Source organism: Neofelis nebulosa, chromosome 4 (assembly GCF_028018385.1).
Source record: "Neofelis nebulosa isolate mNeoNeb1 chromosome 4, mNeoNeb1.pri, whole genome shotgun sequence".
In the NCBI taxonomy this organism is placed as follows: domain Eukaryota; kingdom Metazoa; phylum Chordata; class Mammalia; order Carnivora; family Felidae; genus Neofelis; species Neofelis nebulosa.
In genome coordinates this window covers 158,377,860-158,943,102 of record NC_080785.1, presented here as the reverse complement: position 1 = coordinate 158,943,102, position 565,243 = coordinate 158,377,860, and the positions used below count along the sequence as shown (strand labels likewise).

Genomic DNA, 565,243 nt, shown 5'->3' with positions numbered 1-565,243 from the left:
CCTAAAAAAGAATTGGCATTTATTTCACCCACTTAGCTACTTGCCATTTCTTTTTTATGGATGCGTAGATGTATTTGAGCAGAATATGTGAGAGTGTATAAATTTTGAGTGGTCAAGTCTGACTTAGTAATAATATATGCCCTCCACTGTTTTTTTCTCTTTTTATTCATTTATTTCTTTTTTTTTTTTTGCTGAAATAATAGTTCTGTCACCTTAATAGTCTTCCCTTGTGATGAACTGCTTTCCACAAAATGAAAGTAAATATCCTTCTCATAAATCCCCCCCTTATATATATTTCTAACTAGTTTTCAGCTCTCTGTATTTCTTATTTATTTCTAAAATAGAAATTCCATCACTTGGAAGGCATTCTTCCACGTTTGACTAAGAATCACTTTTACCTTCCATAAGCATACCTGGCCCATCTATCTTTATGTGAGATGAATTTAAACCTTATGTGTCACTTACTCTCCACATAAAAGACTTTTCATTTTCTGTTATTCCCAAGTCCTTAGCTATCTAATATAGAGTTGGACCCACGACAGTATCACTTAATTATTACTCTTTTAAATCCTTTGGTTCAGAAGTTGGTTTGGGGTCTTCCTTCAATTTTGTTTCATGCAGTGGTTTTGAACCATTCTGCTTAACCAAAGTGCCTCTTTCTTTCAAAAGAAGAACTTAGAAACCTGTTTCTCTTTCTTTCAAAAGTCTTCATTTATTTTTAAACTTTTCTGTGTTATGCACACAAACATATTCACACACTTTCAATTCAAGTGTACGAAGACACTCATGAGTATCATAAATACTCTTTATGTTCTGCACAATCTTTTTCCCAGCTCTTCTCCCCCAGTCCTTCTGAGTCAGTAGTAACTTACACGTGTTTTTCTAGTCAACCAGTGTGATGCTGATTCATTATTCTTTTTTCTTTTAAAGATTTTATTTTTAAGCCATCTTTATATCCAACGTGGGGCTCGAAGTCACAACCCCAAGATCAAGAGTCACACATTCCACCAACTGAGCCATTCATGATTCATGATTTCAACACCTGCATGATATTTCATGGTGTGGCTGTGCCATTTACACTTTTGATGGTCTTTCATATTTTTTCTCATTAAAGTACTATTATATCAATGCTACAAAACCTTTTTAAATGGTTAAAACCATGGTTTTCAACAAAAGGTGATTTTGTCCCCCAGAGGATATTGAGAAATATTCAAAGACATTTTGGGCTGTCACAACAGGCCAGGGATGTTCTAAACATTCCACAGTGCACTTGACACTCCCACCACAGAGAAAGATCTGGCCCAAAATGTCCATAGTGCAGAGACTGAGAAACCCTGACTTAAAGAATATCTGTATTTTTTTAAAGATTTTATTTTTTAAAAGTAATCTCTACACCCAACATAGGACTTGAACTTACAACCCTGGGATCAAGAGTCACATGCTCTACCAACTGAACCAGCCAGACACCCAAAGAATGTCTGTATTTTTAATATTTTTAACTGTCTTCAGAGCCTCCCCAAGATACTGTAACACTTCACAATTCTGAGTGCAAAATTAGAAAGTGCCCCTTTGCTACTTATTTAAAATTTTCAACCCCACTCAATGTGACAGCCTTTTGAGTGTTTTCTCAGGGTGATGGGTGTGAAAGAGATTTCTTGTTGGTTTTTTAAACTACTAATGAACTCAAGCAAAGATTCATATATTTGATCACCGTGTTCATTTGCCTATTATTATTATATGTCCACAAATTATATGTTTATTTTTCTATAATTATCAGCATTTCAAATAGTTGTTGTAAATCAGTTTCTCTGTTGACTTTCATTAGGTATTTCGGGCCATAAAATAGTTTTAAATTTGTTTAGTTAAATGTATCTATCTTCTTGCTTCTGAGAGTTTTTTCTGCCTTAATTACAATGTTTTCCCACCTGTAGATTTTATATGTAATTTTCTAGATGTGCATCTAAAATGGAATGGTTACTCTTACACTGGGGGTTTACTTAATCCTTTGGATTTTTAGTGAGATGTGTGAAATAAGGAAGCACCACACTTCCTTCCACGTAGAAAGCCTTCGTGCCAGCTTTCACTCAACAATCCAGTCTTTTCCAACTACACTTAAATGCAGCTTTGTCAAGTATTAAATGCCCACATATAATGAGACCTAATTCCGCATCCATTCAACAAATACTAAAAGAGCATCTGCTGTATGCCAGAAATTTCTAAGAACTTTATATATTACACTCTTTTATTTCCAGGTCTTGTAGAGTTTTATTATTCATCTGGGTTGATTTTGTTGACTTACTGGTCCTGTAGATCATGTTTCAGTTACTGCTCAAAAATCCATTCAATTTTGAGGCACCTGGGTGGCTCAGTCGGTTAAGCGTCTGACTTCAGCTCAGGTCATGATCTCCCAGCCTGTGAGTTTGAGCCCCGCATCGGGCTCTGTGCTGACAAGCTCAGAGCCTGGAGCCTGCTTCGGATTCTGTGTCTCCCTCCTTCTCTGTCTCTCCCCGCTCACACTCTGTCTCTCTGTCTCTCAAGAATCAATAAAACATTTAAAAACATTTTTTTAAACTCCATTCAATTTTTCTTAATATGGCTGTACTGAAACTGCTCTTTTTAACCTGATTTTATTTCCTCAGTCATTCTTTGTATTTCATAGTGTCTCATTTTCTCAAATGTGTTTCTATATAAGTGCATATACACCCACATACTTTTGTAAAGAAGAAGATGAAGAGAAGTTCCTGCTCCTTTGGTAATCAACGTCACGACAGACAGGAGTGCAGCGAAACAAATGTGAGTACAAGTAATGTATTTGGATAAGTTACATGAAGATTATTCAGAGTTAGAGGATAGACTGTCATGGGGTGTGTGGGATTTCAGAGTCTGGGGAGGACTTTACGTGTTGAACAAGGAACAGAACCATGATTAGTTGGGCTCATCAGACTTGTCAAGAAAATGACTACAACACAAAGCCTAAGAATACCAAATACACGAAAAAGCAATATGTCACATAAGACAAGTGATAAAGAGGCTTACCTCATCGTCTGTTGGACCATATAAAAACTGATTAGCCAAATGAATATGGAATACACACGGCAAAATCAAGCCTTCTGCTCTCTACTGTCTGGTAAGAAAAATGCCCGTATTTTGTGCACTGTTGCTTCATTCTCTTGTTATGTTCAATCTGTAAGGTGTTTCACACCATAGAGATGCCGCTAGTTTTGTCCAATGGACAAATGTATTTTTGCTCTTTAATTATTTTTGCAGGGTATAAATGGGATATAACCAAGATTGAATACCACCAGCACCATTTTCTCTCTCTCTCTCTCTCCCTCTCTCTCTCACTCTCTTTCTCTGTTCATTGAACCCAATTTTTTTAATGTTTTTTTACATACAGATCTGAAAGCGACCATTCCGAAGTGGAGCCCTAAGACTATTTGTCCTTGGGAAGCTATGAATAGGACTTTCGGGGTACGATTTCTACCTTCTTTCTGGGAAAGGTATTGTGATGTGTTTGCGTTCATATCCTAAACAGTGTGTTAAGGCAGGCAGGGGGGAGGTGAGAAGGACAGAGAAGTAACACACACCAGGAAGAGTGTGCTGTGTTGTGTGTATGTGAAAGCGTGTGCTGTGTGTATGTGTGTGCTGTGTGTGTGTGTGTGTGTGTGTGTGTGTGTGTGTGCTGTGAGAGCAGTCAGAGCAGGGGTACATGGGATCCTCTATTCCAAGGCCACTGTTGTAACACACAGGCCAGACTCAATCAACAGATGATACTAAGGAGGGATGTTCAATGGACAGGACGCTGCTATAACCAAATTAATAAAGTGCAAGAGGTACATGGTGTGGTTGAGGGATTCCCTGTGTCTTGACTTTGAGCGGTGGTGAGGTCACATGGTTCTACAAATTTCACTGCAACTGTCTCTCATCTCTCTCCCTCTTGTCCATTCCACTCAATACACTGGCTTCCTTCTGGGTCTTGATTCTTCTGAAAGAAACACATCTTCAGGGCCTTTGCACTGGCCTTCCCCCTGCCAGGAAGCTTCCTGTCTTCCACTCTCTCTTCCTTGAAGTTTCTCTTCAAATGTCACCTTCTTAGCCGATCTTGACTGACAATGCAACATAGCAGCCCATCCACTCTCTCCTTTTACCTGCTTTCATTTTCTTCATAATATCTGACGCCAACTAAGGATAATTCAATTTTTATATATGCATATATCCTATTACAATCATTGAATTGTAGGGATTTTTGCTGTTCATCATCCTCTACTTAATGACGTGGAAATACTGAAAACATGGTCAACACTATATATAGTCCTCAAATGCATGAAACAATTTCTTATTGAAACTGTACTATACCCAGCCTGTAGGGGAACATCCAATGTTGGGAATGAAAATTCCTAATCAGAGAGGAAATGGGATCCCCTGAAGGGGCCCAAATCCAGTCACAAAATATTGAAGTTACTTTCTTTTCTTGATTAGAAAATATAAATTGTAGCCTTTGAGCAATGTGGGCCATGCCCATTGATGTGAAGTTTTGTCATGTTATTTTCCCCTTTACTGGTAGTCACCTCCACCACATGGACCCAGGAAACAATACAAGAATTTCAGAATTTCTTCTTAAGGGATTTTCAGAAGAACCAGAACAGCAGCTCCTCATATTTGGGTTTTTCCTCTCCATGTACCTGATCACTGTGTTTGGGAATCTGCTCATCATCCTGGCCATCAGCTCTGACTCCCACCTCCACACCCCCATGTACTTCTTCCTGGCCAACCTGTCCTTTGTAGACATCTGCTTCACGTCCACCACCGTCCCGAAGATGCTTCTGAACATCCAGACCCAGAGCAAGGTCATAACCTATGCAGGCTGCATCACACAGATGTATTTTTTCACACTCTTTGCAGGATTAGACATCTTTCTCTTGACTGTGATGGCTTATGACCGCTTTGTGGCCATCTGTTGCCCCCTGAACTACATGGTCATCACGAACCCCCGGCTCTGTGGACTGCTGGTTCTGGTGTCCTGGATCACTAGTGTCCTGCATTCCTTGTTAGAAAGCTTAATGGTGTTGCAACTGTCCTTCTGTACAGTCTTGGAAATCCCCCACTTTTTCTGTGAACTCAATCAGATGATCCAATTTGCCTGTTCTGACACCTTTCTCAATAACATGGTGATGTATTTTGGAGCTATGCTGCTGGGTGGTGGTCCCTTCATTGGGATCCTTTACTCATACTATAAGATAGTTTCCTCCATACGTGGGATCTCATCAGCTCAGGGCAAGTATAAAGCATTTTCCACCTGTGCGTCTCACCTCTCGGTTGTCTCCCTATTTTATTGTACTGGCCTAGGAGTGTACCTCAGCTCTGCTGCTACCCAGAGCTCCCACTCAAGTGCCACAGCCTCAGTGATGTACACGGTGGTCACACCCATGCTGAACCCCTTCATCTACAGCCTGAGGAACAGAGACATAAAGGAGGCTCTGATGAGATTCTCTGGGATGGCAGCTACAAAAGGGCCAATTGTCCTGGGCTGAAGAAGTGACATGATTGCAGGGCTCCAAGCCTTAGCCAAATGTTGAGATTCTTTGATCAGACTGTGGAAGTGAAATACGCTTCTTCTGTTTTTTCCTGGATTTCTATTTTTTTCCAACCTCTCTGTACAATTTTGTAACTTGCTTGATCAAGGTTTGTGATATCTCTGATATCCAAGAAATTTTTCCTTTGTCATTTTCCTACTCACCCAACGTTATTCCTCACCTTGGATGTGAAATATTTGGAATTTCTCATTTATTTCAAAGGACTAGATGGACATGTTAAAAATAATCTCTTTTCAGGGCACCTGGGTGGCTCAGTTGGTGTAGCATTGGACTTCATCTCAGGTCGTGGTCTCATAGTTCATGAGTTCCAGCCCCACATCGGACTCTGTGCTGACAGCTCAGAGCTTGGAGCCTGCTTTCAGATTCTGTGTCTCCCTCTCTCTCTGCCCCTCCCCCACTTGTTCTCTCTCTCTCTCTCTCTCCCTCTCTCTCTCAAAAATAAATAAACATTTAAAAAATTTAAAGAATAATTTCTTCTCAAAATATATCATGGTGAGTATTTTTCTTTTGTTTGACTGAAAAAAAAGTAATGAGTTATACTACTCCTATGGAAAGTCTACTCTTGGCCACCACAGCTAGTTATGTAAGTTTATAAGAGAGAAAGATCTGAGGCCACTGTGCTTCACTCTTGTGAACATCATTCCTTTGTATGTCACTACCTTAACTGCTCTTCCTGATGATGCAGGATGTACTAGTTGTTATAGCCAATCTTGTTCCATTACACGGTTTTGTCACCATGCTTACCATAGTCATTGGCAAAAAAAAAAAAAAAAAAAAAAAAAGATAATAAAATACACGTCTCCAAGTGGAATCTACACAGAAAGACAAATATGGAAAAAACAGATTGATATAATATGGCCTTAGGGTCAAACTTGACTTTAAGTATGATGAAGCAGAATATTAAATCATACATTTATTACTATGCAAAATATTTCTTTCTCAGGCACTTCATCTACTCATTGAATTATGGAATATCAAGGTCCATTTGTAAGGTGAATTCCTTAAGATGAAAGGTGGGTGGCATGTTTGGGGTTTTATTAAATCATTTTCTGGTTTCTTTTCAAGAATTCCCAGTGCTCCATACAAATATGATTTCTTCCGTTTCTCTAAATGACGTATCTCCCACTACTTGGAATTTTGCCATAACCACTAAACGGGCAGCCGATGAGCAATATCAATATCAACCATTAAACATCCTCTTCCTAATCACTGGGTGACTCACCAGCAAGCATGGATTCCCGTCCAGGTATGTGATTCAGAATCACAAGTTTTGTGCAAATATGCATGTCCTTCCAGCCTTTCTGTGTTATTTCAAAGGGCTTCAATTGATTCATTTTTTTTAATCAGTTACACGAAATAACCTTAAAGGACAGAATAACCATAACGCTCACTTCAACTATCAGAACAAATGCCTAGAATGAAAAGAATCCGATTATGACAAATGCCCTCAGTTCCGCCTGATTTGATTATTATATCAGTTAGCTATTGCTGCATACAAAGCATCTTTTAAAAAAAAAAGTCGCTTAATATAATGCCTTTATTATCGAACAGGATTGTAGAGTAGGGGGTTGTTCTGATCTCTGCTGGGCTCCTCATGAGTCTATCGTCAGGTGCAAGTCTCTGCATTGATTTTCTAAGGTTCATCCATGATGTGAGTGGCTGTCGTGCTTTTCTGTCTTGAACCACTTTATGTCATTTTACTCCATATATATATATACGTATATATATATGTATATATACATATATATATATATGCTAATATTCTGATCTACAAAAAAAATGACACTATCAAACGTGAATTGTCTTATTTTAATCCTACTATTTCAATATTCACATGTCAACTTTTGTTTTTTCACAGTTGGTAGCGTGCGATCTCCCGCCCCATTAGGTGTTAACTGTACACCAATTAGGCCCTGAGTCACACACCACTAGATGTTTAAATTCCAATTGGGTTTTTTGGAACATTAGCACGGGCGTTAACTATATATATTTAAAGTGTACAATTTTCGAAATTGAAAGAATTGTTGAAAAATCAGGGATACCTTCTGCATGGTGCCGTGTATATGGAACTCAGGAAGGTGCACAGTAAGTTTGAACTGCTTTGTTTGGTAATCGTTAGGACGTAATGCCCCTAGCCTTCATTTTCTTCTGAAGGCAATGTGGAATAATGAACATATCGTCAAAGGATGTGGTGAGGAAAGATGACATGTGTAGAAATACTTTGTTGTGTCCAAAGAGTGTTCAAGAATAAGGGTTGTGTGTATACAAATGTATGTGTATGTATGTACGTTTTTCTTTCAATCACTCACATACACATATGTACATGTGTAAGACCCATAACTCTCATTATAACTCATTATAACCTACCTGTTGTGTTGAAAGAAAGCTTGAGAGAACTTGGAGGGTAAAGAAAGGAAGAGAATGAAGGTTTGCATTAACATGAAATTCTAGGAATGTGGAGATGTAGACAAAAAAAAAATTAGAGTAGAACAGGTGGTCTTTAACAATGAATCTCTTTTCGTATCCTAATCCCAGAAGCGTCAAAGACAGAAACACATTTACATTTATGCAAGGAGAAATTCTCTGTAGCAGCTAATAGGGCTGAATATCTCCAGACTGACTTTAGGTTTTGTTTCTTCTACTCAAGTTGGCTTTCAACACAAAATGCCCTTTTACTCAAGGAAACTAAGTGAAGGAGTTGAAAGATGTAAATTCCATTTTTTCAAAGACAGTTGTACGGGATAAATGTTTTTGTCACTTTTCTATTACCAATTACCACACTAAGGGTTCAAAAGAAACCAATTTCTACTCTTCCGGGTCTGGAGGTCAATGTTGAAAATGAGTCTCATGGGGCTAAAATAAAGATGCCTCTGCAGGACACGAGAGAGCTTGAATTCCTGCCCAGTTATGTGATTCCAAGTCACCATATTTTCTCCACAAAAATGCATGTCCTTCCAACCTCTACTGGTTACCTGAATAGAATCCTCAGTGGAGAAGATTTTTTCTAATAGTCATCCAAAATGAATTTGAATAACAGAATGATCATGAATGTTGCTGTGTAGCAAACCATCTTGAGAGCAAATGGCTTGGTAGAATGTCTTTAGTATCGCCCTCACTCGCCTCCGACGGCCTGCCTCATCGTCCGCACGCCCTGCCGCTGCCCCGCAGAAATGCTTCGATTACCCGCAGTACTTCGCCAAATTAGGCCAGTGTCCAGGGCACTGGCTCCTCATCTTACTCGGGCCTATGCCAAAGATGTAAAATTTGGTGCAGATGCCCGAGCCTTAATGCTTCAAGGTGTAGACCTTTTAGCTGATGCTGTAGCTGTTACTATGGGGCCAAAGGGAAGAACAGTGATTATTGAACAGAGTTGGGGCAGTCCCAAAGTAACAAAAGACGGTGTGACTGTTGCAAAGTCAATTGATTTAAAAGATAAATATAAAAATATTGGCGCTAAACTTGTTCAAGACGTTGCCAATAACACGAACGAAGAGGCTGGAGATGGCACCACTACTGCTACTGTCCTGGCACGCTCTATTGCCAAGGAAGGCTTCGAGAAGATTAGCAAAGGTGCTAATCCAGTGGAAATCAGGAGAGGTGTGATGTTAGCTGTTGATGCTGTAATTGCTGAACTTAAGAAGCAGTCTAAACCTGTGACAACCCCTGAAGAAATTGCTCAGGTTGCTACCATTTCTGCAAATGGAGATAAAGAAATTGGCAACATCATTTCTGATGCAATGAAAAAGGTTGGAAGGAAAGGTGTCATCACAGTAAAGGATGGAAAAACACTAAATGATGAATTAGAAATTATTGAAGGCATGAAATTTGATCGAGGTTATATTTCTCCATACTTTATTAATACATCAAAAGGGCAGAAATGTGAATTCCAAGATGCCTATGTTCTGTTGAGTGAAAAGAAAATTTCTAGTGTCCAGTCCATTGTACCTGCTCTTGAAATTGCCAATGCTCACCGTAAGCCCTTGGTCATAATTGCTGAAGATGTTGATGGAGAAGCTCTGAGTACACTTGTTCTGAATAGGCTGAAAGTTGGTCTTCAGGTTGTAGCCGTCAAAGCTCCAGGTTTTGGTGACAATAGAAAGAACCAGCTTAAAGATATGGCTATTGCTACTGGTGGTGCAGTGTTCGGAGAAGAAGGGTTGACTCTAAATCTTGAAGATGTTCAGCCTCATGACTTAGGAAAAGTTGGAGAAGTCATTGTGACCAAAGATGATGCCATGCTCTTAAAAGGAAAAGGTGACAAGGCTCAAATTGAAAAACGTATCCAAGAAATCATTGAACAGTTAGATATCACAACTAGTGAGTATGAAAAGGAAAAACTGAATGAACGTCTGGCAAAACTCTCAGATGGAGTAGCTGTGCTGAAGGTTGGTGGCACAAGTGATGTTGAAGTGAATGAAAAAAAAGACAGAGTTACAGATGCCCTCAATGCTACCCGAGCTGCTGTTGAAGAAGGCATTGTTCTGGGAGGGGGTTGTGCCCTGCTTCGGTGCATTCCAGCCTTGGATTCAATAACTCCAGCTAATGAAGATCAAAAAATTGGTATAGAAATCATTAAGAGAACACTCAAAATTCCTGCAATGACCATTGCTAAGAATGCAGGTGTTGAAGGATCATTGATAGTTGAGAAAATTATGCAGAGTTCCTCAGAAGTTGGTTATGATGCTATGCTTGGAGATTTTGTGAATATGGTAGAAAAGGGAATCATTGATCCAACTAAGGTTGTAAGAACTGCTTTATTGGATGCTGCTGGAGTGGCCTCTCTGTTAACTACAGCAGAAGTTGTAGTCACCGAAATTCCTAAGGAAGAGAAGGACCCTGGAATGGGCGGAATGGGAGGAATGGGAGGTGGCATGTTCTAATTCCTAGAATAGCGCTTTACCATTGTTAATGAACTGTGAGAGGAAGCTCAAGGCAGTGCTCCTCAAGAATAACTTCAGAGAAGTCAGTTGAAGGAAATGACTGAAGAAAAGGCTGGCTGATGTTTAAGAAAATCACTATAACCATCAGTTACTGGTTTCAGTTGACAACATATAATGGTTTACTGCTGTCATTGTTCATGCCTACAGATAATTTATTTTGTATTTTTGAATAAAAAGACATTTGTACATTCCTGAAAAAAAAAAAAAAAAAAAAAAAAAGAATGTCTTTAGTATCAACTGGAATTGTATGGTGATGAGTTGTTCTAATCTCTGTTGATGTCCTCAAGGGACTTGAGTCAGCTGTGTGTCAGCTGGGGAGGCTCTGTTGATCTCGCCAGGGCATTCTAATATAATTGGAGCTAAGCTAGCTACCTGTGGCTGGTCCAGGGTGGCCTTGGCTTGGACAACTTGGCTCTGCTCCACATGTCCACACTTCTGGTAGCCCACCTTGTTTTATTCACTTTTTGGAGGCAGAGTTCCAAAAGAGAGCAGCAGAAATGCACAAAGACCTCTGAGGTCCCCTGTCATTTCTATCAGGTTCTGCTGCCCACACTAAATAAAAAATCCTAACCCATCCCAATTCTAAGATGGAAGAGTAGTCTCCACCTCCTGATGGTAGGTGCTGCACACATGGCCGGAGACATGGCTACAGAGAAAGACCGGCATTTGGGGCCATTGCAGCAGTCTACAACTGCTGTAAATTTCAATTCAAAAGGTTTCATTTCCAGGACAGCTGGGTGGCTCAGTTGGTTAAGCATCTACTTCAGCTCAGGTCATGATCTCGTGGTTTGTGAGTTCAAGTCCCACCTCTGCACTGATTGTACAGAGCCTGCCTAGGATTCTCTCTCTTTCTCTCTCTCCCTCACTCTCTCTTTCTCTCTCTCTCTCTCTCTGCTCCTCCCCCATTCATACTCTCTCTGTCTCTATCTCCAAATAAATAAACACTAAAAACAAAGTTTAATTTCCACTTCCACATTCATCAATGCAATTATCTCAGAGAAGACAGTGAGAATGAATTAGGGGCATAATGAGCAGTTATGGAAATTCTATTCCTGGGGGTCAGGCTTTCCTCCAGATATAACCCCTTGCCTTTAGATCGCCATTCCTAGTCTAAGAAAAGATCAAAGAAATTAAAGGTTTTCTTTCCAGATGCCTCAGAGAGACCAGGGACCTCATATCAAACTCATGATTAATGGAGCTAAGAACTGCTGTATCACTGATGCGATCTTCATGGCACCCTTCTGTTGATACTGTTTTCCTATTGATTGACCTTCCCATTGACATACTCACAAAGGTTTTCATTCTGATACTGTTTTTTTTTTCCATGGGGAGGATTCTGCTGGGTGGCGGTGACATTGTTAAATGCAAATGGAAGACAGAGACATAGGAATATTTTTTCTTCACTTTCCAGCTTTATTGAAATTTAATTGACATATAAAATTGCGGAAGTTTCAGCATACAACCTGGTGATTTCATATACATATCTGTTGTGAAGTGATCATCACGATAGCTTAGTGAATGCATCCATCACTTCACATGGTGGCCATTTCCTTTTGTTGTAAGAACATTTACTATGTACTCTGTTAGCAACATTCAAGTATACAACATAATAGAGTTAAGCATAATGACCATATTGTACATTAAGTCCCCAAAACTTATTTACCTTATATCTGAGGGGTGATAGGCTTTCATTAGCATCTTCTCCTTTCCCCCAATGCCAGCCACTGGCGAACATGAACCTACTATCTGATTCTATGGTTCAAACTTTTATATTTCATATATAAGTGAGATTATACAGTATTTGTCTTTTTCTATTTCGGTCAGCATAATTACCTTGGGTTCCGTCCACATTTGGACAAAGGAAAGGATGCCTTCCTTTTTTATTGCTGAATTCCATTGTATAGATATGCCATCATTATTAATTCATCTGTCGATGGATGCCATGCTGTTTCCATGTCTTGGTTATTGTGAATAATGCTGCAGTGAGTGCAAGAGTACAGATATATGAGATGTTCGCAAATGTGTGGGAATTAAACCACACACTCATGTATGGTTGGTGGATGAAAGAAGAAATCAAAAAAGAAATTTAAAAATTTTGAACCAAATGGAAATGGAAATACAGCATATCAAAACTTATGGGATGTTGCAAAAGCAGCTCTAAGAGAGCAGTTTATAACAATAAATGCCTACATTAAGACAAATAAAAAGATCTTAAGTAAATAACCTAACTTTATGATTCAAAGACCTAGAAAAAAAAAGCACCAACTAATTCCAAAGCAGCAGAGGAAGAGAAATAACAAATATCTGAGCATACACAAATAATATATAGACCAGAAAACCAATAGAAACGACTAACAAAGTGAAGAACCAATTTTTTGAAAATCTAAGCAAAATTCACATGCCTTTAGTTAGACCAGAAAAAAAAAATGGACATGGAGAAGACTCAAATAAATAAAATCAGCAGCAAAAGGTGAAGCCTTATAATCAATACCATAGAATATGGAAGAATCATAGGAGACCACAATGAACAATCTCACTCCGACAAATTGGACAACCTAGAAGAAATAGATAAATCCCTAGAAAAATACACACTACCACCACTAAATCAGAAGGAAATGGGAAATATGAACAGATCAAAAATGAGTAAGGATATTAAATCTGTCATCAAAAATCTCCCAGCAAAGAAAAGCCCAGGACCAGAGAGCTTCATAGGTGAGTCCTACTAATTATGTAAACAAGAATGAATTACTATTCTTCTCAAACCCTTCCAGAAACTTAGAGAGGAGGGCACATTCTCAACCTTATTTTCCAAAGTCAGCATTACCCTGACACCAAATCCTAAAAAGGTCAGTACAAAAAAAAAAAAAAAAGTAAAGAAAACTATAGACCGATATCCCTGATGAACACAGACACAAAATTTTTCAAAAAATATTAGCAAGCTGAATCAAACAGCACAGTGAAGGGATTATATTTCATGATCAAATGAGATTATCTAAATAACGTAAAATTGTCTTTATTTACATATGATAACGAATTGAATATAGAAAATCCTGCAGACTCAACCCTTAAGAGCGCCCTCACTGAGATGAGCACCAAGTTATGTATAGAATTGTTGAATCACTATGTTATACTGAACTATATTGTTCTGTATGTTGATTTTATGTCCTGTACCAATAAAACTTTACTGAACTGAAAATTACACATGTAGCAGACCTTTTGCAGAGACGGCCCCAATTCACCACTTATCTCTGTATCCATGTACTTTGCAATGTGACTGCGAAGCTCCTCCCATTGAGAGGTGGAGCCGATTTCTCCACTTTCGAATCTGGACTGAATTCAGTATTTTATTCGCCTTGGCTAAGAGTGTATGGTGAAAATGACAATGTGCCTCAAGGGTCCTTGGTGTGTTTCTGCTGCACTCTTGGAACCCTGTCTCTGCCATGGAAACAAGTCCAAGCTAGCCTGCTGTAAGAAGAGAAATCACGTGGAGCAGAGCCCTGTTGCTCTAAGGATGGTCAACCTAGCCTAGCCTATCACCAGCAAGCTCCCAGATGTGGGAATGCAGCCAAGATTAACAGAGCTCCTCCAGCTGACCCACAGCTGACCACCACCTCATGAGGAGACCAACAGAGACCAAAAGACGTCCCCAACACAGACTCCCATGTGATGGATGGAGCTAGAATGTAGTATGCTAACCGAAATAAATCAGAGAAAGAGAAATATCATTTGATTTCACTCATATGTGGAATTTAAGAAAAAAAAACAGATGAACATAATGCGGGGGCGGGGGGGGGGAGAGAATAAAGGAAACAAACCACGCGAGACTCTTATGATAGAGAACAGAGGGTTGATGAAGGAAGGGGGCGGGGGGTGGGGGGGATGGGGTAGATGGGTGATGGGTTAAGGAGAGCATTTGTGATGAGTATTGGGTGTTGTACATAAGTGATAAATCACTGAATTCTACTTCTGAAACCAAGAGTGCACAACCTATTAACTAACATATAAGTTTAAAAAAATTTTAAAGCGTTATCTTGAATCATATAGGTTTGTCATAGCTTGTTATGCAGCAATAGCTTATTGATACAATAATCAAAGTAAACAGAGCTGAGAATATTAATAACCTGCTGCTTCTTATGTTTGACATTTGTTCTGATATTCAAAGGAAGCATTCATAATGACCTGGTTATTCGCATTTATTTCAGATAAGGGTACTAAAAAGTGACCACCACTCAAGTTCTTTTCCAGGTAACTGGTAGAGATTGGAAAAGACCTGTCTGTTTTTGCAGGGATAACTTGTGGGACTTTCTGTCACAAATCTCAATTCCCAGAGCATTACTGGGCAGGAATTCAAGTTCTTGTCTGAGTAATCCTTTGATCATGAGGATTGAAGAGAGTTTAGAGCATAAAAAAGGTAAATAAATTAATGACAGTGTAAATGGACATATTGTTCACTCACTCACACTATAATTTTATGACAGAATTTTTAAAGATGAGATATTAAGGTGAGGGCAATGGAAGAAATAATATTATCATCCAATTAAATAATACAAAATCTGCCACTAAAATCTTCACTCCAGTGAATAAAACACTTTAAATATGGACACCAAATATCCCACACTTCAATGAGTAGATGTACATCATCGAAAACATATTTTCCACCACGAAATATGACATGACTCAAAATTTTACTTTATCGGGGCGCCTGGGTGGCGCAGTCGGTTAAGCGTCCGACTTCAGCCAGGTCACGATCTCGCGGTCCGTGAGTTCGAGCCCCGCGTCGGGCTCTGGGCTGATGGCTCGGAGCCTGGAGCCTGTTTCCGATTCTGTGTCTCCCTCTCTCTCTGCCCCTCCCCCGTTCATGCTCTGTCTCTCTCTGTCCCAAAAATAAATAAAAAATGTTGAAAAAAAAAATTAAAAAAAAAAATTTTACTTTATCATATTTCAGGTCTTCTCTGACACTAAACCCAAGTCAAGTCACTCGGTTTATTCAAATTTATCTCTTTATAGATTACATGTGGAACATGTTTTTCATAAGCAATTTTTGCCTTACTATTCTATATCAGGGGTACTGTGGATGCTGAGCTGATAAGAGAGAGAACAGGATCCTAAGGAGGATCATACAACCTCATGACAAAACAAACTAGTTACAAAACAAACTAGTATGTTAAAGTCTACATTATCAGGAGGAGCATTTAAGGCAGTAAGGTAGAAAGGAATGGCAGACGCAGAGTGAAAAAACTGTGGTCTCAGAATTTCTCTACAATAAAATTATATAAAGGGCCTCAGTTGCCAAATGTAGTTTATTCCATAAAACTAGTACAGTTCGTCACTATATGAGGCAAATGGGAATCTCCAAATTTCTCCTGATTCAAGGCTGGGACTAAATTAGGAAATTAAGAAAAACAGAAAGGAAAAATTGTTAGCTATCAGAAGGAGCAGAATGTTAAACAAAAGGACTTATTTAAATTCAATAAAGCAGTTGAACTTCAGAAAAATTGAAATTCCAGGATATAAATAGAGGGATTAAGTTCTTCTTTCATGATCCAATTAAAGAATCACAATCTCTGGATGTTAAGCATTGAGCCAGCAATCACAGGTACTTCTGGGAAAATGGCCCTTTTATGACTTCCCTCTGAAAAATAAATTTAGAGCCTCCTTTATGTCTCTGTTCCTCAGGCTGTAGATGAAGGGGTTCAGCATGGGCGTGACCACCGTGTACATCACCGAGGCTGTGGCACTTGAGTGGGAGCCCTGGGTAGCAGCAGAGCTGAGGTACACTCCCAGGCCAGTACAATAAAATAAGGAGACAACCGAGAGGTGAGATGTACAGGTGGAAAATGCCTTATACTTGCCCAGAGCTGATGAGATCCCACGTATGGAGGAAACTATCTTAGAATAAGAGTACAGGATCCCAGCCAGGGGAGCACCACCCAACAGCACAGCTGCAAGGTATATCGCCAAGTTATTAAGAAAGGTGTCAGAACAGGCAAGTTGGATCATCTGATTGAGTTCACAGAAAAAGTGGGGGATATACAAGTGTGTACAGAAGGACAGCTGTAACACCATTAAGGTTTGTAACAAGGAATGCAGGATGTTCATGATCCAGGACACCAGAATCAGCAGTCCACAGAGCCAGGAGTTCATGATGACCGTGTAGTGCAGGGGGTGACAGATGGCCACAAAGCGGTCATAGGCCATCACAGTCAAGAGGAAGTTGTCTAAACCTACAAAGAGTATGAAAAAGTACATCTGCATGATGCAGCTTTCGTAAGTTATTATTTTTCTCTGTGTGTGTATATTCACCAGCATCTTCGGGACGGTGGTGGAGGTGACACAAATGTCTACAAAAGACAGGTTGGTGAGAAAAAAGTACATGGGCGTGTGGAGGTGGGAGTCAGAGTTTACAGCCAAGATGATGAGCAGATTCCCAAGTATGGTGACCAAGTACATGGACAGAAACAGCCCAAAGAGGAAGGGTTGCAATTCTGGTTCCTCTGAAAATCCCAGAAGAAGAAATTCTGAATTTCGTGTATCATTGCCTAGTTCCATGTAGTCGATGTGACTATCAAAATAAGAGGAAAAAAGCATGACACGATCATGCATTGCTAATCTGGCTGATACATTATTGTTTATATTCTGCACTCAAGACATTAATTTTTATATTTGTGGATGGAACATGACAAGAATATTAATATCTAGGAAAAAAAGGAAACTATCTCAACATAAAGCCATTTATGAAAAGCCCACAGCAAACATGATACTCAAAGGTGATGCAGTGAACATTTTCCTGTACCATCTGAAACAAGGAAAGGATGTCCGCTTTCACAACTTCTACTCAACATAACACTGGAAGTTCTAGCCAGAGTAATTAAAGAAAGAAGAGGTATCCAAACTGTAAAGTAAGAAATAAATTTATGTATGTAGATGATGTGATCGTATATGTAGAAAATCCTGAAGATGCCACCAAAAAAATTGTATCACCAATAAATTAATTCAGCCAAGTAACTGGATACAAAGCCAACCCGGAAAAAATCAGTTGCATTTTTACATATGAAGAATGAAGATCTGAAAAGGAAATAAAACAATTCCCTTTATGTGACATCCAAAAGAAGAAGACTATCACCTCACAGCAGTCAGAATGGCTAGTATAATGAGACAAGACACAAATGTTGGTGAGGATGTGGAGAAGAGGGATCACTCATCCACATTGGTGGGAATGCAAACTGGTACGGCCACTGTGGTAAACGGTATGGAGGCTCCTCAAAAAATTAAAAATAGAAATACTACATGATCAAGTAATTCCATTACTGAGTATTTACCCAAAGAAAACAAAAACACTAATTTGAAAATATATGTGCACCCCATGTTTACTGCAGCATTTTTTATAATAGCCAAGATATGAAAGCAACTCGTGTGTCCACTGATACATGAATGGCTAACGTAGATTAGTATATAGCTAAGTAGATAAAATATATATTGGTATATATCTAAGTAGATAAAGTATATATTAGTGTGTATATATATATGTGTGTGTGTGTGTGTGTGTGTGTTTGTATCTATTAATATATATATTGGTATATATCTAAGATGAAGTATAGGGGCGCCTGGGTGGCGCAGTCAGTTAAGCGTCCGACTTCAGCCAGGTCACGATCTCGCGGTCCGTGAGTTCAAGCCCCGCGTCGGGCTCTGGGCTGATGGCTCGGAGCCTGGAGCCTGTTTCCGATTCTGTGTCTCCCTCTCTCTCTGCCCCTCCCCCGTTCATGCTCTGTCTCTCTCTGTCCCAAAAATAAATAAAAAACGTTGAAAAATAAATAAATAAAATAAAATAAAATGAAGTATATATTGGTATATATTTGTGTATATATATTGGTATATATCTAAATAGATAAAGTATATATTGGTGATATATATATTGTGTATATATATGTGTGTGTGTGTGTGTGTATATATATATGTATATATATATATATACATAGGTATATATAATGGAATATTACTCAGCCATAAAAAGAATGAGACCTTTCCATATGCAACAACATAAGTGAATCTAGAGGATGCTACACTAAGTGAAATAAGTTAGACAAAGACAAACACCATATGATCTCACTTATAGGTATAATGTAAAAACAAGAACAGACAGACAGATACTTAAATACAGAAAACAAACTGGTACTTGCCAGAGGGTAGGTGGGGTGGGAGCGGGGGTAGATAAAGGGTATTAAGAGGTACAAATGAGATCTTGCCGTTGGTTACACCATGCATGGACCTAGAGAGTATAATGTTAAGTGAAATAAGTCAGTCAGAGAAAGACAAATACCATATGATTTTACTCATCAATGGAATTTAACAAACAAAACAAATGAACAAAGGAAAAACAGATTCTTAACTATAGAGAACAAAGTGATGGTTTCCAGAGGGGAGGTGGATGGGAGGATGGGTAAAATAGGGGAAGGGGATTAAGAGTACATTCATCATGATGAGCACTGAGTAATGTATACAATTGTTGAAGCACTATATTGTACACCTGAAACTAATATAACAATGCATGCAAATTATACTGAAATTTAAAAATAAATTTTAAAAAATACAAAAAATCACCCAACATCCTTTAAACTACCAAAAAAAATTCCCAAAATATAAAGAACTAAAAAAAAAAAAAAAATCTACCACAAAACTGTCTTAATTAAGGTAAGAAACTGAGAAGGAAGAAGTTATACATTAACTAAGAGAATTTAAAATACTTTTATGGCCAAATTATCTCCATATAATTCAACAGAGTAAAATAAACTGTAAAAATCATTTGAAATGCTGACAGCTGTAGCAAATGAGAGTATAATATGTGGGCATATAATTACAATGGGCAAATCAAAATGGCGACCAAGTATATGAATTTTGTTCAAACTCACTGATAGTTTACGACAAAAACAAGAAATCTCTTCCACATCCATCTTCCTGTCAAAAAAATTAAATCTTCCTGTCAAAAAATTAAAGAGCTGCCACACCAGTTGGGATTGGAACTGTTAAACAGGTAGCAACACGGTACTCTTTAATTTTCATAGCGGAAATGTGACGTGCTATAACATTTGAGATAAATTATCTGAAGACAGCTCTAAGTATTAAAAATATAGATATGTGTTATTTAACTCAGGATTTCTCGATCTCAGCACTGTTGACATTCTGGCCCAGATCATTCTCTGGTGGACTTTGTCCTGGGCATTGTAGGATGTCTACAGCATCTCTGGTCTCTAGTGACACCTCCCCAGTCTGACAGCCTAAAATGTCTCTGGACATTGCTCAATGTCCCCTGGAGGACAGAATTTCCCCCAGTGGAGAACCAGCATTTTAACTCAAACTCAAAATATTTTTGTAAAATTTATATAATAGCAATTTAATGAAAAAGAATATGAAAAGTCCTGAAAAGCATGAATGACACAGACACACCCTGAAATATTAGGCAATCCCTGAAATAATTAATTAGCATTATACTAGCTGATGGAGGCAAGTCTGTAAAGTTGAGGGAGACAAGCTATTTAAAGTAGACAAGCTATTTAAAAAAAGACAGCACCAGACCCTAAAGGCCATTTACAATGTGCGTAAGATTCTGTTCATGAATTTGTATAAAAGTGTGTGAATATTTGTGTGTGCATAATATAGAAGTTTAAGTTTCAAAAGAAACTGAGAGCTTACGGAACAAAGCCTAGCAGGGAGGGTGATAATAGGTTAGCCATGGACCTCCTTCACACAACTGTATGAAACACCCTGACAGTCTAAAACTATAGAGAGGTATAAAATAATATTAATGTAGTGACATCTTGTGGATCAGTAATTCAAGATTAAAGTGCTAAATACTTGGAAATAAGGGCACCTGGCTGGCTCAGTCAGTAGAGCATGAAACTCTTGATCTTGGGCTTAGGAGTTCGAGCCCCACATTGGGCATAGAGATTACTTTTAAACAACATAAAAACTTGGGGGAGGGCACCTGGGTGGCTCAGTCAGTTAAACATACAACTCTTCATCTCAGCTCAGGTCGTGATCTCATGGTTTGTGAGTTTGAGCCCCAAGTCAGGTTCCATGCTGACAGCGCAGAGCCTGCTTGGGATTCTCCCTCTCTCTCTCTCTCTCTCTCTTTCTCCCTCTCTCTCTGCCCCTCCCCCTCTCAAAATAAATAAATAAATAAATAAATAAATAAATAACAAAAACCTGGAAATAAAAGAATATAACAAATACAACAAAAAGCCTTTTTTAACAGTGGGTATGAAGCATTATTTAAAGTTATGATTTTATCTTATATACAGATATATATATTAATTCATATTTGTGAAAGAAGAAAAGAGGAACTTTCGTCAAATGACAAAGAAGAATGCCTTCCAAACCATGGTTGAAGGTGATGTGACTTTGAGAAATAGATCTAATTACAAAAGGCCAAAAGGTACAATAAGGAATAACAGAAATGTGCAGACTGGTTGGAAATATGTATAAAAAGTGACTTATTAATTCAAACGATGCAGAAGAACTCTCTACACTTAAAAAAGTAAGAGGTGGGAAGAAGATATACATAAAGAACCGAACATCAAACCATGAAGTTGGTGGGAAAACTCCAATTCTTATATTTGAAAAAATGCAGTCAAAAACAGGAATATAAACACTCCAAACCCACCAAACAAAAGCACAGAACTGGCTCAGACAATTTTCTTTGTTTTTTTTTTTTTATGTTTATTTTTGAGAGAGAGACAGACAGAGCGTGAACAGGAGAGGAGCAGAGAGACGGGGAGACACAGAGTCCAAAGAAGGCTCCAGGCTCCAAGCCTCCAGCACAGAGTCCCACACGGGGCTCAAACTCAAACCGTGAGATCATGACCCGGGCCAAAGTCGGATGCTCAACCGACTGAGCCACCCAGGCACCCCTGGCCCAGACAATTTTCAATAGAGAAATCCAATGTTTACAAAACCCACAAATATACTCATCCTCACCAGTAAGGAAGTAATTGCAGTGTAAAGCTTTTTTTTTAGTATTTCCTTTTTCACCTATTAATTTTTTTTTAATGCTTATTTATTTTGAGAGAGTGGGAGAGACAGAGCGTGAGCAAAGGAGGGGTGGAGAAAGAGGGAGGCACAGAATCCAAAGCAGGCTCCAGGCTCCGAGCTGTCAGCACAGAGCCTGACATGGGGCTCGAACCCACAAACCATGAGATCATAACCTGAGCTGAAGTCAAACGCTTAACTGACTGAGCCACCCAGGCGCCCCTTAAATTTTTTTTCAATTGATTAGAATATGCAACATGAAAAAGGACACCATGAAATGTATGTCTCATGATCCATTGGTCTGGATCTTTCTCATCAATATGGAAACATACTCAAATTTTCCCTGGCTTACTGCATATCCCTCGTGCTAATGCCCTATTTCTCTGTTCCCCTTAAATGCAAAGATTCTTGGACTTGTGTTCCACTTCTACTGGGACCATCTTATTCCACCCATTACCACTCTTCCATTGCCACTAGTTAATTCTCAACCATCTCCCCACATTGCTGATTTCAACGTTTCCTTTCTTTTTTGGATCATAAATAAATACATTAATTAGTGAATCAAGCAAACCAACAACCACAGTGATGTCCCAGTGCTGGGTTAGGTTGCGTTGGCTCTCAAGTAGCTTCAGGTAAATGTTCTCATCCTTCTATTCTCTCTGGCCCTTTCCTGCAGTACCTACTGGGTTTTTGGACTCACCTTCATGGGGATCTCTGGGAGCAAGGTCTCTGTGGGAAAGTCCAAATTCCTCCCTCAATAGTTGATGGTGGAGACTGAAGCTCTGCTCTCAAACAATACAGCAGGAGTCTCTTAGCCACACTTAGGACTCCAATAGAAATAACCGTGTCCATTCAGCCCAAGGTTGCACATGCTGAGGGACAACAGCAGAAGAGAGATTTTTTACTCCCATCCCTGAGGCCATCATCCCCAATGGGACATTGCTCTGCACAGATAGGAATTTTTTCCCTGTAGTTTCCCTGTTCCCAGGAGACCAGCTTACAAGTCAGGTGAATCTGGTTATTACTCTTCCCTGAACTCACCTGTCTCCCAGGGATCTAACCTCCTAGTAACCCCCCTGAGTTGAAGTTTTCTCCAAATCTAAGAATAAAGAGGTTTTCTTTACTAGGTTCCTTGCATCTCCCAAATATTGATTTGTGATGGGACACAGCACTGATACCCCCAGAGGATTACTATTCCCTCTTTCAACAAGGTAAGAACTGTGTTCCTTTGACTACCGTCTTGGGCTTTCATGACACTTGCCAAAACAGTTAAGAGTTCAATGCTTTGACAGAAATTCAGAGCTGTCATTGAGTCTTAATTTATAATACATTTTGTAACTAAAAGGTATATAGTTACATATAGAGTTTCAGTTTCAAAGATGAAAAGAGTTCTGGAATGGATGGTGGTGATGGCTGCCCAACAACATGAATGTATTTAATACCGCTGAGCTGTGCACTTAAAAATGGTAAAGATTGGGGGGCGCCTGGGTGGCTCAGTCGGTTAAGCGTCCGACTTCAGCTCAGGTCATGATCTCACGGTCTGTGGGTTCAAGCCCCGCGTCAGGCTCTGTGCTGACAGCTCAGACCCTGGAGCTTGCTTCAGATCCTGTGTCTCCCTCTCACTCTATTCCTCCCCCGCTTGTGCTCTGTCTCTGTCTCTCAAAAATAAATAAATGTCAAAATATAAAAATAAGTGGTTAAGATGGGGGTGAAATAGGTGACGGGGATTGAGGAGGGCACTTGTCATGGTGAGCACTGGGGGATGCATGGAATTGTTGAATCACTGTATTGTACACCTGAATCTAATGTAATGCTGTACATTAACTATACTGGAATAACATTAAAAATAAAATAATAAAAATATAGACAGTGAATAGAAAAAAAATGGTTAAAATGGTAAATCCTGTTACATGTATTTTAGCACAACAAGAAAATCTTTAACTAAAAATATATATATTTGAATCTTTTATGCACATTGCCTTGAGATTAGTACCTTCTATGAATTGTCTCATTTAATTTTTTATAAAAGTCCATTTGCCGAGGTAAGTAGTCTTATGAGTCTCATTCCACATTTGCAGAATGGGGCTCAGAAGGGTGGAGTGGTCTGCCCAACACTGTGAACTGTTGTGAACCCAAAGGGATGGGCTTTGATTGGAACTCCTTCAACGTGTTTACAGGCCTCTTTCTCTAGCCTGGTCATTCTCATCTAGGGGGGATTTTGCCTCCCAGGATACTTGGAAGGATCTAGTGAAGTGTTTGGTTGTGAGAACTGGGCAGGTGCAATTGCCCTCCTTGTCAGTTGAGGCTAGGAATGCTGCACAGCATCTACTGTTCCCAGGACAACCTTCATCACAAAGAATTATCCACCACAAATGTCAACAGTGAGAAGGTTGAGAAACACAACACTAGACGAGCACCTCTCCGAATTTTGTATGTATGGGAATCATTTGGTTATCTTCCCCAAATGCAGATTCTGATTGGGCAGGGCTAATATGAGCCCAGAAATTCCGCATTTATCTAGCTTCCAGTTGTTCATGCCATAGGTCCTGGTTCCATGGCCACTCTTTGAGTATCAGGGCTGTGGTCCATACAACTCAATAACAACAACAAAAAAAAAAAAAAAAGAAAAGAAAAAAAAAGAAAAGAAAAGAAAAGAAAAGAAAAGAAAAGAAAGAAAACAATCTGATTTGAAAATGCACACAGGAACTGAATAGACATTTTTCCAAAAAAAAAAAAACATCCAAATGGCCAATAGGTACATGAAAGGATGCTCAACATCATTAATCATCAGGGAAATGCATATCAAAAAACCACAATGAGATAGCACTTCACACCTATTTGGATCACCATCACCAAAAAGACAAGAGATACCAAGTACTAGTGAGGATGTGAGAAAAGGGAACCCTTATGTACTGTTGGTAGAAATACAAATTGGTTCAGGCACTATGGAAGACCGTATAGAGGTTCCTAAAAAATATTAAAACTAGAACTACCATATGATCCTATAATCCTGCCTCAGGGTACATATCCAAAGGAAATGAAAACAGGTTGTGAAAAAGATATCCTCACTCTCATGCTTATTTATTGCAACATTATTCACAATAACCAAGATATGGAAACAACCCAGTGTCAATGGATGAATGGATAAAGAAGATACGGTATATTGGGGCGCCTGGGTGGCTCAGTCGGTTAAGTGGCCGACTTCGGCTCAGGTCACGATCTCGCGGTCTGTGAGTTCGAGCCCCGCGTCGGGCTCTGTGCTGACAGCTCAGAGCCTGGAGCCTGTTTCGGATTCTGTGTCTCCCTCTCTCTCTGACCCTCCCCCGTTCATGCTCTGTCTCTCTCTGTCTCAAAAATAAATAAACATTTTAAAAAAATGTTAAAAAAAAAAAAAAAAGAAGATACGGTATATATGTTCAGTAGGATATTATTTAGCCCTGATAACTAAAGCAATCCAACCATCTGCCACAACAAGGATGGACCTTGGGGACATTATGCTGAATAAAATAAGTTAGACAGAAAAAGACAAATACTGTATGATTTCATTTCTCCTTGGAATCTAAAAAAAAAAAAAAAAAAAAAAAAAAGCTGAACTCATAGAAACAGAGAGTGGAACGGTGGTTACCAGGGGCTGGAGGGTGGAGAAGCTGGGGAGATATTGTTGAAGGGTACAAACTTGCAACCGGAAGATGAATAAGTTCAGGGATTATAGTCAACAATCCTGTATTATAAACTTCAAAGGTTCTAAGAGACTAGATCTTAAATGTTCTCACCACAAAAATGCAGTGATAATCATGTAACAAGTTAGAGGTATTAGCTAATGCTGCAGTGGAACTCATATTGTAATCAACTCATTGACACTTTAAACTTATTCCATGTTTTATGTTAAATATATCTCCATAAAATTTTGTTAAAGAATAAAGTGGGGGGCGCCTGGGTGGCTCCGTCGGTTGAGCGTCCGACTTCGGCTCAGGTCATGATCTCACAGTTCTTGAGTTCGAGCCCCGTGTCGGGCTCTGTGCTGACAGCCCGAAGCCTGGAGCCTGCTTTGGATTCTGTGTCTCCCTCTCTCTTTGCCCCTTCCCTGCTCATTCTCTCTCTCTGTCTCTCTGTCTCTCTCTCTCCCTCAAAACTAAATAAAACATTTAAAAAAAGAGTCAGATCCTCAACCAACGAAGCCACTCAGGCACCCCTTATTATGGACTTCTTATGAACACTTAAAATAATGTTTTAAAGGAGAAGAATAGGTCAAACACAGAGACCTTTACATGGGCAAAATATACATCTATAAATCTGGAAGAATATACAGAGAATTTTGATTGTTATAACATAGAAATCTAGAGCATTTTTTAAGTCTGTATCTCCAGATAACTTGTATATGGAATTTTAAAATTCACAAATAAAATTAGAAACCTGAGACACTGAAAATGCAGTAAAACCTTGGATTGTGAGTAACTTATTCTGTGAGTGTTCCGCAAGACAAGCAAACACTTTTTAAAATTTTTAACTTGATAAATGAGTGATGTCTTGCAATACGAGTAGTACATGATGCCGAATGTCACATGATCACAACTGAGCCAATGGTTCTTGAAATTCACTTTGAAATAGAAGTGCTTTGGATTACAAGCATGTTTCCAGAACCAATTAGGCTCGCAAACCAATGTTTCACTATATTCTTTTTAAAAATATATTTAAAGAGTATATTGTTAAATTTTTATTTAAATTCCAATTGGTCTAGGGGCACCTGGGTGGCTTAGTGGGTTGAGCATCCAAGCTTCGGCTCAGGTCATGATCTCACAGTCCGTGAGTTTGAGCCCTGTATCAGGCTCTGTACTGACAGCTCAGAGCCCGGGGCCTGCTTCGGATTCTGTGTCTCCCTCTCGCTCTGGCCCTCCCCCATTCATGCTCTGTCTCTCTCTGTCTCAAAAAAAATAAATAAACGTAAAAAAAATGTTTTAAAGTAATAATTCCAATTGGTCTTAAATGTAACTGTATTTCTTCTATTCTAGTCTCCACACATTTTTTTATTACAACTGAATAAGAATGATGATCAGAATAACAATCAAAATAACTACATGGACACCTTGGTACCTGAAATCCAATTGTTCCTGCCATTCAAAATTCAAGAACTAAGCAGGTCTGGATAGTGAAGGGTTATTTGATTTTTGTTTGCCTTTAAGATTTTATTTTTAAGTAATCTCTAAACCCAACATGGGGCTCGAACTTACAACCCCGAGATCAAGAATCACAGTGCCTGCCGGCTAAGCCAGCCAGAAACCCCTATTTGTTTGTTCTTTTTAATCTCTTCTTTAAGAGATACATGCTGAAGTGGCTTGAATATTTATGAGCAAAGTTATATTTTATCTGGGAATTGCTTGAAAATAATCCTCTCATGGTAAATAGTAGAGTGGCCTGGTTCCTGATGAAATAAGACAGGCCACAGGCTAACAATTGTTGGAACTCAGTGAGCACATGAGCACATGGATGGGAGTTCATTAGACTCTTCTTTCTACCTCTGTGTGTTTGGATTTTCCATAATAAAAAAGGTTTTTAATGATCCCGATGGGAGGGGACACATTCTTCTGACATCAGAGATACCCCCAAGAGGACACAACTGACTGAAAATTTTCCCTTTTGATTCCAGTCCCCAGATTCCTAGCAATTATACTGCCCTAAGATTACAATGGAAAACGTTACTTAAGGGGAAACTACGAGAATTCAGCATCGAGTTCAATAAACTTTGCCCCTCACCTTCAGCCCACAAATCTGAGGAAAGAAAGAAACCTCCTCACGCCTCCTAGAAACATCTCCCTGGTCCAGGGATCCACGCCTGGTGCCACTTCCCTGCCACCTCCACCCTTCATCTGCCTGGGAAGACGAGATTCACAAAACAGGTCCTGTAGGTGACCCCGTCTGAGTGGGAAGAACAACATAGCACATTCTTGGGAAATGAAGTAAGAGGAAGGAGCAGTTTCCCCAGCTGCACAGCCAGGGGTAAGGAAACTGGGAAAGTCTAGACACTCAAAACGATTCAATACAGTTGAAGTGTCTAACTGGCTAACCAAGAAGGAAGCTTCAGGCATAGCGGTTGACTCTCTATTAGCATGTTCTTCATCCCGGGCTTGGTCCAGCATTCCCATGGCCCTCTCCCACCTCACTGGGAACTGTCTTCCTCCTAGTTCTCTCTCTGAGGGCGGTGGGGGAGGGTTGGGCTTTCCCTAACACGGTACACAGTGCCCGGTCTCCCCCTGCTCACCTTACGGGCACTTGCACATCAGAGGGACCACGCTCCTCGCAGACTCATACACCCAACAAGCATCCACAGCCACCTTCCGCTGTCTCTGCCAGGTGCATGAACAATGGCAACCTTCTCACTCTGCCTGTTTCTACAGAGATGAAGCGAGACCATTCAGAAGAGATTAGCACGGTTCCTGCACCTTGTAAGTGTTAATAAATGTTAGTCTATTGTGTTACTTAAAACTCTTCAATGACTTCCATTTGTACTTGATATAAAATATATAATCGCTAATATGTCCTAAAAGTCACCCCCCCCAAAAAAAATCAGTTACTATTTGTAGCATTTTCCACCCCCACCCCCCCACCCCCCCCCCCCCCCCCGCCCCATGCCCAGCACCTACAATGAGCCAGACCCTGGTCTGTGTATGTTACAGTTTTATACAATTTTCAGTAGGATATTTTTTCCTCTTATGTATCTGCTTATTGCTGGAACCAGAGAAGAAAATGATACATGTTTGTTTGTTTGTTTGTTTGTTTGTTAATTTTGTTATGTTTATTCATTATTGAAAAACAAAGCACAAGCAGGGGTGGGCAGAGAGAGAGGGGGACACAGAATCCGAAGCAGGCTCCAGGCTCCGAGCTGTCAGCACAGAGCGCAATGTGGGGCTCAGGCTCACGAACCACGAGATCGTGACCTGAGCCGAAGTCGGAAGCTTAACCGACTGAGCCACCCAGGGGCCCCCTACATGTCTGTTTTTAAATCCAGCCTTATCAGAATGACTTCTTAGCTGTCACAGTTTTCCAACTGATTTCGTGTAAACCAATTCTATCCTCTGAAAAGTGTGATCGATTTACTTTTCCCCAAGACATGAACCTGTCTTTGCTTTTTCTTCTTTGGTTATTTGGTTTGAAACTTCAGAGCAGTGTTGCATACTGGCAGTGACAGGCACACTTGTCTTCTGTATGATCTTCATGGGGATTCCTCAAAAACTTTCCGGTCAGGGTTGATATTAGCTGATGGTCAAGGAAACCATTTTACCACAGTTCAGAATATTCTATTTACAGTTTCCTCAGAACTGTTTTCAAGCAGTATCTCTAGCATTTAAAAAGATGATCCTGGGCCACTTGGGTGGCTCAGTCGTTTGAGTGTCTGACTCTTGATTTTGGCTGAGGTCATGAGGTCATGATTTTTGAGTTCAAGCCCCACCCCTGCATCAGGATCTGCACTGACAGTGTGGAACCTGCTTGGCATTCTCTCTCTCTCTCTCTCTCTCTCTCTCTGCCTCTCTCTCTCTCTCTCTCAAAATAAGTACAAAAAATATTTTTTAAAAGATAATCTTAAAATAATTTTTAAAATATGATCTTACTAGGGGCACTTGGTGGCTCAGTCAGTTGAGCGTCTGACTTCAGTTCAGGTCATGATCTCATGGTTCATTGGTTTGAGCCCCGCATCGGGCTCTGTGCTGACAGCTCAGAGCCTGGAGCCTGCTTCAGATTCTGTGTTTCCCTCTCTCTCTCTCCCTCCCACACTTGTGCTTGGTGTCTCTCTCTCTCAGAAATAACTAAACATTAAAAAAAAAGGATGATTATATTTGGATGATTTTTTCCTACTCATTTGCTCTATGACAATCAATAAATCACCAGTATGAAATGCTGACTGCGTTCCAAGGTTGAATGTTATCTGGTCATGGCATTTGGTTTGCTTGATAAATTGCTGAGTATATTTTATTGCTATTGTCTTTGAGAGTTTTCCTAACATACTAATTAAAGAGATTAATCTGTGCTTTTTGTTGTCTTGCTGCTATTGTAGAGGGCTGTTGGTTTTTGTATCATGATTAAAATAGTTTCAGAAGACTCACTGGGACGTTTATTTTCACATGCTTCCAAATAATTTTTATTTATGGCAAGTAGGTCTTGTGAGATTTCAAAATTAGTAATTTGGCATCCTCTCTGGGAGGTAAAGTTGGTTGATGACTCAGTTTCTTCTTTGATGATTGACCCATCATACATTTTTTTCAACTTTTTTTTTATTTTTATTTTTTTTTTATTTTTGGGACAGAGAGAGACAGAGCATGAACGGGGGAGGGTCAAAGAGAGAGGGAGACACAGAATCGGAAACAGGCTCCAGGCTCCGAGCCATCAGCCCAGAGCCTGACGCGGGGCTCGAACTCACGGACCGCGAGATCGTGACCTGGCTGAAGTCGGACGCTTAACCGACTGCGCCACCCAGGCGCCCCTGACCCATCATACATTTTTAAATGGTCAAGCGGAAAAATATCAGGACATTACCATAGCTTATGTAAATTATGTAAACAGATCCTAGCCTCTTTTTTTTTAATGTTTGTTTATTTTTGAGAGAGAGAAAGCACACCTGTGCCAGCAGGGGAACGACAGATGGGGAGAGAGAATCCCAAGCAGGCTCTGTGCCACCAGCACAGAGCCCAATGAGGGGCTTAACTCACGAACCATGAGATCATGACCTGAGCCGAAATCGAGAGTTGAACACTTAACCGACTGAGCCACTCAGGCATGCCTGGACCGTAGCCTTTTCAATCTGTATTAGAATAATAATAACAATTATGCTTTTATTCTAAAGGCATTTGAAAGTAAAGTATGAATTAATTCAAAGAAATCTGAGAGGGCTAAGGCAGGGTAACCAGGTGTCAGTACAGCTGAACAACTTGAGGTCAGCTTTGAGTGCAAAGTCAGTTTTCACGGGTAGGTTACCCAGCTGGTGGTGCAATGCAGGGGAATTTGGCGGCCTTTGGAAGGCCCAAATTGATAAGCAAAAAACAAGAGACCACTGAGTAAATAATTCTGTCCTCAATATCGGATTCAAGGTAAAGGTGATTACATTTCTGAGATGCCTGTTGGTTACCCATTTAGTCTTGAAGGCTTCTTGTGTTCTTAGCAGACACTCCTTTAGATGGAGCCAAGAAACCACTCAAGGCTTCCAGTGTTTCTCCTCTTGGGACTTTCTGAGAAGCCAGAGATTCAGTCTGTTCTCTTTGGGCTGTTCCTGTCTTTGTACCTGGTCACTGTCTTTGGAAACCTGCTCATCCTCCTGGCCATCATCTCACACTCCCACCTCCACACGCCCATGTACTTCTTCCTGGCCAACCTGTCCTTCTCGGACATCTGCTTCACCTCCACCACCGTCCCGAAGATGCTGCTGAACATCCAGACTCAGAGCAAAGTGATTACCTACGCAGGCTGCATCGCGCAGATGTATTTCTTCACGGTTTTTGGACTTTTGGACAATTTACTCCTGACTGCAATGGCCTATGACCGCTTTGTGGCCGTCTGTCACCCCCTGCACTACACGGTCATCATGAACCCTCAGCTTTGTGCCCAGTTACTCGCCCTGACCTGGCTCATCAGCGCTTTGGGGGCCCTTCCTGAGAGTTTAACCATGCTGCGGCTCTCTTTCTGCGCAGTAATTGAAATCCCGCACTATTTCTGTGAACTCCCTGAGGTCCTGCAGCTCGCCTGCTCTGACACCTTCATCAATAATGTTGTATTATATATTGTGACAGGCATGATGGGCTTTGTTCCTCTCGCTGGGATCCTTTTCTCTTATTCCCGAATTGTCTCTTCTGTGCTGAGGATCTCAACAGTGGGGGGAAAGTATAAAGCTTTCTCCACCTGTGGGTCTCACCTCTCAGTGGTGTCCTTGTTCTATGGCACATGCCTGGGGGTCTACCTCAGTTCCACCTGGACACGTGCCTCCCAGACAGGGGCGTTCGCCTCAGTCCTGTACACCGTGGTCACTCCCATGATGAACCCCTTCATCTACAGCCTGAGGAACAGGGACATGAAGAGGGCCCTAAGAAAGCTTCTCTGTAGCATGTTGTCCCCCCAGGGGCAACAACAATGACCCTGTGCCGGGACAAGTGTGATCAAGGGCAATGGAACAGAGCACTTAATAGTGAGGACTCTAGAATTTCCCTGACTGGGTTTAAAGGCTGGTACCACCCTTCAACAGACGGTGAGCTTGAGAAAAATGCTCAACCTCCCTGTGCCTCAATTTCTCCATGGACCTATAACAGTGCATGCCTCATAAGGGTGACAGAAGGATTAAATAGAATAATTTCTATTATTCAGCACAGGGAATGCTAGAGGCAAGTCCTAAGCAAACGTCAGCTCATTTTTTTATGATGCTTCAGCTTTTGGTTCCCGTACCATTAAGCTGGTTTCTCTTCCTGGGTACTGTCCTCCATTATGGCTAAGTCATAAATCTCAGTGTCCCCAGGAAGAAAGAGACTTTGATGTAGGGCAGAATTTCTCAACTTTGGCATTATTGATATTTGGAGCTGGATCATTCCTTGCTGTGGGGCTGTCCCGTGTATTGTAGGATGTTTAGCGGTATCTCAGGCCTCTAAACACTAGGTGCCAGGAACATTGCCAGGCAAGTTGCAACAATTAAAAACGTCTCCAAATGCCCCACAGACGCCAAATCACCCCCACTTGAGAACCACAGGGGAGTGTCTTACAAAGAGGAAGAGAACCTACGAAAAATCCCAAGGGCGTGTGCTGAAGGATGAAAAGGAATAAATGGGGGATTATATCTCTCACCTCTTGTTTGGGAATCTTGGGAATTAAGGTCACATTGTTCGGTCCTGCATAAAGTGGGATGGCTCTAGCAGAGGTGGAAGGTCTATGCAGTGTGATCAACCTAAGAGGGACACCGGGTTTCAATCACAGCCTCCTTGGCTCCTATGGGACTCCATGCGTCCCACAGAAGGGTCACAAGGTTCCCAAGGGCCCAAAGAGAGACAAAGAAGACTGAGCTGAACATCTTCAGGTTGGAAGCTAGCCCCTGGGATGAGAGATCAGATAATTCCACCCAGTGTCTGCTGTGGACAGCCATGGGATAGATGGACGACTCATGAGGATTAAAGTTCAGCAGGGCTGAAAAAGGGGCTAAGTAAGTTGGGGCTGGGTCAGCAGGAGAGGACCACAGAGGTGGTCCACACCAAGAGAGCAAAGCAAAGGTTTATTCACCCTGACGCGGGCAGAGGCTACCATGAGATGCCCCGTGAAGGCTGCCATGGCCAACGGTAGTCAATTCAGGTGGCAGGTTCAGTGACTTTCATTTTGTTACTATCATTATAATTATTGTGTGGCAGTGAACTGACATCCAGAGGGATCATACATTTTTTTACTGTGGTCAAATAAACACAGTATAAAATTTATTATTTTGATCCGTTTAAAGCATTTAATCAAGGGCATTAAATACACTTACGATATTGTGCTACCATCACCCACTGTGTAGTTTCAGGACATTTTCATCACCCCAAGGGAGACCCTTCAGCAGCCACTCCCCATTTCCTTCCCCCTCCAGTCCTCGGAAACCACCAATCTGCTTTCTGTCTCTATGATTTGCCTGTTCTGGATATTTCATGTAAGTGGAATCATCCAGTATATGACTTTTGTTTCTGGATTCTCTCACTCAGCATAATGTTGTCAAGTTCATCCACGTTGTAGTGTGAGTCAGTGCTTTGTCATTTTCATGGCTGATGAACAGGTAAACTAAATGTGCTGTGTTCATACGATGGGACCAGACTTTCATATACCAGAGAAAACTCTGTTCTATTCCCTCAAAGCAGGGGATGACCTTGACAATGATCTGTTTGTTTTTATTCCCTTTAACCAATCACTCCTCAAAGACTTTTTTGTGGACTGCCCCCCTGTGGTCCAAGCAGTTCTGATCTCAGTCTCTTTTCTGTTTTGACATCCATCATTCTCATAATGTTTGCAGCAAGAGGCTCATGGGAACTAACTTCAGGACAGTCTCTAGAGACCCCCACCACCAGATTCACACACACACACACACACACACACACACACACACCTCCCCATGGGCTCTCTTCCCACACTAAGGCTGGCCTTTGAAACCCATAGGATATGACAGAAATGTAAGCCTTCCAAAGCTTACAAATGACACTGAGGCTTCGCCCTTCACTCTCCCCCTCATTGCCATTCTCTGAGGGAAGCTGGTGGCTACGTTGTGAGGACACTCAATCCGCCCATGTGTGGAAAAGCGCACACAGTCAGGGACCGAGGCCTCCTGCAAACAGCCGGAAGCAGACCCTCCAGCCCACGCCAGGCTTTCCGATGTTGGCACACCAACCAACATTCGACCCACGAGGCCATGACAGACCTCGGACCAGAACTTCAGTGAAACCATTCCCGGACACCTGACACAAAGAACCGATGTTGACCATTGAACGTTGATTGGCGTTTTAAGCCGCTTACTTTGGGGGATCGTTCCATGCATCAACAGAAAGGGAATCTCCACAATCTCAGATAATCACACGGGATTCTCAAAAACCTTTCTCTCCCATGATTAACACATCACCTTCTTCCGAATTAGCTCCAGAACGTGTAAGAGATGTTCGGTACCCAGGATGGAAGTACCACCTGGGGAATCTGCTCAGATGCTGTGGCTGAGAAGAGGGATGGGGCCGACTCTGTCGTGTCCGCCCTCACCCCCTCTGGCTCACTCCCTACCCCCCTGTCACGCCTGCAACGGTGCACACCTTCACGTCAGCCAAGTCCTCTTGTGGTGTCTTGTCCGTCAGCGGGTGTAGAGCTGATCCTCCCCAAAATGGAGGACACACCCCAAAACAATTATAAATAAACGTGCTGACTTTACGTAGCCCGGGATGGAAAGAACTTCGCTCTCAAGTGGGAGAACTCCCACATAATTCCCCCAATATGCAACAGAGCAAAGCAATCCCTGGATAGAATACTGCCTTCTTCCATAGAGTATTAGAGAAAGGCCTGGACTGAGTCTCCAAAATGAAAAAGTAAACATCTGTAAATTCATCGCAGGATGTGTTTTGTAACATTGTCGTACATCGTTCCTCAGATTCTGACTCAACATTTATCCATAAGGAATAACTTGCCCTTCCCCCTCCAGATGCTCCCCACTCTCCCACTCTATTTCACTAATTGCAGTAGCATCATATTTGTGCCTCAGTTACCTTGCGTCTGCAACGGTTGTTCTTAAATTGCAATACTCAAGACTGAAATCCATATTTCAGACGTGAGACGGTAAGAGTATACTCTAAGTTGCCCAGGGGGGCTCCTGGCCGGCTCAGTCGGTGGGGCGTGCACCTCTGGATCTCGAGGTTGTGAGTTCAAGCCCCACCTTGGGTGAAGAGATTACTTAAAAATAAAATAGGGGTGCCTGGGTGGCTCAGTCAGTTAAGCGTCCCACCTCGGCTCAGGTCATGATCTCGAAATTCGTGGGTTTGAGCCCTGCATCAGGCTCTGTGCTGACAGCTCAGAGCCTGGAGCCTACTTCGGATTCTGTGTCTCCCCCTCTCTCTCTGCCCCTCCCCCACTCATGCTCTGTCTCTCTCTGTCTCTCAAAAATAAATAAATATTTTTTAAAAAGATTAAAAACATAATAAAAATATTTAACCTTTCATCTTCCTTGTTCCTGCCTGGAATATGGTTGTGATTGTTGGAGCTCCAGTCACCGTTTGTGACATAAAGTGACTTTAAGTTTAGGAAGCCCAGGTTTGAACAGCAGGTATGTTCTAGAGCCAAAAACTGGACTTTTGATTCTAAAACCTATACTCTTCACCCTTTACAACCCTTTCCTCAATACACACACACACACACACAGCTGAGACAGAAAACAAGGGAGGCTTTGGTGTTTCATAGAGCTTCTCGTGTTAAGAAGGCCCTTTTGAGTGCAGAGAAAGTTCTTGCCGTGTGAGCTCAGCCCCAAGCACAGGGAGCAGATAGTCCAGATGATCGCAATGCTTATTTTACTGACGGTTCCAAAACCAAATTCCCAATTCTTCTCTGTGATTGCAACCAGATAAAATTAGATAGTGCCAACAACATGTAAATAGAAGAAAATAAAAGGGGAGAAATGAGCAGACTGAGCCATGAGCCACCAGGAGAAATCAGCGGAGGAAACTTGCTTTGTTGGCATTTCTTTCATTTGGCCGACAGCATGGCAAAGTGAAATCCCCAGTGCTCTGCTTCCGCTGTGTGTGGTCCCCTGTGGGCCTCAGGCTCCATCTTATTGTCATATCAGCTAAATCCAAAGTGAAAATGCAGAGCATCTCACTCTGGCATGTCATCTGGACTCGGGACAGTCTGCTCGGGACGCTGAGTCCGTAAAGTGAGACACTGATCAGGAGAGACGCGTGGTCGCCTTGATGGTCTGTATCTGGTGGACATCACATGCCTGCAGGGGAGGACACAGATAAGGTCCCTCAGAGAGCAGCCCCCAAAGTGGACTCCAAGGCAAGCCTCGTAGCGGGCATCAGGTCCGTGGCCAAAGTCAGCAAGGGGATGCGTTTTCTCCTCTAGCACCTCTTCCCCATCTTGCTATTATCTCAGAGCCCCATGTTGCCTCCTCTTTGCAAACACGCTCTAAGTCCAATGGAAGCGGACGTGAAACACTGACAAACCAAAGAAAAGAAAAGATTAAATGTAACAGATTCGGTGCATTGTCTCTGGAGCTGCCAGACTTCTTGGGCGTGCAAAAGAGGCACGGCTGTGATTTTCTTTTGATTGCACTGTCCTGCCACCTAGAAGGCAGCAACATGGAAAACCATCAGACAGGCGGCAGGGATCGTGGTGAGATCCAGGAAAAGTGAGACGGTGTCACACGCACGGGCTCCCCTTCCCAATCTCTGCCCAGGAGATGTCTGTTACAGGGGGCAAGTCTCCTCAAGCAATCAAGCCCACGTCTCCAATCTGCGAATTTCTGAGCAGGACAGAGAGTCTGGCCCAGGGAAGCCTTTGGGTCCTGGCACTATGGAAAGATCTAGAGCACCGGCCATCCAGCGATATCTGCCCTGATCCTGCCTGCCTACCTTCTGTCCTTTATTATTACCATTGAGTTTTTCATTTTGAGATCTAAAATAAAATAATATAAAAACTTTTTAAAAATTTGTCTGGGACAAATTCTTGGGTAACATAACCTGTAGTTGCCGGTGTTTTTAGCAGAAACACCACATTCCTAGTACTGCAGACGACAGGAAGGATTTTACTATCTCCCACATGAGCTAAGGCCAAGCTGGGGTCTTGAGAACAGAGGGTTCAGTGTGCCACAGACCTGGAGAAGTTTGGTTTGAGAGAACTCCTGTCAAATGGAAAGCCAGAGGAAAGAGCACCGGGTTGGGCCACAGGGAACCCAAGTGGGAAACGCAGACCGTGGGAGGAATTTGTGAGGAAACCTTGCCCAGATGGCTGGAGGGGGGTACACAGCTTGATGCAGCGCAAATGTGGGTCTGCTGCCGGGAGGGGATGCGGTGCTGGGTGGGGATGCGCCGACCTCACCACCCGCGCTGCAGAGCCTTGAGGAAATCCAGCACCCCCGAGGGTGAGGGGACACCGGGGCGACCAGAGGAAACCTCCAGGTGTTGAGGCACGAGGGCGCTGCAGGGGAATGGGGCGGCCCTGAGCTGAGGGGAGGCCTGGAAAAGAAACAAAGTTAGAGGTGTGTGGTTGAGCCGGCCAGAGGCCTGGGGACACCGCGTGAGGCTGCTACCAGAGGAAAAGCAAAGTCAAGGGGAAAGATGCGCCCCTCCACCCAGAGGAAGACGCAGTCCCTGCACTTGAACCAGGGGGAAACGCGAGGGTGCCCAGAGGGAGGAGAGCACACTCCACCTCCAGGGATGACTCTGCATTGCAGGGAAAGCCTAAAAGGAAAAGTCTGGCTACCAAGGGGAGGGCTTAGGCTGAGAATTGGTGCGCGGGGCCTGGACCAGGGTAAGGCGCCCAGGACCCAAGGAGACACCCCTTACATTTTGTTCCTCGAGTACATTCCTTTCCTAATCCTGGTCCTGCCCCCCATGGGGCCATCCCTGAGCTAAAAGAAAACCCTGGGGGGGGAAAGAGAGGAGAAATGGGTTTGCATCCGACCTTCCGGAAACCTAAGGCATCAGAGGGGAAACACAAGCTGAACCGCTGGTAAATTGCAGACAGCACCGGAGAAAATAGTGCTCACCTAGGCTGCCCGGGAATCCAAAGAGGAACCCAAAGAGGAACCCGATCCCGTGCATGTAGGCATGGCAGAATTCACTCCTGATTCAGACCCACATATTGCGCAGTCACGGGCACACCTGGGCACACCTGGGTACCTTCAAGTTCAAAGCCACGGCTGAAATTACCACACGCGGTTCTCTTACTCATGACTCTCTGGCTTCCCACCAACCCAGGAATGGAGAATGGCTCATCTTACCGGTTAAGTAGAAGGGACCAGGCTTACACAGCCTGGCCCCTCCTTTCTCCTCCCACACCCCGGTCAAGGCTGCCACAGTTTCATCCAGGAAGCCTGCACTTCTTACATTAGGCTTCAGTCTAGTGTAAGGAGGTGGTCCAGAAGGGCTACTCCCAGGTATCTTAGTAAGGGAATTGCTTGTCAGGCTATTGGAGCCATCAGCACAAGAACCAAGGAATGGCTCGTGGCTGGGTCTCCGCTCGGCTTTCTCCTAGAACTAAGGTTTGAAGGTCTGTACGTTGACTTTAATGGGGTACATTAGCATAGGATGGAACTCTGTTGGAAAGAGGGGTCAGGATAGTGGATGGGTCTGACAGTCAAATCAGCCATGGTCTGGGGAGATTGTGGAGAGCCTGAATAATGTAGACATCACTGACCTTCTAGTAGGTGAACCCCACTAGCATAAAATAAGCCACATTCAATTTTTCTTTAATTTTACAATGTTCTCTAAGATTATCAGCTCCTTCTATGGAAATCTATTAAGAGGGGTGAGCAAACCACGACCCGTACACCAGATCCAACCCACAGCCTTTTTTGTAAAGATGTTTTACTGGAACACAGTGTAGTGGGATGAATGGTGACCTCCAAAAATGATATCCAACTTCCAGTATATCCATCGATATCCAACCAATATTTGCACCAAAGATGTCTCAAGAATTCTTTGTTGGCCCTCAGCTCCGAACCCCAACAATTGTCCACATCAGCTTTAAAGGGTTGAATGTTTTTACTCCAAATGAAAAAACTAGATAAGTGGACTTGGGCAACTTTTGCAAAGGAAACTCTACCTGTGCAGCCCAACAATAAGCAATTTTTTGACACTCCACCAAACACGATGATCTATTTCCACCCTTCTTCCACGTAACTATGGGATACTTGTTGGGAGTTGGGTGTGGTCCAGATCCCTGTTCATAGTCCCAAATCAAACCGCTTGAGACTCACAGAGTCTTGAAAAATATGCCTGTTTATGCCTTTGGTAGACAAAGAAATTCCATGTCAGATGTTGAGGAAATGTTCATGAAAGAAGACAGTGAAGGTCAGGCCAGTGGAGAAAAGAACACCACAACTTAGGGGCTCCTGGGTGGCTCAGTCGGTTAGCATCCAACTTCCGCTCAGGTCTTGATCTCGCGGTTCATGGGTTCGAGCCCCACATCGGGTTTGGTGCTGACAGCTCAGAGCCTGGAATGGGCTTCGGATTCTGTGTCTCCCTCTCTCTCTCTGCCCCTCCCTCACTTGTGTTCTCTCTCTCTCTCTCTCTCTCTCAAAAATAAACATTAAAAAATAAAAAATAAAATAAAATAAAAAGAACACCACAACTTAGAGGCCATGGGATGTCATACACATAGCTGACATCCAAGATCCTCCCAAGAGGACAAGCCTAGAAGAAAAGTTCTTTTCCACTTTGACTCCCTCACCCATGGGAAACAAGTTGCCCAGAGAATAGAGTAATAATAGAACAATTAACTTAATGAGAATTGTCAGAATTCAACCTCTGAGGACCTAGAAGTAGTAAATATGCCCTTTCCTCCCCTCACTACAGCTCAGCTGTCCCAGGAAGGAGAGAGTTCAGCCGTGCCCTTTCAGAGAACAGGTACCTGGCACCCCTCCTGTCCTTTCTTGGAGCTCAGTTGAATATCCGTCACCCAGGGAAGACAGGACACACAGAACTAGAGGTGCCCTAATGCTATCAGAGTATCTGCTGTGGGAAACAGGCCTGGAGACGGGCGAAGCTCTTGGAGGCTGGATTTGGGGTGAGAGTCCACTTACTTAAAACATTCTACACAATTCCATTCCTGTGTCTCTCGATTTCTCTTCCCCTCGGGTTTTTGGGAGCCATGATAAGTGTCTCTGTTCTCTTCTACCAAAGACACTCTCGCATTCTTTCACCTGGAAAATCTTCCTCATGTATTCATTCAAACAACAAATATACCCTGGGATTCCACACCCTTAACACTTAAGAGTCCATTCATACATCTTCTGATATATCAAGTCACTTGATGTTCCGGGTCTCAGTTTCCGTATTTGGAAAGTTAGGATAATTGCAGTATCCACTTCAGGAGATTAATATGAGGTCCTTAAGAGATCCTCAAGAAATTTTAGCTAATTTAATGAATGCATTGCTCTCATTTATTATGTATTTGCAAGTTTCCAGTCCCTATTCCTGGCCATTTATATTTGTGTTAACATGTGAAATGCTTGTGATCTATTTTCTTTTTTTTTTTTTTAATTTTTTTTTCAACGTTTTTTATTTATTTTTGGGACAGAGAGAGACAGAGCATGAACGGAGGAGGGGCAGAGAGAGAGGGAGACACAGAATCGGAAACAGGCTCCAGGCTCCGAGCCATCAGCCCAGAGCCTGACACGGGGCTCGAACTCACGGACCGCGAGATCGTGACCTGGCTGAAGTCGGACGCTTAACCGACTGCGCCACCCAGGCGCCCCAGCTTGTGATCTATTTTCTAACAGATGTCACTGTACATATGAACACTGCTGGGGGGGGTTTTCTCGCGCGCCCACTTTCTTTTTTTTCTTTTTTTTTTTTTTTTGCTAATTTTTATTTTTGAATAATGTTACAATCACAGAAAAGCTACAAAAATAGTTCAGCGTTCCCATGGTAATGAAAACGTTTTAGAACAAGATAGAAGCAATGATTGCAAAACATGCCAATGTACTTTCGTGCCACCGAATGTCACTTTAAAATGGCTACTGGTCCTTGCATATTTGTTTTGTATCCACTGCATTACGAAAATCATACTCAGTTAAAAGGTCGGCTGTCAATTCACCCCCTGCTGCCAATCCATGATCTTCCAATGATGAAGAGTTGTGTTTTCCATACTTAGTTTCTCTCACTTCTGTCTTTTTCTCCTAGAATTGCATTGGTTGTAATTTTCCACGTGTTGATAAGCAACATTCCAAATAGTAGACTCGCTTTTCTTTAATACTTAAAGGGGGAATTCTTTTATGGTTCCTGCCACGGGATCCTCCCCAGGACATTTTTGGAGGTGAGCTTTGTTCATTTAATTCCCTTCTTCATTTTGGTCTGTTATCCTTCTGAATCGACTTCTAACACATATTTTCCCAGAAATAAATTCAGTTCTTCGAGATTTCCCAACTTTTACCATGGAGTTATAAATATTATCTTGCAAAGATGCGTGTATCCTTAAACCTGTGTCCGTTTTGCTCATTCCTAATTGTAGGCAGTTCTGTTCTCTTTCTTTCTTTTTATCCCTTTGATTAGACTTCTAATTTTGTCTGTATGTTTGCTTTGGGCAAAGAATTGATCCTGCGATTTCTTTCTCAGTTGTAGAATTTTTCTTCTAATTCCCTAACTCTGATTTTACCTTACTTTTCTGCTTGACTAATAGGCTTTTTGTTTTATTTTACATTTTAGTCTCAACACGTTCAAATCTTAAAGTGTTTTATTTCTTGAAGATAGACCACATGTGTGTTCATTTGCAGGTTTTGAAAGATGTAATAGAAGAAAAGGAACCCAAAAATCAGGATTCAGGGGCGCCTGGGTGGCTCAGTGAGTTAAGCATCTGACTTTGGCTCAGGTCATGATCTCATACTTCATGAGTTCAAGCCTCACATCCGGCTCTCTGCTATCAGCCCTCAACCTGCTTCAGATTCTCAGTCTCCCTCTCTCTCTGCCCCTCCTCCACTCATTTTCTCTTTCTCTCAGAATAAATAAATAAACTTTTAAAAAATGTTCAAATTAAAATCAGGATTCATATTACCACTCAAGGATGATCTTCTTGTAGCTCATTTTTTTCCTTGGGTTTGTGCCAATATTCTCAAACATTTATTGCCTTTTTTATATTTTCTTGTATGAATCCTTAATATCCCGTAATTTTTCCCAGTTAATACATTAATATTTCTTTGACTTATAGTTAGACTTTGTAAGTTAAATACGTTACATTTTATCAATCAAATCTATTATTTTTAATATTCTAATTTTCTGTACAGCACATTTTATCATTAAGAGCTTTTTCAATTAATGGTACAATTATTGATATTTTCTTCTTATTTTTCTTCTCTTTCTTGGATTATTTCCAGACTTTTTATTCAGAGAGAACTTCTATTTTCAAAGATTACATATTTTCACTATTAATTTATGTTATCTATATTTTTTATTTATTTTCTTTTCATAGCTTGTATGGTCTCTTGCTCCACACTTAACATTAAACATTGAAATCGCAGGTGACTCTTGATCTCAGGGTCATGAGTTCAAGCCCCGCGTTGGGTGTAGAGCTTACTTTGCTTTCTTTATTCCAAGTTTTTATTTAAATTCTAGTTATCATTTGCTAAAATTGGTTGCGTGTGTAGAATTTAGTGATTAGCCACTTGCATATAACACACGGTGGGTGTACAACATGCTTAAAAAAAAGTAAATATTAGAATCACAAAATTGTATGCCTGAAACTAATATCACACTGTATGTTAACTGCCTGGAATTTAAACAAAAACTTTTTTTTTTTTATGTTTATTTATTTTTGAGACAGAGAGAGACAGAGCATGAACGGGGGAAGGGTCAGAGAGAGAGGGAGACACAGAATCCGAAACAGGCTCCAGGCTCTGAGCGGTCAGCACAGAGCCCGATGCGGGGCTCGAACTCACAGACTGTGAGATCATGACCTGAGCCAAAGTCGGCCGCTTAACCGACTGAGCCACCCAGGCGCCCCTAAACAAAAACTTTTTTAAAAAGAAATTTATCAGGCAATGTGGAGATCGGATTTAACATTATTTTTTCTAAATTGTTAATCACTAAACACTTACTATGCTTTCAAAGACCCTCTAAGGTATCTAGGAATTAAGATGCTAGTTAAGTTGATAAAAATATGTTTGTGTAACCTAAATTATAATGAACATCTTATTAAATTACAAAACTCCAAGATTATTCTTGGACAGAATTCCTTTTTTTTTTTTTTTAATGTTTATTTCTTTTTGAGAGAGACAGAGCATGAGTGGGGGGAGGGGCAGAGAAAAAGGAAGCAGGCTCCAGGCTCTGAGCTGTCAGCACAGAGCCCCAGGCGGGTTGTGAGATCACGACCTGAGCCTAATGCTTAAGCCCTTAACTGACTGAGCCACCCCGGCGCCCCTCTCAGAAAGAATTCTTTGAAAGATATGAAGAACTCTTACCATAAATTTGAGCAGGGTTGTGGAATTTCATACCAATGCAATAGGATCCAAAGATAAATGGGTGTTGTAAGTTAGTATTATTTAGAGAAAGTATGTAAATATTATAGAAAAACTTAAAATTTTTAATAAAATCCAGGGGCGCCTGGGTGGCTCAGTCGGTTAACCGTCCAACTTTGGCTCAGGTCATGATCTCATCGTTCGTGGGTTCAAGCCCCGCGTCAGGCTCTGTGCTGACAGCTCAGAGCCTGGAAGCTGCTTCGGATTCTGTGTCTCCCTCTCTCTCTCTTTGTCCCTCCCCTGCTCATGCTCTCTCTCTCTCTCTCTCTCTCTTAAATAAACATTTTTAAAAATTTTTAATAGGGGCGCCTGGGTGGCTCAGTTGGTTGAGTGTCCGATTTCCGCTCAGGTCATGATCTCACAGTTCTTGAGTTCAAGCCCCACATCAGGCTGTGTGCTCACAGCCCAGAGCCTGGAGCCTGCTTTGGATTCTGTGTCTCCCTCTCTCTCTGTCCCTCCCCAGCTTGTGTACTCTCTCTCTCAAAAATAAATAAACATTAGGGTCACCTGGGTGGCTCGGTCAGTTAAGCGTTCGACTTCGGCTCAGGTCATGATCTCACGGTTCGTGGGTTCAAGCCCCACATTGGGCTCTGTATTACAGCTCAGAGCCTAAAGCCTGCTTCGGATTCTGTGTCTCCCTCTCTCTCATGCTTTGCCTCTCTCTCTCTTTCTTTCTCTCTCAAAAATAAACATTAAAATTTATAAATAAATAAATAAACATTAGAAAATGTTTTAAATAAAATATGTTAAGAGGATAAATTATGAGTATTCTTGTATGAGTATATTCTGTAACCAACTATACTTTGATAAAGCTAAAAAGAAAGGACAAACTTAGGTGAAGAAAAAGCCAATATTGAGAAAGCCTAGGGCACTGTAGTCGATTGATGACTAGATAAAAAAGATGTGGGGTATACATACAATGGCATATTACTCGACCCTAAAAAAAAGAACGTGATCTTGCCATTTGCAACAGTGTGGAGGGATCTAGAGGGTATCATGCTAAGTGAGATAAGTCAGTCAGAGAGAGACAGATACCATATGATCTCACTCCTGTGTGGAATTTAAGAAAGAAAACAGGGGTGCCTGGGTGGCTCAGTCGGTTAAGCGTCCGACTTTCAGCTCAGGTCACGATCTCGCGGTCTGTGAGTTCGAGCCCCGCGTCGGGCTCTGGGCTGATGGCTCGGAGCCTGGAGCCTGCTTCCAATTCTGTGTCTCCCTCTCTCTCTGCCCCTCCCCCGTTCATGCTCTGTCTCTCTCTCTGTCTCAAAAATAAATAAACGTTAAAAAAAGTTTTAAATGAAAAAAAAGAAAAGAAAAGAAAGAAAACAATCAGGCGGGGCGGAAAGAGCACAGCACACTAAGGAGCAGACTCTTAACTAAAGACAACACACTGATGGTTCTAGAAGGGAAGTGGGGGTGGAGGGGGGTGGGGTGTAACAGGTAATGGGAATTAAAGAACACACTTGTGATGAGCACTGAGTGGTGCACAGATCGTCGAATCACTATATTGTACACCTGAAACTAATGTAACATTGTACTTTCATTAGACCGGAATTTTAAAAAAATAACGTAAAATTTTGAAATCAATAAATAAATAAGAAACTCTAGAGCAGTATATGTATAAATGCAATTTTGGTGGGATTTCTATTTAGGCATTGATAATATAAATGAAACATAAATGACTATTAACAACAATAATATTGGTTATTATTTTTTTATGAGAAGGCACACCCATGGTCCACAGGATCTAAGGTATAGAAATCGCGGAAAGGCAGCACAGTGAAAGAACCTCTCAGAGGTTGGATGATCTGCCTGGGGTTAGGGAATTGCCTGTTCCCACAAGCACCGAGCACAAAGTGAAAAGCAGCCCCCGTGGATGGCTGTTTAGGGATGCAGGAGAGCACTAGAGCAGTGCTCCCCAAACTTGGGTGTGCATCAGATCCCCAGGAGGATTTGTCAAGGCCCAGAGTGCTGGCCTCACACCCAGAGCATCTGACTCAGTAGGTCAGGTGGGCCTGAAAATGGGCACTTCTAACAGGTTCCCTCGTGATGTTGATGGTGCTGTACACGGGCCACAACTGGAGAACCACTGATCTTAGGGACAATTTTCCCAGGTAGCGATGGTAACCACAATTTGTCAGCAAAGAAAGCCAATCGTTAGCCAAAACAAACGACTTCATGATTCCCCTGGGTTTGGATTAAGGATATTTCGGTCATTCGGGGGAATGATTATTTGGAGTGAATCGTGTCTTGCTTTTTGTCTCTTTCTGGACAAGGCCCGTAGCCCCATGGAAAGAGGAAACCAAACAGGAGCTGGACACTTTCTCCTCCTGGGATTCACAGAGAAGCCTTTCTTCTTTGGGCTATTTCTGTCCATGTACCTGGTCACGTTCACTGGGAACCTGCTCCTCCTCCTGGCCGTCAGCTCTGACTCCCGCCTCCACACCCCCATGTACTTCTTCCTGGTCAACCTGTCCTTTGTAGACATCTGCTTCACCTCCACCACCGTCCCGAAGATGCTCTGGAACATCCAGACGCAGAGAAAACTTATCACCTGTGCCGGCTGCCTCAGCCAGATATTTTTTTTCATCGTGTTTGGATGCCTGGACAACTTACTCCTGACCGCGATGGCCTATGACCGCTTTGTGGCCATCTGTCACCCCCTGCACTACATGGTCATCATGAACCCCCAGCTCTGTAGGCTGCTGGCCGTGGGGTCCTGGTGCATCAGTGTCGTGGGCTCCCTGCTCGAGACTTTGACCATTTTGAGGCTGTCCTTCTGCACAAACATGGAAATCCCACACTTTTTTTGTGATCTTCCTGAAGTCCTGAAGCTTGCCTGTTCTGACACCTTCGTCAATACCATGGTGGTGTATTTTGTAACTATTGTCCTAGGTGTTTTTCCTCTCTCTGGGATCCTCTTTTCTTATTCTCAGATTTTCTCCTCCATCCTGAAAATTTCATCAGCCAGGGGCAAGTACAAAGCCTTTTCCACGTGTGGGTCTCACCTCTCGGTGGTCTCCTTGTTCTATGGCACGGGCCTTGGGGTCTACCTCAGTTCTGCAACGACTTCATCCTCTAGGACAAGTCTGGTGGCCTCGGTGATGTACACGATTGTCACCCCCATGCTGAATCCCTTCATCTACAGTCTGAGGAACAGGGACATGAAGGTGGCCCTGGGGAGACTCCTCAGCAGGGCAGTGCCTCTCAGTGTTGGGGAACCATTACAGGATTCTCATGAGTAACTGGGCACACAATCCTGAGGACCAGAAATCTTAGTTTCCTTTGTGCATTATTTTTTAAATATTTTAAATGTTTGTTTTTGAGAGAGAGACAGAGTGCATAGGGGAGGAGCAGAGAGAGAGGGGACAGAGGATCCCAAGCAGGCTCTGTGCTGACCGCAGAGACTGCCATCTTGGGCCTCGAACCCACAAACTGTGAGATCATGACCTGAGCCAAAGTAGGATGCTTAACCGACTGAGCCACCCAGGCACCCCCTCTGTGCAATATTTTTATTTTTCCTAACTTTATGTTTTAGAGCAAAACCTTATTTTTCCAAATGTTATGTCTTAGAGCAAAACCTTCCGTGTTCCTTTCCTGCCCTCTTATTTTTCTTCAGGTTGTGCCTTGGATTTTTCATTTTGTAACCAGTCGCTTTAACTTTATATGAATAGAACCTATTTTCTCAGTTAGCTTCAGTAATGGTCTGGATTTCTTAACAGCTGAATCGAATCCCATGTGTTTAATATCTACCTTCAAAGTGATGGGATGTGTGCCTATTTTGGAAACATTTAGAGAGAGGTTTTCTGGGGTTACATGAATGGAATCAAGTCAAAGACATGCCTCCAAAACTAGGAGCAAATAAACATCTGTTGTTTAACCACCCAGTCTGCGGCCCTTTGTCACGGGAGACCTAGCAAACTGCCCCACCCCACTCCCACGAGGAGCTTTCTGCAGACACCGACCATTGACCACACCTTAGAGGCAGAAATTCCGGTTTGAGACTGGGATCCCCTGCCAAGCTCCCCAGGGTCAACTGTGGAGTAGGATGCTTTATAAGCTTCTTGCCTTTGCCTGGACTTTTTCCAGTTTCTGACACAAACGTTGCCATGGCGACTGCAAATAGACTAAAGAAATCTGGATCCCTACTTCCCAGTTTTCTCAAGTACATATGCCCAAGGGTTCTCTTTGGATCCTAAAGAATGGGGGAGGGAGTATCCCCGAAACACGCCTGTGCTTGAAAGGTTTCTTCCCGCTGTGAGAGAGGCAGGTGCTCAAGTGAAGTTTAATTTGATTCAGAAAAAAACCAATGTGTTTCCAGGACTAAAGGGTCAGAGAGTTGAATTATATCCATGACATCTGGAATCCTGTTACTCTCTATATACTTGTGTTTTCCAGAAGGCTTTATTAAAGTCTCATTTCATGTCCCACCTGGTTTATTAGGCTGCAGGAAAATAATGTTAAATGACCAACATCCACCCTTGTGCACTAAGGAGACACAGTGCTTCCTGAGGCCAGCGTCGGGGGGGGGGGGGGGGTGTCTGAGACAACTGGTTTCAGGAGTCAGCAGTTTGGACTACAAGACACAGTTATTCTTCCCCACGGGAAGCTGCTTCCTCTATTCCCAGCCATGGGTGCATGAAGTAAAGAGTTGACTCGGAAGGCTTAGGGGAGCTGAAAGCCTGCACGTTCCAGAGAAAGGACTTGCCCTTGACTGGCTCCCAGGAAGTAACTCTGAGCCCTTGGAATATCCTGCCTCATAAAAGCACCTTGGTATATCTAGGACCTTGATCCACACCACGTGGTCCGTGTTGACCGTGTAACTTATGGCGAATGCCTGTTTTTGTTCACCTACTATATTCGTTTGACTTCTGTGGGGACCAAAGAATGCCTACACAACAGATCCGCGATAACAGTCCTGGACACCAAGGCTCAGGTGAACTTCCTTGGCTGACACTACTCCATACGTGCTGTCACACATCATTGCGGAGACGACTGAGTGAGTCCATGGGGTTCCACTAAGAGGGCGCCATGGGAAGCCCACGTCTGGTGACTTCTGGACCCTGCCCCAGGCAACTTTGGTCTTGGCAGATTTTTAATCTGTCATCTTTCACTGCAGTCAACTATAAACGTGAGCATCAAAGCTTCTCTGAGTTCCACGAGTCTTTCTAGCAAATCATTGAACCTTCAGGTCTCGGGGACCCCCGACACGGAGGTCACACACATTGTTTTATTATGATAAATGGCGGTTATCCCTTACTTCCTTCAATTCCACCACTCCTTGAGAAAATAAAGGGCATGAGCTGACCCCTCCACTTGTCGGACCCGAAGCTCACTGCCCTCCACGAGTTCTCTGCATGCGCCCAGAGAGAAATGGAGGCCTTGGACACCCTTTGGTTCCTGCTCCTTTATCTTAGTTTCCACCAAACAAGCTGGACAGAACACGTGTGTTCAGCGCACAGTCATTCGGGCAGTGGGTCTTCCCTAGGACCCCCCCCTCCCCAGCCCCGTTCCCTCCTCTATGGGCAGCAGGGCTGGGGTCCCCTCACATGGCACTCTCGTTGCCTCCCCGGCCCCTGGACGCCCCCTTCTCTTGTGCCATGAGCGACTTGTAGGGCTTCCCCAGGCTGGGGAGGGTGAGCTCGGCTTCTTGCAGCTCCAGCTCCCGCTGAGACAAATGTTCAATGACGGCTGCTCCAATAGAGTCCCCCAGAACATTGGTCATTGTGCGAAGCCGGTCACTGGGGAGGGGAGGGGAGGGGAGGGGAGAGAGAAGCCACGGTTACTCGAAGTTTCAAGAGTTCATGAAGAGTGGGTGTAGCAGGGTCGGGGGGGGGGTCCCTGGTGCTGGGAGTTGGGGCTCACGTCCCCTCCACGACCACATAACCTCAGGCAGGTCCCTCCCCTTCAGTGTCCTCAGTTTCCCCTCCTACCAAACACAGGTTGGCTCAATGCTGATGTGCTCACGTTTGATCTCAGCAATGCAATTCTCTCTTTTTAAGGACATAAACATCTGATGGAGAAAATGAGAGGCTGTGGGCTGAACGGCATACAGGAGGAGGACGGGAACCACCATGAGTAAATCAGCTCACCAAAGTGAACTACGTGTAACCAGGGAAAGATGCCAAAGCTTCCCCGGCAAGATTGGAAGCTGTCTAAATGGGACTCGGGTCCAGCACAGAGCTCCCAAATGGGGACGAAAGTCCAGAGTTTTTTGGGTTTTTTTTTAATGTAAACCTCCCGTGTTTCAAAGTTGAGAATTAAAAACAAACACACAAAAAACACTGGCAAGCCAGCTCTGTCCCACAGATCGCCTTCTTGTGACTTCTACAAGGCTGAGAGCTAAAGCCCCCATTGCTCCTCTCCTCCCTGTCCTACTTCCCCAAGGTTAACTCTGGAATTTGGGAACCGTGGGCCACGGCCCAGAGTGTGCTCCACGGCTTCCCTTCTGCTCTCAAATTCTAGAACTCTGTGTCCTCGCTGGACTGAGGGCCCACGGGTTGGGGGTCTCAGAGGGAACGCGGGTGGGGAGTGAGGGCTGAGGAGCAAGAGCACCAGGGTCTGAAGGGACTCACAGGAACCAGTCCACCGCTATGATCAGCGTGATGTCTTCAGTGGGCAGGCCCACCGATGTGAGCACAATGACCATGGTGACCAGACCCGCCTGGGGGATGCCAGCAGCCCCAACGCTGGCTGCTGTCGCCGTGATACTGCACATGGGAAGAGAACACAGCGGGGGCAGGAGGAGGGAAGGGGAAGATGAGGCGGACAGTGAGAAAGGACACCATGGAAGGGGAGAGGACATCTTAAATTAAGTTCCTGAAAACAAAAAGCAGCCTTCAATAAATGTACTCTTTCAACTCATACTTACGGAGCGTATGCTCCAAGCTAGAGGCCTAGTAGAAATTCCCATGGAAGAAAACCCCTGCCCAAACAGAGCTCACATTCTAGGGGGGGGGAGGCAGGCAACGAGCAAGATGAGTACTTAACATATATACTAAGGCAGATGGAGCTATGGAGGAACGGGTCAGTCTCCGAGGGTCCAGACCATGCGATTTTAAACCGAACATTCAGGGGACACTTCCCCGAAAGTGTGACCCCGAAGCAAAGACCGAAAGGAGGTGATGATGTTTGCTGTTGTATTTATGATGACCACGTTGGAACCTCTGGGTGACGAGGCCCAGGAATCCATCGTAAGAGCCTCGTGTCATTAGGTTGCACCAGGCCATACTTTGGGAAATCCTGGGCAAAGGGATTTGCCCACAACAGCATGGGAAAGGAAATGGGGACTCAAACATCACGCCAGCTCCTGACAAGCTCAGTTGGCCTGGGTGACTGGGCTCATCCCACATCCCCCCGCTCCGACATTCAAAGCCTCCCCTGACCTCAAGCTGAGCCTCCCCCCCCCCACCCCTTGCCAAGCTAACGACTTCTGAGGTCTCACCTGCTGGCACAGCCCACCCAAGACCCCCTCACCTGATAGTTGTGATCTGGCCCAGGTTGAGCTCATAGTTGTTGACTTGGGCAATGAAGATGGCGGCCAGGGCCTCGTACAGGGCGGTCCCGTCCATGTTGACGGTGGCCCCCACAGGCAGCACAAACCTGGTGATGCGTCGGTCCACACCTAGGCCCTCCTCCAGGCAGCGGAAGGTGATGGGCAACGTTGCAGAGCTAGGGGAGAGAGCCCAGGAGACTGAGAACGGGGGGGTGGGGGGGGGGTGGCAGGGTGGGGGCTGGGGCCGCAACGAGTCAAAAGAGAGATTCTGCTGAGAACACTAAGGGCCCAGGTGGGAGCCAGAGCGAGGAGAGGCTGGCAGGCGTATAACATTTCAGAGACTGACAACTGCACAGGGAAGAGGGATTCCTCACGTCGCCAGAAGCGCACAGCAATGGCAGTCCCCTAGGGTGAAGGTCTCTGGACCCGCTTAAAGCCCATAGCTTAAGGCTGGTTACTAGGCACGTGTTTGTGTCACTAGTGCACTTTCCACTCCCAGGAAGGAGGGGATGGACGGTCCGCTGGCCTCCCACCCACACCCTCAAGGTTGAGAGAGAAGTATTACAGGGACCCCTAGTCCCCCACTCCTGTGGTTCACGGGGCACCCCAGCTACACTAACCCTCCTTGCCTCTCTCCCACTGCCCCTCAGGGGAGGAAGGGGGGCCTAACTGATGGGGGAGTGTAGCGGAAGGAGTGGCCGTCTCATTTGGGAGTCCGTCTGTCCACAAAACACGTGCTCTGCCTGGTCAACCTGATGCCACACAGTGAGAAGCCTGGACCCACAGAGAAGGCCTTTGGGGATCCAGCCCTGTGATGACCAGGTTGAGTTTAATTCTGGGCTGTGATGGCACCCATCCTCTTGGCCACAGACCAAATCTCCAGGCAGCAGTGCGAGCAATAAAAATGGCAGCATTCTTCCAGCTGGTTGGCCCTTGTGACACTTCTCAAACTATTTTGAATTTAGATGATGGGGAAAAGGGAAGTTCTTTACTAACCCCCTAAAACCACGAGAAAAGGACAAGGAGGCCAAGAGAGCTCCCAGCCACCACCCCGAGGGGAAATGAAACTCTCTGAGCCAGAAAAATGACCGAGAACATGGAACCCGTGGGAAGCTTAGGCTTAACCTCAAGACTGGCAGCTAGTTCTCCTCCGTACACAACAGAGAAATAGACAAGGAGGAAAAGAGGTCAGGAGAGCCAGTGCGGGGACAGAGATCAGCACTGAGGTGTTGGTCGACCTGGAGACCTTCCGGAGCCGCTGACATTACCGCACAGCACAGACGAGGCTCAGCAGGGGGTGAAGGAGGGCAGGACTCCTAGGAGAGCAGGTGGACAACAGCGAACCTCGGAAAAGCACCAGGGGTGGGGGATTAGGCCGTACCTGGAAGACGTGCCCATGGCAGTGATGAGGGCCTGCAGCACGCCCCCAATGAAGGGGAAGGGGTTCCGGTGGGTGATGAGGAAGTAGATGAGGGGCAGGACACCACCAGCATGGAGGAACAAGCCCACGATGACGGTCAGGGTGTACATGCCCAGCTGACCCCCCAGGACGGCCATGTCTTCCATCTCGAGGATCTTCCCAGCAATCAGGAACAGGATGCCCACGGGTGCGTACCTAGGGCAAGCCAGAGGCCTGTCAGAGCTCCCTCATGACTCCCCCTAAGGCTCGGAGCTGGCATTCCCAAGGCTTTGCCCATATAAGCCCCTGAGGCCAGGCAGTGCCCATGGTCCAGCACCCTACTCCACCCCAACCTTCCCCACACACTCACAAACAGGCACAGTCCACTTCCTCTTCCCACTCACCCAGAACTCATGCCCACTACAGTGGGGAAAGGCTCCTACAACTCCACGCGATACAATCTTATGAGGTCTCTCTTACCTCCATTCCCATTCAAGTCCCTCCCCAAAGAATCACCGCCCTTGGGACTCTCTCCCTAGACGTGGCCCAGACGGTCCCTATCGCTGGCCTTTGAACGCCCCTTATTCACCGCCTCCAACTCTTTTTGCGCTAAGTGGGTAACCTCTAGGCCCCTACTGCCTTTTCTGTAAGTGCATACTCCCACTCACTCACCAGCCCTGAGCTATTGCACCTGAATTTCCCATGGACATCTCAAACCACGTGTCTTGTCAAATCATCTACTTATTCAACCTCTCTCCTGAGCACCCGCTCTGCTCCGGTCACAAGGTCCCTGCCCCTGTGGCACCCACATCCTGATGGGGAAACGGGCGGTACACATAGAAACGCCTAATTTAAAACTTCGGAGGGCGACCGCCGCAAAACAGAGCCCGAGTGGGGCTGTGGAAACATGTGTGGTCAAGGAGGGGCTTCTCTAGAGATGCTGACATTCACGAAGAGGCCCGAGTTGTGAGAAGGGACACATCCACCCGCGCGGATGCATTGCAGGCACAGTGCAAAGACCCTGAGACTAGCATGAGCTGGAAGAAGTAAAGGAGTAGAGAGCAGACCGGTGCGGCTAGAGCAGCGAGTGAAAGAGAGGAGACAGAAGTGAGTTCATCGGGGGCTCACCTGTCCCCCCCAGCTGGGCTCAGCTAGGCTCAGGGTGACAGCCGATGTGAAGGTGCAGAGTTGTCTCCCAGCCTAGACCTACCTCTGTGTCTGCTCATGAACGCCCTTCCCAACCTCCCCATCTTTGTCCTTCCTCCTAATCCCCCAACAAAGTTCCTCACCTTCAGGTCAACTGCACAGGGCTTCTTTCCTTCTACCCTCAGCCACCCAGTACATTGGGATATTTGACCCAAACCTGCCAATGACACCACTTTCGATTTATGGTTTCCAAAACTCAGTCTCGTTGGTCTTATTTATCCTTGACAAGCTCACCGTCCACTGCTTTTCCAAGCTTTCACCTTGGCCTCTAGCCCCCTACACAGCTTTCTAGTTATTGGGGATGATGTACAAAATCTTCTCCAGTCTGGGACCAGACAGTCTCGTCCACATCTTTTTTTTTTTTTTTTAAGTTTATTTATTTTTGAGAGAGACAGAGAGAACGGGGGAGGGGCAGAAAGAGGGAGAAAAAAATGCCAAGCAGGCTCCCCGCTGTCAGCACAGAGCCCGACTCGGGACTTGAACCCACGAACTGTGAGATCACAACCTGAGTTGAAACCAAGAGTTGGACACTCAACCGGCTGAGCCACCCAGGCGCCCTGGTCTTGTTAGCATCTTTCATGGCCACTCCCAACTCACCTTGTGCTCCCACCTCCCTGAACTCCCTGCCATTCTCCAGACAATTCAGGTCCTTGCAGGCTTTGCGTGTTCTCTCGTCTCCGCTTGAAGGGCCTCTTCCCCCTCCCTGTCCTGTTGGATTCCCACTTACCTTTCAAGACCCAACTAAGAAGTGACCTTTTCTATGACTCCCTCCTCAGCTTCCCAAGCAGAGTCCACTATCTATCTGTCCACTGGCTGCTCACTTCTCCACGTTCTCAACACCTTTTAAATGTCCCTTTACTCTAGAACCTTCCGCCTTGAATCACATTTATCTAGTATGTGGCTGTCTCCTCCAAGACTTCATGACTGAATTCAACGGATCTCCGTATTCCAGAGTTCAAGACCGAGTTAGCCTGGGAAAACGTCTGCTGAATGAGTGGAGGAATTGGTGAAGGAACAGACACACGTAAAGAATGAATGAATGCGTGCATGTATCGATTAAAGAATAATTAGCAAGGGGCTAAATGAGTTAGAAAAGGAGCAAATGAGACACAAACAAAGGGGTGAGTGAATGAATGAGGGTGTTAAGTGAAAAGGTGAATGAATGCAGGGAATATGTGAGCCAGTCAATGGGAGGATAACAAATGCAGAGATGAATGAGCAGGCCAAAGAATGAGCCCGAATGAATCAATGGTGCAGTGAGTCAATAAATGAACAAATCAATCAATGGTTTCATTAGTGTGAAGATGAGTCCATGAGTGAATTTATAAGTGAACACATGAATGAGTCGATTCACCAATACGTATATAAATGATCTGGGCCAAAAGGCCCCAATGGCCCCTTGAGCATCTGCCCCACCACCGGACTTCCCAGCCCCAGCTCCACCTTTCCCGCGGGCCGTCACCTGCCCACACTGTCACAGCCCAGCACTCACCAGATAATGATGCCCACCATCCTCATAATAGCCTCATTGAGGCTGTCGAAGAAATCCCGCAGGACTCGGCCCTTGTGTTTCATGCCACCGATGACCAGCCCAAAGGCCACAGAGAAGACCACGAGGCCCAGGGCATTGATGCCATTGGCTGAGCCAGGAACAGGCACAGTCTCCTCGAAGCTCAGCACCTCCTGTAGGGTGCCCAAGGCCCATGTGACATTTTCCAGGAGGCTGGTTCCGTTGTCCATCGAGGATGGGGGAGGCATGGCGGTGCCCGGCTCAGATCCATTCTCTGTCCTCACTATGGTCCTAGTTACCAACCTTGTGCTGTACTGCGTCTTGAACTAAAATATGGAGAGATCGGGGCCAAAATCGATGCATCAGAACCTCCTGGAGAAATTTACCGAGAACACCAATTCCTGGTTGCCACACCCTGGAGAATCTTATTCAGTGGATCTGAGTGAGTAAACGAAGTACTTGACCAACGCGTAGAAGAACGAGTGAAGCAACACATGAATGGAGGAGTGAACGACCAACGCGTAGATTCCGCATTTTTCAAAGCTCCCTGCTCCAACAGATTAGAAGGCCTCTCTCCTCAACCATCTATGGTGAGACACATTGGTTCCTCCTCCAGAACCATCCCCAGGAAGCTCATGGCCTAAGAGCTGGTCATCCCACCAATGGGAGGTACATTCTCTCTCCCAGACTCTTCCAAAAGCCCCTGCCCATTGCTCTGTCAGGCCCTTCTTCCCATCCCTCACTCGGGGACCATTCACTCAGCAGCAAGCCCCCTACCACCACTCCCACCCTCCAAACCTCCTTGAACAAACGGTGTACTTCCTCCTGACCTGTTTGAAGCAGGCCTCCACAAGGTTGGGTGGAAACATATTTCTGCAGAAAAACATCAGAGGAAGGGAGGTAGTTAGCAGCAGCACCAACAATAATAACGGCAGCCAACATGTGAATGCTTACTCTAGGCCAGGTACTGAGCTAAGTGACCTGTATGATCTAAACCCTACAACCTCTAGAAGTGTCCCTTCTAGCACTATTGATGTCCCCATTTTATGCACAAAGAAACCAAAGAGACTCTCTTTATCTTCCATAAAGAGACTTTATGGAAGGTGCCCAAAGCCACACAGCTCCTGAGAGGTACAGATGGACCTCAAATCCAGGTCTCTCCAAGCCCTTCAGTAGGGAGGAGAAATCCCCTACCGAGCCACCTTGGGGATTTCAACTCACACACACGTACCAGTGATGCCTCAAAAAACCCAGACAACTTGTGGGTTTCCCCCAAGTCAGGGACCAGGGAAGAACCATGGTGAGCCTTGATTCTGGCTGTCAAAATCTTGCCTAAGAGAATCATTCATCCTCCGATGGAGCTTGGGAACACCAGCCACCACCTGTTCTGAGCCTGTCTCAACATGCAGCTCTAGCCTCCGGAGCCTAAGGGCCAAAAGGTCATACCCTAGAAGTCACCGACTCTCAGAGCATTTGTGCAATGCTCCAGGGCAGAAAGCAGGTACCAAGAGACCAGGTTCAACTTGGGTGTTGCATTTCCAGGCTGAATCAGCCTGTTCCCTAGTCTCTCCTTGAGCACACTTTGTTGCATCTAGGCTTAGAGTTCCCATCAAAATTAGAAAGGACGTCACCTGACCAGGTCCATGAAGGCATCAGCTGTGGGGATGGTCTCAATGCGGCCCTCGCGGTGCAGCCCCTCCTTGGAGCCCTTCCCAGGGTGGATGATGGTGACCATGAGGATGCCAATGAAGACAGCAATGACCGTGGTCACCATGTAGTATACAGCTGCCCGCATCCCCATCCGGCCTGTTGCCTTGTTATCCAGGGACGCCATACCTAGAGGACAGGGGGTACCGCCCTGAGCAGCCCCGTCCACACCCCACCACCCACTCGCCCATCCAAATGCCCTTTACCAGACTAATGCACCTGTCCTTCAGCTGCTGCGTCTGTTGGCTGCTAACAGTTCGTGCTGCCCCCCTCTCTTGAGAGCTGCCCTCAGCAGAACAAAAGCTGCCTTGCCCAGAAACACCCCATGGAAGGTCTCAAGCCAAAGGCTGCCTGGAACTGGGATTCAAAGGGCCAGCCCCTTTGACTCAGGTGGGGCCAGAGTTGAGAAGAACAATCCTGTAGCATTACTCCTGTTTCACAGCTACCCGTGAGATAGGGCTGGGAGGCCAACCTTCTTCTGAACCCACAGCTCGGCTGAGATGCTTTCCCTGCCTCATCTTGCTTCCTTCACTTGCTCGTAGGTCTCTCTTGAATGCCATCCCTTGACCAATCGCTTGTGCAAAGATCCCCATCTTGGGCTCTGCTTCTGGGAAACCCAGCCCAAGAAAGCATTCTTCATGCCAACCTTCATGCCAACCAAGTCTGGAGGTTGGCAATCAACCACTTGGGTCTGGTTTTGCAAATAAAGTTTTATTGGAACACAACCATGCCCGCTTGATTACATATGAGTCCGCGGCTGCTCCCATACTACCTTAACAGAACTGGGTAGTTACGACAGAGATCATACGCACCGCCCCCCATGCTGAAAATGTTCACTCTCTGGCCCTTTCCAAAAGAATTCGCCGACTTCTGCATAGCCCATCCATATTTCTACCCCATCCCCCACTCACCACCCTGTCCCCTCCATCTCAAACACCTTTACCCGCATCCCACCCCTTGGCCATCCATGCGGTACTCTCTTCCCTGGCTGCCCCCCTGAATGATGCTAAGCCCCCGGCGGGCTGGTATTCTACCTCCATGGAAAAGTCCGGTAAAGTTACTAAGTGGCATAGGTCTCACTGGGTCTGGAACCTGAGTCTGACGAAGATCCGGGCTCTGGCCCCAGAACTCGGGGCTAGGTGCCGGCTTCGCGTTCCGGGTCCTGAGGTAGGGAGGTGATCTCATGCCTGGGATAGCTCTGGCTCCGGGTTTGAGCTGGGACTGTCGGATGGGTCTTAGAAGCCACCACTGGCCTGGGCTCTCTCACCTGTGACCAGGCTGGAGACGATGAGCGGCAGCACCAGCATCTGCAACATTCTCATGAGAAGCTCTCCGGGGAAAGAGAAGTACTTGATCTGCCGGTAGGTAAGCTGGTACGGGCGCAGGGCGAAGGCCAGGCTGACCCCTAGGACCGAAAGAGGGGCTCTGTGGAGTGGTTTGGGTCACTGAGCCCCAGCTGTGTGAATGTGTCCTTATGGGGGCGGAGGGAACGCAGTGGGCGGCGGGATGCGCTCGCGTGGGTGACAACCGGTAGGTGGAGTGAATATGCGTGCGGGCAGTTGATTTCCCCGGGGACCCCGCCCCCCCCCCCAAGCCGGCTCACCGATGACCACCGCGCTGACGGTCAGCAGGATGAAGGCGTTCCGGCGCAGGAAGCGCAGCACGTGCTCACGGGTCATGGTCTGCAGGCGCAGGCGCGTGCGCAGTGCCCTCTGCTGCAGACTTTCTAGCAGCCGCTGCAGCCAGCCCACCCGGCCCAGCCGCTGGCCACTCTCCCGCAGGAACAGGCTGTTCCCGTGGCTGCTCATCGTCTATCTGCCGGGGCCACAGGGGCCTTCCAGTGAGGGGCAGGACAGAGGGCGGCTGTAGGGAGAGGGGAAAGGGTGGAAGAAACCAGCGAGGGGCTCAGAGAGAATCCAGGCACCAGAGGAGGGCGGATGTCCACCTGCTGGGACGCGCCCATCCTGAGACACCTGAGAACACCGCCTGGGGCTCCAGGGTTACACGCCCGGGGGGGAGAAAGAGGTCAAGATCTCCTGAATCGCTCCCTCCCGGACGTGGTTGGGGAGAGGCGGGGTGGGAGATCACAAGGTAATGGAGGTTTCTGCCACTCCCTGGCTCCAGAACCCTCCTTATTTCACACCGTCAGGAGGAGGTGGGGGCTGCCCCAGCTCACAAACCAAACTAAAGAGCCTTTGCTGAGCGCCACGTGCATGCAGAGCCCTAGACAAGGCCCCTGGGGTTAGCCCCCCAAATTAATGTGGTTTCGTTCGTGTCTGGCCTGGAGGTGCGGACAAGTGGACCATCCACAATGACAAAATCATCAGGAGCCTGGCAAAAGTCAGTGCCCGACAAATGCAACTGGTCTGCATGAGTGTTCAGGTGAAGAAAGGAGCTGGAGGTGCGGTTCCTTAGGGAGGAAATGGTGACCTTGTCCCCAGTGGCTCTTCAGGACTCATCTTTGAAGGGGAATGTGATGTTCCGAGTTCTCTCCGGGGTGCCAGGCACTATTCCCAAAACCAGACTTCTGCGTCTTCTCTGTATCTGACCACTTCCCTATAACCTTATTTCCTTACTGAAATAAATATATCTCAAACGGAAGCTTTAGATCATTACTTGAAATGCAAATTATATTTTAACACACATTAAATGAAGTGCATACAAAAATAAAAACCTGTCGATCCTCTTACCAACTAAATACCTTACAAGTTTAAGGCAGCTCGGAAACATGACTCTTGTGGGCCAGAGGAACTTTTGCTTTTGTGGACTTCTTCCTCCATTAAAAAAAAAAAAATAAAGTATTAAGTTGTATTTTACAACTGATGAATACAGTGGCTGCACAACACCGAGAATGTCCGAGATGCCCCTGATGCCCCTTTAAAATGGTTGGGTTTCTGTTCTGTGAATTTCACCGAACATCATACATTAAAATATTTTCTTTTAGGGGCGCCTGGGTGGTTCAGTGGGTTAAGTGTCGGACTTCGGCTCAGGTCACGATCTCACAGTTTGTGAGTTCAAGCCCCACGTCCAGCTCTGTGCTGACAGCTCAGAGCCTGGAGCCTGCTTCCGATTCTGTGTCTCCCTGCCTCTCTGACCCTCCCCTGCTAACGGTGTCTCTTTCTGTCTCTCAACAATAAATACATGTTAAAAAAAATTTTTTTTGATATTTTCTTTTACTAAGTGCAGTTCTTGGAGCGCCTGGGTGGCTCAGTCGGTTAGGTGTCCGACTTCAGCTCAGGTCATGATCTCACAGTCCGTGGGTTCGAGCCCCAAGTCGGGCTCTGTGCTGACAGCTCAGAGCCTGGAGCCTGCTTCGGATTCTGTGTCTCCCTCTCTCTCTGCCCCTCCCCCGCTCACACTCTCTTTCTCTCTCTCCCTCTCTCTCTCAAAAATAAATAAAACATATTTTTATTTAAAAAAAAAAAGTAGGGGTGTCTGGGTGGCTCAGTCGGTTGAGCGTCCGACTTAGGCTCAGGTCATGATCTCCCGGTTTGAGTTCGAGCCCTGCGTCGGGCTATGTGCCGGCAGCTCGGAGCCTGGAACCTGTTCCGGATTCTGTGTCTTCCTCTCTCTCTGCCCCTCCTTCACTCACACTCTGTCTCTGTCTCTCTCAAAAATAAATAAACACTAAAAAAAATTTTTAATAAAAAATAAAATAAATAAATAAAAGCATAGTTCTTTCTTCTGATTTTAAAAGAAGTGAAAACATCTCTGTGGGTCCTAAAAGTATCATGAGCCCTGGGCACTGGACCTACTATTTAGGAACAACAGGCAGCCTGGCCTACAATGATCTCACAGGGAAAAAAAAAAAAAGTGGCAGGTGCCCATATCCCAGGCATCCTGGGAATTCTGCTGTCCCTTTATATTCACTCCAGGGCAAAAGGCTGACCACCAGGGGTGGATGGCATTGCTGAGGCTCCCTTGGCTGCTGGCTCCCCTTTTGGTCTGGCCAGTGGGCAGGAGAATGGTGGTGGGAGGAGCATTTATTCTCCCTACCCCACCCCCGACACGCCCCTATTTGGCAGTGGCTGTGTTCCTCTGCCTCAAGCCACAGGTCCCATCAGACAATCCTTCATACCTGTAGGCCATTCAGACATCTCTGAAAAAAGAAGTTTTAGTTCCTCTGTCCATGTTTTAGTCAGATGGTTTTTGTTGCTGTTGTTATTGTTGAGTTGCATGAGCTCTTTACAGATTTAGGATGTTAGCCTCTTATCTGACACACGGTTTACAAAAAGTGTCTCCCATTCTGCACGCTCTTTCCATTCTGTTGTTTCTTTTGCTGCGAAGAAGGTTTTTAGTTTGATGTGGTCCCTCTTGTTTATTTTGGCTTCCATTGATGCTTTTGGTGTTCTAGCCAAAACAATCATTGCCAAGACCAATGTCACAGGGCTTCTTCCCTACCTCGTCTTCTAGGTATCAGGTCTTATGTTTAAGTCTCGGGCCCATTTCAAGTTACTTTTTCTGAGGAGTATAAAACAGGGGACCAATTTCATTGTTCTGTATGTGTTTATCCAGTTTTCCCAGCACCTGTTGAAGAGACTATCCTTTTCCCCATTGGGTGTTCTTGGCTCCCTTGATGTGAAAGAGGTGCTCTTGCTAATGCCAATCCTATTACAAGACACAAATGTATCGAAGCAACATGGTACCCACCTTACCCTTAGGCAATGTTATACATCAAATATGTTTCAACCAAAAAAGAAACATAATCCTTTGTTACAGCCAAGGCGCCCGTCCTGCTACCTCCCTGCCTCCCTCCTGATCCCTCCCCTCCCCCACTCTTGCTGGTCCCTGACTGCTACTACACCACCCTTCTTGGTTTCCCTTAACTTTGCTCCGATCTTTGTAAATACTCCTTAAGTTAAACTCTTTCCAATTCTGCTTTTGGAGTGTGCGGTTTCCTGACAAATACAACAGATTGATCTGGCTCTTAGAAAAAACTCTCCAAGGGGCACCTGGGAGGCTCAGTTGATTAAGAGTCCGACTTTTCATTTCAGCTCAGGGTCATAATCTCCCGGTTCATGGGATCAAGCCCCGTGTCAGCGCTCTGTGCGTATATCGCGGAGGCTGCCTGGGATTCTCTTTCTCCCTCTCCCTCCGCCCCTCCCTGGCTCATACACACTCGCTCTCGCTCTTTAAAAAGGAGCAAGCTAAAGGAAGACAGTCAATACTGTTCCTGTGCTGAACTCTGTGCACGTTTGCTTTGCCTGGTGTTACACCTGCCACTCTCTGAGGGATCGTGGCCTCCAACCCCTCCCCTTGGCTGCCCCCCAGTCTCAGTGTCAAAATCCACCCAGGATGGGCTGGGAGGGAGGGGGGGTGGGGAGGTTGTTTGCTGCTGCTAGCTGTGCGGCTTCTTTTCCGCACAGGGTTACTGTCTTCCTTGCCCTCCCCTGACCCACCCCCACCCCCCCATATCCAAAAGATGAGACAGCTGCCTCAACTTTCCAAGCCACGCTTCCTCCGGGTCCAGGCCCGCATTCTCAATGCCAGATCCCAGTTGGGGTCCTGCTCCGAATGGGTCCACCGCTTTGAAACCCCAGTGCTGCTTCTCACCTTGCTGTGAAAAAAATCCCAGACATGGGACCACAGATTACACGGGAAACTCTTAATTCCTCTCTCACTCTCTCTCTCTCTCATATGTTCCCAGTCACCAAGCAGTACTGCGAAACTGCCCGTGGGTCCCAAGGGAGTGCTCTGCTGAGATCCAAACCAGCCACAAAAGCTCCAGGGCTCCTTTTCTCTCTTTCCTTCCTCTTCCCTACAAGAAGCAGCACAGCACAAAGCAGGGATGGACAAACCATCATCTGAGGGCCAAATCCGGCCCGCTGCTTGTATCTGTAAACAGCTTTCTTGGCACATGGCCATGCTCATTCCTGACATATTGTCTACGGCCTACTTTCATGCTACAATGGCAGAGCTGGGGTGTTGGGACAGAGATCGCGTGGGCCACAGTGCAATCTCTCGGGCCCTTTACTGACAAAATCCACCAGCCCCTGACCTAACAGAACCGCATACCTGAGCGCTTTGTCTCAAACCCCCCTCCACCTTGCTGGAACTGGTCACTTTCTGTGTGGCTTAGAGGGCTCTATTCACATGAGGCTTACAACAGCACCTGGTGAGTGTGAAACGGACGTCAACCGGGGTCAATAAAAAAGCAGAAACCCAACAGCCAGGGGACAGACAGCCTGTCCAGTCTCTCCTGGTCCTAGGCATTCTCTTGACCCTGTTTCTTAGGTTTGCCACTGGGCAAGGGGCCCTTCTAGTGTCCCCAGTCTCCACAAAGGTTCCAGCATGGGTCTCCCACCCGCTTCCCCCAACCTCCAGACTCTCAGATGTGAAGGCATGTACTGCCCCCCACCTTGGATCAGAAAGAAAGGAAGGGCCTCCCACATCCTAAAGCTGAAGCAAGCTTGGTTGGCAACCGTATGCTTCCTCTCCATTTTATCTCAACACTCTGCTAGCCAGAGCAGCGAGCGGGGGAAGGAAAGAGAAAAGTCACATACATCACATATCACACACGCATCCAAACACACAGCCTCACACGCCTTTGTGTGCAACTGACACATATACAACTGCACAGACACGCGGTCTCACACACACACACACACACACACAACTGTTCAGGCACACAAGCCCACACGACGCCTTCAGAAATGCAACTCCACTCATGCCGCGTCCGTCACACAATCCCTGCACACACAAACACATGCACACACATCCATGCACAGCGTCAGACATACGACCTCACACACGCCTTCAAGACCCCGCACAGTTCCCCTTCGTAAATGAAACTCCATACAGTGACGGCCATACAGTTCCTACGCGCGCGCGCGCGCGCACACACACACACACACACACACGCACAACTTGGGGATCCAGACACAAAACTTCAGACATTCAAATCCCTCCCCACATTTCAACACCCAGCCCACGCGCCTCTTTGGGCAGGCAAGCCCACTCACAAATTCTGGCTCCCACGCACGCACCACCACCACCGCCCCCACGCACCCTTCACACCCAGCACCCGCGCAGCGCAGCGGTGGCCCAAGTCTCAGCCACAACCCAAGTCTGCCCGGAGTTGGAGGCATACACGCCCGAGAAGAAAGGGAACGGAGCCCTGGAAATGGAGGAAGCATGAGGCACAGAGATGGACACCGGCCCGCGAGTTGAGGCCACGCGGGGGGGGGGGGGGGGGGGGGGGGGCTATAGGCACCGAGCCCTCAGGTGACTGAGGTGGTAGGAAACTCACCAAGGCGACCAGAGGAGCGGCGACGACCACGCTAAGGGGCAGGGAGCAGCCGAGACAAAGGCGGCCGAGAGGTGGCAAGGGGGACGCGGGGCGCCCCACCCGCCCGACCCCGGTGCGGGGCCGAGCCCGCCTCGGACCCCGCCAGCCCCTACCTCGGAGCCCCTGCCCCAGCGCGGCCACGGGGCCCCCCACTCACCCGCGCCCGGAGCGGCGGGGGCGGCCTGCCCGCGCCTCGGCCTGCGCGCTGCTCCCGGATGCAGGTGCCGGAGCCCGGCGAAGCGCCCGGCCCGAGCAGCGGGGACCCGCCAGGGATGGCGCAGCGCTTGGCGCGGGGACCGGACGGCGGAGGCACCGGCAGGGAGCCGGGACGCGCTGTGCGGCGGGTGGGAGCCGGGCTGGCCCTGCGCTCACGTGGGTGCGGGGGCGCGGGGCAGCCGGGGGAGGGGGCGGGATCCCCTCCGGGATGCCCCCCGCCTCCCCCGCGCCGAGCCCAGGCTCTGCCACCGCGCGCCGGAGGAAGGGGCAGGGCGCGGGTGGGGAGGGAGGTGCGGAGAGAGGGAGGGAGGCGGGGGGGGGGGGGGGGGGGATCCTGGGGTGGGCGGGGTGGGTGGCCTCTCGCGCGTCCCGCCCCCGCCCCGCGCCTCCGAGCCCCCGCCTCCCGCGCCTCCGTGGCCCTCCTGAGGCCTGAACGTCCCTGGAGGGCGCGGGGACCCGCCCGCCACCGCTGGGCCCGGTGCCCGCAGCCGCCACGTGGGCTCCGCCGCCCCGCGCGTCTCCCTTCGGGTGCACAGCCCGGCCTTGGCCTCTGGGCCGCTGTGCGCCCTTGGGCTGACCCCTCTCCCTCTCTGAGCCTAGCCTTATTTAAACAGCGGAGATGACTCCGCCGACCCCGCAGAAAATTAAAAACTGAGAAAAATCCAAGCGCGCGGGTGTGGACAGGCTTCGTGCAGCGTGAGGCCTCGCGCGAATGGGAGACCACTAATTCCTGTGCTCTTGTAATTAATATTATCCTTTGCCGTCCCTAGAATCCGTACCCGGGGAGGCCGATCCTGCGTTTCTTCTCAAATGACACGGCTCTGGTCGCTTCAAGCACCTCCCGTCTGTCCTGACAGCTAACTGCCATTTTCCAGAGCTGAGGGCGCAGCCCCGCACCTGTGATAAAAATCAGTATGTGGTGGTTGTTGTTATGGAACAATTGTTGATCCGGACGTGCTAGTGTGGGCGGTCTCTTTTGCTCATAGTTAGTCTCCGCACGATGAGGTAGATATCACTGCCCCCATTGGAAGAGAGGACAGGCGCTCAGAGAGGTTGGGTAACTCGCCCAAAGTCACCCAGGCAGGGAGCAGCCACCTCAACCTACTGCCTGGACTCCCCTCCTTGACACTGTCCCCACAGGGACGTGGCTCTCAAACTTAACTGCACCTTAGAATCCCCAAGTGGCACCCTAGACCAATCACATCAGTGTCCTCGGGCGTGAGACTCAGGCAGCAGCGTATTTTAATGCTCCCCGAGTGATCTCAACGTGTGGCTAAGGTCCAGACCCTGCCCTAGATGTCGGGTTCTCCTGGACCACACAAACACCTGTCACCCCCCTCCCCCCCACCGAAACCTCCCCACTCCCTCTTTTCCCACACCGGCTGTGCACCCTGGTTGTGCGTCCCTCTCTGAGCCCGAGCCTAGAGCTCCTGGCTCTTGGAGTCATTCACTCCACAAATATTTAGTGCGTGTCCCCTGTGAGCTAAGCTGCACTAGAAGCTGGAGATCGAGCAGGGAAGAAGACAGAGCCCTCCGTGCTCTTTTACACAAAATAATAAGTAAATAAGTAAAATGAAATGATTGGGTCTCAGAACCCCTTTACACTCTTTTAAAATATTTATTTTTGAGAGACAGAGGCAGAGCACAAGCAAGGTAGGAACAGAGAGAGAGGGAGACACAGAATTGGAAGCAGGCTCCAGGCTCTGAGCCGACAGCACAAAGCCCGACGCCGGGCTGGAACCCACCAACCAGGAGTTCATGACCTCGAACCCACCAACCAGGAGTTCATGACCTCGAGCCCACCAACCAGGAGTTCATGACCTGAGCCGAGGTCAGACACTTAACCGACTGAGCCACCCAAGTGCCCCTACGCTTTCTAACAATTAGAGTGGCCCCTCCAAAACCCAAAACCCCAGGATAATCGTGATTTTAAGAAATCAAATTCCCATAGAGAGGTTCCTAGGATATACTGGGCTAGTACTCGTCTAAACTGGCAAGCCATCAAACACAAGGGAAGTCTGAGAAAACTATCACAGCAAAGAGCAGCCTAATGGGAGATCCCACAGGGGGTCCCAGAACAGACAAAGGACATTAGGGGAAAAAATGAGGCGATCTCAAAGAGTGTGGAATTTAGTAGTGATGTGTCAGTATTGGCTGCTTAATTGAAACAAACGGTACTAATGGAAGAGAGGGGAAGTTATTGGGGGGAGTATGGCAACACCCTGTAACATCTCTTCAGTTTTTCTGTAGATGTAAAACTATTCTAAGAAATTGTGTCTGTTGATGAAAAAGATCATGGGAGACTCTGCAAGCTTTCATCCATGTAGATGATACGTATCGATCTTTTTTGAATTCCAAGTCAAGCCGGAGAAAGCTTTGGGGCACCTGGGTGGCTCAGTGGGTTAAGCGTCCGACTTCGGCTCAGGTCATGATCTCCCGGTCCTTCAGTTCAAGCCCCGTTTCAGGCTCTGTGTTGACAGCTCAGAGCCTGGAGCCTGCTTCAGATTCTCTCTCTCTCTGTCTCTCTCTCCCCCTCTCAAAAATAAATAAACATTAAAAATTTTTTTAAAAAGAGGGGCGCCTGGGTGGCTCAGTCGGTTAAGCGTCCAACTTCGGCTCAGGTCATGATCTCATGGTCTGTGAGTTCGAGCCCCGCGTCGGGCTCTGTGCTGACAGCTCAGAGCCTGGAGCCCGTTTCAGATTCTGTGTCTCCCTCTCTCTCTGACCCTCCCCCATTCATGCTCTGTCTCTCTCTGTCTCAAAAATAAATAAACGTTAAAAAAAATTTTTTTTTAATTTTTAAAAAAAGAAAGTGGGATTCTCATACAGTTGATCCTTATTATGTGAGGATTCCATATTGATGAGCTCACTCACCCAAACTTACGTGTAACCCCCAAATCAATACGTGTGACACTTCTGCGGCCCTTGGCAAACATAGTCAGAGCGATGCAAAGGTTGGGCTGGCTGGGGTGCGTGTTCCCCGCTGATGCTGAACAAGGCTATGCTCTGCCTATTCGTTTGAGACGTTCCGCTGTAAAAGACATCCCTCTCACGGTCTAGTTAGTGCCATGTTTTTCACTTTGGGTGCTTTTTGTTGATTTGGCTGTTTAAAATGGCCTCAGGCATGAGGTTGGGCGCCGTCCAAGGTTGGTTAGCAAGAGAAGTCTGTGTTGTGCCTCACTGAGAAAATACGTGTGCTCGATGAGTTTTACTCAGACAGGAGTTGCAGGGCTGTTGGTTGTGAATTCAATGTTAATGAATCAACAATTTATATTGCATAAGGTGTCTTTTTTTTTTAAGTTTATTTATTTTTTGAGAGAGAGAGAGAGAGAGCATGAGACAGTGCGGTAGAGAGGGAGATAGAGAGAATCCCAAGCAGGCTCCATGCTGTCAACACAGAGGCCAACACGGGGCTCCAACTCACAAACCTTGAGATCATGACCTGAGCCAAAACCGAGAGTTCAGAAGCTTAACCGGCTGAGCCACCCAGGTGCCCCCATAAGGTGTCTTTAAACAGAAACACACATAAAACAGAGTGAAGTATCGGTTGGTTGATGATTGGTAGTAAAAAATGTTGTAACCAGCGGCTCAGGCCATGATCTTGCGGTCCGTGAGTTCGAGCCCCGCGTCGGGCTCTGTGCTGGCAGCTCAGAGCCTGGAACCTGCTTCAGATTCTGTGTCTCCCTCTCTCTCTCTCTGTCCCTCCCCCACTTTGTGCTCTCTCTCTCTCTCTCTCTGTCTCAAAAAGAAATAAAAATATTTTTTAAAATAATGATAATAATAAATAAAAAAGAAAGAAATGAACTCTCAAGTCATGAAAAGGCACAGAGGAAACTTAAAAGCATATTACTGAGAGAAGCCCATCTGAAAAGGCTACATGTTGTATGATCCCAACTATATGATGTGCTGGGAAAAGGCAAAACCAGAGAGCCAGGGAAAGGATCCCTGTGTTTGGCAGGGGTTGGGGAAGGGGAGGGAAGAGTAAGGGGAGCACAGAGGAGCGAAATTACTCCGTCTGAGACTGTACGGATGGATACATGTCATTCTACATTTGTCCAAACCCACAGAATGCACAACACCGAGGGTGATCCTTAATGCGAACTGTGGACTCTGGGTGAGGACGCCGTGTCTGTGCAGGCCCATCAGTTGTAGCCAATGCTCCGCTCTGGTCGGGAAGTTGATGGTGGTCAAGGCTGCGCCGGGGGGGGTGGGGGGGGGGGGCAGGGGCATCTGAGAAACCACTGTACCTTCTGCTCTGCGTCGCTGTGAATCTAAAGCGGTTCTTTAAGACAAAAGACTTAAAAAAAAAAAACACACTCCATTAAAATCAAGAAAAAAATGAACTCTAGAGTTGAGGCCGAATGAAACACACAATTTTTATTGCTTCATCGAGGACACACTACAGGAAAACTGGCTTTTGGTTTTTGAGCCGTGAGTGTGGTGGTGAAAAATATGAGGTCTCTGCACAGCGTGGGGTCGCCAGCTTGATTCGTGCGAAGGTGCTAGAGGCTGTTTTACTCACCATTGCTTTCAAACCGTGAGAGCACAGGCTAGGCCAACACAGGGCTGGGGGGAATAGGGAGTGGCCGCTGATGGGCACTGATGTCCTTTGGAGGGATGAAAATGTCCTGGAACTGGATAGGATAAAGATATGGCCGCACAATATTGTGAATGTGCAAAGGGCCACTGAATCGTACTCTTTGAAATGCTGAATTGTCTGTTGCATGAATTTTTTGTTTAATTTGTTTAATGTTTTTATTTATTTTTGAGACAGAGAGAAACAGAGCATGAGCAGGGGAGGGGCAAAGAGAGAGGGAGACACAGAATCCGAAGCAGGCTCCAGGCTCTGAGCTGTCAGCACAGAGTCCGACACGGGGCTTGAACTCATAGACCGTGAGATCATGACCCGAGCCGAAGTCAGATACTTAAACGACTGAACCACCCAGGCGCCCCCTATGTTGTACGAAGTTTATGCTGTTCCACCTCAATAGAAAGAATAGTGGTACCAAAACCCCAGTATTTAAGATAAATAACGTTTCAACACAACATTTTTAAAAACCCAAGTGAATGCAAAATGCACCATGAACGAAATAGCAACTTTCCAAATAGAGGCAGGATCAGAATTCCTGATTTTTACTCTTTCTCAGGCCCCCATATGGCTTGGCTCAACACTGTTACAGATGCTGTCTTTTTTTACATTTGCTCACTATGGATTTTTGCACTAATTTTGGTGGGGGGAGAGATGGGGGTGAATTGTCGACATTGGAATATTATTTATCCTTTTTATAGGAGAATATCTTTGCTACCTCTGAATGGATAAAGATAACATAACTACTGCCCAAAGAATAACACACAAAGAAAAAAAGAACCTGATATATTTTGATGTGTTGAAATTTAGGTAAACACAGAGTCACTATGTACCTCGTTGCTCTCTTCATTTCTTTTTTTAAAACGATTTTATTGAGATACACTTGACACGTAAAAAGCTGAATGTGTTTAATGTATACAACTCGATGAGCTTGGGAATAAGTATACAGCCCTGAAGCCATCACCACCGTTAAGGCCATAAACATATCCGTCACCTCTCAAAGCTAATATTCCAATGATCTTCCAATAATAACATCCCAACACCACTTCTCTTAACCACAGAGTGTTTGGGCACTCCTGTAGATTTCACACCCCCAACAAGTGTCTCTCACAGTCCTCACCCTGGCCCTGAGATGACTCTTATTTTCTCAACAAGGGAAAGGCTACTGGCTCCCTTTTATAGATGTAAAAGGGGCTCAACGAGGTTAAGTCACAGCCCACATTGTTAAGACGTGGCGGGGTCAGAGGGTGAGCTCACCCCAGGTCCACTCTGACCACCGGCTCCAGCTCTGGTTCTATAGGGTGAGGAGGGCAGGCCAGCCGGTGGAGCATCCCCAGGCTGTCCCAGATGACTGCCCGGCTGTCGGGTGGGGCCTGTGCAGGGGATGAGCCAAGAAGAGCCTGAGATGGAGGAATCGAGGCTAATTCCTCTGTGGGAAGCGCTCCCTATTAATTAATTAGGGCAGAGCTGGCCTGCGGCATCCCCGCAGCCCCCAGAGTCATTAAGGAAGAGGGGGTCTCATTATCAGCTAGCAGCTTCCCCATCATTCCCAGGGCCCCGGGGGGAGCCAAGGAAAAGGGAGAGGAAGGTCAGGTCCTCCTTCTCCGAAACCCACCCTTGTTACCACCAGAGTGGCCTGATATGCAAACCACGAGCAGAATTACAGTGGGGGAAAGAAGAAGAAAGATAGGAGGGAATGAGTTTTCTTCCCCCCTCCCAATTAAGTCTGCATTCATGTTGGGATGAGATCTTCAGAGTAGGTAAATCCAGAAAGACGGAAAACAGATTAGTGGTTGCCTGTGGCTGGGCGGAGGGGCGATGGAAAGTGACAGCTAAGGTGTGCACGATTTTCTTTTTGGGGAGATGGGAATGTTCTGGAGGTGGATAGCGGTGGTGGTTGCACCGCATGGTGAATGAACTCAATACCACTGAACTGTGACTTTGCAGTGGTTACAAGGGCTATGCCGATGATCATTTTTGCAATGTATGCATGTATCAAATCAGCACGTTGTACACGTTACACTTACACAAAGTTATGTGTCAATTATATCTCAGTAAAGCTGGGGAAATGGCTGCAGGGGATGTTATGTGTCGTTTACAATTAAAAAATTGAGTTTCTCATAAGTATGGAGAACAAACTGAGGGTTACTGGAGGGGTTGGGGGGGATGGGCTAAATGGGGAAGGGGCGCTAAGGAATCTACTCCTGAAATCATTGTTGCACTGTATGCTAACTAATTTGGATGTAAATTTTAAAAAATAAAAAATAAAATTTTAAAAAAAAATTGAGTCTCAGGGCGCCAGAGCGGCTCAGTCGGTGAAGCGTCCGACTTCGGCTCGGGTCATGATCTCACGGTGCGTGGGTTCGAGCCCTGCGTCGGGCTCTGTGCCGACAGCTCGGAGCCTGGAGCCCGCTTCGGATTCTGTGTCTCCTTCTCTCTCTGCCCCTCCCCTGCTCATGCTCTGTCTCTCTCAGTCTCTCAAAAATAAAGAAATGTTAAAAAACATTTTTTTTTTTAAATCGAGCCTCCTTCTGGCTCATGAATATTTATTCAACATATATGAACATCTGCTTGGTGCCCAGCGTTGCACTGGGCAGGAAAGCACGGCCCTGTCCTCAGAGCTCCGCCTGATTGACAAACGGCCCCGGAGAACTTCCGTATGACCTCCTGAGACACTCTCTACCCTCCCCTTGTTCTGTGTCCTAGGACATTGACCGTCAAGGATCACACCAACAGGCTCCCTTGCTCTCTGGCTTCTGGTTGGGTTTAGGCAAAGGGTGACCTTACAGGAGCTGAGACCGATAGAGAAGCATGAGGCCAGGGTACCTTTCCCCATACGCACACTGCAGATGGCTGTGCCCCTGGACTGCAGCCCTCCAGTCCTGGGGAGGCGGCCCTCTCCAGGCCCTGGCACTAAATGCTCCCTCCTCACTCTGCTTCTGCACAGGCATCACTGGCTCCTGGCTACTGCACCCTCCTTGTGGTTTCCTTACCCCCTCCCCACCACACGATCACCAAACTGTCACCACACCGCCCAGTTTGAGGATGCATCTACTTCCTGCTGAGACTTCCTGCGAGAAAGCCATTTGGGGAAAACCCTAGCAAACTATATAGGCATGGATAAATAAGTCCTGGGGATGTAAGGCACAGCACAATGATCTTAGACATCAATACTGTATTATCAACTTTGAACTTGCTGAGAGTCTAGACCCTAATTGTGCCTACCGCACACACACACACACACACACACACACACACACACAAAGTGGTAAGTATGTGACATGATAGAGGCGTTGGCGAATGCAAGCATATTGCAATATATAAATGTATCAAATTTATTTGTCTGCCTGGGCATTCCAAGACTCCCAGTGCCTGAATCCCAAATAGCACCCAACCGTATATACACTATGTTTTTTTCCTATACATACACACCCATGATAAAGTTTAATTTGTCGGTCGGGCCCATTAAGAGATTAACAAGTGGGGCGCCTGGGTGGCTCCGTTTGTTGAGCCACCGACTTCAGCTCAGGTCACGATCTCACAGCTTGTGAGTTCGAGCCCCACATGGGGCTCTGTGCTGATGGCTCGGAGCCTGGAGTCTGCTTCCGATTCTGTGTCTTCCTCTCTCTCTGCCCCTAAGCCACTCGCATTCTGTCTCCATCTCTCTCAAAAATAAATAAACATTGAAAAAAAAAAGAGAGATTAACAAGAACTAACATAAAATGAAACAATTATAACAATGTGCTGCAATAATGTTTGTGTGAATATGCTTGCTCTCTCTGCCCCGCCTTCAAGATATCTCAGTGTACTCTTGCGATGATGCCAGATGCTAAAACTCATACGTGATGACGTGAAGTGAGGCGAAATGACGCGGGCGCGTGACACAGCATTGGGCACTTCTGACAATATGTCACAAGGAGGGCCATCTGCTTCCAGGGTTCAGCTGACTGAGCGTAAGCGAAACCGTGGGAAGCAAGGCCGCAGGAAAGCGGGACCAGTGTATGTGTCCACTGCGTCTCCATGAAAAACAAATTAATAAACTTGGCCATCACCACTCAAGAAACATAAGATATAAAGAAGCAGGCTGTGAGAAGTTAGACTGCAGTAGCGGAAGTGGGAAAAGCTGGGAACCCAGGAAAAGCAGCAGCACCGAAAGAAAGAGAGAGAGGAGGAACGGAGAGCAGAAACTTTAAAGACTGTTCTTTAATGATCACGGTAATGCATGCTCGTTGTGGAAAACTTTCTGTAATGCAGAAAACATAGAATCCTAATCCTATCCCTCATGACCATGATAAGGCTGGGTTGCTTTCCAGGTGGGAATATTTTGCCTTCTTCCGGGTTTGGGGGCGGAGGGAGGGGGGGCAGGAAGGAATGGGAGCTAGTATTTAATGGGGACCGAGTTCCAGTTTGTCAAATGAGAGCGTTCTGGACATGGATGGCGGTGATGGCCGCACAACAGTGTGAATGGACTTAATGCCACTAAATCATGCACTTAAAAATGGTCTCAAAGGGGGGGACCCTGGGTGGCTCAGTCAGTGGAGCGTCCAACTCTTGATTTCAGCTCAGGTCATGATCTCACAGTGGTGAGATCGAGCCCCACATTGGGCTCAGCGCTGGGCAGGGAGACTGGTTGAGATTCTCTCCCTCCCTCTCCCTCTGCTCCTCCCCCATGCTCTCTCTCTAAATATATATATATTTTTTTATATATATTTATATATATATATATATATATTATATATATACAAATATATTTTAATGGTTACAATGATAACGTTTATGCCATGTATATTTTGCCACAATAAAAAGAATTAGAATCATGTCACTTTGCCTCTTTGTTGTCCTGTCTCTAGTGATTACTGTATTATCATTATTATTCATCATACGCCTTAAGCGATTACATCTATCTGCCATGATCTCAGTGGTTTACTTTAGTTCATCATATTCTGTCTCCCCGACTGGATGAGAAGCTCCAGGAGAGAAGGGGCTTTGTCTTGTCACTCTCTTTTCGTGGTTCTTAGCTCAGTGCCTGACACAGAGCAGGTGCTCAGTAAATATTTGTCAGGTCAATCAATCCATCAGGAAAGAGAGATTTTCTGGTGGACCCCCAAGTCCACTATCTATTTCCAACCTGCTCTGCACTGCAGGAGGCTGATCTTTATAGACCATATCAATAGACTCTCTGTTTTGGAAAATCTGGAAGGTTCCATTTAAAGAAGTCTCCAGCAGGAGATGGGAGCACGGAAAAGGATTAGGGAGGGAAACCTGGGAATTAGAAGGTGGGCTCACACAGCTGGGAGAGGAAAAGACTTCTCTCTGGCTCTGTCATTGGAGCACCGAAAAGGTGCCTGCCGTGTGCCCAAGTGACAGGCAATGCCACAGAGATCGATCAGGAGTAGGCAGGGGACCACAGACGAAAAGGACAGATACCATTATATCAACTTCCTAGAATGCCTTAACAGATCGCCACAAACTGGGGGCATTTAATCAGCAGCAATGGTCTCTCACACTCCTGGAGACCAGAAGTCTGAAATCAAGGTGTTGGTGTTGGCAGGGTTACACTTCCTCCAAGGCTCTAGGAGAGGATTCTTCCTTGCTTCTTCCAGTTTCTAGGGGTTACCAGCAAACACTGGTGTTCCTCAGCTTGTAGATGCATCATGCCAGTCTCCGCCTCCTTCTTTACATGGCCTAGTGTTTGTGTGTCTTCACATAGCCTTCCTGTAAAGACCTCTTCCGTTGGACAGGGACCCATCCTATCCAGCATAATCTCATTGTACTTAACTAACTACATCCACAAAGACCTTATTTCCAAGTAAGGTCACGTTCACAGGTACCAGGGGTAGGGACTTCAACATACCTTTTGGGGGGAGGGGGCAATTCAACCCTAACAGTAGATAAAGCTCTTTATCAGTCCTGCTCCTCCCCTTTTTTGGGTTCCCCCACAAATGCAAAGGATGCTTGGGGGTTGGCTAGCCAGAACAGGAATGTCCACGGATTATTTCCAAGTATGGCAGGACCACTATCACTCAGTCATTTAACAAACAGGCATGAAGGGTCTTCTCTGTGCCAGGAAATGAGCTAGGCAACGTGATTCAGTTATGACTATGACAGATGAGATCCTCATCAAGGAGCTGACATCTAGAGAAGGAGGTGAGTGAGAATCACAAACCAAAAGTGCTATGAAGAGAAGGAGGGCTACAGTGTGGCATGACAGTGTAATACTTCCAATCAGATAGTCAAGGAAGGGCCCTTTGGGAAATAGTATTTGAACAGAGACATAAAGGGTAAGAGAGAGTAAACCATATGAAAATACAGGAGAACATCCCAGAGAGAGAAGAACATTCCAGAGAGTGGGAAAGCGAGAGCAAAGACCATGAGACTACGGAAGCTCAGTGAGTCTGAGCAGAGCATGGCTGACCCTTCATGATTCAAGGACAGAGTGGCAGGATACGGGGAAGGAAAGGTGGACAGGAGCCAGATGGTAAGGAACTGGGACTTTGTAGAGCATGGTAAGAAATTTGGCTATTCTAAACTTAAGGCTCACCTCACTGAATCTACCCCCTTAGACTTAAAGCCATAGTCATCCTAACCTAACAAGTAATACCTAAATCCACTAATGTGAATGAGCTTTTCTAGGGAGAAGATGAGGAATGAGAAGTGAATGGAAGATGGAAACCGAATGTGTCAGTTAGCTATTGTTGTATAACAAATTATCCCAAAACTCAGCAGCTTAAGACAACACATATTTATTAAATGGGTTCTTGTGGATCAGGGCATAGCTTAGTTGAACCCACCAGCTCAGTCTCTCACCAGCCCACAGACATGATGTTGGCTGGGGCTGCTATCTCTCCTCAAGGCTCGACTGGGAAAGAGTGTGCTTCTAGACTCACTCATGCGGTTCTCGGCAGGATTCAATCCCTCGTGGGTTATTGGACTGAGGGCTTCAGGTCGCTGCTGGCTGATAGCCAGAGGATCCCTCAGTTCCTGACCATGTGGGCTTCTCCATTTCTGAAAAAGTGAGCAAGACAAAAGCCATGATCTCTTTATAACCTAATTCAGAAGTGGCATCCTATCATTTTTGCCATATTCTAGTCATTAGAAGTGAGTTACTAGGCCCAGCTCACACTCAAAGGCAAGAGATCACACAAGGCAGGAAGACCAAAACGTGGAGACCATTGGGGGCCACCTTCAAGGCTACCAAACTCACCTGAAGAACACTACACTTGAGGGGTGGATGGCAGACAACTAGCCAGTGAAGGGCCAGGACCAGAGGCAAAAGGGGAAAGTGTGAACGAGTATGGGGGATGATTCACATTTCAGGTGGTTGATAATTTCCAATGCGACCTAGAGATCCAGTTGAATGGGACAGAAAAGAAACCCTGGAATTCGTCCATTGCAAGATGGCATTTCAGGGCACTGATGGGGACCAGAGTCATAGGGACCAGTCCGTATGCCTCACCAACAAGCATGGTCACCACCTTTGCAGGAGGTGACTGGGAAGAACCAGGAAGAACCTCCTCTCCCAGCCCCGGGGCTTCCCACTGTCTCCTGACACCTCCCCCAGGAGAGTGACCTCATTTCTCAAAGACAAAATTGATTCTAGGTCATATCCCCCTGGAACAAAAGACCAACTGATGTGATTATCTCCAAGAGAAAGGGGGGCACCTACTAAAAGTAGAACCTGGTGCCCCAGAAGGGAAGACATCGGGGAACCTAAAAAGGGATCTCTGATAATTACCTGCCAAAATTTCAGAGTGAAGGGCATCTCCATGTAATACCAAAGGAAAAAAAGAAAGCAAAGCCAGAAGTTTTAGAAGGTTCTCCTTCCTCATACACCCTGCAATTTCACACTATTTAATCCAAGGGCAAAATTCTGTCCCCCACTTGGAAGCACTTGGTAGATAGAACAGGTGGTCCCAGCAAAGATGGCTAGAAAAATCCGAGCTGCTGTAAAGCGTTCTTCATTATAAAAATCAGAGAGTTAATTTCACAAATATTATTCCCCATTGGGCTGAGTTAGAAATATTTGAACTTTGGTATGTTGGGAGGAGGGAGATGTGTCTAACCATAACTATATATATGGGAGGAGGAGTAGAGGGAAATACTGGAGTGAAATCAAAACAGGTTCATAACAGATCTCTCTGGATGATAAAATTATAGATGATTCTCATTCTCTTCATTATATTTTTCTGCATTTTACACGCTTTTACACAATGTGTACCTGTTACTTTCATAGCATAAAAACAGGCTTATTTGTTAGCTTAAGAGAGGTATTTGTGTTTGAAAACTAATGGGAATTTTTCCTACCCCTCCGGTCATGTATATGAATGTTTCTGAGGCATTTTCTGGCTTTCATCATTTCTGCTCAGCCGCACATAGTTGAATTCTTGGAGACTGAGAGTTGACCCCAGCAGGGCTGCTATAACAAAATATCATAGACAGGGTGGCTTATAAGCAACAGAAATCTATTTCTCACGGTTCTGGAGGCTAGGAAATCCAAGATCAATATGCCATTGGATTCACTGTCTCATGAGGACTTCCTGGTTCATAGACAGCCAAATTCTCGCCTTGCCTTCACATGGAAGAAAGAGAAAGGGAGCTCTCTGGGGTCTCTTTCATAAGGCACCAATTTCATTTATAAAAGTTCCACCCTCATTACCTAATCACCTCTCCAAGGCCCCACCTCCTAATGCCATCACGTTGGGCGTTAGGATTTTACATACAGACCCGTTTGGGATTAGCAGGTCCCAACCAAGGCTGTGACCAACAGGCTTTGAAAGCAGAGCAGACGACAGTTCAGTCATTTCTCAAACACACACATATATGTGTCGGGCTACTGGAAAGTATCCATCAGAGCCAGGAACTAGAGATGAGTTTTGGAAGTTGATATAGTCACGCTCGGGTCAGAGGATGAAAATGAGAAGTTGGCGGACTGAGCACTGAACCGCAGAACGCACCGATGTCAAAGTTGAAACAATGGTGCTATGCATTAGGAGTGTGTTGGCCCGAACGGGTTGAGCCAATAAAAAGCCGGAATGGAACAGACCACACCCCGACTCATGGCCCTGATGAATTCCACCAGAGGCGCTTGTTAGAGCCCAAATCCTCCATACGTGGCCGGGCGCCGGAAAGCTTCCACGGGTGTCCCACAGGTAGTTGGGCAGGAACAGTGGCCAATAGAAGTGCTCTGTACATCAGGCAGCAAAACAACCCAGTACAACCCTCTGGCTGGGAAAACAGAAGCACTAAGTGAACAAAGCAAAGGTTGAGTACAGCATGTTGTCCCAAGTGGCCTGTCCCCCTGGGTCTTTGTGAAGCCCTCTCTGCCTCTCTTGGTATTACAATAGCCCATTCATCTATTCACTCAATTAATAAACATGAAAAGTAAGCAGTTGCATGGGGCGCCTGGGTGGCTCAGTCGGTGAAGCGTCCGACTTGGGCTCAGGTCACGATCTCACGGTCTGTGAGTTCAAGCCCTGCGTCGGGCTCTGTGCTGACAGCTCGGAGCCTGGATCCTGCTTCTGATTCTGTGTCTCCCTCTCTCTCTCTGCCCCTCCCCCACTCATGCTCTGTCTCTCTCTGTCTCAGAAATAAATAAACATTAAAAAAAATTTTTTTAAATAACAAATTAAATGTCCATCAATGGATAGACAAAATTCTGGCATATAAATATAATGGAACTTGGCCATAAAAAGAAATGAAACACTGGTACATGGCACAGCATGGACAAACCTTGCAATCATTGTGCTAAGAGAAAGAGGAAAGACACAAAGGGTCACAGTGTACGATTAATTTACATGAAATATGAGAACAGGCAAATCCATGGAGACAGAAAGTAGACTAGTGTTTGCCCCGAGCTGGTGGGGGGTGGGGGGGAGCTCAAATGGGAAGTGACTGCTGATGGGTATGGGGTTTTACTTGGGGGATGATGAAAATGTTTTGGACCTAGATAGAGCTGGCGGTGACACGACATCATAAATATACTACTAAATGCCTCTGAGTTGTGCACGTTAGCATCATTGGTTTTATTTATGAGAATTTCATCTCCAAAACAAACAAAAAAAAGGAAACAAAATGATCACAGCCTATGATTGCCATCCATTCTTTCATCACACGCGTTTGAGAACCTACCATATGCCATGAGCTATGCTGGGCACTTGAGAGGAAGGTTCTTTCTAGGATTGGGGCAGGGAGCGGATTATAAAGTAAATAAATGGATAAGAGGCTTTCAGGTAGTGATGAGTGACACTATACGAAGCCTGTAAGCCTAAGAGAGCTACTTTTGAGCAAGTAGTCTAGGAAGACCTGTCTAAGAGGTGAGACCTCCATGAGGGACACCAAGAACCAAGCCAGGCAAAATCTTAAGGGAAAGAGATCCAACCAAAAGATACCAGCAAATGCAAAGGCCCTGGGGTAGGAACTAGCATGATGTGTTGGAGGAATACAAAGACAGCCAGGGAGGCTGGGGCACAGTTAGTGGCCCTGGGGGTGGGAGGTAGCAGACGAGTTAGTTCAGGGAAGTGAGAAAAGCCAGATTACGCAGAGCCTGGTGAGTAAAGAGTTTGGACTTTATTCTAAGTACCATGGGGTTCACTGAAGGGCCTTAAGTAAGAAAAGGATGTGCTCTAGTGTAAAACGTAGTGCTGGCCGTGGTGTGGAGAATGAATCTGAGGAAGCAGGTATAGGCAGAGAGATCATGTGATGAGGGTTGATGACGGCAGTGAGAATAAGACTGTTGGCGTTAGCAGCGGAAGGAAGGATGATCCCATCGGGGATAAATTTTGAAGATAGGGCTGGCAGAACTTGTGGATGGGTTGGATGCAGACATGAAAAAGTAAGGAAGCTTCAAAGCTTTTAACATAAGCGACTGGGGTGGCTGGTGGGCCAGCTATCAAGTCAAGCAAAACTAGTGGAGGGAAAGATTGGGGCGATGCATCAAAAGTTTGGCTTGGGACCTGGCGAGTTTGGGGTGCCTACCAAATGCTCAAGTAAACAGGCCACTGCTAGAAAGAAACAAAGGAGGTGACGCGATCGAGAACTGTGGGGGAGGCGTGGAGGGCAGCCGTCTCTTCTTTCTTCCCCAGACTGGAACCTGCTTCCTATGTTGAAGGAAATCTACATCAGCTGCGTCTCCGTAGGAACTAACGTTCTCCATTCTGCCATTGAAACAGAGTCTCAGCTGTGGCGCACTCTCCTAGCTTCCCTTGCAGCTGGGGCATGGCCACGTGACACAGGCTCAACCAATTAGATGTAGCCAGCTTACACCCTGGGAACCAGAAAGGTGGAGAAGCAGGTGCCTTGGAGAACTGACTGGTGGGGGGCTACCTCCAGCAGCAGCCTCCAAGATAGACCACACAGCTGAAGGGTTGTGCAATGGTAGCCGCTGCGTGTCTTATTGTTGTTATTGTTGGTTTGGGGGGAGGAGGTTGGTTTTGGTTTGGGGCTGTTTGTTTGTTTGTTTGGATTTGGGCTGTGATTCTGACTGTATGGCCATCTTTTCTGTTTCTCTGGGTTGCACCAAAAAAATCCTGAGCGGTGGGAAAGAGTAGAGCTGAGATATGGTACTAAGGAACGAGCCTTTTGGGGCACCTGGGTGGCTCCGTTGGTTAAGCATCCGACTTCGGCTCAGGTCATGCTCTCAACGGTTCGTGAGTTCGAGCCCCGGGTCAGGCTCTGTGCTGACAGCTCAGAGCCTGGAACCTGCTTCAGATTCTGTGTCTCCCTCTCTCTCTCCACCCCCCCCCCCCTCCACCGCTTGTGCTCTGTCTTTCTCTCAAAAATAAATAAACATTTAAAAAAAATTTTTTTAAGGAAAGAGCCTTTTAAGATAGTGATATATGAGCTCGGTTCTGAAGACTGGAAAAGAGCCAGCCCTGGGAAGGACAGGCAAAGGAGGATGCCACCCGGAAGGAACAGCGAATCCGAGGCTTTGACAAGGCGGGAAAGAGCTTAGCGCGTCCCAGCAGCTGGAAGGAGGCCCGTGTTGCTGGAGGGAAGAAGCGCCAGCGAGAGAGGCGCTAGATGAGGCCGGCTTCCCGCAGGAGCCAGGATGCCAAGGCACCCAGGCCAAGTTCCAAAGCAGACTCCATCCGCGCCTCTCTCCAGCCTTTCCCCTCCCCCACTGCCGGAACTGCGCGCTGTTGCCACCGTCGCCATGGTGATGGGCACTCTGTTTCACTCCCCGTTCGGGCCAGGAGGGAGCGGCGCATCATTGGGAGTCCCTGCCTCTCCCCGTGGGGAGACACGAAGCCGGGACCATGCCCGTGCTGATCCCCCCAGCCGAGCGCAGCCAGGACCCGCGCGTTGGGGCTCCGGCGTGGCGCCAGGCGGCCACGGCCACCCTGCAGAAGGCGCGCCAGCTGACCGACCGCTGCGAGCAGGAGGCGGTGACCATGTGGCAACCCGAGGACAGCGTGCGGGAGCCGCACGTGGCGCGCCACCTCTGCCGCGCCGCCTACATCCTGCCCTGGCGCTTCCGCGTGGAGATGCTCGCGGGCGGCGGCACCGTGGAGAAGCCGCCGCCGGGAGAGGGCGTCACGCTGTGGAAGGGCAAGGTGAAGCCCCCCGCCTGGCACGCCCGCCTGCCGCTGCCCCTGCACCGCGACGCCGGGGCCCTGCAGAGCGCCGAGGTGGTGCACGCGCACGCGCGCGGGGCGCGCCTCGCCGCCGCCCGCCTGTGCCGCGCGCAGCACCAGGTCAATGGACAGCTGTGGCTGCTGCAGCGCCAGCGCGAGGCCACCGACCGCGGGCTCGCCCAAGTCCGCAAAGGCCTGCTTATTAACCAGCAGAGCAGCAAGCTTCGGGGCTACCGGCCCAAGTCTGAGAAGGTGGGACGCTGCCCCCCCCGCCCCACCCCACCCCAGGCCCAGTGGCAAAGCCCGAGGCCTCCGATCCCAGGTAGATGCTCGGCCTGAGAAAACCCCTCCCCGTAGAGAGAACCCCCACCTCCACCCCAGGAGTAAGGGCACCAGAAGATGAGGACACCCCCCAAGACGGGGTGCCTGGATTCTGAGCCCAGAAGGTGAGGCCCTCCCGTGGGCCTGAGACCCTCAAAGCCCAGTGAAAACACATCCAAAGCCCCACACACACCTCGCTGAGGACAGTAGGTGACGTAAACCCACCCCAAACCCCCACCCCCACCCCCCCAGCCCCGCTGAGGACAGTAGGTGATGTCCTGGTCCCAACCCTTGAAACTCTCCTCAAAATGTTTTTTTTAAGCCCCAGTCCTCCCCACCACAGCCTCCGAGAGTGAGAACCCCTCCTCCAGCCTCATCTGGGGAGAAAGGAACAGGTCCTGCTTACAGGTTGAGACCCTCAAACTCTGAGTCCTTGCACCTGGGAGTCACGTCCCCAGCCAGAGAAAGAGCGAGACCCCCTAGTCTCAGCCCTGGTGACGTCCTCCCCGTAAAGTGAAACCGCAGACCCTCACCCCAAAAGTGGGGAACATTCCAGCCTCCCCAGGGGACGACGAGACCCCACACGGAGAAGCTCCCACCTCCACCCTCTAAAGGGTAAGACACCCCACCCGGTGAGAGCCCCCTGAAAGAATAAAGGCTTCTCAGAGAGATTCCCAATGGGCAAGAGCACCCCCAACTCCATTCTCCAAACCGAGAGCTTACAAACTTGGCAAACCCTCTACTACCCTGGAAGGAGAAATCTCCGTCCAGCCCTCTCAAAGGTGTGAGAGAGTCTCTCCTTGTCTGCTAGGTCCCTGACAAAGCTGACAGTATGCTTACCTGGGAGAAGGAGGAGCTTAAGAGCATGAAGAGGAAGATGGAAAGAGATATGGAAAAATCCGAGGCCCTGCTCAAGGTTGGGAATACCTCAGGTCAAGTTAAGAGGGCTGCAGGTGGATCCAAACGGGTGAACTGCTCTGACCTTGGGGACCGTGGCCACAGCAAACCCTCAATCCACACCCCTGCCCACCCTAACCTGACATTCACTGTATTTCCACTTTGTGAAATGGGGAAACTGAGGCTCTGAGAGATGGAGTTGGGCCTCAGAATAACAATGAACACCCCTTCTGAGCCGAGCCCTGTGCAGTCACTGAGCTAACATCTTAAGACACTCCTGTGAAATAGAAACGATGATCCCCTCATTAGAGACAGGAAAACTGAGGCTCAGAGAGACACAGACTCAACCAAGGCACAGGGCTAGCCAGCGGCAGGGCTGTGGGTCAAGCTCAGGTGTCTTTTTGCTTCCATCCTTATCAAGATATAATTGACAATTTATTTTTTTTTATTTAAAGTTTTTTTTTAACGTTTATTTATTTTTGAGACAGAAAGAGACAGAGCATGAACAGGGGAGGGTCAGAGAGAGAGAGGGAGACAGAATCTGAAGCAGGCTCCAGGCTCCGAGCTGTCAGCACAGAGCCCAACGCGGGGCTCGAACCCACGGACCGCGAGATCGTGACCTGAGCCGAAGTCGGCCGCTTAACCGACTGAGCCACCCAGGCGCCCCTAATTGACAACTTAAAACTGTATATATTCAAGATATACAACTTGATGGTTTGATATATGTAGACATTGTGAAATAATCACCATAGTCAAGGTAGTTAACATATCCATCACCTCACATAGTTACCTTTATGTATGTGTGGGAAAACACTGAAGATCTAAACTCTTAGCAAATTTCAATTATAAAATGCGATATTGTTCTCTATAGTCACATTGTTCTATATTAGATCTCCAAACTTAAGCATCTTGCATCACTGAAACTTTATGCCCCTTGACCATTTCCCCCACTTCTCCCTCCCCCCCAGGGCCCAGAAACCACCATTCTATGCTCTACTGCCATGCATTTGACTATTTTAGATTCCACATATAAATGAGATCTTTTTGCATCTGGTTTATTTCATTCAGCATAATAATGAACCTTCAGGCTCATCTATGTTGTCATAAATGGCAAGATGTCCTTTTTCAAGGCTGAATAATATTCTGTTGCATATATAATATTATATACATATTATATTATCTATCATGTATTATACTATTGTTACATATTATTAATATATGATGTTAATATTATAAAACATTGATTATTATCTTAGTATGTTATATAATTTATAATATGTATATTATATATTACATCACATATTAATATAGTCTATAACAATATATTATATATTGTATGCTATATACTATATATTATAGCATATAAACTATATAATATATGCTATATATATTAATATGCCATATCTTATGTACTGTAATACAATACATAATACATAGCATGTATAATATATAATATATATGATTAAGTATCTTTTTAATATATATTAACTATGATTATATCATTATATAATATTATGATTATATAATTGTTATTATAAATTTTATATAGCTTACATATGATATAATATAATTATAATATTATATAATAAATAATATGTTTATATAATTATATTATATTATATTTACATAATTATATCATTATACAATTATATATTATATCATATTATATAACATAATTTCTATATATGATATATGTAAATATACAACATATTGTAAAATATTACGTTATAATATATTCTATATTACATAATTATTTTATATATTATAGTATATTAAGATATCAATGTTTTGATTATAATACATCAATATTATATAATTAATATGATAATAGTATATATATCACATTGTTCCTTATTCACTAACCTATCAACAGACATTTAGATTGTTCTCATTTCTTGGCTATTGTAAATAATGCTGAAATGAACATGGGAGTGCCGATATCTCTTTGAGATCCTGATTTTCTTTGGATATATACCCAGAAGTGGGAGAACCACCTTGTGAGTCAGCTCAGATGTCTTGAGCCTAGCTCTTTACATGTAATATGTGCTCAGTCTTTGCCACCTCCAGCCAGAGACGGTCTCTCACTACATCCTTCACTCTTGCAACAAGGGTTTCTTTATGAGGGCACTAATGAAGATGAAAAGGCAGCCAGGTTTGATGGAACCCTTGGGACCAGTTAAAGTTAGCTAGTAACTTGTGTGTGCTTTTGACTCATGTATTTAACAACTATTAATCCAGTACCCTGGTGTCTGGGTACCATGCTTGGCACTGAAGACAAATTAATGAAGAGGACAGAGACGGCCTTGGCCTCACAGAGTTCACATTACAAGGACATTCAAATAAGGGACAGACCAGGGTCCTGGGTGAGGTTGAGAGAGGAAATTTAAGAGCTGGTTGCACCACTATCCGTGGTGCTGAACCTTAGCTGTGCTCACCCACCACACCCCCCAGGCCAGGGTCATATTCTTTTAAATCTGGTGAGTCCTGAAAAATCCTTTGAGAAAGTCTGAAACTGACAAGGGAGAAGACCCTGAGGTTGGCCCCAGTAGGGAAGGGTTTGCAAGAGAGAAAGGTGAATGGAGAGATGGGAAAAAAAAACAGAGATGGAAATTGAGAAGGGCCACTGGAGAGGCCTAATGTACATATTTCTGGAGAAAAATGCTTACATCCAAACAGACCTGTTTCAGCTTAAGATAATGAATTCAAATTGGCACTCAGAACCTTCCCAGGGATCTCACTGTGTGTGTCTAGAAGGTTTGTTGTCCCACTGGGCAAGTTATTTCATTCTTTCTCTTCCTTCAGACCTCTCCATTCCTGCTTTCCTCATTCTCAATGAATGACCCCAACTCATGGGAGTCACTGAAGGGAACCTCATTATTCCTCTGCCAATGCTGTAATTCCGTCTACCTCTGCACCCACCTTCTCCCCGTTCTCCTGTATCACCAATATTTCCATCTTTATTGGATCGTTCTCACCAGTGAACGAATGGGGAATTATTCTCTAACAAGTACAGATCTGTTTGGGATAATAAAAAAAAAAAATTCTGGAAACGGACAGAGGTGGTGGTTATACATTAATGTCACTGAACTGTGCACTTAAATGGTTAAAATGGAAAATTTTGTTATGTCTGTTTTACCACAATACAAAACAAAACAAAAACAAAAACCTCTAGATCCCATGCTCCCCTCCAGGTTATCCCCATTTCTCTGATCCTCTCTCTAACCAGTCTTGTCTGCATATATTGACCCTGTCACTTCTTTTTTTTTAATGTTTATTTATTTTTGAGAGAGACAGAGAAACAGAGAATGAGCAGGGGAGGGGCAGAGAGAGGGAGGCAGAATCAGCAGCAGGCTCCAGGCTCTGAGCTGTCAGCACAGAGCCCAATGCAGGGCTCGAACTCAAGAACCGCAAGATCATGACCTGAGCCGAAGTCAGACACTTAACTGACTGAGCCACCCAGGCACCCCAACCCTGTCACTTTTGGGGGGCAGGAATTGGACTGGTTTTCCCCACTGCATCCCCACTCCCTGATACACTGCCCAGCATACACGAGGGGCTTGATGAATATTTGAATTAATGAACGAAAGACTTTTTAAATCTATTTTTTACTCAAATGGTTGAATCCCAAAGATACAATATTCAACAAAAGAAGCTAGACATAAAGTACACATGGTATGTTTCCATTTATATAAAGTTCTAGATTTCAAAAGCAAATTTCTTTGAAGAACCAGATAGTAAATATTTTAGGTTTTGTGTGAAATGCAGTCTCTATCACAGCTACTCAATTAGGCCAGTGTAGGGGCACCTGGGTCATGATCAGGTCATGATCTCACAGTTTGTGAGTTCGAGCCCCACATCGGGCTCTCTGCTGTCAGCACAGAGCCTGCTTCAAATCCTCTGTCCCCCTCTCTCTGTGCTCCTCCCCACTGGCACTCTCTCTCTCTGTCAAAAATTAAAAAAAAAAAAAATTTTTTTTTAAATTAGGGCATTAAAGAGGCACTCGTTGGGATGAGCACTGGGTGTTGTATGGAAACCAATTCGACAAGTTATATTAAAAATATTAAAATAAATAAGGGGATAATTTAATTTTATTTATTATTTTTTCAACGTTTATTTATTTTTGGGACAGAGAGAGACAGAGCATGAACGGGGGAGGGACAGAGAGAGAGGGAGACACAGAATCGGAAACAGGCTCCAGGCTCCGAGCCATCAGCCCAGAGCCTGACGCGGGGCTCGAACTCATGGACCGTGAGATCGTGACCTGGCTGAAGTCGGACGCTTAACCGACTGCGCCACCCAGGCGCCCCTAATTTAATTTTAAAAATTAAAAATTAAAAAAAAAAATTAGGTCAGTGTAGCACAAAACAGCCAGAGACAACAGGTACATGAATATGTGCAGCTCTATTCCAATAAAGTTTTAGTTACAAAGAGAGGCAGCCAGTCCGTAGGCTGTAGCTTATGGACATCTTAAGAAACAGGCAAGGGGCGCCTGGGTGGCTCAGTCAGTTAAGCATCCAACTCTTGGTTTTGGCTCAGGTCATGATCTCATGGTTTCTTCATGGGTTCAAGCCCCACATCAAGCTCTGTGGTGGCAGTGCAGAGCCTGCTTGGGATTCTCTCTCTGCCCCTCCCCAACTTGTGCTGTCTCTGTCTCTCTCAAACTAAATAAATAAACTTGAAAGAAAGAAAGAAAGAAAGAAAGAAAGAAAGAAAGAAAGAAAGAAAGAAAGAAAGGCAAAACTAATCTGCAGGGCAGCTTAGAGGAGAGGACAGTAGGGGCACCAGGAACATTTCTGGGATGATGGCAATATTCTATATTTTGATGAGGGTGGTGTTTATATAAGTGGATATAACTTTTAAACATCCACAAGTATCAAAGAAATGCGATATACTTCATTTTATAATGGTGGAAGTAGGGTTTGGGTGGGAGGAGGAGTTCAGATAGATAGATGTTGGTGGGGGAGATACTCTGAGGACAGCGGAGGGCTCCTGGTACTAATTAGAGCAAAGGAAGAGAGACCCTGAGGCTAGGGGAGGGGATCAGCCCTGAATGTAGCTGGGGAGCAAAGGGCTGATGCAGGAAGACTCTTGGTGTAGATACAGCCAGTGCGATCTCTCCTCTTTATAGATGGGGCAGTAGATGGGGGGAAGGGCTTTCTTGGGGTGCCAGAGCAAAGCCAGGCACAGAACCCAAGAAGAAAATGACACCTAGGACAGGGAAGCTACCACCAGCCCCTACTGCTCTTCCCCTCTCCACCCAGGGATCACTGAAGGCTTCTGGACAGGGGAGGGGTGCGGGGAGGGTCTGAACTTCCCCTTGGAAATCAGTTCTTCCCGCCTTCAACGGAGAACTGGAGAGGGTCCCGGTTGGAGGTGGCAACGCTTTGCAGCCTCCAGCAGAGAAATCGCTTCCCGCCGCCTCTCCCAACCTCCCAGCTCACTCTCTGCCTTTTTCTCTGCTCCCTCTGCTTCCTCGGTCTCAGGCCCTGGCCTCCTGCCGCGATACTCTGGCCTTCTGCTGTAAGGAGAGGCTCCAAGCTGTGGACCTTATGAACCAGCCGCTCGATAAGGTTCTGGAGCAGGCTGGCCGCCACTCCTGGGTGAACCTCTCCCGCATCCCTTCCCCGAGCTCTCAGGGCCAAAAAACGCCTCCTCCAGACCCTGTGGGCACCTATACCCCAGGTAGGCCTCCACAGAAAGGAGTGCACTGCAGTAGGCACCCTCGGGTGCCCACTCCTCCACTGCTCAGCCACTGCCATCCCTGGGGAATTGCCCCCCTAGTGAGGGGGGATGAGAGCTCACCTCCACTGAGCCCACGTTCTTGATTAGCTCTTCACGCCCACTCCTGCTTCCCACACACTCCTGCGTGCGAGCACTCGCTCAGTCAGTCCGGGACGCTACTTCTACGAGCTCCTCCCCTGGACTTTGTCCAGGTCCTTCAATAAAGTCCCCTCGCCCAGGGCCCAACACAACCTGAACACAGAGGAGGGGGGCTCAGAGAGCCAGGGTCGCCAGGGTCCGGGAAAAGGAGGCCTTGACTCTCCAACGAGTGTCCCCACGCCGCCCGCAGAGTGCGCCACGGCGCTGTACGAGGCCAAGCGACTGTTGATGGAGTCCAAGGACACCTTGCTGGAAATGGCAAAGAACGAGGAGGAGATCCGGGCGCAGCAACATCAGATAAGCGATGGCGTGTGCGCCTTGTTGGCGCAGAAGATGCGGGAGACCTTGGAGCTGAAGGTGGGCGCGGCGGATGCGACTGCCCGTTGGTGGGGGGAGGGGGGGCTAGGATGGACCACGCGGGACTACAGGGGGGGAGGGGCGCGGGAGCAGAGGAGCCAGGAAGCCACTGTGATCCCCCTGTGCTCCCACCCCACCCAGGAAAGAATGAATATGACCTTAGGACTAATGCGGGGAACTATCCAGCGGTGCACGAAATTCAACCAGGAAATGTACATCACTCACGGCCTCATCAAGGTGGGCTTTGGCGCCAGACCATGCGGGGTGGGACCAGGGTCGCTCGCCCGGCCGGCCCGGGGGCCTCACTGCTCCTCACACCGCACTCCGCCAGGGTCCTCTGTCAAAACGTCACCTGGAGACCCGAGAGAAGCTGGACAGACCCCTGGTTCGCGTGTACCAGAGACATGTGGGCACCCAGCTGCCCGAAGCCACGCGCCTCGCCCAGGTATGCTCCTGCGTGGCCCCCTCCGCGCCTTCCCGCCCTCTGCAGGTGCAGCCGCATCCCGAGGGTACTGCTGCCCCAAGCACACCTGACCCAGGTAAGACCCCCTCACCCAGGGCTGTCAGTCCTTCAGCTCCGGGAGGAGACCCTCCGGTACCCACACCTGTCTCAGAAAAAGTGCCCTCCTGAGCACTGGGTGTTGTATGTTGTGTGTGTGTGTGTGTGTGTGTGTGTGTGTGTGTGTGTACAGAGAGAGAGAGAGAGAGAGAGAGAGAGAGACAAAGTGCCCTCAATCTCTGCCCGCCTCCCTCCCTCTTTTTTTATTTAAATATAATTTATTGACAAATTGGTTTCCATACAACACCCAGTGCTCATCCCAACAGGTGCCCTCCTCCATGCCCATCGCCCACTTTCCCCTCTCCCTGCCCCCCCCCCCCCCCCATCAACCCTCAGTTTGTTCTCAGTATCCAAGAGTCCCGGTAAGGCCCTCTCTCAGCCTAGCTGCTTCAGGCACGCCCGCCCAGAGGCTCGCCACCTCCCAGGTCCCGGCCGCCCCTCCCCCTCGCTCTCCGGGTGCGTCCCCTTCTCCATCCCCTGCCTGTTTCCGATTCCCTTTCCAGCATTTCTGGCCCCAGTGTGTGCCCCCCTCCCTCCGATCTCTTCGAGCCCCTTCCCAGGAGGGGACCTCCCGCAAGCACGGGTGGCCCAGGTGTGCCCTTCCCCTTCCTAGAGCTGTGCTCCTTTCACACCCGCACCCGGCCCCGGGCGGGTTCGCCCACCCCGGACAGTGCCCAGCTCCCAGCTCGGTCCCCCCACCCCCCAGGGGACTGAGAAGCTGCGGCGCCACTGCTCGCCACGCGCCAGAACCTCGCCCGAAGCCTCAAGTACAAGAGGATCGGGTATGAAGTGGACTTCAACGTGGTGCGCCTGCGCCTGCGCCTGCGCCAGGGGCACCCGCACGTGTACCACCAGCAGGCGCAGCGCCTGGTCGACGACTGGGACCCGCGCACGCCGCCGCACGCGGAGTCCAGCGCCCCCGCCAAGTGACAGGCGGGCCCTCTGCCCCGGCCGGCCATCCGGCGCGTTTCTGCCTGCCGGGGCCTGCGGAGCAGAGACTGGACGGCTCCGTGGCCCTCCCTCCCTCTCGCCTGACCTGCCTTCCCTCTAAGCATCCTCTAGCAGAACGATAATTAAACAGGACACTGATTACCACGTAGGAGGCACCTACTGTATATCACTCACTTACCCTACACCACCTGATGGGCAGTGTATGCTGGGAGTTAACAGGCTGGGCTGGGGCTCCAGATTTCCGGGGCGAATTCGAATCGCAGCCCCCCAAACTCAAGCTGTGTGGCCTTGGGCAAGTCCCTGCCCCCCTCCCTGGCCTCAGTGTCTTCACCTGTAAAACGGAGAGGATTACAGCACCCATCTCAAAGGCTTGTAGGAAGGATAGATGAGTCCATGTGTGAGGCCTGTGAGAACGGTAGCTGCCCAATGTTACGCCGCGGATAAGCGGACGAGCTGAAATTGTAAGCCCCGATTCTAAAGCCTGCACTCTGAGCAAAATTTGGAGCTCCCCTCTGTCCTCCCCTCTTAGATGAATGCAGGCCCCCCCACACACACTTGCTGTTGTTATTAACGCTACACACACACACACACACACACACACACACACAGGTATAGAATATAACTACCACAAAGAATGAGAATTCACTATATTTGCAAAGGTGGAGGCAGGATACAGGAAAACCTCAATGGACAGCAGGGGACAAAGGTGCTGGTAATTGTGGAGAGCCGCCTTTGCCACTCCTAAATCCGAAGGGACAAGGTAGTCGAAGGCAGCCAGCCTTACAGTGCTGTCATGTGGATGCTGGGGACATAAATGCCCCTACCCACCTCTCTCCCTTGGCCAGGGTTCCCTACTGGTTGAAGCCAATGAGAAAGGAAACCCATTGATGCGGTCCATATATGCTCCGGGACACAGAGCTGCCGTCACCCCGCTGACTTTTGAGGCTCTTGCACATCCTTCCTGGGGCTGGGAATTGTCCCTTTGCCTGCAGCTTTGTCCGTCCACCACACCCCAAAACCTTACATAGGGATGCAAGCATTGCCTTTTGCATACAATGCCTCACGCTCTGGGTTGCCATCTGCCACCCTCATGCTTGCTGACACAGCCCCGGTTTGTCACCTCTGCTCACCCACTATTCCCCAACAGTGATTGCATAATCCCCTAGGTTGCCTCAGAACTGAGATTTCAGCTGCTGCCGCAGGTCACGTCATGGGCACCCGGCGAGGCTCTCAGGGACACTATAATGTGGGGGTCATCATCCCATGCTAGAGATGAAGAAACAGATTCCAAGAAGGGGCAAGAGGTTAAGTCTGGACTTTAAAAAGTGTGGGGAGGGACGCCTGGGCGGCTCAGTCGGTTGGGCGCCCGACTTCGGCTCAGGCCATGATCTCACGGCTCTCGTGAGTTCGAGCCCCGCGTCGGGCTCTGTGCTGACAGCTCAGAACCTGGAGCTGTTTTGGATTCTGTGTCTCCCTCTCTCTCTGCCCCTCGCCTGCTCCCCTTCTGTCTCTCCCTCTCAAAAATAAATAAACATTAAAAAAATTTTTTTTTAAGTGTGGGGATGTGTCTACAAGGGGATATGCCACTGCCCAGAAGAAAATCTGCATGAGAACATCTACAGTGCCTGTCAATAATGCCACCTTGGGGGACCACATTCCAGACCTCCAGAATCTGAACCTCAGGGGGCAGAAGCTGGGGATGCGCTTTTCTAATGAGTTTCCCAGGGATGCCTGCGGCACACCAATGTTGGAAATGCACCCTCTCCCTCCTGCCAATTTCCCCGGGGCTGACTTCTGCATTGGCCACAGCAGACACTAATGGAGAGACCCATGAAAATGTTTTCACTTTAATTTCTTTTAAAGTCAGAAAAAAAAATGTATGAATGTAGAATGCATAACATTACATGTTATGTATACTATAGACAATAGTTTATAGTATATACCATATAATATATAACATTGTAAATATTAAAATTAAAATGATTGAAACTATAAATCCAGTCTGGATTATGTCATCTTTATACCAATGCAGAGTTTTATTTCAAATTTTTTTTATTGTGGTAAAATACGCGTAACACAAAATTTACTGGCTTAACCGTTTTTAAGCGCCCAGCTCAGTGGCATTAAACACATTCCCATAGGGGCTCAGCCATCACCATCATCCCATCTCCAGAACTTTTTTCATCTTGCAAAACCAAGACCCTGTCACCATTAAATACTGACTCCCTATCACCCCTCCCCCCGCCCCTAGCTCCCACCATCTACTTTGTCTCTAATTTTGACTACTCTGGGAACTTCACATAAGTTACACCAATGCCGTTGTCAAATAATTCTTGAAGTTTCTTTTTATGAGGGGAGGGGCCCCCGGGTGAAAGTGCCTCAGATCCACGAAAGCCTTTCAACCTCTCCCTTAGATATCGGGCACATCCCCGTGTCACTCAGTCGAGGTAATTCAGTAGCATCAACTGAGGCCAGGATTCCGCTGAGCCCTGGGAGATGTATTGTGCAATCAAACACGCTGTTGAGTTTCCTCCTAATAATTTTTTTTTAAGTTTATTGTTATTAGTATATCCACACCCAGCGTGGAGCCCAAACTCATGACCCCGAGATCAAGAGTCACATGCTTTTCTGACTGAGCCGGCCGGGTGCCCCTCCTCCTAATAATTTTAAAATCTGTCTGTTTTTCTCCATCCCCTGCCCCATACACTCCTCCACTTCTAGTCCAAGGCATCATCATTTCTTGCCTGGATGGTTTCTGACAACTTCCTCACTGGTCCTTCTCGTGCTGTCTTCTCTGGAAGGCACAAACTATATCTCAGCCAGTGTGGGCATTCTAGTCTCCAGAGCACATCATGGCATGTGGCCACCACCACGCACAGCTCCTAGGACACAGTCCTACTGTCTTCACCCACTCAGGCTGCTGTAACAAAATAGCACACCTGGGGGGCTTATAAACAACAGGACCTTACTTTTCACAGTTCTGGAGGCTGGGAAGTCCAAGATCAAGGCACCAGCATGGTCACATTCCCGGGGGCCCCCTTCCTGGTTCACAGCTGGTTCCTTCTCACTACGTCCTCATGTGGTGGAAAGGGCAAGGGAGCTCTGTGGGGTCTCTTTTATAAGGACATTAATCCCATTTAGGAGGGCTCCAATCTCAGGACCCAGTCACCTCCCAGAGGCCCCACCTCCTAATGCCGCTATCTTTGGGGGTTTGGAGGTCAACATATGAGTTCTGGGGGGACACAACCATTCAGACCACATCCATCTGACCTCACTGCCGGATCCCTATCCTACTCTACTGCCTTCTCAGGCAACTCTCCCCCACCACGCCCCACCCTTTGCTTCCAGTGTTTTTCAGTTCCGCCATTTTCATTTCTGTATCGGTTCATTGTTGCTGCTGTAACAAAGCACCACAAACTTAGAGGCTTAAAACAATGCAAATTTGGATCTTACAGTTTCGTAAGTCAGAAGTCCAAACTGAGGGGCGCCTGGGTGGCTCAGTCGGTTAAGCGACCGACTTCGGCTCAGGTCATGATCTCGCGGTCCGTGGGTTCGAGCCCCGCGTCGGGCTCTGTGCTGACAGCTCAGAGCCTGGAACCTGTTTCACATTCTGTGTCTCCCTCTTTCTCTGACCCTCCCCTGTTCATGCTCTCTCTTTGTGTCAAAAATAAATAGATGTTAAAAAAAATTTTTAAAAAAAGAAAAGAAGTCCAAACTGGATTTTACTTGGCCAAAGCCAAGGTGTCAGCAAGGCCCCAATTCCTCTGGAGGCTCTAGGGGAGAACCCATTTCCTTATCTTCTCCAGCTTCTAGGGGCACCTGCATGCTTGGCTTGTGGCTCTTCCTCCATATCCTCAGCCAGTAGCAGCATCTTTAAATCTCCCTCTGATTGACTCCTTACTTGTGTCATCACATCTCCCTCTGACCCTGACCCTCTTGGCTGCTGCTTATAAGGAGCCCTGTGATTACGTTGGACCCACCCAGATAATCCAGAATTGTCTCCCAATCTCAAAATTCTTGGTGCATCTGCAGGGTCCGTTTTGCCATGTAAGGTAACATGCACAGGTTCCAGGGATTTGGACATGGACATCTTTGGGGGTGACGGGGGTGGGGGGGACACTATTCGGCCTATCAGTTTCTTTCACAGACAAAACTTTCTTCTGTCTCTGAGCATTTGCACACGTTACTCCTTCTGCTTAGAAAATTCTCTCTTAAGTGTTGTATCAGCGAATGGAAGTTATACCATTCATGTTATACATACGTGCGAAGCAAGTAGTTCATTGTTTAAGAATGTTTGTTATAAAGATGTTTCTAGGAATGCTACTTGTGGGGCACCTGGGTAGCTCAGTCAGCTGAGCATTCGACTTTTGATTTCCACTCAGGTCATGATCTCGAGGTTTGTGGGATCGAGCCCAGTCAGGCTCCGTGCTGATACCATGGAGGATGCTTGGAATTCTCTTTCTCCCTCTCTCCGCCCCTCCCCTGCTCACTTGCTCTCTCTCCCTCAAAATAAATGAATAAACATTTTTTAAAAAAAAAAGAATGCAACTCGCAAGCTGCACTGAGAGGAAAAAAAGAAGAGAAAGTTATCTCCCTACCCTTTCTCCTGTGTAACATCTTCAGTTTCTCTGGCCCTATACACTAGGTCAGAGCCCCAGTCACACATGCCCATGGTACCCTGCACTTTTCCTTCATAATCCTCGAATCCTTTGTGTGTGACAGTCTAGTGACTGTAAGCTCCCTGAGGGTACTGCTTTTGTGTGGTGCTCTAGAAGCAGACCTCAAAGCAAGAATTCAAGTGTAAGAAGATTATCAAGAAGGTGATCCCAAGAAGCCCTAGGTTAGAAGCAGGGCAGTGATGCAGAGAGAGAAAGCAGCCAGTAACAGGTGTCAAATAAGCTACCATCATGAGCAACGGAGGCTCAGTCCTGCTGGGGACCTCTCAGAAATCATGGAGACCATGCGTCTCCGTTACTCCAATCAAGGGGCAAGGGAGCTGGTGCTTATTCACCACCCCTAGTCAATCATTGATTGAGGGCAGCTCTGGGAAGATGGGGAGACCCACCCAGCTTCAATGGTCAGAGATAGCCCTCAGGCATGGAATCGCGGGCGTTAGCAGTTGGGAAGGCCAGTGCAGTGTGCCCGGGAATGATGCCAGGAGGATTTGAGTGGGACACCAACAGCACCTGTTGCAAGGAGGGATCCTATCTGTCTGATTCCCTCTGTAGCCCCACTACCTGGCACACAGCAAACACGGGGCAAATATTTGTTACATGAACAGTGAACAAATCAATGGATTAACTTAAAGTTTGCAGAGTGTTTCTATGTGCCTTGCCTTACTTAAGGTTCAGTTTTAGAAATGGAAAGTTTCCGGGCACCTGGGTGGTTCCATCGGTTGAGCGTCCAACTCCTGATTTCCGCTCAGGTCATGATCTCATAGTTTGTGAGTTTGAGCCCCACGTGGGGCTCTGTGCTGACAGCGCGGAGCCTGTCTGGGATTCTCTTTCTCTCTCTCTCTCTCTCCCTCTCTCTGCCTCTCTCTCTCAAAATAAATAAATAAACTTTTTAAAAAAAGAAAAAGAAATGGAAAGGTTCCTTGGTACTTCTCCAGCTCACCACAACTTTGCTTGTTTCCTTATTCTCTTTCCAGTTTGCCTAGTAATTAGGAGACTGGCAGAGGAAGCTGGGAAGAGAGGAAAACCTGGTCACAATCCTTCCTAGCTGTGTCCTCTTAGGCAATCTGCCTAACCCATTTGAGTTTCCATTTTCTCACCTGTAAGACTGTAGATTATAGAAGCACTCTCTCACCAGGCTGCTATGAGGACTCATTGAGACAATATTGTATGCCATTCCTCCCCAGTGCTTGTTATATAGGAAGGTCTCCATAAATGGTGAGACTCAAGTGTTTTTTTTTAATGGAGGTGAAATTCACATAACATAAAATTAGCCATTTTAAGTGAACAACTCAGTGGCAATTGGTGAACAGTGTTATGGAACCATCTGTATCTAATTCTAAAACATCCGCATCACCCCAAAAGGAGACCCTATATCTATTAGCAATCATTCCCATTCTACTCTGCTTCTCAGAGATGTATAGCCATGGAAGGGAGAGAGACTTTGTGAAGTAGTGAGTCTCTTGACCCAGAAGCAATTAAGCACGAGCTAGAATTTACCAGGGATGTTGTCGTGGAGAAGACTCACGTAGAACTAAAACAGTACCCTATTGTCCATCAACTGATGAATGGATAAAGATATGGCATATATACAGTGGAATATTACTCAGCCTTCAAAAAGAGCGAAATCTTACCATTTGCAACAGCACGGAGGGTGCTGGAGTGTGCTGTGCTAAGCAAAATAAGTCAGAGAAAGACAAATACCATACCATTTCACAAAAATGGGATATTTAAGAAACAAAACAGAGGAACATATGGGAGGGGGAGAAAAAAGAGAGGGGGGAAACAAACCATTAGAGACTCTTAAAGATCGAGAACAAACTGAGGGTTGATGGAGGGAAAGGGGTGAAGGATGGACTAGATGGGTGATGGGAAGTAACCCTCGTGATGAGCACTGAGCGTTATATGTAAGTGGTGAATCACTAGATTGTACTCCTGAAACCAGTATGACACTAGGTGTTAACCAACTAGAATTTCAATTAAAAAAAATAAAAGTTAACCCCACAACAAGAGTATGGTTATTTTGTTCAGTATTCTAATTGGTGGGGGGACAGAGTGGTTCCTCATTGTGGTTATATGCAGGGATCAGCACTGCAAAAATATCAGGAATACACTGTTTTCTTTTAAGGCGTCAGCAACATATGGTTGTGGTCACTATCTATTGCCGTGTAAAAAATGACCTCAACACTCAGTGGTTTGAAACAACATAGCTTAGTCTTCTGTCACAAGGTCTCTCACAAAGCCGAAGGCAAGATGTTAGCTGGGGCTGTGGTCTCCTCTGGAAGTTCTCCTGGGAGAGGCTCTGCTTCCAGACTGAACTCACCAAGTTGTAGAAAGATTCAGTCCCTCCCTCCCAGGCTGTTGGCCACATAGGTCTCCCCAACAGGGCAACTCATGGCATTAGAGTGTGAAAAATAAGGCACATGAGACAAGTCAGAGACAGCAAAAGTCGCAGTCTTTCTGTAACCTAATCTTATAAATGACACCCCATCACTTTGCCCATATTCTATTCATTAAAAGCAAGTCATGGGGCGCCTGGGTGGCACAGTCGGTTAAGCGTCCGACTTCAGCCAGGTCACGATCTCGCGGTCCGTGAGTTCGAGCCCCGTGTCAGGCTCTGGGCTGATGGCTCGGAGCCTGGAGCCTGTTTCCGATTCTGTGTCTCCCTCTCTCTCTGCCCCTCCCCCGTTCATGCTCTGTCTCTCTCTGTCCCAAAAATAAATTAAAAAAAAAAAAAAAAAAAAAGCAAGTCACTAGGTCCAGCCCACACTGGAGGTGAGCAAGCTACACGAGGAAGTGAATACCAACAGGCGGGGAGTCTTGCCAGCGATGTCAGAAGGTGCCTACCGCAGGGCCCAATATTTAATCTATTTGAAGATTGTTAAGCAAAACCATTGAACAGTTTAAGAAAAGATAATGTACAATTTGGGGTTGGTTTTCTCAGGATGCAAGGTGTTCTTCTGGCTATGACGCGATGTACATATTTAGCCATGATGGAAATTTGGATACGCTAAGGATAGATTGAAAGTTTCACTTTCCTGCTTCACTCTTCTTTTTGGAGAAATTTCCTTGTCCACTGTCTCCAGGATTTCTTGCTTTGCTTCAGTAAGGGTCTTCTTTGTCTATCTTTCTCCAAAAATACATTTTAGGTGGACATAAGAAGTGGAACCTTGGGGAAGGAGGGTACAGATTTCAAAGTTTACTTCCTGCTAGTATCAACTTAGAGCCAGAGATGTTTGGGGATTTAAACAATCATAGGCTGTTTGACACAAGCCACACATAATTTTTTTCAATAACAGGTTTCTCCCAAAAAATTAGTAGACTTTCAGTCTGTTTATTTCTGGTCAGTTCCATCTGTGATAAATAACTTAAGCCAATAAATTCATCCAAATATGCTTAATATGCCTAAAAATTCTAGACGGCCTCTCTCATCAAACCCTCCTACGGCAGAGCCTTATCTCCTACATCCTCAGTGTTGGCAACAATCACCACTGTCTAGCTCCAAAACATTTATCACCCCAAAATAAAACACTATGACCATTAAGCAGTCACTCCCCAACCCCCTCCCCCAGCCCCTGGCAATCTACTTTCTGCCTCTATGGATTGGCCTATTGTGGACATTTCATGTAAAAGAAATCATACAATATGAGACCTGCTGTGCCTGGCTTCTTTCACTCGTCGTGTTTTCTCCTCTTTCTGCTTTTGCACATTCTGAGTCCATCTTGTTTTTACAGGACTTTGCTGACAGCAGCGAGAAGCAGTCAACACACTACTCCAACATTCTAAATTTTAAAACAATTTCCTCTAGAGTTATAGGCTCTGCACACATTGTAATTAACAGCCTTATCAAAAGTTTTATCACAGCAGAACACGAGTTACCAGCTTTTCAGCATGTACCCATGTGTCCTCACCACTTCTTGCTAGGCCAGAATTTCTCAATGGTGGGGCTGTTGACATTTTGAGCCAGATCATTCTTTTTTTAAGTGTGTTTATTTACTTTTTGAGAAAGAAAGAGATCAGAGGAGGGGCAGAGAGAGAGGGAGGGAGAATCCCAAGCAAGCTCTGCACGGTTAGCACAGAACCCAATGTGGGGCTCAAACTCACAAACCGTGAGATCATGACCTGAGTCAAAGTGGGACATTTAACCAACTGAGCCACCCAGGTGCCCCTGGGCCAGATCATTCTTTGCATTATGGGGCTGCCCTGTGTTTTATAGGATATTTAGCAACATCCTTGGCTCAGTGGATGGCAGTAACATCTCCCTCCAACTCAAGACAATCTAAAATGTTTCCAGACTTTGCCAAATGTCCTTGGGGAAGGGACAGAATTATAGAATTGTCCCTGATTGAAAATCACTATGCTAATCCCATGTCATATATTTGTAGTTCTGTTGCAGTAACATCCTTCTCCTGGTACTAAATTCTGTATTTGTTAGGGTACAGATGTGATTTTTAAAGCACATAAGCCCAGTACAACAGAGTAGCAAGGTAAAATTTCAGGTACGCAGTCCAAGACTGGAGGAAGGATGGCTAGGGGGCTTCGTGATTATCTTGCTATAGCTTTCACCTTGTGCCCCTCCTCACACCTGTGGCCAGCAGAAGGAAAGAGGGAAGAAGGAAAGGGTATGTTCCTCCCCTTTAAAGGTATGACCTAAAAGTCATACCTACAAGTCCTGTGCATTCCCATTGGCCACTGCTTACTCATATGGCCACGCTTAGCTGCAAGGGGGACTGGACAATGTAATCCCTACACTGGTGGCCATATAGCCAGCTCAGGTTTATGTTTCTCTGCACTCAGAATGGGGTATGGGTTTGGGGGAAACTTGAAGCTTTTGTGACACTCTCCGGCCATCAACAAAGGTTTACCTGAAGGTGCAGCTCTTGAGGGAATGCTTGAAAGATGGAATAAACAGTTGAGTGATCAGAATAACCACAGGTGGTCTGGGAGTAAGCATGTCAGTCCTAACAAAGTTGTTACCCCATGGAATTCTGTGGAAAATGGTGAAGAACTTTCTAGAACCTAGAAGGAGAGGAGAGGGAAAGGGTCCAATCGCCTCATTTGACAAAAGGAGACGCTAAGACCCAGAAAGGAGAAGCAATTAAATTTAGGCCTCAAATTGAGCTTGTGGCAGGTTTGGGCTAGAACTGAGGTCCCCTGGATCTCTGCTCAGAGATCTCTTCAAATCCCCATTCATTCTCTAGAGCTGTGGTCTGAGGAATTAAACCAGGAGGCTATGGCTTTGACATGTATGAAGGAAGACACCACTAGATCCTTGAAAAGGAAGATCTAAGTTGAGGATGATTTGAAGAATCCAGAGAGGCCAGTGTGGCGATAGAACAACATTTTGGCAAATGAAATGTAAGTAGAAGTGATACGCACAATATCCCTCATTCCCTCATTCCCTTAAAGGAAAGGAACATGCTCTCCCCTTCCCCTTTCCTCTTTCCAACAAACTGGAAGGTAGGATGTGATGATGGGAGCGGGAGCAGCCATTTTGGGCCACAAGACAAAGGCTGCATATTGAGGGAAGCAGAGCAGCACAATAGAGTGAGTTTGGCTCCCTGGTTGCTGAGTTTCCATTCCAGCTCTGAACCATCTACTTCTATTTTTACCTGAAAGGAAAAAAAATGGCCTTTTATTTCTTAAGCCAATTACAACAACCACACTTTTTTCTAAATAATACATTTTTAAATATATATATATATGATGCCTTTGGTTCCCACTTTGTGTTAGAATGAGAAGCCCGAGGCCCCTATGTCTCCTTCTTCCAGAGACATAACCCTCCACCACTGAGCAGCTATCTGCTCCCACCTCCCCCAGTTCATCATTTGCTTACCAACTCAACCCTTATGTCCCTGCGAATCATCATATCTCTAGCATGAGGTTTAATGATCCTGTTTTCTGGGGTAAGCTCTGAGTGTCAGGTGGCCAGGAAAAAGCAGGCTCATCTTGCTCTGAGAAGCCCCTACATAATTCTCCAGCCTTACCCTTCTTCCTTCTATGCTGCAAAAAGTAGCGAAGAACATGGACGCTGGAATCAGATACAAGTTCAAACCCTGGTGCAGCCAAGGATTCACTGAGAAACCTGGGCCAACTTAACCTCTCCATGTCTCAGTTTCCCCAACATGAAATGTGGTCATGGGGCTCCTGGGTGCTCAGTCGGTTAAGCGTCCAACTCCTGATCTCCACTCAGATCTTCATCTCAAGGACTGTGAATTCAAGACCCACGTTAGGGTCCATGCTGGACATGAAACCTACTTAAAAAATACATACGTGCATACATACATTGATCATAGTAAACAGTTCTTTCTTCACGGGGCTATGAGAATTAAAAGAGATGCTATATTGGGGCACCTGGGTGGCTCAGTCAGTTAAGCCTCCGACTTCAGCTCAGGTCATGATCTCCTGGTCTGTGGGTTCAAGCCCCGCGTCAGACTCTGTGCTGACAGCTCAGAGCCTGGAACCTGCTTCGGATGCCGCGTCTCCCTCTCTCTCTCTGCCCCTCCCCACCTCATGCTCTCTTTCTCAAAAATAAATAAACATTTTAAAAAATTTTAAATATTTATTTAAAAAAAGAGACGATATATTTAAAGTGCTAAGGATAGTACCTGGCACACAGTGAGCACTCCGTAAACAGACAGGACAAATTTTAACCTGAGTTATTAGAAGCATGATAAACAGGACAGGAACAAGCTGTGATGGTACATAAAACTAAGGAGATCTTACCTACAGGAGAGAAGTCAGGTCAAGCAAGGCTGCCCTAAAGAGGCTGACATTAAAGCTGTCACCTGAAATATGAACAAGAAGCAATCATATTTAAAAAGAAAAAAGGAAAGTAAGAAAGAATGTTTTAGAATGAATGAACAGTCTGGGCAAAGGTCCTGGGGCAAGAAAGAAAGTATATGAAAGTCTATCAACAAAGATCTTTCATATATATGAAAGTAGATACGGTATAACCACGCTGGAGAACAGTATGGAGGTTCCTCACAAAACAGAACTACCATGCAATCCAACAATTCCACTTTCGTTACCTGAAGAAAAGGAAAACACTAGTAAAAAAAGATACATGTGCCCCTCACGTTCATTGCAGCGCTATTTACAATAGCCAAGATATGGAAGCAGCCTAAGTGTGTATCTACAGAAGAGGGGGTATAGAAAATGTGGTATATACACGTACAAACAAAAGAATATTACCGAGCCATAGAAAAAGAATGGAATCTTGCCATTTGTGACAATATGGATGGCCCCAGCGGGTATTATCCTGAGGGAAATAAATCAGAAAGAGAAAGACAAGCACCGTATCATTTCAGTTATGTGTGGAAGCTAAAAAACAAGACAAATGAACAAACAAAACCAAACAGAAACAGATTCATAAATGCAGAGAACTGGTGGCTGCCACAGGAGAGAAGGATAAGGGAGACAGGTGAATTAGGTTTATAAAGGGATTAAGAGGTGCAAACTTCCAATTATAAAATAAATAAGCCACAGGGATATCATGTATGGAATATAGTCAATAATATTGAAATAACTGTGTAGTGACAAATGGCAACTAATCCTATCATAGCAATAATTTCGTCATGTACACAAATATCAAATCACTATGTGGTATATCTGAAACTAATATTATATTGCATATAGAAAAAAATTAAATTTCAGGAGAAGCTTATCAACAAAGATCTGACATTTCACGAGAAAGAAGGAGGAAGGGAGGGAAGCAGGGAGGGAGGGAAGGAGGAAGAAAGTGGTACACTTTCAGGAAGCTGAAAAATATTTTTAGGGTGGTGGTGGATGAGGCCGGAGAGGTGGTCAGGGACCCATTGTGACAGATCAGATTTCTGTTTGGATGTGGTCCAGATGCCTTGTCCCTTATACGTATTTAATTTAGGACCTCCCTCTTCTTCTGTACATCCCTCATTGTTTTCCTCACATGGTCTCTGTTGGAAAGTCCCTTTCTTCCATTACGAAGCTCATTAGCGCTGATGGAAAATTCTGTGGTCCATCAGTATACTTGAGGGTTCAAGGACTGTCAGGATCAGCCGTCCTGAGTACCCAATCTTTATCAACAAACTTCTTTTTTTTTAATGTTTATTTTTGAAACAGAGAGAGAGCGAGACAGAGCATGGGGGTGGGGGGGGGGCGCAGAGAGAGAGAGAGACACAGAATCCAAAGCAGGTTCTAGGCTCTGAGCTGTCAGCCCAGAGCCCGACGTAGGGCTCGAACTCACGAACCGCGAGATCATGACCTGAACCGAAGTCAGACCCTTACCCAATGGAGCCACTCAGACACCCCTATCAACAGACTCCTGAAGAGGTTCACTCCGTCAGGACACTCACCAAGCACATAGTCTAATGCCTTACAAATTGGGGAAAGGCTTCTCTGGGTTTGTTTTGAGTGATCCTGGAGCTACACACATCTCTGAGTCCTGGCACTGCCACTTGCAGTACTGGAGGTCAAGGTGGGAAAATCTGATTCCGCTTCACTTGGAGGAAAGTCTCACTCCATTCCCATCTAGGACCCCTCCCCCTTCATCCCTCCCATAGGACTTGTCCACCAGCCCAGCACGTTTTGTCACATTGATTGTCAACGTGAACCACTCTTTCTCATTCCCCACCCCCATCTTACGCCTCAACCAGAAGACACCCACTCAGGCATGTCCCTTCCTCAGAGAAGCCTCGCCAGATCCCTTAGTACTCTTGGGCTCAAGTTCTCATGGAACCACACTCCCTCCCCCCCACCTCAGCAGATTTATCTTAATGAACCTTATATTCATTAGTGGGATTGTTTTACAAGTATACCCCACTTTCCAAAAGCTCCCATTATACCACTTCACTCTTAGGAAAGACCTACATTGGTATCTGTCTTTGATAATTAAAGGAAATTTGAAGACAATTTCTGCTTTGGTGGGGAAAAAAAAAGGCAAAAAGTGAAAATGGCATTTGACTTTTGTTTCTCAGTGAGCTGCGATAGAGGCAGCACACACCCCATGCATCGCAAGTCTCCCTGCCAAGCTCCTTCCCTGGGAACTACTCTCAGCATCTCCGCATAAACACATGTGGCCAACTGATCTTCAACAGAGCAGGAAAGAATATCCAGTGGAGGAAAGGCCGTCTCTTCAGCAAGTGGTGCTGGGAAAGTTGGACAGCGACCTGCAGAAGAAGGAACCTGATCCCTTCCTCACACCGCACACAAGCCGCCATAGCTTTGAACCGTGTCTAGGAGCATCAGCACTTTATCGCAACTTATTTTGTGCATCCGTTAGCAGGGTGTGTCCTGAAGTGTCAGAAAGGCTTTTGGGGGGGGGGGGGGGGGTCTGAGAATGTTCAAAATTTTTTTCCACACAAAGTAATGGTGATCACTGCTTCATTTTATGCCACTTGGGCTTAGGAGTCCTGTACTTTGGGGGAGAGCAGGGGAAACCTGCTAATGACTGACTGCCTCCCCCAAGGAAATCTGAAGGCCACAACAGCATGGACCATATCTAAATTTCCTCCATTATATTCACCATGCCGGAGCCATTGTAGACACTTAATAAATGTAGCAGGAAGGAGACCAGGGAGGGACGGAAGAAAGTAAAGGAAGTCCTACCTAAAAATGTTCCCCCCAGGGACGCCTGAGTGGCTTAGTCCCTTAAGCATCAGACTTCGGCTCAGGTCGTGGTTTCACGGTTCGTGAGCTCAAGACCCACATCAGACTGTGCACTGACAATGCAGAGCCTGCTTGAGATTCTCTCCCTCTCTCTGCCTCTCTCTCTCTCTCTCTCTCTCTCTCTCTCCTTCTCTAAATAAATAAATAAATAAATAAATAAATAAATAAATAAATAAAATTTTAAAAATGTTCCTCCCACTGTGGGAGGAAAAACACTTCCTGTGTAACACCAGTAAGCCTCCCCGCCCCCCCAGCAGGAATGGCCCTGTGTCTTGTCCACAATCAAGAGAAGTTCAGGAGGCCAGTATTTGGAAGACCTTATTTCACATAGACATTTTCCACCCATGATGGAAAGGCATCCAGAAGGCCTTGATAGCTCAGCAGTGGAGCCCCCTTGAGATCCACAATGTCTTATCAATTAACACGTAGCTGACAGCCCTGTGAGCATCGGCTCTGTGCAGGTAATTCTAGCATAATCTTTTCTGGCAGTAAGTTTCCACTCACTTGCTAGAATCCTCTCTCACTCATTCATTCCCATCTCTTTCCTCACCCATTTCTGAATACAAAAACATGTTTGTGACTCTTCATTGCAAGAGTAACCACAGTTGCCATTTCTGCTGGCTCATGGCACTAATACATTATAATCATTCTTTTATCTTCATCACGTGCACAACGATTGTAACCATCATTAATTACTATTAAGTCATTGCATCCCACAGCAGGGTGAACCAGGCCTCTTCCCAGCAGACTTGGCTCAGCCCATTGATGGTATCAATTTATGGCCACCTCCTTCCCCTCTCCTTTTCTCCGCCCTCATTATGAAAAAGACATACAGTGCACACGCCATGCAGCTTCCAAAACACCAACTCGCTGACCAGAGCCAATCTCCTAGTGTAAAGAGGCAGGTGTCCTGGGGTGTGGCAGGGGCTTGTCCAGGGCTCACGCCTGCTAGTGGAGATCAGTTAGGAATCTGCAGCCACTGTCCAGGTCATGGATATTGGCCATCCCAACTAAGAACTGATTCTGGAGAGAAAGGGATGAATCCAAGAGGTGTGCAGGAAGTAAATTAGAGTGTTCTGTAAATAAGAGACGCTCTTTTAAGTGCTTTGACTATATTAACTCTTTACAACAGCAAACAAGATGGACTTTATTGTCTCTTCTTTACAGACATGGAAACCGAGCCACTAAGAGCTTATGTTATTTAAGTCACTGAGGTCGGGCAACCCAACCAGACAGTCTGATTCTACAACCTGTGTCTTTAACCATTATGTTACTGTGACTTCCACTCACCCATCTGCTTACTCTAAAGTGAAGAATGCCCACGTATTTGCATTCCCTCTACCTGCCCCCCCTTACACACACACACTCCCTCATACACACATACACCTACATCATACTGATTGGCAGGAATGAGAGCAGTTGAGACACATAGATGCGCAAGGGGTAGACCAGACGGCAGAACGTGGCCCTGCACTGTGGGCTCACTCAGTCAAGTTCTGAGAGAGAACTGTTTTGTTGCCAGACCTGCTTCAAGACACCCTGAGTGGTTTGGGCTGGCTCATTTATCCTGTTGAGCTCACATGACCTTCTCAGGCTGGACTTGGGGGACTAGCCAAACCCTTCTTCGATTTCTCTTCCATTGATCCGAACCCTGAACCATGAAGGAAGGAAAATAAGAGGGCTCAGGAGGCTGAGAGAGCTGTCTGCTGAGCCTAACTTACTTCGTTTTCCTAAACCTCGGTTTTCTCCAAGCAATCTCGAAGTTGTTGTCAGGCTCAGAGTGCCCATTCCTCAAATGCTCCGAGTGACAGCCCCACACCTGCGTTCCCCGTTGTATCGCAAGTTCAGTGGCTCACATAACTTTGATACGTTCAGGGAGGGAAGGAGAGCCTGGGGCACACGGGCGTCTTCCAAGACCATGGCCAACAAAATCCAGCAAGACAAGATGCCCGTCTCATCTTGTCAGGCGCCCAGGGGGTTGTTTACCCCTCAAGGGAGACTGAGACGACAAGAACTTGCCAAGTCTTTGAGCAACACCGCCTCCTTTCATCACCACGAGTTCTCACTGCTGCAACCCTGACACAAGCAAAGGGGGCCCCAGAGGTCAGGACCTGAGGTTCAAATGGCACCATGGGCTAGTTGAGATAAGAATAAAGGAGTGTGCTAGTTGGGATGAGCACAGGGTGTTGTATGGGAGTAGTGAATCACTGTATTGTGTACCCCTGAATCTAACATTACGCTACATAGTAACTAACTGGAATTTAAATTAAAACCATTTTTAAAATAAAAATAAAAGACCAGAGGGGGAAAAAACAACAATCAAGGCACCAAGCAAGGAAACGGCTCTATTGCCACAAAGATGGATTCACGCATGTGCTGGGAGGTGAGCATTCTTTGGGTGAGCACATGGCCATTCTCTGGCTGTGAGTAGAGGCAGAATGTTGCCACTATGCCCATGAACTCACAGGACAATGCTGTCCACAGAGTGTGTGCACATTCAGCGAAGGGTCTCCCCTCACTTTTCTGTGAAACAGTCCAGGACACCAAGCAGTGTGGCGACTGGGTGCCTCACCCACATCTACCTGAGAAGGAAGCTCCTTTCAGGTCTGGGATGTCATTGTTGGCTATGACTGTGGCAGTGTCAACCTATGCCTAGACCTCAATATTTTATTGATTGAAACTCAATATGGTACAAGGTGGTGGTTTCCAAGCTTCACTACACGTCATGGTCATCTAGGGCTTTAGGAATCCTGGGACACCACGCACTGTGTGTCCTTTTGTGTCTGGTTCTTTTCACCTGAGAGTGATACTTGCAAAATCTATCCATACAGAGCTTCATTCTTTTTTATGTCTGAATAATATCCTGTTATATGGATAGATCACATATTGTTTATGCATTCATCCATTCGTGGACATTCAGCATTTACCTTTTGGCCACTGTGAACAAGAACAGGCAAATTTATAGAGACAGGGGCATTGGGGTGGCTCAGTCTGTTAAGCGTCTGACTTTTGATTTAGGCTCAGGTCATGATCTCACGGTTGGTGATACTGAGCCCCGTGTAGGGCTCTGCACTGACAGTATGGAGCCTGCTTGGGATTCTGTCTCCCTCACTCTCTGCCCCTCCTCTGCTCATGCGCTCTCTCTCTCTCTCTCTCTCTCTCTCTCTCTCTCTCTCTCTCAAAGTAAATAAACTTTTAAGAAAAGAATAGGCAGGGCTGTCTGGGTAGCTCAGTCAGTTAAGCCTCCAACTTCGGCTCAGGTCATGATCTCACAGTCCGTGGGTTCGAGCCCCGTGTCAGACTCTGTGCTGACAGCTCAGAGCCTGGAGCCTGCTTCGGATTCTGTGTCTCCCTTTCTCTCTGCTCCTCCCCCCTGCTCTCTCTGTCTCTCAAAAATAAACATTTAAAAAAAGAATAAGGAAATTTATAGAGACAGAATTAAGTCAGAATAATGATTGTAAGAGCTGGCAGAAGGTGAGAATGAACTGCTTAATGATTAGAGGGTTTTGACTTGAAGTGATGAAACTGTTCTGGAATTAGAGGTGATGGTTGCACCGCATTGTAAATGTACTCAGTGCTACTGAATTTTACCTTTTAAAATGGTTACAATAAAAAAAACTTTAGAGAAATTAATAACCTATAATTCCGCTAAAAAAATTTTTGTGTTTTTTTTAATTAATTTATTTATTTTGAGGCAGGGGGAGGGACAGAGAGAGATAGGATCCCAAGCAAGCTCCATACTGTCAGCACAGACACCGATGCAGGGCTTGAACTCACAAACCGTGAGATGATGACCCGAGCTGAAGTTGGATACTTAACTGACGGAGCCACCCAGGCACCCCCAAAAAACGATTTTAAAAATTAAAATAGGGGTGCCTGGTCAGCTCAGTCAGCAGAACATGTGATTCTTGATCTGAGGGTTGTAAGTTCAAGCCCCACATTGGATGTAGAGACTACTTTCAAAAAATATAATGGGGGAGGGGAAGGGAAAAAAAAGGAAAAAAAAAAAAAAGAGGTTAGAGTGGGAGAGAGCCAAAGCATAAGAGACTCTTAAAAACTGAGAACAAACTGAGGGTTGATGGGGGGTGGGAGGGAGAGGAGGGTAGGTGATGGGTATTGAGGAGGGCACCTCTTGGGATGAGCACTGGGTGTTGTATGGAAACCAATTTGACAATAAATTTCATATATTGAAAAAAAAAATACAATCTTTAAAAATAAATAAATAAATAAAAATAGGGGCACCTGGGTGGCTCAGTCAGTTCAGCATCTGACGCTTGATTTCGACTGAAGTCATGATCTCACAGTTCATGGGTTTGGCATCTTTGCTTGGGATTCTCTCTCTCTGTCTCTGTTCCTCCCCTCATGTGCACACATGTGCGCACACACACACACACACACACTCTCTCTAAATTAATTAATTAATTAATTAAAAAAATAAAAACAAAATTGTTACTATGATAAATTTTATGATATATATGCCCTGAGCTCCATTAAATCAGATCTCTAGGGATGGGAGACAGGCATTGGCATTTTTTAACATTCATTCAGTGCTTCCAATGTGCAGCGATGTTGGAAAACCAGTAGTGTAAGGGGAGGAGGCAGGAGTCATGTGAATCAAGCACATCCACTTCCCAGGACTGGCTCAAAAGCTGTCCCCTCCAAGACCCACTCCAACCACTCTGTCACCATCTATGGTCATCCTCTGTCACCCCCTCTCTGGTCTATTTCCATTTTAAACATGGCTCACCGTCCACATTATCTTGCTCATTAATATGTTCAGTTATTATCTGTCCCTTCCCACAAAACTGATGGGTTTCAACCTTGTAACACATTCAGTCCACCTGGGTCTCTTTTAAAAAAAAACATCTATGTCAAGACCCACCTTGATGACTTAAATCAGAATCTTCTAGAGGAGGACGCAAACATCTATATTTTTAAGAACTTCCCAAGTAACTGCAGCATAGCCATGGAAAAGAAGGGTTGCCTTGGTATGTAAGCCCCTGATGACTGTGTATCCACAGCTCCAAAAACCGGTTCTGAGCCAGTGCCTGCTGAATGGTCATGTTGTGCCTAGTCACTTTCCAGAAGCTGTTTTATTTCTTCCTCAGAACAGTTCTCCAAGCAGGTGTTAATAGGTGAGGCAATTCTGACTCAGAAAGGTTGTGATTTTGTCTGCAGCCAAACCAGAATGGAAATGCAGTATGGGGATAGCTCAGCCCCACTTCTTGTGCTGGGCCAGGGCAGGGGTCTCCTTGGGGTTCCCACAGCCTGCTGTACCCCCATTTCACCACTGGCCATCCTAAACTGTCTACAGACTGTCTGGATCCCCCATGAGAGTTCCAAGCAGACAGCTCACCATCATAAAATAAAACAACAAAATGTCACCAAATAATAAAGTTAGACCACTATTAACATTGTAATACTAAATATAATTCATCAACTTAATTAATTGACTAATTAACAGTTACCCCAGCCTATGATGAGTCATAGTTTCCTCCTTATCATTTTTTTTTTTTTGAGAAAGACAGAGAGAGAGAGCAAGCAGGAGAGGGTCAGGGAGAGAGGGAGAGAGAGAATCCCAAGTAGGCTCCATGCTGTCAGTGCAGGGCTTGGACTCACGAACCATGAGATCATGACCTGAGATGAAGCCAAGACTCAGATGCTTAACCAACTGAGCCACACAGGCACCCCTCCTCCTTACCATATTCATTCACACTCCACAAAGATTTCTTGAACTCCTATTCTTGGGCCCTTGCCCCAAGTCTTGTATTAGATGTTTTCATACTATAGTCTTAATGAGGGAGGTGGTATTACTCCAGTTTATACCTGCAGGGTTAGGGAACATGATGAGTGTCGATTCTGACAATGCCAGGTATTTGTTCCCAATTCACAGACCTTTGTTGAAAGTTTCCCTGGGCCATACTGATTGCTGAGTGAAAACTGTATGTGTGGCTCACACTTTTTCAGCCTTTCCTCTGGGAAAGGCAGACATCACATCGGCATTATAAGAACAATATGAATGCCCCAGAGAAGTGGAGGGAGCCCTTGAAGTTAGGATCTGACCTGGTCCAGGGAGGGTTCAGAGATGGCTTCCTACAGAAGTTGCATTTTACCTGACAATCAATTGACCTTTTAACAACAAAAAGTAGTGGTTATCACTCCCAAGCTCAGAATCCCTCAATGGCTACTCATTGCCTATGAGACCTATGAGTTGGTCTCCCCACAATCCAACAAAATCCAGACTCCCTAGAGTGAATTCAAGCCCATTCATTATCCCATCCCTTCCTGGACTCACCATTCTCACCACCACCAGCCCTTACATTTGATTTTCCAACCACATGGGAGCACATGGTACCTTGAAAACACCAAGTCCTCTCCTCCACCTTTGCTGTTGTCCATACTGGGTCCCATCTGCCCACCTTAGAAAGCATTATTCATTCCTCAGGTCTTGGATGAAATGCCAGCCTCTCTGGAAAGCCAAACTGCAAATTTATTTTCTTTATTTATTTTGAGAAAGAGAGAGAGCAGGGGAAGGGAAGAGAGAGAGGGAGGCAGAATCCCAAGCCGGCTCTGTGCTGTCAGCATGGAGCCCAGTGCGGGGCTTGAACTCACGAACTGCCAGATCATGACCTGCGCCGAAATCAAGAGTCAGACGCTTAACCAAGTGAGCCCCCCAGGAGCCCCCCAGGCAGGCTTCTCTTCATGGAGTCTCTACACCAGGTTGTCTTTTTCTGGATAACTAACTGGTGGGTAACTCTGATTAATACAATTAATTTAACCAGTTGATTCATTAACTCACGGTTGCTAAAGCCCAGAGTGACACATCCTTCTTTTGCATACTGACACTGTGTAAATATATGTCTCATCAGAGACGCAAGAACCATCTGAGGTCTTGTCATTGGTGTAGTGAGGAGGAACGGAGAAGGGACTGTCTCTGCCACTCTTCATTTCAGGAGACAATTGGACATCCCAAAGCATTCACCAATCTCACTCTTCCTTCTTGTGTACCTACTATGGCTCTGACTGACATATTCACACATGGCCCTACCCCCAGGTACTGGCTCCATCGGCTACCACTGGGCACTTCAGGAAATATCCTTTTCTATCCCAGCCACACGGAGCTGGATCCTCCTAAGGAATCTCTCTGCAACACTCAGTGATGTGCTGCAATGAGCTCTTCCCAGCTCCACATTCTGTGATGCCATGTCGGTAACTTGAGATCATCCACCATGGGAATATTTACACCATGGAAATTGGTGGCAAACACTGTAAATCAAGACTTTTTTTTTTTTTTTTTTTTTTGCTTTGTGTTGTTTGTTGGTTGGCTGGCTTGCTTGTTTGTTTAGAGCAAGCCGGTTGTTAAACATTTTTCAGCACACCATTGCCAATATCCACATTCTCCATTCTTTCCCTTAATATCCAGTCTTCTTAGCTGGCCAGACTCTGTGAGAGAATGAGATTTCAAGAAGGAAAAAAGGTGACAAAAGTATAGTTCAGCCACAATGTTCGGTCTGGGATGAGGATTGGATGTTGAGTACTGTTTGATTAGGTCTGTCTCTAGCTGGCTTTTATTTCTCTTCCAGCGAACAGTATGTGCTTTTGACCCCATCACAGAACAAGATGATGGCCGGGTCACCTCTTCAGATGATTCCATGTACTCCCAGGTGTATTGTCCTGTCCCCTTTTAGAATGGCCAAACCTTACCTGGGTCATTGTGAAGAAACATGGGAAGGGTTGCTTCCCTACATGCTTTACATACACGGTCCCCAAGCCTTATCCCTGCACAGAAAGGTCACGATTGGGACATATTCTGTAATGAATATTTATTACAGTGTCAGGGATAAGGTACTTTGCAAGATCTGTGGATGCTATTGGTGACAATGAAGATGAGATTACAATCTTCACAAAGACAAAGACTATATGAGTTTCCCTTGCCAATGTTGACCCAGCATCAGACACAATACCCAGTAAATATTTGTTGAATAAATTAAATGAAGAAGGAGGAGAAGTAGGAAGATGAAGGAGGGGTGATGGAAAAGAAGAAAACATAGCATCCAGCGTAGTGCCAAGAAGGAACATTGCTGGGTTTTTTATATGCAGGCTATCTCTCTGAATCTCACAGCAACTCTAGAAGGTAGGTCTTCATTTCTTACAAGAGAAAGCTGAAGCTTAGTGGAAATATCCTATATTGCTGATGATGCAGGGATTCAGGCACTCTCTTTCATATATTATTTGAAATGGAAAATGAAATGCTAAAGACTTTTGAGAAAGCAAGATAGCAGCCAAAATTTAGCAAGATTTTCAATGCCTTATGCCCTTTAAACCAATAATTCCATTTCTAGGAACTTCTTCTCCAGAAAAGCCTCAATCTTGTGCCTGAAGAGGGATGTACAGGGCGCTCATGGAAAATAGTAAGGTTATTTGCCTTGGCAAAAAAAGTGGAAATACTTGAATGTCCAATCAGCAGAGGAATGGCTTAAAAATTACTATCCATCTGTTCTATGGGATATTGTGCAATTTATAAAACCAGTGATACAAGACATATACTGGAATGGCTAAGACAAAAAAGAAATGGAAAATACCAAGTGTTGGCTTGGATTTCGAGCCTTTAGGGACTGTTGGTGGTAGGCTAACAGTGGTACAACCCATTGGAAATGGTTTGGCAATGGCTACTGAAGCTATATACATATACATTGTCTGATATCCAGCACTTTCACGGATAAGTGTGTACCCAATAGAAGTGTGTACATGTGTTCATTAAAAGGCTTATATTAGGGGCACCTAGGTGGCTCAGTCAAACATCCAACTTCAGTTCAGGTGTAGTTCAGCTCACAGTTCGTAAGTTCAAGCCCTGTGTCAAGCCCTGCATCGGGCTCTCTGCTGTCAGAGCAGAGCCAGCTTCAGATACTCTGTCCCCTTCTCTTTGCCCCTTCTCCTCCCCCCATCTCAAAAATGAATAAACATTTTCTAAAGGCATATACAGTACTAGATGTATATAGCTCCATGCCTCGTAATCTCCCAGGAAAAAACTAGGAACTATCCAAATGTCCATTACTAACAAATTGGATAAATAAACTGTGATATATTCACAAAGGGGAATATTATAAAGCGTGCATCCTCGATAGGAGCAATATTTGACCTCCACAGGGGAAAAATTGACTCTGGGGAAGTAAAATATATATATATATATATATATATATATATATATATATATATATATACAGATATACATACCATATATAGATATAAACAGAGAGAGGTAGATATATGACAGATCCGTAGATAGATATAGATATATGGTATGTCGGAAGTATTAAACTTCATGGAGGGGCAGTTAAGTAAAGTATCTAAAATGGCTTCTTATGAGGAGAAAATAATGGAAAAAAAGATTGAAAAATACTATTATAAAGCAATAAGATTGAGGACCTGCAGACATATGCAGAGGAAGATTGAACCTCACAAACAAAATGTTGGAGTGAATGAAACCAGATACAAAAGAGAGCACACTGTATGATTCCATTTATATAAAGTACCGAAAGCAGGGGAGCCTGGGTGGCTCAGTCTGTTAAGCATTCGGCTCTTGATTTTAACTCAGGTGGTGATCTTATGGTTCGTAGGATCCAGCCCTTCACAGTTGGGCTCCGTGCTGACAGTGCAGAGTCTGCTTGGGGTTCTCTCTCTCTCTCTACCCCTCCCCCCATCTCCCTTTCTCTCAAAATAAATAAATAAGGGGCGTCTGGGTGGCTCAGTCAGTTAAGCGTCCAACTTCGGCTCAGGTCATGATCTCATGCTTCGTGGGCTTAAGCCCTGTGTCAGGCTCTGTGCAGACAGCTCAGAGCCTGGAGCCTGCTTCAGATTCTGTCTCCCTCTCTCTCCGCCCCTCCCCTGCTCACACTCTCTCTCTCACCCTCAAAAAATAAACATTAAGGGGCGCCTGGGTGGTGCAGTCGGTTAAGCGTCCGACTTCAGCCAGGTCACGATCTCGCGGTCCGTGAGTTCGAGCCCCGCGTCGGGCTCTGGGCTGATGGCTCGGAGCCTGGAGCCTGTTTCCGATTCTGTGTCTCCCTCTCTCTCTGCCCCTCCCCCGTTCATGCTCTGTCTCTCTCTGTCCCAAAAATAAATAAAAAAAAAAAATAATAAAAAAATAAACATTAAAATAAATAAATAAACAAACAAAACTTTTTTTTTAAAGTATCAAAAGCAGGAAAAGTTCATCTCTACTGTTCTATATCAAGAGAGTGTTTGGGGAAGTCAAGGGCAGGGTAGTGACAAGAAAGGAAGCAGGAGAGGGAATCCAGGGGCAGGAGGCTGTTCACGTTCTTTCCTTGATCAAGTCCTGGTTGCATGGACTTGGTATGTTCAATGTGTGAAAATTCATTGCACATTCATGATTTATGCTCTTTTCTGCATGTAGGTTATTCTTCAACTAAAAAAAATTTTTTTTTAAGAAAACCAAAGATGAGTTTGTTCCACACGGAGCGACATGGAAAGATGACCCAGACATAAATTGTGTGATGACCCAGTGAACAAAGCAAGTAACAGAATGATTTGGTGGAATGAGCCAATAGATATATATCACAAACAGCTATAAATATGTAAGTCAGTGCAGAAATGGGGACCTGGAGAAAAATTGCCCAGTTTGGTGCCTGGGTTATCTTGAAACAAAAGGAATAATTGGGGGGGATGAGAAGGTTTCCGTTTCTTTTTTTTTTAACTTTGCTATTGTGGTAAGATGCACATAACATAAAATTTACCATTTTAACCATTTTAAGTATACAGTTCAATGGCATTACGATATTCACACAACCATCCATCTCCAGAAACTTTCCGTCTTGCAGAACTAAAACTCTGTCCTCATTAAACATTAACCCCCCATCCCCTGGTGCTCACCATTCTACTTTCTCTCTCTGTGAATTTGGCTACCCTTGGGACTCCATATAAATGGAATTATACAGTATTTGTCCTTTTTTGTCTTCGGATAACGCCCTTGAGTTTCGCCTGTGTTGTAGCCGGTGTCAGAATGTCCTTCCTTCTTAAGGCTGAGCAATATTACATCACACGGATACACATATTTTGTCTTATCCATTCATCCATTTCTGGACAGTTGAGTTGTTTCATCTTTTGGCTATTTCAAATAGTGCTGCTCTGACACTGGTCTACACATATCTTTTTGAAACACTGGTTTCAGTTATCTTGTGTGCATACCCAGTAGTGGAATTGCTGGGTCAAGTGATAATTCTATGTTTACTTTTTTGAGGAACAACCATACTGTTTCCCACAGTGGTTGCAGCATTTTATAAGAATGTTCTGGTCTTATGGAGTACGTGTCAGTGTGGTTTGAATATTCTACTTCTAGATATAAGCCCAAGAGAAATAAAAACACACATCCACACAAAGATGTGTGTACATACTAGTGTTTATAGCAACATGACTTTTTTTATTTTTTTAATATAATTTATTGACAAACTGCTTCCATACAACACCCAGAGCTCATCCCAACAAGTGCCCTCCTCAGTGCCCATCACCCACTTTCCCCTCTCCCCCACCCCCCATCAACCCTCAGTTTGTTCTCAGTATCCAAGAGTCTCTTATGATTTGCCTCCCTCCCTCTCTGTGACTTTTTTTCCCCCTTCCCCTCCCCCATGGTCTTCTGTTAAGTTTCTCAAGATCCATCTATGAGTGAAAACATATGGTATCTGTCTTTCTCTGACTGACTTATTTCACTTAGCATAATACCCTCCAGCTCCATCCCTGTTGCTGCAAATAGCAACATCATTTATAACAGCCAAAACGTGGAAACAACCCAAATATCCATTATGGATGGATAGATAAACACAATGGGGTATAGCCATAGAATGGAATATCATTCAGCCATAGAAAGGAATGAAATACTGATACAGGCTACAACATGAATGAACGTTGAAGACATCATGCTAAATGAAAGAAACCAAACACACAAAAAACCACATATTCCATTCATGCAGAATGTCTAGAACAAGGAGATCTATAGAGTCAGAAAATAGATCAGTGGTTGCCTAGGGTTGGAAGGTATGAGTGGAGGGAAGACTGGGGGCAATAACTAAAGGGCACAGGTTCTTTCTGAGGTGATGAAAATGTTCTCAAATTGGCTGTGGTGATGGTTGCACAACACTGAATATAGTTTTAAAAAAATGGATTATACACTTTCAATGGATGGATTGCTTGGTACATGAATTACATCTTTTTAACTCTGCTAGCATAACATAAAATAAAATGAAGTGAAATAAAGGCTGAAAAAGAATCAAGGAGCAAGGTTGTGAGGAAGAGAAGACAGCAGCGGAGTCTGCTGATGCAGATGAACCAGACCCTCTGGGGCTGGACCCTCGTGGGTTTGAAGGCCAACTGTGTCAATTTCTGGTTGGGTGACCTGGGGCAGTCATTTCACTTCTGTGAGTCAATTTCTGTTGGGAGCAACAGTACTGATCTCTTGGGGCAGTTAACACTTGATGAAACAAGAAACAAGTGAAATTGGTATTATCTGCCCAGTTGAATGTGGATGGGATGGAAGGGAGCATAATGATGGATGTGATGGATTGATGGTAGCCTGATGAGCTGGACCCAGGGGTTGCTTTGTGGGTGGGCTGATGTAAAAGCCCTGGCTGATTTTAATTCACTGCCTCAGACTCCTTAGCAAGGGGGGTGTTGGTTAAGCTTCGTCATGACTCATGCCAGGGCGTTAGGTTCCATCTGGTCACCAAGGCTGTGCCAAGGGTGTGTCCCTCCCACCATGAGGTTTCTTGAGTGACAGAAAACTCACTTGCAATAAAGGGCCAGATGGCTGTGCTGCCCAATTTATACACAGGCCTCACGGGAGAAACACTGTCAGCTCCTTCTCCAAAGTCAGCACGTGGACCTGACCCCTCCTCGGTATTTAGCCCTGTTGGCAGTTAGCAGAGCACCAAGACTTGTCCCGTCTTTAAGGAGCAGCCATTTCTAGAGTCAGTAAGTAATTTAGCAGATATTGGTTCTCTCTACCCTCTCCTCTCCTCTTCTCTCCTCTTCTCTCTTCTTTCTTTTTCTTTTATTCTCTCCCTCTCCCTGCATGAATGGATGCTCTGGCAGTTTTGGCAGAACTGAATAAACTTCCATCCATCCATCCATCCATCCATCATCCTTTCATTATTTGTTTGTTTATTATTTGTTTACTCAACAAATTTCCCTGGGCACCACCTCTGTGCCCATTCCCACACTGCCTACCCTGATGGAGACAGAGATAAGGAAATTCGGTTTTCGACCCTACAAACTGAGCTGCCTGTTCAGCCACCAGAACAAAAGTCAAAAGCACTGCTGTCACACAAGTACAAACATGCAGTGCCACAGGAGTCTGGAGAAGGGAGAGGCGGCTTCCACTGGGTTAACAGGGATGGTAAAACCTTCCTTGTTGGGCCATTGCTGTAGGGCACCTAGTGCTTTTCCAAGGTCCTTCTCAGATGGGAAAACCAAGTCTCAGAGAGGAGAATAAGATGCTCAGGGTCACACAACTGGGAAGGGACAGGGGCAAGATTAATTCTGGTTTATCTGGCTCCAGAGTCCATGCTTTTTTCACTTTTTGGTTCCTTTTCCCTCACAACACTGGCTCGTGTGTGTGTGTGTGTGTGTGTACCCCCACACATGTGTGTGCAGGTGTGTGTAAGAGAGAACAAGAGAGATTTTTTTCTAAGATTTTATTTTAAGTAATCTCCATACCAAACATGCAGCTCGAACTCACAACTCCAAGATCAAGAGTTGCATGCTCCACCAACTGAGCCAGCCAGGAGCCCTGAGGGCAAGAGGGGTTTAATATTCATCTCTGTCATAGACCAGAGCTACATGAGGGTAGGGAGCATGCCCATATTATACAGTTTATTCCCAGTGAGTGGCATATAATAGGCACCCAGAAACAATTTGCTGGATAGATAGATATGTGGGTGGGTTAGTGGATGGATGGATGGATGGATGGATGGATGAGTGCATGGCGGGGGGAAGTCATAGCAGATGTGATTCATCCAAATTGGCACAGAAGGGTCTTGACTAGTAAAGACACATTCCAAGCTGAAGAGGAAGTGTAAGAAAAGGCAAGGAGGTGAGACAACACCAAGAATATGGCAAGAGTCAGATTCTCTTCAGCCAGAAAGTAAAACAGAACTCAGACATGAGAACAAAGAACTCAGACAGATGTTCGGGCTCAAGGCAGAGGGAGGAAGGTGGATTGATCTGTTTGGATTAGAAACACACTGGGACAGTTTTAAAGCAGTCTTCCCCCACTTTGATGACACTGTCATTTTAAACCCAATCCCAAAGCATCTCCTTGTTGATGTATCCCCAGCCTATCAGTTCCTGGGCAGCATAGGGGAGTACATGGGGCCACTTTCCCCCTCATCAGTCCAGGGCCTTCAGAGGGAAGTCCAGTCTGTCACAAGCTGGTGAGGGTCTTGAGGGAGGGATAGGGAAAATTCCAGGGGGATGGATGGCATCTCAGTGTGGGCTTAGCAGGAGTGTCGTCACACTAGAGAAGACACACTTCACTACTCCCCTCTCTTGACCGGCTCTGGCCATGAACCAAGTCCCCCCCCCCCCACCGGGTTTCTATTCAGTCACAAAAATCCAGATAGACAAACTAGTCTGTTCCCTGAGCCCCTCTGGCTTCCCTTGGAGACCTTCACACTATCTTCTCTTAATCCCCCAGGATCAGCCAAGAGTGCAGAGAGCCGGACTCAGGATCAGAGGAAACATGAGCAACCCTCAGCCTTTGGAGGAGGTGGGTTGGGTGCAGTTTTGGGGAGAGGGGTGGGAGCATCTGGAGAGAAGGAAGGTAAGGAGCTTAATGCTTCAGAGATATCGGAGAGGGTGAAAAATCATGATATGGATTCAGAGCTGGAAGATGCTTTGTGATCATTCAGATGAAGGGGGGAAAAACACAGAGATGGAAACCAACTTGGGGTGGAGGGACCTTGCTTTACCTCTCTCAGCCATCAGATTTTTAACACTATGGTTGATATTGAAGATAAGAAAAGAAATTTTGACCCCAATATCCTTCTTCTTCAGACAGGACAAGGTAGGATCTCAGTATTACCTTCAGAAATTTTGAGACCTCCTCAAATGAGAGAGTGATGCTCAGAACACTCTTAGGAAGGATGGAGAGACAGACGAAACCACCAATGTGACAGCTGGAAGGGACCTTCACAATCTCCTATGAGCACACTCATTGTCTGTGTTTGGAAATTGAGGCTCAGATAGGAACAATGACTTGACCAAGTCCACAGAGTTAAAACAGAGCCAGATCCCAGGTTAAGGTGCTAGACTTGGCAAATAAAAATAAAGGATACCCACTCAAATTTGAACTTCACTCTGACAACAAATAATCTTATAGTATATAAGTATATCCTATGCACTATTTGGGACATACTTATATTTTTTTAAAAACTTGATTTTTTAATGTTTATTTATTTTTGAGACAGAGACAGAACAGGAGTGGGGGAGGGGCAGAGAGAGAGAGGGAGAGGATCTGAAGCAGCATCCAGGCTCCAAGCTGTCAGCACAGAGCTCAACACAAGGCCCGAACTCATGAACCATGAGACCATGACCCGAGCCAAAGTCGGCCACCTAAACAACTGAGCCACTCAGGCGCCCCACAAACTTATTTTTTTATCTGAAATTTGAGTGTTACTGGGCATCCTGTATTTTACCCAGCAACCCAAACCCCAGGCCTCTTTGGACCACATCTTCTGCTTCTCGTTGACCTCCCTACCCTTTTGATGATCTTTGTCAACTCTTGGCCCAGGAGGTATACGACATGTCAGGCGCCCGCTTAGCCCTGACACTGTGCGTCACCAAAGCCCGGAAAGGTTCGGAGGCAGACCTGGACGCCCTGGAACGCATGTTCCAGCAGCTGGGATTTGAGAGCACCATGAAGAGAAACCCCACCGCTCAGGTATTGTGCCCCAGGCCAGTGAGCGAGGGGGCTGGGCCAGAAGGTGGGCTCTGGGGCCACACCTGAGTCTGGCCATTCCTCTTGTTCCAGCAATTCCAGGAAGAGCTGGAAAATTTTCAGCAGGCCATGGACGCCCGGGATGACTTCATCAGCTGTGCTTTTGTGGTGCTCATGGCACATGGGCTGGAAGGTCGCCTCAAAGGAGAGGATGAGAAGCTGGTTGAGCTGGAAAACCTTTTCGAGGTTCTGAACAACAAGAATTGCCGGGCCCTGAGAGCCAAGCCGAAGGTGTACATCGTGCAGGCCTGTCGAGGAGGTGGGGACAAAGCTAAGAACACAGAATCCAGCCCAACCCCAGATCCACAGCCCCAGCTAAGCCTTGGGTTGCCAGTCCGTCTTATGATCTCCTTTCCTCCTCTGTCTCTGACTTTGCCTCTTCCTCTTCTTGGTGTTTCAGAACACAGGGACCCCGGTGAAACAGTAAGTGGAGACAATATCGTGATGGTCGCCAAGGACAGTCCCCAAACCATCCCAACGTACACGGACACCCTCCACATCTACTCCACCGTGGAGGGTATGAGTCCCCAGTGGGCACAGGGTGGTCTCCCACTGTTCCTCACCCACCACTCCTGAGATGTTCCTCCAGGACCCACCTTTTCCCAGGGCCTCTTGCACCACACACACACACACACACACACACACACACGCACGCACTCCATCTCCCATCGGACCTCTCCGAGCCCTCTTCTCTGGAATCCTTAGGGTACATCGCATACAGACATGACAAAGAGGGCTCCTGCTTCATCCAGACTCTGGTTGACGTGTTCACAGAGAGGAAAGGACCCATCCTGGAGCTTCTGACAGAGGTGAGTTGGGACAAGGTACCTGGAACCCTCACCCAGCCTGAGCAGGGAGGCTGAGCCTCTTCCAAACCTTACTGTGCTTTCACCCTCTCCTACCCCTAGCCCCAAATCCAACCTATTCCCCAACACAGAAAATAGGATACCAATATCCTAGCAACAAGTTTCCTTAATGCAGAAAATTCCAAAGCCCATGGTATGTGAGATAATTTAGATGAAATACAGGTAAATTTCTGTAAATAAAACCCGTAAGTTGAACCGTTGGTTGAGAAAACTTTTTTTTTTTCTTCTAATGTGTTTTCATGGTGGATTAGGAAAAAAAAAAAAACATAACAATAATGTCCAACCAATGATTCCCTAGAGATTATGGTATAGGGTGAGACAATAAAGGTCTCCCATTTTAGGACGTGGAAACCCACCTACCTTGTTCTCTAACCTTCTCCTCATAAGCCCACTACATCAATTCCCCCAGGGACCCAGCCCCAAGCTGACCACGTCTCTTGCTTCAGGTGACCCGGCGAATGGCAGAAGCAGAGCTGATTCAGGAAGGAAAAGCAAGGAAAGTGAATCCCGAGATCCAAAGCACCCTTCGGAAACGGCTCTATCTGCAATAGAAATACAAAGGGCAAGGAGGGGCTGTCTTTCAAGTGCTCTCTCTGCCCCACAGATATTTAGAGGCAGCTCTTACCCCATCCCTAAAATCTTTTCTTCTCAAGGCCAAGTAGCACCCAGCCCCCTCTTTCATCACACTCCTCAAACAGATCCTCCTTCCATCTGTCCCTGTCCTTCTTAAAGCAAGCCAGCTAAAACATAGTACAAGGGCACAGCAATAATATCACCTTCTTCAGGCTGGAATCTCTATCTCTATTAATGCAACCTAAGAGTACATTCACTTCTCCTAGTTTCTGCTCCTATCTTCAACTGAAACCCTTTCTTTCTCCTATTGATTACACCTAGGCAAATGTTACTGGATAAAGCTCAAGATACTCTACTGATAAACCAATGTCCACTTGCCCCCTCCCATCCCAATCAAACTTCCACTGGCTCCTGAATCTCACTTGGAATGATAACCTCCTCTTAAGAACTATATCCATTTCCATCTCCCAGAGATTCCCTCCCTACCCCTGGAAATTCAGTAAGGCAAGAATCATTCTCTTTCCAAGACTCCTCTTCCTTAGCAAAATGGTGCCTTGACATGATTCTCCTTTTAGCTTATGGGCTCTCTGGCTAATGGAGCAGTTTCACTTTTTCTGAGTCTCTCCCTACTAACTAATGCCTCCAAAGGCCCTGGACTCAGCCTTCTCTCCAAGAAAATCCATCCATGTATTCATTCTCAAGGCTTCACTTTTAACCAGTCTGAATCAGAGAATGTTGGAGCTATGTCAAATCCTCTAAAGTCACCTTCTTACTTTTCAGACAGTAAGATAGAGACCCAGAGAGGTTAAAAGGCTTGTCAAATGCCACACAGGTAGTCAGTAGGAGGGTCAAGGTCTGGCTTCCAGCCCAGCCCCCTTGCCACTGCCTGCTAAGTCTTGAACCATCAAAACACTTTTCTTAATTTTTTTAATGTTTATTTAATTTTGAGAGGGGGGGACAGGGGAGGGGCAGAGAGAGAGGAAGACACAGAATTTGAAGCAGGCTCCAGGCTCTGACCTGCAGCACAGAGCCTGATGCAGGGCTCAAACTCACAAACCATGAGATGATGACCTGAGCCAAAGTCAGATGCTCAACCGACTGAGCCACCCAGGTGCCCCAAAACATTTTCTAATTAGAGGAACTTTCTAAGAAAAGTTTTCTCTACTTGGAGATAGGAGCTCCTTGGAAGACCTACAAGCCCTCAATACCCAATGGTCAAGGCTACCTGCATGGGATTCCAGCACTGGGCTGGAATTTGAACCAGATCTCTGCCTGCCAAGTGTATGATTCATGTCTCCCCATCTCCAGCCTTGACCTTCCCTACTGAAATAACCTGTGGGCACATCTGCCATTATTGGAAATTCATGGTTAGAGATGAGTCTTTTCTTCCAGTTCCTCCTCCAAGTGTTCCCTGGAACCCTCACCCCAGACCCCAGGTTCAGAATTCTGCAGTTACCTCACACTCTCCTCTTCTTGCACCCTTCATATGCCACCAGGCACCGTGTCCAGCACAGCTTGACTTTGAAACCGTTCTCACATCTGTCTTCTCTTCCCTTACAAGTCACTCTTGAGGCTCAAGTCCATCCTCTGTGTCTGCATCTTTTTACCACCTTCCTTCTTTGCCTCTATGCCTGCCCATCTCACCCTATCTCTGCCCTCCATCTACAATTCACCTGCCTGGAATGCTCAAGAACACACAATGGTGCCCCATCATTTAGATATCAAGGCCAAATCCCACATCCTGATTTCTCACACGCTTACAATTCCCCTTTGTACCAGCAATCAGCTAAACTCCTCTCTCACCTCCCCCAGTGTGAATTCACTCCTCCAACACAAATGTCCCTTTACTCATTCCTGTTTCTGAGGCTTTGCTATCACCATTTCACTAACCAGGTGCCCTTTCTCTCCCTTCACTCCCTTTCCACTACCTCCCACCCATACATATTCCAAAGAACCATTCCCAACATTCTTTATAGTTTATTCTCCACTCTCACCCAGGATGAGACACTGATGATTACAAGACTGAGGGCGGGAAGAAGTCTTAGATCAACATAATGGAGGTTCAATAAACAGATGTCAAACTATAAAAGTATGTCTGGAATCTGCTCTGTGCTTGAAATGTGAGGCCGACGTGAAAGGCATTATGGATTTGGTTTCTTTTTCCCAACGGCCCAGTGCCTCCCAGGCATGTCCATCATGAACAGAGAATCAGGAGTTTCATCTATCTCTTTCATAAAAGCAGACGCGTTGGGAATTTGTGAAGTCAGCAGCCACATTTCCATTCCAAGTGGATATATTTTACATGACTGTCACCACGATGTCATCTCCAGAATGTTCCCAAGGAAGTATTAAGATACAAGACTATAGCTTTTCAGAACCATAAGGGACCCTGGAAATCAGCTAATTACAGGATCACAGATATTTAGTAAGTGTACTACCTGTCTCTTATCCAGGAGCCCATGGCAGGCATGACTAATCAAACACACCTTTCCTACTGAAGTCAAGTGTAGCTTCAAAGTATTTCTCCTCTTAGAACTCCAGGAAACATAAGCAATTCATTAGTGAGGGACTTATCTAGAGTCACCAAGTTCTTTCTTTCTTTTTTTTTTAAGTAAGCTCCACACCCATCATGGAGCCCAATGTGGGGCTTAAACTCATAACCCTGACCTCAAGACCTAAGATGAGATCAAGAGTCTGACACTTAACTGACTCAGCCACTCAGGCACCCCTAGAGTCACCAAGTTTTTTTTTTTTAAATACATGAAATTTATTGTTAACTTGGTTTCCATACAACACCCAGTGCTCATCCCAACAGGTAGAGTCACCAAGTTCTTAAATCGGAAACCCAGGGCCCCTCATTCTATAATAGTGCAGTAACAGTCATGTCAGCTGTGAGGGCTTTGTCCATGGGAGTGGCAGAGCAAGTGGCTAAGGCAGGGTTGAGTATACACAGAGCCAAGGAGATCTGGGATAATGCATTTACTGAGTCCTGTTCACCCACCCATGTGGTCCAAACACCCAAGGATTCCAGAGTCTCCAAATAAATACAAGGATCGACCAACTGTGCCCCACTTGGCAAATCCAAATTTTTTTACAGGTTGATTTAATTTTGGGAGAGAGAGAGTGTGAGCCAAGGAGGGGCAGAGAGAGACAGGGACAGAGAATCCGAAGTGGGCTCTGTGCCAACAGCAGCGAGCCCCATGCATGCCTTGAACTCACACACCATGAGAGTATGACCTGAGCTGAAGGCAGACACTCAACCGACGAGCCACCCAGTTTTTATGAATAAAGTTTTATCAGCACAGAGTGATGCTCATTCATTTACACATTGTCAATGGTTTCTTTTACCCTGCAATGGCGGGCTTCGGTAATTATAACACATAACATATGGCCTGAAAAGCTGAAAATATCAACTCCCTAGCCCTTTTCAGAAGTGTGCCAACCCCCATCCTAATGTCTTTCCAACAAATTCCCATTTTGCTGAAGTCAGTTACTCATCACCAAGAACCATACCTGATACAATAGGCGACAGCACTGAAATCGATGGCTTAATTCTTCAAGACCCCTGATTAAAGATCTCCCCCAAGTACTTAGTAAGGATTTGAAAGTGTATCCTGGAAGTTTATTGTTGAGTATCAAGGGCAGATCCAAGTTTTGCAGGACCTGTACAATTGGTCCAGGAGGAGTTTCTCCCTAAGAAAACTACAAAAATACCAACACAGAATTAGTACAGCCATGTGAGTTATCAGGTCTCTCCCAAGGCCCTGCAGGGGGCCCATGAAAGTGAGGTACCTGTGGCTTATGCTGTGTTAGCTTCACATAAAAACCCACTTCTGTCCACCATCTGTTCTCTAAGCCATTCTCCCAACAGCAGCAGGGATGGTCATTTTAAAATGAAAATCGGGGGGCATCTGGGTGGCTCAGTTGGTTAAGCGTCCGACTTCAGCTCAGGTCATGATCTCACGGTTCGTGAGTTCAAGCCCCACATCGGGCTCTGTGGCTGACAACTCAGAGCCTGGAGCCTGCTTCGGATTCTGTGTCTCCCTCTCTCTCGGCTCCTCCCCCGCTCATGCTCCGTCTCTCTCTCTCTTTCAAAAATAAATAAAAACATTTTTAAAAATTAAAAAAATAAAATTAAATGAAAATCGGACCTGCCATGAGACTTGTTTTATTTTTTATTTAAATTCAAGTTAGTTAACACAATGATGTATTGGCTTCAGAAATAGAACTTAGTGATTCATCACTTACATATAACACCCAGTGCTCATCCCAAAAAAAGTGCTCTCCTTAATGCACCCATTTAACCCTTTACCCCCACCCACCTCTCCTCCAGCAACCCTGTTTATTCTCTGTATTTAAGAGTCTCTTGTAGTTTGCCTCCCTCTCTGTTCTTCTCTTATTTTCCCTTCCCTTCCCCTATGTCCATCCATTGTGTTTCTCAAATTCCATGTAGGAGTGAAATCATATGGTACTTGTCTTTCCCTGACTGACTTATTTCGCTTAGCATAATACACCCTAGTTCCATCCATGTTGTTGCAAATGGCAAGATCTCATTCTTTTTAATCACCAAGTAGTATTCTATTTTATGTGTATGTATATAAACATATACACATTCATCTTTATCCATTCATCATTCGATAAACATTTGGGATCTTTCCATAATTTGGCTATTTTTCATTGCTGTTATAAACATTGAGGTGCATGTGCCCCTTCAAATCAGCATTTTTTATCCTTTGGATAAATACCTAGTAGTGCAATTGCTGGGTCATAGGGTAATTCTATTTTTAATCCTTTGAGGAACCTCCATAGTGTTTTCCAGAGTGGTTGCACCAGTTTGCATTCCCACCAACATTGCAAAAGTGTTCCCCTTTCTCTGCATCGTTGCCAACATCTGTTGTTTCCTGAGTTGTTAATTTTAGCCATCTGACAGGTGTGAGGTGGTACTTCATTGTGGTTTTGATCTGCATTTCCCTGATGAGGAGTGATGTTGAGCATCTTTTCATGTGGTATATATATATACAATGGACTACTACTCAGTGATGAGAAAGAATGAAATCTTGCTATCCAGCTTTCAGCGGTTTCCCAATGTGTGCTCCCATGTTCTCATCTCCACCCCAGTAAACCTGACCTTCTATTTTTCCCAGAATAGGCTCTCTCTCACCTCAGGTCTCTCTGCCTAGATCATTCTTCCCAAATACTTTATCCTTCATATCACAGCTCAAGTATCATTTCTTAAGAGAAGTCTTGTCCATTACCCCAGACAAGATCAATGTTTACAGTTCTTCGTGGACTTTTCCTTCTATCCACAAGTCACAGCAAAATTGCTACTTAATGGCACCAAGACTAGACTTCTGTTGTTATAAGTCAATGAATTTCAGGGGTCATTTGTTACTGCAGTATACCTAATTTATGTTGACTGATACACCAGACAAGATTGAAGGCCTAAAGTGGAGGATCCAGGTTAAAAGTGCACATTATAATGAAAGACGCTCTGAGGTTCCCAGCAGCCAAAGAGGAAACTCACAGAATCCATGAGGTAAAAACAAATCCACTTCCTATATCTCTGAATACATTGAACTATATTAAAAGTTTATTCTCTTAATCATCTCACAATACGTACATATATCAAATCATCATGTTGTATACCTTAAACACACACAGTGCTATATGTCAATTATATCTCACTAAAGCTGGAAGAACTTTTAAGACTTTTTAAAAAGCATATCCACTAACAAGGGAAGCCCAAGGAACCAATGACCTAAACCATTTCAAAGGCCCCCAGTTCAGCAAAAGACACAAGAAAAGTGATGGGATGTCTGGCTTTCGGAACTTGGAATGTAAACTGATCTGTCTTCATTCTGATTGACTAGATTATTTGGGGGATAAAACATGTCAGCTGTTTATGAAGTTGTTCTTACAGATATCAATTATAGGAAATGAGGTCACCCTCATTTTGGTCAATTAATTAAGCCAATCACCCTGCTGCTGTACCTCCTTGCACACAGTTACACCCACGGCCTCAAGGCAAGCTCCTTACGCCCATCTGGTTTCTTGTTATGTTCTGACATATGGGATACAAGGGTACATTGGAGAAATACATGACTTGAATCTTCTGGTTTTAGTGGCCGGCAATGGCAGACCAACCACTCCAGTTTCCAACTTTTTTGCCCCACAAGCAGAACCAACATCATCGTGCCCACTCAGGTATACCAGCACCAGCTGATTAGCAACCCCTCCTCAGGGCTATGGGTACCAGATCATACAGAGAGAGGGTAGCCTCCTCTCCCTTCTCTAAGCTTCTAGGATCTGGTAACATTAGTTCTCCCCTTTGTTTCCCAGGATAGGCTGATCAACTGATTCCCACAGCATCTCTCTCTGTTTTAACTTTAGTATTGCATTGCCTTTTCTGTCCTCTGCTACCTGTATAATCAATTCCTATGTTCAGTTTTCTCTATTAAAAAACCCTGAGTGTTTCCACACATGGATGAACCTTGAAAACATTATGCTGAGTGAAATAAGCCAGACACAAAAGAACTAATGTTATATGATTCCACTTATATGTGGTTCCCAAAATAGGCAAATTCATAGGGATGGAAAGTATATTAGAGGTTATCAGGGGCTGGAGGCAAGGGGAAAGATGATCTCTTGGTTGATAATTACACAGTTTCTGTCTGGGGTGAAGCAAAAGTTTTGAAAATGGTGGTTGGTTGTACCTCATGAGTGTAATTCATCCCATTGAATTGTACACTGAAAAATGGTTGCAATGGCAAATTTTATGTTATATATATTTTACAACAATTTTTAAAAGTTAATAAAGTAACATACCTAAAAACAACAAATTGGTTAAATGTCCAACTTTGGCTCAGGTCATGATCTCATGGTTCATGAGTTCAAGCCCCGCAGCAGGCTCTGTGCTGACAGCTCAGAGCCTGAAGCCTGCTTCAGATTCTGTGTCTCCCTCACTCTGCCTCTCCCCAACTCATGGCTCTGTCTCTCTCTCAAAAAATGAATAAATATTTTTAAAAATTTTAATAAAAAAAGGGGGCTCCTAGGAGGCTCACTCGGTTGAGCGTTCGACTTTGGCTCAGGTCATGATCTCGCAGTTTGTGGGTTTGAGCCCCACGTCAGGCTGTATGCTGACAGCTCAGAGCCTGGAGCTTGCTTCAGATTCTGTGTCTCTTTCTCTCTCTCTGCCCCTCCCCCCTCACGCTCTATCTCTCTCTCAAAAATAAATAAACATTCTTAAAAATTTTTTAGTTAAAATAATAAATGGTAAATTGTATGGTATGTGAATTATATCTCAATAAAACTGTTAAAAAAAAAAAACTCGAGGTCTTTGCAGTGAAGAAAACTACCTTAACCAAGTGAAGGAGTTGTTCATGTGGATTTCATGTACCCTCTGAAGTGATACAATGAAAGAGGCACTTCACCTCTGGGGTATTCTTTCCAAAAATCCATAACTCCAATCTGATTATGGGGAAAATATCAGACAAGCCCAGATTGGTTGACATCCTCTAGGCTGCCTGACGAGTCTCCTCAAGACAGTCAATATCTTGAAAAACAAGGAAAGACTGAGAAACTATCACAAACTAAAGGAAAGTGGAGAGACATGACAATTAAATACAACGTGGTGCCCTGGATCAGAGCTTGGAACAGAAAGAGGGCAATATTGGAAAAACTGATCAAATCTAAATAATCTTAAGTCTTGTTTTTGAAAAATAAATGGGGTGGATTTTTTTGTACTTATTTTTAATTTATTATTTTTTCATTTAAGTCCAAGTTAGTGAACACGTAGTATAGTGCTGGTTTCAGGACTGAAATTTAGTGATTCATCATTTCCATATAACACCCAATTCTCATCCCACCAAGTGTCCTCAATGCCCATCACCCATTTAGCCCATCCCTCTACCCACCTCCCCTCCAGCAACCCTCAGTTTGTTCTCTGCATTTAAGAGTCTCTTATGGTTTGTCTCCCTCTCTGTTTTTATTTCGTTTTTGCTTCCCTTCCCTTGCGTTCATCTGTTGTGTTTCTTAAATTCCACATATGAGTGAAATCGTATGATATTTGTCTTTCTCTGACTTATTTTGCTTAGCATAATACATTCTAGTTCCATCCACTTTGTTGCAAAAGGCAAGATTTCATTCTTTTTGACCGCTGAGTACTATTCCATTGTGTGTATATACCACATCTTCTTTATCCGTTCATCAGTCAATGGACATTTGGGTTCTTTCCATACTTTGGCTATTGTCCATAGCACCCCTATAAACAGTGAGGTGCATGTGCCCCTTCGAATCAGCATTTTTTTAATCTCTTGGATAAATACCTAGTAGTGCAACGGCTGGGTCGCAGGGTAGTTCTATTTTTAATGTTTTTGAGGAACCTCCATACTGTTTTCCAGAGTGGCTGTACCAGTTTGCAGTCCCACCAGCAGTGCAAAAGGGTGCCCCTTTTTTAAATGGAGTGTTTTCATCCCCAGACTCCATAATCCCATGCTAACAATGAGGAAACATCAAACAAACCTAAATTAAGTGACATCTTACAAAATACCTGACCAATAATGCTCTTTAAAACCGTCAAGTTCATGAAGGACAAGACAGAGGGATTGTCATAGATCAGAGAAGACTAAGCACATAAGTTCACTAACTGCAATGTGGTATCCTACATTGGATCCCGGAATAGAAAAAAGACATGTGTGGGTAAACTGGTCAATTCTGAATAAAGTCAGTAGTAGTGTATCAATGTTAGTTTTAACAAATGCACCCTGGTTATGTAAGATATTAACATTAAAGGGATAGAACATAAATTCCCTGTGTTATTTTCCTAACTTTTCGATAAATCTAGAAGCATTCCAAAGCCAAGAGTTTACTGAAGACAAACAAAAATTGTAACTGGAGTCATTTTTGTTTCCCTGACTTAAACCTGATTGCTAAAGAACATAATCATCACTGATTATAAAGTAGGGGAAGTAGACCAACAATTTCTAACCTATGTAAATTATTTCATCAGTTTTAATCCACTGCTATTAGAATACAGTGTAATTTCAAAGGCATGATACAAATAAATAAATAAATATAAGATAATAAAGATTAATAAAATAATAAATAACAAATTAAAATAAATTTTAAAAATTAAAAGTAAGATCATGTTGAATTTTGACATTATGCCTAACTTGAGAAGAATTTAAATTTTTGCTCCTGGTGCTTGGGATTAGAACACTATTGCGTCAAGATAAATTATCATTCAACTGCACTCTGCCATCCTGGGTGGGTATGACTCTTTAATAAAGGCAACACATCTATTTCTTTTGACAGATTTTCTGTGAGGGGAGAAACTAAGGATCAGATACTGAGCATTTCCTGACCGCACCCAACATTTTCCCACTAATTGTTCTAGAGAATAGGGTGAAGCCAGAGTTGGTGGGAAGACTGAATGAATGAATGATCCTCCCCTCCAAACCACAGGATTAGAGAATGTTTGCACACCCAGAAGATACACCTGTGTGATTTACATCAACTATGCATAGCTCAAATGGGGTTCCTATGTTCCAGTTGCTGGGCTTTGGAATTGCTACCTTCATCCTATATCTACAGATGCCTGCATTTATTATTCCCTTCATTTTTTTAAAGCAATTCTACTTTTTTATTTAAAAGGCAAAAGTTTTCCACACAATACAATACCATTTGTCATTAAAAAGGAACAAAGGATTGATACAGGCAAAAGCATGAATGAACGTTGAAAGTGTTATGCTAAGTGGGAAAAGCCACTCATTGTATGATTCCACTTACACAAAATGTCCAGAATGGGCAAATCCTACTGAGAGAGAAAGCAGATTCCCAGGTTCTGGGGAGGGGGATAGGGAGTTAGTGCTTAATGGATATGCAGTTTTATTTTGGGATGATGAACGAGTTCTGGAATTGAAAGGCGACACAACTCTGAATGTATCAAAGACCACTGAATCCTATACTTTCAAAGGGCGAGTTTATGGTGCGTGAATTATATACCAGTAAAGTTGTTATTTAGGAAACAGTTACTTATTATGGTAAGTAGAAAGTCAGTATCACTCGCCATAAATAGTAGATAAGCAATAAAATATTATTCAGGCATGAGAAAGGAAATCCTGCCATTTGTGACACCCTAGATGGACATTGAGGGCATTTGGCTAAGTGAGATAAGCCAGATGGAGAAAGACAAATAGTATATGATATCACTTATATGTAGAATCTTCAAAAACTGAATTCATAGAAACAGAGTAGAATGGGGATTACCGGGGGCTGGGCGTGCGGAACTGGGGAGATGTTTCAAAGGGCACAAACCTGCAACTAGGAGATAAATAAGTTCTGGAGACTTAATGCACAACATGGTGATTGTTGTCAACAATACTACATCATATACTTGGAAGTTGCTAAGGGGCTAGATCTTAAATGTTCTCAGGACAAAACAAAAAAAAGAAATTATAATTATATGATGTGGTAAAGGCGTTAACTAATACTATGGTGGTAATCGTATTGCAATACCTAAGTGCATCAAATCAACACATTGTATATCGTAAACTTACAAAATGTTATAGGTCAATTACATCTCAGTGAAAAAATACACACGTGGGATAAATTTGCCACTTTGTGCACAGGTACAAACATTTCTCTAGGAGCAGCATTGTTAAGTCAAAGGTATGAGCATTTTTATCTTCCATATGTTTACCCATTCACTGAATTAAAATAATTTATCACGCCCCTACCAAATGCCAAAAACACCTCTGTACTATAAATTCGTAATTTTCTTTAACGTGATTCTTTGCTTTCATTACTTAAAAGCAAACTGTTACCCATACGATGGAATATTATTTGGCAACTTAAAAAAGAATAAAGAACCTTGAAAACATTATGCTTTTAAAGGGGAGGCCACTCTGAGGTTTGGGAGGAAAAGCAAGGACCCACAGGCAAAAATGTTGAGGAAGGAGCTTTTAACTTAACCTCCGGAAGAATCTTACAGCACTACAAATTACCCCCACTGAAACCATCCAGCTCTGAATTCCAGGGTCTCTCTCCTCACTTCCTTGGAAGCTATTTAAGCAGAGCTCACCCACAATCCACAAAAGAGGCCATATAAATTACAGTGGTCAAAGCAATGCAAACTCCACCAGCCCCGCAGGGACCTGTTAAAACTCTAACAAATTAGCACAAAGTTTTATGAACTAATAGTAAAACTCCTGGTGGCGGAATGGCTGAATAAATTTTTACAATCTTGAGAAAGCATTAACTTTGTCAAAAGCTATAAAAGTGTTCTCTACTTTTCATCCAGTAATTCCACTTTGGGAAAGTTATCAGAAAGAAATAATCCAAGGGGCGCCTGGGTGGCTCAGTCAGTTAAGCGGCTGACTTCATCTCAGGTGATGAACTCGCGGTTCGTGGGTTCCAGCCCCGCGTCGGGCTCTGTACTGACCGCTCAGAGCCTAGAGCCTGCTTCGGATTCTGTGTCTCTCTCTTTCTCTTCCTCCCCCGCTTGCTCTCCCTCTCTCTCTCTCTGTCAAAAATAAATACAGAATTTTTTTTTAATTAATAAAAAATAAAACAAAGAAATAATTCAAAATAAAAGAAGAAAAGTTTAAGTGGTTATTTCAGCCTTATCTACAATTTTAAAAAGCAACAAAAAGGTTGAGTAAATCATTGTTTATGCACTCCATGGAATATTAAGCAGCCATTGAAGTGGTAATTATGTGACAGTAGAGAGGAGAGTGAGCACAGAATGTTAGGTAGGAATTAGCTCAGAGGAAGATGATGCGTTCCATGCAGTTCCAACTAAGCTCAAAAAAAATACATATATGGGGGCGCCTGGGTGGCTCAGTCGGTTAAGCGTCCGACTTCGGCTCAGGTCACGATCTTGCGGTCTGCGAGTTCGAGCCCCGCGTCGGGCTCTGGGCTGATGGCTCAGAGCCTGGAGCTTGCTTCCAATTCTGTGTCTCCCTCTCTCTCTGCCCCTCCCCCCGTTCATGCTGTGTCTCTCTCTGTCTCAAAAATAAATAAACGTTAAAAAAAATTTAAAAAAAAATACGTATATGGGCCAAAAGTAGAAGGAAACCAAACTATGCAAAATTCTCCAAATACAGCATGATTTTTTACATGTGCTATTTCTTCTGCCTGAAATGTTCTCTCACACACAGAGACACACACAGATGCACACATTGATATACACACATATAGACTCATACATACACATATGCCCACACAATACACAAACACACACACACACACACACACACATATGCACCTGAGTACACATACATACATAAGGATATACATACTTAAGCACGCATACCCAAACACATAAGCATACATTCATATGCACACATAGACATGCCCACTCAATGCACATACACACATATACAAACACATATAAGTACACATTCACATACACCTTTATACATTTATGTGCATAGTATTTTGGGCTAAATTGTGCCCTCCCCAAATTCATATGTTAAATTCCTAACCCCCAGGACCTCAGAATGTTACCGTATTTGGAGACAAAGTTTTCAAAGAAGTAAATTAAGGTTCACTGAAGTCATATGGATGGGCCGTCATCCAATAAGACAAGTGTCCTTATAATAATAAGAGATTAGGACAGTTACAGAGGGAGAATCAAGTGAAGACACAGGGAGAAGATGGCCAGCTACAAGTGCAGGCGACAGGCCTCAGGAGAAACCAGCCCTGCTGACACCGTGACCTCACACTTCTAGTCTCCAGAACTGTGAGAAAACAAACGTGCTGTGTAAGCCATCTGGTCCGCGGTACTGTGTTATGGCAGCTCCGGGAAGCTAACACACACACATACAACATGTGCCTACACAGGATGTGTTCATATATGTCCATACACATGTGCCTACACAATACACATATATGCACATTCGCATGCACATGTGTGATCATATATGCATGTACATGTGTGCCCACACAATACACACACACAAACACTCCCTTTCCTTCAAGACCTGAACTCACATCACCACCTTTGTGAAGCATTCCCTGGCCCTTTCAGATAGTATGAGTTGTTCCTTCCTCCATTACCTAACACTTTAGAGAACTCTGTTCATTCCTTCTTTCATCCCATAAATATCAGGTGAGCCCTGACATTCCTCAAGGAGCCGAGAATACAGCAGTAACCAGACCCAATCTCTTCTCCCTGCACTTACACTCAATTATAATGCTTACCTCATTGTATTAAAGCTCTTTGTTTATAAGCCTGTCTTCTTCTTCAGGCCATGAGTTCATGAAATATCCGCCAAATGATATCTGTATCATAAGAGTAGGGGACTTGATGGATTTCTGTTGACCTCATCAATAGATGGATGGATACATTTGCCAAAATGTATGTGTATGTGAATGTGTACTTACATGTATGTGTGTGTGTGTGTGTGTGTGTGGGCATGTTTATGTGTACATATGAATGTGCACTTATGTGTTTGTGTACGTATACTTAGGATGGTGGAGATCTAGATTCTTTGGTTTGTTAACTTGGATTCTCCCAAAAGCAGACATGAAGACAAGATCTCTGATGCTTGTTTCTATTGGGAGACGGCAGTGGTGGGTAGCAAACTGGAGACATTTAGTCCATCTTTGCTAATGTGACTTTGGCTGACATAGGGAACAGTAGAGCAAACTGTCCAAAGAGGCCATCATTATAAATGACCAAGCAGAGGGCACCTGGGTGACTCGGTTAACTGATTTCAGCTCAGGTCATGATCCCAGGGTCACGGGATTGAGCCCCACATCAGGCTCTGTGCTGAGCATGGAGCCTGCTTGAGATCCTCTCTCCCTCTCCCTCTGCCCCTCCCCTGCTTGCTCTGGAAAGAAAGAAAGAAAGAAAGAAAGAAAGAAAGAAAGAAAGAAAGAATCAAGGAGAGGTTGGTGCACTGACGAAGAAAGATGCAAAATTCTGGAAAGAGCATGCAGTGCTGGGTGGGATGCACTGAGAGTGCACTGAATACCCATTCAGGACAAAGGATCAAGACTTGGGAGGTAGGAGGGTGCATAGCAACAGTCCTGAGAGATGGACAGAAATCATTATGAACATCTTTTCACAGATAAAGAAACTTGAGACTCAAAAGGTGAAATCATTTGTTTACATTTTTGCAACAAGTAAGGAATAGGGGTGACATTCTAACTGTGGTCTGCTTGCAAAGCCAGAGCTCTCCCTGTTCAGCTCACTGCCATCAATGGAAAACCTTAGGGATGCCTGGTTACAGCAACAAATCTTTAAAGTTTGTATCCATGATGCTGAAATGGCCCAACACCCACACACACACCCCACTAAGGGCACAGCCTCTAGAAGCCCAGAGGTACAAAGGTACAAAGTCAGAGGCACATACATGGTTATTGGCCAGCTTTGCACAGTGAGGTGTGCTTGCCACCTGCAGGAGAGGCAGGGGACAGACTTGCTTAATGCTCCTTTTTACAGCCATGACTTCTACCTACAGGCATCCTGGGGACCAACAGCAACAACCAAAGCTAAGGAGTGGCACAGTCTGAAACTTTCTACTCTGTCTCCAGGGAATCAATTCCTCATTGACTTGATAATTAAGCCATAATCAGGCAGACTGGTCAGAATAGCCTTTCTCTTCCCCTTTCCCCCAGCTAGACTTTACTCCTTCTTGGCTAGATCTCACTAAGGGCTATGACTCTGAGACTATAACACTGTCACCTGAGCTCTGGGGGAATGGTCAGGTGCTGGAAAGACACACAAGCCTGCTGAGCTCTAGAAGCCATCAAGGAGCTACAGTGAAATGACCATCGGCGCTTTTATTGAGTGCCAAGTGCATGCAATAGCTGCCCTATGCCCTTCATGTACATTGGGCCTTATAAACCTCACAGCCTGCCTGTGAGGTAATAATAGTCCCACCTTCCTATCTCAGGTGAGGAAACAAAGGCTCGGTGGTACTTAACTACTTCCCAAGGATCTCACACCTGCCAAGAGGTAGAGCTAAGACTTGCCTGAGTTTCGCCACTACACTCTTCTGCCCCCCAACACTCCCAGAGACCACCAGGCATAAACAGGAGAGGGCGTCTAGCAGCAAGGAAAGATACCCAACAGACCGAGCTCAAGTTCAGACTCTACGATCTTCCAGCTCAGTGACTGAGCCAACTTCTCACAGGGGTTGTTTACTGAGCACCTGTGACGTACATTCCCAGGCCTTTGGAGTATTTTGTTAATGATGCTCACTCAAATACTGGATATCAAGTTTAAGGATCCTTTCCAAGAAACTTTCCAAGAAAGAGAAACCCAGTTCAAAATAACCAGTATAACCAAGTCATACTGCAGAGCGGTGAAAAACAGTGAACTCTTGTTATGCACAAAAACTGGAATGACTCTCACAAGTACTATGTTAAGTAAGAGACCACATGGGAGAAAAAGCATATATGACTGTGATAAAATAATGTTCAAGCCAAGGCACACTAATCTAAGGTGTTAGAAATCAGAAAAGTGGGGGGCACCTGGGGGGCTCAGTCGATTGAGCGTCCGACTTTGGCTCAGGTCATGCTCTCACGGTTTGTGAGTTCGAGCCCCGCGTTGGGCTCTGTGCTGACAGCTCAGAGCCTGGAGCCTGCTTCAGATTCTGTGTGTGTGTCTCTCTCTGCTCCTCCCCTGCTCACATACAGTCTCTCTCTCTCTCTCTCTCTCTCTCTCTCTCTCTCTCTCAAAAATAAATAAAGATTGGGTTTTTTTTAATTTTAAAAAGAAATCAGAAAAGTGGTTATCTCTGGGGAGAAGAGATGAGTGAGAATGTGGAGCAGTCATGAAGGGGCTTTGGGGTGCTAGATAGATGATAGATAGATGACAGGTAGATAGATAGATATATAGATAGATGATAGATAGATGATTGATAGATAGATAGATAGATAGATAGATTATAGATAGATAGATAGATAGATAGATAGAGATAGATGATAGATAATACATAGATGATAGATAGAAAGATGATAGATAATACGTAGATAGATGATAGATAGATAGATAGATAGATAGATAATAGATAGATGATAGATGATAGATAGATAGATAGATATAGATAGATGATACATAATACATAGGTAGATGATAGATAGATAGATAGATAGATATAGATGATAGATAATACATAGACAGATGATAGATAGATGATAGATGATGATAGATAGATGATAGATAGATAGATAGATAGATAGATAGATAGATGATAGATAGATGATAGATAGATGATAGATAGATAGATTATAGATAGATAGATAGATAGATAGATAGATAGATAGATAGATGATAGATAGATGATAGATAATACATAGATAATAGATAGATGTTAGGTAGATGATAGATGTTAGATAGATAATAGATAGATGTTAGGTAGATGATAGATGTTAGATAGATAATAGATAGATAGATGATAAATAATACATAGATAGATAGATAGATGATAGATAGATGATAGATACATAGATACATAGATAGATAATAGATAAATGATAGGTAGATAGATGATAGATAGATAATAGATAGATAGATAATAGATGATAGATAGATGATTGATAGATGATAGATGATGATAGATGATAGATAGATAGATGATAGATAGATAGATAGATAGATAGATTATAGATAGATAGATAGATAGATAGATGATAGATGATAGATGATGATAGATAGATAGATACATAGATGATAGATAGATGATAGATAATACATAGATAGATAATAGATAGATGTTAGGTAGATGATAGATGTTAGATAGATAATAGATAGATAGATGATAAATAATACATAGATAGATAGATAGATAGATAGATGATAGATACATAGATACATAGATAGATAATAGATAGATGATAGGTAGATAGATGATAGATAATAGGTAGATAGATAGATAGATAGATAGATAATAGATGATAGATAGATGATTGATAGATGATAGATAAAATGTATACAGTTTTTATATAGCTTCTTATAAATATATAAATATTTCTATATATTAGAACACAGATAGTTTCTTATAAAACTTAAACATACACTTATACTCTTGGAAATATGAAAATGTATATCCACACAAAAACCTGCACATGAATGTTCATAGCAGTTTTGTTTATAACAGCCCAAACTAGAAATAACCTTCAGTGAATGAGTGGATGAACACATTACAGTTCGTCTATACCATGGATACTACTCAGTCACAAAAAGGAAGGACATATTGATACATGTAACAACTCAGTTGAATCTCAAGGCTATTATGTCATGTGTAAAACGCCGAACTTTATCAAAAGCATACAAGCTGCACGATTCCATTAATATAACATGTTGGAAGTGTAAAATAATGTGTGTACAAAGTATTCATTTTAGCAAAGACTGGAAACACTCAACAAGAGAAAATTGATTACATAGATGGTGGTACAATCTACTCGATGGGAAATAAAGAGCTGTAAAACAAAATTACAGATATGAAAATACCACCAAAATCAATTAAGCAAGAACTGTAAGATTCAGAACACTATTATAGTTTGCTAACTTTTACATGCAGAAGGAGGGGAGAGTGTGTAGCGAAGGTGGGAGTGTGGGAGTGAAGATACTCTGGCAGGTTACATAAGAAATCATTAATAGGGGCTGTTCATTGATGGCGGGCTTGTTATGAACTGGAGGGATGGGGATCCAGTTTGGGGGACAGCATTTCGTGATTTCACTGTAGGACTATTTTCTTTTTTTTTTTTTAACGTTTTATTTATTTTTGAGACAGCGAGAGACAGAGCATGAACAGGGGAGGGTCAGAGAGAGGGAGACACAGAATCGGAAGCAGGCTCCAGGCTCCGAGCTGTCAGCACAGAGCCCCACGCGGGGCTCGAACTCACAGACCGTGAGATCATGACCTGAGCTGAAGTCGGCTGCTCAACCGGCTGAGCCACCCAGGCGCCCCACTGTAGGACTATTTTCTAACCAAGAGTGAGTATCACACAATTTTTGTAAGGGTATTTATTTTGAGAGTGAAAAAGTGCAAGCGGTTGGGGGCGGGGGGGGCAGAGAGAGAAGAGAGAGCAAGAATCCCAAGCAGGCCCCTCACCACAGGCAGGGCTCAAACTCATGAACTGTGAGATCATGACCAGAGCCAAAGTCAGATGCTTAACCGACTGAGCCACTCTGGCCCCCCCGGGGTATCACACACTTTAAAAGTTAAATTTTTTTTTTTAATTTTTTTTTCAACGTTTTTTATTTATTTTTGGGACAGAGAGAGACAGAGCATGAACGGGGGAGGGGCAGAGAGAGAGGGAGACACAGAATCGGAAACAGGCTCCAGGCTCCGAGCCATCAGCCCAGAGCTGGACGCGGGGCTCGAACTCACGGACCGCGAGATCGTGACCTGGCTGAAGTCGGACGCTTAACCGACTGCGCCACTCAGGCGCCCCTAAAAGTTAAATTTTTTAAAGACAACAGAAAGCCAATGGACGAGAAGGTTAAAAAAAAAAAAAAAAAAAAAAAAAAAAAAAAAAAAAAGATCCCAGGAGATAGAGAGGCTCCCCCCGGGGTGGGGGGGGGGACAAAAATTGGGGTCATGATGGAAACACCCAACACCAAAAAACAAAGGTTCACCAACATTGCTGGTGGCAAGAATCCAACAAAGATTTCCTAATCCCATCCAAAGTGGGCTTGGTAGAGTTAATGAAGATTGAGCCCTTCATGTGGCTGATAGGAGGGTGTTTTTAACAAGGATGTGGACTGAAGTCCCAGTTTCAAGTACAGGACCTGACCTATGGCAGGTGACCAGGAAGTCTTTGATAAATTCATTTATCTGATCCGAGATTTATTACTTTCCTTGGTGAACCCAACGGTATAAATTCCCTTCCTCGTGGAATCAAGACATTGGGTCAGACATCTGAGTACTCCGTGGAAGGCTTGGACCTTCAAACCACCCTGCCTAGGAACTGCCATGAGGCCCAGTCTGGGCTAGGAGGGGATTTTACGGGGGTGTCCTGTGCGAGTGAATCCCTGGTGATTTCTCCATTTCCTCGCCCCCTCCATCATCCCAAAGTGCACTTACCCCAGAGAACAGGCCATAAGTGGCAAGAATAGAAACAAAACAATGAGCATCTTCTTTCTTAACAAGGAGCCACGGGGCTAGCGTCCCCCAAGGGCCCCCAAACTGTAAGTATCCTGTTGTGTCCCTGGCCCCCTGCTCACCTGCCCCAGGCCTGGGTGGACACATGATTCCCCCCCACACACAGACATCAGACTCGCCCCAGCCATCACAGCCTCAGTGGTCTCCTGTGCCCTTCTTGAGGGCTTAACGCTGACCACAGGATACCCTGGAAGTCAGTGTAAAAGGAGGTTGGCCAACACCATCCCCTTGGTGATACCATCCTGGTAAGTCTGTGAGGGATGGAGAAGGGAATTGAGCTGGTTGAGGCTGGGAAAGAAGAATCCCTTTCCTTGTTGGATGCCCAGAGAGACAGGAGTGTCTGACACCAATTCTGCACCCTCTGAATGGACAAAGGACACAGAGGGCACACACTCTGTGGCAGCTCATGCGAAGAAAACATTTAGGGTCTGCAGCTGAGGGACATGTGCACAAATGGGACAGCTTTCTCCACTGTGGTGGTCGTCTAGATGTGGTCCCCGGGGCCAGCAGCAGCGCAGCTCCCAGGAACTTCCTAGGGGCGCTGGTTATCGAGCCCCACCCAAGATGCTCCAGCCCTCTACGAAACACTGACACAGCTCAAAGTGGAGAACCACTACTCTAGGGCAACCAAGGACTTCACACCAACAACCAAGGACAGCTGCAAATATATTGCCAGGAAGGGACTCTCAGGAATAGTCACAGCCCACAGCATCCCCTTACAAAGCCTCCAATGCAACTCTGAAAAATCTTCAAAAGTAATATAAGGGGGGTTTTATTTGTTTCTTATTTTTAAGTCTATTTATTTTGAGAAAGAGAGAGAGAGAGAGGGCGTGAGCTGGGGAGGGCTCCACACTGCCAGTGCAGAGCCTGATGTGGGGCTTGAGCTCACCAACCGTTGAGACCACGACCTGAGCTGAAATCAACAGTGAGACACTTCCCTGATTGAGACACCCAGGTGCCACAAAAAAAGAGTAGTTTTGCCAGAGATCTCTTGAGGTTGCCAAGGAGGAGTATACGCTGTTAACCTTCCTGAAAGCCCCCTTCCAACACCTCTTCCACCTCCAAGGGTTCTACTCCTCATAGCAGATACTTGCACCTCTCTCTTATTCTCACAACGTCTCCAGGTCACCTGTAACCTTTCTTATACACACCTATCTACCTACTCTGTTCTCCCATATATGTCCTGATCCCACTTCAGCTAACCCTAAATCTTTCTGGAGACCAATATTCCTTGGAAGGCAAGGAGATGATAATTTTAGATGCTTGTGGTTGAATCGTTTTCCCTAGCACAGTGTAGCTCTGAAATGCCTCTCATCACGAAGCACACTCTCAGAGAAGCAGTGGCTGGTGAGAGAATAAGAATAAATCTGTCCAGATGGGAGTAGAGCCATTATAAGCAGAAGGCTCCTACCATCGCTCTCAGCCTGTGCCTCATTGTCAGGTATAACCAACACTGTCTCCCTGCGGTGGGTGTTGAGAGACCCACACATAAAGAACCAGTGCCTCCTTTTTTTTTTTAATTTTTTAATGTTTATTTATTTATTTATTAAATATAATTTATTGTCAAATTGGCTAACGTACAGTGTGTAAAGTGTGTTCTCGGTTTTGGGGCTAGATTCTCATGGTTCATGTTTCCATACAACACCCAGTGCTCATCCCAACAGGTGCCCTCCTCAATGCCCGTCACCCATTTTCCCCCTCTCCCCCACGTCCCCCATCAACCCTCAGTTTGTTCTCTGTATTTAAGAGTCTCTTGTGGTTTGCCTCCCTCCTTCTCTGTTTGTAACTATTTGTTCCCTTCCCCTCCCCCATGGTCTTCCGTTAAGTTTCTCAAGATCCACATATGAGTGAAAACATACGGTATCTGTCTTTCTCTGTATGACTTATTTCACTTAGCATAATACCCTCCAGTTCCATCCACGTTGCTGCAAATGGCCAGATTTCACTCTTTCTCATTGCCAAGTAGGATTCCATTGTATATATAAACCACATCTTCTTTATCCATTCATCAGTTGATGGACATTTAGGCTCTTTCCAACACTTGGCTATTGTTGAAAGTGCTGCTATAAACACTGGGGTACAAGTGCCCCTATGCATCAGCACCCCTGTATCCCTTGGGTAAATTCCTAGTAGTGCTATTGCTGGGTCTTAGGGTAGATCTATTTTTAATTTTTTGAGGAACCTCCACACTGTTTTCCAGAGCAGCTGCACCAGTTTGTGTTCCCACCAACTGTGCGAGAGGGTTCCTGTTTCTTCACATCCTTGCCAGCGTCTGTTGTTTCCTGAGTTAATTTTAGCCACTCTAACCGGTGTGAGGTGATATCTCAGTGTGGTTTTGATTGGTATTTCCTTGATGAGGAGTGACACTGAGCATCTTTTCATGTGTCTGTTGGCCATCTGGATGTCTTCTTTGGAAAAGTGTCTATTCATGTCTTCTGCCCATTTATTCACAAATATTTATTTATTTGTGAGAGAGAGAGAGAGAGAGAGAGAGAGAGAGAGAGAGAATATGAGCATGGGAGGGGCAGAGAGAGAGGGAGACACAGAATCCGAAGCAGGCTCCAGGGTCTGAGCTGTCAGCACAGAGCTCGACGCGGGGCTTGAACTCACAAGCAATGAGATCATGACCTGAGCCAAAGTCAGACGCTTAAGCAACTGAGCCACCCAGGCGCCCCACATTTTTGTCATTTTTATGAAAACAACTCACCTTTGAACAATCCAGGCTGTGTCTGGGAGTTTTGTTTTGAATAAACTTCTTAAACAGCTGTTTAAGACACTATAACAATGCATCTTTCACTGAGGGTTTCAATTGCTAGTGACAGCCTGTCTAGAACATAAGAAAATACAAAATTTCTTGTCCTGGAAGGCTACTGTTAATGTCAAAATGTACTTCCAAAACACCATTGGCTTTAAAGCTCCAAGTATACTTTTTTACCATGAAATTTTAAAATCTCCACTTAACCAGCTTTCTGGGTTCATCCATGGTCTCTATCTCCCCCTGAGAATGGACTGGGTGCTGTCCCAGTATGCTGAATGCTCATGGCCAGAAGGTTAGTCACAAATCTGCCAAAGCATTTCTGCTCTCACCAGTTGAGTTGAGTTGAATTGTTTTAGGTAACCAAATATGACTGTACTGGTTGTAGTTGCTGCTGCAATTGTATCATTTAATTCAATGCTATAGAAATAAAAGAATTGCAAGAAGGGGCACCTGGGTGGCTCAGTCAGTTAAGCATCCAACTTCAGCTCAGGTCATGATCTCACAGTCTGTGAGTCGAGCCCTCCGTCAGGCTCTGTCCTGACAGCTCTCAGAGCCTGAAGCCTGCTTCAGATTCTGTGTGTCCCTCTCTCTCTGCCCCTCACTCGTTCTGTCTCTCTCTCAAATATATATATATATATATATATATATATATATATATATAATCTCAAGAGAAGGAAGGGAAGGAAAGGAGGGATGGAGAGAGAAAAATGTTTTTTGATTAAATCCAAGTTGAATGCTTTAGAAAGACTTCATAAAAAGGAATCACTAAAAAAACAATTGCCGTCTAATGAGATGTGAGCGAGATAACAGCATAACTGAGGTGTAAAATCATAAAAACCTGCAAGGCTTCTGTCCTTGGATTGTTTCGCAAGGATCCCCAGTATCTTGTTCCACATTAGTGGAGCAAACTAGAGCATAGCAAGAAGCCTATGGGTATGACTCAGGCAGGAAAGGTGATCAGGCAGGCTCACCATCGATGCATTCGTACCCAGAGAGAAGACCGTGGTCCTCATCAAAGCCCGGTGAATAAATTTACATTCTTGACCAAAGTTAAAATTCGAAAAGTATGTTTGTGCATATTTGTGTTCCCACGAGATGTTTAGCACTGGTCCTCATCACAATGGATGAGAGGGGTTTTACTGTAGTCGTGACATGGCAGCAGAGCATAAATGCCCCTAATAAATGTGGCATTCATTGGAAGCAGAAGAAGAGTGCTATCTGTCCTTATATCCTTAATCATTAACCTGAAATGGATGCTAACATTGCATCATGTTCAAGAAGGATGACTGAAGGGAGGAGAGAAAATAGAGAATGACAGAGGGAAAGGAAGAGAACGAAGAAAAGAGAGTGATCGGGTTCCCTTTTTCTGTGCTGGGTTTGGTTTAGGTTGATCCAGCTTCATTGTGTTTTCTGCAAAGCATTTTTCCACTGGGGGGAAATAAAACAACAACAAAGGTATTTATGGGCAATTTCTGAGTTGTCTCTAAACAACCAAGTTAAGTTTTTGAGATGCAAACTATCTCAGGCATGGTCGGTTTCACTGGGGACAAACAGAAACCCACAGATCTTCACAGAATGTTGCAACCTCCAGGCCTGGAGCTCCATATCCAACTTCCAGCTTTATGTTGTTTTCCTCTCCTTTTTCCTCCCCTGTTTCCTCTGCAGTAGACACAGGCTGTCAATGGAACCAAAACACCAAAAAAATGAAACAGCAGTCTCAGAATTTCTTCTTCGGGGACTCTCAGAAAGGCCAGAGCATCAGATGCTCCTCTTTGGGCTGTTCCTCTCCATGTATCTGATCACTGTGGGAACCTCCTCATCATCTTGGCCATCATCACAGACTCCCACTTCCACGCGCCCATGTACTTCTTCCTCTCCAACCTGTCCCTTGTCGATATTTTCTTCTCTTCCACCACTGTCCCAAGATGCTGGTGAACCTTCGCACCCAGAACCGGGCCATCTCCTTTGTGGGCGGCCTTGCTCAGATGTATGCCTTCCACCTGTTCAGGACCATGGACAGCTTCCTCCTGGCCATGATGGCCATTGACCACTTCCTGGCGATTGTCCACCCTCTACACTACTCAGTCATCATGAGCCTTCGTGTCTGTGGGTTGCTGGTTGGGGGGCCATGGCTGATCACCAATCTCCAGTCACTCGTGCACACCTCCCTCATGGCTCAACTGACCTTCTGTTCTGGCTCCGAAATCCCCCACTTCTTCTGTGATCTCATGCCCCTGCTGAAGCTCTCCTGCTCTGACATGCACACCAATGAGCTGGTGGTTTTTGCTTTTGGCATCGTCATGGGCATCAGCCCCCTCTCCTGCATCCACCTGCATTTTCTGGGCAGTCTTCAAGATCCCTTCTGCTCAGGGCAAGTGGAAAGCCTTCTCCACTTGTGGCTCGCACCTCACCACGGTGTCACTGTTCTATGGCACCATCTGGGCCATGTACTTTGCAGCCCACATCTGCCACTTCCTCCCAGAAGGACAAGGCGGCTGCCCTGATGTGTGGGGGGGTCATCCCCATGCTGAGCCCCTTTATATACAGCCTAAGGAACAAGGACATGAAGGCAGCCCTGAGGAGGTTCATCAGCAAAGCAGTCTCCTGTCAGTGCTAGGTCAGAACAGTGGTTGGCATTTACCGTGTTCCAGAACCACTGTTGGGTGGTGAGAACACAGAGATACATCCCATCCCTGCCCTCAAGGCACTCAGAGTTGAGTGGGGGTAGAGATGTGCGAATAAATCATTATGGTACAACATGGTAAATGTGTGACAAAAGTTGAATGGAAAGTTATGGGAACCCGAAGAGAGAGACGTGTGTTTTCCCCATGGTTTGTCTTCCCCGTGAAGATCAGAAAAGTAGTCTTAAATTGGCCCTCTCTGGGCTATCGGGCTTATGGGATTGCTACGTGGGTAACACTAGTTGAACAAAAGATTGGCCACACCATTTTAATATTGATAAAGACAACACATATTAGCCAGTTACATCACCATGCTTCCCAAGTGACTCGGAGAAGGACATTGAAAGCATCTGTTGAGGGGCGCCTGGGTGGCGCAGTCGGTTAGGCATCCGACTTCAGCCAGGTCACGATCTCGCGGTCCGTGAGTTCGAGCCCCACGTCAGGCTCTGGGCTGATGGCTCGGAGCCTGGAACCTGTTTCCCATTCTGTGTCTCCCTCTCTCTCTGCCCCTCCCCCGTTCATGCTCTGTCTCTCTCTGTCCCAAAAATAAATAAAAAACGTTGAAAAAAAATTAAAAAAAAAAAGAAAAAAAAAGAAAGCATCTGTTGAGATTAGCTCACTTATTCATTTCAGCAGCCACCAGCCTCGGGTTCACAGGGGCCTTGGGGTCACATCTTGTGGCCATGAGTTTGGAAATCATTGTCATCAACAGGCCTCCCATGTGCACCTCTCCTCCAGGCCCATCCATCTGACAGAGTTCTTTCTCTTAGATCTATTTATTTATTTTAGAGAGAGAGAGAGGAGAAGGAGAAGAAGAAGAAGAAGAGGAGGAGGAGGAGGAAGGAGAAGGAGAAGAAGAAGAAGTAGGAGGAGGAGCAGAGAGAGAGGAAGAAAGAGAGGATCCCAAGCAGGCTCTGCAGTGTCAGCACGGAGCCCGATATGGGGCTTGAACTCACGAACCACGAGATTGTGACCTGAGCCGAAGTCAGATGTTTAACCGACTGAGCCACCCAGGCACCCCCTGTTTTTACATTTTTAAGTGGTTGGGAAAAAACTAAAAGACTACTCTATGACAGACTGAAATTATATAAAATTCTAATTTTAGTGCTCATGGAGTTTTATGGGAACACAGCCACACCCATTAATCATCTATGACTGATTTCAAATTACAGGACAGAGCTGAATAATCTTGAAGGACACTTCATGTTGCACAAAGCCTAAAATGTTTACTATCTGGCCCTCTACCAAAGGAGTTTACTGACCCCTTTTCTATAGAAAACATAGAAATTGATACCCAAGTAGATCCATGAATCAGAAGCATCAGCTTCATGGGGAGTTTGCTAGAAATGAAGACGCAAACGCCATCCCAAACCATTGAATCATAATTTAACAACAACCCAAGGGGCTTATATGAACCTTAAAGTTTGGGGATCACGGGAATCAGTGGGGGGTGGAAAGAAGGGAAGTAGCGATTTGGGACCCAAATAGGCCTTCAGTTCAGAGATACAAGAGAACCATATCTGGGGCATTTTTCCAAGGACATTTTCCATGTTTCCCTTCCATAAACACCGCCCTGGAGATGAAGGTCCAAAGACCCCACCAAACGCTTTCAAAGAATTGCAGCTACCGCTGGAGGACGTGGCCACCAGGTGGCGATAGTGCCGTTTCACAAAATGGATTTAAAGTTCGGTTTTTCAGAAACCTTTATCCTGGCTGTAAACTGGCCCAGTTCCCCCGACCTCCCGCGCAGTCGTGCTCTGGAAGGGAGGGAATGTGTAAAGTTCCTGTGGTGGGACCGAGCCTGGGTTGCTCAGAGAAATCACGGAAAGGTGTGTCCCCAGCCCACAGAGGTGTGGTCACTCACCGCAGGGATTGGTCCACAGGGCAGAGGGGACCAGAACATTAAGCAGGGATATAGGGAGGGCTTGTGCTTCTGAATAAATCCACTGGTGAACCATACCATGGATTGGGGGTCAGAAAACGTTCTATAAATGGCCAGAGAGTAATTATCAGCTGTATAGATCCTACAGCCTCTGGCACAGTGGTTCACCTCTGCTGTTCCATCATGGAAGCCACCATCGGCAACACATCAAGGAATGGGAGTGGATGAGAACCCATGAAACTTTATTTATAGACATTGAAACTTGAATTTCATATAATTTTACATGTCGTGAAATATAACCTTTTATTTTTTATACTGTTTCATTAAAAAAAATGTATTGACATCAAAATGATTCAGAAAGACTCCTAACCAACATCCACCTTCTGTGCGCTTCTCTCCCCCAGATTGTAGTGATAAAATGTAGCATGTGCCTTCTATATTTTCAAGAAAGTCAAATATGTTGCAAAAATGGATCTGGCTGTTTGGGTTTTAGTGACTGGCATTCGGTTCACTCCTTTTCTTCCCCCTGCCCCCAGAAACCCTCCTACACACTTGCCTCTTCTAATTTGACTACCTGGCAATGTAGGATCCCAATTATCTCAACTACCAAATTATTTCAGCTGTCGCCCACAAAGAAGAAATCAGGAGGAGGTTTCTACCTTCTCTTTCAACTGGCTGGGCTCCAGGGTTGCAGGAAAAATAATAATAACTAAGTTGTGAAACAGAAAATCCTGTCTAAAATCTGCCATCCAGTGTGAGCTTTCTAATATTACCTATTATCGGACACATTAATGCTACGGTTACCACTACGCCTACCTTCGTGGATACTAGCTTTAAAGTTTTGATTATCCAACAGAATTACCAAAAGTAGCCCACAAAATGTTTTTCTTTTTATTTGTTTCCAAACATTTTAAACTCTTAAAAATCCGGGGTGGCTGGGTGGCTGGGCGCCTGGGTAGCTCCGTTGGTTAAGCGTCCGACTCTTGATCTCGGCTCAGGTTATGATCTCACGATTCATGAGTCCCACTTTGGGCTCTGCGCTGACAGTGTGGAGCCTGCTTGGGATTCTTTTACCCTCTCTCTCTGCTCCTCCGCCATTTGCACGTGGGCTCTCTCTCTCTCTCTCTCTCTCAAAATAAATAAATAAGTGAAATTTTTAAAAAAAATCATTCATAGCTCAAGAGCCAGATTTGGCCCACAGGCTCTAGTTTGCAAACCCTGGCACATGTGGATGGGAGTGACAAGAAGCAGAGAGACCAAAAGGGACCAAAGAGTAAGAGATGAAATGAGCTGAATCCCAGCACCAGACAAGGAAGGGACAGGTGGTGCCACAGGACCTTTGCATATGCTAATGCCTCCTTAGCTTTGAGGTTTTGAGGCAAACCGCACTTCCTCAGGGAAGTCTTTCACCCCCTCCTTATCTCAGCTATGTCAGGTGCCCAAATACATTCACTATTCCTCATTGTCCCCATCACATCAGTGATTTGGTATTCATATGTGTGATTCTCTCATGAGAATCTATGTCACTGACTGAACTGTGAGCTGAGAAATGAGAGACTGTGTTTTCTTGTTTATCTTGCCCAACTCCATTCCCCCATGCTTAGTACATTGGTCACTCGAAATATATGTGTCGACTGAGTGAATGAATTAATAAATGAATGGATGAACAAATGAATGAATAGGGAGGCAGTGCAATGACAAGACTCTAGGAGGTAGTCCGGGTTGGAAGAGAGACATCTAATAGTCAAGGTTAAGTTGCTGTGGTATGCAATGTAAACTCTCCCTCTGCTCCCCCAGCCTCAGTAAAGGCTGTTACACACCCAGGAGCCCTGGTGAAATCAAGGAGAGAAGACAGTGCACCTCATCGTAGAGACCAGAAAGAGCGAGCTCACTATGAAACTATTTAACTCAGCGATAACAGAAGACCGTGAGAAAATCATCCAGTAATTCTCCAAAATCTCAGCAAGGTGTTCGAAGGGGGCTGCGCCAATTTATCTGAAGAAGCAGAGTGGCCCTGGCCAGTATGAGAGCACAGTAACACTTCTTTCTCTATACATGGGACTTTATTGGGTGACGCAAAGCAATTTGGAGACTCAGACCCTGAGGCTCAGAGAGGGAAAGTGTGCCAATGTCATAAGCTAGATCAGGGCAGGGGGGGGGGATTCCAATCCAGCATAGTGTGACCCCAAAACTTGACCCCTCCCTCCACCGTGCTGGATGCCCTCTCAGGTGAGTGCCCAAGGTCACGCTGCAGCCCCATGTGGGGCTCAGTGTGGAGGGGACAGGGGCAAACGGTGGATCAGCTGGTGAAAAAGAAAGGCACGTCCAGGAAGGCACGAGGAAAGATGCAGTAAGGCTACAGCCTGAGGCCCTGGAGGGGAAGCTCCTACTTTTAAATGTACATTTAGATTTGGGGGCAGTCACTCCTATCTCTGTGAACCTAGTGGGTGGTCCCCAAGACCACCCTCAGGTTCAATGCTTCACGAGGAGTCACAGGACTCAGCAAAATTGTTACACTCACAGTTTATTACAGGGAAAGGATACAGATGAAAAGCAGCAAAGGTAAAAAGCACATGGCGGGGAGGGTCCAGAAGAGACCAGCCACCAGGGGACCAGTTGTCCCCTCCCTGTGGGTTTGTATAGATGCACTTAATTCTCCCAGCAATGATGGTTGAAAACACACGAGGTATATTGTCAACCAGGGAAGCTCCTTGAAAACAATTCCTCGTCCAGAATTTTCACTGAAGGTAGGCCGCTGTATTATCGTCCTACGGCTGCCATAATAAAACACCACAGACAGGGTGACTTAAACAAGAAAGATTTATTATTCTCTTGCAGTTCTGGAGGCCAGAAGTCTGAGATCAAGGCATCAGTAGGGCTGGTTCCTTCTGGGGCCTCTCTCCTTGGCTGGTAGATGGCCGTCTTCTGTGTCCTCATATGCCCTCCCCTCTGTGCACACACATCTCTGTGTCCAAATTTCCTCTTCTTATGAGGACACCAGTTACCTTGGATTAGGGCCCACCCTAAAGATTTCATTTGTTTCAATCACTGTTTAAAGGCCCCATCTCCAGATACAGTCACGTCCTGAGGTACTGGGATGGGGGGGAAGGGGGAGGGAGTCAACATATCAATTTGGTGTAGACACAATTCAGCCTATAACAGCCACGTAGACACGGTTGACCACCCATGTGGCTGACCTTGGTTATTCAGTCTCTTGCCCCTCTAGAGGCCAGACTGATACCTCTTGGATCAGTGTGGCCCAAGGTCCCCAGTATAAACCACGTGGTTAGCATGGCCCCCCAGGTATACAAAGGGATTCTTGTCAAGTAGGATACTCCAAGGGCTTAGGGGTCACCTCCCAGGAGCCAGTCAAGGGCCAGATCTTTCTGTGGACGACGCAGTTGAGCCCAGAGACCTGGGAGAGAGGAGAGAGAAGGTAAGGAATGACACGGGGTCTCTGCCTGGCTCTGCCCACCAGGCCACTTGCCCCACCTAACTGGTCTGTCACCCCTCTCCAGGCTGCCTCCCCTTCCCGTGGAACAGCCAGAGGTCCTGCAAGCTGGACAGCAATGGCAGCTCTTGGCATGGCAGCTGGTGGCCAGTAGCGGAAGGTGTCCTGGGGCCTGTGCAGGGGCCTGGAGAGCAGGAGGGCCCCGCAGACCTACAGCTGATGGAAGGAGGGCTCTGCACAGGGAGCTGGGGGCTCTGATGCACCCTAACTCTACAGCTTGTCTGCTGGGCTTTGCCGAGGGCCACTGAGAGGCTCCGGCCAAGATATGCCGCCCCACTAACTGCCTGCCAGGTGACGCCACATTCCGCCTCAGGAAGCTGCCTCGTGGTGCCTTGGCCACCCTCTGCCCCTCTAGCTGCTTGAAGCCACCCTGGTGGATGTCTCTGAGCAGCCACCTGTTCCCTGGCTCCTCTGAGGATGGACTCCCAGCCAGGCAAGTGCCTCTTCACCCTGGAAGATGCCTCCTGCAGGTGAGCCGCAGGCACAGGGGCAACTGAGAATGACAAAAGTGGGTGGGGGGAGCTGGGAGCCTGTTCCCCATAACCTTCTCTATCTTCTAGTCCCGGGAACAGAGGGCCCTAGGGAGATGGCATACAGGAGGCTTAGCCCACAGACACACACCCCACCGCCATCGTCCCCACCCCCACAGCCTGGATAACAGGGGGCGCGTAATTCTTCCTTTTGGATGGATAAGGAAACGGAGGCCTAGAGAGAATGTCTGCATTTAGGGCTCCCAAGAAGCCGACTCTGAGATAAGGATTCAAGTGCAAGAAGTTTATTTGGGAAGTGATCTAGGAAATGCTGGAAGGGGGGTGGAGGAGTGAGAAAGGGAAGGGAAGAGAAGGAAGGCAGTAAAGAGTGTGCTGATATTCAAGTTTCCAGTGTGGGCAGCTGGAACTCAGTCCCAGGGGAACCCAAGAGGGTCAGTGTGGAACATACACATCAGTCATCCCACATGAGGGGTGAGGGAGCTGGGGTACTTATCCACCACCCCCCACAGTCTGCCACAGGGGTGCAGAGCTCTGTGCAAACCTCACCAGCCCCCTCTGCCTGCATTTCTTCTTTCAACAAATCCCCATTCTGCTGGGGCTATCCATCAAGCAGCCAGCGAGAGCATTTGGGGGAAAGAGAATACACACACACACACACACAGGCTCCTAAATCCAAACAGCAACTACCAAAATCCAGATTAATAATTGTACACACTTCACAAAATGTGAAAATTAGTATACATAGCCATTTTATTAACACTTACCATGAATTTCTGGTTGTTAAGAAAGAATCATAGCCAACTGTGAATTAAATGAGCTACATGTAGACAAATAAATGTAACAGGGAAAGTGCAGAAACACAGTCAAAGGAGTTTACCAAAAATGAAGATTGATGTGGTACATGTTTTTTTAAGTTTATTTATTTATTTATTTTGAGAGACAGAGCAGCATGAGCAGGGGAGGGGTGGGGGGCGGGGGAGAGAGAATCCCAAACAGGCTCTATGCTGTCAGCGCAGAGCTTGATGAGGGGCTCAACCTGATGAACCATGAGATCATGACCTGAGCCAAAATCAAGATTCACATGCTTAACCGACTGAGCCACCCAGGCGCCCCAGTGCTTGAATGTTTTTTAATCATTTGATGGCTGATTCTAAGGGCTGATCTCATCCCTACATCAGCCTCCAGCTTCTTGGAGGTTCTGGGGTACCCTCCCTGATGGGGCCCTCTTCCTGTACCCCCTGCCTTGGACTTGTGAACAGGTGTTGTTTTGACCCTGACCTCTCTCCCCACTGTCTGCAGCTACCTCAAACACATCTGGGGTGAATCCTACTGCTCTTCAGCCTGATTCCTCCCAAACACACACATCCAAGACAAATGAACATAACCTGAGAGACGTGTAGGACACTAACAAGCATACTAACATACGCATAATGGGAGTCCCAGACGGAGAGAAAAGGATAGAAAAAAAAAAAAAATAGTTGAAGAAATAATTGCACCAAAAAAAAAAAAAAAAAAAAAAAAAAACAACCTCCCAGAGTTGATGAAAGATATGAATCTACACATCCAAGAAGCTCAACAAACTCCAAGTAGGACAAACACAGACATCCACTCTGAGGCACATGATAAGCAAACACTCACGACCTCCTCTTGTGCAAACCTCTTGGCCACCACCCCCTCCTATCCAGACCTCTGGTACCTGGCACCTGATCTCCCACCTGGACATTCAGCAGTGAACAAAACAGACAAGCCTCTGGTGGAGTCCCAGATTAGACAATTAAGCAGATGAACTAGAACAAAGCATTGGAGCTATTAAGCTCAGGCTGTGACAGTGTTCAGAGAAATGAAATACAATGAGGTAATAGTGAGTGGACAGTGGTGGGTGTTGAAGGAGGGCCTCCCAAGGAGGTGTTTTTAGAACTGAAGAAGAGAAAGCAGCAAATTCGGAGGAACCAAGTCTTCCCACACAGAGGGGACTACTTGTGCAAAGGGATTGGGACAGTTTGATGTAAAGGAGGACCAGAGAGAAGGTCATGGTGAGCAATGGAGACAACAAAGGAAATGAGGCTAGAACTCTTACTGGGAATCTGGGTTTTATTCTAGGCAGGATGAGCAGTCATGGGAAGACTGTACAGCAGGGGTGGGGCGTGCTGGAATCTGACTTCAGCTTTTTAAGTCCACCCTGGGCACTGTACAGAGAATGAAATGTAGGTGTGAGGCAGGTTACATTTTCCAAGGTGGCCACAGCATCTCCCAGCCCACATCCTGTTCACAAGGTCACCTTGACACATCGCCCACTGAGAGGAGTGGGGTCTATGAATCTGGCTCCAGAAGTGACACAACATGACACCCAAGGCTGGGTCAGGAAAGGTAATGCAGCATCTGTCCTGTTCACCTTCGGAGTCCTGGGTGGCCATGCGTGAAGTCTGGTCATCCTGACTACTGACCTGCTGGGAAGAAGGCCAGACCGTAGGGAGAGGCCCACGTAGCAGCCCTAGTCCACAGCCTGTGAAGAGGTCCCAGCCCTCAGCTGTGATGAGCTGCAGGACCTGTGAGTGACCTTGCCTCCAGATGATTCCAGCCACGTGTGTTGAGTTCCCCCTGAACCACTGATTGAGTGGAAACAATCAATGTCAGCTCTGGCCTGCCAAAACCCCTTACCCACGGCACCTGTGACATAAAATGGCTTTCACACCACTAGTTTGGGGGGTGGCTTGTTAAACATCAGTAGTAACCGGAATGGGGGGTGGGAAAGTTAGGTGGAGGAGGGAGGCGCCCCGAGGGGCATCCAGGATACCAAAAAAGAGGAGCTGTCATGGAAAGGAGAGAGGCCAGGGCTTGCACCAGGCTGGGGCAGTAGATGGGGGGGGGTGGGTGGGGGGGTGGATAGAGAGGAAATACGGGCAAGATGCGTTTTGAAGGTAAACCCAGCATGACGCGCTGTGTTCCATCACCAAAGGAGGGTGGGTAAGAGGGAAGACGAGGGCTGTGCCATGATAGTCCCAGAGGGAGCGAGGAAGGCAGCCTAGAGCCCCCATTCCCTCCCCACCCGGCCCGGGCGACTACATCTCCCAGCATCGCTCGCTCAGGCCGCGGGAAGGGGGGAAAAAAAAAAAAAAAGTTTGGGCCAAGCATTCCCGGAATGCGCTTCCTGCTGGCGCGGAGCGGGGGGCGGGCGGGGCGGGGAGGGGAGGGCAGGGGGGCGGCGCGGCCGGAGCCCGGGGCGCGCACTCGGCCCGGCCCGGGCCCCAGCATGGCCGAGCCGCTCCTCAGGAAAACCTTCTCCCGCCTGCGGGGCCGGGAGAAACTTCCCCGGAAAAAGTCGGACGCGAAGGAGCGCGGTGAGCGCGGCGGGGGGGACGGGGACGGCGGAGGAGGGGGCGCCGAACCCCGCCCGGCCCGGGAGGGGGGTGGGGGGGGGTTCCTGGAGCCCCGAGGAGGGCCGGCTGCGGCGGCTAGGGGAGCCCCGCGGAGTCCCCTGCGGCCCGGGGTGGGGGACCAAGAGCGGGCAGGGGTCCTGGAAGGAAGGGGCTGGGCAGGGGGAGAGGGGGCGCGGACCGTTATGTGCGCCCGGCCGGGGATGCCAGCGCTGCGGGCTCCTTAGGAGGCCCGGGAGGGGGGCCTCGCCCCTGACAGGAAATGGGGCCGAGACCGAGCGCCTGGAGGGCGGAGGGGAGGAGGAGTTGGGAAGCTGGCAAACGGGCCCCAGTCAGGCCAGGCCGGGGACACTCTGCGCCCCTCCAGGATGGGAGATGGGTAGCGAAGTCCTGCAGAGGAGGGAGAGGGGCGGTGCATCAACCCCAGTAGCCACCCGCCGGCCCCCTCCTATTAACCAGTGACGGCCGCTGCACCCACCTTAGGCAGCCCCAGGAAACTGTCCCCTTTATGCAGGAGGGGAAACTGAGGCACGGAGCTGTTGGGTAATTTGCCCAGAGCCAATGAAGTGAGTTAAACAGCTCTTTGGACTATGCTGCTAATAGAGGCCCCCGAGGCAGAGTCCAGGGTGTTGGAAATCAGAGTTGACCAGAGGAGGGAGTCTACCAGCCAGAAGACAGGACCTTGAGGAATTGGGAGCTGCGTGGGACAGAAAGTCCCGGGAAGGAAGGTGTTAAAGGAGGGAGGCCTGAGGACTCCACATCTGAGCTCCCCCCGCCCCCACCACCACCACCACCACCACCGCCAGCCCTTCCCAAAGATTCCCAAGGCTCCTAGAGCAGAGAGAAGGGACCGGGGTGCCCACGCACAAACACAGACAGGAAACAGCCCAGGATGTCAGAGAGGGGAGGACAGTAGAACAGAGGAGAGGCCCCAAGACATTGACCATGGGGATCTGGACTGTGCTGAGAGACAGGGCCCACTCCAGGATAGGGAAAGAGTTTGGAAGACAAGCTCTTAAGAGGTGGGGGGTTGGGGGGGGGGGGATGTTGCAGGAATGGGAAGACAGAGCACTAGCCGACGTGCCTGCTCCTGTCTTCCTAAGGAAGCAAGCCAGCGTTCACTGTGGGCTGTGTGCTTGACCGTAACCTGGATGCCTAGGAAGCATTCCCCACACCGAGCTCTCTGATGCCTCCCTGGAGGGGGGCATTGACTACCCCCCCCCATTTCACAGAAGGCCACTGAGGCTCAGAGATAGAAAGCAATTTGCCCAAAGCCGCCCAGTAAGAAGGGACAGGAGCAGGGCTCCATGCCAGGGGGTGGGAGGTAGAGCTGAGAATGCAGGGCCAAGGTCTGGAGAAACCCCACTGGACCCCTGAGGCTGAAGGGCAGAGGGACAGAATCCCGTCTGGGACCCCAGGAACTAAGAGGGGGTGGGCTGTAAGCTGGCAACCAGTGGGACTGCTGGCCTGTGCCCGCCCATTCCAAACAAACAAGTGGAGTGAATACCAGAGCCGCGTGCACCCCAGCCCTGGCCCCTGCTGGGGAAAGAGCTCTTCGCTGGGGCTACACTGGGGGCAGCAGGCGGTAGCTGGGTGTCACTCCCCTTGCTCTCTGCCAGGCCGGCCAGCCCAGCGCCCGGAGCCCAGTCCTCCAGAGCCAGAGCCCCACGCCCCCGAAAAGTCCCAGGCTGGGGCAGAGGGCCCCCCTAGCCCCGAGGCATCCCGGAGCCCAGCTCGGGGGGCCTACCTGCAGAGCCTGGAGCCCAGCAGCCGCCGATGGGTGCTGGGTGGGGCCAAGCCACCAGAAGAGGCTGCTTTGGGGCCCAGGGCGCCCGGCAGCGGGGAGCCCGCGGGTGAGATCTGGTACAACCCTATCCCTGAGGAAGACTCCAGACCCCTGGCACCTGAGCCCCCGGGGCCACAGCCAGGCTCAGCGGAGCCAGAGGGCCCAGCCTCGCAAGGTGAGCACAAGCCTCAGACCTCCGGCCCCCCAAGATGACCACAAGCCTCACCCCGGTCCCAAGCCCAGCCTTCTGACCCCTGAGGTATGCTGTTCCCCAGGCGCGGCCCCTGCCAGCCCCCCAGCCAAAGCCTCCCGCACGAAGTCCCCCGGCCCAGCCAGGCGCCTCTCCATGAAGATGAAGAAGCTGCCTGACCTTCGGCGCCGCCTGAGCCTGCGGGGCACCCGGGCGGGCCGCGAGCGTGAGAGGGCCGCCCCCGAGGGCTCCGTCATCAGCCGCTACCACCTGGACAGCAGTGTGGGGGCCCCTGGACGGGCGGCAGGGGCTGGGGCCACACGGGGCCCTCGGGCCGGTTACCTCAGTGACGGGGACTCTCCGGAGCGCCCAGCGGGGCCCCCATCGCCCACTGCCTTCCGGCCCTACGAGGCGGGCCCCCCAGCCCGAGCGCCGCCCGCTGCCCTCTGGGGCCGCCTCAGCCTACACTTGTACGGGCTGGGGGGGCTGCGGCCGGCACCTGGGGCCACCCCCAGAGACCTGTGCTGCCTACTGCAGGTGGATGGGGTGGCCCGGGCCCGAACGGGGCCGCTGAGGGGGGGGCCCGACTTCCTGCGGCTGGACCACACCTTCCACCTGGAGCTCGAGGCTGCCCGGCTGCTGCGGGCCCTGGTGCTGGCATGGGACCCCGGTGTTCGGCGACACCGGCCCTGTGCCCAGGGCACTGTGCTGCTACCCACGGTCTTCCGAGGTAGGATACGTGGCCGCAAGGGAAGAGCGGTTGGCACAGGACTCGGCTCCCCTTTTCCCCCAGAGTGTCCGGGGCCTGGGGGGGGGGGGGGGGGGCTTGGAGTAGGGGGCCAGGGCACAGGAGCCCGTGGGGGCAGACCCCACAGGCCTCCTTGTGTCTTCAGGGTGCCAGGCCCAGCAACTGGCCGTGCGCCTGGAGCCCCAGGGGCTGCTGTACGCCAAGCTGACCCTGTCAGAGCAGCAGGAAGCACCAGGCACAGCTGAGCCCCGCGTCTTTGGGCTGCCCCTGCCGCTGCTGGTGGAGCGGGAACAGCCCCCCGGCCAGGTGCCCCTCATCATCCAGAAGTGCGTTGGGCAGATCGAGCGCCGAGGGCTGCGGGTGAGCCCCTTGCCCCATCCCAGCTGGCCCCCAGGCCTCAGACCTACACCCCCAGGACACCCCGCGTACAGAGGCCAGGCCTTCCCCACACGTGCACCCTGCCTGGGACACTCCTAGCTCCAATCCCAGCTTAGACAAGGGCAGAAGGCTCCCCTAGACCATAGCACCCAACCCAGAACCCAGGGTCCCAGACCTTCTGGAGCTCAGAGCCTGATGGGAGAAAAGACACGATCCCCGAAACTCACAAGTGTAAAACTGTGGCTGGGACAAGAGGGGAGAAGCAGGGAGAGAGCAGGTCCTTAAAGCAGGACCTGACCTCTGGTTGGGGTAGTCGGGAAAGACTTCCCAGAGGAGGTGACAAGTGACCTGAGGACAAGTGAGCCAAGCAGAGGGCTTACGCGGTTGGGGAGCCAACCGCTCCCTGAGCCATGGTTCAGGGAGCCATGGTGGGGACACCACGACAGGTGTCAGAGGGGCAGGAAGGCAGCTGGTAAAGCTGCGGCCAGCCCACAAGCCCTCAGCCCACTGCCACCCTGACCCGGGCCTCCAGCTCTCAGCCCACCCGGCCCTCATCAGTTTGTAGCACTGGCAAGAAGACATCTCTCTGCGCCCACCCCCAGGTGGTGGGGCTCTACCGTCTGTGTGGCTCGGCAGCTGTCAAGAAAGAACTTCGGGATGCCTTTGAGCGGGACAGTGCAGCCGTCTGCCTCTCCGAGGACCTGTATCCCGATATCAATGTCATCACTGGTCAGCATGCCCCTGCCTACCCCCGCCTGCTCCCCATTCAACCTTCACCTCAAGGGAGTCCCTGTGGTCCCTCTGGGACCTCACCCTTTTCTCTCTGGCTTTGTTTTCATCTTCCTGTGCCTGCCCTCCTCTTCCCCCTCCCAGCCCCAGCTGACCCCTCCAGCCTCAGAAGCCAGGGGTGCCCTGACCAGAGTGGGCCCTGTGTCCACAGGCATCCTCAAGGATTATCTTCGGGAGTTGCCCACCCCGCTCATCACCCAGCCCCTCTATCAGGTGGTGCTAGAAGCCATGGCCCGAGGACCCCCAAGCAGGGCGCCCTCCAGCACTGAGGGCACCCGTGGGCTCCTCAACTGCCTGCCGGATGTGGAGAGGGTGAGTTGGGCCTGGTGGGAGTGGGCAGGACTCATAGTGGGCTGACACCAGTAGAGTGTTTCATCCACACCTGAGCCCATGATGTGCACGAACATGTGGCTATTAGGTGCTATCAGAATCCCCACTTCATAGCTATGGAAACCTAGGCCCAGAGCAGTTGAGTGAGTTGCCCAAGGTTGCACAGCCAGGACATCACAAAAATGGAGGCTCTGAATACAGGTCTGTCAACCTACCACAAGGGAGGTTCCTGGCTATGGAATCCTAGAGAAGTCCCGACCCTCTGTGCCTCAATACCCTCATCTGTAAAATGGGATTAATGCTAGCCCTGACTAACACACAGAGGAGTGGGTTCAAATCCAAGCTCTGCCATTCCAAAACTAAGTTACCTTTGTCCTCAGTCTCCCTTCCAGCAAAATGGGATCATAATAGTAGTATCGAAGCCTTAGCTCGGCCATCAATCAGCTATGAGATCTTGAGTTTCCCCACTCCGGGCCGCGTTCGTCTACCCGCCTCCCCCCCCCCCCCCCCCCCCCCGCCCCAGGTGTGACAGGGGACCAGTCAGCCTCACAATTCCCAACCTTCTTCTCTCAGGCCACGCTGACGCTTCTCCTGGACCACCTGCGCCTCGTCTCCTCCTTCCACGCCCACAATCGCATGACCCCGCAGAACCTGGCCGTGTGCTTCGGTCCCGTGCTGCTGCCGGCGCGCCAGTCACCCGCCAGGCCCCGCATCCGCAGCTCTGGCCCGGGCCCCACCAACGCTGTGGACTTCAAGCGCCACATCGAGGTGCTGCACTACCTGCTGCAGGCCTGGCCAGGTGAGCCCGCCTCCGGCCCTCACCACCAATCAAGGCCAGGCCTCCGCAGCGGCCCTTTCTCGGGCGACGAATCAGAGTCTCGAGCTTCAGGCATGCCACGCCCCCTCACCAGGTAAACCGGTACCTGGTAGCCCCGGCAACCCGTCCAGCTAGAGCCAATCCCAGCTTGACGCGGTCAGAGTCCCTGCCTCTTGACACGCCCTTCAGAGGGCCGGTTGCCTAAGCAACCAGTTCTAGCTCCGCCAGTGAACTAACGATGCGGTTGCAGGGCTTTTCTTTCGTCAGGGCCAATCAGGGGCCTGGTTACCTGGGCAGCCAATCAGAGGTCTGGCTTCCCGCGTGGTGCGTGACGCCGTCACGAGACCCGCTCTCCCTCCGCAGATCCCCGCAGGCCCCCGGAGCCTGCGGACGTCGCCCCGTACGTGCGGCCCAAACGGCAGCCGTCGCTGCACTTGCCACTCGCCAGCCCCGAGGTGGTGACTCGGCCCCGCGGCCGGGGCGGCCCCGAAAGCCCCCCGAGTAACCGCTACGCAGGTGACTGGAGCGTTTGCGGGCGGGACTTCCTGCCGTGTGGGCGGGACTTTTTGTCCGGGCCGGACTACGAGCACGTGACGGGCAGCTGCAGCGAGGACGAGGACGAGGACGCGGGCGAGCCGGCGGGCGCCGCTGACTTCGACGATGACTTCGAGGCGCCCTTCAACCCGCACCTGAACCTCAAAGACTTCGACGCCCTCATCCTGGACCTGGAGAGAGAGCTCTCCAAGCAGATAAACGTGTGCCTCTGAGCCGGGCGGGGCGGGACCCCGGTCACTGGGGCCCCGGGCTACTGGCTGCTGAGGCCGTGCTCCATCCAGCCCCTGAAGGGACCAGACCGGTCACTCAGGCCCTGGTCCCGGCTGCTGGGGTGTTGCCTAGTGACCAGCCAGCCCGTTGCTGAGAATCATTCCTCGTTTCCAGTGCTCGCTATTGGGGCATTGGTTGCACAGGCTGGGACTGGGGATTTTCGGGACCAGCCGTCGTGGCCATCTTTTTTGAGTACCAAGGGCTTTTCCCCTTGCTGCCAAAGGCACTTCTCCCGCTTGCTGGGCTGGCCTCTCTTGCCTCCCCTTAGCCAGGGAAACACCAGTTACTGTGAGCATCACCCCAGGGTGGTGAGACACTCCCCGCCCCCCCCCCCCCCATGCCCCGCGCCAATCCTCTTGCTGCTGCCAACCAATTCAGTATTAGCTTTAAGCACTGCACTCTGCTTCTCCCCTCCGCGGAGGGCCCAAGGACTATGGTGAGGTGCTGTTTGGGGCAGGGTGGGGGAAAGCCCCTATCTGGGCTCTGGCTGGATAGGGGCAGCTGGGGGCTTTTAGAAAAATAGCTGGTTTCCCCACCCTCTCTTCCAGGGAAAGCCCCAGTGATTGCCTCAAACCAGGAAACGGAGATAGCAGAGCCTGGCCCTTCCCCTCCCCCATTCTTCCTCCACATCCCTGAAGAAACTGAGCACTTACAAGACCTCCCTGTGGAGGGGCCCCACCTGAAATGTCAGGCTGGGGGCACTTTGGTACGGAACATATTTATTGCCTCCGTGCGTGTGTGTCTGTGTGTGAGGACTAGTGTGCATGGGTGGACACGTCTGGAGCAGGCGTATGGGGCTCTTTCAGGGACCTCTGAGAGGGAAAGAGTTCGCAGTGGCCAGACACCCTAAAATCCCCAGTAATGGAGCCACAGTGGGCCCCAGAGCTCCAATGGGAGAGTAGGGTCCCCTCCTGTCTCCCCCACCTTCCCTCACTCCCATCTTTGTGGACAAATAAATCAATATGCACACGTTCTGGGATGAGTACTTGGGCCCACACGGACCAGAGGTGGTTTATTAAGCGTGGAAGAGAGGAAGGGAGAAAAGGGCAGTTGTTCCCCGCAGAGAAAAAAAGCCCAGGAGCTCCCGGGTGCTGCCACGGAGCTTCTCTGAGCTCTGACCCCTGCAGCCCCACCCTGTCTTCTTGGAGGGTTGTGGAGTCAGTGGACCTGATGGGCCAGGTCCAGGTAGGCAAGGATGAGGCTCTCAACCAGCTAGGTACAGTCCAGGGGTGGGAAGGGAGCCAAGGGTACTGACCCATAAGGCCCTACACAGCAATGGAGCCATCTCGGAAGTCTGTCCTCCCAATGAGGATGTTGACCACAACCGGGTGTCCGTCTCGGCACTGCTGTTGAGCGTCACGAAGCACCTCGACCACCTGATCTTTCTCCCGGGAGAGCAGCAAGCCCTGGGCCCCAAGTCCCATGGCTGCCTTGTGATAATCTGAAAGGAGAAGTCCAGTCAGATGGTGGCAGTGACCCAGCCCGCCATGCAGTCAGCCCAGGAGAGGAACGCATGCCCATCCGGGCCTGAAACAGCCTCCCCCCCCCCGTCTCCAGCCTGCCCAGGCCCCTCACCGGTGTAAGCCAGGCCACAGGCCACATTGCTGCCCAGACAGGGCACCTGCTCCCGAGAGATCTGGGTCCAGCCAGCATCATTCCCCACCAAGGCAATCACTGGGATCTGCAGGGAGAGGGCGAGGCCAGCCCACAGCCTTCAGTTTCAAGGCTTGGCCAACCAGAGGGCAAAGACAGGGACAGGCAGAAGCAGCTCCCTCCCTATCCCGGCCCATCCTGACAGCTCCCACGACTCCAAGCCCTCAGCATCCCTCGGGCAGCCCAGTCACCTTGTGTCTCACAAAGGTGTCAAATTCAATGAGGCTATAGCCAAAGGCTCCATCTCCAAACAGGCACCACACCTGAGCAGGGAACAAGGCTGCTTGAGTACCTCACTACCCAGGACACGGCAAGCCTCCTGCCTCCAGCGCCCTGACTCACCTCGGCATCTGGCCGGCACAGTTTGGCCCCGAGTGCAAATCCTGCACCAACCCCCAGAGTCCCAAAGGCCCCTAGGGAAACCAAGAGCACGTGGGTAGAAAGGGGACTGGACCGTACAAGCCGTCCCAGGCAGAGGCCCTTCCTTACCAGGATCGAGCCAGCGCAGGGGGCCGCGGGGTTGCACCAGGTGGGCGGCAGTGCCCACAAAGTCTCCACCGTCGACCACCAGAATCGTGTTGTCAGGCAGAATCTCCTCCACAAGCTGCAATACCCGCACCGGGTTCAGGTGCTGGCCTACAGGCGTCAATGCCTTCTCCCTGTCAGACAGAGGTGCACATCAGCAGGGCCAGCAGGAGAGCCTGCCAGGAACCCACCCACCCCCCCACCCCCACCGTGTCCACCGCACCCGGCCCCCACCGGAAGGTCTGCTCTTTCTGCCGGTCAGCTTGCCGAAGCTCCTCTGCCCAGTCTGAGGCCCACGTCTGGCCCTTCAGGCCCTCCGCCAGTGTCACCACAAAGGAGCCCACGTCTCCTAGGGAAGGAAGAGAAAATAGCTGCAGGGAAGTGGCCTCCTGCCCTCCCAGCACCAAAGGCCCGAGGACAGCAGGAATCCAATAGCAACAGGAGGCAATAGCAGGAGGCAAGGTGCCAGGCCAGGGATGCTCCTAGAGCAGAAAAGGCAAAACACCCCCCACAGTCTGCCAGAAGCAGGTCGGGGCAGCCAAGGCCAGAGAAATGAAGGTTTAGGAAGCACTAAGTGGGTTAGAAACCCAGGCAGCCTCGTCGCCTGCCTCCTCCTCCTCACACCCTAGATCAGGCAGTGCTGTGAATTCTGCCTCTAAAACACATCACGAAAAGCACCTCCATCAGCCAAGCACGCTGCTTTTGAAGTGACTGATAAACAGGCCGGTGATATATACACTTTCCATCATCTCCGTCTTCGAAGTGATCCCACAGAGGCTCAGAGAAGCCGAGTCTCTCATCCCGGTCCATCCCCGCTCCAGGCCTCGTCCTTTCTGCCCTGGCCCGGTTTAACGGGCCCCTGGCCTCCACCTCGCTGGCCCCCTCCAACTCGCTGCCCACCAGCTGCTACAGTAGACCTTCCCGAGCTTGAATGCAACAGTGCCACTCCTCCGCTTGACAGAGAGCTCCGTGTAGCCTATGCTGCAGCACAATGTCCTTGGGACGATGGGCAGAAGCAGAGCACAAAAAGGCTGTGGGAGCGGACTGAACAGGGAAGGTAGGACAGGACAACAGAAGCCTCGGAGGTCAAGGAGGTAGGTCTCTGTCCTCCGGGCAGCAGGCAGCATGGGAGGATTTGCAGCCAGGGGCGGGATCACATGCATGTTATTCCCAGGCCTCCCCTCGTACGCACACCCCACCATCTGTTCATCCAGAAGCACCCATCAGTCTGAGAGCCACAGGTATGTCTCCAGCTGACCGGATGCCCGCCGGGGCAGGGTTCAGGCCTTGCTCACAAGCACCCAGCTCAAGCCAGCTGCAGCAGAGGCCAAGAGAAGGACCAGGAAGAGCATGTGTGTGTGAGGGGGTACCAGGCGCTCACCCTGCACGGCTTCCTGGGGCTTCCAGAACATGTCTGAGTTCATCAACATCTCTTTCCGGTTACGGTTGACGATGATGATCTTGCTGCTGCGGCTGAGAACACGGCCGTAAGACAGGCGGAAGTCGCACACGATTCCTGGCGTGGGAAGCGGGGTCTCAGCGGCTGGAGGGCCAGTGTTCCCACTACCTTCCTTCACCCACCATGGCAGAGTAGATGCAAAAGTGACCCCCATTCTTCCTTTCTCCCTGTACCAGTGCCGGCCGCAATGACTTCACATCTCCCCACCCCTTGAATCTGGGCTGGCCTCGGCACATGCTTCGGTCAACAGGCTGTGGCAGGATGACGGCAGGCACTCCTGAGACCAGGCTTCAAGAAGCCTTGTGGCTGCCACTGTCTCTCTTTCTCTCTTAAAACACCTTGCTCTAACCCTCCTGCCTGTTCTCATCCTCCACCAAGTGAACAAGCCCAGGCTGGCCTGCTGGATGATGAGAAACCTGGAGGAAGACGTAAGGAGGAGTCAGAGAAGTCAATTAGCCCAGCGGAGGCCATGTGAGCCCAGCCTAAAGTCAGCCAAGCCCAAGGATATGCGCCTGCCCGCCCCGGATCAGCCCAGATGCCTTCTTGCCTTGCCAACTACAGACTCATAAAGGAGTCCCACCAACAGCAGAAAAACTACCGCCTAACCTATAGGTGGAGCTTGAGAAATAAGTGCCTTTTTTCAATGTTTGTTTATTTTTGAAAGAGAGAGAGTGTGGGGGAGGGGCAGAGAGAGACAGGGTGACAGAGGATCCAAAGCGCATGCTCCAGGCTCTGAGAGCAGAAAACCCACCGCGGGGTTCAACCTCACAAATGGTGAGATCACGACCTGAGCCGAAGTCCTACACTTAAACCCACTGAGCCACCCCGGCGCCCCCATAATAAGCGTGTTTTAAGTCACTGAGTTTGGGGATGGTCATCACACAACAGCGAACCGATACAACTATGACGCGGTGGCCAGGACTCCCCTTTACACGAAAATGCGCACGCCGCACGCGCACATGCTGTGTCCATCCTGCACAGAGCACACACGTGCCAACACTGAATGTGAACACTACAGGTGCCCACTGTCTGTGCCTCTTCCTCCGTGCAGGGCTGGGCCACGCGGCCTGACTGCGAGCTTGCCAGAACTTCCCTGGCTGGATTTCAAGTACACGGCTGTCCAAACCCGGGCAAGGGGCAAGGGGCAAGGGGCGGGCCCAAGGTAAGAGGGTGAGTGCTTACGAGGGTAGGGTGCCAGTTAAGTACCTGACTACGAGGGGCAGGGCCACAGGGGGAGCGGGGAGAGGAGCAGGGGCGGGGCCTGCAGGGAGGGAAAGGGGAGAGGGCAGAGGAGGCCGAGGCCCACCTGCCAGGAGGACCACGTCTGCTTTCTTCAGAGCAGCGCTGCGGTTCTGCCGGATGTGGAGGGGGTGGTTGCGGCCCAGCAGTCCTCGTGCCATCCCTCCCAGGAAGCAGGGGATGCCAAGGGTCTCCACGGCAGTCCTGGGGGTCCAGGCAGAGCAGAGGGGAGTGTAGCCAAGGGCATGTCCCCACCCCACAAGGCATCCGGAGACCGGGGACCAGGGATATGACAGCAAGGGCAGGGCTGAGGGCTCTCACCGAAGTCTGTCAGCAGGTGTCGGGGGCAGCAGAGCCTGGCTCCCCAGCACAACAAGGGGCCTTTTGGCTCGGCTCAAGATTTCCACACAGCGCTGAACCTGGGATTAGAGACGGGGCTCAAAGAGCCAACCGTGTGAGTCACCATCAGCCCCCAAGATCCAGGCCCCACTACTGACTCAGAGAGAGGCCATCCTGCCAGGTGGGGTTCCTCAGGGAACCAGGGAAGAGAGGCGATTCACCTGCTGGGGGGATGCCTGCGGAATGTCCAGAGGCAGAGGCCCCTCAGGCCGAGGCTCCCAGGCTCCTGCAAAGAGGTTGGCCAGGTGATTCTCTAAGTACCTGCAAAGATGAGAGGAAGAGGCAGTTACCAGGATTAATGACTGGGGTTCTGGGAGTTGAAGGAGGCCAGGGTCGAGCCGGGAAGTGAGACAGGCACAGAAGTGGGTGAGCCACACCCCAGACAGGCAAACCCCAGTGGCCGAGTCTCCAGCCACCTGTTGCCCCTCAGAAGCTTCTGGCGACCACCCAACCTGACACAGACCCTCAGAACCAAGTGACACAGGTGTGGAGTGCCAGGAACAGGCCCACAGCTGCAGAGTGAGACACACAAGGCTCCACACTTCCTAGCTGTGCGACTGGGCAAGTGACTTAACTTTTCTGAGGTTCCTCCTCTGTAAAATGGAAAAGGGAATCTCCCTCCCAAGGTTCACTATCTATCCATTCATGATATAAAGCACTTTGCAAAACACTCAATCAGGGAAGGCACTCAAGCCTCTTTCTCCGGCTTCCAACACCTCCTTCTGTCTCCTTACTCATTGGGTCATAGGGCCCTGACTTCCCATGTGGGCCTCCAGGGCCCTGGAGACACAGAGATAAATCTTGCCCAGCTCTGCATTCAAGGAACATCCAATCCAGCCAAGAACAAGACATGTGGGTGTCGGCAAAAAGGAGTCGGAACCAGAAGCTTCTGTTTCTCTTTTGAGGAGGAACCAAGAATACAGAGAATGAGAAGAGGCCAAGGAAGAAACCACGGTAAACCCCAACATAGAAAGAAAGGCAAAGGAAGAGCCAGCCCAAAGGGCTGAGTAGGGGCAGCCCAAGAGAGGAGAGGAGAATGGAAGGGGGGGAGGGGGGAGTCAGAACCAGGGAACAAACAGGCTGCTGTCAGCGCCACAGAACAAAATTGCTTAAAAGTTCAGCCTACCTCGGGTGCCTGGGTGGCTTAGTCAGTTAAGTGTCCGACTCTTGATTTCGGCTCAGGTCATGATCTCACGGTTGATGAGATCAATCCCTGCATCAGGCTCTGTGCCGACACTGCGGAGCCTGCTTGGGATTCTCTGTCTCCCTCCCTCTCTGCCTCAACCCTGCATGCATGTGCTTCCTTGCTCTCTCACGCTCTCTCAAAATAAATAAATAAACTTTAACAAACAAATAAACAAACAAAATTCAGCCTACCTGGCATGGTCACCAGCCACTTCCTATCTGTTCAGGACCTCTGAATCCCCCTCTGTATTTGTGGTTCCCTAGCCAGGTTGGAGAAAGGATGGGAGACAGCTTGCCTTACACCTGAAAGGACACTGGACTCAACCCTATTCTTATCTAAGACAATGGCTAATTAGTCACTTCAGCATTTTACACTGTCGAAGCTATCTTGTTTTATTCTTCACAGAATCTTAGTCTAGAGAGAAAACCACGCTACACTTCATTTTACAGATAGGCAAGCTGCAGTCAAGAAAGGTTTAATCACAACAGGATCAAATTATGACGCTGTCCACCTTAAGCCTGCACAGTCCCCTATGTCAACTGTATTTCCATTAAACTGGCGGAGGGTGGGTGGGGAAGGCTTAATCACTTGCTCAAGGTTAACACAGCTAGTTACTGGCTCGGGATTCAGACCCATCTCTCTGAACTTTCATTTCATTCCCTGTAGATGGCACATAGCTCTATGGATAAAGCATGGGAGGCTCCTCCAGGCTGAATCCTCGTGTGCCATTAACAAGCTGGATGACTTCCTGCCAGTCATTTACCCCCTTTGGGTCCCAGTTACCCACTCTATGAAATGGGTGTAGTAACACCTTACCCTCTTCACTCAGTGTTGTCATAAAAGATATGTGAATAAAGTTCTACCCCCCGAACTGGTCTTCAAGGGACTTCTCGAGTGCCCAGGGCACAGGGGCCTGTCTTGTTCGTGCCGGTCCTGGTACCTGGCACACTGTGGCACTCGCTAAATACATGGAAGGGGCATGGCAGGTAGAAGAGCAAGGACAAGCAAAGGGAAGGGACAGAGGGGAAGGAAGAGGAGAATCGACTCTCCTTCCTGTGCCGCTCCGGCCAGGCCCATCCCAGGGGTGGCCAAAACCAGATACCTCTGCTGGGGATGTGGCCCCACATGGAACCCCTTCCTATCCTCTCCACTGAAAGAAGTCCCCCCCCTCAACCTTGTAGCTCTTCCAGGAAAACCTTTAAGCTTATTCCTTATTCTGCATCCCACAGCTACCACTCAAAGCCAGGCCACCACTGCCTCTCATCCCAGGGCCGACAACCCCTCCTCCCTGGCTTCCCAGCTTCCACCCAAGCCCACAGTCCGTTCCCCAGAAGCAGTGAGAGGGAACGTGATAAAAACCTGAATCGGGGTGTGCCACACCTCTGCTTTGGACCATATAATGCTTCTCGACGGATCTCAAAGTAAAAACAAAACCCCAGGTCCTCCCAACGGCCCCTGCTGGCCGCTCTGAGCTCAACCTCTGCCCCTCTCCCCTTTGCTCACCTGCTGCTGCCACAGAGGCGACTTTGCTTTCCCAACCCACCAAGTTCGCTCCTGCCTCAGAACCTCTGCATATGCTAGGCCCTCTACCTCCAATGCTCTTCCTATGGCTGGTTCCCCTCAGCTGGTATGCAAACCAATGAATGAGTCAAAGGAGAGACAGAGGCTGGCAGGAAGTTACAAAAGAGGGCAGGGGGCTGGAGAGGGCACGGTGGGGGTGAGGCAACTCACCAGGTGACCATTCGAGCCACGAGGCCCTTGGGCGGCTTGGCTGGCACCATCTCCTTCTGGACAATGAAGTAGGGGTACAGCACATCAACGGGAAGCTCCACAAACACTGGGCCTGTGGAGGGGCAGGGAGGATACTGAGCCTGCCATGCCTCCCTGGACCCAGGCCTTAGGGCCTGACCACCGCCCAGCCCCCCCCCCCAACCTACCTGGGGTCCCCGACTGGGCAGCCACCATCGCAGCCCTCAGGGTGGGCACGATGTCCCGCACTCTCCGCACAGAAGCACAAAACTTGCACAGTGGCCTAAACAGGGCCATCTGATCAATGGCCTGGAGCGCACCCCGGTTCTGGTGGAAACAGAGGAGGCCAGAGAGTCAATACATGAGCCCTTTGAGGCTCCCCGGGACCCCCGCCATCCACCCAAGGGCAGGGCACCTGCAGCAGAGTGCTGGCGGCCCCACCCAGAAGCAGGACTGGAGACTGAGCTATCTGGGCGTTCTTCACTGCAGTCACCGTGTTGGTGAGGCCAGGGCCCGCTGTCACTGCTGCTACGCCCACGGTCCCTGAAATACAGAATCCATCACGGCCCTGCCCTCCCTCCCGGCCACCTCTGAAAAAACTCTGCCCTGCAAAGACTTCCCATCCCACTCTCACCAGCCCTCCACCCTCTCTGCTCTGCCCTCACCGGTCAGGCGGGCCACAGCATCGGCGGCAAAGACAGCTGTGACTTCGTGGCGTGTGTCCACCACGCGGATGCCCAACTTCTCACAAGCCACCAGTATGGGGGAAATGTGCCCGCCGACCAGGGTGAAGAGGAACCGCACGCCGTGGGCCCTCAGCACAGCTGCCACATTCTCCCCGCCATGCTGGATGCTTGCCTTGTCCACCTGGGCCCACGGAGGGAGAGAAGCACAATTACAAAGGACCAGGGCAAGAGCGCCAAGGCAGACAGGGAGAGGGCACTCTCACTCCCCCAGGAAGGAGGGCAGGACAGAGTCCGGGGTCAGAGGAACTTTGATATTGGTGAGGCACATATCATACTATACACAAGGCCCAGAGTAGGGCAGGCCGTCCTTTTACAGCTAAGGGGACCAAGACTTGCCCTGGCAAGATTCAAAGTCCCATAGAGCCAAGGCTCTTGAGCGCCCCCTTCTGTTACACTTCCTGTCTCCGGGGACAGTAGGCCAATGAGTGAGAGGAGAGGGAAAGTGGATCCCCAGAACCCAAAGTAGTTTGGCCAGGGGCCATCTGCTGGGACTCCAGAACTGCCCGCTCTCCAGGACCTAGTGGCAACTGTTGATCCCAGCCCGCTAGGCTTCCTCCCACTCACTGGGCAGGCCCCGCTGACAGGCTGCCAGCCACTAAGCACCTGGCAAGGGAGCAGCCTGCTGGCACAGAATATGCTGAGGCTTCTGAGCCTCGGCTTGTTCCCAGCCCCGCACACCAGAGGCCTTTGCCTTAAATCTCCAGAAATCCTCAAGGCCAGTGACCTTGTTCCCGTTGCTATTGGGAGGGGAAGGGGTGGACTCCTGAGGGAGGAACCAAGCAGTTCAGGGTGAGATGCGTGGGGTCAACTGTTCCCCAAAAGGCCACCTATGACAAGTTACCACACAAACTCTCTGAGCCTCAGTTTTCTCTTGTGGAAAATGAGTACAGAAACAAAAGCACCTCTAGGGGACGCGTTGAGAAGTACATGACATCTCTCACAGCTACCCCTTCTGGTGCTACCTTTGGCCCACTCTGATCACGTCGGGTTTAGGGAGCTGCGCTCAGTGAAAAGGGCTCTTGGCCTCTGGGGAAGGAGTAGGCGGGGCGCTGAGTACCCGGCAGCTACCGCCCGATTTATCTCTGCCTAGAGGCAAAGTCCAGGGACCTGTCTGCAGACTGCCGAACCGTTAAGGGCTGTAGACAGAATTTCCCAACCGAGCCCCCTAGATTAGTCGGGTCTCACTTTCTCCTGTAAAATAAGTGAGCTGGGAGTGCCAGGAGCTCCTTCCTTCTTTGGCTGCCCCCAGCCCGCCACTGACCTATGCCCCCGCACCTTGTGCATCAACTGATAGAAGAGCCCCAGGCGGTGCGCGCAGCCCAGCAGGGCGGCCACTAGCGTCCCGCAGGCCAAGAGCAGGAAAGAGGGGAAGAAGCTCCCAGCAGGGGCGGCGGCCGTGAGGGTCTCCATGACTCGCCACCTGAAAGAGAAAGGACAGTGCCAGCAGCTAGGCGCAGCGATCTTTTCCGGAAGAAGGTTCCCCGGACCCAAGGCTCCCGGGCCACGCCTCTTCTCGCCAGTTTCGGCGCCGCCACGCCACCTACGCGGTTAGGCTCAGGGCGAGGCCACGCCTCTTGGGGGCCAGGCCACGCCTCCCGCGGCGCCAGCCCCCTTCCTTACGTCACCACCAGCACCAAAAATAGACCACCACAGGCAGTTTTGGCTTCAAAATAGTGCTTCACACTTACCTGTTTCTCAAAGAATAGATGGGAAGCCCCGCCTCTTTTACACCTGGGTCCAAATCTGTCCCAATGGTGAGCCCGCCCACCCCAAGTCTACGCCACCTAGAAGGACGAGGCCACGCCCCCAAGCTAGCGGGCGCGCCCATCCCTTAAAGCTAGACCTCTGCCCTCTGCGAGCGCCCGAGCCTGACAGCCGCCCCAGGCCGTGGATCAAGGTCACATCGCAACAGGAGGCTTCTCTGACCCCCAGGATACTTCGGCCTTCACCTACGGGAAATGGCGCTGACTCCAGAGGAATTCGGTGCCCTTCATGTCACGTGACCCAAACGCGCAGCTTGAGGGGGCCGGGCTCCGAGCCTGCAGCCTTGTCCCTTTCTCTCACTTGGATCTGCGGCGCCCCGTAGTCCGGCCTGAGACGCACGCGCAAAGCTGTAACCATGTTCTGGGTTACAAGCACCTCCTATAAAAGCCCCGTCCCTACAGGCCGCCTCAGCACAAGTCTCGCCCTCCCCCGCCTCTCATTGGCTCGCACTGCAGGCCTAACCCCCTTTCTTTACATGAGACCACGCCCCTTGGCATTTTGTATAAGCCGCGACCGTGGGGAGCCGGCTTTCCACGGCCTTCCGTTGCCCCCACGTTTCTGCCCGTAGTGTTCGGGCCTTCCAGCCAGCCAGCTTTCACACCAGCCGTGCCGAATGCCCCTCAGGTCGGCCAGACCGGGACGTCACACGTCGCTCCCCAGATCCACCATCTGCAACCACATCCCAAACAAGCCCGCCCCTCGCCCTTGCACAGGCCCCGCCTCCCATCCCACCAGAACCCTGCAAGGGCAGAGCTTCGCCCCCTAGCTCGTAGGCTCGCCTCTGCGGTTGGCCCCACCCCCGCAGGCCCCGCCTTCTTTCCCAGACCTTGAGGAGTTTCTGCCCCCAGTGCAGGGGAGGAGATGCTTCGACGCCGGTGGTCCTTGGCTCCAGCCATCTGGCCTCTAGAGAATGATCTCTCCACCAGCGAGGGGGAAGTAATTCTGGTACTGAGCACCCTGCTTCCTTCCAAAACAAATCTAGTTGTTTCTCGGCCTTTTAGCTAAGATCAACTGTAGTAAGTGTTGTCAGATTAATATCAGATACGTCCCCTATCCGAGCGTAATAATATTAAATGGATTTTTGGAGCAGGGAGTTGGAATAGGAGCTTGCTCCGCCCACTTCACCCATCCACGTGGTACTGCAGTACTTCCAGGAACACTGCACCCGCCTGTGGGGGGAGAAGATAAAGATTGTACCATTTTAACATTGGCCCTCATCCCTTGCCAACTTCAGGGATTTCCCTCTGAGGATTACACCCTGTTGTTAATTTTGTCTTATGTTGAAATCATTCCTACTTTTCATTTCACCCATTAAAAGAAAGAAAAGGAAACCCCTTTGCCCCACATTTTCCACTTACTACTGTCCCTTTGCACTTTTAAAAAAAATTTTTTTAATGTTTATTTATTTTTGAGACAGAGAGAGACAGAGTGTGAGTGGGAGAGGAGCAGAGAGAGAGGGAGATACAGAATCCCAAGCAGGCTCCCGGCTCTGAGCTGTCAGCACAGAGCCCAACACGGGGCTTGAACTCACAAACTGTGAGATCATGACCTGAGCTGAAATCGGACGCTTAACCCACTGAGCCACCAGGCGCCCCCCCCCCCACCCCGCCGCCCTTTGCATTTCTTTTTAGCAAAATTCCTCCAGTGAGTTATCTACATCTGCTGTCTCCATAAGCCCTCCATCTATTCCCTCTTCAACCCACTCCAACCAGACTCCTCCCCACCACCCCATGAAAGCTATTCAGGAGTATTCCAAGAGTCTCCAAACCCCTCCCTCTCCCTCCTGTCTCTCATCTACCAGCTCAACCCCACTCTCCCTGCATACAATTAACAGGATAAAATACAAACTTCCTAGACAGGCCTTCCAGTGCAATTAAATTCCGAAAGCCAATAATGAAACAGTGATCATTTTTGTTAAGCACTTATTACATGTAAGGGCTTGTTCCATACTCTTCGCATTAACTCATTTAATCCTCACAACAGCCCTGTAACGTAGTTTATGTTATTAATCTCTCCATTTACAGGTGAGGAAACTGAAACGCAGAGAGGTTAAGGAACTTGCTCAAGGTCACACAGCTTGTAAGTGATAGAGGCACAATGTGAACTCCAGCCGTGCTGCCCCCAGACTGGGAGGACCTCAAGAACAGGTACTGTGCTTCAACCACATGGCTTCCCCATGCTTGTCACAGGGTATAGCATTTGGGGACCACCCAGACACCCTTGCACTTAACATTGGATTTAATTCTAAGTGAATTGGAAGGCCAGAGAGGATTTTGAACAGCCTAAGTCACACCAAACCTGCACACAATTTTTCAGAGGGGCTTTATTGGTAATAGCCAAAAGCTAGGAAAAAACCAAATGTCCCTTGTGAAAATCAGTAGAATGAAACCTCATTTAAAATGGAGCTTGGAGGCCAGAAGGGGCGCTCACACACCCTACCACTCACCATCAACTGTAAACTAAGCAGCGAGGGACTTACCTTGCAAGTCTTGAGAACAGATACCACTGAACTACTCCAGCAGAAGGAAGAAAGGTCTTTCTCCTCCCCCAGCAACAGCCCGACCAAGGAGAGACTGTGACCCCACAGCCATGAAAAAGCCACTATACTTTGAACTCCCAGTTTGCTCCAATGGACTTTTGGTTTATAGCAGCTCCTCCCAACCCTCCCTTTTCCTCTCTAAAGAACTCTCCTTGCCTATGTGCCTCACACTTGCCTGTAGATTGTGGTGGCCTAGGTATCATGAATTGTAATTTTCTGGTCTTCCTGAATAAGCCCATTTTTGCTGATAAATAACCGACAGTTTTATTTTATTTTTTTTAAGTGTATTCATTTATTTTGAGAGAGAAAGAGTGAGTGAGCAGGGGAGAGGCAGAGAGAGAGGGGAAGGGAGAGAATCCCAAGCAGGTTCCACACTGTCAGCGTGGAGCCCGAAATAGGGCTTGAACTCATGAAATGTGAGATCATAAACAGCCGAAATCAAGAGTCAGATGCTTAGTCGACTGAGGCACCTAGGGCCCCCAACTGACAGTTTTAGTTTTAAGTTTGATGCCTTCAATAGGTGAGTGGTTAAACTGTGATCCACGCATACCATGGAACACAAGTCAGCAATAGAAGGCAAGCTACTGAAACACACAACGACTTAGATGAATCGCAAAATAATTATGCTCAGAGAACAGCTGTGTGGTTGCCAGAAGTTGGGGTGGGAGGAGGGAATGGGGGTGAAAGCGGTCAAAAGGTACAAATACCTAGTTTAAATAAGTAAGTCCTGGGGATGGAGACCACAGTTACCAGTATTATATCATAGATCTGAAAGTTGCTAAGAGAATGGGTTTTAAAAGTTCTCATCATGGGGCGCCTGGTGGCTCATTCGGTTAAGCGTCCGACCTCGGCTCAGGTCACGATCTCGCGGTCCGGGAGTCTGAGCCCCACGTCGGGCTCTGTGCTGACAGCTCAGAGTCTGGAGCCTGCCTCAGATTCTGTGTCTCCCTCTCTCTCTCTCTCTCTCTCTGACCCTCCCCTGCTCATACTCTGTCTCTATCTCTCTTTCTCAAGAATAAACATTAAAATTTTTAATAAATAAATACATAAATAAATAAATAAAGGTTCTCATCACAAGGAAAAAAATTGTAATTCTGTGAGGTGATGGATATTAACTTACTGTGGTCATCATTTTGCAATATGTAGGTATATCAAATCATTAGTCGTGGACCTTAAAGTACAATGGTATATGTCAATTTTACCTCAAAAACAAACAGGCTGGGGGAGAGTATTCTCTATCCACAAGCTAAACACGCATACAAAATTATGCTGAGTGAAGGAAGTCAGTCTCAAAAGGTTACATACTATATGATTCCATTGATACAATATTCTGTAAGTGACAAAACCAGAGGACAGGTGAGTGGTTTCTGGGGACTAGGGGAGGATGTGACTATAAAGAGGGTCACACAAGGGAGTCTTGTGGGATGATGTTCTGTACCTGGATTACGACGGCAGTGGCATGTGTTAAAATTCATTGACTTGTACACTAAAAAAAAAATCTATTTTAATATATCATACTTTTAAGTTACACATATAATTGCATATACATGCGTGTATAGAGAGAGATATACACACACAATGTAAACAGTTTTTTAAGATACATTAGCAGGGGCACCTAGGAGGCTCAGTCGGTTAAGTGTCTGACTTTTTTTTTTTAATTTTTTAAATTTGTTTTAATTTGTTTTAATTTTTTTAATTTACATCCGAATTAGTTAGCATGTAGTACAACAATGATTTCAGGAGTAGATTCTTTAATGCCTCTTACCCATTTAGCCCATCCCCCATCCCACAACCCCTCCAGTAACCCTCTGTTTGTTCTCCATATTTATGAGTCTCTCATGTTTCATCCCTCTCCCTGTTTTTATATTATTTTTGCTTCCCTTCCATTGTGTTCATCTGTTCTGTGTCTTAAAGTCCTCATATGAGTGAAGTCATATGATATTTGTCTTTATCTGACTAATTTCACTTAGCATAATACCCCCCAGTTCCATCCACATAGTTGCTAATGGCAAGATTTCATTCTTTTGATTGCAGAGTAATATTCTCTTGTATATAAATACCACATCTTCTTTATCCATTCACCCATCCACGGACATTTGGGCTCTTTCCATACTTTAGCTATTGTCAGTAGCACTGCTATAAACATCGGGGTGCATGTGCCCCTTTGAAACAGCACACCTGTATCCCGTGGATAAATGCCTAGTAGTGCAATTGCTGGGTCGTAGGGTAGTTCTATTTTTAGTTTTTTGAGGAACCACCATACTGTTTTCCAGAGTGGCCGCACCAGCTTGCCTTCCCAAAGTGTCTGACTCTTGATTTCAGCTCAGGTCGTGATTCCAGGGTCATGGGATCCAGCCCCACATCCAGAGCCTGCTTGGGATTCTCTCTCTCTCTCTCTCTCTCTCTCTCTCTCTCTCTCTCTCTCTCTCTCTCTCCTCTGCCCCTCTCTCTGGTTTGTGCGTGCTTGCTCTCTCTCTAAAATTAAAAAAAAAATTTTTTTAAGATACACTAGCAGAAATAAGACTAAGAGAAACAAATAACATCTGATTTCACTTATATGTGAAATCTACAAAAAAGAAGGAGAAGAAATAGACAAAAAGCAGAATCCGCCATAAAAATAAACCGAGAGTTGCTAGAGGGAAGGGGGATAGGAGGATGGACAAAATGGGTGGAGGGGAGTGGGGGACACAGGCTTCCAGTTATGGAATGTGTAAACCACGAGAATAAAAGGTACAGCGTAGGGAACACAGTCAATGATATTGTAACAGTGTCATGTGATGATAGCAGCTACCCTGACGTGAGGGCAGCATAAGGTATGGAGACGTGGAATCACTAGACTGAACACTAACATAATATTGTGTGTCAACCATCCTCAAATTTTTAAAAAATTAACCAAAGATCCACTAGCATCAAGAAATTTACCAATTTCTTGAAGTAATCGGTAGCCTTGAAAGAGAATTAGGAAAAGGAATAGGTTTCTACCTGTGCAGCGCAAAGTTTTCTTGAACACCACATGCAGGAAATATTACTGTTAGACGCTTCACATTTGGGGAAGCAGTGACCTTGCCAGACCTTCATATTCTCATCAAGCCTCATTTATGAGTTCCAGAGACAACATAGGGTCTGAAAATGGCAAAGAGAGATCATCAATGTCAATTGCTGCATGTAATGACCTCCAAGAGAAGGAGAAGGGAAGGGGCCCTCCCATGTCTCCAAGAGTGGTTCGCAGGTAAATGGGTCCAGATCTCCAGATCCTGGTTCAGTGGCCAGTGTTTCTAAATGCTCATACATAAAATGAACAAATCAGGAGACTGTAGATGCTGGCGAGGATGTGGAGAAATGAGAACCCTCTTGCACTGTTGGTGGGAATGCAAATTGATGCAGCCACCCTGGAAAACAGTGTGGAGGTTCCTCAGAAAATTAAAAATAGACCTACCCTATGACCCAGCAATAGCACTGCTAGGAATTTACCCAAGGGATACAGGAGTACTGATGCATAGGGGCACTTGTACCCCAATGTTTATAGCAGCACTGTCAACAATAGCCAAATTATGGAAAGAGCCTAAATGTCCATCAACTGATGAATGGATAAAGAAATTGTGGTTTATATACACAATGGAGTACTACACGGCAATGAGAAAGAATGAAATATGGCCCTTTGTAGCAACGTGGATGGAACTGGAGAGTGTTACGCTAAGTGAAATAAGTCATATAGAGAAAGACAGATACCATATGTTTTCACTCTTACGTGGATCCTGAGAAACTTAACAGAAGACCGTGGGGGGAGGGGAAGAGAAAAAAAAAAAAGAGAGGGAGGGAACCAAATCATAAGAGACTCTAAAAAACTGAGAATAAACTGAGGGTTGATGGGAAGGTGGGAGGGAGGGGAGGGTGGGTGATGGGCATTGAGGAGGGCATCTGCTGGGATGACCACTGGGTGTTGTATGGAAACCAATTTGCCAATAAATTTCTTATAAATAAATAAATAAATAAATAAATAAATAAATAAAATGCTCATACCGCTTTTGAGAAGGAGCTCGAGGTACCCAGAGCTCCTTCCAAATTGCTGTAAGCCCTTCCTTGCTTCCACCTGCTTGAGCCAACGGCACCCCCTGGGGCCTCCAGCCATTCCCAGGAGGTACAAGTCATACCCAGCTCCAAGCCCCCTCTAAATGCCTAAAAATGAGGGGCAGACCCACATTTCCATCCACCCAAGCAGAGAAATGAAAGCCAGTCAGTCCTCAAGGCTGGAAAAAATAAAGTCCACAGAAACCACAAAAAGAGGCATACCTCCAAGGTATCACAGATTTAGTTCCAGACCACCACGATAAAGCAAGTCAAATGAATGTTCTCGTTTCCCAGGGCGTATCAAAGTTGTGCTTACACTATAGTGTAGTCTGTTACGTGCGCAATAGCATCATGTCTCAAATAACAAATGCACATACCTTAGTTGAAAAAGACTTTATTCCTGGGCACCTGGGTGGCTCAATCAGTTAAGCGTCCAACTCTTGATTTCGGCCCAGATCGTGACCTCAGTCATGAGACTGAGCCCCACGCCAGCCCTGCACAACCAGGCGCGAAGCCTGCTTGAGATTCTCTCTCCCTCCCTCTCTTTCTCCTCTCTCTAATATATATATATATATATATATTACTTTATTGCCAAAAAATGCTAACCATCATCTGATCTGAGCCTTCTGCGAGTCGTAATCTTTTTGCTGGTGGAGGGTCCTGCCTCCACGTGACGGCTGCTGACTGATCGGGGTGGTGGTCGCTCACGGCTGGGGTGGCTGTGGCAATGTCTTAAATAAGACAGTAGTAAAGTTTGCTGCATCGAAGGAGCCCTCCTTTCACGAGCGACTTCTCTGCAGCATGCGATGCTGTTTGGTGGCATTTCACCCACGGTGGGACTTCTCTCGGAATCGGGGTCCGACCCCTCAAATCCCGCTGCTGCCGCCCCCTCCACTCTGCCCCTGTGGCGTTCTGAACCCTGTGTCGTCGTTCCAACAGTCTTCACGGCACCTTCACCCGGAGCAGATTCCAGCTCAGGAAGCCTGCTTTCCTCATCCGTTAGAAGCAACTCCTCTTCCGTTCAAGTTTTGTCACGAGATCGGAGCACTGCAGGCCTATTGTCTTCAGGCTCCACTTCGGATTCTAGTTCTCTTGCTGTTCCCACCACACCTGCGGTTACTGCCTCCACTGAAGTCTTGAGCCCTCAAAGTCATCCGTGAGGGCTGGGATCCACTTCTTCCGAACTCCTGGTCACGTTGATATTTTGACCTCTTCCCGTGAATCACAGATATCCTTAATGGCATCTAGAATGGTGAATCCTTTCCAGAAGATTTCCAATTTACTTTGCCCAGATCCATCAGAGAAATCACTATGTAGCTAGCTATAGCTTTACAAAATGTATTTCCTTTAGGGGCATCTGGGTGGCTCAGTCGGTTAAGTGTCTGACTTCAGCTCAGGTCATGATCTCCCAGTTCATGGGTTCAAGCCCCACGTCAGGCTCTGTGCTGACAGCTCAGAGCCTGGAACCTGCTTCGGATTCTGTGTCTCCCTCTCTGCCCCTCTCCCATTCTCTCTCTCTCTCTCTCTCTCTCTCTCAAAAATAAATAAACATAAAAAAATCAAAACGTATTTATTTTTTTCTGTTTTAGAGAGAGATAGAGTATGAGTTGGGGAGAGGGGCAGAGAGAGAGAGAGAATCTTAAGCAGGCTCCATGCCTAGCATGGAGTCCGATGTGGGGCTTGATCCCACGACCCTGGGATCATGACCTGAGCCAAAGTCAGGAGTTGGACACTCAACTGACTGAGCCACCCAGGTGCCCCAAAATGTATTTCTTAAAGAATAAGCTTAAAAGTCAAAATTACTCCTTAATCCATGGACTTCAGAATGGATACTGTGTTTACAGGCCTGAAAACAACATTAAACTTACTTTACATCTCCATCAGTGCTCTTGGGTGACCATGCACATTGTCAACGTGCAGTGTTATTTTGAAAAGAATTTCTTGCTTGCTTGCTTGCTTTCTTCCTTTCTTGCTTTCTCTCTCTCTCTCTCTCTCTCTCTCTCTAGCAGTAGATCTCAACAGTAGATTTAAAATATTTGGGGCGCCTGGGTGGCTCAGTCGGTTGAGCGTCTGACTTGGACGTCGGCTCAGGTCATGATCTCGTGGTTTGTGAGTTCGAGCCCCACGTCAGGCCCTGGGCTGACAGCTCAGAGCCTGGAGCCTGCTTCGGATTCTGTGTCTCCCTCACTCTCTGCCCCTCCCCTGCTCATGCTCTGTCTCTCTCTGCCTCAAAAATAAATAAAAACATTTAAAAAATAAATAAATAAAATAAAATAAAATATTTAATAAACCATGCTGTAAACAGATAAGCTATCATCTGGGCTTTATTGTTCCACGTATAGAGCATAGACAGTCAATTTAGCCTACTTCTTAAGGGCCCTAGGACTTTTGCAATGGCAAATAAGCATTGACTTCAGCTGCATTAGCCCCTAACAAGAGAGTCATCCTGTCCTCTGAAGCTTCGAGGGCAGCCATTGACTTCTCCTCTCTAGCTCTGAAAGTCCTGGATGGCATCCTCTTCCAATCAGAAGACTGGTCTCCACGGACAACCTGCTGTTTAGACTGCGACCACCTTCGTGAATGATCTCGGCTAGATCTTCTGGATCACTCGCTGCGGCTCCTGCGTCTACACCTGCTGCTTCGCCTTGCGCTGCCGCGTCAGGGGCGGTGGCGCCTTTCCTGGAACCTCGTGACCCGACGTGTGTCTGCTAGCCTCCAACGTGAGAGCTTCCTCACCTCTCTCGGCCTTTGTAGAATTACAGGGTGAGGGCCTTGCTCTGGACGAGGCTTCGGCTTAAGGGAACGTCGTGGTGGTTTGACCTTCTGTCCAGACCTCAAACTTCCTCCACATCAGCAGTAACACAGTTTTGCTTTCTTATCACTCGTGTTTGTTCACCGAAGGAGCACTTTTGTTTTAATGTTTATTTATTTTTGAGAGAGAGAGACACACACAGAGTGCAAGCAGGGGAAGGGCAGGGAGAGAAGGAGACCCAGAATCCGAATCAGGCTCCAGGCTCTGAGCTGTCAGCACAGAGCCCGATGCGGGGCTCCAACCCATGAACCGTGAGATCACGACCTGAGCTGAAGTCAGACGCTTAACTGACTGAACCACCCAGGCGCCCCACATCCCACATTTCTTTCAGATTATTTGTAATCTCTCGGTTTCCCAGGGTCCTCCCAGTGGTCAAAGCTGCTAAGGGCACATACCACTTGGGACTGAATCCCGGGTGGCTCTTCAGTAGCCATGGGATATGGGGCCAATCTTTTTAAACTCTCGGACCCTTCGTGTTACTCATCAGTATAATGGAAATAATAATCTTGCTTCATGGGAGGATGCAATTAATGTGTTGCTACTTGTCTACCAGAATTTATTCTCAGTTTCCTCCTTTAAAAATCAAACTCCTGGGGTGCCTGGGTGGCTCAGTCAGTTAAGCGTCCGACTTCGGCTCAGGTCGTGATCTCGTGGTTCATGAGCTTGAGCCCTGTGTCCCGGGCTCTGTGCTGACAGCTCAGAGCCTGGAGCCTGCTTCAGATTCTGTGTCTCCCTCTCCCTCTGCCCCTCCCCTGCTCACACTCCATCTCTCTCTGTCTCTCAAAAATAAATAAACGTGAAAAAAAAAATTTTTTTAAATCGAACTCCTAAAGGGCGCCTGGCTGGCTCAGTCGGTAGAGCATGTGACTCTTGATCTAGGGGTCATAAATTCAAGCCCTATGTTAGGTGTAGAGCTTACTTAAAAAAAAAAAAAAAAAAAAAGTTCAGGGTGCCTGTGTGGCTCAGTTGGTTAAGCATCCAACTTCAGTTCAGGTCATGATCTCGCGGTTTGTGAGTTCGAGCCCCGCTTCGGGCCCTGTGCTGATGGCTCAGAGCCTGGATCCTGCTTCGGATTCTGTTTCTCCCTCTCTCTCTGCCCCTCCCCTGCTCACACTCTGTCTCTTTCTCTCAAAAATAAATAAACATTGGGAGAAAATTAAAAAAAAAAAAAAAAGAACTCCCAGGATGTGGCCCAGCACATGGCAATCCACCTAAAAACCCTGTATTCCAGATGCTGCAGTGTGGGTCATAGTTCCGGCCAAGAGAACATGAAGAGATGTGATGATGACTACATCCACACTGTGCCCTTAAAAGGAAAGGGCATGTGCTCCTTAGAGCCTAACACCCCTTCCTGTAGCCTGGGATGTAGACACAACGGTCGGAGGTAAAGACGTTACTTTGGACCCAGGGACCGAAGACACGGCTTATAAGGAAAACAGAGTCACTTTACCAGCCCCAAACCGACTGCCACCTCTAGACGGCTACATGAGCAAGATGTAACTTCTGTCGGGTTTCAGTTGCTGCGTTTTTGGGGTCTCTCTGTTACAGTAGTTCATACTGAACAATAACTAACGTAAATGTTAATGCCAGAAATGGGGTTCTGCCGTAATAAAAACCCAAACTCTGAGCCATTACCTTAGCCATCAGGTTAACAGATCATGAGGACACAGACGCACGGTGGGACATTGGTGACCTGTGTTATGTTAGAGCAAACCATCTGGGAAAACTGTGACATCTTGCATGACAGACAGCCTGGCAAATAGCCAGACTATTTGTGTGTGTTTCCTACTTCCTGCCACTGTTAATGGAAACAGAGATGTGTTGGGGTAAGCCAGGGTGGAAGGGACTCTAATAACATTAAGGCAGTCTCTCTCCATGCAGGTTATGATTTAAATTGACTGCGTCTGGTAATTTGGGGCCTCCCCGGGAAGCAGTGATACCAGGTGGCTCTGAGGAGACAGTTCCAGCCCTTGCTCAACAGCCTGAAGAAAATGCCAAGGCCCAAGGCAAGAGGGCAGCATTTGGGTTTAAGAACGCTATCAGATGGGGGCGCCTGGCTGGCTCAGTCAGTTAATCGTCCAACTCTTGATTTCGGCTCAAGTCATGATCTCCCCATTCATGAGTTCGAGCCCCAAATCGGGCTCCGTGCTGACAGCTCAGAGCCTGGAGCCTGCTTCAGATTCTGTGTCTCCCTTTCCCTCTGCTCCTCCCCTGCTCACGCTCTATCTCTCTCTCAAAAATAAACATTAAAAAGGGGCGCCTGGGTGGCGCAGTCGGTTAAGCGTCCGACTTCAGCCAGGTCACGATCTCGCGCGGTCCGTGAGTTCGAGCCCCGCGTCAGGCTCTGGGCTGATGGCTCGGAGCCTGGAGCCTGTTTCCGATTCTGTGTCTCCCTCTCTCTCTGCCCCTCCCCCGTTCATGCTCTGTCTCTCTCTGTCCCAAAAATAAATTAAAAAAAACATTAAAAAAAAAATTTTTTTTTTAAATAATAAATAAAATAAACATTAAAAAAAAAAAAAAAGGTTAAGGCCGTCAATTTTATGTCCAGTGTATTTCACCACAATAAAAGAAATGGGTGGGAAAAACTGTGTCCAGGGAAATCTTTGGCTGTACTTGCTTGTACTTGGAGCTGCCTGGACACACGAAGCTGGGGCGCCAGCTAAATATTTTAGAAAAACTGTAAGGTAAAAGACTGTTGACTGATTGGCTTATAAAACAATGCCCCAAGGTTGTACCCTAAGGTCCCCCAAACCATAGCCGCAGGGAATGAAATGAGAAAGCTCGAGAAGTGGTGATGAGGGCCAGAGGTCAGTGAGGAGCCTCACACAGGGCGGGAGCCCAGGACCAGGAAAGACAAGGGACCGAGAACTGGCAAGCGGAGGAGTCTCACAAGCCCCGCCTAACAAGAATGCTAAGTTGCTAATTTCAGAGACGTCTGTGTGTCTCCCGTGCTTCTGCTGAAGCTTTGTCGTCGTCATTGTCTTCGTCATCATTGTTCACCGCGGTTGCAACACTTATCCCACATCTAAATTGGGTTTTTCTTAAGTCCCTAGGTCACCGGAACGCGAGAAGCCACTACAGGGCTTGAAAGACCCCTCCTATTTCAGACACTGTGCAGTGAACAGATGAGTCGTGTGGGGCTGGCTGCATCCCCGGACAGGGGTGCTGCGTGTATGAGAAGGAGGGGTGCGTGGGTATCATACTGTGCTGAATACAGTGGTACCAGTCTTTCTGGTTCTGCCTGTCTAGGGAGGTGCCTTCAGATGGTTCAGTATCAGGATATTTGCGAGGCAAACAAACCCTCCTCTCGCTGATGCTGACTGCGTAGCTTTGCACTTCGTTCGTCAGTTTCAGCCGTGGTAAAATACACGTAACACAAAATTTGCCATCTTCACATGGAACCCACTTACACGTTTGCGGGTCCGGTTCAGTGGTGCGAAGTACGTTCGCGTGGTTGTGCGACCATCCCCGCCGTCCCTCTGTCCTTGTGTGGCCGGCTGGTTTCATTTAGCATCATGTCCGCGTGTCCTCAAGCTCTGTCCTTGTTGCAGCCTGTGTGAGAACGTCCTTCCCTTTTAAGGCTGAATGATGATAATATTCTATGGAGACACCACACGTTGCTTATCCATGTATCTATCGGTGGACAGTTGCTTCCAACTTTCGGCCATTGTGGAAAACGCCGCAGTGAACGTGGGTGTACACATATGTCTCTGAACCCCTGCTTTGATATGTACCCAGAAGTAGAATCACTAGAAAATCCTACTTTCAATTTTCTGAGGAACCGCCACACTGTTTTCCACGGTGGCTGCACCATCTCACGTTTGCACCAACAGGGCATAAGGATTCCAATCTCTCCACATCCTGGCCAACGCTTGCCATTTTCGGGGGGATGGCGGAGGGGGGGGTTGTCCTAACCATCCTAATAGAAGCGATCACATAACTTTTAACTCATCATTTTGTCTAGACTCATTCTTTCTTGGACTTTTGCAGTTTTTCCCTCAGCAAAGAGAGAGGATGAAAGTCCTATCCTGCCACAAACACACACATCGAATTCCATTTTCCCAAAAAGGGGGACTAAGGCAGCCCAGTAACACTAAAGGAAATCTACAATCCATGATTCCCAACACGGTGTTCATGTATTATGGCAACTTATTGGTTTCTAGAACAATCCCCGAGGGTCCCCCAAAATTCTACTAGCAGGAAGTGAGCTGAGAAAAGCTTCAGGAGTGGCCATGGGAGACGCAAATCAGCAAGGAGACTCTCATAGGTAAAAACTAGATTTGGAAAGAAACTGGGCCATCTTTAGTCCCTTTAAGTTTCCAAATCCTTACCCTCAGTCCTATGCCCCTTGGTAGTGGCAGTGGTGTGGTGGGAGGTATCACAATTCTTCAAACAACTGTTTATACAAAAGACTTATCTGATACTATGGAAGTCGCCCAAGTGCCCATCAATAGATGAATGGATAAAGAAGTGATGTATACATATACACTGGAATATTACTCAGCCATCAAAAGGAATGAAATATTGCCATTTGCAACAATGTGGAAGGAACTGGAGGGTATTATGCTAAGCGAAATGAGTCAGTCAGAGGAAGACACATATCCTGTGATCTCACTCATATGTGGAATTTAAGAAAGAAAACAAAGAAGCAAAAGGAGAAAAATTAGAGAGAGAGAGACAAATCGAGAAACAGACTCTTAACCACAGAGAGCACACTGATGGTTACCATAGGGGAGGTGGGGGGTGTGGGTGAAACAGGTGATGGGATTAGAGAACGCACCTGTCACGATGAGCACTGGGCGATGTATGGAAGTGTCCAATCACTATATTGTACACCTGAAACTAATATTGCATTGTATACTAACTGGAATTTAAGTAAGAACTTTTTTAAACAACATGTTAACATTTATTTACGTATTTTGAGAGAGACAGAGACAGCACAAGTCGGGGGGAGGGCAGAGAGAGAGAGAGAATCCCAAGCAGTCCCCACACTGCCAGCCTAGAACCCGATGTGGGACTTGAATTCACCAACCATGATCATGACCTGAACCAAAACCAACAGGTGGATGCTGAATCGGCCGAGCCACCCCTAAAAGAAACATTTTAAGAAATCTTATCTGATAAAGGACTGTCATCCAAAACATACAAAGAAAGCAGAAAACTCAATAAGAAAAAAAATTAATGGTTAAAATGACAAAATTTTGGTTACTTCAATTTTACTACCATAATTTTTTTTTTTTTAATTCTCCCTACTTTCCCTCCCATCATACAACACGGACAGAACAGGTCCAATGGGAAGAGAGCTAGACAATCGTGGACACAACTGCATTTCAGGCTTCGATCCTGACAGGAAAAACAACCAAGGGCAGGCAGCCTGGGGCTGGTTCAAGACCCAGAACCAGGAGCAGAAAACCGGGGCCCCCACGTGGGTCCCGCGATCACCGAGGACCGCAGGAGGTGGCAGATGGCCACACAGCGGTCCTAACCCAGCAGGGCGAGGAGGAAGCAGCCCTCGCCCCTAAAAGATGGAAGAAGGCTCTGAGCGAGAGAGACCAAAGGAAGCGATGCCTGAGCCCCTGCCCAGCCCGCCTCGCAGCCAACACTCGCTGGGCAGGATTCGCGACGCCACCTGCTGGTGACCTTGCTGCACTGCAGACGGCGCTGCCGGCCCGCCAAGTCCAGAACAAAAGGAAGGACCAGGCGGCCTTTCCCTGGACTCCACGGTGGGTCTCAGCCCCTGTCAACTGCCTCACTGGATAGGCGATTTCATTCAAGGTTGCGGGAGGGCCCCTGGCTTCCAGGTGGGGACACTGCGCGTCAGGAGGGGTACACGTCCATGAAAAAGCTACAGAGGGCGATGTGGATGGGCTGTCTGCTTAAAAACCCCGCGGCTGCGCGCCAGGCTCCTCCGCAGAGCCACCCGCACCTCCTTGTTGCGCAGGGTGTCCACCACGGGGTTCAGCAGCGGCGTCACCACCGTGTAAAGCACAGCCACCAGGCGGTCCTGGTCGGGCTTTCCTCCGGACTCGGGCCGCGGGTAGATGATGGAGGCGCGGCCAAAATGCACAATGACCACGGTGAGGTGAGGGTGGAGAAGGCCTTGCGCCGGCCGGCTGCCGAGGGGAGGCTCGCGACGGCGGCGGCGATGAAGGCGTAGGAAAGCAGGATGAGGAGGAAGGAGACCAGCACCACGAGGATGCTCAGGAAGATGGCCGGTCCCCTGCCGCTGCTGTCGGAGCAGCTGAGCTTCAGGACCGGGGCGATGTCACAGAAGTGCTCCACGCGGCCGCTGCGGCAGAAGGACGAGGAAAAGATCATGCTGGTCTCAAAGCCACGGAGAACCCGGAGCAGAAAACCAGGCCTCCCGGGCAGAGGCAAACCGTGGGTCTCATGATCACCGAGGGCCGCAGCAGTTGGCAGATGGCTACCTAGCGGTCATAACCCATCAGGGGGAGGAGGGAGCAGTGGCTGCATCCCAGGCCCGGGAAGAAGCACATCCGGGCCCAACAGCCAGGGATGGAGATGGCCTGGCTCTCCAGGAGCTGATGAGCCAGCATGTCGGGGATGGTGATGAGCGCGTAGTAGGACGGGGACAGCACTGCCAGGAAGTGGCACATGGGAGTGTGAAGGGCCCGATCCGCGGGGATGATGCTGATGATGGTGACGTTGCCCGGGGCCACCAGGTATGTGACAAAGAACAGCGCAAAGAGGGTAGTTCTCAGGTCGGGGAGGTGGGACAAACCCACCAGCACAAACTGGGTCACCAGCTGAAAGGGTGGGCCTACGCCGGCCAACTCCATCTTGTTCTGTGTCCTTCACCTTGACCACGCCTCCTGCTCTTGAGTAACCTCCCGCTCACCTGCCTAACAGGACTCCAACCCTTCCCCAGCCAAGCGGCTGAGGCCACAGCCATTACCTCACCAACTGCCCCTAGGCCCCAATAAAACCTTTGTGCTTTTGAAACTCACTCTCTCCCCAGTATCTCACCGCTGTGTCGGTGCAGGTAGGGGATTGAGCTCGAGCTAGCTCGAATAAAGGCTCTTTCGCGTTTACATCGGACTCGGCTCCCTGGCGGTCTTTGGGGATCACGAATTCTGGGCATAACACAGCCAGGTGGCATTTTCCTCCTGCTTCTCGGGAGCCTGAGAGGAGAGGACAAGAGAAAATAGAATGGGACGATTTGGTAAGGACCTGCCATGCATCCAGGGCTGAGGGGTAGGAAATTATCCCTGTTTCACACAAAAGGAAAGAGGCTCAGATATTATGAAATATCACCCAGCTAGCAAATGTCGCTTCAGTAGACAAGAAAACCACACACGTGGAGACAACCCAACTGTCAGCCAATGGACGAATGCGTAAAGATGTGGTATAGGGGTGCCCGGCAGGCTCAGTGGGTAGGTCATGAGACTCTTGATCTTGGGGGCAGGCGGTGAGTTCCAGCCCCACGTTTGGTGTAGAGATTACCCTAGAAGAAGAAAAAGAAGGAGGAGGAGGAGAAGGAGAAGAAGAAGGAGTGGGGGGGGAGAGAGAGAAGGAGAAGAAGGGAGAGGGGAGGGGGAGGAGGAGAAGGAGAAAAAGAAGGAGGAGGAGGGGGGAGATGGGAGGAGGAAGAAGAAAAAGAAGAGGAGAAGGCTGAGGGGGAGGGGGAGGAGGAGGGGAGAAGGGGCAGGAGGGAGGAGGAGGGGGAGGAGAAGTGGTATATACACACAATGGAGTATTAGCCATGGAAAGAAGGCAATCCTGCCATTGGGACAACATGCATGGACCTTGAGGACGTTATGCTGAGATGAGTCAGACAAATATAGTGTGATATCACTCATAGCACAATTCTGCAACAGCCTAGCTCTTAAAAAAAGAGAGTCAAATGGTCACTGCTTAAGAGTCTCTACCAAGAGGGGGATGCCTGGCTGGCTCAGTCAATGCAGCATGCGACTCTTGATCTCAGGGCCACAAGTTCAAGGCCCATGTTGGGCATGGAGCCCACTTAAAATAAAAACATGGGACATCTGGGTGGCTCAGATGGTTAAGTGTCCAACTTTGGCTCAGGTCATGATCTCACGGTCCGTGGGTTCGAGCCCCGCGTCGGGCTCTGTGCTGACAGCTCAGAGCCTGGAGCCTGCTTTGGATTCTGTGTCTCCTTCTCTCTCTGCCCCTCCCTGGCTCTCTCTCTCTCTCTCTCTCTCTCTCTCTTTTTCTGTGTGTGTGTCTCTCTCTCAAATACAAGTAAACATTTTCAAAAAATTAAAAAAAAAAAAAAACCATCATGCTGAGTGATAGAAGCCAAAAGCCACATATTTTCTGAGCCCGTTGACATGAAATGTCCAACATCGCTGACTCCACATAGACTGGCAGCAGGGAAGTGGCTGCCAAGGGCACGGGGAGGAGGGGACACGCAGGAACCACTCGAGGGGACAGGATCTCCTCTCTGGGTGATAAAAATGCCCTGGAAAGAGACAGCGGTGATGGCTGCACAGCTCTGTGATTATGCTAAGTGTCACTGAGTTGTACACTTTAAAATGGCTCATTTTACGTTATGTGGATTTGACCCCAACTTTGAGAGAGACAACATTTCCTTTAAAGCGTCAGATCGGCAAAGATTGGAGAGGAGAGCGAACGGTGTGTGGCAGCCGGCGTCAGCAGCGCCCGGTCACCACCCCACCTCCACCTGGCCGCTTGGAGGGACACAGCCCATCTGTAGACACCACAAGTCCTACCTGGGCTCTACAATTCCACCTGTACGCTCTCCTGGTGAAGAAATGGTCCGACTCACATGTACAAACATGTTCGTGGCAGCATGATTGAAATTTAAAAAGAAAGAAAGAAAGAAAGAAAGAAAGAAAGAAAGAAAGAAAGAAGAAAGAAAGAAGGAAAGAAAGAAGGAAAGAAGGAAGAAAGAAAGAAAGAAAGAAAGAAGAAAGAAAACAAAGAAAGAAAGAGAAAGAAAGAAAGAAAGAAAGAAAGAAAGAAAGAAAGAAAGAAAGAAAGAAAGAAAGAAAGAAAAAGGAAGGAAAGGGCTTCTGGAACACCCAGTCCCTCCAGAATGGAATGTTCCCCTTCCTTTATTTTCAGATCTTGCCTCTAGGGCTGGGGATGGGCCAGGGTGGCTTCACCATGGTGGCAAAGGTCCCACATTGTCACTTGGAAGAAATTTAAAATTTTTTTTAATGTTTATTTACTTTTGAGGGAGAGAGAAAGAGACAGAGCGCGAGCAGGGGAGGGGCAGAGAGAGGGGAAGGCACACAGAATCTGAAACAGGTTCCAGGCTCCAAGCTGTCAGCACAGAGCCCGATGCGGGGCTCGAACCCACGAACCGCGAGATCCGAGATTATGACCTGAGCTGAAGTTGGACCCTCAACCGACTGAGCCACCCAAGCGCCACTCACTTGAAAGAATTTTTAAAATCAGCCCAGAAGATAGACGAGGGTAAACCAGGTAAAGGCAACTGCCTGTGCAAAGGCCCTGGGGCTGGACTGTGCCTGGAACAGGAAGATCCAGGAGGAACAGAGAGAGAGAGAGAAGAGAGAGAGAGAGGGAGCAAGAGGGAAAAAGGAGGTGAGGCCACAGTGGGGACAGGGGCATGTTGCTACATGTCTGTTGGGTCACAGGGAGGACTTGAGCTTTTATGCCCATGGCTGTGGGACCGATGGAGGATTAGGTGCAGGTGGGGGGACGTGACCTGACTCAGCCACTGAGGGAGAACAGGGTGTAGGGGACACAGGTGAACATTGGGGACCAAGGAGGAGGTAGCCGAGCCGGTCCAGGTGAGGGATGATGGGGGCCGGACCAGGGCAAAGGCCAAGGAGGTGGTGAGAGTAGCCACGTGGAGCCCACTTCTGGATACGTGGAGCCCACTGGATTTCCTGACGGGTTGGCCGCGGGTGTGAAAGAGCAGACTATGGGAGCCGACAGAGCGGCATCAGAAGGGCAGGGTGACACGGGTCCAGCCAGGGGGTCTGAGGGGACTCTGTCATCTCCGGAAATGCTGGGGACACACGCGCTGAGCATGGACAACTCAGACAGGCAGAAGGCCCCTCTCCTTCTGCCCCAGCCCCCAGCCCCCGCCCCGGAGAGAGGAAAGAAGAAAGAGGGAAACCTGGAATGTGGCCAAAACTTAACCCTGCAGCCACTGAGGAGCCCTGACTTTTTGCCTCAACGTGTCCAAATGCCACTGTCCAGCTGTGACAGGCGAGAGCGCTTAATCAAACCATGTCAGGTTACAGGACAAGAGAGTGCCCTGTCTGCACCCCGGGGACCTGTGAACATTGCAGCCACGGGGAGATCCCCGGGCCAGCTGCTTCTCGGGGACAGAGTGAGCAGGAGCCAGCGGTCTGTGGCTCCGCCCAGGGCCACGTCACGGGAAGGTTCTAGAGTCGTACCCTTTCCTCTCCCTGCTCTCTGGGAACCCTCCGGCACAGGAGCCCCTTCCCCGCCACCTCCCAGCCCCCACTGCCATATGAGTGCGTGTGAGTTTGTGCCCTTGAAACTCCAGGGCACACGTGTGTGCACGTGTGAGGGACGCGTGCAGGTGCTCAGAGTGCACCTGAGCACGTCCAGCTCCCACGATCTGCGGGCACCCCTGCACGGACCAGGTGCTGTGTGCAGGTGAGCGTCTGTGGGTTTGCAGGGTTCTCCTGGAGGCTCCCCCAAACGTCCCTCCCTCCCTCTCCCCCCCCCCCCCCCCCGGGGCAGATGTCTTATTCTCCTCCGCTCTACGTTTTGTCATCCACAGAAAACAGAACTGGACGCCTGTCGGGCGAATGCCACCCCCATCCTTCACCGTTGGCTGTTTTCAGGTTCACAGTCGCTCTGGCATTTCTCTCCCCCCCACCCCCACCCCCACCCGCCCCACATCATTTTCAGGCTTCACTCCCAGGGCCAGGGATGGGCCACAGCGGCTTCTCCAGCTTTGCAAAGGCTCTGAACCCACACTCACCATGGCCGAAGGAGCGTCCCATGCAGGGTGCCCGCATCATCATCGCTCCCTGCTCACAGCCTAAGAAGGGAGGGGCTGAGGACCCGGGTTCTGTTTGCAGGAGGGGTCTCTGGAGCTCCTGTCCCAGGGGCTCCCCAGCCACTAACAAGCGCCCCCGCCCCCAGGGCTCAGGCTGGTGACTCCCTGCGGATTTTCTCCCTCCTGGCAACTAGAGACCCCAGGGCCTGCTTCCCCAGCCCCCCACCCCAGGCTCTGATGGCAAAAAGTGGGGGAAGAACTAGTTATGATTGATTTGTATGGGTGGAGATCACACATGCACTTGTCCCTCGAGCCGCGCTCCCCGGAGCCCATCAGCGCCCCCCGTGGGCTGGGCAAGGCTGCTGCCCTGAGGAAGCCGCACGCGCACGCGCACACGTGCCCTGCCCCCAGGGCAAGCCGGGGGGAGTGGATACCTTGATGTTCTACAAATGTTGCCCAGGCTGAACTCAGAGTGACCCCAGCCCTCTCGACCCCTCTCCCTGCTCTCCCCAGAATTAAGAAGTTGTCAAATGTCCTCTATTCTTTCTCCTTCCCTGCCCCCCCCACCCAGCGCCCCCCCCCCCCCCCCCACGGCATCCTTCTCACCCGGCAGAAGCCTACAGCACCACCTCCCTCCCGTCCATCCTTTGTACTGGACACCAGGACAGAAGGCTCTGGCCGTGGCCCCTCTCTACTCAGAGACCTCCCTGGCTCCCCCTTGCCCCCAGAGTGAAGTTTCAAATTCCCCATGTTCACATTCAAGACCCTTGTGATCTGACCCCTGCTACCTTCTCTAGTTCCCAATCCACCCACTGTTCATGCACACGGATGCACGTGCATTTATTCAATTAATAATAAGGAAGTGAGGTACAGACCCAGCCGTTCCGACTTGCTGACCCTTCCTCCGAGATTTCCAGGCAGTTTCCCATTATTTTGCCCCTCCCCAGGCTATTCTCTCAGGAATTTCTTTTCCCCTCCTCCTAGCCTCCAGGCAAACTCCTACTCCTGAAAGACAGAGCTCTCGATCACCTCCTCTAGGAAGCCCTCCCTGATCACTCCAAGCTAGTCACCTGCTGCATCCGTACTCCCACACAGCCAGGGTTTCCTCTTCACACTGCCTGTGTCCTTGAGTGTCTTCCCCTAGCCTCTGAGCTCCCTGGAACTGTCCCCATCCTACTCCACCTTCTAGAAGCTTCAGACCCAGATGAGGAAGTCCCTCCTTGCCATGGCCGCCTCTCTTACTTTCCATGGCATCTGCTTTTTCTCTACCTCTGTGAGCCACCCTTTCTCAGACTCTTCCTCTCCCACACAGCTCCTAAAATTAGAACACCCTGAGTTCAGTCCTAGACCCTCTTCTGTCTCCCTAGCTGAGAAATTTGTCTTTTTCATTTCCCCCAGCTTTACTGAGATCTGACATATAACGTTGTATATGTTTACGGTGTACAACTTGCTGATTTGATACACTTATATATCGCAAAATGATTACCACCAAAGTGTTAGCCAACACCTCCATCCCATCATGTAATTACCACTTTTTTATGTTCATTTATTTTTGAGGGAGGGAGAGGGAGCACAGGCCGGTAGCAGGGGAGGGGCAGAGAGAGGGAGACAGGGGGTCCGAAGCAGGCTCTGCACTGAGTGGAGAGCCCGATGCCGGGCTGGAACCACGAACCACAAGATCATGACCTGGGCCAAAGTCGCCGCTTACCTGACGGGGCCACCCAGGCGCCCCACCATTTCTTATTTTTTTTGTGTGTGGTGAGACCATGCTGACTACTCTCGTAGTGTCTGTTCAAGTATATGATACAGTATATTGTTAGCTATAATCACCATGCTGTGCATTAGCTCCCCAGAACCTGTTAATCTTATCACTGGAAGTATGCACCCTCTGGCCAACATCTCCCCATTTCCCCCACCCTCCTACCCCTGGTGGCCCCTACTCTATTCTCTGTGTCTCTTTGGAGTCCACATATGAGCGATATCGTTCAGTATCTGTCTTTCTCTGTCTGAGTAGGTCACTTGGCATAATGGTTCATCCAAGTTGTCACAGGGGGCTTTCTTTCTTGTGGCTGAAGAGCATCCCATTGTGTGTGTGTGGATGTGGATACATATACATTATAAATAATGTATATTATATATACAATGTATATATACATACACACACATCTTTATCCATTCATCTATTGACTGACATTTAGGCTGTTTCCATATTTTGTTGTTTTCTTAAAAAACATTTTTTAACATTTATTCACCTTTGAGACAGCGAGAGACAGAGCATGAATGGAGGAGGGGCAGACAGAGGGAGACACAGAATCCCAAGCAGGTTCCAGGGTCTGAGCTGTCAGTCCAGAGCCCGACGCGGGGCTCACACCCACGAACTGTGAGATCATGACCCGAGCTGAAGTTGGTCGCTTAACCAACTGAGCCACCCAGGTGTCCCTATTTTATTAATTTTTTTAATGTCTATTTATTTTTGAGAGAGAAAGCACGCAAGCTGGGGAGGCGCAGAGAGAGAGAGAGAGAGGGACAGAGAGTCTCAGAAGCAGGCTCGGTGCAAACGACAAAGAGACCGACGCGGGGCTCAAACTCGTCAACCATGAAATCATGACCTGAGCCAAAGTCGGATGCTCAACCAACTGAGCCACCCCGGTGTCCCTACAGTATGTTATTTAAAAAAAAAAAAAATTTAAGTGGGAAAAGACTTGAACACACACTTCACTGAAGATGATGAATCTTGGGGTGCCTGGGTGGCTCTGTTGGTTAAGCATCTGACTTCGGCTCGGGTCATGATCCCACAGTTCATGAGTTCAAGCCCCGCGTCGGGCTCTGTGCTGACAGCCCGGAGCCTGGAACCTGCTTAGGATTCTGTCTCCCTCTCTCTCTGCCCCTCCCCCACTCGCTCTCTGTCGGTCTCAAAAATAAATAAACATTGGGGGTGGGAGGGAGGGGAAAGTGGGTGACGGGCATGGAGGAGGGCACCTGTTGGGATGAGCACTGGGTGTTGTATGGAAACCAACTTGACAATACATTTCATATTTTAAAAAAAAATTGTTTTAATTAAATTAAAAAAATTAAAAATTTTTTAAAAATAAAATTCAAATAAATGAATAAACATTGAACACATTTTAAAAACATGATGAATCTTCAATGAGCACATGAAGAAATGCACTCATTTTCACATTACACGCCATGAAAAGCACAATGAAATACCACCGTATCACCGGAATAGCTGACACCAAAGAGTGTGACAATTCCAAGTGTTAACAAAGACGCGGACATCTGCATAGGTCATGCTTTGCCGGTGGGAACACAACACGTACAGCCGCTTGCGAAAACAGCTTGACAGGGTCTTAAAAAGTTGGCAGACACCGTGAAACCTAGCCATCTCACTCCTGAGAAAAATACCGCAGAGAAATGCACACACATCCATATAATGAACGTTCACGGCAAGTGTATTCATAACACCTAAAACCGAAAATTACCGAAATGTCCCTAAGCTGAAAAATTGTCATATATCAGTCACACGCGTCACGCATACTGTTGTCAGCAATAAAAAGGAATACACATAATGATCGACACATCTAATGATATGGATGAATCTCAAAAGCGGCATGTTGAGTTTTGAAAGCCAGATTCAAAACGCAACGCGCTGCATGACCCCATTTGTAGGAAACTCCAGAAAGGCAAAACTGTAGTGACAGCAGGTCCGTGACTGCTAGGGCCAGAGGTGTGGGAGGGGATTAGCACACAGGAGTGTGAGGAAACATGATTACAGCAGCGGTTTTATGACTGTATGCACTTGTCCAAACTCGTCATGCTTTACACTTAAAATCGATTAGCCTTATTATATGTTATGCCTCATAAAGCTGAACAAAAATGAATGAACGGACACATGATAGATAGATGATAGCTACATAGATAGATAGGGGCGCCTGGGTGGTTCAGTCAGTTAAGTATCCAACTTCGGCTCAGGTCATCTCACGGTTCATGAGATCAAGCCCCACATTGGGCTCTGTGCTGACAGCACAGAGCCTGCTTGGGATTCTCTCTCTGCCCCTCCCCTGCTCTCTCTCTCTCAAGATAGATGATAGATAGATAGATAGATAGATGATAGATAGATAGATAGGTGATAGAAAATAGATGATAGGTAGGTAGATAGATGATAGATAGATGATAGGTAGGTAGATAGATAGATGATAGATAGATAGATAAATAGATAATAGATGATAGATAGATAGATAGATGATAGATAGATAGGTGATAGAAAATAGATGATAGGTAGGTAGATAGATGATAGATAGATGATAGGTAGATAGATAGATGATAGATAGATAGATAAATAGATAATAGATGATAGATAGATAGATAGATAGATGATAGATAAATGATAATAGAGTGAGCAGGATGTAGGAAAGGCATGCTGCTGTACCTTGGGCTTGCAATGGTAGAGAGACTTTACCACCCTTAGGCCAGAAGGGCCAAGGGGAAGGAGAGGGAATAATTACCCAGACTCACAGAAGGCAGCTAGATGGAGAGCACCACAGCTATCCTGCAGGTGTGGAACCAAGGAAATAAATACATTCTATTCCCTAATCTTCCACCCCATTGGCCAAATCCAAGTGGAAGCCAGAGGATAAAGGAGCCCGATGGTTCCATCTACCTGAGTCATCCTCCCAAGCACAGAACAGAATGGAGAGAAGGGTGAGGGTAGCACAGAGGGGCAAAGAGAGACACAGAGCTATTCTATCATTGTCCTTTCAGTCAAGAAGTCAACTAGGACAATGAATCCAAGTGTCTCCGAATCTTGTGGGTACCAGTAAAGTCACATGCACATGGATCTTCGAACCCCACTAGCTCATTTTCCTTAACCACTGCTGCAGACTTCCTGTTCTCCCACCTGACACCCCTAGAGAAGACTCCCATGTACTTACAAAAAGTTGGGTCCACCAGATATGAAAGTAGCTCCCCTTTGTGAGACAAGCGTCTCCAATGCCCTGTTTACATAAAGTCAGGGTTGCATGATAAAGTAGGCAGTGTGGGTTGGGAGAATGACTTTTTCCTCCCTCGAGTAGCACTCAGAAAAAAGGATCCCCAGAATGGCTTCCACCCCAACAGACATTTTGGTTTCTCCGCTCCAAGAGTCAACTCATGTACACAGCTAAGATGGACTTCTCTTGGACCAAGGATTCAAGTGCAAAGGATTTATTTGAAAAATTATGCCAGAAACATCCAGTCGGGACATTTCAAAAAGGAACACCCCATGGGGCGCCTGGGTGGCGCAGTCGGTTAAGTGTCCGACTTCAGCCAGGTCACGATCTCGCGGTCCGTGAGTTCGAGCCCCGCGTCAGGCTCTGGGCTGATGGCTCGGAGCCTGGAGCCTGTTTCCGATTCTGTGTCTCCCTCTCTCTCTGCCCCTCTCCCGTTCATGCTCTGCCTCTCTCTGTCCCAAAAATAAAAAAATTTAAAAAAAAAATCAAAAAGGAACACCCCAGAGAGTCTCAGTGAGGAAGAGTTAGTTGCTGCCATGGGCAATGGGGATCAATCCCAAAGGGCATCCTCTGAAGCTGCGCAAACACACCTCTGAATTTCTCCCACAGAATAGAAAGGAGGCGAGGGTGTTTATCCATTAGCTCCCGACCACCCCTCGTTCTTGAGGGCTATTCCTGCCCCATACAAAAGAAAGCCACAGATAGAGAGTTTTAGGGGTTCCCAGACTCTGTCAACCACATAGATCCACAGGGACATAGTGGACACCCACTATACATCCTCTAACTAGCTCAAAATTCCAGAAGAGCAGAGAGCGGGCCATATAAGTCATCACTCTACCCCCAACAACTAGTCCAGGCTTTGGCATACAGTAAGCGCCCAGCAAGCATGCAGAGGCTAGAGGAACGTGCATAAAATAAACTTGAGACAACAATGAAAGAGATTGTTCCATCTCCAAAGATTTAGCCCAAGGAAGAGAGGTGGAGTGAACACTTGGTTGCTTCCACAGAATGCCTGCATCTGCAAACCTGATCGTCCCTAAACATACGCCACGTCCAGTTCCAGAGCAGAGAATGATTGCTTTAAGGAATCCGCACATTCCATGCCCCATTGCCCTAGTGACTCGTTCATGCAGTGGTGCTCAAAGGCAATCCCCCCCACTCCCAGGGAACAACTGGCATGTCTGGAAGCATTTCCGGTTGTCACAACGGAGGAGAGGCTGCTGCTGGCATCTAGTGGGTGGAGGCCCGAGGTGCTGTTAAACATTTGACAATGCCCAGGGCAGCCCCCAGAGCAAAGAACGATCGGGTCCCAAATGCCAATACTGCCCATGTTGAGAAACCCTAAGTTAGAAGATGGATGCCTGACCCGGTTGAGGTCGGTCACTACAAAATCCACCTCGAAACTAGAAGCTTCTCAATTCTCTGGAAAGTGTAACATGGTCTGTGATCTTTGCACCTACTTTGCTAACACAGAAGGAGGGCGATGCTACATAGTAAGGGTACTATGTGGAGCCCGAGGGTGAAACTGATACCCAGAGAAAAAGCTGTAGAGATAAAGAGAAACTCAGAACTTGTTCGCCTACCTCATTTGAGTTGCTAGATCCGATCTTCCCGAAGCTGGTCCTTCTTAGTTATATGAGCTAATAAATTCCTTTTCTGTTTAAGCCTATTGAGTAGGTTTTTTGTGTCACTGGCAACCAAGAGCACTCCAAATTGGCAGAGTAGGCAGTTAGCTAGATATGAGCAGGGAACAGATCCTTTCTGACTGATAAAAAGAGAGGAAATCAAATTCCAAACGGCGGAGAGAGTCAAGGGGAGGGACGGGGGCGGGGGGGGGGGGGCGCTGTTCTTCCCTATAACTGCTGCCCTCCATAGCTTCATAACTATACATTTACATCGCGGTTTTGACACCCCTGCTGCGGGAAGGCTGCCATGAGGGTTCCACAAGGACCATACAGGGCCCCCACTGCCCTCCTCCCAACCGGCAGGAGGAGTCCCTTAGATGATTGGAGGCAATTAGAGACTCCCCTAGCTATGACCTATAACCCATGCAAGTATAAAAAACAAGACACCCCTGACCCCTGGTGTAGTTGCCATCTGTAGGTCTCTTTAACTGCCATTCAACTCTCACTTACTTGAGAGTTTAGCTCTGAATTCTTTCTTGGCAAAACTCAGGAACCGAGGTCAGCGTGGAGGCAAGGGAAGGGACCTGCCGATGGCAAAATGACAGGAGGAATCAGTGAACATTCTCCCATCCTCCTTTCCCGGAGGGTCCCAGTGCAAACACAACCTTGTTTGGGAGCACAACTGGTTGCAAGACAGAGAAATCCATCTACGCTGGTACGTGCGAAGGAGTACTTATTACACACGTGCAGCATTGTCTCCAGAACCCAAGGGAGCACAAGGTAGAAGTGAGATTCATGCAGAAGCAGCATCGGGCACTTAGGAGGCAATTATTAAATACCTGTTGGTGCCAACGGAATGCACGCTCAATTAACTAGAATGGACGCTCCAACTGGAACTCAGATACTGCCTCCAAGTCTCTGGGGCCACCCAAGCACTCCCCCCACCCCCCGCCAATAAAACTAGCCACCCATAGTTCTCCATCTGCCCATGGCCTTAGAAGCCCCAAGTGACCTCTTTCTCAGCATCTGCATTAAGGAACTTCTGGGGAAAGGGAATTTGATTGGCTCACCTGAAGTCAGGTGACCACCTCTGAACTAATCAGCAGAGTCATCTGCCAAGAGAGGAAGCAGGAGTGAGCGGGCAAGCTGCATGGGTTCAACCCATGATGGGAACTCAAGTCGGCTACAGAGGTATAGAAGGCCCACCACTACCCCCCACCCCCACCTTCTCGAGACACAGACCAAGGACGCTGAGTGTTAACTATTCCTTTATTAGGTGGTGAGGGGACTGGGGGCTGTACAATGCAAGGGAATTTAGCTACACAGGGATAGTGACCAGAAGCCACATTACAAAAATAGCCTAAAAATACTTCTATTTTGCCCCCGGGGCTGGGCAGGGGGGTGGGGGTGGGGGAGTACCAGGGGAGGGGTGCCACCAGGCAGCTCATTCCCTTCCTGCAGTCCCGTATTTAGAGGGAGGCAAAGTGACATGCACACATCTCCCCTGGTCCTCACGTTCTCACCAGCCACCCCCACCCAGCTCCCCAAGATGGCCCCGGCTCTAGGGTTGGGGGGACCTGGGGCGGGCTCTCTGGGCCAGAAGAGCCCTCCCCCCAGCAAAGCTATAGAACAAGTTCCATCTGGAATGCAGTGAAGTGAGGGACATGGGGGAGGAAACAGGCTCCCAAGTCTCACCCGCCCCCCGCCCCGGAGGGTGCGCCCAAGGGTGCCTACTTGGTACACACCAGGGTTGTGTACTCGGTACACAGGATCCCGGTCATGCCCGTGTACTCGGTACACAGGATCCAGCTTGGCCGAATGGGCCCACAGACTCAGCCCCACGGGGGCACTGGGGGGTTTGCAGGGGCAGGGAGCGTCTCCATATATATATTTTGTAAAAAATAATAATAATAATAAGTTTGTTTAAATGAATTTGTTTCTATACAAAATGTAAAAAAAAATAATAATAATTCACTCGTGTCAGAGTGTAAGGAGAGAGACCAGAGGAGGCAGGAGAGGGAGGAGGGACGGAAGCATGGGGATGGGGGGGTGCAGGAGGAGGCCCCAGGCTCATCTCAAGACCCAGGGGGTGGGGGGGGAGTCAGCCCACACCCCCTATAAATAAAGCAGGACTGAAAGCCGAGGCTGCGGACCTATCTCAGCCACACTTTGAGGGGGAGTCGGACCGGTACGAGGAGGCTGGTGGAGAGAAAAGAGAAGGGAAAGGTCTACAAAGGAAGCGGGGGGAGAGAGAGAATCAGGACAGGATGTCTGTTCAGCCCCCCAAGACCCAGGAACTGGAGAGCTCTCAGGCCAACACCTGCCTCTTGGGGGTGACTTCGGGCTGGGGCCCCAGCTGGGTCTGGGCCTGAGCTAGCGGGCCTGGAACGGAAAGGGGGAGCGGCTGGGCAGGCAGCGCCCCAGCGGCTGTGGCCGCGGGCCCGGTGGCAGTGGCTGGGCTGGGCGTGGAGTCTGACCAGTCCGAGAGGGAGGGAGGCGAGGGGCTGGCCCAGTGCTCGGGGGACTCGGGGGAGGGGGTCAGGTAAGGGTGCTCGCTGGGGACCCTCAGGAAGCGGGCCTTGGGGGGGCTGCCGTGGGCGCCGGCTGCCGGGTACTCCTCGCCGTGTCCCGGGGCCGCCAGGTACGGTGGGGGCCGCTCCTGGGGCGACACGGGGGTCCCGGGGTTCAGCAGCTGGGGTCCCGGCGCCAGCGGCAGCAGGAACGAGGGGCCCGGCGGGGCAGGTGGCGGCAGCCGGGCCCAGTCGAGGGGAACGGCCACGGGGTTCAGCAGACCCAAGCTGAGCACGCAGCCCCCGGGGGGCTGGCGCCCTAGACTGGCCCGGCTCGCGCCACCGAGCTGTGCCAGGGACACAGCCGTGGCGGTGGCAGCCGCATAGGGCCCCTCAAGGGAGAAGCCGCCAGGGGACGCGGGGGGCCCACCGAAGGGCCGTGGGGAGTCCAGCGAGTCCACGGGCGACAGCGTGACTGAGCTCTCGGCCAGGGGACCAGGGCAGGCCAGCGTCAGCTTCTTGCCCCGCCCCCGGGCGCCCTGCGGCCCCAGCCCCGCCTTCCCGGGTGGCCTCCGGCTCTTCTTGCCCCCAGACTGTGCCACCTTGAGGCCCGGGAGGAAGGCCCCCGGTGGGCAGAGGAGGGGCCCCAGGCCGTGCGGGCCGGGAGGGCTCCGGGGCCCACTGGGCTGGTCCAGCAGGCGCACGATGTCCTGGTGCAGCCGCTCCTGGGCCACGTCCCGCGGCAGCCTGTCCAGGTGGTCTGTGATCTCGCGGTTGGCGAAGTGGTCCAGCAGCAGCTTGGCAGCCTCATAGCTGCCCTCCCGGGCGGCCAGAAATAGTGGAGTTTCCTCCTGAGCGGGAGTGAGGCACAGAACCCACGACAGATCAGCATCCCAAGAACCCGGATTAACTCCTGGCCAAGGTCTGGCGGCCTTCTAGCCTCTGGTGGAAACCAGCTAAGAAGCCACACTCTCCAGCCCAGCAGAGCTTGGATGGGATCCTGGCTCTGCTGAGGGGAAACTAGGCAAGTTCTTTCCTTTAAAGCACATCCGTCCAGTGCCTACTAAGCGTCATGCCCCAGGGCCAGGACTAGGGTGAGGAAAGTGAGGCACTCCCCTTAGGCACAAAACTTAAGGGGGCGTCAAAAACCAATCATCGGGGGCGCCAGGGTGGCTCAGTCGGTTGAGCGTCCGACTTCAGCTCAGGTCATGATCTCGCGGTTTGTTGAGTTCAAGCACCAAGTCGGGCTCTGTGCTGACAGCTCAGAGCCTGGAGCCTGCTTCAGATTCTGTGTCTCCCTCTCCCTCTGCCCCTCCCCTGCTCACGCTCTGACTCTGTCTTTCAATAATAAATGAATGTTAAAAAAAAAAAAATTTTTTTAAAGCCAATCATCAAACTAAATGATATTTTAATGCAACCCTTTCTTAAATTACGCTTGTTGGCCAAAAAATCTGTAATGGATAAAATATCCAAATGTCAGATAAGGACAGAATCCATCCCTGTGCCCCTCTGAGCCTCACTCTTCCCATTTATAAAATGAGGAGAGTAATTTCACCCTGCAAGGCTTTTAAAACAATGATCGTTAACAGTTACCTTTTATTGAGGATCTAGTAAGCATTTTGCAAATGCGTTATTTCAGTGAATCCTCAGGAGACAACAACGAGGTGGGTACTGTTGCCTCCCCACTTCACAGATGAGGACACTGAGGTTCAGAGATGTTCAGCGATTTGCCCAAGGTCACACAGCAACTGCCACACGCTTCCTCCTCTAATCCACTGTTAGAGGCTGTTAGGTCCAAATCCTAACTTGGCTGCAGGCAAGATGAATGCCCCCACTAACCCACCCCACCCTGCTCTTTGCCATATTTAGGACTGACTGCCTGGTGGGTCAAGGGCTGGGGCTCACCTTGCTATCCTGCATGTCCTTGTTGGCTCCATTTTTGAGCAGGGCCAACGTGGCCTCCACATTGTTGACGGCTGCTGCCCAGTGTAAGGCTGATTTCCCTGTAGGGGGTGGGGGGAGAAGTTAGGGTTAGGACTAAGCTCATTTGCTAGGGTCCCACGGCCGGGGGGACAGAAAGTGTCTAGAATATGGCCTGGCAGGCAGGCGGGTGGGGGGACCTCCCATGAGTGCCTGATCATGTGTTTGGGTCCCTATATGTGCAGACCTGTGGGATGACGCTCTCTGTCCAAGAGAGACACTGTGCGTGTGTGTGCACACCTACAGTGCGTGACTCTCCATACACAGGCAGGGGTACTATGTGGACCTCACTCGGTTGTAGCTAGCGCTGTGCCTGTCCAATGCAGTAGCCACCAAGCACACACTGCTCTTTAGATTTACACTGATTAAAATTAAACAACACAGCTGCCAAGACCATTCAATAGGGAAAGGCTAGCCTTCTCAACAAATGGTGCTGGGACAACTGGATCTCCACGTACAAAAGAATGGGGCTGGATCCCTACCTCACACCAAATACAAAAATCAACTCAAATGAATCAAATATCTACATGTAAGGGCTCAAACTATAAAACATTTAGGGGAAAACAGAGGAGTAAAACTTCATGACCTTGATTTAGGCAAAGGATTCTTAGCTAGGACACCAAAAAAAACCAAACCAAAACAAAACAAAACAGTAACAACAGAAATAGATAAATTGGATCTCATCTAAATTAAAATGTCTGTGCTCCTAAGGACACCACCAAGAAAGCAAAAAGAAAACCTACAAAATGGGACAAATCTTTATAAACCACGTATCTGATAAGAGACTTATACCAAAAATATATAAAGAAGTCTTCTAACTCAATAATAAAAAAACAAAAACCCAATTTAAAAACAGGCAGGGACGCCCAGGTGGCTTAGTCATTTGGGCGTCTGACTCTTGATTTTGGCTCAGGTCAAAATCTCACCATTGTGGAATCAAGCCCTGGGGTAACCTCCATGCTGAGAATGAAGCCTGTTTGGGATTCTCTCTCTCTCTCCCTCTTTCTCTGCCCTCCCCCACTCGTGCACATGCTCTCTCTCTCTCTCTCTCTCTCTTTCAAATAATAAATTAACTTTTTAAAAAACGGGCAAAGCATCAAAATAGACATTTTTCCAAAGCAGATATACACATGGCCAGTAAGCACATGGAAATATGCTCAACATCATTAGCCACCAGGGAAATAAAAATCAAGACCACAACGAGATACCAATTCACACCCACTAGGAAGGCTGTAACAAAAGACAGTTAATAACAACTATCTGCGAGCACGTGAAGAAACTGGAACCCTCATGCACGGCCGGCAGGAATGTGACACAGGGCAGGCACTGTGGAAAAGTCTGGCCGCTCCTCACAAGATTCAACATAGAGTTACCATATGACTCAGCAATTTCGCTCCTAGTTGTGTACCCAAGAGAAATGAAAACATATGTCTACACAAAAACCGGTACATGAATGTTCATAGGAGCAGCAGCCAATGAATGTTAGGAAACATTCAGAGTAGGAAAATCCATACAGAAAGTATGTGTTTAAGTGGTTGTCTACGGCTGGGAAGGTAAGAAGATTGGAGGGTGTCAGCTAATGGTGAGGGCTTCTCTTCCAGGTGGTGAAAATGTTCTAAAATTTACTATGATGAGGGGCGCCTGGGTGGCTCAGTCGGTTAAGCGTCCGACTTCGGCTCAGGTCATGATCTCACAGTTCGTGAGTTCGAGCCCCGCGTCGGGCTCTGTGCTGACAGCTCAGAGCCTGGAGCCTGTTTCAGATTCTGTGTCTCCCTCTCTCTCTGCCCCTTCCCTGCTCATGCTGTGTCTCTGTCTCAAAAATAAATGAACATTAAAAATAAATAAATAAAATGAAATTTACTATGATGATAGTTGCACAGCTATGTGATTATACTAAAAGCCACTGGATTTCATGCTTTAAATGGCTGAATTGTATTGTATGTGAATTACATCTAAATAAAGCTTTTTAGGGGCGCCTGGGTGGCTCAGTCGGTTAAGCATCCGACTTCAGCTCAGGTCATGATCTCACACTCCGTGAGTTCGAGCCCCGCGGAAGGCTCTGTGCTGACAGCTCGGAGCCTGGAGCCTGCTTCGGATTCTGTGTCTCCCCCTCTCTCTTCCCCTCCCCTGCTTGCACTCTGTCTCTCTCTGTCTCAAAATAAATAAAAACATTTTTAAAAATAAATAAATAAAGCTTGTTAAAGAAAGCAGGCAAAACAAAGGTTAAAAAATTAAATGAAACAAAACATTTAGCTCTTCATTTGCCCTAGCCACATTTCAAGTGCTCAAAAGCCACTACATGTGGCCAGGGGCCACCACATTGCTCATCACAGACCAAGAATGATTTCCATCAACACAGAAAGTCCTACTGGACGGTGGTTCTCCAGAGCCACAGTTCTCAAACAGAGGTGATCCCCCCACCCAGGGGCATTTGCCAATGTCTGGAGACATTTTTGGTTGTCGCAGCTGGGGAGTCGGGTGCTGCTGGCATCTAGTGGGTCAAGGCCAGGGACGCTGTTTAATATCCTACATTGCAAGGACAGCCCCCAGCACAAAGAATCATCCAACCCCAAGTGTAAATGGTGCAGAGGTTGAGAACACCTGCTCCAGAAAGGTCGGGATCTGTGCAAGCAAGCCACCTCCGCAGAGGTATTTGCCATCACGTATGGATTTGGCCAATTTGCAAATGTACTATACCAGCTGTCCAGCAGAGGGCAGCACAGTAAGTTCTTCTGCTAAAGCAAACGGAAATGAAGTGTCTTCGGGAAGGCCACCTTTTTCTAAGTCACGGAGGTGTCATATGGGCTAGCAAATGCCACACACACACACACACACACACACACACACACACAAAACATGTGAGTGTAAGTCCACATCAAAACTCTGTTACATGTGGGACGCCTAGGTGGCTCAGTCGGTTAAGCATCCGACTTCGGCTCACGTCGTGATCTCACGGTTCGTGAGTTCCAGCCCCGCGTCGGGCTCTGTGCGGACAGCTTGGAGCCCGGAGCCTGCTTCGGGTTCTGTCTCCCTCTCTCTGCCCCTCCCCCCACTCACACTCTGTCTCTCTCTCAAAAATAAACAAAAAGTAAACATTAAAAAAAAAAACCCAAAAAACAAAACACTCTGTTGCACGTGCGTGAGTTTCAGTGATTGGGTCTCAGTGTGGGTGTGAGTTAACACCTACAGTTAGGGCCCAGGTGCCCCCTCTCAGCCTCCACCCACGGCTACTCCCCACAGCGTACCAAGCTCATCCACAGCATTGACATCAGCATGGCTGGCAATGAGTTCTTCCACCATGCCCTCCACCGCCAGACGGGCCGCGAGGATTAGCGCCGTTGAACCATCTGCCATGCGGGCATCCAGGTCTGTGGAGCGGTTCCGGATGAGAATCTAGAAGGGAAGGTGTGCAGAAGGGAGGGTCACGGCAGGAACAGAAGGACCAGGTACATCGCCAAGTCCCCTGAGCTCCCCCACCCCCACGTCCCCTATAGACTCCATGAAGTCCAGGAAGCAGGTACCTGCCAGGCCCCATACTCCCACAGACCCCCCATTTAACAAAGGAGAAAAGCAAGCTCCGTCTCGTAGGACCAGGGCTCAAACCCAGGCCTGGCTGATGCCTCATGTCGGCTGCCAGCTCCGAAGTCCAAAAGGGCAGGTCCACCTCACCTGGAAGACGCCTTGGGCATCAGCGGTGACAGCAGTGTGCAAAGGAGTGCGGCCTGAATGGTCCTGGGCATTGGTGTCTGCCCCGGCATCCAGCAGCCGCTTGGCCGCATCGGCCCGGGCATAGCGGGCAGCGAGGTGCAGGGCTGTCTCGCCCGTGCGGTCAGTCCGTGCCCCAAGCTGGGCTCCCTGGCAGATCAGGTCTGAGATGATGCTGGCTGACGCGTCTTCTGCCTCATCCTCCTCGGTGGGCATTGGCTCCAGAGCCCCGCCACAGAAAGAGGCCAGCATCAGTGGGGTGAAGCCGTCTGCAAAGGCCGGGAATGTGTCACGGGGAGGTGGGCACAGGGGGCCTTGCCAGCGAATGCGACTGAGGGCATTGCATTAGCAGGAGGCGGGACACAAGGGTCACAAGAGGGAGCGATGAGTCCTCCCATCTGCACCCACATGTGCACGTGTGTACACATGCACATGCGTGTGCATGCACGCACACACAGACACTCATGGCATCTGTGCCAGGTACCCGAGAAGCCAGGGCAGGATAAGGATGCACGGGCAGGTGACTTGTCACAGAAGGGCTCCCAAGGCAGATACAGGACAAGGGAGGGAGGAAGAAGCAAGCGTTCAACATCAGGCAAATTCCCAGGGGGTTATTTCAGCCCGATCCTGAAGGTGGACTCAGGTACCGCAGAGGTGTAATCCCGCTTGAGCTGTGTCTTTCATGCTCCCCCACCTGCTAGTGAAGAACCACCCCAGGGGGCGCCTGGTGGGTCAGCTGGTTAAGCGCCCAACTCTTGATTTCAGCTCAGGTCATAATCTCACGGTTCATTAGTTCGAGCCCCGCATCAGGCTCTGCACTGACAGGGCGCGGAGCCTGCTTGGGATTCTCTGTCTCTCTCTTTCTCTGTGTCTCAAAAATAAATAAATAAACTTAAAAAAAAAAAAAAGAACCACCCCAGAGACATAAAATCCCAGGCACTTCAGGCCCTGGTGGCCTGAGGAATTTCAGAAAAGAGCCATCAGTGCAGGTCATTTGGGATGAAAGCAAAACGAGCTGGGGGGAGGAATACCCTGAAATGCAGGAAAGACAGATCCGAGAGAATCCAAATAATGTGATCTGCTACGCTCTGCATGAGCATTTGCTCGTTTCCCTTAGGGAGCCATAAGCACCCCATTTTCCATCCTCAAGCCCCGAGTAGAGCTAAACCCAATCCTTGGCTCAAGGAGAGGCATTAGGCCCAGACCTGCAGTCAATCTGCATATTCCAGCCCCCCGGCCACACTGATTAGTTGAGGGATGGGCAGGTGACTCTAGTCCATCCAATCAGAACTCATCCTGGGACTTTTGCTAGGGTAACTGGTAATGAAGGTTTTATTTTTTTCTTTTTAATGTTTATTTATTTATTTTGAGAGAGACTGAGCGTGGGTGAGTGGTCAGAAAAGGCAGAAAGAGAGGAGAGAGGAAAGAGAGAGAGATTCCCAAGCAGGCTCCATGCTGTCACCACAGAGTCTGGTGTGGGCCTTGAACCCACGAACTGTGAGATCAGGACCTGAGCTGAAACCAAGCGTCAGATGCTTAATTGACTGAGCTACCCAGGCGCCCCGGTAACAAAGGTTTTACAAGGTTGGTCAGGTCTGTGGCTGTCGTGCCCCCCGGAGAAAGCCTCCTCGGGCTGGAGTCCTGGACCCAAATATCCATGATGCTTTCGGTTACAAGAGCCAGTAAATCTCTCGTTTTACTTAAACTAGTTTGAGCTGGGCTATTATGACTTACAACCAAGAGTCCTGATTAACACACACCCCCAGACAGACCCAACTCTCCCCAGGACACAGACCCAGATGCAACTTTTCCCAGGCAGGACTGGTAAGGGCATCCTTGGAGGGGGAAGGCATCACCACTGACCTGGGCCACGCACGTTGACATCCACGCCATCAGCATCCACATCGCCCTGTGGGGGCGTCAAGGCCATGGCTGGTGCCACACGGATGTCAGCTGCAACCAGGTGGTGTTGAGTCCACTGGCGACAGTCCACAGCATCCTCGGCCCCCACGCCAGGGTCCTCTACCTGGAGGCACAAGGACCCAGGCTCTCACAAAGAGTCGAGAGATAGTTAGAGGGACAGTCTGGGCATCCTCACAGCTTTCTCTTGCGGAGATGCACACACGGCCCCAAGAAACCACGAATATCCTGCTTCTTTTCTACATATGGAAACAGGAAACTGACATACTGGGGCTCAGAGAACCCATAAAAGGAAGACGTGGGATTTTAATCTGGGTAGGAAGTGGGGAGGGCTGGGAATCCAAGGTGGGTGATCAAGGAAAAGACACGGAGCACAGCCCCTGTCAGTAGACACCTGTCTATACCCTAGACGCGAACACGCTGAAAACGAAATTGAGAGAACAATCCCACGACGACAGCATCAGGAAGAGTAAAGCATTTAGAATTAAATTTAATAGAAGAAATGCAAAATTTGCATTCTGGAAACTACAAATCACTAGTAAAAGAAATGCGGGGGTGGGGGGCTGGTCCTTCAAGGATCAATTTTACTCTGAGAAAAGGCTGAATGGGTGGGAGAGAAAGAGAGAAGCAAAGAGCGGCCCTGGATACCACGTGGGACTCCTACCCAGTACTGTGAACATGAACATGAGGTATCAGGACAAAATAGACACAAATGTATCAGTTTACCTTCACAAGCATAGCACCTGGGCCCCTAGCAGGAGCTTGATAAATTTCAGACTCAGGGTCCAAGAGGCATAGTGATGTTATGGAAATAGGACAGAATGTTTTTTGGGGTTTTTTTTGGTATTTTTTAATTTTTTTTTCTTCTTCAGTATATTTATTTTGAAAGAGAGAGAGAGAGAGAGAGAGAGAGGGAGAGAGCATAAGTGGGGGAGGGAGAATCCAAGCAGTTTCCACACTCTGGACTGAGCCCAATGTGGGGCTCAATCTCAGGACCTCAAGATCATGACCTGGATGAAATCAAGACTGGACCCTTAACCGGCTGAGCCACCCAGGTGCCCTTCAGGACAGAATATTCTTAACTAGCCTGCCAGGACATTTAGGAGCCCTCAGGCACCAAACACAGCCTGATCAAGCCAGACCTGAGCTTAAGGACCCAGGCGGAGAGTTGAATTTCATGAAAGGGGAGAGCCAGGTGATGGACAGCTGTCCCAGCCTCCCTGATCCTTTCTGATTAGCTGTCCGTCACCTGACAGATCACGTTAGAGCTCTGAGCTTCTCATTAGCAAAATCAGGATAATGCTGTCATTCTGCAATGCCAAAATGCCATCAAAAACTTACTGCATGGGACACTTGGGTGGCTCAGTTGGTTAAGCATCCGACTTTGGCTCAGGTCATGATCTCATGGCTTGTGAGTTCGAGTTCTGCATCGGGCTCTGTGCTGACAGCTCAGAGACTGGAGCCTGCTTGCTTTAGATTCTGTGTCTCCCTCTGCCTCTCCCCACACTTGCACTGTGTCTCTCTCTCTCTCAAAAATAAATAAATAAATAAATAAACCCTATTCTGCTATCTACTTAATACACACGTGGGGATAAGAAAGAAAAAGAAAAGCCTGAGGTGAACAGATTTCTTCCAGCTGTCAATTGTAACAGATGTCTCCATTTCACAAACATTAAAATCTAGCCAGGGAGAGGTGGCTGAGAATTGAGATGTATATCAACAGCTGCTTTACAGGGTCCTTCGAAAGACAAAATAGGATGCTTGCGTGTGTTCAAGACATCTAGCAAGTATAAGGGAATGTTGGCAGGAACGTGTTACAGACTGAACTGTTGTCCCCCCAAAATCGTATGTTGAAGCTCTCATCTCCAACAAACAAGAGTATTTGGACAGAAGACCTTTAAGGAGATAATCAAGGCTAAACAAGGTCATAAGGGTGGGGCCCTAAACCAACAGGACTGAGATCCTTGTAAGAGGAAGAAACCCCAGAGCGCTCTCCCTCCATGCACACAGAAGAGCACCACGTGAGGACACACAGGGAAGGCGGCTGTCTACAAGCCCGGAAGAGAGCCCTCACCACGACCCAACCCTGCCAGCACCTTGTTCCCTGACTTCCAGCTTGCAGAACTGTGAGAAAAGAAGTATCTGTCATTTAAGACCCCCAGTCTGTGGTATTTTGTAACGGCTGTGTAAGTTGACCAAGACAGAGCCCACGGGTGTGGGCCCAGTACAGGAAAGGGTGTTTAAAACCAGCTCGGAGCACTTTCAGGCTGGGCACCCTGGACAAAGTGGGACCCCACAGTGAGAGAGCAGAGTTGCTGTCTAGGTCAGGGGCTCCGCTCCAGAAGACCCCACACGGACCTGGGAGCAGGGCCCTGGTTAGAGAGGGGCAGGATGGGGCGGCCACCATGACTGTTCCCCAGAGCCAGGGAAAACGGAGACTTCCCACGACTCTCCCACTGACCATCAGGGGCCCTCCACCCAGAACTCCGAGGGCAGGGGTCAGAGAAAGGACACCACCTTCAGTCGCTTCGCTTCTGGGCACTCAGTGTCCATCCAGTCTGTGGCCACCTGCCCCATCAGACTCTCGCTCTTGGCCATGTTCCTGTGGGCACAATGGGAAGGGGGGGAGGGGAGAAGAGACAATTGAGACATGCAACCTGGAAGGAGGATTTGGGGTGGGGTCAGAGACAAGCCCCCAGAGGCCAGCAGGGGTTGGGTTCTGGGGTCCAAGATACAGAGTCCAAAGAGAGGCTGCAGGATGAAGTTAAGGTCACTGGGGGGGGGATAGTCAGGGGTTATGATTGGTGGCAGCCAGGGTCTTAAGGTGGAATCGGGGAAGGGCCAAGAACGGGGTCAGGGGTCAGAACAGTGGGCTGTGGGATAGGTGAGGGTCACAGGCATATAGCAGAGAATACACAGGATGACATCAGGAGTCATGAGGATGTAGTTATCCTCCCCACAGGTAAGGATGCAGCCAGGATTAAGTAGGTTGTACTGAAGAGTCAGGAAGTCATGGGATCGCAGGAGAGGGGTACATTCTGGGGTTAGGGCAGGGCAGGGTTGGGGGGTCTTGAGGGACAGATAAGGGAGTTGGAGGCGAGGCCCAGGGCCAAGGCCAGGATTGAGGATCATGGAGAATGAACACTGAGTTGGGGGTGGAAAGAGGGTCAGAGGTGGGGTCAAAGGTCAGGGTGGGTTAGAGCCAGAGGTGGTATTTGGGGGGGGGGGGGGGGGCGGTCATAGATGATAGGGTCAGGGCTCCGTGAGGGGTCGGGGTGCAGATAAGGATCATGAGGCCAGCAGTCACGTGGGAACACATCTTGAGTATCTTGGTGAAATTGGAAAGGCCAGGATCAAGGCAGGGTCAGGGGGCGGTCAGAGCAGGATTCGAGTCAGGGGAGCGGAGATACAGGACATGGGGGTCAGGGGGTCACAAGTCAGGGGTGCCCCCCCCCCCGAGATCATGGAGTCGGTCAGTGGTCAAGGGATCTGGGCTGGAGTCTGAAGCTAGGGTCTGGTGGGGACGAGAGGTCAGTCGGGTCAAAGTGGGCTCAAGGGCTCCCAAGCCCCGCCCCCAGTCAGCCACCGGGAGTGGGCGGGGTCCTTACTTCATGCCCAGCGCGTCTTGGCCCACGGGCTCCCGGCGGCCCTTGTGGCCGGCAGCCACATCCTTGTGGAGCGCGAAGCCCTCGGGGAACCAGAGGGTGCTGTGCTCACGCTTGCGCCGGGCCACCATGACGCCCAGCACGAGGATGGCCAGCAGGAAGACGGCGCTGGCGGCCAGCAGCGGAAGCAGCGGCATGCTCGGCTCCGGCAGCTCCAGCGGCTCCCCTGCGGGGTGGGAAGCAGAGGGCTTCAGCCCCGGGCCGGCCGCCCCACCCCGCCCCCACCCCCCACCCTGCCACCAGGCCAGGCCTCACCTCGCACGGCCCGCAGCGGGTACGGGAAGTCAAGGCGTTCCACCGCCGACAAGGCTCCCAGGTAGTCGGCCGCACTCTGGGCGTCGGGGAAGCAGTGGTCATTCTCCGGTGACTGCAGGCACAGCCGGTTGTCAATCTCCAGCATCACCACAGAGCTTCGGGGACCCAAGGGAAGGACGGGGGAGGGGAGCTCAACCTGCTGCCGGCCAGGCACGGAGCCCCATGCCCTGGACTCAAAAGAGCGGTCTCCACGCACCACGTTGGCAAGGCCCCCCTCACCACGCCCCCACCCCAAACCAGTCTTGCTGTGGCCACCAGTGTCCCCCCAGCCACGAATCCAGTGGGCACTGGGCACTGTTTTCACATCAAGATCTCCAGTGGATGCCAGTCTCCTTTACCAGGCCGGTGCGTCCGTCCCCCAACTACTGTGAGCGCTGACTTCTAACAGATGACCCTCAGCAAAGTGGGGACCTCTTCACGTGGGAGGGGACACCCCTTAGGGCAGCCCTCAGCCGGTGACTGGCTGATTTGGGGGGTACAAAGGTGCCCTCCTGTCACAAGGACTCTGAAGTGCCGGTCATGCTCTAGAGCTCCCTGAGGCCAGACTGAGACTCCTTCTGCCTCGTTTGCTCCCTGCCACATCCTGCTTCTCTCTTTCCCTCTCTCCTGAGAGTGCCCCTTCCGAATGGCACATGTATCTGAATCCCTGCCTCAGGCTCTGCTTCCAGGAACCCAGCCCTCCAAACTCCATCTTGCCGTGAGATCCTTAGTGCCACATGGCCTGGTTCTCCTCCTATCTCCCTGGCTGCTCCTTCTCCTTTGTTTTTTTAAACATTTTCCATGTATTTTCTCTAATGGTTATTTTATTTTACTTTTCTGAGAGAGGGAGAGAGAGAGAGAGAAAGCGCAAGTGAGAGAGGGGCAGAGAAAGGGGGAGACACAGAATCTGAAGCAGGATCCAGGCTCTGAGCTGTCAGCACAGGGACTCGGGGCTCGAACTCAGAGCTGTGAGATCGTGACCCGAGCCAAAGTCGGAAGCTCAACTGACTGAGCCACCCAGGTGCCCCAACTCCCCTTCTTCCTGAGCTGATTTCCCTCAACCAATCTTTATCTCACTGTTCCCAGATCATTCTTCTGTCCCCACTCCTCTGAGTCCCTCCCAGGGCTTCAACACCCTTTTGTCTTTCTTGTCCATGTCTTCAGCCTCTGGCTGTCTCCTGGGGGGCCTCCACGACACCCCCTGACTCCTCAGATTCTGCAAGCCTGAAAGTGACCCCTGTTTATCACCCTGTGTCCTTTTTCTTTTTTTTTTTTTTTTAAATTTTTTTTTTCAACGTTTTTTATTTATTTTTGGGACAGAGAGAGACAGAGCATGAACGGGGGAGGGGCACAGAGAGAGGGAGACACAGAATCAGAAACAGGCTCCAGGCTCCGAGTCATCAGCCCAGAGCCCGACGCGGGGCTCGAACTCACGGACCGCGAGATCGTGACCTGGCTGAAGTCGGACGCTTAACCGACTGCGCCACCCAGGCACCCCCCTGTGTCCTTTTTCTTGATGAGACCCCTCCAGTAACCCCATCAATGCACCCAGGGACTAGCACATCATGTCCCTATTCCAGCCCTACCCGGTCAGAGCCCCTGCCCTCCATCTCTAGAATCCAGCCCTCCTCTGTCAGGGCCCCATCCCAGCTCAGGGGCCACACCTCCCTTCTGACCGCTCTACCAGGCCACCATCAGGAAAGTTCTCTGATTTCCATTTGTAAAAAACTAAAAGCACGCACGCCCTTAACCACTCTGCTCCCCAAGGACCCTTGCCAGTAGCCGGAGGTGTTTTGGGTTGTCGCATCTTGTGGCAGGAGGGGATGCTACCTGCATGTAGTGGGTGGAGACCAAGCATGCTGCTGCTAAGCATCCTACAGTGCACCAGACCACCCCCCACAGCAAAGCATGACACAGCCCCGGAGCCCGTGGGTGGCTCAGTTGGTTAAGCATCCGACTTCGGCTCAGGTCAAGACCTCAGGGTTCGGGGTTCAAGCCCTGCGTTGGGCTCTGTGCTGACAGCTCAGAGCCTGGAACCTGCTTCAGCTTTCGTCTCCCACTCTCTCTCTGCCCCTCCCCCACTCGAGCTCTGTCTCTCAAAAATGAATAAACGTTAAAAAAAAAAAAAAAAAAAGGAAGGAAGGAAGGACAGAAGGGATGATCCAGCCCCAAATGTCAACAGGCTGAAGTTGAGACGCGCTGGACGCTCTCCCAAGACGACTCTCGAACACGTTAAGGGAAGTGAAACACGCACGTTAAGGGAAGTGAAACACACGAGACCTGATCAACACTGCTCCTTCGCCCCTAGGTCTGCACCTGCGGCGGGCTCCCTCAAGCGTGGGGGCCACTCACCCGATCACCTCCGGGGCCAGCTCCCGCCGGTTCCGGGATTCGGCGCCAGGGCCGGGCCGGTGGTACGGGAAGACCATGGCCTGACCGTGTTCGTCCAGGCGGAAGCGCAGCGACGTGCGCAGGATGCCGCTCAACCGCTGCAGGAAGTCGGCGCTGGAGCGCAGCAGCTCCTCGGGCGGGAGCAGCACGGTGAGCACCAGCACGCCGCGGGCCAGCAGGGCGGGCACCTCGCCCGCGCAGTCCAGCCCGTCCCAGCCGCACTCCTCCGTGTTGCAGCCCTGGTCGCAGCGGCCGTCCGCAAAGTGGTCCGCACAGTACTTCTCGTACACGGGGCTGGGGGAGGGGAGGCGGGGGTCAGGGGTCATCCAACCACACACCAGAGGGAGCCCGGACTCCAGACACATGGGGTGGGGCGGGAGTAGGGGTCGGACAGCGAGAGGAGGCCGAGAGAGAGGGAGAACTAGAATGTATCCGGCACGTGCCAGGCTTTCTGCAAATCCAGCTATTCCTTCACGAACTATTGATAAGTAAATATTGACAGAGGCCTGCGGGGTGCTGGATATGGCTGTACGCACCCAGGATGTGGCTCGGACACAAATCCTTGCCCCTGGAGAGCAGGCATTCCAGCGGGCAGAGACAGACATTAAATGAGATGGAAAGAGCAGAAAACACAGTCTTCCAACTGTACACGAGTGAAAGCTAAATGTAAACACACACACACACACACACACACACACACACACACACGGCCCTTTTTGGAACTAAACGCTAAGGAGAAAAATGAAGCGGGAGATGTGTCGGGGTGGCCAGGGAGGAGCTCCCTGAGAAAGGGCGACTGGTTGAGCAAAAGCTTCAAGGAGATGAGGGAGGAGCCATGTGGCTTCCTCAGGGAAGAGTATTCCCGGCGGAGAGAACAGCCGGTCAGTGCAAAGACCCTGAGGTAGGACCAAGCCTGGGGTACCTGAGAAATGGCAGAGGCCAGGGTGAGTGAGGAGGGGAGTGGGAGACAATGAGGACAGGGAGATAAAAGTGAGAGAAGGGTTCTAGGCAAACAGAGGGACAAAAGAAGTAGAGTTGGGGGCACCTGGGTGGCTCAGCCGGTTAAGGGTCTGACTCTTGATTGCAGCTCAGGTTATGACCCGGTTCCTGAGCTCAAGCCCCACATCGGGCTCTGCACCGACAGTGCAGAGCCTGCTTGCGATTCTCTCTCTCTCTCTCTCTCTCTCTCTCTCTCTCTCTCTCTCAAAATAAATAAACTTACAAAAAAGAGGCAGAGCACAGGGATGGACAGATGGAATGAGACAGAAAGATAGAGTTCATGAATAGAGAGGGGCAGAGGATGGGCTGGGTAGACAGTAGGGGCATGGACTGATGAGGCACACAGACTGGCATAAGAACAGACAGATGCGGGGCGCCTGGGTGGCGCAGTCAGTTAAGCGTCCGACTTCAGCCAGGTCACGATCTCGCGGTCCGTGAGTTCGAGCCCCGTGTCAGGCTCTGGGCTGATGGCTCGGAGCCTGGAGCCTGTTTCCGATTCTGTGTCTCCCTCTCTCTCTGCCCCTCCCCCGTTCATGCTCTGTCTCTCTCTGTCCCAAAAAAAAAAAAAAAAAAAAGAATAGACAGATGGGTGGACAGGTGCGGTCCACGGATGGACCAGAAGAGACGTAGACAGACACTTGGGTGTACGGAGGAATGAAAGGAATTCATGGACGGACAGAACGAAGTCCAAAGATGGACAACAAGGACGCAGGGAGAGACAGATGGAGTGCAAAGGCAGAAAGAAAGGGCGCACAGACACACGGATGGACAAACAGGTCATGGCACGTGTGGACGGAGGGACAGACCACAGTGGCACGTGGCTGGGTAGATGAGATGCACAGACAGACAAACAGCACTCGGCTGGGCAGACAGAATACACCAAGAAACAGAGGGGGCAAACGTATGAACAGTCCCTCAGTCTAAACACGGACTGACGGTGGGGAAATGAATGGACAGTCAGAGAAGCGGGACCCGTGGATGGGCAGGTGTGGCTCAGGGACAGAGAAGACACGGACTGAGGCGAACGATCGAACGGGTGGCAGACGGGAGGGGCTCACTTGCAGGCGCGCTCCCGGCCGCCCGCGCGGCAGTCGAAGTTGTCATAGAGGCAGGCGGGCGAGCTGCAGGCGGGGTCGCAGCGGCTGTTGTTGAAGAGGCGCCAGCACTGCAGCGCCGCGCACTGCCGCCAGGGGTCGCCCACGCTCAGCGAGCAGTCGCCGCCGTCCCAGCCGCAACCCGGGCTGTTGCACTCGCGGTCGCAGCGCTTGTCCCCGCTCTTGGCCTCGCAGGCGGCGCTCGGGCACAGCGGCTCCTCGGGGGCCTCGGGCGCCGCCGCGGGCACCTCGCAGCGCGGTCCGTCCCAGCCTGGCGCGCACGCGCAGCGGAAGAAAGGTGCGAGGGGCGCGGGGCCGCAGGAGCCGCCGTGGAGGCAGGGGGAGGCCAGGCAGCTGGCGTTGGCGGCCCCCGGCGGCGACCCCCGCGAGCCCCGGCAGGCGGGCCCTGACAGTCCCGGGGGGCAGGCGCAGCGCGGCCCACGGACCGTCTGCTGGCACGGGACGCCCGCCGGGCACTGCAGCTCCCGGCAGGAGCGCGCCACCCGCTCGCAACGCGGGCCCCAGAACGGCTGGGGTAGGGGAAAGGGAGGGGATGGAGGGATTTGGAAGGGTGGAGAAGAGAGAGAGAGGAGGATGGGGGGTCAGGGCTTGAGAAGGTTGAGGCTCCAATTTCCCCAGGTCCCTCCACACCTCTCCCCTCCCCCGCCCATCGGAGGCCCCACCTTGCGGAGATAAGCCCCGCCTTCCCCAGGAGGCCTGGGGCGCCATCCCCCAAAACACGCACACACAGTCTCCAGGTATTTTCAGTATTTCTCAGGAACCCCCTTCCCTTCCACTTCTTCTCCCCTAAAGCCACGTCCTGCAACGTGGCCACGCTCCCACTCCTCTCCCAGGGGCACTGATGGGACCTACCGGAACGCAGCGGCAGGTAAATGTCAGCATACCCCCAGGTCCTGGGCTGGGACGGCACTGGCCTCCGTGCTGGCATGGCTGGGACTCACAGGGAGACAGGACAGTCTGACAGCGGGGACCTGGACAAGCGGGAGCTGGTGGGTCAGCCAGTGTAGGAACAGGGGCCGGATCCCAGGGCAGCCACCTCTCCCACGCTTACCTGTGAAGCCCGCACGACAAAGGCAGCGGAAGCCCCCACCTGGGTCCTGCAGACAATCCCGGGTGTGTGCATCGTGGCAGGCACCCGGGTGACACTCATTGATGTCCGCCTCGCAGCGCAGGCCAGTGTACCCGGGGGGGCAGGTGCAGCGAAAGCCACCCACGAGGTCCACACAGGTACCATTGTGCAGGCACCGGGGGCCCTGGTCCAGGGGTGGGCCTGGGCCACAGTCGTCCTCATTAATCTCACAGAGCACACCTTGGGGGGAGGGAAAGATGAGGGAGCCGTCGGGAAGGGATGGAGAGCCAGCCTCCCATCCTGTCCCCCAACCCCGTCCCCGGCGTACCCAGCGTTCCCGGGGGGCAGGAGCAGAGATAGCGGGCCACGAGGTCAATGCAGAAGCCCCCGTTCTGGCAGGGCTGGGAGCTGCACTCGTCCACATCACCCTCACAGTTGTCCCCGGTGTAGCCAGCTGGACACTGCAGCGATGTGAGACGGGGACCAGCACTGAGCCCGGGGGGGACACAGATAATCCCCAGGAAGACACGGAGATTGCAGTGCAAAAGGACATACAGTCCAACACACAGAGGCATGTCCGGTGTGCAGAAAACAGAAAACAGGCACACAGTACAACGGAACACATTCAGACACAGAGGACACCCACACACGGAGGGCTACAGGCACACCCAATGAGAGGGACACACCCACACAAATGCACAGGACAGACACCCAGGAGAAACACCCACATACACCCAGACACATAGGCCCAGAGACACCAGCACGTGCATTCACACCCAAAAAGACAGGGCACACAGAGGGATACGGGGCACATCCAGGACACAATCGAAGACAAAGACAGCCCGTGGGCAGAAAGTCCCTCAGATCAACGGAGAAATAGCCCCACGAGATGACACCCAGAGACAGAAAAGCAAAAAGCCAGACCTGCCTAGAGAGAGCCACACCCACACCAGGTCACAGACACACACAAGTGTGTGCAGACACACCCAGCACGACTAGCTCCCCTCTCCTCGACTCTGGGGGCCCCTTACCTCGCACACATAACCCCCCATGTAGCCGCGGCAGGTGCCCCCATGCTGGCAGGGCTGGGCCAAGCAGGGGTCCACCTCCTGCTCACAGTGGCTGCCCGTGCGGCCTTCTGGACACACGCAATAGTGGGAATTGTCCTTGTCCACGCACTGCCCACCAGTCTGACACAGCTCTTCCAGCCGCACCCCTGCACAGAGGAGAGGTGTCAGGCACACGCGTGCCCCTCCCTGCCTGCACCACTCACGGCATCACCAAACACCCCTGCTGACCTCGGTCACCGGGGTCTCACACACATTCCATCGTGTCGTCACACATCTGCCCAGACCGCCACCGTCTCAGTCACGGACACACAAACACACACCCACACCCCAACTGCCCACACCGGCTCAGTCACACACAGCATCTCGGACGTCATCCCAGCTACCTCGTGGTGACAGAGGCATCTACACCATCCCGGCCCTGGCCAGCTGGCACAAGGTCGCGCATCCACAAACGCTCAGCCACACACTCCATGCCGCCCACACGCCCTGTCATACCCGTGTTCGGTTCACATTAGCAAGAAGTATGTGCACACACACCCTCCCGAGCCCCACACCCCGCCTCTGTGCTCCCCCTCACCGATCTGGGCTGCGGCCTCCCTGCAGGGCACACTCCGGATGTCACAGACGCGGCCGCTCCAACCCGGAGGGCAAAGGCAGTAGAAGGAGGCCCCGCTCCGGGCACAGCGACCCCCGTTCTGACAGGGCGCGTGGCTGCACCAGTCTACCAGCGTCTGGAGGGGAAGCTCTCAGAGTCTCAGCCTCTCAGCCACGACCCCCCTGGAAGCCGCAAACCCAGCTTCTCCAGGGTCCCGGCAGACCCCTACCCCAGAACAGCCCCTCCAGATTCCTCCCCCGGGTCCCCGGTGGCCACGCCCACCTGGCACTGAGCGCCAGTGAAGCCCTCCGGACAGGTGCAGCGGAAGCCAGGGTGGGCGGCCGTGCAGACGCCCCCGTGCAGGCAGGGCCGAGAGACGCAGGGGTCGGCCTCGTGTTGGCAGTGTGCGCCGGTGTAGCCCGGGCGGCACTGGCAGCTGAACGAGTTCACACCGTCCACGCAGGTCCCGCCGTGGAAGCAGGAGCTGGAGGGGGAGGGAAGCGCAGGCTGGGTCAGGCTCCACCCCCACGCAGGCCCCGCCTTCTGGGCCCCTCCTGGGTCGGGGCACACTCCCTGAGCCCCTAGGCCCACCCCCAGCAGAAGCTGCAGCCCCAGCAGAGGTCCTGCCCCGATCCTGTCCCTTAGCCCCAACTCACCAAGTCCTTGAGAGCTAAGGTGGGAGCCACATGGAGGCCCCGCCCCGCCGTGGCCTGGCCCTGTCGGGGACCAGCGTCCCCTAAGGTGACCTCCAAACAGACGCCCTGACCCTTCCCGAACACTGCTCCATCACGGACCAGAGTTGTGAAGTGGGTGCCAAGCCGAGAACCCCCTTCTTGTCCCCATTCCCTCTCGCGTTGCACACCCCATCCGATGCCGGTGTCCCTGAGCCCCCAGCAGAGGCCCCACACACCTGGGGCTGCAGTCGGGTAGGTCCTGCTCACAGCGGAAGCCTCCATATCCAGGTGGGCACGTGCAGGTAAAGGAGGCCACGTGGTCGGTACAGGTGCCCGGGCCACAGGGGCTGCTCAGACACTCATCCACGTCGCGGGCACAGCGGGGACCAGCAAAGCCAGGGAGGCAGGAGCATGAAAAGGAGCCCACGCCATCCTGGCAGGAGCCACCATTCAGGCAGGGGTCTGAGGTCCGAAGGGAGAAGGCCTGGTCATACACCTGACCCCCCCATCAGCCCAAGCTGACCCAGCCATGCCTTTCACAGAGGGGAACCAGGAGGAAACCAGGCTTAACAGGGAGCGGCACATTTGGTCAGAAGGATCAAATTCTGTCCCCTCTGTGGTTTCATCCTCTCCCTCATCTGGAAACCTCACCTATGTGCAAGGAGGAAGGGGATGGGGGAACCAAAAGGTCCCTTTGAGCCGCCAAGCACACGCTGCTAGTTGGGTCTATTTAATTCCTGGGCACAGCACAGAAGGCCTCCTCCAGACCAGTGCTGGCCAGTATAGTGGCCATTGGCCACATGTGGCTATTTAGCCCTTAACATGCACCTAGTCCAAACTGGGATGTGCCATAAAACACACACTGGATTTCTGATTCTGAAGACTTAATATTAAAGAAAAAGGATGAATGTAAACGTATCTTAGTAATTTTATATTGATTACATGTCGAACTAAATAACATTTTTATATATTAATTTAATTAAAATATATTATTAAACTTAATTTTTTTGTTGTTGCTTTTTTAATGTGGCTGCTAGAAAAATTCTAAGTATAGATGTGACTTGCACTGTCGGTCTGTCAGACAATGCTCCTGGAGGACTCCCTGGGGGCCTATTATGTCCTACTTAACGCATAATGTTAACTTGTTCACAGCCAGAGGCAGTCTACGGGCTTCAGACAGACCTGTGCTCCAATCCCAGCTCATCCCTCTACTTGCTTCGTGACCTTGGGCAAATCACTTGACCTCTCCGGGGCCTCAGTTTCCATAAAATGGGGAAAGAGTACAGTGAAGAGAAAATGGAAGCACAGGGGCGCCTGGGTGGCTCAGTCGGTTGAGAGTCCGACTTCAGCTCCGGTCACGATCTCACAGTTCGTGGGTTCGAGCCCCGCGTCAGGCTCTGTGCTGACCGCTTGTTCAGAGCCTGGAGCCTGCCTCTGTGTCTCCTTCTCTCTCTGCCCCTCCCCCGCTCACGCTTTGTCTCACTCTGCTTCTCAAAAGTAAATAAATGTAAATTAAAAAAAATATTTTTTTAACATAAAAAAGAGAAAGAAAATGGAAGCACAGTGCTGGGCACACCGTGTGGGCTTAAAGAACATGTTCTCTAGAGCAGCACCCGCCCCGGGAACTCCCCTGAACTCACTGGGGTCACAGTCATCGATGTCCTGATCACAGGAAGGGCCACTGTACCCCTCGTGGCAGGTACAGCTGAAACTCCCTGCCAGGTTGGTGCAGGTACCGTGGGAGCCACAGGGTGAGGGGCCAGAACATTCATCCACATCCTGCTGGCATCGTGGGCCTGGGGACGGGGAATAAGGTAGTACCTAGGGTTAGAGGGTACAGGGTAGGGTCTGCGAGTACCTGGCCTTCGGGAGGAACCTGAAGGCCGAGATGGGTGAAGGCAGGAACACGCCATGCTCCCTTAGCCTTTGTGTGTTTTGTACGTGCTGTTCCCAAACTGCCTTCCCCCTTCCCTTTATTTCAGTGGGTAGTGAATGAATGCATTCTGACCGAGGTCAGCCCTTCCAGGGAGCTGCACCCAAACCCTCCACCTGAGTCCTAGCTTCCCCATTCCCAGATCCCTTCCTTTCCTCCAAAACTGATCACGTGGGCTGCAATTGTCTGTGTTCTGCTCGGTCCCTTCCGAGACAGAGTCTTTTCTGTCTTCTGTCTTTTCTGTAAGTTTCCCTCTGGGTCCCCAGCACCACTCAGTATGCAGCAGGGTGCAGAGGAGGTGAAGGAGAGGAGGAGGAGGAGGAGGAAGCAGGTGGTGTACCTTGCCAGCCAGGAGGGCAGGAGCAGACAGGCAGCTGGCCAGGGGCAGACTCACAGTGACCCCCATGCTCACAGGGGTTTGGAGTACAGGGCGATGGCAGCTCACACTGACGGCCTGTGGAGGGCAGGCAGAGTGAGATACTCGTGAGAGATTCCTTGTCCCCATCTCCCCCCAGGGTCCCCACCTTGATACCCACCTCCAAAGGTCCTGGGGGTGGGGGGAGAGGAAAAGAAAAAAAAAAAGGCAAACGTAAAGGAGGGAGAGTGCAGCAGGAAGGAATGAGAAGGAAGAAGGGGGGAGGGAGAGCCTGGGGTGGGAACATGGGGGACACACACCCTGGACACCAGGGGGACAGGTACAGTGGAAGCCGATTCCATCAGTGGTGCAGGTGCCACCAGACCGGCAGGGCTGGGATTCACAGGCATCTCGAGCAAGGCTCTGGCTGCATCGGGGGCCACTCCAGCCAGGCTCACACATGCAGCGGAACCTGGAAGGAAAGGCAGTCAGGGAATGCCTGTGGGCAGGGAGGCGGCAGGGGACCAGGGGATGGGGAGAGGCCTCACCCTCCGGGTGCATCGTGGCAGACACCGTGACTGCAGGGTTCTTGGGCACAGGGATGGCTCGTGGGAAGGCAGAGCGGGGGCAGGGAGCCAGGTGGGCAGAGGCAGCGGAAGCCATTTTCCCCATCCACACAGGAGCCTCCATCACCGCACGGGCTGGACGCACACTCATTGATCTCCACGTTGCAAAGGGGCCCTGGAGAGCACGAAGGCAACTTCATCCCAGGACAAGGACGATGGTGCCAACAGGGAAGACAACCTTGCCCCATTTAGCATGGCCACATCCTTGAGCAAAGACAATCTCATTTTCACAGTGCACGAGCTCTTGTACAAACTAGGCAGCCACCTCCTCAACCTAGAGCTGCCTTGCCCCAGATCATACTCATCCCCAAACTTAAATGAAGTCACCTTCATTTTCACCAAGGATTACTTTGGCCCCATGAAGAAACATGCCCATCCCTGAGTCCGGACACCCTCGTCTAAGTTCCAGGATAACCTTGAGCTGATACGGGGACACCCTCAGCCCAATGAGAGAGCATAACCTCAGGACTAAGTGTGGACAATCTCATTGGACAAGCATATGCAAAGAGAGGGGCAAACTCAGCAAAAAATAGGGTGATTTCACCTTTGCCCCCAAAAGACCCCCTTTCTGGGTGGCTCAGTCGGTTAAGTGTCCGACTTCAGCTCAGGTCATGATCTCTAGGTTGGTGGGTTCAAGCCCCACATAGGGTTCTGTGCTGACAGCTCAGAGCCTGGAGAGCCTGCTTCGGATTCCGTGTCTCCCTCGCTCTCTGCCCCTCCCCCACTCATGTTCTGCCTCTCTCTCTCTCTCTCTCTCTCTCTCTCTCTCTCTCACTCTCTCTCTCTCCCTCTCTCTCAAAAATAAGTAAAACAGTTTTAAAAATTGTATATTAAAAAAAGACCCCCTTCCCATGGCAGCCACTTGCCCACCTGTGAAGCCAGGCTGGCAGACACAGTCATAGCGGTTGATGCCATCCCGGCAGACTCCAAAGGTGCAGGGGTTGCTGGCACAATCATCAATGTTCACCTCGCAGTTCACTCCTGGGGAAGGGGAACATGGCAGGGTTGGCCACCACTGAGCCCCACCGGGGGCACCGTTCCCTGTGCCCCTCCAGATATACGGTTTCTGCCCCAGCCCCGCCTCCAGCCCCACCTGTGGTGCCGGGAGGGCAGCGGCAGAGATACTTGTCCACCAAGTCTAGACATTTGCCTCCGTGGCGGCAGGGCTGGCTGCGGCACTCGTCCACCTGGCTTTCACAGCGTGTGCCTGTGTATCCCGGGGCACAGGCGCAGGAGAAGCTGGCGATGCCATCCACACAGCGCCCGTGGTGGCACGGGTCCGGGGAACAGTCATCCACGTTGCGCTCACACAGAGTGCCTTCGAAACCTGGGCGGGGGGGGGGGGGGGGGGGGGGGGGGCGGGAAACCAGAGGATCAGGCTCCACCCACTTGCCAAGGTCCTGCTCGCAGCCGTGGCTCCGCCCCAATCCTGGCCCACCTCTACCTCACGCCCTGCCCAGCTAACCAGCAGGAGGTGGGCTCAATTCAGGCTCCGCCCCTAACTCCCTCCAGCGACAGGCTCCAGGACACGCCCCTGGCCAAGACACTTCCACAGATAAATCGCGCATCCCTCGCTGTACCCTGCCTCCAGTCCTTACACTACCAGCCCTGTTCCGCCTCACTCTCTGCTCTGGACTGGAAATGGGGACACATGGGAAGTGCCTGGGGATAGAGGAGTTTGGGAGCGACACGCCCCCTCTACCTTCTAGCACCAAGTATCTGCCAGACCCATTGGCCCCAACCCTAGCCTTACCGCTGCTAAGGTCCATCATTGGCTCCACTCCCTGGCTCTGTCATTGGCTCTACTGAGGTCCTGCCTTGCTGCAGCCCCGCCCCCAAGTTTTCCCCAAGGCTGTTATTTGCTTTCTGTCTCTCCCTTGCCCCGCCTCCAGACTCTTGCTGGCCTATCAACGGCCCTCTCTCACCCTCTGCGCAGCGACATTCGTAGCCATCGGGCTGGTCCACACATTTGGCTCCATTCCGGCAAGGTGTGCTGGCGCACTCATCCACATCCAGCTGACACATGGCCCCGCTGAAGCCTTAGGGTAGGGAATGGGACGGGCAGAGGCCCAGACCGGGTCAGAGAAGTCACCCGTTGCCAACCCTGCCTTGTTTGGGTGGGATGACTGTTCACTTCGTTTTAAATTAATTTCAGGGGCGCCTGGGTGACTCAGTCGGTTAAGTGTTGAACTTCAGCTCACGTCCTGATCTCGTGGTTCGTGAGTTCCAGCCCCGCGTTGGGCTCTGCGCTGGCAGCTCAGAGCCTGGAGCCTGCTTTGGATTCTCTCTCTCTCTCTCTCTCTCTCTCTCTCTCTCTCTCTCTCTGCCCCTCCCCTACTCACACTTTCTCTCTTTCAAAAATAAATAAACATTTTCTAAAAGGTATAAAACTTTTGTAAAAATAAAACAATAAATTGACTTCAGTGGTGTTCATAGCATGTGGTTTCTGTTACGATAGCTGCCCACTAACATGGTCTTACAGGCTCCCAACCTACAGCCTTTGCCTCTGCAGGGACCTGTGTTTTTCAGGCTCCCTGGCCAGGGTCCTCACCCGAGGGGCAGGTGCAGCTGAAGCCGTTGACTCTGTCCTTGCAGACCCCGCCATTAACACACGGGCTGCTCTGACACTCATCCACGTCCACCTCACAATAGGTGCCTGTAAAGCCTAAGGAGTGAAGGAAGGGGATTAGGGTGGTGGGGGTTAGCCTCTGGCCTAAAGGGAGAGCAAGTGGGAAGGTATTCCCTCTCCCACTCTAGACAGTTCCCCTGAGCCTTGCTTGGCCTTGACCCCCAGCCCAACCCTAGATTCAGCTTTTGGCCTTATGGTGGACCCTCACCCACCGATCCAAGGATGATGAGACCCCACATGGGCCTTGCCGTCAGACTGCCCTCTTCCCTTTGCAGTCCTTAGACTATGCGGGGTCCTCAGCCACCAGCCCAGGGCCCACCATAGCCTTGGGCCCGGCCTCAATCCCACCAAGACTGTCTGCAGGCTCCACCTGGACCCACACCAGCCCCTGGTCCCGCCCTCATCTCACCCCCTGGTCCCGCCCTCATTACATCCCCACCCTCCAGTGGATCCTATGGCACAGACTCCACTCCCAGCCCATCTGAGGTTCTAAGGACTCCATGTGACCACACCCCTAGCCTTGCACAAAGATTCTGCTCTGGCCCAGCCTCCACCTCCTTCCAGGCTTCAGTCTCTCAGGGTCCCATTGCAGACCCAGTGTCACTGTGTGTGTGGGGGGGTGCTCCTTGCTGTCTGCAGGCTTCCCTCGCTCACCCCCAGCCTCAGGCTCCGCCCCCACCACACCCCCCACGCACCTGCCATGCAGATGCAGGTGAACTGGCCTATGCGGTCGAGGCACGTGGCCTGGTTGCGGCAGGGCCCCGATAGGCACTCGTTGACGTCGGTCTCGCAGCGCGGGCCTGTGTACCCACGGCCACACTGGCACAGGAATGAGCCCTGTGTGTTCACACACCGGCCCAGGTGCTCACACGGGTTGGCGCCTGCAAGAGCAGGCACCGCCAGTGTGAGTGGGGGTGGCTAAGGACCTGCCTCTCCCCTCCCTCCCAACTCTCAGACTGCGCCCCCCTCACCAATGGAGCACTCATCCACATCCTGGTCACATGCCCCGCCGGTGAAGCCTGGTGGACAGGTGCAGATGGCCCGTCCGTTCACCGGGTTCGTGTCACAGATAGCATCCTCGTGACAGGGGTTGCTGACACAGGCGTCATCCAGATGACACAGAAGCCCTGGAAAGGAACAGGCAGAGTTCAAGGGCGGACCCTCCAGCTCTGCCCAAAGGTCCCACATCCCCCACATATTGGTTTGTGCTTTGTTTCTATTAACCTGCAGGGTATCCAGTAGGCTATTTTTCCCGATCATTTATAACGAAAACTTCCAAATGTACTGAAGAGCTAATTCATACACCCACCACCTAGCTTCAACTACCGTAAGCTCTATGTATCTTTTTCCTGATCCGTTTACAAATGAGTTGGAAACACCCACATATTGTTTTAAAATTTGTTGACTCCTTTTCTGATTCTATACCCTCAAGCCTTGGTTTCTGCAGTAGCCTCTCCCTGACATGCCCTGCCCTCCACACCCAAGTCCCCCTCCCAAACACCTTCCCTGACCCTTTGCCACTTGCAAAGGTCCCCTCTCCTCGGTCGCGGGATAGCTCTCCATTCCCATGGCTACTGCCCCGGACTGTGGGCCGGCCTCTTCCAGGCTCACCCTGCACCCCATAGCTGGCCTCCAACCTAATCATCCTAACGCTCAAGTCAGACTCCATCCTTTCCCCCACCGTGGAACCATCACTGGCTCCCTGCTGCCTGCAAGGAAAACAGCCACTCACCAGTCTTGCCCATGGGACAGGCACAGTAGAACGAGGCCACGCGGTCATGGCAGGTGGCCCCATGGAAGCACACGGCCGTGGCACAGTCATCGATATTCTGACTGCAGCTCTCGCCTGTCCAGCCGTTGACACACACACAGCTGTGGCCACCCAGTGTGTTGAAACAGGTGCCCCCGTTGTGGCAAGCATTGGGCTGCAGCTGGCATTCATCCACGTCCTCCGTGCAGAATTGGCCTGTGGCACACAGACACACCAGTCCAGCCACCGGGCTGCAGGCACACCCAAGGTCTGCCACCTGGCTATTCTCGGCCCTGGGGCTCACCTGTCCACTCAGGAGGGCACTGGCAGTTGTAGGTGTTGACGCCATCCACACACGTGCCCCCATTTAGACAGCGGTGCCCTGGACAGTCATCCACATTCACTTCACAGTTCTGGCCCTCAAACCCTAGCAGAGGAAGAGAAGGCAAAGATGGTCAGTGCCAGGCTGGCCTGCTGTCTGTCCACTCCTGCTGCCCTCCCCAGGGAGCAGCTCCCTCACCAGGAAGGCAGGCACAGTCGTAGGTGAGGTCGCCACTCTGTCTACACGTGCCCCCGTTTCGGCACGGCGAGGGGGCGCAGGGCACTGCAGCGTTCTCACACAGTGGCCCCGTGTAGCCAGCTGGGCACTGGCAGCGGAAGGAACCAGGCGTGTTGAGGCAGGTGCCACCGTGGCGGCACGGCCCTCCCACCCGGCACTCATCCACATCGCTTCGGCAGCTGCGGCCCTGGTAGCCAGGCGGGCAGGAGCAGAGGTAGCGGCCATCGGGCCCCACGGAGCAGCGGGCACCATGGGCACAGGGGCTGCTGAGGCAGGGGTCCGGCAGGGAGCAGTCGGGACCTAGAGGGACCAGGAGAGGGTGAGCTTGGGCCATGCCCATCCTCGCCTGCCTTGGGCTCCCCTCCCCCAGACCGTCCCTTACCCCGGAAGCCACGGGGGCAGCGGCAGGAGAACCGGGCAGCGCCTGCCACCACCGAGCTCTGGCAGACACCACGGCCAGCACAGGGGCCCGAATGGCAGGGGTCCTCCAGCTGGCACCGCTCGCCCACCCATCCTGGAGGGCACCTGTGGGCAGAGATAGCTTAGTACCGGGCAGTACTAGGGTGGTATGGGGCAGGAGAAGCCCAGACACAGATACACACAGGACCGGCAGAAACACCAAGCAGGGGCGCCTGGACAGCTCAGCCGGTTAAGCATCGACTGTGGATTTCCGTTCAGGTCATGATCTCACGCTTAGTGAGATAGAGCCCTGCATCCAGCTGTGCTGACCGCAGAGCCTACTTGGGATTCTCTCTCTTCCCCTCTCTGCCCCTCCCCTGCTCGTGCGCTCACGGGAGCGCGCACGCGCTCTCTCTCCCTCTCAAAAATAAATAAACGTTAAAAAAAAACACACACGCAAGCACACAGCCCAACGAACAGGCACCCTCATCCATCCATGCAACAAATATTCACTGAGTACCTACTATGTTCTTAGCAAAAGGAATGCAGTCGCAAACACAAGAAAAGTCGCCCCCCCCCCACCCCTTATCCTCACAGCCAAGTTGGGCAAAGAGAAGACACACAAATAATGAATTATATAACATGCCGGCATGGGGTGGGGAGGGCCACCAAGAGTTTAGTGGGCTTTAAGCGACGGCCCCAGAAAAGAAATGCCCATGTCCCACAACATGTGACTCTGACCTTATTTGGAAAAAAGAGTCTTTGCGGATGTAACTAAGTGACAGACATCAAGATGAGATCATCCCGGATTTTCTAAATGGGCCTTAAATCCATTGGCAGAGGGAGATCGGGGAGGAAGCGTTAAAGGCCATTTGAAGACAGAAGCAGATATGAGTGTTGCACCCACTAGCCAAGGAGCACCTGAAACCACTAGAAGGTGGAGGAGGCCAGCAAGGACTCTCCTGCAAAGCCACTGGGGACACACTGGCTGCCAACACCTCGATTTCAGACTTCTGGCCTCCAAAACTGTGAGAATAAATTCCTGTTGTTTCAAACCACCCAGCTTTTTGGTGGTTTGTTATGGCAGCCAGGAAACTAAGACACAGGATAAGGGAGATGAGTGAAGAGGGAAGGCAAGAAGGATATTTTCAGACTGCAGAAGGTACTGTGTGAGGAAGAGCCTTCCAGGCGGAGAGAAACACAAGGTCTCAGACTCCAGAAGACAACCTCTCAGGCGCACACACACACACACACACACACACGCAGAAACATACACAGTTGGACATACTGGCCTAGCGAACATTCAGACCCTAAGCCACAACGCAGTTCACAGCCACAGCTCTGTGTGGACAGACCCTAACTCTCCCACATCCTCCTGGCCTTTCCTGGAGGCACATTCGACCCTTCCTGCCATTGGGAGGGGGAGGTAGACACCAGTTCTGGCGCCCTCTTACTGGGATAGAGTCCTTCAGCCTGCAGCCCCTTCCCCAAACCGACCAAGGCAACCTTGAGTAGGAGGGAAATAAAACAGTTGGTCTTGAGACCGGAAACCTCCAGAGACACCGGCGGGGGAGGGGGGAGGGGAGAAGCGGGGATAGGAGGGGCAGGGGGACGGGATGGGGGGGTGGAGAGGGGAAGGTTGGAATGGTGAGAAGGCCCAGACCCCGCCCCCGACGCTGCCCACCCCTCGCGCAGTCCCTCCCTCTGGCTTGTCCCAGTCGCTTGGGGCTAGCCTCAGGCAGCTGACTCAGTCCCTAGCGTCACCCACAAGATTCCCCCCACCCTGGCCCCCAGTGAAACAGGCCAGGGCAGGGCAGGGGTGCCGATGGTGTCAAGACGGGAGGGCCCGGCTCCCAGACCCCTCCCCAAAGACCCTCAGGGCAAGGACGTCGGTCACGACTGCACGCCGAGAGGGAGCGCGCCGCGCCGGGCTCCCGGGATTGCGGGTCCCACCGCCAAGCAGGGCGCGGCCGCGCGGGCCCCCCTCCCGACGCCCCGGGCGGGTTCCCACGCTCTGCGCCCCGCTCCCCTGCCGACCGGTCGGGCCGGTTCCAGCCTCCGCCCGCGCCCCGCCCCACTGACTGGGCTTTGGGGGAAACCAAGGCGGGGGGGGGTGGGGGGGGTGGAGAGGAGACTTGGTTGGGGGTCGGCGGGAGGGGAAGGGAAGGGGGTGCGGCGAGGGCTAGGAAACAGACACCAGGGCTTGAGAGGCTACTTCGAGGAAGAGGTTTGGGGGATCCGTGGAGGGGTGACAGATGGGGGCGTCCCTGAAAAGATACGAGTATTTAGAATCTTGAAAGAGACTGGGGGGCCGTGGGGAGTAGTTCCCACGGTCCACCTCCGGGGAGAGCCCGCTCCATCCCGGGTAGTCCGGGCTCCGGGCGGCCGCGCGAGCCGGTGATTCACCTGTTGAGGGGCAGGGCAGCTGCGGCAGCATTCACCTGTCGGCAGTAGTCCAGGTGCGGAGCTCCACGGCGCAGGCGCTCAGCTCCGCGGCTCCGCCTCCCAGGAGTGTGGCTCCAGATAAGGTCACTTTTTCCCTCACGTCCCACCATGGCAGACTCCCAACCCGAGGAGCCCGCTCAGCCAGGCTGAGCCCCGACCTGGGTGAGCCCAAGTGGGGCTCCAGTCAAAGTACGTGTGTAACTTCAAAGGGGCTCTCCTGGATCTAAAGTCACCCCAGAACCACCCAGCTTGGGCCTGGCACACATGTTCTTGAATAAATGAATCCGTTAATGAATCAATAATGGCTACTAGGTGACGGGCTATTACTAATGATGATATTATAAAAGGAATCAAGCATTTCCCCCATAACCTTGAGACGTTGCCCTCTATGGCACCTATTTCCTGAGCCCCTACCATCATTATTATTATTTATGGAGCATTTACTGTAGGCTGAGCACTATGCTGAGTTCATCACATCAAAATCAACCTCATAAAGAAGGAAGTACTGCCCCATTTTCCAGATGCAAAAGCTGAGGTTCAGAGAGCTCAAAGCACCTGCTCAGGGTACCCCTGGGTCCATAATTCAATTTTTTGATGTTTATTTATTTTCGAGAGAGAACGAAAGAGAGAAAGCGAGTGGGGGAGGAGCAGAGAGAGAGAGAGAGAGGGAGGCGGGAAGACACAGAATGCCAAGCAGGCAGGCTCCAGACTCTGAGCTGTCAGCACCAAGCGCGATGAGGGCTTGAACTCATGAAATCTGGAGGTCCTGACCTAAGCCAAAGTCAGAGGCTTAACAGACTGAGCCACCCAGGTGCCCCTCCCGGAGCCCAGAATTCAAACTGAGCTCTGTCTCCCTCGGCTCAGTTCTTTCCCAGCCCCTGCTCTGCTCCTCCCAGCCCTCTGCCTTGCCTTGTATGATCCAACAACCGAATTCTTGAAATCCTTCATGGTCACAAGCCATGAAGAAGCACCCCTATTTCACAGATGCAGCGAGATTCAGAGAGAGGTGACTAACCCAAGGTCATGGTGCCCCCATGACCCCCACCACTGTGCCCCCACCACTAAATGTTGATATATGGGAGGATCCAGTTGGGGTACCCTGTACTGCCAAGCCACTGGGATTGGTCCCTGAAGATCTGTTAATTGAATAATAACTACCTCCATCAGAGGCTTTACGCGTGACCTCAGGCGGCCAACAACTCTGTGAAGCAGGTGTTAGTGTGCCTGTTTTCCAGACAAGGACGCTGAAGTTTAAAGGGTTTGAGTCCCAGGCAGTGAGCAACACGATGTGGGATTTGAACCCAGGCCAGGCGGCCTGCAGAGCCCTTGCTCTTAACCTTACTCAGTTCTTAACCCTGCTCGATTCCAGTGGGGAAACAAGAGGTTACCCAAGCCATACACAAGTAGGAAATGGTAGAGACACCCATGGTGGACACAGAGGCCAGAGGAGAAGACAGACTACCTCCCCACACAGGACCCACTGATGGCTCGGAGCCAGGCACTCACAGGCAGGCAGCCTCCCGGGAGGGCAGCTGGGTGCAGCGACCTCCATTCATACACGGGCTTCCGTCCAGGCAAGGGGGGGCTGTGGTGGGGGGAGGGAGGCGAAGGAAAGTGGGGGGTCAGCCAGGCACCCAAGAAACCCCAGCTCAGAGTGACACAGCCCATCTTTCCCTCCCCCAGGCAACAGCTGCCACGGGCTGGGGGTGTCTCTGTGGGGCATGGAGCCCCCCCACCCACAGTTCCCACGGCCCCCCGCCCCAGCCCCAGCTGTTGGGGCTGCAGCTGTCCCTGCCCGCTCAAGCCCTGGGAACCACAAGGCAGGGGCGGGCAGGAGGAGGTGCTGACTCGTGCCAGATGTGGGGACTCAGGAAGCTGCCAGAATGGGGGGTGCAAAGGCAGGAAGTGAGGGTGCTGAGTGTTAAAGGGAGGTCTGGGGCTGTGTGCCCAGATCCCAGGGTAATGGAGAGGGCAGGGTAAGGAGACCTGGGCCCATGGTTCTTACTTTCCCCGATGTTGGACATCTACTCCAGCTGGGCACACCTGAACAGGGCTCTGGTGAGAGGGGCCAAGGCAGGTACCCCTTGCACAGCCAACACTGGGTGTTACAGGGACAGGGTGTGGTTTGAAGGGAGGGGCGGCTGGCACTAGACATGTGCTGCCCTGTCCAGCGTCCCCATCCCTGAGGGCTATGTCCCTCTGAGGTGTGGCAGTCTAACTGTCCTGCCAGACTGGTCTGGGGTGTGGCTGGGTGTGAGCTAGTGGAGGGTTGTGTGTGACGGCAGGTGTGGGGCCTCTGTGTGTGTGTGTGTGTGTGTGTGTGTGTGTGTGCGCGCGCGCGCGTGCACATGAACGAGTCACAGATAGATGGAAAGAGAGGAGAGATGGAGGGAGACAGAGAAAGACAGACACAAAAAAGGAAACTAGAAGCAAGCTGCCTCAGAGAGGAGACAGAGATGACAAAGACAGAGGGAGAGACAGAACAAGGTGAGCTGGAGAATAGGACAACATGGCCTGTGTCCCCTTCCTCAGGGGACAAGCAGAGACAGGACACTATCACCCAGACAGGGGCCGGTGGGTGTTTGTGAACTCACCCAAGGGGCCACATGAGGAGCCACATGTGTGTGTGCTTCAAGTCCATGGGTGTCCAGATGCCTGTGCATGTATGTGCAGGCTGGATGTGTTGTGGGTCCCTGCATGTGAACCAGTTATCTGGGTATACAGCTGTGCGCCTGTGTGTGACCTGTGGATCCTCAGGTGGGTTTGTGTATGGGTTGGATGTGACTGTCTGTCTGCATGTATAAACTGGGTGTGGGCATATCTTGGATCGTGTCTACATGTGCTCAATGTGTGCAGGCGACGTGTGCAAGGCCCGGGGCTGGTGACCCACGGTACCTACGAACACGGGTGATTGCAGGAGTTCGTATGTCAGTGTGTGAGCTGCGTATCCACGTCTGCGGATGTCGTGTGTGTGCGCACGTCTACATCTCTGTATGTGTGACCCAGGGCTGTGTGTGTGCCTGCGAGTGTGTGACAGGCCATGTGTGTGCGCGCCGGCCCCGCGGGGGCGGCAGCTCCTGCCCGATCCTGCCCGGTTGGGCACCCGGCTGGGCGGTGGAGGCCCTTCCCTCCCGGCGCTGAGCCCCGCCGCGGCTCCCCGGGACCCCGGACCCCGGCCGCTCGGCCCGTGTCCCTCTTCCGCCGGCCAGGCCTCCCTTGGGGGTGTGCGCCCCCGCAGCCCCCGCCCTGGCCCCGCCGCCCGTCCCGCTTTGTCTGGCAAAGAAAGCGCGAGGCCGGCCGGGGGGGAGGGGGTGTCTAGACGGCGCGGCCATTGTCCCGAGCGGGGGAAGGGAGAGCGGGGAGGGGGAGGGGCAGGGGGCCCGGGCCGGCTGGGGAGGGGCTCGGGCTGCGGGGACTGGGCCGCTGGAGCGGAGCACGTGGGCTCGCGCCCCCCGCCCTCCTTTTCCCTCCCCTCGCGGGGGCGGGGTCCCGGGGCCGCCAGGTCCCGGCGGCCGGGGGAGGGAGCGGGGCCGCGGGCGGGGAAAGGGGCGCGGGCGCCGCTGTGGCTCCAGCTCCGACTCCAGCTCCGGGTCTTGCCGCGCTCCGGCCTGAGAAGTTTTCCCCGAGTTCAGAGCTCCGAGAACTTCGCGCCCCCCTCCCCGTCGCCCGCCCCGCCTGGCCGGCCCTGGGTGTGTAGGGGGGCTTTTGTGCGAGGGGTCCCCAGCCTGGGGGTCCTGAGGCTCCAGTTCGTGACCTTCCCAGGACTCCGGACGGGCGTGCATTGGGAGCGTGCTCCATACCCTTGATCCCCCCGATCTCGCGTCCCTGATCCCTGCACCTCAAGTTCCCAGCCCCTGATTCCTGGGTCCCTTCACCCCCCCCCCCACACACACTCTGATCGCTCCCGGGCCCGTATTCTGCGGACCTCTGGGGCCCTGTCCCCTCCCCCCATTGAGTCCCTGCACCCCCGGGATTGGCACGTAGCCCCCGGACTCCTGTGCTCACCAGCCCCTGCTCTGGTCCTTGGCTCCGAGGCCAGCCCTCCAGCCCCAGACTCCGGGGTCCTTAAACTCCGCTCTTACCCTCCCCCAACCCACCCACCCAGTCCCGACCACCAGGTCCCAGCCCCTCACCTGCAGCCCCGGGCCCCGCGAGCAGTAGCAACAGGGGCAGCGCCCGCACGGGCGGCAGCGGTGGCGGCGCCGACATCGGGCGACGGCGGCGGCGGCGGCCCCGGGTCCCCGGCCCCATGGCGGCCGGCCGCGACCCTCCCTCCTCCCTCCTCCCTTCTTCCCTGGGCTCCGGGCGCGTCCCGGGCCAGCCTCCGCGCCGCCAACTTCGCCAAAGTGAGGCTGCCGGGCCGCCCCGCCCCCAGCCCTGGGCGGCTCGCCCCGCCCCGGGGCCGGCCCTGCGCTCCCCCGCCCCCCCACCCCCACCCCAGCCCGGCCTCCCGGGGTCCCTGCCCACCCTCCACCCACACAGCCAGGGACCCGCAGATCCTTGGAAATTCAGGCCAGCCATGCGGTGAGGCGTGGGCTGAACCCACACTGACAGACACACCAGCTTCGTGAACACCCACGCTCCCAACACACACTCAGAGCCCAGGGACACACACAGAGCCAGGGCACAAACACAGATCCACAGATCCTCCAAAACTGAGGCCAGGCACGTCCTAAGAATCTCACGCGCACACAACCACCCTGCTCCATTGCAGACGTATGCACAGAGCTTCACGGGGACTTAAGATATAAAACACAAACCCAAAGCTCAGGCCCAGCCAGGCCTTGAGCCTGGGACAGCATTTGCAGCCTCAGACCTCAGACACACATTAGGAAGGAGACCCATGCATGTGTGCACACGCGCGCACACACACACACACACACACACACACACACACACACATCTTCTTACTCTCAGCTCTCCTGGAAAGCACCCCTCTTCCTCCTTACTACCCTGTGTGAACCCCAAAGGTCCACCCCAGCCCCCAACCCCACCCATTCCCCTCACAGCTTCTCTGCTGCTCAGCCTTGCTCAGTTTGATCAACTGTCTTTTCCCAAATCAGTCATGCTGCAAAGCCTCCCTGCAGCCCACTCTGTCCATGCGGGGATAATGGGGACCCCGAAAGGCCCCAAGCCCAGCCCTGGAGGAGCCCTCATTCCGCGGAAGAAAAAGCCAGACACAGAAACCAGCAGCTCTGGGGGTTCAGAGCTGGGCCAGAGGGAGGGACAGAGTGTGGGAGGGGCACGCAGAGGGGTTGGTGAGGGCCCTGCTTGAGGGTAGTTACTGATTTGTTCATTCATTTATTCAACAGGTGGGTATAAATCTCTGGCTTTATGTCTGGCTTTGTTCCAGGGGCTGGGGGTATACCTTCCTCCCCGAGAGAGGGGTCCCCAAAGGAGGGTCCAGTGGAGCTCAGCCTGGAAGGCTGAACTAGAGAGGGAAATGGCAGCAGAGACACAGGTTTGCACCCACAGGAGGAAGCAAAGAAAGGAGGAGGAGTGGACAGACCAGGGGTCACACGGGGCACCATGAGGAGGAGGAGAAAGAGGCCAGGCTGTCCCCCATGGTAATTTGGCTGCAGGGAGGAGGGATGGGTTGGGGATAAGGCGCTGAATCCGTGGAGCCTAGGGGTCACCTACAGGGGCTGAACATCTAGAAGCCACGGTGGGAGATTTTCACCAGAGCAGCCCAGAAAGCTTCAGGCAACTTTTAACCTTTTTATTTTAAAATAATGTCAAATGCAAAAAAAATAAAAAATTAAAATAAAATAAAACAATGTCAAATGCAAATGCAGAATAGCATAATTTCCACATGCCCTTTGTCGGGATTCGCCAACCCTTTCCATGCTTTGCCACATTTGCTTGATCTGGATCGGTTCCTCAGCGTTTCCCTGTCTCTTGTGATATTAACATTTTGGGAGAATCGAGGCCACTCATTTCTCAGAATGTCCTCCAGCGGGCTGGCCTGCTCAGTCCTCCCAACCAGGGAGTATGTCTTTGTCCAGAACCACAGAGATGGTGCTGGTCCTCCCCAGTGCCTCGGATTAGGAGGTACTTGACATTAGTTCCCAACGCTGGGGGTATTACACTTCGATCACTTGTGTGAAGTTGGCCAACTTTCCCTACTATCAAGGGACTATTCTCTTCCGTCCCCTCCTCCCATAATAAATAAATATCAGTATCACGTGGGGAGATACTTTGAGACGATGTGACTATCCTGGTGCCCATCAAATGTTCACCCGCTGGGTTGGGCACGTATTTATGATTTCCTCTGAGGATTTATGAAAAACTTGAGACAAAATTCACATAAAATTAACCAATTGCCATTACAAATTTTTTTAATGTTTATTTATTTTTGAGAGAGAGAGAGTGTGAGCTGGGGAGGGGCAGAGAAAGAGAAAAAGACAGAATCTGAAGAAGGCTCCAGGCTCCGAGCTGTCAGCACAGAGCTGGACTCGGGGCTTGAACCCACGAACCAGGAGATCATGACCTGAGCCGAAGTCGGACGCTCAACTAACTGAACCACCCAGGTGCCCCATCCAAGACATTTCTATCACCCCATCCCCTAGAGCAGCCACTCCCCAGCCCCCTCCTCCAGCTCCTGGAAGCCACCAAATGGCTTTCTCCCTCTCCCTCTATGGATTTGCCTAAACATTTTATATACATGGAATCAGACAGTGTGGGGCCCTTTGTGTCTGGTTTTTTTTCACTTAGCATAATGTGTGGGTTTTTTTTATTTTTTTAAATTTTATATTTGAGAGAGACAGAGCATGAGCATGAGCAGGGGAAGGACAGCGAGAGAGGGAGACACAGAATCCGAAACAGGCTCCAGGCTCTGAGCTGTCAGCACAGAGCCCGACGCGGGGCTCGAACTCACAAACCGCGAGATCATGAACTGACCCAAAGCCGGACGCTTAACCGACTGAGCCACCCGGGCGCCCACTCAGCATAACGTTTTTTGAGGTTCATCTGCCACCATGGAGCATGTACCAGTACATCACTTGCTTATGGCTAAGACTCCATTGAATGGCTATACCCTATTTTGCTTATCCATTCATCCATTAATACCTTGAATAATTTTTAAATGCTGGAAGAGGAAGAGGGAAGGAGACAGAGAAGTGCTATTAGTGAGAAAGAAGAAGCATGAAGGGCCGAGGGTGACAAGTGAATGGCCGCAGCCTGGGGGCCAGAGGTGATATGAGAACCCAGCCCTGAGTGACTCCAGGCCACAAGGAGTACGAGGGGTGGGGGTGGGGATCGGGCAGAGAAAAGGACAAAAGTTGCACAAGAAAGAGCGCAGCCTGACTCATAGTGAGTGTACTGAGTCAATAGACCCTAGGGCAGGTGCAGCTCAAGTCTGTCCCTGTGCCCATCACCCCAGGAGGAAATCCAAGCCCCTGGGCCCTGCTTTCAAAGCCCTCAGACTGGCCTTACCCTCTGCAGCCCCTCCCTTCTCATCATCACACTGATTCAGTGCCCCTCCTCACCCAGCAGGCCTTGCGCTCTCATGGCCTTTGCCCAGGTTCTTCCCTCTGCTGGGACACCCAGCTGGTTACAAGGACCCTTTTGCTTCCTCCCCAAGCAGGAACTCACAGGGAGTGTTCTCCTCAAAAATGTATTTTCTTGAGGCGCCTGGCTGGCTCAGTCGGTTAAGTGTCCAACTTCGGCTCAGGTCATGATCTCACTGTTCCTGAGTTCAAGCCCCACGTCGGGCTCTGTGCTGACAGCTCGGAGCCTGTAGCCTGCTTCAGATTCTGTCTCCCTCTCTCTGTTCCTCCCTTGCTCATGCTCATGCTCCGTCTCTCTCTCTCTCTCTCTCATGTGAGATCTCTCTCATGATCTCACAATTTGTGGGTTCAAGCCTCGTGTCGGGCTCTCTGCTGTCAGCACAGAACCCCCTTAAGATCCTCTGTCTCCCTCTCTCTCTGTCCCTCCCACACATAAGCTCTCTCTCTCTTTCAAAAATAAATAAACATTAAGAAAAAATTTTTAAATGTATTTTCTTCCAGTTATAGGGAATGCTCTGCTATTTCCCACAATGCTACCCCTTTGCCCATGCTGGTCTCTCTTTCTGGTGTGCCTTCCAACCCCCCCATCCCTGTGCCTGGTGAACTCCTTTTATTCTTCAGGGTTTCAGCTCCGGGAAGCCCTCTCTGCCCTCCAGACAGAGCCCCCCTGGGTTATCCCAGCACCCTCCTGCTCTCTGTATCAGCCTCACACACAAGGGGTTGGGTATCTATGCCCTGCTCTATATCCCCACCTAGACTGGGAGCTTCCCAGGAACCAGGCGTCACACAGCATGGTCTGGGCACAGAGAGGGTGACATGGAAGGGTTTGGTGACTCAGGAATTAGCTGAAGGAGTTAGGATGGCCAGCCCAGAAGGGCTGCCACTGGGGGCCCAGACCACCCTCTTAAGTACATTCTAGAAGTCTGGGGGCCCAGAAAAGGGTTTGAGGGTCCAGGGGCAAAGGTAGAGGCTTCACGAGGTGGGCTAGCTGCTCCCCTGACCCATCTGAGAAAGGACTTTTTTGCTGGAATGGATGTCCTAATAGGTGCTGAGCTCCCCATCAGAAGGAGCAACCAAGGAACTTGGACACCCCCCCCCCTTTTGCTAGGCAGAAAGCCTAGAGTCTGTGACTCTGCTGATCCAGTGGCGTCTGGTCCATAGCAAACAGAGAAGGAAAGGGAGCAAAAGTAGTGAAAACACAGGCTGAGGCCAGCATGAGGGGCAGTGGAGACAAAAGACAGAAAGACACATTTACAGAGCCCCTACTGGGTGTCAATCCCATGTCAAGTCTCCAGGACTCAGCAAGTAGAATGCGGAGTCCTGGCTCCAGGATCCTGCTGCCCTCCAGCCACAGTGGCAGGCCCAGCCCAAGGTGTCAGGACCCTTGGGGGACAGGAGAGTCTGGAACGACCATTCCCACAGCCTCGCAGTGGGATTCCACACAGTTCCCAATGTGGTGGAGATAGGGGGTGAGCCCGAGCCCTCTCCCCTGCCCCTGATGGCCGCCTTGGCCCAGGACTGCGTTTCTCCTCAATGAGCTCAGTCCCCAGGGACACAGGACCTGGGCCCAGGCCAAGACACAGCTGCCGGGCCCGGGCCGATGACCGGGAACCTGAGAACGTGCCCTCAGCTTCTCCTCCAGGGACCACAGTCCCGCCCTCTGCACCAAAGCTGGGGCCGGGCCCTCAGGCCCAGACAGCGGGCCACGGGAGCCAGCAGGGGTGAGGGCTGCTGGGTGTGGGCCCTGGGCAAGAGTGGGAAGGCAGGACTCCAGGGGCTGTCGGCCACAGACCCAACCAGCTCTTTTGGCCACTGCCTCCCTAGGGCCTTCTCATGCTCCAACCCTCTATGGCTCCCCACTGCCCAGAGTGACACCCTCCTCAGCTTACTTGGCACGGGCTGCGTTCACCATTGGGAGCTCTTTTCTCATACCCTGCAGGCTCCGTTCACTCTGCCCCTCCAGCTCTCCTCGCCTTCATTCACTCATTCAACAAACATTCAGTCATTCAACAAACATTTTACTGACAACCAACCACAGGCACAGCTGTCAAAGACAGACAGGCTCTTGATTTCAGCTCAGGTCACGATCTCTCAGTTCGTGGGATCAAGCCTTGCATCGGGCTCCATGCTGACAGCGCGGAGCCTGCTTTGGATTCTCTCTCTCCCTCTCTCTCTGCCCCTCCCCTGCTCACACTCTCTCTCTCACTCTTTCAAAATAAATAAACTTAAAAAAAATTTTTTTTAAGTTAATAAATAGAAGAAAAGAAACCAGAAGGCAAACAAATAAGAACCATGGACTGTGGCAAGGGGGGAGGAGAGATTTCAGTGACAGGGGCAGGCAGGACAGGCCTCACCGAGTTAGGGGACGTTGCAGCTGAGACCTGAAGGAGGAGAAGAAGCCACACAGGAGCAAACAGCCGGAGGAAGGGTGTTCCAGGTAGAGGGAAGGCGAGTGCAAAGGCCCAGAGGAGGAAGGGTGAGGGGGACAGAATGCTGGGCACACAGTGACCGAGAGCTGGGAGGTCGAGGAAGACGATGGGGGCCAAGTCTCAAGGGTCTGGGGTTTCACTGCAAGCACAGTGGCCGCCGCTGGAGCGTTTTAGCAGGGAGAAGCTGATCGGAGGTTGTAGGAGATCCCTGTGGAAGCTCTGCCTTCCTTTCTCCCAGGGAGCGGTCCCTGGGGCCTCACAGTAGCTCCTCTGGGCTCCCATGGCCTCCCCTCCCACCCCGCCTACCACATGATCCCTCCTGGGTCCCCCTCAGATTCTGAGCTCTGTGGGTGTCCGTCTTGCTCACTGCTGAATCCCCAAGTGTCTAGCCTAGAGCCTAGCCCACAGTAGGTGAAACAACTATCAGTCGATCAAATGAATCTACCAAGCACATTTCAGTGCAGAGCAGGAGCCAGGAGGTGGGACTTGAATGTGCCCATTGGCAGCTCTGAGACTGCCCCCATTAGATCAGGTCTCCGCCAGAGGAAGGGATGCAGGCTGGGGGCTGGGGGGGGGGGCGGTTCTTGGAGGAGGAGATGGGGGGGGTGAGAACTGAGTATGGAAAAGAGTGAAGAGAACGGAACTCACTTCTATTGAGCAGCTGCCGGCCCTGCAGCTCTGGAGGTGGCGGTGTCCCTGTCGTAGGACCCTCCACTGGGTGGGACATCGCTGGGCATCTTGGCCTCCCAGGCCCTGGGCTCAGACCGCTGGAGTCGTCCGTGTGCACAACCTTCCTCCAGACCCCATCTCCTCCTGCTCAGGTCTGAACCATGATGCCCTGATGGCCCCTGCCTGTCCTTGGCTCCCTGGCCCTTGAAACTTGTCTTCCTCCCTGTAAGTGTGGCACTTGTCCTCCCTCCCTGTCCTCCTGTTTCAGAGAAGGGAAATGCCTCCCCAGGGCTTTTCATTACCTCTTCCTTTGGCTAGAGCTTGAGCCCTCTTCCACGACAAAGTGAAGTTCACAGGAATCTGCAGTGAGTGCTTTCATGTTGCCCCACCCCCAAGCTCCTGACTTTCTCCCCCTCACCCCCTTCCTCCCCCCCCCCCCCCCCCCCGTGCCCCTTCCCTTCATTCTTCCCCTCCTCCACTCCATTCCGTGCCCCCAGAGGCTGACCTCTACTGGCTGCATCAATGGACGGCCTTGTCCTCTGGCTTCCAGGTGGGTCTGGCCAATAGGAGGCACTGGCAGAAGATGAAGCCAAAGGAGAGAATGGGGTATTAATCCTCCTGCATCCCTGCCTGTGGGGTCAGCTCAGCTAGTAGCACCCCTTGACCAAAGGCCCTGTCTGCATGAATCTGTGCTTGGGTTCTAGCATCCTTCTTTCCCCTTGTCTGGTCAGGGGGACCAGGAGATGGTAATGGCTCTCCATGGTTGCTTTGCCCCCTTGGTTTCTCCAAACCCTGCTCACTCTGTGTGGTCCCTGTAGCAAACCTGCCTCGACTTACCCCATTTGAATGTGCCACTTATCTCCTCTAGGCTCACAGCTTGGGGTCCCCATCCTTCCCTCCTCACTCCTGCTTAAGGGTGCTCGGGACATCCAAGTCCTGTGTCCTCTGCTTCCACGTCTTCCCTCATCCCAAACTTCCCTCCCAGTCTCAAGGAATACTAAATCAGCTGTGCGTGGAGGCTTCCGTGGGTTGGAGCGCATCCTTGCAGGGGTTAGCTCCAAGGCTGCTTCCTCCAGGGAGCCTTCCCTCCCACTCCCCAAGCGTCCTCCCCCCCCCCCGCCCCCCCGCGTTGCTTATTCCACTCGAGCCCGGCTCCGCCTCCCCTGCCCCTCCTCTGGTGTACCGCCAAAGTCTTTGAGCCTGTGGCAGGACAGATGAACGAGTGAATGAATGAATGAATGAATGGCTGAGCGACCGACTGACTGATGAATGAATGATGGAAGGCGGTCTGGAGCCGGGACCTCGGAGCAGGGGAAGGGAGTCGCCGAGCCTGGGAGGGGTCTCAGCCGGGCCGCCTCCCCCCAAACCCTCCGGGTCCCTTCTCCGGCCTGGAAAGGAGGCGCGCGCCCAGCCCCGCCTCTGGGAGAAAGGCGCGCCCCGATTGGCTCAGGCTGGCTTCGGCCGAGTCACGAGTCTCTATTGGCTCGCTAGCCAGGACTCTGCCCAATCACCGCGATGAATTCCCCCCCACCCCCAGACTCTGACTCCCTCCCGCCTGCAGCCGAGGAGGCGGAAGACGGCGCCTTCTTGTTACCCTGGCAACCGTCAGCGGACCTGTCGCCCCAGCAACTGTCCGAGGCCTCCCGTCAGCCTTCGCCTGGGCCCCTCCAATCACCCAGACAACCGCTACCCGTTCCGGTCAACCATCAGCCCTTTCCCCCATCACCCTGGCAACCGTCGCCAGACCCACCGCCCCCTGGACACACCACCCTCATCCTGCCCGCAGGCCTCCTCGGCCCAGACCTCCACCCCAGGCTCCGAGGTCGCGGGGTCCCCTTCCCCTCCGGCCCATCTCCTCGACCCCAAGGGGCACTGTTCCCACCCTGGAAGTGGGGGGGGCCCGAGGTGGGTCGGGCGCTGGGGATCCCGGCCCCCGTCGGGCCCCACGGGCCGCCCGTGCTGAGGCAGCGCATGGCCCCCCAGCTGTCTCGCCGCTCGCACTCCTGCGTGGGACTGTCCGGCCACAACAGGGAGCTTTTCAAAATGCAAGCCATGTTCCTCCCTGCTGAAAACTCTTCCCTGACTCCCCTTGAGAACCGAATCCAAACTCCTCACAGCCCCTGGCGGTCTGGCTGTGGCCTCTTCTCTCTCGCAGCCACTAATCCCCACGTTGTTACTCCAGTAGCCTAGGCTTATTTCCACCTCCAACCTTCCTGCTTACGGCTTCCCACTCCCTGAAGTGTGTCCCCCAGCTAGGGAAGCCTTTCCTGAGTCGCCACTCACCTAGCTCTCTATGCCCGTTCTGTTAACTCCAGAGTAAGGCTGTGTTGTTCACTCCCCAGCGCCTAGATCAGTGCCTGACCCACAGGATGAATGAAAAGGATGTTATGTTAGAGACAAGACAGTACAGAGGGGGATGACCAACAGGCAAGCTTTAGCCAGCCAGACCCATCCCAGGGATAAGAGAATGTATTTCTGAGGTTGCAGGTCCCCAGAGAGATTCATCAGCATTCGTCATGACATGGTCCCCAAAGGCCAGGCAAAGGCTGGGGAGACAGAAGGGCCATGGCCAGCCTGAGGCTGGATGATTCACCCTCTATTTGTCCCACCCTCATCTGGAGGCTGGAGCCAGAGACTCCCCCCCCCCCTCCCCCCGCCCCAAAGAACCAGCGGAATCTGTGGTTAACTTGGAGAAGATTCCAGGCGCTGGAGAGGCAGGCCTCAGACTTCAGATGGTCATTCAGGGAGCCGGTCCCTTCCTGTGCCCTGTCCAGAATCTCAAACATCCACCCTAGCATAGCCTAGAGCTGTTTTTCCACGAATCTGAGACAGGGATCCCAGGGATCTTGCCCAGGCCGCACCTAGAGATCTTGACCTTACAGGGTCTGGAGTCACAACCGGGAGGGAGATGGTGGGAGCTGCCCAGGGCCTGCCTAGACAGGAATCTAGACACACACTTGCTTGTACATGAGGGTCTTTCCTTGGAGAGCTGGTCAGGAGCCAGGTACAGACACCCCTATTCTAGGAGGTACCCTCATCAGCACTGTCCAACAGAATGCTTTATGCTGATGTGTCAGTGGAGCCCTTGAAGCATGGCTAGAGTGACCGAGGGACTGGATTTTTAATCGATCATATTTTAATTAATTTCCATTTAAATTGAAGCAGCCAGATACGGCTGCCAGTTACCCTACTGGACAGAACAGCTTTTAAAGCTGAAGACTCAGATTGGAGATGAAAGCCAGGGACGGGAAGGTCAGAATCTGTGGTTTGTGCAGCTCTGGCGGCTGACGTTGGCAGGAAGGGGAAGGCCCCAGGGAGGGGAGAGGTAGGACACTGGGTATCCAGCTCCGCAGAGGAGAGAAGTACCCGGTTCCCCAGGGCTGAAGTGCTTGTTCACGTGCACAGACACTCACACCGGTGTGTGAGCAAACAGCCTGGTACGCCTGCGGGCATCCACAGACACACTCGTGTGTGGTCTAGGAGTTCCACGCCTGTGCGTGATCCGGGAGTCCGTCGTTGTGTGCACGTGGTGTGGACTCCCAGGTGCACACAGGCCAGGGAGCGAGGGCTGCTAGCCTAGCAGGTCTTGCAAGAAGGCCCACATGTACTGGTGCATTTCCTCGGGGTTGCTCTGTGGGATCCAGTGCCCCACGCCCGGCAGGATGTGGGCCTCCAGCCGGCCGGGCACAAAGCGACTGCTGATGGCTCCTACCAGCCCCTGCTCCAAGTAGGTGTCCTTCTCTCCCCACAGCAGCAGCGTGGGCGTGGCCAGTTCCTGGGGCTCCAGGGGAAGGTTCCTAGGGCCAAGACAGGTGGAAGAATAACCGCCCCTCCCCCTTGCCCCCCAGAACTCTCCTGAGCTTCCGCCCCGGGTCTGGTCTCACCTGAAGAGGTTTCGGTAATAGTTGAGGGGCCCAGTGAGGCCACCGGGCTGGGAGAAGTCATAAAGGAAGGCCTCGAGCTCGCTGGGGGTTAAGTGTGGGATGCCTCTCTTGCGGTGTGTGAGGGTGGTCTTCAGGATCTGGGTACACAGCAGACCTACGGTTTCAGTGCCCAGCCTGCCCAGTCCCAGCCCCCCACCCTCCACGTACCCCCAGGCCTTTGCCCCACTGCACCTGGAAGTCAGACATGGACAGTAACTTCTCAGGCAGCCAGGGAAGCTGGAACAGGAACATGTAGTTGGAACGGAAGAACTGGCTGATGTGGTGTATAGAGTAGTCTGTGGGCGGCAGGGGAAAGGCAGATGTGAGGCCTGGGCCTGGGGTGGCCCCACCCCCTCGCACTCCTACACACACCCAGGTCAGGCACACAGATGCACCAACACTCAGGAATGTCATCGCATGCCGGACCTCGTGGGGGTGACTTGACATTCCTCCTGGCCCGGGTGCCGGTGTCCCTCCCTGCCAAGTGGTCACTGTATCCACAGAATGGGGACACCTCTGTCTGCAGCCACTGCCCAGGTCTGGATGCATTTCAATACTTATTGAGCACCTACTGTATGCCAGGACCTGTTTAAAACCCTGGCGACACAGCAGTAAATGGCACAAACAAAACTCCCTTGCCCGCCTGAGAGCTGACAGTCTAGAGACAGAGACAGACAAGAAACAACACGGAGGGAGAGAGAGAGAGTGGGAGAGAGACCACAGCACTAGGACTATTATACTGGGAATTAGAATCAGGTGATGAGACGGGTATCTGCTTACTCATCTATGCCTTCCTTGCCAGAAGAAAGACATTTAGCCTCTCTTGCCTCAGTTTCCCCAACTGGATCGTGGAGATAACGACACTTTCGTCTGCACAGAGGCTTGTGTTGGTTATGTATATGCAAAGCTCCTTGTCAGAGGAATTGTTACCTGTAAGTGCTCAGAAACCGTGAGTTACTCCTGAGTGCACGGTCACTGATTGCAGATTGGGAGCATCATGGGTGTCCCCAGCCCCCCGGGGGCGGGGGGGGGGGGGCCGGTGTTGACTGGTGGACAAGGAAGTGTAGACACAGAGACAAGCCCCTCCACACGGGCATATTCCAGCGTCCCGGGCTCCCCAACACACCTTGGTACACAGACATGGGGGCCGCACTGACAACTACCATCCGCTCCACCAGGGACGGGTAGTAGATGGAGAAATTCCAGGCGAGGACCGCACCCCAGTCGTGGGCCACCAGGATGCACTTGGAATAACCTGGGGGGTGAGAGGAACCAGTGGGAGGTGAGAAGCCAGGGAGAGGCGAGGCAGGGGTGAGGGAGGGCAGGCCTGGGATGGGGGTATCCGCACCCAGGCCCAGGATGACATCCTGGATGTCCGCCATCAGCAGGTCGATGGTGTAACAGTCAACGTCCCGAGGTGCATCTGAGGAGCCGTAACCCCGTAGGTCCACAGCCACCACGTGGAAGCGGCTCTGGAACTCCCAAAGCTGGTAGCGCCAGGAGAACCTGTCAGGCGGGTGGAGAGGGAGGTTGAGTCAGGGTCCCCAGGCTGCACCTCCACCCTACGCCCAGCAGGGGCTTTCGGCAACCCCACTTCCCTGCCCTGGACTTCCCAGAAAGGAAGATGGGGGAACCCCGCGCCGAAGGCAAGGTCGGCTGCACTCTGGGTCCAGGGCAGCGTCGACACTGATACCTCTTTGTCCCATCTCTGCAGGGACATTCCTGGAGACGCCTGTCCTCGAGCACCCCCTTCTATGCCTTGGGCCCCCGGTCTACCCAGCCAGCCCCGCGGCACCTCCAGCTCCACCTGCGGCCTTGGGCGCCCCAAGCCCCTGGGCTTCATACCTACCAGTTCTCCGGGAAGCCGTGCAGAAACAGCATGAGGGGTCCGTTGCCACGTCCAGCGGAGACATAGTGGAGGCGCAGGCCCGAGCTCTGGGGGAGGACACAGTCAGAGACCCGGGGAGGCCCTCCGCACTAGGTTTGACACCCCCCCCCCCACACACACACACACTGCCCGCCCTTCCGGCCACGCGCCGACCCCCGTTTGGATTCCACCATTTGCTCTCCGCTCACCGGGGCTCGGCCCCGACGGGGCCCGACCTCCCGGGGTTCTCGACCCCCGAAGCCCCGACGGCCCCCCCGCACAGCCGCCCGCGCACGCGCGCTCACCTTGAGGGTCAGGAAGCAGTGTTCGCCCAGCGTGGGGTCGCTCAAGCAGGCGGGTGGGGTGCGCCGGGGGCGCCCGCAGCAGCCGCGCCGGGGCCGGCACAGCACGTGCGTGAGCGCGATGCAGCCATAGACGGCGGCGGTCAGCAGCGCCGCGCAGAACACGAGGCTCCACATGAAGGCGCGCAGGAGCTTCAGAGTGACGCGCGACGGCGCCAGCAGCGCTGTCACCACCAGCTCCGGCATGTCGCCGCGACCCGGGACGACTTCGGCGCTGCCTTCGGGGGTGTGGGCGGGGGGCGAGAGCAGCAGCAGCGAGGCGGGATCCGGGCTGGGAAGCCCACCGCCTTTGGTCTGGGGACCCTCCGTGCCTCCGGGGCTTAAGGAACGCGCCGAGAAAAGAGGAGGGAGGCTTATATCGAAACAGCCACCGCACAGGAGTCACCTAAGTGCCAGGTAAACACCTGGGCGCGACGGAGACAGGGAACAAGGATAGGGTGCGGGGATGGAGCCTGCGAGGACCAGGCTTCCGAGGCTGGGGAGGGGCTTTGAGGAGAGGGGAAGAGAATTGAGGGCGGGGCCTAGGCAGGCGGGGGGTGGGGGTGGGTGGGCTTCATGAGGGGGCGGGGCCTAGTAGGACTCCCGCCGCGGGTGGGTGGGAATATTAAGTCTAGACGGAGATTGATGTCTGGACAAACAGGGGATAAGGAGGTGACTTTAGTGAAATGGGCGGAGCCTGGAGCGAAGGGGCGGAGCAATGCAGGGTAGGTGCGGCCTACGCGCCGGAACCGTGGACCCACCTTGGCCTAGGAGCTGCATAGGAGATGGAGGCGTGGCTTAGAGGGCGGGCGGGACGAGGGTGGAGTCCAGATGAGGCGGGGCCTAAAGTTGGGCGGGAGAAGGCCGGAGGCTGGGCCCGGATACTTTGGGTGCGAGGGCTGGGCCAATAAGCTGGGGGTCGGCCCGGGTCCGGGCTGAAGAGACGGGGGGGCGGGGCCGGGACCTAATATGGCGGGGCGGGCGGGCCCGGAAGCGGAAGGAGGGGACAGGTAGTGCCTTGGCTGGGATTAGAAGGCGCGGGCGGTCGCCGCAACCCGGGGAGGACTTGAGAGCCCCTGCCGCCGCCCTTCGGAGCTCCCCTCCCTGGAGTGCGCGGCCCTGTCCTTGGCCTGGCTGGGAGAGACCTAACAGCACCCTCACCCAGGCCTGGTTCCAACGGCGGGTCCGGTGGCCTCGACCCCGGGAAGTCCTCCAGTTAGTCCAGCGCCCGCCGGCCCCGCCCCTGCACGGCTGTGATTGGAGGGCGGTGGTCATTGACGTGCGGGTGACAGGTCTCGCCCGGGAGCCAATCGGCAGGTGTTGAGGCCGGGCTGGGGGGTGGGGATTCGCCGGTGGCGACCAATGGAGACGCGGAGACTCTTAACTTCTAGAGGGCTGACCCGGCCCGCGAGCCGGAGGACCGGGCCGGTTGAGTCCCTGGGGCTGTCAGAAAGAGGAAGTGGGTCAGGATCGGTCGAGAAGGCCGACAGGGCAGGTTCTTCCTCCTGTTTTGCAACCTTCCCCCAAGATCCTAAACATTTCACGGTCACTCACCGTTTAACCCACGTAACAACCCTATTAAGTGTAGGTACTATTATCACATCTCTGTATTACAGACCACGAACCTGAAATTCGGGGATTAAGTCATTTGCCTAAAGCCATACAACTTGCTGAACGGGATTTATGAAAAAAGCAACAATCTCGGGCTCCACCTCTCCCGCCCGGAGGCGGCCATTGGAACGCTGTTAGCTTTCTTCTGGTGGTTACCCAGGTATCTCGCTCGACAGGCTTGTGTGGCCATTTCTTGAGGACCAATTTAGGAAGTTCACTAAGGATGGACTCAAGCCTCACCACCCCTGGACGGACCCTACCCATTTTTAGTTTTCCTTTTGGTTTCCTCTCTAACTTTAAACACCCTTCTCATTATTTTTGTCACCTCCCACTGCTAACCTCTACCTTTGTGTTGTTAAGGCTGAACAGGACACCATCCTGGGCCCATAATTAAGTCTGTGGGTTCCTACTTAAAGGGGCATGGTGGTTTATGTGGTTCGGCCTCAGTAAACAATGTATTTCAGACTCGGTTGGACGGCTATGATTACATGGCTTGTATTGTACAAAGGTTTATTCTCCCTGTACCAAGTACCTTTCTTTTCTTGCACGATTAGCCTGGATCACAGCTTCGGTTTCTTTTACACTTTCCATCAAATCAATCCTCCACAGCCACTGGGTGATCCCGGTTGTGCCTCCTTGAGTCCTCTAATCTGGCTGCATGGCTGGTGGGAGTCTGGGGATCGCCCTTCTTCCTCTGCTACACAAAACTGACTCCCTCCATCCCCCTACCCCAGCTTTGCCCTCAGACAAAAACACAGCAGTAGTCACAGGATGGTTAATTTTATATTCAGTACAAATGTTTATTTTTGCAATGAGAACTGCACAAAAAAAAAAAAAAAAAACCTTTAGTATATAAGTGAAAAGTCTACGAATTCCCTTCTACAAATGTCTAAAGTGTTTAATACAAGTCTCAGATTCACTGACATAATTATTGGCCAAGCGATCCGTGCATACAGTACAGTGGGGGGCTTGTACACACCTCTTACTCTTGTATAGGACTAAGATTTCTAGTACTGTGGGAGGGAATGGGAAATGGCCAGAGAAATTAAATAGTAGATCCAAGTTCTAATTACAACCCAGTTAGAGGAACACCCATCAGGGAGGTGTGGAGAGGGCCATGGCAGAATTAAATCTTTAGAAGGAAGGTGCAGACAAAACCATTTCTCCAGCTAAACAGTCGGACCTGGCCTGGGGAAGTTACGGAACAAAACACGGAACAGAAGTGAGGGGGTGGGATGAGATGGAAGAAACCCCAAAGAACCAATGAAGTCCCACTTGAACCGGCAGCACAGTGGCACATCGAGGAAGTGCCTGCTGGGGGGTGGGGCAAGGGTAGGGAGGCAAGTGGGGGCCTCTGGCCGGTCGCCTGAACTACACTCTTGCCAAGAGGTTTCGGCAGATCCCAAACACAAGATGATACAAGGGCTTTTCCGGTTGAAACAGAAAAGGGAGATAGGGGTTAAGAAACAGTGCTAGAAATGTTTCAGTTTACATCTCTGCACACATAAATGATACACTTTCATCCTACATCCTAGGGGCCACTCTTGAGTGCCCCCCTCGCCTCGTGGCACACAGGCAAGGGGGGGGCAGGGTAGCCATACGGCAGGACCTCTCGGGCAGGCATGTGTGCGTGCGTGTCTACATGCATGGGGCGGGGGAGGATCCCACTGTGGGGGATGGACACTTATCTAAGAACATCTGGTTAACCCTGAGCTTAAATGAAAGGAGCAGTTAAGGTAGAGGCAGGCAAGGTGGCAGAAGTGGCCCAAGTCCTCTGGTGAGTGGGGGACCAGGATGGAGGAGGGCGAAGGGGGGAAAATACTGTCTGGAGTCTGGCCAGGTTCTGCTGGAGCATGTCACCCCGCTAGGAGACCAGGGTCCATAGAAAGAATGGGTGCCTGGGCTCCGTGTCACAGCTTCAACGTGGTCACAGGAGACGGCCTAGGTGGCCCTGGTGGTAGTTCTTGTACAAAGGTGGTTTGGGATTTGGGGGGGGGGGGGGGGGGGGGGCGGGGGAGCGGCCCTGGGCCTAACCTAGGCAACAGGTGGTTCACAAAGAAATGTCAGGAAGACACCAGCATTAAAAAAGAGAGATGTGTTTATTCCATGATCAGTACAGACCAAATGCATATTCACCGTATGAAAGTCAAACCAGTCAGTGACTCCAGAGTTTGGCCAACACTGAGGCACCAGCGACGTGGTGTAGAGTGGGTTCTCATGGCACACGTAACCTCACCAAGGGCTCCAATTATAAAATTAAAAAAAAAAAAAAAAAAAAAAAAAAAAAAGTAGGGGAAGTGGCAGCCGGCTGGTCAGGCTGGGTGGGGAGCCTCTGCCTCAGTGGTCTGTGGCCCCCAGCCCCTGGTGCCCGCCTCATCCCCTGGCCCTTCCTTTCCTGGTAAAAAACAACTCAAAACAGATTTGACATTAAAAAACAAAGGAGTGGGGAGGGAAAAGAAAACATGGCTTTATAATTAAAAATAGACTAATAAAGTTTGAAACTGAGTAAAATATAGGCAGTTTTTTTTTGTGTGTTTTGTGTTTTGTTTTGTTTTTTGTGGGTTTTTTTGAGTTTTTTTTTACACCAGTTTGGTGGAGTCACCAACAAACTTCAAACAAAGATATGCCAACTATGTTCACTACACAGTACAGCCACGGTCACACACTACCCACAGCGCGGTGGCAGCCGCCGCTCAATGAGGAGACGATCACACCATTTCGGAGATAAGCAGTGCCATTGTGTCTGGAGGAGAAGAGAGAGTTAAAAATAAAATAGAATCCAACAAAAAATATATATATAGGAAAAAAAAAAACAAAAACAAAAACAAAACAAAAAAACCCAGAAACACAGTTGGGAAGGAACTGACTTTGGTTGGTGGCCTCACTCACCGGGCGAGGCCGGCCCACACACGCGCGTGTGACAGTCACCTCGCTCCGAATTGCCATGGACACACACACACCTCCACGGCACTATTCCCTTTTGCACAAGCGAACACTTACAGAGAGCGGCTCTCGATTAAAGGCTTGTGGGGGGAGGGGAGGGGTGGGGTCTGTTCAAGGCAAAGTCAGTGCCAGCAAGGGGTGGGCCGGCGTCCTCGCCCGCCTCCAGCTCGCTCGGGCCTGCCCTGGCCTCCTGGGAGCGGGCGGTGGTGGCTGGGGTGTGGGGGGAAGGACTCCTGGTGGGCAGGACGTCACGAACGTCACTTTCTCGGGGACAGAAACCAGTCACGGTGGTGGCGGCAGCAACAATGTCCTGTGTATACTGTGTAGACATTTGGCGGAGAGCAGGGCCTGTGCCCTGCACGCGGGGACGCGCGGCTTGGGTCTGGCCGGCACTTGCTCGTGGCGAGGCGTGCTCTGAGCTGACGTCCCGTGAGGGGGTGGTGGGTGGCGGGCTGTCCAGCTGGCTGTAAGGCAGACAGGCTCTGCGATCCTCAGCTGCCCGTCAGGCCTGCCCCGGGCACAGCATGCAGGAGGGCCAGGCCCGGAGACACCCCCTCGCCGCTGCTACCGCCTCCACTGCCGCCCCTAACACTATGGAGAGTCAACGTTTTGCCAGAAAATCAGAGTCAGAAGTCACCTAGGTGCTCTCAGAAAAGATTTTCTTCAAATATTGACAATAGATCACTCTGGAAATTCATGTCAATGGTAGCTGCCATCTGGAGGGGAGAGGTGGGAAGGAGGGAGGGAGTGAGAAGAGGTGCCCTGCCCCCCCCCCCCCCCCCCCCCCCGCTATGGCTTCCGAACTCCCCGCCCACCCCTCAGCCCCTTCCAGCACTGGCCATGCCCTCAGGGCCCACATCCAGGCACCTCGGCACTGGCTCTGAGCCCCCTCTGAGACCCTGAGGCCAGCACAGTGCAGAGAAGCAGCAGCCCTGTCCTGAGCACCGCCCCCGTCCGGCCCCCCCCCCCCCCCCCCACGGGGTGCTCACCCCACCTCTCACCCTGTCCCGAACACCCCCTCCCTGCACGGGGTGCTCACCCCACCCCTCGGAGAGAGACTGCCTTCACCCCGGGGTTTGCGGCCCCCTTTCACAGCCCCTGCCCAGAGGCTCCCCCCCACTCACCGCTTCCCGGCGCCTTCGCTCCTGCTCCCGCTTTCGGGCCAACTCCCTCTGCTGATCCAGCATGGACTGGGGCTGGGAGCTCTGGGCCTGGGGGGCGGCGGCCGCGGCCACGGCGGCCGCCTGCTGCTGCTGCTGCTGCTGCTGCTCCTGCCGTTGCTGCTGCTGCTGCTCCTGGCGCCGGCGAGCCTCCTCGTGGGCTCGCCGGGCCTGCTCCAGCGCATCCTCATCCTCCCGGCTCCTGAGGAGAGCAGGCCAGAGCCGCCAGTGAGCAGGGGCAGGGCGGGAAGGAGGGCAGAGCAAGCCCCAGAAAACCCCAGGCTGCCTGCGGCCCCAGCCCACCTCATGCGCTCCTGCCGAAGCCGCTCCTTCTCCTTCTCCGCGTGCTCGGCCTGCGCCTTCAGGGCCTTCTCACGCTCCTCCTTCTCCCTGGCGGCGCGGCGGAACTGCTCGAAGCTGTCACTCGAGGACTTGGCTGTGGAGGACGGGGTGGTGGGATGCTTCTGCACCAGGCTAGCCCAGGAGCCCATGTTCTTGATTTTTAAGTCCTGCCAGGCAGAGAGACCACAGGGTGGGGGGTGAGGGGCCCTGCCAAGAGGCCCAGAGCCTGCGGGCACACCCACCAAGGTGCCTCCCTGGAGTGAGGGACACTCGTGGACTCACTGCTCCTACCTTTTTGGGTGCAACTGGTGTCTTCGGCTCCTGTTTCTGTTTGTCCTTGTCGGGGGCCCCTGGTGGGGGTGCATTCTGCTCAGGGGGCCGGATCACAGGTCTCCCGACGTCCACAGGCTTCATCTCAGGCCCTGGAACACAAACTGCTTGTGGGCCTCGGCTGGGGCCCATTCCCCCCTGCCCCCAAGCCCAGCAGGGCACAGTCAATAAGCCCACAGAAAGCTCTCGTCCAGTGCAGGCCGGGGGCAGAGAGGGCACTCACGTTGGGGCAGGTGAACGGGCGCCTTGATGCTCTCCGGGTGCTTAGGGGGCTCTGGCCGCAGCGAGGGGCTGAAAGGCTCGCTGCGGATGATGGGTGAGTGGATCTTCTCCTCCTTAACCACCACCAGGGGCTGGGGCTGGACCACAGAGGCCGCGCGCAGCTCCTGGGACGGCACAGGCACGGTGGCCGGTGAGGCAGGTGGGTGCCTCTGGCACCGGCCCACACCTGGCCCTGGGGGCTGTGGCCCAGCCCTGCCCTTTACCTGCTTCTTAGGCTGGACATTTTGCTGGGGTGGCGACTGGTGGGTCAGGCTCTGGAACGGTGGCATCTGAGGGGAATGTATCATAAGCGGGGAGGGGGCTTCGCGAAGGTGACCTAGGAGAGGTGACAAGGAGCACATCAACTTGTATGGAAGCCACCGGCCTGGGCCCGGCCGAGACCCACAGTGGCTGAGCCCTGAGCAGGTCAGGCCCCTAGTTTGCTGTGCGTATAGCAGCGCTTTGTGGAGCCACGAGCTCAGTCCTGGTGTCAGAATCACCAAGAATCTTTGAAAAGTGGATTCTGATGTATTTGGTTGCAGGTAAGGTCTGGGCCCGAGTGCTTTTTAAAAGCTTTCCAGATGCCTCTATGGCACAGGCTGGGTTAAATATAAGGGACCTCAATAACCTCACAGAATAGACATCCTGGGCTCCCAGCTGTCCACACATGGCTTAACCTGCCTGCATGGACAAATGCTTTGGGCCTAGGGCCAGATGCCCAGGACCCTCCCTCCCCACACAACTTAGCTTGCAAGCCCCACACAAGGGGGACTCCTGGAACTGGCCCACCACAGCAGAGCCGGGAGAACAGTCCTCACCTTGTGGCTCTTATGGGAATTGAGCCAGCCCACCCAGCCACCCACCTTCCTCAAACCAACGGTGGGGTGGGAGCATAGGGGAGGGTCAGTGGAGATCCAGACAGCCATGAGGTTCAAGCACCTGGCACAGGGCAGGAGTCTTGAAAGTCCCATCAAAGCACTTAAGCCTGACTCCCCAGTTTCACTGGTGAGAAAACAGCCTCAGGTCACAGTCACCAAGTCCCGCCTTCAACTCTCTACCTATTCCAGCATGGAAACACCCTCCTGCTTGGATCCTTGACATGTCTTGGCTGGCCCCAGCATGGGACAAGCCATACTTGCCCATTAACACAAAGCCACCTCTCTGCAGTGCCCTTCCGTGCTCCCGGTCCTGCCTTGTGCCTCACACTGAACAACCTAACCCAAGTTCCGCATGCAGGCCCTTCCACTGACCTTCTCCAGGCTGGATTCCAGCCGCCATCTGCCAGCACAGATACAGACACCCTTGGCCTTCCACCAGTCTCCTGGGCCTGGCACAGACCACAATGCCCCAAGTATGGTGGACCTTCCTTGCCCCCATCCCTCTAGAGCCAGAACTTGCTCCTAACCTCAGAGAGGTAGAACGGCTGCTCAGAGACAACATGGTGCCAAGGATCAGCCTGCCCCTGACCCCTTGGCCCCTGGCCCCGCGTGGCAGGTTTTGCCAGACTTGGTGTCGGTGGCCCCAGTCCAGGCCTAGGGATCTGCAGGCATAGGACAGGACTGCAACAGTCTCTTGTCCGGGTGGCTCCCTCAGCAGCACCTGTTTAATCTACCAGTCGTTAGAGGGGAGGTCCAATGGCTCGGGGGTAGTGCCTATAAGCTGGCCACATGCCCACAGATGCCCGTGAAACCCCCTTGAGACTCCAACCACTTGGCCTTTGGCCCGAAGTCCCTGGCTGCGTTCCAACCCACACTGCTCCCTGTGACCCATCCCAGGCCGCAGGAGAGCAGGGGAGGTGGGCCTGGGGTCTCATGGCGTAGGTGGCCAGAGGAGGCTTACCCCTTTCCCCCACTGCCCCCCACAGGGAAGCCTGGCCTTCCTCAAGGGTGAAAACAGGCGAGCAGCACAGCTGCTGGGACCAGCAGCAGCCTTTCCCAGGGAGGACAGACAGCTGTTCTTGGCTCAGGGCATGCGATGATCCACTTGGCACCTGGCAGCTTTTGCTAGGTTTAGGAGCAGTCACGGCCCGAGGTCAACAGCCTTGTTGTTCAATTTGCAGGCGGCACCTGCACTCCCCAGCCAGGCTACGTGGTCCTCCCTGCCAAGTCCAAGAACTTCAACCTTGATCCTCACGCGTCAGCACACCAGGAGGCACTGACTGGAACAATCCCCCTCGCTGAAGCTGCCCGGCACGGTATGGTCACAGACACTTAAAAAACAGGGGCCGGGAAAGGCGAGAGGTGCAGCCTGACCACTGCTGTGGGAAAGGGCAGCCTGAACCAGGCTGGAGAAAGGGAGCAGGAAATGGAAGATGGCTCCTGGGTGTGCCCCAAGCCACCTCTCAGCTTAAACCCAATTTTCTCCCACATGGTCCTCATGTACCAGGTGAGCTTTACAACGCTGAGAGCAGGGCACCTAGTTTTCTACAGGTTCCCAAATAGCCCCAGCTACCCTGGCCTGCCCCTAACTCTGTCTGGACCTCGCTTCCTGCCCTGTTTAAATTAGCTCTGGCTCATTCTTTGATACCTCCTCCAGGAAGCCTGTCCTGACTCTCAGAAATGGATAAGACGCCTCCCTGGGCTCCTGGCTTCCCCACCTAACGGGATCACAACGTACTGTAATGCTCGTGACTGCGACTTCCCAGACAAGGGCCAGCGGGGACCCCATTGTCAGTCATCTCAGGTGACAAGTCAAGACAGACCCCAGATAACAATGCTACATGAAGCCCCAACGCCCCCTCTCGGCCACCTCTCCGACCGACCCAGAGCCTTCAAGGCTCAACTCTGGGCCCACCTCAGCCTGGAGCTCGAGCTGACCCACCGGGCTTCTTAAAGACGAGATTCTGGGCCCGGCACCAGTTTTCCCAGAGCCCGGGGTGGGGCGGGGCGGGGGGGGTGGGGGGGGGCAAGGGCCGACTTACCAGTTGAATAGGGGTCCGACTTGTGGTGCCGGGGCGAAGGGTGGTGCTGGATGACCTGCTGAGGCTTGGCGGGCTGTGGCGGTGGCGGCTGCTGGCCCGGGGGCGGGTGTGCGGGCTGCTGGCCCGGGGGCGCTGGGGGCTGCTGGATGTGGGTGGGGAACTGCATGGGCTGCATGTGCACAGGCCGCGGGGGGGGCTGGTGCTGCTGCTGGGGTGGTGGCTGCGGCTGGGGAGGCGGTGGCGGTGGCTGCTGCTGCAGCTGCTGCTGCACGGCGGGGTGCGGTGGGGGCGGCAGGGGGGGCGGGGGCTGGGACTGCACCTTCACGGAAGGGAGTAGCGGCGTGGGGGGCTGCACCTTCTGCAGCTGCTGCAGGTAGAGCTGCATCTGCATGGAGGTGAGGGGAGGGGCGGGTGGCTCTTCGTCCTCCTGCAATAGCACTTGGGGGGGCTGAGCCATGGGGGGCTGTGGGAGAAGGGGTGGCTGAGCCAGGGCAGGTGACGCGGCCGGGGGCCGGGCGGGCTTGGGGGGCAGGGCAGCGGCTCGGTTGCTGGGCCGCGACGGCTGCTGGGGCAGCGCGTTGTGCAAAGCTGGAAAGACAAGGGCGCGGCAGTGAGGCTCACGGCTTCTGCACCCCACGGCCCAGCCTTCCCACTCCATCCTGACCTCCTACGGGTCTCCCTCCACGGGCTGCCCCACCCTCCCCGGCCTCCCCCAAATTCAGGAATAAGAACAGTCTCCAGAGAAGTCTATGGGATCGGGCCCCTCGCCAGTGCCACTCTGCCCCGTGCCCTGTCCCCCCCCCCCCCCCGACCTCCCTCCTTGCCCTGTGGGTCTCAGAGCAGGCCTTCCCCAACCGCCCCCCCCCCCCCCCCCCCCCGCCCCAGCTACTTTGTCTCTGGCCCAAGTGTGCACGCATCCCCCAGCAAGTGTCCTCCATCCCCAGGTTGGAGGCAGCGTGCGGCAGCGTATCTTTTTTCTACCTCGCGCGACACCCACCCCACGGAAGGAACAAATCAGTGTCTTCCGTATCAAAGAACTAACTCTATGCGGGGCCTGTCCCATGGCGTGCGTCTCAGTCTCCCGTCATTTCCTTAATGGCTTGGAAAATCAACCGGCCTCCCTCTGGAAGCAACACAACTACAGCCGAGGGGGTTCCACAGGTCGCCCACAGTGCCTAGTCAGTGAAAGAGCAGGACGGGCAGGGGGCCTCCCTGCACCTCGGCAGGCGTGGCCGCAGCTCACCTGGAGGAGAGACCACCGAGTGCTGGTTGAGATGAGGCGGAGTGCTGTGCTCGGGCGGCTGGGGCAGGTGAGGGGGCAGCTCGGGCTGCGGCAGGTGCAGGATGGGCTGGGTGAAGTGGCCGATGGGGTCGAAGACGCTGCCTGGGAGCTGGGGCTCCAGGACGGGCACCTGGGCGGCGATGAAGGGCGGAGGCGAGGACTTCATCGTGGTGGCTGCCTGTGGCGGCATGGAAGGCGGGGGCGGCGGGGGTGGGGGCTGCTGCTGCTGCTGCGGAGGTGGAGGCGGCGGGGGCTGCTGGGGAGGCGGCGGGGGCTGCTGGGGCACGGGGGCCGGGGTCTGCTGCATCTGCTGATGGTGGTGGTGATGGTGCTGCGGACAGACAGGCTGACATCAGGCAGGCGGGACACGCCTGTGTACCCTCGGGGCCCGTGAGGGCAGGCGGCCAGCTGCTCACCTGCTGGAGGACACCCCTGAGACCACGTACCTTCTTCTGCTCCCTCCCGGGGTGCCCCTTCTTTTTTGACTTCGGAGCCATCTCTGCAGAGGGAAAGAGAAGGTGGTGAGGTGCTGGGGGAGAGGACTGTGAGCCGGCCTTGGAGGCAGAGCCAGGAGAAAACAGAGGGTAAGTTCAGAAGGGCTGGTGACGGTGACAGGGAGGGTAGCTGGGTTCCGTCAGGGACGGGAGTCGGTCATGGGAGAGAGAGACGTATGGGGCGTCACCTACCCATTTGCCTGCCACTTCTCCTAGCAGGGACCACGTCTGAAAAGCCTCCCTGCCCACGAGTTCCACTAAAGGATGATGCCCGGGTACGCTGCGAGATGAGCTACAGAGACCTCCTCGCCCAGTGTCTCCCCCACTTGCTGGGTCAGATGCCACTATGGTGACCGAAGTGTCTGTACCCCAGCCCGCTCTGCTTTGGGAACAATAGTGCCACTCAAAATGATCACATCCATTTGATGGATCAGCCAAGTGAGGCTCAGAGAAATTAAGGGACCTGCCCTGTGTCACGCAGCTGCAAAGTAACGACATGGCTGCCTCCAACTGTACTGCCCTCTAAGCTGACTCCTTCCCATCCTCCCAGGGGAAGCAGAGCTGCACAACTGTGGTGAGAGTGGTGATGTCAGCATGGGCCAAGGCCTGGCTGCAGAGTGAGCACTTTAGGGGAGGGACTGATGGAGAGAGGGAGGGAAGGCAGGCCAGCGTCTCAGGAATGACCCGGAGGAAACGGAGAAGGTGCTCGCTACCGTGGCCAGCAAAGGTGGCCACCAACCAGCATCCCCTTCCTCGTGAAAGACCAGCCTCAGACAAGTCCCCGTGATGGGACACAGCCAACGTGCTGCAGGGAGAAGGCAGTGTGTGCCCTGGTTCCTCAGGGGCCCGCGGCTTGTTGCTGCCATCGTATGGCCTTGTCCAGGGTGGGCCTGTCCCTGCAAGGAATGGGCAACTGCCAACACACACACCCAACCCACAGATATATGCTAAGGATCTTCTGCCACCTGTTTGTCCCCCGCCAAGAATCGCTGGTGTGCGAACCCCAGAGAGGGAGAGGAGGCCCAGTCGGCACTCTTGGCCTAGGAAATGATGAAGTCAACAACGAGGTAGGAGACGGGACCCACGGTGCCTTTCAAGTTCCTGTCACCAAGAGACACCTCTTGGCTTTGCCTGGCTTCCCCTGAGCTCCTTGCCAGGGTGCCGGCTCTTGCTGGTGTCGGAGGACACATGCTTTGCCCAAGGCGTGCCACCTCTGCTGGTAGCTGCTTCACGGAGGGCCGTGCTAAGCTTCTGTGAGGTGCACAGCCACAGGGCACAGCGCGCTACCAAAACGGAGGAGAAGGGACCTCATGCCCTGCAAGAGCTCACCATTCCATGCAAGAGACAAGACAGTGACAAAGACCTCAGCAGCTATGGACACACGTCCTCATACAAATGGCCGCAACCGGGGACACCTGGAACACGGGAACCAGAAGCCCAGCCTCAAACCCGGACACTGGAGATGCCAGGAGAGGGTTCAGGGCTCTTTGGGTCACGGCAGGAAACCGGGTGAGAGGAACACTCTTGTGGGTGGGACACACAAAGGGGACAGTTTGGGTGACTTGCGGGATTAGGGCCATGGCGCTGGCAGCTGCAGGGTGAAGGAGGGACACTGAACTAGAAAGGTGGGAGGCCCAGGACCAAAGGGGCCCTCCATGCACTGGGCAGAGCCCGGTGTGCAGAGGCCTCTGAGCCGAAGGGAGCAGGAAGGGGCTGGGGGCGGGGGCGTCCCTCCAGGACGGGCACCTCTCGCAGCAGATCCCAGGAACAGACACTGAAACTCGAGGGAGGCTGGAGCAGCCACTCACACATGGGCAGGCCTTTGGGAGGCTGGGGGACTGGAACCTAGGGTAAGAAAGGGCTCAGGCTCAGTGGGGAAAGTCTGACCAGGAGAAGACACGGTGTTGCAGAGAGAGGGCTGGGGTGGCGTGTCATCTCATGGCTTCAGGGGAATCCCCCCCTTTTTTTTCCTACCATAAAGGAGGGACGGTGGTAGCTCTGTGTGCCCTCACTATCCCCTCGCAGGCCGTGAGCAGAGAGGCCCACGTGAGCACTCATGGGGACAAAATGCTGTGGGGTCCCAGGGGTTCCAGAGAGTGGGTCTTGGCTGCCTTGGCAAGTGTCCCAGGTCTCTGTGGGGAAGTGCCGGTGGGGAGGGGGACGGGCCTAGAGTGGGAGAACCAGTGGGAGGTACGCAGCAGACCTCCAGGACCAGAGGTCACAAAAGGGGCCGGCGGTGGGGACCAAAGGGTGCTGGAGCCTGTTTGGGACAGCTGCGTACAGCTCATGTGGCCCGAGCCTCCTGCTGGAGTTACTGGTAGGAAGACAAGACAGGAAGTGCACAGCTTCACGACACACCAGCCCCGAGACACCCACACAAAACTCTCTAGAAAGGGTTACATGAAGATGGCCTCGAGTACTGTGTGATCTTTATTCCATGAAAATCTTGAACTCAACACAAATTTCATCTTTACATAGGATGGTAATTGTACAAAGAATTAAAACGTTTTTGTAAAATCTGATTAAAACACTGATTCCTCCCCCGCCCACCCCCCCCGCCCCCACTCAAGGGAAGGAGACAGGATTGAGGGTAAGGGCAGGGCAGAGGCACAGAGCCCCTCAACGCCAACGGACTGGGGAGCCCTGGCGCTAGCAGAGGCCCAGGCCACCCGCCCGTCCTACAGCAACTCCTCCGGCCCCGCAGGCTGGCTGGTGTGTCAAGGCCCAGCTGGCATGTGCCCCTGCTCACACACAGGAGGCTGCCAATGAGGAGTGAGTGGGCACTGCTCTCTCTGCCCTATTCCTGGGGCACTGGGCACAGGTGACGGCTCGAGTCTAAAGATCGAGTTCCCTGATAGATAAAAGCCCGATGGGCAAGGAGGCCAGGATCCCTGGACAGCAAGGGTGCAGAGACCCTGCAGGCGAGCTGGCCTGTGGCTATAGCTGGTATGCACAAGTGTGGGAAGGGGTGGAGCAGCAACACAGGCCGACACTGTGGGAATCCAGGCTGCCATTTGTTCCAAGACAGCAGAATCTTCCCAGAAAGACAATGCCAGCAGCTTCCCAACTGTCCTGTGGGAATCTCTGGGCATGAAGCCCCCTGGCTCCAGCCAGGCCGAGCTGCACTGGGAACACATCAGGCACAGGCCAAAGGGTAACTCAAAATAGTCTGTTTGGCAAATGAGTTTGACTGGAAGAAGACTGGCCAGAGGATCAGAGAGCAGCCTAGGAACTCGCAAGCATCACTGCAGGGCCCTGGAGAGGCTGGATCTAGAACCCAAGGCCCCGAGGAAGTGTCCCAGGGTTTCTGCACAGGAGGTGGCCAGCATCCACCAGCTGCTGATGGTGAACTACACCTCCTCAAACTTGCTTCCAGCTCTAGAAGGCAGGCTCCGAGGTGCCAGGAGACTGTTATAAGCCTTGAAGAAGTACACACAAACTACACTTTAAAAAGGAAGAGGGGGGAAAAAAAAACCAAAACCAAAACAAAAAACCCCAAACCCCCCCCCCCCCCCAAAAAAAAACAACAACAAAGAAAAACAAAAACAAAACAAAACTCCCTGAAACACAGATGCTGTTCCTTAAGGGACTTTTCATCAGGCAGTTTTCTGCTGAAATGCTGGATTCATGACCAAAAAAGGGCTGATATTTATTTTTAGAGCAAAAAATCCTATTCAGTGCCTCTCACAGGGCTTGGATGATGTGGCCACCCTGGCCTGCCCCACCCCCAGAGGCTGTCATTATTCTAGGGGACTGAAGACTGAGAGGGTGCTTGCACTGGCGACACCCCTTCAGAGATGTGCACAGAGCAAACCCCGAGGGCTCTGATGGCCTCACTACGGACTGGTCCAGTGTTCTGGGTTTGAGAGCCTTTTCTCGCCCACCAGCCCAGAGTCCCACCCCACTTGGGACAGGTCACCTGGCTGCATGGCCACTCTTCCTCAAGTGCCCCTCACCAGTGGCCTTCCTAAAAGCACCCCTTCCCCCTGTAGCCTGCTTCTAATTACTTGGGAGGGACAGGGAGGCAGCCCAAGAGGTACTTTCCCCTCTGTGACTTCGGGCAAAGAGGCCAAAAAAGTTGGGAAAATGCCCAACAGGCAACAATGGGAACAATGAAAACAGAAGGAAGACTCCAGGGGCCGGGAGTAGTCTGTGGCTGGTGACAGCCTCTGGCTGGAGCCTCACAAGCCACCAGAAAGAGGGCATGCCGAGGGACAACCTCGTGAGCTTTTGAGCCCAGCCAGGCTTGCCCCTAAAGCCCCTGTTCCTCACTGGGGAAAGCTCTAGATTAATTAGAGTGTTCTTCTTTAGGCTGAATGAGATCTTCCCTGGGCTAACATCATTTTAAGATCCAGGAGGAAAGCAGTTAGGATCCAGAAAAAGAGGGAGGGATGAAGAGAGAAAACGTACTCGTGACGGGGCCTTGCACACGGAGCAGCACCACACGTATGTGTGTGCGGGGGGGATTGTCATCACCCTCTGGGAGATGCCACCCACCCAGAAGACCCCAGACGACCAGGGAGGCTGGGCAGGACAGCCAAGCAGTCTTTACACAGGAGGCCCGGGTGGCCAGCCAAGCAGGCAGCCTTCCCGGAGGCGGGATTAGGCGTGTGCTGCTGGACATGACTAAATCCACCCCAGGGGACAGGCCCAGGGCTCTGAGGAATTCCATAACTTGATGGAGTCCTGTCCCTTTCACAGAAGAAAATGGACTTAAGCTATAGCTTGCTGGGAAGGAATCTGGAACTGAAGACCGTTTTATTAAGAGTCCGTGTCCAATGATTAGGCAGGACCTACATAGAGGGAGAGAGAAACCAGTGTGAGAGAAATGGTGTGGAATGTACCGTTCAAGTCACAAGAACAGAAGAACCACAGACCGAGCCAGCCTCCTGTGCCCTGCCCACGGACAGGGCACGAGAGAACGGCGCCGGAGCCTGGGAGCCCTGCCCCCTGCCTGGCCAGCCGCGGGCGGGGACAGACCCACCTTCCCTTTACAAGGGCCACAGATCCGGCACGTGTGGACGTCTCCAAAACCACCCAGAGCCTGCTCATGCTTCCACACAGAGTAACTGCTTCCAGGAACAAGTTCACGTGCACCCTGAGCATGGACCAGCATTTCCTTTACTGGTCTTTGAATGTGAGAGATGCCCTGGCCTGTCGTCCTTGCCATCACTCCTGAAGACCAGCCAGGTGTGCCCACACGTCCAGCAGGCACCGCCCCCCCCCCCCCCCCCCCGCCCGACCCTGAGCTTGTCTCCCCTCTGTATCTGCTTTACTGCACACTGTCTTTCTCAGGGAGGTGATGCCGGCCCTTCCTCAGGGCTGGGGCACAAGTAAGAAAACCCCCAAGAGAGGGGCTCTGCAGTGCAGGACCTCCAGCAAACACCCTCCTTTCTGCATTCCTACAAACACCAAGAAACATCAACAAAAAACAAATTACAAAAAGACCAAATAATTCTATACACCGTCAAGGTGGGGTGAAAAAAAAAAAGATGCCAAGGAGGAAAGCGGTCTTGAGTGTTTCCCCTTGACGGGAGAAGGGCGTGGGGCATGTTCCCACCCACACAGCAGAGGAGATGCCTCTGCCAGAGTCACGGATGCAACCAGCACTGCAGTCCCGTGGTCTTCAAGTGTGTGTGTGCGTGCGCGTGGGAAAAACCCACCCACTGGCCGGACTGTCATTCAGGGCACATTCCACAAGGCTCACCCTCGCCCACGAAGCCCCAGAGTCCCTCCAGCTGCGACCCCTGCATGTGAGTGTATGAGAGGGGTCACCTGACAGCACAGGCAGACCAGCTACAGTCCTGCCCTCCAGGTCCCTTCCTACCTCCCCTACGCCCCTACCAGGGGCCTCAAGTATCACACCCTTGGAGCAGGCAGCAGCAGGCCCCAAGATGGGCCTGGGACCCAGTCCCTCAAAGACCCCGGGGGTCGGAAGCTGAGGCTGGTTGTCTGGGAAGAACGCCCTGTGGCCTCTGTCTGCACTTTCCGGCTCAAATCTTTCCAAAACATCAAGCATTCCTTTTTTCCCCGGAGCTATTAAGAAACACCCACAAGCTCAAATCCTGGGAAAAGGAAACAAGGAGACTAAAATAGCTGGAGTGAGCTCCCACTGCAACTAGAAGACCAGGCACAAATCCAAGAGAACTACCCCACACCTCCCTGAACCCGTCCCAGCCAGGTAGCTGGGGTACAAGGGTGCAGTCCTAAGAGGGACAGGAGCTGTGTACCCACCCTACCCAGAAAGACCCGTGGATGGCACGTGGAAGGAGGCTGTGTCATCAGCGACACGATGGGGTGGAAAGCTAGACAAAGAGTCCTAGGACATTCCCTCTGGCCCCGTGAGCCAGGCAGACATGATCCCAGCACTGGTGACCGACAGGCCACACAGCTCTGCCCAAAGCCCATCTGGGATGGCTGCGGAAAAGGGGGAACCAGGCACTCACCTCTGGCCTGCCCAGCCGAGGTCTACAGATGCCTTAGGAGCAAGTGGGAAAGTGGCATTTGCATCCCCTGCCCTGTCCCAATACTGAACCCTGAAGCAGATTCGAACTTTATCCAGAACTGAAGCTCAATGGAAGACCATAATCCAAGTAATAGCTGGGTTCAGAGGATGTGGTGGGACTGGCCAACAGCGTGCTTCTGGGCGGTGGGAGGAACACATGGTGGCCTGGGACCGAGCTAGGAAAGCCCAACCCCTGCCCCCCCCCCCAACTCCATCTGTGGGTGCACCACCTCCCTGAACTGCTGCTTGGCCCCAAGGACCAGCCCCATGCCTTAAGTAGTCCACAGCATCCTTATCTATGGAGAGCGGCCAGAGAAGGGATCTATGCACCAACCCCCCCAACCCCCCCACCAAGCTCCAATTTAGTGCCTCTGTTTGGTTTCTTTTGGTGATTCATGTCTCAGGGCCCTGTCGGCAGAAATGACCCTTAGTACAAGTGACAAAAATAGGCCCTTTCAGGAATTTCGGCTCCAGTCCAAATGGAAACACAAGAACAAGGAGGGCAAAAACAAACCCCAAAAGACCAAAAGAAATACCTTCAATACCCCCCACCCTGTCCTATCTTCCCAAGGCAGAACCACTAACTGGCCACAGAAATTGGGGCTGCCTACCTCCAGGGACCCAGCTTGAGCAGCTGCCCTGGAAGCAAGTGCAGTTTCCTATGCGGGATGGGGTGGCGGGTGGCTGCATTCAATGATGCAGGGGCGCAAGCTCCCTCCCATTTTCGGGCCGAGTGTCTGAGCCCTAGGGCACAAACCCACACGGTGGTTCTCTTGAGAGAAGCATCCAGCTGACCCATAACAGAGCTCTCCGGTGCACACAGATGGCAAAGGAAAAGCCAGAACCTTGAAGACAAATGGGAGCCTCCCAAAACTCAAGGTGGGGAGGGTGCCTGGAAAGAGGGATGGGCCGGAAGCAGCAGGGCAAGCCACCGGGCCGGATTGTTGGAGCCTGGGAGCCTGCAGGCCGTCGGCTCAGAGACTGTAAATCTCACCCTCCTTCCCGCCAGGACAGCTGTTCCCAGGGCTCTCAGATTACTTGTTGCACAATCTTTCCATCTCTTTAAAAGGGGGGGCACAAAAAGGGAAAAAGTATTCTCAGCAGTAGAGAGCTGTTGGAGATTCCGTCACAGCTGCCCCACATCAGATGGTAGGAGTGTGCAAGGCACTCAGGAGCCCAGGAGGATTTCCCACCTAAGGCAAACACACACCAAAGAAGAGCTTGGGGATCAGGGACAAAGGCCACGGTCACAGATTCGCAATGAGGACTTGCCGGTTGGGTACCACGATCTACGTCGGGGTCAAAGCAGTTTGCCCTTGGCCAAACTGCGCCGTTTTAACAATCGGGTCCCCTGCCAATTCCAAGCTCTGGGGTTTTCTTTTGGTCACTCATATACCTAGGAGAAAAGATTGTGACACCCCTAGCAGGAGCAGCGTGCTAGAAACTGCAGGAGGTGCAAAACCCCAGAGCAAAGGCAAACCTGCGGCATGGCTGGCACAGAAGAAGGTGAGAAGTCAGGGGCCACCAGGAATGCTAATTGGGCCCAAGAATATGGTCATTCATCCTGCTGAGGGCAGTTGGCGCTGGCTTCCTGCCAGCCCTTCCTGGGTGGGTATGGGGGTGTGGCGCCCCCTGCTGGTTGACAGATAAAAAAGCAACGGGGGGGGGGGCGGGGTGCTGGTTAGAAGAAAAGGACAAAGGATGGAGACAGAAGGGCAGCAAACTGCCCACAGCAGTCTCTACATACAGCGGAGCTCAGGAAATATGGAACATAGCTTAATGACTTAATGACTCTCATTTGGGCCCACTGGAGACAGAATCTGGAGTCTTGGAGAAGCCCTTAGCCCACCTCAAGGCAAGCCTCCCACCTACCTGGGAAGCCTGGTACCCTTTCCTGTCAAAGCGGAGAGAGAGTGAGAAGGCCCAGAAGCCCTCCTGTCCTCAGCTTCCCCAGAAAAAGGCAGGCTGAGCTGACAAGAGGACCCGGGTGTGCACACGCCTCGGGAGAGGGGTCACAAAGCTACTCTAAGTGTAAGGGGCCTCAAACTTCCTTGGCCCGATCAGATCACATTATCTTCATAAACTGACTACGTGGGGCTTACTATTAGTTTTAAGTCAGAATAACATGCCAGAGACGAAACAGGTCTATGAAAGAAAACACCCAGAAATACACTTCCCACTGAGGATGCACATACCACAGCCTGCCTGGAGAAGCTGCTTGGCTGATGGCACTAGACCTGCCCAGGGGCCAGCCCACCTCCCCAGACTCGCACGGCCACCCCCACCAGCTCCAGCTCACAGAGCAGGCTAGTTGCCAGGCTTCCTTTCTAGCCTCTCCTCCGGGCCAGTGTGAGGGAGCATCTGCCCCTCTCCCCATGCTCCCCGCGAATAATCAGGAAAGCGCCCCTCTGCAGGAAAAGCTTCTCTCCTACCAGCCTACAGCTCTCAGCATCTCCACCTGCCCTTTCTCACTCCCACTTCCCACACTGAAGCTGCTGCTCAGGTGGGCGGTAGGGTCAGTCAGGACACCACCATGGGGTACACGTGCAGGCCCATGTGTGTGCACACTGCGTTAGGAGCAGCCAATGCAGCTGTGAGCACTCTGGGGCAAATGGCAGAGCCCCGAGCCTGGTGACAGCAGAGTCGAGAGCAGGCCGCTACACACGTGCTGCTGGAGCACATCATCTGAACAGCCGTGCTGCATGCGACCGTGACAGGAAGAGACTGTAGGGCTGGGCGGGGTCACACTAACACTGATGCCACCAGCTGGGCCCCAACACCCAAGGTCCTCACCAGGCCCCCCGAGCTCCCCAGAATCGTGCAGTGTCAACACCGTGAGGGTACAGGGCTACCCAGTGTCCTAGCGAGAGGGTTACCGTTCTTATTATGACAGCCATCTCTGGTCTCGGGTAGTCTGGACACGTGACTGAGCCAAACACAGGGAAGAACTGGACAAGAAGCTCAGTAAGACATCTAACCTGTTTCGGAGTCTTCACTGTCAGAAGAGCTGGACTCGCTGGTGCTCTCCGACTCCGAGGACGAGAAGCCCTTCATCTTAGAGGAGCCAGCAATCACATCAACTTTCTCGGCTGTAATAAAGCAACAGGGACACAGTCAGGCAGGGCCCCGACCTAGGGGGCTACTGCTGGCCACAGGAATAGCCCAACCGCCCGCAAGAAGGGCCAGTGGGCTGCTTCTACGAGGCCCTGACCAGTCCTACCGCGTGCCAGCCAAAAGCTTGGCTTAATACTATAATTTCAAAGCCCCTCCAATCTCTCAATACCCTATGCTGGGTTCACCAGACAGTTAAGAGACAAGGCAGGAAGTAATTCCCTGACATGAGGGACCGCTGAGCTCAGGCTCCCTCAGCTACTTTTCAGACAGTGGGTGCAGGGGACCCCAAGACATGACGGCAGGGACAAAGCAAGACGTGAAAGAGCCCTGGGAGTCTCCCAGCACTTCGGTGCGTAGACTGAGGGCACAGTGTCACTGTGCAGCACCCTAGGGAGGGGCCCGAGCGCCCCAGGAGTCAACGTGGACTGGGACAAAGGCTGCATACAACACTCTGATGTGGATATTAAGTCCTACTGGTCTCCAGACAAAAGCCGTGAGTTAAGATGAGACATTTTGAACAGGCAAGTGCTGCCTGGCAGACTGTTGTGGAGGGGCCCGTGTCGAAGCAGAGAAGCAAAGCAGGCAGTGTGGACCTAACATCTTTCCTCCTGGCCCCTGCACCTGGCCCTCGCCCTCTGTTCCAAAGAGGTGGCAGCAGGGCGGGGGTGGCTGGCTTTTGGGGAAGACCCAGTGGTAAGGGCAACAGAAGCTGCTGCTCAGAGCAAGGCTGAAGACACTGAGGTGCAGGCAGGCCTTAGATGGGTACCGACCAGGAGGTGGAGAATGGCACCACCAGCCCAGGGTCAAGTGTGATGTCACAGCCCTCCAGAGGTTTCTGTGTCGAGGACACAGCTTTTGTAACTGGAAAAACAGCCTACAGAGGGAGACGGCCATGTCTGGAAGGCAAGGTTAATGGAGAATGCCCACTCGCCCAGCCTCCTCCCTGTCGGCCAGGGCTGGCCAGGACTCAGAGCACACCCTGCCCCAGGGGCCCAAGGGCACCTTGAGGTTTCCTTTTCTTCCGCAAACAGGAGGTTACGTAGCGCTCCAGTTCTCGAAGGGTGGACGGCTTCAGAGTCTCAAAGTCGATCTCAATCTCATCGGGGTTGGAGTTCTTGAGGGAGGGCTCCCGCGACTGGATGATGTGCACCACGCGGCCCAGTTTCTCACCAGGGAGCTTGTTGATGTCTAGGCTGAGCTGCCGCTTCTCCTCATACGACATGGGCTTGCACTTGTCCTCCTCCTCCGACTCGTACGCAGGAGGGGGCTTGTTCTTCATGGGCGCAGGCTCCTTCTTGCTACGAAGGGATGATGCAGACACCATTGTCAACGTGAGGCACCCATTCCTCCATCTGGGGCTTAGGGGAGGGCTTCCACACCCCCACCCAGATGGCCTTCACGGGAAACAGGGGAGGCTGGCAACGCCTTCCTGGGAGCACCCAACGGAGACAGACCGCAAACCATGCCCTGTCCTCACCTTCTGCTCCATGCTACCTATCTTCCTTCCCTTCCCAAACACACTGGGTGCCAAGACCCACCCCAGGACAAAGGGTGCGAGGCAGCCTCCCTACCCACCGTGGCCAGCAGGGGTCCCCACCCAGGGCAGCTCAGGGAGGCACAGACCTCGCGTTGCTGTTGCTGCTGTTATTTTTCTTGGTCTTTTTAGGAGGAAGTTCCTTGGCTTTGCTCTTCTTATTCTCCTCCACTTCTTCTTTCTTTTTGTGCTTTTCTTTTTTCTTTTCTTTTTTGTCTTTCTCCTTTTTCTTTGGTTTGTTCTGCTGGGGCTGGGAGAGGGCTGCAAGCTGCTCGTGCACGGCTTTGAGCTGTGGAGCAGACAGGCAAGGTACACACGCCCATCATCCTGGTCTCTGGGTGGACCCCCGGGCACCAGGGTGCAGAGGAGGAGGGAAGCACAGGGAGGGGGCTGGCCCTCAGCCTTGTGACCTGCCACCTCACCAGATTTTTGAAGTGCCCACACCCACCCAGGCTGTGGACTCCGAGGATGGCCAGTGTCCTCTTGGCTAGAGAAGCTGCCCAAGCTGGCAGATACCAAGCTCCACAGCCACCCAGGAGGAGGGTCCCTGGGAGGCTGGGTACTAAGGCCCTGATGGCTGGCTTGTAGGACCTCAGGAGAGATGGACATCCGGGCTGAGGCTCCTCCTTTCAGATGCTGGAAGGATCTAGAAGCCTCGCCTCTGCCCGCAGAACAGCCATGTCTTCCCACCTCCACACCCACAGTGTACATATATGCAGTTGACTCTTGAACAATGTGGGTTTGAACTGTGCAAGTCCTCTTATATGTGGATTTTTTTCCCGATCGATACGGTACTGTGAATATATTTTCCAGTTCTTATGATTTTCTTGATGTTTCCTTACTTTGCTGTAAGAATACACTACATAATATGTGCAACCCATAAAATAGGAATTAATCGACTTTTTACGTTACACGTAAAGCTTCTGGTCAACAGTAGGCTGTTAGTAGGTGTTCTGGGGAGCCAGAAGTTGCACACTGATTTCCCACTGCACGGGAGGTCAGCACCGTTAAACCCCTCATCCCGCTGGAACTCCAAGCTGGGACCTGCCAGGTCATGGAGAACCCTGGGGAGACTGCCCAGCCCATGCATTCCAGGTGACTGGGAACGGGGCTGCCCACATCCTCACCTGCTCCTGGAGCTCGGCCAGCCGCTGGGCTCGTTCCTCTTCAGAGTCATCGGTGGAGCTGTCACTGTCGGAGGAGCTATCGCTGCTGCTGTCGCTGGACGAGGGCGGGGCTGCCACTTTGGTCGGGGGTGGCACCGCTGGGGAGGACACGGCCACCACAGGCTCCTCAGGCTCGTCTGGCATCTTGGCAAAGCGCATCTCGAACACATCCTGGTTGGGGGGGGGGCGGGAGGGAGGGGAAGCCGTGCCTGTGAGGGCTGCCGGGGGCCCAGGCATGGGTGGTGGGGGGCTGCCTGGGATGTGGCTCAGCATCACCAAGCCTCCTTGGCTGCCGGGCTTGACTCAACAGGAAGTAAGCAGGAGGGCCAAAGAGGGCTAGGCTGATGGTGACCCCCCACACCCCACCACTAAGACAAGGGGCTGGGTGAGGACCCTCGTCAGCTCTTCCAACACTTCTCACAAATTTCACTTTGAAATGTCCTTGTGACATGGCTTGGCACCCATTCTCCAGGAGACACAGGCCAGGTAAGTACATGTGACCCACGTCACAGGAGGCAGCTGGCCCACTGAGGACGTCTGTGTGGAGATCCTAGATAGATAGCAGGCCGAGGGCAAGACCCGCAAACAGTGCCTTGAGGTTCTCATTAGGTCAGTGCTTGCTCAGCACATCCCGAGGGTGCCTCCTGCATGCCAGGGCCGGGCACTAAGATACAATGATGAACAGAACAGGAACCTCTGCCTGCCTCCGGTTCACACTCCCTCAGGGAGCAGGTGGGGTCTTCAGTTTGAGAGAGCATTCCAGGCAGAGGAAACAAACAGCACATGCAAAGGCCCGGCCCTGGAGTAAGTGTGCCTCATGCACAGACCAAGGCCGGCAAGGCAGCTGAGCCTCTGCTGCAGCAGGCACGTGTCCGCCCCCACCCCCTCCTCAGACCACCTCTGGGGCACCTGGGCAGAGCCATGCCACTGGCTGAGGGGTCTCCAGGGCATGGCCAGCAAGGTGGGAAAGGTATAACAGAAGTGGATGTGGGGGCGCTGGAGACGGGCTACAGGAGGGAGTAAATCTTGTGAGGTGCCAGAGACCCAACCACATGCGCAGGGCTGTTAAGCACAGGATCCCACCACCCCAGGATTCCGAGACCTTCCAACTGTAAGTCCCAGGAATCCGATGGAACTCCACGTGGGGTCACAGAGCTTGGGGGCAGCAGCTCTGTCTGGGCACCTAGGCCCAACAGCCCTGCCTCACCAGCCAGCCGGCAGGTCCCTTCCTACCCCAAGGGCTCCATGATCGTAAGCCCAGAGATGACTCAGGACAAAGAACAGCAGTGAAAAGAACAAAGTTAGCTTCCCAGAAGGACTGCAGGACCTGCTTTAAGCCTAGAAAATGTCAACGTAGCATCTCACGCAAAAGAATGGGCCTTCCCAAGTGTGAACTGATGCTTCGGAGCAGCATGGCCCACGAGGCCTGGGAGGGCCGTGGGGTCAAGCTCCGAGGCTGCTGTGTCAAACAAACTAGGGTACACTTGACACAGCTGGCCCTAGCAGCCTCTCCTGATATCTCTGGAAGCTTCAGGTTTTCTGTCCCCAAGGCAGCTGGGAAAGGGGATGACCCCTGGGCAGCAGGGCAGGTGTCCTCCCCAACTGCAGCGTTGTCCCCTCCCCTCCAGACCACCCAGTTCAGGCTCCTCCAAGGCAGTTCCTGCTCCCAGCAAAGTGACAACCTGGATTCTGCTGTATAAGTGGTTTTGCTACTATAAATTATAGTCATTTATGCAGAAATTTCTAATTTCTAATTTATACAGAAATACATTCTGGAGGTCGGGTGGCAGTGGAAAAGACACCCAGGAGGCATGAGCAAGAGACTGTCACCACCCTGGCTAAAGGAGACGGGGGCTCACACCACACCGGGGCAGAGGCCCCCAGTGCGGCAGCAAGCAAGACCCTTATTGCCCAGTGCCCCGGGGCCCCAACAGACCCACAGGAGCGTCCAGAAAAAGCCAGGCCTGCGGCCAAGGAGGAGGGGGCAGGTTAGAGAAGTGTGCCTGAGGTGTCAGGACCCCACAGAGGGAGGAGGGTGGCAGCCATGGCCGAGTACCTGGTGCTGCCGGGAGGTGAGCTTTACCAGGTGGGAGCTTCCTCATGCCACTTATGTATGTGCCCAGCAGTTCCTGCCAGCTGCCAGAACAGCTCTACCCTTGCCACTAGGACATCCCTGCTTCTCCGCAACAGGCTGTGGCTGTGGTGGAAATGGAAGCCAGGACTCGCCCTGAGGCCTCGCCTAGGGTACTCCCTGGCCCTGCTCTCCCAAGGCTCCAAGACCAAAGAGCAAAGAGCACAAGCCAGGAGGCCAGGCAGGCTGGCTGGCTGGGCAGTCACTGTGGGGCCTACAAGCTGGGGCTGCTGGCTTCCCTGTCGCGAGCAGCGACAAGACCTGTCATCCTCCCATCTGCCCCGGTTCCAGTAGGGGGCACTCTGCGAAATGCACTTGGGCTTGAGTGCCAGTGAACCTAGAGCTACCGCAGAGAAACCTTCCCGCGTGGCTGAGACAGACTTGCACCCGTATGGTAAAGAGAAACGATGTGCTCCCTGCCCTCAAGGAGTGAACATAGTTATAAAGTACTATTAAGTGTTAAGGTGGGAACAGCAAAGAACTAGTGAAGAGTCCCTGGGAAATCTGAAACCTAAGGATGAGGGCGGGGCGTGTGTGTGGGGGAGGGGGACATGATACCAAAAGCTGCAGAGACCTAGCAAGGATGTCTCGAAGGACAGAAAGGTGTGACTCACGAATCCAGGTGCTCATCCCGCTGGCCAGGTGGAAAATGGGGGAGAGGGTGTGGGGCCAGGCTAGAGGACGCCAAAACCGAAAGAGACGCACCTAGGTCGAAGGTCTTGTGAGGGAGGACACTGAGGCGATGAGCAGTGAATACCAACAACCAGCACTCTCTAGGGGAGCAGGGGCTCGGGCCTTCCACACTAGGGCTGGCAGTGTCTAGAGGTGGACCCAGCTCCTCTGCCCAGCATGCCATAACCTCCACCCACACTGCAATTCTCAGCATCAATCGGCAAAGCACGCTGGTTTCAGAGCAGGCGTCTCCTCTTGCTAGAATGTTCACTGGGTCACCTACTCTAGGCTGCGTCAGATTCGAGGGGGAAGCACACCCTCCACCCCTCTAGTGAAACAGCTGCCTGAGTGCCAAACGGTGAAGCACGGCCAAGCCCGGATACGGCTGTGGGGCTTGGCCGTATCTGGGCACAGCGAGGCTCAGAGGAGGGGGGCTGTGGTGGGGAGCAGAATGCAGGCAGTGGTAGGCCACTAAGTGCCGGGTGCTAGAGATGCAGCTGTGAGTGCACACACTCAGAAACACACATTTACATACACCCAAAAAGCTTCCTGCCTCTAGGATCTAATGCAGGATACCCCAATGCAATTTTCATTTTACTTCGCTATAAAAATAACTGCACATCACCTTGAATTTGCGCTTTTTCTTGCACTAAAACTCTGGTAATCTACAAGGGCGCCAAACTCCCTAAATGACTCCTTGCTTCACAACAGAGCAGGCAGTCTAAATGGCAGTACCGCCAGCAGCTCTGGGCCTAGCAGATGGGCTCGCAGGCCTCAGCCCAAGCCACCTGTGGACTGAGGAAACCCTGAGCCCAGACACTCCTGGCTGTCTTTGTGACCATGGCTGCCAGGTGGTGGGATGTGTGCTTTCTAAAGGCCTAGAATTTAGAGACTGGAAGAGGAAAACAAAATGGATTCTTTTCCATGTGATTTTCCAGGTAAATCCCAGTTCTTGGGAACAGTCTAATTAAGAGGAGGCAAGTCTAAAACCTGTTCAAGAGGCAAAGGTTGGGGATTTGCTGCTTCTCCTTTCCTCTGGACAATCTAGTCATCCAACCATGCTGATCCAGGAAAGCTTACGAGGAAGAGGAAAAAGACTGAAATGCCACAGAGCAACCAACTTCCAGACAAGAAGCCCTTCACATCGATTCTGCATCTGAAGCAGATACCTCTCCACCTGCCTCGTGGCAATGGAGAAGGAACATCACTTCCTGTAACACAGCAATCCACCCTGAAGTGGGCCAAGCGGGCTAGGGCAGAGACCGCCCCGTGCTAAATGGCCCACCCTAGGCACTGCCCCTGCCTGAAATGGACCCTCCTTCAGGTCAAGGACCTCATCTAGTCCAGCCTGGTATCTGGAACAAAAATGTTTAGAAAGAGGCTGCAGTGAAGAAAATAGCCCAGTGGTTTCACTATGGCTAAACCCCATGTTTGGGTCATGTTCATGCCACTGCCAGAAGGATAAAAATGAAAAACATAAAACCAGGGGAACCTGGGTGGCTCAGTCAGTTAAGTGTCCAACTTCAGTTCAGGTCATGACCTCACAGTTTGTGGGTTCGAGACCCGCATCGGGCTCTCTGCTGTCAGCACAGAGCCTGCTTTGGATCCTGACCCCGCCCCCTCTCTGCCCCTCTGCCACTCATGCTCTTTCTCTCAAAATTAACATTAAAAAAAAAAAAAAAAAAAAAAAAGACAAAACCAAGACATAAAACAGGCACAGAAATTAGGGAAAGCTAGAATATACTGGAGAATTCTCTTTCTCTTTCTGGTTTGTTTGTTTGTTTATTTGTTTATTTATTTATTTATTTAAGTTTATTTATTTAAAGAAAAAGAAAGTGCATGTGCAGGGGAGGGGCAGGGAGAGAGGGAGAGAGGGAGAAAGAGAGAAAATCCCAAGCAGGCTCTGTGCTGTCAGTGCAGAGCCCGACGTGGGGCTCCAACTCATAAATTGTGAGATCATGACCTGAGCGGACATCAAGAGTTAGACGCTTAACCGACTAAGCTACCCAGGCTCAGCCACCCTCCTATTCTTTTTAAAGTAAAGTAGGTCAGAATAGCAATCTTGGTGCTGGCATAGAACTTGTTTTGGTTCAGCTGTTTGCATGAGGGCAAATAAAGGGTAGGAGTATCGATCTGGGAAAAAGCTATCTCCCTCCCCCAGTCCTCACAGGACAGTGGAAAGACGAAGTCTAAGACAAAGATCTGAGGGCAACACTGCCACCTGGTGGCCATGTATGAGAATTGCCATAAAATTATAAAGCCTGAACTCTTTTTAAGGATGCGAAATGCAGAAGTAAACAACGGAAAAGCAGCTTTGTGAAGAAAGCAGAAAGCACCCCCAACCCAAATCTCAGGGAAAATAAAACCAAATAACAAGCAACAGAAACTAAAATAACGTTCAAGGCTGAGTGTGCATTTCAATAATAGCAGCCAGGTTCACACTAGTAATAAGTTTTTATTCTATCCCAAGAGTTCCAGGACACATCCTTTGAACCAAAAGCAGCCCCTGACCCAGACGGAGGCCAAGGGAAGGAACGGGAGAGATGTAGCCTTGGCTCCAGTGTGAGGAGGTAAGAGCCACTACGATGGTAAGTCTGGGACAACGTGTGGAGCTAACGGAACCAGGAGACGGGCAAGCGATGGGTCTCAGGCAGCCTCTGAGCTGAACGGACCCACAGGTTGCCAAAGGCATTTGCGAGTCTGCACTTGTGCCCTGTAAGCACTCCACAGACGGGTGGGAAAGATAGGTGTGAGGAAGCCTCCCGCCTCGCCACCAGGTGGGAGTGGGCATGAGATGTGCAAACCGGTCCTGGGCTTGACCAGAGTGCCTGCCCGTTGTAACAGCAGGTGATCCACCCCAGGGCCTGCTCTGACACTGAGAGCAGAAGCAACCCAGGACTTTGGGGATAAGGGATTAGATATTTTTATGTGTGTAAGCTTAAGAACTTTTTAAAAAGCAGATTATAAAAGTACTAAATATAGACTTTATTCTCCAGAATTTTTTTTGAAGATTTTTTTTTAAGTAATCTCTACGCCCAATGTGGGGCTCCAACTCACAACCCTGAGATCAAGAGTCACATGCTCTACTGACTGAGCCAGCCACGTGCCCCAATTCTCCATAATTTTTTTTTTTTTTTTTTAAATTTATTTATTTATTTTTGGGACAGAGAGAGACAGAGCATGAACAGGGGAGGGGCAGAGAGAGAGGGAGACACAGACTCGGAAACAGGCTCCAGGCTCCGAGCCGTCAGCCCAGAGCCTGACGCGGGGCTCGAACTCACGGACCGCGAGATCGTGACCTGGCTGAAGTCGGACGCTTAACCGACTGCGCCACCCAGGCGCCCCATTTCTCCATAATTTTTAACCCCTGATCTTTCCACCCAAAGATAGCCACTGCTCAAATCTGGGTACGTTTTTCCTTTTTTAAATAAAGCAAAGTGAAGTCAGTTCACACATTATGCTGTAACCTGCCCCCCTTCCTTCCACTCACATGTGCACTTTACAGGGTGCACACCCAGACCAACTTGAAGGGGCCACAAACCCCAATGGCACCCATGAGGAAGTTGTGGCCTCACGGAACACCTAGAAGGCAAAAGATTTCAAGGCTCTAGTGAAGAAACGTCCACAGCTGAGCAGTTAGTTCAGCTCACAACTGTGTCCAAGTGTCTGCCTAACAAGAGTGTCTGCCACCAACCGGAGACAGGTCTGTTTTGGAGAACAGATTGGGCCACATACAGCACATACACTCTTCTGGCCAAGGGCAACCGAATGCAGGTATGGGGCAGGAGGTTTTCAGTGGGATACACCAAAACAAAACCCCAAATGCCCAAGACCAAAACCAACTGCCCTGCTTTATAATAAAATAACCTCAATTTTATATTGACGCACACGCTATCCTGACTCAAGTTCATCTTCAAAGCAACATGGCATTATACCAAAGCAAATGACAGAAATAAAATCTATGGAGGGCCATACAGGCCTGGCCCACCCAGGACCCCAGCCTGCTCTACTGCAGGATGTTGTACCTGGGGTTTCCCCAGGGCCTCACCTGGAGCTTGCGGGCCATGGCCACCACCTCGTGGTCAGGAGGGTTGTATTTATAGCAGTTGGAAAACATCAATCGGACATCAGCACCAAATTCCTGAGCGTCACGGTACTCGCGGGCCTCCAGTTTAGACTGCAAAGACAAGACAGGGCCTCCTTAGTTATGCCCACCCCTGCTCCAATGGGGACGTGACAGCCAGGAGGGCTGCCTGTAGGAGCAAGTCAGTTTTGCAGCGGAGCTGAGAAGAGGTCATCACCTTAGTTCTCTGTCAGGTGGACAAAAAGACACTCAAAAGCAAGTCTTAGGGCTGGGAAATGCCCTGCTAGCACGCCAAACCCACCCATCCTGGTCACTGTGACTAAGGACCAAGTGGACATAGAATAAATGGAGACAGAGGTTCAGCCAGACTGTAAGAGAAGGGCTGGGACCAGTTCTGACCTGACATTCACCTGTCTTGGTGATATGGGATAAGACACGGGTCAAAAGGAACATAAGTACTGTCCCCTCTTCTGTCTGTCCCATGTTGGGGCAGGCTTACTCTACTCCCAGACAGAGAGAAATGCAAAATGGCTTAAAATAAATAAACATAACCAAAATGGCCTCAAAATACGACAATGAAGATGCCAGCACTTGTGTGTCTCCTCCTGAGAGGAGACATCAAGACCCACTCTATGCCACCGCGCCTGGCAAAGTCATCAACTCTCAACCCCTCCTGGAACATTAACTGTGTGCAAAGTGCCCGTGGGCACCAGGGCCCAAGGCCACAGAGGGCTTGTCCCCAGACCAGAGGGCACAGCACTGCTGCTGTCTGGGAAGAAAATTCCCAAGCACGTGGTCCTGGAGGCCATCCCCTACAATTCCCAGCAGGGGGCGCTGGGCTGCTTTGAGCTGGTGAGAAGACACAGATGCTAGGGCACAGTTCAGAAGCACCCAGGGCCTGGACCCTCCTCTTGGACCAGCCTAGGAGGTTCTGACCTTCTCTGTCCCGAGGAGCCCTGCCCCCAGCTCTGGGGGGGGGGGGGGGGGGGGCATCCGCTCACCTTGATTGTGCTCATGTCCATGGGGTGCTTGATGATGTCACAGTAGTCGTGCAGGCCCAATGCCTCTACGTCCACAGGCTTGTAGAACGGCCAGGCGTAGGCTGCGTGCTTCTTGGCAAACATCTCCTTGAGGATGCCACTGCAGCACTTGAGCTGCTCTGAGACCTTGCTGCTCTTATCCGACACTGGGTGCTGCTGAGAGTCGGGCACGTCCTTCTTGGGGGGCTTCACAGGCCGGCTGCTCTCCCGCCGTGGGCCCAGCTTGGCAGTCTTAGGCTCCGGCGGTAGTGATGGTGGTTCATGAATGGGGTCAATGGTGGTGGGGGTGGTGGTGTCCGCTTTCCTCTTAACTCCCTTCTTTGTCTGCCGAGAGCACAGGGGTGACAAGCACAGTCAAAGGTGACGGCCGGCACAGCTGTCCCTCCCTCCGCTCACTCCTGCAGCTGGGTCCTTTCTGGGGTTCCAACATTCACGGGGAATGGGGCTCAAAGGTTAACTCCATGGGTGAAGGACTGAGGCAAGAAAAGACCTGTCCCATCACTCTCTCTGCAGCTGGGACAGGACCTGCCAGTGGCAGGAGAAAGCACACACGTAAGGGCACAATCTGCTCACTGGAGGCCACAGAAACCTCCTGAAGCAGCTTCCCCCTTAATGCCAGGGAAGCCGCTCAGAGCCAAGCCTGGACACATTGCACCCCCCCCCCCCCCAGGGCAGGCACGTCTCAGAGACTATAAGGGTGCCATCTGCAAACACGCACAGTCTAAATTAGAACTAGGGAAGGGGCTGGGGGGGTTGGCAAGCCCTGGGGGGTGGGCTCAACTATGGGACCTGTGGGCCAGCAGGGCAGCAGCTTCTAGGCCGTGACTTAAACACTGCACAGTGCCCCCAAAACACCCACAAAGTGCCCCAGGAGCCAGGACAAGCTCTGCATGAAGCGCCGGCAGTGACAGTGACTCGTCTCCTACAAGCCTTGCTGCTATGGAAGGGAAGACAAAAAAGAGGGGGTGCTGAGGTGGTAGGAGCCCACCAGTGGCCAGGTTGGGCCACACGCACACACAGAGAACGCTCACCTTCACAGGCTGTGGGGTGGCCGCGATGATGGGTGGGTGGCTCTGCACAGGCTGGGGGTTTGGCGCAGGTGGGGGTGGTGGCTGAGGGGGCACCGGCGGGGGTGTCTGCAGTGGCTGGGGAGGCACCACTGTCATGACGGGGGTCTGAACGATGAGGTCTGGGGTGACCGCAGGGAAGGGGTGAGGTGTAGCCTGCACAGGCGGAGGGTTCTGCTGAGGGGTCTGGGTCTGCGGAGGAGTCGATGCTTGAGTTGTGTTTGGTACCGTAGAGACGCCAGGTTTTGCCGTCCCTACCAATCATAAAAGGGACAGGTGGTTAGATGCCGAACCTGATACACGCTGGCTGACCTCATGGAGACACTGTCACATGTGGTGAGCACACATCTGTGCGGGCAGAGCACATAACGTCACCGTAACTATTCGCCTAAGAGACAGAACAACCCGTACACCCCAGACCTTGGCCAAATTGGTCCACCTGCCCCAGGGATCTCTGAGAGCAGCGGCACACTGCATGCCACACCTCCTGAAGCGTCCTGGCTTCAAGTCCCAAATCGGGCACAAAGACGCCTTCATGGGCATGGAGGCCGGGGCCAAAGGAGCAGGAAACACACGCTGAGAGTTAGCACCAGGCCTGTAGATGGGGAACGGAAAAATGTTCCTTGGCACTTTCGACAGAGCTGTCCTCATTCCCAGAAGCGCTGCCTTCTGAGTAAGCAATTCTGGCAGGGGGCCGGCATCAGCAGCCCTGGCCAAGGTTTCTGGAAACTGGCAAGCTTCCACCTCCCTGAGCCACAGGAGGAGGCTGGACGGCTGCTGCCCTTTGTGACCGGCTCAGACTGCCTCCCTGCAGCTGCGCGGGTGAGCCCAGACACAACACCCTGCATCTGTCCCATGTGCAGACCAAACTCCTGGTCCAGAGAATAAGGGCAGGCTTCCCGGACGGTAAGGATAATGGCCACCCCTCGGCAGGACCCACGTCTACGGGATGACCCTCAGGACCACCTGTCCTTGGCTACCCCTCATCGCAGCAGGGGATTAGGCCAGCCCCCTTTGCTCCCGTGAAGCCACCACTCCTGAGCAGGGCAGGAAGTCAGTCGAAAGCCCTCTCTTTAGAGAAGCAAACACCCCACAGCATGGGCCACCTCAGCACAGAGCTAAGGATGGCAAGATGCAGAAGGCAGCTGTTAGAGCTTTTCCTAGACGGAAACATTTCACTGTTTCTCCTCCCTCCCCAGCAGCTGGCCTTTGGAATCCTGTGTCAGGCTGAGAGAGGGGGGCAGGAAGCAGGGTGGCCGCTGAGATAGACAAGGAAGGGAGAGCTTCACTTTGACTTCAGAAGCATCAAAAAGCAGGCCTGGCTCTGACATAAGCATCTTAAGATAATTCAAAACAACCAACTTCAAGGTTCAAGGATACGATTGTTAGTTAAAACCGCCACTGGTCAGGTGAATTCCTTTTCTCTAAAATGGAGTAAATAATTCAAATAACAAAAATGCTTTGAAAAAGTCACTTTTTAACCAAGGTCCATAAGAAAAAAAAAAAAAAGAAAAAGAAAAGAAAAAAAAATAATAAAAGAAAAAAAGAAAAGAACAAAAAAGCAGGGTCCAATTATTTCTACTTTGTGGAAGGTCACACACTCATGTGACCCTCTGAAAGGGGCACTTTCACCACTAAGCCTGACCCTACTACCACTCCCAGTTAGTCCCTCACTGAACCTGGAGAAGGAGACAAGATTGGGGAGAAGGAAAGCCAATATCCTTGTTATTTCAATGTGAAGCAAACGGTGCTGGGGCACTAGAGGTACCCTACCTGCTTCTTTCCTCCCACGTCCTCTTCCTTTTGCCTGGACTATCATGATCTCAGTTTCTTCAGTGGGCAGTTCATTGATTTTCTGCAAGAAGAGCTTCTCCAGAGCTTCTGCCATTAAGACTATGTCATCTCCAGGCTGGAAAAGGAGACACGGGGGTGAGGGTCAGAAAGCCCTCACCACCTCTCTAGATAGAGCAAGAGCTGCCCACCCTGTGCCACCCACCCCCTGCCCCAAAGCATGAAGTATCATAGTCAGGGTCCTTCCCGATCTGAATCCTAAAGGGCCACAACAGTTATGCCACCAGATATCACAGAGGTTCACGTGCCTGAATCAGCACCCGTCCACCTGCACCTCCCTCTCTAGTCTTTTAAGCTCTGGCCTGAGAAACCATCCTAGTGCCTTAAGTATCTAACAAGCCCTGCCAATCACTGACAGAATCCCTTCTCTGACACAATTCCACTCTGCTACAAATACTTGAATTACACAGGATTTCTTGCCACAGATACATTAGCAGGGCTCTGACAATGCTCCCCAGTGTTCCCTCAAGGCAGCTCACTGGGGCTCGGGTCATGCCTATCTCGAACTACATTATGGGTCCCCACTCTGTTGCCTCATCTACGACATGCTGTTCCCACTCAGCTCTAAACTGAGAAGCTCATCTGTGGACATTTCACTGAAACCTAATGATGAGAGCTGAGACTTTTAAAAAAACACAGTAAACTTCAAGAAACTCACCTACCCATCTCTTCTGGGCAATTTTACCCACTACACCAGCAGAGGTCAAAAGCTGAGTTCTGTATAGTGTCTCCCTCCAGAGCCGTTCTATATGAAAGGGTTGGTTTTAATCACATCTGTGGTCTGAACTGTAAACAAATGATCTGGCTTCATGGCACAGCCGAGCCGAAAGGTTTGGCTAACGGGGTTAAGAAGTGACCTTCAGGTCTACAAGTGAGATCAGGGGACATTCAATTCTACGGCCACAAGTTGTCAATGGTCATATCCACATTTCAGATGCGGCGGCCCCCATCACACCCTCTCTCACATTGAGGTTTCTGTTTGAACACACCTTTGCACAACTACGTTAGTAGGCTCCTTCCTGACAATTGACATCACCCAAATGGACTTTTTAATGAGTTGTCACTGTCCTTCTCACACCTTCTCTACTACACATGCCCAAGAACCAAAATCCCAAGGGCACGAGAAGCACATGCTTCAAGCTAACAAGGACGGCTTGGAAGTAAAGCAAGGTCAGCACCCTCCTCCCAAAAAAGAAACACCCAGTCACAGGCAAAGCCATGGGTCCCATTATTTCTGCCTCCAAATGATCTCCTCCCATCAGACTCTAAATCCCACCGGCTACCAAGCACCCCTGCCCACAGGCTCCAGATATGCTCGCCTCCTTCTCCTCTCCTCCCCTCCCCTCCGGGCAGCTGGACACCTGCCACCACATCTCACCTTGTTGTAGATGTAACAATTTGTAAACATAGTGTTGAAGTCCTGGATACATTCCTGAGCATTCCAGTAATAGTTGTTTTCCAAGCGCTTCTTTATTGTTCCCATATCCATAGGCGTTTTAATGATCTTATAGTAATCCTGGAGAGCAAAAAGAGCAAAAGGCCAGTGTCACCTTCCCGGCCATGCAGCATTCATAGGCAGGCCTGTGGATCTCACTCCAGGAACACAGATGAGAGCCACGGCACAGACTGAAGCCCTTCCATGGTCTCAGCAAGCCATCTCAACGGGAATCCAAGACAAAGTGAGAATTAGGGAAGAATTCTTACATGTCGGGTGCAAATCTGGAGGGAAAAGGTCCAAGTCTGTCACGTGCCCAGGTCTGGGAACAGGTTGTCTTTACTGAGATCTAGGCCTTTTTTTCCTTTTTTTTGTGATCTCAGGCCAGATCACACACACCAAAAAATCCTTTAATTTCTAGTAAATAACAGGGAAAACATATAGCTCTTTGAAAAGCGGTCCTTATCTAGTAAAACAACCTACAGCAGGTTGTACTTTCTCCCTACTATTTTGACATTTTACTGGTCCATAAAATGCAAAATCCTATGGAACCAGCATCAAGGCACACCTGTAACAACTGGAATCCCTGCTTCTGATCACACTGAAGAACCATGGAGCAGAAGCCTCCACCTTCACTCAAGTTCACCACACTTCCATTTCGATTACTGGTCTTTCTAAAGGATGTGTCAGCAGTACCTGGATACAGCTGAATAACCAACCAGGTTAATGAGGAATCCAGACAACCCGTACAATCCTCAGTTAAAAAAAAAAAAAAAAAAAAAAAAATCCAGCAAACCCCACTCCTCAAAACTTCACAGCCTACTCTACAAGTGCCAAACGGAAGGAGCCAGACGGCAGGTGTAGATATCCTAAAGCCCTTCAAATCAGACGCTACTACTGTCCGCTTTCTCTAAATCTAAACCTATCCTAAAAACTGAATGTTAACATTTAAAAATAACCACAGGAGGTATCTAGGGACAGAACAGGCAGCACACCAGGCTTCCCTGTAGAAGGACCAGAGAGCGCCAGGCAGGGAGACCCACATGCAGCTGGCCAGCTCCAACGTAGACTGCAATCTCAGAGGCTCCCTTAATCAGGCCTGGGTGTGGTATCAGAACCAAGTCCTGATGACAGAGAGGCAGGCCTATCCCTCACCAAGTGCCACGGTCTTGCCTGGAAATGGTGGACAGTATTGGAAAGGTAAGCACAGGGTGTGAAGCTTTAAGCTGTTCTGACACCCACGAGAAAGGAACAAAAGCAACCAGCTTACACATAATGAGTGGCAGAGATCATAGCCCTGAGCTGACAAGGGCTACACACGCATGCCCGGGTACCCTGCCCAGGAGGCCACAAGGACAGACTGTACCAGACTTTCTATATTCTACTATGGCTCTGGCCACCTTTCCCAAGAGAACCAAGGCCCCAATGGAAATATGTTTTTTAGTCTATGGCCAATAATGGTGTCAGCTGCTTGAACTGGCCACGGCCTGTCACGTAGAGGGAGAGAGACAGGGAGCAAGCGCATGAGCATGCCGACAAGGGGGCAGTGGGTTTAGGGGCATGACAATCCAACTGTACATGTTTACTGAACAGAAGGGGCAGGCATGCCAGTGAAAAGTCCAGCAGAGATCAGAGGCCAAAATGCAGATAAAGATTCCTGGAAGGTGTCAGAAAACAGAAAAAGAAAGAACCTTTTTTTTTGTGGCTGTAGTAGCATTTTCTCGAGGAGGGGGAGAGGTCCCTGGAACACCAGGCTTTAAGCAGAATGCTGCTTCTGACTGACTAGCCCTGCCCTACTCCTCTGGGTCAGTTCCTGGTGCTCCCACCTCCCTGAAGACACCAGATCAGTGCCACCTTGCACCGGCCTCTTCTTCCTATGTCAGAACTGCTGAGGGTGATGTTAACAGTCACGGAGACAGGGATTCACACTGTGACCTCCAGGGAGCCTGGCCTCCACTGCACAGTGAATGACCTCAAACTCCCAAACCACTGGGCCTTACAGATCCCCCTGCCCCATGCCTGTCCTGCTAGCTGGGGATGCTGCCTTCTCGGGATTTTGGGTACCCCAGCGCCCCCCCCCCCCCCTTCTCCTCGGTCTTCGCCCTCTCAGCCCTCTGAATTTTCCTGTAACAAACCAACCCCTCCTCCATTCTGGCCCTGCCGCGGTTTCCCTTCAATGCCAAATTTCTCGAAATGATGGCTTCACATCCTCACCTTCTCATTCACACCGTCGGGAATCTGGTTTCTACTTCTGCGTCACATCTTCCTAAGGTCACCAATGCCTTCCTAAAGGCCAACAGGAGGGTCAGGTCGGAATCCTCATCTCTTTGACCTCCCTGCAGCCTCTGATGTGGAAACCTGGGGGACTGCTCTCTGCTGGTGATTCTCCTGGCTCTCTTCTACAGGTCTCCCACCACCTCCCTCTGGTGCTATAAAAGTTGCAGTACCCCCTGGATTTCACCCCCCACCCCAGACCCACCTCCTCCCAGTCTTTGTATTTGCTCTGGGAAGGTCACCCTCACCTGTGGATCCCACACGGCCCTGCCCAGCCCACTAACCCAACCAGAGATTATGCTGTAGCAAGCTCTCCCAAGAACCTCCCTCCAGTGACAGGTCGTCTGCCCCTACTCTTTGTCACGGTCACCAGCAAGAGTAGCCCCTAAGGCCAGATCTGGCAAGGATCCTCTTTTGCTTCCGCCCCTTTTCTTGAGCCAGTTCATGATCTAGACCCGCAGTGCCTCCTCCTGACTTGCTCTTCCTGAGTGCACATGACACATACTCAACAGAGAGAGGTAAATGGACGAATGTCACAGATACAGCTGCTTTCACAACAGGAGGGTCACACTAGCAGTGTATCCATCCTTTTTGAAACTGGATGCCCGGCAAAGGCTGAGGTTCCTACACTTGTGCAGTTCAAACCCCCAGAGACCCACGCCTGCGTCTATGGCAATAATCATGTAACTCCTCATCCAGGGGATGTGTGAGACTTAGCAAACAGCAGGGCTTAACTGAGAGACACTTAGTCCTCAATGCTAGAAGAAAAGAAAAAAATTATCTATCCCGTTTCTTCCCTGAGGTTCAGTTAGAGATACAAACTGAGGTTCCAGAACCATTTGCTAGGGATGTGGGCAAAAGGAAAACTCTCTCTAGGGAAAGAGCAGAAGAGGGGTACAGAAGAACCAAAGCAAGTGCACCGCGGCTGCAACTGAGCAGGTGGCGGGTGTGCGTGGAGGCAACCGAGGGCAAAGCTGCACCGGTTACCTCCTCCCTCCAACCAGGCCCCTCCTCCAAGTACTGGTTGCCTGGGAGATACTCCACTGCCTCTTCCTGCCCTGCGCTCTGGGCGATCGCGACGATGACAGCCATGTCAGTACAGAAAAGGTACTGCAGCAAACCAGTCCCCCTTCCACAGCCTCCCAACCATGCCTGAGAAGTAAGGGGCCTGGACCACCAACTGCTCCTACTTCAGCTCCCCTAAAGGATCAGAAGGAAAGCTGCAAGCACTCCTTTTCACCCCCATTTCAACTTCTCTACAGTTTCTCCCGGAGCCGAAATCTAAGAACTGATGACTCTTCGTCAGGACTACCAAAACCATTCACTCAAGGGCCTCATGAGTGCTGGCAGTTCAGAGCGGGGCCCCAAAGGCAGTTCTGTGTCCTCCTCCCGTCCCCCACTGTCCCCAGGAGCAACACGGGAAGGGACCTGGAGGACAGCAGCCCCGGGCCCTGCCCAAGTTACTCACAGGGAGGTTTAGCTTGACGGCGTCCACAGGCTGCTGGAAAGGCCACGCAAACTGGTGTTTCCATAGTGTCTTGAGCACCACTTTGAGCAGATATTGCAATTGATTCGTCTGCCTCTTGGGCTTGTTGGGGTTGGAGGTCTCCGGGGGCGGGGGGTTGGTGCTGGCTGTGTTGGCTTGCTGGGGTTGGGCCTGGGCCTGCGTTGTAGACATTTGGGTGGTTTCTAGTCCATCCCCCATCACTGGCAGATTTCTCAATCTCGTCCCAGGGCCGCTCTCCGCAGACATGCTACTGATCCCATCACATTCTTCACTGGGCACTCTACAAGGAGAAAAAAAAGCCATAATCAGAAACCAGGCAGCAGATGGGCACCACTCACTGTGCCACGAGTGTGTGGCTTCCAAGGGCCGAGCTCCTCTGGTGGAAACTGGTCAGGCTGACCAGAGAGCCGCTTCTCGCGCTAAAATAAAAGGCCCCCTGTGTCTGCTCTCCTCGGCAGAGAGCAGACGATGCATCCTACAGAACGGAAGAGAACAAGCACCAATGGCGAGCGTCAGGAGAGACGGGGCTCAGAAGAGCTGACCAGGAGCCTGCAAGGGCTGTGAGGACTACTGATCCCATGCAGAAAGAGGCAGAATAAGCAACAAACCAGGTTCTCACATCATGTAACGGTTATTAAAAAAACAACAAAAAAAGTTTTTACTCATTTAGTTGGGGTGGGGGGACAGAAACCGCATCCCCAAGCAGGCTCTGGCAGTATAGGTGCACAGCCCGACGTGGGGCTCGATCCCATGAACCGGGAGATCATGACATGAACCAGAGTCGGACGCTTGACACACAGAGCCACCCAGGCAACCCCCATCTGAGAGTTTTTAAGGGACACTGCCTGTGTGGCAGGCAAGATGATTTGCAAGCCCCCAAATATGTCCTTTACATTAAAATTCTTTGTACTTGTGGCTCATGAAACATCGAGCCAAGTCAGTAATTCTGTTTGGCGATCAGGGCCAGAAGAGTGTGGCCCACGGAGTCCACTGCCGAGTGCTCAGGGCAAATGCTCACACTCACTGAGAACACGTCCTTGGTGACTAAAATAATGCATGTCTGCTGATTAAAGAAATCCCACAAAGTAAGTGTTGATAACCTAAAAGTTATCACTTTATTAACCAGGTTTTCAAAGCTTATTCACAGAGATACAGAAGGTTACCTCTCGCGAACTGCACAGGGGGTGTGAGACCCCCAAGTTCAATGCCTGTATGAGCACCCCTTCCGAGGCACTCTCCTCACCTGAACGACCCCTGCTTCGGACCATGCCAAGAATGCAAATCCCGCCACGAGCATCCTCACGATGGCAACTTTGTGTACCTGTCCAGTTATTCTAACAAAACCACAGATATGGGGTACATGTTTTTACTGCCAAAATGCCCTCCAGAAACACAGTAATTCACCCCTTACTTGCAGTGCCGAGAGTTCCCACACTCTGTTAATGAGAAGAAACATCTGCTCAAATGTGTACTGACTGTTTGGCATTCTTTCGGTGTGCACTTTTCTACTGGCAAGAAAAAGGAAGTATCAGCTTTAAGCCCAGTGCCCAGAATAAGAAAGACTTTGTAATCTAGGAGCTGCCTGCAGCTAATGAATATCGCCAGTAATAACCCTAGGAGTTCAGTGCAGGGTAAGAAAACCTCTCCGGCTGAGGGAGTCAGGCAAAGGCTTAGGAAAAAAGGGCAGATTTTACAATCACACGACTGGTAGGCAGAGGGGACCAAAAAAGACAGAGCAAGTTCACTGGCTCTGTCATGGCTTTCTTTCTGGAACACACTTAGCACAAGCTAGGCACTCTGGCTGCTGAAGAATTACTTTATAATTCAATCCAAGTGTGATTTAAACCAAGAGCCCCACAAAGGTTTTGGTAGATGCAGTTCTGGCAAATTATCAAGTTTTAAAAGCACCAGGGGAAAGCTTGCTACGTAAAAGCAAGTCGGTCACAGGGGGCTGTGGAGAGCTGGCCCTCCTGGTCTGAGGCGTCCACCTCCCCACCCTCTGTCCCCACGGCCAGCCCCACACATGGGTCCTATTTGCAGGGGAAGCCCATGAGCTGACAAAATGGACCTGGTCAAGGAGACGGCATTCCTTCCAGGGTGCTCTGGCTGACTGCAGGTCTAGGTGTCACCTGGCTAGTGAACACATGGGAGAGGCGGCTGCAGGGAGGGGACCCAAGTGGGAGGAGCCCAAAGCCAACACGTGCAAGAGGCTGAATCTTACAGATTCAGTCTGGGAACTGAATCCAGGCTTGCTTTAAGAGGTTAAGACTGGGACACCTGGGTGGCTCCGTCGGTTAAGTGTCCGACTTCGGCTCAGGTCATGATCTCGGCTCAGGTCATGATCTCGCGGTCCGTGAGTTTGAGCCCCATGTCGGGCTCTGTGCGGTCAGCTCAGAGCCTGGAGCCTGCTTCGGATTGTGTGTCTCTCTCGCTCTCTGCCCCTCCCCCCCCCCCATGCTCTCTCAAAATTGAATGTTAAAAAAAAAAAAAGAAAAACCTTTAAATAAATAAGTAAAATTGACCAGACTTATTTAAAAAAAAAGGTTAAGACTGTTCTTTATCTTTTTTCACGGAACAGGTAAGAAATCTGCCAAGTGCCTTTCCCCTTTTCCCAGATGGGATGGCCACTTAAAAACAAACAAGAAACAAAGAACCAAACAAACCTCAAACCAAGTAATTCATTAGTCATTTAGTTCATTAGAGAGGACAACACTGTGGAGAGAAATACTAGTGCTACCATCCAACACACCAGAGGGTGGGTGTGTTGCAGCAGTCCCAACTTAGGTCTAGATGTGGTCTTGCATCGAATGCTGAACTTAAGTATTTAATGAGGCCCAACTGTGTCCAAGACACCAGGTGAGTATTTATAATCTGTGCCCTTCTCAGGGTCCTCTGGAGATCTGAGAAGGGGGTAGAGGTGGGGGCAGCTCCTAGGGCAGACTCTAAGATGGGTGCTCTCCCAGAACAACAGGCTGGGAACACTTACAGGAATGGAAATAGGGGGGCTTTGAAGGTGTGAAGCGATTTCCGGGTACCCGCCCCCACAAAATGGTGCCAAAGATGGGGAAGGAGCACGCAGGGCTGAAACCAGACAGGCATCTGGCATCAGAGCTTGAGGGGGCCTGCAGGTGGGGAAGTGGGCAGCAGCCTGGAGAGCATCTCCCAAGACAAGAGCAGTGTTCCAGGAGTTCAGGACCATGGAGGGGCATTTCCCTACATCAACTTCATCTGGAGGTGGGAACAGTGAGAATATCCTGGACTACAATACTTTCCAAAGGCAGCTGTGACCGGGTAGGCCTGTTCCAGGCTCTGGAGACACAAGACACATCCCCTCTCCCATCAGGGTTACTTGTGGTACAAGTCTGTCCAGAACGAATGGCCACGTGGTCCTGGAAGGAAGTGCCTGGGGCACAAATCAAGGCAGGGCAGTAGGCACGGAGGCATTACTGGTGGGAGGTAAGCACAGGAGGTATGCATGAGGAAAGCCCAGCTGGGAGGTAAGAAAGGAGCCCAATGACTTGAGTAAAATGCATCCCAATAAGAGCAGGAAGGAGGGGAAGCACCCAAAGGGTGGGGTAAGGTGTGGAACCATCAGCAGGAGATTGCTCAGAGGAGAGAACAGAGCGAAGGAAGAGAGATCAAGGGGCCAGGCTGAATCACACACCACTGAGTAGGACATGGGAAGGGAGGAAGCACCCCAGAAGCTGCATTCAGTCATGCGTGGAGCCTTCAAAAAAGTGTGCCTTCATTCCTGAGGTGGGCAGCAAGGAAGACAGAAAAGGGTTTCTCCAACTGAGGTTTAATCAGTAAAGAGGGGACCTCAACCTCAGAGAAGCAAGGTCTACAGCCACCTGCAGAGTGATATGCCAGGGCTCAGGTGCGGCTGTAGGAGGGTTCAAAGGACACGTTTAGGTGGATGGCGTTTGATCACCTGGTATGCATCCTCTATTTTCATTTTACTCTTTCCAGTATTCACAAGTAAAGTCCCTGATTGGTGCCAGTGTGAAAGGCTGTGGAGAGAGGTGTCAGCAGAGAATATGACCATCTGTGTAGAATTTAACAATGCTGTTGTTCTGTTCTCATTGTATTTAATTTTACTGATATCCATGTGTGGTTTTTTATTTAGTTTACTTTCAAAATAAAGGCACTACAAACACAACAGTAAACTGTTTAAAAACAAAAACAAAACCCAACACCATGTCTCTGGAGGGGAGCCAGCCAAGACCAACTGCGGGTTCCAGGTGGGAGAAGCCAGTGGGTCAGGAGAGTTTGCAGGAACTGTGGGAAGTGGGGCGGAGGGCAGAGAGCCATGTACAGGACTGCAGAAGCTTTGGAGCACTCCCTGGAAAATCCTCCACAGGTAAGTGGATGTGGGTAATCGTTTATTGGGCAACTACAGAAACTGGGGTGGGGCTAGTGAGGCAGGAGGGGGAGACAGAGGGAAGAATGACATGGACAGTGTGCCAGCTGGCCAGGATCCTTTTGTATGGTGGCCATGGACCAGGCACACAGAGATACAGGACATGCTGAGTGTCTGGATACAAGTCTCAACAGAAGGGCAACATCACAGAGAAGGAAATAGGTCAGTAGGATTCTTAAAAGTTCTTAAAAAGAACTCCTTGGAGTCAGCTGGGAGAAGGTTCCACGCAGCAGGACAGAATGCTGGTCCAAAGGAATAAAAGGAAACAAGTGTAAATGTGGCACCATCATGAAGGGAGACTGGGATACGCTGAAGTGAGCCTGGAAAGCTGGAAAGGAGGGTGGCACTAAGTGAGGATAAAGAACGATTTGCAGTTCAGTTCTGCTTCCACTATTCAGTTTCTCCAAGAAAACAGCCTGAGAATTTCACAGCCAAGCACATGGCAGGTAAGCTGCCACAGCAAGGGGCAGGGGTGGCCCCATCCTGGAGATGTTCTGGCCCCAGGGCAGTGGAGCCCAGTCAGCCACAAGCACACAAAATGCCAGGGGGCCAAGCACGCCCCACCAGGAGGATGCAGTCCCATATGTTTTCCATTAAGCAATGACATTTTGGAAATCTCTAAACAGTGTCCACAAGGCAAGATGAAGTCAAGGCAACTGACTTCTGGAACCTGTGGGCTGGGCTGTACCTTTTTTTCTCTCCAGATGGACTCTCAGGGAAGCTAAGGGATGGAAGGCTCTGGACATAACCACTTTTCTTCACCTTCAAGCGAGCCCTGATGGGCTGTTGAGTCAAGAAAGCTGCATTTTTTTTTTTGTTCACAAAATGAACGGAGCTTTCTCTACAGATAGCCTGATCCTCCAACTTTGCCTCATCTCTACGCTTTTAAACCACTATTTCCACCACAAAAGCCAAACACCCTTCCCTAGTCAGCCCTCTCACATTTGACACATAGTAACATTTAAATCCTCAAAACAACTCTGAGATTGCTTCTGGTCTTATCCCCATTTTAAAGATGAAGAAATGGAGGCACAGAAAAGTAACTTACCCAGGAAGTAGAAAGATCAGACCTAAGCAGCCAGGGTGACCCAGACTCTAACATGACTCCTGGGAAGTTTCAGTTGGACTTGGAATCAAGGAAGCCCCCATTTAGCAGATGAACATGCAGCTCCAGAAAGGAGATCCAGAAAGGATCATGCAAATGATCGGGACAAGCTGGCGCATCTTAAGTAACATGAAAAACTAAGCACAAGACCCATACACTTGTGAAGACTGAGGTCAATCAGGAAAGAAACTGCTAGAGGCTGTCAGTTCAAATGCGAAGACATGTGCAGTTTAACAGATCAGATGGACCTCAGAGACACAAGCACCTCAAAGTTTCTTTCAGGTGCCTCTCAATCAACACATCCAGTGACAGGTGACATCCATCTACGTGAGGGATCGCCATGAGATGACCAGGATGTCCTGCTCCACACTCACAGCTTAAGAGGCCATGGCCTGAAAACCTGCAGCTCAGCCCTCCCAGGACTGCGGGAAACTAAAATCCTCACGAAACTTCCAGAAGCCACTCATTCGCACCGTGGCAAAGAACACAAAGGAAACCAACAAGACTCTCTCGCCTGTTGTGGGTCAAGAAAGACAGGCACTAGCAAGCGGCTCTATGTGAGAGCCAGGGTGACTTCTCTGACACAACCGATCCAACGAGGTTCCTGCCTTAGGTACATTCTTCCCACAGTGGTCACCACCACCCCACCCCGCACTGCCCCAGACCCTAGCATCAACACTAAACACAGTGGCCACGGTAGGCCCCCTTCCCTGTCACCTTCAGGCCTTTCATTTGCTGTACCTGGTGCTTCCCTGAACAGTCTGGCCAGTGCACACACACCTGGGAGCCCGGGGCCAGAGCCACCTTTACTTCATTCTTGTCCTCCCAGTACACAGCGAGTGCTCTCGGGTACGGAAGGCACCCTACACTAACGTCACCCTGGGGATTCTAGATCTCAAAGCTTTGGAAAGGAAAGCAGCTTGTGCTCGCACACAGAAAAATGTGGTGACTGCCAGATTCACTGGCTCAGCCAACGCATCCCGTGTGTGCCATGTGCCAGGCCCAGGACTCTGTGGTCAACGTGACATTCTTCCAGTGATTAAGCAATACTTGGGCAAGTACTGTAAAGGAGAAGGGCCAGGCTGCTCTGGCCAAGGACAGGGAGGGTGTGCACACTCCTGTGGTGGGTGAGGCAGAGAGGGACAAGGCTTGTGACAGGAGAAGGAGGGACCGATGCAGGGACACAGGCATGGGTCTGGAGGCAGGGGAGATACCAGTGCATCTGAGGACCATTTGAAGTGGGAAGGGAGGGATGGCACAGCACAGGGGCCAGGTGACCACACCGGCTTTTGTCCTTCACAGGTTCTTGACTCAGGGCAGAGAATATAGTGGCAGGAGAAAGGGGGGGGGGGGGCATGCTTGGAGGGGGTCTGGGGGATAGATTCCAGGGTCATTCAGAACACAGATACAATAGATACAATAGAAGTCCATTCTTGCCTCATGGTTCATTTTCAACTATACCTGCACCGGTGGAGTTCACAGATGCAAAAGAGAGAGAACCCAAGAGCAGATGCACGTGGACAGGGTGAGTCAATGGCTCAGCAGCAGGGGTTATGGGGAGAGACAAGCTGAAAACTCAGAAACTCCTAAATCTACCCGCATATATAAGGATGTAGGATTCCTGTGATACAGTAGACATCGTCTTCAACCAATTCAGGCAAAGTTTTAAGTCGAAAAGATCCTAAAATGCTATTCTGTTTTCATACTGACCTGTGGCCAAGAGGCAGGAGCCACCATTCACTTTGTTGAGTTAGTTGAAGGACAAGAGAGAGGAAGAAAATTTCACCTACTGCTTCCAACCCAAAGAAGGCTGCATGATTCAAATGAGTGTCCTAGTCCTGAATCTATCCCCAACAGATACCTTACAACAAAGTCCCAATTTAAAGGAGTAAGGAAAAGATGAAGAGAGATTAGACAGTTAGTGCCCTGGTCCCCAAACTGAGTACCAAGAGCGTCATGGTACCTTAGAGGGGCACTGTGGGAACGATCAGTATAAGGCAATTTCAAGGCCAGACTGCACAATTTCAATTTCAAGGCCAGACTGCACTATATCCCTTTGGACAATGTCCCATCTTACAAAGCTCGGTGTTCAGCGAATGCTGTAACAAAAAGCAGATACCACATAAGACCCAATGTGGAACCAGAAATGCAGGTGGCAGGCATCCCATCTGGCTCTAAGGCCTGAGGAGTTAAGCAGCGCCTAATAGGCACACACATTCCATTAAGGAGGAACCATGATTCTCTTCCTAAGAGGATTCTCTTCCTAAGTTTAGAGACCCCTGATGAAGCACTCCTGCTTTCAGGGATACTGTCTGCTAACATCCCAACTCATCTAAATGATCTGAGAGGGGCACCTGGGTGGCTCCCTCGGTTAAGTGTCTGACTTTGGCTCATGTCATGATCTCACACGGTGTGTGAGTTCGAGCCCCACGTCGGGCTCTGTGCTGACAGCTCAGAGCCTGGAGCTTGCTTGAGATTCCGTGTCTCCCTCTCTCTCTGCCCCTTCTTCCCCACTTGTGCTCTGTCTCTCTCAAAAATAAATAAATGTAAAAAAAATTTTTTTTAGAAATGATCTCAGAAAAACTTAAGGACAGAATTTAGCAGACAACACACATGTGATATTTTTCAAATTTCAACAGAAAGTTTTATTTCCTGGAGACCAGGAGGCAAGACAGACATGGACAGGCTTGGTTCTGGGACTCTGAGGAGAGAAAAGAAAAGGCCATATACAGCTGCCCAGAAATCGGCTGATTTCTGGATATCTGGCCCTAGTTCTGTCCATCCCAAGAGGCTGGGTAAACTTGGTGGGTTGTGGCCAACTGAATTTTGAACTTGTAGGCCCATCTGAAGTCCTGGACTGCCAGAGGGCCCACAAAGCCAAGGGGCCCACCTCCACTTTGTCACGTTCATTTACTCACTCTCATCCTTAAGTGACACAACACCGAGGCAGCAAAACACCAGGGAAAACAGGAACAGTGCAGGCTACCTGGAAACCTTTACGAATTCTCCTGTGAAATACCGTCGCCACACTCAGCAGAGCTTTATGCAAGCCATCACCACATACGCCTGCACTAGGGCCGAGACAAGCTTGCCAGCACATACCTGCTACTTCCTGGGCCAGTGCTCTCTGAGCACTTGAGCTATACCTGCTTAATCCTCACAGCAACACTACAAGGCCAAGGGCAACATCATCATCTTCATGCCCGTGGCAACACAAGAGAGTGGGTGGTAGCCTGGTCAGCGGGAGGTCACCCAGGACTGTATGTATTTCAAATACTCTGCTCCACAGTTGTCTCTGCTCACCGAATACAGGGGCAGAGGCCTAGTTGACCAGCACTGCTGGGCCCGACAGGGCTGGTTTGCCCAAGGCCCCCTCTCCCCCCCCCCCCCCCCCCCGGCCTTCCACATCCTGGCATGTATTAATCAGCAAGCCTGCTTTCTCTGCAGAAGCAGCTGAATGCCATGTGACCCTTGAGCTAGGTCTCCAGTCGGATTTCCAGAAGTGGTGTTTCCAAATTTCACCCCCAGAAACAAATCGGAGCCCAGACAGCTCTCATAGCACCTGGCCGTCTGTCTGTCTGTCTGCAGTGTGACTTGTCTCACATACTAGGTGAAATCTGAAGCATACTTCCCTGTTGATGCCATGGGGAGAGAGTGAAGGGGAACGGAGTCCAAGCTGTTACTTATGGTTCCCACACAGGGCTACAAGGAGCTGTGCTCTGAACTTGTTTCATGCCAAGCAAAATGTCAGCCAATGCCAGCTGACCCCTACCCCTCATGCAATTACAAGTTCACAGTGGAGCACATCCTTCAGAGGAAGTCACCTCCCCACCACCGCAAGGCCCTCCTATAAAAAATTATTTGGGGGAAGTGCAAGATCCTACCCAGCAATAAAAAGAAGGGGTTGGAGGATCTGGTCATTTCTCAGTACCGGTCAATTTGCAGCAAATACTTATCCTGTCCTAGGGACATCTTCCTTGAAATGTTGGTTACAATGGTTATGGAACACTAATACCAGAAAGTCCATTTCCTTCTGGTCCCAGAGCAGAAGCTATTTCCATTCACGGCCACAGCCCATTTCATTGTGCATCTGTGTCAGTGGGGAAGCACAAACAGGATTACTTTTCCATCTGACCGGCTCAGGCAGCTGGTGAGAACATCGCTCGTGTCATCAGCCAGACCGCGCCGTCTGGAGCTTGGCCAGTGGCTGTGCGCTGAGGCAGCTCTCAAAAACCTTAATCCTCCTTCATGCAGCTTGTACAAGCCCTGACTGCCTCCCCTCAGACATGCCAAACCAGGGCCATTACCTCAGACTCAGCCCTGCTGCCTGCCTTGAGCCAGGTGACCCAAGGCAGAGATGAGCCACCTACCTGCTAAGGGAGCAGAGACACACTCAAGTTCTCTGTTCCCCAGTAGGGGGGCACCAGGCCCACATGGACATGGTGGTCAGGAGGACCGCGAGGAAGGCCCAGCAGATCACAACACTGCCAATTCAGAATTCCTGTCCTTTTGCTTTAGAAACCAATCAGCAGGCCCATTAAATTAGGGACACAGATTTCTGCGCCATCTTTTCTCTGTAAAAGCTGCTAGAAGCTGGAGGGTTGACCAGCTCAGGTGCAGTAAAAGGTTCCGTTGTTACATATGGTTTACATCACTGTGCTGATGGTTAGATCTGGGTGGACAGATTTGTTAATTTAAAACGTTCCTGTGATGGGTATGCAGTAAAAGCAAAACTTTGACGTGGACAAGATCAAAACTGTGAGGCTAAAACATATTCCAGCAGGGGCAGGCTGATTTTTCCTATAGAGGGCCAGGGAAGAAATACAGCCAGCTGTACAAGACATGCAGTCTATAGCAATACTCCATCCTGCCTCTGCTGCACTGGGAAAGCAGCCCACCCACAAGCCTTAGACAAACGAGCGTGGCTATATGCCAATAACACTCAGACTGGCCCGTGAGCCCGAGTTTGCAAGTCCCGTTCCAAAGATTTCTAGACTTTGTGTCAGGGCGAGGGAAACGTTTGCGACAAAATGTTACGTTAGAAAAGCAGAATACAAGGGGTGCCTGGATGGCTCAGTCTTTAAGGCCTCCGACTCTCAATTTTGGCTCAAGTCGTGATCCCTTCGTGAGATTGAGCCCAGTGTTCGGATTCTCTCTCTGGCCCTCCCCCGCTCACATGCACAGTCTCTCTCAAAAGAAATAAACTTAAAAAAAGTAAAACAAAAAAAAGAGTAAGAGAATACAAAATTACAGGTTAAATTAGGTAATGGTGTGCAAATGAGCGGGTACACGGAACTATACAATGAAGTGGGACAGGGGTGGTGGGTGTGTGGAGGACTCTAAAACCCAACCAACCTACCAGTACGTACGTAAAAACAGCGCAGCTTCTCTGCAATCAGACACCTTTCACAAACCCCCAGTGACTGACCTCTCTTGCTGTGTTCCGTCTCTCTGCCTGGCGAGCAGGCCTCCACTGCTACTCAAAGCAGCCTTGACCTGGGCCAAGACTCCAAATTACAAGCTGAAAGATTATGACAAATACAATGTCATTAATACAAACACTGGATTCCCACTGACCTGGGTCTAGGGTTGTGCCCTTCATAGGAAAGGTTAAGTGACATTTTCTTCCGGTTGCCTCTTTTAAATTTTTTTTTTTAACGTTTTATTTATTTTTGAGACAGAGAGAGACAGAGCATGAACGGGGGAGGGGCAGAGAGAGAGGGAGACACAGAATCGGAAGCAGGCTCCAGGCTCTGAGCCGTCAGCACAGAGCCCGACGCGGGGCTCGAACTCACGGACCGCGAGATCATGACCTGAGCTGAAGTCGGCCGCTTAACCGACTGAGCCACCCAGGCGCCCCCCCGGTTGCCTCTTTTAAAGCTATCACTCCGACTCTTTTAACTGTCTTCATTTTTATACCTTTTATTTTCAGCTATTTGCTTTTCTTTTTTTTTTTTTTTTTTTTTTTTTTTTTTTTTTACAGAGAGAGACAGAGCATGAACGGGGGAGGGGCAGAGAGAGAGGGAGACACAGAATCGGAAACAGGCTCCAGGCTCCGAGCCATCAGCCCAGAGCCCGACGTGGGGCTCGAACTCACGGACCGCGAGATCGTGACCTGGCTGAAGTCGGACGCTTAACCGACTGCGCCACCCAGGCGCCCCAGCTATTTGCTTTTCTAAAAGAGCTGGTGCAGTGCATGCGGCACTGAGGTGAACCTACACTGTAATATAGAACGCGAAAGGACTGTTCATTCACATAGAAAAAAATCCTGCTTTGAGAAGTGAACTCCAAGATGGCCACAGAGTGCACGGCCATGCAGAAGGCAAAGCTGAAGTAGACAGTGAGGCTGGGTACTTCTTCCACTCAGATGAGGGTTTTTTGGAAGGACAAAAGACAAAGACAGTGAGACAGTGTTTTTGGAAGTGTTTTTGGAAGGACAAAGACACTGGAAAACAGAAGAATCTGCAGGGCACCAAGGGTGAGAGAGAACATTCACCTCTTGACAGTGAAAACTACTGTAATGAGGGGAAAGTCTAAGAGTGAGAAACCAGGATTAGTTCCAACTAGGCCGACAGTCAGTCTTGGGCTGCCCGGCTGTAGACCAGAAAGCTTCTGAGGGTGATATCACACTGTCCTCTGGAACCCTCTCATTTCCAAGGAAAGGATAAAAATCAAGTTCATGATCCTCATGAACAAAACTTGAAATTATAAAAGACAGCTAACTACGGTGTTTGCAGCGCGTCAAACACCAGGGAAACATGTCAGCGCTGACCTCCAAGCAAGTGATCGAAGGCAAGCTGTTTGGGAGTTCGGGAGGCCAAGAAGGAGGTGAGTGAAGGGCAGGTGACGAACAGCCTGCACAGCCAGTGGCTAGCACCACACAGGGGAAGGTGGTTCATGCCTGTGGCTGGAATGTTCCACAACGTGCCAGCTCAGCACACTGGCCTGTTATGTGTAAATGGAAACAACGTGTGAACAGACCCATGAGTGGGAAAGGCAACACTTCAATCAACCCTTCTACAATTTGATACCCTGGGAAGCAGGGGTAACAGGGAGGGGTGATATCCCCAACAAGAACACATCATGCCTCTGAGCTCTTCAAAACAGTAGAATGGTGGCTGAGAACAAGACTCAAGGCATCCCTGGGGCCCACCTATGTTCACTGGGGACAAAAGGGGGTCAGGAAACAGGGCCACAAAAAGAGTTTCCAGGGACCACATGACCACGGAGAGGCCTCACTGAGAGGAAAGGTCAAACCAGGCCTTCAACGGCCGAGAGGACACATGGAAACAGGAGGACGTTCCAAGGTGCCAGGAATAGCAGCATGCATGAAGGACAAGGCACACATCGACTCTGGGTTTAGAGACGCAGAAGCCTTGTTACCTTGATGAAGAGCTAATGCGTATGGGGTGACCTTTTCCTCAACGATCTTACCCTCTGACCCTCACTCCGAAGTTGAATTTTACAAGAAAAACCTGTGAAAAAGGTTACATCTGTCAGCAGGTAATCTCAGGAAGTGATTCTAGCAAAGATGACTTTTCTTCTCGCCATGCCTCAGTTCCATCAGGTACAGAACCCAGATAATACGGGTGGGAGTGGGGGACAACATCACTTTTCCCAAAGGAAAGGGAACACAGAAAGTGACAAAGTTAATGTCACAACTGGAAAGACCCCAAGTGCTCAGTTTCCAATGCAGGAACTGAAAGACTGACCCAAGGCCTAAAGACAACCAGTCATGAGAGTGGACAATGTCAAAACTGGATGTCTATTCCAAGAGTATACAGCAATAGGCTGGTCCTGTGAGAGGGAAACGGGCCAAGGGGCCCACCTTCCACACGGCCTTGACTTCCTGTCAGGCACCTCTTCTCTCAGGTAAGGGGTAAGCTTACCACTCCTTTGTCTGCTGGGAGGCCTCAGCCCTCAGCAAATATTCAGTGTCTACTTTTGCCCTGACAATCTGACCCTGTCATTTTGAGATGGATGCTTGGATGTCAATAAAACAACCTCCTCTAGATCTCAGTAATTTCCAGAGAGCAAAGTTACAGAGCAAGGACAAAACTCAAACCACTTCAGGAGAGAAGAGCAAAGGAAGTTAAGAACTGGAGAGATCTGTTGTTCTGTGAGAACTAATGTTCTTGTTGCCATTAGTTCCACCCAACGTCCACTGCAGTAAATGAGCCACCAAGTCAAGTGCCCCAACTCCCGACGCTGACAAGGCGGGGAACGCAGATACCAGAGAGAAAAGGACAAATGACACAAAGCACATCTGATCTCCTTGCAAGACCACCTGCCATCCCCCTCCTCCCGTCTCCAGCCTGCTCTCCCCTGGGCAGCATGGGCCTTGCTGGCAGGCAGTGGTCACTGTCCCAGGAGAGCCTTGGCTGGAGCCAAGCCAGCATCTCAGACTCAGATTCTATGGCATGGCCCAAGTTTACTCCCTGGCAGACACAGTCAGCTCGTCCCTAGTTAGTGTCCACCTAGGAGTAAGAGCTGCTTGCTAGTGTGGAGCTTTCAAATCGTCAAAAGCCAAAACACCTGCCCACTGAACAGACTATGGCTCACTCAGTGAACCTGCAGCACTCCCCACAACTCCTCGCGGCCTTTGTGTGAAAACTGTGAGAAATACTGAAGGAAGAGGAACTAACATTCATCACATAGGAAGCTTCACACCAGGGCCTGGCACACACGATGACGGAATAAACAGAAATGTGCACACACATGCATGGTCCTCAGTGAAAACGGCCCCGCACTGGGTTTAGTAAGTGGTTTTCAAACTGTACCCAGGGAAAGCTGGAGACCTAAATATCGGGCGGCTTGAGGTCCAGGCCTTTCCCAGCTCTCCATGCCAGGCATGTGTTGCCTGGGAGGGAGCAGAGCTCATCTGAGCTAGTGCCCCCTCTATACTCTTTGGGGTCCCAATGCCCTCCCACTGAAGATTCCCACACCTCTGCTGAGGACCTGGGGCCAAGAGCTAGACCCAAGAGGAACAGGGGCGGGCCTTCTCCCATGTATGCAGAAACACAGATCAGAACTCATGTTCCTCCTGCCCCTCAGCAAACCTCGCGCAGGTGACAGATGGGGCAGAGAGCCTCTTCCACTTAGTGGAGGAGCAGAGGTGTGCCTACAGCTCAGATACTCCCAGGCCTTAGGCCTTGTTAGGACAGAGGGAAAGAACAAGCAAACGAAACTCCAGTGAAAATTCACCAAAAACCAACATGGCCTAAAAACCTCAGTAGCCCAGAGAGGGAAATAATAGGAAGACCTGAAGGAGGGAGGCCAGGAGCTGCTACACAAAGAAAGTGATATTTTGTGTTTATACCGTATCCACCTGTGCCTCATACAAATATAACATGGCCACCTCCAACAATTTGATGTTTTCTACTAGTCGCAGTAATGTAAAAAGGTGAAGTTAACAGCCTATTTCACTGAATACTCAATAGTTTATTCCACTGAACCCAATATAACCAAAGTACCATCTCAACTGATAAGCACTATAAAAAGCTGGGACATTTTAATTTCTTCTCATACTAACTGTGTGAGATTCGAGTGAGTACTCCATGCTTACAGCACATCTCAATGCAGGAACTAAATTTTCATGAAGTATTTCATAAAACATTGTATCTGCATTTAGATTCTATAAAATTTATGGATGAAAAGTAGATTCACATACCCAAGGTGTTCCAAACATACTAAAACTTCTCCAATAACTAAATTAAGCATCAGTAAAATTTTAAAATTCAGTTCCCCAGTCACACAAGCCACATTTTGATGCTCAAGAGGCCTGAGACGTTAGCACTGATCTTATCATAAACATCCAGAAGATTCCTCCTCTAGAAAGGAAGCCAGGGCACACATTTTAGGGACTTGACTCCAGGGCCACAGGGACCCAGATCCAGTACACATTCAGGGTTGGTTTGACCCTAGTCAGTTCACACCTACCACCTTCACCACCCCAAAATCCACGTATGCTTTAAATCAACTTGCTTTTTACAAACTTAAATGTATTTATTTAAAAGAAAACATTAACATATCCCATGTGATGTGTGTGAACCTGTTTGAATGAGACAGACATTATGGGAGACAACAGAAGAAATCTTAACATGGGTTGCAACGAATCTGACTACTCAAAAGTACCTCATGTAAGTGGAATCATTCAGTATTTGTCTTTTTTTTTTTTAATTTTTAATGTTTATTTATTTTTGAGAGACAGAGAGACAGAGCGTGAGCAGGGGAAGGGCAGAGAGAGGGGGAGAGACAGAATCTGAAGCAAGCTCCAGGCTCTAAGCTATCAGCACGGAGCCCGACATGGGGCTCGAACTCATGAACTGTGAGATCGTGACGTGAGGCGAAGTCTGATGCTTAAAACCAACTGAACCACCCAGGCATTCCCTGTATTTGTCCTTTTTTTAACCGGCTTCGTTCACTCTTCAAAATGTCCTCAAGGCTCATCCATGTTGTAACCTGTATGAGAATTTCCTTCCTTTTTAAGGCTGAATGAATATTTCATTGTATGGACAGATGACATTTGTTTATCTGTTCATCCATCCACGTACACCTGGGTTGCTTCTACCTTTTGGCCATTTTGACCAATGCTGCTATGAACACGGACGTACAAGTATCTGTTACAGTCCCTGCTTTCAACAAAATGCCCTTATTCTTAAAGAGATGTTTGCCAAAGTACATGAGGTAAAATCACATCTGCAACTTACTTTCAAAGGATTAGAAAAAAACAAAAACCTGTGCACTGATAATTATATGTAACTAAAAGAAAAAGAAGAAAAAAAGCCATTAACTTAACAACCAGCATCAGCTGCTATGAAGACAAAGCCAGTGTAAAAATAAGTACAATGAAAACAACATCATTGGCGTGGCTGCTGGCCAGAGTCTGAGGTACGCTCAATTTGCAAATTCTCCCATGGGGAAATGCTAGTCCCTGGAATAGTTAGAGTCACCTTACTGAGGTGAGCCACCTTACTGAGGCTCCCACAATTTAGGAACATTATTGGGGGTAGGTGGGTGGGTGGAAATCAAGTTCAGCACTGAGGCTATTGCAGGAGCAAAACAAGAACAACAACAAAAAAGGCAGAAGATGGGGGTCAGACTCAGATAATTTTAGAGGCTGAATCCCAATTGTTGAGGTCAAAGGGGAGCCCAGGATTAACCTCAACTGGCGAACCATCGCAAGACAAACTCTGTCCCTGGTAAAAAGCTGATTACCAGCGGATAGGAGCAGACTGAGCAGAGTAGCAGCTGAGTAACAGAGCTGAGTGAGACCACTCAGGAAATTCTGTGTCCAGAGAGGAGAGTACCCAGAAGAATGTCAACCAAAGTCCCTGCTGGGGAAGTAGAAAGAAACGTGGGACTCTGCATCCTCTTGGATGCAGACACTGCAAGGCAAGTTAGAGAGAGACAAGGTGTAGGCCATGTGGTCCCAGGCACCACGGCTGCTCCCGGCATTTTCAATCAGGCTGTAGGCAACTTAATCAGAGGACTGAGGAAAATCTAAGTTTGTCCTACGAGTGTTGAATAGTAATACGAAAGGGGAGGAAGCAGAAACCATCCTAGGAAAAAAGTGCACTCGATATTGAAGGAGAGTGTTAGACCAAAGTAAACACAACTAAAAGGGCGAGGTGAGATGTGAAAATAACACGTAAAGGTTTCAGAGCCTGGGCAAAAAGGTTCTGCTGGGCCCCCAGGTTCGTCATAACTAGGAGGGACTGGAATGCAGGGGCCAGCCATAAACTGTAGCCGTTCCGTACTTGTTTCGTGAGACAAACGCAGAATTCAGCCAGGACTACTGACCAACCCTGAGCACCTCCCACAAGCACAGAGACTCTGCATTTCCCTTGTTCCGATTTGGCCGCTGAGCAGCTGGTGCTACCCAGGACGGCGCACGGCACCAGGCCAACGTGAGGAAGTCAACGCCCGAGGGCGGCCTCAGAGCTGGGTGGTGGGCCCTGTCCCCAGCAGATGGAGGAGGGCGGAGCTCTGAGTCCACCCTCAGTGAATGGCACGAATGAGCTCTTTCATTGGTGAAGGAGAACACGAGGGGAGAGAAAGGTCAGAGGAACGGGCACCGAGTCCTCAGCTCTCCACTGACGAAAACAACTGCGCAGGTCCCTACTGTGTCAAGGTGGCACGGCCTAAACTCGAGACAAGGCCTGAACACGAGGAGCTCGACAACAGAAGCTACGGTCTCTCCGTCCATAACAACTGGAGGAAACCAAAGTGCAGAACGACCCTGGAATTTCTTTATGTCTTTCTTCTACCTCTGGCTGCCCTTGTTCAGCTCCCCCACATTGCCACCCAGACCCCCATGCTTCCAGGTTCAGATACAAGGGCCTGGAGCAAGTGAGGCTTGAGATGCTTCACCCAAACGTCTCCAAACTACCCTAGTGGAAAGCTTAGGCTTCTGAGTTAAAATCAGAAAAAAACTGGGTAGCATTTCCCCAAACCCAAACCGCTATCAGGGGAGCTCCAAAGCTGAGGACGGTGTGGGCTCACGAGCGATGGGAGCAAAGGGTGCTTGTCGGGGGCACTGGCCCGACACCCCGCCCCCACCACCCCGACCACCTCCAGCCAGCTCCGTGCCCTCACAGACAAGGCAAGGGGTACTACCGCCCGGCCGAACACCACCACCTCAGCAAGGGGCTCAGGTCAGGGGAGGAGTCCTAAGTGGGCTGCCACGGCTGAGGAGTTCATTTGTTTGTTTGTTTTTGGTCTCTCGGAGAGGTCTGGTTCAAAGGCAGGACAGAAAAGTAAAAAATACCTGACCTGCAGGCTCAGGTGTGGGGAGGGTGTCACACGCTTGGAAGGTAAGAATCTCTAATAATCTCTAATAATATCTCTAATAACAGAGGTGCATGAACAAGGTGGCTTTTGAAATCCAGAGAATGGAGCTCCTTTAAGACTTTACTGAGGACCCATTTGGGATTAAAAATAAGTCCCCATCAATCCCCTCCCAACCCCACAAAACCTAATGACATTTAAAACAGAGACTAGGTTGAACGCCATGCAGATTATTAGAAGTGTATTCAAATGGAGTCCATGTTAAAAATTTAGTACTGGACCATTTCAATTCTCTTCAAAATGCAGCACTGCCTTATAATGGAATTTTCGATGTGCCTTCACTAATCCTGTTACCATGTTAGAGCACAAAAATAGAATTTGTTCCCTTGGAGTTCACCAGTTGCCATAGAAATGGCATCAAAATGCATTATACTTTCGGGTGAAGAAATGCACCATGGGTGCTGAAGAAAAATCCCCATCAAATCCAGTTCAAACTCAAATCCCTTTCATAATAAATGGATGCAAGCACATCAAGTATCCTTAGACCACCACCCAAACAGATGTGCTCCAGGCCCAGGAGAAAAAGGAAGCTCACTCATTCACACAACACCAACATACAGAACATCAGTCCTATGGAAGATCCTTGAGGCAAACACAACTGACCCAGCCAGGCTATCCTCACGGCTGGGACCCACCGTTAACTCTGCTCCTGCCCTGAGCGCACCCCACAGGTGATCAAGTTCCCAGCACACACACCTCCTTCTGTCACCAAGTCTATAGTTGCCATGTTTCTGATTTGTTCCATTTTCATACTGAACCATATTTATGAAAAAGTAAGCCCCCGTGTCCCCTCAACAGACAAGTTTCCTCATGGGTTAAGTTCACCACCTCTAGTGAGTAGACAAGAGACACAAGCCACTAGAGATTTGATTTCAATCCAAGGTATGAGAGGTTTTAAAAAGTGTTCTTTATAAACGAAAAAAAAAAAAAAAAAGTCTTAACTGCATCCCAGAAGTAATGGTCCCACAGCAGGACCTAAACGGAGAGTGGTAGGCAGGATGGTGCTTTGGATCCTGCAAAACCCCAAATCAAGGGCTTCTGGTAAGAGTTCCTTCCTTCTGTTAGCTTTACTCCTGTGATCTGAATGTCCTTCCTCCCCTCACCAAACAGTATCTATTTGGCCTGCTCTGCTTCTGACTTTTGTCGCCCTGTTTCGCTGATATGTGCTAATAGATCTGTTCTAATATGTATGTTTGACACGGGTCTATGAGGAAATGGTGCTGAGGTGAAGAACAGGCTGAAAACCAACTCCTGGTCCAGGCTGGCCAAGAAGCAGGACCCTGGGAATGAGTGGGCATACTCCACCATTTGTTGGTTTGGGTAAAAACTTTGGATTTCGGATCCAGCCATCAACAACCTTACAACACTGCAGGCTCTTGGGATTCGGCACAAAGACACCTGTCCTCATGGGTTCCCATTTCAGCCCATAGGTGGGGGTGTGGGGACAAGCAAGAATGAAAATGACAACGAAAATTATGTAGTGTTCTACGGAGAGAGAGAGAGAAAAAAAAAAAAGAGCAAGGGTGCACATGAGATTGGGGCTTTTTAAAAATTTGTAAGTTTTTTAAAGGAATCCCTTGGGACTTTCACAAGTGAGGCTCTGTGATTCCTGATCTCTTCTTCTCATTTCCTCTGTATTATGCACTAAATGGGATAACAGTCCATGCAGAAAACAAGCTTTCTCCACGGAAACATCTTTCATGTGTAAATTACTCTAAAGCCTGTTTCCCAGATACATGTATCTGCTCTGTACACAGGGGCTTGTGGCTTACTTCAAACTGCAGCTTCCACTCAGACAGCATCTTTACACAGTCACCTTTAAAGACAATAAAAAAAGGACTGAATATATTCACCTTCAATGATTTACATACAAGACAACACAGCTCATTATAAGCCCGTTCTGCACCACAACTTTACTTTCAGCGCAGACACTGATTATAACCAGTATAGACAGCCACATTCTGTTCCAGAGTCAAGTGTCAGTTCAGCGGTCCTCCGACTGTACCCCTCAGGCAGGCTGCAGCCAGGAAGATGCAAATTCCTCAGTACACCAGCTGTTTTGTGGGCAGTCACTATATGATTCCCTAAACAAATAAATGCCACAGTTGTAAGCTGAAGGACGGCTATTCAACTGATCAAAGCCGGATTTTTCATTCCACAAACATGCTCCACCTTTACTTTAGGAAAGCAGGCCAAAGAGAGTCCTCCAGTTATGACAAGAAGCCGCTAGACTCCACGGCCCTGCCCAGTGGTCTCTCTGTTCCGGAATTCTCAGGAGCGCCACAGCTCCCATGTGCCAAAGGCAAAAGAGCTTCAGGTCACAATCCTCTGGGGAGATGCCGTCATGACCCCCACCCTTCAACTCGGACTCTGGGGACTCATCTACACCCCAAGGATTCCTCTTTGCTGCTGGAAACCCTGGCCCCAGAGCCCCCAGCATTACTTGGATTACACGATGGACTGTGAAGAAAGTGGTCTACCTTAATAAGGCACTGTGAGCACAGAACAAAACATCTACAGATGTTTCCCAAACTGAAAGCACCCTAAGTCCTGGGTTTCACAATTTCAGGCCCAAGCAGATTCCGGCACAGGAAGGAGAGGAGCTCTCTGCTCAGCACCAGGCAGGCAGAAGGACGGGCACCTCGTCTTGGAAGCCAGTGCCCAGGGAGAGGCTGGCTCCTGTCAGACTGCCACACCGAGCACGCACCCAGGCGTCCTCACAACAGGCACCTGCAGTTGAAGCCAACAGCTCAAGGGGGCCAATGGAAGCACCATTCAAAATGGTGACATCCAGACAGAAAAATCAATGAGTAACAAACTCCTCTTTAACTCAAAACAAGTTAGCTAAACCTTGGCTACCAATGTAAAAACTGAAGCCACAAAATAAACCTGAAACTCAACAGTTTAGTTCCACCAGAGCGGCTGATGAGGGGTTCCTGGCCTTGGAAGTCCTGGGAGGGTGGCACTGGGTAGGGCCACCACAAAGCCCCACACCACCAGGAAGGCAGGCTTATCTCTGTTCCCAGAACAGCAGATTAGAAGCAGCCCACTGAAAGGGGAGTGGAGCAGTTGAAGGCACAGGAGGAGGAAGCAACAGCTGGCAATTTGATAGCAAGCAAGGAGACAACTGTGCCGTTTTACCAGAAGAAAAAACAGCCAACAATTTAACTGCCACAGCAGAGGACAACAGCCTCAGGCAACCTGTGCAGGTACCACCCATTATTCTGCGGTGAATGCGACCAAAATTCAGCGAGGGGGGCCCCAGCTATCTACCCAGAAGAGGCAGGACACACTCATCAAAAAAAATGTTTTTATTGTTGTAAAATGTACACAACATAAAGTTTACCATTTTAACCATTTTTAAGTGTAAAATTCAGTGGCATTAATAAGTACATTCTCACCACTGTGCAGCCATCACCAACATCCTTCAGAACTTCTCCACCTTCCTAAACCAAACCTCTGCCCACTAAACAGTAACTCCCAGCCCACTTCCTCCCCCATCCCTGGCTCCCACTATTCCATTTTCTGTCCCTAGGAATTTGACTATTCATAAGGTCATGATCTCATGCAAGGAGGATCATACAGCACTTGCCCTGTTGTATCTGATTTACTTCACTCAGCATGATGTCTTCAAGGTTCATCCATGTTGTAGCCTGTACCAGAATTTCCTTCCTTTCTCAAGTGAGTAATATCCCATTATATGGCTGTGTCATACTTTATCAATTCGTCTGTCAGCCGACATTTGGGTTGCTTCTACCTTTTGGGTTTTGTCAATAGTGCTATTAAGAACATTGCTGGGGCGCCTGGGTGGCGCAGTCGGTTAAGCGTCCGACTTCAGCCAGGTCACGATCTCGCGGTCCGTGAGTTCGAGCCCCGCGTCAGGCTCTGGGCTGATGGCTCGGAGCCTGGAGCCTGTTTCCGATTCTGTGTCTCCCTCTCTCTCTGCCCCTCCCTCGTTCATGCTCTGTCTCTCTCTGTCCCAAAAATAAATAAAAAACGTTGAAAAAAAATTAAAAAAAAAAAAAGAACATTGCTAAAGGCACACGCCTGTTCACCCGAGGGCAAAGATTCTGGTAATTCATTTCGGGAAGGTCTTCCATCTCAAATGACTAGCAGAAATAGCTTCAGGACTTAAGTCAACGCCCCAGTTCCCTGATTTCAGCAGGGCTCAAATGTAGCCACAACAGTCAACTGGATCTTAATTTAATAAACCAGACCACCATTCCTCAGACTAAGGTGATGGTGCTCGGCAATGAAGATAGCAAAGGAAGTAAATAAAAACCTTTAGCCAAGCATTCCCAAAAAAGCCTACAACTTGCCCAATGTATGTCTTTCCTCATGACGCCGTGAAGCTTCTGTATGCTCTACATTCAACACCTGCCCAGGGTGAAATGAGGTTCAAACAGCAGTTTACAGAAGTGTACAGTTGGCAGCTTTCAGGAAACGGTAAGAAATATCGATTCCTGGGCCCCTTCCCAGAGATTCCAACGAAAAGGATGCTGGGTGGGGGCCAAGTATTAGGATTTGCAAAAGCTCCCCAGGTGATTCTAAAATCCAAGCCAAGATTGTGAACCACTGCACAATCCAGAACAATCAAGAAATGGGGCACCACGCCAGGACATACCAGGAGTCTGTGAGTTTTCACAAATGTAATTCACAGCAATTTTCTCATAATCTAAAGCTAAACATTTCTGTGTTGAGTAAAACATAAATGAAAACACCAAAGAGGAATGTTCTCCTTCGCTTGCATTTCTGCAGCTGTAACTGATAATGGTCTGGATATGCAGTTCACAGTGGAGGAGACACCCTGACCTCTATGTACCCATTTAGAGGACAGGCACCAGGCACCCCACTGTGATCTCCACTAGCTCAGATGCAACACACCCTCATGTAGAGATTTCTGGGGTCCGTTCATTTCCTCTTCAGTCAAGAAGCCAAGGGGTGGAAAGAGGAATGGTGGGATAGGATTCTGTCGCCAGCACTGAATACGACCAAGAGGTTATATTCTGGGTGTGGAAATTTCCCCTTTCCCACTGTGCTTGTAGGAAAGTCTTCTCAACATACCATGGGCAACCAGCAACCCAGGGCAAGCTCATGATGCAAAGGTACATCAGGCCAGTTCCTGGGACTTTTCTCTGCTGGGTTCCCAGGGAAGAATGTTGTAAATGATGGCTGGGTGCCAGGGCTAATCCAAAATGAACAGAATCGCTGATCTCCTCGGAGCCTGGGGCTCTAGGGCCTGGCTGACATCCAAAATTCCTAGGATACAGAGAGCCAGTGTGGGGGCGAGGCCCGGAGTTTGGGGCCCCGTGTGGTAAAACGACATGGCAGTCAAGGATAATGAATGGTGTGGGGTAGGTTATCCTAGACCCCAGAAGGCCATTCCGAGAACAAAGAATGAACACGTCTGCCTTCAAAAAAGGGAAGAGAAAAAACTGTTCTTTAGCTATGATTATTTCCCTAGCTGCCTCAACACTCCACACCATAACACTACTTGTGCTGTGTTGACTCTCCACGTCAGCCACTGACTGATTACAGGGACCATGAAGGGGGACACTGGCCCAAGGAACAGGTGATACAGTTGGAGCGGAACCTTGGTAGAGCCCGCCCACCCCAGACAACCAGCTTGCTAAAGGAAGCTATGCCATATCTGAACTCCTCTTGCAGCACACAGATGCTATGGTCTGGTATCTATGCAAAACGTGTCCCCAGCACCTCAGGGCACCAGGGCACTCAAGGATTCTCATCAGGTTCCCCTTTTCTCACACAGATATCCTCACTGTTGCTTGCATGTGTACCATTCTGACACTCTTGATTACTTACTTTGAGATATAGTAGGCCCTCCCTGTCTGGAATACCCTGCCCTTCACAGCACCCCATCCTGGCAAACCCTTATCCTTCAAGAAGCCTTCCCTGAGTCTCTACCCCTTCCCAACCCAAGTCTGCCTTAAGTGGTCTTCTCAAGGATTCCCGTGGCCAGATTTGGTCTCATCACAATCACAGAATCTACTGAATGCTGAGAAAACTCGATGCTTTTCCCCTAAGATCTGGACCAAGGCAAGAGTGTCCTTTCTTACCACTCCTTTCCAACTTTGTCCTATAAGTCCTAATGCATTAAGAAAAGGAAATGAAAAAAAAAAAAAAAAAAAAAAAAAGAAAAGGAAATGAAGGGGCAACTCGGTAGCTCAGTAGGTTAAGTGCCCAACTCTTTACTTAGGCTCAGGTCATGATCCCAGGGTCGTGGCATCAAACCCCGTGTTGGTGGGCTCCATGCTGAGTGTGGTGTCTGCTTAAGGTAGTCTCTCTTCCCCCCTCCCCCACTCGTTCTCTCTCCCTCTCCTTCTAAAAAGAGAAAAAGAAAAACGAAAAGCAACTGAAAGGGATACAGACTAGAAAGGAAGGAATAAAACCAATTTTATTTGCACAGGACAGGACTGCCTATGTAGAAAATCCCAAAGACTCAAAACTCCCTGGAACTATAAAGCAATTACAGCAAGGATGCAGGATACAAGGTTAATACACAAAAGGTAACTTTCCTATACACCAGCAATGAAAAATTAGAATTTGAAATTACAAGCAACCACGGCATCCAACAAACTAGGATTATGTCTGCTCCTCTCCTTCAAAGTTCATATTGCTATGAATAGCATCAAATCAGCACCTGTCAGGTTGAAAGATCCCAATAAATGTTTAAAGAAAACCAGAAACTGGGGCGCCTGGGTGGCTCAGTTGATTAAGCGTCCAACTTCGGCTCAGGTCATGATCTCACAGTTCGTGGGTTCGAGCCCCTCGTCGGGCTCTGTGCTGACAGCTCAGAGCCTGGAGCCTGCTTCGGATTCTGGGTCTCCCTCTCTCTGCTCCTCCCCAGCTCACGTGCGTGCACTCTCTCTCTCTCTCTCTCAAAAATAAACATTAAAAAACAAAAACCAGAAACCAATAACAAATGCCAGGAACACCAAGCTCAAAGCCTAGGACAGAGACCCCTTTACCCCAGAAAGAGGGCAGGAAGCCTGTAGATGTGCCAGTGTGTCTTCAGACAGCAGTAATGCAGAGTATATCATGGCTGCTAAAGTGAATAGGGAGTCCAGGGGCTCGGCATAGGAGGGGGCACTCAGATACAGTCTCCTGACCTCTCAACTGCACTGAGCTCTGGCTCCTGAAGCAGCCCTCTGCCCAACCTCAAGCTTTAAACTTAAGATATGAAAATCCAAGGGACTAAAGCAAGACTAACTTATTCTCAAATTCTCTGAAAATCCACTTAACAAAGAAGGTGTATTGACAGAGTCTTCTCTAATCTAAACAACAATTCATTTCTCTCGGATTCTCTAAGCACATAACCCCTTTTGCCTCTCATGGGGAGTGTGGTCTTTGATGGTGGGGACACTCCCCCTTCACCCCATGAAACACATACTTTAGATCCAGCAAGACCTTGGTTTAGATCCCATCCATAGGACACTGGGGTGGTACGTCAGCCCAAGGCCCTTCTTTTAGGATTTTTTAAATATCTACCTTCTGTTTTTGCAAGGACTAAAGAAATAAGCAGTTGGCACAGCTTCTAGAAAATGATAAAATAATAATAATAATAATGATAATGATGATGATGATAATAATAAAAACTAGCTCTTTCCCCTCCCACACACAAATAGGTAATGGCAAGATTTAAAACAGTAACAGCCCTTGGTTACGTTCTCATAACCTTGACAAAAGACCACAGAATGGCAACCAGCTATGGCACTTTCTAATGTCAGAAAGAGCAGGAAAACCTGCTGCCCTCCTGTAACCAGGCTGCACAAGCTATGAGGACTTCTCAAGTCGCTCCTCAGGCAGTTCTAAATCTATGGAGGGCACTTCCCTTTTCTGCTGCTAAGCATACATCAGGGGGAATATATTACTCCCGCATCGTCATGTTCAAACAAAACACAGAAGCATTTAGAGCCCCTCAACTATGCCTTCACGAAGTTTGTAAATAGCCTTACGGGGGGCTTTAAGTTTTTTATTCATCAAAACCCGACACACTCCCACACCTTCCTTTGTTTTGTCTACAGGACAAATATAAGAAACTTTCTATTTGTACAGTCAGTAGATCTCTTTCAAAGCATGTTGACATTTCATCTGCTTTTTGAGCTCTGCCTTTGCACGTGGCTCAGGTTTAGCAGGAAATGCTCCACCTGCTGACAAAGGGAATACAGATAATGGGCTCCAACTAGGAGTGTTCTCATTTCCTCTATCTGAGGCTTACCCTCATCACAGGGGATGATGTAAGAGGCAGAAAGCAACAGTTTCAGTTGGAAAGCGAAGATGGAAAATGGTAACAGCAGAATTCAAAGGCCTGGCTCAAACACCTTAGACTCCCAAGGGACCAGCGGCAGGGAGGAAAGGGGTGCTGTCTGCATGTCCCCGCGTCCCCAACCTAATCAGTCATTTCTGCAATCTCATCTTTTTTTTTTTTTTTTTTAATTTTTTTTCAACGTTTTTTATTTATTTTTGGGACAGAGAGAGACAGAGCATGAACGGGGGAGGGGCAGAGAGAGAGGGAGACACAGAATCGGAAACAGGCTCCAGGCTCCGAGCCATCAGCCCAGAGCCTGACGCGGGGCTCGAACTCACGGACCGCGAGATCGTGACCTGGCTGAAGTCGGACGCTTAACCGACTGCGCCACCCAGGCGCCCCTCTGCAATCTCATCTTTAAGATGAAGGCGAAGCATAACAGGAAGCTCTGTTACAACCAGTGTCGCCAGCTGGGATAACCACTGTGAACCACAACAGGACAGGTGGCCAGACACTTGGTTACCCAGCGGCCAACAACTGTGGTAAAGGCTCCTCTACGCCTGCTCTACGCAGGCAACGGCACAGGTACGTCAGGCAGGCCCATACATTCACGACCCAATTCAGATTCCATTATTAAGCACTGGTTTCTCGGTGGGCTCTGCAAAACACACAAACATGGGGCATCGGCAGAAGTCCGCAAACAAATACTCACTGTAAGCACTGCTGGAATATTTGGTTCGTTTTTGCCTGAACCTTAGCTAAGTCTATAATAAGACTGTGGTTAACTCAAATGGCTGTCAAGAAAAGAACTACAGAATGCTTTTCTGGCATTCTTCATGTAAAAGCCTGCGGTCACATCACTTCTCTCCCCACTCCTCACCCCCAGAAAAAGGGATGAAAATGCACTTCTATACAGCTTCCCTAACACTTGTGAACTAAACCAAAATTGCAACAATCTGCTCCCTACAACCAGAAAATCGGCTTAACAGAAAGTACGCCAAATCATTCATCCCTAGTTGAATATACAATCCAACCCCACCAGAGGCCTTAACAAAGAAAATAGGTCTCATGCTGCTAAGAGATCCCTAAGCAGTTCAGGCTGAAGTCCTAGGGTTCCAGCACTTGGGTAACTGGTGGCATGTCTTGATGTCACCTTTTTTTTTTTTTTAACGTTTATTTACTTTTGAGACAGAGACAGACAGAGGGTGAATGGGGGAGGTTCAGAGAGAGAGAGGGAGACACAGAATCCAAAGCAGGCTCCAGGCTCCGAGCTGTCAGCACAGAGCCCGACGCGGGGCTCGAACTCATGAACCGTGAGATCATGACCTGAGCCGAAGTCGGACGCTTAACCGACTGAGCCACCCAGGCGCCCTTGATGTCACCTTTGTGGGTCGTGCCCTGAGCACTGCAACAGCAGCCCTCTTCTGCTGGCACAGAGCCGTTCCTTGGTCACAGGGCATAATAAACACTAGCAGACACAGATATCTGAGGAGCAAACAAGCTCAGCTACCACAGCTGCCTACATGAATACCCAAGGTTCTAGCCTGACACTGCTTACTTGCAACCCATGTGCCTGTCTTGCAGAAGGTCCCAGCATTTTATTAGAAGGTGAGCATTATGCATAAACGGGCAGAGTGTCCCTCCCCGGCCCGCATTCTGAAAAGGCTCTCCTCTTTAGAGAGTTCTGCAACTTTCACAAAGTCACACAATTCTTTTGCAGTGATATATGTGTTCAGTCAGCAGAGTAATCAACTCAAGAGACCCTTGGTAGAAGTGGGAGCGTGGCAGGATGGTGATGGGACCTGGGGGTAGGGCCTGGGACATCCAGGTTTGGCCAATCCCAGCTTAAAAAGCAGTTTATTTTGGGGACTCCCTGAAATAGATGCCGTAACCTCAGTAAGAATTCCCAATGTGGACAGATGTAGAGAAGCAACGGAAGAGGGACACGTTTCCAGAGCTCCTTTGGTGGCCCCACATGAATGCATTCTGTGGCATGCCACCAATGCCCCCCCTACCCCGAGTAAGGCTGCAGCAACAGGCTGACACAGGCACCCCTCAGGAGCAGGGCCCAACATTCTGGTGCTATCTGTCCTTACGAGAAAATGGCCACCCACTTCCCCACCTCATCCTACCAAAGAGCATAAGCAAAAAATGACTTAATTGCTGCTCTGCAAACAGCTTGTAAAGTGGTAGCTCTCATCTCTGCAAAGAGAACTGCTTGAGGAGCTTGTTTTAGAAACCCATGTGTGGGGGCACCTGGGTGACTCAGTCAGTTAAGCACCCGACTTGGGCTCAGGCCATGATCTCATGGGTCACAAGTTCGAGCCCCGCGTCGGGCTCTGTGCTGACAGCTCAGAGCCTGGAGCCTGCTTGGAATTCTGTGTCTCCCTCTCTCTCTGCCTCTCCCCCACTCATGTGTGCACACTCTCTCTCAAAAATAAACATAAAAAAATAAAAATAAAAATCAGGGGCACCTGGGTGGCTCAGCTGGTTAAGTGTCTGACTCTTGATTTCAGCTCAGATCATGATTTCGCAGTTTGTTGAGTTTGAGCCCGACATCAGGCTCTGCCTGTGTGGAGCCTGCTTGGGATTCGCTCTCTCCCCCTCTTTCTGCCCCTCCCCCGTGCTCTCTCTCTCTGTCTCAAAATAAATAAACTTAAAAAAATTTTTATATATTAAAAAAAAATAAAACCCCATGTATGGAGCTGGGAGTGGGAGGAGGAGCTGACTACAAAGAGAATTTGGGGGGGCTGCTGGAAATATTCTGTTTCTGATTGTGGTAGTGCATTTGTCAGAGCGAGTTTTATAGCATACAAACTTAAGAAAATGAACAAATAAACCATGACAGGGCCCCACCCACTTCAGACGTGCTGCTTTGCGAGGGCAGACACAGACCTGCAAGTGCAGAACAAAAACCCAAACAGCTTGGTCTGAACCCCATGCTCTAGAGCTGAGCTGGGAGGCAGACATCATCGTTAGGCTCCTGACTCCTCATGTGTGAAACATTGGTTCACAGGGCTTACCCTCGGGGCTGTGCCAAGGATTAGCAAGCGCTCAATGTTGTTCAGTCACAGTAATTAGGAGAGGGAAACCAAATATTCTATTTTCTGGAACAGAAATCCACCTGTGTAGACTGGGAGCTCCTACATGATGGGAACTACTGGAATACTGGTGAACAGTAAGTGTTAAAAAGTGCTTTTCTGAAAGGAAAACTCTAGATGAAGGTAAACAATGGGTTCTGTGACTTGCGGTTTTGCACTTAACACAGCAAAGCAGCAAGACTAACAATCTTCAAGGAGTCATAAAAAATCCTTGTGGGCTCTACGACCAGAGCACTTCCTGCACTCATATCAACTGAGGAAGAAGATTACTACTAACTCAGAGCAGGGGGAACACTGATACTCAGCTTTTCCAGAGTGATTAAAGTACAGTTTATTAATCTTCTGGGAAAAGTAACTTATCGTGATACAGCAAAGCTACTGTGTAGAACAATTTTTCAAACTAAATGCTTCCTAGAGGGCCTTGGCCCAATTTTAAAGTTTTGATTGAGTCTCCAAGCTAGTGAAGATATTTGCGCTGGGGTGGGGAAGGCTCCTAGACAGCCAAGTGCCAGAGAAGCAAACGATTCCCTCCTGGCCAACAGCAGAACACCTTCCAGGTCAGAGGGAACAAGCATCAGGACAACTCTGCGTGTGGAATGAGGTCTTCTGATTAAAACATTTCACTGTCATTCCAATAAAATACAACAAAGCCACAAGTAGGGAAAAGGTCACCCTGCATCGTAACACCTATTTTTGTGTGTACAAGCTCACAGGGCTACCCACAAACAATATTCTCCCTACATTCTGTGTTCTAGTATTGATGGGATGTGTGTAGACCCTCCTGTCACCTTTAACAGTGATGGGACAGCCACTGCTACCCATCAGGAAGAAATGCCAAAGCTCACAAACCACACCCCAGCTGTTTAATGCTGAGATTATTTCCAGTAATGTGTGGACACTACAGGGTTGAGAGGAATCAAGAAACATTTCGTGGCTTATTATTGATGACTTATTAATACACTCCCAGCTCAGTGGTCCCCTCTGTAAAAGGTGTATGACAAAGCCCCTGGTCAAAATGCCAGTGAAGAACACTGGGAGAGCCTAGCTGGAAAAGGCTCACAGACAGGACACCATCTACCACAACCAACTCCATGAGCAAGGGTTGGCATCAATGCCCTTGGGTCTCCCAAAGCCCTCATTCTGAAACCGGACCTCCCAGAGCATACGAAGATATATCCACGTCTGACACGTACTCAATGTCAGCGTCAGGAAACAAGCTCCATTCAAGGCCTGAAGCTCCTGGTTAGGAAAGTATCTTCGACCCAGGCTCATTACTGCACTAGGGACCTAGGAAAGAGTCACTTCTAGAATGCATCGGATGGCACACCAATTAGCTCTGGTACTGACTGAGCACCTGCCTGAATCAGGCAAGCTTTGCATGCAGCTGAACATTTTCCAAGCTAACCAGTGCCTTTGCCAGAGGATTCGTTGAGCAGCCAAACCCAGCCTGGCCACGATGCCTGTAGTGGTTGGCAGGCAATGTATAAGCAACAACTCTCCCAGTTAAGCGCCAACTTTCCCTGAGTGTCCACATGCTTAGGGAAAGCAACTGGACTCAGACCAAGGAGCAATTACTGAATGCTCACTGAGGCTCAGGCTAGGCTGCTGTATTCCGCACTCCATGAGAACCTTGCACAGGTAAGGACTAAGATCTCAGTTTCACAGCCAGGGATGCTGACGCTAGCCATCAGTCATTCAACTGAGGTCACGAAGCCTGCACGACTCTTCACCCCGTACCCCAAAATCATTTCCTGATGAACTAAGGGCATATATTTGAATTTTTTTTTTTTTTAACATTTATTTATTTTTGAGACAGAGAGAGACAGAGCATGAACGGGGGAGGGGCAGAGAGAGAAGGAGACACAGAATCGGAAGCAGGCTCTGGGCTCTGAGCCATCAGCCCAGAGCCTGACGCGGGGCTCGAACTCACGGACCGCGAGATCGTGACCTGAGCCGAAGTCGGACGCTCAACCGACTGAGCCACCCAGGCGCCCCAAAGGGCATATATTTGAAAGGCAAAACCTCACAACTTTTAGAAAACAACAACAGATGCAGATGTTGGCAAGGATGTGGAGAAAGGGGAAACCCTTTTGTACTGTTGGCGGGAATGCAAGCAACAGTATGGAGGTTCTTCAAAAAAGTTCAAAAATAGAACTACCCTGTGACCCAGCAATTGCACTACTCGGTATTTATCCAAAGGATACAAAAATGCGGATTCGAAGGGGCACATGCACCCCAGTGTTTATAGCAGCACTATCAACAATAGCCCAATTATGGAAAGAGCCCAAATGTTTATTGACTGATGAATGGATACAGAAGACATGAGGTGTGTATATAACCCCCATACACATACACACCCCACATCTTCTTTATCCATTCATCAGTTGCTGGACATTTGGGCTCTTTCCATAATTATATATATATATACACATATATATATACATATATATATACACACACACACACACGTATATATATACATATATACACACACACATACACACTATATAGTGTGTGTGTATATATGTATGTATATATATATATATGTATATATATATGGTATATACATGTATAACGGAGTACTACTCAGCAACAAAAAGGAATGAAATCTTGCCAGTTCCAAGGTGGATGGAACTAGAGGGTATTATGCTAAGTGAAATAGAGAAAGACAGCTATCTTATGATTTCACTCACATGTGGAGTTTAAGAAAACACAACAGATGAACACAGGGAAGGGAAGGGAAGGGAAGGAAAAATAAGATGAAAACAGAGAGGGAGGCAAACCATAAGAGACTCAGATACAGAGAACAAACTGAAGGTTGCTGGAGAGGAGGTGGATGGGGGATGGGTTAAATGGGTGATGAGAATTAAGGAGGACATTTTTTGGAATGAGCACTGAGTGTCATACGTAACAGATGAATCGCTGGGTTCTACTCCTGAAGCCAAGACTACACTGCATGTTAACTTGAATTTAAATAAAAAAAGAAAAAGAAAAGAGAAAAAAATCCACAGAATGTTAAAAAAATAGATTACCTGACTTCAGGTAATGCTCTTCCCACCAACTGTAAAACAAAGATTCATAAATTCACCTACATGAATATTAACATCTCCTGTTGATCAAAAGACACTCTGGAGGTGGGGAGACATCACACTAGGGAAAAATATTTGCAAAATGTATTATCCACAAAGATCTGGTACGCATGCTCTATAAACAACTTCTGCAAATCAATTAAAAAAGATAAATTAAAGGAAAATGAGAAGTCAGAAACAGGCATTTCAACAAGGACAATGAATAAACCCAAGAAGATGCTCAGCCTCATTCATCTCCACTTCCCTGACAACTGAAGCTACAATGACACTTTATGTCCGCCAAGATTGGTAAAATACAAGCACATTAATGCCAACATTTGTGAAAATGTGGTCCAACATTCTGGGATGTGGGCAGGTAAACTGATGGGACTGTTTCTGAAAATAATTTGGTATTAAGACATCCCCAATTACCCAGTAATTCCACTCCCAAACACCTACTGAGACACCTGTACACATGCCTCTGATGCACATATACAAGCAGAATGCTCTCACAGCAATAATGTTGTGATACCTATTCCACCCTCTCTACCTCTTCAATAAAAATAAATCTAAAGGGGGCACCTGGCTGGCTCAGTCGGTGGAGCATGCAACTCCTGATCTCAGGGTTGTGAGTTCGAGCTCCACGATGGGTGTACAGAATGCTTAAAAAATAAAACCTTAAAATAAATAATCAATCTAAGGACCCAAATGTCCACCAACATGAGAATGAATCAATTGTGATACATTCACACTTTGGTGAAAATGAATGAGCTATAGCTACCATGACATGGATGAACTTAAGTGAGGAAGTGGCAAAAGTCTGCAAATAATGTGCTGCGCTGGTAATAAAGATGAAAAACAGTAAGACCAAGCAACATATCGTTGAGAGTTACATGCAACTGAGACAAGTAAACTTCAGGATGGCAAGAAAATGAGGTAGGGAAGGAAGCATAGACGACTGAGCTGGTCATCCCAAGTATCCTCAAGCTGGAAGACAGAAATTAGAATCACTCAAATGTGAACTGCAAACCACTTCACCTTTAACCCCGTATGACCGAATCCACGGCATCTTCCGTGAAATCAGAGGAGCTCCCCTCTGCTGTGCCCGACAGCCGGAGTTTGTTCCTAACACTCAGAGCTACTGACAGGATCCAAGACAGGATCTTCACAACCTTCAGGTAGGTGGGGTGCTTTTGTTATCCTGTTTTACTGATAGGAAACAGCCTCAGAGGTTAAGGAGCCCATCCCAGATCACTGCCCATTCCTCCAAATGCCAGTGAGTGTCCATGTTCAGCTTCAATACCACTAGTCACAGTTCATCTGTTTACCTCCTCAGGTGGTTCATTCCATTTTCAGCATGCTCTAATGGCCAGTGTAGAACACACCAGAGGTAAAAAGAAGGTCAGCTCAACAGGAGACAAAACACTGAGAGACTAGCTCATTCTAGTCCCAGGACAAGAGAATGCCAATGGCAGTTTTAGCAGTAAAAAAGAGTGACTTCAAAGTTATGGCTGGTTTCAAATCTTGGGAGGCACAGTCAGCATAAGATCCTTCATGAATCTAGTTCTCATCCTCTGTCCTGGACCAGAAGCTGTTTCAGCAACAAGCATAGAGAGTAAGATGGGTTCTGAAATAAATCTATAGCCTCAGGTACACATGCATCCCTGTGAGTAAAAAACCAGAAGGAAGAAAGTGGATTGGAACCCTCACCCAAAGACCTCAACACTGTACTACCTAAAAAGATCAATTAATGCATCCCTAGAACAAAAGTTCAAAGAAACAGGACTCACGATAACGACTTAAAACCCAACCTCTTGACAATACTGTGCATCCAGATCTGCACCCAGTGTCTTGTAACTGGCACATCACATGACAAGACTCATTTGGGCAGACGTATTCTCCAAGAACACTGAGAACACAACCCCGTATCTTGCAACTGCTGCTCAAAAGGGAGAGAGTAAGAAGTCAAAACTAAAACTACTTAAATTCTGCTAGGCTTAAAAGGAATTTGTGTTACAATCAGAAAGATAACAAGTGCTGGCAAGGATGTGGGGAAACTGGAACCTTTACGCACTGCTGACAGGAATGTAAAATGGGGTAGCAACTTTCGAAAGCAGTCCAGCAGTTTCTGGAAAGGTTATAGTTACCATGTAAGGAGGAAGTTTTGCCCCTAGCTATATAAACAAAGAAAAGAAAAACATGTCTACACAAAAACTTGCATGTGGAAGTTCATAGTAGTTCATGATTCGTTAAGAACCAAAAAGCAGAGGGGCACCTGGGTGGCTCAGTCGGTTAAGCGGCCGACTTCGGCTCAGGTCATGATCTCGCGGTTCACGAGTTCGGGCCCCGCGTCGGGCTCTGTGCTGACAGCTCAGAGCCTGGAGCCTGTTTCAGATTCTGTGTCTCCCTCTCTCTATGCCCCTCCCCCACTCGCGTTCTGTCTCCCTCTGTCTCAAAAATAAACAAACATTTAAAAAAACTGTAATAAAAAAGAACCAAAAAGTAGAAATTGAGATGTCCGTGAATGGGTGGTCCCATTTACAAGGATATGACCAGATTTTCTGAAAAAGGAAAAGTCAAAATCTAAGCTGCTTCCTTTTGAGGGAGCAAGCTGTCTAGTCTATTTATCCTTGAGCTCTGTGCTTGCCTCCAAGGACAGCATTTGGTGCTTCTTGCACTGGGCAGGAGGGAGTATGAAGCAATCCAAGATGTCCAGGCATAAGTCACAGGACACTGAGTGCAGGCAAAGGCAGACACTGCCAAAACTGATGCTGGACACACCTCTCACCTCTGCTACATCTGATCGTGTGTTATTAAGGGCCATCCCATTTACAGGAGTTCAAAAATTAAGCTGCCTTGGTCACATTTTGAGGCAATTCACAGAGAAATGTTAGGTTACAGGAATTCTGTGAGCCTTTTCAGGATTACACTGGCTGAAATGAGAACACAAGTCAAGCTACCTGTCATGGAAATGTGAGTGGGTTGGGTTGAGAAGCCAAGACTGTGGCTAACTGACAGGATAAGATCCTGGAAAGCCAGAAAGGGGTAGGGTCCAATCCATTTGTAACCAGCCCCTACTTTCTTCTAGGCTGCCTTGAAAGACACGTAGCAGGACAAGGGACCACCGACTGAATCATCTCCTTCCTGTACCCTTGTGCCCACTTTTCACATCTGCCTAATAAAAACCCTCCAATCCCAAATCAGTTGCAGCATGCAAACAGGACAAGGGAATTTCGTAGCAGACTTCCCTATTTAAGTTCTAAACTGTGTTCAAAAAGTAGACAAGTGGCTACCTGCACATCCATGTTCATTTCATGGCAGCACTATTCACAATAGCCAAGAAGGGGAAGCAATCCAAATGTCCATCAACAGATAAATGGATAGAGAAAATATGGTTATGTACAGTCGGGTATTTTCTGCCTTAAAAAAGTAAATCCTCTCACATGTGACAACATGGATGAACCTGGAGGACATGTGCTAAGTGAAATAGGCTTGTGACAGACAAACACTGCACGATTCCACTTAATGTGAGCTATCTAAAACAGTCAAACTCTTAGAAATAGAAAGTAGTATGCGGTTGCCAAGGGGCTGGAGGGGGGGGGGGGGGAGTGAGAGTTGTTAAATGGACATAGTTTCAATTTTGCAAGATGGAAAAGTTCTAGAGATCTGCTACACAACATGCACAGACTTAACATTACTGTATACTTAAAAATATTAAGATGGCAAAGTTTTATGTTTTTGAACAGGGGGAAAAAAAGCAGATGGCTTCACCACAGATTCTTCAACTCTGGAGAGAAGACCCTCACAGGGCTGGTGTAAGCGTCAAATGGGATGCAAGAGAAACTAAGCGCTCAATTAACACTATTAATCATAGTATCAATAAAAGCAAATGCCATGATTTAATATTAGCTTTGCACATTTCATAATGTAATCACAGAATGAAACCCAATGGGCCTTCAGGTCTGGTCTGCAGTGCACTAGCACAAACTCTGTGGGCAGGCTTCATCCACCTCGTTCAGTTGACTCACTCCAGGTAGACCCACCGCTGGCACTTTCTAGAAGCACAACTCGGCCCTCAGTCCCTGCTTGAGCCTTTGGTCATATTCTCCACACCCAAAGATAATGGGCCAAATGCACCAGCCCTTCCCCCAAAAGCTCTGCTCACAAAATGGGGATGTATGGAATGAATGAAATGAAAGATACCAGATAAAGCAAATTCCAAGGAGGGGTGGGGAATTTTCTAGGCTATAAAAACAGAAGGGCAGAGATTAAGAATACCATACTCACGTAGGTAACTGGAGTTCACTCCATGGCGAACAGTTTTCAAAGGAAAACCCCTTTCCCTGATCTGATGAAGAAGGCTAATTCTCCACCTGAGTTCTTAGGCTATGCAGGCTTATTAGCTTCCTCTAGCCTGGGACTTTGCTGGGACTCTGCTTCCAGCCTCCTGTAGGAGGGGAGCAGGGTGCTTGTCCGTCCCCACAAATCAGGATTCTGTTCCTGACTGCCCTCTCACTCTAAACGTGGGCCCAGCCGCCCCCCACCCCCACCCCGTTCTCTCTCCACAGAGCTCCAGGAGACCTCATCCACCCTCCTGGCAATGCCTAAAGCCCCACTTCGAGCCTAGACGTGCCCCTGCATTCCAGCACTACATATCCACCTGCCTTGCTACAAGGCAGTGTCAACCACAAGCACCAAGAGACTAAAATGAGCCTATCCTCTCTAAAACCTGTCAAAGCAGGCATATTCATCATGTGGGGTAGTGCCTACCATGCTGGGTAACTCAAAAACTAAAGATTTTCCATTATTGCAGGAAGTTCCACAGGACAGCACTGCTTTAAAACTTGGGTAAGGTCATGGGGCACCTGCCAGGCTCAGTCAGTAGAGCATGCGAATTGATCTCAGGGTACTTCACGCCCCACACTGTGCATGGGCGGGGGGGGGGGGGGGGGGTAGGTCACTGTAAAATAAGATCAAAAGTGGACCCTGAAAGATGGGGGGGGGGGGGTCCTAGAAAAAAAAACAAAGACATGGGACAGCAGTCTGTCATAGAAGCTAGGTAGGGCCCAGAGTACCAAAGGATCGGGGTTTGGGTTTTAGCCTATATATATACAGTGGGGTTTTAAAGCAGCAGGAGAATTTTGCTCCAATAGATCTACTACCTTCTGATCATATTCCAACTAGCTTATTTACTGGTCTAGTTTTCAGTTTTGCATGAAGTCTGTTTAGCCACTTCTACCATTTTCTCTTACTAGATTTTTCTCACAGTACTCAGAGCCAAACACTTACTCAACGAAATCATTTGTGATCTTATAAAGTCAAAGAAAGGTTTTAAAAGTAAAATGATGTTTCTTCAGGGCACTCTTATTAAATGAATTACCACCTTTCTAGCACTGGGCCACTGCCCACCACTGGACATATTAGGACCCCCTTAAACACTTGCCTCACTCTGCCCCCAGTTATGATTTAATTGTACTCAGCGTACAGACATGAGAAACACTTTTATTCATCACTGAATTCTCACTGCACACACAAGATATAGCACAGTGCCCCATTATCTAGTAAGTCCCACACACACCCTGGCAGAATTTGGCCTGTTTGCTTCAGGCAGGAAATTCCCTTTAAACAACAGTCCCTAAGTGGGAAATAAACACCCATGAGCTGGAACGCAATCGCACCCTACAATAAGCAGCACCTTGAGATAGAGACTCACCATAATCCTAGGAGATCATCCAGTTCACACCCTGATATAGCAAGCCCAGGGCACATGGGCTAAAGATGAAGTTTACTCCAGCTTACTGACTCCCCCAACTCCTTTGTCTGAATTCACAGACTTTCACTAGAGTAACAAGGAAAAACTGGAGGTGAAACCAAATCAAGGCAGGTGAAGTTTAATTCCACTCGTGAATGTCTTCATGAGACTCCTCTGGAGGGTGGCACTGCATTTAATGACCAGATACCCAGATGAAAAAGAGGTCTGCAGCCAGAGTAATGACCCTCCTCTGACGTGACCCTCCTCCGTGAGTGCTTCCGAGGGGCAGGTGCTTGCTTGCAGAACAGTCCAAATCTCTGTCCAGGCCTCAGCTGTCTCACAGATGGACCAGCCTAAATGCCAGCTCCTTTCCTATGCTCACAGCTGGAAGGACTCTCTTCTCAGAGTGGCTGGCCTGTACCTCTCACGAGCACTCCCATGATCTATCTTGTGCACGTCAGTTACCATGCCATCCATCTGAACGTGGCCGATTCCCTCCTTCCACAGCTTGTAGAACGAAGTCAGGAGCATGTGGGAGTGCCTGGCTGGCTCAGATGGTGGAGCATGCAATTCTTGATCTCGGGGCTGTAAATTCGACCCTCACGATGGGTGTAGAGATTAGTTAAATCTTAAAAACAAAAAGAGAGAGAGAGAGAGAGAGAGAGAGCGCGCGCACGTGTGCACACGTGGGCTCTAGAGCCAGGCGTACCACTTACCAGCTCCATGCCCTTGCACTCCTGCTCAAGTGACTGAGCTCTCTGGGCACCAGCTACCTTTTACAAAACCAAGATGATACCAGTACCCCATTAGTAAAGTTGTTTTCTTAAGACTTAAGGAAAACATAGAGCTTTTCTTAGAAATCTAGCTCCTAGGCCACAGTATCCACTCAAATACCCACCAAAACAGAGTGCTCATAAACGTGTATGCTCAAGCTCCCAGTCTGGGGAAATAGTGGGAAACAGACCCACATTGCAGCTCCATATACTGAGGCTGACAAAGACAGCCAGGGGACCCGTGTTTGACTTCACCATTTCAGAACAGGCAAGCCGGTAAAAGAAAAAAACAAAAAACCCACATACATTCAGAAAAGATAGTTCTATCCGTCACAGGGAACCTTTTCACAAAGAGTCATGGATAAAAGAAAAGCACTGCCTCAAGGTGAACAAAGGGAATGTGGGGGTCGGGAAGGCAAGCGGAAAGAGCCATAGGCCAGGGTGGACATTCAGCTTTCACACGTACAAGGGAAGGATGTTCACACAGGGTTCCCACAGCAAAGAGGCCCAGAGATGTCCTGGGAGAGGACCCTGAGGACGGGCAAACTAAACTACAGGCTGTATGTGCTGCAACTCAAGAGGGCTCCAACACGAGTAACTCAAAACTGCATTCCTGGGATTACAAAGATGTGTGTTATGATTCTGAAATAGATGAACACAAAGGTGGTGTTATTTCCAGACAGCTAATCTGTCAGCTCAATTGTTTCCTAGTGTCAAAAGGAAAACAAATGAACACACACACACGACTTTATTACTTAGCAGGTTTTTTTTAATAACTGAAAGCACTTGAGAGCCAAATAATTTTCAGTGAAGCTTGTAAATTAAAACAACCTACACGTGGATGGCACCATCTTTTACAAAACTTCCGTGTACCCTATCTTGTTTCTCTTAATTACAGAATAGAAAGGGGAAACTGCTCAAGTAACAAAAATCATGCCTGTACAATAAGACTGTAATACAAGTGAGCAGAGCAATGGGATTAATTAAAGCCAACACCAACAGTAAATGCTTAAATATCCACCAACACATAACAAGATTGATCTTCAAACTTTAGAGATTAAGGAGCAAAGGAGGTGTTAACATGCACTATTCTTAGAAGTAATAGTTCTTTTGCAACCTCTGACAACCCTGCCCCAATTACAAAAGTATGAATTATTCAAGTTTATGAGGTACTGTATTTCCTATTCCTTCCACCACGCAGGAATTTGGGGAGACAGCAGAGTGGCATCACGCACACCACCTGGAGTAGCATGTTCATATTCCTAAGCATATTCCTAAGAACATATTATGGTGAAGAATGATCCCTTGCCATCCCTCAGCATGTAGTTCTGGTGTATGCACGAACAAATGTCCCACAGCAGAAAGGAGGCACTAAACCACAATAGGGACCCACAGCCATAATTCCAAGTATACCCACACCCAACACCACCAAATGACAGGCTGGCTAGTGGCCCACTGGGCTACCTTCTGCAGCAAAGGCTCCAGGCCAACACCAAATCCTGGAGACAGTTTTACAAACAGCGGCAGCTTCAGTGAACAAAAACCTCCCTTCTTCTGCAGACACAGATAGGCCCATTCTGACATTCCTCATCCCTAGGAAAGAAAACAAGCTGGAAAAGAGGGATGCACAGGGGTATCGAGGAAGTTTGCAACACTGTTGACACTCCAGGTTGACAGCTCTATAAAACCCTCTGGAAGATTTTTCAAGAACAAACCAAAATGGGCGTTCCACATTGTTTCCAAGTCATAAATTTATAAATGTCTGCGAAAGCAAGCTAGTGCGAAAACAAAAGTCTTCAAAACTACCAAGAGTCTTTCAATTAACGTGATAATAAATTTTTCATTCTCAAAGTAAAATCCAGGAAATTCACTTTAGTACATACTCCTCGGATGGACTTCAGGGTTCTGAAAACTGTCTCCCTCAACGGTTCAGTGTTCATGCATGTGCATTTTTCCTGGAGAAAGGACCCACAGCATCTGACACAGTCTCAAGATGACCTCTGACCTTCCCTCAAGCTAAGAATTGAAGTTCTAGTGAGAGGCAGGGCTGGTCTCATCCTTGGCCACTGGATCCTCAATTATTCTGAGCTCCTTAAAGGACTGCATAAATCCAACAGTAAGAACTGCAGGAAAACGATGACCCTAACAGTGCTTAACACTTGTTTTTGATTATGGAAATCTGAGCAGGCTTTTTGTAATACCAGAGGAATGTCAAGCAGCAGACTTTACAAGAACGAACTTAAGTACAGAAACAGCTTAGCAAATGGCAAAATTACAACTGTAGCTTTCACAGGCATGGATGAAAGATGAACCCAGTCTACTGAAATGTTCTCCATTACAATTTCATTCATGGAAGCACTTACTGAAATTTATCTACCTGGTCTCTTTTCCAAGTCTTGCCCTGTGCTTCCTCGAGGGTATAAGCCCAGCTCACCCCTGTGCGTCCTGAGGGCTATTTTTCTGCCAAACTGGCTCCAGTCACCACTGGGAACCCACATCATCTCACCCACCCAAAAGAGACTTTGAGACTTGGCTTGACTCCTCTCTCAGCCCCACAGCAGCCCCTCTGCACCCAGGACCTGGTAAGATAAATCCTAGCTTTCATTTTACCCTCTACCAAAGGATTTAGAATACGTAATCCCTAATACCATCTTCTCTTTACCCTTTTCCTGATAACTCACTCTTGGATTCTAGCTTATGACTTCGTATGGAAATTAACTTCCCTCTCAGCCATCCAAAATTTCTTGTTCGCAGTTAGGGAGCGCACTACTTGTAGTGTAAAAGACAGACGTCTTGCTCGACCAAAGTATTCCATCTAGCATACCTCACAACGATGAGCAAGGTGCTGCTGGAGCTACCGTTTGGGGTGAGCAAATGGAGGGCAGAGATGGGCTACAGGTGCTACGTGTGAGGCGTTCCCATTCTGCACATGGTCAATGACGGGAAATGATCCAAGGCAGAGTCTTCTGCCATCAGACAGCATTACAAGAGAAGATTCAATCTTGACCTCGAGGTCACTATACTAGAAATAGGTAACAAGCTCTGATATCCCTGTGTGAGCCCCTAGATTCGACTGTGCCTGAGCCCTACCCACTCCAGACTTATGTTCACATCACCCAACAGGCTTTCCTTTTAAGTAGTTTTATGCTTGTTACTTATACCGGAAAGACCTAACCAATACAACTATTTCCTTAAAAAACAGACAGAGAGAGAAGCCTCTTAATTTAAAAATCGGGAGGACGTATCAGAGAATAAAGGACAGGTAGCTTGCCTTACACTTAAAGAGACAAAAGGCCCTAAATGGAGTCACTTGTGCTAAGCCCCACAGTCACCAAACTGAGACTTAATACCTAATCATGGTTTCAACTTCTCCGAGAGGTGGAATTTTTAACCAGTCAATCTGGAATGACCTGCCCAGCGCTAGTGAGGTCATCTGCCCAACAGACCCCAGCCCCTAAAGGAAGGTGACCCTGCCTAAAACAGCCTGTTTCTTTGCATTTCTAACTTCATCCCACCCCCTTCTACTTATAAAAACCTTTCATTTTATACAGCTCTTTGGAGCGCCTTTCTATTTACTGGATGAGGTGTCGCCCGATTAATGAATCACTGAATAAAGCCAACTAAGATCTTTAAAATTTACTCAGCTGAATTTTAACAACACACACAAAACACTATATACTTCTTGTTTTGCCTATTGCAGTCTGACAACCTTCAGCACTGCATGCTTCCTCAACTCTCAGAGCCGCTCCACCCCCTACAGAGCGTTTAGCAAACAGTGGTACAAGGAAGAAAAGAAACTAAAGATCAATGCAATTCACCTGCTACTGGAAAGCATATACAGTGGTCACCCTTGGACAAGTGATGAAGAAACAAACTGCAAAAAGGTAAAAAAAAAAAAAAATACCATCAAGGTACCGACAGTTACAATTGGATATTATCTAAAATATTATTTCACACTGTTCTGACATGACCCACAGTAACATACACATTTTATCATGTACATCACAATACATAAAATCAAAGAAAAGGTTTTATAAAATCCTCTAGAATGTGTGAGACACTTTCCAACATTTCTTTTTTTTCCCCCTTAAACAATGATTGCAACCTTTTCAGTTCACATCATTACCCACAGTTTGAAAAAGACAGATATAAAACGAGTGACTTTCTCTTAAAATCTAGATTCTGGTCAAAGTTCTCTGGAGCCCAAACCTGTTATCCCATTTTACATATGAAAAATTGAGTCTTGAGAGGATACATGACTAGTCCAATGTGAGTACAGTGTGCCCCTGCACCCAGTTCTTGTGCATGCACGTGCGCGCACCTGCGTCCCCCCCACCCCCCCACCACTGGCAGGTTCCACCCTCCTTGCAGTTCTTCAGTTCTCCGGTTTCACCCCTCACAGTAACAATCTGCTCCCACCAAATATGTTTCCTCAAAAAACAATGAAAATGTTTCAGATGTAAAATCCCCAAATTTATCTCACCCCCACCCTTTGAACACAAAATAAAAACAGTCTCAAAGGCCAATTTGCCCACAGGTGTGTTATGTGTTATTGCCTGGGGTAGGACAAGTGGGGACATTAGTCACACATGAGGACGTGGGAATTACTAATTCCTGTTTCTGGAAATTGCATAATACCAAGCCCAACACCTCTCCCCTGGTACTGCTTCCACAGTGTGCCAGTGCCTCTTGACCTGACAGCAACAAGGAACAAACAAGGAGTTTCAGCCTTAAGTGGACACCAAGACAAGGAAGGTGACCACATGCAAAGTAGAGCCTGGACAGCTTTTCTCAAAGCCCTTCAGGCAGAGCAAAGCAAGCACTCCCTTCAGACCCCACTCAATCTAAATACAATACAGATGTTAACCACCCCCCCCCCCCACTTCTGTCTACCTGCCAATGTTCAGGTATACAGACCCCACTTTACCAATAAGGAAACTGAGGTCTAGAACCATTAGGTAACTTGCCTGAGGTCAAGACCAGAAGGGGGGGTCAGGGCTGGGACTGAACTCTGACAGTGGACTCCACTCCACAGTTATTCCTCTCCAGTGACACAGCTCCAACCAAGTCTGCTCTCCATAGCCCAAAGACCTGCAACTTCCTGTATTAGGCAAAACAGGCCAATACTTCTCCAAGAAAAAGATCACAGAACAGCCTATACCTAGAATGAACTATAAAAAGTCTTTGTAATTATGTCACAGTTCAAAAGGAAAAAATGGGGGGAAGGGCGCCCCGGGGGGCTCAGTCAATTAAGCATCTACTTGGGTTTCGGCTCAGGTCATGATCTCACAGTTCCTGACACTGAGCCCCACATCGGGGGCTCTGCACTCACAGTGAGGAGCCTGCTTGGGATTCTCTCTCTCCCTCTCCCTCTCCCTCTCTCTCTCTCTCTCTCTGCCCCTCCCCTGCTTGTGTTCTCTTTCTCAAAAGAAATAAAATTTAAAAAGAGAAATGACATATTCATCCAAGTACCCTTAATTTGCAGTCAAATGCTGAGATTTGGCTGATTTCTGAAAGATATTCTCCAGGTGGGTTTAACACAAACAAAAAACACCCCAGGTGATAATGGATCGTGATGGTCCCCAGGAAGGGTGACTGACATCAACTAGTTCTTGTGGTCAACAAGGCCCAAAGTAGCAGAACCGTAACTTTCCAGTCAGAACTCCACTTGCCTGATCCATCCAGCTGCCTGCCTCTCTTCCAGGGAGATCCCGACTTGTGACACAAACCTTCCTGGAGACCAGAATCCCTTTTTCAAGCTCAGATGTCAACATAATTCAAATTAGGGCCAAAGGGGGCAAAGAAGGTAGGGATAGATGTTGTGCTTATGCTCTAGAAAAACTTTAGTCCACCAGCGACTTCTGGCACCCTGGCCATTGCCTTTACTCACATAACCCATTTTTAATGAAATAGAAAAGTTACATTTTAGGCCTAAGAATACACATTACCTTTCCCTGCTGGATCATTTCCCCAAACGCTGCAGCCAACACCACAGAGAGAACGCCCTCAGAGGTGAACTTCCCCTAATCCCATTACCACCACTTTTAATCTCAGTATCAGATAAAAACAAATCCTCACTTAAAAAAAAAAAAAAGAAAACCAACCAAAACAAAAAATCTAACCCTCACTTGAAATCACCTTCTCCAAATGATCCCCACTCATAGTTCAATTCGGGAGACGCAACAAGGCTGGGGGGAGAGGGGGCACGTCTAGAAGGCACCTGGCGGCACAATATCCGGAAGTGCCGGCAATATCCGGAAGTGCCGGCTGCTACACCTTCGCGGCCCTCTGGCATTCTACTCTCAGACCTGGCTGCCTCTTCCCACTTCTGTTCTTCCCCCTGGGCAATGACAGCAAGTGCGTAGTAGCTACCTGCGAGAGGGCACAGCCTCATTTTACTCTAAACCGAAAAATGGGCAAGTGAAATTTGCAGGAGGCTGAGACAGGTTGAAATCCTGGCAGCAGGGCCAGGATTCAAACTGGGGTCTGTGACACGCCTGTGGTATCAGTCTTTGGAGTGGGCCAGCAAAAATGAGACAGGACTGGATGCCAACAGGCTGCTTAAGCCCTTTCCAGTCACCCTTCCCCAGAGTATTCAGATAACACTAGGCTCCTATCACAGGATTAGGAATTCTGAGGCCTGATTTCAGGCAACAAAGTCCAAGTCTAACAGGAGTAGAAAGGTCAAAGAGCAAGATGTCAAGACACATCTGCTTCTCAGATGCCTTCAGAACACACCAAAGAGGACACCCTGTTTTTGCCCAATTGCTTTTTTTTCGGGGGGGGACGTTAAAAAACAAAAAACCAAAACTCAGCCTTATAAACAAGACTCTGTTGGGGCACCTGGGTGGCACAGTTGGTTAAGCGTCCAACTCTTGATTTCAGCCCAGGTTATGATCTCATAATTCTGTGAGTTCGAGCCCCACATCAGGCTCCGTGCTGACAGTGTGGAGCCTGCTTCGGATTGTCTCCCTCTCTCTCTGCCCCTTCCCTGCTCTTTCTCTCTTTCAAAAATAAACTTAAAAAATAAAATAAATAAACAAGACCCTGTGTCAAGCTGTGATTGGAGAAATGGGACATTCATGGAACTTTTCTGGAAAACTGATTTGTATCAAGTTTGAAAGAATACACACCCTCTGATCCAGTGATCCCCTCTCTAGACACGAAAAAGGAGGAAACCTGAAAACAAGGTCCAAAAATAGAATTATGGTACATTCATATGATAAAATTTAGGCAACTATTTAAATAGAGCATTCTGGAAATGTTCACAACGTAATATTTTTTGAAAACTTAAGAGTATAATCAATTTTGTTACTAACATGAAAAATTGAAATAAAAATAAGGGTAAAGGACAGTTTTTGACATCTAACGTTAACATTGTTATTTTTCAAATTATTTCAAATGACCATGAACTACTTTTGCTTAAAGAAAAAACAAATCTCACAATCTCATTTTCAAATGACATAAACCAATCACCGCTATTCCCTTTCAGGGTTCAGTCAAGAATTGGACAGATGGCTGTTTGCCCTAACTGTGACAATGGACTTCATCTATTTCTTTAGAAGAGAATATATCCCATGATTTAAGCTAGATGTGCGCATGCAGTTTGAGAAGTTGTAGCCTATTTAGGCTGAAAAAGAAATTTTAAGAGTTTTAACAGTTACCCTTTTCAACACAAGTTTGGGGTTCATCTTCCAAATGGTTTTCTGTGCCTTACCAGCATTTTAAACTGTTCTCGAAGAATGTACAATTTTTAAAAACTAAGTTGGGATCAAACTAGGCAGGCTGTACTACATGCAACACGCAGACATCCTTGCACTTCCATGCCCTCATTTTTTTATAATGGGTACACCCTTAACCCATTAAGTTTTTCTTTTAACCCCTTGTGAAAGCACTAGAAAATCAAGGCAGTTAAAAAGTCATTGCACACCCTCAAACAGTTACCATGACCAGCAATTACACTCCTTACGTAGCTACCCCAGAGAAAATACACATGTCCGCAGAATCTTGTGCGTGAATGTTCACAGCAGCACCATTCACAACAGCCAAAGTGGAAACAACCCAAATATCCACCAACTACTGAATGGATAAACAAAACGTGGCATGTATTCACATAATGGAATATCATTCAGTAATAAAAGGAATGAAACAGTGATTCGTGCTGTAGCACAAAGCACGAAAATGTTACACTCAGAGGTCAGACATGAAAGGCTATGATTTTTGAAATATCCAGGATACACAAATCCATAGAAACAGAAAATGTATTAGTGGTTGCCATGTGTTGCGGGGGGGGGGGGGGGGGGGCAGGGGGAGGGATGGATGGAGAGTGACTGCTAATGTATAGGGGTTTCTTTTGGGACGGATGCAAATGTTCTAACATTGGTTGTGGTGATCGGTGCACAACTCTGAATATACTAGGAACTATTGAAATGTGCACTTTAAACCAGGGAACTGTAACGTGTGTGAATTGTATCTCAACAAAGCGGTTCTTTCTTTTTTCTTTTTTTTAAATTTTTTTTTTCAACGTTTTTTATTTATTTTTGGACAGAGAGAGACAGAGCATGAACGGGGGAGGGGCAGAGAGAGAGGGAGACACAGAATCGGAAACAGGCTCCAGGCTCCGAGCCATCAGCCCAGAGCCTGACGCGGGGCTCGAACTCACGGACCGCGAGATCGTGACCTGGCTGAAGTCGGACGCTTAACCGACTGCGCCACCCAGGCGCCCCGCGGTTCTTTCTTTAAGGGGCACCTGGGTGGCTTAGTAGGTTAAGCATCCAACTCTTGATTTTGGCTCAGGTCATGATCTCACAGTTTGTGAGTTCCAGCTCTGCGTTGGGCTCTGTGCCGACAGCACAGAGCCTGCTGGGATTCTCTCTCTCTCTGCCCCTCTTCCGTTCGTGTTCTCTCTCTTTCAAAATAAATAAATAAACTTAAAAAAAAAAGAGAGAGATTGGTGGGATTTTACAATAATAGTGTAATGCTCAAGTTATATACAATTTATACTCAATAAAATGTTGGGGAATGAATACATCAATAAAAAATGAACCTACCAAAGAAAACTCACTTTTTGTCTCCCCGTGAATATAGTATGAGCTCAGGAACGAATCACTTGAAACTGATTGGGCAATTATATACACCTGAAACCCGAATATTACAAAAACAAAACAAAAACAACAAAAAAAAAGACTCAATGTTTAACAACACACACGCAAATCAAGTTTTTATTAAAAACATGAGATTCACATTAAGAAATGCTGCCCATACATGTTTATTACCCACTTCATCTCCCTCTTAAAAATACTTTTCCCAGGCCAATGCTGAACCACAGCCCAAACCCACTCACCACATTTCAAACTAAGTGGGAAATGTACAGTAGACAGTGCACAGAAGCAACTGCATGCCACACTGCTTGGACCATAAGCAAGTTTACTGCAATTTCTGGACCTTAACATCATAGTTAAAATTCACATCCTTTGCAAATCACTACTGACCAACTATATCCCCTCTTAACGATATTAAGAGGAATTACTTGCATTTGGTATTAAGGACATGCCAAATTCTTTTTTTTTTTAATTTTTTAAAAAAAGTTTATTTTTGAGAAAAACAGAGTGAGAGAGACAGAGTGCAAGCAGGGGAGGGGCAGAGAGAGAGGAAGACACAGAATCCCAAGCAGGCTCCAGGCCCTGAGATGCTATCACATAGCCTGACGGAGGGCTCGAACCCACAAACTGTGAGATCATGACCTGAGCCGAAGTCATACACTTAATTGAGTGAGCTACTGAGGAGCCCCTGGACATGCCAAATTCTTGCTCACTTATCTTTCCAGTTTGTTCACTCTAAGAATATTTTATTTTAGGTCCTCTTCTAGGCGCTGAGGATACAATAGGGACTTAAAATAGGTAAAACCAAGCAAACAAAACCCTGCCCGCATGGAACTCACATTCCAGTAAAAAATTAAAATAACTTAAAATTTTATTTTTACAAACTCATGTCTAATGAATCATAAACGAACTGTCAGCATCTGCAAAGAATCCCCACAATTCTCACCTTGCAAACGCGCAGTCTTTGCGAAACAGCAAAACTCACAAAGATCTATGAAAACTCACAAAGATCTATTAGTAGCACTTTCCAATGTCAAGCTTTTCTTTCCTTCTTATACATTTGCCAGCAACATAAAGACAAACATCTACTTTGTAAGTTCATTCAAAATCGGAAATTGAAACACTTTACAATTGACACACATGACAGCGGGTTGTCAAAGGATTTAACAGCCCAGAGTCTACAAATCATTGATGTACCAAACGGTTTTTACTTTAAATTAAGAACAAGGACTCCAATCTTCTAGGTCTGTAAATCTCAAGTCATTCAATAACCTGAATTGTGTAACAGAAAAATATTGCATCCCCCCCCAACCTTCAAAAACAAAAGTGCAATTTAGTACAAAGATCACAACAACTGGCTCAAAAGAGTAACTTTTGGAAACAAAGTCTAAATTCCTTTGAACAATTCAATAATTCAGTGGAAATTTTACAAAGCAGCCGCCAATTCTCTTGCAATTCTTCGGCAGTTTTTCTTTTCTCCTTATCCCCATCCAAGCTAGAGAAGCTAGCCATACTAGCACCCCAGAACAGCCAACCTGTCCTTAATATGTAGCCCCTTTCAAGTTCGAACGTTCATCTGTAGGCAGAGCTCCTCCTCTTCAGCAAATTGGCTGTGCTGAATTCTAGCTAGATACACAGAGGTGCAATCATCTCCTTTCAGTTAAAACCAACTAAAATGAACTTAAGTGCTTTTCTCCACAGCTTGACCTCTTGGATACTACGTTTCCTACCAAGGAAAGGGGTATGGTGGATAACAGGGGAGCAATGCATTTTGTTTCAGATCACGCTTTTCCTTCTGGACTTAGTCAATGGGAACCATCTGAGAGGTTTATCTTCCTCAGGTTGAAGTTTTGGGGGAGAAGAGCTTGGTTATCTGTAATACCTTGAAGGAAAGATAATCCCCACCCAAATTAAACTGAGAGGAGGAATGCTTTATTAAGTTACTGGCGAGATCATAAAACAGACTGTACCACCACCCAAAACCCACTTGGGACTGAAAACATTCATAAATCCTGTTGAGTATAGCTTTACCACTAACAGACTACAAACTCTAAGGACTAACAACTTAGGGAACTTGACAGCCCCATTCATAAAAATCTCCCAACCATTATTACACCACCAAAGAGCCACTGGCTTACAGGCACAGAGACTTGGTTTTTGTAAACACGGAAAGGTAGAGCCCTCCCAAAGGGAAGCAAAGACACTTCAATTCTCAGAAAGCACAGACTCCAAGAGGTCACTTCTTGCATCCAAAACACACACACCAAATTCAACCCAAAGACCAAGACCATACACCTCACCAGGTTGCAGAAAACACGGAGTGAAAAATAAAAATAACATTTCAAAAAACAATGCTGTGGTCCTGAGTAAATGGGAGGTCAGCCACTTAGCAAAAGCACATGACTCATCCACGGGCCTGAATGCAAGTATTTACACTGTCCACTATACCAAACTGGGATTTCCCATTTTCATCCAAGGCCGGGCCTTGGGGGGCAGCCGGGTGAAGTTGTGCTGTTTCCGTTTTTCTTTTTCTTTTTTTTTTTGGGGGGGGGGGCTGTGTCATTTTATTTCGCTGAATCACAACTCCCCCACATCCCCACCCCAAGCCACCACCCCACACAACACAGCGAACAGAAGAGGCCGTGGCAAGGACGCCAGCGAGCATCGACCGAGCAAAACAAAGCGCCCAGCGCACGGCTGCCAGGCTGGGAGTGGGTAGGTAAAGGGGGTCAGGCTCGCCCCACACAGCACCGCTCCCACCCCCGGGGGTGTCTCCCGGCAGGCGTGCCGCGGCAGCCTCCTCCCTCCCCCTGGGGACCAGACCCATTCTCCGCAGAGCTCCGGGGACCGCCGGGAAGGCGAGGAAATGGGGGCGGGGGCGCGCTGCCCCAGCTCGGGCAGGAGGACCCAGGCGACAGGGGAGCGCGCGCTGAGCCCGGCCCACGTGAGCGCCCGGGCAGCGGCCGAGCCAGCCCCGGGGGACCGCGGATGGGGACAACGGCGCCCGTGGCCACCACGCCGGGCCCGGACTTACCGGGGCCGGGCGCGCCGCGGAGCCCGCGGCGGCCGCTTCCTCCTCCTCCTCCTCCTCCTCACTTGACAAAATGGCGGCGGCAGGAAGTGCCGGGCGCCTCGGCCCGCCCCCCGCCCGCCCCCGGCCACCCGCCCCGCCGCGGCGCCCGCGCCCCCCACCCGCGCCCCCGCCCCGCCGGCCGGCCCAAGCCGGGGGGCGGCGGCGCCAACGACCGAGCACCCGCGAGCGACCCGGCCACTCCGACGCCAACGGCGCAGGCGGCCCCGGCCGGGCGCAAGCGGCACGGCGCGCGGACGCGGGAGGCCCGCAGGCCCGAGCCCGCGTCGCCCCGGCCTCCCCGCCCCCGCGCCGCGCCGATGGCGTAGGTGCTGGCGCACCGGCCCCATTACGCAATGCAGGTTACGCGGGCCGCGCCGCGGGTCCCCGCCGGCCTCCCCGCGCCGCCCGCCGCCCCGAAGGGCACCGGTCCTCACCTGAGACGCTAGGCCGCACGCCGCCCCCGCCGGCCGCCCGCTGCCGCCGCCCCCTCCTCTTCGGGCTGCCTGCGCGGCGCCGGGGCCCGCCCGCCGCGCCCGCCGCTCCGCCGCGCTCACAGGCCCCGCTCGCCTGCGGGCACTGCCGGCAGCCGCTGCCGCCGCAGCCACCGCTTCGGCTCCTCGGCTGCGGGAGAGCAGAACAAACAGCCCTGCCGCCGCCGCCGCCGCCGCCGCCGCCAGCGCACTGACGTCACCGCGTACGCTGCGCGCGCGGCCCCCCGCCGCCGCCCGGCGTGCGCGTCCCGCGACCGCGCCCGGCGCCAGCGAGCTCGGGAGAGCTGGCGGGCGCGAGGTGAGTGGAGGTGGGGGGGGGCGCCCGGGGTAGGGGGGGGGGAATCCCTCGGGGGGGAGGGTGCAGGGATTCGGCCGACCGAGGGAGAGGACCGAGGGGAGACCCCTCAGGCTGAAGGCTGGGTCTGAGAAGATCTGAAGGCAGAGAGAGACGAACAAAATTTAAGAAAGATCTGCTGATGCGACCCTCGGCGAGAGGGAGGAAGGTGTGGAAAGACCCCAGAGACTCGTGGCAGAGGCCGAGTAGGGCCCCCTTCCCCGGGTGGGAAGGGGGCAGTGTGTTGAGCGAGGTTGGGACCCTTCGGTCCGCGAGCCGCGGCGGGGGTGCGGGCGCCGGTCGGAGGGAGAGGGCGGAGGCGACGGTGCGCGGGGCCGCGGCTGCGTGTGTCCCCGCCCGCCGCTGCTGGCGTCCGAGGGGCCGGGAGCGCCTCCAGCCGCCCCTCCAGCCGCCCCCCTCCTCCCCACCCGGGCCTGGAGACTCGCAGAGCAAGTCCGCTCCACAGGGCCGGGGCAGGGGGTGGGGTGGGGGGATAAGGGTTAGGTCGCTTGCGCTTTAAAGAGGATTCTGGGGATGCCTTGCCGGCACAGTCGGTGGAGCGTGGGACTCTCGGTCGGGGGGTCGTGAGTTCGAGCCCCACGTTGGGCGGAGAGCTTACTGAAAAAAATTAATTAATTAAAAAATAAATAAAATGATGATCCTGTGAAATTTTTCAAACGGGAAAGCAAAACCTTTCCCTTTTGCCCTTAGCGTCACTCTTTTAGCGTTTTTATTCTCTTTTAGAAATCGCAAATGCTGTTGTGTAAAAAAGTCTAAAAATTCCCCGACAGCCCCTTCTTTCAGAACATATTAATACAGAATAGCAAGTAGTTTTGTCTCCGTCGTGGTGTTTGCTCACTCTTCAAGGTCAATCATAAATCACTGTTGGGTCCCGGGCAAAGTAAGGACTTAATTGCATCCGTTATTTTAGCAAAGCATAAGATAACGAATAATTAAGTGCAAGAAATAAAGGAAGTGACTGCAACTGATTTATTAGTTAGCTTCCTTCTAATTATGTATTACAGAATATCGAAGTTTGTGAATACCTTCTGGCTCCTTATTTTGCCCACTCGACAATTTGTGGAAGAGAATCAGAAAGGGAAAAAGAATAAGAAGGTGTGCAGGGCTATGTGAATATGGAATAACAACTTTTTTTTTTTTTTAAAGAAGACTAGAATATATCCATTTTAAGCTGCCCTTCCCATCGTTGTCTTCTTGCACTATTTTTGTTTCTGATGATGTTTTTGGAAGTAATTTGGAGCTGCCAGTCACATAAAATTTTTTGTTTTACTCTACAATCACACGTCATTTTAGACAGAATATACAAACTACAAAGGCAATTCCAAAAGCTTTTAAAACAACAATGTCCTATTCTTTTTGTCTTCCATAGTGCAGAGCCTAACTCCTCACAGGGATCTTAAACTCAGAAAATACTTATCCAGTTAAGTTAGGTTAATAACAAATTTTGTTTTTAATCGTTCACATTTTGAATAAGTTCTTATTTTTTTCTCTTGTTATTCCTCTGTTTGCAGTATCAAAAACCAGAAGAGATTAATAAAAATATTAAGGAATGAGCCATGAAGTACATACTATAATTCTGCATGGCTTTATATATTCATAAAAAAACCTTTTTTTTAACGTTCATCTATTTTTGACAGACCGAGCAAGAACAGGGGAGGGTCAGAGAGAGGGGGAGACACAGAATCCGAAGCAGGCTCCGGGCTCTGAGCGGTCAGCACAGAGCATGATGCAAGGCTGGAACCCAGGAACCGTGAGAACATGACTTGAGCAGAAGTCAGGCGCTTAACCAACTGAGCCAGCCACCCCAGTGCCCCTGTATTACTCGTTTTAAGTAAAATAACACATTTAACCATTTTACCTGAAAAATACAAAAGAATATAGAGGAAAAATTAAGTATCCCTCTTATCTCTTCCCCTCCCTCACCAGCATAACCACTGTTATCTCTTCGAGGTGTATTAGACCTATGCTGTCTGATAGGACCACACAAGGCTATTGAGAGCTTGAAATGTAGCTGGCTCAAATTGAGATGCATTGTAAGTGTAAAATACACATTGCATTTCAAAGATTTAATGTGAGGGGCGCCTGGGTGGCTCAGTGGGTTGAGCATCCGACTTCGGCTCTGGTCGTGATCTCATGGCCCGTGTGTTCGAGCCCTGCGTCGGGCTCTGTGCTGACAGCTCAGAGCCTGGAGCCTGCTTCAGATTCTAGGTCTCCCTCACTCTCTGCCCCTCCCCCGCTCATGCTCTGTCTCTATCTCAAAAACATTAAAAAAAATTTTTTTTTAAAGATTTAATGTGAAAAAAACATGTAAAATATATTTTCTTAATTTTTTATATTTAATTACCTGTTGAAATAATACTTTATATGTTGGGATAAATAAAATATATTATCAAATTTAATTTTACCAGTTTCTTTTTACTTTTTTTTTTAAATTTTTTCTTAATCTTTATTTTTGAGAGAGAGAGAGACAGAGTGTGAGTGGGGGAGGGACACAGAGAGAGGGAGACACAATCTGAAGCAGGCTCCAGGCTCTGAGCTGTCAACACAGAGCCCAACGCGGGGCTCAAACTCAAGAACCACGAGGTCATGACCTGAGCCAAAGTTGGATGCCCAACTGACTGCGCCACCCAGGCGCCCCATCTTTTTACTTTTTTAAAATATTTATTTATTTTTGAGAGAAACAGAAAGAGAGTGAGCAGGGGAGGGGCAGAGAGGGGGGAGACAGAGAATCCCAAGCAGGCTTCTCGCTGCCAGCACAGAGCCTGATGTTGGAGTTGAATTCACCACTCATGAGATCATGACCTGAGCTGAAACCAGGAGTTGGATGCTTAACTGACTGAGCCGCACAGGTGCCTCTCTATTACCTTTTTTTTTTTTTTAATGTTTTTGTTTTTTTTTAACGTTTATTTATTTTTGAGACAGAGAGAGAGAGAGAGAGACAGAGCATGAACGGGGGAGGAGCAGAGAGAGAGGGAGACACAGAATCGGAAACAGGCTCCAGGCTCTGAGCCATCAGCCCAGAGCCCGACACGGGGCTCGAACTCACAGACCGCGAGATCGTGACCTGAGCTGAAGTCGGATGCTTAACCGACTGAGCCACCCAGGCGCCCCTCTATTACCTTTTTTAATGTGGTTACGAGAAAACAAAATTACACGTGGAACTTGCAACATATTTCTGTTGGACAGCACTGTTCTAGAGGGTTTTTTTTTGGTCTTTTTGTATGTGTGAGACAACATTTTATATATTTTTTTAAAGTAAGCTCTACCCCTCAATGTAGGGGGCTTGAACTCACAACCTCAAGATCAAGAGTCACATGCTCTACCAACTGAGCCAGCCAGTTGCCCCTTGTTTTTCTGTTTGTTAGGCTTTTTTTTTCCCCACATAGTTGACATACAATGTTATATTAGTTTCAGGTGTACAACATAGTGATTCCACAACTTTATACACCATCTAGACCTTTTTATGCATCAATATGTATCGACATGTAGAAATAGTTGTGTTATAAAATAAAAGAGATCATTCCGTATTTGTTAATTTGTAATGTGCTTTTTCTCATTTAATACATCTTAGAAGCCATTCCACATGAATACTCTGAGATCTACCTAATTAGGAGATAACTCCAAGATGATCTACCTATCTGATGCCTGATCTGGTATGGATTGATCATAATTTATTTAGCCATTCTCCTATTAACATTTAATTCATTTCTAGTTTTCATCATAATAGTATTATAGTGAAGATCCTATACATTTACCATTTGCTTTTCATACCTGCCAGTATTTTTCCAGATTAAAAGAGTAGGGGCACTGGGGCACATGGGTAACTCAGTCGGTTAAGGGTCCGACTCTAGATTTTCACTCAGGTCATGATCTCACTGTGGGATCAAGCCCCACTTTGGGCTCTGTGCTGACAACCCGGAGGCCTGCTTGGAATTTTGTCTCTCTCCCTCTCTCTCTTCCCCTCCCCTGCTCATGCTCGCTCGATCTTGAAATAAATAAATAAACATTTGGGGCGCCTGGGTGGCGCAGTCGGTTAAGCCTCCGACTTCAGCCAGGTCACGATCTTGCGGTCCGTGAGTTCGAGCCCCGCGTCAGGCTCTGGGCTGATGGCTCGGAGCCTGGAGCCTGTTTCCGATTCTGTGTCTCCCTCTCTCTCTGCCCCTCCCCCGTTCATGCTCTGTCTCTCTCTGTCCCAAAAATAAATAAAAAACGTTGGAAAAAAAAAATTAAAAAAAAAATAATAAATAAATAAATAAATAAATAAACATTTAAGAAAAAAAGAATAGGGGTGCCTGGCTGGCTCAGTCGGTGGAGCATGTGACTCCTGATCTTGGTGTTGTGGGTTCAAGCCCCATGTTGGGTGTAGAGATTGCTTAAAAATAAAAAATAATAATAAGCTATAGAGTGTTTTCTTAAAGGCAAGGACAAATTTATAAACCAAATCAGCTTTGGAAAAACTGGAGGTGTTCAATTTGTTATGGCCTGAATCCATGCCCATTTTCAAATGTGAACTTGCCTGTGAAGTTAGATTCTGGAATTTATAGTTAGGGCCTAGAGATGGTGAATGACTCAAGATCACACATTTACACAGTTTAGAACTCAGATCTCCTGACTCCATGAAGACTGCCCGTATCTTTTCTCTAGCCCCAGAGTTGACAATAGTCAATATCTATGCTTTGTGGGCCATTGCCAATCTTTGGAACTCTGCCATTATAGCATAAAAAGTAGCTGTAGTTAATATATAAGCAAATGGGTGTGGCTTTGTCCCAATAAAATGTTATGGATAATAAAATTAGATTTTCATGCAGATTTCAGGAATCACAAAATATTATTTAGATTTTTTTCTTTCTCTTTTTTTTTTTTTACGATTTTTTTTTTTTTTTAAGTAATCTCTACACCCAACCGGGGGCTCAAACTTACAACCCTGAGGTCAAGAGTCTCATGCTGTACTGACTGAGCCAGCCAGGCGCCCCTGATTTTTTTTTTTTTCAGCCTTTTAAAAATATAAAAACCACTCTTTGCTGGAAGGCTGTACAAAGAGACAGCAGTCCAGATTTGTCCCAAGGCAGTAGTCTGCTGATCCCTGCTCTAGACTTGAGAGTCTAGGAAATGTATTTACCCTTATATAGAAGGTATTCTACTTGCATTTTTTTTGTTAATTCTTTTTTTTTTTTTTTTTTTTTAGCAGTTTTAGGTTTACGTTAAAATTGAGTGGAAAGTACAGAGTTCCCATATACTGCTTTACTTCCCCTCTCGACTTCCTCCATTATTAATATGAATAGTGTGGTACATTTGTTACAGTTGATGAGCCAATATGGATACGTGATTATTAACTAAAGTCCATAGTTTACATTAGGGCTCACTCTTCGTGTTGTATATTCTGTGAGTTTTGACAAATATGGAATGACATGTGTCCACCAGTTTGCTTGCCAACGTTTAACTCCTAAATTAGGAACAAAATAAGCTTCAGAATAGAGCACTGCAGTTCTTTCAGCCACAAACAGGTGCATGATAGCCCTAAGGGTAATCTTTAGTTTCTGTACATCATTAATTTGTATTTTGCTGCGTGTTTGCTTAGTTTTGAAGTGTTTGACAAACATCATTCACTGTCCCACTCAAAATAACGAGATGCTGAAAGATATAGTGTGAAGAGCCATATAATTGCAATTAAAATTGTGCCCCAGTGCCCCTACTCTTTTAATCTGGAAAAATACTGGCAGGTATGAAGAGCAAATGGTAAGTGATGGGCGCCTGGGTGGCTCAGTCGGTTAAGCACCTGACTTCAGCTCAGGTTATGATCTTGCGGTTGGTGAGTTTGAGCCCCACGTCAGGCTCTGTGCTGACAGCTCAGAGCCTGGAGCCTGCTTGGGATTCTCTGTCTCCCTCTCTTTCTGCTCCAACCCTGCTCACATTGTGTCTGTCTCTCTCTCAAAAATAAATACACATTAAAAAAAAAAAATTTTTTTTTAAGTGATAAAAAGTTTAAAAGTGGAAAGAAAATGCAGATGTGGTATATGGGATAAAACTGCTCAAGAAGAAGAAATACAGAGGTGAAAGAAAAGCCTAGCGGGAGTGCTCATATACCGCCCATCCTGTAGTTCAGTCATTTTAGAAAACAGTATGGCCTTATCGGGCGAAGTTGAGGCTCTGCGTTGAACATCATGGTCGATTCCAGTCCCTAGGAAACTTGCTGGTACACTGAAGAAGGTTCAGAACGGGTTTGTTCTGAAGACACCACTCTGAAGGCAAGCCCGGTGTTCACCCATGGCAGGATGCATAGATTGTAATGTAATGAAAATGAACAAATCACAGCCACACGCGACAACAGGGATAAATCTTGCAAACATAACAGGAAATCAAAGAAGCAAGGCCTCTGTGCTTATGTGATGGTTCTGTTGCTATGCTGATTTTTTTTTTTTTAATGTTTATTTTTGAGAGAGACAGAGGGAGATAACAGAATCTAAAGCAGGCTCCAGGCTCTGGCTCCAGGCCTCCAGGCTCCAGGCCCCAACGAGGGTCTTGAACTTGTGAACCAAGAGATCATGACCTGAGCCGAAATCAGACGCCTAACGACTGAGCCACCCAGGCACCCCACTATGTTGAGTTTTAAAACAAGAATAGACTAAAGATTTTGGGGAAATAAATCTATAAAGAGAAGCAAGTAATCGCCAGTGGTTGCCCAAAAGGATCACCCGGAAGGGCTGAGGGAGTGGGTGGGTACAGCCAATATCTAAGGTGTGGCAATATTCTCTTTTTTGTTGTTGTTGTTTTATTTTAACGTTTATTTATTTTTGAGACAGGGAGAGACAGAGTATGAACAGGGGAGGGTCAGAGAGAGAGGGAGACACAGAATCTGAAACAGGCTCCAGGCTCCGAGCCGTCAGCACAGAGCCCGACGCGGGGCTTGAACTTATGGACCGCGAGATCATGACCTGAGCCGGAGTCGGACGCTTAACCGACTGAGCCACCCAGGCGCCCCTCTGTTTTTGTTTTTTTTTTTTTTAAATATATTTTCCAAATCAATGACCTGGCCTGGTCCTGCTGATTCACCTGCACAAGATCTACTCTGTTACTTTTTTTTTTTTTTTTTTAGTAAACTAGGCCCAATGTGGGGCCCGAATTCACGACTGCAAGATCAAGAGTCACATGCTCTACTGACTGCCAGCCAGGCGCCCTATTACATTTTTAAGCATATGGTATTGCTAACTACAAGCACACTATTGCATAGGTGTCTAGAGCTTTTTCATCTTACAGGAAGGAAAAGTGTTCCTCTTCACTGTGCATTAACTTTATAGTTAGTCATTCAACTGTACTGTACCTGTGTTTTATGCACATTTTGTGTTCAATGCACAATGTGTACTTCAACTTTTTTAAGTAAAGAATGGATGATACATATGTAAAAGAAACCATGCCTGAGCAAGAGAAGTAAATAGAAAAGGCAGATGATGAAGTTGAAACGTACAAACTTTTGAATGTATGACCGGGAAATGAGCAACATCATAAGACACCTTCTAGTTTAAGGCCCACACAGAAGGCTGGTGATGCCAAAGCATAGAGGCAGCTAAAAGCGTTGCTGGTAGAATTTCAGTCACGAGCCACTGACAGTCCCATGAGTTCAAGGCCCTGTGGAATCATCATGGCATCAGAATGAGTGACATTGAACCAAGTGAGGTTGTTCCAGCTGCTAAAAAAAATTCTTTGGCATTGGCTGAGCAAGGGAAGGTTTCTTGTTTGACCGATTTTCCCCAGGGTTGAAGCCAGGCTATTCTGGGGAAGGACGCCTGGTGGAACATATTTTAGCAGGGACTCCCTGAGTAGACCTGCTTTAAAGCTTGGTGGGAACCACCTGCTGTCATCAGTGTAAGTACATGTCAAGACCGAAAGCCTACATCTCCTGTTCCTCTCCTCAAGGGACATGGGTCGTTCTTAATATGTGCATAAGAAAAGCATCTATATCTGGATTTAGATAGAATTCTGTGATAGGCAACTTTCAAAGATGGCCCCCAGTGAATCCCCACCTTCTGGTGTTCACATCCTTGTGTAATCTCCCCTTGAGTGTGGGCTGGACCTAGTGATTTGCTGGTAGTAAAGAGATTCTCTGAAAAGTGATGGGATGTCACTTTCACGATCAGGTTACAGAAGACTGGCTTTCATCTGGTTCATCTCTTTTGCTTTCTCAGCTTGCACATTTTGATGAAGCAAGCTGCTGTATAGGAGAGGCCCATATGGCAAGAGGCTGAGGGTGGCTTGTCGCCAATAGCCAGCAAGGAGCCAAAGCCTTCCCTCAGTCCAGCAGCTGCAAGGAACTTAGTTCTGCTAACCACCACACTGTCAACACTGAAGGGATAACCTTCCACAGTCAAGCCTTCACATGAGACCACAGCCTTGGCCAACTGTAATTTGCAGGTCTAATTCCAACTAAGGACTCCGCTAAGCATTCGACTCTTGATCTCAGCCCAGGTTTTGATCTCAAGGTCATGAGTTCAAGCCCCGTATTGGGCTCCACACCTAGCGGGGAGCCTACTTTAAAAAAAAAGAAAAAGTTTCTAGCAGCACTATTCACAATAGTCAAAATGTGGAAACAACTTAGATGTCCATTATTGGATGACTGGATATTATTCAGCCATAAAAATGAATGATGTACTGACACCAGCTACAGCATGGAGGAACCTCAAAAACATGCTTCGTGAAAGAAGTCATACTGAAAAAGTGATGTATGGTTCCCTCTATGTGAAATAGCCCGACCACATAAATCCAGAGACAGCATATTAGTGGCTGTCAAGGGATAGGGGGAGGAATGGGGTTATTGAGAATGGGGATACAGTTTCCTTTTAGGGTGAGGAGAATGTCTTGGAACCAGTTATAGGTGATGGCTGCCCAACATTGTGAGTATCCCAGATGCCACTGCACTGTCCATCTTAACAACTGAGCCACCCGGGCAGGCACCTTTTTTTTTTTTTTTTTTTTTTTTTTTTGAGAGAGGGAGTACATTGTCCACTTTAAAATGGCTAATGGAGGAGCACCTGGCTGGCTTAGTGGAGCATGCAACTCTTGATTTCAAGGATCTAAGTTCCATCCTCACATTGGGTGTAGAGATTACTTTAAAATATTTTAGTGGTGCCTGGGTGGCTCAGTCAGTTAAGCATCTGACTCTTGGTTTCGGTTCAGGTCATGATCTGGTTCATGAATTTGAGCCTCTTGTTGGGCTCTATGGTGACAGTGCTGGAGCCTGCTTGGGATTCTCTCTCTCCCATTATCTCTGCCCCTGCCTTGCTCATGCACGCACACACACTCTCAAAATAGTCTTTTTTAAAAAATAAAATCTCTTAGGGGTGCCTGGGTGGCTCAGTGGGTTGAGTGTCCGACTCTTGATTTCCACTTGGGTCACGATCCCAGGGTCGTGGGATTGAGCTCCACGTGGGGCTCGGCACAGAGCGTGGAGCCTGCTTAGGATTCTCTCTCCCCCATTCATGCGTGTGCTCTATAAAAATAAAATCATTTGGGGTGCCTGGGTGGCTCAGTCGGTCAGGCATCCCACTTCGGCTTAGGTCTTGATCTCATGGTTTGTGGGTTCAAGCCCCGCATCAGGCTCTGCTGACAGCTGAGCCTGGAGCCCATTTCAGATTCCGTGTCTCCCTCTCTCTGCCCCTCCCCTGCTCGTGCTCTTTCTCCTTCAAAAATAAACATTAAAAAAAATTTTAATGAAGTAAAATCTTAAAAAAATTTTTAAATGGTGAATGGCTCATTTTGTTGTGACTTTTACCTCTAAAAAAGAAAAACGTTGAGCTCAAGCCACTTTTTCAATAGAGCCAAATGTTTATCTCATTCAACTGACACCCACGCCCATGAGTGGATTGTCCCCTACCAAACCATATTGTCCCCCAAACTGAATTCTAATTTATCTATATAAAGTATACCTGCACCTGATAGTTTTGAGAGGAGGTATGTAGACTAAGTCTGCTTGTGGAAAACCAATCTCATTGGCCTCAGTGTCCTTGTAGAAGGTAAAGGAAGTGGCCCCATACTTTCTCAATGATCCAGGAGCCACCACTATGAAGTGTAAAGCCACACCATGGGTTTTTCCCATGCCCATGTGTTTACTAAGTGCTCCAAGGAGGCTACTACCAAACAATTGCTAAAAGGCTCTTCTGTTTGTTCTTTAGTTCCTGAACTTTCCTGTGCCTGTCTAATCACTACTGGCCACACTTGTGTGAGCAAGGCCCACTTTCAGCCAGGTTGTCAGGCAGTAGAAATGGCTTTTTTATGGTCCAAAATTTAATTGGAGGGAACTTAGTAACACTAATGACTATGCACCCTTTAGAAATCTCTACACCTAAGGTGGGGCTCGAACTTAGCACCCAGGGTTTGAGCCACGTGCTCTTCCAACAGCCAGCCAGCCTCCCCCGATGTACTCCTGAATGAGCACTTTGCTCTTTACGCTGTATTGTTTACCCATTAGCAACTGTATTAAATAATTTCATAAAAACTCAGTGAAACCACACAAGCCCACAATAGGGGTGACGTGAAGTTGAAATCAGGCTGTTTCTAAGATCTTTGTGTCTGGGAGTAGCAGGGTTGACCAAATTCTCCAAACCCTTTTTAATAAAGGTACTCTCGGTCAAGTTTATGGCCCGTGGTGTCCCACAGGTCCATGCATAATTTGGGTACCTTCATGTTTGGTAGGTGACCCTAAAAGTTACTTAACCTCCCCCTGCAGTTTCTCCTCTGCACGTGGGAAGTCACTGAAAGGAGGAAGCCTGCAGTTTATTCCTGTCCTCTTGGGGCAGAAGGGCATCCCTCTCTGCAATCCAAGTGGTTACTCCCATCTCGGGGAACCAGGGCCTGGTTTAAGTGTAATTGAGGAATAAAACGATTCATGTCACTTCACGACTGGGTGGGCGTGGAAGGACCACACTGAAATTTAGACAGGTTTAATGACAGGCCGTGGAGTGCATTTTACAAGAGAAGCAGAACAGAACAGTTTCATCGTTCTGTCATCCTTTTTCAGACTACTGATGTGCAATGCCACCAACCTTTTTGCCTCGAGAGAAGACACTTCAAAGGGCACACACAAACTAAGGCACATCTGTGTAGTGGTGATGACAGACACAATTCAGACACCATTTTCTTGCTTACTGAGCAATTTATTTGTTTCTAGTTCTTATATTGACCTTTCATAAATATTCATCTCGTCTCCAATAAAGCTCCTTGAGAGCAGGGCCCAGATCTTAACTTTTATCAGGGATTAGCACCTTGTGCACAAGAGATGCTCCTCAAGTCTTTTACCATCTAGTAAATTCCCCGCCCCCCCGCCGATGCTTCCCCGAGTGAGACAGTTCAAAGCTTTGCAGGGAAACCGGCCCAGCAGTATCATTTCAAAAGGGAAGCGTCTTTCAATTCTCTTGATTATATCAAAGTATAACTCGCTTGCTACCCTTTTACACAGGCTAACTTTCCCAGATCCCTAAACCTCCAAAGGGGTAGTATTTGAAATGTGTGTATTTCACTGTATTCGTTTCTTACAGATAGCATCTATCTATGGCAATTTATATTTGTTTTCCACTCATGGGAGTGACACCCAGTTTTCTTTCTAAATATATTGAAGTAGAAGCAACTCACTTCAAAGGAAGGAAAAAAAATACCCAACCCTGAAGTAACAAAGGTGGAACACAAATGAGGTAAAAACAAAACAGAAACTATAAAGGTGATACACCAAAGACTAAAGATTGGGAAAATAATGCCCTAGGCAAAATGTCCTCATTCTTGAGGGGCAAGCGGGAGGGCGTCCAAGGGTGCCGGTCTGTCAGATTCATGAGGCCTTTGAGAAGAGGTCACTGACGTGACAGAACCAACATCAAGTTAACAAGATTCTGCTACATCTTGTGAGGATCACACACCACACACGGTGTGCTCCCGAAGCAGGTCAAAAACTGAAGCCAAAGCAAATTCTTGAAACTTAAAAAAACCCAAAAAACCCTTTATAAAACAAGATATACCCTAGTATTAAGCTGTTCTCAGAAAAAAAAAATAATAATAATAAAAAGGGCATTCAGCCAGTTGCTGTATTTAACAAGCAAAATATCATCAAAATCTAATCACCCAACTTTTATTACTCCAACTGCAGTATAGAGAGATTTCACAGCCACTTGGGGGAATGTACAACTTCTGCAGCCTTTAAACCAAGGCGGAAAGCCAGACAACTCTGCAACACAAGCCCGTGAGGTACACTTTTTGGAAGGAAACGGCTGGGTCTCTTCACCAAAGTTTGCAGCATATTCCAGTAACACACCTAGCACTGCTTACAAACAGTGAGAGAGAGCAATGCAAAAGGAGAGAGAGCAACGCATTTCTGAAACACATCCCCTGAAACGGGGAGGAGGCTCAGTCTGTGGGAACGTCACCTTCAGGCTCTGCATCCGTCTGCTCTGTCTGCTTCTCTTTGGCTCCCGCAGCAGCCGGGGCAGGGGCAGGGGCGGGGGCGGGGGCGGGGGCAGGAGCGGGGACTACCTCGGCGCCCTCCGCCTCTGCTGCCACTTCGCCTCCTGCCTCAGCAGCCTCATTGCCGGCCTGGGCAGCTTCACCCCCAGCCTCTGCTTCGGCGCTGCCCTTCTCAGATGCTGTGCCACACGGTGTCTCCACTTCTCCCAGCTGTTCAGAGTGGGGGCCACGAGCGGCCTCCACCGAGTCCACGGGGCCTTCCCCTTCGGCCGGCATTTCACTGCGTTCCGGAGCAGGCGCTCCCGCCCCGTCTACGGCTCTCACTGCTGCCGTAATAACCTCAGCTAAGACCTCCGCAGCCACCTCTTCAGGTGTCTCTTCCTTATCCTCACCTCCTAAATTGTCATCTCCTTCGACTTCTGGATCAACGGCTTCGTTGGTGAAAGGGTCTTCACCCTGGCCAAGAAGAGGAAAAGGTCAATGCGGCCTATAGAGCTGTCCAGATGAAAGGCTGAAGGTGGCCCAGGCGGCCAGGAGTCCGGGTTCTTAGGATGCCCTTTTAACAACAGAAATGCCTTCAACTACAGCAGGGGAGTTAATCCTACAGGTGCTCAGGGCCTATGGATCCAGAAAAGCTTCGCCACAACTGTTTTGCCTTTTAACTTTAATTTTCTTCTTTAGTTAGCTAGGGCGTATGGTATAAGCAGAATAAGGGGGTATTCTTGCTTTTAATATTAGTAATTTCAATCTCTGCAATGGGTTTTTGAAAGATACTTTTCCCCCCTTCTTCAAAGGCTTTGTAAAATTTAGAGGAGAGCATTTACAAACATTTAACACAATAACTGCTCCCCCGCCCCTGTTTTGCACTTTTTAATCCAAGCATATAATTAATAGTGAAGTTCAAAAAGACCTAGGATTTCTTAACCCAATTAAAGCAAAAAAACCCTCATAACAGGAAGCTGAGTTTCAAATTTTAGTTTAAGCACACAGCCCTGATTATAGAAGAGTTGCCCCATTTTGCAGACAAGGAGATGAGTCTCAGCAACTTGTCAAAGGCCACACGACTATTAAGCATCAATCAGGATTGAACCCAAGTCAGACTCTCAGAAGCCAAACTTCTTTCAGCGTATGCTACAACTGCCTCTAGTTTAGAAAAAGTAAACGTCGCCACCGGCAGATTAGGAAATAGGTTTTAAAATACGGTGTTTAGGGGATGCCTGGCTGGCTCAGTCAGTGGAGCATGCGACTTCTGGTCTCAGGGTTGTGAGTTCGAGCCCCACAGTAGGCGTAGAGGTGACTTAAAAAAAAAAATCTTTTAAATATACGAATATATAAAATATGGTGTTTGAAGCTTGCGTCTACACCTGACTCAAGAAACTTTAAGTCTGTTTAAGCCATGACACAAAACACTGACCAGTCATGGTTATTTATTTAGATCCTATGATGCCTTGGGGCGCCTGGGTGGCTCAGTCAGTTGAACGTCCAGTTGACTATTGATTTCGGCTCAGGTCATGATCCCAGAGTTGTGGGATCGAGCCCAGCGTCGGGCTCTGTGTTGTGCATGGAGCCTACTTGAGACTCCCCCTCTCCCTCCCCGACCTTCGCACACGTGTGTGCTCTCTGATTAAAAAAAATAAATGCAATAAAAAAAATTAGATTCTGTGATGCCTTTTTACCGGGTAGCATGAAGCATCCAATACTGGCAGATTCAATAAATGAGAGGTGGGCAAACAGATCCTTCTAGTCAGGCTGTGCTGGAGCCTAACCGCCAGCCCCAAACAGTGAGGTCTGGGGCTGAGCATTTAACAGATGGGCTTCCCAAGGAGGAACCAGGGGCTCTTCCAGCCGGACCTCTCTCTGGGGCACCCTCTCTGGGACTTTTTATTACTCTGCTCGGGTCACTAAGGCACAGTAGTCGTGGCACCACCAGCTCTTTCCTCCCCCTCCCTCTTGTTGGTTGTCTCTGCCAGCAAGTCTCTTTTTGGCTTCTTTCCTGGACAGTTAGCATCTAACTTGCATTTTTCTTTAAGCATCTCACAATCACTTGCTCAGGATTTCATGGATATTCAAGCTTTCCCATGGTGAGCCAGCACCACTGCAGGCGCAAATCAAGCAGGACCGTGTCCCAGACCCCACGCAAGCAGGGGGGGGTCCGCAGGAAACCCACCACCGTGGAATTGCCAAACCTGACACCTTCCGGCGTCCCTTGATTCTTCAAAAGACTTAGAAACGCTAAATACTGTACTCTGGGTGCAATTCTGCACTTGTAGAGTTCATCCTCCATTCCAAAAGCTTCTCCCGTACACTGGACCCCTAAGCACAAACCTTGAGGTATTTTTCCAGCATCTTCACTATGTGTCTGTTGTTCAAAACACTCTTAGCCACATGGAGACTGGTTTTCTTGAACTGTTCAGCAGCCAACTACAAAGGGAACCAAACGTGGACTTTTAGACCTGGTGTGCAGCAAGGAGCAAGAAAACTAGCCAGGCTACCCTGAGTTGCCTTGGGATCAGCCCTAAACAAGAAAAAGACCAGTATCTTTCTTCACTGTGGCAAGTGGCAAGTCCCAAAATGCCAGACTCCCATAAGGAAAGAAGGCCCTGGAGAGACACTGGAACTGGGGCAGTGTAGAAAAGTCTGATCACCACTGACACACCATGGCCTGCCAGGTACCGTGTGCACGAACAAGCATGAAACGAGAATATTTACACGTCAGATGCTATGCGGACTCAGCATGGGAAAAGGACACGTTTTTTCTTTTCCGTTTCTTGAGTTAAGGTGACTTTATGAGTAAATTCAACGGCAGAAGTAGGGATTCTGCAACCACCTGGACATTTTTGATCTTGGCCCATTGAAACGATACTGCTTATTTGTGTTGTGTTTCCTGGATGATCTTTAATCAACTAGGAGATGCACAGGCAGGTACTGACATCTCCGTTTGATAGTCGGGTGAACGAAGGACAGAGACAAAAACCAGGGCTCGGCAAGTGAGCTAAGGGGCCACATGCGGCCACACCCACTACTTCTGTACTCTGGCTGCTGGTGCCCATCAGCAGCAGACTTGACATGTCAAGAGACCCCATGGAAGTATCTGCCACATGACCCTTTATAAAAAACCTGCCAACACCCTGAGTCTACACGTTTATAGCCTCAGTCCCCACCAGCTAGTTAAGCCCCAATCCGTTCTTAACTCTGGGTCCCCCAGGCCACTGTGCTCTGAATGGCCCTCAGCCTCAGCTTATAGGAAATCTGGTTTGTCAACAACTGGGAAATTTACCTGCGTGGCTTACAGGGAACATTCTCAACCAGGAGAATTTCACCTCCTCTACTGAAGTCCGTTGTTAAGTAACACATTTTCTCACATTTTAACAGAAATTCGGACGTGTCTTACAATCCACTGACGAAATGACAGACTCAACAGAGTATGTTAAAAAGCTCCTCAAGATGCTCGCATTCCCCACAAGACACAGAAGGCCCCGCGTCCCACCGGTGGCAGCCTGGAAAGGCTCAGCTGGCTCGGCATGAGGAGGGGACTCACCCTGCGGTTGTGATTGTGGTCGACCGAGTGCAGGTGCCGCTGGAGGAGCTGATGCTGCGCGGGGATCAGCATGTCACAAGCCAGGCAGTGAGCCGCCTCTATCTTCTTGAAAAAGTGCTCCTGGCCGATCCCTATGGGTACAACCCAAGTCTGGCGCGATTTGGGACAGCATCAGGTGATGCTGTCCTCCTGCTCCCCAACAGGGCCCACGTTTTGTCCTGGTGAGTTCATCCCCAAGGATCGGGTTAGGACAGAATCTGTGACAGGCTACACCCGCCCTCTAGCAGGAGGGTGCAGACGGAAGCACATCTGCACTGGGCAATTTTACTCAACTTTTTTCATCTGTCTGGTCATTTCATACAAAGGACGAAGAAACATCAGGGGGCGTAGTATCACTCCGAAAAGCCACCAGTAAAGTGACCTTCATTAGACACACTCGAGGGCCTCTTTCCATTGCTAGGTGTCCCACCCGAGGGTCCTCAGGTCACATGCTCAGCAACCCTACAACGGGCTGGCTTTGCACCCAGCCGCGCGCCCCACGACCACGACTCACCTTTGAAAGGGTCTGGTTTGGGTTTTGTGCTTTCCTTCTCCATCAGCTCCTGACGCCGCTTCTCAATTTTCTTATTCCTGTTGACGATGTACTCCTAGAGAAGATGGCACCGAATGAAATGGCAGGGCGCTGTGTCTGCCTGTCTCCCAGCCGCACCAGAGGTGGCTCACTGAGGGCGGCTGCCAAGCCTCTGGAGGAGGACTGCCCTGTCTCAGCCGCCCCAGGACAGGGAGATGGCTCTCCGAGCAGCTCGCGGGAACTACAGTGGCCAGAGCGCTCAGCTCTCCCTCGGACCTGGGACTTGTACACTGTTATTCTGGAAAGCCCAGGCCTCATACTTCCCTTCCCCCTCCCTTCTCCGTGAGGGATCTGACTCCGGCAGGCCCATCAGGAAACACTGTGATGGACACCAAGTGTGCTTTACCTGGAGGAACTGCACGGTCTTGTCAGGGAGTTTGGTACTTATAAACCTCAGTGTCTCTTTGTGAAATTTGCTTTGTAGATGCTTCTGGATTTCATCTTCTTCAAAGCTACGAAACTTGCACACAGAACAGGCGAACTGAATCCTGGAGAGGGAAGACGAAAAGAGCAATGATGCAATCAGTTCACCTCCAGTCAGAACTGCAATGGAAATGGGAAAGCAATTTCTGTACCAAGACTTCTGACTTCACACAGGGCATCAGAGTAGCCATTACCCCAGGTTTCCCCATCTCAAGAATGGGAGTAAAACCTTGCGAGTAGTTCAGGGAGGTGATTCATGCGCCATTCCAGTCTGCTGGGCCCAAAGGCCCCTAAGAGAGCACCCTAAGGTGGAGATTTTCCAAAACTGTGGACTCTCTAAAAGCCTCCAGACCACTGCTCTGGGGGGGGCATAGTAATTCCATAACTTCTTTCTGCAGCCACCAGAATAACATGAGATAACCTCATTTAAAAACATTGTTTTTACATGTTTATCTTTGAGAGAGAGCACGCAAGCAAGCTCATTGATTGGGGGAGGGGCAGAGAGAGGGAGACACAGAATCCGAAGCAGGCTCCAGTCTCTGAGCTGTCAGCACAGAACCCAACACGGGGCTTGAACCCATGAACTGCGAGATTATGACCTAAGCCGAAGTCAGATGCCCAACCACTGAGCCACCCAGGCACCGCTGTATACTTTTTAATGTTTATTTTCGAGAGAATGGACATGAGCAGGGGAGGGGCAGGGAGACAGAGGGAGACACAGAATCCAAAGAAGGCTCCAGGCTCTGAGCTGTCAGCACAGAGCCCGAAGTGGGGCTCCAACCCACGAACCTCAAGATCATGACCTGAGCTGAAGTCGGATGCCCAATGGACTGAGCCACCCAGGCGCCCCTGAGGTAACCTCCGTGAGGGGGTATTCCTGGAAGACCTTACACAATTTAAAACCTATAAAACCCAAGATAAGTTTTCCCATGGGACTCAATGTAAAGACCTGTCATATCAAATTTTACAGCTAAAACCACATTTCTTTGTTGCCTGCTTTCAAAGTCTCACAAATGCAGTCACGCTGTAGGGCAAGAGGAGAGCAGCTTGCAGAGCCCAATGCCCCCAGAGCGGGGCGCTGCTTCCCTCGGCTCTGCCCAGGAGGCCCTGGCGCACATGGGGTAATAGCATGGACCTGGTGGCACTCAGGAGTCCTCATCTACCAACTCAGACTGCTGCCGGCCCCCGATGGCAGCCTTCTCCTCTCTGGACAAGATACATTTACTTTTGCACATACTCTCATTGGAGGAGTGCACAGAAAAAGTTCTGGGGCCCTATGTGTACGAATGCGTACAACTCTCAGGAAGCTACCAAATAAATACAGGGTTCACGCTTCCTTGTGACTATTTCTCCAAGTCTCTTTGAGGACCCTCTGTCACTAGGGTGGAGTCTAAAGATTCCTTCTGAAGAAAATGTCATCTCCGTTCTCATACAGCATGGAAATAGACCTGATCTAGCCACCGTTCATTACTTATTCATTTACAAACAAGCATTTCAGGGACGCCTGGGTGGCTCAGTTGGTTAATTGCCCGACTCCTGATTTCAGCTCAGGTCGTGATCTCCTGGTTCATGAGTTTGAGCCCCACATCGGGCTCCGTGCTAATGGTGCAGAGCCTGTTTGGGATTCTCTCTCTCCCTCTCTCTCTGCCCCTTCCCTGCTTGCTCACTCCCAAAATAAATAAATAAACTTAAAAAACTAAAAATAAAAACAAAAACAAATGTTTCGATGAATTTCTGTTTAACACTTGGAAGTGCCTACTTTCCAGTTCCTGCCTTTCCTGCCTCTACAGTTAGCTCTTTTGCTAACATCTGTTTTGCACTTCTCTGCACAGGAAAAGCACCACCCCATCTGAGCCATAAAGGATTCCCCATCAGGTCATACAGAGAGCCTGTGTGTAGAGAAACAGCCGCGAGCAGTCAAGGCCTGAGCAACCAAGCGCTCACAAGGCCACCAGTGGTTTCCATTTCTAGTCAGCAGCCACCTGATCACTGAAAAGGCAGAGAGGCACATGGTGTGGTCACACCAACACCCTTCGCACTTTTGCAATTCTTTTTATACCTAGAGACTAAATTTGTAAAGTAGCACCTAAACGTATACAATTGCCATGCCGTACTCCAGAGGCGGTCCGGATTTGGTCAAGACACCCAAAGCACCTTCTTAGCAGCTCTGCTGAAGTTCACCTGTCTGGGGTGACAGATAATAAGCCAAGGACTGGGAAACCCCCTACGGGTCGGCAGGAGAGCAACAGCGCCCCCTGCTGGACACATGCGGGCCAGCGACTCACTGGCAAGAACGTAGTGCCATTGGCATCTCCCAAGTTTTGTCTCCTCTCGACCTCACTTGGATTTCCTGACAGACACCACAGTCAGATCAAACCAGACCGCTCCTGCGTTGTGCAGTGAAGACAGATGAGCTCAGGAGAACCTCACCAGTGCCCGGGTTCCTGCCAACCTCCCCCTGGGCCTGCCTCCTCACCTGTCTGCCGCTCGGTCTCGCATGCGGTCTCTCCTCCTTTGCTTTTCCTTTCTCTTCTTTACTTCATCATCCTCATCGTCCTTCTCTCCTGTAACAGAGAAGTCCCTTCGAGACGCCCTGAGGAGCCTGCAGAGATGCTGAGCACCAGGGCTTGATGGGGACCACGGCTCAGCCACCACCAGGCACCCCGTGCCTGCTGCCACCTCCAACACGGCAGGGTCAGGACACCCTGAGGCACCAATAGTCTGTCAAAGGCTCCCAACAGGGATAGGCCTTTGATGAGAACCCTTGGGAGTTCTCAGGGAGTCAGCTCACATGCCCCCATGGTGTGACGAGGCTGGGATGGGCCAGGGACCCGGCCTGCCCATCCCACTCACACCACGGCCACCTGCTCTCTCTGTCCTTCCCTATCCTGCTTTTCTGATCCAGTGCCCTGCCATCGGTCTTCTCCCAAAATCACTTAAGGAGAGAGAGAAGCGATTCTTCCCAGAGAAGAGGCAGCAGCGGGAAGGCCTCAGAAAACAGAGCAAGCCACTCTACCGCCCTCCGTCCCACCTCTAGGTGGACCATGACGACTGTCCCATCAGCCTCCTCTGAACTAGGGCCTCAGCAGGTCTGACAGTCCTTGCTGGCCCGAACTCTATCTTCCACTCACAAAAACCGTCCATCTAGGGCTTTCCCAGGGCTACGAGGGAAGCAGTCCTAGAAACAAAAGTGGGAAGAGACCAACTGGTCCTCCGTCCGTCCCCTGGGGCCAGCGCAGAGGCTCCTCTGAGCGCTGTGCAGCCCAGAGTCCCGATGTGAAGCGAGGCCAGGCCAGGTCACCACGGCTCAGGGCCAGGGCCAGACACTGAAAAAAGGTTGGATAAGCATCTGAACTGTAACCCCTACCCCTGATGCCAGTCACGAGACTGTCCCACGAAGATGGCGACCGGCGTGCGCTGCTCAGAAGCCTCTCAAAAGGGCGTGTGGGATTTTTGGCAAGAGGTCACTGCCTGAAACTATTACTGTTGTTTAATAGCAAAGTCATCCCGGGTAGGTAGCAGGACCTGCGCGCAATAAACATGTCACCTTTGCTTTAGCATTTACCCTGCTGCATGAGCTGCGTACTGCTGTGTGGTCCCAAGCCATAGGAGTAATCACTTCAATAAACAATGTGGGAGGGCCTCAGAGGGTTGGCCAAGTCTAAACACATACAAGGAGCATCTAAGCCAGGGGCCTGCAGATTTATGGCAGCAGAGCCACAAAGGAGCCAGCCTGTGATTCTTGGGGAAAACCAGCTATGGACAGACCAATGGGAACAGGAAAAGAAACAAATGGCAAGCTCAAGGCCACGGTGTCTCGGGCTGCTTCTCCACACCCCCCCCGAAAGGGTTGAGCCTTGCTCTGCTCTTGCCGGTTACTTGAGACTCTTCGGTCTCCCACAATGGCACTGATGAGACCTGCTGAGCAGGGAATATCTCTGGAGGACCCGGGCTTGGGTGCACGTGACAGGCCCCCCCCTTCCCCACCCCCCACCCCCAGCTCCCACCCCAGGAAGGTGTCTGAACTCAGTCCCACACAGCCATGTGTGCTGCTGCCGCCAGCATGCCCACCACAGAGGCTGAGAGCACAACGCTGGGCTGGCAACGCAGGGAAGTGTGAAAAGAAAGAAGCCCAGGAAAAAACAGTACAGGGACCTGCAACAGGCCAATAGGGAACAGAGTGGACAGGCTGGAGAGCACCTTTTCTTTTCTTTCTTGCGTTTCTGAGACTCTCCCTTCCCTGCCACTGCAAGCTGCTGCACATACTCAGAGATGAGGTTTGCCCCCTCTCGTGACAGCCTGTATCAAGTGAGGCAGACAGACCTGTTTCCAGCAAGTGCTGCTCTAAGCACTGGAGCAAAGCCTGGGGGTGAGCACCACGGCCAAGGCCCACCCGGTGGCCACGGCCCCTCTTCTGCCCTGAGCCGCCAGGCCCTCCATCCAGGCCCTGGGCTTGCTCAGAAGTCCAGCCTGGCCGGGAGCCGGGCAGTCACAGCAAAGCTCAGAGGGACATGGAGCGATGCCTACCTCTCTGCCTCCCGGAGTCAAAGAACTCGTCCTCCTGAAAAAGGGCACACACAAAGTTGGACGGTGAGGTGGAGTTTCCAGAACTCTCCACAACCAACCTAGCACCCTGCCACCACCTGGTCACAATGTGTCAGGACAAGTCTCAGGGCAGTGGGACAGAGGCTGTGTGTGTCCTATCACTGTTCCTGGTTGCCTTCTGAGATTCTGTAACGACTAACGTGCTGTTTTATTAAAGTCAGTGGCCCTCTTTCAGTTCTTTCTAAAGCTAAAGAATTCCCTCTGGCCAACACACCCGCACAGTTCTGCACATGGGAATGCCAACAGCCCATCCATCAGCTCTATATCAAGAAACCCTGATTTGTGGGATGCTAGTTCCAGCACTCTTTACTGAAAAGGAGCTTTACCAACTTTCCAGGCCACCTGTTTACATTTATCAAGGTAATAACAAATGCACCTAACTGAAAAGTGCAATACTGCCCATTTCTTAGCCATCAAGCTCAAGGTTAAATTACTCAGCAGCAGATACACAGAATATCTAGATCCCAGACTCGAGATCTAGGGAAGCTAGATAAAGAGCAAGTAAGATTCGCCCAAAAAAACCCGAAAATTCACTGTATTCTGCCTCCCCGACCCCCCACCCATCTGAGCATCAGAAGGACTTGGTTGAGACCTTCATATAGTCAGATCTCCAGGCCCTGCCCCAGACATGGATCAGAATTTGCCGGGAGTGGGGCGGGTAGGCAAAGGCTGACTACCTAGGTGCTTGTGCATGGTCCTGGCTAAGAGTTGGCCTTAAATGCCTGTCTCTCATGATTGGTTTTGAAGGTGGAAAAACATGGAGGCAGCTGAGCACCAGCACAAAGCGGGCAGTAAGTAAGGCTTTCGTGCCAGTTTGAAAGCCTCAGCGCACACAGCCCACTGCACTTACCATGTGCGGAGCTAGGAACATCACTGAGGACACAGGAGTGTCTGTGGGGGAAGGGCTGGGAGTGTTTTCAGGAAGAGAAGCATCGTTGGTTTTTGTTTGAGAGAGAGAGAGTGAGAGAGAGCGTGCGCACAAGCGGGGGAAAGGGGCAGAGGGAGAGAGAGAATCCCAAACAGGTTCTGAGCTGTCAGCGTGTAGAGCCAGACGCAGGGCTCGATCCCACGACCCTGGGATCATGACCTGAGCAGAAATCAAGAGTCGGACACTCAACCAACTGAGCCCCAGGAAGGGAAGTACTGTTGGAAGTACAAATCTTGAGCTGCAAGTCAGACTCTTAAATCCACTCACACAGCAGTCAAGTCTACCACAGAAGCTGTTCCTGCCTCTTCGGGAGAGAGAGGGTAATAATGTAAAGAAGAAATCCCACACCAGAAACAAAGGAGGCTGACCAGTGAAGTTGGACTTACACCCCTGAATTCTTCATCTCCTGACCGGAAGTCAACAGCTCCATCATCTACCGGACACAAAGAAGAGGGAAAATCAGCCCCTCCGTAGTTAGTCCGCTCCCTCCTTTCACCCTCCCAAGCTCACCACCCAGAGCAGCCAGCACTTGTCCTGACTACAGTGGGGGCCATGGGAGTGCGGGTGATACGCGCCACCCTGGAGTTCAACACACGTCCACTGTATGGACGGGCAGGAGGAGCGCCAAGCACAAAACGGACACATCTCACACCCACCCGGGCCTGCTGGCCCCCAGGGCATACCATTTTCAGAAAAATCTCCTTCGCTGTCAGCCCGGGCCAGTTTGGTGTCAGGCTCATCGTAGATGTGCAACTGCTTCCGTTTCCTGCCCATGCTGTCTGGGCCACAGCGGTCAAACCCTCTCCGTCTGGGCTACAGACACAAGCACATCCGATGTACCGCTTACCCCGACCATTAAGAAACCCCAGAGAAACGAAGATCGGAGAAGTTGTAAGATCAGAGAACAAAGGCAGGAAAGATCTTTGATCTTGTCACAAAACAAACAAAGATGACTGTAGTTGAACCCCCCCACCCACAATTTTATGCTAAGATGTTGGACACAAAAAGCCACATTATTATGTGATCACGTTCCCGTGAAAGGTCTAAGAGAGGTAAATCTACAAAGACAGAAAGATTAACAGTTGTCAAGGGTGGAGTAGAGAGCAGGGAGTGACTGCTAATGGCAGAGGTTGGCTTCTCTCTGGATTGATGGAAATGCTGTAAAATTAGACAGTGGTGAAGGTTGTGCAATTCTGTACGTTTTTACTAACACTCAATTGTACACTTAAAAAATGAGTGAATTTTACAGTACCCAAATTTTCCCCAATAAAGCTGTTTGAGAAGTCGGCAGATTAGAGAACTTCCCAAGGGCTTACCCGATCCCTCATCCGGGTCTGTGACCGGCCGCATCCGTAGGGCGCAGAGTTGTCATAGCCGCCGGCCCCCTGCATGCCCATTACACTGAAGTCTGGGGCCATGGACTGGGAGAAGAGGGAAGGCGGTGGCCTGCTGGGGGAGGGGCCTCCCAGGCCCCGCCCACCCACATAGTTCATCTCCGTCCAGGGAGCGGACAGGGGCTCGGAGGAGGCTGCCGGCGGCAAGAAAGGGTCGCTGCGCATGAAGGTGCTGGGGGTGCTCCGGTCCTGGAAGCGGCCCTGGCCCTGGCCCCGGCCCCGCATGAAGCCATCAAGGGAGCCCCGCTCACGGGCTGGGTCCCGGCAGTCACTGTACTGACTGTTAAAGCCCCCATTTCGGTCAGGCCCCAGGTCAAAATCATAATCGTAGCTGTAGCTGGGGCGGTACGGATGGTGCTCAGGCAGACAAGACCTGGAGTCATAGGACTCAAACGACTGGAAGCGGAAGGAGCTGCAAAGGAAGCATAACCATCACTTCACTCTGGGCCCAAGCGCAAGTCTCCCGCAAAGCTGGCTTCCCGACATTCAGAACAGCACACCGCACCACCACGCAGCCCTCCTGAAAGCTCAGAAGGCAAAGCGCACCAACGATCCCCCTTGAACGTTGTTGAACGAGGTGCATGGAGCCCTTGGCTGTGAGAACAAGAGGGTCTACAGGTACCTGACGCAGACACAAGGAGTCTGGTGTCATTTAGCTGACAGTCATACCCTAAGCCCCACCACTCAGGAAACCAGAAAGTCCTATTACAATGCCTCTGCCCCAATAACGCCCAACTCATCTACTCCATGTTCAGGAAGGAGCTGAGGAAAACCCTCCCTGGAAGAGGGGGTGCCCACTGCCATCTGCACAAAGCTGGGGTGTGGGATCCCCAGGGAAGGGCTCAGGTCCATAATCACCTCTCCCGGTCCTGCATGCCCTCCCCACCGCCGCTGCTCCCGCCCCTGCCTCCTTCCTTGGACATCATGTCCAAACGTTGATTGATCTTGGCGATGAGAGAGTCGGAATTGTCAGTGCATGGCTCTGGACCATAAGAAGCCATGTGCATGGCAGGGCCCCCAGCTCCCAGGCTGTCGCTGGCCTTGGTGGCCTCCCATGAGGCTGGGCCATAGCTGTAGGTCGCTCCTGTGGTGACGCTGGTGTTCTGGGCACCATAATAATTGTAGTTTTCATAACCTGCCACGGGGAGGAAGAGCCAAATCAGACCTCAGCGGCCCCAAGGTCTACAGCAGCCACGTCTGGAGAGAAGCACTCGCTGCCCACAGAGAAGGAAGACTGTCAAGGAACCAAGTGGCACTGGCATCACCCCACGCTGTGAATATCACCCGCCAAGGGGCGGCAAGAGAAGGACAGAGGCTGAGCCTCAGCCACGAGTGGTTGGCTTTCCGCACCAGATCTGAACACTTGCTCCCCACTCAAAGCCAGAGGTGGCTGAGAGCCCGTGAATGGCAGTTGGGGCTGCCACTCCCATAACACAGTCACGATCCCCAGCTGCCAGCAAGTTCCTGACACTGCCTGGGCCTGCCAAGCCTTAAGGAGAGCTGTGGGCACAGCCAGAATAGGATGCGGCGGGGGGGGGGGGGGGGGGGGGGGCATGGGGAGGGGTTAGGTCTCTGTATCCCAGCCCCTCTGGGATCGGGTGGCCGATCAGAAGTCTTCTTGCGCACCCACAGATCCCCAGAGGGCCTACCTTGCCAGCTGGCCACACCGGTTCCGTATGCACCTGAGAGAAACAAAAATAGACAAGAGCTTTGTTTACAGAATGAAAGTGCCTGAGACACACACCCCGCCCCGCCCCCCCCCCCCCAACCCCCAGCCCCAACTGTCACCTTACTCCACCAACCACAGGTCTAGGGCTGCGGGCAGCTGTGGCAGTGCTGTGGGAGGGGCACCCCTGGTTGGCCATTGAGGCCAGGAATGGCTGGGGCCCACTAGCTGTAAAACTCATTTCCTACAGCTCTACTCAGCTAAGCATGATCCAGACTTCTCTTGTAGGCAAGCCTGATCTCTCCCATCAGGACAATGAGAAAGGACAAGTGCAGCCTTCCCAGGAAGTGTCCAGTGTGGGCCACCAGCCAAGAGGCGGACAAGGCTAGATCCTCTGGCAGAACCCTTTGAAAGTGCCAGTTCTCACCACTTGCCAGAGCTCAGGCACCGCTAACACAGTGAGTACATCAGTGGAAGATTGTGTCCCCAACTCAACTAAGCAAGGGGACATTATGTACCCAAGCGACATGGAAAAAGCCTCCTCCTGGGAAACTTGGTGATGGGAGAAAAAGTGACCCCACCACCCTCAATGGTGCTGGGGGCAAATTCCAGGGTCAGAGAACAAAGAAAGCCCTCATCCCATCCCCTGGAACAAATGCTGGCAAAAAGCAGACAACCTCGCCACCAGGGAGGACATTCTGGTCCTTTAAACATCCTGAGCATCCAGCATTATGATCTAGATTCCAGAGCAGGGCCAGCAAACAGGGCCCCAGGCCAAATCTAGTCCATTGCCTGTTTTTGTACAGCCCGCAAGCTAAGGATGGGTGTTAGCTTTGTAAATGGTTGGAGACGGGAAGAGAAAAAAAAGAAAAAAAAAAAGAATATTTCATGACGTGAATTTTGACATGAAATGCACCATTTATGTATTTGTCAAAACTCACAGAACTGTGCAACCACAGCGACTATTAATTTAAACTGTGGATTGTAATTAACGACAATGTATTGACATTGACTTGTTACTGATAATAAACATACTGCACTAATGCAAGATATTAATAATAAAGGAAACTGCTGGGGTGAAAGGAGACTACCTGCTCAACCCCGTTAAGTCTAAAACTACTAAAAAATAAAGTCTATTAATCATAAAAATCTCTTATCATACCCTCAGCTATTTGCTCTGAATAATAAATCCCTAAAATAAAGGCTCTTTCACCACGAATGAAAACTATACGGTATGCAAATTTCAGTATCTTTAAATATTACTGGCACACAACCACGTCTGTTTGTTTATAAACATCTCTGGGACTTTTGCATGGCAGAGACCGTATAGCCCCAAAGCCAAAAAAGTTTACGATGCAGTCCTTTACAGAAAAGGTCTCCTCCAGATCCTTGGGCTAGCCCTAGTGTGCCTGTCACGCTCTCCAGGTTATGGTCACCATCCCGGGCTCTGGCAGGCTAGCGCCTCAGGTGTGTGTGGGGTGGAATCCACGCCTCCCCGTGAAGTCTTACCTTGGGTGTTGGTGGGTCCAGCACTCCATGCCCCATAGCCTGCGAAGAGAAGACCTGTGAGTTAGGATCCTATTTGTCACACGGAAAACGGGTGCTTCTGAGGCGCTCTGAGGCACCTAGAGTGGTCGCCTTCAAGGACAGTTCAGTGCCAGCCTCCCAAGAAGGCAGCATAACCACAACACTGTCCCTCTAAAAGTCCTGAGTGGGCTGATTGCCATTACCACACTCCACACACAGGCTTGAGGTCAAAGCAGAAAAGAGTGGGGGGGGGGGATAGACTTTGGGGCCAGCTCTGCCAGTAGCCTGTGGAGGAAGCTTGGCCTGAGCCTCCATTCACAAGTCGGGATGACACAGGACAAGGTGCCAGCTAACCCAGTACTAGGATACAGTTGTGTCCGCATTCCCAGTTTGGCCCACCCACCAAGCAGTCCCAAGTCCCCCGTAACTGAGAACAAAGTTCAGAATTTGGAGACGACTGTGCCTCTCCAGGCCTCACTTCTTTGTGACCACGGACCCTCCCTCCCATGCTCCCCTGGGCCTTCATGTCCCAGGGCTTCAGCCTGGCCTAAGGCATCCGAGCTGCAGTCCTCTCTGTGGTGGCTCCCCTTGCCCCTGCAGACTCCCATGACAGCATCTGTCTGGGCCCTCTTCATTTCTGTGTCCCTGGAGCCTCAAACGGAGCTGGGCACAGGCAGCCATCCACACCTGTCAATGATCCTCACCTTTACAAAACAGGAATATACCCTGTCTCTCTTTCCAGAACAACCCAAGCCACTAGCCAAGTGCCTAGTGTGTGCCCACACATGACAGGCAACGGGCACATGTTGGTTGGTGTCCCCGAATGCCATTTAGAGATGACAGAGCTAAGCCTTGGAGATTCAGAGACACATTGCTGAAGTTTGCCCTTTGCAGGCTACGGTCTCCCTTGCCACACAGCCTTTTCTACACCTGTGCGGTAGAAAAACAGAGTAGCGATCCTAACGGCAAGTGACCAACTACAGAACACTAGTCTGAATACCATATACTAATCACATAACCTCATAACACCCCTTCAGATAGATAATATTTACCCTATTGTCCCAGAGGCTCAAGAGGCTGGCACTTGCCCATGATCATGGAGCTGGAGAATGGAAGAACTGAGACATGAACTCAGATGTAGGTGCCTCCTATGGTCAGGAACCAACTGTCAAGGCTCAGCGAGTCCTGAGAAATAACTCCAGGTGGAAAAGCCACAGAGGGACTCAAGGAGGCCCCAGCATCTAACCGGAACCTGAAGGGTTCTGGCAGGTAGGAAGTCAGGAGCATAAAACCTCTTCGTGCTCAGGACGTGCATAGGGCAGGGTTACTGGCTGAAAGATCTGGTGGGAAGCAGGCAAGGAATTGCGAGACCCAGGCAGACTGCAGAAAAGACGGGGAAAGCCAGGGTGAGCCACCCCAGAACACTGGAGACACCCAAGCACACCAGGCACCTCAACAGCTCTCTTGCAATTCCTGCTGCTGGATCCTAACACTGCCACCTTTCAAGATCAGTGCCTTTCTTTAGCTGTTGTAACGAAGACCAGACTGCTTGCTTCCCCAACCTCGGATAGATACTTGGATAGGGACGGCACCTGGTTAAGCCCCCCACCCCACGTATTCCAACATCAACTGTCACCCACGGACAAACCTGGCTTCCAGCGCACAGCAAAAACATCCTAGAAATCTCGGATTCTGGACACTGAGAGCTAGTCGCTCGAGAAAATCCGTCCTGCCGCAGACCCTGAGGCCCAAGTGGGGAAAAGGCACGTCCCCTCTTACACAGCCCCCAGACACCTCCAGGCCACAACGAGGGGCTGCCTGAAGGAAGGCCAAGAATCTGCCACCACCCCAGGGCACATCAGGTTTGCAATTCTGCACGAGACCCAACACCTGACCCTCGAAGTCCTGTCGCAGGCCAGCACGAGTCGCGTACGCGGCAGGCGCCCGCCGACCCTAGCCCCCCGCGGAGACCTCGCACTGGTGGGGCAAGGCCCGACCAGCGCCGCCCGGACGGCTTCCGGGACGGGCGCGACGAAGCACGTGCACAGCGTGCAGGCCCCGGCCAAGCCTCACATCCCCGAGATAGGCAGCCCAACTCCCTCGGCCTCCAACCGCGGGCCCCGCGCCCCACAAGCTCGTGCCGTGGCTCCGCCCCCGGGAGCCGCCATTTTGTGGTCTTCCGAAGCGGGAAGGCGGACCTCCGAGCGGCGGGGTCGACCGGGCCAGTCCCGCCGGGTCTGAGGGGTAGAAACGGCTAGGACAGCCCAAGGCGCCCCCCGAAGCCCGCCGCAGCGTCGGCCCGCCGAACCCCGCCCGCCTCCTCAGGCCTCGTCGGCCAATCCCCACGCAGCGCCCTGGGAGCGACGACTCCGAGGTCCAATGAGCAGCGCGCGCGCGCCCCGGCCTCCTCTCCGCTGGGTCGGGCTGGAGTAACCGTGCTCGGGCGTAGGCCCTGTCCCCGCGGCCCTCTACGCAGCGGCGGCTGCGTCGCCCGAGCAGCACCTGGCCACCCCACCTCGAAATGAGCCGCCCAAACGAACCTCCGTAGCCCTGCTCCATGTCTTCAGCTCGGCCCGCCAGCAGCCCCTTTTTCTAGGGTGCCACAGGACGCATGCGCTCAACACACTTTCCGACGTCCGCTACTGGAAGACCAGGCGCATACGTCACTCCTTCCGCACACCACCACTGGCTGGCTTTCGCGGCGCACCCGCCCGTCGCCCCAGTCGGCCTTCCGGTTGCTTGGAATCGGCTTTCACGGCATCTTGGGAGTTTTGGTCCGGACACGGAGTCTTACTCTGCGCAGGCGCTTCCCTCTAGCTCCCCGCCGCCAGTGCGCAGTCGCACCCCCACCCTTTCCCGGGTCCCGCGCGCAGGCGCAGCCCGCTTCCCACTACGCCGACCTTGCCGCACACCAACAAACGAATAAGAAAAGTGGGGTAGAAAGAACTTTATTGGGCTCGGCTTCCAGCCTTGGCCACGCGGGTCCCGCCCGCCGCGGGCCCAGGTCACGGTGCGCCCCCACCACCCTCCTCGTCGTCGTCGGCCTCCACGTCGAGGCCCGGGATACCGCGGATCTGGCGCTGAAGCGCGCCGCCCAGTAGGGGCAAGGCCTCCTCCTCCTCCTCCTCCTCCTCTTCCTCGGGGGGCGGCGGCGGTGGTGGGGACGTGGCCCCAGGGGCGGGCTCCGGGGGCACTGGGGGTTGCGCCGGCGCGCCCTCGGCACCCTCCGCGCCCCCTGCCGCTTCTACTAGCGTCCCCTCGTCCAGGGCACCGCCCTCGGCCTCCTCCTGTTCCTTCTCTTCTTCGGGGCTATCCGTGAACGGGTTCTCACCCTGTGGGGAAGGGACACAGATACTGAAGGGAGGACCCGCGGGGTCCGGGGGAGGGGGGGGGGACCCCGGGGTGGCGCGCCTCACCTTCAGGTAGCGCTCCAGCTTCTTGCTGATGATTTTGTTGTTGAGGATGCTGCGGGCCACCATGAGCGAGGACTTCTTGGACTGCTCCATCATGAGCTGCAAGCAAGGCAGGCAGGGCTGGAGAGGCTGCTCTTGGCGCCAGAAAGCCCCCCTCCCCCACCTCTCCAGATCTGCGGAGCCCTCCCAAACCCCTCTACCCTTAGCTTAGCACAGCTGAGGATTCTAACCACGTGGTATAGGTGGACAAGTGTACCTTGGGTACAAGCACGGAGCCCAGACCTAATCTTTGTTCAGATGCTCCATTCTTCTACACCATACTTACTGTATTGATTAAAAACAAGTCTTTACAGCTGTACAGCAGAAATCTAATGTGCTTACATAAAAACTACAAACAGTGAACAAATTAAGAAACCTACTAAATGCTGAAGGTGCAACCCCCAGCAAGAAGCCAACCGCCCATATGCAAGGGACTCGTTAGGATCAACAGGGAGAATATAAAAGTAGGAACACAAATGTCAAACAGCACATTTAAGGGATATACTTCCTTTTAACCCACAGAATCCCCAAGATGAAGAATTATACCCCAAATGTCAAGGTTCAGTGAAGAGAGACAGTTCTACCCCTGATGGTGAGAGGGCCAACTGTTTACTTCCTTTCTGGAAAGCAGTTTAAATAAATTGTATTAAAAATAAAAATGTCTCAGCAATTCTTTACAGGAATCTATACTAGGACTTGGAAACATTCATGCACGTGGCTGCAGTACTGAAAAACTGGAAAGCACCTAAATGTTCTTCTGTTAAATAAATCATACATTCAAAAAGATGACCGTGCAGTCCATAAATAGGGCTCATCTCTCCCCCTGTGTGACAAGAAAGGTGTGTGATGGGCCAGTGTGCACACAGCATGCCAGAGCCTTTCTGTCTGAAATGGTAAGCGGTTCCCTCAATGGTCGGAGTACAGGCAACTCTCACTTTCATCATTATAAAGATTATGCAGAAAGCTGTAAGCCGAAAGACAAGGATAAAAGCTATTTTTGTCGGCATGGGAAGGAGGGGCCCACCTCCAAAAACCCTACTGTGGCACCCCAGCCAACTCTATACGTCATCATCTCCCTTGCTGTTTCTACTCCCTTTCCCAACCTTCACTTCTTTACTCATTTTCTCTACTGCTTGGGGAAAATACCGACAGACTTCAAGGTCTGTTGCTCAAAATGAAACAAATTAAAGATGCACAATTAGGATACTAGGTCAGCCCACTTCCTCCCCAATTCCTCACTTGCCAACACATTATCCTCCTCCCTGGAGGCACCAGACAGGTACACACAATTCCCAGCTGAAGTCCATTTACATTGTTTCCAGATTTTTGCTACAATAACCAAACACCACCAAAATAACCTTAAATACTTCCATGTTGGTGCTTTTAATTTTACCAAACAGGTTCCCCAAAGTGACGGGTGCCCCAGTACTCTGCAAAAAAAGTTGTAAGTTGTAGTAGGTGGAGCTTCCTCCACCTGTATTAAAACAATGTACTTATCCTTTGGCCTCCTCAGCAGCATCAGATGTTATCACTGTTGGATACTTTTGTGGTCCAATGAAAGAGAAAAGAACGTGTGCTGCCTCTCAGGGCATTGCCCTGCCCAACAGCAAAATCTGAGTGATCTGATACGCATGCTGGGCCACCTGCCCAGCGTTTCTATGAGGTCATCTTCTCCACAACCTCTAGGTTTCCTGGCTCGCTCTCAGGAAGGCTTTCTGTAACCTCAAGGTAAACAAACGATCTTCTAAATTTTGCTCTTTTATTTTTCACGTGTATTATTTCTGGAATTGAATATATGGTATGAGGTTAGGGGTCCAATTTTCTTCTCCAGAAATTTATGAGATAAACCATTGTCTCTCCGTTGAATGGACATATAGGTCTATAATCCCTTCTCCACAAATCTGAAACCCAGAAGGAAAAGTTTTCCCCTAAAACTCCATTATATTTTTATACCGTCTTTATTTATCCCACTTCTGTAAGTCACTTGAAGAATTACTTATGGTTCAACTACAAGTCACTTTCCCAGATCCTGCTAGGGATGTTAGCGATCATTACATGTAGATGTTCTGAAACCAAAAAAAAAAAAAAAAACCCGATTTGAAAACATCTGGCCCCAGGATTTCAGATAAGGAATCTGTACTGACTTTAACAGTTACTAAGTTCCAAAACATACTGGGATCTTTCATTAGACTCTCTAATCTGGTTCCACCATTTTATTACTATGCCAATATCACTTGTTTTTAATTGCAGTGGCTTTGTAAAAGGTTATTACCTGAAAAACCAAGTCCCTGAACTCAACTACTGCCCTCTGTATAATTTTCTTGACTGTTAGACTTAATTCTACAACATAAAACTTTCAAACAATTTCATTCCATCTCCCTCCCCAGAGTATGAATGGAATCCCATTAACTGTCCACATTAATATGTGGGGAGATGTAGTTTTGTTTTGTTCTGCTATTAAATCTCCGAAGAAGAACACTGTATATTTCTCTATTCACTGAAGTCTTATTTCATATCAAGTTTAAGATCCCATACCTTTCTTCTTAAATCTATATTCCTAGTTATTTTGTGGATTTTGTCATTGCTATGAGTAGTTTTTTCCCCATTTACATTTCTAACTGGGTATTACTACAATGGAGAAAAGCTATTACTTTCTGTATGTTATCTTAAATTCCCCTTTTTTGTGAAATTCTATTAATTCTAAGGCCATTTTGCTGTAATCATTCAGCCTTGCTAAGAATATAGTCAGATTATTTGCATATAAAGTTTTCATTTCCAGTATTTCACACTCACTGATGGTTGTTCATTTCTTTTTCTTTACGTGTGTGGTTTTTTTTAACATTTATTTTTGAGAGACAGAGTAAGACAGAGCATGAGTGGAGAAGGGGCAGAGAGAGAGGGGGGACACAGAATTCAAACAGGCTCCAGGCTCTGAGCTGTCAGCACAGAGCACGACGTGGGGCTTGAACTCACGGAGCGCGAGATCATGACCTGAGCTGAAGTCGGACACCTAACCAACTGAGCCACCCAGGCACCCTTGATAGTTGCTAATTTCTTATCAAGCCATCCTTATATTCCAGAAACGAATTATACTTATATAGTGTATTACATGCTTGAATTGAGTTGAATACACTGGATTGGTAATTAGTAATTTATACTTAGCACTTTTATTCTTTTTTATTTATTTTTACTATTTATCTTTAAGTACTCTCTGCACCCAACGTGGGGCTTGAACTCACAACCCCAAGATCAAGAGTCGCATACTCTATTTGACCAAGCCAGCCAGGTACCCCTACTTATTAGCACTTTCATTCTTTAACACTAAACTGATCTACAGTTTCATTTTGGCATTATCCTTATCAGAGTTTTGGAATTAAGGTTAAAAAGTCTTCCTAAAAATGCAATGGGGGATGGGCTTTCAGCATGGAAACCTGACAAGCTATGTGGACCTGCTCCCTGGTGAAACTGATGAAGACGATAAAACACCACAACCCTTTCAAGTCAAGGGAAATGGTCCCAAGGACATACAGTGAATGAAGAAACACTAAGGAAAAGCTACTAAAACTCAGTAAAGATTGTGAGTTGTGGTGGTTTAAACATGACCTGTTGCTTTCTTGCCTTTCCCAGTTCAGAGTGATGGGAAAACCCACTCCAGATGCTGCAGCCCAAGAACACAGGCCTCGGACTCTACCCAGCTCATCACAGTTGGAAGGCCGCATCTTCTCAGGAGGCACGGAAAGTCATCAATTCTCATTCTGAGCTACCTGCTGTGGAAGCTAAGTTCTAGACAAGTTCATCTGAGAGATGGTGGTGCCCTTCTTCTCTCCAGCCCCCATTCATGGAATGGAGGCTTGACCTAGGGCACAGTATGCTGAGAATAGGTTTCACACTGCCCTAGCTCTGGCTTGTTTATAAAGCAGAGAGGTCCTGTGCCTTGGAGAGGCAAACCAAACCAAGACCAGAGGCTACAGCTGTCACCTTCTCTCCCCAGTCTCTCTTAAAACAGCAGGCACTGAGAAAGCAACACTGCATAATCCCCCCACCCAGCTCCAGAGTCTAGGGTCAGGTTTTACCCAGGGGTAGGCCTTAAAACAATGAGCTCCCAAATCTCTTCCCAAAGGAACTTACTTTTTTTTATTTTTTTTTATTTTTGGGACAGAGAGAGACAGAGCATGAACGGGGGAGGGGCAGAGAGAGAGGGAGACACAGAATCGGAAACAGGCTCCAGGCTCCGAGCCATCAGCCCAGAGCCCGACACGGGGCTCGAACTCACAGACCGCGAGATCGTGACCTGAGCTGAAGTCGGACGCTTAACCGACTGCGCCACCCAGGCACCCCGGAACTTACTTTATTCACAAGACTGTGAAGAAGTTCAAGACAGGAGGGTATGCAGAAAAACAGGGACACTAGTAGATGTGATAACAATATAAACTAAACCATCAGCTTCCCTGGTTACCAGAACCAGTAGGACAGTTAAGAAGAGCCTACAGGGCTCAGAACTCTCAAACCATGACCTCAAAGATGATTCCTATAGAAGAGTGTGGATTTATTTAATTGGATCAGATTGAAGAGCAATTTAATGCCTCAAGGCATTGCTGAAAACAACACAGCCATCAGTCAACAATTTGTATAGTTTGTAACAGCTAAGGGTAGTCTAGGCAAGAAAAAAAAAAAAAAAACCCTGTCAAAACCATTGTTATCCCAGGGTGGCTAGGCCCTTGCTCACAGCTTCCTCATTCAAGGCACCCTAGCAAAGGTTTCACTCTGGCAGAGACTTAAAAAATAATTTGACTAAACAAACAGATAAGCAAATATAGTAGCAAGACTGTGGTGGGGGTGGGAAGAAGAGAAAAGCATAATCACACAGTCTCATCAAATAGAGAATATCAGTAAAGAGACAAATTATAAAAAAAAAAAAAAAAAAAAAAAAACTGGGGCGCCTGGGTGGCGCAGTTGGTTGAGCGTCCGACTTCAGCCAGGTCACGATCTCGCGGTCCGTGAGTTCGAGCCTCGCGTCAGGCTCTGGGCTGATGGCTCGGAGCCTGGAGCCTGTTTCCCATTCTGTGTCTCCCTCTCTCTCTGCCCCTCCCCCGTTCATGCTCTGTCTCTCTCTGTCCCAAAAATAAATTAAAAACGTTGAAAAAAAAAAAATTAAAAAAAAAAAAAAAAAAAAAAAACTAAAATCTTGGGAGCTGGAAAGCATAATAACTGAAATGAAAAATTCACTAGATGGGCTCAACAGTAGATTTGAACTGGCAGAAGACTTAGAGAATCTATAGATTGGTAGATATGATCTGAAAAACAGAGAAGAATGAAGAAAAACAGTCTCAGACAACCTTGGAACACCATTAGGTGACCCAACATATGCATAATGGAAACACCAAAAGAAGAGGAGAAAGAGGCGGAAAAAAATACATGAAGAAAAATGTAGGCAAACTTGCCAAATCTGATGAAAAATTTGAATGTAGAGATCCGACAAACTCCAAGTAGGATAAATACAAAAAGATCCATAAAAGACTCCTCCTAATAAAAATGCTGAGTCAGGGGCGCCTGGGTGGCGCAGTCGGTTGAGCGTCCGACTTCAGCCAGGTCACGATCTCGCGGTCCGTGAGTTCGAGCCCCGCGTCGGGCTCTGGGCTGATGGCTCGGAGCCTGGAGCCTGTTTCCGATTCTGTGTCTCCCTCTCTCTCTGCCCCTCCCCCGTTCATGCTCTGTCTCTCTCTGTCCCAAAAATAAATAAAAAATGTTAAGAAAAAAAAAAAAAAAAATGCTGAGTCAAAGACAAGGAAAAATGCTTGAAGCAGAAAAAGAAAAATGAATCATCACTTAAAAGAGAACCTCAATAGGTTAAAAGTTGGTTTGTCACGAGAAACAAGGCCAGGGGGCAGTGAAATGACACTGAAAATGCTCAAAGATAAAAAGTGTCAACCAAGATTCCAGCGCCCAACAGAGCTACCTTTCAGAGGTAAGGTGAAATAGAGACATTCCCCAAAACGAGTACCTGAGAGAGTCCGCTGCTAGCAGACCTTGTAAGAAGCACCAAAGCTCTTCAGGCTGAAAGCAAGCGGCCCCAGACAGTTATTCAGATCCATGTGAAAAAATAATAAAGGTAATTATAAAAGACACTAACTATGAATATATAATTCTTTGCCTGTCTTCTCAACTGACTGAAAAGAAGTTGTATAAAACACACACACACACACACACACACACACACACACACAGAGAGAGAGTACTGTTTGGCCTGTAACATAGAGAAATATGTTTGCCAATAACAGCACAAAGAAGGTGGGGGGACTAAAGTTGTATTGAACTAACAAGGAAGTGGGAACTTGAATCCACAGGAAGAACACAAATGAAGAGAACCAAAAATAAAAAATAAGAAGGCTAATGTAACAAAAGCTACAAATATATAATTGCTGTCCTGTCAGCTTCCTTATTTTATTTATTTATTTACTTTTAAGTACGCTTGGGGTGTCTGGGTGGCTCAGTTGAGTGTCGAATTAAGCTCAGGTTATGATCTCAAGGTTCGTGAGTTCAAGCTGTGTATCGGGCTCTCTGCTGTCAGCACAGAGCCCGCTTGGGATCTTCTGTGCTCCTCCTCCACTCATGCGTGCACTCTTTCTCCCTCAAAAATAAGTAAACATTTTAGATAAAAAAATAATAAAATAAAATAAAATAAAATAAAATAAAATAAAATAAAATAGTCAGCTTCATGCCCAGCATGGAGCCCAATGTGGGGCTTCGAACTCACGACCTTGAGATCAAGCCCTGATGAGCTGAGATCAAGAACTGGACGCTTACCCAACTGAGCCACCCAGATGCCTCTCTTCCTGTCAGCTTCCTTTTTAAAAGACATAATATTACGTAAAGCAGTAATTACACTGTTATTGTATCATTGGCTTTATGTTATTGGAACTACAACACATTTAGATAAAATACTATGTATAATGGTAATAACACAAAAATCTCCCATGTAGAGAGAGCTATATGTGAGTAACTTAATCCCACTGAAATTAGGTTATTGTACCTGACAGATTTTGAGAAGTTAATATGTGTAAGATAAGGCCTAGAGAAACTACTCAAAAAATGCCTAAAAATGTAGCACAAAAAATATCATTAAGGAAATTAAAAATGAATTAAAACCAAAACCAAACCAAAACAAACAACAAAAAAGCAATACAGGGGGAACAGAACAAGAAATGCAAATCTAATAATCTCAACAATAATATTAAATGTGAATGGATTAAATGAACCATTCAAAAGATCATCAAACCGGAGGGGAGGGTTCCTGGGTGGCTCAGTTGGTTAAGCATCCGACTCTGGATTTTGCATAATCACGAGATTTGTGAGATCAAACCCCACATCAGGCTCTGCGCTGACAGCGCGGAGCCTGCTTGGGATTCTCTTGCTCCCTCTTCCTGCACACGCGTGCATGCACGCTCTCTTCCAAAATAAATAAATAAACTTAAGGGAAAAAAAAAAGATGCTCAACATCATCGTCATTAGAGAAATCCAAATGAAAAATAAACCGTGGATACCATTTCAAACCCACTAGGATGGCTAGAATCAGAAAGAGAATAACCAGTGCTGGAGAGTATGAAAAAATTGCAACTCTCACACAGTTGCTGATAGGGAATAGAAATGGTGCAGCCACTCTGGAAAACATCTGGCTATTCCTCAAGAAGTTAAACAGTTACTTTTGACCCAGACATTCCACTCCTAGACACATACACAAGAGAAATAAAAACATATACCCACACAAAAGCTTGTACACAAATGCTCAAATATTTAGAACAGCATAATTTATAACAGCCAAAAAGTGAAAACAATCCAAATGCCCAAATTAATGAATGGGTAGACCAAAATGTGGTCTATGCATGCAAGAGAGTATTATTAGGCCATACAAAGGAATGAAAATCTGACACATGCTACCTGGATGAACCCTGAAAACGTTATGCTAAGTGGAAGAAGCTGATCACCGAAGACCATGTATTTTGTGATCCCATTTACATGAAATACCCAGAGACAGTATACAGAGACAAAGAGTATATTAGTGGTTGCCTAAGACTAAGGAAGCATGAAGCATGGGACAGGAGGGGTGGGGAGTGGGGGGAGAGGAATGACAGCTAAAGGGTTTCTTTCTGAGGTGATGAAAGTGTTCTATAATTGATTATGGTGATGGCTACACAACTGTAATATATTAAAAACTACTGCATCGTACAGCTTTTATGGGTAAATTGTATGATATACAATTTATATCTCAATAAAGCTGTTACCAAAAATAATAATTGTAAGGTTTCCATTCATTTCCATAGTTGGAATCTCTAAAAATACGACATTGAAATTATACTCAAATCTCCACATATCAATGATTTCTGGTGCTTTCTAAGTATCTCTGTCTTTCCTCACCCTTCCAAATCCCTCCATTAGTAGTTATGGTTTTTTCTTTTTTTAAGTATATTTACTTGAGAAAGAGAGGGAGAGAGAGAGAGAGAGAGAGAGAGAACGAATCCCAGGTAGGCTCCAAGCTGTCAGTGCAGAGCCCGACATGGGGTTCAATCTCACGAACCACAAGATCACAACCTGAGTCGAAATCCAGAGTAGAATGCCTGATCAACTGAGCCACCCAGGTGCCCCTCTTCTCTTCTGTAAACTTCTTTTAGGATCAGTTTGGAGTTTATGTTTTACTAGCTATCCTCATATCACCTAGATTTTCCACATTTTAATATTATGCACGATCCATCCTCTGTCATCTGCTCTCTGCCTACCCCTTATCAGCTCCCAGTTCAAAACCCCAGTCATGGCAAGACCCCTACAGGATCTCAACCACCTAACCGCATCCCACTGTTGAGAATTAGTGCACCAAGAAAGACCAGACATGAATCTGATGGCCATGGAAAAAAGTTGAGAACTGCTATTTCCTACACTTCCCCTGGTTGCATTCATCTGCCCATAAATCATAAATCCCCTTCACCTTCCTCCAGGTGATGGCAGTCAAGCCTCACTCTGGCCCAGACCTGGTCCTAAACTTCTCAGCTCTCTCCCTACTGCACGGCCCCTCCATCCAGACCGGATCTCTAACAGCCACCACCACCTCAATCACAAAACACCCACCCTGACTTCTATGCTAGGCACTGGGGATACACTGGAAAACGAGACTGAATTTGTTCACCTTCTTGCCGGACTTGCTCCTTTCCCTGTACCATATACCTACCCCCCCACCTTAGCAGCAGCTCTGGCCACCCAGTTACCCAAGCCAGAAACCTGAGACATCCCAGACTCCCGGTCATTTCCTTTCTCCTCACTCAAAAAGCGGAGGCCCCCCTCTGTCTCGGTACTACAGCAGTTCCTCCACTCCCCGCTCCGCACCGTCTCCCTCCACACCAGGTGCAACACCAACTCTAACCCCGTCACAGTGCCTGACCTAAAAACTCTGCTGCCTACAGGAGTGAGCCCAGACCGTCATCCCAACCCTCGTGAACCTCTGAAGCCCCGACCCCTCCTCCAGCAGCACGTGCACTGCACACTTTTTGTTTGGTTTCTCAACCTATTCTGGCTGGTGGCCCCTATGCACACAGAGGCCCCCATATCCCATAGTGTTACAGTCCAGCTCTGATGACACCTTCTCCCACACAGGGTCCCCATTTCCCTCGCCTCTCCCTGTAGCTGTACTGACTGCACTGGGCCAGAAATGTCTCTATCTGCCTGCCCTGCCACACTTCCTACAGTTCCTCATGGGCAGGCAGAGGTTATAACCCCAGGACCTTCCCAGACGCCTCACCAAGTCAACCCACAGGATGGCAGGAGAGCACCCGTGGCCACTCACCCTGCGGTTCCGGTTGTGATCCATGGTCTTGAGGTGCTTCTGGATGATCCCAAACTGCATGGGGATGAAGAGGTCACAGGCTGCACAGTGAGCTGCCTCTACCTTCTTCACAAAATGCTCCATGGCAATTTCTGTAGGGCGGAGAAGGAGAGTCACCACTGGTTCCAGGTGCCTAAGACAGACCCAGCAGTTTGGGAAAAACACCAGACCAGCTCCTCACCTCACCCTGCATTTCCACGTGGGCCTGAGGCTGTTCTCGCTGACCCTCCCTGGGGGAACAGAGGGGTGTCGTGACCCCACTCAGAACCAGAGGAGGGCAGGCTGAATCCCTGCCTAGTTGGAGTGAGATGGAACCTCCTTACCTTGGGTAAGATCTTGGTCTCTGTAGATCTGCTGAATCAGACCATCAAGATCCTCCACGGTTTTCCGGAGTTCCTCTGTCTTCTTGGTCTTGTTGGCGACGTATTCCTGCCAAAGACACCGAGGAGATCCAAGGATTGTGTGGCTGCTCTATGTTCCAAGGAGTCCGAGAAGCTAAGAGCAGCTGTGCCGCTCCAAGGCTCACCTGCAGGAAATCGGCTGTCTGCTTGGGGAGCTTGGTGCCTACGTATTTAAAGTGCTCCTTGTGGAACTTGCTATCGAGATGGCTGGCCATCTCCTCCTCGTAGAAGGTCCGGTATTTGCAGAGAGAACACACAAATTGGATCCTGCCACAGGAAAGAAACGAAGGGCTGAGGCCTCGAGGGTCCCACGGTACAGTGCTGCTGCCTCACCCAACCCAGGTGCGAGCCCTGAAACAGGCCTTGCTCACGGGCCTCTGTCGTTCGGTCCCAGCAGGGGGACAGGCTGGGACCAGTGGGGTTGGGAGTAGAAAGGGACAGAAAGTCTGCAGGCTGCAGTTACTGCAACGTGGGGGACAGGGGAGGAGCTCTTCCTTCCCAGACAGGAGGCTGAACCCTGAGGCAGCAGCTGCTGCAACAGGCAAGGAGTCGCTGGAAGGCTGCCGGTGGGCCTCTCTACCAAGGCTGGGCAGGAGCTTGTGCACTTGGCCCAGCTGGGGACCGGAAGGAAGGATGCCCTGGCGTGAGCCAGGTGGCCCTGAGGTGCAGAGTGGAGTACGCAGTCCCGAGGCAGGGCCCGAAAAGGTGCTGCATCTTCCTTCTGGGTCTGGGGGACTGAAAGGCCCAGCCCATCCTCTGCTCAGAATGCTTGGGGGTGGTGTCGGGAGGGATGGGAGGCAAGCAGGCCCGGGCTCCTGCTGCCTCATCTTCCTCTTCCAAGAAGAGACCAGTCTGAGCTGGAAGGAGGGCGCCCGCCTGGCCTGCCAGAGGGCAGCCTGGAGTCACCTGAGCGAGGTGCTCTGTCTGGGCCTGGTGTCCACAGCAGAAGCCCGGGGTCTGGGGCCTGAGCTGGAGCAGGCCGCCGTGGCAAGGGGCGGAGGAGGCCAGCCGCCACCGAGGCCTCGGGGCGGGTCCCTACCTCTGCCGGACGTCCTTATCTGGGCCACGGGGTCAGCTTTGTCTGGAGAGCCCAGGGGCCGGGCGCCGGCGAGGCTGAGGAAGGTCCAGCAAGAGCAAGAGTCTGAGGCGGAGGAGGAGGAGGCAAGCGCCAGTGCGGGAGCCCTGAGGGCAGACAGACCCGACCAAGGGGCGTGAAGGGCTCAGCCGCAGACAGGCCCGGCCTGACAGGGCCGGCGGGCAGGGCAGAGGGCAGGCCCAAGGCTGCCACAGCCCACAGGTGCTGCCATCTCTCCTGGGCGCGGCGACGGCCTCTTGGCAGCTAGCTGGGGTGGCACAGGCGCCTTGGACCTTGAGTCTCTGATGAGCTGGCCCCCTCCCGCAGGGGCAGCGGGCCCCCAGTGCACCTCGGGGCTCGTGCGCCGAGTGACCTAGCGCTGGAGCTTCTGGGCAACGGTGCCGAGCAGTGTCGGGTCTCAGGTCAAAGACGCTAGCGGTCGCCAGGCGGCCGCAGTGGGGCAGGGATGGAGTCAGGCCTTGGGAGCTGGGCCTGGCGGGAAGCAGGGTCCATGCACGGCCGAGCAGGTGGCAGCTCCCGAGGGAGGCCAGAGGGCGGCGAGGCGGCAGAGCTACGGCCCTGCTCTTCAGGCGGCAGCCCCCGAGCGAGGCAGAGGCAAAGGAATGGAGGGCAGCTGGTTACCTTTCCACCATGCGGTCTCGCTGCCGCTTTTTCTGCTTATCCTGGCTCTTCTTGCCTGCCTGCAACTTGCGCTTGATCTGGCCACTATCGTCCTGGGTGCTGAGGGCCCCTGTGGAAACAGAGGGCACAGTCACTAGCCTGGCTCCACCAGGTCAGGGCAGGCCCTGGGGCCTCTGGCTGGATCACCCGCCTTCTACTCCAGATAGTCCATCCTGAAAGCAGCTGTCCGAACAAGGACTCCGGCCACGAGCAGGGCTGGGTACCCTGGGCTGGGCAGGGAACCATTCTGGCCTAGGTCCTGAAGAGGGGAGGACACAGGCTGACCCCACCGCTCTCCAGAACACCCACATTCCACAGAGTGGGCCCCAGGGAGGCTGGAAGGCAAACAGAAGCCATCTCGGTGGGGACGCTGGCACAAGTTCAGAGGGGCCAGGTGGCGGGATGCAGGGAGGCCATGGCTGAGGCCTAAGTGCAGCCCCCAGAGGTAAAGACCCCAAAGCTCACAGGGCTCGGCCCACCCCCCACGGTGCACCGCGGCAACACTGGGCTGAGGCTGGATTTACTGTTAGGTACCTGCTGGCGCTCATCACTCAGGTAGGGGGACACGGACTCCCAACAGGGGCTGGAGAGGCGCTAAGGGAGAGGACACGCAAACCAGAGCCGTAAAAACTCCACCGAGGGTCCCAGCTCAGACACCAGCCACTGAGGACTCGGAGCTGTGCACTACTGGAGGGTAGGGCGTATGCCTGGGGTTCCCCCCAACTCTCTTGCTTGCTGCCCCCACCGAAAGGTAAAGCCAATGCGCTAGGCAGACAGGGACCACTGCCACCCACAGCCTCTGTCTGGGAAGAATGGGGTGGGGGGGGGCAGAGTGAGAAGGGAACAGAGGAAGAGGGGCCCCCCGCCAGCGCAAGCCAGCCCCATGAGGGAGGGCCCCAGCTGGCCGCACATCTGTCACAGCCCTGCCCTCAGCTGGATCCCTCCAACTGTGAATGCCTGGAAGCGCCGCCCCAGCACCCGGGCCGCTCAGAAGACTCACCCTTTTCTGCATCCTCTTTGCTTTCTTCTTTGCCTTCTTCTTTTCCCTCTTCATCTTCTCCTTCCTAGAACACCATTTCAAACGCCCCACGTTAAAGCTTGTACAGTCATTTACAAAGGCTCTAAATGACAAGGCCCTGCTATGTACCAAGCACGGAGCCTCACATCCTCCCAGCAGCCCTTGCACAGGGGGCTCATTCCACTGTCTCCTGATAAAGAAACCTGGGCTCTGGCTGTGTGGCCTGCTCGCAGCCCATGCTCTATCAGATCTCCACCTCTCTCGTGTTGGTCACACGTGCATGACCAGGATGGCCCGTGGCCTCCGTGGAAGGCCCTGCTCTGCAGCACAGGGGCTCAGCCAGCCCGCTCTTCACAGGCCCCACCTGCTAACAGCACACAGGGCCCGGCCACTTACTGCTCTGGAGCCCTTCTCCACAGCCTCAGCGCCTTCAGTGCCCTCTGCGGCCTCCCCCTCAGTGCCCTCATCTGAAAAGCAAAACAACACGAGTTCAGTCCAGGAGCTCCATGGGGCAGGGGACAGGGGCAGCAGCCCAGTGCCCTAGCTCACCATTATCTGAATCACTATTATCCGAGCAGTCCGTCCGGGTGGCTTTGCTGTCTGGCTCATCAGGACTGCCGCACTGCTTTCTCTTCTTCTTCTTGGTCTGGATCAGAGAGAGGGAGCTGCGTCAGGGCGGGTGGCTCTAGGACCCTAGCTCCACCCAGTCAGGGGCCCAGAGGGACGGCCTCCTCCACTCACCCGGAAGTCGGCTGTGGTCCAAGTCTTCCAGGTCCGCCTCATCTGCTTCATGCCATTGCCAAACCCGAAGCCAAAGCGGGAGCCACCTGGGAAGGTGCCCCCGCCACGCATGCCCTGGAACATGCTGTACTCGGGGATGATGTTCTGGGAGAAGAGGGAGGGCAGCCGGGAGGCACCAGGCATGCACTGGCCCCGGGCCCCCATAGGGTCTTCCCACATGCGCCCATAGCCCGAGGCCATCGGCCGGCCACTCCTGGAGTCCCGGGCCCAGCCCTGAGCCCGTGGGCCAAAGGTGTCGCCGCCACGCATGCGGAACTGGTCACGGTAGGCATCGTACTGGCCCTCGTAGGCCATTTCCATCTCGGGGTCAAGTTCGCCATAGTCGTAGCCTGACCGGTATAGGTCGCGCTCACTCAGAATGGCCCTCGAGTCACAGGCCTCATAGGAATCGTATCTGCAGAAGCAGGTGGAAAGCATCAGGGAGGCCCTCAGGTCTCATTTCCCTTGGGTGTAGCCTACTGTTCCTGCCTTTCCCAGTAGCTCCCTGTCCTGGAGATGGGAAATCCCACTCTAACCCACCCCACCCTGTCAGAGAGGCACAGTGTTTAAAAATGCCAATAAAAAGGTTTCTCGGGAGCCCGTGCACCAGCCTGGGGACCCTAAGAAAAACGGACAATAGGGTGGAGAGGATCTCAAATAGGGGCAGAGATACCCCACAGCCCTTACGAAGCATGTACGTATGTATGTGGTAACCACAATGCTCAAGGCTGTACCTCAGGGTACAGAGCCAGGCAGCCCAGCACCCTGTGGTATGTGGGCAGTCCAGCACACGAATGCTTGTCCAAAAGGGCTGATAATGTCCATGAGAAACCCTGTGCCGGTCTCATCTCCCTTGGCTGAGGGAACTTCCAGCACTCCAAAGGTCCTCACCACCCAAAAGGACAAGGGAGACAAAGTGGAGAGGGTTTCCCAGGAAAGATGCTGTGAGTTTGCCCAGGGCCTAGAAAAAGAGCCCTATCGCATCAACCTTGTGGGATGGAACCCTCCATAGCAACTGGGAAGGCAGGCCAAACCTCCCTCTTGGGAGAAAGAGAGCGCCACACAAAGCTATTCTAACAGTGGGAACAGCCCACATACCCCCAGCCCTGGCCCCACACGTCAAGCAGGCCTGGGGGCCCCTCCATGCAAAGCTGGGCAGCCAAGCAGCAGCAGCAGCTGCGGGAGAAGCAGCCGGCACCACCTGGTCACTCCCTCCCCTGTCCTGCCCCCCAGTCCCAGACTGCAGAAAGAAGGGGCACAAGCAGCCGGCACCTGCAGAGAAGGGGTCCGTCCACCTGGCCACTGAGCAAACAGCCAAGCCCCTCAGCTGCAAGCACAGCGGCTGCCAAGCAGGAGGACAGGGGGCATGTCTGGGGCTCCCCCCACCCTTTTTGCTTGTGACAGAGCCAGAGCATGAAAGTCCCTCTGGCAGCCTCTGCTCCCCAGTGGCCCCGGGGCCTCACCTGAACCCACCAGTGCCCGGCTGGACCCCTCCTTACTCTCTGTTCTCCTCCCATCTGTCAGCTGGAGCCACGAGGCTGCCCCACACCATCACATGCCCTCCTCACTGAAGCCTCTCACTAGGGCACAAGGACTTCTACGCCGGCACCAGTTTAGACAGTAACAGACGCCCACCACCTGATGCTGTGGAATCAGGCAGGTCTAGGTGGCAGGCCCAGCTCTACCACCTGCTCCTAGGTCCCTCTGGGCAAGGGATGTGACCTCTTGTGCTTTGAGCATGAGGACAACAACAGTGCCTCACAAAGGTGCTTTTGAGGCCCAAGAGGCACACGTGGGTCAGGCTCAGAAGAGCAGACAGGAAGTGTCCACATCTGCTCTGTCTCTTAGGTGGGGATGGCCCAGCTCACTGTGGTCCGCCCCAAGGACTCATCCCCCCCACCAGCCCTATCTGAGGATACAAAGCCTCAGGAGAACCCCTCCAAATGGCCGTCTCCAGAAGGAGGGGTCACTTAACACTCTGGTCCTGAGAAGAGCCATTTGGAGGATAGCGAAACCAGCCCTGTTAGGGCTTGTTCCTCACCCTACAAGCTGGGGGAGAGGCTGGCCACCAGGCAATTGCAAGGGGCAGGGAGGGGGCTCAGGCCAGAGTAGGGAAGCGCACTGGACCCCAAGCAGTCTCTGGGAGCCCCAGCTGCAAAGCAAGAAGAAAGGAAGCAGACACAGGAGGCGGTTCAAAGAGGGAGACGCCAGTAGGCAGCAGGCGCCCCTGCAGAGTCTCACCCCTGGGCAGACACCCACTCACCTTTCTCCACCTGAGCCGTACATGCCTCCTTGTATCATGTCTGTCTCCAAGTGTGGCACCATATCTAAACGCTGGTTAATTCTGGACAAAACGGAATCGGCACTGGCGCTACCCGCGGCACTAGGGTTTGTATTTGTGTCAGAGCTAGGCATTTCCCAAGAGTTTGAAGTGGCCATACCATACCCATAGTTGGTGGTGTTATCCTGGCCATAGCCATAGCCATAGCCATAGTTCTCGTAGCCTGCAATGAGGAAGACAGAGACGGACAGAGATGGCAGGGATAGGGAGAGGAGACGCACACAGACACGGCAAGACAGACACAGAGACAAGGACATCTGTCACAGAGACAAAATGGGGACCCTAGCCACCTCAGGCTGGGTGGGCCCTAACCACAGGACCTCCTGTGAAAGAGCAGCTGGCCCCAGAGTCCCCGGGCCCCCCGAAGGTACCTCCCGATACACTTTGGGCAAGCTGGGCAGTGGTAGAAACACAACCAGTTTAATCCCAAGGGACAGGAGAGCCATCATGGGAATACTTGCCTCTGTTTGTCCCAGAGTTCCAAGTTCCATATCCTACAAACAGTAAAAGCGTAATTACATCTACAATTGATGACAATACAACAAGAGCTTACTTCAGACACAAAGACGATGATTCCCAGTATCTGACTGATTACAGAAGACTGAATCTCCCCCGGGAAGCCCTGAGCTTCAGAGCACTACATAAACGACCCAGGTCACTCCCTAACCCTGGTGCCCAAACTTCTGTGGCTCTGACCAGCTCTTAAGGGCCCCCTCCTTGCCAACACTGTCAGCTAAGGAATTGGCTCTTTACACTCCTCCCCGAGGAGCCAGAATTAGATTACCCCAACTTCCTGCTAAGCACCAATCAGAAGAGGAGACTGGATGCCGGTGCCTCACCGACAGTGCTGTACAAGAAGTTCGGCACAGAGCCCACATCCACTCTGAAAATCGCATCACTCAAATCACCCAAAAAAGCCATCTGGAACAGAGAAACTGACCATCCTACTCTTCCAAGCATATGCCTTAACAAGGAGGGCCACCATATCCTTGAATTGCATGTGTGTGCTATGCTAAAACACGTTAGCAGAGGTAAGGACAAGGCACAACTCCTACCTTTCAAAAGCTATTGAGAGGACGATCTGGATTATAAACCAAATATGCTCTGGATTTTATCACAGCACATGAGAAAAATCAATTCCTTCAGGAACATAAAGCCAGTGAGAACTGACAAAGTGCAAAGCCAAGTGGGAATTCCAAGTCAAGCAAACACGGTTCCTCTCCCCAGAGGAGTCTACCAGAACAGGTGACCACTTTCCCCATGTCTCTGGGGAGACTCCAGACTTGCCTCCTACTCCCTATTGTCTCTACCCTGCAGATAGACAAGACATGTTCATCCCAAGGCAGGGACCAAGCTCAGTGAGATAGCAGCATGATGAATGGCAAGAGTCCAGCCACAAGAGAGCAAGAGTGTATCAACTTGAAAAGATGGAAAAGCGCAGGCCAGGCGCAGACCCGAGGTCCTACACTCAGGTTCCTCCTCAGTCCAGCACATAAACAGAATGGGTAGGTGTCAGAAACCAGCAAAGAACCCTAGGTGACCATTAAATCTAATGCACCTCGAGTGCCAGAGCTCACAAAGCAAAAATGCTTTCAGTTGGGAAAACCAAAGCAGAGGCTTCTCCTTCATTCAGTTTTTCAACTATCAATCGGAGAACGCAAAAGCACAGGCTGGCAGTGCTGGGCACGGCTCAGGCCGAGAGCACTGCTCACTAATGGAGCCACTTCTAACCAGAAAGCAGCAAAGGGACAGCCCAGAGCAGGAAATCAGGCGAGAGACGAGTGGAGTGGCAACGGAGAGTTCTGACAGGCAAGAAAAGAGGCTGGCAGAAGCACACAAGGAATAATACACACTTCGCTGAAGCAGCTAACAAGAGCCCAGTCGTGTGGATGTCTGCACCAGGAACAGTGGACACCAGCTATTCAAAAGGAGAAAGGACTGGGAAGCACAGGCAGACCCACTGGGGCTCTGCTTGTGAGGCCTGTATATGGTCCCCCAGAGCTTTAGCCACCGAAAATCTGCCAGCACAGAGCAGGGAAGCACAAGAAAAGGAAGCAGGAATGGGCACTAACTCTGTAAACACAAGGACAGGTGGGTGGACAAGTAGGTGATGGCCCAATGACAGGCCTCAGCAAGCACTCTCCAGGTACTACTTGCTATGTCCAGGGCAACTCAGACTCCCTGAAGGGCTTCCCCACAAGGTGCCTTCAAAGGGAAACCATTGTCTACACTATGAGGCCTGAGGAGTCCCCAAGACCTGTCCCTTCCAAAAGAACATCACAGCTCACTTCCACCCCCAGAGGGGATGAGACCAGTGCTGACATAGGGAATTTTAGGGACGTAATTTTTTTAATAAGAGAAAAAGAAAAGCAGATGGTCACCATAAGCAAAACTTATAGAACGAAAACATAAAACAATGGAAATGTTCAACTTCAAGGAAATAGTTATCCAGATTACAGCCTACCTTCTCGGTGACAAAGCTCACATAGGCATCAAAAAAGAATCCACTGGGGTGCCTGGGTGGCTCAGTCGGTTAAGCATCCAACTTCGGCTCAGGTCATGATCTCACCACTCGTGGGTTCGAGCCCCGCATCAGGCTCGGTGCTGACAGCTCAGAGCCTGGAGCCAGTTTCGGATTCTGTGTCTCCCTCTCTCTCTGCCCCTCCCCCCCGCCCCCCCCCCCCACTCTGTCTCTCTCTCTCTCTCAAAAATGAATAAACATTAAAAAAAAAAGAATCTGTTAAGCCTTACATAGTATGAGGAAATGCTTCTAACAGTAAGCAAATAAAGGAAGACAGACAATTCTATCCACCCATAAATTATTCAACTACCTAAATTAGGAATGCTGACAAAAGTATTAAAATGGTGGGGCACCTGGGTGGCTCTGTCAGTTGAGTAACTGACTCTTGGTTTCAGCTGAGGTCATGAGTTCACAGTGGGGAGTTCGAGCTCTGCACCAAGCTCTGTGCTGACTATGCAAAGCCTGTTTGGGATTGATTCTGTCTCCTCTCTCTGCCCCTCCTCAACCCTCTCTCTCTTTCTCAAAAATAAATAAATAAATGATAAAATTAATAGAATAAAATAAAATGGTGGGGTCTCGAGTGACTGCTTTTCAAAATGTTATTTAAAGTTGCTCTATTGCTCTTGTAATTTAAGCCAGAAGGAAATATAAAATGGCCTTTTTTCTTCCACACGACTGCCTACATAAACCTCAAAAAAAATCCATACAGGTTATAAGAATAAGTGAGCTTAGCAAGGTTTATTACAAGGTCAATAAATAAAAATCAACCCAATTTCTTCAAATTATCAATGACCGATTGAAAACTGAAGCTTTAAAACGTACCATTTACCTTGGCACTGACAGTAGGAAATATTTGGGTGTAGATATAACAAACTTCGTGCAGGATCTGTGTTTTGAGAACTACAAAACTCTAATGAAAGAAATCAGGCTGGCTCAGTCTGGAGAGCATGCAACTCTTGATTCCTGGGTTGTGAGCTCAAGTCCCACGCTGGGTGTAGAGATCACTTAAAAAACAAAATCTTTTTAAAATTTATTTTGTTTAATGTTTATTTATTTTTGAGAGAGAGAGAGTAGGGGAGGGGCAGAGAGAGAGGGAGACAGTCCCAAGCAAGCTCCACACTGTCAGCGCAGAGCCTGACACGGGGCTCAAACCCACGAACTAGGAGATCATGACCTGAGTGGAAACCAAGAGTCAGACGCTCAAATGACTGAGCCACCCAGATGCCCATCTTTTTTATTTTTATTTTTTTAAGTTTACTTATTTAGAGAAAGAGAGAGAGAGAGAGAGAGAAAACACACAGGCGTGATAAATTGGACTTCATCAAAATGAAGAACTTTTGTTCTTCGAAATTCACTTGACAAGAGTAGAGATGATCCTCAGGCTGGGAGAAAAGATTTGCAAATGGCACATCTGTTAAAATGCTTGTGCCCAGAATTTATAAACCAGAAGGAAAATAATTCAAAAAAGATGTGCAATCTGGACTGTTGTTTGATTAAAAGGGGTGAGGCAGACAAGGCAGGATAGGGAAGCCATACAAACCAAGTCGCTTCTCATTTAGGAAATACCAGGTACCTCCATACTCAATTTCAAAACATTCTCTAAGTCTCCCTCTCCCCCGGGACCAGATGCTAATACTTCAGGGAGCTTACTTATGTCCACTGATTCAGTGACTCTTGAGGTAATGTCAGGGTGTAGGCTTGGTCTTTCCCCAGACCTTAGTAGTAAAACAAATTACCCATCTCAGCAATCAAGGCATTATCCTTATTAATTCCAAAGAGGGCTCCTTCTCACAGACACCAACAGTCACAGACCACAGAAAGACTGGTTTTATTGGCAGTCAGGGTTGCCAGAGCATACCCAGAGAACATCTGTGGATTCTGTTGAGTGGCTATTTCTGAATTAGAGAATTAGCGTGTCTGATCACAACTGAGAAATCAATCGGACATTGTCCCTCAACCCTATGTGAGGAACCCGCTGGCTTGGGACGGTCTGACTGTCTCTAAAATCCCTGCTAGATTCAGACAGGCAGCTTCTCTCGTACAGAGGTCCCACACGCTACATTGAAGCTAAACTGATGGTTTGGTTTCTAGCTCAGACCATCCTTTGGACTTTGGCCACTCTCCTTCCCAGACCCTCAAGGGAATTTTCTGAAGCCAGACTTTTGTCACAGACCATATGTGCTTCTAAGAAAATGTTACAGGGTCAAAGGAACCAATCATTTACAGCTCCAAGAACTCTAGCCTGCTCAGTCAGCAGCCATCTTTCCCATAGTTGTCTCCAAGGGAAGCACGGGCTATTCTAACAGCCCACCACACCATTTTATACAAGTTTGCATTTGGAAAAGCAAGGCAGGGCAAAGTCAAAGGCAACTGAGAAGACACCAGAGCACGCACCCTCTGGTTCCCAGGGGCCCACACTTACCATAGTCACAGGTAGGCTGAGCGCTCGTGTCTGAGTATGTCGACTGCAAAGTGGTTTCAGATCCTTGGACAAAGCCTAAATATATGCACAGTGTGGTTAATTTCCCCAAACCAGCCATGTGGAGATGACCTAAGATTACCCTTTGGTGTAGACTGGCTGGCAGGCCCTCTCCTCAATGGAAAGCCTCCAAAAATCCTAGCTTCTGAACACTTTAATTATACCTCCAGAACATATTAGCCAATGAAAAGATGGGCTATATTTAACTTGCTACACCAGAAGAACTGGACAAACAAAAGTTTAAACACTGTAAACCAAAACTTCGTTTTGATAAATCAGTACCCAAACCATTCAGTTAAATGAGAAAAATACTTACATCAAATGACTGAAACATGAGCCAATTCAAACAAGGATGGGACTTGGTTCTGAACAATACTAAGGCAAATAACACCCCTCCCCTTCCCCCAAATCTGACACCAAAACTGCTTTGTATTTTTTCTCATTAAAAAAATGTGTACATTACCTCCTCAATGCAATTACTTGGGGTGACCACATTTATATTGGGTAAATATTATACATGGCATGTGTATTCCTGTTTTCTCAACTCTCAAACGATTTCTTAGCTTAAAATGAATTAGTACCAACTAAAGAAAACTTAAACCTCTACCAGAAACTACTCTTAAATGATGAACCCTGATAGTATTGTTAAAATTATATTTAAAAATATTATTTTTAGGGGCGCCTAGTGGGTCAGTTGGTTAAGCGTCAACTCTTGGCTTTGGCTCAGGTCATGATCTCAGGGTTTGTGAGTTTTAAGCCCCTCATCAGGCTCTGCACTATCAGTGCAGAGCCTGCTTGGGATTCTCTCTCTTCTCTCTCTGCCTCAAAATAAACAAACATTTAAAAAATGATAATAAAATATTATTTTTAAGTAATTTACCCTTAGCACTGAAACTATGAAGGATACCATAAGAGGCAATATTTGCCTTTTCTCAGCAGAGCCAACTCCTGACAAATTAAAGCCAATGACTTTGACAGCTTTTTTACAGCAAAAGCATACACCAAGTGCCTCCCCTCGGGGTGGGCATTCACATGTTGACAGTCTCTCTAGCTCATCTTTTAAGACCAAAGCAACAAAGATGGCCGCCAACATCAGCCAACACTGAACAAGTGTCTCCCCCGCAGGGCGCTAAGAGCCTTTTTATTTTATTTCATCCTCACCACAGCCAACAAAGGGGACAGGGCCAACATCCCTTACCCTGCAATTCCAAGTCCAAAAAGGTCTGAAAACCAAGTGTTCTCCTCAAATGTGGTGCCAACACTCATTGTGGGGCAAAACTGACCTGTGAGGATAATTACGATTTTTCTTTACGCAATTTGGTACAGAAATAATGCATTTAGTTACAGGGTGCTACCCCAGACCCCAAGTGCTGTGGAATGTCCTTCTCTCAAGCTAGAACTCCAAAATATACCCAGCTCCAAGGGTTTCAAATAAAGATCGGTGGACCCACACTTTAGCCTTACTTCCCAGAGGAGGGAATTGAGACTGGGCAGTGGTGAAGGAGAGAGTCCCAAGTATCCACCCAAACCTCTTTACCTTTCCTAATGAAAGAGGGGACATTAGAATGGATTCCCTCCAGGGGCCATCCCAACATGCCTACGACATAAGCACTGTCCACAAGAAACACTGGAAGCGTGCTTTGTATGGTTCACCGTGGGGAAGCCCCACAGTGTACACATAAGCAGCCTACGTTTACCTTCTCCGATGTTTGCTCAACTAGCTTTCTGAAACCTGTTTGTTCAGCAATATGGCCCCCCGCAAAATGGCTCCAGACTTCAGCTACTGTGGTTTGTACACAGTGCAGCCGCAGCTGGAACCTACCACACCCTGACAGGATTACTAACTGGAACGCAGTACGAAAGCTGCAGAGCAAAAGATCTATGTCTATTCAAAGGAGAGGCGCCCTAGTTCTTCCCTGGGAAAAAGGAAAGACAATCCACCAAACCTTCAGAGGTCAATGGCAACCTCTGCTCTAGTTTGGTCCTCCCCATGTTAACGTCTTGTTGCACGATACTGTCTCTAGAGCAAATTAAGCTCCAAGTATGAATAAATTTTTGTCCGTTCCAACCTTCTCTCCTTGGCTCGGTTTACCAGCCTGATCAGCTCTAGATGAGAAAATAAAATAAGCAAGGGTTTGACCCTACAAACCTAAGGCTCAGGCATGGATTTATAATTATGTATCATAACCCCTCCTTCTTGGTCAGACTGACATCTTTTTTACTCAAAAATACACAAAGCTTCTCAGGGTTGGTTTTGTTTTTTTTTTTTTTTAAGTTTATATTTATTTTGAGAGGGGGAGAGAGAATGTAAGCGGGGGAAGGGCAGAGAGAGAGGGAGAGAGAATCCCACGCAGGCTCTGCGCTGAGTCACCCAGGCTCCCCAAGCTTCTTTTTTTATTCCCCAAGTTTTATTCTTTTTTTGGAAGAAGATTCTTTGAAGACATGACAAAAAGTGATAAACACTAGAGGTCAGGGCACCTAGGTGGCTCCCTGGGTTAAGTGTCAGACTCTTGATTTCTGCTCAGGTCATGATCTCCTGGTTAGTGAGTGAGTTTGAGCCCCGCGCCAGGCCCTGTGCTGACAGTGCGGAGCCTGCCTAGGATTCTCTCTCGCCTCTTTCTCTGCCACTCCCCTGCTCATGCGCGCCCAGTCTGCCGCGCTCTCTCCCCCCCTCTCAAAATAAACAAACATTTAAAAAATTCTAAGAACTAGAAGACAACTGGAATGAAGTTAGGTTGCCTCCAGCCTGATGGTAACCAGCCTCCAAGATGGCCTCTTCGGATTCTTGCCTCCTGACATTCCGCTGTCCCTTCCCAAACTAATAGAGGTAGCCCGCGTAACCAGTAAGACCGCAGAAACCACGGAGTATGACTTCCCAGGCTCTGCCTTGCTCTCTTAGATCATTCACTCTGGGAACAACAGCCCAGCAGGTTGTGAGGAGACGCAGGCAGGCTTGTGGACAGGCCCACTTGGTGGGGAACCAACAGCTAGCATCAACCTGCCAGCTGTGCGAGTCTGAGTCACCTCAGAGGTGGATCCTTTGGCCCCGGGCAAGCTTTCAGATGAGTACAGTCCCAACGACATCTAAAACGTAACCTCATGAGAGATCCCAAGCCAGAACCATTGAGCTGAACCACTTGTGCATTCCTAACAACACCAAACACTGTGTGAGATAAATGTTCTTATAAAAGGATTGGTAGTAGTGTTTCAGACCTTCCTCTGAAGGCCTGATTCTGCATTTTTCCCTCCTGTTTTTCCACTGCTCTCATCCTTCCCCTCAGTGCCACAGACAGGGCCTCCTTTCCCAAGTACACACAAAGAGACTGAATTCAGTGGCGCCTGGGTGGCTCAGTCGGTTAAGCGTCCGATTTCAGCTCAAGTCATGATCTCACGGCTAGTGAGTTCAAGCCCCACGACGGGCTCTGTGCTGACATTACAGAGCCTGGAACCTGCTACAGACTCGGTGTCTCCCTCTCTCATTGCCCCTCCCCCACTTGCGCACGGTCTCTCAAAAATAAAAACAAACATAAAAAAGTTAAAAAAAAAAAAAAAAAGAGACTAGATTCAAAAGCTGAACAAATCATCAAAAAAAAAAAAAAGCTACTGTAATCATTTTCTATGTGTAATAATCATGGTAACATTTGCGTCAAGTCCTCCAGAATTCCTCCTTAAAGGCAAAGAATTGTCTGAAATGTGACTTAAAAAGCTTTTGACTTTAGTGGTCTACTTCTTTAAAGGGAAAGACTCACATTATCAAGCTGCTGTGGTTTTCAGTTGATCAAGACCAAGGAAAAAGTAATCATCGCCCCATTAGCCTGACTCCCTCAGTGAGCAAGGAATTAAAGCCTACCAGATCTGGAGATGAACTTGAGACATGGCCATTAGCGACCTAACTCGGTCTCCTTGTCTATAAACGTAAAATGCTCCCTCATTAAGCTACTCCACAGCACCCGACCATCCATCTTCTGGTTTCCTCAGCAGTCTCGCCCCTAAAAACCAAAGAACTGTCTTCCACCTCCTGGTAAGACTTGGAGAAAACGATTACATCTCAATTCCGGAGTTGTCAGCCGCGACCCGAATGACTTTCCTCCTGAACCAGGAAAGCTACGGAAAGGCTAGGGCAGGGCTGTCCAACCTTGGCACTACTGATAATCCACTGTGGCGGGGTCCATCTGGGCCATCCTGGGCCCCGGCACAGGATGGTCAGCAGCATTCCTGGCCTCTATCCCCCAGATGAGGGAAGCAACCCCACCCCCGGATGTGACAACCCAGAACACCTCCAAACACCGCCAAACGGACCGGGGGCGGGGTGGGAAGGCAGAATCACCCCTGGTTGAGAACCACCACCGGGCAAAGGGATGGTTACTTGAAAAGCTAGGGTTCTCACCAAGCTCCTGGCCTGGGGGCCGGAAGAGGGAGGCCTGGCACCACTTCCTTGCGGAAATCAACATAAAACAGCCTACAGAGCGGCCCCAGAGGCTCCGGTTCCATCGTCAGCCCCCGAACATTCTAAGCAGAATGTAGGTTACCTGGCAACCACACTTTCACCAGCCGGATACCCCCATTAAACGGGGGGGGGGGGGCCTCGTCTATGGCTCCGAGCTGAGAGGCCTCATCTGTTACTGCCAAAGGCAAACCCAGGCGGCCTTTCAAAGTCCTCCAGGGATAATTTACAATCGCCCAAGCATCTCCCAGGGCCCCCTCTCTCTCGATCTCATCAGCCACCCTCCCCTCTGCTCAAATCCCACCGGCCTCCCTAGCTGCTCATCTAACAAACTAGACCGTTTCTGCTCCTGGGCCTTTATGCCAACGGCACCCCTGACCAGACACCCTGAACTCCCCTCACTCCATTCAGGTCTCTGCCCAAATGTCGCCTCTTCACAGCGAGCCCAACCCCCTCCCCCTGACCCCCCGCAACAGAGCAGCCCCCGCGGAGTACTGACCGCCGGGGAATACATCCTATATTCATTTGTTTTCCTGCTAAGATCTGCCCGTTAGCTGCTTGAGGATTTCCTGCCAATATTCCAGCGCCTGTTCAGCACCTGACACGATGAATCTGACAGATGGTGAATGAATTAACACAGAAGCCGGTCACTCCTCGCAAGGCTCAGGCTCAGCCCTTTGGCCCCGAGGCTCCCCGCTCGGCCCGAACCCTGCAAAAATGTACTGATCGCCTGGGGCCAGGAGCCTTTCCTAGCCCGGAGCACGCAAAGGGGCTGGGAGGGGTGGGTGGCTGCGGCGTTTTGCAGGGAAACTGCGCGGGGGGCAGGGTGCGGCAATGGCGACGGCAGCCAGGCCCGCCGACCGATCTCAAGGGCTAAGGACCCGAAAAAGGGTGGCCTGAATCTGGGTCTGAGGAGACCGGGCCAAGGGCAGAGGTGATGGGCTCAGAGAACGCAGGCGCCCAGGCCAGGGCCCTCGGACACCGGTGACAGAGGCCAAGACCTCGGGCTGCCGAGAGCCAGGACGCTAAACCGCAACCACAAAGAACTGAGACGCCAAGGCGCGAGGGGGGCGAACCTGAGGCGATGAGCCCGCGGCGCCATTTTGTGACCGCAGAGAGGGCAGCGTCCAGGCCCCGGGGGAGGTGTGGGAGAGCCCGGTGCGGCTCTGGCACGTCCCTGTCCCTCCCCACCCGACGCCCGACCCCTACCCTGCCGGGCCCACCTGTATAGCTCATGGCAGCAGCTAACACCGCAACCAAGGACTCGGGCAGCTGCCCCACACGTCCGACGCCGGGATAGCGGCGGCGACAATCCCCGGGGTCCCTTCTAACACAACCGAACCCGCCTCCCAACCCCATTGGCTCGCGTCGGATCCCCGCTTTATTCCTATTGGATGTCAGCGCCGTCTATCCCAGCCCATCCTCATGCCAGAGGCTGATGGTGCTGCCGATCTGGCGAAATCCCCGCCTTCTGTTATTCTAAGCCCGCGATGATTGGCTGAGAGAGGCAGGCCAAGAGATCGAATCTTGTAGAAATCGAAGGGGCGGAGCCGTGTACTACGGGAAGACTTGAGGCCCAAGCGTGGCTGGCGGAAGGAGCGCCTGTGCCCTGGAGGGCCGCCAGAGGGAGCCGGAACCTCCGCGCAGCACACTGCTCCAATCTCGGCCCTGCTACTGAGGTGCTGTGTAAATCTAGGCTGTTTAATTTCTCTGGTCTTCAGCTCCAAAACGAGCACAGTAAAGCCATGCCAAAATGAAAATTACAATTAAGCGCCAAACAAGATACTGGACATACGTTCAGTCAAACATTTGAGATAATATACGTAAAGAAATCAGTCCAGGGTGCGGAAATGTTTTGTTACTAATTGTTGCATGTTGATAATAGGTACATTTATATAGCATGTTTATATTGCACATAAATATTGCATATGTAATAAGTATATCTGTTGTTTATCATCTCAAATGCTCCCTCATATCTGCAAGGATCTTTTTAAAGAGTTTCCCATTTAAAAGCTGAAACTGAGGGGCGCCTGGGTGGCTCAGTCAGTTAAGCGACTCTTGGTTTTGGCTCAGGTTTCGCTCTCACTGTTGGGGAGTTCAAGCCCCTTGTGGAGCCACGTGCTGACAGCATGGAGCCTGCTTGGGATTCTCTCTCTCCCTCTTTCTTTTCTCTCTACCCCTCCTAGCTCGTGCTCATGCTCTCTCAAAATAAATAAACTTTAAAAAAAGTAAATATAATAAAAAATAAAAATAAATAAAACTGAGGCTTGAAATTCATGACTTGTCCAAGGTCCTTGGCACTTAAGTGTGACAGCTTGAAGCACCCCCCTGCCCCCCCAAAAAACTTTCTTAGTTCGTTCAGGACTTTAGAGACCCTGTAATAGTGCAGTCTGGTGCCAGCACTGTGTCCTCCGCATCCTCACTGGTTGTGTGGAATCTACTTTCAGAAACATCTCATAACTCCTAGGAGATTTGACAGAGCTGCAGACACTGAAAACGGTAGTAACTACTGTTTGTGAAAACTCATTAAGGTGAGTACAAATATGGTTTATACGTGTTTTTTTCTGCTTTACTTTAAAAGTTTGTTTTAAAGTTATGAGCACTGTTGCTGACTTCTTGATATTAAGGAATTGTCGCTCTCTTTAGGTGTAATAATGGCAATTTTGTAAGTCCTTATCCTTAATTGAAAGACTGAAATAGTAAGAGATTGATTCACATAATGACGATGGTTCACCATAATTCAGATGGTTTTGGAAAGGGATGGAGGGTGTTGGAAGGGTTATGGCTGAAAAGACTGGTGTTGAGTTGATCACTAATAAGTAGACGAGGGTTCGTTTCAGTATTCTATTATTCTTTGGTTGGAATTCTCCATGATAAAATATTTTAATAAAGGAACTTCTCTGAAAATAGCTTATGCGGAACTTGCTGCTGTATAGGTTCAAGATGCGTTGAGAAACTCTAAATATGAAGCACATAGAACTGGTTAACGTGCACTCCAGTTTGGGGGCTCATTGCAGTGTCACCATCAGAGATGCCTGCTTGTTCTCCAAATCCAAGCGAAGCCCCCCCCCACCCCCCGCCCCCCAACCTCTCCTGGATCCTACAGCTTCCTTCACAGCGCATACCACAGGCATCATTTTACCTCCACTGGGTGATTTTGTTAACATCCTACACTCTGCCTCTGAGACAGAATGGCCTGAGAAAGTGCATGCTCAAAGTTTTCAGAAAAGATCCCTCTGTGCTAAAAGGTGTACGTGACCCTTTGGAGGACCTACATAGCCATCACTGTATGTGTGGGTGGGGAGGAACTTCCCATGTTGCTTTATAAAGTCTTGAGCCGTTTGAACTTTTTACATCCAGCTTCCTCACTTTTATATCTTTAGATCTAATTTATAAAAAGCTGAAAGGGAAAGTACCTATGGGCCAGCTCTCATCCCAAGAGAGGGCCTCCCTGCTTTCAAAGTCTTGGACATGCCCACCCACAGCGTGGGATGGACAGAAGTGGATGAGCCCTTCCTCCACCAAGCGAGATGTGTACCCTAGCCTCACAGGACCAGAAAAGGCAAGAGTGTAGGCCAAGACCACTCTGGTGGGCATGTTATCACAGCTTGTCAGCCTGTCCCTCCCAGGCAGGGACATCGTGGGGGGCCTGGGGCAATAGGGTTGGGGGTAGAGGAAGCCTTTGCTGTCTACACCCAATGAGGTCATTCCCACTTTCCAGTCCTTGGCCGTTGAAGTGAAAATGATGAGCTGAAAAACCACATGCAATAAACAAGAAGGAGCAGCCAACAAAATCTCTTAAAATCTCAGAAATGTTCAATAAACATTTGCAGAGCGAGAAAATAAATAACATCACGAAGGAGCCAGCAGCTCCCTTCTCCCCTCGTGTGATTCGGGTTCAGGGTGCATGTGTCTCCAGGCAAGTCACATGTCTTGAAGGCAGGCTGGTCCCAGCTCTCTGAAGGCTGCCAGCAACTGTGGGCTTCTCCCTCCCCCGGCAGGTCCCCCACGCCCTCACTGGACCGCTCCTGCCCTTGGAGGGCCCTCCAGCTTCATTGCTTCTCTCCATCCTGGCTCCCTTCCTAGACCAGCTGCCCAGAGCCTTGGTTCCTCTCCTCTGCTCACAGGAGCCGCTTTGCCAGCCAGCCAGCCAGCCAGCCGGCCAGAGCCCCTCACCAACCATGCCACTGAGGGCCAACAGCTGGGAACCTGGGCTCATCCCCAGCTGGGTCTGGTCAGCTTGGCGGCCAACAGGAAAACCCAGGGCCTCCGGGAGCTCTAGGGGGAGGTGGCTCGATCCCAGCCCCGGCTGCCAGACGATGCCAGCCTGTCCACTTGACAGAAAAACACACGCTGGCCGCCTGCCCCGGGGTGTTTCCAGAAGAGAAATTTAATCTAATTTACATACTTCTAGGTACATCGATAACCAAAATGTGGCCACTGAAAAAAGTTAAAAGATCAATCAGCTCCCGGTCTCTAGCTGGCCCAGGATTGCAAAATAAAAAGATCCACGTTCCTTATTCTCTACACAAAACGCGTTTTTAAAAAAGTGAAAGGTCTAGGGAGCTATACATAGAAAGCAACAGTGAAAAGGAGGAGGGGAATGGGGGTGGGGGAGGAGAGTCCCATCCCCACCCCCTCCTGGGCCCCAGAGCCCCCCAAGGCTCTGGGGGGCCTTGACATGGCAGGAGGCAGCTGTCAGCTCTGAGCTCTTCCAGGCTGGGAAGGCCCCTCTGGGGGGGTGGGGGGCGGCCAACAAGGATTTCCGTGGCATCATGGGCTCAGTGGGGGGCTCCCAGGCCCCAGCAGGCCCTCAGAGGGAGCGTGCCTTCCCCTGAGCAAGCACCGTGGCATGATGTGGTCGTTTGACTCAGGATCTGGGGGGCTAGGGCAAATCCTGGGTCTCACGAGGTGCGTGCGTGCGTGCACGTGTGCCTGTGTGTGCGTGCATGTGTGTATGTGTGTGTCTGTGTCTGCGTGTGCGTGTGTGAGAGGATATTCACAGGGGCAAGAGGGAACCAGGGCAGGGGTCTTTGGGGTCTTTGCAAATGGCCACGGATGGCGAACATAGCCCCGCCTGGCTGCCAGATGCGGGGGAGCGCTGGCCTTCCTCCCCTTGACCAGATCAGCTGCCACCACAAGAGACCTGGCCTCTGCCCCTGCTGGACCAGGTGGGCGTGGGCTGAAGGAAGATGCGCTGTGTGTGGCCCCAGAGCCCTCGGGCTGGGGGAAGGGCCACTAGCTGGCTCCTGGCGCCCCGGCTGTAGTGTGCCCGGCCCCCAAGGGGTGCCGGTTTGAGGTTTTGGCTTGCTCCTTTGGAAACGGAAAAGAAAGAGGGAGGACAGGGTGGAACAGACGGAGGAGAAAGAGAAGACAGAGGTGGCACGAGAGGGATTTTGGAATGCTTCTGTGTCAGGGCGCCTCTGCCGCCGCTGTCTGTGCCTGCGGGGCCCGGGGCTCCTCGGGTGGGGGGTCCGCTTTGGAGAAATTCATCTCCAGGATGTGCCGCTGTAAGTGCCGCACCCACTCCTCCTGGATGGAGAGGGGCCCCTGGAACTCCACGTCACAGAACCTGTGGGGGAACAGAGGGGAGGCCGAAGTGCAGCCCAGCCCACGTGCCCGGGCGTCAGGCACACCTGCCACGGCTCACTGTGCACGGTGCAGGCCCAGAGCTTCAGGGAAGGGGCCCTTCACAGACGGCTTCCTCTACCCACCCCTGGATGATGGCAGGGTCCCCTACAGACCCGCATCATCTCTAGGCTCAGGGAGGTCTGCTGGCTCTGATGCTGGGAAAGGGCCATCGGGCTTCCAGGGCCCCTCTGCCGTCTGACTGAAACACATGAGCTGAGAGGACAGAGACCCCAGAGCAGCAGACCCTGCCCTGCCAGGCCCCAAGACAGAAGGATGGCAGCTGGGGAAAGGGGGTCAGGCACTAACTCACACCCACCCTGCTCGGGCACCCACCTCCCCAACTCTTTATGCCTGAGGTCCCATGGGAGGCCTCTCAGAACAGGGGCCCAGGACCTGAGCCTGTGATGCCATAGACTTGGGTTCGAATCTTACTTCTGACTTGGCCTATGTGGTCTGAGGCCACCTTAAGTGTCAGACCCAGTTTCCTGGCTTCTGATGGATGCCTGGACTTTGATAAAAATGAACTAAGACCTTCATTTGTCTTAATCAGACAAGCACTTGTCGAGTGCTTACCATGTGGCAGGCATAGTTCACGTGTTTCATAAATACTCAACTTTTTAAATCTCGTGACAAATCTATTAGGTAGGTCTGTTGTCAACCCCGTTATATACATGGGAGCATTGAGGTTTGGAGCAGGAAGCCCTTGCCCAAGGCCACTACGCTGATTAGGTGTCAGAGCCAGTACTGGAAACCAGGTCTCGTTGGCTACAAACCTCAGGGACCCAGCCTGATGCTCTGAGGTGCCGCTCTCTGTTAAGAATCCCTTAGCCTGGGTCCAGCCATGCTCTGAGGCAGTCCTTAAAGCTACATCTCCTGACTGCCACCAACCCCTGTGCTGTTCAGAGGTTCTGGGTGACTAAGCCCCAGGTGGGTGGTCTTTCTCCCCCGCCGCCCCAGGGGGCCACGTACCTGCACTTGAGGGTGTAGATGTTGCCAACAAACTTGACCAGTGATGTCTGGGGGGGCCGGGGTACCAGGGAGGGGACCGGCCGGACCCGGGGTGGGGGTTGCCGCACCTCCTCCAGCTTCTGCTGTAGATCATTGGCCTCTTCACCCCCCCGGACCGCAGAGGCATCTGGAGGGCGGGCTTGTCGGCGCTCAAATTCTGAGGCAGGGAAAGGTATGGGGAGGGACAAGACATAAGCCAGAGGGCAAGACCCCCGGGAAGGCAGGTTCCTGCCTTCAGCAAGCATGGTGTGAAGGCTGTGGGGAACTGTAGGACAGGACAGGACAGTTGGCCACTGGATGCTGCCTGGGCCTGGGGGAGGAGTGGGGAGGGGGGAAGAGGTGGGATGGTAGCCAGATGGGTGAACGGGTGAGCAACTGGGGAAGTGACTAAGGGCAGGTGCCCCTCGCCCTCAAAACCCCCTCCCACCAGCACTCACTGTTGATGTTCTGCCGCTGGTGTTCCTCAGCCTTCACAGTGCCTGGCGGGCTGGCTGCCAGAGGCCGCTCACCACTGTCAGCTGCCCGTCCAGCCTCAGGCCCTGGCTCACCCCCAGCACTGCGGCCCACCACAGCCAGGCCCCCGGGTGCCAGCCCTAGGGGCGGCCGCTTGTCACTGTCGCGGCCATGGCCAGCACTGCGGAACTTCTTGGTGAATGGGCGGCCGCCCTGGATGTAGCTGCGGTAGGCCCCCACCTTCTGGGGCCGGTGCTTGATCCACTCGCTCAGTGTCTCAATGGGTGAGCCGTTTACACACCACTCGGTCACGCCAAACTGCCGCAGGTGCGCCCGCGCGTGGCTGGCCAGGGCCTTGCGGTTTTCGAAGTAAAGGCCACACAGCTCACAGCAGGCCTCGGTGGCTGCAGGCAGAGGGGGTGCTGCTGAGCCCCAGCCCAAAGGCAACCAGAGTGCCCAGAAGGCCCTGCCCAGGTCAGGAGTCAGTCCCACCTCCCACCGGGGCCTCGCCATGGGCCCCTGCCGGGGGTCAGTGTGTGCACAGCACTGCTGGGCCCTGTGGGCCCCGGCAGGTGCCCTCCCAGGACCCTGCCACTGGCTGCTTACAGGAATGGGAAGTCTTCTCGTGGAGGGTCTTTGCCTTGAAGGGCAGTTCAGTCTGGATGTAGGTCTTGGCCTTGACCTCTGCTGGGAGGAGGCGGTCCTCCTGCAGGGGCCGCTTGGCTGCCACTGAGCCCAGGTAGCCAGTGGCTGTGGGCTTGGCACCGGTGATGGGCGCCAAGCTGAGCTCTCGAGGAACTTGGGCCGGCCCAGCTCCTGGTTTGCCTGGGCGGCCAGCCATTGGCGCCAGCGGCAGCGGGGCCTGCACAGGCCCTGGAGCAGCCGTGGGGGGCCCGTCCTCAGCCAAGGCGGGGGCCAGGTCTCCAGCGGGCGGCTCTTTCTTGATGAGGCACGGTTTGGACTTCTTCTTGAGGATCTCCCGCAGCGTGTCGATGGGCGAGCCGTTGACAGACCACTCGGTCACGCCCATCTGCCGCAGGTGGGAGCGCGCATGGCTCGACAGGCCCTTGCGGTTCTCGAAGAACTCACCGCAGAACTCACAGCGGATGTCACGTACAGGCTCTGCCCGGGACGCTGCAGGGGGTCCAGGGTGGGGGGGAAGGGGAGGAGAAGGAGGCGGCGGCTGCGGCGGGAAGCCTCCAAGCTCAAGGCTAGTGTTAACTGTCCCGTCCGTACAGCCCCAGACCCAAATGACCCACTCCCTCATCCACTTCCAGGGGCCCCTGTGTACATCCAGCCCTTCTGCCTGCTCTGTCACCTCAAATCCTAGCTGGCTTCAAGATGATCCCCTGTGACATCATGAAGCAGTGAGAGCAAGCGCTTCGTTGATCCTGGGCTCAGAGGCCAGCTTGGCTGTGACCCCCTTAATGTTACGCTGGGCTACGCTGGGCAAACCACTTCCCCTCTGAGCCTCAGTTTCCTCCTTTGCAAAATGCAGCTGGAAACTTCCACCTTGAGGGAGCAGTTCAAAGCACATGGCACACAGCTGGTAATGAAATGCACAGAAGCACTAAGAGAGAGAGGCCTGGGCCATCCTCACCTGCTCAGTACACGACTCAGCCAACTGGAGCAGAAAGAACACGACGACATGCACAGTATGACTACTATATACATACCAGGCACCGTGCTGGGTGCTTTATACCACTTTGGAACTATACAGAGCTTGGACCATGCTTATCTTCATTTCCAGAAAGAAGACACTTGCCCAAGGTCACATATTGCTAGACTGCTGAGCGCTTAACTTGAACCTGACTCCGAATGTCAAGCACTTAGCAACCAGGAATGTCAGAAAGACCGTTCAGATGCCCACTCAGAGTGCCTAGGCTCCTGCCGGTGGAAGACATCACGAACTGACCCCTGTCATCTTTGTCCCCAGGAATCTGGCTGGCAGACACTACCAATCAGCTAAAGATGGCCCCAGAGATAAAATCTTTTTGCCATCATCCAATGGCACAATTCTGCCTCCCCAGAGTGGATGAAAGAGCATCAAGAAGCAGCTCAGCTGGGATCTGCACAGCCAGAATGCACAGCTAACCCCTTGTCCTCCAGACCTGTGTATCCTCCCTTCTACTTCTACTGTGGGCGCTTTGGGTACCCATGAAGTGCTGGGATGAGGGTGGGGAGGGGGCCCGGGGAGACCCCTCTACCTGTTTTCACTGCCCTGCCCCGGGGTCACACTTACACAGGTTCAGGGGGGCCATGTCTTCCCGCGGTGCCGCCCAGGGACCCTCGGATGGGTGAGGCTCCCCATGAAGGGCCCCTGGCAGCATCTCCCGTTTGATCTCCACCCGCATTTGTTCAGGCTTCAGCTTCTTGGGCAGGGAGGGTGCGGCCAGGCCTGGGAACATCTTCCGGGCCGTGGGAGGAGGAGAGGCAGTAGGTGAGTGGCCCAGGGGGCTGCCTGGTGGCGGTGGCAACTTCTTGGCCAGGGGTGAGAGGTGAAGGTCTGCGGGGCTGCGGGCTTCCAGCGAGCTGCCAGGACCTCCGCTGCCCATCACCTTGGCCAGGGCTTTCGGGCTGGGCCCTGGTGGGTTAGGGGGGCCACCAGGCCGGGACTGGGTCCGTCTCTTGAGGATCTCCCGTAGTGTGTCAATGGGCGAGCCGTTGACATACCACTCGGTCACGCCCATCTGCCGCAGGTGGGAGCGCGCGTGACTCGACAGGCCCTTGCGGTTCTCGAAGAACTCGCCGCAGAACTCACAGCGGATGTCTCGAGCTGGCTCTGGGCCCGAGGCTGCAGCAGGAGAAAGGAGTAATTAGCATCGTGGGCACCATCAGCGTCGTCGCCTGTGGGTCTCCTGGTCGGCTGGGCATGGGCAGCAGCACGCCCACAGGCTGGGGTGGTGGTGGAGGGCAGGTGCAAGCGAGGGAACTGAGCGGGGTGGGGGCCAGACACTCAGCAGGAGCGAGGGGAGGCTCCAGAGAGCGCATGGGCCCTCGGTCCTGGCAGAGAAGGATGGAACTAAGACTCCACGGCTCTGCGGGTCCCAACAAGGACAGGGGGCAAGAGGGCAGGAAGTAGCAGCCTAAGTGCCAAATGCCATCCAGACCAGGGGCAACCACGGGCACTTTCCACACCAAAAGCTAGCACCCCACCCTTGGCCTTCATTCTCAGGGAAGGTCACAGGCACGGAGGTCAAAGGCCAGGAGAAAAGGCCTAGCAGCCAACTGCCAGCAAGATCTCTGGGCAGAACCAGCCCACTGCCAAGGGCCCCTGTCTACTCCCTGCCCCAGCAGGAAAGGAGTAGGGAGGGGGCTGCGACCCCCCCGGGAGGGGCTCCAGGGCCCGCAGGGAGGAGGGAGCGGCTGAAGCGAGAACCTACAGAGGTTGAGAGGAGACGGCTCCACATCAGAGGCCCAGAAAATGCCGGCGGCTGCGGCGGCCGAGAGGTCCTGCTTCCCCCAGGGGCTGGCCGTACCCGCGGCCTTCAGCTTGGCCTTCTTGGCCGGCGGTGGGGGGGGGAGCAAGGAGAGGGCCGCAGAGGTGGGAGGAGGCCGCCCCAGCTGGGCCAGGGTGCCGCGCCCGGGTGGGAGGCGGATCTGGACGCCGTCCCTCCTGATGAGCCCGTGGAGCACGTCTATGGGGGATCCCTTGGCGTCCGGGTCGCTGACGCCCAGGTGGCGCAGGTGGGCGCGGGCGTGGCTGGACAGGCCCTTGCGGGTCTCAAACCAGGCACCGCACAGCTGGCAGTCCAGCTCTCTGCCCCCGTCACTATCTAAAGCTGCGGAGACAAAACACAGGGGGGGGGTTCACGGCCGCCACCTTGGCCGGCCCTGGGGGACTGAGGCAAGAAGACCTGGTGTGATTCAAGGCTGCCCAGGCCATTCGGGGTCCAAGACTTGTGCCGCAGATTTATTTTAAGAGGTTTTGGGAAACAGAAAGTCCTGTTCCCTGCCTAGCCCTTTGGCATCAAGGTGAGTGTGGAGAGCTTAAGAACATGGGGCGGAGAGGCATGGCCAAATTCCAGTGGTACAATCTGATGCTCCCAGGCTCTCTTCCCTGGGACCCCAGCTTTGGGAGCTGTATGGGTGCAAAGCAGGGGCCCCACCCAGCTGCCAAGCACCATACAGCAAAGGGCAGACCTGCTCAGGGCCTTGCTCCTGAAAGCACAGCAGACAACGGAAGCAGCTTCATCAGAACATGAGGTGCCAACTGGGGTGCCCTGTTGGGCAGGGGGCTAGACCCTGGGCTCACCCTCAGACTCAAACACAAATGTGTGGGAAGGCCTGACTTCCTAAGGGACATCACGCTAAACCTGCTCACTGCACCTGGGGTGGGGGTGGGGGTGGGGGTCGGGGTGAGGGTGGGGTCTTCCCAAACCCTACTTTGCCAAGCCCACAAGTAGCCTAGGAGGTATGGCTCCACCTATGGGCACCGTTGAGGTGCCTTTGCACATGACAGCCAGGAAGATGTGAAGACAGGACCGACTACAGGACCACCTGCCTGCCTATAGGACCCAAGATCCCCCTCCTGGGAAGCCAGGCCCACAGGAGTTCTGGTTACTTTCACTGTCCCAACCCTCAGGCTCAGAGGAGGTCAAGAGTGTCCCTAAGTGGCAAGGGTGACCCTGATGGGCTCAGCAGCCACAGTCAGGCCTCCAGGGGGAGGAACAGCAAAGTAAAGTGGGAGGCAGATGATAATATGCTGCATGGCCAGCCCAACAGGAGACACAGTGCTCTGACCAAAATTCTGACCCAATGGACCCAGGACGTAGGAGCTGCAGTCCCCATCGTCCCCACCCTGGGCTCTGCAGCCCTCCCGGTGCCAGGACCTCCCTCAGCTCCCAGGACCCGCACTCACTGAGGTTCAGGGGCCCTTCGTCCTCAGACTGGGGCCACTGTGCCTTTGGGGAGGCTGGCCGGGGGCTCAGGGACAGCTGGGGGCTCTTGTCCTCAGGATTCTTGGGCGTAGGGGAGCCCGCCAGGGCCAGTGGTGCCTTCTTGAGGAGTGGGGAGTTGGGTGGGTGGGCCAAGCCTTTGGTGGAGAAGCCGGGTGGTGACTTGATGGCCTTGTTGACAGCAGGAGCATCCAAGGGTTTGGCCAGGGCAAGCAGGCCAGGCCGGGGAGCCCCAGCTACCACCTCCTTCGGTGAGTTGGACTTCTTAGACAGGCCTGGGGGCAACCCAAGGGGTGTGTCAGGCAGGCCCTTTTGTTTCACGAGCTCGTAGAGGAGGTCAATGGGGGCACCGCTGCTCTCCGATTCGGCCACCCCCAGCTGCCGCAGGTGGGAGCGCGCGTGGCTGGACAGGCCCTTGCGTGTCTCAAAGCAGGCACCGCAGACCTCGCAGGTGGTCAGGCTCTGGGCTGGAGGGCGAGATGAAGGCCACGAGAGCTGGCTGTGAGGCCCCTTGAGCCCTGCCCTCCCACTTCTCCCCCCCCACCAAGGACCCCACTCACCCAGGCTCCCCGCAAGCCTCCCTGATCCTTAAAATGACCCTAATAAGGCAGGAATCAGCCTGTCCAGTTTGCAAATAAGGAAACTGAGTCTCAGGGAAGAGTTGTGCCCAAGGGCACACAGCAGGAGACAGAGCCCTCCGTGGTCCAGCCAATGGAACGCCTTTCAGATATCCAACATACCAGGGTGTCCTGGCAACAGGTGTTCACACAAATGCTGACCTGCCAGCCACACGGTTTCCAGAGCTGTCCCAGCCAGCCTCTGCAGCTCAACTCATGCCCCAGACACTGGGTTGGAGACCCCAGCCACAGTCCCTGCGGTGCCCTGCACCCTCTTCTGCAGAGCCCTTCCTTATCCCTGCCTGTCTCCTTCTCTGCCTCCCTGCTCCCCAACTTCAATGACTCCAAGGACAGGCGCCAGGTCTGTTCTGCTCCTCTCACATCCCTGGGGTCCGGCGCAGTGCCTGTTACCACTCAATAATGATCTGAATGTCAACACACAGATGAGAAAATACCATGCAAAAGATCACACAGCTAACCAGGGCCAAAGTCAGCAAATGAACTGGGTCTGAGTGTGAGCTCATGAAAACCATGCTCTTTCCTTGGATGTCCCTCCCTCGCCCAGTGAGGGTACAGCTCAAGGCCATGCATGCCCAGGGCAACAGAAGCTCGAGAGAAGACAGCTAGATCTCTCCTCAGTGTCTTGAAGCGAAGAGAAAGCTGTTGACCCCGCACTAACCCCCAGACCCGAGAGTTCCCTATGAGTGTGACCAGCCTGACCAGCACCCCCACCTTGCCACCTGGGCCACTCACCCTTGAGATCTGGCAGTTCCTGCTTGCTGCCATGAGGAACCTCTGCAGCCACTTTGCTGCTCAGCCGATTGGCCACCTGCTCCAAGGGCCCAGGGACAGGCAGGCTCTTCTTGGGGAGCGGGGGGGAGCCCAAGTCCATGGCCACCATTGTGTTTTCCTCAGAACCCAAGCCTGTGAGGTTAGGAAGACAGGCTCAGCCCAGGCTGGGTGCGAGCTGTCTACCCCCGTAACACTGAGAGTGGCGGCATGGAGCCTTCTTCCTCATCCTTGGCAGCTGCTCTCACCCTGGGAGGCGACTCACCCCATGAAAACAGGGGCTCCATCCATAACCCCCAGCACCAGTAAGACCCAGGGATGTCAAGGCTGCCCACTGACAGCAGGGACTAGGAGCAGCTTCCACGCACCGGCACACAGACTGGTTGGGCAACACAGTGTAAGCAGAGACTCCCGTCCTAGGAGATCTGACAACAAATCTCTCTGGGCAGAACGTGTGCGGGGGAGCATGTCAGTCTTGGGGGCAGGTAGGTGGCAGTCAGAAGGGGAATCCAGTAAGGGAAGGCCAGGGTCAGAGGCCAGAGAAGCAACACAGAGGTGAGAAACCAAGGACAGGAAGGAGGCTCCTCCAGAGGAGGCTCCCAGGACTTGGGAATCTGCACCAGACAAGACAGCTGGGGCTGCCGAGACAACTCAGGGCTTGGAAGTAGTCTACTTATCACAAGCTGAGGCCTAAGTGGGGGAAGGTGAGAACGGGGAGCCTCCACCAGCAGGGATCTGAGTACGGACAGGAAAAGTGGGAATCACAGAACTTTGTGGGAAGTTTCCGGGACGTCCGTCCGGCCAGGAAGCTTCCCTGAATGAGCGGTGTATGAGAAGACGGAGTGGAAGATATGTTTTCGTGGTCTAGTTTTTCAGAGAAGGGGGCCCGAGTGGCCCGCTGAGCCCCAGGTTTAGCGTTCAGGGCATGGAGACAGCTCTGAGGACGAAGGAACTGTGTGTCAGATGGGGCTTTGAAGTCGTTCAGTGCCCTGAGCAGGAAGCCACGCAGGTCCCCTGCTCAGTCTGAGTCCTACGGAAGCAAGGAGAAGGCAGGCAGGGGAGGCCACCGGGGTACGGGACACCGAGGACTTTGTCAGAGTCGCCGGGTGCAGTGGGCGCGTCTGTCACATAGTGTAGGGACCGTGTCTGAAGTGACTTGGAGTGGGTTTCCGCGCCGGAGGGACCGAGACTGAGGCGAGGGGCGCTCCCGGGGCTCCAAGGGGGACAGAGGACATCTGTCAGACGGGGCGAGGGTCCCACGGAGCGGCAGCGGAGAGTGTTTCTGAAACCCGGGACTCTGCGAGCTCCGACAGGAGGCCCGGGGCCCGCGCGACCGGAGGGCCTGGGGGGGGAGGGGGAGTCCCGCAGACTGGAAGGCGGGCATCGGGGGCGGCGGCAGGGGGCGGGCGGAACGCCGACTTTGCCCTCCCCGTACCCTCCCCGGCGCGGGCTCTTACCCGGCGCGGGCGCCGGCCCGGGCCCCGGCTCCGGCTCGGCCTTGGGCCCGTCCCGCGGCGGCGGCGGTGGCGGCGGGGGCGGGGGCGGCGGCGGCGGCGCGGGGAGGGCCGCGGGGCCCGGGCTCGGGGGGCTGGGCGGGGGCGCCCCAGCGGGCGCGCGCTCCCGGGCGCCCCCCGCGCGCGGCCCCGCCGCCGCCTTGCTCTCCGCTTTTGTCACTCGGCACTGGGCGGTGGAGGCGGCCATCTTGGCTCCGGCGCACGCGGGGCGGCCGCCCCAGGCGGGAGCAGCCGAGCGCCGAGCGCCGAGCGCCACCGCCGAGCCCGCTCCGTTCCGCCCCGCCCCTCGGGGCGCACCCAGTGTGGCCGGCCGAGCGCCGAGCGCCGCGAGCGAAACACTTGTCCCGGCCCAGCGGGCCGGCGGGGGGGGGGGGGGGGGGGGGGAATGGGGCCGGACCCTCAGGGAGCCGCCTGCACACCGGCTCGCGGAAGCACACAAGCCGCGCTCGGCCCGGCTGCCAACTGCACCCCTGGCCTGGACGGGCTGGGACACTCTTCCCCAACCCTGGACATTCCTTAGGCTAGAATGGGAATCCTCGGGCCACAAGCATTTGCCTTAACAGCATTCAGGCTCCTGGAGCCCCGACGCCTGGAGCTAGAAACTGCGCCGGGACCCTGTTCCTTTCCCTATCCTGGAAGACTGCCCTCCGTGTCGGAGATCCTGGAAGACACCAGATCCCAACTACGAGGATCCCACAACATCATCCTGGTATCCACATGTCCCCGCCCCAGCCCCTCCGGCGTCGTCCCGCAATCCTACGGAACTCCCCACACGACCGCCGGCTCCTCATTCCAGGCACAACCTGCTTCTCCCCGACACCAAACCGATCGCCCCCAGCTGGTCCCTGACAGCTGGGTGGGGCCAGAATCTGACCGTTGTCCCGCCCCCAACCTGGCACCCGCCCTCTACGGCTCACTTAGGTGGGAGATGCTTCTAAGAACAACTGTGCAGGGCAGGGCGGGTGCCAGGACCTAGTCTTAATCTTGGGCATCCTTCCTCAAGGCAAGACTTCCAGGATCTTCTGAATCACTCATTAACGGCCCTCCTGCTCACCAGGTGTTAACTGGAAGACTGATCAGGGCCTCCCCTCCTACAGACAAGGCTAGGGCAGTACCAGACTGAATCCTGGCACCCCAATGGCTTGGCCAGATCCATCAGCACATAACTAGGGGCTGGCACATTGGTCTTCTCCTAGGAACAAGTGGACCAAAGCTGAACCTGACTGCTGAGCACATGCTACCATCCCTGGGTGGCCTGACCCAGGCACCAAGTAAGGAGTGTGAGCCTGACATTCAGGCCTCTACCTGAGTGACAGAAAAAGAAGGCAGCAGGGCTGGAACTTACAAACTACCTCCTGTGCCTCCCAGTCAACCTCAGAGCCAGCTCCACTTCTCAGCCACACCTGAGAAACCACAAACCTAGCCAGGTGTGTGAGCTGAATGCCTGGGGACAGCCTTCAGCAGAGGCAAGAAGCCTGAGGTCACATCCCTACAGTCTCTTTCGAAACTGTGACCTCCACCAACCACTATGCCCTTTCTGTGCCTTAGTCTTATCCAAGGAGGAGAGGGGCTTTGATAGTGCCACCCTCCACTTTGCAGACCCTCAGGTCTCCTTCGCCAGTAAGGGGGCTTACAGATGAGTCTAGTGGAGGTCAGAGTACAGATCTAGGTAGGACCCTGGAAGCTGCAGGTAGGAGAAACAGAAGGAAACTCAGCCCCAAGCAGCCCCTGGACAGTTCCCCCTGTTCAGGGACCTCCTGCATTCCCCAGAGCCCACCTATTCCTCACTGCCCAGTTCTCTGCTTCAAGATTCAGTAAGGGCTCCCACAAAGTCAGCCTTTGCAAGGCTGGGGCCTTCACCTTTCTGCCCCCTCAGTGGTGCCCATTCCCAGGCTCCTTCACCAAAATATTACTTCTGGATTTCCCAAGCCATCCTCCCCTGGAGAGACCACCGGACGTGGTTCAGAAGTCTCACTCTGTTGCTTTGTGGCTGTGTGGCAAAGCAGAGGACCCACAGTCTCTCTCTCCGTAAAACCAGAACACAACAATCCTTAGCTGCACTGAATTGTTTTGAGGCGTAAATACGATGAAACTTTAGTATACACAAGCACTCAAGTTACGGGAGGGGTTATAAATGCTGCCGGACAAAGTAGGCACCAATGAAAATCTAGAATGTGGACTCTAGATCTGCAGTGTCTGAGCGAATTGCAACTAACCTTGCACTAGCCACATTTCAAGTGCTCAACAGCCATAGGCGGCCAGTGGTGGCCTATAGAACACGTATCTAGAGAACCTTTCCATCTCAGAAAGTTCTATCGGAAAGCACTGCTCTAGATAGAAGACGTTTTTAAGACCAAGAGTGGTAGAGCCTGACTTGTCTAGGGTTTCAAATCCCAGCTCTGCCACTTCTGTGTGTCCCTGGGCAAATTAATGAATTTCGTTGTGCCTCAGTTTCCTTATCTGTAAAATGGGGATTATAATAACACCAGCCTTATATCGTTGTTGTCAGGATATAAATAAGTTTGTGTTTGTAAAGTGATTAGAACCTATCTGGTTCCTAGTAAGAGCTGAATAAGCATGCATTAAAGTCACTGTCAGGCAGGGCAGGGACTAACTGGATCCAGAAGCAGCCCTGGCCCAGCCCCTGAGTAAAAGAGAAATAACCCCTACATGGTAGGGCAGTTGTGAGGACACTTGTCAACATACTTTGAAAAGTGACTTGAAACCCCCCCAGGAAAGCAGAGTGGCTGACCCCCTCATACCCCCCATCTCTCTGGGCCCCTGAGGAGGGTCAGGGCCCCAACCCCCTCTACACCCTCTCCCCTTACCATCTCCGTAGGCTGGCCCAGGGTCCTCAGCCCAGGTAGGTGGAAAGGGCACTGCAAGAGGTAAGCGGGGCCGGCGGGAGGTCAGGAAGCCGCTAGGCGACCCCCCAGGCTCGCAGCCCAGGGGGCTGGGGGGCCGCTCAGCAGCCGAGGTGGCCAGCAGCTCTTGTAGAATGTTGATGGGTGACACGGTGAGCTCCCAGTTAGTGATGCCAAAGTCACGCAGGTGGGCCCGGGCATGGCTGGAGAGGCCGGCCCGGGTGTCGAAGCCAGCCCCACAGAAGTCACAGCGCATCAGGCTGAAGGTGCCTGGGTCGAAGTTAGCCACTGTGGAGGGAGAGAGGACATGGGCTGCCTGGAGGGGTGACTCTCTGGCCCCAGCCATCCCCGTTCCCAGGGGTTCTCACCCTCCACCCTCCACCCTCCACAGATCACACAGCCAGTGCCATCCCTGACCCGGGACACCTCCCTTTCCCATTCACACTCCTGCCTGTGTGAGCTCACACATCCTCCTGCAATTCCTGCTCCAAGAAGCCTTATGTGCCTGGCCTTCCAGATTTCCCCCTACTTAGCTCTCGCATCAGGGGCTCCACCCTCAGAAACTTCTCTAGTTGTGGATTTGCAATCTTTTGGGTGAACGTTCGATTAAGAGCCTTCTCGTGTCTACAGTACATGCCTATTTTTGCTCACTGTCACTCCAGTGCTGTCAGTTAAATCTTTGTTGAATGAAGAAATGGCCAAATGGATGGGATCCCCTCCCCTAGGAGTCTTCTCCCCCGCCCCCCCCACCCCGCCCACAACAGCCCCAGGCAGAGTCAGGGACCTCCTCTCAGCTTCCCCAGCCCCTGGCTTTCCCCATCACAGCCCTGGTCACTCACCACCATAACTGCCTGGTTTTGTGGCTGTCTGCCCCCTGACCCTGACCCCCAGTGTACGCGCACACATGCACGCATGCGCACACACGCTCTCAAACACCACACCAGCACCTCCCCCAAGTGGGATCCACGTTCGCCAGCGTCAGAAGCACCCAGGGCAATCCTGTTGGAGATAGATCTCCAGAATCAGAACCCTGGTCCTGGGAATCTGCATAGCTCACAGGCTGCCCTGGGGTTTCTGAGGCCGGCCAGGGTCCCACACTCCTATTACTGGGCCGGGAACTCCAAGAGAGCAGGGACTGCTATTTCCTTCCCTGCTGTGCCCCCAAATGCCCGGAACAGAGGGGACCTCTCTCAATAAATATTCGCTGAGTGAAGACATTAGTGAAATTCCCTGCCTGGGGCTGCCTCCTCTGCCCATACTCCTTCCTCCAGCTGCTGGAAGGGCCAGGGCATCGGGGCGTCCCCACACCTCCACCGATGCAGTGGCCTTTGCCGCGGCTCCCAGTCTTCCAGAAGGGGAGGCCCTGACTTCCCCCTGCTTGGCGCTATGGGAGGACTTAGAGTGAGGGTTGCTCGGTTCAGAGCTCAGCTGCCCAGCTGCACGTCTCGCGGGCCTCGGAGGGAGGTGGGTGCCAGAGCGAAGCCGCCCTACCTTTTTTCTTCTTCTTCTGGAAGGAGAACCTGCGCTCAATGGCCTTCACCTCCTCGGCAGAGATGAAATGCCGCACATTGTAGCTGACGCCCACACGGTTCAGGTGGCCCCGGACGTGGTTGGCCAAGCCGATACCGTTGTGGAAGCGATCCGGGCAGTAGGGGCACTTCCGCTCCTCATGCTTCAGTGCCACCGCCGGGTCCCCATCCAAGAGCGCGTCCAGCCCCAGCGGGCTGCCCAATGGCGCGTCCAGGAGCAAGAAGTCCAGGGGGTGAGTGCCCCCCAGCCCCAGCTCCTCGGGCTGCAGCCGTGGGGGCACCCGGGTTGCTGCAGCCATGACCTGTGGCCCCAGCTTTGCCACCAGCACAACGGGCACCATCCCTCGGAGCTGCTGCCGCTGTGCCCGAGAGGCCTCAGCTGCCCTCAGAGCTTTTCGGAAAGTCCGCTTCAGGTCCAGGGCCAGCTGTGGGATGAGGCCAGGGGAAGCTAGGGGTGGAAAGACCCCATTTTCAGGGGAAAAGTCCATTTCCGAGGCCAGCGGTATGTCTTCCTCCTCCTCTTCGCTCCAAGGGTGTCTCCGGTCCCCCAGCTGGCCTGGGAGCCCCTGCAGGTGGACCACGCTCTTGTTTCTACCGGGATGTAAGGAGTAGGGGGCAGATGCGAGAGGTGAGGGGAAGGCTGGCCTTCCCAGGGGCCTCTGATCTGAGCCGCGCAGAAGTGGCTTTGACAGTGGGAAATCCCTCATGCCTAGCTGCTGGCAGCCTGGGCCAAAGGCCAGGCTGGGGTCATATCCAGCGGGGTTCTCCTGCCACGTGGGGGCCAAGAGCGGCTCAGCTTTGCCAAAGTAGTCCTCGGCAGCATCAGAGAAGCGGGCATATGCCTCCTGGCTGGTGCCCGGCTGGCTGGCAGGGTCCTCCTCAAAAGCCTCGGCATCCTCCTCCCAGTGGGGGTGGGCATGCGCGAGCCTCATGTGCTCCCTGAGCAGGCTCTCGCTGGGCGCGGGGAAGCCACAGAAAACACAGCCACTGAGCCCCGAGGAGCCTCGGTAGGGTCGATAGGAGAGGGCGGTGGCATCAGGGCCCGGGCTGCCGGCCCCGCTGCCGCCCCCAAAGGGCTCCCTGGCGGGCTGGCCCGGGAGCTCACGCACGTGCAGCTTGGCATGCTGCACAAAGGCCTTGGAGGAATTGGTGCCAAAGATGCACTTGGGGCACTGCAGCCGTGCCTCCCGGCCCTCATCTCCCGGGACCTGCTTCAGTTTCTGGATCTCTTCAATGATCTTCTCCCGGGAGGCCTGGTGCAGCTGGCGGTGCTGCTCCAGGGCACTGGGGTCCGCAAAGGCCCAGCCACACTCTCCACAGGCCAGCGGGGCCAAGTCGGCGGGGGGCTCCTGGCCCGGGGCTCGGCGGTGCTGGCTCATGTGCTCCAGAAGGTGCTCCTTCTGCTTAAAGTAGATGCTGCACTCGATGCACGGGAACACGGCCGGCTCCTCGTCCTCGTCCTCATCTGGGCTGGTCACCCCCTTGGCCACCTCCTCCAGCAGCTCGCACAGGTAGGGCCCCGTCCGGACCGGGGCCAGCAGCGGCTGGAGCCGCTCCACGGACGCCTCCGAGTTCACTGTCCAGGTCTGTGTGGCCACCTCCGAGGCCGACCTGGGCAGGCCCCAGTCGGATGGCTGGGCCAACCCTTCAAGGTCTGCCAGGTGCTCCCTAGTGTCCACCACCGTCACATCCAGTGACTTAGCGCTATCTTCTACTGGCATGAGCACCGTCCTGAAGGAGGTGAGGGGCAGGGGCTGGGGTGGCAGGTCCTGGTGCAGCCCTGCATCCTGGGGTGGGGCCTGCTCATCTGTGTCCCGGAGCCAGTCGAACCTGGGGTGGCCCCGGGAGGCCTTCTCCAAGAGCTTCGGTTCACCCTGATGGTGCAAGAACCTTCTAGAGCCCTCGAGGTCAATGTGGGGTTTCATGGTTCTCACAATGACCGAGTCCTCGAACCTCTGCTCAGATGTGAGGCCCTCCCTGGCTTCCTGGACCAGGGGGTGCTCCCAGGTCCCCTGGCCATCAGGGGGGCCAGGGAAGTGGCCCAGGAGGTGGGGTGGTGGGGAGCCCGGCTGGAAGTCCAGGCTGCCTCCATCCCAGCAACTGCAAGGAAGTGCCAATTGGGACAGGTTAGCCATGGGACTCAGTCTCCCTTCCTTGGGCAGGGGAGGGGATCTTCGTAGGCTCTGAGACAAGCCCCGGAGACCCAGCCCAAGGGCAACCTCAGAGGGACCGGGAACATGGAGGTGAGGGTGGGGAGGTATGGGGAGTGCGGGTGGCGCATCCAGAGCTGTTAGACCAGAAAACACATCCAGCTCCCAGGCTGCACCTGTCTATATAGCCCAGCCCCATTGCATGGTGGGAGAGTGTACAGGGTCTATCAGGGGTCACACCAGGGTCACAAGGCATGTCCTCAAGTCTGGTGGCACAGTCAACTCTCATCTGTCCCCCAGGAGGGCCCAAGGCTCTGATCTGTGCCCCCAAACTGGGGTGATTTAGTTCATCTAGTCTCACCTCTCCAGCAAATTTGGTGCAACTCTGTGGCGTAAACAACTCAAGGGAATGCACTTTTCCCCTGCAGCTCCCTTCCAGGAAGGGTGGAGTCAGGAATGGTGGAAGGATCCTGCTCAGCCTCTAGCCCCAAGGACCCTGGCCTTCTTTGGGGGAAGGGGGAAGGCGAAGCAACCTCACCGGGCCTCAGTTTTCCAATCCTACAAATGGGGACGAGTCCCAAAAACCAGGAGCCTCTGTGTCCTTATGCAGCACCTAAGGAGCTTTCTCGTATCCATAATCAAAGGAAAGTTTACATGAGGTATGTGCTCATTTAAATAATCACAGCTGTGGGGCGCCTGGGTGGCTTGGTTGGTTAAGCACCCGACTTTGGCTCAGGTCATGATCTTGCGGTTGGTGGGTTCGAGCCCCGTGTCAGACTCTGTGCTGACAGCTCAGAGCCTGGAGCCTGGAGCCTGCTTCGGATTCTGTTTCTCCCTCTCTCTCTGCCCCTCCCCCACTCACGCTCCATCTCTCTCTGTCTCTCAAAAATGAATAAATGTTAAAAAAAAAAAAATTTGTTGTAAACAATCACAGCTACGATCCTTCAAATGGGGGCCTTGACCCCGTGAAGTGTAAGGAGAGGAGGACACAGCTCAGTGCTGGGGGGAATGCTTCGCTTCACCAGATGCCTGGCTCCTGGTGAGCCCGCAGTCAACATGGGTTCTTCTTATCACTGTCCCTGATAAATCTCCCTTCGTTTTCGGGACCCTGACTCCAAGAGGGGCTATCGATCGTGTCCACCAAACAGGTGAACACATGGCTCCACCAAGAGGCTGAGCGGAAAGCAGGGGGTCACCTCTCTCAGCCCCATCGGTGACATGTGATACTACCAGGACCATCCCCCCAGGGCCATGGCAAAGATTCAGTGGGGTAAACCTGTGCCAAAGCTATCATTTAACCCAGTACAACTATTATTTGCATATTAGCACCCACCAAGACTTAATACAGGGTCCCTGCTGTCACCACTGCTGTCACTTCCTGCTCCTGTCCCACCTCCCTTGGGTCCTCAAGGCCAGCTTGTGAGATGCATCTTAGGGACTCTATTTTGCAGATGGGGAAACTGAGGCTTAGAGAGGCCTGGCATCAGGCTAAGGGCCACCTGGCAGAGACAGGACTCCAAGGGTCTAACCTTCAGGCTCCTGTCCCTCTGGCCCTGCTCCTGGCAGGGATAATGAGAGTTGACTGTCTGTGTTCATCCCAGTCTTCCCCACCCCCTGCACACGCCCAGGGGCTTGTCTGCCGGGAGCCACCTCCTCCTGCCTGGCCTCCTGATTCCCTCCTTTCCCCTTCTCACTCCCCAGGGGGCTTCTTTTGGGCCTAGGCACATCCTGCTTGCCCCCCTGCCCTCCCTGACGTCAGGGCCAGCGTGGCACTCACCAGCTGCTGATCCGATGGGTGGCGGAGGTGGCACGGGGGAGGGCTTCGCTGAGGCCGGGATGGGGCTGCCCGTCTGCAACAGAGAGGGGAGACCCTGAGGGGCTGGGGTCCCCCTGGCCGGGGTCCTTCACAACACCCCAGCTCCGGGAGCCCTGCCGGGCACCTCGGAAGGGCCTAGCCGGCTCCCCACCCCTCTCCCCTGAGAGGCCTTTGGCCTCTGCACTCCTGAGCCTTGAAAGGGGTTTCTTTGGAAGAGTCTCTTGGGGGACCCATGGGGTATCCTGCCTTTAACCCTCCTCTCTTTGCCCCCACCCAGCAACCAGGGTGATTTTTAAAAATCACACCCTGGTTAAAACTCACCTGACCTCTCATCATACCTATAATAAAAGCCAGATTCCCAACCACTACCTGCAAAGCCCTGAGAGGTCGGACCTCCACAGCAGGTCTCTCCAGCCTCAGCTCCCTGTCTTTGACCTTCACTCACTCTGTCCTGGCTCCTCTTGATGCTTCAAGCTCACCCAACCCTTTCTGGCCCCAGGGCCTTTGCATTGGCTATTTCTTCTGTCTGGAGAGTCCTTCCCTGGCCACTGACCAAAGTGAGCCCCTATGACTTTCTCTCTTGTCTCCTGTTTCATTTCTGTCTTCGAACTCTCTGAAATTGCCTTGTTCCACTATGGATGACTGCTTTCCCCGAGTCCCTGCAAACAGGTAAGCTCCCCCTGAGGGCAGGGACTTTTTCAGCCTCCTTCACTGCCGCATCCCAGTGCCTGGCACACAGCAAGTGTGCAACCAATACTTGCCAGTTGATGAGTGAGGAGCCCTAAGCCCGAGCTGCAAAGGGCCTATCCCTGCCTCCCAGGCCCCCTTCCAGGCCTCAGTCCTAGAATCAAATCCCCTCCTGGGACCCCTCACACAGATAGAGCCAACTCTCCATTATCCGCCTGTGGAGCCAATGCCTGGAGCGACCACAGGAATCCTGGCCTGTGCCTCCTCTGCCCGCCGCACTCGCCTGACATGGGTGAACGTGCCAGTTGGGGTGCAGGCCAATTGCCTGGGCCAAGGTTAACACACGGGGGGAACTTGTGCCCCGTCCAGAGCCTGACAGATGCAATTGCTGGATTAACTTCAATTGGAGGATGGTCCAGGGCTAGCTCTTTGTCTGATCCCCCACGGTTCAATTTGCCCAGGAAATTGAGAGCTGACAGGAGCCAAAGAATTAAAAGTGCCATCAGGGATGATGTGGGGAATCAGAAAGTTGTGGTCACTGGCTGAGGGTCTTTCTGCTGAGCCTGAGAGAAGGGCTGTGACTGTCACATGGCCTCTGGAAGGGGAGGGTGGTGATGGGGGTACGTAAATTTGCATTTCTAGAGCAGTTTCTCAACTTCAGCACTATCCGCATGTAGGGCCGGATGATTCTCTGTGTGGTGTAGGACACTGAGTGGCATCCCTGGCCTCTCCCCCCTGGGTGCCAGGAGCACCACCCACCCCCCCCCCCCCCGGCCCCCAGCCCCTGGCCCTACCATCGTGACAACCAAAAATGTCTACAGACATTGCAAAAGGCCCCTTGCAGGCAGAACCGCCCCCCATTTGAGGACCCCTAGAGTAGACGGATGGGGAGCAGGGCCAGACCAGGGGTACACTTGACTGCAGGGGCCAGTGTCAGGGCGGAAGGATGAGGTGCATGTTGAAGGTGTGAGGGTTGGGAAAGCAAGGCCTGGACCAGCCAAGGGACAGAGATCTCAAAAAATGGGGTCTCTTGAGAACACAGGAGTCATAAATGTGAGCTACTCAGGGGAGGGCAAGCAATTCAGTGGCACCAAGCCCCCGCACAGCCTAGAGGTGCAGGTCTGAGGGTGCGGGCATCCTGCTTCTGAGATTCTGGGACCCCAGCTCTGGAGATTCTGGGCGTCCCAGATTCGTTGATTCTGTGATTGGCGTTGTCTAAGGATTCCATGAGCCAGGGGGCTGTGTTGGCCTCTTTGAGCAGCTCCAGCGAGGCTCCTATTTTTAGTGGCAGCATTTTGGAGGAAGCAGGCCAAGCAGGGCCCCGTGTCCAAGACACCTGGGGGCTGGGGGGCTTGCCCAGAGGCCTCCATGGCCAGAGGGGATCCAGAAGTCCCTACAGGTCTGACGAGGTGCCCAGATGCAGCCCTTGGCAGTGGCCATGCCAAGGGGCCCTCATGGACTCCTGCTATCTTGGGGGTCCCCAAGAGGGTTTGAAAATGAGAGAAGGAAAATGAGAAGGGTGTCCACTTGCAGCTTGAACCCCAAGCCAGGCAGCTTGGCAGAGTGACCATGAATCTAGACTTTGGAGGCAGACAGATCCAAGTTCAAGGCCCAGTGGTGACTGAAGGGCACACCTTTCCCACCTGTTTCCTCCTCTGTATAAAGGGAACAGCTACCACCCATCTCACAGGGCCAGCGACGGATGCCAAGGAGATCACACAGTACATGCTCCATCCGGAGAGGCGGCGGTGGGAGGAAGGAAGGGCTGTGAGGGTGCCTGGGACGGGGGTCGGGGTTGGCTTGGAGGTATCCCAGGTTGGAAGCTGGAGGCTGGACCCAGAACTCACTCCATGCTCTGATTTCCTCCCCAGCTTGGGTCCCCACGCAAGGGCAGAAATAGTATGTCGTTCATTCCCTGGCCCCGGGTCCCAATGCCAGGCACGCACCAGACTCCCATCAATCCTTGTGGACCATCTCAGCCCCCTAAGCCTTGGCTGCACCCAGGAGGCCGAGGAGAGAGAGGCCAAACATCAGGCGGGGGCTGCAAGGAGGCTGTGGGGGCTCCAAGTCAATAGGCATAATGGAGGACAGAGAAGGCAGTGGACGCATCCGTGTGCAGACAGAGAAGTTTGGAAGTAGCCACTCCAGGGGTACCCTTGGGGGGCTCCAAGGGCAGGGGCAGGGTGAGGGAAGGCCCAGGCTTCAGGGTGGAACAGCAGCCCCAGAGGCTGTTCCTATTTATAGACATCACAAGACTCCTAGGGCAGGTGCCCAAGCCAGGAAGGGGGGTCGAGCAGGCTGAGAGGACAGCAGGGGAGGCGCTGCATCCCAAGCCCAGGCCCTCATCTAACCTCCAGGCTGTGACCCCCCCCCCCCAACCAAGTCAAGCCACCCCTGCCCCAAGCCCCCATCCACTCAAGGACATCATTTAGGGTGGGCCTGGCCCCCTTTGGCAGCCACATCCCCCTCCTCTCCAGGCACATGCACCGGAGCCTGGCTGATTCCCTGGAGGGAGGGAGGACGCACCTACCTACTTACCTTCCCCCTCTCTCGCCAGACCTGGGGCTTCTGCCAGGTAGACAACTGGACAGTTCCTCAGAAGCAGAGAGGATTCTGGGACCCCAGACCCTGTTTCCCTGGAGCTCTCATAAAATCAAGGTCTCAGGCCTGCCCTGGCCAGTTACATGCCGTGGAACATGGCTCTCCTTCTGTCTGGGCCTTGGTTATGAGTGATCTAGAGGAGGGGATTGCTAATGTTCCCTGAGCACTGATACTCTGCCCTCAGTCTCACCCCGTCCCCTGCTGTGTAACACCTTCAGTAGCTACCCATTACTTCCATGCCATTGCATATGTGGAGCCTGATGCCTAGATGGCCCCTGCCTGTCTGTTCCTCATCCAGGACTCCTGGATGGCCCCCAGGCTGGGCCTCACCCACTGTAGCCACAGCAACTATGTCATAACACCTGGTAGCTGGTTTGTCTCCCAGCCAGATGGCAGGGTTCATGAGTGTGAGGGTGCTGTATGTGTGTGGCCCCAAGAAGGTGCTCAGTAAATATCTGAATATCATGAGTATTGCTAAGGGTGAGCTGGGGGCAGGTCCAGGATGCCTTGACACAGCGTGGTGGTTAAAGACCAGGGCTGTCAAGCCAGGTTACCACCAGCTGTGGGATCATGGGCAACTAATTTAACCCTTCAGGGTCTAAGACTCCCCATCTCGAACATGGGATGATAATAATTGAGGCTACCCCAAGGAATCTTTTAAGAATGACATGAGATGATCACATAAAGGGCTTGGCATGTAGGAAACTCCTAATGAGGTACCCGGAGGTTCCTGGAAACCAAGGCCTGTAGGGCAGGCCAAGGAGATGAAGGGAGACATCTGGTGCATCAGCCTGTACTGCCCCCACCACTCTGCTGCTCCTGCCTGGTCCTTGAACACACCAGGCTCCGCCTCACCACAGGACCTTTGCGCCTGCTGTTTCCCCCACCTGGCTTGTCCTTCCCACCATTCTTTCAATGCTCCATTCAAATTCCACCCACTCAGGGAGGTTTCCCAGGTCCTCCGGGCATGATCCTAGCACTCTATGTAAAACTTTTACGGCACCTGTTACTACCTGCCCTCACGTTATTTATATAGTTGCTTATTGCCTGTCTCTCCTACTAGGATGTCAGGCCTCTTGTAGGAAGGGAGTTTTGCCTCTTTTGTTCATGGCTGTATCCCCAGCACCTAGAAAACATCCTGACACCATAGTAGTTGCTGAGTATTTAATGAATGAATAACAAATCTGGAGGTGGGGACAGTATGAGACCCCCTTCTGCTGGGTAAACTGAGGCACAAAGGGGTAGCTGGTGTCCCTGACTAGCCAGTCTCTCCCCGGCCACTAGAGGGCACAAGCTGTTTTAACCTGTGGCTCAGGAGCAGGACTCACCCACAGTGTAGCAAGAGGGAGCTGGAACAGACTGATGGGACTGGGGTACACCTGGGGAACAAGTGGGCTCTCAGGTCAGGATGCTCAGGGTGCTAAGCTGTGCACCTGTATCCAATTAACGAGCTCAGAAGAGGGAACCAGGCCGACCCGAGTTCAAGCCCCAGCTCCTTGCCACCCCCTGTGGGGGGAGGGCATTCATCAGGTCTGTTTTCACAACCATAAAATGGGAAAATAAGCAGAGCACAAAGAGAAGGCTCCGGACCCAAGCAGAATCAGAATCCCATCCCAACCCCTGCTGGGCTGGGTGACCTAGCCCTCTCTGAACCTCAGGGACCAGGCTGGATGCTCCCCCAGGGCCGCAGGGCCCACTCTCTTACCAGAAATTTCACTTCTGCCATCCAGAATGTCTCGGGGTCCCTCCTTGGTGACAGGCAGGTAATGGGTGGACCGGAAGATGCCACCTTCCCCCTCAGCAGCCTCGGCCCCACCTTCGATGTCTTCCCTCGGTGCTGGGCCAGGCAGTCTCTCGGGGCCACGAGGACGATCTGGGGCGGCCAGGCCGCCTGCCAGGGGCCCATCCATGGATGCTGTCTGCCTGGCTCCACTCAATTGCTGGTCTGGCTCAGCAAGGCATTGTAAGTCTGGGGGCAGAGAGACAGGTGCTCAGGAGAGGTGGGAAAGGGATGCTGCCGTAGTTTCTCCTACCTCGAAGTTCCAGTCCTCACCCTTGCTACTCAGTGCCTCAGTTTCCCTCCCAGCCCAAGAGAGCTAAGTAAATGGTGCTGAGGCCCTGTCCATATGCATTGTAACCCGGATGGCCCCTATCTTCCGTATGACTCCGTCTCCCCACCGGGAACTCCTCTTTACACAGCTCCTGCACTGTGCTGCCTCAGTTTACCCCATTTTTTTACACATGCAAATTCATGGACCTTGTTTTCTTCCAGCATTCATCCTATCACTTCTCCCAGATGCCTCCTCTCACTCATGCTCTACTGCACTTTCCCCAATTGTGCCCTCACTTCCATGTACATGCAGATCCTCTGTCCCTGCTTTAGCATGGATCCCAGCCACTTCTACACCGCGATCCTATACATTATCTCAAGTGCCCCCCATCATTACCTCTGCACTTTTCCCACACTCTGACCCCTATCCTCGAAGGACCTTAGGGTTCTCCAGCATTAACCCTTCACCCTCACCCACAGCCTTAAGTGACCCCAGCATTAACCCCTTCTCTTCTCCCCAACACTCCCTCATGCATACCCAGCCTGGGCTTCTTCATCCCACCCTCCCAAGATTTCTCTAGTCTGCGGACAAAAACGACGGATGGGGCTCCTGGTCCAGAAATGAGGACCCTGGGGAGGCCGAGTGTGTGAGGGGGTGGGTGCTGTCCTCTCCACCTATAAATACCTTCAAGGTAACGGCGGAAAGTGAAGGGCAGGAATGAGGCGCCCTCCCCAGGGAGATGGTGGGGAGGCCGGGCCCAGGCAACCGGGGCGGGGCCCGGGCTCCAGGCCTGGCTGCAGGCGCTGCCCTCGGGGGCCTGGGGGCTCCCAGGGGGCCAGTCCGTGGCCTGGCAGTCGTGGCGGGGGTCCCTGCCCAGGCCCAGAGGAAGCACCTGCGGGTGCCCACCGGGTGGGCACTGCCCGCGGGGAACAGGCGGGACCGCAACTTCGGAGCACTTTGGCAGCGTGGGAAGGGGCCTCCCGCCTGGACACCCCCCGGGGGTCGCAGGGGTGGGGGCGGCGCCGCGCCAGCGCACCCCTCGTTGGGTCAGGGTCCGGGAGACGCTCCCTCCGCCCGTGCACTTCGGGGCGGGAGACCCCGTGGGACGCGCCGAGGTTGGGGGGGGGGGGACACCTGCCCCAAGACCCCCGCTCCTCCCCCCCACCGGAACGGCCCCGCCCCCGACCAGGCCCCGCCCCTGCAGGCCCCGCCCCCGCCCCCCGCCCCGGGGGGTCCCGCCTGTCCCGGCCCGGCCCTGGCCTCCCCCTCCCCGCTCCGGCTCCGCCCCGCCCGCGGGCTCCCCAGGCCGGGCCGGGCCTCACCGGGGAGGCGGCGCCGCCGGTCAGGCGCCGGGGTTCGAAGCTTCCCTCCTCGGTGCGGCCGTCGCTGCCGCTACCGCCGCTGCCGCTCCCGGTGCCGGTGCCGCGGCCTCCGCAGCCGCCGCCGCCTCCACCGCTCGGGGGACATTGTCCCTTTAAATCGCTCCCCCCGCCGCCCCGCCCCCCCGGCGCGCCGCCGTGACCTCAGCGCGACAGCCCCGCCGCGCCGCCATGATGGGGAGGTCCAGGCCCCCCCCTTCTCCCCCCCCCCCCCCCCCCCGTGCCGCCCGGGGTGGGGGGGCGGTCAGCGGGCGCGCCGCCATATTGGGAGTGGCCAGGCGGGTCACACTTAAAGGGCCCGCGCGGCCTGAGAGTCCAGGGAGAGGGTCTGTTTCCATGACAACACACTTGTCCCCCTGCCCCTCATCACCCTACTGGTTCTTCCAATGCTAGGCCTGCGAATAGCAGCAGAAGAGTGGGGAGGGGGCAGAGAAGTTCCCCCCTGAGTCATTTATAGGTCACTGAGAACTCCACCCAGCCAATCCTTATCCTTCAGTCCCTTGCCCCCAGTCGGCTACCTTCCAACCACAAGCCTTCTCCCTCCTTTCGCATTATCCACGCTGGACTTCAGCGCCTCCATGCCCCTAGAGCTGCCCTAGGTCCCCAATATTAAGCCCCTTTTCTCCATCCAACCCCAAGGATCACAGCCTCCAGAACTACCCCATTGTGAATACATAAGAAGTCTGTGGCCTTCTCCCATCCACCACCCATCCACACGTTCAACCACCCATTCATCTCCCCACTCATTCATCCACACACTCAACCAATCAACCACTCATCTATCCATTCAATCAGCTAACCACCTATCCACCCATCCATCTAAACACCCACTCAAACCACCCATTCACTTCCCATCTACCCACTCATCCATCCACCACTCAACCAACATCTGGTCCTGTGAGCCAGCTAGCCACCCACCCAAATCCCCACAACCCATCTGAACACCCACTGAGTGAGTCCACCCATCCACATCCCATCTACCTGCTCACCCACCCACCACACAAGTAAATACTCACTTATCCATACAACCAAGCAAGCATCCACCTATCCCTGCACACACCCTTTCACCCAGCCATGCATGGTCCATGCTTGGGCCATGGACCCAAGCCATGTCCATCTTTCAGTTGCACATTTACTTGCCTCCTCCGCTAGAGTGTAAGCTCCATGAGGACAGGAGTCCCATCTGCCTTGTTCATTATTGGTTCCCCACTGTATAGCTCAAGAGTCTCAGGAGACCCCGACAAATATTCATGCAATATATATAACCACTTACTCAATTAACTCACATATTTATTTTCCACTGTGATCCAGGTCTCTTCTAGGCAGACACACCTATCTGGGCTATCTGCCTACTTACTCACCTACCAGGGCAAATATTCACCAAATGCTAACCTATTTACTTGCCTACTGTCCCATTCACCCTACCTCCCACCCATCCGTTCACCCATGATTCAAATGTCCACTCATTTACCCAACCAACACCCACGGAGCTCAACTGTCTTCACACCTACTCACCCCTTCCTCCATCTGCCTCCCAGACCTATGCTTTCCCTATCATGAGGGAGTTGGTGTGGGACTTGGGGGCCTAGGAAGATGCTATCATATGGGGACTGGGCTTCACTGAGAAGCAGGTACTGCCTCTAACAATGATGAATACCTTTTATCGAATACCTTAAACTATGGGTCTTCTACTGTGTAAGAAACTTTAGATCCATTTTACAGATGAGGAAATTGAGGTTCTGACAGAGTAAAGGTCTAAGGTCACACAGCTGGCGAGAATCTCCTCATGTATCCCTTCCATGAGACCTCTAATTAGGAGTGAATTTGGGAGACCTGAATGGTGGGAGTGGGGTGCTTTCTGATTGGCAACACTTAGGGGCAAAAAAATCCATCGATTTTACTGAAATCAAAATTTTACTGGGTAACCTCATAGTGCCAGACTTTTTGGCAGCTAAAGCTCCACTCCCTACTGTAGGCCACTTAGGGCTGGAACAGGGGTCGGACAGGCCTCTGGGACGGCCATCTGCTCCCAGACCACGTGGGGCAGGGTGGACAGCTCAGGTGGTATCTCCGTTGATACACGGTGGTTTGAGGGGGAGGGACTGGCTCCGGGATCCCGGCGTTCTTGAAAGAAGCTGCAGGCTTTGCACCACATTCCTCAGCTGGACCTGAGTACTCTCCATCTCAGCCAGGCGGCGCTCCTGGAGAGGCAGTGGCAGTGGGCTCGGAGCCAGGGGTGGGTTGCACCCCAACCCTGGTTCCCTCACCGCCCACATCTTCCCCGCGGCTGGGGCAAGGGTCTCACCAGACTTTTCAGCCTGTGATCCTCACCGCTTGGACGGCCACTCTCTGGATCCAACTGCGAGGTCCTGTGGGGATCAGGGGCAAGAAGGGAGGGTCAGAGGCTGAGAAACTCCACTCCAGCTCCGGGTTGGGCAGCCAGGAAATCAGAGGGCGGGGCTTGGTGCGGAGGCGGAGTTTGTCTACACTAGGGGGCGGAGCCTAGATAAAATTGAAGCCCGGGCTGAATCAGAGCCTTGAATGGCTGGGAGGAAAGAACCGAGCAATTCTTGGGGGACGGGGCTTGGACAGTCTGGGTGAAGTGGGGACCGCGATGGAGGTGTGCCCAGACTGAGAAGCCCGGGACCAACCGTTTTGGGAGGGGCTGATTGAGGAGTGGGGCCTAGAGGATAGGACTCGCCAGCGAACTGGGGTGGGAGGAACTAAGAGGGGGGAGAGGCAGGTGTGTTGGGGCGGGGCTGGCAGAGGGGCGTGGCCTGTCAGGAGTGATTTGAGCGGGATTGAGAGGCAGGGCCTGAATGAAAGTGGGGCCACGGCAGATCTGATTACAGCGGGCTGACCCGGGGGCAGAGCTAATGGAGAGGGCGGGGTTCACCCTTGGCGGAGCCTGGAGTCCAGGTCTTGTAGCTGGCTCTGAAGCTGCTCCTGCCTCTCCATCAAAGCCCGGATGTCGGTGCCCAGCGACTCCACGAGGCGGGACAGAGCCTTCTGTTCCTCGCGCAGGGCGGCCACCTCACACTGCAGCTCTAACTGTGGGAAGGGAGCAGCTGTAATCTGACCCGTCGTCCCGCCCCATCTTCTCCCCGAAAAACCCAGACCTCCTTGTCCCTTGCGCTCTGCCTCCTCACTGCCCTGCTCCGTTAGGAAACCTCGCTCAAGTTTTGCAAAGGAGGAAACTGAGGACCTAAGAGGGTTGCAAACTAGCCCCGGGGTCACACAGCGCAGCGAGCTCGGTATTTGAACCCAGACCTGCCTGGCTTCTTGTCTTTCCAGTCCCGTCTTCCCCCGCTGTGCAGAGACCTGAGCTGGACCTCACCTTGCCCACGGATCGGTGCGTGCCCAGTGCCTGGTCTCTGTCCCGCGGCTGGTCCAGCTGGCGCTGCCACGGCACCGAGGGCTTCCGAGGCAACGATGCTGAGGCCCCGGTCCAGGGCCGGCCGCGGGGAGCGGGCCCCGCGCGTAGCGAGCTTTTGGGTCGTGGCCGTGGCCCTGCAGAGGGGCGGCGACGAGCGGGGCGGCCCGCAGGGACGCTCTGCGTGCGCTGTACCGGCCGGGGCAGCCTCGGGGGCCGCTCTTCGTCCGGCTGCGGTCGCGCCCAACTCCCTGCGCCGTGAACGCTGCGTAGTGACTGGCTCTTGGAGATGAGCGGGGTGTGCTTGGGGAGATCCCGGGGAGCCAGGAAGCCTGGCTTCTCCCCTGCAGAGAAACTGGGAGGAGAAGGGGGCGCGGGGAGCTCAGATCCTTGACTGGCCCCTGAGCTGACCCCAAACCTACCTCTGACCAGAAATGATTCCACTTCTGATCTTTTCTATGCGACCCCGTCGCTGATGGAATCACATTTCCACCTCTGATCTTGCCCTGGACTTCTGACAATACTGTCCTCTCTATGATCTTCGACCTGACTCCAATGAAACTTTTGACTCCTCTCTAGCCTTGTCCCTGACTTTTGACACAAGGTGATTCTTGACCTGACTATCTCTGTAACCTCTGATTTCAATCTGACCCTGGGCTAGACCTCTGCTCACAGGAATATCCCCTTTCTGCCCTACCTGACCCTCCTTTTGGCCCTGACCTCTGACCTGAAGCTGACCCTGTCTGCCTCCGCACAGACCATGGACCCTGACTGTGACCATATGACTTTACGTATAACCCTTGACCCCATTTGACCCTGGGCCTGATGGACTTACCATACGAACCCTTCCCTGACCCTTGATGGTGCATCTTAACATCTGACCCTGATCTGACCCCTGATCTGATCCCCTCCACAACGTATCACTGAAACCTGACCCTCATCACTGACCACAATATCACTTTCTCTGTCTGACCCCAAATGTGACCTCTCCCTGACCTCTGCAATGACCAATCCCCACCTTGGGCTCCAATTTGACTCAGTACCATACTGTGAGCTTCTCTCTGATCCCTCAGGTGACCCCATCTCCAGCCTCTGACCTTTATGCAACACTGTTTCTGAGACAGAATCCCAACGTGACCCTGTTCCCGACTGCTGACATGATCTTGTCTTCACCTCTGACCCCAGTCTGACCCTGTGCTTGCCTTTGGTTCTGCCTCTGCTCTCACCCATCAGAACTGGACCAGACTTGAGGCAGCAGGTTACCTGGCATGAACTTGGGCTGGGGGTGGTGGGAGACGCATCGGCACAGTCACAGGTACAGGCCGGCCCTCCTCAATGGCTCGCAGGATGGTGGGCAGGGGTTCCAGGCTGTCACGGGTTGCCTAATGAGGCATGGAGGGAGAATGGTAAGCAGCTCTTTAGGGCCGGAGGCCTCTTGCCCCCCTCCCTACCCCACACACACCCTGGGCTCTGGCTATACCTGGTCAAGTTCGGCAAAGATGGTACAGAGCTGGGCGTGCAGGACTGCCAGCTGGAGGGCTAGGTCACTGCTGCCCTGGTAACCACTGGGTGCTGCATCCACATCCACCATGGCCACTTGGTCCAGGAATTGTTGCATGGCTGGCCCATGATCCTCCAGGAAGCTGTTCATGAAGCCCATGTAGGCCTCCTTCTCACCAAACCTGGGTCAAGGGTGGACGGGGTGGATCAAACTAGTCATCTGCCACCCCACTCCCCTGGCATACCGTTAGGGATGTCCCAACCAGGGCCACCCAGCCTCCCAGCTAAGGATGGGGCCAGCCTCCTAGCACCTACGGGGCACTGTTGGCGAGGTTCTGGATGACCTTCGCGATCAGTGTGAGGGCGCGGGCTGGGCCAGGTGCGGGGTGCTCTGGTGCCAGACCAAAGAGGCTGGGTGCCAGGATGGCAGGACACAGGAGCCGCAGGAAGAGAGAGGCACACACCAGTCGGGGGCCCAGTGCCTCAGAGCCACGGGCCTTGCATGCTTCTCTCCAGCCTGAGAACACAGTGCCCAGCTCTGCTGGGAACCAGCTGGGGCAGAAGAGGTGATGGTCAGAGGGGGAAGTAGGCATAAAGGTCACATTCATGTAAAAGTCCTAAGGTCAGACGTCAGGAGTCACCTACATTGTGGGTTCCAGGATTGGAGACACTGGGGATAATAACACTTGGGGTCAGGATTTATGGTGTAAGTATTGTGGTGACCTCTGGAGTCAGTAATCTTGGAGGTGGGGATACAGGTTGACATGGAGATATAGACCATGAGCTTGGGATGTAGCTATAACTGGATAGGAGATTGGGGTGCCAGATTACACTATATAAAGTAGAATGGACTTGAGGTTACAGGGTAACCTAGGTTCAGAAATCACGGTATTGATGTCCCAAGTGACATGGGACTAGACGTATGGGTTCACCTAGGGTCAGAATTCAAGGAACTGGAATCCCAGGTTTTTTGTGATCAGTTGCATGGGATTTGGGGATCAGGGTCATTTAAGGTCAGGGTCATGGGATTGGGGGGTTAGCATCACCTGGAATCAGAGGTCATGATTGAGGTCCTATGTTAACTGGGGTCAGGTGGCATGGAATTAGCGTATGGGGCCACCTGTAGCTAGAGGATAAGGAATTGGGTCCCAGGTTATTTGGGGTCAGTAACCCCAAGTTGACATGACATTGGGAATGGGTTGTCATTTTTAGCAAATACAAGTTCAGGACAAACAGTAAACTTGAATTTCAGATTAAACAATGCATATTTTTTTTAGTAAAAGGATGTCTCAACTGTTGCATCACATTTAACTAGGCATCCCGTATTTTAGCTGGCAACCCCAATTAGGAGTCACGGTTATTAGCACAGTGGATGAGATGTAGGGGTAGGCTCAGGTGCTGGGGCCCTGATTCTTACTTGTAGGAGTGGATGATGTTTTGGAAGACTTCCTCACAACTGTTTCGCAGTCTGGCCTGGTGTTGTGGCAGCTCTGGGGGAGGGCACTTGCTGGGGTCCACTTCACAGTCCTCAGTGGAAGCACAGAGACGCCGCACGACCTGCCCTGCAGCACAGCACAGCCAGACAGCGGCCAGGGCCGTGACCACCAAAACCCACCACACTTGGCCTCCAACTCCATGTCCAGCTTCCTCTGGAGACACCTAACATCTTTGGGGGAGCCCCCAGTTGCCTCCAGGATTTCAGCACCCCCAAAGGCACCACCCACTACCAGCAGCCAGGTTACCTAGAAGCTCCCAGATCTTCCTTGGGGTTCCCTAGCCTGCCCAGACAGCCTCTGACATCCACTCTCCGGCTCACCCAGAGTCTCTTGGAGGTAATCCTGTGCCACCAGCTTCATGTACTCATCGATGGCCTTGGTGGCCAATGTGTTTTCCCGGAACAGCAGCGCCTCACGGCCTCCACTGCGCGCCAGCTCTGCGGTGCCCAGATCTGTCACCAGTGCCTGGGCACAGTGGAGTTCACGTTGCGCGGGTTGCAGACTGAGCCAGGGGGAATACGAGCCCTTGGCCAATCACTCACACCTGGGACACATGCCCCGCCCCTCATAGGCTGCTGCTCAGGTCCGGTCCTCACTCCTAGGGCTCACGGGGCCGGAACCTCCACCCCTCGCAGCAGAAAATTAAATCTTTCAGCTCAGAGTCTCTGCTCAGGCCCCACCCCTCGCAGCTGAAGCTCAGGTCCCGCCCCTGATGGTGCCCCGCCCCTCGTCTGTGCAACTGGGGTCCTGCGCCACCTGCCCCCCTACACCCTGCTCCCCGGGGCGCGTGATCAGTCAGCCTCGGGTCACTCGCGTCCGCCCCGTCGCAGTGCCGCACCTGCGCCCGGCCGGTGGCCTGCAGCACGCGCACCATGGAAGCCGCCAGCTCCTCCTTGGCCTGGGCAGACAACGCGGGCTCCAGCGCCCCGCAGAGGCGCGCGTAGTGGAAGGTGAGGAACTCCGCCAGCTCCTTGTAGCGCTCCGACGGCAGCACGCGCAGGCGCCGCGCCCGGATCCGCGCCCGCAGCGCTGCGCCTGCTGGCGCCCCGAGGAGCGGGAACCAGCGCTCCAGGCCCGCGGCGGGCGCGCGGGGGACGCCCAGCTCCTCCAGTGCCAGTGCCACGCGGCCCAGCGCCGCTCCCCCTGGGCCAGCTCCGCGCAGCCGTAACGACAGGCGACGCGCCGGAGGCAGCGCCTCGAAGTGGAAGCGCTCGGCCCAGAAGAGCTGGCCCGGGCCAGCCCGCGGCGCTGTGCGCGCCAGCAGCGCGCCGTCCAGCCACAGCTCGGCGCGCACGCCTGCTGTCCCCGCCGCCGCTCGGGGCAGCCCTTTTGCCTCGTGCACCCACACGCTCAGCCACGTCTCTTCCCGCTCCAAGTTGTCCTGCGGACGGGAGTGGGTTGGGAGGAGGCGTCGGTGCTCGACGTGGGGACCGTGCCCCCAGGGAGATCGCTGGGCCCTTGGGGGGAGACAGGGCCCACGGCGGTCTCAAGGTGGTTCTGCGAAAGCCCTCCTGCTTTTCTGGGCTCTCGCGGCGAGATCCGGACTCCAGGGTAAGGAGGAGTAGCCGCGGGGTGGGGACTTGGCGTTTGCCTGGTAGGCGGGGCTTTGGGGGCAAATAGGGCCCGGAGTGAATAGAAGGCACGCGATTTTTTTTGTGCCAGGAGCTGGTAATGGAAGGAAGCTGGGGAGGGTCTCGGAGTGGTTGCAAAGGTGTCAGCGGGGAGGTGTATCTCAGAGGCCGCGTTAGGGCGCTGGTGAGGGGTTGGGTGGGGGGAAGGGCGGGGCCGTGACCATGGCCGTGGGCGAGGGCGGGGCCTTCATGTCCCACTAATCTGTACTGACCTGGCTGGGTTGGAAGTGGCGGCGAAGGTCCTCCATCCAGCGGTCTCTCTCAGCGGCGGAGCGACAAGAAAAGCAGCGGCTCCCGCCCGCCCAAGTTACCTGTTGGGGATGAGGATCCAAGGGTTGAGGCCAAGGTGGAACCAAAGGGTCGGGGTCAGAGGGAGAGTTGTCTGCATTTACCTGGAAACAGTGAGGCTCCTCCAGGAGGCTGGGATGCAGTGGCCAGACACGCACATCCCGCTCAGCACCCAAGTCCAGCTCGGAGAGCGTGGCCAGCGATTCCCGAGAGCCCAGAGCACTGGGAGGCCTGAGGAGGGGGCGGTTGGATAAGTGGTCGTACTTCTCTCCTCCTCACCAACCCACCCCCTACAGCCTGAAGGGTGGAGAGAGGCCAGGATGAACTTGAAACGAAATCGGACTTGAACCTAACCTTTTAGGATAAGCTCAACTCCTCATGGTGGCCTGTATGACCTCATATGGTACAGTCCTTGTCACCTTTTGACCTCATGTGCCTCCAATGAATCCCTTTCTCTGAACTCCAGTCATACTAGCCTTGTTTTTGTCACTCCGTCTGGCCCCTTGGCCTTTGCGCTCCCTGCTTCCTAGCCTGGAATACTTTTCCTGCCCCTCTTGGCCTGGTTGACTTCCATCCTTCCTTCAGATCTTAGCTCATTTGTCCCTTCCCTGACACTCCCAGACCAGGGTGTTGACTTAGTTCCTGATTGAGAGTTATTGTGTCAGACTCTGCCCCCGCCCCCCTTCTTTCAGTGGCTCCAGCATTGCTCAACATGCGGCTGGACACAGCCGGGGCTGTATCGGGGTTTTGGTGAAGGGGGGGAATGATGCAGGTGGAGGTGGAGGGCGCAGTGTTGAATCCCAGTCCCTCCGGCCCCTCAGAGACACTTACCCATCCCGGGAGGCACTGGCTCCAAGCTCTGACCTGGCCTTTTTCTTCTCTTTCAGCCTCTTGAGCAATCCCTGTGGGAAAGGGGATATCAGGTGGGCAGAACCTTGTTCTCCCTCCTCAGCTTCTTTCCCCCCGGGGTGTCCTGGATGGTCTGCTGGTTTGCAGGGGGGACCACAAGCTCAGGCTGTATTAGCAGTAATAATAAAGGCAAGCAATAGCCCCGCTTTCTAAAGCACCAATCCTGGGGCGCCTGGGTGGCTCAGTCGGTTAAGCGGCCGACTTCGGCTCAGGTCACGATCTCGCGGTCCGTGAGTTCGAGCCCTGCGTCATGCTCTGGGCTGTTGGCTCAGAGCCTGGAGCCTGCTTCCGATTCTGTGTCTCCCTCTCTCTCTGCCCCTCCCCCGTTCATGGTCTGTCTCTCTCTGTCTCAAAAATAAATTTAAAAAAAAGTTAAAAAAAATTAAAAAAAATAATAAAGCACTAATCCTAGGCTATTCTGCATTCTCTACTAACTTCTCATAAACAGCCCTGAGAGGGAGGTTCTCTCATTAGTGCCATTTGACAGATGGGGACACTGAAGCCATAGGTGGGTCAGTGCCCTGCCCAAGATCACCCAGTAAGAGTCCCCTTTCATCTCTGAGGCTCTGGGAGTCTTTGCTGTCCCCTCTGCCTCCCACTGGATGCCTCACCCGAACGTTGTGGACCTGGTTGGGGCCAGCAGCCTCTGGCTCGGTCTTTCCGGGGGTCCGATCTGTAGACGGTCAGGGGTGGAAGGTTGGGGGGTGGGATCATCTTGGATTCTGCCCCACCTTGACAGGCTCCCAAATGCCCCAGCCCTCCCCACCTCTGAAACAACTCACCTGGATCCCTGAGGCTCCCCATGGCTACCTGGATGCTGCCCCCAGAGCTAGCACTCCCCAGCCTGGGCCGGCGAGGACCCTGTTCTCCAGAAAAGTGGGTAGTCATAAAGGGGAGCCAGGCAGGCAGACACATTTCCATTACCCTCTCCCGCCACTCTCTTCTGTCTCCTTCCCACCCTCTTCTTCCCTCCCCTTGCTCCTGTGCCCCTTCTCACCTCCTCCTCACTGCCAAGCAGCACCAACTTCCCATCAAGCAGGGTGAAGGCCCCAATGTTCCAGATGGGTACGTCAGGTGTGGGGGCCTCCGGGATCTGTGGGGCAGGGGTCTCTGGCTCTGGCTCAGGCTCTGGGTAGAGGAGGGGGTGCCGGGGACATAGGAGTCTTTCCCTCTCCATTCATAGAGGCTCATCGGGGGGTTCCCTCCCAAGTATCTCCTCTCCCCCTGGCCCCAGCCCACCCGGCAGCCATGTCAGGCTGTTGTTGGACAAGTTTCCACCCCTCTCTGGACCTTGTTCCTCCAGGCCATGGGTGGTGGACACATGTACCCTGTACTGTGTTTACTACTCCACACGCCTTCTCTCATTTAATCCTCCAAAAGCCATTCAAAGGGCTATTAGAACCCCCATTTTGTCAAGGAGGAAACTGAAAACCAGAGAGGTTGAGTGACCTCCCCAAGGTCACACAGCTTGTGCGTGGTTGAGCCAGGCTGTGGACACAAGCATTCTCTTAACCAAGACAGCAGGTTGATCTAGGAGGTTAAACAGCAAGCCAGCATCCTTGGTTCCTTACATAAATAACTATTATAAGGTGGAAAGCATTCAACATTTGAGAAAGGAATAGAAAAAAGATCAGGGTAGGGGGAGGTGGTGGTGCAGTGGGTCAGGAAAAGCCTCCAGAGACAGTAGGTTTTCAGCGGGTCTTGAACAGCAGGTTGGATGTTGACAGAGATGGTGGCAAGATGGGGACAGTGGCAAGAGCAGTTTGAGCAAAGGCTGGGAGATGGCAGATGCCCAGGAAAGGCAAGAAGGGCTCAGAGAGCTCAGAGGCAAGAAGGAAAGGTCCAGGAAGAGATTGGTGCAGAAACTTGGGTGCCAGTTAGAGAATTGTGGGATTTCATCCTGGGGGTAATGGGGAGCCATGGGTGGCATTTGAGCAGGGGAGAAGCAGAAGCAGTCTTGCTTGTTGGAACTCTCTCTGGATCCTGTGGAGTGGGAGGTTGAAGTGATACATCTGCAAAATGGGCATATGAAAAGAGCTTCCAGGAATAGAAGGGCTGAATTAACCCCCCAGATTACCTGTCACCCTATGGTTTTCCCATCAGGGGAATAAATAGCTCCACTTGTTCATAGATCACTTAGAACATACCGGGCCCTGGGCTGGTGCTACGTTCATGCTACATTCATACATACATTCAATCTTCATGGCCTATCCCTTACTCTTCTAGATCCCTCTGTGTAACAGCCCAATCTATCACTTTCTGTTTACTGTCTGTCATGCCCAGTATGAGCTACATGGGGCAGGCAGTTTCATCCGTTTTGTTCACTGCTGCGTCCTTAGTGACTAAATCAAGGCCTGGCATGTAGTAAATGCTTGACAGATCTCTGTTTGAATGCATGAATGAATGGATGAATGAATGAATGAATGAATGTGAATTAAATAAAATATGCTTTAAGGTAGGGATTATGATCCCCACTTAGCTGATGGAGAAGCTGAGGTCCAAGGTGAAGGAACTTAAGATATGGAGGCCAGAGGGCTAGAGAGCAGGAGGCAGCTGAGATGATACCCAGGCAGGAGAGAATGAGCTGGGCTATTGGATATGAGGAGAGACCCACTGGGGCCAAGAGCCATTTGGTATCTGGGCAGGGCTACCCTTAGTGTAGTCCCATTCCCTTCCCCAGGGTGGACCCCCAGCACGCAGGTCCCTGACCACTCCCCCCTACCCCCAGTCCCTGTGTGAGGGGGAAGAGGGAAGAGGGCAGCTGGGCCCCAGCCACTTCCTGTTGGGCTTTTGCACTCCCCACAACTTCCTGTGTCTGTAGGGCTGATGCTCCGGAGGCAGACAAAACCCAAGCATCCGGCCTCCCTCCCAGCCTGGGTGGGGGAGCCATGTACCTGGGGCCTCTGGCTCTGGCTCTGGTTCCAGCGGTGGGCTCTTATGCCTCCCCCAGAGGGTCTTGGATAGCCGGAGGCGGCTTGTGCGTGATTCCTTGGGGGGCGAAGAGAGGACACGACGGAACAGCGAGCGAGAGGCTGGCTGACTGCTGACCACGGGCTCCTGGTGGCTTAGTGCCCTCCCCCAGCCTGCAAGTCGGCCCCAGCGGGACCCTCCAGCTACTTTCTCCCCATCACCCCCTGTGTGCCAGCGGTAGGAGGTTAGCAGGGACGAAGCTGCAGGCTGGGTTTGGGAGGCCTTGCACGGTGATGATGGGTTCATGGCAGGGGTTCTCCTGGGGGACAAGAGGGTGACAGTTCTGCCCAGTGTGTTCCCACATGCTGTCCTCATCTTGGCCCCCTCCCCTCTCTCAGCTCTGCCCCCAGGGAACCCCCTTAGTGGACACATGCACTCCCTCCCTTACCTTGATTTCCCGACCAGCCCCAAAATCGGCAGCCGTCTGCACCCTGCCTGGCTTCCTCCCGCTGAACGCAACTCCACGTGACCCTGTCTGTCCCACCCCACCCCACAGCCAGGCTGGGAGGGCACAGTGGGGGCAGGATGCAGGAGGAGAGGAGGTGAGAGGTGACAGAGTAGGACCCAGAATCTCTCACTGCCTGGGAGGCAGCCTCTCTGAGCCTCAGATACCTTCTCTGCGAAATGGGTACATACTGACCAAGTGCTGGTGAGAATACGGAGCACCTCGAGGTCTCTGCTGGTCAGAGTGTAGATCAATTCACCTAAGGTGGAAAACTGGCACGATCTACTAACATTGACTATACAGCTCTCCTCTGACCCAGCAGTTGCAGTGGGAGGTATACATCCAATAGACCGAACTACCAGTGCTGTCTGTAATAGTCCCAAGCTGGAGGCAACTCAAGTATCCGTCTACTGGAGAAGGAATAAGTTGTGTCTCTTCCCACAGTGGAATACTATGCAGCAACGAAATGAACAAACTGCTGAATGGTTGAACTTGGATGAATCACAAACAGTGAAGAGTAAATACCGTGTAGTTCCTTTGACATAAAGTTGCAAGGGAGGCAAAACTATGTGCAACAAGTGAGGATTTCGGTCTCCTTGGGAAGAGGGTAGTGGAGCATCTGGGAGTTGATTTTTTTTTTCCCTAATTGAGGTGAAGGTCACATAAGAAATTTAACGTGTCCCATTTCTCGAACTGGGTGCTGGTGACACTGTGTGTGTTCTGTTTTGAAAATTTATTGAGCTGTACATTTCGGTGCACTTCCCCGTATCTCTGTTATAGCTCGGTGAGTGTTTACTTGTAAAAAGAGGTGAGCAAGTGCTGTTCTGAGAAATAAATGAGTCAGCATGAGAGTCCGTCGAATCCTGGCCCAGGAGTGGGCTCCAGTGCCAGCTGGTCCTCTCACTGTGTGACCTCCAGCAAGTCACTTCCTCTCTGAGCCTCGGTTTCCTTATTTGTACAAGACGATAGCATTGGTTACAGAAGGTTCATAACGGGAGCCTTGGCTTATTCATTTATTCAATAAATGCTTCCTGAATGCCTATGTAATATGTACTAGGTGCGGGAGAAGCCACGGGGAACAAAACGGATTTGGTTCTTGCCCTCCTGGAGCTCACAGTCCCATGAGGAAAACAGATCCTGAATATAAACGTCAGACATTTCTAGCTGGTGGGTAGGAATTGGAGGAAAATAGACTGGAGTAGAGGCTGAGCAGAAGTGAAAAAATCCAGGAGGACCTCCCTGAAGAGGTGACACTTGGGACCCAAGGCATAAGGAGCTGACCATGGGAAGGGCATGCCAGGTAGAAGGAAGAGTTTGTGCAAAGGCAAGGGTGACCAGAATCCACAGGATGGGGTGGGTAGGATCACATTCATGGACATGTGGCCTGGGCAGGCGTCCAGGACCCCCACGCACAGAAAGGCTCCAGACTACATTTAATGCTTTGCTGTCACTGTCTTGAAGTTCCTGCTTTAAAACAAATGTTTTTTGAGGCGCCTGGGTGGCTTGGTCGGTTAAGCGTCCGACTTCGGCTCAGGTCATGATCTCACAGTCCGTGAGTTCGAGCCCCGCGTCGGGCTCTGTGCTGACTGCTCAGAGCCTGGAGCCTGTTTCAGATTCTGTGTCTCCCTCTCACTGTGACCCTCCCCCGTTCAGCTCTATCTCTCTCTGTCTCAAAAATAAATAAACGTTAAAAAAATTTTTTTTAAATGTATTTTTATTTACTTAGAGAGAGAGAGAGAGAGAGAGAGAGAGAGAGAATCCCAATCAGTCTCCACACTATCAGCACGGAGCCCGATGCGGGGCTCGAACCCACCAACTGTGAGACCATGACCTGAGCCGAAGCCAAGAGTTGGATGCCCAACCCACTGAGCCACCCAGGCACCCAGAAGTTCCTGCTTTTTGGACAGAGGGCTCTGCATTTTCATTTTGCCCTGTGCCTCACAAATTCTGTAACCCATCCCAAGGTGCAGGATCTTCCATGAGGGCCAAAGACCCTTTTCCTGGAGCTGGACATGTGCACAGAGGTGTATACACCTTAGGTATGTCCACCTCATTCTTACTGCATTCAATCCAGTCACTGTGCACACACGCAGAGTTTCCCCATGTTCTGATGTGTCCCTGAGTCTTTCCCACTTCACTGAATACTGATCCACTCCCAACTGCCTGCATTTTTGCTGGAGATCTTTCTCTGATGTATGGCGCCCACTCTCCCTCTCTACGCAACAAGCAGCCCCAAAGTGCCAGAGAATTAATACCTCCCCAAGATTAGCCCTTAGCCAACGACTATGAAGTCTGGAGAATCAACACCCAGCTCCCTTGCCTCTTGAGTGGGACAACTCTGAGGGGCGTGTCTTACACTGTCCCCCAGAGGTCCCTGGTGGGATTGAGCTGCATGTCCCCGCAACACCAACTTGCTTGATAATGCACCCTTTCCTGGATGCCTTCCTGTCCCTACCTCTCTTCCTGCATCCCCAACTGATATGTCCTAGGATCACCTTCACCTCCCAAGCAAACTACTTGCGTTGGCATTCTTGTCTCTGGCCTGCTTCTAGGCAAACGCAAATTAAAACAATGTGTGCGAACACGGATGATGCACAGACACGGGCTTTCTTTCCACTGTCTCTTTATTAGAGGTCTGAGGCTGGCAGGATCATTGGAGGTGGCTTCCTTCCGGATCTTCTAGAAGCCCTCCTGGCTGTTCTGGGTTTCACATTCTAGAAAATACAGGGCAGTGTGAGGCTTGGGGAGTGGGGGGTGGGGGGGCAGGCCTGCCCCCATCATGGTGGGACCCTGGATAGGGAAGAGGACAGAAGCCCAAAGTGAGGGGGTGAGTACGATGCAGACTGCGAGCCAGCTTAACGAAATAGGGTTAAGGATGAGATTGTGCAGGTGTGAATATAGAGGTGTTTAGGTGATCGAGGGCAGGGGGTAGGTGGGATCATTAGGCCAAGGCTGTGCTGGCTGTACATGGATTGCTCCAGCATGAGAGCCGCCATCAGGGGTCAAGGAAGCTGGGGCGAGCAAGCATCCTTAGGGCTGAGATTGGGCAGAGGATTGCAGCACAGTTAGAAACTGGCTAGAGGTTGTGCAGGCAAAGGGGTTTTCTGTAGAGGGTCACAGGCTAAGTTAGTGTTGTATAGACCGAGGGCCTTTTGGGTAAGGGATGGGGTGAGGCCAAGTTTGGGTAGTCTGGGTGAGGGTGTACAGGCAGGAGAGGTAACTTGGGTATAAGTTATGCAGGCCAGGCTGAGGTTGTTTGGGCAGAAAGGCTGTGTAGGGTTGGAGTCCATGCCTTGGTTGGGAGGGCAGAGGTGTTGGGGGTGGGTAAAGGACAAGCTGGCTCGGTCGGGGCTCAGCTGACGTTGTGCAAGCAGAGGACAGTGAGTAGGAGCTGTTGTAAGCAGAAGGACTGAAGTCTGGGCCTAGGTTGCCGGAATAGATGGACTGCGAAGGGGCCCAGGAGCCTGGCTGAGGCTGTATGGGCATAGGGGTTGCAGTAAGGAGTCAGGGGCCTGCTGAGGTTGGGCGGGCAGACGGGGGTCAGGGGTGAGCTCTGGGCTTGTGCGGAAAGCTGGGCCGCAGGCTCAGGTAGTGTGGGGTCTTGTACTCACCGCAGCGAAGCGCGGCCAGGTGCGCAGCAGGTCGAAGAGCGCGTCCCCAGGACAGTCAGTGCGCACGAGCTGGCGGTGGCCAAGCATCCGGTAGTCTGGCCGCAGGAGGCCCGCGCGCACTGCGCAGCCGGGGAGCACGTCCTGCACGATGTGAAGCGCAGCCTTCGCCGGCAGCTCCGCAGTGTAGTTGCCTACGAAGGCCACGCCGAAGCCGCGGGAGTTGTGGCCGCGTGTGTGCGCGCCCACCCAGTGCCAGCCGCGGCCCTCATACACGTAGCCGTCTGAGCCTACCACGAAACTGTAGAGGGGAGGGGGAAGCAGGCACTAGGCTGCATGACGGACGCCCTGCCTTTCAGCCGGCCCCCTACCCCAATTCTGCACCCGAACCAAGGGCCACCTCCACGCCAAGTCCCCCCCACTCCTCCCCGGTCGCTCTGGTTCTCCTCTCACCTCTCCCCACGTGCCACCGCAGAAACGGTTCCGTTTTTCTGGATCTGCCCCTCAGCATTGGCCGCGTCCCTTTCTACCCAGCCCCCTCCACATTGTCTCAAGTACAGCTCCTGCCCAATCCAGAGCTCTTTTCTGTCCTAGGTCATATTCCCTCACTGCCCTGTCCCAGACCCAGCTCTTTCCACTGCTCTTTTCTTAGTTCCTACACCAGACCCAAGAATCCCGCCGTTTTGAGGTATTTCTGGTCCTGGTTAAGGCCCAGACCTGAGTCCAGGCCACGGCCCCTCCACCTTGGCTCCACCCACCCCCAAAAAGCCTCCTCTCGCCCTGGCGGCTCCGGTCCAAACCCCGCCCCCTGGGTCAGGCTCCGCCCACCCCAGGCTCCACCCTGAAAGGTTAGCGCTCGGCCGGGCTCGGTTTACCTGTAGCCAATGTCGTCCCAACCCCGAGTATCTTGGTGGAAGCGTTGCATCGAGCGCATGTCGGCGGCGCAGTGCGCGAAATCCGTGCAGGGTGGCGCCGGCACGTACGTGTGATGTACGTACAAGAACCCGAGGGGCAGCTGCAGCGGCGTCGGGAGGCCCCGATATGGTGCTGCGCCCCAGCGGCAACGGGGGTGGATGGCCGGGCACCCTGCGGAGAAGGGAGTCCAGGGCTGGGGTCAGCCAGCGTTTCTCTGCCTGCCGCCCGCATCCTCGGTAAAGCGCACGTGTGGACCAGTCCTCCAGCCTCCCTCCAGATCTGAGGACATTTCCCCCGGCCGCCATGGGGATCTAACTTAACCAAATTTGACAGCGTCGCAGTCCTGTTGGAATATCTGCTATGACTCCCATCACCTTGAGGATAAACCCCAAGAATTTAAGCTCTTGTTTTAAGGCCCGCTACAGTCCAGGACTCAGCACTCTCCAGCTGGCTCTGCTCTGATTTCTAGAGAGGGTCAGCTACGCTGAGAGAGGGGGATCTCAGCCCCCGTTTATTGCCCTCTAATTGTGTAAAGCTACTTGCTTTACACGCTTCATCTTTCTTAAATCACCCAGAACATCCAAGAGGAAGCAATGATTTTCACTGAAGAAGGAGAGGTTCAGAGAAGTGAAGCAACTTCCCTAAAGATGCACAGGAGTAACTGGCTGAACTTCCATTTGAACCTCTGTGCCTTTGCATGTGCTGAGCCCACCTCCTAGAATGCCCTCTCTCTACCTGTCCCCCGCCTTTTTTTTTTTTTTTGGGGGGGTCGGATGAACTTTTTTTTTTTTTTTTAACATTTATTTCTTTTTGAGACAGGGAGAGACAGAGCATGAACAGGGGAGGGTCAGAGAAAGAGGGAGACACAGAATCTGAAACAGGCTCCAGGTTCTGAGCTGTCAGCACAGAGCCCGACACGGGGCTCGAACCCACGGACGGCGAGATCATGACCTGAGCCGAAGTCGGCCGCCCAACCGACTGAGCCACCCAGGCGCCCCATTGGTCGGATGAACTTTTACTCAGCCTTTAAGACCCAAATCTAGCCTTTCTTTACCTATGCGGCCCTGCCCACACCGCCCCCCCCCCCCATTCCGCCTGGACCCTTATTTCTCCCTCTGGAATCCCCCAAGCCTAGGGGCTGTTAAATTTAGTTAAATTAGATCCCCCTGGCCACATGAGGCTAAGAGTGTAGCATCTGTGAGATGGGGGGGAGGGGGGGCAGGGAATCACAGGGGATGGGGGCTGTTCTCACCCAGGAAGGCCTCAGTGAATTCCTTGGTAGCGTTGGTTGCTACCTGTGCCAGCTGTTCTTGGCTCATGCCCTGCAGTTGAGGGTGTTTTGGCTCCAGCTTCTGAAGCAGGATGAGGGCCCCCCACACCTGCTGGGTCAATGTAGGGGCTGAAGTCAGAGCAGCTCCGTTCTGCCGTCGGAGGTTGCTGCAAAGTCCTGGATTTCCAGCCACCCCAGCACCATAGTATTGGCTCAGTAGGTGGCTGAGAGGTAGCCGGGGCTCAGGAGTTCGGCTTAGATAATCTCCTAGGAGGGCCCCATCCAGGGCACCGTTGAGGAAGGCCATGGTGACTGGCGATGCCTTGGAGTCTAAGAGTGTGAAGGTCCGGGGGGCAGATAGCCGGTCCCAGCAACCGTCGGTTCCGAGGCCTGAATGACTCCAGGTCTGAGGGCCCTGGAGGAAGGCCAGACCCAGGTCTCTGGCCAGGGTGACCACCAGGAGGCTGTCCACCGTGGTCGGGGACTTGACTTTGGTACCTGGCGAGGGAGCTTGGACATCCGGAGAGGTGACGGGGACATCTGGAGAGCCAGGTCTAACACCTGGAGAGGTGGGTTTGACATCTAGATCTGCGGCTCTCACATTTGAATACATGGCTCCAACATCTGCAGAGATGACATCTGGAAGGGCATCCCTGAACCCTGGAGATGTGGCTCTTACATCGGGAACCGTGGCTTCAGTGTCTGCAAAGGTGGCTCCAGCATCCAGAGGGCTGGCCGTGCTGTCCAAGGGCAGATTTACAACCCTGTACCCCTGCAGCCCTGCCTCCAGCCCCGCCAGAAGAGGCTCCACTGCCACCGTTGAGCCATCGGGTGCCAGCACAACTCCATATTCCTGCCCGGCCCGAACACCATGTTGGACCACGTCCTTGGTTAGACCTCGAAGCTCTGGGCTCAGTTGGTGGGGATCCAGCCTGGTGGCCTTGAGATTCCGCCCCTCCAGCAGGAAGTGGTGGACAAGATCGCGGGGACCCGACTCCTGGGCTAACAGCAGCCATGCAGAAGCAGTGTGCCTGGCCTTGGTGGCTGGTACCTTCTGCTCGAGCTCAGCCAGGGCCTGGATGACAGAGTCCATGAGCAGGGGCAGGGTTGCTGCAGGAGGACAGACAACATTAGCCCAGTGGCCCAGCACCTCCCCTGTTCCTCCCCCTGCTGCTTTCACATTTTCTCAATGCCCCCAGCTCTTCACTGGACAACCCTGTGACCCCCAACACCATCCTTGTGTAGATGAGGAAATTGAGGCACAGATGGCCAGTTAAGGAGCTTAGATGATCAGTGAGCACTGGGGAACCATGTTCATGAGTAGGAGTTCATGTTCATGTTCATGAGCAGGAGAGAGACAGGGCCTGGTTGGTATTCTAAGGCTGCTCCTTTGGCTACCATGTGGAGAATGGATTTGGGGGAGGCTAGAGAAGGGAGAGGGGAGACAGTGTGGAGGTAAGTGATGAAGGTAGCGAAAGCCAGGGTAGTGTCAGTGGGATGGACAAAAATGGGCAGAGCTCCCAGATGCTTTGAGGGGAAAATGGAATTTTTCTTTTCTTTTAATTTTTAATGTTTTATTTTTTATTTCTGAGAGAGAGAGAGAGAGCGAGCAGGTGAGGGGCAGAGAGAGAGGGAGACACAGAATCTGAAGCAGGCTCCAGGCTCTGAGCTGTCAGCACAGAGCCTGACGTGGGGCTCGAACCCACGAACCGTGAGATCATGACCTGAGCTGAAGCCAGACGCTTAACCAACTGAGCCAACGAGGTGCCCCAAAATGGAGGTTTTAATGGCTTGGAGTTTGGGGGATTTTAGAGGGATAGGTGTCTCTAAGGATGGCCAGGGAGGGGAGAGTGGGCCTGTGCCCTGTGAAGGAAATGTCAAGTGCCTGAACCCGGAACTGAGGAATGCTGGGCTCGAGCTGAATGGGATGTTGAATGACAGCTAATGTTCATTAAACATTTACTATGTGCCAGGCACCATTCTAGGTGACCTAACCCATTTAATCTTCACAATGACCCTGTGAGCACAGAGAGGCTAAATCGTCTGCCTAGAATCACACAGCTAGGAAGTGACAGAGGCAGGATGTGAACCCAGGAAGTTTTAATCCTTACACTCTTTCTAGAATCCAGGTTCTTCTCCAGACAGTCCACACTGTAATTCCTCTATAACTTTATTCTTCTTTTTGCCTAAAACACCCGTTCCTGCTTCCCCACCAAGTGATTTTTTTTTTCCCTTCTTCTTATCTTAAATCTATGTCCCCTCCTCCAGGAAACTTTCCTGATTTTTGCTCTTCTGGCTCCAAGTCCTTCCCCCAGCTCCTGAGTCCTGACCCTTTGGGGCTGGCAGCATCTGGAGACTGGAGGTTCCTTGAGACTGGGGCCTCCTGGGGTCTCCAGCCTCACCCTGTACAGGGCTGGACACAGAGAGGGCACAACACACTTTTGCAGAATCGAGTCCCAGCCCCAGGTCTCTGCCTTCTGACCCACCTGTCCCGGGCTCCGGCCGCAGCAGCAATCCAGACAGGACCCAGAGGACACCCTGGGCCACCATTGTGGGGTTCCAGCTTCTGAGGGACATATCCAGTTGACCTCAGCGGAGACGCTAGCAAAACTGGAAGAGAGAATTGACTGGTGCCTTTGGCTACTGTCAAAGTCCAGTGGTGAATGACACAGCTGCCCCTTGTAGAGCTGTGGGCGGGAGGTGGCAGGAGCATGGGGACAGAGTGCCCTGGGTCAAGGTTGTCTGGTTTCAGGGACTCCCCCATCCTATCCTGTCCCTCCCAGGCTGAGGTCCAGGGTCAGCAAGCCAGGCCCATCCCAGGAGGGGCCCAGAGGCCAAGTAGTTTAGACTCCAACAAACTTCCCATTCCCAAGAGAGGCAGACTGAGGCCGGTCCAGCAAACCCTAACCCCTTCCTATAATTATTGTTCTGGAGCTGCAGCTGGCCACCGGAGGGGACTCTCAGGTGTCTGCCCAACTGGTAAGACCGGCTGTGCTGGGGGAAGGGAGAGTAGGAAAAACCCAGGGTTGATAAGGCCTCCTGTGTTCTTCGCTGCCAGCACCTCAGGTTCAGGCAGAAGATGGGCACAGGGGCTGGGGATTGTTTTTGCTGAGGCTTGCGCTGAGCCCATGGGATCAGGAGGTGTCACCTCGTATCCAGTTCCAAGTCCTGATCCCAAGCAATCAGAGGCAGCTGAGAGCAGGGATTGGGCCAGAGCATTCAGGACCCTGGCTTTGTCCCAGGAGCTGGCTTCTGGGCTCGCCTGGGTTGACAGTGAGGGGCCCTCCTCTTTCCTGGTGCGGTGCTGTGGCTGAGTCCTGCAGAAATGAACCCGCCTCCCTTTTATTCCAGTTTCAGGTGGGATGGGCTCCAAGTGGTTGGGGCTGCTTCACTGTGGGCCTCCCACCCTGAAACCAACCTGGGGAGTTTCCAGGAGACCCACCAGGCTGGGGACTCAGCATGGGGCAGGCCCTGGGCGGGCCTGGGAATGCCCAGGCTGAGCCAGGCCTGGGATTCCCCAGGAGGGGGTGAGGGGAGGAGGGGCGGTGGGTTGAGGGGCTTTGGCAGATACAGTGTCCTCTCTTTGGGCACCCAGCATCACACATGGGGGCTCAGGGAGTAGGGTGCTAGGGAGGGGAGTTAATGGAGGCCCCTCTCCAAGAGATTCCAAGCAAATCTCTGCCTTTGAGTCCCAGTTTCGAAGGATTTGGGGATAAGGGGGCTCTGCCTGGTAGAACCATGTGTAGGATTTGGACTGTGGGTCCATCTGGTGGGAGGACTGATGAGGAGAGTGAGGCATTCACCTAGGGTGCAAAATTCAAAGGTGTTGCTGAAAATCTGAGATCAAGTTAATATTTTAACGCAATATTTTATTTTATTATTTTTTAAATTAAGGTTTTTAAATATTTATTTATTTTTGAGAAAGGGAGAGAGACAGAGCAAGGGAGGGACAGAGTGAGAGGGAGACACAGAATCTGAAGTAGGTTCTGAGCTATCAGCACAGAGCCCGATGTGGGGCTCGAACTCATGAATCACGAGATCATGACCTGAGCCGAAGTTGGACACTTAACAGACTGAGCCACCAGGCGCCCCATTTATTTATTTTTTAATTTATTTTTATTATTATTTTGTCATGTTTTATTTATTTTTGAGGGAGAGTGCGAGCGGGAGATGGGCGGAGAGCCGGGGGGACAGAGGATCCTAAGCAGTTTCTGCGCTGATAGCAGTGAGCCTGATGCGGGGGTCGCTGCTCACCAACCGTGAGATCATGACCTGAGCCGAAATCAAGAGTTGGATGCTTAACCGACTGAGCCACCCGGGTACCCCTGAAATATTTTATTTTTATTTTTATTTTTTCATGCCCAGTGCGAAGCCCAACATGAGCTTCTCGTGACCCTGAGATTAAGACTTGAGCTGAAAAAGAAAAAAAAGAGACTTGAGCTGAGATCAAGAGTAGGACATTTAACCTACTGAGCCACGCAAGGTGTCCCTTAATGCAATATTTTAAAAGACGAAAATGAATGCAAAAAGTCTATGATAAACAAAATACCAGCTTTTTTTTTTTTTTAAGTTTGTTTATTTACTTTTTGAGATGGAGAGAAAGCATGAGTGGGGCAGGGGCAGAGAGAGAGAAAGAGAGAGACAGGGGATCCCAAGCAGGCTCCACACTGTCAGAGTGGAGCCTGATATGGGGCTCAAACTCATGAACCAGGAGATCATGACCTGAGCTGAAGTTGGCTGCTTGACTGACTGAGCCACCCAGGCGCCCCATGTGTCCGTCAGGGGGAAGCCTTCAGAATGTTGAGGGGTGGCTGAGGAGATCCCCACCTTGTGTCCACCTGGTCTGGAAATGCCCTTGACCTTGGGTTCGTCCCTCTGAGCCTCCCATCGATTGCAGTCATGGGGGACCCTTGCCGGTCGTATCTCACCATCCATTTACGCACGTTTTACCCAGCAGGACATGAGCTCAGAGACTTGCTCAAGGTCATGTAGCTGGAACCTGGGGAGGGCTCCAAGCGCAAAACACGTTTCCACTCTCCTGTGGCTGGGTCAGGGTCAGGGTCAGAGTAGTTCATACTGGGGAAGTGTTTGCAGAGTTGCTGTAGAGTGACTTCACACCCAGGAGTTCATGGGCCAGCCAGTCAGACAGCCTTGATCTCCTTTTGAAGCTTGGAATTGGTGGCAGGGACCTGGGGAGCGGAGTATGCCATGGCCACCAATATTTCCCTCAGAGTGCGTCTGGGGTTTCTGTCCTGGGGTAGGACCCTTCCTCCAGGGAGCCTCCCTGATTTACCCCTGCCTCCCCCTCCTTCCCCATCCTGGCTCCCTAGCCTGGGGTTCCTCCCTTTGACTCAGACTCATCCATATAGGGCCACGAGTTTCTCTATCTGGTTCCTCCTCCCCCCACTAGGAGAGGCTGAGTCCTCTTAGGGTGCCCAGAAGTGCCCAGCACAGGCCATGGGCCAGGTGGGTGGCAGGGCGGGATTGCTGAGTGCACAAAAGGCCTGACTGAGGATGTGGGGTCAGTTTGGGATGGGGCTTTGAAATACAGGTACACACACACACACACACACACACACACACACACACACACATGCAGGCACCCACGCACCAAAGCACCTGGCCTGGGCTGGGCCTGGGAGGGACGAATCACCACTCCCCACCCCTGCTTCCCTTACACCTCATGAGGACCGCCTGCCAGGGTAGGTGAAGGCCCATCCAGGCCGCAGACAGACCAGTAGTCTCATGAAGTGAAGGGTGGGATCATGGCCAGAGGCTAGAGGGAGAGGAGCTCGGGGCAAGACTGGGCCTGGGGCCAACATCAGGGTTAAGAATGTTCATTTTGGTGGCAGAATAGTCATGAAGACCCTGGTTAATAATAATCATAATCATAATCATAATCATAATCATAATCATAACTGCTGTGTGTGGGGTTTGAAGCTAAGATTTTATATGCCTGTGGTTTTTTATTCAGCTCTGGGTTTTGTTAAGAGAAAGCAGGAGTTAGGAAACTATAGCCTGTGGACTAGCTGTTTTGTAGGTGACGTGTTTTTTTTGTTGTTGTTTTGTTTTGTTTTGATTTGCTTTTGGGTTTTTTTTTTTTTTTTCAAGAAGAAAGTCACCTCGTATAAAATGAACTGTTTGAAAGTGTATTGTTCAGGGGCACCTTGGGTGGCTCAGTCAGTTTTCGTCAGACTCTTGATCTTGGCTTAGGTCAGGATCTTGCGGTTCGTGAGTTCGAGCCCTGCATTGGGCTCTCTGACAGTGCGGAGCCTGCTTGGGATTCTTCCTCTCTTGCCCCTCCCCTGCTCGTGCCCTCTCTCTCTCTGTCTCTCTGTCTCTCTCTCAAAGTAAATAAACTTAAAAAAATGTATAATTCAGTGGCATTTAGTACTTCATAATATTGTGCAACCATCATCTCTGTCTGTTCCAGAACATCTCCAGCTCCCTGAAGTAAAAACCCTGCACCCAGAGCAGTCACACTCATTATCCTCCAGCCTCTGGGAACCACTGACCTGTTTTCTGTTTCTGTGTGTTGCCTGTTCTGGATGTTTCACACACATGGGATCAGACACTATGTGACTTTTTTGTGTCTGGCTGTTTTGTTGTTGTTGTTGTTGTTTGTTTCTTTTGTTTTGTTCTTGTTTTTTACTCAGGATAATGTTTTTGAGGTTCATCTGTGTTGTGGCATGAATCTGTGCATTTTATCACACATCATTCTTTTTTTTTAAGGCCGAATAATATTCTGTCATATGGATGTGCCACAATTTGTTTATGTTAATAAATAAACACATTTATGTAGAGAAGTTACTGGATGACATCCTTCCCCATTCATTTACTTACTGTCTCTGACCGTTTTCACGCTCTATGGGCAGAGTTGAATCATAGCGGCAGAGACCATCTGGGCTACAAAACCGAAATACTGACTAGTTCGTTTCCCCCTCCCCCCAGCTTTATTGAGGTATAATCGACATACAACATTGTGTAAGATTTAGGTGTGCAACATGGTGTTTTGATATAGGTATGTTGCAAAATGTTTACCACAATAAGGCTAGTTAACACATCCCATCACCTCACGTAGTTATCTTTTTGTGTGTGTGTTGGGGGGTGGTGAGAACTTTTAAGATCTTCGTTCTTAGAAACTTTCAGTTGTACAATAGAGTGCTGCTAACTAGAGTTACCATTGCTGTCCTTTAGATCCTCAGACCTTATTTGTCTTAAGACTAGAAGTTTGTACCCTTTGACCAGTGTCTCCCCATTTTCCCCATCCTCAACTCCTGGCAACTGCCAGGCTCCTTCTCCTTCTCTGCGTTCATTTTATTTGTTTCATAGATTCCACCTACAAGTGAGACCACACAGTATTTGTCTTTGTCTGTGGCCTATTTCCCTTGCATAATGCCCTTAACTTCCACTCATGTTGTTTCCGGGTTTCCTTTTATATATATATATATATATATATATATATATATATATATATATATATACATACATATACATACACATATATTTATTTTTGAGAGGCGGGGAGGGGCAGAGAAAGAAGGAGACACAGGAGTCAAAGCAGGCTCCATGCTGACAGCAGAGAGCCCAGTGTGGGGCTCAAACTCACGAACTGTGACATCATGACCTGAGCAGAAGTCGGACGCTCAACTGACAGAGCCACCCAGTCACCCCTTCTCCTCCTCCTCCTCTTCCTCCTCCTCCTTCTTCTCCTTCTCCTTCTCCTTCTTCTCCTTCTCCTTCTTCTCCTCCTTCTCCTTCTCCTTCTCCTCCTCCTTTTCCTCCTTCTCCTTCTCCTCCTCCTCCTCCTCCTCCTCCTCCTCCTTCTCCTCCTTCTCCTCCTCCTCCTCCTCCTCCTCCTCCTCCTCCTCCTCCTCCTTCTTCTTCTTCTTCTTCTTCTCCTCCTTCTCCTCCTTCTCCTTCTTCTTCTTTTATGAATGAATAATACTCCATTGTATATAGACGTCACCTCATCTGTTCATTCACTGAGGGATTCTTAGGTTGTCTCCACGTCTTGGCCATTGTGAATAATACTGCAATGATTATGATGAGGGTGCCGATGTCTCTTTGATGGTGATTTCGTTTCCCTCAGATACATGTGAACTTTTTTTTTTTAAGATTTTTAAAAACGATTTATTTATTGGAAGGGCGCAAGTGAGGGAGGGGCAGAGAAAAGGGGACAGAGGATCTGAAGTGGGCTCTGCACTGACTTGCTCTCAGCAGCGAGCCCGATGTGGGGCTCAAACTCACAAACCATGAGATCACAACCTGAGCTGAAGTCGGTGCTTAAGTGACTGCACCACCCAGGCGCCCCTGTGAACTTTCAATAACCCAGGTTGAAATGCTCACTCTGCTGCCTACTAGCTGAAACAAAGTGGCTTAATCTCTAGCCCTCGTTTTGTCTATCTCTGAAATGGGAGAATAGTACCAACCTCATAGCGTTGGTGTGAGAGTTAAGTGAGGTGGTCCCAAGTGCATAGGGCCATGCTTGCATGTGGAAAGCATTCAGTGAGTAGAGTTGTTTCTGCCCACCCACCCACCGGCCCCAGCTTCCCCAGCAGAGGCTGAGCCCACAGCATCGTCTGTTATGGCCGGAGTCCTGCTTCCTGTATGAGTCTGGACTCCAAGCCATGTCTTATTTTTGCATCTGGGGCACTTGTCCAAGCCAAGGCTTCCCTGCTGACCTTCCCCCCTCCGTCCCCAGCAGCCAGCTGGGCCTTCAGCCAGCCTGGAACCACAGCCAAGTCACTGAAGCCAGGCAGGCTAGCCCCAGAGTTGGTCAGACCCAATTTGCCAAAGAGAAGCAGCAAGTTGTGGTGTGAGCCAGCGACCTCACGGCTTCCAGGCAGGGCGATTCCACAGTCCTAGTTGCATCTTTCTAGGAGACTAGAGGTGAGATTTAATCTCTCAACACCTGGTCCTGGAACTGGAGAGGAGGGAGTTTTGTAACTGAGGACATGGGATGTTATAGCGACATCGTGAGCTCAGCCCTCGGCGGTATGCTAGAGGCCGAGAATGAGTGTGGGGTAACCGGGGCCAGATGTTGGTACATCCTAGGAGCACCTCCAGGTCCTAGCTGTCCGCCCTGCTTTGAGAGGATGACATGGGGCAAAGGGCTTTAAACGTTATTTTCTAAACAGAAAATTTCAGAAGTAGAGACGATTACATCATGATTCCCCTTATGTATCCATCATCCAGCTGACACGTGTCAACTCATGAGCTATCGTATTTCTTCCATAACTGCCACCCTCTGTCTCTCTTCTGTGATGTCCTCTGCCTTTGGTGATCATTGCCTAGACCCATTAATTCGTTAGCAGCTACAACAGAGTGACATTGGGATGACTTACTCCTTCTTCATTTATTAGCTGGAATACATCTGGAAAGAGAAATGTCCTCTCATCTACCATATGGTTACCCAGTGGTACAATTCACATGGAAAGACCAGATCAGTGCTTGATATCTTGCTTTCTCTGGGTTTCAAAGTAATTACTGATCTCCTTATCATCATCCAAAGGTAAATGAGATTTCCCACTCCTCTCATATTTTTACAAATTTGTGGATTTAAACTATTGAAATGTGCCAATATATTGGGTTTTTTTATTTTTTTTTATTTTTTATTTTTTTTTTTTAACATTTTTTATTTATTTTTGGGACAGAGAGAGACAGAGCATGAACGGGGGAGGGGCAGAGAGAGAGGGAGACACAGAATCAGAAACAGGCTCCAGGCTCCGAGCCATCAGCCCAGAGCCTGACGCGGGGCTCGAACTCACGGACCGCGAGATCGTGACCTGGCTGAAGTCGGACGCTTAACCGACTGCGCCACCCAGGCGCCCCTATATTGGGTTTTTTTAATCATTGCTGATAACCAAGTTATTATCCCCTCTTTGGCCAGTGGGAGCCTCTTCATTTTGACTCCCAAGTTCTTTTGACAGGCCTCTTTCTTGCTTTATGAGGTAGCAAGATAGTCCAGAAACATCTTGTAGATTTCCTGCCACAGGCCTGGGAATCAACCATTTTCCCAAAGAGCCCTTGTTCCTCTGATTGGAAAGTGGTATTTAGAGATTGCAGTCGAGGTGATGGGGGTGCTCATGGCTGCTGGGCTAGTTGTTTCTAGGACTTTTTGTTGGACAAAAATAGGAAATCCCTTACCACTTTTTAAAATTGTCTTTTTAAAACATTTTTATTTATTTTGAGAGTGAGAGAGCATGAGTGGGGAAGGGAGAGAGAGAGAGAGAGAGAGAGAGAGAGAGAGAGAGAGAGAATCCCAAGCAGGCTCTGCACTGTCAGCACGGAGCCTGATGTGGGGCTCAAACTCATGAACCGTGAGATCATGACCTGCTGAAGTTGAACACTCAACCAACTGAGCCACCCAGGAGTCCCCCTACCATTTTTTAAATAAGATTCATCATGAATTTATGTTGAAACCTCCAATTCCAATTCAAATTACATGGCTCTTACTTAAACTGATCAATCTTATACATGTATTTTTTCCCCCACACTGCAAATCCAAATTCTCAGTTTGCTTCATTCCACAATCACACACATCAATCTTAGAATAACACACCAACAGTTCCAGAAACAATATGATTTTTGAAAACCAGTCTAAGACCTTCTCTTTCTGGTTCTTTTTGTCCTGTGGGCATATCCCACTGTGGATGTGCTATCAAATTACTGTGCTGTAGTGTCACTTGAAATAGTTTGTGTACATTTGTGCCACTAACCTGAAACTTTTGATTCTTAGGGAATTTTTCTTTTGAGGGCAGAAAGTTTTTTTTTTTTCTTAATGTTTCATTTATTTTTCAGAGAGAGAGAGAGAGAGTACCTGTGTGCACATGAGCAGGGGAGGGGCAGAGAGAGAGGGGGACAGAGGATCCGAAGCAGCCTCTGTGCTGACAGCAGCCAGCCCGTTGAGGGGCTCGAACTCACAAACGGTGAGATCATGGCCTGAGCTGAAGTTGATGCTTAACCAACTGAGCCACCCAGGTGCCCCGAGGGCAGAAATTTTTAATTTAAAACAGCCACAGCAATAAAAACAACACCTCATGATAAGATTATGCAGTTAGAAAGTATCTCAAATAACAGGATTCGTATTGTTATAATTATTACTATTAATCTGTTAGATTATTGAAAAATTTATCTCACTATTGCACCCTTCCATTTAAAAATGTCTCTGAAACACTGTATTACAACAAATTCGATTAGAGCAAGTGGGTCATACACATGAGGTAATGCCACATTGCTTTTTTTATTGTGGTAAAATCTACATAATAGAAATGTTATCATTTTAACCATTTTTTTAAAAAAAGTTTATTTATTTATGTTGAGAGAGAGAGCATACGTGAGCAGGGGAGGGGCAGAGAGAGGGAAAGAGAATCCCAAACAGGCTCCACTGACAATGCAGAGCCTGATGTGGGGCTTGATCCCACAAATTGTGAGATCATGACCTGAGCTCAAGAGTCAGACGCTTAACCTACTGAGCTGCTCAGGCACCCGTTAAGTCTAATGTTATTTAATTAATTAATTAATTAATTAATGAAAAATTTTTTAAACATGTATTTATTATTTAGAGACAGAGAGACACAGAGTGTGAGCAGGGGATGGGCAGAGAGAGGGGGAGACACAGAATCGGAAGCAGGCTCCAGGCTCTGAGCTGTCAGCAAAGAGCCCGACGCGGGGCCTGAACTCATGAACCGCAAGATCATGACCTGAGCCGAAGTCGGCCGCTCAACTGACTGAGCCACCCAGGTGCCCCCTAGTATTATTTAAGATATTTACATGGTTCTAAAGTCAAATCTGCAGAACAAGGTATAAAGAAAAACATCCAGCTTCTATTCGTGGACCTTCCATCATGTTCTTTCCCCCCTCCTCAGGTAACCATTTATAATTTTTTCATGGTCTATTGTTCCATTTGTAAAACACCAGTGTGTACACACACACACACACACACACGCACACACACACCCCTAGCTGTTTTCCCTCTTAACACTGTTGTTTCTGGAGATTTCTCCATGCCAGTATACATGGACACTCCTCATTCCTTTTCACAGCTGCACAGGACTCCATCCTGTGGCTGTGCCTTGGTTTATTCAGTCATTCCCTCTTGATGGACTTATGGGCTATTTCCAGTCTTCTGATATTTTAAGTCGTGCTGTTATGAAAAGCCCCGCTCATTCACCTTTTCTTGGTTTTGCAAGGGAATCGTTGGGATATATTCCTCTAAGTGGAGAAATGCATATATAATTTTGCCAGATATTACCAATTTCTCCTCCCCAGGGCTTATATTTCTTTCATTTGAGCTGGTGGACTCCTCTACATTCTTCAAAACCTAGCTCCAATATCTCCGTTACCAGGAGGCCTTCCTTTGTCCTCCAGCTTTCTCCTCTTGGCTTTCCTAGCTCCGGGCTCCTTCCTCTGGCTCAGCCCTGACACTGAGAGGTTGGGAGTGTCTGTGTCCAGCTTTACACTCTCTAGAACTGGGAGCTTCTTGAGTGCTGGCTCCAGGACTGAGTCTTCTTAGGGCATTCACACAGGACTGGGCACAGAGCGGTGACAGTAACAGGTTTTCCGCCGCCCTTGCTGGTTTCTCCTGGGCCAGGGGAAAAGAACCAGGTCAAGCTGGCCAGTATCCTCGGTTGTGCCGCCTGCCTTTTCACTGAGTCACCTGTGCCCAAGGGTGGTAAACTCAGTGTGGGTGCCTGTCACCTATGGCTCCCAGGCAGAGGAGTAGAACCTCCTTGGGGTCAGGGAGACCCCCTGTCCAATTCAGTCTTCCCCACTCCCTGAGTGGGGCACCTCCCCTCTCCATGCCTTGATTTCTCCATCTGTAAAATGACAACAATAGTGTGTCGACCTCCTGGCCTTAGCACAGGAATCAGTGATATAAAATCATATGTGAAATCACTGCCCACCATTTACTTATTGGCTATTTACTGATTGTTGAGGTGAAATTCATGGAACATAAAATTAATCATTTTAAAGAGAGTAGATAGTTCAGTGGTATTCAGTCCCTCTCCAGGGTTGTGCAACCATCACCTCTGTCTAGTTCCAGAACACTTCCATCACCCCAGACGGAAACTCCATACTGATTAAGTAATCACTCCCGGCCCCCCACCCCTCCCCTCCGCCCCTGGCCACCACTACTCTGCTGTTTGTCTCTAAGAATTCCCTTCACATAAATGGGATCATACACTGTGTGGCCCGTTGTGACTGGCTTCCTTCAGTCAGCATAAGGCTTTTGAAGTTTGTCCACACTGTAGCGTGTCAGGGTTTTGTTCCTTTCTATAGCTGAGTAACATCCCGTTGTGTGTATATATGACATTTTGTCTACCCATTCATAATTTCATGGACATTTGGGGTGTTTCCACATTTGGCTTTGTAAGCGGTGCTTACAAAGGCGTGTACATGTACTAGTTTGAATACTGTTTTCTTTTTTAAGTTTATTTATTTACTTTGAGAGACAGAGACAGAGAGAGAGAACGTGAGTGGGGTGGGGGAGGGGCAGAGAAAGAGGGAGAGAGAAAGAATCCTAAGCAGTCTCCTCATTGTCAGTGTGGGGCCCGATGCGGGGCTCGAACTCACCAAGGGTGAGATCATGCCCTGAGCCGTGATCAAGGGTTGGACGCTGAACCGACTGAGCCACCCAGGTGCCCCCTGAGTACCGTTTTCAATTATTTGGGGTCTATGCCTAGGAGTGGACTTTCTGAGTCATAGGGTAACTCTACGTCCAACTTTTTGAGGGGCCACCAAACACTTTATATCTTGGTTGCCTCACAAAGCCAGTGAAGAGAGAATTCTAAGCGGAGAATTCTAAGTCCCCATTTTGCAGCCAAGGAAACTGAGAGGTGGGAGAGGTGGCCCCACACCATCCTGAGGCTAATGACCATCCTGATAACCCCTGTCTGCTTCGTGACCACTGGGTGCCAGACATTTGCTTCTGGGTGCCAGAAGAGGATCCTAGGATCAGGCTCTGCATCGTCCCCCGTTTCTGGAATCTGACAGATCTGGATTTAACTCCCAACTTGGGCAAGTTGCTTCCTTCCTCTGAGCCTCTCTCTCTCTCAATGATCATAACCCAAGTCCTTCCCTTATTGTGGAGAATCAATGTGGTAATGTAGGCACAGGATGAACCCTATATCACGCTTTTGATTTATGATGGATCAAACCAACAAAAAAGTGGTCTAATGAGGCTTGGCGGGGGCGGGGGGGGGGGTGAAGTAACTTGGCAAAAGTCCCACAGTAGTTGGTGACTGGATCTGCGATGCAAGCATTTTTGAGAAGCTTCCTGAAGCTTAACGCTTCTCAAAGCTAGTGAGGAGAGATTCCTGGGGAGGTCCTCTGGGGTGGGAGGCAGCTTGCAGCTCTGTTGCTTTGCTCTTTGTGGGGGCTGAACTTCGACCACACAGAATCTTGCTGAATCAGCCTGGGGAAACCTGTGGTCATGAGCCACAACTGGTTCCCTGGTGGAAGTCACCTTGGCCCCAACCCACTCACTCCTCCGGTCTGTTCTACAGTTCACACCAGCACAGGGGGAGGGGAGGGTGACTTCCGGTGCCCCAGGCAGGCCTGGGCCAGGCATTTCCTTGCTTCCAGGAATTGGCTCCAAGTGGTCCCTCTGTTATGGGGCACCCTCCTCCCTTCTCTCTCATTTCCGTGGTGCATACACTAGGCCTTTCAGGATCTGGCTTCTACTAACCCCTCTAACCTCCTTTCCCAGTGAGTTCCTTGCTGCAGCCCACTGGCCTCTGGCTCCTGGAGGATGCTACCCTCATTCAGCCCCAGGGCCTTTGCACGTGCGGCTCACTTTGCTTACAATGCTCCAGTTCGTCTTCCTATCAGTCAGGGATCACACAAACACCACTTCCTCCTAGAAGCCTAGCCCTGACCACCCTCTTTAAACTAGATTCCCAGTCCCTCCCTGTGAGCTTATTCCATTCACCATGATCCTTACCTGATATTATCTTATTCATTTGTTTATTTATTGTTGCCCCCCGCCCCCCCCCCCCCCCCCCCCCCCGCCCATGGAAACTGCAGGAGGGCAGAAGCCTCTCTTACTCAGTACTGCGTCCCCAGGGCTGAGATCAGTGCCTGGCACATAGCATTCAGGTGTTCAGTAAATGTCATCCAACCTATTGACCATTGGGTTTCTTATTAGAAAGAAATTTTCTTTCCTCCTACACTGGATCACGAGGATGAATACCTGTTTATGTTTGCATCCAAGTCCTGGGAAGCTCCCCAAATGGGCCACAGGAGTTAAAAAATCCTGACTCTATGGGGCACCTGGGGGCTCAGTCGGTTAAGCACCCAACTTTACTCAGGTCGTGATCTCACAGTTCTTGGGTTCGAGCCCCGTGTCGGGCTCTGTGCTGACAGCTCAGAGCCTGGAGCCTACTTCAGATTCTGTGTCTCCCTCTCTCTGCCCCTCACCGGCTCACATTCTCTCCCTCTCTCTCAAAAATAAATAAATATTATAAAAAAAAATTTAAATCCTGACTCTGTTCCCATTAGGCTGTGTGACTTTGGGCAAGTTACTGCCTCTCTCTGGGATTCCAATTTGTAAAAACAAAGTTCTTAACCTCCCTTTCCCCCCTCAAAATCTGGTAAAAGCTATGGCTCCAGGTGTCTCCTGAAAAGATGAACTCATGCTTTTGCACATGATTTTAAGGGATTTAACGAGCCCCCAAAGTCCAACGCTGGACTCCCTTGGGAAGCTTGGGAAGGGGGCATAGAAAGGCTCCTGGAAGAGGGGGCTATTGCGACTGGGTTTTGAGGGATAAATAGGATCTGGTCTGGCAGGAAAGGGCATTCCAGCAGAGGAAACAGCTTTCGGGCATTTGAGGGAGGGAGGAGAAATAATCACCCACGTTTACACAACCTTTGCCACTCAGTCCCTCCAGGGCGGCTGTGCCCGGCCAGAGCCACAGGCTACTTCCCCTCCCCCCCTCCCCCCGCCGGGCTCCTCCTGCCGCTCTTGCGCCCCCTTTGGTCGGAGCGTTTTATTGCAGCCAGAGGGAGCCGGTTGGAAATCTCAAGTAGGGAGGGCCGCCTAAGTCAGCATCCTGCTGGGCTCAGAGCCTGCGCGGCGCCACCTTTCCCGGAGGAAAACCCGAAGTCCTCCCAGTGGCCCATCAGGTCCAGCACGATCTGTCCTGCCACCTCCCAGCCCTCGTCTGCTCCCACTGTCGCCCTTGCTGTCTCTGCTCCAGCCTCACTGGCCTCTTGGCTGTTTCTTCAGGCACAGTGAGCCTCAGGATCTTTGCACAAGTTGTGCCCTCTGCCTGGAACACTCCACCTCCAGTGAAACCCTTCTCTCTCTTCCCGTCTCTGCTCAAACAGCACCTCAGAAAGGCCTTCCTCATCTCCTTACCTTGCTGGATTTTCCTCCATAGCACATGTCACATGGAATGACCTTTTTGCTTCTGTATTTCTGGTTATGCTTTCTTTAATCTCCAGAAAGCAGGGATGTGCATTGTAAAACAACGCCTGGTCCTCCCTGGGTACTTGGTGTTTGTTGAATGAGTAGGTGCTGTGTGTGTCCCCTGGGGCTGGGGAAAAGGGAGGGAAATTTGAAAGACCCTGTCTACCTGCCTAGAGCTCACAGCTAAAGGAACCATTCCAAGAGTGATTTGATTGTGACTGAGGACTCCCAGGGGCTGTGGCTGCATCCAGTGTGGGCTTAAACTGAACCCAGAAGTTAGGGAAGCCCTCAGAGAAAACGGACTTTGAGCTGATACCTGAAAGATAAGTAGGAGTTAGCGGAGCAGGTGAGAGGGAATAGAATTCCAAGCAGAGGGAAATTCCGAGCATGTGCAGCAAGCAAAGCCTTTGAGGGGAAAGATAACCTTGAAGGGTTTGGCAAAATGGTTGCAAATGGCTGTGAGCAAGAGTGTGGTGAGTGATGAATTGGAAGGAGTTGTTTGCTCCACCATTCACCCTACACCCTGGAACTGCTCTGGTCTTTGTTTCAAGTCTCCGAATTATCTTTTGCCTTGTCTCCACCCTTCTGCCCCCTATTTTGTATCCTGGGAGGCTGGCTTGTATGAATCACTCAACCCTTGCCTTATGGCTTCTGGTTGGGTTCCGCCAATAGGGAACCACAGCAGGCACTGGAGGGAGGGAGGAGACTGCAGTCCGGGTATTAATATCTGATCTCCTCTCCTGTGTGGTCCACGCAGGCTGGCTGTGTCCCTCAACCAACAACCCCTGCCAGGTATTCCTCTCTCTGCACATAGCCGTATCAAGTCCAGGTTCCAGCAACTGCTTTCGCCCCATAGCCCCCGCACCTCTGGGGTGGTAAAGGTTCCTGGCTGCGCTGTCTTTTTGAAATAGTACTTTTGTTCATCTCTTTCCAAATTACCCCATTTGAGTGTTCTGTTTCCTGCTGGAACTCTCTCTTATTTTATTGGGGTGAATTTCACGTAATATAAAGTTAACCATCTTAAAGGATATAATTCGGCGGCATTGGCACATTCACAAATATTGCCGAACCATCACTTTTGCCCAGTGGCAAAAATTTTCCATCGCCCCAAGAGGAGACCCTGTACTCATTCTCCTTGGATACGGCCTCACTCCTCACAGCCCTCCCCCCACCCCCGCTTCGATCCCTAATGTGCTCACCATCTCTATGGATTTACTGATTCTGGAAATTTCACAGAAACGGAATCATCCAATGTGTGACCTTTTGGGTCTGGCTTCTTTCACTCCATCACATCACTGTGATGTTTTGGAGTTTCGTCCATGGTGTAGTAGGTCTCATGGCTTCATTCCTTTTTATGACTGAGTAATGCTCCCCCGCACGGACGGGCCCCATTTCCTCAGCCCCTCATCCGTTGATGGACGCTGGGTTGTTTCCACCTTTGTGGGCATGCGTGTACGGGTGAACATGCAGGGACATTGAGTCCCTGTTTTCGATTCTTTCGGTTACATACTTAAGGAACTGAGTTTCTGGCTCATATGGTAATTCCATTTTTAGCTTTTCGAGGCACGGACTGATTTTTCATAGTGGCTGCTTTCCCGGAAGTCTGCTGTGAGCTTCTGGATGCCCAGGAAACTCCCTTCCCCTCACTCCCGCCGTGTTCCTCCTTGGTCCACTTGAACACACTTTTCTGGTACCGTCTCCCTAATCTGGCCGCCGCCCCTGTGTCCTCTCCTCCCACTTAGGTTGCTGTTTGTTGATTGCTGCCAGGCTGAGGATTCTGGTGCCTGGGAACCGCAGAGCCCTGTCCCTTCCTAGGGCCTGGGCCCTTTGACCTCTGGGCCCAGGCCAAGGGGATTGTTCCTATCACCATGCTTCCTCAACCTCCCAGATGTGGCTCATCTCCTGCAGCTCCGTGCTTCTGCCTATCCTGTCTCTAAACGTAGCTGTGATTGGTGCTTCTGTCTCCCCATTCTCTTATCTGTCCACCTCCTCTGACCCGCCCCCCCCCACCCCCACCCCCAGGCATCCAAGTCTTCCCAAGACAGCTGACTCAGTCAGAGGTGCACTTCTCAGGATGGGCCCAGCCGCCTCCCGCCTCGCCTCCTGGTGCTTCTCCTTGGCAGACAGGATTTCTCAGCTTCAGCACTGCTGACATCTGGGGCCAGATCATTCCCTGGGGGTGGGGGGTGGGGCCGTCCTGTGCCTTTAGCAGCATCTCTGGCCTCTGCCCACTAGCTCCTCCCCCTCCACAGCATGACAACAAAAAGTATCTCTGGACATTGCCAAACGTCCCCGGGGCTGGGGCGGGGGGGCGGGGGGGGGACAATCTGCCTCAGTTGAGAAGGGCTGGGATAACCCAAATCAAAGCACAAACTCGAAGTGCGGTTACTTGTCTAGCCTGTGCTCCGTGCCAGGCATGGGGCTGAGGACCCTGTAAACACCACTTCATTTCGTGGTCATCTCCTTCATTTTATCTGTACAGGGACAGAGGCTTCCGGTGGCCACGTGACTTGCCCAGGGTAACACGGCCAGGGAGCCTACTGTGGTCAGTGCCTCCTCATTCCCAGGCCCTTCAACTTGCTTCTCTTTCCTTGTCCCCATCTCTCTGAGGGCAGGGAAGCTGGGCTGACACCCTCTCCTCTCCTCCTCTCCTCCACTGTTGCCCAGAACCTCACATCCAGCCTGTCACCAATGCAGACGTTCCCCACATCCTTAAAAAATCCACATTGCCCCCCAAATCAATAAACTCCAGTGTTCCTTAAAACAAACCCATTAAAGGGGGCTCTTCTGCTCAGGCACCACCCATGGCTCCCCATTGCCCACCAGATCAACACTCAGCCACTTGGACTGGCTTTCAAGGCCCTTCCCATCCATGCCTGCCCTCCTCCTCACCTCTCACATCCCAAGGCCAGAGAAAGCCACCTGCCCAGCCACACCCTTGGGTTTCTCTGTGCCCAAGCCCCACCCCCTCTCCTGCACCTGTTGAAATCCAACCTCTCCCTGAAGTCCCAGCTCAGATGTCACATCCTTCACGTAGCCTTCCCTTCTGCCTCCGTCCAAGCAGCAAAGCTTCAATTATTTGTATTGTCTCTTCTTCACTTAGAAACACCGCCCCCTCTCACCCTTACAGAGGGCCCAGCGCCTAATGAGAGAACACTACTGAACCGAAGAGGGTTAAAGACTTCAGCCAAGTTTACCACCTGCCGGGATAAGGGGGCCTCTTACACTGGCTTTAAAATTCCCTCCTTCAAGTTTTCAAGTTTCGAGCCCTCTGTGTCTGGTTTTCTGGGATTTAGGAGAGATTGGTGTGCTAGTATTTCCCAAAGTTGCATTTAGGAATCTTCCATTTTTGTCTTAATCCACCAGACAGATGGCTTCTGATGTTGAAATTTGTCACTCAATCATCTGCCACCACTTTCCATCTACCTATTACTTTTTTTTTTATTACTTAATAATTTTCTTTCAGTGGTCTTGCTTTCGAGCCTTTTTTCTTTTTTCTTTAAGTTTTTTATTTATTTACATAATCTCTACACCCCATGTGGGGCTCGAACTCACGGCCTCAAGATCAAGAGCCGCATGCTCTTCTGACTGAGCTGGCCAGGGGCCCCTAAGCCTTATTTATTTTAAAGCAAAATGTATACAATGATCATTATATCCACAAGGCTGTAGATTTGATGTCCAGGGTGAGTCTATTTTTTTCTTCTTCTACGAGTCAAAACAAATCTCTCATTTAACATAAATATATCAAAGAGAAAATGAATAGACCCAACTTCTCCATGTGCTATCTAAAATTACTAAGGTACTTTGTATCATGCTTTGGACACTCGTATCAGACTTTGGGAATGAGCCAGAGTATCTTCCGTGTGGTTCAGACTTGTGAAAATTCATGTATTTATTCACTCACTCGTTCATTCTTTTCTTCCCCAGCTTTATGAAGGTAGAACTGACAAAGACAAATTTGAGGGGTACAACGTGACTCAACATTTATTCTTGTTTTTCAGGTTTCAGCCGGCCACCTGACACCCAGGTCAAATAGCAGCATCCCCCTCGGCCCCGTTGCAAAAACCTGTTACATGCCTTCCCTGGTAAAAATTTCCTGCTGGATACGTTTTCTTTATTTTCTGTTTTCTCCACTTCCGCTTCAGATCCACAACGACAAGGATTTGGGCTGTTTTTATTCTCTGCCATATTCCCAGCCCCTAGAACCACACTTGCATCTTTCAACAGCAGGTCCGGGGGCGCCTGGGTGGCTCAGTCGATTGGGTGTCTGACTTCGGCTCAGGTCATGATCTTCACAGTTGGTGAGTTCGAGCCCCGCGTCGGGCTCTGTGCTGACAGCTCAGAGCCTGGAGCCTGCTTTGGATTCTGTGTCTCCCTCTCTCTCTGCCCTTCCCCCATTCACGCTCTGTCTCTATGCGTCTCTCAAAAATGAATAAACATTAAAAAACAAAGAACAAAAAACAGCAGGTCTGACCCGCTGCACGGATGTATTCCAAGCGCCATCTAGCCCGGCACCAGCTGATCCTGGGGACTCACCCTCAAGGAGACCCTGGTCTCAGGGGGGAGTCAAAGCCAGCTAAAGCAGGACTTGCCTGATTGAAGGTTGCTTGTGGATCGGGTGGGGAAGCCACAGCTTTCTCTGAACTAGGGCATGCTGAACATGGAATTGGTGGTCAGGATTTGCTGGTGAGGAAGAAGGCTGGAAACTCCATGGTGGCTAATAACGGCAGTCAGCACTTACCTAGCACTTACTGTGTGCTAAAATTCAGAAGTGCTCCCTACACCCTGAAGCGGGGTTTCTCAACCTCACCACTATTGACATTAGGGCTGGATCATTCTGTCTGTCTGTCTCTCTCTCTGTTTTTAAATAGGCTTCATACCCAGTGCGGAGTCTGACGCGGGGCTTGAACTCACGATCCTGAGGCCAATACCTGAGCTGAGATCGAGAGTCAGATGCTCACCTGACTGAGCCACCCAGGTGCCCCAAGATCATTCTCTTTGGCGAGGGGCCATCCTGTGAGTGCATTGTAAGGTGTTTATCAGCATTCCTGGCCTCTACCCACTAGAGGCCAGCGGTACCCCAGCGTCCAGCTGTGATGGCCAAAGTGTCTTCAGACATTGTCAGATTGTCTCTTGAGGGACAGGATTGCCTTGGGTGACAACTGTTACCCTGAAACATTACAGCAATCTTCTGAGGTGGGTACACAGTAACCGATAAAGCCACCCGAACCCTCTGCCTCCAGAGCCCATAGTGTTATGTGGCTTTGACTGTGGCTGTAACCCCTGGCCCTGTCCTCTGAGAGTCCAGCACAGCTCCGGGCCTGCTCCACACCCTGGCTCCCATCCCCCAGGCTAACCAGCCCCATGATCAGACTTCCCACCTGGTTGGCCCCCAAAGCCAGGAGGGGATCACCCGTTGTCTGTAACAGGATCAAGAATTTATTTCTGACAGATCGAAAGGCTTTGGAATGGTCATCCTGGGGAAAACAGTCCGAACTTCCTTGCCCTTTCTTCAGTTTCCTAATGGTTCGCTGTGGTTTTAGCTTTGGAACTCGCTGAGAGGAGGGTGATGTCTCCTTACAGCTTCAGGCTTCTCAGTGTCTGGTCTGGCTCCTGCCTGAACCCAGCCAGTCGTGCCTCTCCTCCAGCTGCCAGCATCTGCCTTAGTTTCCCCAGATGAGCCTGCAATTATGGTCAGAGGCTTTGATCTCTCTAATCTCCTGTGGCTTTTTAAATTTTTTCTTTGACAGATATTACCCGGGTGTCCAGTATGCACAATGCCATTTGGCCCTGTGGAGGCAGTGGAGAGCCAATGGCCAGCTGTGATTCCTCCCATCTGTCTGCCCACTTGCCCAGATCAGTCACCCACCCACCCACTGACCCAGACACAGGTATCTCTTCCAAATCCGGGGCGGGACTGACCCTGTCTGGATCTATCTGGAGCAGATAAACTGGCCAAGGACAACATCTTAGTGGGATGGTCGAGTTGGCTGACGGTGGGTGGGTGGGGGTGAGAGGAGTAGGACCAGAGTCTGGTGCCGCTTGCTGAGACTGGAGGTCTTCCTGGAGGAAGAGGCTGCAGCTCCAGAGGGAGCAGAACGGCTGGCTCCCCAGGGCCGATGGAGCCTGAGGATTCCTGGGGCCGCGTGGGGCGTCAGGGTTGCTGGCTTAGGGACCCCTGTCCAAGCGTGGGAGCAGGTCCTGACGTGTGGGCTTTGAGGGTGCTGGTGCAAGAGGAGGGTGTTAAGGAGCGGGCCTAAGGGGGGGGATCTGGGCACTAAGTGGTGCCAGGCATGGGCAGAGGGGCAGGGAGTGTGGTGGTTTGGGGATGCTGGGTGTTCAAGTCTTTGTGTCTCCAATGTCTCTCTTCCGCTGTCTCTGTCTGCGGCTTTTTCTCCATCTCTCCACCTGTCGGTCTCTCCATCCCCGGCTCTGCGTCTTTCCCTTTCCGTCGCTCTCCACGCATCCACGACTCTGTCTCTGGTTCTCTCCGTCTCTGGGGGCCTAGCCTCGGTCCCCGCCCAGAGGCTGGCGAGACCGGGGGCGGGGCGGGCCGGGGGCGGGCCTCGCGGCGCGGCCGGGCGGGGTTAAAGGGCCCGGCCGCCGGACGGCGCGGTCAGAACCGAGGTTGCGGTGCGGGCGGATCTGGATCCCGGATCGAGAGGCCGAGGCCGAGGCCGAGACCCGCGAGGTGAGTGCGCGCGGGGGGCGGTAACCCGAGCGCGGCCGGGGCGCTGCGCTGTAACCCGAGGCGCCCGGCTGGCAGCGGGGACGCGAGGGGCTGGGCGCAGCCCGCCCCGGGAATCCCCACGACCCAGGCGGCGGCGGCGGCGGCGGCGGCGGCGGCGGCGGCGGCGGCGGGTCCCAGAGGCTCCGCCTGGGGGGACGTGGGCGTGTCCCCGACGGCCGCCGCTTTTGGGCGCAGTTGTTTTCAGCGCGCCCCTCGGAGTCCTGGGTACATCCTTCTCCCCGGGTTTCCGTGATGGGAAGGGACCTCAGGAAGAGCCCCCTCCCCATCAGGACCTCTCGGGCGGATCCAGGCCCTGCCCTGTGCCGCAGGGCGGACCGGAGTCACTCCACAGCGTCTCCCTCAGGGACTTTACGCTAGTGATCCGGCTGCCTTCACCGTCCCTCTCCCCACCCATGGCAGGCACAGAGCCTGAAAAGAGGAGATGCCCTCCTGGGCCCCCAGAGTTGGCTGTGAGGGTTGTGTGAGGTCCCGCGGTTGGTACCAGTTGACCTTTGTTGGATGCCGGAGGGATGTATGCTCCCTGGTGTCCAAGGGGCTGGCCCTCCCCGCTTGGACCACGTGAGGCGGCTGAGACCTGCCAACTGGGGAGTCTCAGGCTGGAGGTGGGAGGGAGACGGGGAGACAGTGGGGGAGCTGGGATTTGAGCAAACCGGCCCTGTGTGACCCCAACATCCTGTGCACTTTCCAATGGCCCCGGCCTCTCTGCATAGCCCAGCTTGGGTTTCTGAGCGGTAACATTAGCCCTGGACTGGTGTCCAGTGGTGACCTGGGTTGGTATCCACAGAGGGGCTTGGATGACTCTGCAGACGGAGAAGGCAGCCCCCTCCCGCCTCCCTGGCAAGCCTTGGACCCCATTCTCCAAATCCCAGATGACTGGGCAAACACTAAGGGATATGGTGCCAGCCCCAACAGCAAGGAGAGGCACCTTTGATCGGGGGCTTGCCGTGTGCCAAGCCCTGAGCTGAGCACATTAAAAATGTGGCATTGTTATCAAAGCCCTGTGAAGTGGGTAATATAGTTCCTGTCTTACACGTGAGGAAATTGAGGCTCAGAGAGGTGCAGACATTCACCTGAGGTCACACAGCTCTGAGGTGGAGCTTTGTGGAATCCTTTCCGAGGCTCGTGTCCAAGTGCTGAGATGGTGGGCAGAGGCAATTGCAGTTCTGGGATGGTCTAGATTACTGGTGGTTTGTAAACTTCTTTTTCTGTCAGGATCTCCTTTGGGCCGAGGAAGCTGTGGGCGACAGCCTACAGTGTGCCCACAGCTGCGGTGAGGCCCTCCTTCCCACCTTGATTTGCCAGCTTGGCTCTGCCCTCAGAACTGCTCCTGCAGCCCCTTCTCCGAACCCCAGAAATCTGGGGTAAGCCCCCTCTCAGCTCAGACTTCTAGGGTCTGGCACTTTGGGAGAATAGGAGTCTCTGGGGTCAGGCAGCTCTTTGGCATAGAGAGGGTGTTTGGTTGGCATGAGCAGGGAGAGGAGGCAGGCTGTTTTGACTACTGGCTTCCAGAGTGAGTGAAGGGCAGGGCTAGGATGTGGGGCAGTGGAGCCAGTGTTGGGTGCTTTGGATGACAGGTGGGCCCCAGGACCTGCAGTTCAAGGAGAGGCAACATGTGTGATTTCTGGTGGTGTGCGTGTCCGGGGTGTGTGTGTGTGGGGGGCATGGTCGTGTCCTGCATTCCTTCTCAGGAGCCCACACACCTTGTATGACAAGTCCCTGACTGGCGGCCGGGCTAACCTGACAAACCAGCGCTCCTTGGGCGTGGGCCACGGAACCAGTCGCTGGCTCCTCCGTTTTCAGATAATGCCGGCCCCAGCAGGACAGGCGGGGCCACCTCTGCTGGGGTGGGGCTGCTGGGTGCCCTTGCCTGGTGTCTGATGCTCTGAAGTTTGCCAGCCTCTCACAGCATCCTGAGAGTGTCAGCCTTGCGTTTATCTCGCTCCCATAAACTAGTAAATAATAGAAGCAGGAATAATGGCTAAAATCTTGCATACCGCCTACCAGATCTCATCTCACTGAAGTGTCCCAAGCAACCTTTAAGGGGTGGCTCCTGCTATTGTTAACCCATTTCACAGATTGGCGCATGGAAGCTGGGGGTGGGGACTAGACTACTCAAGGCTGCTGACTTGGGGGAGTCACAGGGCCGCGACTGGGACCCAGGCTGGTTTGAGTCAAAGATGCACATTTGAAAATTTTTTTTAGTACTTACTTTTGAGAGACAGAGAGAAAGAGAGAGTGAGTGGGGGAGGGGCAGAGAGAGAGGGAGACATAGAATCGGAAGCAGGCTCCAGGCTCTGAGCTGTCAGCACAGAGCCCGACGCGGGGCTCGAACCCACGAACCGTGAGATCATGACCTGAGCAAAGTTGGGTGTTTAGCCAACTGAGCCACCCAGGCGCCCCAAAGATGCACATTTTAAAAGACGATGCAATCGGGAAACAAATTTTCATTTTATTTTTAATTTTTTTAAGTTGAAGTGTAATACGGGGGGTATAGGGAAGTGCACATTCTGCAACTGGGCAGTTCAGGAGTGTTTGCGAATTGAACCCACACGTGTCACCAGCACTCAAGTCACGAAAGGAAACGACTGTCTGAACCCCCAGAACACCTTCTCCCCAATTAAAGCATCTTAATTCATTTTTCCTTAATTTCAAATAATTAACTTTTTTTAAAAGTTTTTTTTATCTTTTTAGGTAATCTCTACACCCAACGTGGGGCTCAAACTCACAACCCTGAGATCAAGAGTCGCATGCTCTACCCACTGAGCTGACCAGGCAACCCTCAAACAATTAACTTTTTTATTTATTAAAAAAAATGTTTTAAATGTTTATTATTTTTTTTTGAGAGAGAGAGAGAGAGAGAGAGGGAGAGAGAGAGAGAGAGAGAACACGAGCAGGGGAGGGGCAGAGAGAAGGAGACACAGAATCTGAATTAGGCTCCAGGCTCTGAGCTGTCAACAGACAAACCATGAGATCATGACCTAAGCCAAAGTCGTCGACACTGACTGAGCCACCCAGGCACCCCACAATTAAAACTTTATTTTATTTTATTCTTTATTTTTTAATGTTTATTTATATTTGAGAGAGAGAGGGAGAGGGGGAGAGAGAGAGAGAGAGAGAGAGAGAGAGAGAGAGAGAGAGAGAGAATGAGAGCGTGTGCATGAGCAGGGGAGGGGTAGAGAGAGAGGGAGACCCAGAATCCGAAGCAGGCTCCAGGCTCTGAGCTGTCAGCACAGAGCCCAATGCGGGGCTCGAACTCACGGACCGTGAGATCATGACCTGGGCTGATGTCGGACACTCAACCAACTGAGCCACCCAGGCGCCCCTTTTCATGACCAAGTAATATTCCATCACACGAATATATCACATGATACTTATCCATTCATTCATTGATGGACATTTGGATTGTTTCCACCTTTGGGCTATTCTGAATAGTGCTGCTATTCATATTCATATACAAGTATCTGAGGATGTTTTACATTCTTTAGTTTTAATTTTAATTTTATTTTATTTGAGAGAGAGAGAGAGAGAGAGAGAGAGAGAGAGAGAGAGAGAGAGAGAGAGAGTGGTGGAGGGCCAGAGGGAGAAAGAATGAGAATCTTAAGCAGGCTCCACAGCCAGCATGGAGTCTGATGCAGGGCTCGATCCCATGCCTGGCATCGTGACCTGAGCCGAAATCAAGAGTCGGACGCTCAACCGACTGAACCACACAGGCGCCCCTGCATTCTTTTGACTATATACCTAGGAGTGGAATTTCCAGGTCACATGAAAATTCTATGTTTAGCTTTTTGAGGAACTGCGAAGCTATTTCTCAAAGCGGCTGCACTGCCTCAAAGGTTTTTGCAGCACTTTCTTTTGGGGGGGGGTGCTGGCAGGAGTGCTCTTGCTGGGGGTGGGCGAGTGGAACCCAGCTGCAGAAAGAGAGGATTTAACTTCCCCAAGGCACTATTTATTGAGCTCCTCCCAGAAGCATCAGATGGACTTCTTGATATTGTTTCCATTTCATAGATGAGAAGACTGAGGCTCCCAGGGTGACAGCCAGCTGGGGATCCAGCGTGTGCTCTTTCTGCTTGGAGCAGCCTGTCCTGGGAAAAGCCGCAGCCCACGTCCCGCATAGGGGGGTGGGCATGGCGGTTCAGAGCTCCCTCCCTCCTGTGCACCTGCCTTCCTGGGGCAGGGTCTCCTCTTTGAGGGCTGGTGCTTTCTCTTGTTTCCGTTCCTCCCCATTTCAGTATTTCAGGAAGACATTTCCTTTGTCAGGATATCAGCTGGGATTGTTCTGGGCGGGGTGGGGGTTCTTGCTGTGACTCTACTCAGAAGAACCCCAGCTGCCTCGAAGGGCTCCTGGGAAGATGAAAGAAATGGCTGAGAAAGCCACTGCACACAGAAGGTGCTCAATAAAGGAGGTGGCTGATTGTGGTGAAAAGCAGAGGTGGTCCGGGAGGATGAGGAGGGGCCCTTGTGGGCAGAGCTGGGGGAAAGGCATGCCAGGTTGGAGGGAACAGCATGTGCAAAGGCTCTGAAGTGGGAATGAATTTGGCCTGTGGCCAGAGTGGCTGGAGTTGAGTCAGCAGCGGGGAGAGCCGTGGGAGAGGCTGGAGGGGTCCACAGGGGCCGGGCGCACAGGGCGTCTCAGTCCGTGGGAAGGAATCTGAATTGTGTTCAGCATAATGGGGAGGACTTTGAACAGGGGAGGGCTGTGATCTGATTTAATTTTAGGGAGATCCCTTTGGCTGCTGGGTGGAGAATGGACTGCTGGGGGAGGGGCGGGAGGGAACCCGGGAGAACAAGGGGAGGAGGCCACTGCAGTAGTGGCCTGACGTGGGTTGAGATGATGGGGACGGGGAAACGTGAATGAGAGTGAAAGATATTTACGATACACTACTGGCAGGACCTGGCAACGAACTGGGTGTGGGCAGAGAGGGAGGAAGGAGGTGAGGTGGTCTGAGAGGCCATCCAGGAGGTGGTGTCAACAAGACATGGGAGGCATCTCAGAGACAGGGTCACAAAAGCTATGGGAGGGGGTGAGCTCCCCAGGGCGTATACATGGAGAGAGAGGAAGCGATGACTCAGGACCAGCTCTAAGGAATCCAACGTTTATAGCTTGGGTGAAAGGGTCCGAAACATCCTGACAAGGGGGATCTTTATGGCTGAAGTGGAGGATGGGTGGAGGTGGTCAGCTCCTCAAGGGCTTTGGATGCCAGACTGAGGGCAGTGGGGAGCCATGGATGGTGTTAGAGCAGGAGAGTGACGGACCTTCAGAAAGGTGACTGTGGTGTCTGGAGTGGCAGCCAGACTACAGCCAGGTTGCCCAGGGGTTAGAGGTGACCCAGAGGTCTTGGGCCTGCCAAAGCGGTGACCCCACCCTGGGCCACACGCAGGAAAAGGTCACACTGGGGTGGACCCAAAGATCATCTTTTACAGTCACCCCCAGTTTCAGATAGGGAAACTGAGGCCTAGGCCACACAGCCAGTCCGTGGAGTCAGGATTAGAACCCAGCTACATGTGGGTGCCTGGGTGACTCAGTCGGTTAAGCGTCCTAATTCGGCTCAGGTCATGATCTCACAGTCCGTGAGTTCAAGCCCCGCGTCGGGCTCTTGTGCTGACAGCTCAGAGCCTGGAGCCTGTTATCGATTCTGTGTCTCCCTCTCTCTCTGCCCCTCCCCTGCTCACCCTCTGTCTCTGTCTCTCTCAAAAATAAATAAACATTAAAAAAAAATAAAACCTTAGGGGCACCTGGGTGGTTCTGATCTCACGGCTTGTGGGTTTGAGCCCCACATCAGGCTCTGCGCTGACAGCACGGAGCCTGCTTGGGATTCTCTATCTCTGCCCCTTCCCCACTCTCGCTTTCTCTCTCTCTCTCTCTCTCTCAAAAAAAAAAAATATATATGTATTAAAAAGACCCCAGCTACGTGCGTGTGTGTGCAGATGTGCATTTAATGAGAAAGCCCAGTTCTTCACTCAGCTGTCTGCCCAGAGAGCCTTCCCCCAAGAGACACACACAGGCCACCTCATCTGGAGGGATTGGTCTGTACCCTCTTACTCCGTGTATTTGTTTCCTGTGGCTGCTGTGACGAATTACCACGAACTGGGTGGCTTGAAACAGCACACTTTCATTCTCTCAGAGTTCTGGAGGCCGGGAGTCTGAAACCCAGGTGAGGGCAGGGCCGTGCTCCCTCTGGAGGTTCTAGGGCAGAATCTGCTCCCTGCCTCTCCCAGCTTCTAGTGGTTCCAGGGTGCCTGGGCTGGTGGCCGCATCCCTCCAGTGTCTGCCTTCATCTTTCCACGGCCTTCTTCTCTTCTTCTGTGTGTTGAGTCTCCCTCGGCCTCTCTCTTATGAGGAGATTTGCGATTCCAGTTGGGACCAACCTAGACAATCCAATCCCGGATAATCTTCTCATCTCTAGTCCCGTCTGCAAAGACTCTGGCAGTTAAGATCACATTCCCACGTTCCAGAGACCTGATCTCTTTGGGGGACCAGTATTCAGCCACCTCTATCTCTGCTTTACCTCCTTCAAGACACGCAGTCTTTTTTTTTTTTATGTTTATTTATTTATTTGGGGGGGGGTTGTAGAGACAGAGAGAGAGGGAGAGAGAATCCCAAGCAGGCTCTGCACCGTCAGCGCAGAGCTCAACACGGGGCTTGATCTCACAAACTGTGGGATCATGACCTGAGCCGAGATCAAGGGTGGGATGCTCAACCGACTGTGTCACACAGGGGTCCCCCGCCCCCCAGTCTTAACCATTTTCAGTGAACAGTTCAGTGGCCTTAAGTACATTCACACTGTTGTGCAGCCATCACCACCATCCATGTCCAGAGCTTTTCTGTCTTCTTCAATTAAAACTCTGACTCCCGGGGCGCCTGGGTGGCTCGGTCGGTTAAGCGTCCGACTTCAGCTCAGGTCATGATCTCACAGTCCGTGAGTTCGAGCCCCGCATCGGGCTCTGTGCTGACAGCTCAGAGTCTGGAGCCTGCTTCTGATTCTGTGTCTCCCTCTCTCTCTGACCCTCCCCCGCTCATGCTCTGTCTCTCTCTGTCTCAAAAATAAATAAACGTTAAAAAAAAATTAAAAAAAAAAATAAAAAAAAATAAAAAAATAAAACTCTGACTCCCTATCCCCCCTCCCGCCGGTCCTGGTGCCCGCCATACTGCTTCCTGTCTCTGAACCTGCCTCCTCTGGGGACCTCCTATACGTGGGATCACAGAGCATTTGTTTTTTGTGTCTCTTATTTCACTTAACGTAATGTCCTTGAGGTCCATCCATGTTGTAGCCTGCGTCAGATTTCCCTTTTTATGGCCGAATAATATTCCAGTGTATGGATAGGCCACAGTATGTGTGTCTGTTCTTCTTTTCTTGAGCACTTGGGTTGCCTCTACCTTTTGGCCCTTGTGACTAATGCTGCTGTGAACATGGGGGTGCAAATATCTGTTTGAGTCCCTGCTTTCACTTCTTTTGGGGATCTATCCAGAGGTGGGGTTGCTGGATCATATGGTGGTTCTATGTTTAATATTTTGAGGAACCACCACACTGTTTTCCACAGCAAAGCCACACCATTTTACATCCCCGCGAGCAAGGCATCGGGGTTCAAGGTTTCTCCGCATCCTTGCCAACACTTGTTATTCCCTTTCTGTCTCTCCTTGGTACCAGACACCCTAATGAGTGGTCATGTCAATTGCATGGCTGGTAGTGTAAGTCAGACCGTCCCAATGGAACTCTCCAAATTTGGTGATGATGCACCCAGCTGTTTTCCCAGGATGTGGTAACCAATAGAAACTTCACATCTTCTGCGTGGATGATACAGTTGGTCATTGGCTGGTGGAAAAGCCAGTGACTCTGAGCCCCTAATGGAGGGAACCATGGGCCGGTGGGGGGGGTGGGGTGGGGACTGGGGACTCAGGTGAGGACCTGTAGGGTAGGGTTCCTTTAGCTGTGTTGCCCAAGGAGGTGGGGCACAGAGAGAACCCTTGGGTGTCTGGACTAAGGGGAAAGGAGAGGTGAGGGCAAGATCCAACCATTTTCAGCAATCTCCTCGATACTGTCTGAGATCTGTGGGCCCCCAATGTGATTGAGTTTGGCCTTTGGTAGGGGTTCAGGGGGCCTCTGTCAGCTCCCATCTCTCTTGAGTTAGAGGAACAGAGATTGAGTTGTGCAAACAATGGAGAGAATGGTAGGACCCAACTCCAAGGCCCACTTTAAGGCACCATAAAATGAGGCATGCACATCCCTGAGTGTGGAGCATGGCACATTGCAATGCTCTATACCTGGTCACTGTGTCATTAATATTGTTATTATTATTTTATTTAAAAAAATTTTTTTTAATGTTTATTTATTTTTGAGACAGAGAGAGACAGAGCATGAACAGGGGAGGGGCAGAGAGAGAGGGAGACACAGAATTCGAAGCAGGCTCCAGGCTCTATACTGTCAGCACAGAGCCCGATGCAGGGCTCGAACTCACCAACTGTGAGATCATGACCTGAGCCGAAGTCAGACACCCAATCGACTGAGCCCCTATTTTCTCTTTCTTATGACTTTCTCAACAACATTTTCTTCTCTGCAGCTTACTTTCTTGTAAGAATACAGTATATAATACATGTAACATTCAAAATATGTGTTAATTGGCCGTTAATGTTTATCAGTAAGGCTTCCAGTCAACAGTAGGCTATGAGCAGTGCAGTTTTGTGGGGGGTCAAACGTTACACATGGAATTCTGGCTGCACAGGGCTTGGGACCCCCCCCTAACCCCTGCATTGTTCAAGGGTCAACTGTACTTTAAAATGGTTCGTTTCATGTTGGGTGAATCTCACCTCAATTAAATAGAGAAAAAGAGGGAAGACAGGGAAGGAAGGCAGCTAATAGAGAAAGTTTCTTCTGTGGGCAGTCGGAGTTTAATCCTGCTGTGGAAGCCTGGGAGTGCATGTGAAACTCCCATCTCAGGGTCATTGCCCCAAGGGGAGGAGGTATTTATCTGGCAATATTCATCCGTCATTGGTTAAGAGCTGCTTTCGGCGTGGAGGTGTACGTGTTTTAATTTTCCAACCCTCTGGCCAGCCAGGCATGGGCAGAGAAGTCAGGAAGGATGCCCTGCGAAGTGAAGACTGAGGGCATATGGACAGGTGTCCGTCTGGTCAGCTCGCTGAAGGTCACTGCTGGGGAAAGTTAGGGGGGTATCCTTGGTGTCTGGGACTCATGTGCATTGAGCACCTCCTGTGTGCCAGGTACCCTATGCTTGACCCCACAGGTGATCTTGTGCATGGCACACACATGGCCAGAGTGGTTCCTACCTGCACTGACCCCCATCCCGTGTGTTTCCGCAGGATGCTGCCCGTCACGGAGCACCTGCTGTACCTCCTGGGACTGGAGAAGACCGCCTTCCGCTTGTATGCGGTGTCTGCACTCGTCCTGTCCCTGCTCTTCTTCCTCTGTCGCCTGCTGATACAGCTCCTGAGGTTCTCCTGGCGTTGCTACATCACCTGCCGCCGGCTGAGCTGCTTCCCCCAGCCACCCCGGCGCAACTGGCTGCTGGGCCACCTGGGCATGGTGTGTGGGGCTGGGCAGGTGGGCTGGGCGGGTCCCAGGTATTCAGTAAGGATAACGGACCTGATGGTTTCTTTCATCCCCCAAGAATCTGGTCAGGGCCACGAACAGACCCGTTTTCCAGGATCTAAGTGTGATGGAGGCTCAGAGAGGGCAAGCCATTTACCCGAGGTCACACAGCTGAGGCGAGGCAGAGCTGAGTCGAAAGTTTTCTCTGTAATTTCAGGCCTATTGCTGTAGCAACAGGTACCAGTGCCCGTGAAAGTCGTTGGGTTCTGTGATCCCCGGGTGGGGTGGGGGGACCCCTGTGGATTTTGCTCCACCCCCCACCCCCCATGTGGTTGCACCCTTTCTTTCATTTTCTTACCTTGCCTTTCATTTTTTTTTTAAATTTAAAATTTTTTTTTAAACGTGTATTCATTTTGGAGAGGCAGAGAGAGACAGAGCACAAGCAGGGGAGGGGCAGAGAGAGGGAGACACAGAATCAGAAGCAGGCTGTAGGCTCTGAGCTGTCAGCACAGAGCCGGACGCGGGGCTCAAATTCATGAATCGCGAGATCATGATCTGAGCCAAAGTCAGTCGCTTAACTGACAGAGCCATCCAGGAGCCCTGCCTTTCATTTCTTATTTCACATACATGTGCTTAGAATTACATCAGGTGCTTTAAAAATATTAACTCACTCAGTCCTCTTTTTTTTTTTTTTTTTATGGTTTGATGTTTTGGGTTTTTTTTCTTATTTTATTTATTTATTTAATTTAATTTTATTTTTTTTTAAATTTACATCCAAATTGGTTAGCGTATAGTGCAACAATGATTTCAGGAGTAGATTCCTTAGTGCTCCTTCCCCATTTAGCCCCTCCCCCCTCCCACAACCCCTCCCGTCACCCTCAGTTTGTTCTCCATATTTATGGGTCTCTTCTGTGTTGTCCCCCTCCCTGTTTTTATATTATTTTTGTTTCCCTTCCCTTATGTTCATCTGTTTTGTCTCTTAAAGTCCTCATATGAGTGAAGTCATATGATTTTTTTCTCTGACTAATTTCACTCAGCATAATACCCTCCAGTTCCAACCACGTAGTTGCAAATGGCAAGATTTCATTCTTTTTGATTGCCGAGTAATACTCCATTGTATAGATATACCACATCTTCTTTAACCGTTCATCCATCGATGGACATTTGGGTTCTTCCCATACTTTGGCGATTATTGATGGTGCTGCTATAAACATGGGGGTGCGCGTGTCCCTTCGAAACAGCACACCTGTATCCCTTGGATAAATACCTAGTCATGCAGTTGCTGGGTCGTAGGGTAGTTCTATTTGTTTTTTTGCAGAGCCTCCAGACTGTTTTCCAGCGTGGCTGCACCAGCTCGCGTTCCCTCTCCCTCAGTCCTCTTGACAATCCTAGGCGGCAGGCCCCACCACTGTCCCCATTTTGCTCCTAAGAATACTATGGCACAGAGAGGTTAAGTAGCTGGCCCTAGGTCACACAGCTTGTAGGCGGCAGAGTTGGGGTTCAAGCCTAGGCCGTTTGGCTCCAGAATCCCTGTTCTTAGCTCTGTGCCTTTGCCACCTCTTGTGTCTGGCTGAGAAAACCTGCACTTTTCTTTTTTATTTTTTTTTTATTTTTTTTATTTTTATTTATTTATTTATTTTTTTTGGGGGGGACAGAGAGAGACAGAGCATGAATGGGGGAGGGGCAGAGAGAGAGGGAGACACAGAATCGGAAACAGGCTCCAGGCTCCGAGCCATCAGCCCAGAGCCTGACGCGGGGCTCGAACTCACGGACCGCGAGATCGTGACCTGGCTGAAGTCGGACGCTTAACCGACTGCGCCACCCAGGCGCCCCAACCTGCACTTTTCTAAAAGGGCTTCAGAGGTCAGAAGAAAGCCAGACTACTGAGGGCACTGAGGCTTTTGGGGTCTTAGACTCCAGTTCCTAACTGCCTACTGCACTCACCTGGTCCCCCTTCTAGACCTACATGAAACTGAGGGACAGTTGTGGAGACCTTCCTGGCTTAGGCCTCATGCCGAGGGCAGAGGTGGACTTTGGAGAGGCAGTTCAAGGGCAGTGGTCGTCAGTGTGGGCTTGATGCTGGTCTCTACCCTCTCCTGCCACACGACCTTGAGCAAACTACGTCACCTCCCTGTGCCTTGGTTTTCCCATCTGCAGTGTGGGGCTTATGATTGTTCCTGATAACCTCATGAGGTTATTTTGACAATTCCTGAAGTCACGTCGGCAGCATGCTTGACTCTGAACCTGCCACGCGGTGGTGGGTGTGCTCAACTCCCCAGTCTTGCAGAGACCGGAAGTATCGAGTGATTCTAGAAATATTTTATTGATTTTATTTTATTATTTTGTTTTATTTTATGTTATTTTATTTTATTTACGTTTATTTATTTTGAAAGAGAGAGAATGTGAGTGGGGGCGGGGGAGGGGCAGAGAGAGAGAATTAGAGAGAAAGAATCCCAAGCAGGCTCCTCATTGTCAGCGTGGAGCCCGATGCAGGGCTCGAACTCATGAAGCGTGAGATCATGACCTGAGCTGAAATCAAGAGTCAGACTGAGGTACCCAGGCGCCCCTAGAAATATTTTATTTATTTTTTTTTTAAATTTTTTTTAATGTTTTTTATTTATTTTTGGGACAGACAGAGACAGAGCATGAACGGGGGAGGGGCAGAGAGAGAGGGAGACACAGAATCGGAAACAGGCTCCAGGCTCCGAGCCATCAGCCCAGAGCCTGACGCGGGGCTCGAACTCACGGACCGCGAGATCGTGACCTGGCTGAAATCGGACGCTTAACCGACTGCGCCACCCAGGCGCCCCCCTAGAAATATTTTAGATGCTACTTGGAGTGAGTGTCTCAGAAGAAGGAAGCAGGAGGAGGTACATTTCTACTCAGTATCTCCAAGAATATTTTATCTGGCTTTAGGAATGACTCCCCTGGGACCGCACTCACCAAGTTTTGTCTGTTTGTGCCCGAATCTCCTCCCTCCCTTTCACCTCCCACCCCTGCTCAGGCCTCATTGTCTTCTGCTGGACCATGGTCCAGCCTCCTCCTTGGGCTCCTGCCTCCAGTCCGTCGCCCCGTCCTGGTCCCAGGAGGATTCTTGAAACCAACCATGTCCCTCCTCTGCTCACACACCCTCCATGACTCCCCATTGCTGTCCGGAGAAAGTCTCACCTCCTCAGCTAGTGTTCGAGTCCCATTAGGCTCTGACTCCCGCCCTACTCACGTCTAGTCCTGTAGGATGACTTCCTGTTCCTATAGCCAGGCTCTGATTTCGCACCTCCATGGTCTTTGCTGGAACTGTGCCCTCTACCAAATATCCTTCTCAGTTCGATGAACCCCTACTCATTTTTCATGCCCTTCGTCCAATGCTCTTATTCCAAGAGCCATCTGGCTTTAATGGTGGTCCTAGAGGCAGTGGCCAGGCCCTGTTGCCCAAAGTTAGCCGGGTCAGTGTGGACAACATTGACCCTGTAGGCCCAGCCTGCCCCCCCCCCCCCCCCCCCCGGGGCCATGAGTTCTGGGTGAGGCTTCTGGGGAAGCCCAAACCAGGGCAATCACTTACTCACCTGTAACTTCAGACAAGTCATTTGACCTTTCCAAGCAAAGTGAAATGGGGAAATAGTAGCAAGTATTTCACAGAATTCTTGGGTAGGTTGAAGGTATTAACTGTATGAACCATGCCCACCGCAGCGCCTAACGCTGTGAGCACACGCATGTGTTAAAGATAACAATGCTAGTGGTATTTTATTACTAACGTAGCAAGTACTCAACAAATGCCGATCATTACTATTGGGTGTACTGTTACTGTTTTTATTTCTGGAACACCGGCTGTGTGTCATGCCCTGTGCTGGGTGGGTGGGGGGGGGGGCGGTCTCTCATTTTGTTATTTCATACATGTTCTCAGCTGCCCTCAGACAGAGAGTTGATTCTTCCCCACTCGTCAGGTGAGGGAATGGAGGTTCAGCAAGGTGCAGCCAGCTGCCCTCAATCATACAGCTCTTCCGGGCTTGTTTTAAGGACAGGGGAGAGGTGGAAGGAGGGAAAGACTGGGGGACGCTGGGGCTGGGCTCGTCCTCACTGTCCTTCCCTCCTACCCTTGCAGTATCTTCCAAATGAGACAGGCCTCCAAGATGAGAAGAAGGTGCTGGACAACATGCATCATGTGATCCTGGTGTGGATTGGCCCCATTTTGCCGCTGTTGGTTCTGGTGCATCCTGACTACATCAAGCCCGTAGTGGGTGCCTCAGGTAGGTGGGCTGGGCCTTTAAGTGATGGATAAACCCCCAACTCCCAGAAATCACCTGGGCTTCTGGGCCTGTAGGCTATCTGGGGGAAGGGCCATTGGAGTAGGGATTTGAAGGATGAATAGGAGTTCACCAAAGCAGCCATGGTAATACAGATAGTGGGGACAGCATGGGAAAAGGTGCGGCAATGTCTAGGGGTCCTAGGAACTTTGAGAGGCAAACATGCCCACCTAGAAGTCAGAGCCAAACATATTCGATCAGGGAATTGTTTGCCTGAGATTTTGTTAAGTGGTTGCTGCTTAATTCTAAGCCATGGCAGTTCCACCATTTGGGTTCTGGTATTCCCTGCTGTGGCAATCCCAGCCCGCAGCCCATTCTTTTCACCTGGGCTGACCCTGACTAGTAGAAAAGGAGACGTAGAAAGATTGCTTCTCCCTTCTGAGTCCACACCAGTCCCAAGGTGTAGGGCTCCTGGGTGTGCTGGGCAAGTCCTTGCTCAACCTTCAACACCCGGATCCACTGACCCCTCCTCCAGGAAGACTTCCTTGACCCTCCAGACAGATCATGGTTTTCTTCTCCGGGCTTTCTCATTCTCCGTCCTAACGCTCTAGGGCTGACTGAGTGTGTCTGCCTCCAGCTCCGTCTTCCCCCTAGGAGTCTGGATCTTTGGTGTGGCCTCGTGCGTAACTGGGCACCTCCAGGGGCATCAGAGACATTTGAGAGAGGAGGGAGGAATGAAAAAGTAGCCGTACCCTCCCCACGTTTCATTCCGGGATGCCCGACCCGCTGCACAAAGGGGGAGCCTGGACCCTGGGAAGGGTGACCTCCCTAAGGGATGGGCTCCAAGTTGTGCAAAGAGCCCTGGGCCAGGACTTGGGCGGGCTGGGCTCGAATCCTGGGTGGAGCCACGCTCACCATGTGACCCAGAAATTCATGTAGCCTCTCAGGGCCTCAGTTTCTGATCTGTAAAATGGGGGTGGTGGTGAAGACTCACTGTGATGTGGGTAGGTGCTCATGGGGGTTTCTCGTCTCCTGCTTTTCTCACGTCCTGTTTTTCTTTCTGCCTCCTCCTTCTCCCCTCTCCTCCTCAGAACCGCAGATTCCTGAGGACCATCTTACATGGCTGTGAGACTCCAGATGGAGTAGGGAGTAGAGCCCCCCCGCGTGGCCTTGGCACACAGTAGATGCCCCGGCCTCTCCCTCTCCCCTCCTCTCCACTCCCTCAGGACAGGCAGGATATCCAGGGCCTTCCCCCCACTGGAGGAGTGGGGGGAGGGGGGCGGAGCTGTGAGTCAGGACAGACAGGCCTGGCCCCAAGCTGTGGATCCCACCCCACACCAGGGCCTCCTCAGGGCCACACCTGGGGACCTTGATGGCCTGGGGCTAAAGCCACACAGCCCATGGGCCCTGAGAAAGGCACAGCTCCTCCTGAACCTTCTCCATCTTATATCGGGCAATTGGGGTAGAGAGCATTAATGGGAGAAAGCAGGGGGAAATGCGTCATAGAGAATGAAGCGTGATATATAGGCATATCATTACAGCTTTTGCCTTGATGCATTTATTTTTTATTGAGATGAAATTCACGTAGCATGCAATTAACCATTTAAAAATGTACGATTTTAAAGTGTAAGGTATGTAGCGTGTTCACAATGTTGTGCAACCCTAGGCTCTCTCTAGTTCCAAGTTTTTTTTTCATGGCCCCATAAAACAACCTGCACCCATTAAGTGATTACGTCCTCCCCCCCACCCCCTTCTGGGACGTACCACTCTATTTTCTATCTCCATGGCTCTGCCTATTGGATATATCACAGTAAAGGTATGATACAAAATGTGACCTTTTGCACTGACCTCTTTCACTTAGCACAGTGTTTCCGAGGTTCACACACATTGTAGCAATGATCAGGACCTCCTTTTTTTAAGGCTGAGTAGAAGTCCATTGTATGGGGATACGGATATACCACAATTTGTTTATCTGCTCATCCACCGACAGGCATTTGGGTCCTTCCTACCTTTAGGCTGTTACGAATGATGCTATGAACATGCCTGCACCGGTTTCGGTGCGGATGTATAGTTTCATTTCTCTTGGGTAGGTGCTGAGGAGTAGAAATGCAGGGCCATATGGGAATTCTACCTTTAACTTTTTAAGGACCCACCAAACAGCTTTCCACGACGGCTGTGCATTTATTTTTCCCTGGTGGGGGCTTGCTGCGAACTGGGGATACAGATAATCATCTCCTGAGTTCGTGACACCAATGACCAATAATTATAATCATGGTTATAAAAATAGCCAGTGGTTGGTTAATTATTCATTTATGTGTACAAATATTTAATGAGCACCTGCCGTGTGCCAGGAACATGTTAGCTCATTGAGCTTTTATAGGGATGCCACGAGGCAGGCAGAATTGTTCTATTTCTCCTCTGGCAGATGAGGAAATGGAGGGCCAGAATGGTTGACACGCCCAAGTTTACATGCTGAGTTAGTGGTGGGGCTGCGATTTGAACCCAGATCTGGCCTCCCAGAGGCCGAGCTCTCAACCACAGTGATATGTACCTTCCTGCTGAGCACCAGGTGGGGCCTTTTCTTATATGACCTCCTCCAGGGTAGATGTTACCATCTGCTTTTTACTGAAGGGGACACTGAGGGGAAAGGCAGCCTGGTCACGGCCTCTCCTGGAATCTAGTGTTCAAAGTTGGAGAGGTGTAGGGACCCGAGGATGGGAGAACAAGGGTTTAGCCTGGGGTGGGGGTCGGGGGTTGGGGAAGACTTCACGGAGGAGAAGTCAATGACGCTGGGCCTTGAAGGATGTGTGTAGGGGTTTGCCAGATGAGAGGTCTCAGGTGGAGGGTTCTACCAGTGCAAAGGTGCAGATGTGTGAAAGTGCCAGGGGAATTCAGGTGACTTGGGGTGTCTGGAGTGAGGATGATGTGTGGGGACGAGTAGGCAGTGAGACAGAAGCTGGACTCAGAGCACCTGTGTGCAAAGCAAATGAGCTTGTGTTTTACATTGGGGGTGTTAGGGGATGGTGCTTGGTCTGGGCAACCATTTAACAGGTCTGTATATCAGAAAGGCCCTCAAGGGGCTTAGGCTGGAGTCCAGATCTCAGAGAGGAACGGCATGACTAGATAGACTTCTACCTTTCTCTCCAGTGTTGCCTCTTCCAGGAAGCCTGCTTTGACTTCCAGCAGCCCTTTCTCTGTGCCTCCCTTTGCTTCTGGCACACTTTCTACCTTCTTGATATTTGCATGGCATGCCTCTACTTCTCTTTCCCGCCCCACCCAGATCTCCTCCAGGCAGGGTGTGGAGCTGAGCCACCTCTGGTCCCCAGCACTGCCCGGCAGGGGTTGGGTACAGAGGGTGGCAGAACCCTCTGAATAGGAGGATGAGTGGACAGATGACTGTGTGCACGATTGGCCAGTTCTTAGGTAGTGTGTGTGTAGGTGGCTGAGTCACATCTCAGGTAAAAGTGACATCACTTGAGTTTCAGGTACTTCTTTCCTGGGCCCCTGCCCATTCAGTCACAAATCTGTTCAACCCATAGAAAGGGAGTTAACTCACTCATCCACCCACCCATCCATCCACCCACCCACCCATCCACCCACCCATCCACCCATCCACCCACCCACCCATCCACCCACCCATCCACCCACCCATCCATCCACCCACCCATCCACCCACCCACCCACCCACCCATCCACCCACCCATCCATCCACCCATCCATCCATCCACCCATCCACCCACCCATCCACCCATCCACCCACCCACCCATCCACCCACCCATCCACCCACCCACCCATCCACCCACCCACCCATCCACCCATCCACCCACCCACCCACCCGCCCATCCGCCCATCCACCCACCCATCCATCCACCCACCCATCCACCCACCCACCCACCCATCCACCCACCCATCCACCCATCCACCCACCCACCCATCCACCCATCCACCCACCCACCCATCCACCCACCCATCCATCCACCCACCCATCCATCCACCCACCCATCCATCCACCCACCCACCCATCCACCCACCCACCCACCCACCCATCCACCCACCCATCCACCCATCCACCCACCCATCCACCCATCCACCCACCCATCCACCCATCCACCCACCCATCCATCCACCCATCCATCCATCCACCCACCCATCCACCCATCCACCCACCCACCCATCCACCCACCCACCCATCCACCCACCCATCCACCCATCCATCCACCCACCCATCCACCCACCCATCCATCCACCCACCCATCCATCCACCCACCCATCCATCCACCCACCCACCCATCCACCCACCCACCCACCCACCCACCCATCCACCCACCCATCCACCCATCCACCCACCCATCCACCCATCCACCCACCCATCCATCCACCCATCCATCCATCCATCCATCCACCCATCCAACCATCCATTTTTGCATTCTTTCATCCCTTGACTGGTTCATTCACTGAAAATTTATTTAGCACCCATATATCAGTGATCAACATGGTCCCTCCTCTCCAGGGGCTTGTACCTGGATGGATGCAATCCAGAGGGATGGGTGGAGAAGGGGTGGCATCCAAGCAGAGACTCAAAGGATGAAGGAAGAGTGTTTCAGGCAGAGAAGGCATGTGGTAGAAAGAACAGAGAATGTGGCTTTTTCAAGGAGATGAGAAAATGCTGTGATGTTCGAACATTGAGCATGTAGGGTATGGAGGACAGAGATGTTTTGAGAGAGGTCTGGACTGGGGTAGATCATTCAAGGCTTTGAAAATGGGTTGAACAGCTGGTGCTGTAGCTAATGGCTGTGAGCGGGAAGGGACATGGTCAGATCTAGCATCTGATAAGACCTCCTGGGACTGGAGTGCAGGGAGGAGACTGCACTGGAGACTGAGAGCACAGGAGGCGTAATTCAGATGGCCTGGATTGGCAGAAAAGAGGGGGTGATTAGGGTGAAGAGGGCCATTCTGGATGGAGAGCTCAGCCTGGGCCAGTATGTGAGGTGTATGTTGAAGGGTGAGATAGGAGAGACACAGGGAGGCTAGATGGGACAGGGCCTTCAGTGCTAGCCTGAGCTTGAACTTTTTTACAAGGGTGATAGGGAGCCATGGGAGGTATCTGAGTAGGGGAGGCTCATGTTCAGATCAGCATCTTATAAGGGCCTCTCGGGAGCAGGTGTGGAAGATGGACTGGAGAGGTGAGGTGGAGGTCAGAGCTCAGAGAGGAGCCCCAAGGAGGTTAGAAGCAGAGGTCAAGGGTCCGCACTCTCTTTTGAATTATCATCACCTCTTCTCTCTCCACAGCTGCCATTGCCCCCAAGGATGACCTTTTCTACGGTTTCCTGAAACCTTGGCTGGGTGAGTGTGGGACTGGATGAGCTGGGGCTGGGGCTTCAGGGAAGAGGGGGTGGGGCGTGGGGTTTCTTGTGGTTTCAGAGTAATGGGAGAGGTTCCTAAGGGCAGTCTCCTGCGCCCAGGAGATGGGCTGCTGCTTAGCAAAGGCGACAAGTGGAGCCGGCATCGTCGTCTGCTGACGCCCGCCTTTCACTTCGACATCCTGAAGCCCTACATGAAGATCTTCAACCAGTGCACTGACACCATGCACGTGAGCCGCGGGGTCTCTTGGGAAGAGGGTGTCCGCGGAGTGGGACTGGTCCAGGCCCCGAGTCGGGTGTGAGCCATGGGATGTCAGGACGGTTCACTTCCTTTACCTACAAGATGGGCTTGAGGCGAGCAGGCAGCTGGGGTGCCGTTGTCAGCCTGGCTTAAAGCCTCTGCGGTCTCTGTTCAGTTCGCCATGTGTCTCTTTCTCGCAGGCTAAATGGCGGCGCCTGGCGGAGGGCCCAGTGGTCTCCCTTGACATGTTTGAGCACATCAGCCTCATGACCCTGGACAGTCTTCAGAAATGTGTCTTCAGCCACAACAGCAACTGCCAGGAGTGAGTGTGGCCTTCCTGGGGGAAGATAGAGACAGTGGCTGCAGGGCAAGGTGGTGGGAGAAGAAAGGAGACTCTCAGGTGTTGGGCATCGCCGGGCTGTCGGTACTCTGCCACCGACAGGCTGTGTGTTTCTGAAAACTGACATCACCTCTCTGGGCCTGTGTCCTTATCCGAAAAAATGGAATCCCAATTCCACCCCCATAGTCATCTTGTGAGTATTAAGTGAGGTAATGTAAGTTGGTGGTTGGGTATAGAGTAGGTGCTTAATAAGTACTAGTTTCCCTCATCCTTCCGTGAGGAATAGTTTGGCTTTTGGAAAGTGTCTCCCCAGGCTATGAGCCTCAGTTTCCTTTTTTTGTAAAACAAGGATGGCAATTCTTTTTTTTTTTTTTTTAAGTTTATTTATTTTGGAAGAGAGAGAGAGAGGGGAAGAGAGAGAGCAAGCAGGGGAGAGGCAGAGAGAGAGAGAGAGAGAGAGAGAGAGAGACAGAAAGACAGAGAGAGAATCCTAAGCAGGCTCCATGCTGTCAGTGCAGAGCCTGATGCAGGGCTTGAACTCACAAACTGTAAGATCATGACCTGAGCAGAAACCAAGAGTCAGACACTTAACCAACTGAGCCACTCAGGCACTCCAGGGATGACAATTCTTGACCCTCTGAGACATGCTTTAAGAATAAAATGATATGGGGCGCCTGGACGGCTCAGTCAGTTAAGCGTCTGACTTTGGCTCAGGTTATGATCTTCAGGTTCATGGGTTCAAGCCCCATGTTGGGCTCCGTGCTGAAAGCTCCGAGCCTGGAGCCTGCTTTGGATTCTGTGTCTCCCTCTCTGTCTGCCCCTCCCCCACTCATTCTCTCTCTCTCTCTCTCTCTCTCTCTCTCTCTCTCTCTCTCTCTCTCTCTCTTCTCTCAAAAATAAATAAACATTAAAAAAAAGAATAAAATGATGTTGCACTGCCCTGGCACACAGTAGATGTTCAGTAAATATTTGTTGAATGGATGAATAAAATAACCATTGTCCTGGTTCATTCATTCATTCATTCATTCATCAGCTATTTGTTGTGTAGCTACTATGTGCCAGATACTATGCTATCTACTGAGAATATGGTGGTGAGCAACAGACTAAGTCCCAGTTCCTTGGAATTTATAGTCTAAGCGGGGATATAAGGAAGAAGAGACATCATAAATGGCAAGTTTGTAGCACATAGTAGGTTCTCAATGATAAGCTGCTGACTTTGTCACTCTGGGCTTTGTAGGGTTATGTTTCAGTTGGGTAAAGTGACAGTGGCTTTGGTGATTAACTAGTTAATTGATTAATTAATCAGTCCAGAAATATTTATTCCAGCCTACTAGGTGCTATTCCTGGACTAGGCACTGTGAATATAACGGTCAACAAAATAGACAAAGTATTGCTCCTTTGGAACTTATATGTTGATGGGAAGAAAAGCAGTTACCGTGCACAAATAAATAGACAAGGAAGTGACAGACTGTGACACGTGTGAAAACAACAAGCATAGTTCAGGACCAAGGACAGCCCCTTGCACACCTGTCCCAGTGATTTCATTTTTTTTTCTTTTTTGTTAATTTTTTAAATGCTTATTTGAGAGAGAGAGAGAGGCAGCATTTTATATTCCTACCAGTAGTATGTGAGGGGTCCAATTTCTCCACACCTCTACCAACACTTGTTATTATCTGTCTTTTTGATTATAGCCATTCCTAGTTGGCGTGAAACAGTATCTCATTGTGGTTTTGATTTGCATTTCTGTAGTGGCTAATGCTGTTAAGCATCTTTTCATGTGCTTATTGGACATTTGTATATCTTCTTTGGAGAAATGTCTATGCATATGTTTTACCCATTTTTAAATTGGATTCTTTGTCTATGAGTGCATTTTAAGAGTTCTATTATTTTATTTTATTATTTTATTTTATTTTATTTTTTGACAGAGATAGTGACCTGGGGAGGGGCAGGGGGAGAAGGAGAGAGAATCTTAAGCAGGCTACACCCTCAGTCCAAAGCCTGATGTGGGGCTTGATCCCATGACCCTGGGATCATGACATGAGCCAAAATCAAGACTCAGACTCTCAACTGACCGAGCCATCCAGGAGCCCCAAAAGTTCTTTATATATTTTAGATACAAGTTTGTGATCATATTTATGAGTTCTCTCACTCTGTGGCTTATAGCTATTTAGTCTTTGTGATGCTACATCTATTTGGAAGTCCTAATCTGTCTTTGGGTCTATGTGTACCTGGATTTTGGTTTTCTTCAGATATGGTGAGGCCACCCGATCAGGAGATGATTGTTCCTTACAGTTCCCAAGAGGAGGGGACCTACTACACCCCTCAGGGCCACACAGGGAAGCATCGGTGTCAGTCGGGAGAAAGCATGACAGTCTTTTTTGGTGGTTTCCTTGGGAAGGAACAGTATGGCGGTTACACAAGCTTAGGATTCACTCGTTTGAATAATTACAGAGGGCTCTGGAGGATGGGGACTGTCCCTAGTTGTCCAGTGATTAAGGCCTGGAGATAGTGGCTCGGCCTGATAAGTTTCAGCGTATGGCCTCTGGACTGTTTGGTGTACACATGAAAGGCACACTCTTGGGTGAGTCATTGGCAATCTCTCAGAACTGGCTAGCTCTGGGAGGGGCCACGTCTCTCCGGGGTCAGCAAGGCCCCAGATGGTACAGCGTGAAGAGTACAGGAAAATGAGAAAATATCATGTATATACGGGGTGGGGGGGGGGGTTGCTCACTGGTCCTAGGGAGCAGCTTGTGCTCAGGGCCCTTCCTCTCCCGGCAGGAAGATGAGCGATTACATCTCGGCCATCATCGAGCTGAGCGCACTCGTGGTCCAGCGCCAATACCGCGTGCACCACCACATCGACCTCATCTACTACCTCACGGCAGACGGGCGGCGTTTCCGGCAGGCCTGTGACACCGTGCACCGCTTCACCACGGAGGTCATCCAGGAGCGGAGGCGGGCGCTGCACCAGCAGGGGGCCGAGGCCTGGCTTAAGGGCAAACAGGGCAAGACCTTGGACTTCATCGATGTGCTGCTCCTGGCCAAGGTGAGGCTGGGCCCCGGCCCCTCGTGAATTGCACCAACTCCATAAAAGGACAAACGTCCCAAATAACACAGATCTAGGAGGCAGGCAGGCACCCTAATACACAAGTAAGACTTACTGTATTCGTTTTGCTGGGGCTGCCGTAACAAGGTGCTGTAGACTGGGTGGGCTAAACCTCAGAAGTTAACCTTCTCACAGTTCTGGAGGCTAGAGGTCTGAGATCAAGGCACTGACAGGGGTTGGTTTCTTCTGAGGCCTCTCTCTCTGTCTTGTAGATGGCCTCCTTCTCAGGTGTGTTCACGTTGTCTTCCCTCTGCCTGTGTCTTTGCATAAATGTCCTCTTCTTCTAAGGACACCAGTCATATTGGGCTAGGGCCCACCCTAATGATGTCATCATAATTTAATTACCTCTGGAAAGGCCCTGTCTCCAAATACAGTCACGTTCTGAGGTCCCGGCTGGTGAGGACCTCACCGTATGAATTCTGGAGGGTTGTGGTGGGGGCGGGGACATGATTTTGCTCACCATGCTTAAAAGTTGAAACCCAAGACTTTGAAAAAATATGACACTTGCAGAGATTGCTTCTGTGGAATTTCTTTTCTTTCTTCCTGTTTTTGAGAGAGAGAGAGAGAGAGAGAGAGCAAGTGAGTGAGGGGCAGACAGAGAGAGAGAGAGAGAATCCCACAAGGGGCAGAGAGAGAGAGAGAGAGAGAGAGAGAGAGAGAGAGAGAGAGAGAGACAGAAGCCAGGCTCACCGGAAGAGGGGATTGAGCTCACCCAAAGCAGGGCTTGAGCTCCCTTGATGTGGGACTCATGAACTCACGAACTGTGAGATCATGCATGACCTGAGCCAAAGCCAGATGCTTAACCACTGAGCCACCAAGGCTCCCCTTTCTGTGGAATTTCTGAGCAGCACTTGGATTCTGGATTCAGGCAGTTCTGGGTTCCAGTTCTGGCCCTGCTGCTTAGCGGATGCTGGACCTTAGTCACCTGACTCTTCCCTCTGAGCCTCATTTACGACATGATGGTCATGAGACCTGATCACAGGTCATGGTTGGGCCTCCAACCAGCAGGATGCTTTCTACAACCAGCTGCTCAAGGGATACAAACTCCCTTCTTCCCCTCACCTTTGACTCTCCCTCCTACTTTCCATCTTTCTTAGACAAGCCACGTACCTCTGTCTGCCTGGCATCCTTACCCCTGCAGCTTGGCTTGAGAGAGGGGGGAGTATCTTGACTTCAGCCCTAGGAGGCGGAGGGTGGGATGAAGCGGGCTAAGGATCCTCTCCTGTTTGTTCCAGGATGAAGACGGGAAGGAACTGTCAGATGAGGACATCCGAGCTGAGGCGGACACCTTTATGTTTGAAGGTGAGGATGTCGGGGGAGGCGGGGAGGGGGCCCCGTTGTCAGAAGATCGTGTCTCCGCTGTCCCCAGGCAGCCTCCACGTGAGCTCCTCACCTGCCTACAGGTCATGACACAACATCCAGTGGCCTGTCATGGGTGCTGTTCAACTTGGCCAAGTATCCAGAGTACCAGGAGAAGTGCCGGGAAGAGATCCGAGAGGTCATGCAAGGCCGGGAGCTGGAGGAGCTGGAGTGGTCCGTTTGGGGTCAGGGGGATGGTGGGGGGCCGGTTGAGTCTAGAGCTTGCGTATTTGTTTCTTGCTCTCGCTACTGCAGGGTGCCGTTCAGTTGAGCGGGGTGGCTTCCAAATGGAGGTGTGGGTTCAGGTCTGTTTCACACGTCTCCTCATTCTCCTTGAACCAGCAGCTACCTGGGGCGTGTTCCTCTCAAGGCAGATTCCAGAAGCTCGAAGAGCCACAGTCTAAAACCTCTGCCTGCACTGGAACATTCCATTTCACTAAAGCAAGTCATACGGCCAAGCCCACCATGAATGGGGCAGGACATACATTCTACCCGCCTGAGCAGAAGGCACTGCAGAATCACATGCAAAGGGCAAGGGGTGTATAATTCAGACATGTGCCGTGCAGAGCTGATTTTTGGGTGACTCAAAGAAAACACAGCGTTAAATAGCACCAAACAGCAAGAAAGCTCTTTTCTGTTTAGTGTCAACCTTTTATTTATTTATTTTCTAAAGTTTATTTATTTTGGGGTGGGGGGGGGAGCAGACGTGGGGGAGGGGCAGAGAGAGAAGAGAGAGAATCCCAAGCAGGCTCCGTGCTGACAGTGCGGGGCTCGAACTCACAAACTGAACCATGAGATCATGACCTGAGCTGAAGACAGACGCTTAACTGATTGAGCCACCCAGGCGCCCCCGCGTCAACCTTTTAGATTTCGACGTCAGGGAGACATTCTCAGTTGGGTGCCGTTGTATTCTTCAACTCCTTGCTAATCTGCCTTTTTGATGAAGGGAAAAGATGGCTCAGGTTCTGAGGACTGGGCAGGAGATGATGTCTCACCAGAATTTAATAACTCTTCTGTTTTCCCAGTGGTTGTTTACCTTATGGGTACTTTTATGCCAGGCATCCCGTTTGCCCTTTACAGGAGTGACGTGAAGTTTCTTTGAAAGAGAAAGAAAACGATCTAGATCATGGACCAAGGGTTATAATTAATCCACTTTTGGGCCCTGGAGTCCAACGGAAAGAAGTTAATAATAGCAGAAGGAGAGAATGGACAGGTTTTTGAATACTGAAATTGATCCACACAGGCTGGTGAATTGCTGATGCCTGGGCGCCACCCCCCCCCCCCCCCGCCTGTCCTGGCACCTCTCCCGGCTATCCCCTGGCTGCCACGTAATCCATCAGTTAAAGGGTTAATGCTGGGCATGCAGAAGCCTGCTGGTGCTGCTTGGGTTGCTTGGGGGCATGCTGAGGGGTAGTGATGTGTGCATGGCATAAATGCAAACACCGGAAGCTGGGGCAAGTCTGAGATCCTGGACTGGTTTCCTGCGTGGTTGCTCCTGAGCGTGTGTGTGTGTGTTTGGGGGAAGGGGTGTTGCTGTGCCCTGGCTCCAAGCCACTGACCATCCCACGTTCCGTGTTCCCCAGGGACGACCTGACCCAGCTGCCTTTCACCACTATGTGCATCAAGGAGAGCCTACGCCAGTTCCCACCTGTGACCCTGGTCTCCCGCCGCTGCACGGAGGACATCAAGCTTCCAGATGGGCGCGTCATCCCCAAAGGTGCCCATTGTGTGCTGCCAGCTGCCAGGCCGCTCTAGTGCCCATGGGGGCATGGTCAAACCTGCCCCAGGTGCACCCTCCCTGTGGATGGGCCATCTCTCTGTGTGGCTGTTGCTTCTGGGGTGAGGGAGGAGAACCCACGTGTAGGGGTTAGACAGAGGTGGGTGAGTCCAGGTGGGAGAGCAAGAGTGGGTGTGGTGGGGTGGGCCCTGTGAGGGTGCAGGTGAGGGAGGGATGGTTTCATTCAGTGGCCAAATATTCCTTGGAGACTAAGCCTGGCTCTGGGTGATGCTGGGGATCTAGAGAGGCCTCGTTCCCAGTCCCAGGCCTTGAGTACCACTCAGTCTGAGGAAGACACAGCAGGGCACAGACATTCCCAGTCACATAGGGTCAGGAATGGCCTAAAGGAAGTAACTTTAAAGGGGCTGAAACAGTCCAAAGTAAGGAGTGATGACTTCATATGGGGTGAAATTCAGGGTGGGGGTCTGCTTGGAAGAGGCAGCATGAGAGGTGAGCCTTGAAGGTAGAAAGTGAAAGAGAGAGCATATTTATGGAGCAGAGTTTCAGGGTGCAGGTATTGAAAGGCTGCGAATGCTAGGTTGAGGCACCTGAACTTGATCTTCAGGACAGTAGGGAGTCATGGGAGGTTTTTGAGCTGAGGAGGAACGATGTCAGATCTGTGAGTGACAAAGATCCCTGTGTGGCTGGCATGGCAGCTAAAAGCAGGTGATGGGGACCTCTTAGGGGGCGAGCGGCAGAATTTTTCAGAGAAGGATGGGCAGGGGAGGGTGGTAGATGGCTGTTGAGAACAGCATGACTCCAGGAAGAGCAGGGGAGGAGGAGGACTTCAGAGAAAGTTCCCCTCAGCCCCAGTGGCCCCACTGATGCCACCCTCCCCACAGGAATTATCTGCCTGGTCAGCATCTATGGGACCCACCACAACCCCACAGTGTGGCCTGACTCCAAGGTGAGCGCCTGCCTCAATCCTCTCTTCCCTCAGCTTCTTCACCCTCAGAAGGGGTGGTCCTGGGCCACTGAGGCCTTCCTACCCTCTTCCCCAGGGACCCAGGTGGCCTGGCTGGATACACAGCTTGAGTGCCCCTCCCCCCATGTATTCACTCACTGTTTGTTGATTCATTAGGTCCACAAATATTTATTGAACACCTACTGTTTGCCAGCCTCTGTGCTGGGCACAGAGGACCGAGAAATGTACTGTTTTTTTTTTGTTTGTTTTTTGTTTGTTTTTTTGCCCTCATGGACCTCACTGTGAAGTTCAGGGGAAGAAAATAAGCAAAAACTATGGTTGTGATACATGCACAAAGGAGATAAAAACTGGAGGGGGTGGGGGGCACTTTAGCTCACATGGTGAAGAAAGGCCTTGGGGAGGAAGAGGTGTTTGAGTTGAGACCTGAGAAGTGTGAAGAGCAGGGGGAAGCCTGTTCCAGGCAGTTGAGACAGGAAGTGCAAAGGCCCTGTGGTTGGAGTCAGGCTCGCATGCTTGAACAACAGAAAAGAGGAGGGTGTGGCTGGATTGTAGTGAGGTTCTCTCCATCCAGCGGAAGGGTCAGGACCAAGCTGGGATGGATGGGCCAACCAGACTCACCCACCCCCTGGCCACTCCTGCCTAGGTGTACAACCCCTATCGCTTTGACCCGGACAACCCACAGCAGCGCTCCCCACTGGCCTATGTGCCCTTCTCCGCAGGACCCAGGTAACTCTTCTGTTTCCCCCAGTTTAAGCCAAGCGTAGGAGGAGCCCCATGGGAGTCGAAGGTCAGGGATCAGGAGCAGAGATCACCTCCCACCCAGATGTGCTTTCTGCCAACCCAGCACCCTTCATGCCTCCAGTGTACTAAGAAACCCCCAAATCAGACTCTGTGATAGCATCCCTGGGTGTTGAGCGCCTACTGTGTGGCAGGCCCTGAGTTCTGGGCTCATAGGCTCCCAACGACGCTAGGATGCCAATGCTCCCGTTTTACAGATGAGGGAACTGAGACCCAGAGCGGGAGGTCGGTCATTTACCCAGGGACTCCCCCCTTCCCGGGTCACACAGCGGCTGCACCTGAGCCCCTCCCCCGTCCCCCTTCCTCTAGAAACTGCATCGGACAGAGCTTTGCCATGGCCGAGATGCGCGTGGCCGTGGCGCTGACGCTGTTGCGTTTCCGCCTGAGTGTGGACCGAACGCGCAAGGTGCGGCGGAAGCCTGAGCTCATCTTGCGCACGGAGAACGGCATCTGGCTCAACGTGGAGCCACTGCCTCCGCGGGCCTGATCGCTGGCGCTTCCCTGCGGATCCCGGGGAGGGGGGGGCCCAAGCCCCGCCCAAAGAGGCCCAGGCCCCGCCCTCGAGGGACCAGACCCCGCCCCCAGGGCACTGAGGGCAGAGACCACGCCCCTCGAAGGCCCGGTTGGGCTCCTGGAGGACCAGGCTCCTCCACTGAGCAGTATGATGAAGGTGCAGGCCACGCCCCTCATGGCAAGGCTCCGCCTCCTGACGGTCTGGTCCTCCCCCTTGAGGTCCAGGTCAGGTCCCCTGAGTGACTGCTTTCCTGCTTGAGGGACCAGGCTCAGCCGCATCTCTTCGGGCCCAGACCCACCCCCAGGATCCAGAGCACTCGGGCCTTCAGGCCCCACCCACCCAGCCATCTGAGGACCCTAGACCTGACACCTAAGGCCTCTGGGATTCAGGACCTGTCCCCCGTGGATCCCGGCTGGCTTTTAAGTTGAGGACTTGAGAGCTGGAGCCTGAAGTAAGAGCCCTGGACCCGGACGTCAGCTTCTTGAGGTCCCCAGCTCATATGGGCGAACTCCTCTGGCATCAGGCTGCATCCCAGGGCTCAGGGTGTGTGCTTCTGTCGATGTTTTGTAAATCCAGACCTTCCCTGGAAAAGCCTCTTCCTTCCTCCTTTGCTGAAAGGCCCTTTGCTGAGTGTTCTGATTTTTGTAGAATAAAAGCGAGGGATGCAGACACCCCTCCCCACCGTCTACTCCCTAGCTCAGCCAGACACTTCCCTTGGGCTCCAGGAAGGAAATGAAGGTGCCTGGACAGCTGGGAGGCAACTGAGGGAAGCTATGGGCTAGGAGGCTGGGAAGCCATTTGTCCTTGGACATGAACTCAGGCTTTTGGGGACAGTTTGTGCATTCATTTATCTCATCAACAGACCACATATTAATTAAGTGTTTGTTGGCACTGGGCCCGGAGCACAGCCGGGCCCAATTCCTGCCATCGGGAGAACAGGAGACAGATGTTGAACAAATAATTCCACACGTAAATTTATTTACAATCCGTGACAAGTGCTCCGAAAGAGAGGCCCTTGTTGTTCTGTGACACAACAGGGGGGTGGCTCAGGGAGGGTGAGGGTACAAGTTGAGTGGTGACAAGGAGAGAAGAGCATGTCAGGTGGGAGGGACAGCATCTGCAGATGTCCCCAGGTAAGGGAGAACATGGTGTGCTCGAGGAGCACCACTCCAGAGAGGCTGGATCCGGAGGAGGGGTGCAGACTGGAGGAAAGTTGGGCAGGGGCCAACTGCCCAGGAACTGCGGGCTACATCTCAGTTCAAGCCTTATGCTGAAGGCAATAGGGAGCTATAGAAGGTGTGTGAGCAGGAGCATGACAGGATCTGGTCAGATATGAGCTGGCAGGACGGTGGCTTGGAAGGGGGGGGGACACTGGGGAATGGAAACCTGGGGAAGAGGGAGACTGAGGTCCAGGCAGGACAGGAGGGGGGACTACCTAGCCACAGGAGCTGCGGTGAGGGAGGAGTTAAGGGTGATTTCCAAGTCTTTGGCTGGGGGAACAGGTGATGGTGTAGTCCCTGATATGATGATAAAGAAGATGGGGCAGTGACAAGGTCTACAATAACCATATTAACTCATCAAATATTTATTGAGCATCTGCTGTAAGCCAGGTGGTATTTGAGCCCTTACATAATTGACCTTTGTTGGGTGTGGGGGGAGGTTAACATGACGAATAATAAATGAGCAAATAAGTAAGTAAATTCATACAGGGCCTTGGAGGATTTTTACTTTTATTGTGACAGAAATGGGGAACCATGGGAGGGTTCTGAGCAGAGCAACAGATTTGTCACTTGGTCTTTATAGTATTCTTTTGGCTGCTGTGTGGGAAGGCAAGGGTGGGACTAGGGAGACCAGATGGGGTGACTACATTGGCCCATGTGGGAGAGAAGCGATAAGTGCTATGGAAAAATTGAGCTGGGTCAGTGCGTGTATTTCTGTGGGTGTTCAGTAATGCTGGTGGGGCAGGGGGAGAGGTTGTAAGATGGTCAGTGAAGCCCTCACCAAGAAGGGGTCATTTCAACAAAGACTTTAGGTAGGAGAGGGCAGGAGCCATGTGGATATTTTGGGGAAGAGTTTTTGAGGCAGAGAGAACGTATAGTGCAAAGGTCCTGAGGTAGGAACAAGCTTGGGGTGTTTAGGGGGCATTGACGAGACCAGTGAGGCTGGAGGAGGAACACAGAAGGGAATGAGGTCAGGGAGGGGATAGGAGCAGGTCACACAGGGCCTTGGGGTCCACTGACTTTTTCTATGACAGAGATAGGGAGGCATGGAGGGTTCTGGACAGAGGAGGGACAAGATTTGTCATTATAGTCTTTGGCTGCCATGTTGAATAGAGATTGTGTGAGGTAAGGATGGGACTAGGGAGATCAGACGGGGTGACCAGATTTGTCCAGGTGAGAGATGACAGTGTCTCCAAGCAAGCTGTGGGCTGTAGAGTGAAGACAGGTGCTTGGATTCTGATTTGGACCGACTGCTTTACGAAGCTAGTGCTGGCAGATTTGCTAATACCTTGAACGAAGGATTCAGGAGAAAGGGAGGGCCCCCAGATGTGGGTCTGAACACCTGGAAAGACAGACGTGCCACCTCGAGATGGAGAATGCTTAACAGAGTAAGGTTTTTCTGCCGGGGGGGGGGGGGCGGGGTGTGAGGGCTGAGATCAGCATGTCAGTTGGGGCCAGGAGGAGTTGGAGATGTCAAGTGGGCAGTCGGATAGGCTGGTCTTGAACTCGGGAGGGAGTTCTGGGCTGGTGATACATACATCTGGGAAACCTCAGCACTTAGATGGTGTTTCAAAAGCCCCAAGACTGGTGAGATCCCCCTCTGTGTGTGTGCATGTGCTCATGGAGGGGAGACCAACCCCCCGGGGGTCTCCAGAGTCGATATAACAATAATGACATTTAAAGTTGAGTGCTTCCTCCCAAAGTTTGAGTGCCCTTCCCAAATATTGGCACTTAATTCTCAGGGGGTACTATTAACTGTCTCGTTTAATGGAAGTGGAAACGGACTTCCCCAGAGTGAGATGGTTCACCCAAGGTCCCACGACCATATCCTCATATCGTGGCCTCAACGGGGTGGCTTACCCCTGAGGCTTCTCGTGAGGGTCTGGGTCCCTAGCCTCGCTTTGCCTATAAGTGGGGTGGCGGCAGGCGTGGGTGGAGCGGGGTGGGGCTGGGGGTCGTGGAGATGAGTCGAAGCTGGGCCGTGGGATGCTGGAGGCGACGTGTGTCCTGGGGTGCCCCCGGGTGGCGAGTGCTGGGATTGTCGGCCAGAATCCCCAGTTGGAGGCCACTCTCCTCCGGCAAAAAAAGCTTGCTCTTGGGAGACGACCTATGTGCGTTTAAAACCCGGCTATACCCCCTTCCTAGCGGTGGCCTTGGGCACCTGATTGCTCCTTTCTGGCACCTCCGTTCTCCTTTGCCGTGTGGATTTTTCATCATGCTTTTCATGCATATTGACTTCCCGCTAAGGTCGATGGTGGTGGCTGAATGAGGGAGGGAGGAGGGGAGGCATGGGGCCCATAGGTCTCCGGGACCTGCTGCATCAGAGCGATTCTCCAAACACGCCCAGGCCCGGCCGGTCACTGGTCGCTGTCTCCTTCTTCTCCTGAGTGTGTCGGAGGCTCCCTCTGCTGGACGGCTCGGGGACAACAAACTCTAAGGCGTCTCGTCTCCGTTAGTTCAGTGTATGAGCGTGTGTGCACGAGCGTGTGTGCACGCGTGCTTGTGCGTGGGAAGTGTATGGATATGTGCATATGTGTGCACGTAGGTGTGTGGACGTGTGCACGCGAGTGTGTATGCCTGCAAGTGTGGGTGCATTGTGTGCATGTGTGAGATTGTGTGCGTGCATGCACGTGTGCGTTTGAGAACACGTGTGTGTGTGTGTGTGTGTGTGTGTGTGTGTGTGTGACTGTGTGGGGGAGTATTGGGAAGAGAGGAGGGAGAACCCTACTCACCAAACAGTTACATTGTCCACATCAGGCAACTGTCCAAACCACCCCCCCCCCCCCCCCCCCCCCCCGGTTCAGCTGTTGCAGCCAGCAGAACATTCTGGAGAAATAATGCCCTTGGCAGTGGCCCTGAGTAACGATTTGTGGGTGCCTGTTCTCGCCGTCTCCCCGAGGTTCCCAGAGGGACTGAATCCCAGGTGCCCCGAGTGGGAACTTCCTCGATAAAGCCCCCTTTCCTGGCTGCCCTCATCTCATTCTGCCTCACTGCCCTACTGGCAGTTAAATTCTTGTCTCAGAATACAGCTTTTGTGCTGGAATCCTCACATTAGAGTCCACAGGTCGCTCCTCCAATCCCCACGAGTCTATTACTATGCCGTTCTTACCAAGTGGAATCTGAGGCTCAGAGAGGGCAAGTCACTTGCCTAAGGTCACACAGCTGGAGAATGGCAAAAGTGGGCTTTGGCCATGGCCACCTGACCCTGGCACTTGCTGTCCCCTGAGAACTTCCTGCTTGATAAGGACTAAGGGAATGAAGTGGGGGAGTGGGTGGTATTCACAACCAGTAAGGTCCCTGATATGTGTCCCAGAGACACCCAAGGCTCCTGGCTGATGCTCATGCCCTTGATCTGTCATAAAGTAAGAGAAATAACAGCAAACACATACTTGGTACTTGTGAGTCAGGCAGTGTTATAAGTAGTTTATTCATTTGTCACCTCTCTCTCCAAGTATTACATTGGCTTGAGGTAAAAAAAAAAAAAAATGCAGTTGTAGAAACTTAATTATGCTTTTGTGTATGCAAGCATAGAAATTTAAAAGGGAAATTCTTCCACTGCGGCTTCCGCTTCGTACCCCCAGACTAGCAGTTTGGTGTGAATTTTTTTTTTTTTTAGTATGAAAAAAATTGCAAATGTGAACATTTTCCAATGTACATACATTTTTGTACACATAACCGTTTTAAAAATGTCTTCTTTAAAAAATATTTAGAGAGAGAGAGAGAGAATGAGCAGTGGAGGGGCAGAGAGAGGGAGAGAGAGAATCCTAAGCACTCTCTGCACTGTCAATGCACAACCCGATGCGGGGTTTGAACTCACGAACTGTTAGATCATGACCTGAGCTGAAATCAAGAGGCGGATGCTTAACCGACTGAACCACCCAGGTGCCCCAAATCCACCATTCTATTTTCTTTATTTATTAAAAAAAGGTTTTTTTTAACCATTTATTTTTGAGAGAGAGACAGAGTGAGAGAGAGGGAGACACAGAATCCGAAGCTCTGGGCTCTGAGCTGTCAACACACAGCCCGACACAGGGCTTGAACTCCTGGACTGTGAGATCATGACCTGAGCCAAAGTTGATGCTTAACTGACTGAACCGCCCAGGCGACCCTTGGGCTTCCTCTTAACATGGCAGCTGAATCCAGGAGGGTGTATTCCAAGGCAGCTGGAAGTCTTCTCACGACCTAGACTCGTAAGTCCCCAGAGTCACTGAGGACAGCTCAGGTTCAAGGTGAAGGGAATTCTTTACCTCTGTCAGTCGGTGTTCTCCAGAGAAACAGGATAGCATCCATCTGTCTATTGAGAGGGATTTATCCTAAGGCGTTGGCTCGTGAGACTAGGGGGCTGGCGAGCGTGAAGTCTGTGGGGCGGTGGCTGAAAACTCGGGTAGGGATCGGTGCTGCAGCTCAAGGCAGAATTTCTTTTCTCAATTTTTGCTCCTGAGGCCTTGCGGCTGACTGCACAAAGCCCATTTGCTTTGGAGTGGTGTAACTGACTCCTTGAAGTCAGCTGATCGTAGGTATTAACTCTATCTACGAAACACCTTCACAGGAACACCTAAGAAATGTTCAGGTAAATAGCTGGGTACGGGGGCCTAGTGCAGCAGACACGAAAAATTAGTCATCGCAGCCTCTCAAGGAAGGGGTAGCACGGACTTTGCTGCCGCTCTACCACGTGGGGAGGAGAGGGGGCAAAGGGTCTCTCTCTCTCTCTCATTTTTGGGGGGGAGGGAGAGAGAGAGGGCACAAATGAGCGAGGGGCAGAGAGAGAGAATCCTAGGAGGGGCAGAGAGAGAGAGAGAGAGAAAGAGAAAGGGAGAGAGAGAGAGAGACGCGGAGCTCAGCGGAAGCGAGGCTCGTGCTCACCCGATGTGGGACTCGAACTCATGAACCGTGAAATCTGACCTGAGCCCAAGATGCTTAACGACAGAGCCACCCAGGCGCCCAGCAAATGGTCTCTTTTTATGACATTACACTGCTCCAGGGTCCCTTCTCCAAGCCTCTCTTCTGTGGCTTGGGGTGTTGGTGGTGGCTAGGCTAGTTTTTGTGAGCAATCATCACCCAATAATCAGAGAGGGAGACAGAGAGAGAAGGAAGTGGGGAGAGGAGGAGGAGGGAGGAGGGAGGGGAGAGGCGGAGGGGGAAGGGAGAGGGGGAGGAGGGAGAAGAGAGAGCAGAGGGGCGGAGGGGGAGGATATCAGTGCATTCAATGCCCACGACAATACCCTCGCGGTTGTTCCTAGCTGGTGTGTGCACTCTGAGCTTTTCCTGAGTTTTCCTCTAAGGCTTTCTGCCTCCCAGGCCACTTCTGCCGCCTGGACTGGGAATCGGGCTGCTCTGCCAGCTGGTCCTGCCCTCAGCACGGCTTCAGAACCCTGTCGGTGTCAAGTTCTCAATTACATGGAGTAAAACCTCAACGCCGCCGGCTTCTGGGCTCATTTCCCCAACCATCGCGGGGCTCCAGCTGAGCTGCCCCTTGCTGCCGCCACCACCCCATCGCAGGAGCCCCTCCAGCCCTGAGTGTCTCTGCACGTCCGAGGATGGGAGCAAGAATGAGCATGTGTAAGGAAGACAAGTGTGTGCCCCACCCTGTGCTGGGCCTTTGCAGCTCTGGCACGGCTTCAGGGAGTGGTTCTCATGCACGGACTGCGCCTCCCCACCATCCAGGTTTCTGCTCAAAGGTCACCTCCACAGGGCAGCCCTCCCTGATTGCCCCGTCTGAATAGCCCCCTTGGTCACTTGCTAGCATGTCTCACTCTGTTAATCTCCTTCATTGCCACCACCATCTGACTTGGTCTTGTTTCCCGTTGCCTTTCCCCGTCAGACATGAGCATCATGATCCAGAGACCCCATCTGTCTTGTTCATCCCAGGTCCTGGGTCCTAGCACTGTACCTGGTACAGAGCAAATGCCCAAGTACAGTTTGTGGTTCAAGAATGAACTGCCTGGGAGGTATAAGCCCACCTCTCTGTTTTAGCAAGGAGGGCATGAGGCTCAGAGAAGGCAAGTGACTTGCTCCAGGTCACACAGCCAGTGAGGAGCAGGGCTGGGATCCGAACTCTGTTGGGCTGAATCCAAAACCTGTTCCTTCCCAAAGGCCGAGGAAAGGAAAAGAGAGACTCCAGCCACCAAGCAGCCTCTATGCTTGCTGTAGAGGGACCCCAGGCTGACTCCTGGGAGAGGTGTCTTCATGGTGTCACAAAAGAAAAACTGCTCATCTCTTTTGTGCACCAACTACGTGCCCCCCGCTGCACCAAATCCTTTTAGTATTTTGGTGATAACAGTTATAGCAGCTCAGGGAGGGAGAAATTATTTGAGACAAGTACTTTCTCCAATTCCACTGTGATGTGTGGAATCTTCTGGAACTTTTTCGCTGCACATGCAAACATGCGTGCACACACACACACACACACACACTCATAATTTTATATGTAGACAGGGACATTATTCACATATCACTCAGAGTTGTACTTTCTCCTATCCTCTCGGCCTGTTTCTGATAGAATGCTTGCAATGCTCTGTGAGGTTTTATCAAGCCCATTTTACAGATGTGAAGACTGAGGCTCAGAGGGGTGATGGGCCGCACCTGAGCCTGGCGACTCACAGTGACTGCCAGCTCTGGTCAGACACACACTTGTCCACTGCCTGACTCTGGGTGCGGGTGGAAGGACCAGCCAGCCTCTGCCTTTCTGTGTGTGGCTCCCCTCCCTCCAACGCTGGCTGGGGGCCATTCCATAAGCCAGGCTTGTGTCATTTGGCAGCTGAGACATTCCTTGTTGGATGAGAAACCACTGGGGACACTCCAACCACCTCTGACTCAGAGCAGAAAGTCCCCACGTGAGGCTTCCTGCCTCCCACACTGGGTCTCTTGCTTCCTTTCTGCTTCCTGTCACCCGATCCAGGATGTGAGGAGTCCTGGATGGATGGATCCTGTCCTTCCACGGCCACAGAGGCCTGTTGGGCTTTGAGTCCTTGGATGTAGTGGAGCAGTCTTCAATACCTGCTTCTGGACTGAATATCGGAACAAATTTTGCCACCTTGGCTGGCTCCTTGAAGGGCGTGTCGACTGCAATCACAGTGTGGGTGTCGATGGAATCAAGCCATACTCACTTGTGCCCACTGCTGGGCATATTACCCCATGACGGTGGGGCCCTTTCAACAACACTTCCCACTCCCCCTCTTCATTCAGGACCCGCTCACAGGTCACCTCCCCCTGGAAGCCCTCATGTCACAATCACTGTCTGATACATTCTTGATCATTTGTTCAGTCGAACAACATATGAACTGTCTCCCCACTAGATATGAACCCTTTGACAGCAGGGATGACGTCTGCCCTGCTCACTGCTGCATCCCTAGCGTCTAGAATAGTGCCTGGCACACAGTAGGTGCTCAATAGACACACAGTAAGCAAGGAGATTTTCCTCCTTGCTCGACGAATGAAAAAACCGAGGGACAGACTGGCTAAGTTTCCTAGGAGGTACATTGCTGAGCCTGACTTGGGTCTCTTACAGCAGTGCGTCTCAAACTTGGACGTGTACGTGGTGAAAACATGAATTGTGATTCACCTGGTATCCCCATGATCTATTGCTGTATAACAAACAGTCCCCCGAACTTGGTGGCTTAAAGCAAGGACCACTTCATCTTGTGACGCCGCATGGTGACCGGGCTCAGCCAGCTGGTTCCGCACCGTCATCTGGGCCTGAGCTCATCTGGAGGCCCACCTGGGCTGGAATGTCCAAATGGCTCCTTCCTGTGGCTGGCAGTTGTTGCTAGCAGTTTGCTGGGAAATCAGCTGGGGCTGTCGATTGGAGGTGCCTAAGAGTGGGGTCCTTCCGTGTGGATTGGGCTTCCTTGCAGCATGGCAGCCTGGTTCTGAGGGGATGCGTTCTTTTTTTTTTTTTTTTTTTAACGTTTATTTATTTTTGAGACAGAGAGAGACAGAGCATGAACAGGGGAAGGTCAGAGAGGGAGGGAGACACAGAATCCGAAACAGGCTCCAGGCTCTGTGCTGTCAGCACAGAGCCCGATGCGGGGCTCAAACTCACAGACCGCGAGATCACGACCTGAGCCGAAGTCGGCCGCTTAACCGACTGAGCCACCCGGGCGCCCCATGAGGGGATGCGTTCTAAGAGCAAACGTCGGTGTGGGCTGCTGGCCCTGTTTCTGGCCCATAACTGGCAGGGCCCAGCCTCTCCCACGCGCTACTGGTTAAGTAGTCCCAGGCCAGGCGAGATTCAAGGAGACGGGACCTAAATCCCTCCCCTTACTGGGGACAACAGCAAAGCAATTACAGCCATGTCATTGTGGGTCTGGGTTCGAGCCTGAGATCCTGCAGGGGTCCAAGATGTTGCTGGCAACGCCAATACTGAGGGTCTAAGGAGTACATTCTGACTGGTCAGTTCTTAGGGCTCATGGCTACGAAAGTCCCTTTCTTCCCTGAGTAGTAGTTAATGAGCACCTACTGTGTGCCAGGATTCACCTTCCCCTGTGCTGTCACGTTGAATTACTTTGCTGTGTGGCTCGAGGGAATTTCTCTAGACCTTTATTTCCTCCTCTATCCTCCTGCTTCTCCCCAGAACTATGTGGCCCTGGTCCTGGCCCTCCTCTGGATGGAATGTTAGCAAGTAGATTCATGGATCCAGTGCAGCAGAGGAGGAGGGAACTCTAGGACGGCCACCGGCAGCTGGACCAGGTAGGGCTGGAAGAAGGAATGTGTGGGTCAGGGACAGGAAATGCACATCCTGTCATTGCAGGAGGAATGTCCCTTCTAATCCTCTTGCCCAGCAGGCCCATCCTTCAAACTCACCCTCACCTTGGGATTTGACATGGGGAGACCTGGTTAGGTCGGGGTGGGGGGGGGGGAGATTCCTCACTCCGGAATCAGGACAGGATCTGAGCAAGAGGAGTCCTCTCTCAGGCCCTCATCTGACATCCCATTTCCCAGATGGCAAGACTGAGCCCAGAGAGGGCCGGGATGGGACAGAACTGCGTGCAGGGTCTCCCAGCTCTGTTTGGGCCCCCTGCAGAGTTACCCCCTCGCCTCCAGGTGCCTTCTTCCCACTGGGCCCTTTACCCCCTGAGTCTGATGCAAGTAACCCCCAGCCAGAAGGGCTTCTTTGTTCCTGCCCCCAGCAGTTTTGTGTCAGCCCAGGCCCTAGGCTGCTTGGAGGCAGGACTTGAACTCCTGCCAGGCTGTGCAGCCCGGAGGCCCGAGGCTTCCTGATTCTGCGCTGGGAAATGGTGCATGCCTCTGACCTGCCTCGTACGTGGAGAGGAGCCCCAGAGATGTTTTGGGACTAGGCTTGGCCGGACCGTGCCCCCATGGCACCTGAACTGTCATGTTCAAGCTTTCCCCTGCTTCACCCTGCTGGCCTTGAAAGAACAGGGGTGGCTGTTAGCTTGCCCATCCCTGCAACTCCCCACCCGTGTGGGAGGTGCTGAGTTCTGAGGATCCACGCCCATACCATGTGACCCTGGACTTGTTCCTCTCTGTGTCCAGCTGGCTCGGTCTTCAGGTCTTGGGCGGCTGCCACGTGGGGAGGAGGCAGACTGGTGTGCCAGCATTGGCTGACCCAGACAAGCCCAGCCTCCCCTGGTTAGGAGGTCAGGGGCCAGGAACAAAGACATGCCAGGAGGAGGACAGAGGAGCTTGGGTGGAATAAGTCCGTCCAGACAAAAGGTGACAGGCTGGGGTTGGCAAAGCTGGATGTTCTGGTCTGGGGTGGGGAGGTGCACTGCCCCAGGCAGAAGTGGCTCCTGGGATCCAGCTGGCTGGTGGATGACGATTTCCTTGTGACTGGAGCTCCTGGCAACCTCCCACCAATTCTGTTTGGGTATTTCTTCATCAGTTTCCCTCCCTCCCTTCTCTCTCCCTCTCTCTCTCTCTCTCTCTGTCCTTCTTCCCCCTCCTCCATCCCAATCTGTCCGACTCACTCTGCCTCTCCTCTGGAGTTCCCTAGATTCTCTTCCCTTCTCTGAGCCACTGTTTGCCCAGTCCTTAACACCCACCATCCCTGCCCCTCCCCGTCCCTGTCCCTCCCAATCTGGGCCCTCTCCCTCTGTGAGCTGTGCTGCTCACCTTCCGCCCTTGTCTTCACCTCAGGACAATCTCTGCCCCCAGGATGCCGCAGCTGAGCCTGTCCTGGCTGGGACTCGGGCAGGTGGCAGCCTCCGCATGGCTGCTCCTGCTGCTGGTGGGGGCCTCCTGGCTCTCGGCCCGCGTCCTGGCCTGGAGCTACAGCCTTTATGACACCTGCTGCCGCCTCCGGTGTTTCCCGCAGCCCCCGAGGCAGAGCTGGTTTTGGGGTCACCTGGGACTGGTGAGTGTGGGTGGCAGGACGGGCCTGGGGCATCGGGGTGGATGCACTTGCCCAGGGGTGGGGAACGGGGACCTGGGGTGGGGCTGGGGTCTGGGACAGCAGAGAAGGGCTGCAAAGAGCCAAGTTCCCCGGTGTCCCCACAATCTTGCCAGGGGCCACCGTGCAGGGTCCACTCCCTGCCTGGCCCATGTTTGCTGGCCTCAGGCAAACACATCACCTCTCTGGGCTTTGGCTTCCCCACAGGAATCAGTTCTGACCTCTGCTCCCCTCTCCGGCCATGGGCTGCTGCTGGGCTGGAGGAGAGGGGTGGGCTGTGCGCCCTTTTCTTCTGCCTCCTTTTTGTGATCTTGCCTTTCACTCCCAAGATACATCAACGGGCCCCATTGCCCAACTGGGATAAAAGTTGACCACTTCCCCTTTCAGAAGGAATCACCCTGGCCTTGACCTTCGTGACCAAACCTATTTCACTCAGTGCCTGCATCTCGTCAGCCCGTCTTCACCCACTCCTGCCTGGTTCCCACCCCTGTCATGTTTCCAGGACGTGACCATGACCTCATCACCCCCCGGAAGCAATCTGGCCCTGCTGACCACCGCAGCTGCCCAGAACTTGCTTGTCTTCTGGGTTCTCACACACCACCCGGCCCTGGTCTCCACTTGGCTCTTCCTCACCCCACCTTTCCATGCGGGCAACCTTCAGGGTCCTAACCCACCCGTCCTATTCTCTGGCTCCCCAGGCCATTGCCTCACCTGGGGGGGGGGGCTCTGACTCCCAAGGGGGCCATCAACTCCCACCACAAATGAATTATAAGCTTCCAGCTCTCCAGCCCCAGTCTCCCCTGTGGTTCTTTCTGTCTCTAACCCTGGAGAGGTTTTTCTGAAATTTCACTTCTGTTAACACCACTACTCAGCTGAAAACCATTCTGTAAGACTGATCATCATTCTAGAGAGAGACCACGTGTTGCCTGGCCAGGCTCTGCTGCCCTCCTGTCCCCGTGCACACCCTGGACCCTCCAAGCTCCTGCTTTCTCTCCTCCACGAGCCAAACCCTTCCTACCTCGGGCCCTTTGCTTGTGCTGCTCCTTTGCTTGGAAGGGCTTCCCTTCCTGCAGCCACTGGGTCGATCCCTCCTTTTCTGGTTGCATTTTCAGCTCAGGTGTAATTTCTATGAGCCTCCCTTGACTTCCCCCCCCTAGACCTTGACCTCTGACTTGGTCCTGCTCACACTCAAACAGTTAATTGTCCAGTTATTTATTATCTCTCTTTTTCTCTCTCTCACTAGACAGTGGCACTGGGGATAGATTGATATCTATAATGCCCGGCTCAGGAGCTGACATACAGTTGGCACTTAATAACTGTTTGATAATGTCATGGTGGAGGCCTTGTTCTAGGTTTGGATGAACTTACCATCACCTCCCTTGGTCATCCAATGCCAAAGGGACAGGGGCCAGCTCCACCCCTGCCCTCCTACAAACCAGCTCATTACACAACAGGATGTCCTAAACTTGTCCTGAATGTTACCTGATATTCTGGGTGTTGGCAATTTCTCAGCAAGTTATGGAGGTAGCAGGAATGTTATAAAATTACAGTTCCTACACCTCCTATGAGGGCTTGGCCACGGAGGCCGGTCTTGGTCACTCTTCTCTCCTCCAGTCCCTCTTGCTGTGTGACCTCAGCTGAGTCACTCTCCCTCTCTGGGCCAATCTCCTCAAATGCCTCAGTGTTCTTAGGGAGCAGGGAACAGTCACTAAAGTGAAAATGACTTGTATTCACCTGTCTGGAGCACCTGGAAGTATTTGTCAGGCCGGGATGGGGCTTCCCGTGGGAGTGGAGAGGATGCCTCACTGGGAGGCAAGCCCCCCTCCTTCTCCTTTTGGGGGACGCGGCCTGAGTTTCTTCATTTGTAAAAGGCACGGCTGATGGGGGAGTCCATAGGTTCAGGGGATAGGTTCATAGATAGTCCATAGGTTCATAGGTAGAGGTAGATAGATAGACAGACAGACAGACCGATGGGATGCACCATGCAAGCTGGCGCGCAGAAGAGGACGTAGGTGGGAGCTGCCCTCCTGACTGATGGGCAGAGCTCACACCTGTGTCCTGGGGTCTGTCAGAGCTGGAAGGTCTGCACACCTTCACCATCTGGGGAACGGGGTGGCTGTGTGGACTGGCCAGGACATGACAGGACATGGGAAGGAGTCCCAGTACAAAACGTGAGGCCACCCTGCTGTTCCCGTGGGCACCTCCCTGAGATTGGAACGACTCCCAGGAGAAGAAAGATCTGACTTCTCAAGCCAAGGTTGGCCTTTCTGGGGGCAGAGAGCATGTCTTCTCCCTGTGTCCTGCGAGGGACCCTTGGGAGATGGAGAGTCTTCCGGGATCCCTCTCTCCCCATGGGAAGGAGCAGGAAGAAACAGAGATCCCCTCCATCTATGCAGAGTCTGGACACACTGACCACTGCAGAGGTTGCAGGGGAACTTGCCGTGGCTCCTTCTGTGGAGGTGATGGCCCCTGTCTTGCTTGTAGGTCCACCCCACAGAGCAGGGCTTGAGGGTGTTAATTCAGCTGGTGGCTGCCTACTCGCAGGGTTTATGATCTGCTTGGGCTCCCATCATTTCTTGCCACCGTGGCATTGCCTGCTCTGTCATCATGCCACAGGTACCCATCTGGAATATGTGGCCATGGGCACTGTGGCAGCATCTGAGGGCCACATCCCCCTCCCTGCCAGGCTTCTGTGAGGTCCCTGTGGATTCCAAGGTCCTTTCTGCTCTTGGGTGACCTTGGTCATTGCTTTCTTCAGGACACTGCTTCAGGAGTGTCCTTGGGGAGGCTCAGCCCCAGGTAATGTCTTGGGGGAACCCCAATCTTGGGGATGTGGAACTAGAGACACCCTCAATCCTGTGGTCAGAGTGGGTCTGACGGAGAGACAGGGGTAAGGGGAACTCAGAGGGGAAGCAAGGCATCTGCTGTTTGGGTAGGCCGGAAGGCTTCTTAGAGAAGGAGTTGTTGGAAGGGGGTCTGGTCTGATGGGTAGGAATTTTTTAAGAAAAGAAGAGCAAGTATATAATGTGGAGAGGAATAGCCCACTCAAAGGCCTGGCGGGGACAGAGCAAACACCTGTTTTTTTTTTAAAGTGTATTTATTTTTAGAGAGAGAGAGAGAGAGAGAACACGCATGAGTGGGGGAGGGGCAGAGGGAGAGAGCGGGAGGGAGAATCCCAAGCGGGCTCCACACTGTCAGTGCAGCTCTTGAACTCACGAACCATGAGATGATGACCCATGCCAAAATCAAGAGTCAGATGCTTAACCAACTGAGCCACCCCACTGCCCTGTGAGCACCGGGGTTTTGAGCAACCATGAGTTGAGTGCATAAAGAGCAATGCTGGTGAGAGGCAGGGAGAAGGTGGAGGGGACAGCAGAGCCAGTGGGGCTGCAGGACTGTGTGGGGGCAGGGGGTTTATTCTGAGGGTTCTGGGGAGCCATGGAGGGTGTGCAGGTTAGGAGACACAGCCATGGGGAGTGGGAGAGATAGAGAAATAGAGGTGAAGAAAGAGAGAGATACAGAGAAAAAGTGAGGGAGTCAGAGAGGACATACAGAGAATGTAAAAGAAACATACACAAACACATATCATCTATCATCTACCCATCCATCTCTCATCTCTTTCCTTTCTCTCTTCATCCATCCACCCATGCATGCATGCATGCATGCATCCATATGTCTGTCCATCCATCCACCCATCCATCCATCCATCTGTTCGTCCATGCATGCATGCATGCATCCATCTACCCATCCATCCATGCGTGCATCCATCCATCGGTCTGTCCATCCATCCATCCATGCATCCATCTATCTGTCTGTCCATCTGTCCATGCATGCATACAACCATCTTCCCATTTATCTGTCACCCCTCTTCTCTCTGTCTCTCTCACTCTTTCTCTCTCTCTCTCTATGTATCTATCTCTCTATCATCTCTATCTATCTATCTATCTATCTATCTCTCATCTATCTATCATCATCATGTAGCTCTCCATCATCTAGCTATTATCATCTGGCTGTCTATCACCTACCTAAAGAAACAGATGAAGATTGTGAGAGTGAAGGGAGAGGGAGAGGCACATAGATAGACACACAAAAAGAGACAAACAGACCAACATGGGAAGCTGACTTAGTGAGATGTAGAGGTGTAGACTAATAATGCAGGCAGAAGGGGGGATGCAGTGGGAAGTTGTAAGCTTCTGGGGCTGCTGCCTGACCTGGTCTTCCTCCTCCACCCTGCCATCCCCAGGTAAAGAGCAATGAAGAAGGCTTGAGGTTCATGGAGAGTCTGAGCCACAGCTTCCGTGATGTTCACCTCTGGTGGATGGGGCCCTTCTACCCACTTCTGCGGTTTGTCCACCCCAAGTTCGTTGCCCCCCTGCTCCAGGCCCCAGGTATCTCTCCCAGGAGCACCCGACCCAGCCACTCCTTTGTCCCTGTCCCCAGTTCTTCGCACCTCTGGACAGACCAGGTTGAGCAGGAAAATGGGTAGTATTGATGGAGACCTGCCATTAACCTGCTGGGCGACTCTGGGCAGGTCCCTGGCTCTCTCTGGTTTCCAGTCCTTTTCAGTTTTGAGTGGTAGAAATTCAGCAATGTTGGTCTAAGAGAAGAAAGGGAATCTATTGACTGAAAAGCTGAAGGAATGTTGTCTTCAGGCATGGTTGGATCCAGTCTTCAAACAGTGCCATTGGGAATCTGTCTTTATCTTGAAGTTCGGTGTTCCTTGGTGACAGCTTCACTCTCATGCTGACAAAGATGAGTCTAAGAAGGTCAACCCCCATGGAAATGTGAGCTCATTCTCTGCAGACCCAGAAATAGTTGCAGGATTCTCTTAAATTGGCCTGGCTTGGGTCACAGGGACCAATTCTTCCTCTAGTCACGGCAACTTGATTGTTAAGGGTTAGGGTCATATGTGCAGCTCTGGAACGGAGGATGGAGTGGCATGGCCACCCTCCCTGGCTACTTGGACTGAAGGAGGAAGAGGAGCGAGGTGTTGGTTCCAGAAGGGGATGGACAGGCAGATACCACAGATGTCCATTCACTGCCATCTCTGCTATGGGGGCATTTCCTGGGTGAGGAAACAGAGGCTCAAGGAGGCTTAATAACTTCTGAAGGTCACATAGCATGCCAAAGCCTTTCTCTTACTTCTTCTGTGTGTTCTTGGCTGCCCTAACTGCCTCTGGTAGGAGGGACCTTTAGTTGGAAGGGGATTTGGGGTAGGGAGATGGCCAGACTGTTGTGGGGGGAAGATCCACAGAGTGTTGTGGGGAGCTGGTCTAGAGGCACGAGGGAGCAGTGGCAGCTCTTTGTGGTGGGGGGAGCTCAGCATCTGAGGGTGGCAACATTGTTTGGTCTCTTAAGGACAGAGGAGCCCTTGACCCTAAGCACTTAATGATAACTATGGGATGGAAGAGAATCCTGAGAAAGGCTAGGTCACACCTGGGCCATGTCTGGGACATTAGTGGGACCATATTTAAGTCCTGCCAGGGACCGTCTATGAGACACACTGAGGTCGTGTCAGATTGTCTTTGGGTCCATTCAGAGGATGGCCTGCTGCATGAGGCCAGTGTGTGTTATGCATGTTGTTTCGTGTCAGGGTACGTTACCATGTGTTGGGACCATGTCAGAAGTCCCAGGAGATGTCAGAGGGTTCTGGGACAGGTGTGATGTCCTAGGTCCCTGTAAAGGCATTTTGTGGAGTGCTGATTTGTGCTTGGGTGTTTTGAACATGTCGGACCGGCAAGGAGCCATGTCAAGGCATGTTAGGTGTGTTGTGCCATGTTTTAGGGAGCATCTAAGTACCTAGGGGTAGGTCCATGGGCTCTGCCTTTGCTCTGCTCTGTGCTGCAGCCTGGTCTTGTCCCCCCTCACCTCCCCACTCTGCCCTATACAATTCCCACTATGGAGGTTGGAGGGGGTATGCATTCCCCTGGCTTGGATCCTCCAGCCCCCAACCCAAAGCCCATCCCTGCCTCTTTTCTATGGCCCCTGATGATCTGTCTCTCCTGCCAGCCACCATCGTGCCCAGGGACAAGTTTTTCTACAGCTTTCTGAGGCCCTGGCTGGGTGAGTAACTGTTAGGTGAAGGAGGTTGGGGATAACCTTGGGGTCTCAGGGGAAAGCACTGCCCTTGCCTACTCCTCGTGGCTGCCTCTACTAGGGGATGGGCTCCTGCTGACTGCTGGTGACAAGTGGAGCCACCACCGTCGTTTGCTGACACCTGCCTTCCACTTTGAAATCTTGAAATCCTATGTGAAGATTTTCAACAAAAGTGCAGACATCATGCATGTGAGTTGAAACCCAGGGTCCCGGCTGGAGCCTTGGGAAAAGGGGAGTGGCCTGGAGTCCTGGCTTTGCTAGATGACTTTTGGGCCATTCTATTTCTTCTCCAAGCATCAGTTTCCCCATGTGTCAAATGGGGATTATAAGCCCTTCTTAAAGGGTGGTCAAGATGATGTAATGGAATCATGGTCCTGGCACATTGTAGGTGCTCGGAAGGTGTTAGCTTCTAATCTGCCTCACTGAAACTCTGTGAAACTTGAGACACTAATGATGAAGATTGTCTAGTAGCTCTTTCTTCACTGAACTGCACCTTAAAACTCATGAGTTTGAAAGAATTTGTGTTTTATTGCTCGCAAGATGATGAGTCAGGGGAATAGTTCTTATTTTGGCTGGAATCACTCACATGTCTGTGGCCATGGCTGGGTTTGGGAGACAGCTCTGCTTTTCCAGGCTCAGCTCTGCCACACATTTGGGGCTTGGCTAATGGTTGGCTAGTCCAGGATGGCCTTGGTGGGACAACCAGCCTCCTGCATTTGTCCCTCATCTTCCAGTAGGCTGGCCTAGGCTTGATCGCATGGTGGACCCTGGGCTCCAAGAGAACAAGCAGAAACATGCAGTACCTCTTGAAGCCTAGTTTCAGAACAGGCAACCAGGACCTCCACCTTCTTCTGTTGGTGGAAGCAAGTCCCACATCCAGCTCCAATTCAAGAGCTGGAGAAAGAGGTTTTACCTCCTAATGGAAGATCTGCCAAACCTCATTGCAAAGGGTGAAGGTAGAGGGAGGGATGAAGAAATGGAGACATTTTTGCAGCAGTTGCCTACCTCTATGATAATGACGAAGATGAGGGTGATAGGTAATGATTACTTAGCTCTTGGTGTATATCAGGAACCATGAGATCATGACCTGAGCCCAAGTTGCACACGTAACCGACTGAGCCTCCCCACTGCCCCTCATGCACCAGTTCTATTGCACACGTTGTCTTATTTAATTTCCATAACCATATAAGGCAGAGATGATGATTATTGTCTCATTACAGGTGATGAAACTGAGGCTCAGAGAGGTTAGGGAGCATGCTCCCGTTCACACAGCTAGCAAGTGAGCTAATAAATGGAGTTGGGATTCCAACCTGGTTTGTCTGACAACAGAGCAAGTCATCTTAACTGTTACTGAAGCTTTGACAGGTGGAGTCCAGTGGGCAGCAGTGAGTTGACCAAGGGCACACAGGGGTGTAGGAAGCAGAGCCAGGATTTGAACTCAGGTCTCCTGACCCCCAGCCATTGGGTCTTAATAGTAAGAGTTTCTATTCCCACCCAAGCCTGGTCCTCCCTGGAGATGGGTGCCTGGGGTGGAGGACCAGGAGCCTGGGTTTTGGGGAGTCCATCCTGGTGATTGGGACTGAGGGGGAGCTCAGGGGAGGTAGGTCCCAGCCCCAGATTTGCCCCTTTCTCTGTCCAGGCCAAGTGGAAGCGCCTAGTCTCAGAGGGCAGCACCCGATTGGACATGTTTGAGCACATCAGCCTCATGACCCTGGACAGTCTGCAGAAATGTGTCTTCAGTTTTGACAGCAATTGCCAGGAGTGAGTGTTTGCTCAGGACCTGGGAACATGAACTGTAGACCCAAGGGAGTAGATGGAGAAGGGAGGGCTGGCCAGGGTGATCAGAAGGGACTTCCTGGAGGAGATGGATCAGAGTGAGACAAAGAAGGACAAGGAAGGGAAAGAGAAAGGTAAGGTTTCAGGTAAGCAAAAATGCTTGATAAAGGCCAACAGGACTAGGATGAAAAAAGCATGTGCCACCTTGGGAATGAGATTGGAGGGTTGGCAGGGGGGCTAATCTTAAGGATATTCAAAAGTGAAGCAAAGGGGTCTGAGCTTTATCCTTAGGTTTCCAGGGATGGAAGGTGGAAGGTGTTTGAGCAGATGAAGGCCGTGGTCAAAGCTGGTCTTGGACATCGGACTCTAGAGAGGACCAACTGTCACCTAGACACAGAATTTGAGGAGGAGGCAGCTTGAATGTGGTGGCGAAAATGGGGCAGATTTGGGGGAAATTAAGGAGGAATGGGCAGGGGCAGATACTGTGTAGGACAGAAGAGAGATGTGTTGATACCCAAGGTCTTCCCAGGGTCTGGGCCATGATTCCATTTACAGAGATGGCAGGTGGAGAGAGAAGCATGCCTGGAGGACACTCTGTTTTGCAGGGACATGCTTCTGAGGTTGTGGTTGGAAGGCACTCCAAGGGCCTCATGTGGGTTAAGGAGCTGTTCTCTATGCCCTGACCCTTCAGGAGGCCCAGTGAATATATTGCTGCCATCTTGGAGCTCAGTGCCCTTGTGGTGAAACGGCAGAGGCAGATCTTCCTGCACCCGGACTTGCTGTACTACCTCACCCCTGATGGGCGGCGCTTCCGCAGGGCTTGTGACCTGGTGCACAACTTCACAGATGCCATCATCCAGGAGCGGCGCTGCTCCCTCATTACTGAGGTCTCCCATGACTTCCTCAAGGCCAAGGCTAAGGCCAAGACTTTGGACTTCATTGATGTGCTCCTGCTGGCCAAGGTGGGCTTCCCTGGGATCAGAATTCAAGAGTTAGAATGGACATTGACTCCAAATGTCAGATGAGAGAACTTGGACTTGACCCAGCGGGTACTGAGGAGCCACGGAAGGTGCTTGAGGAAGGGAGAGACAGGTCAGGGATATGTTTTAGACATGACTTTGTAGAAGGCTGCTTGGGAGAAGAAAGCTGGAGACAGGGAGGCCTGTGGGATAGGGCTCTAGAGATGATGAGGGACGAATCCTGCTTTGGTGATGGAGCCTGAGGGACTGTTTCAGGCGAGACTCAGGTGCCCTCCGAGCCGGTGTGATTCAGGAGGTCGTGCCCTTTCTGCAGGATGAAGATGGGAAGGAACTGTCCCATGAGGATATCCGAGCTGAAGCTGACACCTTCATGTTTGGGGGTAAGCATCCCAGTGTGGGACTGCAGGGGGTAGGAGTCTGTCCAATCCCAGGGACTTGGCAGGTGGGCCCTGGACCACCCCATCCCACCCCATCTTCCCCATCCTCCCTGAGGGCCCTAACGAAGGGCGCTGTCCGCCCTCTGGTGCTGAACAAGCCCACAGACCCAAGCCTGTCTGGCTGCCTCTCAGGCCATGACACCACGGCCAGTGGTCTCTCCTGGGTCCTGTACAACCTTGCGAAGCACCCAGAGTATCAGGAGCGCTGTCGGCAGGAGGTGCAAGAGCTCCTGAGGGACCGTGAGCCTAAAGAGATTGAATGGTGAGTGCAGGTCCTCATGTCCTGTTCTGGAACCCTTCTCATTGGCTCTGCTCCCCTGCTGGGGAAGGGGAAAGAACTTTTTGTTGATTGTGTCATTATTGCTTAGAGAGACTAGGAGCAGAACCCAGAGGCAAGGGTATGGTACCCAGCCTGGAGAGCAGGGGAAAGCAGACTTATGCAACAGAAAGATTGGAGTGTCCACATTTATTGCCCTGCTTGCTTCCTATGTGACTTGAATAAAACCAATTCCCTTTTCTGAATACCACTTTTCTCCTCTGTAAATGGGGGCAGGACAGGTCAGGGAATCTCTCCTCCAAGGGCTGCTTGAAGAACCGTGACAATGTGTGTAGAACAGATGCCATCCAGCGTGTGTTGAGTAAATGAACTTCTCTCCCTTGCTTTTCTGCCTGAAGTTGCACATTTCCCCCAAAGACCCTTACTCTTAATTTTTGCTCTTATATCTAATTCCCACCTACTATCTATTCCAGGGATTCACAAGTGGTCCTTGAGGGTAAAACAGTTACCCATTGCTTGGTTCAGTAAACATGTCTACACTGCCGGCCCTTCTCAACTCCATGTCCAGTCCCATTCAAGTCCTACTTGGACAAGGCTGGATCATGGAGGAAAGAAGGGGGTGGGGCTGGGTATCAAAGAAGCAAATATGAATTCAGCCCTCTGGGAATGGGTAGTGGACAGTGCTCCAAGCCTTACGGACAGCTTGTACAAAGACCCTGATGGAGGCATGCAGCGGTGGGCCTGGCGTGTTTGGGAGGAAGTAAACGTGGCTGGATCCTTGTGAAATTTACAGTGTGATTCATCTGAGAGGCTCCCAGTGAGGCTGGATCTGGTAGTTGGTAATGGAAGCCCTTCTTGGTCTGCTTTGGAAACCACGTGAAGATTTTCCAAAGGTGTCAGTTCAAGTCGTCTGGGAAGCCAGTATTGGATAAAAGAGAAAAGTGCGCAGGGATACTGCTCTCAGGGAGGGAGTCTCACATTGGGCAGAAGTGATCAGAAAGTAGGGGCCCACTATGCTCTCTCAGTGGCTGGGACCTGCCCAAGAAAGTGTGGCCTTGTCTTGAATGCTGCTGCAGAGCCCAGAGACCCTCTAACTGGAGGCTGTCAGCCGACTGCACTCCTTGGAGCTGGACATCAAGTTCTTTCTTGAAGGGAGATTCGTGACTAATATAGGAAGGCAGTGGGGAGCCATGGGAGATGTTTGAGCAGGGGAGAGACAAGTCAGATATTCGAATTAAACATATCTGCAAACTGGAGGAGATGAGGTGGAGCCTGGGGGTCCTAGGGAGATTTGGGGCCAAGGGCTGAAGGATGGGGAGGAGATGTTGGACTGAACACTTCAGTCCTTCAACTTCAAGGACTTCAATGTAGTGCCTTCAACTTCAAGGCTGGGCTCAGTACGGCAGTTGTGTGAAGTGGAGAAGTGTTTTTGTGTGTCTCTCAACTTCAAACACTTAGTGCACTTGGTACCAATTCAAATGGTGTGAAATGCTTTACAATGGATATAATAAGCCTTTGCCTTTTTTCAGTCTCGGTTCTATTGAGATATAGTTGACATAAAATACTGTGTATACAACACAAGGTATACACCACGAGGGTTTGATATACGTATATATTGCAAAATGAGCACAGGGATAAATACTTTCCTTACCTCACACAAGCCTCTGCCTTATCCATCACCCCAATCCCATCCCCACCTTTGATGACCTCTGGTGTGCTTCCAATGATCATCTCTGCCCACACCTATGTGCCCACAGTCTCTCTCATTTTGTGCATAGTCTTTTCTCTCCACGGCTGAGAGAACACACAGAGCATTCAGGCATGCACACTGACAATATAACTTCAAGATCTTTTCCTTTCCCCTCCAGACGTAAGTTTTGGGAAATTAATTTTGAATTACAAAATCCATAATGGGAAGAAGTCCTTTTTTTTCTTTTCCTTGCACAAAATGCAACACTACGGAGAAGGTTAGGTCCACCTTTGTTGCTGTCCCCCCAAGCCTAATCAATCCCCTGTCTCCTGCGGGGTCTCCAGGGACATCAATTTGTCATATGTCCTTTCAGACTTTTCAGAAGGTCTTGTAGCTATGTATTTCTGTACTTATAATGGTTTTAATAGAAACACACACGCATTTGGTTACTTGTTCTTTTCTCTTTTCTCTCAACAGTTGTTTTAGACTCCTCTCTAATTGTAAATCGCACACTTTATTCAGCTCACCCCTCTGTTGGGGACGTTTATGTGATGCTTTGCAGTTATGACAGATATTGCTGAATTGCCTTTCAGCACCTCTGTACCGATTTACCCTGCAGTGTTTGATAGGACTAGTGATCTGTATTTCCTCCTTTTGATAACTGTGTAGTATTCCATCATATGGATGTACCATAATTATGTAAACCTTCCCCTACAGAGGGTCATTTGTATAGTTTGGAGCCTCATGCTGTAATAAACATGATGTAGCAAACATCCATGTACACACTGAGTTTTGCTCCCATGTGAGGATGTCTCTCCAGAACAAATTTCTGGGTGTGGAATTGCTGAATCAAAGACCATTTGAGTTTTCACAATGTAATCGCTCTTGACAAATCCACTCCTCTAGACAGATTTTGAGAGTGACAATTTTCTCGCATCTTTGCTGACAGTGTGCATAATGAAATTCTAAAACTCTTGCCAATCTGGTAGGTGAATATAATACTTCATTATCCTAATGAATATAACTTTAAGAATGGGTAAAACTGAGCACGATTTTCACATGTTTATGAACCATGCATATTTCTTTTTCTGTGAAGCTTCAATTTGCATAATTTGCCCTTTTTACTTTGAGTTTTTTCTGTTTTTCATTTTAAAATTGATTTGTGAGGACTCTTTACATATAAAGAAAATTAGTTCTTTTTCTGTTATGCAAAAATTCTTTCCTGGATTGACTTTTGACTTTATTTTAGTTTTTGTTCATTTATTTGGAGTCACGTTTATTAACTTTTTTTTATAGCTTCTTCTTTTTTTTTTTTAATGCTTGGAAAGGCCCTTCCCATTCTAATGCTAAACTGTAAAACTTGTTTGTTTTCTTGTAATGGATTTATTTATTAAAAATATTTTGTTTATGGGACACCTGGGTGGCTCAGTTGGTTGGACGTCCGACTCTTGATTTTGGCTCAGGTCATGATCTCGTGATTCATGAATTTGAGCCCCACCTTGGGCTCTGTGCTGACAGCTCAGAGCCTAGAGCCTGCTTTGGATTCTCTGTCTCCCTCTCCCTCTCTGCCCCTTCCCTGCTCATGCTGTCTCTCTCGCTCAAAAAATAAATAAACATTAAAACAAATTTAAAAATTCACAGATATGTGTTATATCACAGATCTGCTGCTGGTTCTTATCTTTCTCAGAAACATAGCACTATGACTTTGTCAGACATCCATGGTTCTATGTACATTTAGATTGTTGCTTTGGACTGTCATATGGAAAGTTCCTCTCTAGTGCCTTGGACCTAAATATCCAGGAGGTTTCCATCTCATGACCGCAATGAACCTCTTGGTGTTCATGTCTTTATCTACCTGTCTGAGAATCTCTCCAGGTTCTATGCTGAGAGCCAACTTGCTGGGTCATGAAACACACATCGCGTTTCCTTGACCATGCCAATGCCTTGCAGAGTGGTGGCTCCTGTCCATACCTTTACTGTCAGTGTGTGGGGTCCCCTCACCCCGGTGCCTCAGCCGGGCTTTACCATCACCCACCTTGTTAATTCTCACCTCGAATACATATGAGGTAACATCCCATTGCTATATAATTTCCATTTCTCTGGTAATCGGCGACTTGGAGCATCTCTTCATGTTTTATTTAGTTATTTCTTTTCAATGGCTATTTATTTAGTTTTGAGAGAGAACACAAGCAGGGGAGGGACAGAGAGAGAGGGAGACACAGAATCCAAAGCAGGCTTCAGGCTCTGAGCTCTCAGCACAGGGCCCAACGCGGGACTCGAACTCATGGACCTCGAGATCATGATGTAAACCGAAGTCATATGCTCAACTGACTGAGCCACCCAGGAGCCCCATCTCTTCCTGTTTTAAATCTCTGAGTTTGACCTCCCATGAATTTCTAGACCATGTCCTTTGTCTACTCTTTTGAGTCGCCTGCCGTCTCTCTTGTTGATTGGTAGGAATTCCTTGTCTATTCAAGATATTCTTCTAGATCAATATATTTATTGCAACTATCTTCTGTGAATCTCTCATCTGAATGTTAATTGTTCCATAGAATGGAGTGCTTTGTTAGACAGAAATCCTTAATTCTGTGCATATTTTTTCTTTTCTTTTTTCTTTTTTCTTTTCTTCTTTCCTTTTCTTTCTTTCTTTCTTTCTTTCTTTCTTTCTTTCTTTCTTTCTTTCTTTCCTTTCCTTTTCTTTTTTTGTCTTCTGGTTTATGTTTTGGGGTTTTAAGAATTCTTTCCTACTCATCAGTCACAAAGTTGTCTTCTATATTATATCTTCTTTTACCCTTATTTCTTTACCTTTCACGTGTAAGGGAAGACCCCATCTTATATGTGGAGTGCATGATGATTCAGTCTTTTGGTGTGTGTAGTGGTGAGACTGTGGGGGTGTCTGTGTCTGTGTCTGAACCATCCCTTGTCTGGGGGTTGCGGGGCCTCCTTTACTGGATGCTACGTTTTCACCTATTCACGTGCTTGTCTCTGAGCTATCTTGTTCTGTGGGTCTGTTTTCCTGTTCTTGCAACAGTGCTTTGCTGCCTTTTAATTTAATTTAATTTAATTTAATTTAATTTAATTTTTTAATTATCACCATACGTTTGTAATGGGTCTTAATATCAGGTGAATGGATTCTCTTTCTTTGGTCTTTTAAATCGACATAGATTTTGAACTTTAAGTTTTTCAAACTGAATAAGATTGCTAAGCTCCAAAAACACCAACTAGATTTTAATTGGGTGCATTGAATACATTAATTAACTTAGAAAGAATCCACGCCGTTATATTAGGTATTCAACCTAGGAGGGTGCCTTTTATTTGTTCAAATAACCTGGTAAGTCCAGCAAAGAGATTTTTTTTTCCTTTTTAAATAAATTGTATAACTTTAGACTTTCTAACTTTTAAAGGTACTGTGTGAATGTTGGGCTTTGTTCAGAAATACTTAAAAAAAATTTTTTTTTAATATTTATTTTTGAGAGAGAGAGAGAGAGAGAACAGGGAGGGGCAGAGAGAGAGAGGGAGACACAGAATCCGGGGAGCAGCTGGAGGTCTGCGGGAGTCTGATTCAATCCCTGGCTAATCGTTGGCGGCTTCATTAGGGACGACCTGGCCCAGTTGCCTTTCCTGACCATGTGCATCAAGGAGAGTCTGCGGTTGCACCCCCCGGTCACAGCCGTCTCCCGCTGCTGTACCCAGGACGTCGTGCTCCCAGATGGCCGGGTCATCCCCAAAGGTGCCCACAACACCAGGGGGAGGAGCCTCGTGGGCAGGAGGAGGGGCCCATCAGGCAGGGTGAAACCCTTCCTAACTGGCCCCTCCCCTCCCACAGGTGTTGTCTGCCTCATTAGTATTTTCGGGATCCACCACAATCCATCCGTGTGGCCAGACCCTGAGGTGCTGCCTCCCCCTCCCTCCCCTCCACCCACCCTCATCCTTGGCCACTTCCCTAGCGGGGCCTAAGGGAGGGCTTAGGGTTCTGACCTGGCAAATCGCTCCCTCCATGAAAAGCACACCTGTGTCTCCAAAGCCGGCTGTCCTGGGAACCCCCATCCAACAGTCCCGCCTCTCTCCGCCCCCAGGTATACAATCCTTTCCGCTTTGACCCAGAAAACATCAAGGAAAGGTCTTCCCTGGCTTTTATTCCCTTCTCCGCGGGACCCAGGTGAGCGCAGCGGGCATCTGAGGTGGGGATGAGGTGCTGAGGGCAGGGGCCTGGGCCTGAGATCCCAGACGTGGCTGTGGGGGCGGGAAAGGGGGTGTTGAGGATGGTTCTCCTTCTCTCCCCTCCTCCAGAGGTTGGGGGTAAAGGCCTGGGCAGTGCGGGGTGGCTGGGTCCAAGGAGGGCTCCGCAAGGTGATCAGAGCCCCTTCCCTCTGTCTGGGATTTCAGGGCTGGGATCTGAGCCAAGCTCAGGGACCCCCGTATGCGGTATCCCTGCGGGCGGGGCTAGCGGTCCCGGGCCAGGTTCGGGGCGCGACGGGACCTGCTGGGGTCCCTGGCGAGTGAGTGCCCACTGCCACCCGCAGGAACTGCATCGGGCAGACGTTCGCCATGACCGAGATAAAGGTGGTCCTGGCGCTCACGCTGCTGCGCTTTCGGGTCCTGCCCGACAAGGAGGAGCCGCGCAGGAAGCCGGAGATCATCTTGCGCGCCGAGGGCGGGCTTTGGCTGCGGGTGGAGCCGCTGAGCGCAGGCCCCCAGTGACCCGCCAGCTCCCCCTGGCTTGGGATCCACCCCGACCCTACACACGCCCCCTGGCGGATTCCCAGGACTAGAGCTGTGTGGTCTCCTCTGCTAGAGCGCCACTGACAGCCAGCAGGGGGCGCTCAGGACCTGCGGGAACGCAGTGGGAGGGCGAGGGCCAGGGCGAAGGGTGGGGTGGAGGGGAGGCTGGTGTGTGAGCGCAAGACCCTGACAGCCTTTCCAGCTGACCACGGCCTCCCACCCCCACCCCCATGCTGATTGCGGGTTCTCCCAGATCCCAATAAGGGCTTTCATCCTGTAGGCAATAGGGAGCCATGGGAGGGGTTTGAGTAGGAGAGGGACCACCGTTAAAGACTGACTGAGGGGCATGTTTGAAGCTCTGAGTCACAGTGGAGAACCCATAGTGGCACTACTCTCTGGCCACTCTGACCTCTGTTCCTATCTAATATACCCAAACTTTTCTTACCCCAGAATCCTTCACTACGTTTCCATGGTCACTGTGTTCACTGAAACAAACATAGATGCTTTCTCCTGTGTGTCTGATCATTGCCATCATTGTATCGGTTATGTGGTCTGTTGTTTTTGCTAGTTTTCACTGGTAGGGTTAGTGGTCTCGTGTGCCTGTTTATCTTTGCTTGAGTATCCGTTATCATATTTGAAATAACATGTGTAGAATTTGGAGAAGGTAGCTTTCTCTAGGAGGTATTCTTCGAGCCTTGCTGGTCAAGGATGATGTTAAATGGAGTTCAAGGCTTGTAGTGCCAAGATCACTAAGGCAGTTTAAATTCCAGCAGAGGTCACACTTGCAGTCCCCTCTACTGGTGTGTTCTCCCCTTGAGCAGTGTAGCTCCTGGAGGCTTCCACCTATGTAAGGAGGATCTTCTTACAACTTTTCTTTCCCATGTCACTCTAGGCTTTGATTTTTCTCCCCTGGCCGTGAGGCCATCAAAACAGTTTCACACTTCCCTGACTCGCTCCAGCGCAAAAGTATAATTCATGCTCCTTTAACTCCAGGTTTCTTTTTTCTTTTCCTTTTTTTAATGTTTATTTATTTTTGACAGAGAGAGAGAGACAGAGCATGAGCGGGGGAGGGTCAGACAGAGGGGGAGACACAGAATCTGAAACAGGCTCAGGCTCTGAGCTGTCAGCACAGAGCCTGACGCGGGGCTCGAACTCACAGACGGTGAGATCATGACCTGAGCCGAAGTCAGATGCTCAACTGACTGAGCCACCCAGGAGCCCCCAGGCTTCTTTTTTCATTTGAGTGGCATCTTTGTTACAGTTTTTTCCCCACATTTATTCATTGTTGAGAGACAGAGAGAGACAGAGCACAAGCGGGGAACAGGCAGAGAAAGAGGGAGACAGAATCGGAAGCAGGCTCCTGGCTCTGAGCTGTCAGCAGAGCCCGGTGCAGGGCTTAAACTCACGAGCTGTGAGATCATGACCTGAGCCGAAGTCAGACCCCAACTGACTGAGCCACCCAGGTGCCCCTTGAGTGGCATCTTTGTAATTCTTTACTGTCTTTACAGGTCATTTATGCATTTAAGAAATTGGAAAAGGGGGCACCTGGGTGGCTCAGTTGGTTAGGCGTCCAACTCTTGGTTTTGGCTCAGGTCGTGGTCTCACAGTTTCATGGGTTTGAGGGCTGCATGGGGCTCTGTGCTGGCAGCGTGGAGCCTGCTTGGGATTCTCTCTCTCCCTCTCTCTCTCTCTCTGCCCGTCCCCCACCTGCACTGTCTCTGTCTCTCTCAAATAAATCAGTAAACTTAAAAAACAAGTAATTGGAAAAGTATCCAGATATGAGAGTTGTGTTTTTTTAAATTGAAAGGTTAATCCCAATAACCTAGCTTGCCATTAATGGAACACGAAGTCTCAGTTGGAATTTTATCCATTTCATTTTAGTTTGTGTGTGTGTGTGTGTGTGTGAGAGAGAGAGAGAGAGAGAGAGAGAGAGAGAGAGAGAACCAGTGCAAGTGTGGGAGGGGCAGAGGACCAGGGAAAGAGAGAATCTTAAGCAGGCTTCACATCCAGCTCAGGGCTCAACATGGGGCTCAGTCTCACGACTGTGAGATCATGACTTGAGTCAAAATCAAAGGTAGGACCTTTAACCAACTGAGCCACCCAGGCACCCCTCAGGTGGAATTTTAAATGGTGATGATCCAGTTATCACTCTACTGTTGACTGTATTCAGGGCAATGATTGCCTTTAAGTGTATAGATTTCTGGACCACAAAAGCTCACATCAGGGCTTAAGGGAGGGGGCAGCACATCCCCCAGAGATCCTGGAATTTGGGCTACATGGATGTAGCAGGTGGCCTTTGAGATTGATTCCCCCAGGGATGTTCCTGGTTTAGAGAGAGGGGTACACATTGGATGCATTGGATGTTTTGTCAACAGGATGGACTGCTGGAGACTGCTCACTGTATCCTCATATTCAGTTTTGCCTTCCTATAACCCTTAGTTTTTAGGTTAGGTGCGTGGCAGGCTGAAATACAGATTGCATTTGAAAGCTTTTCTTGAAACTAGATTGGCTAAATGGCTATACCCTGTCCCATAGGAAAAGTCAAAGAGTACCTGGTAATTCTAGAAGCTCTCCTTAAGGAAAGGTAGACACTCTCTCTTTCCAGTTTCCCCTTTCTTCTTTGCTGCGTCTTGGGGTGATGTGGGGACCTGCAGCTGCATCCTGGATCAAGGAGGTAAGACTACTCTTCAAGGAAGGTGGGGCAGATAACTAGATGCAATTAGGTTCAGATGACCCTGGATCCACGGCACCTTGGAGTTTTACTGCCAAGGTCACAATCACAGTCTGCTATTCACTAGCTGTTTGGGTGGGGGGAAATTGTTGGTCTCTCTGAGGCTGAGTTCTGTTACCATACAGTTATAGCCACCTTGTTACACTGATGGAGAGACTGAATAAGCAAACATGTGCAACATCACTCAATCAGTAGGTGGTAAGTACTCTCTTCTTTTTGCATCGCATTCTAACATTTAAAAGGCTGTAGTCACAAAAGTTAAATTTAAGTATTGGGAAATGTGACAATCTTCTGTGAAGAAAATTATCATTAGAAGATCTAGTTAGTTGGGCTCGCAAGCTGGTGCAGCTGCACTGGAAAACAGTATGGAGGTTCCTCAAAAAACCAAAAATAGAACTACCGTACAACCCAGCAATTGCACTACCGGGTACTTATGTAAGGGATGCAGGTGTGCTATGTCAAAGGGGCACATGCACCCCAATGTTTATAGCAGCTCTATCGACAATAGCCAAAGTATGGAAAGAGCCCACATGTCCATTGATGGATGAATGGATAGAGAAGATGTGGTATATATATGTATATATACACAATGGAGTATTCCTCAGCAATCAAAAAGAATGAAATCTTGCCATTTGCAACTACGTGGATGGAACTAGAGGGTATTAGAGCAAAGAGCAAAATTAGTCAGAGAAAGACAAATATCATATGACTTCACTCATATGAGGACTTTAAGAGACAAAACAGGTGAACATAAGGGAGGGGAAACAAAAATAATATAAAAACAGGGAGGGGGACAAAACAGAAGAGACTCTTAAATAGGGAGAACAAACTGAGGGTTACTGGAGGGGTTGTGGGAGGGGGGAGGGGCTAAATGGGGAAGGGGCACTAAGGAATCTACCCCTGAAATCATTGTCGCACCATATGCTAACTAATTTGGACGTAAATTATAAAAAATTACAATAACGAATGTTTAAATCAAAAGAAAAAGAAAAGAAGAAGATCCAGTTAGTTGTGAATATCCGTAGTTACCTCTGAGTAACTTCAGGGGCCTTTGATGCCAAGCTGGCCTTGAAGCTAGGAACTAAAAAAAAAAAAAAAAAAAAAAAAAAAAAAATCCGTCTAAAGAGGCATGATCCGGACTTCATTTTTGCTTACGTGTTTCAAGAGGTGGAGGTCACGAGGGTCCTAAGAGAGAAAAGAAGGTGGGGGGTGGGGGGTGGGGGGTGGGAGTGGAAGGGCCTCCTTCAGCACCTGGGACAGCGGCCGCTCCCGGACTCCCTCCTCTCAGGCTGTAGGAGTACCTGCCCTGGGCTACTGAGTCCAGGGCCTCAAAACCTTTCTGGGCCCACAGATGGGGGGCCCAGGAGGCCTAGTGACTGCAAAATAAGAAAGGAACATTGCAACCTTAAATGAATGAATATTTAGTACATTCTAAGCTGAAAATAACATGTTTTTCTTGCCGAGTTCTTAACTAAAATTACTTTTCCTATTGGGGTGCCTGAGTGGCTCAGTGGGTTAAGCGTCCAACTCTTGGTTTCTGCTTAGGTCATGATCTCAAGGATCGTGGGTTCGAGCCCCATGTTGGGCTCTGCACTGACAGCGCGTAGCCTGCTTGGGATTCTCTCTCCTTCTTCCTCTGCCCGCCCCCCCCCCCGCCTCCGCACACCGAATAAATAAATAAACCAAAAAATTTTTTTTCAGAGCCTTAATATCTTCACAAGGTGGAGTCTTTCAATCCATGAATATTGCTTATCTCTCCATGAATTTGGGCCTTCTTGGGTTTCTTCCATAAGTGTTTTAAAATTTTCTTCATAGAAATCTGGAACACATTTTGTTAGATTTATACCTCAGTATTTCACTTTTTCGGGTGCATAATACTTTAAAATGGGTATATGAAAGTATTGTTCCAATTGTTTATTGGTTCTATCCAGCAGATTTGGCATTCTTTTTCTGCAAAGGACCATATGGTAAACATTTTAGGCTTTGCACATCCCATTCAGGATCTCCTCTTCCTCTTGCCCCTCTTCTCCTTTTACAATCGTCTTATTTTTGAGAGAGGGAGAGACAGAGACAGAGACAGAGACAGAGTGTGAGCGGGGGAGGGGCAGAGAGAGAGAGGGAGACACGGAATCTGAAGCAGGTTCCAGGCTCTGAGCTGTCAGCACAGAGCCTGATGCACGGCTTGAACTCACAGACCGTGAGATCATGACCTGAGCAAAATCAGACGTTTAACCGACTGAGCCACCCAGGTGCCCCCTACAGTCCTCTTAAAATGTAAAAATACCTCTTAGCTTATAGACCATACGAAAACAGGCCACAAACCAGATTGGTCCATGGACCATAGTTTTCTAATCCCTGGAATATAGAAATAGAATTTCTATGTTCTATATTCTAGATAGAATATCTTCTGTATACATTCTTGTATATTGATCATGTATCCTGAACTCTATTAGGTAATTCCCATTGGAACACAGAAAATGTTGTTTCCTCAGTCTTAAAAAGTCCCTTCCCTTGACCCACTTTCCCACTAATAAACCATTTCTTCCCTCCACCATGCAGCTAACTCCTCCAAAGAGTGAGCCGTACTTATGTTCAATGTCTCCTCTTGCTCTACAAACAGGCTTTGAGTTTCTGCTAAGGACTGTGATGGTGAATTAATGAGAGAGGGAGGAGGAGAGGCATGAAGCCCATCGATCCCCAGGACTCTGCTGCACCTGCGTGTATTGATTCTAAAGGACACGAGCCTGCTGTCACTAACTGCTGTGGGTCTCTTTCCTTTCTTGGGTGTGTGGGCGGCGCCCTCTGCTGGAAATTTTGGGGACAACAGGCTCTGGCCTGGCCTCTGGTCTCCATTAATTCAACACGTGTGTGAGCGTGTCTGTGTCTAAGTGTATGTGTGACTGTGTGTGCATTCGTGCTACTGTGTGTATGCATGTGCGAGGGTGTGTGTATGTGAGTGTATCCACGTAATTGGGTGCATGGATGGGAGCATGTGTGTAAATCTGTGTGCATGTGTGTTTGTGTGTGCACAGTGAGTGTGCGTGTGTAAGCGTGCCACTGTGTGCACGCGTGGATGCATTGGTGTGTGTGTGTGTGTGTGTAAGGGTGTGACTGTGTGTATCTTGAAGTCGTTAAACCCTGTAATGGGCAGGGACCTTAAGTGGTTAAATAAGGGTGACTGGAAGACGGAGCCCTTTACAAAGCTATGGGCAGGGCCAAGGGAAACCGTGGAGGCTAGTGCAGCGTCCTGGGGCTAGCATCAGCTGAGAGCCGCCACCACTGCCAGGTTGATGGGGCCAAAGAGTAGCTATTTCTGGAATCCAGAGAGCTTAACTGTCACGGAGAGTGGAGGTAGCCTTCGGCAGAGAATGGACGCCATTTCTCTAATCTCCTCGGGTTGCCTGCAGGTGCCCACCACTGACCCAACGCCATATTCTCATTTGACCCCAAGAGGCTGTAGGGAGGTGGCCAAAGACTCCTGTGGTAGCCCAGTGTCTTGACCTGGGTTGGTGTCCACTCCACATGTCTCCGCAGAGGGGGGTTCAACAGTTCCTCTGCACCAGGGTGGCTCCCTTGTCTGCTGGCTAAGCAGACATCAGAATGGAAGGGGGGCAAAATCCTGCCTGTTCCCTTGCACGCCCTTCTGTTTTTGTTTTTGTTTTTCTGTGACGTCCTTGGGGCCCCCCTCCTTGGCTTTTGCATGAGAAATAGCCTTTTACCCTCCAGGGATGATCTCTGTTGATGGCGACCCCCACTGCTGGAGTGGTGGGGGTGGCCTGACTACTTTCCAGAGCTGGCATCACCCCAAAAGTCCTGTGCAGGGGAAGTTGATGCAGCTATTTTGGGGCCCCAGGACTTTCCTGAAGTTTCCCTTCAGCCTTCTTTTTCCAAAGCCAGCTTCTTTGCTCTCCTGGTCCTTATGCCAAGAAGCTGGAAACTCCAGCTTATGGGTCTGGCCCTTGACATGCTTTGGGGGCTGGTTGGGTTTCCTGATCTTTATTACGGCGACTGAAATGGAACAACCATTTCCAGCTTGAGTGTTGGGCCACATGTCACCACCGTGGATCTCCCTACAGGGCTGGTTCCTGCTTCCCTCACAGATGGATACTGAGTGAAATTGCCTCTATTGTCTTTGTTTACCTCAGCATGTCTGAGGAAGGAAGGAGGAATGACAGAGTTTTCAAGCCATTTGATGACCTCACTGTGTGCCGGGTGTTTACAGTCCTGCTGTGGCTTTAGGGGCAAAGAGCGATCGTTATTCACTGTTCACTCTTCCATGTCACTCAGGTTTCTGCTCAGAGGTCACCTCCACAGGGCAGCCCTCCCCGATTGCCTCCTTGGTCACTTGCTGATTCTCATTCTGTTAATTTGCTTCATTACCACCCCACCACCTGACTTGGTCTTGTTTCCCATCGGCTTCTCCCATCAGACATGAGCACCACCATCCAGAGACCTTATCTGTTTTGTTCATCCTGGGTCTCGGGTTGAAGCACCATCACTGGCATAGAGTCTCTGATACTGTTTTTTTCTTTTTGTTGTTGTTGTTGAAGAGGTGTAAGTTCCCCTTTCCATTTTACTGAGGAGGGCATGACGCGCGGAGAGGACAAGTGACTTGTCCAAGGTCACACAGCCAGCGAGGAGCAGGGCTGGGATCTGAACTCTGTTGGGCTGAATCCGGAACCTGTTCCTTCCCAAAGGCCGAGGAAAGGAAAAGAGAGACTCCAGCCACCAGGCAGCCTCCATGCTTGGTGTAGAGAGACCCCAGGCTGACTCCTGGGAGAGGTGTCTTCATGGTGTCACAAAAGAAAAACTGCTCACCTGTTCTGTGCACCAACCATGTACCCCTTCCCCCACTGTGACAATCCTTGTTTCTTCTGAAATCTGTGTTTTCGTGATAAAAAGTATAGCAGCACAGTGTGGGAGAGAGAAAGCGTGAGACTAGTAGCACGTGAGAAGGATAAAGACTCCACTTTCACTTCTCCACTTCCACTGTGATGTGTGGATTCTTCTGGAATTTTCTCAGTGCATATGCACACATGCACACACACAGATCCACACACATATTCAGAAGCTTTAGCCGTAGACGAGCTCATTACTCATATGCCAATTTTTTAATTGAGGTATGATCGGCATATAACATTATATTAGTTTCAGGTGCACAGCATGATTCCACATGTGTATATATTGCAAAACGATGACCGCGATAAGTCTAGTGAACACCCATCTCCACACGTAGCTATAGACTGTTCTTTTTCTCGTGATGAGAGCTTTTAAGATCTACTCTCTTTGCAACTTTCAAATATACAATACAGTGTTATTAACTATGGTCACCAAGCTTTGCATTGCATCCCTAGGACTGATTTATTTTATAACTAGAAATTCGTACCTTTTGACCTCCTTCACCCATTTCACCCATTGCCTACACCCTTCTGGCCACCAGCGGTGTGTTCCCTATTTTTGAGTTCATTTTTTTAAAAGAATACATATAAGTGAGATCATATGGTACTTGTTTTTCTCTGTTTGGTTTATTTCACTTAGCATAATGCCCTCAAGGTCCATCTGTCCTCCCATGTAGTCACAAATGGAAACATTTCCTTCACATGTCACTTTGAAAGGCCCTTTCCCCTACTCTCCCTGATGGGGTCTGATAGAATGCTTGCATTGCCCTGTGAGGGTTTACCAAGCTCACTTTACAGACATGAAGACTGAGGCTCAGAGGGGTGATAGGCTGTGCCCAAAGCTGGTGACTCACAGAGTGACTGCCACCTCTGGTCTGACACACACTTGTCCACTTCCCGGCTCTGGGTGTGGATGGGGGTTGACGTCTGGAGGGGGGGTCAACCTCTGCCTTTCTGTGTGTGGCTGGGGGCCATTGCATAAGCCAGGCTTGTGTCATTTGGCAGCTGAGACATTCCTTGTTGGATGAGAGACCACTGGGGATGCTCTGATCCTTCTCTGGCTCAGAGCAGAATGTCCACACCTGAGGCTTCCTGCCTCAAGAGTCAGGGGGAGCCCTGGTCCAATAGACTCTGCCTTCTTGATCACTGCGGGTTGTGGGTTGGGGGATGGGGTTGACCTCTGGGGGGGATCAACTTCTGCCTTTCTGTGTGTGGCTGGGGGCCATTGCCCAGAGGCCCTCTGGGGTTTTAGTCCTTGGTATGGCTCATCAAAGTTCAACACCTCCTTATAGCTTCAGTATGGGGCCGGATTTGGCCAGCTGCCTTGGCCTTGGTCACTTGTGTGATCTTGCATGTGTGTGCTCTTAGCCCCCATGTCAAAAGAACAACAAGCCACCTGCCTTTTTGTGCAGCATGGGTATCCCGCCCCACGCTTGCCCCTGGTGACTCTTCCTCTTCCTCCAGGTCTCTGCTCGCCCTGATGCCAGGCTGAAGGTGGGACCCTCCCCCCGGCACATCCCTTATCACGGTCTGTTATGTTCTTGATCATTTACTGGATCACCACCCATCTCCCCACCGGATGCGAGGCCCTTGACAGTGGAGTCTGTGTTCCCGGTGCCTAAAATTGTGTGCCCCCCACACAACAGATGGTCAGTAGACACGTGGTTGTGTGAACAACCCCTGGAGTTTTAGATTTTTTTTCTCCTTACGTTATGACTGAAACAAAACAAGATAAAACTGGGAATCAGAGAAGTGAAGCCTTTCCCCTCCCCACTTTCTCTGCAGAACCTGGACTCAGAGGTCTTAAAGCAACATTTCTTAAAGCTTGAAGGCATGTACACTTTTCCTGAGGATCTACTTAGACGCAGTTTGGAGTCAATATTTCTGGGCCGGGGTGCGAGATTCTGAATCTCCCGCAAGCTCTCAGGTGATGCCTACGGTGGAGGTCTGAGGACCACACTGAGTAACCGATCCTTAGAACTCATGGCTGCAAACCTTTCTTTCATCCCCAGGTATTTAATGAGCATGTACTATGTTCTAGGCTCTGCTGCCATCTGTGTTGTCATATTCACCTCATTAGCTGTGGGGCTGTAGCAATTGCTTCACCTGTCTCAATCTCTGGTTCCTCCTCTGTCAAAACGGGCTCGTGAATTGTGGGGCTGTTGAATAATTGCACCACAACAACAGCAGCGAGAACAGTGACTGGCATTTAGTAAGCCCGCCCTTCTTCTGTCCTATGTGTTTTATGTGCATCGGCTTTTAAAATTATTCCTGCTATCTTAGGAGGTGGCGCTAACGAAATGCCCATCTGCAGAGGGGAAGGAGCATGGCTGAGTGGGTCAGGGCGCCTAGTGGGAAGTGGGGGCTGCCCCGGTGCCCAGGCTGGCTCCACCGGCTGTGTGACTTGGGACAGCTGTACAATAGGGAGAAAAATGTGGTTAATGTATCTACAGGGCTTAAAACGGGATCGTGGCTCATGTGGACAAATGCCATTCCTGCTGTAGCTGCCTGCCCATTCTTGTTACACAGTAGGTGCACAGTGAGCTGAGCCACTCTAGGCACTGGGTGCTCTTTCTCTTGTGTGTCCAGGATTCTGCCTGGATCAGTGTACTCTGACCTTGCCTCCTGGCCCTGATATGGATGGGCCTGCCAGCAGGGGAGGGCTGCCTCCACGGAGGGGGAGGAAATCTGGGGGTGGGGTGGGAAGAGGGTGCAACCCATCCCACTGATGGCTTTAGGACCAGCCACCTGGACCCCCTGGCCAGAGGGAGAGGGAGGTTTGGGGTCTTCCCAGCACTCTTCCTGTGTCAGGACGACTCTTTGCCTATCCCCTGCTCATTAGCTTTGCCAAGCTTGGCCCGGGCTTAGGAGTGTGACAGACCTGGGATCCTCCCAGCTCTGCAACTTGGGCCAGAGGCTTGCTTTCTCTGAGCCTCTTCTGTTTGTTCTTCTGTTAAATAGGCATCTTTGGGCCTTCTGGCTCGTGGGCCAGAGTTTGCTCTTCTGTTAAATAGGCATCTTCCGTCCTATGGATGTCATCGCCTGGATCTCTCTCTCTCTGATTCCAGGGCACTGGCCCAGAGAGTTGGCAGGTGTGGGGGAGAGGGGGAGGAGATGTTGCATTATCTCATTGGCAGAACACGTGGTGCACAATAGGTTTACTTTACATACAGAAGGAGCATTTTATGCACAGTGCCTGGCACTCAGTGGGCATGCTTAATGTCGAGCACCTGCCACACAGTAGTCAAGGTGTTTGCAGAGTACACAGCAAAGAGTACATGGCACACAGTAGGCATGTTTTATGTAAAGTACTTTGCACAGAGTATGCTTATTTTATGTAAAGCACCTGCCACACAGTAGGAGAGCTCTAAGAGGGCACCGGGCACACAGTAGGTATACTTTCCATGGAACACCCAACACACAGTAGGTGTGCTTTATGTAGAGCACCTAGCACTTAGTAGGCATGCCTTATAGAGGGTCCCCAGCAGATGTAGGCATGCTTTCGGTCAACACCTGGCATACGGTTGACAGGATTTGTGTCAAACAGAAGGGGCGCACAGTGGGTGTACTTTATACGACGTACCTGGCTCGAGGTAGGCACACTTCATGTAGAGTTCCCAACACACTGTAGGCACACTTTTTGCGGTACCCAGCACATAGTAGACACACTTTACAGTCTTCTGCAAACAGTAGGTTTACTTTACGTGGAACGCTGGCACAGAGCAGCACACACACTAGTCACGAGCTCTTTCTTGGCAACTTATCTTTTTAGGGGTCCCTGATCTTTCCTACCTTCCTGTGGAACCGTCTTCTGTCCCCCTCTCAGGCCCTCATCTGACATCCCATTTCCCAGATGGCAAGACTGAGCCTAGAGAGGGCCGGCGCAGCCTAAGGTCACAGCCAGGAGGGGGCTGAACTGCGTGCAGGGTCTCCCAGCTCTGTCTGGGCCCCCCTCCCTCTCCTGGCCTCCTGCAGCCTCACCCCCTCACCTCCAGGTGCCTTCTTCCCACTGGGCCCTTTACCCCCTGAGTCTGATGCAAGTAACCCCCAGCCAGAAGGGCTTCTTTGTTCCTGCCCCCAGCAGTTTTGTGTCAGCCCAGGCCCTAGGCTGCTTGGAGGCAGGACTTGAACTCCTGCCAGGCTGTGCAGCCCGGAGGCCCGAGGCTTCCTGATTCTGCGCTGGGAAATGGTGCATGCCTCTGACCTGCCTCGTACGTGGAGAGGAGCCCCAGAGATGTTTTGGGACTAGGCTTGGCTGGACCCTGCCCCCATGGCACCTGAACTCTCACATTCAAGCTTTTCCCTGCTGTGCCCTGCTGGCCTTGAAAGGGCAGGGGTGGCTGTTAGCTTGGGGGCCAGGAGTCACCTTTGCCCATCCATCAACGGATCCCCCACCCCCACGTGGGGGATGCTGAGTTCTGAGAACCCATTCTCTCTTTATAACACGGAAGTCCCCCTCCCCCACCTACTAGTTGGGCCACTGCCAGGTGGGGAGGAGGTAAGCAGGCAGGCAGGGATTGGCTGGTTTAGCCTGGTCACTGCCAGTGTCCCCTAGGTCAGGCTCCAGGGACAAAGACTTTCCAAGAGGAGGGGAGAGGAGGCTGTGTGGATAAGCTGCTGTGGTCTGAAGGTACCTGGCTGGGGGTTAATCCTAGGTAGCAAAGGATGCTGCCCAAGGGTGGGGTGGCTCCAGAGAGCCGCTGGGAGCAGAGTGGCTACTGGTGGGTGGTTAGCTATCTCTCTGTGTCTCTGTCTTTCTTTTTCTCCCTCTCACTCACTCTGCCTCTCCCTCTGGAATTCTCTAGGTCCTCCTCCCCTCTCTGAATCACCGTTTGCCCAGTGCTGAGCACTCACCATGCCTACCCCTCTCTGTCCCTGACCCTTCCATCCCGGTGTGGGGGAGGGGCTCTCCCTCTGCTCCTGAAGAGTCCAGAGAGCTCACCCTTGGGCCCATTTCCTCGGCCTCAGGAAAATCTGTCCCCTCTGCCTCCAGGATGCTGAGCCTCTCCTGGCTGGGACTCGGGCAGGTGGCAGCCTCCCCATGGCTGCTCCTGCTGCTGGTGGGGGTCTCCTGGCTCTCGGCCCGTGTCCTGGCCTGGAGCTACAGCTTCTATGACACGTGCTGCCGCCTCCGGTGTTTCCCGCAGCCCCCGAAGCGGAACTGGTTTTGGGGTCACCTCGGACTGGTGAGTGTGGGTGGCAGGATGGGCCTTGGGCATCAGGGTGGATGCACTTTCCCAGGGGTGGGGAACGGGGACCTGGGGTGGGGCTGGGGTCTGGGACAGCAGAGAATGAGGAAGGCTAGGGAGCCGTTCTTTAATCACTCGTTCATCCCAGGCCATTTCCACATCTTATTTCCTGCCTCTCTTCCCCACATTAATGTCCCTCTGAAGGGCTCCCAAGGCGGGCTGCACAGAGCAGGGTCCCTTGGCATTCCCAGTGTCCATGGCTACCCCAGAGACCTTCTCAGGGGCTCTGTCCAGGGTCTGCTCCCTACCTGGCCCATTCCCTTGTGTCTGCTCACTTACCTACAGGAATTACCTATGACCTCCCCACCTCGACTCACAGGGGTCTAGCTCTCCACCCACACCCCTCCCCAGGAAAGCTTCCTCTCAGTCTACACTTCCCTGCTGAGATGTCCCAATGGGCCCATTGCCCAACCTGAATAAAGTTAACCACTCACTTCCCCTTACAGAAGCTTTCTTTGACTCCCCACCTGTAGGGACCTTTGACCTGGGTCTGCTCATACTTAAAGAATTAATTGTCCAGTTCCTTATTTTCCACCTCTTTACCTGGATAGTTGCTCTGGGGATCAGATACTACATTGTCCAGCCCAGGAGCTGGCATACAGTAGGCACTCCGGTAAGTGTTTGATGACATAGGTGGTGAGCTTGCCATTACCTGCCATGTTCAAGGTCAAAGGGATGAGCGGCTAACCCTTCTCATCCCCAGACAGGCTGAGGGAGGAGCACAGCTCTCCTTAACTGCCCAGCATGAGGACCACAGCTGGGGGAAGGACTTCCTGCTATTTTACTGCTCATTATGGCCAAGTTTGGAATGAGGGCATTCCAAGCTCATTGTGAAGTTTGCCTGAGATGCTGGGTCTGGGAATGTTCTTAACAAACCCTGGGGGCAGCAGGAATGTTATAAAGTTACTGTTTCCACTCCCTGCTCCAGGGCTTGGCCATGGAGGCTGGTCTTGGTCACTCTTCTCTCCTCCAGTCCCTCTTGCTGTGTGACCTCAGCTGAGTCACTCTCCCTCTCTGGGCCAATCTCCTCAAATGCCTCAGTGTTCTTAGGGAGCAGGGAACAGTCACTAAAGTGAAAATGACTTGTATTCACCTGTCTGGAGCACCTGGAAGTATTTGTCAGGCCGGGATGGGGCTTCCCGTGGGACTGGAGAGGATGCCTCACTGGGAGGCAAGCCCCCCTCCTTCTCCTTTTGGGGGACGCGGCCTGGGTTTCTTCATTTGTAAAAGGCACGGCTGATGGGGGAGTCCATAGGTTCAGGGGATAGGTTCATAGATAGTCCATAGGTTCATAGGTAGAGGTAGATAGATAGACAGACAGACAGACCGATGGGATGCACCATGCAAGCTGGCGCGCAGAAGAGGACGTAGGTGGGAGCTGCCCTCCTGACTGATGGGCAGAGCTCACACCTGTGTCCTGGGGTCTGTCAGAGCTGGAAGGTCTGCACACCTTCACCATCTGGGGAACGGGGTGGCTGTGTGGACTGGCCAGGACATGACAGGACATGGGAAGGAGCCCCAGTACAAAACGTGAGGCCACCCTGCTGTTCCCGTGGGCACCTCCCTGAGATTGGAACGACTCCCAGGAGAAGAAAGATCTGACTTCTCAAGCCAAGGTCGGCCTCTCTGGGGGCAGGGAGCATGTCTTCTCCCTGTGTCCTGCGAGGGACCCTTGGGACATGGAGAGTCTTCCGGGATCCCTCTGCCCCCAAGGGAAGGAGCAGGAAGAAACAGAGATCTTCTCCATCTATGCGGAGTCTGGACACACTGACCACTGCAGAGGTTGCAGGGGAACTTGCCGTGGCTCCTTCTGTGGAGGTGATGGCCCCTGTTTTGCTTGTAGGCCCACCCCACAGAGCAGGGCTTGAGGGTCTTAACTCAGCTGGTGGCCGCCTACTCGAAGGGGTTTGTGACGTGGCTGGGCCCCACCATGCCCCTTATCACTTTGTGCCACCCTGACATGATCCGGACTATCACCAATGCCTCAGGTACTCATGCAGAGCTTGTGGTGACGGGCTGTGACACAACCCACGGCTGTCACCCCCTCTTTCTCGAAGCTTCACGCAACACCAGCAGGTCACTGGCCTCACTTCCCCCTTCTCTCTCAGCCATCTTCCTCTTCCCTTCTTGTGTTTGTCAATCCCCATCTCACTGTCTCCTTCTTCCACTTCTGTCTAATCCCCCACTCCAACCCTGGTGTCCTGGGCACCACCGGGACCCCAAGAGCCCTCAATCCAAGGCTCAGTCCTGGAGGAACCTTCAATCTTGAGGAGATGGGTTGACAGAGAGGTCCTTGACCTGGTGAAGTAAGGAATTGGCCAGAGGGACATGGCTGTGTCATCCCAGAGATGAATCAAGGCCTCTGCTGGGGCAGGCTGGAAGACTTCCTAGAGGAGGAATTTTTGGAACTGGGTATGGAATGACAAGCAGAAATTTTTTAAAGCAGAGGGCAGAGTGGTGCGATAGACATCGATAGCATCTGAGGTCCCCTGCCAGGCCTGGCCTCAGTCCCACCCATCTCCATCCCCAGAGCAACAAGTGTTGGCAGAATACCTGCGCTGCTTTTTCTGTGACACCCACCTCTGGTGGGTTGGTTCCTTCCACCCTATTCTACAATCTTGTCTGCTCCAAGTTCATTACTCTTCTGCTTGAGGGCCCAGGAGTCTCCTTGATGGGACTCTACCCCAGCCTAGCTCCCTTCACTTGCTTCTGTTTCTTGTACTTCCAGACAGGCCAGGCTGAGCAGGGGAATAAGCAGCATCCAACAGAAACCTTAGCTTTAACGCCCAAATTCTGGGTGACTCTGGGAAGGCACCCAGCTCTCTCTGGCTGCCAAGGTGTTTTTCAGTTGTGAGTGGTGAAAACTCAACCCTATGTGGTCTAATCAAAGAAAGGAAATCTATTTACAGTGAAGTCCAGGGAGAATTGTCTTCAGGCATGGCTGGATCCAGGTCTCAAATAACATCATCAAGAATCTGTCTTCATTGTTTCGGTTCTGTTTTCCTCTGTGATGGCTTCACTTTCATTCTGATAAAGAAACTCAACCCCCATGGGAAAGCGAGCTTATTCCCAACAGTTCCAGGGGAAAAGTTGCAAAACTCCCTTTAATTTTCTTGGACTGCATCCCAGGGTCAGTTTCTCATTTAATCACTGTGGCTCTGATTACCCAGTCTTGGCAACTGTAGGTTCTCAGAGCTATTGTTTTGGGGCTCAAAGCAGTTTGATGGCTAAGAATTCAGGTCCTGGAATTCTGATGGACTTGGGCTCAGATCTCAGGCAGGTCACTTACCATCTGGGAGACTGGGGGCAAATGACTTCATCATTCAGAGCCTCAGTTTTCTTATATGAAAAATGAGGAGAGAGGAGAAGCCAGGTGAATGTGGTGTTTGGGATCCAAATGGGGGAAAGACCCTTTTTGTTCCTGTAACCAAAGAGCCCCAATTGTTTTACCAAGGGTCTGGGGAAGGATTCCGGGAGGAGACTGAGCTGCTGGAAAGGATGCACAGGGCTCAGGTCTGGGTCTTTGCTCTGCAGGGTCCTTCCATCTGGCCATCTAGAAAGACTGTGAATGGGGTCCTTTTTGTTTCTCTTCAGATTCAGAGCTCAGAGGAAGGTCTTCTGTACACACAAAACCTGGCAAGCACCTATGGGGATGTGTGCTGCTGGTGGGTGGGTCCCTGGCATGCAGTCATCCGAATCTTCCACCCCACCTGCATCAAGCCTGTGCTCTTTGCTCCAGGTAGACACCCCATGGCCATGGCTTGCTCACTGCTGAAGTCTCTGTGCTGCCGACAGCGTGGTGGGTGACCCAGATGCAGTTGTGGGGATGCCACTGCCTCTGTCTTGCCTGGACCCCCACATGCCAGATCTCTGGTCACGTCTGCTCACACCTAGGGTGTGATTGTGCAATGTCTGCTGTATGGCCAGGTCTGGTCACGTTTATGTTTCCACCTGTGTTCTGGTTACTGCCGATATACTTTATACCTGGTTATACCTGGCATAGGGTACATGGTAACCATGAAGATGGCCTTAGTCATGTCTGGGGCTCACCTGTGGCCAAGGATATTCAAGGCATGTGGGGAGTCTGTCTGTTTTTGTCTAGGATGCTATTTGAGATTGTCTGGTTCTCCTGTGGGTTGTGTCTGGACCATGTTTGGAGTTTGTCTGAGGTCTGGAACCTCGAGTCCTTCTGAGAAATGCTGAGGCCTTATGTGAGCCTTGTCCAGGGCAGGCCTTAGGATATGGCTGGGTCATACCTGGTCCATGCCTGGGACATTAGTGGGATCATATTTAAGTCCTGCCTGGGACTATCTGTGAGACAGACTGAGGTCGTGTCAGATTGTCTCTGGGTCCATGTCAGAGGATGCTGCATCAGGTCAGTGTGTGTTATACATGTTGTTTCATGCCAGGGCATGTTAACATGTGCTGGGGCCATGTCAGGAGATGTCAGAGAGTTCTGGGACAGATGCGATGTCCTAGGTCCCTGTAAAGGCATTTTGTGGAGTGCTGATTTGTGCTCAGGTGTTTCGAACATGCTGGACTGGCACAACCTGTGTTGTGCCACATTTTAGAGAGCATCTAAGTACATAGGGGTGTGTCCATGGGCTTTGCCTTTGCTCTGCTCTGTGCTGCAGCCTGGTATGGTGCCCCCTCACCTCCCCACTCTGTTTCCTCCGCTCTTGTACCCATTCCTGCTAAGCTGGTCTTGGAGGGAGTATGAATTCCCTTGGCTGGGCCCTCTACTCCCCCAACCCAAACCCCTCCCCTCCCCCTCCGCATGACCCCTGATGGTCCTCATTCGTGTCAGCTGCCATTGCACCCAAGGACGTGGTCTTCTACAGCTTCTTGAAGCCCTGGCTGGGTGAGTAACTGTGGGTGAAGGGGACTGGGGACAACCTTGGGGACCCACGGGGAGGCAGTGCCTTTGCCCACTTCTTGCGGCTGCCTCTACTAGGGGATGGGCTCTTGCTGAGTGCTGGTGACAAATGGAGCAGCCATCGCCGCATGCTGACACCCGCCTTCCACTTCAACATCCTGAAGCACTATGTGAAGATTTTCAATGACAGTGTAAATGTCATGCATGTGAGTCTTTTGAACCCAGGGTCCCAGCTGAAGTCTTGGGGGCAATGGAGGCTCTGAGATATCTTGTCTGGAATTCTGGCTCTCCTAGACAGCTTTGGGGCCATTGCTCTTCCTCTCTGAGCCTCAATTTTCTCAGCTATATAATGGGTATAATGGTCCCCACTTTGCAGGGTAGTCAAGATAATGTAATGTATTCATGTCCCTGGCACATAGCAGGTGCTCAGAAGGTGTTAATTTCAATGTTTCCCTTACAAAGAAGCCTTGGAACCTGAGACCCACTTGGTTATCCATGAAGGTTGCATAGTAGTTATGCTGAATTAACGAACCACTTCAAAACTCATTGGTCTGAAACAATAAGGGTTTATTATTGCTAACCTGTCTGTGAGTCAGTTGGTCTTCTGGACATGGATGGGATCACATGTGCCTGTGATCAGCTCTGGGTCAGGTATGTACTTTGCAGATCTGGACTCAGCCCTCTTACATGTTCGAGGAGTGGCTGGCTGCAGGCTGATCTAGGGTGGTCTCAGCTTGGACAACTGAACTTTCTTTAATGTGATTCTCTCCCTCCAGAAAGCATCTCAGGCTTGTTCCCATGGCTGAGGCAGGGTTCCAGGAGACTGAGAGGAGGCTTCAATGCCTCTTGAGATCTAGGTTTAAGATGATCACCTTGTCATTTTTGCTATGGTCGACTGGCCAAAGCAAGTCAAAAGGCCATTATAGAATCAAAAGGTGGTGAAAGAGCATCCACCTTTTAATGGGAGTTGCTGAAAAATCACATTGAAAAGGTATGGATATAAGGAAGTGAAGAATTGGAGGTGGGGGTTTTGTGAAGGGCCTGGGATTATTTTCACACTTGCAAGCTAAGGAGTGAGATTGTTATGGTTTTGTGGATTGTGCCAGAAGACACGAGACTCCTGTGTCAGAGACAAAGAACAATTTATTACTCATAGCACAGCAAGCACACGTACTTCTTGGTTTGCATTCTTTCTCTAAGTCACCAAATCCTGTGAGGATAACATAGGTGGGCTTCAATGCTTATGCAGTAAGTTGCATTACAGGAGAGGCATACCAGGTTCAGGGACTCTATGACTTCTGGTAATTAAAAGCAAACCTGACATTTGTGTGGGGGAAATATTACCTTATTCCTTAAGGGTGTTTGCTGAAAATGCAACTCTGAGAAATGCCTAAGTAAAGAATATCAGAGCCTTGCTTTTTTTGGGCATACCCAGCAAAAAGGTGGAGGGGTGCTCGGGGCCCATGAATCGCCTCTTTCAACACAGGGGAATTTTTTCTTAATTTATGACAATTAAGATGATGAAAGCTAACATTTCTCAAGCACTTACTATACACCAGAATCTATGTGTACATTCCATGACATATATTGTCTAATTTGATTTTCACAACCATATGAGGTAAAGATGATTATTATTACCTCATTACAGGTGGTGAAAATAGGTTCAGAGAAGTTAGGGAGCTTGCCTGCATTCACACAGCTAGTAAGTGAGCTAATGAGTGGAGCTGGGATTCCAATGTGGTTTGTCTGACAACAGAACAAGTCATATTAACTGTTACTGAAGCTTTGACAGGTGGAGTCCAGAGGGCAGCAGTGAGTTGACCAAGGGCACACAGGGGTGTAGGAGGCAGAGTCAGGATTTGAACTCAGGTCTTCTGACTCTCAGCCATGGGGTCTTAATAGTAAGAGTTTGTACTCCCACCCAATCCTGGTCCTCCCTGGGGATGGGTGCCTGGGGTGGAGGACAAGGAGCCTGGGTCTGGTGGATCCCCTCTTGGTGGTTGGTGTTGGATAGGGGTTCAGAGGAGGCAGGTCCCAGCCCCAGCTCTACCTTCTTCTCTGCCCAGGCCAAGTGGAAACGCCTGGTCTCAGAGGGCAGCACCCGTCTGGACATGTTTGAGCACATCAGCCTCATGACCCTGGACAGTCTGCAGAAATGTGTCTTCAGTTTTGACAGCAATTGCCAGGAGTGAGTGCTTGCTCAGGACCTGGGAACATGAACTGTAGATCCAAGGGAGTAGATGGGGAGGGGAGGGATGACCAGGGCAATCAGAAGGGACTTCCTGGAGGAGACGGATCAGAGTTGGACAAAGAAGGACAAGGAAGGGAAAAAGAAAGAGTGATCCTTTCAGGTAAGCAGAAATGTTTGACAAAGGCCAAGGGACTAGGATGAGTAAAGCATGTGCCACAGTAAGGAGCCACCTTGGGAATGAGATTGGAAGGGTTGGCAGGAGCTATATCTTAAGGACATTCAAAAGCCAGGCAAAAGGGTATGAACTTTATCTGAGGTTTGAGCAGGTGAGGGTCATGGGCAAAGCTGTTCTTGGACATCTGAGATTGGAGAAGACCAACTGATGTGTAGACAATGGATGGTGTGAAATTGGATGCAAGATTAGAGAGGGGATTGGGTCCATTGACCAAATGGGAGAAGATGAAGTCTGAGCTGTATGGAGAGAGAGGAGAGACGCATAATGTGTCAGCTGGGTTCTGGGTTCATGGAGGCAGCTCACAGAAATGGGAATCAGGGAGAGAAGAAAGTCTGGAGAGTCACGTGTCCTGGATCATCCCCACCATGTATCTGTGGGGCCATCTGTTCCTGGATACTCAGTTTTCTGATGGGCCATATCTCCCAGCTGCTGGTAGCAGGCATTTTCTCAGCCTTCAGGTGAGCTAAGTTGTTACTTTCCTTCATGCCCTCATCCTGCAGGAAGCCTAGTGAATATATTGCTGCCATCTTAGAGCTCAGTGCCCTTGTGGCAAAACGGCACCAGCAGATCTTCATGCACATGGACTTCCTGTACTACCTCACTCCAGATGGGCAACGCTTCCGCAGAGCCTGCCGCCTGGTGCACAACTTCACAGATGCTGTCATCCAGGAACGGCGCTGCACTCTCCCCGATGAGGGTGTTGATGACTTCCTCAAGGCCAAGGCTAAGGCCAAAACTTTGGACTTCATTGATGTGCTCCTGCTGACCAAGGTGGGTTTCTCTGGGATCTGGATTCAAGAGGTAGAACGGACCTTGATTTCAGATTTCAAATTGAAGACTTAGACTTCATCCAGAGGGCACTGGGGAGTCATGGGTGGTGTTTGAGGAAAGGAGGGATGGATTAGGGATATGTTTTAGAGATGACTTTATGGAATGTAACCTGCAGGGGACTGCTAAGTCTGCAACTGTGAAGGGCCTGAGATTTTACTCTACTTAATAAGGTAGCCGTGCATGTGTGTGTATGTGTGTGTGTGTGTGTGTGTGTGTGTATGCGTGTGTGTGTGTGTGTGTGTGCGTGTGTATTTATTTATTTGTATATTAGAATCCAGAGAAGCCCATTTGTTACTCACAGAAATGAAATAAGGGTGGCCATAGTAGAATTGTAGCCATGGTTCCTCATTCTAAAATTCTTCTGAGAGCTACATGATGTTTTTATCTGTACATGCAACCAACCATGCTTCCATCATAGGAGAGGTACCTCTACATTATGAATCTTGGAACTTATATAGGACTGCGGATACATCTGCCCCTTCTTCTTCTTCTTCTTCTCCTCCTCCTCTGCCTATGTTTTGTCCTCCTCCCCTCCCCTTCCCCCTCCTCCTCCCTTCCCCCTCCTCCTTTTCTTTCTCCTTCTTTCTCTTTCTTCTCCTTCTCCTTCTCCCTCTGTGTGTGTGAGAAAGAGAGAGAGAAGTAGAGAAAAGTGTTTTGGAGTATAAACCAATTGTCTTCACCGAGAAGGCAAAGTCTACAGGTTCTGTTGGCTTATCACCAGGGGAGATAAGGAATCTCTGGATGGCTCCGGAGCAATGCTCATTTCCAACTTCCAAGGGAAGTTGTCATTCAGTCTCCTGTAATCCAGGTGGCCAATAACTTCTTTCCAGTAAGTCCTCATCATGTAGAAACATGAAGATATTCATGGATCACTGATCCCTCTCACCAGGGACAAAACAGGAGGCAAAGAGGCCACGGAGGAGAAGGCCTGTGGGGTGGGGCCTCTGGTAATAGTTTCTGGATGGATAGTGGAGCTTCAGAGATTGTCTCAAGTTAGGCTTATGAGCTCTCAGAGTGGATATGATTTGCTGTGTGTGTGGGTGGGTGGGGTGGAGTGGTCTTATACTCTCTCCAGGACAAAGATGGAAAACAATTGTCAGATGAGGATATCCGAGCTGAAGCTGACACCTTCATGTTTGGGGGTAAGCATCCCAGTGTGGGACTGCAGGGGGTAGGAGTCTGTCCAATCCCAGGGACTTGGCAGCTGGGCCCTGGACCACCCCATCCCACCCCATCTTCCCCATCCTCCCTGAGGGCCCTAACGAAGGGCGCTGTCCGCCCTCTGGTGCTGAACAAGCCCACAGACCCAAGCCTGTCTGGCTGCCTCTCAGGCCATGACACCACGGCCAGTGGTCTCTCCTGGGTCCTGTACAACCTTGCGAAGCACCCAGAGTATCAGGAGCGCTGTCGGCAGGAGGTGCAAGAGCTCCTGAGGGACCGTGAGCCTAAAGAGATTGAATGGTGAGTGCAGGTCCTCATGTCCTGTTCTGGAACCCCTCTCATTGGCTCTGCTCCCCTGCTGGGGAAGTGGAAAGAACTTTTTGTTGATTGTGTCATTATTGCTTAGAGAGACTAGGAGCAGAATCCAGAGGCAGGGGTCTGGTACCTAGCCTGGAGAGCAGGGGAAAGTGACAGAAAGACCTGGGCTGCTAAGAGAATTATTGACAATTATGAAGGCAGATGATACCACTTAGCACATATTCTGTAAGTGAACTTCCACTCCACTCCCTTACTTTTCTCTCCTAAATCACACTCTCTCCGCCCCCCAAATATCTTCACTCCCTGAGTGTTTGCTCGTCTCTTGCCTCCTAATTCCTTCAATACCGTTCAGTCCAGGATTCATGGGGGACACCTAGGGATTGAAATAATTCAATTCTTGTCCAGGAACACCTTCATTCATCCTGTCCCCATTCAGAGAACACTGCCGCGCTGCCTTTCTGTCCCCAGTTGTGTGCCATCTCCAATTCTACCAGCCCATTCTGTGTCCTGGAGCTCCAGCCTGGTGGGGGAATAGACTCAGGTCAGGACACCCTGGGTCCACCCCCTGGGCAGGGCTAGGATGGAGAGTAAGAGAGGCAAGGATAAGAGTAGAGAGAGTGCCTCAGCTGAGACCCTGAGTGATGATCAGTAGGTGTTTGGGCACAGTTGGGGTGCAGTTAATTCAAGAGGACAGGGTGGACAGAAAGGAAGAGGAGGGGAGGAATGGAAGAGGGAGAGGGAGAAAAGAGAGGGAAGGAGGGAGACAGGGAGAGAGAGAGAGAGAGAGAGAGAGAGAGAGAGAGAGAGAGAAACTTAAGTAGGCTCCATGCTTACTGGAGAGCCCGACATAGGACTCCATCACTTGAACCTTGAGTACAGTTGGGGTGCATCACTTGAAACTTGGGTACAGTTGGGGTGCAGTTAATTCAAGAGGACAGGGTGGACAAAAGGGAACAGGAGGGGAGGAATGGAAGAGGGAGAGGGATAAGAGAGAGGGAAGGAGGGAGACAGGGAGAGAGAGAGAGAGAGAGAGAGACTTAAGTAAGCTCCATGCTTACTGGAGAGCCCAACATAGGACTCCATCACTTGAACCTTGAGATCATGACCTGAGATGAAATCCGACACTCAACAAACTGAACCACCCAGGCACCCCCCAGGAAGATCTTTCTAGGGCTAGTGTGGGAAACATACTGGAGAGGACAAGCTGTTGCATGGGGACCAGGAAAAGGATTCTGAGGCCTGGGACAGGCCAGGGTCTGGGGGATGTTGAAGGGGCATTGGACTGGACAGGCATTTTTTACGTAATATTTTCCATTCCAAGCCTTCGCTCAGCACAGCAGTCCTGTGAGGTAGGGAAATATTTTTAAGCTTTTTCAACAAGACTTCAAACAAAATTATACACTTGGTAATAAAAAAAAAAGACTATATAAAACAGAGTTTAGAGTAGAAATGAACTTTTAAAAAAATCCTTGCCCTAGGAGGAACACTTGTCAGTGATTTTCTGTGTATCCTTCCAGAAGACATCTATCTTTATACCCACATTTATATGAAAACTATCTCCTCTCCCCTTCCAAGTGGGAATTAAGGTCTACACATTAACAACCTATCCTTGAGATCTCTTCCTTTTCCCAGAATATGAGTTTTTGAAAAATAGTTTTGAATTACAAAAGCAATGATGAGAACAAGTTCTTCTTGTTCTGAGACGTTACAAAGGAGACTATGGTTATCATTAACATCCTCCCCTGCCAACTTAATCCCCTTTCTGTCTCCTGAGGGGTTTTTAAACTTTTAGACTCATTGATTTGCTATGTCTCTTTCCATAATTATCTATCTATCTATCTATCTATTATCTATCAATAACTATCTATCATCTATCTATGTATCATCCATCTATCTATCATCTATATCATCTATCATCTATCTATCATCTATATCATCTATCATCTAACTATCATCTATCATCCATTATCTATCAATCTATCATCTATCTAGCTATAATCTATTATCTATCATTATCTATCATCTATTATCCATCATATATCTATCACCTATATCACCTATCTATCACCTATCTATCATCTATCATCTATATAATCTTTTTGTCCATTAACACATTTTGCATTTCCATATACATACTGTTTGTAACTTGTTCCATTCACTCAAAAGTGTGTCTTATAGCTCCTTCTCTCTGTGTGCTGCAAAGCTTTCAGTGGTTTACTTGGTTCACCCCTTTGTTAAGGACACTTATGTTAGTATTCTCAATTAGAGTAGACATTGCTGAATTGCTTTCCAGAGTCTCTGTTCTGATTTTCCTTTCATCCTACAGTGTGTGATAGGACTTGTGAACCCTATTCCCCGCATTCATCCATTCATTCATGCAGGGATAGAGATGGAAAGTGCAAGCAGAGGAGGGGCAGAGAAAGAATCCCAAGCAGAGCCCAATGCAGAGCCAATGCCCATTGCCCATGCAGAGCCCAATGTGGGACTTTGACCCATGAATTGTGAGATCATGCCCTGGGCTGAGACCAAGAGTTGGAGGCTTAACTGACTGAGCCACTTAGGTGTCCCCCATATTCCTCCTTTAAAAATTAAAAACAATTTTTTATTTGTGAGAGAGAGAGCACGCAAGCAGGAAAGAGGAGTAAGGAAGAGGGTGAGAGAGAGAATCTCAAGCAGGCTCCATGCTCAGCACAGAGCCCAATGCTTGATCCCACAAGCCTAGGATCATGACCTGAGCTGAAATCAAGAGTTGGACGCTCAACCAACTGAACCACCCAGGTGCCCCCTACTTCCTCCTGTTTTGATTGCTGTGTGATATTCTAACATATGGCTGTACTGTAATTTCTCTTAACATCTCCCATTGATGGATATTTGGATTGTTTCTACTTTTTTACTAAAACAAACAATAAGTCGGAATCTGTGAACACTGGGCCACACTTACACATGTAAAGGTCTTTCCATTGCAAATTTCCAGAAGGACAATTGCTGAGTCAAAGACAGTTTCAGTTTTTGTCATTTTAATAGCTATTTCAGATCTGTTCCTATCAGCTGAATTTGATGTTACCACCTTTCCCATACCTATAGAATTATTGTATTGAATTTTAAATCTTTGCCAATTTTTCATATTTCCTCTTTTAATGAATATTTATTTAAATAAGGGGTTGAACATCTTTTGCACATTTTGGGGGCTACTCCCAACATTTTAAATACTGAGGTATCATTTATATACATCATATTAGTTTCAGGTGTACAAAAAGTGAGTTGGTATTTGTATATATTACAAAATGATCACCACAATTAGTTTGCTGACATTTTTCACCATACATAATTATAGAATTTTTTTTCTTGTGATGAGAACTTTTAAGATCTACTCTCTTAGCGACTTCCAAATATGCAATACAGCAGTATTAACCACAGTATTATTAATTATAGTCAACTATAGCCAATACAGTATTATTAACTAAAATACAGTAACTATGTAATGCTGTACATTACATCCCTATGACTTAATTATTTTATAACTGAAAGTTATCCTTTACCTATTTGCTTACCTACACCCCCACCCCCACCCCTTACAACAACCAACCTATTCTCTGTATCTAGGAGACTGTTTTTGTTGTTGTTTGTTCATTTCTTCAGATTCTACACATAAGTTAGATCATACAGTGCTTGTCTTTCTCTTTCTGACTTATTTCACTTAGCACAATGCCCTTAAGATCCCTCCATGTTGTCTCAAATGGCAGGATGTCTTTTTATGGCTGAGTAATATTCCACTGCATGTATATATCACATTTTCTTTATCCATTCACCTATTGATGGACACAGTTGTTTTTCATAACCTTGGCTATTATAAATAATGTTGCAATGAACATAAGTTTACGTGTATCTTTTTGAGTTAGTGTTTTCATCTTCTTTGGATGACTACCCAGAAGTGAGATTGCTGGATAGCATGATAGTTGTAGTTTTTAATTTTTTTGAGGAAACTTTGTACTATTTTCCACAGTGGCTGCATGAATTTAAAACCCCACCAACAGTGCCCAGGGTTCCTTTTTCTCCACATCCTCATCAGCATTTGTTATTTCTTGTCTTTTTGGTAATAGCCGTGCTAACAGCTGTGAGGTGTGAGGTGATTTTTCCTTGTGGTTTTGACTTGGATTTCCCTGATAATTAATGATTTTGAGCATCTTTTCATGTACTTATTCATCATTTGTGTGTCTCTTCAAAAAAAATGTCTATTCAGGGGTGCCTGGGTGGCTCAGTCAGTTGAACGTCTGACTCTTGATTTCAGCTCAGGTCATGATCCCAAGGTCATGGGACTGAGACCCGCACTGAGCTCTGTGCTGAGTGTGGAGCCTGCTTGAGATTCTCTCTCTCTCTCTCTCTCTCTCTCTCTCCCCCTTTGCCACTCTTCCACACTGTCCCCTGCCTCCCCTCTAAAAAAATAAATAAAAAGAAAATGTTTATTCTGATCATTCTTCTGCATACATTGATAAGCCATTTGTACTTCTTGTTATGTGATTAGTACTCATCTTTATTTTTCTCTTTGAGTTTTTCTCTTTTTTTCATATTTACTTACAATAACTCATTTAAAGATTGCCTTTTGACTTTTGAGGGGCACTTCTAGTTAATTGTTATGAAGACAGATTTGTCCAAATTTTCTTTTACAGTCATACTGTCTAGCCTTATGCTAAGGTTTTGTGGGCTTTTCTTACCAGATGTTAGGGCTTCACTTACTTGTCTCTCCTGTTCCATGGGTCTATTTTCCTATTTTTGTAGCAATGCCACACTGTTTTTTGTTTGTTTGTGTGTTTGTTTGTTTTATCACTGCATCTTTGTAATAAGTCTTTTTTTCTTTAAAATTTTTTTTAATGTTTATTTATTTTTGAGACAGAGAGAGACAGAGCATGAATGGGGGAAGGTCAGAGAGAGGGAGACACAGAATCTGAAACAGGCTCCAGGCTCTGAGCTGCCAGCACAGAGCCCGACGCGGGGCTCAAACTCACGGACCGTGAGATCATGACCTGAGCCGAGGTCGGCCACTTAACCGACTGAGCCACCCAGGTGCCCCTGTAATAAGTCTTAATACCTGGTAGAGTGAGTTCCTCTTCTTTAATATTTCACTAAATATTTTTTCTTTAATGTTTATTTATTTTTGAGAGAGAGAGAGAGAGAGAGCAGGGAAGGGACAGAGAGGGAGACACAAAATCTGAAGCAGGATCCAGGCTCTAAACTGTCAGCACAGAGCCTGATGTGGGGCTCAAACTCATAAACCGTGAGATCATGACCTGAGCTGAAATTGGCCGTTTAACCGACCAAGCCACCCAGGTGCCTCTTTAATATTTCATTTTTAAAATGACCTAGCACTTCATGATCTTCTATTCTTTTGGAAACGTTTTGGATTAAGTTTATCAAGTTCTTAAAACTATCAGGTAGATTTTCATTTGAATTGAACATATTCTATAGGTTGACTTGAATATATGATTGACTTGTGGAAAACAGATTACTTCATAATATGAATGCATACCATTCTAGAATGTGGAAGAAATACCCCATTTTTGGATACTGAAATACTCTTTAGTCTTTTAATAAAGTCCAAAATTTTTCTTAGAGATCTTATACATTTTTGGTTAAATTAACCCTAAGATATATTTTTTAATGTTTATTTTTGAGAGAGAGAGAGAGAGCAAGTGCATGCTCTAGTGGGGGAGGGGGAGGCAGAGGATCTGAAGTGAGCTCTGTGCTGACAGCAGAGAGCCTGATGTGGGACTTGAACTCACGAGCACTGAGATCATGACCTCAGCCAAAGATGGACACTTAAATGACTGAGCCACCCAGGCACCACAACCCTAAGATACTTTCATTGCTATGGTGAATCATATCTTTTATTGGGATTGAGAGAAGTTTATAAATTCATTTGGAATATAGAGATTTCATATCTAAGTTTAATCCAGGTATTTATATCATCATCATCATCTTCTTCTTCTTCTTCTTTTTCCTTTATTTTTTCTAATTAGTTGTTATTTCAACATAGAAAAACAATTTTTTTCATATGCATATACATTTTGTGCCAGTGAACATAGTAAATACTAAGTATGGAGTCTTGTATCCAAAAACATGTTTTTAATAAAAGCTTTTGGAACAACTGGGGAGCTATCCAGAAAAAAGTTAATTCAACCTGCTTCTCATGTATTGTAACGTGACAACATCAGGATGGAATCAAATATTTAAAAATTTTTAATGTTTATTTATTTTTGAGAGAGAGAGAGAAAGAGCACGAGTGGGGGAGAAGCAGAGAGGAGAGGGAGACACAGAATCTGAAGCAGGCTCTAGGCTCTGAGTTGTCAGCACAGAGCCTGGTGTGGGGCTCAAACTCACAAACCATGAGATCGTGACCTGAGCCGAAGTTGGATGCTTAACCTACTGAGCCACGCAGGTGCCCCAGGATGGAATCAAATTTAAAATAAAAAATAAAAGTGCCTTAAATGCTTTAGAGAAAACTGTGGGAAATTATTTTATAGCTCCAGAATAAGGAAGCCCTTATTTTTGACAAAAGTCCCAGGAAATATACAAGAAGAGATTGCTGTACTGTTGCCTGAAAAAGATAAAGAGCAGTGTGTATAGTATATAGTATGCTACTGTATAATTTTTTTTTAATGCAAAAAAGTAGCTCTGGAAGGATACATTAAAAAAAAAAAAGAACCTAGGCAAACTGTGAGGATGGGAAATGAGTGAGTTGAGTCGTAAGAATGGTGTTTTATAATTTTCCAGTTTTGAGCCAGTTAACTATACCATTAAAATTTACATCACCACACAAATTGAAGGGGATTAAAGAAAAATAATTCACCCCCACTCCCCCTTACTGGATCTTCAAGGTTTATAAAAGATTTCTGGTGTATTCTAAGCATAGAATCACTATCTGCCAACAATGACACACTTACCCCCACATTTCAGATTGCCTTACTCTCTTTTTTTCTTGTCTAATTGCATTAGCTAGGATCTCTAATACCATGAGAAATAAAACATTGGATCTGTTTCTTTTGTTTCCTACTCATTGCCTTTTGATTTTGCTCTCTTGCAGTAAACAATATTTAATTTTTATGCAAAATCGTAAACCTTTTTATTTTTGGATTTTGGGTGTTGTGCTTTGCACAGAAAACCTTCTAAAAATACCCAGCTAAATTTCCTCTCCTATTTCTGTGACACTGCCCTTCTTTTCCAAATACCACTTTATCGAGGTGTGATGGACACATTAAAAAGCTGTACATCTTTAAGGCGCACAACTTAATGGGTTTGGAGATATTTGATCCATCTGGAATTTATTTTGTTATAGGGAAAGATGATCTCATGGGGCAGTAGAGAACGGGGGTGGGGGTGGGGGGTAAGGGTCTCTGTTTTTCTCCCTGGATAACTGTTGCGGGGGCGGGGGGGAGGGGTCCTTAGGGACGACCTGGCCCAGTTGCCTTTCCTGACCATGTGCATCAAGGAGAGTCTGCGGTTGCACCCCCCGGTCACAGTCGTCTCTCGCTGCTGTACACAGGACGTCGTGCTCCCAGATGGCCGGGTCATCCCCAAAGGTGCCCACAACACCAGGGGGAGGAGCCTCGTGGGCAGGAGGAGGGGCCCATCAGGCAGGGTGAAACCCTTCCTGACGGGCCCCTCCCCTCCCACAGGTGTTATCTGCCTCGTTAGTATTTTCGGGACCCACCACAATCCATCCGTGTGGCCAGACCCTGAGGTGCTGCCTCCCCCTCCCTCCCCTCCACCCACCCTCATCCTTGGCCACTTCCCTAGCGGGGCCTAAGGGAGGGCTTAGGGTTCTGACCTGGCAAATCGCTCCCTCCATGAAAAGCACACCTGTGTCTCCAAAGCCGGCTGTCCTGGGAACCCCCATCCAACAGTCCCGCCTCTCTCCGCCCCCAGGTATACAATCCTTTCCGCTTTGACCCAGAAAACATCAAGGAAAGGTCTTCCCTGGCTTTTATTCCCTTCTCCGCGGGGCCCAGGTGAGCGCAGCGGGCATCTGAGGAGGGGATGAGGTGGTGAGGGCAGGGGCCTGGGCCTGCGATTCCAGACGTGGCTGTGGGGGCGGGAAAGGGGGTGTTGAGGATGGTTCTCCTTCTCTCCCCTCCTCCAGAGGTTGGGGGTAAAGGCCTGGACAGTGCGGGGTGGCTGGGTCCAAGGAGGGCTCCGCGGTGTGCTCAGAGCCCCTTCCCTCTGTCTGGGATTTCAGGGCTGGGATCTGAGCCAAGCTCAGGGACCCCCGTATGCGGTATCCCTGCGGGCGGGGCTAGCGGTCCCGGGCCAGGTTCGGGGCGCGACGGGACCTGCTGGGGTCCCTGGCGAGTGAGTGCCCACTGCCACCCTCAGGAACTGCATCGGGCAGACGTTCGCCCTGACCGAGATAAAGGTGGTCCTGGCGCTCACGCTGCTGCGCTTTCGGGTCCTGCCCGACAAGGAGGAGCCGCGCAGGAAGCCGGAGCTCATCCTGCGCGCCGAGGGCGGGCTTTGGCTGCGGGTGGAGCCGCTGAGCGCAGGCCCCCAGTGACGCGCCAGCTCCCCCTGGCTTGGGATCCACCCCGACCCCACACACGCCCCCTGGCGGATTCCCAGGACTAGAGCTGTGTGGTCTCCTCTGCTAGAGCGCCACTGACAGCCAGCAGGGGGCGCTCGGGACCTGCGGGAAGGCAGGGAGCGGTGGAGGGGTGGGAGTAGGGGTGGGGGTGGGGTGAAGGGTGTGTGAGTGCAAGACCTTGACAGCCTTTCCAGCTGACCACAGGCAGCGCCCATGCTGATTGCGCATTCTCCCAAAATCAAATCTATGGTCACTCCAGATCTCCAATGAACAGATAGAGAATAAAACAAAGAAAAGCATACTAAAACTCTAAATTTTCCCAATAGTCTCTAAATTCAACAACTGGTAAGGGGTCTCCAGACTGCCTGCCAGCCCTCCTTCCATATACCCTCTGCTCCTTACACACACAGCCTTCCCCACCATCATATCTCACATCAGAGTGCTACATTTGTTCCAAAGGAGGGACCTACATTGACACATCATTATTATCTTGGTGTTGTGTATTCGGTGGATTTTGACAAATGGATAACTGAAACAGGGTGCTGTCGAAAAACACCACCAGACGCCGAATAGAAGCGGGGCAAGATTTTATTCATGGCCGGGCCAAACCTGATGTCCTGGTCTTAAGGAGAAAAGTGCAGAGAATGGCCCCGAACAAAGGTAGCAGTGAGCTTATATGGATTTTAGCAAGTCAGAATACATCATTATTTAGTTACCAATTACAATTTACAACATTTCATGGTAGCCAATTATATTGTGCCATACAGACCTTAGTTTTGGTGGGAACCTATCAATTTAAAGTTCTTTGTCCTAAGAGGGTTTAAAATGACCAATCATAGTTAGACACCTAAGATACCATGAGGCAGTGAGTTGGAGACTTTTTACATGTTGGTCTTTGCCTAGGCCAGATGTTGGTAGAAGGGATAGGGAGCGTTTTGTAACCTAAGTTATCCATTTAGCAAGCAGGCGAAGTCACGGAAACGAGATAGGGCGGTTAGTAATTTCCGATAATCCTAATAGGGAACCACATAAGCTTTTATCTCAATTATTCATGAAAGGTGAGTTTAAGCCGAACTTATATACAATAAGCTTTCTGATATCTTATAAGTTGACCTATTACAATAATGACATGTATCCATTATTATAGTATCATACAGAGTAGTTTACTGCCTTAAAACACCCCTGTGCTCTGCCTCTTCATCTCTTCCTCCCCTCAGCCCCTGGCAACTACTGATATTTTTGCTTTTTCTGTAGTTTTGCCTTTTCCAGGATGTACGGCAGTTGGAATCATATTGTATGTAGACTTTTCATGCTGGCTTCTTGTACTTAGTAATAGGCATTTAAACTTCCTTCGTGTCTTTTCTTGACTAGATGGCTCGCTTGTTTTTAGTGTGGAATAATATTCCGTTATAGGATGTATGATATCTATTCATTCACCCACTCTGATTTATTTTTAATCAGGTTCATGTGTTACTAAACCAAAATAAATATTTAAATGCAATATAATATCAAATACAAAGATATGGAAAAGAGAAAGGAAACCAAATAAAAACGAAACCCTCAGGGCACCAAGAAAACTAGTAAATCTGGATTATTTCCTAATGAAGCAAACTTTTGAGTTTTTTTATTTTTAAAGTTTATTTATTTATTTTGAGAGAAAGAGTGCACTCACACAAGTGGGGGAGGGGCAGAGAGAGAGAGGGAGAGAGAGAAAATCCCAAGCAGGCTCTGCACTGTCAGCACAGAGCCTGATGCAGGGCTCAAACTCATGAACCATGAGATCACGACCTAAGCTGAAGTTGGCCGCTTAACCAACTGACCTACCCAGGTACCCCTGAAGCAAAATTTTAAGTGAAACTAACAGAGTGTAGTAACAGGATGTTTGCCATTTCCAGTGTGCTTTGGGACAGAGAACAGAGACATTGATTAATTCAATAAAAGTCTGGTAAATGGATGGCAACTCAGTGATCATCCCCACTTGGAAGTTATGAGCCATCTCAGACTCACTGTGTCTAAACCAAATTCTTCATTTTCACTCCAGACCTGCTTCTTTGCTGATCCAAAAAGTGGCTTCATTGACTTGGTCTGCAGACAAGTGCCTTTTTAAAGCTGGTTTTTTTTTTTTTTTTTTTTTTTTTTTTCATTTAATCTTACCGCAATGCAGTTGAACACATAAAGAGATTACTTTGGAATTCATTGAGTGTTTTTTGGGCCAAATACATGATTAATTTCTATAAATATTCCCCATGTGCTTGAAGAAAATGAGTCTTTCCCTCCCTGGGTGTACATTTCTCTCTCTATTTTATAGCTCAAACTTTTTTTAAAAACAAGTTTTTATTCATTCATTCATTCATTCATTCAGAGCTTGAGCATGAGTGGGGGAGGAGCAGAGAGAAAGAGGGAGGGAGAGAGAGTCGAGCAGACTCCACCCTCAGCGCAGAGCCTCATTTGGGGCTCGAATTCAGGAACGGTGAGATCATGACCTGTGCCGCGACCAAGAGTCAGACACTTAACCAACTGAGCCACACAGGTGTTCCATAGTTCAAAGATGCAATATTTAGATAATAGATTCCTTAGTCTGAGTCTTGTCTGCTTTAGTTGTCAATTTTTAAGACAAAAAAAGCTCCAAGTATTGGAATTGATGCTACTGTGGATTACCATTTACTGCTTTACGTATGATGAGTTTATGTCTACTGACAATCTTTTTGACCCCTTAAAAATAGATAGCATCTTTGTGACATAAGATACTTTTCCCTTTAATTGTATCAGATATTGATGATAGGATTGCCACCCCAGGTTTAATATTTGTTGGCTATATTTTTTGTCTATTTTCTAAAATATGAGGTGATATTCATATAAAATTAACAATTTTGAAATGAACGGTTCTGTGGCACTCAGCAAGTTCACCATGTTGAACAACTATTGCATGTATCTAGTTCCAGAACATTTTCATCACCTTAAAAGAAAACCCTGTTCCTAGTGAGTAGTCGCTTTCCATTCCCTTTTTTCTAAACCTTTCCATATTCTTATGTTTTAGTTGAGTGTCTTGTATACACCACACTGTAAGACATTTCTTTCTTTCTTTTTTTTTAAGATTTTATTTTTAAGAAATCTCTACACCCAACATGGGACTTGCACTCACAGCCCTGAGATCAAGAGTCGCATGCTCCACTGACTGAGCCAGCCAGGAACCCCAAGACATTTGTTTCTTATTTAAATCAAATCTAAAAACTCTCTTTTAACTGGTGATTCTAACCCAATTACATTTACTCATACATTAGGAGTAATTCTTACATTAGAAGTTTATTGCCACTGGGGTGCCTGGGTGGCTCAGTTGGTTGAGCATCTGGCTTCAGCTCACATCATGATTTTGCGGTCTATGGGTTTGAGTCCCACCTCGGGCTCTGTGCTGACAGCTCAGAGCCTGGAACCTGCTTCCGATTCTGTGTCTCCCTCTCTCTCTGCTCCTCCCTGCTTGTGCTCTGTCTCTGTCTCTCTCTCTCTCTCTCAAAAATAAATAAATATTTTAAAAAGTTTATTGCCCCTGACTTTTCATATTTTCTATCCACTGTGTATTCTTTTTAAATTCTTTTCTTTTTCCCATATATACCTTTTGGATAGGTCAAGGGTGGATGATGAGCCAATATTATGTAGCTGGTAAAAAGTTATGATGTCTACAGAGAAGCATAGGGCATGTATGTAATATCAACATACTTCTGTAACTAGTGTGTAAATATTTATGCATGAGTATAAGAATTGAAGGTCAGTATAAAAATGTGGTCATGTGATTCTCACAGGTTTCTTTGAAGAGGTCATTTAAAAATTAATTTTGGAAGAGGGGCACCTGGGTGGCTCAGTGGGTTGAGCTTCCAAGGTCGGCTCAGGTCATGATCTTGAGATTTGTGAGTGCGAGCCCTGCATTGGGCCCTCTGCTGTCAGCACAGAGCCCACTTCAGATGGGCTCCCTCTCTCTCTGTCTCTCCCCAACTTGTGCTCTCTCCTAAATAAATGAACATTAAAAAATTGTTTTCAATTCCACTATACTTACCATACAGTGTTATATTACTTTCAGGTGTACAATACAGTGATTCAACACTTGTTTCCGTGCTCATCACAAGTGCACTCCTTAATCCCCTCTGGTGACTACCAGTTTGTTCTCTATAGTTAAGAATCTGTTTTTTGGTTGGTCTCTCTATTTTAAAGATGTCATTTCTTTTTTTTAATTTTTCAACCTTTTTTTATTTATTTTTGGGACAGAGAGAGACAGAGCATGAACGGGGGAGGGGCAGAGAGAGAGGGAGACACAGAATCGGAAACAAGCTCCAGGCTCCGAGCCATCAGCCCAGAGCCCGACGCGGGGCTCGAACTCACGGACCGCGAGATCGTGACCTGGCTGAAGTCGGACGCCCAACCGACTGCGCCACCCAGGCGCCCCAAAGATGTCATTTTTAAGGTTGGCCAGGCAGAATGGCATTAAGGAAAGAAAACTAATTTTTAAAAATTTTTTTTAATGTTTATTTATTTTTGACAGAGAGAGAGAGAGAGAGACAGGGCATGAGTGGGGGAGGGGCAGAGAGAGAGGGAGACACTGAATCTGAAACAGGCTGGGGCTCGAACTCACAGACTGCGAGATCATGACCTGAGCTGAAGTCAGACGCTCAACCGACTGAGCCACCCAGGTGCCCCAAGAAAACTAATTTTAAACACAGTGACATTGGGATTTAAGTGCCAGCAGAACCCTAGCTTAGGAGCCTCAAAAAGGGTTATAAAGCTCTGATAGCCCCAGGACCACAGGAAATAGAAACCACTCAACAATCCTGATTTTTCTTTTCCCTTCCTGTTGAATCCAATTCTTAACTTCAAAATTTAAATGAAAAGTAAATAAAAGTGTTGGGAAGTGACCTTTCCATTAACTCTAAAGGAATCTCAAGAATGACCACATTTGGGAGGAGGCTATAGGACATTGGAGGCTAAACTGACACGAGGACAGGAAGCATGGCGCCCGGGAGCAGCCCAGGGAGTGTCCATGACCTTGGAAAGAAGATCACTTTTGGGGAGGCAGCTTACCGCTATTCCCTTCTCACCTAGATGCCTAGATTCTCTTTCCCACATTTTATTTCATGATAAACCATCTACAGATCTGTCTCTGTGCTGATTCGGGAAAGAAGAGAAATGTGGGAGGTCTGAAGGGCGGCAGCAGTTTCCTTTCAAGGACAAAGGAGAATGACTGAGAGTAGTGGGGGCAGCTCAGGGCACCTGCTGTGTCTGAGGGCTGCACAGAAGCTCCTGGCCCAGGGAGCCAAACCTCTGATGAGGTTTTGGGGTGATGGGGGGCTCATGGGGTCTGGAGCTGATGGCCAAGAAAGAATTCTGGAAGACTTCTTTGGTGCAAAAAAGGTGATTTTATTAAAGCATGGGGGCAGGACCCATGGGCAGGAAGAGCTGCATTCGGGTCCTGATGGGTATCTCATTATATACCCTCTGGTTGGGAGGGGGTCAGGGATAGAGTAAGTCTCTAAGGAATTTTGGAAGCAACCTTTCCAGGACCTAGCTGTTGCTAGGGAAGTGCCACTAATTACCATTTAATACAACCTCAGTCATGAGACCCTTTATATGTATATCAGGGGCCATAAGCTTGGAGTATGATTGCCAGCATATATCCTGGGGCAGTTGAGATAAAGGAAGTTGACTTACAGGATCATTGAGGTTGGGATAATGTTAAATGGAGGTTCTCTTTTGCCCCCAGCAAAGTGTCATCATCGAGGCAGCTGAACTCCTAGAGGGAGGTCACTTTGCTGGTTTCAAGGACTTGTCAATTGGCTGTAGGCAGTAAGGGAGTTTAGTTTTTCATTTGCCTTAGTTTCCCGCAGCACCATGATAAGCACTTAAACCCCTTTCCTTTGTTCTTGGGTAACCGGGAGTGTCTGAGGAATATCACATAGATCCCACCTGGGAGTGTGTATGCCAGCCTGTATTTTGCCCTCAGCCTGCTTCGTAATTCCCTCATCACCTCCAGCCAGGCTGCAGGAAACAAGTGAGATAAGACTTGGTCAATGTACACCTTTACTCCACCCAGACAAGCTGGATTATAGGTTTATGGCTCTTCTCCTTTGACCCCATTAGCCTCTGCCCTTAACATTCTTTTGTATGGAAGGCTCAGTTGTGTGTGGAGAATTTTAAATCATTTCCATAAGTCATGCTTTAGTCTAAGATCCAGCATCCAGGCAGAAGGAGGCCAGGTGGATGTGCCCATCTCTTCTGCCTTATCAGGAAGAAAATGAGCATCAGAAAATTCACTACCTAGTGAGTCAGAGGGTGAACCTGGAAATCCTCTGGTGAGAGTGTATCTGTGGGGAACAGGCAGCTCTTCTCTGCTGCCTGTCCTCCCTTGAATGAATTTCCCTCAGGATGATGGGAACAAATTCCTTTGTTCTTTGCCTGACAGAGACTGATCCTTTGATGGTCACTTTCCTCAGCATTATTCCAACAAAGGAGAAAAGACTGGCCTGCTGGGACCCAGGTTGACTGGAGTGACCCAGGTGCCCCCAGTGTCCCTCCCACAAATGAAGGAGCCCACCAAGCTGGGGGAGAGATTGGGGGAAGAAAAGATGGCCATCGGGTTGGGACAGCCTGACTGCTGTCAGGATGGGGTGGGAGGCAGGGGGGAGCTGTACCCTCCTCTTGATCCCCAGCTTGGGAGGTACTTCCTGTGATCCACCCCTGGAAGTTGGAGCCAGACCCAGCAGGATTAAGAGCCTCCCTACCAAAGAGCGGGGAGTGAACAGGGTCAGAACACGGATCAGAACGGAGGCAGGCAGCGTGACAGTGAGAACACAGGCCCTGGGGTCAGGCACAGCTGGTTCAAATCCCAGCTCTGCCCCTGAAGAGAGGACTTGGCTGTGGGTGAGGGAACTAAACTCTGAGCCTCAGTTTCATCATTTGTGTGGTGGGGACTCTAGATGAACCCACCTCAGAGGCTGCTGGAAGCAGTTTCCGAGAAGACTCAAGGGCAGTGTTTACTTCAAGGACTGGCACACGGAATGGTGTTCTTATTCATACACCATGGCCACCTGTAGGAAGAAGGGCATCATGGTGTGTGGAGGGTAGAGGATGGGCTTGGGGAAGTGTCTGGAAGCACTAATGAGAAGACTAAGGGAGGAGAGGAGAACTTCTAGAAACAGAAGAGCAGCTCACAGGCCAGCAGACCTGGATCTCGCCACTGGCAGTGGCAGCAAGGCTGTCCTCCTCCCCCTGAGGCCGGCCTTACTACCCCCAAGCTCCCCCGTGTCAACTACTGGCAGTGCAGCTGAGCTCACTGGGGGAAGTTTCTGGCTTCCTGAACGGGGGACACAGGCCAAGCAGAGGACGGGGTGGAGAGACCCGGTCTGGGGACAGTGAGTGATGGGGGCTGGGTCAATTCCCCCTGATCCTTGGGTGTCAGATATCTGGGCTGGAAGGGGGAGGCAGGCTTCGGATCTGGTGGGGTTTGAGGGTTCAGAGAATCCTGGAGCCAGGCTGGAGGCTGAGGACCATGCATTCGCTCTCTCCCCACACCTCCCAGACCTGAAGATGCTGCTCAGTAGGTACATGAAAGATTCTCATCATCACTAATCAACAGGGGAATGCAAACCAAAACCACATTGATGTACAGACTTGTCCTATCACCATGCCGTATGCCTGAACCGATTGTAACTTTGTATGTGAACTATACGTCAATTTAAAAAATAAATTAGGGGTGTCTGGGTGGCTCCGTCGGTTAAGCGTCAGACTTTGGCTCAGGTCTTGATCTCATGGTTCGTGGGTTGGAGCCCTGCGTTGGGCTCTGTGCTGACAGCTCAGAGCCTAGAGTCTGCTTTGGATTCTGTGTCTCCCTCTCTCTCTGCCCCTCCCCTGCTTGTGCTCTGTGTCTTTCTTGCTGAAAAATAAATAAATATTAAAAAATTAAAAAAAATAAATTTAAAAACCACATTGAAATGTCACCTCACACATGTTAGAAAGGCTATTGTCAAAAAGGTAAGAGATCACAGTGACTCTCGAGGATGTGGACAAAGGAGAACCCTTGTGCACCCTTGGCGGGATTGGAAATCGCTGCAGTGACTCTGGAAAACAGTATGGAGGTTCCTTAAGATATTAAAACTAGAACTACCAGGTGATCCAGAAATCTTGCTTCTGGGAATTTATCTGGAGGAAGTGAAATCACGATCACATAACGACATCTGAACCTGTGTGGTCATTGCTTCATTACTCACAGTGGCCAGGACACTGAAACAACCTAGATATAATGTGTAGTGGAGTGTACATATATTCCCATGTATACTGATTGGGTTTTGGGGTGATGGTGGGTGTCCAGAGCCAATGGCCAAGAAAGAATTCTTGAAGACACCTTTGGTGCAAAAAGGTGATTTTATTAAAGCACATTTACAGAACCCGTGGGCAGAAAGAGCTGCACTGGGGTTGTGACGGGTAACTGGTTATATACCTTCAGGTTGGGAGGGCATCAGGGATAGAGTAAGTCTCTAAGGAATTTTGGAAGCAAGGTTTCTAGGACCTTGAGGGGCTAGCTGTTGCTACGGAAACACCATTTATTATTGTTTAGTAAAACCTCAGTCATGAGACCCTTCAGATGTGTATCAGGGGGCCATAAGCTTGGAGTATGGTTGCCAACATATACTTGGGGATGAAAAATAAAGGAAGTTTGCAAAGGAATTTTTATATGTTAAAGGAGACTCTCAGGATCCTGGGGAGTCAGGATAATGTTAAGCCAAGATTCCCTTTTGCCCCAGCAAAGTGTCATCATAGAGGCAGCTGAGCTCCTAGAGGGAGGTCACTTTGCCCATTTCAAAGACTTGTCAATGGGCTGTAGGTGGTAAGGGAATTTGATTTTTCATTTGCCTTAGTTTTCCACATCACCACGGCAAGCACATGAACCCCTTTCCTTTGCTCTTGGGTAGCCAGGAGTGTCACACATATTCCCGGTGGTGGTGGTGGTGGGGGCAGTGTGCTAGCTTGTACTTTGCCCTCAGTTTGCCTTATGTTCCCTCATCATATATGATGGAATATTACTCAGCCATAAAAAGAAGGAAGTCTTGTCTTCTATCACAACATAAATGACCTTGAAGGCATTATGCTTAGTAAAATAAGTCAGGGAAAGGCAAATGTTGTATATGACCTCACTCATACATGGAATGTAAAAAAACATGAAGTCATAGAAAAGGGATAGATTTGTGGTGGCCAGGGGTCGGGGGTGAGGGGAATGTAATTTTGTCAAAGGTTACCTCACTCATTCACACCTACTACACAAGTCTCAAAACCTTTAGGTGTGGCTGGACCCCAAGCTGCCTCTTCAAAAACGATCCACTTCTTCTCTGGGGGGTGGAGTTTCTGGTCACCAGGCTCATTTCTTATCCTTGATGAGGCTTGGGGTCTAGCACACCCCCATGCTACCCCTAGTATCATGTGATGGTCCCTTCTGCATCTATCCACCCAACCCTTCTTGGATGAACAGAGCCTGACCAATTTTTGAGAGAATGAGTTTTGCTCCTTCCTATGTTGGCCAAAGGTGTTGGGACAGTGTAACTTCTGAGTGATTTCCTACAGTGTGGTTTCCTCCCTCTAGGTTGGGAAGGACTAACCACCATCCCAGGAACTCTCAATAAATTTTTATTCCTTAAAAAAAAATAAATTAGGTGTGGCTATTCCACAAGAGAAGGAACAGTAAGTACTGGTTTTTGCCCTAAAACAAAAGCATGTGGGTGGTGGGAGAGAGAAGCCCTCTTTCCCCTCTGTGGGCTCCACCATCTAGAGTAATTGGAATGAGGCTTATCTGT

General features: G+C 50.5%; 22 protein-coding genes, 2 long non-coding RNA genes and 1 other non-coding gene across 55 annotated transcripts; 13 read left to right on the top strand and 12 right to left on the bottom strand.

The window, feature by feature from the left end:
* Positions 1-4,550: 4,550 nt before the first annotated feature.
* LOC131510485 (olfactory receptor-like protein OLF4) lies at positions 4,551-5,531 on the top strand. The gene has a single exon (XM_058727676.1). It carries the CDS (start codon positions 4,578-4,580, stop codon positions 5,529-5,531), a length of 954 nt encoding a protein of 317 aa, XP_058583659.1. The 5' UTR covers positions 4,551-4,577.
* Positions 5,532-8,705: 3,174 nt separating this feature from the next.
* Positions 8,706-10,697, top strand: LOC131510478 (60 kDa heat shock protein, mitochondrial-like). The gene has a single exon (XM_058727669.1). The coding sequence runs from the start codon at positions 8,765-8,767 to the stop codon at positions 10,472-10,474; it is 1,710 nt and encodes a 569-aa protein (XP_058583652.1). The 5' UTR covers positions 8,706-8,764; the 3' UTR covers positions 10,475-10,697.
* A 5,456-nt stretch (positions 10,698-16,153) lies between these two features.
* On the bottom strand, positions 16,154-17,098 carry LOC131510483 (olfactory receptor-like protein OLF4). Its single transcript, XM_058727673.1, has one exon. The coding sequence runs from the start codon at positions 17,081-17,083 to the stop codon at positions 16,154-16,156; it is 930 nt and encodes a 309-aa protein (XP_058583656.1). The 5' UTR covers positions 17,084-17,098.
* A 13,621-nt stretch (positions 17,099-30,719) lies between these two features.
* LOC131508618 (olfactory receptor 7C1-like) lies at positions 30,720-31,670 on the top strand. The gene has a single exon (XM_058723582.1). The coding sequence runs from the start codon at positions 30,720-30,722 to the stop codon at positions 31,668-31,670; it is 951 nt and encodes a 316-aa protein (XP_058579565.1).
* A 13,806-nt stretch (positions 31,671-45,476) lies between these two features.
* LOC131510477 (olfactory receptor 7C2) lies at positions 45,477-46,519 on the top strand. Its single transcript, XM_058727668.1, has one exon. The coding sequence runs from the start codon at positions 45,530-45,532 to the stop codon at positions 46,484-46,486; it is 957 nt and encodes a 318-aa protein (XP_058583651.1). The 5' UTR covers positions 45,477-45,529; the 3' UTR covers positions 46,487-46,519.
* Positions 46,520-48,433: 1,914 nt separating this feature from the next.
* SLC1A6 (solute carrier family 1 member 6) lies at positions 48,434-64,181 on the bottom strand. Of its 2 annotated transcripts, XM_058727665.1 has the most exons (10): positions 64,004-64,181; positions 58,162-58,421; positions 57,826-57,963; positions 56,483-56,687; positions 55,682-55,724; positions 54,834-55,177; positions 52,118-52,351; positions 50,718-50,912; positions 49,817-49,951; positions 48,434-48,982 (listed from the first exon to the last, which is right to left on the bottom strand). In XM_058727665.1, exons 2-10 carry the CDS (start codon positions 58,364-58,366, stop codon positions 48,787-48,789), a joined length of 1,695 nt encoding a protein of 564 aa, XP_058583648.1. In that variant the 5' UTR covers positions 58,367-58,421; positions 64,004-64,181; the 3' UTR covers positions 48,434-48,786. The 2 variants fall into 2 exon arrangements, with proteins under 2 accessions (XP_058583648.1, XP_058583649.1); XM_058727666.1 differs by lacking the exons at positions 48,434-48,982; positions 49,817-49,951 and adding an exon at positions 49,976-50,060 and having other exon boundaries at positions 64,004-64,174.
* Positions 64,182-80,816: 16,635 nt separating this feature from the next.
* Positions 80,817-90,335, top strand: TEKTL1 (tektin like 1). The gene is given in 8 exon segments (XM_058727664.1): positions 80,817-81,474; positions 82,355-82,459; positions 87,924-88,122; positions 88,511-88,677; positions 88,819-88,914; positions 89,009-89,122; positions 89,943-89,964; positions 89,967-90,335. Coding segments are annotated over 8 exon segments (1,473 nt in total). The 5' UTR covers positions 80,817-80,904; the 3' UTR covers positions 90,167-90,335.
* Positions 90,336-117,304: 26,969 nt separating this feature from the next.
* Positions 117,305-124,039, top strand: CASP14 (caspase 14). Its single transcript, XM_058727663.1, has 7 exons — positions 117,305-117,486; positions 119,210-119,281; positions 120,305-120,454; positions 120,545-120,770; positions 120,912-121,028; positions 121,217-121,320; positions 121,824-124,039. The coding sequence occupies exons 2-7, from the start codon at positions 119,255-119,257 to the stop codon at positions 121,926-121,928; spliced, it is 729 nt and encodes a 242-aa protein (XP_058583646.1). The 5' UTR covers positions 117,305-117,486; positions 119,210-119,254; the 3' UTR covers positions 121,929-124,039.
* A 21,471-nt stretch (positions 124,040-145,510) lies between these two features.
* LOC131508617 (olfactory receptor 1I1) lies at positions 145,511-146,446 on the top strand. The gene is given in 5 exon segments (XM_058723581.1): positions 145,511-145,631; positions 145,634-145,744; positions 145,747-146,161; positions 146,163-146,280; positions 146,282-146,446. Coding segments are annotated over 5 exon segments (930 nt in total).
* Positions 146,447-153,915: 7,469 nt separating this feature from the next.
* On the bottom strand, positions 153,916-160,637 carry LOC131510471 (uncharacterized). Its single transcript, XR_009261068.1, has 3 exons — positions 160,550-160,637; positions 154,673-154,838; positions 153,916-154,580 (listed from the first exon to the last, which is right to left on the bottom strand). It is a non-coding gene; the product is annotated as an uncharacterized LOC131510471 (long non-coding RNA).
* Positions 155,572-162,600, top strand: SYDE1 (synapse defective Rho GTPase homolog 1). Its single transcript, XM_058727659.1, has 8 exons — positions 155,572-155,732; positions 157,388-157,729; positions 157,830-158,474; positions 158,638-158,852; positions 159,473-159,599; positions 159,811-159,971; positions 160,563-160,788; positions 161,170-162,600. The coding sequence occupies exons 1-8, from the start codon at positions 155,645-155,647 to the stop codon at positions 161,571-161,573; spliced, it is 2,208 nt and encodes a 735-aa protein (XP_058583642.1). The 5' UTR covers positions 155,572-155,644; the 3' UTR covers positions 161,574-162,600.
* Positions 162,601-162,610: 10 nt separating this feature from the next.
* On the bottom strand, positions 162,611-172,704 carry ILVBL (ilvB acetolactate synthase like). 3 transcript variants are annotated; one of them, XM_058727661.1, is made up of 16 exons: positions 172,541-172,704; positions 171,863-172,007; positions 170,507-170,708; positions 170,257-170,384; positions 170,030-170,168; positions 169,824-169,935; positions 167,068-167,167; positions 166,829-166,926; positions 166,575-166,711; positions 165,191-165,325; positions 164,044-164,158; positions 163,774-163,943; positions 163,627-163,697; positions 163,476-163,547; positions 163,207-163,312; positions 162,611-163,072 (listed from the first exon to the last, which is right to left on the bottom strand). In XM_058727661.1, the coding sequence occupies exons 1-16, from the start codon at positions 172,579-172,581 to the stop codon at positions 162,897-162,899; spliced, it is 1,947 nt and encodes a 648-aa protein (XP_058583644.1). In that variant the 5' UTR covers positions 172,582-172,704; the 3' UTR covers positions 162,611-162,896. The 3 variants fall into 3 exon arrangements, with proteins under 3 accessions (XP_058583644.1, XP_058583645.1, XP_058583643.1); XM_058727662.1 differs by having other exon boundaries at positions 172,537-172,696; XM_058727660.1 differs by lacking the exon at positions 172,541-172,704 and adding an exon at positions 172,276-172,530.
* A 204-nt stretch (positions 172,705-172,908) lies between these two features.
* LOC131510472 (uncharacterized) lies at positions 172,909-184,017 on the top strand. The gene is made up of 3 exons (XR_009261069.1): positions 172,909-173,296; positions 174,376-174,498; positions 183,652-184,017. It is a non-coding gene; the product is annotated as an uncharacterized LOC131510472 (long non-coding RNA).
* Positions 173,333-173,521, top strand: LOC131511269 (U2 spliceosomal RNA). The gene has a single exon (XR_009261462.1). It is a non-coding gene; the product is annotated as a U2 spliceosomal RNA (small nuclear RNA).
* Positions 184,018-200,585: 16,568 nt separating the features above from the next.
* Positions 200,586-236,352, bottom strand: NOTCH3 (notch receptor 3). Its single transcript, XM_058727658.1, has 33 exons — positions 236,151-236,352; positions 233,524-233,602; positions 229,556-229,698; positions 229,135-229,473; positions 228,919-229,041; positions 228,597-228,830; positions 227,836-227,991; positions 227,560-227,745; positions 226,787-226,900; positions 226,161-226,274; positions 225,329-225,562; positions 225,106-225,216; positions 224,158-224,350; positions 223,930-224,081; positions 223,595-223,708; positions 222,962-223,117; positions 221,558-221,783; positions 220,930-221,131; positions 220,630-220,783; positions 220,014-220,198; positions 219,311-219,443; positions 218,965-219,222; positions 218,766-218,884; positions 217,857-218,422; positions 215,761-216,093; positions 213,370-213,524; positions 213,058-213,280; positions 211,967-212,051; positions 209,393-209,555; positions 207,494-207,798; positions 207,070-207,217; positions 203,750-203,847; positions 200,586-202,695 (listed from the first exon to the last, which is right to left on the bottom strand). The coding sequence occupies exons 1-33, from the start codon at positions 236,266-236,268 to the stop codon at positions 201,643-201,645; spliced, it is 6,972 nt and encodes a 2,323-aa protein (XP_058583641.1). The 5' UTR covers positions 236,269-236,352; the 3' UTR covers positions 200,586-201,642.
* A 9,385-nt stretch (positions 236,353-245,737) lies between these two features.
* EPHX3 (epoxide hydrolase 3) lies at positions 245,738-248,961 on the bottom strand. Its single transcript, XM_058727657.1, has 7 exons — positions 248,719-248,961; positions 248,396-248,481; positions 247,895-248,052; positions 247,673-247,801; positions 246,739-246,842; positions 246,508-246,644; positions 245,738-246,420 (listed from the first exon to the last, which is right to left on the bottom strand). Exons 1-7 carry the CDS (start codon positions 248,959-248,961, stop codon positions 246,195-246,197), a joined length of 1,083 nt encoding a protein of 360 aa, XP_058583640.1. The 3' UTR covers positions 245,738-246,194.
* A 3,484-nt stretch (positions 248,962-252,445) lies between these two features.
* BRD4 (bromodomain containing 4) lies at positions 252,446-340,587 on the bottom strand. Of its 7 annotated transcripts, none has more exons than XM_058727651.1 (20): positions 339,950-340,062; positions 288,439-288,757; positions 284,640-284,777; positions 283,184-283,319; positions 281,375-281,664; positions 280,305-280,667; positions 279,268-279,396; positions 272,378-272,587; positions 271,340-271,539; positions 270,719-271,014; positions 269,581-269,691; positions 260,020-260,102; positions 259,565-259,934; positions 258,322-258,909; positions 255,626-255,738; positions 255,364-255,526; positions 255,102-255,232; positions 254,772-254,977; positions 254,433-254,670; positions 252,446-254,024 (listed from the first exon to the last, which is right to left on the bottom strand). In XM_058727651.1, the coding sequence occupies exons 2-20, from the start codon at positions 288,721-288,723 to the stop codon at positions 253,956-253,958; spliced, it is 4,119 nt and encodes a 1,372-aa protein (XP_058583634.1). In that variant the 5' UTR covers positions 288,724-288,757; positions 339,950-340,062; the 3' UTR covers positions 252,446-253,955. The 7 variants fall into 7 exon arrangements, with proteins under 7 accessions (XP_058583634.1, XP_058583635.1, XP_058583636.1 ...); XM_058727652.1 differs by having other exon boundaries at positions 260,050-260,102; positions 339,950-340,061; XM_058727653.1 differs by lacking the exon at positions 339,950-340,062 and adding an exon at positions 340,423-340,587 and having other exon boundaries at positions 255,364-255,738; positions 260,050-260,102.
* Positions 340,588-352,924: 12,337 nt separating this feature from the next.
* On the bottom strand, positions 352,925-370,774 carry AKAP8 (A-kinase anchoring protein 8). Its single transcript, XM_058727645.1, has 14 exons — positions 370,525-370,774; positions 367,967-368,005; positions 366,441-366,473; positions 365,650-365,926; positions 364,714-365,203; positions 364,081-364,210; positions 363,784-363,830; positions 362,392-362,425; positions 360,341-360,428; positions 357,788-357,929; positions 357,364-357,457; positions 356,811-356,941; positions 355,598-355,693; positions 352,925-353,728 (listed from the first exon to the last, which is right to left on the bottom strand). Exons 1-14 carry the CDS (start codon positions 370,541-370,543, stop codon positions 353,216-353,218), a joined length of 2,133 nt encoding a protein of 710 aa, XP_058583628.1. The 5' UTR covers positions 370,544-370,774; the 3' UTR covers positions 352,925-353,215.
* A 142-nt stretch (positions 370,775-370,916) lies between these two features.
* Positions 370,917-398,400, bottom strand: AKAP8L (A-kinase anchoring protein 8 like). 4 transcript variants are annotated; one of them, XM_058727649.1, is made up of 15 exons: positions 398,268-398,400; positions 392,540-392,618; positions 391,772-391,836; positions 388,062-388,094; positions 387,523-387,763; positions 385,221-385,674; positions 385,029-385,125; positions 384,876-384,946; positions 384,462-384,525; positions 383,423-383,531; positions 381,831-381,972; positions 381,628-381,733; positions 381,266-381,396; positions 371,401-371,496; positions 370,917-371,316 (listed from the first exon to the last, which is right to left on the bottom strand). In XM_058727649.1, exons 1-15 carry the CDS (start codon positions 398,278-398,280, stop codon positions 370,990-370,992), a joined length of 2,028 nt encoding a protein of 675 aa, XP_058583632.1. In that variant the 5' UTR covers positions 398,281-398,400; the 3' UTR covers positions 370,917-370,989. The 4 variants fall into 4 exon arrangements, 3 of the variants coding, with proteins under 3 accessions (XP_058583632.1, XP_058583630.1, XP_058583629.1); XM_058727647.1 differs by lacking the exon at positions 391,772-391,836 and having other exon boundaries at positions 387,523-387,603; positions 387,706-387,763; positions 392,544-392,618; XR_009261066.1 differs by lacking the exon at positions 391,772-391,836 and adding an exon at positions 377,438-377,490 and having other exon boundaries at positions 371,264-371,316; positions 392,544-392,618.
* Positions 398,401-400,823: 2,423 nt separating this feature from the next.
* WIZ (WIZ zinc finger) lies at positions 400,824-427,131 on the bottom strand. Of its 8 annotated transcripts, none has more exons than XM_058727636.1 (13): positions 426,975-427,131; positions 425,307-425,570; positions 420,275-420,347; positions 416,310-418,447; positions 414,783-415,106; positions 410,405-410,575; positions 408,998-409,501; positions 407,520-407,918; positions 406,379-406,930; positions 404,743-405,270; positions 404,121-404,540; positions 403,645-403,840; positions 400,824-402,616 (listed from the first exon to the last, which is right to left on the bottom strand). In XM_058727636.1, the coding sequence occupies exons 2-13, from the start codon at positions 425,509-425,511 to the stop codon at positions 402,457-402,459; spliced, it is 5,670 nt and encodes a 1,889-aa protein (XP_058583619.1). In that variant the 5' UTR covers positions 425,512-425,570; positions 426,975-427,131; the 3' UTR covers positions 400,824-402,456. The 8 variants fall into 8 exon arrangements, with proteins under 8 accessions (XP_058583619.1, XP_058583620.1, XP_058583622.1 ...); XM_058727637.1 differs by lacking the exon at positions 426,975-427,131 and adding an exon at positions 426,337-426,495; XM_058727639.1 differs by lacking the exon at positions 410,405-410,575.
* A 1,173-nt stretch (positions 427,132-428,304) lies between these two features.
* On the bottom strand, positions 428,305-439,720 carry RASAL3 (RAS protein activator like 3). Its single transcript, XM_058727627.1, has 18 exons — positions 439,587-439,720; positions 439,123-439,457; positions 437,226-437,356; positions 437,011-437,089; positions 436,840-436,901; positions 436,151-436,221; positions 435,424-435,550; positions 435,244-435,342; positions 434,239-434,781; positions 433,721-433,865; positions 433,322-433,466; positions 432,220-432,456; positions 431,885-432,086; positions 431,668-431,786; positions 430,369-430,759; positions 429,928-430,082; positions 429,337-429,400; positions 428,305-429,232 (listed from the first exon to the last, which is right to left on the bottom strand). The coding sequence occupies exons 2-18, from the start codon at positions 439,442-439,444 to the stop codon at positions 429,089-429,091; spliced, it is 3,036 nt and encodes a 1,011-aa protein (XP_058583610.1). The 5' UTR covers positions 439,445-439,457; positions 439,587-439,720; the 3' UTR covers positions 428,305-429,088.
* A 2,529-nt stretch (positions 439,721-442,249) lies between these two features.
* PGLYRP2 (peptidoglycan recognition protein 2) lies at positions 442,250-448,652 on the bottom strand. 3 transcript variants are annotated; one of them, XM_058727634.1, is made up of 6 exons: positions 448,585-448,652; positions 447,923-448,046; positions 445,419-446,546; positions 444,127-444,337; positions 443,255-443,552; positions 442,250-442,433 (listed from the first exon to the last, which is right to left on the bottom strand). In XM_058727634.1, exons 2-6 carry the CDS (start codon positions 448,011-448,013, stop codon positions 442,323-442,325), a joined length of 1,839 nt encoding a protein of 612 aa, XP_058583617.1. In that variant the 5' UTR covers positions 448,014-448,046; positions 448,585-448,652; the 3' UTR covers positions 442,250-442,322. The 3 variants fall into 3 exon arrangements, with proteins under 3 accessions (XP_058583617.1, XP_058583616.1, XP_058583618.1); XM_058727633.1 differs by lacking the exon at positions 448,585-448,652 and adding an exon at positions 448,457-448,535; XM_058727635.1 differs by lacking the exon at positions 448,585-448,652 and having other exon boundaries at positions 442,250-442,357; positions 447,923-448,108.
* Positions 448,193-497,480, top strand: LOC131510460 (ultra-long-chain fatty acid omega-hydroxylase). Of its 4 annotated transcripts, XM_058727631.1 has the most exons (15): positions 448,193-448,415; positions 465,852-465,935; positions 467,601-467,741; positions 477,915-478,137; positions 482,243-482,387; positions 487,675-487,728; positions 487,848-487,975; positions 488,187-488,308; positions 491,105-491,372; positions 492,668-492,734; positions 492,836-492,965; positions 494,375-494,508; positions 495,411-495,475; positions 496,137-496,219; positions 496,601-497,480. In XM_058727631.1, exons 4-15 carry the CDS (start codon positions 477,916-477,918, stop codon positions 496,776-496,778), a joined length of 1,596 nt encoding a protein of 531 aa, XP_058583614.1. In that variant the 5' UTR covers positions 448,193-448,415; positions 465,852-465,935; positions 467,601-467,741; position 477,915; the 3' UTR covers positions 496,779-497,480. The 4 variants fall into 4 exon arrangements, with proteins under 4 accessions (XP_058583614.1, XP_058583613.1, XP_058583612.1 ...); XM_058727630.1 differs by lacking the exons at positions 448,193-448,415; positions 465,852-465,935 and adding an exon at positions 466,892-467,046; XM_058727632.1 differs by lacking the exons at positions 448,193-448,415; positions 465,852-465,935; positions 467,601-467,741 and adding exons at positions 468,439-468,541; positions 469,814-469,962.
* A 10,200-nt stretch (positions 497,481-507,680) lies between these two features.
* LOC131510458 (cytochrome P450 4F3-like) lies at positions 507,681-524,869 on the top strand. Of its 4 annotated transcripts, none has more exons than XM_058727624.1 (13): positions 507,681-507,700; positions 508,124-508,340; positions 512,620-512,764; positions 514,386-514,439; positions 514,534-514,661; positions 516,112-516,233; positions 516,940-517,210; positions 517,542-517,608; positions 517,798-517,927; positions 523,229-523,362; positions 523,459-523,523; positions 523,709-523,791; positions 524,156-524,869. In XM_058727624.1, the coding sequence occupies exons 2-13, from the start codon at positions 508,143-508,145 to the stop codon at positions 524,331-524,333; spliced, it is 1,575 nt and encodes a 524-aa protein (XP_058583607.1). In that variant the 5' UTR covers positions 507,681-507,700; positions 508,124-508,142; the 3' UTR covers positions 524,334-524,869. The 4 variants fall into 4 exon arrangements, 3 of the variants coding, with proteins under 3 accessions (XP_058583607.1, XP_058583608.1, XP_058583609.1); XM_058727625.1 differs by lacking the exon at positions 507,681-507,700 and adding an exon at positions 507,759-507,854; XM_058727626.1 differs by lacking the exon at positions 507,681-507,700 and having other exon boundaries at positions 507,905-508,340; positions 517,066-517,210.
* An 11,586-nt stretch (positions 524,870-536,455) lies between these two features.
* Positions 536,456-556,836, top strand: LOC131510457 (cytochrome P450 4F3). 4 transcript variants are annotated; one of them, XM_058727622.1, is made up of 13 exons: positions 536,456-536,613; positions 536,977-537,169; positions 539,076-539,220; positions 542,040-542,093; positions 542,187-542,314; positions 544,175-544,296; positions 545,035-545,305; positions 546,441-546,507; positions 546,697-546,826; positions 554,285-554,418; positions 554,515-554,579; positions 554,765-554,847; positions 555,212-556,836. In XM_058727622.1, exons 2-13 carry the CDS (start codon positions 536,978-536,980, stop codon positions 555,387-555,389), a joined length of 1,569 nt encoding a protein of 522 aa, XP_058583605.1. In that variant the 5' UTR covers positions 536,456-536,613; position 536,977; the 3' UTR covers positions 555,390-556,836. The 4 variants fall into 4 exon arrangements, with proteins under 4 accessions (XP_058583605.1, XP_058583604.1, XP_058583603.1 ...); XM_058727621.1 differs by having other exon boundaries at positions 536,607-536,704; XM_058727620.1 differs by lacking the exons at positions 536,456-536,613; positions 539,076-539,220 and adding exons at positions 536,620-536,704; positions 540,827-540,971.
* Positions 556,837-565,243: the final 8,407 nt, after the last annotated feature.

Coding starts and splice junctions, on each gene's coding strand:
- LOC131510485 (XM_058727676.1), top strand. CDS start 4,578: ATGGACCCAGGAAACAATACAAGAATTTCAGAATTTCTTCTTAAGGGA.
- LOC131510478 (XM_058727669.1), top strand. CDS start 8,765: ATGCTTCGATTACCCGCAGTACTTCGCCAAATTAGGCCAGTGTCCAGG.
- LOC131510483 (XM_058727673.1), bottom strand. CDS start 17,083: ATGGAACTAGGCAATGATACACGAAATTCAGAATTTCTTCTTCTGGGA.
- LOC131508618 (XM_058723582.1), top strand. CDS start 30,720: ATGGAGCCAAGAAACCACTCAAGGCTTCCAGTGTTTCTCCTCTTGGGA.
- LOC131510477 (XM_058727668.1), top strand. CDS start 45,530: ATGGAAAGAGGAAACCAAACAGGAGCTGGACACTTTCTCCTCCTGGGA.
- SLC1A6 (XM_058727665.1), bottom strand. CDS start 58,366: ATGAGCAGCCACGGGAACAGCCTGTTCCTGCGGGAGAGTGGCCAGCGG. Junction 57,964..58,161: donor CGTCAGCGCGGTGGTCATCG/GTGAGCCGGCTT, acceptor TTTCGGTCCTAG/GGGTCAGCCTGGCCTTCGCC. Junction 56,688..57,825: donor CGTCTCCAGCCTGGTCACAG/GTGAGAGAGCCC, acceptor CCTGTCCTCTAG/GTATGGCGTCCCTGGATAAC.
- CASP14 (XM_058727663.1), top strand. CDS start 119,255: ATGAGCAACCCTCAGCCTTTGGAGGAG. Junction 120,771..120,911: donor CGTGCAGGCCTGTCGAGGAG/GTGGGGACAAAG, acceptor TTGGTGTTTCAG/AACACAGGGACCCCGGTGAA. Junction 121,321..121,823: donor TCCTGGAGCTTCTGACAGAG/GTGAGTTGGGAC, acceptor CTCTTGCTTCAG/GTGACCCGGCGAATGGCAGA.
- SYDE1 (XM_058727659.1), top strand. CDS start 155,645: ATGGCCGAGCCGCTCCTCAGGAAAACCTTCTCCCGCCTGCGGGGCCGG. Junction 159,972..160,562: donor GCCTGCCGGATGTGGAGAGG/GTGAGTTGGGCC, acceptor TTCTTCTCTCAG/GCCACGCTGACGCTTCTCCT. Junction 160,789..161,169: donor CCTGCTGCAGGCCTGGCCAG/GTGAGCCCGCCT, acceptor CTCCCTCCGCAG/ATCCCCGCAGGCCCCCGGAG.
- ILVBL (XM_058727660.1), bottom strand. CDS start 172,415: ATGGGCGCGCCCGCTAGCTTGGGGGCGTGGCCTCGTCCTTCTAGGTGG. Junction 163,698..163,773: donor CCTGCGCTGGCTCGATCCTG/GTAAGGAAGGGC, acceptor TGGTTTCCCTAG/GGGCCTTTGGGACTCTGGGG. Junction 163,548..163,626: donor TGTGCCGGCCAGATGCCGAG/GTGAGTCAGGGC, acceptor TTCCCTGCTCAG/GTGTGGTGCCTGTTTGGAGA.
- NOTCH3 (XM_058727658.1), bottom strand. CDS start 236,268: ATGGGGCCGGGGACCCGGGGCCGCCGCCGCCGCCGTCGCCCGATGTCG. Junction 227,746..227,835: donor TGTGGATGAGTGCTCCATTG/GTGAGGGGGGCG, acceptor CTGCTCTTGCAG/GCGCCAACCCGTGTGAGCAC. Junction 225,217..225,328: donor CTGCCCTCCCGGCACCACAG/GTGGGGCTGGAG, acceptor CCCCTTCCCCAG/GAGTGAACTGCGAGGTGAAC.
- EPHX3 (XM_058727657.1), bottom strand. CDS start 248,961: ATGCCGGAGCTGGTGGTGACAGCGCTGCTGGCGCCGTCGCGCGTCACT. Junction 246,843..247,672: donor CCCCATGTCTGTGTACCAAG/GTGTGTTGGGGA, acceptor TGCCGCCCACAG/ACTACTCTATACACCACATC. Junction 246,421..246,507: donor TATTACCGAAACCTCTTCAG/GTGAGACCAGAC, acceptor TCTTGGCCCTAG/GAACCTTCCCCTGGAGCCCC.
- BRD4 (XM_058727653.1), bottom strand. CDS start 288,723: ATGTCTGCGGAGAGCGGCCCTGGGACGAGATTGAGAAATCTGCCAGTG. Junction 260,103..269,580: donor CAGTGAAGACTCCGAAACAG/GTTAGATGTCTT, acceptor TTCCCTCTGCAG/AGATGGCTCCGAAGTCAAAA. Junction 259,935..260,049: donor CCGGGAGGGAGCAGAAGAAG/GTACGTGGTCTC, acceptor GTCTGTCCGCAG/CACCATCACCACCACCATCA.
- AKAP8 (XM_058727645.1), bottom strand. Junction 364,211..364,713: donor AGACCCGGATGAGGGATCGG/GTAAGCCCTTGG, acceptor TTGTGTCTGTAG/CCCAGACGGAGAGGGTTTGA. Junction 355,694..356,810: donor ACCACAATCACAACCGCAGG/GTGAGTCCCCTC, acceptor TTCCCTTTGTAG/TTGGCTGCTGAACAGTTCAA.
- AKAP8L (XM_058727649.1), bottom strand. Junction 387,764..388,061: donor GAACTCTGGGACAAACAGAG/GCAAGTATTCCC, acceptor TCCTCATTGCAG/GCTACGAGAACTATGGCTAT. Junction 371,497..381,265: donor ATCACAACCGGAACCGCAGG/GTGAGTGGCCAC, acceptor CCTTGCTTGCAG/CTCATGATGGAGCAGTCCAA.
- WIZ (XM_058727636.1), bottom strand. CDS start 425,511: ATGGATGGGCCCCTGGCAGGCGGCCTGGCCGCCCCAGATCGTCCTCGT. Junction 420,348..425,306: donor TGGCAGAAGTGAAATTTCTG/GTAAGAGAGTGG, acceptor TCTCTGTTGCAG/ACGGGCAGCCCCATCCCGGC. Junction 407,919..408,997: donor CGAAGGGCCCCTGAACCTCA/GTGAGTGCGGGT, acceptor TTGTCTCCGCAG/CTTTAGATAGTGACGGGGGC.
- RASAL3 (XM_058727627.1), bottom strand. CDS start 439,444: ATGAACCCATCATCACCGTGCAAGGCCTCCCAAACCCAGCCTGCAGCT. Junction 436,222..436,839: donor ACCAGGTCCACAACGTTCGG/GTGAGGCATCCA, acceptor CCTTTCCCACAG/GGATTGCTCAAGAGGCTGAA. Junction 430,760..431,667: donor CCAGCCCAAGTTCATGCCAG/GTAACCTGCTGC, acceptor TTCTCCTCCCAG/TTTCTCTGCAGGGGAGAAGC.
- PGLYRP2 (XM_058727634.1), bottom strand. CDS start 448,013: ATGTCCCTCAGAAGCTGGAACCCCACAATGGTGGCCCAGGGTGTCCTC. Junction 444,338..445,418: donor ATTCACTGAGGCCTTCCTGG/GTGAGAACAGCC, acceptor CCTTCTCCGCAG/GGTGCCCGGCCATCCACCCC. Junction 443,553..444,126: donor TGGGACGACATTGGCTACAG/GTAAACCGAGCC, acceptor TCCCCTCTACAG/TTTCGTGGTAGGCTCAGACG.
- LOC131510460 (XM_058727629.1), top strand. CDS start 468,144: ATGGGCAGAGGGGCAGGGAGTGTGGTGGTTTGGGGATGCTGGGTGTTC. Junction 468,542..477,914: donor CCGAGGCCGAGACCCGCGAG/GTGAGTGCGCGC, acceptor GTGTTTCCGCAG/GATGCTGCCCGTCACGGAGC. Junction 487,976..488,186: donor AGTGCACTGACACCATGCAC/GTGAGCCGCGGG, acceptor TCTTTCTCGCAG/GCTAAATGGCGGCGCCTGGC.
- LOC131510458 (XM_058727624.1), top strand. CDS start 508,143: ATGCCGCAGCTGAGCCTGTCCTGGCTGGGACTCGGGCAGGTGGCAGCC. Junction 523,363..523,458: donor TGGCCGGGTCATCCCCAAAG/GTGCCCACAACA, acceptor CCCCTCCCACAG/GTGTTGTCTGCCTCATTAGT. Junction 523,792..524,155: donor CCCTTCTCCGCGGGACCCAG/GTGAGCGCAGCG, acceptor TGCCACCCGCAG/GAACTGCATCGGGCAGACGT.
- LOC131510457 (XM_058727621.1), top strand. CDS start 536,649: ATGCTGCCCAAGGGTGGGGTGGCTCCAGAGAGCCGCTGGGAGCAGAGT. Junction 542,315..544,174: donor ACAGTGTAAATGTCATGCAT/GTGAGTCTTTTG, acceptor TTCTCTGCCCAG/GCCAAGTGGAAACGCCTGGT. Junction 554,580..554,764: donor CCGTGTGGCCAGACCCTGAG/GTGCTGCCTCCC, acceptor CTCCGCCCCCAG/GTATACAATCCTTTCCGCTT.